The following is a 470,929-nucleotide window of genomic DNA, read 5'->3' as shown; positions in this document are numbered from 1 at the left end:
TTGGTCGTTTGCAGGAAAACGAGAAAGTTGACAGGTTTTGCTGGGTACCAAGTTTGCTCAACTGATACTGGAGCACAGAGCGAAAAGGGATGGGACTTAGGAATATCATACTGCTGTTTTCATTGGTGTATAATCACCTGAAAACAAGAATTGTTGTGTTTTCATTACCTTAGAATGAATTGTTTATAGCTACAGAGGGCACAGGTCCTCTTCCACGGAGTCCACCATGTTGCACCATCATGTTTTGACAGGAGCCTAGAAAGGACAAACCAAACACTGTCTCTAAAAAGGGCCTTTCACCTTTTTTTGAGGATTCTGCAGCCACCATAGGTTCTCCTACACACTTGGCAGGCAGTGGGTTTTCAAATGGTTGCAATCTACAGCCTTGCAGCTGTATGGCACTAAATCCCGCACGCTGTTCCCGTAAAACTACATTTTCAGTTACTCCTCTTTTTGCTTCTGCTGTTTCCATTTCTTCTAATAATTACTTAACAGCGTTCACTAACAGGTCCTGTAAGTTCTTCCAGGCACTATTTTTACAGCACCTTCCAGTTAGGGTGACAGTAAAACAATGAGATGGGGGTAGAAGGGTTGTTAACCTTATGTAGTCTGCTGACATGCTGCAGGTGGTGGCCTGTTGAATGTCCAGCTGAGACAGGAATGTGGAGGCCCTTTGGGTGCAAAGCAGACAGGATCAGTGGTGCAGACAGGAGAGGGTTCTTCTAAAGTACTTGTACTGCTGAGTTGCACCAACAATGAATCATTTCTAAACTGGATTAAATCATGGTTTAAAACATGACATTGCTCTAAACTCTGGATTAAATTTAATTCAGGTGCACTAAAACTCTCATTAGAACTAGTGTATATTAAACTGATCCTTGTCGGTCCAACCCTGTTTTAGTACATTAAATATATGACACATCTTCAGATCATTCAACTGCAAAGCAAAGATAGTACACATCCAGGTCTCGAGGTCGCCGTACACATCATGACAGGGATTTAGTTCAGTGACAGGCTGAAGACCCTTTCTTGTCAGGCCCTGGGGGTCCTCCTGCTGAGTTATTGCTGTCCCTCTGACCGCCTGTGTCTATCTTTAGCTGCTCAGAGTTTTATGAGCCTGTTGAAGTGAAGGCGTGCTGTGGTGCTGTTGTCAGAGCTCGATCCAGACGCTTGGACCAGCGATGACTCGTCCCTCCATAGGCTGTGCAAAGCTTGCTTAGTTTGGTGGGAACCCTGCAGAGATAGGCATGTGCCAAAGGAATTCAGGGGTCCAGTAGCTGTGTTTTTACACCTCTATAGCTCACAACTGCTACTGTCTTAGAGCTGGAGGAATTTCACTCAGTACATTTACTCAAGTGCTGCACAGATTTTAGGCTCTTGTTCACTGTAAATAAAACAAAACAAAACAGGAATTTAGTGGAATCAACTAATCTTTTCTCACTGACTTAATGTAAATATAAAAGTTTTATGTATTCAAGTTAATTAAACTTAAAATTTCAATTTGTTTTCAGAACACATCAGACCTTACAAGCATGTTTTTCTAACTTGAAATCTTTTGACTTGAAATGATGAGTTGAATGAAGTTCAGTCAGCTCATGAAATTAAGTTTCTAAAGAAGCACAACTAGCGTATTAGCAGCATGCACTGTTTAAGAGTTAAAATTCTCCTTTTTATAGTTTGTGCACACAGTTAAGATCAGTCATGTTTTTGCTTTTTAAAAAAAAACAAAAAAAAACATGGTTTATTTTTGCAGTGTCCTTTACACTTTATACTTTTGCTCCAAATGAGGCTAATGTTGCACTTTTTACTTTCAACATTTATTTGACAGCTTTAGTTAATGCAACTTTACAGATTAAGATTTAACACGCAAAATGTGTGATGATCTTTAATAATGTGACTCATTATTATACATTAAACGACCTGACAGTACATAAAATCAGAGCTGGAATGATTCGTTGATCAACATGAAATGAATCAGAAACTAATTTGATGACTGATTCATCTTTTAATTAATTTTTCATGCAAATAACCACAGTTGTCTAATAGAGGATTTATGCACTAAATTACAGTAATTTAAGTTAATAACTTTGTGGGAATGGTTAATGTTAAATGGTACATTTTGTTTTGTTGGGCAAACGTTTTGAGAAATGAATTAGTTAACATGTTAAACTGTGCTCTTAAAATCTTAGAAGACACACATTGAATGTACACAAAGATTCAAGCTGAGTCAAATATTTGAGGCGTGCCGACTTGCCTATAGGCCCAATAAAAAAAAAGCACACATATAATTTGCCTTAAGGCACTGGGGAAATGTGATGGTAAGTTCTTAATATTTGCTCTAAAGACCAAACAATTCACTGAGAAAAAAGAGTAGATTACTAATCATCAGTGTAGTTATAACCTTTAACCATCTACAACAATAAATGCTACTTTAAGTACTAAACTGCATCAGTGACAATGATTTTAAAGATATATAATCTTTCTTTTTAATTCACAATTGACATTTTCAATGCAGGACTTTTACTTTCAATGGAGTATTTTTACAGTGTAAGCAAATAATATGTATACTTCCCTCCACTGTGGCCACCTTTACCTTTACCCTCTTTACATGCTGATCAAAAGGGAGCTATTATCAACTAATGACGTGGTTCTCCTCTAACAGAGAACGTGCCTGCTGTTAAACTCAGGTCGGGGGTTGGATTAATAAATATTCTGAGAATACACTCCACAGAGCTTTGAAGTGATTCAGCAGAGCAACATGGAGCTATAGGAGCAGACAAAACCTTTTATCTCACTGAAGAGGTATGATGCTCTGTTTCAGACGCTGTCATTGGCCAGAATCTCAGCACGCCTCCCCTTCTCTCATTCATAGTGCACACAGCGTGACTGAGGACACTTTAACCTATGTGTGCTCATGTGTGGTGTACATACAGTATCGAAATATGAAAGTGTCTTTAATAACCTCACTTTTAATGTGTCTACATGGATGGCACTGTTTGGACCATTTAGTCTCACTGTTGACCCATTTTGGCAAACCTTTATGAACAGAGCTGTTGAATGCATTGTGACGAAGCTCTCTTGAGGTATTTAATCTACAGAACTGCAAACTCTTCCAGAAGAAAATCAACTAACTAAGTCAAAGACTTATTAAAATTTATTTATTAATAAAGCCTGCATTTCCTCAGTTGTCACTTGTTGTTTTAAAGTCTGTTCTTATTTTTAATGTTGTATAATTTATGTTATCTGTGCTCAATCTTATTCCATATTCCTGTCTGTTTTAATTCTAGTTTTATAGATTGTGCATTTTTTTTATTTTAAAGTTAGTATTTCAGTAAATGAGATCAACCGTGAACCTCCTGACATCCATGTTTTAGAAAACATTTGTTTCACCTCAGCTGCTTTTATTTTCTCAGTTTTTTTCTCTCTCTTTTTTATTGCTTAAGAAAGCACCGAAATCGTAACAAACTTCAAGACATCTCTACCATCTCATAACAGCTGAATAAATTAACCATGGTGCCTTGTAAAAGCTTTATACGGATCTCTTTTTTAAGAGGAACTTCTAGCCCCTTTCTCAGTTCCTCCAAGTACCAACAACAAAAGTGACCACACAGCTTTTTAATGAGACTCTGACAAATGGTAGAGATGTCCAATTAGGATAAAAGTAGACGGTGAAGCTGAGTATTTCCTGTACACTTCAAATCTAGATGCACCATTTGGTCAGGAGTGATTAGTGATCCCTGTAATTAGAGGGAAGTTTGTCCCCGAGGAGGAGGAGAAGGAGGAGATCATGTGATCAGAACTGGAGCTTGTCCACAGGTAATCTGGCAGCCATCAGCCTGTTTGTTTCTTTGTGCTCATCCCAGACTGGATGCTGAGGGACCTCTGTGATTCACTATTTTGGCATTATGTTTTTAGGTGGTCCCGTTCTTGTGAAGAGAATATCTGAAGAATGCCTTGAAGGAATTTCCTCAAACTTGGCACAAATGGCTGCTTAGACTTGAGGATGAACTGATTAAATTTTGGTGGCCAAAGGTCACTGTGACCTCATATCCATCCCACTCTTGTAAACATGATATGTCAGTAATCCTTTGAAGGGTAGTACAAAGGTTCATATGTTAATTATGACACAATTTCACACAAATGGTTAGTAGTTACATGTAATCAAATTCCAAATTAAATGTAATTGTAGTCTGTTACTGTTACTGAGAAAAAAAAAATTAATTAAATTACAGTGGTGATAATTATAAAGCTGAATATTCTTTTCAGGCTGCCTGACAGAGATCTGTCTTCTACTAAGTGATCTCTTCTAGTTGGTGTAGTTGTATCACTAATACCAATGTTGTCAGTATCAAACTGTATTTATCTGATTAGTTATTGTATTTTCATTGAAATCACACTAAAAAAAACCATAATATTATAACTTGAAATAACAATGAAACAACATTAGAATTATCACGCTGAAGATAGTTTGTAATGAGTACACCTTGTGCCATGGCAATATTCAGATTTTGTAAAAAGGAATTTCAACCGATCTTTTATTATTAAGTCATTAGACTTTTTGGGCTTTCAAAAGAACTGCACTTATTATCATTCATGAACAGCCGTCCTCAGGTCCTGCTAATGGAGCTCTCAACACACTAGATTTCATGGATAAGAACTGAAGCCTGCATACTAGGACATCCACAAATTTAATTTCTTTCTATTACTAAGAATGTATTATATTTGTGCGTTGATGTTACTATTCAATTTGGTATTATAATCCGCTGTGTAGCTATTTTCTTATATATTATTTTATATATGCAATATGGGGAGGTGGGTTAGAAAAGGAAAATGTATGCTCAAATAAAAATATGCATAAAAACAGGCCATATTAGAGTGATTTTTCTGTAACAAAGCAGCCTGAAAAGAAGCTGCAGTGCTTTTTTTGGCTTAACATACTTCAACTGAGTGCTGGAGATAATCACTCAGTTAACTAATTTTTCAACAAGATATCACAGCTCCAAATGCGCTCTACCAAACGGCTGAGAAGACCATTAAATAACTCAGAAAAGTAGAGTTAACTCATTGTATGTAAAGGCTCTGTGCACAGTATGTAGTCCCCCGACCTTCGCTGCAGAGAGCCTGGCACACGGCCTCCATATGGTGTGGTTTACACCGGGGGAGGAACGTGCTCTCTCAAACTAGCTTCCATTAAATGCATTCTTTGTTAACAGCTCGATAACGGCACGTTAGTAGGTCCCGGCTGTCCGGTGATGTGACTCATCACTCAGGTGTGTTTACAGCTTATTACGCAAGAAAAAAAAGGCTCCTCCAGAGACATACCGCCACGCTTTGTAACACATGTTCTGAGCTCCAAGAAAAAGTCAAGGCAACTCATCCTCTAAAGCAGTTATTCAGCGCAAATGTGTCGCAGGTGACGACCTTTTCAAACATGTGCTTTCGCTAACACAAACATGCGGGAAAGGGAGGCAGCAGAGACGGAGAGAGTGAATGCTCACGTATGTGTGAGCCTGAGAGGCTCGAGGTGAGCGAGAGACATCAACAGGGTCATTTCATTTCACACAGAGCCATCAATTACATCCCACCTCCACCATTACACGAGTTTGTTGCTTTAGTGCAGGGGCTGCACGGCCAGCTGGGGAGGAAAGGCGGCTATTTGTTGTCTCACAGCCACAGAGATGAGAGCGATTCTCCACAGCTTACGTAACATGTCTCTTTGTCGTCCATTACTCTTGATGAGTATCAATAATGTGATGAGTGCAGCGATTTCAATACTTTTTTTTTCTTCTTTTACAGATATGGCACCAGGTTTGGTGCAAAATGATAACCCGACTAAAAATGAATTAGATACATATAGAAATAATATGTTCTTTATTAGACAGCATTATACCTTATTAGACTTTATTAGAGGCCAACTAGAAACATATTACAACAGAACTGTACTGTTTTATTTCCCACTTATAGACCCTTAATCCCCGCTTACTCAAAGTTCTTGCAGGAACATAGCTGAACTGTAACTTTTGCGACACTTGACTCTGTGGTAAACCCACGAATGAAATTCTAGAGTGTCATTGCCAGCATGTCATTTTAAACATCACTGGTATCAGTGGTATAGATTTCGGAGGGAATATACTGTAAAGTATACAAAGAAGTTTTCAGCATTAAACACTTAATTTCCCACATTCTGGTGTTTTTTATGTATTAGGATGTACTTTTATGTGTCAATGTACAAAAGAAATCTTATTTATGTAAAGGAAAACACAAAATTCAGGTGTCAGAGACTGAATTAATGCAACTTCATAAAAGTAACGTTAACTTCATAACTTATCACACACTTATCAAAACTGTTTCTAAGAAACTTTAAGAAAATAAGATGATTGGATCTGAGATGTTTTAAGACTTTGAGGACCTAATCTCAATAATCCATCAAGGCTCTCAGACAAGTGATTTATCAAAATAAAAGTCCTCCGCTGCTTTCATTTCATTCCTTTTTATTGGGCAGGACAGCCCTCATGTCCTAAATTTTGAGTGGGACCCGTCCCTTCCATCACCCCAGAATCTATACTGTCCCAGCGTTTAAAAACACTTTGATGATTATGTGATGTTTTAGCAATGTTGCACCAACGTCATTACATAAAGCACAGGAAAGGTCATGCAGAGGACACTGAACAGACGTTGCAAATATAACATAGATTACCTGAAATATTCTAACATTTAAATAATGTAGCAGCACCAAAACTAATGGATAAATTGTATTTGTAATGTTGCAGTAATACTACAAGGTCACAATCACAATGTTTCAGGAACATACTGTGTTTGCAGGGTTAGATTATATTAGAGTTAGATTATATTAATTATGGACACATTACAACAGAACTGTACAGTAGACTAAAGTGATAAAGAACAAATTATTTGCAGCTTTGTCTAATATGATACAAAGCATGAATTGGCTTATTAGTATACTATAAAATGAACTATGACCAAAATAAGGCACAATTTTAAGTTACTTAGAACTTTGGTTAACTCCTCACATAGACATAAACGTCACATGCCTAAGTGTGGTACGAATAAACACATGCAGGAAACACAAAAGTAAACAGTTTTTCTGCACTGACAACATCACAGCCACTCCTCGCTGCTCCTTGATGGTAGAGTGTCAGACAGCTCAGGACAGGCGTGAAAAGAAACACCTCTATTACACCTGAGAATCATCGGAGGAGCAGAAAATAATCCTGTTTCGATGGAATGAGCGCAGAGCAGCACAGCCTCCATTTTCTCCAGAAAAATGAGGTGACACAGGAGCAGTCTGGAGTGGATTTTGGAGGAATGACAGGCAGAGGAATAAGAGCTCATGACGATGTCTGTTTGTATGTCTCCAGTTACCATGTGTGCCATGTGTTTATCTAAGAAGCAAACACTTGCAGAAGCATTTACTTCTTGACAAGAAAACATCAGCAGACGAAGACCATGACAACCAGGCCATACAAAAAATGTCTTTTTTTCTGCTTAACATTTGTTAATGCCAACAAAAGTCAAATGAAAAAAGTAATTCATGAGTCATTTGATTGCTGACATGAAAATGAAGTACTGACTGTACTGTGTGGAAGAAATCAAGTAAAGTCAGTGTAGAGCAATAACACAAGGGGCTTTATGACACCCTCTATCCCTTGACCGCATTTCCCAATTAAATTGTTATTTTCAGTTGACATTTTGTTCACAAAAGATGCGATTCTCCTCTGCCCACAGTGTACAACAACCTTCATTAGTTTATCTGAATCTTTATTTTTTACAGAAATACAATAATAACCTGATGAACACTGTTGTATCAAAACACTGTTATTAAATCTTTGATTGCACATGCAGAAGACTGTGCAGGATTCTTTTTGTAGTTGCATTTTGTATTTGTTTTCCACTACAATGGACAATCTTGTAAATTAACTTTCTGCTCATAGTACCAAGAGCATTACTTTAAATCAGCAGTGATTTGAGAAATAAGTTGTTTTTATTAATATTTAATGAAAATGACCATCTTTTCCTAACCTTAACCAATGTGCTTGCAGGAACCTGGACGCAAATGCTGAATTGCTAAAGTTGTATTTTGTACGCCCTCCATCCACACCAACCACATCCAGGCAGAAATTAAATTTCCCTCACAAAGTAATACGAAAAAAATTCAGCTATATACAAATGTAATGGAGACAGGGTCGACCCAACACACATTATTAAAAAAAACTCATACAAAACACATCAAAATAAAGAACAGATCTTCCCAAATTTGACAATATAAATGCAGCATAATACAATGTGCTGCAAAAACAGAAAACACATACAAAGTGTATTTTGTCAGTTTATTTGAACTTGGGAACAAGTTCAGCTAATGGTAACAAGTAAACTAAGTTTTTTTTTTTTTTCAATAAACTTCAGTAACTCTGCTTTCTCTAACTATACACTGTTTGTGTTTTCTCAATTTACCTGTGTTTTCTGTGTTTTGAGCTTCTGGGCCACCGTACACATGACTATGAGGTCATTAACAATGTTAGTCACCCAGCACACCTGGAAGATGACGGGAATGCAGCATTCCAGCCGCTGACCCCTGACCTTCTGTTCACCTCACAGACACATTTCTTCTCTCTGTTACACCAGACCCAGAGTCTATTCTCAGACTTACTGTCGTGTCATGTTTGGATCACAGTTCAGATATTTTCATTAGAATTTCCTCTTCCAGAAGCATCTAATGCTGAATCAGTTAATCGATTAACTGATTGATAGACTGACTGGAAATTAATCAACATTTTTTATTATTTGTTTAGTCTTTTATCAAGCTAAAAACACCAAACAATCACTGGTTCAAGCCTCTCAAATGTGGCTTTAAGGTTGTTATTCTACTTTATATAACTTTAAAATGGAATATCTTTGGGGTTTGGACAAAACAAGCAAATCAAAGATGTCAACTCTACTACTATGGAAAATTGCAATGGCTATATATCATTATTTATTTTTTTATGAACCATATCAGTCAGCGATTCATTGATAGCTGGAAGCACTGATCCAGTGGCGCTTGTTTGGAGCTCAGAATGTCGGTGACAGTGGGTTTATCAGAGCTTTTCACCCTGAAAAAGCATCCAGCTGCGCCTGGAAATAACGCTGATGAGAGCAGAGATAGCGAACCAAAACGGACGTTACAGGCTATAAAATATTTGCTAAATACATACAGATATGAATATATATAAAATATATGCTAAAGGATGCTAAATCACATCTTAGAGCTGAGGGGTAGTAAGGAGAATCCACTGTTAATATAGAAATATTGATTGAAGCCACTTTTACGATCAGTGGTCTCTTCTTGTAGACCGTAGTGACTAATCTGGAGAAGATTCCTGGTGGGCCGGGCTGGTTGTTTGGCCACAAAGGCCAGGGATAGCGAGGATAAACACAATCATGCAGGATCCACTCACAGAAGCCCAAGAGGGTTGGTCACCTGATTGATGATGTAATTGCGTTTGAACTTTGACTCCAACCACACTGAACACCGCCCTGAAATGCACACTGCAGTGAGGGGTCCTAAAAGATGTGAGTAAGATATTAAAAAAGACAAGATGGAGAATAGGAAGAGAAGAGAGGCTCCAACTGATACTGCATTTTTGAGGCTGAAGCAATACTGATATTAAGTAAGAGTAAAATTGAGTAAAAAAAATATAGAATATATACATGAACACACATACAGTATTTTTATTGCAAGTTTGTCCACAGTGATATCAGGGCACTGAAGCAGTAAATCTTCACTGCTATTTTTAATAAGTAATACTAATTAAAAATAAAAAAAAATACACAAATTGAGCAAAATATATGTATACCATAAACCTGAATTAAGAAAAACAATCAAATATACATAAAATGTTCCCTATGAAGATAAATAAGACAAATAAGAACAATCTGCACTATGTTCTGTTAAAGGAAAAAGTTTTCATATCAGTATATATTGAACAACATATACGCAGATACTGATATAGACACATATAGCTGTGATTGTATCAGTCAACTAATAAACTAGTCGAGCTCTAGATAAGCTCACAGCTTGAGAGTGAAGGTTCAGAATGATCGGCACAAGTTGATGGTGACGATGAGACGGGATGAGACTACACTGCCAAGATGTCTAGTGTGCAAAAAAAAGCAACATACATATAACTTTCAATTATGTTGTGAGCTGGTCTAGAGAAAGAAATTCCCGGGCTCAAAGTAAGTAAGTCTCCGGCCTTGGTCCAGTCTGTAAGATTTATGGGGATTTATTGGCAGAAATGGAACGTAATATTCATAAGTATGTTTTCATTAGTATATAATCACCTGAAAATAAGAATAGCACAGTGCAAAGATCCTCTTCCATGGACAAACCAAACACTGACTGTAGATGTGTAATTTCGCATTTTGTGTGAGTTTCACAGCCACTGACTGTACGTTCTCCTTCATGTTTGGAAGGGGAGGGGGCGCGACAGGGTTGCAATCTGCAAGCTCACCACTAGAGGCCACTAAATCCTACACACTGGTCTTTTAAATAATCTACCACAAGTCCATCTGACCAAGAATCTTCACAGACAGATGAATTCATTGGTCAGTGAATAATGGAAATAATCATTAGCTACAGCTCTAGCATTGTTAAAGAAAAGTTTTTAATTCACCCTATCCTCGTCATCTGATTTTGACGGTCCTAATGTAGGATGGCAGGAAGGAAGTATCATTACTGCGTTTGCTAAGTCAATTTCCTGAGCTCTGCTTCTATCCATCTCCAGCGTGAGCTGAGTGATCAATCTGCAGCTCTGGATATGATATCATGTTACGATGTGAGACTACATTGATGTGATGTGAAGTCGGCGTATTGATATTGCTGCTAAAGTGCAGGATTTGCTGCTTTTTTTTCTTCTTCTTTTTTTTTTTTTACGGGACCAGAGAGGCTCAGAAATAGATTGCCCCGGGTTGTAGCCTCTCTCCCGTCCTCGTCCCGGTGATGTCTCTCCACAGTCTTTCACCCCTTCCTCCTCCCAGCGCTCATCTCACCTCTCCTGGGATGGCAGGCCCAGGCAGGCGGCCAGCTGGTGGAGTCTCACTGGGACGGCAACAGAGACACGGAGAGCACAGTCAGATGTGGTATCAAAGACATCAGCGGCTCAAGGGGGAAGATTCTCCAGAGACGTGGCAACATACCTCTCCTACCAGTGCACTTACAGTAATCCCCTCTAAGGTTTCCATACGGGATGCTGGCATGATTGTATTTGTGTGTCTGCTGGGGTTTTAGCTTTGTGAATGGTTACATAAATCTTTATATGCAAGCGTGTGCGTGGGTGATAATGATGTGCAAGCATATGTCTGGGTATACCCAAGATACCTCTCTCTGTTTCTTCTGTGTGTGTGTGTGTATATGTGAGTGTATTACAGGAAAACAGTGACTAATGTCTGCCCTCTTCTCTTCCGTAAGCTGATCTGTCCCAGAGGCGAATAAAAGGGCACCAGCTTTTCTCTGCCTGGAGACGCTTTAGAAACACTGCAAAGACAGCACATGAACCCTTTATTACAGCGCGGCCGGACTCAGCGATCATGAACTCAATATGGCAATAATGGTGCCCATGATCGGACGCTCTCAGAGCATATATCTCTGGGTGCAGTAAGGTTAACATGGCGTCCATTACCTAACCCACAACTTCCAAGGGAGATGACCCATGTAGTGCTCAGACAACACGAGCTGAAACTGGTAGTACAGCATTACTCACGCTGTGTAAACATGGGAATAGTCGAGTGTGGGGGCAACACGGATAAACCTTTCAAGTCAGTGTTGCTGATGTAGTCATGTCGACTTAAGGCTACGTCCACACTATGCATACGTCTTGCTATGTTTACACCTAGTGTCCACACTACCCTGGCATTTTACAACACATCTGGCGCCATTTCAGTTTTAAAACTGTGGGGCTGAGCCTGGACAGGTAAACCACCTCGGTACTGCATTGCCGATCGCCAAACCGTCGTCCATCAGTCTCAAAGGCTGTGACTCAGTTAAATAGGGCTCCTAACTGATCTAATGAGTTAGTGGCAGAGCACTGGTGAATACAGAGTTACAAGAGAAAAGAGAAAAGGTCCATATTGCAACAATTCCGAGGGCCTAATGATGAGGAGAGTTTTTTTTCTGTGACTAACGAATAAATGCAAACTTGGACGACTAAGGCTCTTCTCACCAATGGTTAAGTCAACTGTTAGGGGGCAGCCCTACCTTATTATATTTTTGTATGTAGCTCTAGAAAAAAATAGCTATATGTATGGTTTTACACGCAGCCAATCACTTAAAACAAGTCTTTTTTTGATGCAACGTGTGATTGGCCCACTACCACTGAAGCGACAGCCCACACAGTCTGTGGTGTGGTGAAGTCGAGTACAGTGTATCTGATGGAGTTGGCAGTTCAGCGTGCCAAAACTTAAAATTATTATTATTTCATTTTTATCAGACATTTACAGTAAAATAATAGCCACATTAGTACAGTCACATGAATGGTATGTCTTCTCTCAGAGTTTACTAAATCTTGTTATTTTTCTTCACTTTTTTTTAACTAAAAAAAAAACCGACTCCATACTTTTTCATCAAATAGCTTTTCCCTCACAGCCCCTTTTTAAGTAACTTGCTCATAACTTGCCATTTTACTTAATACTGCTATCCATTCTTTAAAAGTGGATAGGGTGGAAGATTTCCAGTAGCGCAGAGTTATCCTACACCGTGTTATCACAGCTAAACTGCAACATGATTCCTGGCATTTTGACATTTTCACATTGTCTGGTAGTTTTCCAAAGAGCCATAAAAGGGGGTTTCTGATCAACTGTATTCCACACATCTTATTCAAGGAGGAAAAAGTATCAAATGAAGTACTCTACTGGTATTAATATGATTTTACTGGAGCTGGTATTGGTAGTGGCACTGTAATTTTTAAACAATACTCAGCCCCAGCAATGACGTAATGAGTGTGTACCTACAGGAACTGATTGCATCATGATTGCAGTAATGATATAAGATCAAACACATCTTAATGCAAAGCTGATTAATGATATTCTGCATCTTTTTGTCCCAACGTATGAATGGCCTTTTCTTGAACAGGATGTCAGTGAAGCTTTTTCAGTGCAAACATATCCTCCTTGGTTATGGATAGGGTCACAGAAGGTGACACTTAATTTACCACTGTCATAATGGGCACAGTGTCTGCTGCATACATAATTAATCGATCACTGTTTTTCCACATTGATAACAGCACGACCCTGGTCCTCACCTTGTCTTTGAATACTGATTACATTCACTTTGCTGCTCACATATTACCGTGAAACACACTCACAGGGAGACACTCAGAAACAGCAGTTAGGAAGTGGATCATACGTGTTTCATGATGAGAACTACTACAATCTACACCCGATAACCGAAGCCAGACAAGAGTTAAGCAGGTAATCACAAGTCCTACAGCCGGTTATCATGGCAGTGTTCTCCTCTGAGATGGATTTGGAGAGCTGCAGGTTTAAGAGGGGAGAAAACGTCAAATAACACATGAAAGTGTACCTATAACAAGCATTTATCTCTAACTTGATATGAGGTGGTTGGAAAAATAAGAATGCAAGAAGTAGACAAGGGTGAGATATGTTGAACTACACCAGCAAAGGGAAGATCTGTTCACTCTATTTTTAACTCAGAATCTTAATGAAACATCCCCCTAGCGCCCATGAGCTCCTTTTTTTTCCCCTCAATGAATTCATTGAGTTGAAACAGATTTAGGCAGCAGAATGAAAAATGGTGCATAGAAATGACTGGCTGGGTTTGGAGATTAATATTACAGAGAGAAGAGATGATCTATTACTGAAGTCTCTTCAGTCCTCACTGCATGCTGAAGATGAAAGTGATGAGCGCTGTTGTTGCCAAAGTAAATAATTAGTGATTAGTCTGATCGGTAAGATAACACGCTCTGAATCTGTTGTGTAATTAACTTTACTTTATGTTGTTGCATGCACAAGACAGCAGCTACTTTTTCATCCTCTGCAACTGTGAATCATCTTAAGTCCAGACTTATTATTTTTATTTTCATTTTATGCGCTTTGCTTATGAATGTTATGTTTCACATCCTTACAATATGTTATTTTGGTTACACTTTACAATACAGTACACAAAAAGTGAGCAGTTACTAAGGAACAAGAGAGGAATGATCTCATAATTCATGAATCATTTATCAGCAGTTCCTGAATAACTCTAATTTGAGGATGAGTAGATAATAGAACTATATAAAATAACAGACATCTTCTCCATGATTATTGAAAAGATAAGTAATGGTAAGTTAATCATGAAGTCATGTGGGATTGTTTAGCAGAGGTGGGACCAAGTCATTCTTTTGTCCGTCACAAGTAAGTCCTAAGTCTGTGCATTCAAGTCAATAAGTAACTCCTGAGTAACTCTAATTTGAGGACTAGCAGATAATGATGAGTTCCTAGACAACAGACTTCCCTTTCATGATAACTAAAACGGGCAAGTAATAGTAAGGTAATGAAGCCGAGGCTGGAGCAAATCATTGTTTTCCAATTCCAAGTCTCAAATCTTTACACTCAAGTCCCAAGTCAAGACTGACAAGTCCCAAGTCCTAAACTCTGAGTTTTGAAGCATTACCTCACTAACCTCGACTTACACTTTGTGTAACTTCAAATGTCAAATGAAGTTGGAAGTTGTTGCGTCCCCATCTGCAATTTCTGATCCAGATGTCTTGCATACTGCAATTCATTTTTTGTTTCTTTTGTTTTTGTGTGTGAACAAAATTGTCTTTGATATTATTTTTCCCAAATGTAGCCCCCGTTACTTCTTCATAGTTCTGTCTTGCAGGTTGACTGGATGTTGTCAGATTGGTTCCTTGAATAAAATAAAAGTCTTATTTTTGGGCGAGTGTGGAGGATGAATAAAAGAGTTTCAAAGTCTCAGGGAAGAAGCTGTTCTGTTGTCTGGTGGTACAACAGTGGATAATTCTGTATGTCCCTAAGTGTCGCTTTATTTCAGGGTGCACAAAAAGAGAAACTAATTATCTAAGGAGAAATATGTAATATATTTTCTGATCTGAAATGACTGGCTTCTTCAACAACAACAACAACAACAGCAACAGCAACAACAACACTACAGCCAGCATGTTCTCCTATTAAATGTCTGGCCTGTGTGATTCTGCACTGTCAGTTTCATGTTTATTCACTTAACATGGAGCTAAAATTGATATGGAATTATGTTAAATGTTCGCTGAAACGGTTAGTGTCAGTTTATTAGTCATAAGAAATCATTAATAATCTTTTAGAAGGAATAGATGTTTATAACATAAACACACAAATTAAACAATATGTTTATGAAGTCTGGAAAGTAGTAAAACTCAAACTCCAGTGTGAGTGTGTACTCTCAGAGCAGTGGGCTTTTATATTAGGGATAACAGGTGTAGCTTTACACTGACAAACGACTGACAGAGTAATAAAAAGCTGATTAACTTTCAGTGTAAGACTTGTCACTTGTCATTGTGAAAATATAATGTTGTGCTCATCCTGTACTTGTGTAAGTTGAGGGACTGAACAGGGATCTTGCCTTTTAATGCTAATTTCTGGAGTCTGCTTTGATGTCAGTGTTCCTGCAGCCGACAGGTAGCCCACCTGTAATGTGTTGTAATGTGTTGTCCTTTTATGTCCTTTTGATGTTTTTAAATGCAATGCATTGTATTCTATGCAGTGCACCAGTGAAACACAAATTCCTATAATTGCAGCATTAATGAACCATAAAGTTTTGAATCTTGAATATTTCACACCCCTTTTTGAACACCAGGATGCTACATATTTCACCTTTAAGCTAATGTTAACAAATCACTATATTGTACGTTTATGCATCTCTGTTTGTAATTTTTGACCCTGACATTTTTCATGCTGCAATTTGGTTTTTGTTGAACACCTTGTATTTTTTGTAGTGTTCAAAATTATATTTCGTATCATTTTTTCTGACTGGAGCTCAGTAACGTAACGTTAGTTCTACATGGTTCTTTCCTGCAACTTGATTGGATGCTGTCGAACAAAGTCAATCTGGGGAATTAAGCGTCTAGTTGCTGAGAATAGTGTTAAAGGTAGAATAAGCGGCATTTGTCAATGGCTGTTCATAAATTCACCAGAAAGATAGTGTCCCTCCTAGGACATCAAATACAGATGTTTTGGGGTGGTAAAGCTTAGTTGCACAAAATAAAGAAAAAATAAGAAGGAATGGACAGAGGGCAGATGCAGACACTGGCACACTTCTGTTGGGTTGTGGGTGATGATTGACAGGGATTTTTTGTGTGAGTTTATCCTTTGTTTTTGGGAATCTCCAGCATAGTTTTTCTTTAATGTTAGTTGATTCAGGAAATGGAGAAAAATTAATTAACTGTTTGCGCCCTTTTTATATAAGATACTATAAGATACTTTTAAGTCTTTGGGCTTGGAGGAAGGTATCAAACATTTTCAAGTCAAACGGCTCAAGTCTCAATGACGTCACAAGTTATCGGTGTTAATATTGAGTTGCAAGTCTTATTTTTTGGTCAAAAGTATCAAATGTATGACTTGAATCTGATTCAAGTCCAAGTCATATGACTGGAGTCCACCCTCCTGCAACTGAGTAACTACTCAGTTGGCTATGATGTGTCACTTCATGTGAATGGGTACAAAAGAGTAACTAAAGATTAAATAATGAATGAGTCATTACTAGCTTATGCTGCTCAGTAACTCATCATTATCTACTACTTCATAAGCGTCAATGATGTAACTACATCAGTATTGTGATTGTTTTTTCTCTATAGACTTTTTATTTTTATATCCAGAGTTCAAATAAGACTGGATGCTTACTATAATCATCACCTTGAGCGAAAAACAAATAATCATCCTAAAAAAAAGGCATACAAATAAATCTGCACAATGACACTGAAGTGTAACTGAGGCAGCAAATCACCAGAACACAAAAAGGTCATGAGCCTTATGGGGAGATTACTTTCACTTCACTGATGTGAACTCCACATATACAATATGAACACTGCAAACAAGCTATAGCTCGGTCCTCTCTCCAATGAGACGGCTGCGGGACAATTGATTTTTTTTGCAATAGGTTAGGGTCGGGGAGGTGATGTGGGTGTTTAACACTGCGCTCAGAGGGGATTGTGCACATAGATGGTAAACAAATATTTGACAGCAGCAGTAGCAGCAGCAGCAGCAGCAGCAGCTCTGGGCTCCTTCTTCCTCTGTGGTGGTGGTGGTGTGTTTGCAGTGTGAGAGGCGGTGAACTACAGGAGTTGTCTCGGCTCTCTAGTGCCCAGTTTGACGGCCTGCCTGCGTCCTCGGAGAGGAAGAGCTGCTGTAATTGGTTTCTCAATGAAGGATCATCAGCGGCTCCCCGGAGGCTCGCTGGACTGTAGCGTAGCGCTGCTCTATCCACCGTCCGCGGCTTTAAACACCAGCTTTGCTCGCTTCTTTTGAAATAAACAAGTGGCCAGTGAATTGGATTCACGGAGCATCATCATCCTGCGCGTATTTAGAGGGGGGAGTTTGCCGTTTTATCAACCTGCTGCCCGGGAGTTGATCGTGTTTTTGTCCACATCGCGGCAAAGTTTAACGCAGATTTCAGCATGAGTGAGCTGGAGGACGACTTTGCCAAGATCCTGCTGCTAAAGGAGGAGAGGATACGGGACTTGGAGAGGCGTCTGGCGGACAGGGAGGACGAGATTCAAGAACTGAAGAGAAAATTACACAAATGTCAGTCTGTTCTGCCCAGCGCTCAACTTATTGGACCGAGGACCCGCAGGGCGCAGGGCATCTCCGCGGAGCCGCAGACGCACCAGGACCTGTCAAGGCAGACGTTTCGGAAATATGCGAAGTCCGACTGGTAAGACTTGTGTGTCCCATCTTAAAAGATCTTTCTGAGTGTTTTTTTTTATTCTTGAATCAAACGGTTTGCCACGTAAGGCGTGAATCGATACTCTTGTTACTGGGAAGCACAACTCTTTGAGCCTAAATGTGACTAAAAATGTGTTGATAGTAACTCCACACACTCAAACACACACAGTTCCTGTGTCCCATCCCCACAAACCCCTGTCCTCTCTCTGTTTTCTACCTTTTCTCTTTTTTTTTTCTTCCTCTAAATATGAGCTGGAGTCGTTTGCCATGAATGGACGAGCACTTTCATTCTTGGGGCCGATGACGCAGCTCCAAGACGGGCTTCAGAAAGAGCTCCTAATTGATCAGATCCATCATGGCAGTCCCACAGGACACAGACAGGAGGAAGTGCGATGCATTATTGGCTTTTAGTAGCTGGACGCTGAGGACCCCGAAGTGCATGTCTGAGGATATTTAATACTCCATTAGAAAACGCTTTGTTTGACCATATGCTTCCTTCATCACCTTCAGGTGCTCGTTTTAGCTGCACAGTATCATGATTATCTTTGATTTTGAGGATTTCACAGAGGCATTGACCTGAGTAGTGGTCAATTAGTATCTCATTCTTTCACTTTGTTTCAGTATAGCCAACTTAGGGCTGCAACGATTAATCGATTAATCAGTTTAAGTGACCTTTTAAAGAAAAAAAGTCACAATTCTCTGATTCTAGCTTCTCAAATGTGAATATTTTCTGGTTTCTTTACTCCTTTATGTCAGTAAACTATTTGAGGACATCATTGTGGGTGTTGGGAAACACTGATTAACATTTTAATTATTTTACAAACAACTAATTGAAAATCATGATGCTAATTCATCTTCAGTACATTGTGATTACGTCCAGGAAAAAATGACTCTAACTTTAATTTGTATTAGGGCTAAAAAGAAACAAAACATATTTTGACTGTTTGCGACATTGCGATGGCAATATCATTCATGATTAGTAGAAATGATCATTTTTGCATCACCATTTTTATTTTCACTGGAAAAAAATTATGAAAATCATGATGATGTGACATTTGTTGGTGTCTGTACCAAGACCATAGTATTTTGATAAATTGTGCAGCCCTACTCCCAGCAAAAAGTTTGACTTCATCTTTTAATTTCTTCACCTCACCTCATATTGTAACCCCATCAGGATAAATTACCTGTTATATTGATATCACAGCCACACACAAAGGGCCAAAATCACTCTGTTGACTCAATTAATGCGATAGAGACAATGGAGTTAATTTTATTAAGATGGCTAGACAATTTCCAGACTTCATTTGCATTAATAAACTGTAGACAGAGAAGGTCCTCATTTGCACTCATTACCTGATGCTCAGTGTGTCTTCAAACAAACACAAAAGTGCACACAGAGTGAAAGGAAAAAGACAAAAAATACTTGGGAATGAGGTACGGAGGTCATGAATGACTTACGGTCATTGAGAAATCATGATGAACAAGAAGGGCTGGATGATACAGCATTTAGATAATATCTTGAAACTTTAGGCTGTTGTGTGACATACAGTATACACATTAATGTGCAGTAAGTTCTCAGATAGGGTTGACTACTGGTGCTTTCACACAATATTGACACAATGAGATTTTTAAGAAATAATCATCAGTGATGTAGGTATAATCAATGTCTAAGTGAGTAAAGGAACAGACAGAACAGTCGGAGAAGTTCGGAAAAATACATCACTTTACTGTAATGCAGTCTTTAAAACCAGGAAAAGACAACACTTATGCAATATCATGAGACAGCGATATCTAGTTTCATATCACAATATTGATACAGTATCAATATGTCGCCCAGCATCAATAAAACTAGTTGAGAATGGAGTATAAGGGTCATGAATGATTCAAGTTCATTGACAAAAAGGACTAGCAAGCTTATTTAAGATAAAAATAATTAGTCTACTTGTTGTCAACCTTGCTTTTGGACCAGGGTTCATTCTGAAAATGCTCAAATTATCCATCAGCTGATGAGGCACAATAAGTGCTTGAATGGGCCTTCAGTGGAGAAGTAATGGCCGTGTGGCTGTATATACTTTGCAGTGAGAGGGAAGTGAACCTGTTTGCATTTGTTAAAAGCACTGGTGAGGTGACGTGATTGCTCTCACCGTTGTCTGGAGGAGGGCCTCCACCTGGGCCGCCGCTGCGGGGTCGGAGACGGTGTGACCCCCATTAGAGTCAGGACGTGGCACCAGCCGGCGGCCTGCCCCGCTCATCGGATTACCGCAGCATGGAGCAACGGATCCTGTTTCTATTGATCTGCATAGGAAAAGGGCTGAGCTGGATGGTTAGAGAGGTGAAATTTAAAGCGCAGAGGTGCTTTGAAGGACAGTGGGAGGGCCTTTTGATGATGGGAGGATGTGAGGATGCAACACTGGACTGGGGAGAGCCTGAAATATCCTGCAGTTTCCTGATATGAACGGAGGAAACTTTGCTGCTGTTTAAGCTTTGTGCCCTGCGCCCTTCCCTTGACAGAGATAGAAGAAAAAAATTGTGTTTTTTAATTAGCTCAGTGGAGAAAAGGCTGCTTCCTGGGCTTCGTTAGAAGTTTGTTTGTCTGCATTTAGAAAAACAAATCTTTTGGAGAATATTTTAATGTCTTAATCAGTTAACTGCATTGTTTTTATTGAACAGGTGTTCCCACATTTGCTTTATCTCTCTCAAAGAGAGAAATTCAGCTATATTTAGAATATTCTCACAACTTTATCCTGTCGTCAGACAGCCTTTTCCAATAGGAAACCACTGTTACATTTGCCAAATATCACTCTCTCCAAACCAAGCAAAGTCATAGGTGAAATCTGTAATTTTACCTTGCAGACCACGGGAGTTGCTGGTCTGCTGCTGCTTACTTTGTGGCATAGTGCAACTTCCATGTTTTAAAGGGTCAGTTTGGATTCACTGGAGTTGCACAATAACATAAACTAACTGAGAGATCAAGGCTGTAAAACCGAAAAACTCTGGTGTTCTGCAAGGTAAACGACTGATTACACCTATAAAATTGTGGTTGATTTGGAGACAGTGATATTTGGCTTATACAATGGTGGTCTCCTGTCATAAAAGGCTTCTCTGCCAGCAAAGTAAAGAGTTGAAAATATTCTAAATATGGGGGTACATTTAAAATGATACTGCTTTTTCATTTTCATTAAAAAAAAAACTTTGTGGACCATTTTTAGGTGTCTAAAATATGTTTTGTTGTGGACCCTGTCCACAGCAGTTCATTTCATAGCTTCCTGCACCGGTTCTCCTGCTGCTTCTCCAAACTGGAGCGTGCTGAGTGCTATGATTATGGATAACTACCTCATATAACCCCACTTCAAAAAACTATCACTTTAAAGCTTCACTTAAAGCTGAAATTCATACTTTTATTTCTGGCTGAAAACAGGTTGAGCAATGTTTGCTAAGCTGATGCTGTGCATTTGTTTTTACTTATTGCAAATGCCAGTATTTGCAATGATAGAACTAACTGCTTGTCAGTCATTCAGTAATGCAATGACACATTCAACCTGCATAATGTAGGAACTGTAAGTGTTTTGCTGCCAGCAGAGCAGAGGCATGTCACCTTGTTGTTGTTTGCTTGAGATGATGCTCTAATCCACCACAAGAGGGCAGCTGTGATCTTCTATTAGACCAGCTGTCTCTGTTCAGGGTTGTTTACAGGCTTTCTGTCAGGAAAAAGATGCTTTTTACCACCCACCAAACACACCTATTCTTACAGCCAGAGTACCTCTGTTCGACCCGTCTTTTGTCCTCGCTGTCAGCCTCTGACTCCCCATCTTCTCAGCACAGTAATTGTCACTGCAGCCTCATCCTATCAGATTGTCCTTGGCAGTTTATCCTCCTCTGAATTTGTCCAGAGCGCGTGAGGCCAAATGCTGTTCGCTGAGCTTCAGATGACTCATTGGGATAATGTGGACAGACACCAGCAGAGTCCACACACACAGCACAAGATTAGATGAGGAATGTGGAGCTGCTGTGGAGTCGTGAGCCTCAGTAGCTTTGCTATTGTTATTATCTGCTGGTGTTTGACAATCTGGAAGATTATCAGTTTTTTTTTTGGCTTGAACACCTGTACTTACCTCACTTTGGAATCTGTCACAAAATGAAAAGTTGTTGGACAGAGATATGGGAAAAGTGGAATTTATCTTTTTAACTTTAACTTACACTCTTAGAAATAAAGGTGCCAACTAGAACTGTAAAGGGTTCTTGGGCTTGTTACTATAGGAGAACCCATTTTGGCTCCTGGTTAAACCTTTTGTAAAGGTTCCACTTGTTATCCTTTAAGAGAGTTCTACCTAGAATCCAACATCAAGGGTTCTAAAGGAGAGCCATTATGGTGCAATGGTACTACTACTACTATTACCTAGAATGCTCTCAAGGGTTTTTTTGTACCTTAGCGTTCTATGCAGGTTTCTAAGGTATACCTTAGCAAAGGAACTTCTTTTACTATGCGTGTTTCTTTGACTATCCCTCAGCTGGTGCTGAGGTACATCATAAGCTGTAAGCTGTCTTTCACCGCAGTGCACACATTGATTGATCACTTGTAAAGGCTCATTAATGATGTTTTAACGTAACAAGTGTTGCCATAATCATTTTACCTCAATCTAATATTACAACAAAGGAAGCTATGCCTACTAAAGATCATCTGCTCATCTATTTAAGAGTCCAGACGAGACTGTAAAATGTAAAACAAGAGTATGAATCAGAGCATCCAGTTTAAGCCACAGTCTGAGACCTGTTGAAAGGTAAATGATATAAATAAATGATATAGCTAAATGGGTGAATGGTTTTGTTCTCATACAAAGAAGATCTAATACAAATTTGTTGTCATCACACAATAAGGCACCTGTAGCAGCATATCAGTTTAATTGCAGTGTGTGTGTGTGTGTGTGTGTGTGTGTGTGTGTGTGTGTGTGTGTGTGTGTGTGTAGTATATGTCAGTACTGTGCTCCTCTGCTGGCAGTGTTCAGCACTCAGGGTCAGTTTAGGGCACAGACCGTCAGAAAAGCTATATCCTCAGTTAGCTCCATTACATACAAACAAAGCAAAACAAAAAACCCCACAAATTTTCACAAATTGGATTAGTATTATGGAGAGGTCTATATTTTATTAGGCTACCATCATGATAAGAAAAGACTGATTAAATGATAAAATTCTCATGATGTGTTATGCACACAAATGTTTTCATAATTAATTTTCATGAAGTAAATTTTAAACTAAGGATGCAGTTTGCACAAGTAACCTAGATGTGAACTATACTGCAAAAGTACATTTGAAAATCATATTGTTGGCTAAGGCTAAAACTCTGACAAGATGAACAGAGTGCATCACTAAGGGACAGCTTGCGAGTGGTTCAGGCCACCCTTCTAAAGGTATACCTTTCAGAAGGTACACCATAGCTAAGGGGACTTTGGGAAGCAGCCTGTAAGCTTAAGAGAGACCTTAACTTACAGCTTATGATGCACTATAGTGCTAAGGAGGCTCTGGGAAACAAAGCCCAGAACCCTTCCACCTTCTAAGGGTGTGAACAAAAACCCTCCCAGGGGGTTCTACTGTGAGTCTTTTTATATTCCAGAGGATTTATCGAGAGCTCATCCACAGGATTCTGCTAAGAATACTTTTATATTCCAGAGGATTTATCTAGAACCCACCCAGGGGGTTCCGCCATGAATCCTTTTATATTCTAAGGGTTTTATCTAGAACCCATCCAGGGGTTTCTACCACAAAGTCTTTTATATTCCAAGGTTTTTATCAAGAACTCACCCAGGGAGTTTGTGAGAACCATTTTATATTATGGTACAAAGCCTCTTTGAAACTTTCAACAAGGATTTCCTGAAGAACTGTTCTTCCAAAGGGGGTTCTTAATGGAACACGTAGTCTAACAAAGAACCCCTGACAAACCTTTTCTTCAAAAAAGTGGCTCTTCAAAAGCAAATCCCTCTCTCAGGAAGAACCCTTTTGGAACCCTTGTTTCTGAGAGTGTACATATGCCAACCAAGGCATCATTTGGATTTAGATGGGTTCCACACCAATAGTTCTGTTGTGTTATTTTAATGTTTGTCCATATAGACAACAATACACTAGCAGAGCCTCCTTGTCCAACACATGATGTTTATTTTTACATTGAGGTTCATTAAGTTTCCATCACCTTCCAGTTCTATTAAGGCTCCTGCTTGTGCTCATCTATTTGTAACTCAGCAGCAGCCTCAGGGCGACTTGCTGAGGTATGATGACACGGTTCTCCGAGCAGTGGCTCTCTCACTGAGTCCATTATTCATGTGAGACGAGCGCAGTTCTCTGTGGAGTGAGTGGCAGGCTGCACTGTGCCACAGATTCCTGTAGGCGCCCTTCTCGCCATGCGCTCTGTTCGGGTCGCAGCCTGACGCACTCGGGGAGGGAGGACGGTCCTCCGCTGTCACAGCGCCGAGGGAGGAGGGAGGAGGGAGAGAAAGAGAAAGAACTTTACGTGACTGTGGTTGAGACGCTCTCACCTTCGCAGCAACAGCCGAACATACCTTCGCTTGAATTCCCAACATCCTCTGGTGACGGAGAGCGGCGAGGATTCCCCCTCAAAGAGAGACAGCGGCTGCATCCTCTGGAGCCGTTCATGCCGGATAAAGTTTACGAGCAGCGTGGCAGAGGAGAGAGGATAAAGACTCGACTGCGCGCCTTTCCGTAAACTTATTGGGAAGTAGTCAACTGAAATGGGCACCTTGCGCGACCTCCAGTACGCGCTCCAGGAGAAGATCGAGGAGCTGCGCCAAAGGGACGCGCTCATCGACGAGCTGGAGCTAGAGCTCGACCAGAAGGACGAGCTCATACAGAGGCTCCAGAACGAGCTGGACAAATACCGCTCCGTGATCAAACCGGCGACCCAGCAGGTCCACAAGCAGAGCGAGCTGCATGAGCAGCAGCGGACGAAGAGGCAGGCGATTTCAGCTGAACCCACCGCCTTCGACATCCAGGATCTGAGCCATGTCACCCTACCTTTCTACCCCAAAAGCCCACAGTAGGTGTCCACATTATGAACGCCTAATATTCACTTTTTTTCTTGCCTTGTTACGCACTGCCTGCTGCGCTCCACCATGAGTTCATTCACCCGTTGTCACCTTTCTGATTCCTGTGCGTAATTTTACGTGTGGCGCAGCAGGTACAGCACCTGTAGCACAAACAGTATAGATGAGGTGGTACTCTCTATCATGCACACACACACACACACACACACACACACACACACACACACACACACACTGGACATAAGGAAAATGTGAGATGGTAATGAGAGAAAGGAAATATCAGTAAACTGTCATCAGTGACAGTTATCAATAAGATAAGCAGATCAGTGATAAAAGGCTGAATATCAATAAGCCTGATTGTAGTCTAACATTAGAGAGAAATGAAATGTCATCCAATGACAGGGAATTACAGGTTTAGAGTCGGTGATGGCAGCAGCAGCTCTGTGTAATGTACCAGTGCCTATTTTATACAAGCTGTGATTCAGTGACAGGCAGTCTTAACAGGCTCTCTCTGCATGTTTACCTTATGATTTGTCTTGAGCCAGTCTCTCTCCCTCTCTCTTCTTCCCAAACTCAAGCAAACACACTTCTTTCCTGGTCTGCAACATGAGGTCTGCTTCTCAAACTGGCACTAAAATAGCTCTGTGTTGTGAAGTAATCCAGCTGTCTGTTGGGTTTGACCTTAAGGGCTGTGCTATTATGAATCGATTAGGGCTGCAACGATTATTTCTATTGTCAATTAATGTGGCGATTATATTTTTTCTTTTTGATGAATCAATTAGTTGTTTGGTCTATAAAAAAGGTGAAAAAGCCCAAGATGATGTCCTCAAACGTTTTGTTTGTCCAAAAATCCAAAGAAATTAAGTTTACTGATACAGAAGACTGAAGAAACAAAACATATTCACATTCGAAATAAGAAAATTTTGACTTTTAATATTGAAAAATTACTCAAACTGATTAATTGGTTATCACAAGGTTATCTATGGTAACACTTTATTTGAAGGGGTGTGCACAAGACTGTTGTGCATGTCATGATACATGTTATGAATATGCAGTTTATTGTATTACAATAATAATTGATTATAATTGCTATTAATTATAAAAGGAGTTTGAATATTTATGACTGTTGCCATTAAGTGTCATTCAGTCAAATTATGTCATTTCTAGATATTTTTTTTAAAATGACAAGTTGACACTAGTCAGCACAAGTCACAAGACACAAGTCAGTAATATCAACTTGAAATGATCAGTTAAAAGAAACTGTTCTATGTTTTAACATGACATTAAACTGTCATATGTGGTTGACTTTGGCACTGGCCGCCATGAGACCATTAATGTTAAGTTGTCATAACAAAGACATCTCAAACAATGTTGTCATTAAAATGATATAATTGATGCAACAACACTTAATAACAACAGTCATTAACATTCATAAAGATTCCTTCAAGTTCAGGACAAGTGTTATGACAGTGTAATGACAGTCTCATGCAAACCCCTTCAAATAAAGTCTTTCTGAATCGATTCGCTTGCCTCCCTGGTGAACAATAAGAACACCTGCGCTCTCCAGGACATTGAAAAATGAAAATACTGAATATATTCAAGATATTTTCAAAACAAAATCCAACTTTAAAATGCAAAGCAGGACCATCAGTTCACTTCATACAAGGAGAATATAGTGTTTAGATTAAATTTTAGTTACTGGTGTATTATCTAATTTTAAATCCATTGCAGCATCATATGAAATGTTTTTATTCTCAGATTTTGTGGTGAGATCTGACGCGTCAGATATGAATTTCATTATTCTGTCGATTCACAGACAAACAAAGCTCCAAGGATTTCATCAAAGTAGATTCAAAAATGAGAGGGATTATTTATCTGAGCAGAAAAGGCCATTAGTCTTTGTTATACCTGTCAGCTCTGTGTGTTGGTGAACACTGAAAGCTTTTCTTTTGTTTCCCCATCGTAAATAAACGCGAGCGCCTAGACACTGGCGTGGAATGGCAGATGAGGAAAACACAATAGAGTGACCATTTTATTATAATAATTGTCATTATCCTGAAGCCTTTACTTTATATGCCAGATCCCATCCAGAGATTTCCCAAAGAGGCTTTTATCAAGACCAAAAACAAGAACTCCAAAATATTAGTTTGTCCTGCCTTTTGACATTTTTCAAAAGCTCCACAGAGAGTTTGATGCCTCGGCCGCTGAAGAGTTTCAGTGCAATCAATGGAGAAAAGGTGGTTTGAGGTTTGACATTGACAGTGTGAGTGACAGCGGTTTTGAATGATTACCTGCTTTCTGATGGTAATCCTCACAGGGAAACTGAAAGAAAATTACATAAGGGAGCTGAAAACTAACTTCTTTTTTCTTATCAAGAGCTTGCTTGAACTTCAACAACAGCCTCAATTTTCAGCTGAGCGTCTGCCACACCTTTTCACACTCTCCATCTTGCAGAAAATTAGAATTTTGTTCAAAATGTCTTAAAAGTGATGATTGAAAACCAGACAGGCCACTGAATGCAAATGACATGAACGTGTTTGGGCACTGCTTTCTTTATTATGATTATTCGGTTTGCATGGACATCTGCGCTCGAGCAACTTGCAAAGGTTTGTGTTTTTCTCTTGATGTAGAACAATTAATTTGAACCCAAGTTGTTTTTGTTTTTGTGTGACTTTCCTATTGTTATTGCTCAATTTAGAATCAAGAGGTTTTCTTTTTTCTCTAAAACATGCAAGGGCTCTCATGGGATGAAAACAACTCCATTACATTTTCATTTAGTTTTGCTTATTGAAGTGTAGCGGCGCTGCCTGTTAGATTTGGCCAAATGTTTATATTTTTCTTTCATTCCCACCCACTTTATCTTCTTTACAAGGCCCATAGAGCGTTCCTTACACATACGCTCTCCATCTCTCTCCCTCAGTCTGCATCTTATTTCCGTTAGCCTCTCCCACTTTTCTGCCACCCCTCTTCTTTTTTCCCCCTAAAAGAGCATATTTTCTCCTTTTAAGGAAGGCTGAACTTGCTTAGGCCCAAACTTCACTAGTGGATGAAAGCAAATATATCATCCTCACAAAGGAGAGGCAGGCAGATGTTTTCGTAAGGGTCTGGTTGGAGGACGTTGCCTCCAGAGGCTCGAGTCGGGGGGTCCCGATCAGAGGATGAAAGGGCCAGAAATCTCTTGGGTGTAAATATAACAGAAACAGGGTCAAGGAGCTAGACTCTGGAAAATAATGAATTTCCAATTTGTTCTTGTAAGTTTAGTTAAATTGATAGTTCAGCTTTTAAAGGGATAGTTCATAGTTCAGTTGATGAGGTACTGAAGCAGAGAGGGGCACCAGCACAGAAGCTTAAGAATGAACTGCTGTGGACAGGGTCCGCAACAAAAGGTATTTTAGCTATGTAAAAATTAAATTTTAAATAAAAAAGTTGTATAGTGTGTGCTATATGCAGCTTTATTTTGCAAGTGGACAGCCTTTTCTGACAGGAAACCACCACCATATGACTCTCTCCAAACCAACCAAACTCCATTGGTGAAATCAGTCATACAATAAAATAAACAAACAGGCAGAAGACCAGTGTTCTGCAAGGTAAAATGACTGATTTCACCTGTGGAGTGGAGTTGAGTTTCCGGTCATAAAGGGCTGTCTGATGGCAAAGTAAAGCAGAAAAGATGTTCTAAATATAGCGCACACTTCAAATGTTACTGATTTTTTTTTTAGGTGGACCCTTTTCTTAAGTGGTTAAAATACATTTTGCTGCCGATCCTGTCCACAGCAGTTCATTGATTAACTCCTGTGCTGGTACTCCTCTTTGCATCTCCAAACTGGATGTGTGCCAACCGTCATCTACTCTGGGTAATACAACGGCTATCAATAAGTACCTCATGTGACTGCACATCAAGTGATCTGAACGATCCCTGTGATTAAACACTGACTTCCCCTATGTCTTCATACCTTTAAGCCTATTTTAACATCACCAACCCAGTAAGGATCATCAAACCTCATCACTTCACACCTTTATTAAGGTTTACTCCCTGAAACTCAATGAGATATATCACCTTAAAATCATCCTCCCCTCCCTGTGCAGTCTCTGCTGAAAAAAAAGAAAAGGAGGGAGGTTTGAGAAGCACAGTGTACGTTTCTGAACATAGATTTAAAAATAGGAGCAGCACCTCCGTCTTCTCTTTTATTCCCAGGAGTAACTTGTACTTGCTCTCAAGGGCAGAATAAAAACTGCCTAATGAGGAACCTTTGGATCATCCTGGTTGTTCTGTTGGAATAGTAAATGCACTATCTGTGCAATCGATTCAAATCAATTAAAATCCTGAGAAATTGGTCTCTTGTAACCACACTGTCTGTCATCTTTCTCATATCTGTAAATTATCTAACAAGGGAAGACTTCCCTAAAATGGATTTCTAAAAGGCATGTCCACAAATGAGTGTGGGGCAATAACAAAGTCATTTGTATGGTGGTATATACATTAAAGGGCCTTTTAAGGCTTTTAAGGGAAAAAGGTAATCATACTTTATTTTACAGTACAGCAATAAGAAGTAAGCAAAGCAGAACTTTGTATTAAATTAGACAAAAACTAGAAATATTATGTTATTTATAAGACTTTATTTAATCCTTTATTAAACCCTTATTAGACTTCATTAGAGGGTAATTGGGGACACATCACAACAGAACAGAAGTGTAAACTAAAGTCAAATCACTTGTCTGCTCCTGAGACACACCTTCTTTGGCTGAGTGGCCAAACCTTCTTTGATCAAATATCATTATCTGCCCACAATATTAAAACAAGTCTGTGCAGTCACACGCAGATAAAATATTCTTCTACCTCTATTATTTTGGCTTTTACTTGGTAAATCTGGTTCACATATTGTTTTTAAAAGGCAAAATAGCAGATGTGTAATTTCACAGTAGTTTACAGTGCAGTTATGTTGTAACAAGCCCCTAATTACCCTCTAATGAAGTCTAATTAAGGGTCTTACACTGGGATAGTGGGACTATTTCCCAAAGGCTGAGATGATGCCCTAAAATGTCTTGTTTTATCCACAACTGAAAAATACTCAGTTTCCTGTCAAAGAGGATTAGAGAAACCAGAAAATATTGACATTTAAGAAGCTGAAATCAGAATGCTTTTCTTAAAAAAAATGCTCAAACCAATTAATGGATTATCAAAATACCTGGTGATTAATTTAATAGTTAATCAATTAATCATCGCAGCTCCAGAATCCATGGTAACACATCATTGCATAAGACCATCACTACAGGAGTTTTTAGGAATGTTTATGACCATTGTCATTAAGTGTCAATTGTCATTTTTTATTACAAAATGTGAAATAATACACTTTAGTTTACAGTATATTTCTTTTGTAATGTGTCCCAAATTATTTTCTAATAAAGTCCAATAATGTTCTAACTGGGGAATAATAATTAACTTTAGTTTACAGAATAGTTCTGTCATATCTCTAATTATCCTCTAATGAAGTCTAAGAAGCATCCAATAAAGGGTCTAACACTGTCTAATAAAGATCATATTTCTAGTTTTTGTCTAATTTGATACAAACTACAGGTGGTTATGTCTTACTAATGTACAGTAAAGTGACTGAAAATGCACTATACAATGATTTCTGACCTGTTACTGAGATTATTACATCAATCCAGAAATTTAACTTAAGAAACATCTTTGACAAATCAAACAGGACGATACTTTGTTCTGTTTGTTCATACTTGAGTGAGTAATCCATGTTTTCCAATAGACTGTGACAGCGAGCTAATGCGGCTAGATTTTTATTTACAAATATCACTGCTGTCGGTGAGTTAAAGCAGAGTTGTCTGGGGATCCGCGGTCCTTGAGACCTTAATCGAAAATTCATCAGACCGTTAAATGCAGAACACACATTACGAGAACCACGTTAGTGATATTTCAGCATGTTTATTTGAGACTCAAACTAAAACTCATTCAGCTGATGGTGCAGAAAGGATGCGCTTGAGTGAGATGCCGGCCAAGGTTGAAGTTTGTGTTTACATGCCAGCTGTGGGAGCCACTTTTAAATGGCAACGCTCTCACAGTTTTGGCAGTTTTCCATCTGAGGGTGCACCACTGGTTTCTTCAAAGATTTGATAATGTGCCTCAAGATGTAATGGAGAAGAATTCAAGTGACCTTAAAAGTTTCAAAACACAAACATGCACATAGAGCTCAGTACATAAATAAAAAAAAAAACCCAAGGCACTGCTGATATTGTATTAGGGCTGACATTGAAGGTTCAGTGCTTGAAGTTGGGTTTGTGTAGTCTTGTTTGTGTAGTTGTGTGGTTTGTGTAGGACGCTGCGGCAGGCTGACAGCAGGGCGGAGAAGACTGTGTGTGGTGGGAGCACTGTTTCTTAAATGCCTTCCAGGTTATTGCTCTTTTAGCTATAAGCTCCTCAGGTGATCAGTTTGTGAAAAGGGCACAGAGCACAAAAAAGCCAAGAGGCAGTTCACCAGTGCCTTCCATCAGGGGATAGAGAGCGCTCTCTGCTCTCTGTCTTTTTTATGAATTAGGGTATAAAAGCTTCACTTCTCAGGAGGGGATCCCTTGTTTGATTAACCTTGATACATATTATTAACCTCATTGGTAACATTTCACAGTGAGGATACATGAATTATCAGAGTTAATGCATGAAAGAGCATGAATTCATTCATAACTCATACATGAATTAATTCAAGAACAATACATGAATTAATGCAGCAACTTAAGTATTTCAATCATCATGATTTCTGAGTTATTAATGATGTCTCATCCAAGTGTTGTAATCATGATAAAAGCGGTAGTGCACACTATGAGCTGTAAACCAAATTATTTTACTGTACTATGATGAATGTGCTGAATGCTTAATATTGGCATTTAATAAATATATAAAATTGGTAAAATGGCTCAAAATGCGAAGTACTGTTGTAGATCATCCTGAACCTTCCAAGACCAATAATGAGAATAAGTCAAGCGTTTGGAGGGACTCAGGTGTTTTTTTTTTCCTCAGGCTAGTTTTTGCTAACCCTCTACTTAGTATTTTCACATCTTGGTGCTTTTGAAGGCTGTAGAAGCACCACTGGAATACATTTGTTCCCTTGATTATGGCTTTTTCCATGACTATTTACTGACCCCCTTGCAGACAGACACACAGCAGCGTTAGCTCCGCTATGTATAACGCAGGTAAACTGCGACTCCCAGAAACTCTTTGTAATGACTATCAAAGCTCAAGCGGACTCTGTCTCCAGTGCTTCTCTGTGTTTCCATTGTTTCTGTACAAGCAGAGTCTGACAGCAGCAGCCCATGGTTGGGTAGCTCTGACTGCTAGCTGTTTAGTGCTATGCATTAACACTGACCTCCTATGTCACGCACTATGTAGCACAAGGTCACGTCGACTACAGTGGCTGCCTTGCTCACCCCCCCTGTGCCCCCCCTCTCAGCACCACTGCCCACTTTTTAAAGTTTTTTTTTCAAAATGATGCAGTGGGTAGAGTCAGGCTCACACCTGGGCTGCAGTTACACTTTAAAAAAACATTACTACTTCATAACTTCATCATGTTTGTGGCCCTTCAAAAAAGTCAACTTTCTGTATATTTAGGCATCATGTCCTTGGAAAAAATACAATGCAAATTACATCATAATCATAATTTTGGACTCAATTATCTCGTATTTACTTTGGAAAAGAAAATTTGTATGTATCATGTATGCATGAGCAAAAAATGGTTAATACATGTGATTTTACAATTATGCCCCATGTGTTAGTCATCGATGTTATAGAAGGACAGATCAGCACTTTATTTACATGATAAAGAAATGATGAAGTAGTGTTAGATAATCATGATTACACAACAGCAACACAAATTCAATAGAAAACATGAGCACTGGTATAACTGGTCCAGTTTTTACCTTGTCCCTGTACCTGCACACTTTCCTGTGAAGAAAACATGAATATCATTAATTCATATAATTAATATCATTATCTCCAAAATCATGAGAATAGTTGTTGCATTAATCAACATATTGCTCTTTCATTAAGTCATCCTGTTAATCCTTGTACTTTCCTGGTAGTTCATGAATGAATTCATGCTTTTTCATGCATGAAGTTATTCATTAATTCATGATAATTCATGGTAATTCATGTACCATTACTTTAAAGTGTTACCACCTCGTCCATCCAGCTGACAGTCTGTCAAAACCAGCCACGCGGCGCTCAGCTGAGCAGCTCAAACTCTGGTGATGACACCCTTCAATGAACAGGTGATCTTGACTCACTGTCGAGAGTCCGGTCAGATTTCTCTCTTGACACCTCTCTGTGTCCGAGATTGGGCTGACGCTCGTTTTGACAGTTTCAGCCCTCAGTGGTCGTCAACACATGGTCTCTTTTTAGGAACAAATATATTTATACATCAATAGCATGTCATGTGTACCCTTTTATCTAAATGATAATTTCACATAATGCCTCCTTTCATAGCATTGTCTAATTTTATTTACCTTTGCTTTTTCTTTGAGTCTGCCTGATGCTCTCTCACCTGCACACTGAGCTATAGCTCGACAATGTCACTTTAACTATGTAGTTAATTACATTTTCTTCCCTCCTTGCATAGTCACTGCAAAAAAATACTTACCTGTGGAATGCCCTAATGACTTTGCAGTCTGAAGGCTATTTGGCTTTCAGAAACACACCCCTGAGAGGAACCAATCTGCTCCCATTAGGCACGGATTTTGCAATTTATTGACTTCTTCCATCATTTGAAGGGAATAAAAAGCCTTCACCTTGACATCTTTGAAATTAGGATATGTTTTTTTTTTAAGTTTGCAGTGTGAGTGAGGTTTTAATTGTGGTAGAAATAAGCAACATGACTGTTGAACTGGACATACTTTTTAGATTTTAGACAATATCTCCACCAAGGTTTTTGTTTGAGGCGTGTGTGTGATACCAGTTTCTCTTTTAATTCATCCCATCACATCTGTTATTAAGAGCTCATTTTATTTCAGGTCCAAGGATCTGATCAAGGAGGCCATCTTGGACAACGACTTCATGAAGAACCTGGAGCTGTCGCAGATCCAAGAGATTGTGGACTGCATGTACCCTGTGGAGTATGGAAAGGACAGCTGCATCATTAAGGAAGGCGATGTGGGCTCGTTGGTGTACGTCATGGAAGGTAAAAACACACATGCAGAAGTAGAACGAGTAGAATAACCCTAAAAAATATATGTAATGACAAAGGTTTAAGTGGATCTGCAGGGTTTTGTCTAGACAGCTTTAACCGCACTGTCATGACAATGAAGGAAAAGAAATAAAAGAGTATTATTGATGAGTTATTGAGGGGCGATGAACTAAAACTAAAACTACAACACTTTGCGGTGCCAAATGATTCACTCATGTCCCACTGATTTTATTTTGTGTGATGCTGTGTGCCTGCTGAGTCCTTTATGTTTCATTCTCTTTTAGCAGCATTGTTTCAGAATGTGGATTGTATTTTCTTATTTATTTTTTTTGTTTCTCTTTTAAAAGAGCGTTGATGATACTGAGTGTGGGAGCTCTGATGACAGGAACAACAGCACAACATCTGTGCTGGCGCTGATGGGATTTGTGAAAAGGACATTTTGGTACATGATTTGTGACAAGCGATACTGCAATAAAATGCTTAGAGAGCCCATTGTCCCTGACAATAGATTTGACCTCAGGGGAAATGGCCTCGGTCAATGCCTCAACAATATAATTGATCATTACACAGTGGTGAACTTTGACATTCAGAGACATAACACAAATTAAACTATAGGAATACTGAACATATAAATGACTGATATTACTCCCTTACTTTTTAAAAAAAATTATAGCCTGCACTTGACTCTGACACACAAGTGCATGGGCTAATAAGGTTTAAAGATGTTTCAAGGTGAAAACACTTTTCTCAAACCAAAGCCACATGACAGAACATTGACAGAGAGAAAGAGAACAAAGAAACTGATGCAATAAGCTTGAATCTTGTTGTTTGCTATATAGACAGTGACATTTAAAGGTTAATATTTTACTAGGAAGACTGCTGGTATTGATTGTTGCTCCTATTGTTTCACCTACTTTGATTATGGGGCGGCGAGACATTTCCTGGATGCCCCATTCGGTCAAACATTAAGTTAAGAACAGATATGTGGGACTGAAATAACAAGACAATATTTTTAATAAAGTTGCAAAGACTTTTTGTAGTGTAATTCTATAAAAATATACTCTGCACTTACCTCTCTTCAGACAGAAGCAGGTAGGATTCGTCACATCTGAAAGGACTCTGTAGACAGGCAGCGTCTCTGTTTGGACGCCAGGAGAAATGTTATGGCTGCTCTCTGTCTTCATCTGGTCTGTAGTGAGTCACGGGGTCTGAATTCAAAAATCTCCTGTGGCGCATCAAAGAAACGTGACTTTAAAGGTTATCGTATTAGAGATGACTCAGTCATATTGACCAGTGCACCAGCAAGGGTCTTTCACTGTGTTTTGTCCGCTATAATTGAAATGAATAGTGCTGTCTTAGAGAAATGGAAAAGAGTAATTATACTGAGTATCAACAAAAGTACAGATGTCTAGATTAATACAAGTGCTAGAGTGACTCAACATTTTGTACGGGTTACCAGAAAATTCTGTACTCCCGTACTACAAATACTTAACAAACTAATAACATTCTCATCAGCCTCAGCTGGACAACTTTTTCGTACACATGTTCTGGCTTATCTTGACTCTGTTTGACTCAGGACATCAGCCCAGCATGGCAAGGATTTGAATCTCCAGTTCAACAGGGCTGTACACACACGAATGTGTGTGTTTTTAACTGAAGATGAGCAGCTTAAATGCTTTTATTATGAAGCAGCAAAATCAGGAAATGTAGAGTTTTCATCAGTAGTTACTTCACCTGACTCCTATAAGCTGAAACCAAACATGAAACAGTAAAATAAAACAGATACCTGAAAGTACAAACAGCGACACAGAAGACAAACAAAAATATAAACCACATAGATTCAGTTAGAAGCTACAAAAGAACTAAGAGCTGAACACACACACCATCTCTGGTGTGACTTGGCACAGCTTGACGTGTTAAAAATGGTGATAGAAATGCAAATCAGTGTGACACAGTTTGACTCGGCATGGCCAAAAGTGCCAATGTGAAAAGCCTCATTTGTGTTTCGTGCTGATAAGATAAGGTTGGCATACTAACACACCTAACGAAGTTGGCGAACATGCATCAGAAACATCAATTCATCCACGATGCAAAGTTTTAGTGGTGAGTCCACACAAGTGTTCAGAACTGTCAAAATGACAAGATAACTTCGTGTTCACTTAACATAAACACTAATTCTTTGTGAGACTGAATGTTGCAGTGTTATGCTGAGCACCAAAATAATTTGTTTTCTTAGTATCAAACTGCAAGATCCTTTTTTTTACCAGCTTATTCTTTTCTTGTACACACAATTTAGTAAAATTAGTCAAAGCAATGTTTACTTTTAGAGTGCAGGCACAGTTTTTTAGCAGACTTCCCAGCATGTGGGAGTTGTGTGAGAGCTAAAACTCTCCTGACACCATTCTTTTTTATGGCTTCAAGAAAACATATATGGAAACTTTGTGTGTGTCTCTAAAACAGTTTAAGATAAATCATGATTGCGGTCATAGTCATGGTTGTTTTCACAATAATGAAAATGGCAATGATGATGAGGGTTAGTATTGAATTCAGTCCCCATCCAATTGTACTTAAAATTTAATAAATTCACAGGGAACATTTTTTGCATATTGTCTTTGTACCAATGTTGGAACAAAAAAGCTCTTTTTTGTGTGAAAGAGAGGTAGGTAAAAGAAAATCACAGTTGTTGTTGGTTCAAATTAAAATCTTATGATTAGTGCACATGTTTTCTCAAATTCAATTAACTCCAGCAGCTTCACAAATCTCAAATAAGACTTGTGCAATTATTGTTTTTGGTTGAACCAGACCAAAATTATTTACAATGCATATTAAAAGTGTTGTGTGCAAACCGTTTCCAGTTAACTTTTCAGGTCCAGAAATTCGTGCCTGAACCCAAAAAGACCTGAAAATGTACTACCCTGAACCATCTGTTTTTTGAAAGCTGGGACCTGGACCCATGCAGAACCAACAAATGTTAAATCCAACACACCCGGAGGAGACAAGTTGTTATTTAAAAGTTGTCAAACAAACTGTATCTTACTTAATGTGGCGTTAGCAGCCTTCTCCCCTGTGCCTGGTCATGGTCATATAATCCATCCTCCTTGGGAAGAAAGCTGATAAAATACATCCAGGTTTTCACTGTCTTGCTGATTGAAACAACGAGACTAATTAGCTTCTTTTTTCACCTTTTAAGTCACAGTGACAGATGACAAACACATTTAGAATCAACTATGAGGTTTTGTTGCATCAAGCATAAAACTTTGACTGTTTGACCTTTTGAACTATGATAACATTCATTCATCGTTGGCTGCTGATGTTAACATTACTCATTATTTATCATCTGTCCTTGGGTTTCGGTGGACCCAAGCAGTTCTGTACATGTAAGTACTCAGACACACAGTCACACAACAAAAAAACAAGAAAAACAAGCAAAAACAAGTACATTGGTACTATATATAGTAACTTAGTCACAGGGACATTCTACTGCAAATGTAAGTACATTTTGCTGATAATGCCCACATACTTTTACTCTAAATACATTTTTACATTGTGGTATTGGTACTTTTACTTTAGCAAAGGATCTGTGTGCTTCTTCCATCACTGTTCACGCCCCTGTTGGACTTGTTTCCCTTATCTGTTGACTGCAGAGTTAAATCAGACATGCAAAGAGTCTAACATGTAACTGTCATCATGCAAATGAAATGCAAAACACAACTGTGGCCTGTACAACACTGACTTTGAATTTGGGGAAGTATCGGATGGTGTAACAAAGTCAGGTATTGTATCTTAAATTCACTGTCAACCAAGAAAAGAAACTAGAAACCACATCATCAATTGCCACACCTCCATGTTCTGTTGGAGAGTTAAGGAGGAACACAGGTGCAGTTTTCACAGAAAGTGCGAACCTCCAGATGCTGAGCTGATGGTCTAAAAATCTGTCATCTTTTACTGAACAATGGTCACCCATTCTGTAGAGGAAAAGTAGATCTGAATCTCTCCTGGTGATGGAGGCGGCGAAACGTCGATTGTGCCAGAGGTGACTCGTCATGCTAGGTCACAAATGAGCGAGTGTCACACTGACATGATGAATAGGTTCCTCTTGAGCTCCACAGAAAAGAGAGGAACAAATGATACCAATCTGTAAGAGAAATAATTGTTGAGGGGCTTTGTGATTTCCTTTCTGACAGTGATAGAGGAAAGAGCTGGTGCGTAATTGGAAATAGGGCTTCAATTCAACGGTGGTCATATGCCACTAATAACAAATGTGTGTTAATTATTTCACATTTTCAAATCCTTAGGGTAGGCTTAACATATTTATCTTCACTGAACATCACCAGCTCTTCGCAACTCCACTTGGTCTCCCTTTTTCTTTTTCTTTTTTTCTCTCTCACGTCCCTGTGTGTCCCCTGCCTGCAGTTTTCACCCTCACCGTGCCTGGCCTTCACTCGCTTTGCATAAAAAAAAAAATGTTAAAAGCATTAGCCAAAGGGGTGACGACTTTGTGGCAAGGTCTGTGAAAACCCATCGCAGTCTCTGACTTTTTAATCTATGCTGACAGGACGTCTGACTGTGCCGCGCCATGTCAAACACACACTGTACATCATTTTCCTAGCAAATGAAGTGTTCGCTGTTCAGGCAGTGGAGTAATTTCTTATTGAGACTTGGCAGGCTAATCATTAACGTTTCGCCATGGGGCTGACACTGTTTATCAAGCGTCATGTAACCATATGAGACACAATTAAACTACACCAATGCAAAAAATATGATAATGTATTACATCACTGCTCTCACTTCAAATATAACGTTTTTATCATAATATATTTGCTGTTAGTAGCAGACCAGACTGATCAGAGAATACCGCAGCCTCCCTGTTTAAACAACCTCAGAGTAGTTGGCTTTTGTTGCACCTGATGGTTAAAGATCAGACAAAACAGAAGGCATCCTGGCACTGGCTCGCTGCGATGATTAGGCTGCCTGCTTGGCCGAAGCTGCCGTAATGAATGTTTGTTGTATTTTGCTCGCATCCGCTGGGCTGTAACTCACACTGGCCCTCTTTAAAACACTGATTGCAAATGAGACAAAGCCCTCACGTTTCCATGGAGATGAGAGAGGATTTCTGATTGGCCGTGTCATCCGCGAAGACCTGTACAGGTGGCTAATGATGATAATAACTAGTATAATCACATCCAATTACTATCAAGTACTTCCTCGACAGTAAAACCCTCATGATTTCCTTCGTAGTCATCATTCAAGTTAATCTAATGAAACCGCGTATGCTAATACAAACAGTTTCGGTGCTGCCTGTCCTCTAGAAACATGTAGTAGGAGTGTTGACAATGTTACTTAAAGCATAATGTGATTCAAGCAGTCTGAGAGAAAACTAGACTTCGGCTCCTCCTCTGTTTTCAGACTTTAGAAAATCTAGCCTGGAGACACAGGTTGGCAAGACAGTTTATTATTGTCTCATTCCCAAAACGTCAACAGTCAACCATCTTTCTCCAGAAACACTTAGTGCTCCTTTAAAGATGTGGTAGAGCTGGATCCTTTGAGAACAGAGACTTGATGATTTGTTTGGATAGCAGAAACACTTAATATTAAAGTGCAAACCTATGAAGATCACATACTTTCATTACCTCAAATGTTTCCAACAACGTTCAAACCAAGGGAAATCTGTAATTTATTCCAACTAACGGCTTGTGTCCTGTTTGCCATCACTAGCTAGTTGCTAGTTGCTGTAACTTATTGTAAAACACTATGTTGAATATGTCAGAGAACGAGGAAGGAAGTCAGCGAACATGAGTAAACATAACTTAAATAAAACTTAAACATTATCTCATCCATGAGCATGATTTCTGCCTGAGTCACGACAGATAGATTTTCATCAGCTATGGCAGTGAAGGTAACATCTCCCATGATCCCATTCTACTTCACGACATCATTAAACTTTTGTTACTGTTTTAATGTGAGATGAACCACACAGCAGCAGAATTTTTGTGCGTTAAGGATTGCACATGACTTATAGGAAGTGATTGACCCACAAAATCAGCTTTAGGTGTCAGATTTAAAAATTGTTTAATTATGTTTAAAGGACCAGTGTGTAAGGTTTATAGAACACTGCAAATCTCAAATGCAAAATCTCACCAAGTACATTTTGTAAGTAATTTTTAAGTTAATTCTTTTTAGACACTGCATCTTGAATGTCTTTATTTATTAACTTTGGCAGCGTTAACATATTTCACATATTCACAGGTCATGTTTTGTCCCACCAAGAGGAAACTAACAAATATCCCCATTTCAAACTAAAGACTTTGGGGCATTTTGATTATCATAATCGTTGCAGATAACTTTTCTGTTGATCGGCAAATTCATTGTTTGACTTTTTGTTTCAGCTCTAGTTGTTTATATATAATACTTGACATGGTTTTGTTTAATGGTTTGTTGGTGTTAAGGATAAAAATCTTCTGCGTCTGCACACGGTTTTGATAAGAAAGCTGAAGCTGAGCAGGTGTGTTCTGTTTGACAGCTTCATCATGATAACAGGATGTTTTAGGGATCTCTCCTGACTATTTCCTGTTGCTAACTTTGGATTTACATCCACTTAAGATTCCTCCTTTGCATCCTGGCATCCTCCATCCTGTATGAGAGACAAGTCCTCTCGAAGAAAAAAAAAATGAGCCAGGAGGATGGATGCATACGTGATATTGATTCTGAATTATGTATTTCTTCTCAATTTGCTATCTTTTAGGGAGTCTGTCCTCACTCTGCTGTATATTTTATCAGTTTTACTAAGCGTACAGACAGGGCAGACAGAAGAGTGAGGAGAAAGAGTGGGTGATGTTACAGTGTGAGTCAGCTCCGAACCCCAAGCGCTCACAGTGCATTGACAGTTTCTTTGACAGGCAACCCTCTCAATGCAGCCATTGATGCACTGTAGAGCGTTTTATCCAGGTGGAGATATTCAGGGGATTTGAGAATACACCCAGGATTTGACGTTTTCTCAACACAAATTGGATAGAGTTCCAATTATTTTATTTGACCTGCCGTTATAGGAAAGCAAATATAATATTCTGACAGATTTCATCTCCAAGAAGACTTGAAGCTTGGAGTGAGGCTTAAATGGCATCTTTTAATGTCTGAATGACAGAAAGCAACAATGTGCTGTTTTGAGGCTCGTGCTGAACTGCTCCTCCGGTTCTTTTCCTTTTCCTGCTGCGTTTTCTGAGACAAACCTTTGAATAACAATGAATAGTTTGAAATGTTTGCCCACTCTGGCTCGATACTTCTCTGTATAAGGGGGGTATCTGAGGGTTTTTGTGACTCCTTATGATATGACACTCAAGATGTTTGGTAAACATGATTGTGTCTGAGAACATCAAACACTGTTTGCATGTATCTCTAATCAAATATAAACAACACGGGGAAATGAGAGGTACAGGTGTCTGTTTACATATAATTTCATGGCATATTTTAGCCTGTGATAATCCCCTTTAGCATCTCCCAGCACCTTATCACCCTGCTGTCACCTTGTACTCTACCTCACTTATTAAATCCTGACAGGAAAACTGATCTCCAGAGCTCAACATTTTCATACTTACCAGTATAAATTATACTACTAGTATAAATCATTTCCTAAATAATCTGTAAAAGACAAAACAAAACTACATGTATGAGCAAGTTAAATGTAAGGTTTATTGCCACTGTTATGAAATACCATTGTTTACTTCAATTTAAGGCCATTTTGTCAGTAAAACTAAACATCCAAAGTGAAAATATTGGTGCACTCTTCTACATGAAAACGTATATTGTCAGTTCTAAATGATAAATAACGATGATAACTGGTTGACTTACCCTGTAAAAAAAAGTCGAGAAAACTGGCAATAGTTTCAGAAAACTGTTGAGAAAGTTGAGAAAACTCAGAATACTTTAAAGGCAACTGGCTTCACTAAAAGTTTAAGTTTTAAATCAGAATGAAGACAAGTATAAACTTAAATTTTTATGTTTAGAAATAAACTAAAGCAACTTTTGCCAACCTATATTTGTTTGTTGAAATGATTTACTTTTCTACTTTATGTCAACTTGAAAAAAACCCCAAAAGTCTTGAAAATTGTTCACAGTGAGCTGTGAACCTGATTCATCTTTATTTGGGTGCTTGAAAATATTAAATTGTTAACCATTATTCACTTTCACTTTAATGAGTTTACTCGTCAATTTTTTAAAGATTCTACTTTTCTTAACAGAAGAAAAGTAAATTATCTCAACAAAAGTTTACTGTTTGCAAAACTGTTTTAAAAGGGTTTATTTCAAGACTTAAAAGTTTGAGTTTGATTCAAACTCAAAATTTTTGTGAAGACAGTTGCTTTGAAAAGTATGAAGGACACTGGTCAATATATGTTTATTAGTGAAAAAAGTCGTCTTTAATGATATTAATCACTGCAATTGTCCTGCAGCTGATTCTGACAAAAGGCTATTTCCAGGTAGAATTCCCAATTTCTATGCTAAGAGTTATTTAGACCCCTGTAGTGTTATTATTGTGGCCTGTTTTATAGTGCATGCCTATGTCTTTTTAATGAATAGATAACTGCTGTCCTGTCTCACTCATCTTACACTCTGTTGTCACAATGAATCTAGGCAACTTCAGGTAAACTGGACTGATGATTGTTGACGTTTCACAGGTCGTCTTTTGTCCAAATATTGGTGGAGTGGGAAAATTATTTATTGACAATGTTTCCTATACATTATTCAGCCAATATATTTATTTTTCAAGGCCTCTTGTCAGTAAATATGAATTTAAGACCTTTGAAGTCTTTATAAGTACGTGTAGCCACCCTACAAGGTGAATAAATGTCTTTGTCTGGGATTCTGACAGCAGTTACGGTTTAAAGGACTCATCCTCTCGCTGTGCTATAGGCTGGAGTCCCACTGTGCTCACTGGCCAATGAGGCAGTGCACAGGGAGACGGGCTCCTCTCTCATCTTGAGCAAAGCGCTGAGATGTAATCAAGAAGGGCACCTGAGTGTGACTCTGTGTCAGAGGTTTAAAAGGTACACGATACATAAAGCAAATTAGAAGCACAGTCTAGTCTTACTGCTGCGTCTGTTACTGCTACACCTATACAGCCACTGCAGCCACCGCTGCTAATAAATTATCAGCTGATCTTTGTTATTATCATGATATATTTGCATATTAATAAGCCGATATGAGAATAGAGAATGCATTGGGCTACAGAAGCGTGAGTGCACAAACCCACTGCACTGCATTGTTGCCTGGCAACTTAACTAATGCAGCTCAGCAAAGTAAAATGTTGAGCCTCACAGATTTTGGCTTGATTGGCCCCAGAGAATACAGCATGTAGCCAACATTCGATACAACAACTGCAGCATGTTGTGTCTTGACAGCACAGTACAGATTTTAAGTTAATAACAAACCTTAACCCACTGCTGAGACTCAGACCTGCCTGCTGCTAAAAATGCATCTCAGGGAACTCAATTTCAGCTCCTCGGGACTCAAATCGAATGCAGGATCGACTGTCTCTGTGTGTATGTGTACTCACTTATGTAACATGGCATGCAATACCACTATTACCACGGGATTGAGTGCTGGCCGTCTTCAAGGCCACCAGCTCTCATGATGACTAATGAGGCTCCTGGTGGATGTTTATTAACGTGTCATCTGTGGGAAGAGGTGAGGGGTCTGTAATTGGAATGACATTTAAACACTCTCCCTAGTTATCTCTCTCTCTCTCTCACACACACACACACTTGTCAATAGTAACTGTCAGGATCAGGTGTTAGTCCTGTATGTGTCTACTTAAATGTGGTCACAGTGAAGTCCCCAAAATCTCTGCTTGCACAATGTGGTGTGATGTCTATACATTTAACAAGCTGGAAGTCTGTTTACTTATTGTCAGTGTAATAGTAACGTTATCTTTCCAGAGAGACTCAGTGATTCTAGCTACTTAACTTTTCACAGCTTAGTTTGTTAATAATATTTACCATTTGTTCTGTATATAGTGTCGTTGAGCATTTTGAAATCACATCTGTGTCTTAGATAACTGTTAGTGACGTTTGTTAGCTAGCTAGCAGTGTCAAATTTGTTCAGATTCAACAGAAACAACATAAAACTCACCAAAAATGTTTTTGTTTGTCTTTTCACTGCTCCAGCAATCACCAACTCTAGTTTAGGTGAAATAAACCCTTATGTAAACCCTCTAACACAGTGAATTAAAGGTTTATTTCGGACAACTCTGAGTCTGTGATTGTTGGAGCTGTGAAAAGTCAAGACATTTTTGACCTACAGCTGGTAAAATGGGCTGCAATATAACGTTAATCATTATGGGCACTCTCAAAGTACGCCCACTGAAAGTGCTTGTTTTACCACCGACAGGCTCAGATTGTTGTAAGTGTCTCAAAGCATTATGGGGAGGGTCACCTTGAAAAAGTGAAATATGTGTTGTCTAGCTAGAAACAGTAACTTAACATTGTAAAACACACATACAAGCTTGACAGAAACAAAATAACACACTGAAAACAATTTGGCTCATCTTTCCACTGCTTCAACAGTCTGCTAACTCTTGTTTGTTTTGAATAAACCCTTAATTCACTGTGTTAGATGTGAAAATATTCTGGCTCTATGCACCATTTCTCCCCACTGCTTCTCTGAAGTCTGACCTCCCCTTCGCCCAATGAAGGTGACATTAGCCTTGACAGGTGGTAAACAGATGTTCAGCTTCTAAGACGGATATACAGCAGACTAGAGCTGCAGTGATTCATGGTTTCAGCGATTAGTTTGGTTGTTTGGTCCTCCGTGACAGTAAACCAAATATCTTTGGGTCGTGGACAAAACAAGACATTTTAGGGTGCCATATTGGGCTTTTGGGAAACAGTGATCAACATTTTTGGACTCTTTATGGACCAAACAAGTAATTGATCAATCAAGGAAACGATTGAAAAATTAATGGATAAAGAAAGTAATTGTTAGTTGCAGCATTGTGCAACTACAGAACAGAAGGAAGAGCAGAAAAACTACACTGACAGAGTTTAATGTTATGAAATAAAATGTTGTGTAATGACATTTTTCAATGCTGCTGCTGCTTCAAATGTCACAGATATATATATATATGTGTCAATGTACTTACCCTTTAGAAAGTATACACACCTACATTCTGTGTGTGTGTGAAATTGTTTCGATTCACTTGACTTGAAGCACCCGGCATGAAAAATCGATTATTGCAAAAGAGCCAGCAGAAAATATTTTTTGCTTTCTGGCATCTTGTGATTTGATTTTTAATTCAAAACTGAGATCGTAACAGATGCAGAGCATCTATACATCAGCACCACACCAGAAATGGATTTTTTATTCATGAACATCAGTAAAGAGAGAGGAAAATGTAGGAAGAGGCAAGAAAAAACCCAGAGTTTTCTATACACTACAAGAAATTCAGGTGCTGTATTGATTTTTAAGTAGACGGGTAAATGTACACATACACATATAATGGCTTAATGATCTGAAATACTTCTATCAAGGAGAATATAACTTCAGCTAATGTGTCATTTATGTGCAAATAGCATGTATGCGTGTGCTGCAGACTAATAATCTCAGTTACGTTGAGGCGTACACCATCTGCCCCGAACACCAAGTGAAAATCCTCTCACTCGGGCAAGTGTCTTTTCTCATTTGCCCTCTCTGCCTCTAAGTTGTTCCCTTTGTCACTTTCTCTCTCTTTCAGACACACACACACACACACAGACACACACACACACACGCACACACGCACACACACAGCTACAAGTTATCAATTCAGAATATGAGACCAGAGGCATGCACGTTTTCCTCTATCACTCCTCCTCACATTTTACCGACTTTGACCCCAATCTGTCCTCTTGTCACCATCCTTTCTCCACTTTTCCTCTACTCACTTATTCTTCTTTGTTGCTCTTCACCCGTCTGTCCACTTGACTCTGCTTTTTTTTTTTAAATTCTGCCTTTCTTTCCTGTTCACCCCCTTTTCTCTGTCTGTTCCTCTCCTCTGATTAGGGAGAGATGGCCTTTGTTTTCTTTCCTCTGAACTCCAGAATAAGAATTGATCCCCATTTTCAGTCCACAGAGGCCGATGAATACACCTCAGAGCAAGAATTAATGAGTAATTTGTGAATGATCCCTGAGCCTTTATCCCCTTTGTGGCTAACCCCCGCTTCAGAGAGTTCCTCATCTGGAAAGACGATGAAAGCGATGTGTGTCGGTGTGTGTGTGTGTGTCGGTGTGTGTGTGACATAAGAGCAGCGAAGGAGGAGGAAGGAAAGGCAGACACTGACAAAAGGGGCTCACGAGCATCATATGAGCCGAATATTATGCAAATGTGTGAGACTCCTGTCTTTGCTTTGACTTAGGTAGGTATATACTGTGTGTTGTATGCTTGCTGCTGTGAGTTTGTGTTTGTGTGTGAGGGAAGATGGTGGCCCATGACTTGGAGTAATCCTGAGAGTCTGCTGTGACTGGATAAGCTCTGTGTTTGCTGAGGTTCAGACTTGACTATACAAGATAGGGCGCCAGTAATCTTCTGTGCTACAGTGATGGACAAATCCCTCCCTTCACCCTGAGACTAGCGCGAGCACAGCACACACACACCGTATATATACTGTACATGAAATAGCTGCAGTTATAAAGAAATGTTGTAGACACTAGCTCTAAATAACACTGTTACCCGCGGACAGTGTGGCGATATATTCAGCCTTCAAGGTTGATCAGTATTCTCCACTTTTATTGCTAACTTGCATACATGGAGAAGCCTGAATACATTGAGTTCGCAAAGGCCAGTATCATCAATCAGTGTCACTGTAGTCAAGGTTTTAGGTAAGGCTTTCTTTTACATTTTTCTTCTCTCAACACAGACTTTCTGTTGAGTTTAAATTCATCTCTTTGATCTCTTTTTGAGCTTTGATTGCCTCCACCAAATACTTTCAACCCCAGCAGGGGAATTCTCACATTTTTTTGTTGGGGCAAAGTACAAATCACTGTTATAAGCAGACTTTTTTTTATGTATGTGTGTGTTCAGTGTTGGAGTACACATACACAGAGAGATAAACAAGATACAGGTTCCAATATTAACTTTTTAGTCTTTCTGCCTTATCTGGGAAGCTCTGCTTCTCAATAAATGTACCTTTAACTGTACTTCCATGTGCTATTCATTTTTCATTGTAGGTTGATCTACTCAGGCAATATGGCACCACAAACTAACAGACTCTTTGCAGTTAGTGCAAAATCCTGCTCTGAAATTCTCCTCTGGCCTGATAAGCGTAAGGCCGCATTCAGGCAGAGTAGGGCAGTATCAGGGATGTAGGGGTGCGACCACAGCTGTGTGGTCTTTCTCACACACACAAACAAATGAACACAAATCAAAGGAAGCTTCTCAGTGTTCTTATTTTGCAGCCAGCCAGACCCAGACATCGAAGCTGGGTACACAAGTTATTTCAGGCTGCCTGTGGAGTGGTCTGATGGCCAACTTGTGATTGGCCACAGCAGTATGGACTGTGATTCTCCAAAAATTGACGAAAACTTCAACTTCAACTCTTCTGCTGCATGCTGCTGCATTTTTTTTGTCATCCCCTGCGGCCCACCCCCTGACACAGCCTAAATGGACTACCTCTAATCAAAATGAGTGAGATGACTGGTGTTTTTGCCACAAGGCTTGATTCTGTCTGAATGTGGCCTAACCGTAGCGATGCTGGACAGAGAGAATCGATAGCATTACACAATGTTGCATGCTGTGTTGATGCAAAACAAAATGTAGTCTATCAACTTGTGTGTAGTGATGAGAGTTTATGGTGAGGGAGGTGTATTTCAGCAAGCTGCCAATGGTGGCGCTTCTTCTTTTTTTTTTTTTTTTTTTGAAGCAAGGTAGATTTTTACTCGAATTTGGCAAGTGCTCATTTTGTACCCGTCATATACAGTTGCAGCTTATTGCTGTTGTACCTCAATCACTCAACTTTTCCTAAATGAAGAAAAATGTCCTTGTTTAAAGCAGAATAACACAAAGCATTAATTGACATCTAAAAGATTTTGAAATAAGTACACAAGCCAAGGGGGCAAACAAGTCTTAGCTGTTAAACAAGCGGAAAAACAACGTAAAGCCGGAAATACAGGATTTTCAGTCCACAATTATAGAACATTGTGGATTGTAATGTGAGTCAGTCAGTCAGTGCACCACTTTGGTTCAATGCTTTTTCCAACACTTTGGTTAATGCCCAAATATTAAAATACAGACATTACTGACAGCCTCAGCTTTACTTTGTGTGTAGTGCTATTTAGAAAATGGTAGTGGTGGTGGTGGTTTAGCTCAAAGGGATGCCTGTGTACAGGCTCATTGAGAAGCTGTGGTCTTGTTGTTTATATGTATATGTATATGCATATGTAAATACTGTATGTTTGTGTTTGTATAAGCATTTTAGTATTACCATTTAAAGCTCCCCGTAAAGGTCTTCTCATGCCAGTGGTGATCCAGCGGGCTGCTGGAATGGGAGTTGGCTGTTGAAATGAGAGAAGGCCCATTACTGTAGTACTTGAGATGCCATGTTAATCTGTATTCTGATTTTGAGGCTGTCTAATTAAGTCTGGTCTGCATAAAAGAAAAGCTACAGTATGTGCACATGGCATGGACGCTAACTGCTAATTACAAGGCAGTGATTCGGTCTGTGAATACAAAATGTTCATTTTCACTGCCCCCTGCTCAGGCTATCAATCACCTGTCAACACGGGAGCCATAATCTGAGTTTGATGACTAGGAGAGTAGCAGGGATGAAACCAGGCCTATTAAAATGTTATAATGAAAACACTGATAGGAGACGAGGTTGTAGACAAGAGGATTTAACAGTCGTGTCTCACCTCACATGTCCTATTACTGCCACTGAATGAAAATAACCTTCAGTGTGCGGCTGAAAGGCTCTAAAAGTAGACATATGGCACTACAGTATGTTCTCACCGAATTCCTGTCTCCAAGGCAAAATGATGTAAAAAGGATGAAACCAGCTGTCCCCCGTATCCTGTCGACAAGACACTGTTTAGTATCCTTACGTCTCACAAAGCACTTGTAGAAAACTGCGGTGTAATTTTCCAGCGTGCTGATAGCAGGGCACCCTGTGTGAGGGTGCCTCAGTCGAACTGAAAAAGATTTGAAGTGCTCTCATCTCAAACAGTGTGATGTGCAGCTGTGCTCACCTATAGCATCGGGTGTCCTTCCTCATCTTTATCCCCTGCTGTCCCTCTGTTTCTCTTATCCTCTCCCCATTGATGCCTTTTTACTTTACTTACCCCACTTATCATGCCTTTGCTCTGCTTTTTTCTTCGCCTTCCTATAATAAAAATGGCATACATTTAAAAAGGCTGCTTGACGTCAGCTAGTTTGCACTCAGATCCAACCTGCAGAGCGCCTCCTTTCAGTTTAAAAGGCACGGTGGCAGCGGTGTTCCTTGAAAAGACACACACGCAAAAAGAAAAGTGAACACTCCCTCCTTCACCTTCAATTGGTGAGATTCCCGAAGCTGCAGAAGGCTACACAGACTGCACAAGTTTATTGACAGCAAGCTGATAACAGTCAACAAGCATATTTCGTGGAGATGATGCAGATGTGCCGCTCTGTGGAACAAGGAAGGGGGACTCAGGGCAAACATCAAACAGCATTTATGTTCACAAGCTGCAGCTATCCACCTTCTGTAATCACAACATCTCCTATCTAAATGGGTCTGGTTGTAGCTTAAAGTATAGAGAAAGAATACTTAAAGTATAGAGAACACAATCAGTACAGCAACTTTAGCTAACAAATATAGTTTATTTGCCCTGAGTGGATAATTGTAATTGAAAATGTTTTAGTTAACTGATATACATTCAGTTGCCTGATATACACTCAGTTTGTAGTTGCACCTGGTTAAAACTTATTTATTCTAATTCAGAGATTTTTCCCAAAGTGGGAGATGAGCCTCAAAAAATGTTACACAAAGGAGATCACATAGATTTATGCTATAATCTCGATTCAAGGATTATTTTGTCACTGATGTTAAGACGAGAACATTAGTATGCAAGGTCTGCAGCCCAAAAATGAGGTACGCCACCACCACAACATCCAGTTTCTTCTGTTAATCTACTACAAAAATCACAACGTGAATATGACTTTTTGGCTGGTTAGCTAGAAAGCTAACGTTAAGTTTAAACTATATGAGACTTGGCTTTGTTTGTTTGTTTATAGGTGAAGTAGCAGTATGATGAATCTTGCTCCTGTATGCAGCTCGCACAATCCCACTCTCTATTGTTTATTTTTGGAGACTTGTTATTGATCAGTGACATCTAAGCTTGTAAGGTGTAAGACAGCAGTTTTTGTTCATTTTGAAAATAAAACTTGACTTTTCATGACCACTTTCTTTTGCGGGTTTAAACGCGGAAACAGGGGTAGATCATCAGAATCAGAATCATTTGCCCTTCTTGAGTGATCAACAACTATAAAGACAAAGAATAATGAAAATCTGGAGGGACATCTGGACATTTTTCAAGCAGAAACAACATATTTAATAACCCATTTGCTAACTTGAGACAACAGCTAACGTTAGCATTAACCACCTCCTAGCTAACGTTTACACGGTACAATAGGATAGGCATAAATTAATACTGAAATATCAACGCACATCTTGGACCCATTTATTTAACGCTTAGCCTGGATTTGAAACACACTGGTTGCAATCAATCTTGCAATGTAGGCTAAGCATGGTGGCACTTGACTTGGTTTGCTTGATTCTTGCCGCAGTAACTTGAGACTTGAGGGTTAAGACTCGGATATGTGTGATTTACTGGGTGCTGGTTAAACTTAATGATCATTTCAGAGCTTCCAGTTTGTTTTGTTCACCCTTTTTACATGAATGAGGGTCGGCTAAATGATAGAACCTCCTCTTAAAGTTTGATTGTCCAGTCAGCGCCAATAAACTGTGCAATTAGTCAGCTAAAATGCTGTATTATTATGCTACATCTTTCTCTATACTTCTCTATGATGTGATTAAAGTAGGTGGTGAGCAGCCGCCTGTAGCTCATGGTACGGGAGGTTGCTAGCAGGACTGGATGTAGCTGTGAGGCGTGACGGCGGAGCGGCACCCTGCTGCTGCCCGCTCAAAACACAGATAACCATCATCGCTGGGTGGCAGGTGCAGAAAATAACCACTCACTGTCTGAAAATGTCTTTATTTACATTCCACAAGGCAAAGACAACACATTTTTCAATCAAACTCCATTGTGACACTCTCTGTCCCCGCTCAGCATCCTGCTGCTTGTGTTCTTTCAGCCTGCAGTGACACAAACAGAGATTCCCTGAAACAACAACGCTCAGTGTTTGTCATTTCCAGTGCCGGGGAACTCTGAACTTAACACAAGTCTCATTCTGAGCCTCCCTCCCTGATTAATGACACAACAGTGCTATTACTCTTTCTCTCTGCCTTTTTCCTTGTGTTTGTTCTTGCTGTTGGCTTCAGCCCACATCTGTATTTTCTTAAACTCTGGGGTTTATTTTGTTCTTAACTGGAGAGAAAAATTATGCATGACTTGTTTTTGAATGCTGCTCAAGTAGCGGTTGTTATTGAACACGGACACTGATCAGGAGGAATTACCAAAATTTAACATTTTTGATTAATTTAATGAGGCCCGTCATTATTTGATTAGCCTCAAACCCAAACATCTGCCCCTTTGGACATCTTTTCCTCTGAATGTGAAGTAGAGCACCGCATTCATCTGGAGATCTAGTTGTGTTATTTTTCATTTTCCGATGTCTGCTCCCTCCGTTGATTCATGTGTCTCATTTTTCAGAACAGGTCAGCGATAAATATTTGTTCTGCTGAAAGTGTTTGGGTTTTTCTCAGAGGTCACATTGTGCTTTTTGAAAAACAAGGTGAAAACAGAAATTGCTGCTTGCAGCTATCAAAGGCCCGTCTGAGTCAAACTTTTGAATGAACTGCAATTTATTAGATCTTTCAAACCACGTCATTTTTTAAAGAAATAAAGAGCAGATGGTGATTTGTAAACCCTGGAATTTTCTGAAACCGTTTCAGTCCCTGTTGAACAGATTCCAGGCTCAGTCTTATTCTCACGTGGCTTTTTTCCTCTACAAAATTGTCTCAACTGTCAGACAGAATTTGACTTTTTTTTTCCTCACAGGCTGATCTGAAGTTAGAGTGTTATACCACGTAAAACTTTTACTGGTAATGACCCTATCTTCTGGCACGTGGCAGGAAGATGAAACGATGTTCTTCTTGAGTATCATTGTTCCTCCAGTGCTCTAATGGACGGGGAGGATTGGGTAATTTGACCCCTGCGCACTGGCAGAAGAACAAGGCCTATCAGGATGGGATGGTGGTTGTACATTATCCTCCAGGGGGTTTGAACTCCCCCACATCCTGTTTCTTGATGTCCCTTTTGTGCTGCTTGAAAAACATAAAAAATATCAATGGAAGACGAGGAGGAAGAATTAAACCCTATCCCGCATGTGACCCCTGAAACTCAACTTTATTTATAGGCACAGTCTAATGGCCTCAGTGTAAAAGACTCCATGTGGACATTAACAGATGCCCTTGTCTCCAAGTTTATTTTATGGGAGAACTTTGTGTCACATGCTGCTTGTGGAGTCACAACTGAGTACCTTCATTACAAAAAAGCTTTTATCTTTAATCTAATCCTGCTAATCGTAGCCATTCAGCACATTCACATGGCTGCCATTCAGTATCATTTCACTGCTTCACAATTGATCAGCAGCTAAAAAGACAATGTGAAAATCAAATCAAAATCTGGGAGAACACTGAACCATATTTTAAGCTAAAACAAGCATGCTGACTGTAATGTAATGTAATGTAAGTTAACATTAAGTCAGTTACATTATGTGACATTATACTCACAGGAAATTTGTGTGTATTATTCATGCATTAAACACAAAGATGTTAAAGTTTAATAAAAGTGTCAAAGATGTGCACTGATATATCAGAGTTAAACATTTCAGAATTCATTTAAGCTTTTTGTATTGTATTGTGCCACACTAGCAAATGGTACTGTTAGCTAGGAAGTGGTTGAATGCTAATGTTAGCTTGTATCTAACAGTGGCCAATGGATTATTGAATATATAGTTTTATTTTGATATATAGCCCAGTATCCATTCAGGTTTTCACTACACATTGTCTTTTCAGTTGCTGATCAAGTGACGAGTGGTAAAATGACAATGATCCAATGATAACGGTAAATTCCTTCTGTCTATATGACTTGCAACGTGGAACACAGCAATACAACATGCAAGCTTTCCACCTATATTCACACAGTGGCCCCTTTTCCTCTGACATCATATGTCATAAGAAAAGGGGCCACAGTGAATCAGGTTTCGTATAAATCAGTGGTTCTCACCCTGGGTGTTGGGACGCCCAAGGGGATCGTGAGATTATTTCTAATGTGACTGCGTTTGGGATCTTTCTAGTCTTGGGCAGGCAGGGGGGTTGCAAACACCAACCTAATTTTTCTGGAGTTCACGTCTCGAAAAGGTTGAGAATTGCTGGTCTAAAGGACAGACCTTGATAGAAAAAAAATGTATAATTTGTTCAGATTTGTCTCCTGTTAGGGGGTTAGTAGGAGAAAATTCATGTCAGGTTTTTATCTGTGAAGTCTTCAGCGCCAGTGTGAAATAAAGTCAACTCAAAAGACAGCAGCTTTTTGATTTGGAATGCAGCCAGAATCACATCTGATCTTGAGCCGGGGGGAAGTCTGCTCCGAGGTCTGTCCTGAGGCCCTGCTGCTATGTGGAGCGCACTACAGTGTGCATTTAAATGATCAGCTATTACAATGTCTGCACCACCTCAGGTTAAGACGACACGCTGTGATACATCAATAGTGAAAAGAAAGTTAATATTATTCATGTTTTACACATTGTGAATTTGTTATTCTTCCTCATCACATTTTTAATTTGTCTTAGATAAGACAGTGAACAGCTGTTGTTAAAAAGCTCGGGGAGATTTAAATGTGCTTTACTTGTACTGTGCTTTACATATATTTGCCTGTTGTGTTGTAATTTGAGTATGATTTGAATAGTACTTCCATATGAAAGGTGAATTTCAAGTGAAGCTGAAGCCAAGAGCCAAAGACAGGAAATGAACTGGACCGTGTGTTGGTGTGTGGATGGATTTATCTGACGTACTTAATAACAAGTTTCTTAAAAATAGACCATTTGCGGAATTCCAATAATTGAATAAATGGATTACTATAATTTCCTACTAATTCCCACACAGCCTGCAGGCAGTGAGATGTCCAAAACAAGCGTTGTGTTTAGACTTCTCACTTTTGTCAAGAATTAATTACTTGGCTATCCATGGGAAATTGTTAGCTTTGTCCACAGTGAAGTATAAAGGTTTTTCTGCCTGATTTGTGGCTGTCTTTGTCCCAACGTGAACCTGTCCCTGAGGCACTGCAGTTATTAAACCACAGACACAGCACTGCACTTAATGAAGTTCTGTGTCGTGTGTCCTTTTGAAGAGGGTAGCAGTTATCTGTAGTAATGCAAACACACATTGCATCTATCTTTTAGCTTCTATGTATACATCCGAGGGCTGAGTAGGGAGCAAACCCCAAGTAAACACAATTTATCCCCCTCTTTGAAATGAGGCCGAGAGTTTTCAGATCAACTGATCAAGTGGGGTAACCGGGAGAATGCAAAATGCAGACTGAAGGCAGAGCTGGAGCAGTTCAAATGTTTCACTGAGCAGAATCAAAACTCAAAAATAGTTATGAAGGCCAGAGAATCAGTCCAACAAAGCAACCAAATCCAAAGCAACAGGCAAAATCCCAAACAGGCACAAAGTCCAAGAAAACAAAGTAGCAGTCCAACACCGGGAAATTGCTAGAACACCTGACAAAACAGACAAAGACACACCGGCAAGAGAAAGGAAGAACCATAGATTTAGGCATTGCTCCTCAGCCGTACTCATAGTTTTTCCCACTTGTGGCCAACTTGTGGTATTGCATCAGAAAATTCCCCTGCAGCCCAAAAAAAACTTTTCCCCATGAGCCACCATTACAAAAGAGACATCCATAAAACTGTTGACAGGACATCAGTCATTTATGACTCTTTCTATCATGAGTTTTCGATCCATGGAGGTTTTATATTTGTAAAATTTTCTTAGAGCTGAGAAAATCAATTAAAAAAATCTCTCATCTTGATGGTAGAAAACCTTTTTTGGCACATGTGCCAGGTAAGCAGTTCTTCTAGGACTAAATGGGTGCTATCTTTGCATCCGGTGTGAAAGAATGAGCCAGACCCTTTGCTTGTATGACTACGAAAACACAAAGGCATTAGCTGACATTAGCTTTCAAGGAGAAGGAAAGTTTAAGCAACTCTTGTGTGTAGTCTTTCACACTACAACAAACAGTGTCTTTCTTGACTTGTTAAATTATCTTTTAAACTGACAAACGTGTAATTCGTGGCACAATTCAAAGGATCAAAAATGATTTATCTCTTGCCATTGATTGCTGTTCATATTGTTTCTGAAGTTCGGTTTCACAGCGGTCTCTCAGAGAGGGACTTCAGCTCTCTGTTGGGTAACTGCAGTTTCCCCTCATCTGTATTTACCACTACACCTCTGTATACATCAACATAGACACTTTGTTTGCACTGCAGCACACCTTGTTCCTTCTCAAACTAAAAGTCCATATTGCTTCTCTTTTGATGATGGATCAAAGGCTCCCAACAACAATAATGTGATATGGCAAGGCTCAACAGGCACTTCAAATAGGGTGCACAATTGATGATAGACAGGTACCCCCATTACTCAAAGATCAAGACGAACCCTTTCTGCCCCTGATTAGATGGAGGCAACAAACACGCAGGGTTGTCTTTGGTTTTCGCTTACAGTTTTTGACCTGGAAAAACATGGCAGGTGTCGTGAAATCATTGGCAATTTTCACCCAAACTATTCATCATCCATTCTCTATCTATGACACCCACATTTAATCGTTCATAATAAAAGCTCTGGAGTTTTGAGCGATCATCTCAACACCCATCACAGTTCACTGATTAGTCTGGCACATACTTGTTGGGATCAATCGATTCTCAATGGCTGTTTTCCAGACTTAAATCTCGCAGCAAATTGAGCTCACTAATTATAGTCTTTATAGACTTTCCAAGGCCAGACTGACACCACGAATATTATTTCTGCTCAGTTTACTCAGTTTAAGAAACATTTTGCAGTTCATCTTGTAAACAGTCAATGGTTTTATTTTTATGAAAGCAAGAAAGATCAGCTTGTTTGGAAGGAGTAGAAAATAGAAGGATTGTTTTCATGTTTTTTTCTATATACTTTGAGAACCATACTTCAAAAACATAGTCATTATCTTCACCAGGTGCAGACATAACAAGTGTTTGAAAGTGAGCTGTCCAGTCATTATGAACCATTATTACTAAACTGAAAGAAACATATGAGTGAGAGATCTGAAATTAATATTTAGTGTTTGTCTGTTATCCAGTCAATCTAAAATGAAAGACGCGCCAGCACAGCATTGTTAAAAATCTGAAGGCAGCTTTTTGATGGCGAGGCATCTCAGTTAATTTTTCTATCTGCAGCAGTTTCTTCATTTGAGTGGAACAAGAGGAGAGGAAGCTCTGACGCAAAAAAAAAAAAAAAAAAAGGCTGTTAAACAGGGGCAGTGGAAACAGCAGGAGAGTCGACACTAAGATGGTGACACACTTTGAGAGCTGGAGATTGTCTCTGCGTGTAGAAGTTTCATGCTGGGTGTTAATGGATGATGTATTGTTCACCATGGCAAACAAAAAGGCGCACTACAGTTCCACTAAGGTGGAAAGAACTACAAAGCGGAGAAAAAGAATTAGTCCTGAAACATGGCGGGTTCCTTGGTCGCGTTTTTGTTAAAGGGGTTCACAGCCCTCTCGAACAAGATAACGTGTCAAACCGTTTCCTCTGTGGATCACTCGCCTGCTCTTATCATCTTTCCATATTTCATCAGTAGCCTTAACTGTTTTCTTTCGTTTTTTTTTGCTCTCTGTAAGTCAGAGTTGTGGTCCCGCTGGAGTCCCGCTGGAGTTTCCAGGAAAACATACATGCTTGATGAGATTTGTCTAAACACAGTTGTAGCAGCCATCCCTCCAGACACAGGAGCAAAGAGCCTGTTACAGTGTTAAAGAAGAAAAATATATATTTACTTGATTTAAGATTGAATTCTGCTTCTCCGGGCTACGTAAACGCACACGTGTTGTTCAGACATGTTATTTGTATGTTTCTTTTATGCTTGGAGATTTGGCGGCATAACACAAAGCTGGCCTATTCAATTACTTTTTTAAAGGACCTGATTTGAAAAAAGGTAACGTGCCAAAGGGCCAGACCTTTACATTTCCTATATCTGACATGTTAGGAATTTAAATGTATAAAACACTACATCTTTTTATTTTTGTTTCTGCTTTATTAATTTTCACAACTGGAAAAGAAACATTATACAGGAAAAAACAATGAATCTTTGTAATCCTCGATTAGACTCTCAGTTTGACTCCTCTAAATTCCCTCAGCCCGAGTTAAAACTTGCTAATAAACTAAGTGTCTGTGTGCTTAACAACAGACAGAACCAATGAATGGACTCATTAGCCTCTCTTTCATTTGAAGATTTTTTTTTTTCATTACGAATGAGTCCCGGGGTTGGATTGAAGTTGTAATTTAATTGTATGTGGTAATTGCATGTTGTAAATATAATTTCCCCAAGAGGGATTAATGAAGTAGGCTTTCTTCTTCCTCTTCTTCCTTCGTCTTCCTCACCAAAAACAAGTTAACTCTACCAAGTGACATTGGTATATATTAGATTTATTAGGACACAGTCACTTAGTTATTCCTAAATTGTTCCTGTACGTATGCCAGAAGCGATTTTTCAATGCAGAAATATGTTTACTTTGAAAACGGATCTGCATGATGACTATGTGAATCCATACATGCTGCAATAATAACACGTTAGAGCATTCTCTGTGAATGCCTGGGCCCTGATAACACTTATTTTCTCAAATAGTATATTAAATTAACAGAACAGTTCCCCCTTTAAGGCATACCATACTGTGTCTGTGAGTTATGGAGTGTTTTGAGTAGATTTTTCTCACGTTGCCACTGCTGCATTTTACAGGCCTTGGTAGAAGGCCAGTAGCCCTCGGAAACTCCACATTGCAAAATAATCTTATTTTTTTCCAGTTCAGTGAGTCAAGAGTACTCTGCCTGGGCGCCTCTAAAAATGAAGCAAAAGCCCTCAGACACCTATCATCCACTCCATTTCATCACTGAAACTTTGTTTGCTGTACACATTGAAAGCAGCAGAGGAATCACACACCTGGGTAATGAGGCAGGAGAATAAATGTGCAATTTGAATATGCCTAATGATGTACCCGTATTTCTGTGCATGTTTCAGACGGGAAGGTGGAGGTGACGAAGGAGAGCCTGAAGCTCTGCACCATGGGGCCGGGAAAGGTGTTTGGAGAGCTGGCTATTCTCTACAACTGCACCAGGACCGCCACTGTCAAGAGTGAGTCTCCGCAGACACCTGGAAAACATCCACAGTCCACGTGTTCACACACACACAAACACACACACAAATACACTGAAATCTGTTCCCTTGGTGTGGAGGATTAAGGGTCTTTCGGTCTGTAAGATATCAGACCTACATCGCCACAGAGCGTGGGATCACACCGCCGCCGTATGAACAGGGGAACACAGCGGTCATGATGAAACACTTCCCATCTCCGCTCCATGTTTTCACAACACTCCAGTTAAGTGTCTTGCGAGACCCCCGGTGAGCTGAAAGTCAAGGTTTACTGCCTCTGCTCCTTCATGTGTCAAAGCTCCGGCTATGAAGGATGCGCAGTGGGTGTGTAGGTGGTCTATCAGACTGGAGATTTGAATAGGCAGCTTAATAGAGTAAGGAGAGGAAACTGAGAAAGGACAGGACAGATGGCGTACTGCGCACATTCGAGACCTAGTGTGTTGTACGAGAGCGTGTCAGGATGAAAAATGTGTGTTTATGTGAGGAAGGAAATGGGAAATGGCTGGAAATGTGTTTTTGGATGGAATAATAAATAGACAAAAGGTGAGATGAGATAAGGTCTGCTGGATGAAAGTGTTTTTGTGCACATAAATGCAGTCCAAATTAAAATAAATGGATGTAGGTCAGTGTCTAAGTGAGTGCTCCAGTTGAGAACATACTCAATCATAATGCAGTATAATCACCATTGAACTGGTAAATAATTCCACACACTGTGAGTGGGCTGCGATGAAGAAGCAGATCTATAGTGATCCAGATATGAACGAACGCATGAAGGGCAGGGGGTCCCTCGGGCCCGCAGAGGCCTGGGTTGAAGTGTGGAGGAAACGGGGTTGATAGTGGTGGCAGCGAGGTTGCACGCCCCTTGCTGGCCCCTTTCATGTCCCATGATCCCCCTACCACCGGCCAGCCAACCTGACGGAACTCCCAGCTCCCGTCGCTATGGCAACAGGTGCCCACAGGGAGATGAGCCAACTTGTATGGGATAAAATATTCCCCTTCCCACAGGCGACAGAGTGTCTGTCTTTTTCTTTTGTGTATGTTCTTTTGCCTGCCACCAGCCCGGCGGCCTGCGCTTCCTGTCACGATCTTTTGAAGTGTACGTCAGGGCCTCGCCGCTTAATAAAAACTCCGCATGGAACAAGTGATGTAATTGTCTACATGGGCAGGAGTGTGTTTACAGCCTAACCGGGTCACTGGCACTGTCTCTAAGGGCTGGATTAATTTATGTCTCTGCACAAGAATGTACAGAGGAATCGAGCTGCCATGAACTCGAATAAGGTAGCAGTACTCAGTTGTCACGTTATTTTTGAGTTTATCAGAGCGGAGTTTATCGGAGTTTGTGTTACATGCACTCTTTTATAACAGTTAAATCAGAATTATTGAATAAGCCATTTCAAATATTTTCAGTACGTGCAACTCAGAATTTCCTTCACCCCTCTCATTGCAATAAGTGAACAGAACTGAATAATTTTAAGTATAAAAACCCATTAGTTTATGTTTAGTGAAGTTCATATTCACCAAAAAATATGAGTTTAATAAACACAAAAGACAGCAAATTCTACTGGCCCTTTTAAGTCAGTGGGACAAATTTTAAGTTCTCTCTGCTTATTATTATTAATTAATTTAAGCACTTGGTTTTATAATGTCAGAATGAAGTGATGGCCTTCAATAGAAATCATAGAACTACCTGATGAGGGTCCTTGGAGGTTCAGCTTCCAGTGAACCAATTATTTGAACTGTGTGGTGAGCCCTGTTGCAGGATATATCCTCAGTGTAATTTGAATTTGCATTGCATTGTCCCCTAAGCAGAATGAAAGTTGGCTTGTACATTCTGGTACTTCATACCACTGGAAGATTCAGTGCCAGTACTCGGTGCCACGAAGAGGGGGGTAGCAGCTGCCTGCCAAAAAGCACGTACAACAACCCGTAATGATTGTTATTTCCAACAAGAAAGCACATCTGATCATGTTAAGTCAACATTAACCAAAGGTAGTTCTTATAAATTGCTTATAAATCGCTCTAGTGTGTTTGTACCCGGCACAGTCCTGGTGGCAGGAGGGAACCCTGCTGCCTTTCCAAAACTGTTTAACTTTAGTTACTGCTGGCTAACATCAACCTCAGCTGCAGCTGACTGTCTGATATGGAGGTTTTGGCAGGCAGTGGTTTCTTTCAAGAATCTCCCACGTAAAATGACAAATGAAAGACACTGCAATGTTTCATGATGTTCGGTTTTATTCCAACAGCAGGGACAGCAGGTCAAACAAGCAATGTGACCTCCATACTGTAACTCTCTATGGAGGTGGCTGTAATGCATTTTTATCTCCTAAACATACACAGTGCCTGAAAGGGTACATTTGATATATTGTCCTTGTACAATTTTTTTCACAACCAAACCATCACCAAAGTGTTTTGCTTTGGTGGAAAAATATATTTATACTTTTATTTTCCATTTTAATGTGCCCATAAGACATGTTGAGCCTTTTTACTCATCATTATCTCTTCTTTCATTTATGTGCCCAATATTCTGAAAGTTCAAAGTCAGAGACTTGTAAACTGTTCAACTAATGCTGATTCATTTACTTACAATTTTCATCTAATTTGAAGCAAAACAAATTGTTATGATTTTGGAAGTTTTGTCAATATTCACAAATTATTCTGTGGCAGCATTTAAAGGCAGATTAAGTACGATTAGCCAGTTTTTGTTTCTAAATATGCCAGAAAGATTGCTGAATGTTGATTCTCATTCCCAGCATTACAATTGCAGATGTTTTGGGACGGTGTCCCACGCACAGCAAAATAATGAGAAAGTTAGAAGTTAGTCCTGGTAGGTTGTGGGTGATGATTGAGAGGGATTTTGTATGAGTCTGTGCATTGTTTTTTGAAATATCCTGTATCCTGTTGGAGGAAATATCCTGTAATATCCTGTAATACCCTCCTACCACCCCCAACTGTGATGAAGCCGGGGTGGTGGGGGTGGGGGGTGTTGGTAAGAGAACAATATGAAGTGATGAAAGTTGGCAACAACTAGAATCTCAGTGTGGACTCAGAGAAGCTCTTCCATAAAAACTGTGCACATCCTCACAAGATAATGACATTTTTGCTAATGGTGATAATGAAGAGATTATTAGTTTTTCGCACCAAGGTATCTCACAGAAATGATGTGCCATTATGTGCAAGGATTTCAAAACTGTGCTTTGAATAGTCAGTCAAGAACTCAAGGCCAACACAGAGTTGTTAGGTAGTCAACATAATGAGGACACTTCCAGTGTTTCTTTGTGGTGCAGTGTGCAACAGTTTGTGTGACTGTGCAATTAAAAAGGCACTAATGTTTAAAATTTGACTTGAATTTTGAGAAACATCATTCACAATTTGTTCCACTGAGAGTAAAATGAGCTTGAAATGTTGTAGTCCAGCTATCTTTGGTCTTAAAGCACTGTGACAGTGATGTAGCATCATCTATCACACACTTTAAACTTGTGACAACCTTTTCCAAAGCGCACTGCAGAGTTTTAGATTTTTCATTGTGTCTTTGCTATCTTCCAGGCATCATTTGGTTTCTATTCATTTCAGAAGATTATGAAAATCACAGACTTGAAACTGGCTTGATTTCGCAGTGAGCATTGTGTGTGCTTGCTTTCTGAATCAATCTGCACTTAAAAACTATCTCGCAACAAAGGGATAACATGACTCTGACAACAATGAAAGCAGGCATAATATTCCCTAAGATAGATTTTTCTATCACATACTTAATCTTCAATTCTCTGCAAGTTGTTTGTCAAACCACACTGGCATGAATAGGAAACGGCCTGGAACGAGGGGAGAACACATTTTGGAAAATGGCTGGCAGTAATGAGCAGTATCTGTGATTTAAAGTAAAATGTCTGCTAAAATATGCAAAATAGCTGCTGTAGTCTGTTAAATTGCAATATCAGTGTACAACCACAATCCCAAGAAATTTGTCATGTTAAAACCGATGAGCTTAACTGTTTCTCTACATATACGCTCATTCTCAATATGATGCCTGCAAGACATTTCAAAAAAAAAGTTGGGACAGGGGCTACAGAAGACTGAGAAAGTTGTAGAACATTCAAAAGGGAAACAAGATATTTTGGTAAAAGGTGACAGAATCATGATTGGCTATTATCTGTGAAAAGGCTCAGTCATTCACAAGCAAGGACGGGGCGAGGGTCACCACTTTGTGAAGAACTGCATGAGCAACAACAGTTTAAGAACGAGGAATTTAAGGATTTCACCATCCAATCTATAAAATCATTAAAAGATTCATAGAAATTCCTGCACGGAAGAGGCAAGGCCGAAAACCAACATTGAATGCCTTTAATGCGCACTGCATTTAAAAACCTACATAATTGTATAAAGGATACTAGATGAGTTCAAGAACACGTTGGAAAACAGTTATCAGTTAACACAGTTCGTAGCTGCATCTACAAATGCAAGTTAAGACTCTGCCAAGCAAAAGAGGTAAAGAACCATCCAGACTGTTCAAAAGCATTATGAAATTCAAAATACAGCAACAGGGACTCTGGACTGGCGAGTACATGAAATTCTATATCAAGTAAGAGTGGGGAAGAATTTCACTTTCAGAACTTCAGCAATTAGTGTCCACAGATCCCAAATGCTTGCTGAGTGTTGATAAAAGACAAGGTGATGTAACACAGTAGTAAGCACACCCATGTCCCAAGTTTTTGGAACATGTTGCAGGCATCAAATTAAAAAAAGGAATGAAGTTTGAACATTACATATCTTGTCTTTGTACCAGATTTAAATGACAATAGGTAAAAAAGTTTTTATTTACATTTTACACAGTGTCCCAACTTTTTTTTTTTATGGCTTTATTATGGACAGAGACACCTGAAGTGAAGACAGTAGAGGGGGTAAAGAGAGGGCATGCAGCAAAATGTCAGGCAGGACTGCAGAGGACCAGTAGCCTCAGTACATGGGGTGTGTGCTCTACCACCTGAGCTACAAAAGCACCTGTGTCCCAAGTGTTTTGGAACTGGAGTTGTATAAAAAGAAGACTCTGTAAAAGTTATTAATAATACACCACACTACATAAACTTAACAAGCTGTTACAAAAAATGTTTTGGTTTTGGCAAAATGTGCAAGCATTCACCCAGTTGCACAGTTTTATTTGCATGTGTTGCAGACATGAGACAAAATTGTCAGTTCTCCCAAGTAATATGAGGACTGGTTGAATTTGTATTTATGCTTGCATTCTCATGATTGCAAATTCCTGGAGGGGCTGACAAGGATATTCATTTCCCATCAATTCCACTCCTTTTCGGCCTTCAAGTTATTTTATGTGTGAGCACTTGCCCTCCCAAGAGAAGTGAATCCTGTGCAGTGAGTGTGAGCTGACTTGAATCTAACACACACTCCCAGGCTGTGTAGCTCCCCCAACAAGCTCCGCCAATCAATATGTTATGTTTAGTGACGGGATACCGAAACTTAAGCGTAGAGTTATGGCTACATTGGGGGTTTGGCTCTGCCTGCTCTGTAAATGAGGTGGGATTTTACATGCAGCCTGGGAGAAAAAGGCTGCCTGAGACGCAGTTTACAAAAGCCATCAAATCCATATCACATCATTTTCACATGACAACAATCGGGAAGATACTGGCCGAAGAGAAGAAGAAGGAACGGGTGGGAGTGAGAGACAAAAGAGAGAGGTGATAAATACAGGACAGCAGTGACAGCAAAATGAGGGAGCCACCTCAAGGGAAGCAAGACAAAATTGGTATTTTTTTTTTGTCTGCAGATGGATGAGAGAGAGAGAAAGTGGCCCTCTGCTAAAAATATTATTTCATAGCATCAAAATGTCACTGTTACATGGAGAGTTCGACTTGACAGCATAACAGGATGCAATTCAGCATGGTGCGACATAAAGCTGTGCAGCAGTCGACTGTAGTAAGCATCACTGCACCACATGACAGTGGGAAAGAAACCGTTAAAAACAATACTACAGACTTCTGGTTCAGTCTGTTCCTTGAAAAAGCCCACAAAAACTTTGGAATTCAAGCATGCGGTTGCAAACTTCAAAATCCTGGTGACAGGGTTACTTGATTGTGGAGTGGCAAAAAACAAATTAATTATTTTCATTATCCATTAATCTGTCAATTATTTTTTCAATTAAATGTGTGGTGTAAAATGTCAGAAAATAGTGAAAATTTGCTGTGACAATTTTCTACCCAAAGATATTCAGTTTATAATTATATAAAACACAGAAAAGCAGCAAATCCTAACATTGGAGAAGTTGTACTTTTGTTTGTTTAAACCTGCGGTGTGGGACTTTTACATATAAATGAATTTCTGTTATATCCAAGTCCTTGGCAAACAAGTTCACACAATCCTGATTGAAGCCTATCACAGTCCATAAATCTCTCTGTATTTTGGAGTATAGCTGAGATTTTAAGTCTGATGCTGAAGGGTTGAGCAACTGTAGTGATATAGTCGGCCACAGTATGGCGGAGACTATGGCAAAAAACTGTAGGCATATGTCATAAATACATTTTTACAATTACGCTATTTAGGCTACCTTTTATTTTTGTTGCTTATTTACTCTTATTTTTGTAATAGAGCATCTCAGCCAAAGTTTTTTCACATGATTGTACTTGTATAACCGATGCAACAATAAACATCTTGAATCTTGAATCACTGTTTTGCAGGGGCGTCTTTGCCACAGACAATTGTGATTTGTTTGAAGAAATACAAACCAGGCTGAAGGTTTTTTTTTCCCATAGCAGAATGATCATTTGTAGAGCCAGACCTTTCTCCAGCAAAGAGCGCTGTGGAGAGAGATCTGGCAATGCAAGACTACGTTTAGGTGATTAATAGATATCACATAGTTGTTGATTGATTTGCTGTTGATTGATTCAATTATTTAATTGATTATTTCAGCATTAAATGATAAACTTGGTCAAAAACAAGTGTAGTTCCCTCTGTAGAACCATAGTTTCAAGTCATTTGTTCTGAACTTAATTGCCCACAGTAAATATTCTACAATGGAAAGAGAAGCCTTTCTTAGTTTTTGACCACATATCATGATCTTTCTGGATAAAAGAAAATGTCAGACTACACTTTCCAAGGTAAAGAATGAACTTTCAAGTTAAATATGTGTAATTAGCAAAAGAAATAAATAATGAAACAAAATTAAGCCTCTAAATATGTGATACTAGAACATGGCACATACATAAAAAAGCGTATTGTTTGGCCATAGTGGCTGTAAACAAGTGTTGGGAATCCTGACTTTGTTTTGGAACAGCCTTCTCTGAGGTCACTGCCAGTCACTACTAACATAATCAGTGAGACTGATTATCTGCGTGCTCCATCTTAATGATAGTGGAGGAAAAAGCAGTCTCAGACGTCACTGCAGAAACCCAGCTGCGCTCTCAGTTGGGATCATATCTAATGCACATGAATGCTGACTACATTATAATACTTTTCAAATGATAACAATGTCATAAATTATTTTGGGAAGCACGCCTCATTAGAACATCTACAGGGAGAACCAGACGAGGCGGGGGGGCAGCATGTGTTTGAAAGGAAATCCTATCTTTTTCTCGCCATCAAGCATACTGTTGGGTATTTGCCAGCAGCAGGCACACAAGCATGCACACTCACAAACACTCGTTCACACATGTATCTCTCTCTTTCTGTCAGTCTCTCTAACACTCACTCTCTCTCACACTCACACACATCGAGAGAGTTTTGTTTAGTGCATTCAGGTTTGACAGGCATTTATTTTCATGATGATCAATGTCCAGTATGGGTTGGCCACTTTTTACACCGGCGCATCTTCTTTTTCACGCTGCCCTGCACATCGGAGAATTAGGCTTCGGCTGTTTAAAGGAGCGTGGGTCTGCAGGTACAGGGAAAAACAAGCACGGCGAAGAAAATTGTGGTAGAATTAAATTGACTGGAAACTAAATGACTGGGGATTAAAGCTGTTGCATAGCAAACGTGGTTTGCTCACCAAACAAGTCAAAGAGGAGATGATCAGAATGACTAGTGTTGGTCGGAGTTGAAAGCTTAATTTGTGGGTTGTAGTGTTATCATTGTCATTCTATATGTCACTTCATAGACTGAGTGAAGGTGATAGCTATCATTTGTTTTACTTGTTTTGTTGAGCATGAGTATCACTAGAAATACTGCAGACAACACAAGAATGTTCACATCACTGTATCGTGACTTAGTTTTGTCCTCGCCCACTTTTTTCACCTATGTGTTAAAATCCATGTTAGTGAGCGCTTCTCCTTTGTCGAGATAAACCATCCACCTGACAGGTGTTTACATAGAGATATTGATTAAACAGCAGGATCATTGTACTGATGTGCCTTAGAGCGTTCACAGTAAAAGTCTGCTCTTATATGGAAAAAGTATTGTGAAAAAAAATAGATTTCCAAAGAAGCAGCTTGGTGACTGGTGGTGTCGATGAACATCTAATGCATAAATGTATGAGATGCATATTGATGCCGACCGGTCTATACATACACATTACATACTGTGCATCAGATATTCACCTGGAATTGGCATTTCCTCTCTCCTAGCGATTCCCATTACTTGACATTTATACTCTCTCAGATAATGTGGACTTGAAATAAAAATGAAAGCGCAAGTCTTAATTAATAGGGCTGAAGATTTTCATTTCCTACAGATAGACGCCATCCACGCCAAGATGACTGAATCTGTCCTTTAAGATTAAGGCCTCTATATTCATGAAGCTGCATGTTGAGTAGTTGCGTAATGGCAGCACGCGCCATTGACTCATGAATATAGAACTCTTAAGGACTTCCTGCCAGGAGTTTAAGGCCTGTTTACTTGTACTTGTGACTATTGTGTTTCATCAGTAATTTCACCCTCAAACCCCTATAGACAGCATGGACATGCATACCCACATACTTTATGATGAATGCACACCTGCTTGCATTTGACAGGTGTAGTTTCATCTTCATAGATGAAACATGGCAGGGAGCAGGGGGCCAGTGCTCGGTATTCATACACACACACACTTTAATGACTGAAAACAGCACTTCATATCATAGCATCGCACAGAGAAAATTAAGCCACAGCAGCGACATTGTTCTGGAGGCTTCTGAGAATGTAACAGAGTGATAGCTCCGCTGTATGAAAGCGCCTTCCTTCCGCTGGGAGTGAGCAAACGCTTGTCTCTCTAATCAGTCTGAGAGAAGAAAATGTGCATGTGAGCGTGTGTAAATGTGCGAGTGTGTGTGTAGTAGACTATGTCTGCTCAGTCTCAGGAATCACCCTGTCCACAGTGAGTGAATCTTGTTTTGGCAGATAGAGATAAGTTACAGGATCGACTCCCTGTAGAACCAGACGCCAAGTTAAACATTATGACCGGTGCGGAAGGCAGAGGATGGTGGCTTTTGCTGTGTTAAGTTAGGATATAATAGATAATAAAACATTTTGCTGGTAAGACTGTCAGTGTGTCATCTATATCTCTTACTCTTTAACTCTTAGGTCGACTTTGTGTGTGTGTGTAAACCTCTTTAGTCTTATCTTTAATTATTTCACTAATTGCAGAGGTGGAAGGAACAAAGTCCAAATATTTTTCTGACAACTTTTTACATTTACTCCCCACAGTTTAACACGAATATTTGTACTGTCTACTCCTTACAAAACAAGCTCATTACTTCAGTTTTAATGCATGTGAGAAGACTTACTGATTATTTTTATTTTTGTGCATCATTGCGCACCGCTTCTCAAACATCAAAACTGATTTCAACCTATGTTTCAACCCTTCTATGTGACAATAACACATAGAAAAGATGATTCCTTGGTGTTTCTATCAGTCCATATCTCACACACCAGATGTAACAAGACAGAAACAACATAAGAGATATAACAAGATGGAAACAACATAAAAAAAACCCAGACGTAACAAGATTGGCAAGATGGAAATGACAAAACAAGACACAAGGCAAAAACAACATGAAAGACATAACAAGATGAAAATGACGTGTAAAGACAGAAAAGATGAAAAACAGGTAAAAAAAAATGAAAAATTATTTAAAAGATGTGACAAGAAAACAGGACAGCATAAAAGACATAACAGGAAAACAACGTAAAAGATGTAGCAAGACATAAACAACTTAAAAGAACAACAAAATGTAACAACGCAGAAATGACATAAAAAACTAAGAGCATACAAAGATAGGCAAGAAGGAAACAACATAAAACACAAGGCGAAAACAATTTGAAAGACGTGACAAGATGAAAATGACATAACAAGACGAAAACTACATAAAAGACTTGAGACAAAATAATGTAACAAAATAATGTAACAAGTCATAAAAAGTGGAAAATAATGTAACAAGACAGAAACAACCTAAAACACAAAATTTGAATTGCGAGCTGTACTGTTGCACTGTCCCCACGACTACAGGTGGTACTGCTCTGTTTGCATAAAACAGATACTTACTTGAGTGCAGTGGTGGACAGTAATGAAGTACATTTACTTGAGTACTGTACTTAAGTATATTTTTTGAGTATCTGTACTTTACTTCAGTGTTTGTTTTTTTTTGGAAACTTATGACTTTCACTCCACTACATTTCAAAGACAAATATTGTACTTTTGTCTCCACTACATTTCTAGGAAGGTTGTTGTTACTTTTCGACTGAGAACATCATTGAAGTCAGCTGTTGCTGTTTTTTGTTTTCTAAAATGCAGTTGGTCACATGCTGTGTTCCTCACAGAGGGAAACCAATCACAGTAGCTTCTCTCAAATGGGACTGATGTAAAAGTGGAAATGCGTCATCTCAAGATGTAATTATAATTATTAATTATTCCAGGTAGGCTTTTAAAGTTGGATTGTTTTTTATCAAGGTGAAAAATACCACATAATTCATGTACATACTGCCTCTGAAGCCATAAAGAAATCTCAGTTATTGAACAGACTTGGAGAACTCCTTACAGTTGGCTTCAATCTAATTTTATGCAGTGATTTTAATAGTTACATCAGAAAATGACAATAGCTGTCCTTTTTGTTTTGATTGTATTTCTATGCTGAAGTTTTTATAGGTGTTTCTATAGACTTTGTGTAGCAGAGTGGTTCTACAAGCATCAGTGCATCATCAGGTGGTTTCAGAGAGTTACAAGCTTCTGTAAATGCATCATGAAAACAATACAGCATGTACTGATATTAGAAAATGTACTTTGTACTTTTGAATACTAACTCAAGTAAAATTTTGAGTGAGCAACTTTCACTTGTAGTTGAGTAATATTTGACCAGGAGTATCTATACTTTGACTCAAGTACTGGGGTTGAGTACTTTGTCCACCTCTGCTTGAGTGTAGAATGAGTTACTTTTGCTGCCTTGGCCTCTGATTGTTATTCTTGTGTCACAAAGAAATGCAGACTACCTACAAAAAGATTCTTGTTGTATTTAAACATTTTCTACCTGTGACTTGATAATGAACTGTGAGATCACACTCAGCCTCTCTTTGACCCAGCAGCAGTGATTCCACAACATCCGCGCCTTGTCTTGGCCTCCTTTTACTCTTGGGCTCTGCTCTCACGTTGGATCTGCTTCAGAATACCAAGCACCAGCTATTTGCCCTGCGAGCAGAGAAAAACAACAGCATGTTTAATACAGTATGTTTTCAGTGTGATTAAAATCGAGTGAGTGTGGGATTTAAAAGCGCCCTTGTAACAAAAGCCATTACTTCTGTGCTTTTTGAAAATCAGAGTGAGTACTTTCAATTTGCACATCAAATAAGGCAATTTCCTATAAATCCAGTTGAATGTAATGTGGGAAATATGCTGGAGTGATGTCTTACATCAATCCTAATAATTAGCAACTGTTAGTAGCTACATTAGTCATATTTTAGCAGTAAAGCAAACAGCATTATCTTGCTGATGACATAATTCAGGCATTAGTTTACAGACACACTCAGAAGCAGTTAATCCATCCTTTGTTCCTGTTCCTGTAGAACATTTATAAACTAGGTATACTGGACAGGTTGTCTAGTAAACTTAGCAATAAATACAGCCATCTGTGGTGGTGTTTTGGTACATCAGGCCACCTGGTCTCTGCTGCCTGGGGGACAACCTCAATCTATTTACCTGTATCTACGATTAGCCAGCTAGTTATTCAGTGGTGCCACCTCACAGATAAAGTTAAAATAAAGATAAAAGAAATCAGTGAGAGTACAGACACAGAACAGTATATTTTTCTGCAACCTAACACATTAGTGCTATGTTGTGCCAGACTGTATACTTCCTATCAGTCTAATTTTTGTGCACGTCCATAACTGTATGGTGAAAGGCATTATGTTTCTGAGTCATCCCAGTCTTGTGAACGTGATATCTCAAGAACGACTTGAGGGAATTTCTTGAAACTTGGCACAAATGACCAGTTGGACTCAAGGATGAATTGATTTGATTTAAGTTTTAAATGAAGAATGAAGATTTAAAGGTCAAAGGTCACTCTGATCTTATGTCCGTCCTATTCCTGTGAATGTGATATCTCAAGAATACCTGGAGGGAATTCAAATTTGGCACAAAAATCCACTTGGACTAAAGGATAAACTGCTTAGATTTTGGTGGTCAGATGTCAAGATCATTCTTGATACGTGCCAGTCACAGATACAAGCCTGCCTCTACTGCTTACAGCCTTTTATCATGGTAATGTATTCAGGAGTGTAGTGATAAGAGTTTGGTCACAGAGGTGTGTAAACTACCCATTTTTTTCCCCTCATTGATTGATGGAGTTGCTCTGAAAATATTCTGCATATACATTTTAAAAGATGCATAAACTGAGTTTACGTGGGTTTACCCCCACTTTGCCCCTGAATTTATCTATATTGGTTTTAATCCATCTCATTTTATATTTTTGTATATAATATTTGTATTTTGCTCATTGCTTTCAATTACTTATTTCCATTACATCACAGAGATAAGGACGAAATTTAGCAGCTGTTAGACTGATACTACAACAAAAGGTACACATTGCACTGTTGACATCTGACCTCAGGAAGCAGATGTAAGTGTTTTTAGAGTATTAGGAGTATATAATATATACCGTGCAGATTAAAACCACTGCGGCTCTTAAGAGAAACAACAAATTGTATTCCTTGTTGTGAACCAAGGGTGTGGACTTGAGCACCATCATTAAGCAGGGCCGGGCTGTGAAGAGCTGCAGATAAGGGCTCTTAGAATCAGAAGGCTAGCGAGTGCACTCTTAAGAACACAGAGGCACCATGTAATGTGTCTTCTCCAATCTTCGGCCACTCACAGTAATTAGATGCGCAACCAAGAGCAGGGAAATGACAGACTCATGAGGTGGTCACACGTGCATCAAAATATAAACATGCAAATGCAAAAATAAGAGAAATTGTAAATGGACTGCACAGTTTATGTAGGCATGCCACATCTGTATTCATACAGCCAATAAGACAAGCAGAAAAAAGAGATAACTCAAATATCTGAAATTGCAGCAACAGGAGTTAGTAACGATTGAATTCATTACTAATGAAAAATAACAAAGCTTAGAAATTGGCGTCTCATTTTCCGTGACGGAAAACAGTGATGTCTAGATATTCCATCATAAAAGTTAAGGCACCACAATTCTCTTTTCATCACCTCGTGCTGCAGTGGTTCAGGAGGACGACATTGCCGTGGGATAAAGGATTTCACTGGATAACCGAAGAAAATGCAGAGAGAAGAGAGAAGAAGACAGAAAGAATGGCTTTGGTAGATAGAATTCCAGTGGGACAGAGTGGGGAAAAAAAATCTTCTCTGTTTCCATGGCTGCCATGGTAACACCGTTGCCAGAGTGCAGCAAGAAATGTGGTGGTGAAATAGTGATGGCGGCAGGGTAGCTCCCACCCAGCCATGGAAGTCAGTGTTCTGTGCTGGTCGCTGCGTACATTTTTGTCTGATTTCTGTGTCTATAACTTGACAGCGTAGCTTATTTTAGTTGGATGAAAGCATCTGAATTTTTGTGTGTGTTAAAGGTTGCTCCAGTGTGTGTGTGCGTGTGTGTGTTTGTGTGTGTTTGGACTGAGGGCCCCTGCTGCTGTTGTTGTCCTGATTCTCAGTTGGAGCGCAGGTGTGAGCCCAGAGCTAGAGGCTCTTCTGGGGCTCTAGACGGCTTGAAAGGTTAAAGCACCCAGAGAGAAGCAACCTCAGACAGCAGCAATATACAGCCAGTCAGTAGGAGAACAGCCCTGCAGGTGCAGCTTTAAACAACTGTTTCTCTTTGACGGGATGATTTATGCTCACAGTCTCATGTGACAATACGGACAGGCTAATAACTTGAACATGGATTTTGCTCAGGGGGAATGTCGGGTAACTTGAGGATAGATCCAAGGAAGATTTCTATTTCATGCCTTTTTTATACAACTCTGACACATTTGCTTTACAAAAAAAAGTTATTTGCTGGTGAAGCTGCTCCTCAGTGTCAGTGGGGGAAACTGTGGAGCTCTTTCTCACAGCTGTACTTTCAGTCAGGTGTTACTTGTCATACTCATTGCTCAGGGTTGGGACAATACACTTATCTCCCAATTTGATACTGTCACAATACTTGATATGTATTTGACATGTATTTTGATTCTGCAAGTATTGTAATTCAATATTACAATTTCTCGCAATTTTTGTTTGCTTTTTTAACTTAAGACCACAGGGAGAAGTTGAATAACACACTTGTAGAAACTTTATATCATATGTCATGTCACTGTATATATATATGTAATATTTATGAAAACAATGCACATCACATGTCAGTCAGTCTGAGTTTTATTTCAGCAGCATCATTTCTGCAAAAAACCCTAACAAAATGTGTTTTTGAAGACAACTTTCCGGCCCATCAAGCCAGTGCCAAAGGAAATAATAAATAAAATAAGATGTTATTTCAAAATGAATAGAGCTCCTAAAAACTACACACAGCACAAGTGTTTAAATGAACATCCTTCAGGTATGAAATTGAACTTTGAAACTAAATTTTGAGTTTGAGTTTTACCCTTTGAGGTTGCTGTAGCTGGTCAGTGTGGAGTGTGAAGTGAAATGGATCCGTTTGTTAAGATAATATTACTAAGATCGAGATACTAATTTCTGCCAACCTGTCAATGGGAATTCCCATTATGTGTTAGCATCGGGCTAACGGAAGTGCTATTAATTTATTTATACTCGACTGAGAAAAACAAAAAGAAAAAAAACTCACTCATCCTCCAGCTCAGTAGGTGTGTACTGTACTGCTGTGTGCCTTGTGGAGCAGAGGCTTTTACTCATGCAGACAATTAAATTAACAAAAAAATGACAAAAGTTGCTAAAAAAACCCCCACCAAGATATGTGTGTAGAAAGGTCGTCCATCCCAGTCTGGTTGCATTGATTCATGTCAACTTTTTCAAGTAACACTGCGGTCCCGAAGAGTGAGTGATATTCAAAAGACATGGGACACTGGGAACAACAACTGATCACTTTATCCCACCTTACGTCGTCCCAACAGAAAGATTAGCGTGTCAGAGTTTGTTTGCCTTCAGTGATGTGTTCTCAGATGTTGACCAATAGGAGCACAGTAAACTGTAAACACGGTGAAGTAAAAGAGTAATGAACTTTTTTAGGCTTTTCCAAACACAGACAACCAGTGTCATACGCACTTCAGATGCCATTGTTTGTTTACATTCTTGTTCCTAGAAGTCAGTCCCCAGCACGTCATTTCTGATGATATCATGCAGGTTATTAAAGATGCCAAGCTTGATCCAACCTGTTGTCTGTCACGTCTCTTGGCCAATTCACAGCAAGACTTTATGATTCTGTTATTGCCTAATCTGACACAGTGACACAGACAAAAATATTATGTCATCTGAACCCGACATTAGTCACTTCATGCATCTGTAGTAATTTGAAGAGTGGTCTTATCTTAAAAAAAAATTAAATTCACCCAAGAAGAATTTGTGATAAATGAAATCACTCAAACAACCTCCTGTGACACATTCCAGATGTTTAGAAGGTGTAAGTGTACCTGGATACAAGACACTTGAAATAACAAGTGTAAACAGGGTCTCAGATACTGATCACTGGGAAATGTTGTTTGAGAGGAACATGAAAGCTAATCTTGAACAGAACGAAGTGGAGCCTGTATGACTCATGCCCTTAGCTATTTTATGGACTTATTGATTCTATGAACTTGGCGATCTATCTATAGAAAAGAAAGCAACCGGTCTCTCACACAGTGTAGAAAACAAGGCTTTGAGAATCAAATTCGGTGAGTGTGGAGCAAAACGCATGTTACAGATAAATGTGGGGTTTAGTTTGATTTTCCCAGTGCAAGAATCAGATAGCAAAGCATGCAGCTATTTGTAGCCAAATTAATGGATTCTCTAATGCTGAGGAAATCTGAGACAGAAGGTGGAACTGACAGTTCATCCAAGGAGGACTGATTGTTGTTTCTTCACTGTATGGGGAGAAAATACAAATAGCAGAGCTATGCTTCAGGGCTGGCAGTGAGTGCAAGGACAGGATTAGAAGAAGACAGTGTTTTACATACATATGGCTAATTTTTAATTTGTGGAACAATAATATTAGCTAACTGTTTATACTTACCCTAGCATCTTATACTTAATCTTGCCCACAGTATTTCCTGTCTGACCTGCTTTTTTGTCTTGCCAGTTCCACTGAGGCAGTGAAGGGACCCTGATGTTTGAACCATAGAAATACAATTAAAGTAACTGAGTGATAAGCAATGAAATTTCTATTTTCTGGCCTTCACACTCCCAAAACCAGGCTTAATTTCATGCCCCATGAGAAGTGGAAGATAGTGCATAAACTGTGATATCTCCTATCATTTATACATTTATATATTTATACATATAAACTGCCCTCATTATACGTTTAGGTGCCAAGCTTTGCAGCGAACCAAACACTCCTCTGGTAAAAGTTGAAAACAGGATGACCTCTGAAGTTTCTACTGGAAGTAACTATTAAAACAGTATTTGAAACATAATGACAGTGATAAGAAAACCAGAAAACGATGAGATGTCATAAACAATAGTTGCGCTAAACGCAATTTAAATCTAGAGTAACAAGAAAACTGTAAAATTAGTAACAAATCGAGGTCAATCGGGTCGAGGTGGCTGGTATAGGTTTTCTGTAACAATGACTCTTATAGATGTCACTCTTATTTATTTTTATAATGTTATTAATGTTTTTTTATTTATGTTAATTATGTTATTTTATTATTATCAGTATTGTTTTGTTTTTATTCCTTTTTTTGGCTTTATTTGTTTTTATTTTTTGTTTTATCTTATTTACTCAGTTAAATCTAGTTCTCAGTCCAGGTTTTATTTAACTCTATGTTATTAATATTGCATTTAAATCTATTTTATTGTACGCCATTGTCAGCTGTTTTTTTTCTGATTTTTTATGTGAAATAGGGTATATGATTGTTATTTCACTTTATTACAATCTTTCATGTGTTCAGTGTTTGACTGATTGATTGACTGTAGACAAAGGTTTACATTGGGGGTTCATTTATAAAAATGTTCTTTAAAAAATAATGTTTAAGATTTCCTTTCATTCATTCCTTTGATTTGCATCAGTGTACTTACATTCAGTTAATAAAAGATACTCTGCATAAAAATCCTAGCTTGGGCAGGCTCCAACACACTTTCATTCATTTCATTCATTCGGAGTGTGTCACAGTTAATTCTGCACAACTTTAATTGATCATTTTAATTACACTGCTCATAAAGTTAATGTAAAGTTCATCACAGGCTTGCATACCAAACTGCAATATCCCCACGTAACCGGCAGGAAAATCAGCTGTGTCAAGTCTAGACTTTGTCAATTATCTCGAGTTGCAGTTTTTCTAGTCTAGAGTTTTTCTAATGTCTAATGCACCACAAGCATAGTGCTTTCTAGTTTCATTATATTCGAGAGAAGGCAAACATTTATTTATTTATTTATTTATTTATTTATTTATTTTAATTTTGGAGTGCAGTGTCCATTTAATATGTCAAATCAGAAACAGGAAATGAAGTGACTACAAATAACGGTCCAACAAGGGTGTTTAGTGGGTGGATAAAAGATACCTGTTAATATTTGCTTGGTCACAGATCTGACAAAACGGTGGATCTATCAATGTCAGTCAAACTGTTATCGAACTGTGCTAGTGTCGGTTGCTACTAGCAACAAAATGTTAAACCGAGACTGACTGCTGGTGGCAGAATAATAACACTGTACATGTGTTGATCAGAAGGTTGAAGGAAGCACAGAGGAGCGAGTTAAGACAAAGATTAAGGAGTATAATGTGCTCTTGAAGTTGTAATTTATAGGTTAGGTTGGTTATAATTGTTTTTTTTTCCACTGAACTACTGAACACAGAAAGACATTTATCATCTCTGGGCCATTCATTGATTTGATTAATGTGAGTATGGTTATACGGTGCATCTTTTCCTCATATATAATGAAGAGATTCTCTGTGGATTTCATAGAAACAGGGCTGACTATGGGATCCCTGCAGAGTAAAGAGGCCTCTTGTCAGAATAATTGCTGTTTCTGGAAAAAAAAAAAAAGGATCATGCATGGCATGCACACATATGCAGTGATGAAAATGTGCACACATGCTGGCATGCAGTCACTCACAGACACAGAAACATATTCATCACATTCTGGCAGAGCAGAATCTGAGCTATCACTCTGATGTTTCTGTCTCAGCGGGAGGCAAAACATCAGCCTTGACTGACAGAAATTCAACAATGACACATCAAAGTTATTTTTTCGTGTTGTCAGAACTTAAAAAAGAAAATACTCATATCTTTCTAGTAATTTTAGCGCCGGCACTATGGTTAACTTGTCCAGGAGGATATTATCTTGAGATACCACATGACTAAATCTGGCTGACAATGTGCGACACATGGTTTTACATTGTTCTCTGGATATTCGCCTGCCTGACGAATCAATAATTTGACAGCATCCAGCGTGGAGTTGGAGTAGTCCACTGAAGCAGCTATATAGAGAAATGTGTCACCAGATAAAACCTGGACCAGCGCCTAAAAATAACCTTCTTGCTGATGAATAGCAAACACACTTCATTTCCTCCATTTGCTTTTCTACAGCCGGGCACACTGAAATTTATCAGGTTATTCAAACTGATTTCCTCTGTGGCAAATAGTTTCTGGTTCATTGTCTATAATGATGAGGACAACAAACAATTAAAATTTATCTTGCAAACCGACGAGAAAGCAATTTATGCTGAACAGGTAATTTTTTATGCTGCAGGGAGTGGATAGCTTAGATGTTTCCATTATTACCCCTACGTAGAGGCAGTTGACGTCACCAGCTCAGGTAGCAGTGCTTAACATCATGACACCATGAAATTAAATCTGGTAGAAAAGAGGAGATGAATTCTTTTTAATGAGAAATGTTTTGAACAAAAGACAGGAACCCGCTGTTAAAAATGATTGGGATGATTGAAGGCCTTTAAAAAGAACAGTGTGTTATCAGGGTTTGCTCTATTATTCTTTGATACAACACACTGCTCTTTCGTTCTTATTCATTTCTGTCTTTTATCATCTACCATTTATTACCTTCTCCTCAAAGAGAAATGTCACTTTTCTTCTTGTCCTAACACCCTCCATCACTGATATATGTCAGCACTACTCGTGTCCATTAACTCATAATAAAATTGGACTGCTCTTATTCCATTGTACTTTAAAATATATTACCACTGCTGTACAGTACTGTCCAGGGGTTCGTTTTCCTTTTTTTATTTGTCTGCAAACATGGAATTAAGACTAAAAATAAATGTTGTTTTTGCGGAGTAAAGTAAAGGCTTCACATCGCCGTATTGCGATAGGGTGATATAAATGTTGTCATGTTTCGTCTTGTTGTTGTTTTAAAGGCTGCATTACAGTAAATAGATGTAATTTTCTGAACTCACCAGACCGTTCTAGCTGTTCTGTTATTTGCCTTTGCCCACTTTCATTATGTCCATGTGCATTGGCAAGAATATCAGAATATTGGCAAGATTGTCAAAAATCTTGAGTTAATATTTTGTGAAAGCACTAATAGTTGTTCCTACAGTATAGCAAATATTGTATAGTATAGCAAAATTTTCAGTTGTCCTTGTGGAGTAAAATGGTCCCTGTTAATGTTTTATATTACATATTATGTTTTTGGATTGATATTACAGCTCCCTTAATGTGTGTTTTAACTACTTTATATACTGTTAGATAGTTTAATCTAGACTACAACAATGCATTATATGTCATAATGAGGCTTTTCCCTCTGCACTTTTGGCTGCACAAAGTCAAACCATGCCATGCTGATTTATATTTCAATTACCAGTTATAACATGCCAAGCCGTGCCAAGTGTGCCCGAGATGGACCTTCTTTGAAGTGGAGCCAAAGCCCACCAGACCCACCCCCAAGCAGGGGGTGACATCATGCCGACCACAGCCAACCCACAACGACCCCCCTTCTCCCCCTCAAACAAGTGTGTGTTGCAAGACTCTGGAGAGCAGACAGAAAGATGTTTTCAAAAGCTGTCAGTACTTTTGTAGTTTCTAACTGAATCTCTGTGGTTTGAAGTTTAGTTTTGCTTTCAGCTGTACAGGAGTCATGTTAAATTACCCCTGATGAAAACCTGACTTTTATTGTGAAGAATTCAGAAGAACTGAAGTTTCTACAGCTACATGGCTTTAGCTAAACAGTTAAACGACACACCTTCAAGCAGCTGGGCTGACGTGCAAACTCAAACCAAGTCAAGCCAAGCATATAAGATCATAATATATTGGCACTGTTTCACTATTATTTTAGAGAAAATGTGCATATCAAAATATATATCATATATTGCAGAATAGCCTGAAACTATCAAGATCTTATTTATAAGCCACATTGCCCAGCACTATATTTAGGTAATGGAATGTTTTGTGACACTGTCACCCATCATGAGTGATTGTCCATGAAGACGGCACATCCTATCTCGAGAAACTATTCCTTGAATGACTTCAGTAGATGCTATCAGTGAGTGTGATGAGGTCCAGTGTTTACTGCTCTGCTCCAGGTTTGAATAACATTTGCATCCTGCATTCACAGAGCTGAACTTTAGATGGACCGCTCTCCTTCCAGGATAATGGAATACTTTATTCAAACCGAGCAAACTCCAGTCTTCTAAATGTGCATGAGTTTATAATAAACTTCCAAACAAGATCAGTTGGAAATGATGAATAAAGGTTGGGAGTGAAGTTTGTTTATATTACAGAGATGAGTGGTGGATGGTGTTTTTATCTTGGGTCTCTCTAAGACAGAGAAAGCTAAAAGCGGCACACTTTTAGGTATACTCCTAATCAATCAGCCTCTGACAGGAAGTTTCCACCTCAAATGTACAGAGAGTATCCTGCCTTTGCTCAGTGTTAGATTTATGCATTTAAATATTATGGCTCCCACACGTCTAGTTGTCTTTTTCATTTTTAATGGTGGACATTATTGGACAAAGATTGTTTTGAAACTTTTTTTTTATTATCACCACTGCCAAAATAGAAATATCTAATATAACAGCAGTAAAATCTTTTATTCTCTAAGACAAAAGATGGGTTATTTCTGTGCTCTATACAACTTAGCGTGGGTGAGCATGGCGGGTAGGTGGCTGGTGGTTCAGCTCAATATTTTTCAAGCAGCTGCTGCTCAGAGTCTATGGACTCCTGTCTCCCACATGGGGCGAACGCTGGCAGCTGCAGACCGCATCTGATGAAGCCGACTAGTTTTCTCTGCTGGGATTCACTGAGATGTGAAAGCTGTCATAAGAGCACACACTACCACCTAAGTACTGACATGCATGGTCCAATTCACAACAAATCATGTAAATCAACACTTGTTGTGCTTTGGGATATGAATTTTAGAAATTTATTCTACATTTTAATGATTTCCAAACATGTGCTAAGTGTGTCTGTTCCTCCTACATGGCTTGATGTTCCTCCAAAGTGGGGGTGGACAATTATTTTTCATGGGGGGCCACAAGAGAAATTGATCAGGCTGCTGTGGGCCAGACATAAATGATATAAGGTCATAATAATGGCCAAATCTCTAATAATAGTCAAGAGTAGAAGAAAAGAATAGAATAGTCAAAAGAGTCTTCTGTCTCTACTCTGCATTCAGTTTGTCCATATTTGTGCATGTTTTCAAAGAGCTTATGGATACTGACAAAACAGAGCAGTACCACTGGTAGTCATAGGGGGCAGTGCAGTGATGTAGTCAATAGTTAAAGTGAGACATGATCGCCGGACATGACGAAGGAATTCACGTTGCGATGTAATTAACTTCCGCACAGACCACTGCCATCTACAACGCTGCCTCTGCTTTTTCCTCTTCCTCAAGAGGTACATTAATACAACCTCCCCCAGCATTGCTGCTGTTGTCAGAAACTTTTGACTCCTCTTCCTCTTTGGGAAAATGTTTGACTCTGAGTGGCATCCTCTGGTGGCTATATTGCATAAAATCCAAGCCAACATCAAGTATTGCTTAGCTTCTGTGTCAGCAGCCCAGAGGGAGATGGTCTAAACTGCAGCGTGAACTGTTTTTTGAACTAAGTTTTTGAATAGTTGTGAATGTTTAATTTCACTCAGATTTTTGTGGATGCTTGATGAGACTCAACTTTGATATCATACATGCATTTGTACTATTTCAAGCAAAAGTCCCAGAGGTTTTAATCCTCAGTAATAACAATTAGATCCATGATTACGAAGAGAATTCCTCTAATGTTTTCCTTTTTCTTGAGGCTCTGTGACACTGTCTGGTGTGAATGACCTGTCCTGCTTTCTCACGCTCTAAAGAGCTCATCCAGATGTAATCAGACTTGGCTGATGTTATTAATGACTTAGGGGGAAAGGAGATTACACTCTTCCACCTCGCAGCCCTGACAGCATCGCTCTCTTAATGCTTTCCAAAACAAGACGTGTAGGAAGCCTCAAAGGAGTCGGGTTCACGTGACTGTGTGATTTTTAAGTGTGTGTACATGTGAGGGACTGTGTCTGTTTGTGATGTGTCTCAGAGTCAGTGAGACGGGAATGGTTGATTTTCTCATTTTCTTACACATTACAGGGAAAGAAAGGAAGGGGTGAGTTTTGGAAAAAATGTTAATGATAGAAATTCAGTTGCAGGAGCAGGCAAGTCAAAGATTTGTCAGTGAGAAACATTTTGGGGTAACAATGAAGCCAATTCAAATGCCCTTAAACCTAAACGATATTCCAGGGTGAAAATTCTTATGGTGGCTGCTCTCACTAATTAGTTTGGAGACAGCACTCCTTCTCTCAGAGCAGTATAACCCCAGGCTAATCATCCACAAGTGCTAAAATGATAACTCACATTTGTGCACATCCTAATAACCAACCACCGAAGACACATGTTGACTGATATATCTGAGGCTTCCTAACACGTTTTCTTTGCCTTGTGACAATGATTTGATTACTGGTGTGCTAACGCTGTAAAAGCGTGGGAGGAAGATGAACAGAAATCACAACTGAAGCCTTTGCTGTGAATAATGTATAGTACTGTGTCAAAACACATATCATCATCTGTCATGATCTTATTATAGCAGCGTTTTTGGGTTTTTTTTCACAGTAGACAGATAATAAACGCAGATTTGCCTGCATCTACTAGACGGACGAAACACATTGGTGCCTAGTTATAGTTAAAAGTAGGGTTGCAAGATTAGCATGGCAGGACAAATTTCATGAACATCTCATATTTTCTCATACATAGCTTTAAATGATGAGCGATGGAGCTGCTGTTTGACTATAAAGTTCAGTTTATATTGTAACCTACTATTATATATAAAAGTTTTTCAGTTTTTCATTGTGTTCTGTGCTTTTAGTAGCAAGTGGCAAATAAATGCACTCAAAGGGCAACCATTTACTGTGTACTGTTGTTAGAAATGGAATACAATTAGCCTGATCAGCCGCCTTCAGTAATCAGCCCACATATTATTATACCATTAATCAAACCAGGTTGTATGATCAAAAAGTGGAGATGCGAAAGCATATTTTTTCTCTCCCAAATCTAATAGTGTAGCTGTTCCATTGAGTCCAATGCTCAGGCACCTAAGGATGGACAGAAAGAGAGAGCTTATTTTCTGTCTGTGTACTCAGTCAGTGACATGTATTGAGCTGTGCATTATGCTGTGTTAATGCTATGTTACTAACAAAGATATTTCTTGTCATTAGAGTGTACAAATTTCCTCGTACACTTCACTGCCTAAGACTCTAGCCTAATCTTTATTTAAGTACCACTTTCATGTGGCCCCGCGGTGCCTTTGGAAAGGAATGTGGCTTTTCGGCAGTGCAAATGGCAGACTTGGCTGAATCATCACAGGCCAGACGCAGACATTTAAAAACCCCATTAAAAAGTATGGCACATTAAAAACAGAAATCAAGATTAAAGTCACAGTAAGGCACAAAGTTTTGATGTTTCCAAACCCTTCGCTCTCTGGATATCACGACCATGGTGCAGAGGAGAAATCTTGTCCTATATTTATAAAATTTAATGAGCAAAAATTAGATTAGACGCACAAACACACATGGAACATTTGCATAATGCCCCCGAGCTGAAATCCAGTTACAATGAATTATGACTGACTCAAATGAATGAGTTGACTCCCTCTAATGCATACATACCCTGTTGTGCATTCTACACCCATATGTATATTATGTCTCACTGTCGTCCTCAGGCTTGAAAACAGACACTCTCTTTGGGGGACAAGGGAGCTATTTGTCCAGTTTTTGCAGTTTTCACAATCAACACTATTGATCTATTGTTGCAAACAATTGGGAGAAATTGAAGGGAAGGGTGAGGGATTAAACCCACTGCATCAAGGAGGAGGAAGGAAAGGAGGAGCCCCAGCAAATGATAATGATAACGTGCTCCGCTGTGGGCAGCATGGCTATAAAGGCCATCCTTCAGTCTGAGGTGGGATTACTTTCAATTTAGAGGAGCTTTCAGGGGCAAAGAGAAAATAGGTGTTAAACAGCAGTCAGCAGGGGGTATATTGAGGTCAGTTTGATTTCAATTGAGGGAGTAACAATTATACTACAAATTTATGTTGATTAACGGTCCAGTGTGTAAGATGTTCAGGGATTTATCGGCAGAATGTGGCAGAAATGGAATATGGAAGTATGCTTTCCACCATGTTTCTGCAGTAGCCCAGAATGGACAAACCAAACACTGGTTCTAGAGATTTTTCACATTTTGCAGGGCTTCACCTTGACTTTGCAGGTCTTGCTTGGAAGGGGAGGGTGAGACAAGGTGTTTGCAGTTTGCAAGCTCACCACTAGATGCCACTGAATCCTACACACTGGCACTTAAAGTAAAAGTAGTAACACTACAATGTGAAAATACTCCATTACAAGTAAACACATTCAAAAGTATAGCTATGGAAGTACTGGCAGTGAAGCATTGAAAGTAAAAGTACCCATCAAGCAGGCTGTTGTTAGTGTTATATTAATGTGTTGTGCATTAACATATAAGCAGTACTTCAATGTTAAAACTGGTCATTATGGTGCTGATTTTAAATACTTAATACACTGTCAGGTAGTCTGACTGATAACAAAGTATGACAATGCATAAGTGACATAAGTGCGCAGTGAGATACCACTAAATCCTACACACTGGTCATTTAACACACTCTATATGCACACACAAAAAGCAACATGGTGATGTTTGAAGGAACGATCATAATGTGATATCTGAGATGTCATGAACAATAAAGTGCAACACACATCAGCTGCATATTAAATGCATCAAAACACCTGCACCTAGGATATTTCTGTGGGCGCCCACACAAGGATGGATTGCGGGTTGGTGCACATCAAGAGGCCATTTTCGCAGCGTTGATGAGAGCCAATTTTTCAGAAAAGCAGTAATTTTACCACATCAGCACATATCTCAAATACTGTATCGTAAGTAAGTATCCCCTCTGTCTGCGTAACAGCATCTGTGCAACAAGTATCAACTGACGCACATCAAATAATCAACACTCCATTTGTGTTGCACAGAAGCCATTTTTTTCAACATTAAAAAAAAATATTTTTGAAAAAAAATTAATGTATACATTTTAAACTTTTCACCACGGAATCTACTCCAAAATGACAACATATACAACTGATATTTGACTAATGGTAACAATATAGCAAAAATATAATATCATATCTTATTTTGACAGATATTGTGGTTGCAATCTAATCTTCTTGGGAATAGTGATTTTTGCATTGCAATTTTCATTTTCACTGGAAAAAAAACAATTAAAAACATGATGATGTGATGTCTTCTTACATCTGCAGAAGGTTTGTTGGCCAGGGTGTCTCTGCAGCACTGCAGTGCTTCATTAGAATGCTGTTTGTCACACATTTTACCTTTATCAAAAAACTGCAGCTACTGCTGTTTGGATATTTTACTTGGCCATAATTTAGTAATGCCTTGATTAATTGAGCAGTCCTAGGCTTTATCTTGATGTTTCAATTACAGCTAAATTCAAGACCATATGAGATCTTATGGCACAATACATTAATTTACTATTCATTGAAAGCTTCTCAGATCAATGTGCACAAATGATACCATATTGTATAAATAATGAAGACTGTAACATGTCTTGAAGTTGTTGTCATTAATGATAATGCTGCTAAAAGAAGCACTGACCTAATCCAGTGCACCTGTCATGTACTGCATGATTTATTATAAAGTGGACCAGATAACAGTTGTTACAATATGATGCAACAGCAATACAATGCAGTCTGGAGCAACTGGCCTTCACTATGCTCAGTACCAATTTTCCCCAAGGTAATGTGTCTTGCTAGACCTTTACTGAATTGCACTGAATTGCACAGGTCTACCTGTTCTATCCCCTTTATGTATATGCATGTATAGAATACACATCTCCCCTACTGCGTGACTGTTAAAGCCACAATGATTATGCGACTGCAGCAATGCACTGACCAATTTCTCAAAACATGTCACAGACAACAACCTTGCATCTCTCCAGCACTGCCTTGGGTCTTTTCTCTGTATCCGGAAAGCTGTGAAGCTAATGGTCGGCAACCCATGAGCATTAAGACATTCATCTGTGCTCTCACTACAGGATAACTAGCTCCCTGAGTCTCATCGCAATTTAGTCAAGCCTCCGAATAATACGCTTACCTACTGTGGTGTGCTGCAGGCTCCCTACATATCTTATTTCCCAGTGCCCCATACTCCCACTTTCTGGCAAAACACTCCATTGCACGCTGCACAGAGGGCAATGACGTCTAACCTCCCACTCATGTTGCTTCAGGGTCAATTGGAAGGCTACTCTAATAATTTTTCTCCACACTTATCTTCATATAGCAGGTTGGAGTTATTTGTCCACATCACCTGTAAAGAAATGACCTCTTTGATTAGATAAGACATAACTAGACCCAAACTTGCAAGGAGGAGGAAAAGTAAAATATTGTGGAACATATGTTTGGACTTGCATCAGTTTTCCAATCCACTGTTCCAGCAGTGTTTCACAGTGTACAGCTTAACATTTTTACTCAGTGTGTCATATGATTGCTTCATTATTTATTTGTTTGTATGTATGTGTATGTGTAAGTGCGCACAGCATCATGTGTGTGGTCATATATAGGACACACTTGTGTGTATTTGTACGTACACTCTTAGAAATGAGGGTTCCAAAAGGTCTCTTCCTGAATGGCTGTTGTTCTGGCCAGAGCCGTTTGCTTCTGAAGAACATTTTTTGATGAAGGTGTTTGTCAAGGGTTCTTAGTAGTTGTAGTTTGATCCAAAGAACTGTTTTGTGGAAGAAAGAATTCTTCAAGGATTGTTGAAATGAAGGATTGTTGAAATCTTTCAGTACAAGGATACTGTATAATAAAAAGTTGAACCCCCTGGATGGGTTCTAGATAAAAGCCTTGGACTAGAAAAAGGTTTTCAGAGGTCCTGGGTTGAACAATTGTACCATAGAAGGGTTCTTTTGTGGAACCTCCCATGGGTGGGTTTCGGCAAAACCATTCACAAATGGTTCTTAAAACAGCCCTCTATGGTGGGTTCTAGGTAGAACTCTCTGAAAAGGTTTCAAGTAAAACCTTTTGTAAAAGGTTCCCCTATGGGGAGAAGTTGAAGAACCCTTTATGGTTCTAGTTATCACCTACATTTCAAAGCGTGCGTGTGCATCCTGTGTGTACCGGATGTCTGCACATCTGTGTATCCATACATCTGCATCTGTATAAATTTGCATGTCATGTTGTGTGTTTTGGGGTTCCTGCTCCAAGAAAGTGTCTCTAACTAAAAACAGTGTCAGGCTGTGTAATGAGGGCATTTCTCCTGTGGTTCAGCCCTATTTTAAACTGCTGCCAAACACTCAGTCTGCAGAGAAAGATTTGTAGTGTGGGAGTGTGTTCACTCACTCGTGTGTACATGTGCGTTAACATGAGTGTGTATTTTTCTGTGTTCAAACGATATTTAAATGACCAGGTTTTCACAGACAGTTTTTCAAGTCTAACCTTAGTTTACTACATTAGCCCTTGTCTTTACCTAAACATCATTCAAAAAAAACTGTAAAACATATCATTAAATTGTGACAACTGGCCAGAATCACCTCTCTGTGCAAAAATATCCACACTCTTTATAAGGTAAACCTCTGTACTTACAAGGATAAAAACAAAAACTAAGCCAGCACTATGACTTCACTGTAGAGAACAGTAAGCAAAAAATACATTTTCCAACAAAAACACATTTGTATTAACAAATTGGTCACACTTTATATTACAGTACACTAATAAGATGTAACAAGCCACGCTTTGTGTCAAATTAGGCAAAAAGTAGAAATAATGTTTTTTGTTAAACATAAAACATACCCAACCCTAATTAGACACCATTCACCCAACAGTACACTAATAAGATGTAACAAATGTATTGTATTTTACAAAGAGTATTATTTCCCACTGTTAGAGCCTTATTAGACTTTATTAGAGGGTAAATTGGGACACAGTACAACACAACTGTGCTGTAAACTAAATCACATATCTGCTGTTTCCCCATTTACAAGCAATACGTGAACCAGATCTACCAAGTTACGGCCAAAATTAGAGACTAAGAGGAATATTTTGTTTATGGTGACTACACACACTCCTGATTTGACCAAAGAAGCAGGTGTCGGTCTTTGGTGCACTGCCAGTTGTAGTTTGCAGTACAGTTCTGTTGTAATTGTCCCTAATTATCCTCTAATAAAATTTAATAATGGTCTAATGAAGCATTTAATACTGTTTAAAGGAGAACATATTATTCCTAGTTTTTGTTTAATTTAATACAATGTACTGTTTGTTACGTCTTACTAGTGTACTGTAAAATAAAGTGCGACTAACAAATCCTAAAAACTCTGTTGTGTCACACTGGGAAGATGAGACAGTGAAAAGCCCTCACAACAGAAATACAAACTCAGACAAAATATTAAGTATTCTGACTGCGTATATGGTATTTTTTTCCCCCCGATATTACTACTTGTCCCCGTGGCCACAGGCTCTCTGGGGATCTCCAGATTTGTTTTGGGATCAGACTGTGGATTCTCTCCATTATCTTTTATCACTCCTCACAGTCTGTGGTACAACTACACAAATGAAACGCTGAAGTCAAAATAACAGCCTTTCTTTCATGCAGAAGATAATAACAGTGGCAATTGTGAAATGTCATTTTGACATAATTACCATGAGCTGTTATCAAAGTGAAATACTGAATTCTGGAAGTCACTATAGAATGTGCCTCATCCAGATGTAACATCAGGTATTTTTTATAGAACATTTCTGCCCCAACAACCCAATTTCTTGTATGAAATGGGGCTGAGTGGGGAAATATAATGACGTTCAGGTGTGGGTTAGAGGTCCATTGCTCTGATGAAAACCCACATGGCCTGATTCCAACAGATTCAGCGCTTCGCAGCAGAGATCTGTCGAGGTGAAACACGTTCTGATCAAAAGTGACTGCAGAGGACCCCAGAGAAAAAGCTGCTGAGGCTCAAACGCTGAAAATGACGAGAAAGGGAATTTCAAAAGACCCAAACCTCCATCAATCAACAGCTGCGCATAAAAATGAAAAAAATATTTAGCATGAGTTTCGGATTTTTTTAGGATCGATGATTGACAAAGACGACACCCATGTCTATAATACCTTATAATGCTCTATGAACATACTTTTAAAGCATTATACCCAGCTTACAGCCATGTATAATTATAGTTATAAGTACTCATAAAGATTCATAATGTTTTATAACTCTAATCATAATCAATTATAAAGCATTTTAAATGACATAAGGTATCATAGTATTTCAGTTGCTGGTCACTCACTGACTTCCTTTTGGCAAGCATCATAATGTATTATAATAGAGTGTAGAGAGTGTTTTATGGTTTGGAGTTTGTGCCTTGGGGCCAAAGCAAATTGCAATCATTGAGGGAACAGTTAATTCCAAATTGTTCCTGGAAGTTGTACAGAATAATATCAGGGCAGCTGTTTGTTTGATTTGAAACTTAACATAACTTAGGTCACACGGTTTGATAATTGTCCTTAACACAGAGAGCAATCAGTGACTCAGGGGCTTTAACTGCTAAAAAAAACAACAAAAAACACTGGCATAGTCAAGTCAGATTCCTGACCTTAAACCAATTAAAATGCTGTAGCATGACTTGAAGCAAGCCATCCATGCAGGGCATTCAAAAATACCAATTAACTCCAGCTGCTGAGTAAAGAGTAATTGGCCAGAATACCAGCAGCTAGAGAAAACATTTCGATGACAGTTATTACCACTAAAAGGTTCAGATATCTCCACACCACTCTTTGAAAAGTGATAGTTTTTTTCTGTAATTTCACTCACAAACGCCACATGCCAGGACACCGCAATGATTGACGTCTAGTTCAATATTAAGACTTTAAAGTGCATAAGATATAACTATATTCATAATGTGCATGCATAAAGCATTAAGCTGTTGCAGGGCATATATTATGCACAAATGTGCTTTTTTATTATTCTTATTGCCTGAGGGTGAATACTGTTTTTCATGGAATTCCTTATGTGTGTTTTTCTTTACAGCTCTAACAAATGTGAAGCTGTGGGCCATCGACCGGCAATGTTTCCAGACGATCATGATGCGGACGGGTCTCATCAAGCACACAGAATACATGGAGTTTCTGAAAAGGTGAGGATCCGGGGTAAAATTGCCCCACAATGACAGACAAATGGCCTCAATAGGGCTTTGATCTGAAATGCAATGAATGAATTAACAAAATGAATCCAGGAGAATATGTGTGAGCTGGTTCTCAGAATATTCTTTACTTCTCATTTTTGCCAATAAATTATATATCTAAGCATTAATTTCCGGTGCGTCACTGCAGGTGTCAGTCATCCTACTGGAAAAAATAGCTTCTACCTGTATCATATTTCTTTAATGTCCCTGTCTGTATCAGAGAGCCCCATGCCCTAATCACTTCTCCATAGAGATGCCTATTATCACTTAAAAGGCCTGCTGACTCCTTTCTCTGGCCTGCATGGAGTATAGGATAAAAGAAAAGACTCTTCAAAAGACGGAGGGAGAGCAGTGTGCAGTGATCAGGATGCATGAGATGCAATTACAGTATAAATCTCTGTATTTGTCTTTCTTGCTTTTCAGTCATCCACTTTGGTCATCATCAAGCCAATTATGAAAATTATATCACATCTTCCCTATATTACATGTGCCTTATCCATTTTCACATGACGTTATTTCAGGACCAATACCAGAAGTCTCTCCAATGTCTTCTGCGCTCTACTGTATTTATGTTTTTGAAGTTCACAAATCATAAAAGCACATGTTCTGCCCAGGTTCATTCCTACTGAACAAAACCTCATGAGTCACTGTGATCAAGATCAGACACTATTTGATAGAGCTGTTTCAGTGCTGCCAGCTGGATATAGCACATAGGAAAACAACTTTTCACTAGAAATTTCTAACAAATTCTCATACCTAGACTACAAAATACATCGTATGTCAATACCTTCCCACAACAACCCATTTCACTGCTCCACTGCTTTTTATTTCACATTTTGGTCAACAAAAACAGCTTGGTCAGTGTAAACTGAATCAGTAACAATAACATACAATTATGATAGTCCAGAAATTGCCTTGGTGAAAGTCAATTAAGAAGACAAATTATTAGCAAGTGATCACTGGCTCATAACTTGAAACATACAAGTGATTATTATCACAGCAGGTTGTTTTGGTAAAAAAAAAAAAAATACATAGAAATATCTTAATTTCCACTCTAATTTTTTTCCTCAAATGATACTTTGACCGTAATTAGTTTGTTTTAGAGTGTATTTGTGTTTGTGGTAGGAATAATGGAGGTTTTTACTATGAAATGTGAAATATTGTCATTGCAATACAGTATACAGCAAAGATTTCTCTGCCAAAAAACCTGTAACTCTCTACATGAAGACTGTTGGATTTTGCACTCAGAGGCTGGCTGCTGCCTGCAGTGCACCGATAATCCATCAGAGGGCAGAGGACCTGTCTCAGATTGCATATAACAGGTTTTTCAGGAACGTAACGATCACACTGACGTTGTAGAGGTCTCAGAACCTCGTATGTCAAATATGATACAAATGTCAAACTTTTTGTTTGCTGTAGAGTTTATTTTCTTCACTAATCCAAAGGAAAAATAAAGATATCTTTTTGTGGAGATGCTAACTTCCATGTTGGCCTAAAAACTGCAGCACTCAATTCACCCATCCAACAAGCACTTCACTATACTGGCTCCTTGAGATATTTGCGACAGAGTGGATGATAGCGCAAGATATGGCAGTTTAAGAAAACATAAACACAGGGTGTTTTTTTTTTTTTTTACCATACTAACAAATGCTTTCCTTTGTCTTGTCCTGGATAGTACAGACTGATATTTGCAGGTCAGTCAGGACAATTCATCCTTTCTTTATCTACACTACACTTTCATTATGAAGAAAGACTTAAAGACATACTGTACAATTCTAAAAATATATTTTCGACCAGATAAAAAAATATTAATCTTAGTTTCCTGTCTGAGACTGAAGTTATTTTAGTGAAGGTTATGACTAAAAAAAGACACAAACACTTTCTTCAGCATGTACTGTATGGCAGCTCTTGCCTCTCAGTGGCTCTTGCATAACAGTCCAGCAGATAAGTAAATATTTAATAGATGTACGTATTGCTTGGTTTGGGCTTACTCTGTGTGTTTGCTTTATAGAGGAGTATCCAGGGGGGGATCAGAGATTTATAGCAACATTTGTTAATTTGAAATATGTAGACAATGATATGGTTGTTTTGTTTCCTGGAAGCAGAGCTAATAAAAGAGCTGCAGTTTAAGTGTAAGAACAAACACGGTGCTTGTGAGTCTTCTTCCCACTCTTTAATGACTGTGAAATAATATATTTGGTCTCACAAGTTGTGGAGGAGGAGCACAGATGAAAAACTGACTGAGAAATCCCACATTGTAATGCATACATGAAGTGAGTGTGCTCTAGCATTTTTTTCTAAACCAATCAAACAAATTGTTCCACAAAGAGTAACAGCACGGTATGTGCTAACAAACTGGGAAACATCACCTAGGATTGATATTGTTAAGCTGTTACCTCCTTCCATCTTAAATAAAAGTCTCACTATAAGCTATCGAATACACCCCTTATTTAAAAAGTGTATGCAAGATCATTACAGAAGTTCTCAATCACACAAAGTAACAATATCAGAAACTTAAGTGCATGTTGAAAAGTCCATGATTCAGTGTTTATTGTGATATTTAAAAAAAAAAAAAAAGAAAAATTATGACTTGAAAAAGAAAAGAAGTATTATCTCAGATATAAGCCTGGAGGGGATCATGTGATCACTTGCGTGTATGCGTGATCAACAGACCTGGAGCTTGTCTGCAGCTAATCTCACATACTACTGGACAATATTTGGGAGACACAGTCATGAAAGTCTACTGAAGGACCTGCATTCTTGTGAACTAGAGTTTTCAAGAACACGTTGTTCAAGTCACCGTGACTTAAAAAACAACAACACATTTTCGGCCATATCTCACAAATTCATACGCTGTAATGACAAAATTTCACACAAATGTCCAAATGGATACTAGCAGTGCTAGAGAGTAACTATTTACATGTAACTAGTGGCATGTAATTAGATAACAAAATAAATGTGCAGTTATAATTACAGTTACTGACAAAAAATATTAAATCAGATTACAGTTACTAATCACAATGTTCATGATTGTAAAAGGGTTGAATCGAAATATTCTTTTTGGATGGCCTTGCATTGATGTGCACTCTACTGAGTTCACTCTTAGTTAAATAATAAATCTGATGTGTACACCATTTTTTGTTTGTATAAAATTCGTTTTTCCCTTGAACTTGTATTCCTCTGGTAGAGTAAGATAAAAAATTAGCCAACCTACCCTAAGCATGTGCAAACAGTTGGCTTTATTGGCATGAACTGTCTTGCGACATAGAAACAATGCAACCATCAGTAGCAGTCCTTTTATAAAATAAAATAAAATAAAAATAATCAAACCATGTAATATAACGGTAGATAATGTGATATTCTGGTGCAGTATTGAGACAATTTCTTAATTGCATTATTGTGGTATATTGTTTCATCCCCAGTAATGATGTTAAGAATGTTCAGAATGATCAAAAATACAACATTAATGAAGCTACACTTCCCCATTGGCCTTGTATAATTAATTAATTTGCTGTAACACAATGAAGCTGTTGGATCGGAAATTCACTACAACAGAGGCTGTGTCAACAGTTTCACAGCTCGAGGGACAGAAACTCCATATGTTTCACGTAGAGCAGGGTCATCCGTTCACTGCCTGCCTGATTAGCTAGTAGCTCTGTCGAGGAAACAACAACACAGGGTTCGGCACTCTGGCTGGGGCCTGGGTTGGGGGCCGAGACAAGATGGTTCAGATTACTGTAATAAAGCATGGAAAATGAGGGGGGAGAGAGAGATGGAGAAACAGAACAAGAGATGATATGAGGAGATAAGTCCTTTGTTCACCAACACGGGTTATTTTCTCTCCTCCTTGATAAACATTGGGCCAGTTTTATTTAGTAGGCTTGATAACAGGCAGATAGCGTTCATTGAGGCTGCCAGGAAGCAAACAGAACAAACATTAAAGCCTCATGCTGGTGTATTCAGCCGTAGGATCTGACGCCCTGCTGTGTAACTACACACGTTGCCTCGCTTATACTGAAATATTTATATACATATTTGAATACAATGCACAGGCCATAGGATGATATTGATTTTTATGTGTTCTTGTTGCCCGCTTTGATTCTGGTCAACCGTGTCAAGACCAATACGTATACCGAGCTGCCAGCAGCACCAATTCCTACATCCTTTTTATCTGACAACCACAAAAGACTTCATCAGTATTATATTTATTTATTATACAAATCTATTTCCATCTAAAAGATGTTTCTTTTCTCTCTCCTGCAGCGTCCCCACATTCCACGGCCTACAGGAAGATATTCTGAGCAAGCTTGCGGATGTCCTTGAGGAGGTAAATGCCTTTTTCCAAAGCCTGTGACATCTGCAGCACAATGCCCACTTCACACATCTTAATAGATTTCTATACATTCACTCTCCTTTATTGCAGTGAGAAGAGGGGAGGTGCCAGAATGTTAGAATATTCCAGATAATGAAGAGATTTGGTTTGGTGATCACAGTTGGGATTTTAGGGCAATTGTTGCTCTTTAATATGTGCTGGAACACATTGCTTGGGCACATTGTAATCCATTTTATATAATGTTGCAGGGCAGGCTTTCATGTGTGTGGTATGATTAATAAATCTAAGGATCACATCTTTGAGCCACTTTGAGACATCTGAACCATAGACTGCGTGATCTGAAAGAATGCAGCATTGTTTACGTCTTTATAAAGAATCTATGTGCTGTGATTGGCTGCAACAGGATTACTGGTGTGTTTATTGTGCAATGAAAGCATCGCTGTGATGAAATAATACAACATGAGGAAGCACCAGAAGTCAAATCAAGGGGAGTTTACTGCCAGTTTTACTGAGTACTCTGACAAATGTATATATCGTAAGAGCTACAGTAGCTGCAGCATCAATTGACAAAGTATTCTGTGTGGCCCACATATCCCCTGTGATTTTCCTGTTTGGCCCACTTACTATTGAAGCTGAATAGCCTTGTTGTAGGGTGACATACATTTTGACTTAATATCAGCATAGTAACCTACTTAAAGCGGTTTCCCTTTTTTAGAAAATGAGATTTTTATTTTTTAAGGGTTTTTCCTACCATTGTCTTTGTGGAATTCATAGTTTTTCATTCAATTCTGCAGATATGGAAATCATCTTACTCTAAATGGAAAAAAAAACAGCACTCTTCATGCAGCTGTCGAATCAGTGTTGCTGGTAAATGTGGTCAATTGAAGCAATAAATTCCTCAGTGTGTGCTATATTGACTAAGAAAACTGAGTTCTCCTGCTTGTGAATCCTTGCACCAGTGCCTGTTTTGACCAGGATAAAATTGCGTCTGATGCCCATGCTTATGTTGATGTGTTATCACCTCCCCAGTCTATAGCTGTTAGTTTGTTGGCCAGAACATAGCCCAAGATGACAAAAATACTAATCTAACACAGCCCCTGGCTACTTAGATATGAAGGCTAGAAATGCAAGATGAAATACCCTGTAGTTCCTCCTAAGAACAATGGATTTTCCAGCATAACAACTCAGATTTTAATATTATTAATATTGCACACACTGTGGAATTTATTGCTTCAGTTGACTACATTTACCATCAACATTGACTGGACATTCACATGAAGAGTGCCAAAGTTTTCCTTTAATATTTGCTTGAATTGTGTAATCCGTCAAAGCAAACAAAACATCACGATGTGGTCATGCAGATTAATTTGAAAACTCTGTACTGCATTAGCTCTTAGCAATAATGTAACAAAAGTGAATTCACACTCAATGTTTAATGTGATTAATTAAAAGACTCTGAAGTTTCTAAGGTCTGCATATGTAAACAAATGGAAACCAAAGGCTGCCTGCAAGGCAGACAAATACATTTTAAAAAATGAAACACTAAAGCATGTTTTGCAAAGTGAACAGCAGTTGCAATATGCTATTTGTTATAAATGAGCTGTAACATGGAGCATCATTGGTATGTTCCTTTTTCTGCAGTTTTGCAGAAAGTACGCTTCATGCTGGTGACTGTGTGTTTTCAGATGTATCTCAATATCATTTTTCTACCCATCTGCACACCACTTCGTTTGATGTTTTCTCCAGCATAATTGAGTTATGCAAACACATTCTCATTTACACTTTTGATGTGTGCTGTGAATGTTGAGGCTTTCAATACATTGAACTGCATTCAGATGTGGCCTTATAGATTATTCAATGTGTATTATGTGTGTAATCGTTTATGGAACCAAGATAAATTAGTTCCAGATCCTTTTGCTTTAAAGAAAAGGTAATGAAGTCCATTAATTATGCCAACTTGTTGTAGATTTGTTGTGAATCTTAATACGTACCCTGAGGAGTGGATTGACCATCTAATGTTTAATCTGGTTTTGATTAGGTGTTTCTAGGTGTGTAGCCTGCAAAAACAGCAAATTAGGGATTTGTTTTAATTAGCTATATACATGAGTTCTTCAATAATAAAATGAATGAATTGTCAAACAAGCACCACTGCAATATAATTACATTGTTACCTCTGGAACACGGACAAAATTTTCAACTTACAATTAGTTATTTTCCTAACAAGCCAACAGCAGAGCACATTTACTGAGCCATTTGTTACATCGTTTCACCTCATGCAGTGAAAATGTCACTGACTAATCAGGGAACATGAACATGAATGTAAGGTAAAAGGGCTCAAATACTACCTCAAAGTTAAATTACCACCTTTCTTACACAGTCTCACATGTCTAAAATCAGACTTTATGGACTGGAGTGGGTTGCATTACATTGTGTAAGGGTTTCTATTTTTCTGGTGTAAAATGTTTGGTTCTTGTTTGGCCAACATGTTATCATACCATATTTTTATCTTATCATTATAGTTGAACTTTAGGTAGTAGCACCGGATTCATTATTATTACATGGTAAAACTGTCATAACCTCTCTTTGGTCCCTTTCTGTTCTGTAATGACAAGTAAAAACACATCTTTTAATTAGGTTATGTTACATTCCAGTAAATCTTAACTGGCCAGGTCCCTCACCAGCATATGCAAATTTGGGTGGAATTGCAGCCACAGGAGGAGTCATTTTTTTACAGTAGGCTACTAATTACTGCTGTGGGGAAGAGTAGAAGTCAAATGCATCACTTTAAAACTCTTGAGATTCACGACATTCAACTTAGCCTTAAAGTTGCATTGCTTGAGACACTTTTGTAAACTTAAGAATGTCTCTATGCAACCTAGCTTAATCTTTTCAGAATTACAATCATTTGTTTGACTTACAATGCACTTTCTAAACAGATTAACAGTTAAAATTTCTTTAAACTGTGTTAACTGGTGTCTTTGCTATCATTGGCAAACAATACTCAATATAGCTTAAAACTGTTCATGCTATCAATGTAATGTTCTTTATAGCTGTCAAACTAACGCAAACTCACCTGCTTACAATAACATTTTACATCCAAAATCTAAATACGACAGGACCATTCATAAGTACTAGCAAGTACTAGTAATAGCATTAGCTAACTTGTCATTTTCTTACAACAGTCATAGCACTAGTTATGTTAGTGTGCATGTGATGTTGATTGTGTGATGTTCTAGTTGTGGTTTAAATGGATTTGTTAGCAGACTAATTTGTTTTTGTTCACTCAGATGACTTTTGTCCTTAACAATTATCTGCAACAAACTCAATACTCAATGTTGTGGGCCTTTACAAGACATTTTAATTGTGGTGAAAATAATTCATTCGGTGTATCTGTATTACACTAGATGATATCATGATTAGAAAAATCGATACTGGTGATAACCAAGACAAATGTAACCTGAGGGTTATGGGTGTCGCAGTATATAGAAATTATCATTACTATTATTATTACCTGATATAGCAACTTGATAAAATTATGCACACTTGTCATGTAACAAGTCTTTATCATGTTTTACGAGAAGCTGAGAACAACTGTGCATCATTTATACGCTGGTCAATATTGTAGCACTGCAGAAGCTCTTGCATGGTGCTATCGTTTGACTGTGACCATGACAGTATGCAATTATCAGTCCTGCAGCACTGTGTTTGTGTCTTGGATACAATGGCCAGGACCATAATGTATTATTCATACATAGTCAATAAGAAGTATAATATCTGAAGCTGACTGCACCACAGTATGACTAAAAACACCCTCACAGTATGGAGCCGCTCTGTAAGGGGTTAAGGTAAAACTGAGGATAATGCAAACAGCTAAAAGGTTCAGCAGTGTAACAGTGTACCTCGAGAGGCTCTTCATTTCAACAAGCGTAGTGAGCTGATATACTGAGCGGAAGGAGAACCAAGAAAAGGAAATCTCAATGCTTATATGTCATCACCCTAATGGTGAAGGACAGCTCCATCAAGGACAAGAACAAGGTCTCTTATGCTCAGGTATGACTAACCATGAATATTTTGTTATCTCGTGATTATAACCATTATTACCATGGGGACTTTTTTTCTTTCAGTGGCAGAAATGGGCTCTCATACCTGTGTGATACTGTACATGTATAGTGACCTTATCAGGCTTCCTTTCCCTGTGATCCTCTTTAATCAGGGCTATTTGAAAGGCACAAACTATCTTGCCAGCAATTCAGTTAATGAGATAATCATTAGTCTTGGTGTGGGAACAATAATTGTTAGTGAGCTAAAAGAACACACACAATAGTAAAGTTAACCCTGTGAAAATTAGATGTTTTGCTTGACATTGTAGACATAAAGACACTCTGATTAATGTGTTTGCTCTGCTGACTGAGGGAGATATTAGTGTTTTTTATGTGAAGCTGATTGAATTTGTGTGTATCGGCTTCATAGACAAAGGAAGTGGAAAACTTGAAAGCAGCGCAAAGATGATTAGAGTCTCTGAACAATTGCTTTAATTTATTTCTTTGCTCTTACTCCCTCAAACAATCGATGGCGTGTGGTATTTGACTTGGTCGGTGCAGTGTTTTTCCCCTGTATGTGCAGAGGATCTATAGGTTAGTGGTTCTGAGTTAAATAATGGTTAAATCCATCAGTCTGTCCTATGCCTTGCCCTCCAGTATAATGGATCATTTAGGTCTGTGATTGATTTTTTGGTTAGATAAATCAAACTATTTTTTTTTCTGTTTTCCTCTCCTTGAAGACATGCTTGAGAAGAAGGGACAAAATCACATGAATAAATAAACTTTAACTAAGCATCAAAACTGCAACTTGCTATTGACAAGAAGATCTGCTTTTAAGTGACACACAACAGACATTAATCACACACACACACAAACACACACAGGTCTGTGTGAAGTCAAATGTAACTTTCCTGAGTGAAATGGTGCGAGAATAAAAGCCTGGCAAATGCGGTGTGGAATCTGCTAATGATCTAACAGGAAATATTGAGCCCTGACTTCTCTCTAGAATTGTGCTTTGAGATGCAGCATAATGTGTGTTTTGTTGTCAAAGTGAAAATCCCACCAGAATGTGTTATCTTGAAAAACAAAAACTTGAGCTTTGGTTGTCTGGTTTCCTTCATCTTTTCCAAAGTCAAATTTAAGCACCTTTCAAGCATTTTCAAGCTTTTCCAGCACTTTTCAGCTGTGGAAAATGACATATTTATATACATATATATGGTCAAACTTATTAAGTGTTTCTCAAATTTCTTTTTTTCTGGGGACCCACTTTTTAAAAGTAAAAAACCATTGCAACCTAAATTACAGTATAGGCCTTTTGCATCCATTGCAACCATTAATGCACGTGTTAAATACTTTGGAAATAAATGCATTTAGGCTGAGTTAACAGGCTATCTCTATGTTTTTATTTCCTCTCATCAGGAAAACAATATAGGACACTTTAGCTTACTTCATAGATGAGACAAAGTAAGGCCATTTAGCCAGCATTAGCAGGCTCTCATTTTTTTTCTTCCCATTAGTAACAATATACAAATGTAAATCCTTTATAAAAGGTGCACTGCAGGTATAAATCTTAAATTTGCTGATTTTTTTCCCTGTTGCCTTTTATTTATTTTGTGACCCAGATAAGATCTCCTGTCACCCTGTAACCCAGCTTTGGTTCATGACCCAGCCTCTGGGAATGACTGCTATAAACAACTAAAATTAGGCGTTTCATAATAGAAGGGTGACTAATTAAAGGAAAACACAACAAAGTTTCATGTTTCAAAATTTATTATGAAAGTAACTCAATTAGAGTTGCAAGCAGTGTCAAGCGCTTAATCCAAGAACTTCTCAAATCTTGAGAACATTTTAAAATGCTAGTGTTGAAGGATTTCAAGCACTCATAAGAACTCTGGGTTCACGGTGTGTCAAGCAGGGTAGCAGAGACAAGAGGATGGACCTAAATGCAGACTCAGGCAGAGCTGGTGCAGCTCAGAGGATTTAATGAACTCAAAGTCAAAATACAAAGTAAAGATACAAAAGACATACAGAGGAAAGGTAGGCACAGTCCTAAATGGTCTAAAGGCAAAAAAATCAGATTAGGCAAGCAATAAATCCTAAGTCCAATAAACCAGGCAGAATCCAAAACCAAGGCAAAGATCCAAAAGTACAGAGAGAAACGCTGGGGAAAAGGCTGGGCTGCTTGACACTAAGGACAAAGATTAAGGATGAAGATGAACTGGCAAAAGGAGACACACAGACTAAATACACGGGGAGCAGGGAGACCATTCAGGGACAGGTGAAACTAATCAGTAATAGAAAAAGGTAAAGACAAGAAGTAAAACAAAGAAAGACACATGAAGGGAGAAAACTAAATAGGAAATAACTCGAAACCATGACATTCTGGCCTGGGCGCAAGAAGTTTTCACATCATATTTAGTTGTGTCACTTCCCCTGCTAGAAAGTATACTCTAAAAATAACATCCTTGGAGCGGCTGCATTCTTTATCAAGAGGTGTAAATGTGTGTGTGAAAGTGTTTTTCTATCTATCTGTGTTAGCCTTGTGTTATACTGACAGTCAGTCCGGAGCACAGTCTGTTCAGTGTATGCTGGGATGGACTCCAGCACCTCCAACCCCGAGCAGGATTGCGAGGTATAGAAAATGAATTGATGGATGGATATCCTGTTTTAATTCCACACTTGGGAAGGAGCTGTGATTTGCCTTCAGATTTGTTGCACTAGTATTCATTTATTCACTCATTTTCTGTACCTTCTTATTCATATTCAAGGTCGCAGGGCATATCCAAGCAAGTAGTGGGTGGAAGGCAGAGCGACACCCTGGGCAGCTTGCCAGTCTGTGGTATTATTAACAAGAAAAAAAAACAGCTAATTGGGATTTATCACACTGCACCCAGCTTTACTTCCTCTGAAGAGAACATTTTTGTCTCTGGTGAGAGTGTCTCAATCCCACTGTGAGAAAAGAGAACAAAAGAGCCATAATGTTCCCGAATAACACTTCTCTGGTTTTCTCTTGTCTTCTCTTGTCTTCTGACAGACACATTATGAAGATGGAGAGTACATCATACGGCAGGGGGCCAGAGGAGACACCTTCTTCATCATCAGTAAAGGAAAGGTGAGAACAGTGCCTCCAGCCTACCACCAAAATAAGCATCATGACGTCACAACGCAGAGCATCATGGCACACATGGAAAAAGACACCTGTCTCTGAAGCAAAGTGGTAGTATTTTTGGGCTGAAGTTGGCTGTCATCAATCATCTTGAGATAGGGGAGAGGAGCGACAGAGGCACCGCTTCTTTCATCACCTCTTGCAGCAGCGTTGGGAGCATCTCGAAAGGAGAACGGAGGCACTTTCATCTCACCGTTCTGTGATCAACACCGGCTCTAACACTGAGCACAGATGACACACGTTGAGGGCTTTCGTGTGCTTGTATTGTTTACATGTTTTGCTGCATATATGCCCGCTATTCTTGTCTCCTCGTCTTCTTTATCCTTTTCCTGTTCCTCCTTCCACACTACTTCTTGTCCATTTCCACACCAAGAAAGATAAGTATAACAACAACGACAGTGGAGAAGGATATCGTTGGTATCAGTGATTTGATGATTGATAGAAACACTGATAGCCAAAGTCAAAGTCAAAGTGCACCTAACTTATTGAATGCATATATAATCAGTATTGTGCATGAATGTGTTTAAAGAGCACCCTGACAACTCTCAGACAGTCTTGTCTGAATTTCATGAACCTGCATTCTTCTGGTTTTCTCTGGGCAACACACAGCAGTAACAGGTCTTCAATATCCATTTTCTTAAGCTGCCAGCACAGCTGGACTGTGTAGCACATGCTTGACGCCACCGTTTACAGAACATTATCGTTCATCACTGCTCACATTGTTATCATTACAGTTATTGTTATAGTTATTGTTCTCGGTACAGATGGCCCTTTACACTTGTCCCTTCACTTTTGTCTTTCACCTTCCCGTGTTCATGTTCCTCCTCCATACTCCACTGCCCCTTTTTGTCATTAATCATTATGAATATTTCCTAACAACATAATTCTCAGTTATATGAGTCTCCTTAATCCACAAAAGTCAAGATTTAAACATAACTATGTCTTAAAATGGAATGATAAGAGTGTTTGTAACCAAAAATTCCAGACAGATTCACTGCATTTTTATAGATCACATCTAGGATGTAGGTGTCATTGCAAGAGATGAAGACACATTATGTTCCCTGTCCTTTTTTACTCTCCTTTGACCTCAAACTGATACAAGCCACTGCACAAGGTTGACACAACCACATCACAAAGAAATGCACACACACACACACACACACACACACACACACACACACACACACACACACACACACACACACACACACACAATTCCTGACCTTATCAATGTTCTCTGCTTCACTGTTTCCACATCACTCACTTTGTCCCTATCTGGACCACAGACGGTGCACTTTATCTAGAGGACATACCACCAAATTTGGGTGTCTGACAGAACACACACAGTCTGCCCCTTGGCCTACACTTTTTACCTTCTATAAGCCCTTTACCTCCTCTCTTTGATTTTGTTCTGCTCCCACATGATTGTACTAGATCACGAATAATTACGCTGTCACTCAGGTGTAGACAGCGTTACAGCGTGCTGGTGCTGGACACCTGTGCAGAGCTGACTGACTAATGGATGGAGACAAGATCCTTCATTAGGCGGAACAACCGTCTCCATTCACTTCCTCTAAAATCTACTCAGGTTCCATCACTTTCATTTGCCAAGTCTACCTGCACAGCACAGTGCCATCACTCACATGTCATCTGGCTAATGAAGTGGTCAGCGGCGCCTCCCACATCATGCACAGAGATGGCTGTCACCTGTTTGTAACACACTACCCACGATGCACAGGGATATCTGTCACGTTGGCGGTTCTCTCTTGTTTGTAATAGTGTGATTAACCTGTCATTTTGAGAGATCATCAGTTTCTTCTGGAATGATGTGGAAATTAAATGCTATCAAGTGAAATTCCTTTCTCACCACACATCTTCATAGACTCTTAGAAATAAAGGTGCCAACTAGAATCTAAAGGGTTCTTTGACTCATCCCCATAGGAGAACCCTGTTTAGTCCCTGGTAGAACCTTTTATAAAGGTTCTCATTGGAACCCTTTTAAACATTTCTACCAAGGACCCAACATAAAGGGTTATAACTAGAACCATCTGTGAAAGATTTCAATCAGAACTGAGAGGTTCTATCCTTCTATAGTGTATGGTTCCATCCAGAATCCTCTGTGAGGAACCTTTCCACCGTTTATATTATTACATAATATTTTTACCCAGAACCCACCTGGGGGGTTCTAACAACAACCCTTGTATTTTATGGTACAAAGAATCCTTGGCAAACTCTTGATGGAAGATTTCAACAATCCTCGGAGAGCTCTACAGAGAACCCGTCTATGGTGTAATGGTTCCACCCAGAACCATTTCACTCTCTTAGAGTGCTAACAGGAACCCACTGAGGGGGTTCTACTGAGAACCCCTTTATATTCCAAGAGCTTTATCTAGAACCTGATCACAGGGTTCTACCAAGAACCTTTTTATATCATGGTACTTGAAAAGCTCTTTCTTCCAAAAAGGGTCCTTTGGATGAAAAGGTTCTTAATGGAACCCGTAGTCTTACAAAGAACCCTACTTTTAAAAATGGTCAAATGCTTCTAGGTAGAACTCTTCAGGAAGAACCATGTTGAAACCCTTATTTGAGAGTGTACAGTTACACATTTTGTTCTGTCTCCCTCCCTGTCACACTTCTCTTTAACGTTCCTCCTCCATTTCCGTTCTTTCGCCAGGTTAATGTGACCAGGGAAGACTTGCCCAACGGAGAGCCTGTCTACCTGCGCAGCCTCGGAAAAGGAGACTGGTTTGGAGAGAAAGCACTGCAAGGGTAAGATTGTTCCTAATAACACTGCCTCTTCCAATTTACATCTTCTGTTCTTCCGCTGTTTCTGTCTGCCTCTCTGTCACCCACTTCCCTTCTAATTTCCACCTGCAACCTGTCTTTAATATTCTTGCTCTTAAACTTAACATGCATCTATCTTGTCTAATTTGCTATCAATCAGCCTCCAGCTCTTATCTGTCCCTAGTTTTTCTCACCACTCGCTCTTCTTGAGAGGCATGATAACTTGCTAAATGTTTGGAAATGCTGAAAGCCCGGCGCACATTACACAACTTCAGGCCCAATTTACTGTAGCTGTTACAGCCACTTTTTTTGATATGTGACACAGAAATTCTCTCTGAACCGGAGAAGATTTCAGTTTTTTCTGCAACCGAAAAGATGTAGCAGCAAACATTTTTAAACGATTGGTTATGGAATCGTATTCCTAGCTGATACTTTATAAACAGCATGGATATCTAAAGATGCAGCTTTTTTGCATCCGGCCTCCCTTTTCAGAAAGCACAAATGAAAGCACATGCAATTACTGTGGCATGCTCTTCCTTCACAAGCTATTTCTGCCCAAATGGAAAGAAAAAAAGTGTTTATGTTCAAGTGACAATAGAGAGCCCTCACAAACACAGCAAGTGACAACCTGTCTGCAGTATTTTGCACGCAGCTATGCAACAAAGACAGGAAAGTATGGGGGAAAATGTCATTCATTGTGAGTGGAGTTTGTTGTTGGATTATTATTGATGTGCCTCTTAGATTCTTTGGTCGTCTCATTTTTTGTCTTGGTTGCCAGTGCATTATGATGTCAAGGACATCTTCATGCTGTCTTACTGTAATAATGAATTTTCACTCACTTTATATGTCTTTTATGAACATTTGTGTTGAATATGTGAGAATAATTGCTGTTACTGTCACAGGAGCTCATGCTGATAGTAGGGCTGAGCAATATGGACAAAATTAACCAATTTTTATATTGATATTTTATGGATGACTTTTGGTGCTTTCACAAAATGGTTTTAATAATTATCATCACTAATGTGGATTTAATGACTAAGTGGGTAAAGGCAAGTAATAGAACGGGTAGTAAGGAGCAGCAGTGCTCAGAATTAACTTTGAATTAACTTCAGCTGTCCTGAATTCTACTTTCACTCTACAAGATTAAAAAAACATTGTCTCAAATTGAAGTTGTTGTTTTCATATAGGTAATAAATACAGTTTAAGGGGACTGTTTACCCCAAAATCAAAAAATACAGATTCTTCCTCTAACATTTATTGCTAGTTATCCATTTAGACTGTTTTGGTGTGAGTTGCTGAATTTTGGAGCCCAGTGTCCAAACATTTTTTATAATTCAACATCTGTGTCTCTGTTACTCAAGATAATTCGCAGACCTTGTTGTCGGCAGTTTCACGTAGGAACTACTTTCTTTCTGCACTAGAATCTACCAAGACTACTTTCTTTCTACTAGAAACAAAGGACCTAGAAAGAAAGTAGGTCCATCAATAAATTACTAACAACAAGGTCTGTGGACTATCTTGAGTAACTGGGCCATGATTCCCGGACACATTACTGTTGAATTTTTCAAATGGATTTTTTGGCACCTGAGCACCAAGGTGCCATTTAGTTCCATTACACTGGAGAGAAGGAAGACGTCTCTATGGCCAATAACTCCAAAACTCGACAGCTCACACTTAAATAGTTTAAATGGATAAATAGCACTACAGGAGAAAGGAAAGATATGTCTCTTTAATAATTTCATTCCAGTAACTCACATCACTTCATTAACTTCCTCTGGTCCACCATGGAAGCTTTGCTAGTTGTTCCTCACAAAATTTGCACAAAATTTGCATCACTAATCACAGTATTAATATAATGTCAATATATTGCCCAGCCCTAGTCAACAGAGGGAAACATGCAATAAACAGATACAAGCATGGACACAGACTTGGGTTAAACCTTTAGAGGGGGCAAACATGTCAGCCTGTAATGCTAGATGATGTAATGTGATGTGGTGAGGAAAAGGGATTAATATTTTTCATGAAAATGAGACATTTTCTATCCTGGGAACAGACGATCACTATTCCAGGAAATGCACTTGTTAGGAAGGTATAATTTTGGTTATACCATCAAAACATACTGGTCATAGCAAATATTTAACAAGGACAACTGTGGTTTCAAAGCCTGACCACTTTGGTGTATTATCTGGTGGTATTAATAATTAATGAGGAAGAAGAATGCCATTTCAACATTAATCAACATTATAATGAACATGATATAAACTGCGCATGCAGCTTGAACTTTGTCACAGCTGCGAGGATGAAATGCCAGGTTTATTGTCTGTGATCTATCAGTATCTGACCGAATAGCTTCATGGCAGTGATATTTTACAGTTCTTCATATTATAACCAAACAAAATTCATTAAAACAAGTTATTTGGTGTTTTCAAAGTCATTCTGTTGACCAGAGACAGACCTCATATTATGTTAGCATTCAGAGGCTGCTGCTGTGACTCCATCAGGAGGCTGGCACTGTGCACACGGATAAATTTAATGATCACTCAAAATTAAAAGGCAAAACTCTAAAAAAAGCTCTCACTCACTTGGTGTGAGATTTTGGGTGGATTCTTCAGGATCTTTTGGCCATCTTTCTGCAGTAAGAGGTGTGTTTAGCTTTAGCAAAGTGTTGGAGGTAAATCTGACATATGCTGCGATCTTTGCCAATAGTTCACCCACAAGTGTTTTGGATAAAGTATAAATCCAGTGTTCTTGAAGCTTTTGGCTTTCACTTGGAATTTTGTCTGATATTCCAAATGTCCCAGCAAACCTCAGTCCAGTGCATTTTATCCCTCATACTCATTGTTCAGTCTTTTGAAGTATTTCCACACAGAGCTGATGGCCAACAGCGTATTGTATTAGTCTGATTTAGTTAGTTAAGTCACAAGTTCCCGTACTAACTGCATCAATAGTCAGAAGTGTTTGACTTCATAGGGTTTTGTGCTTGTTAACAAATTAATTAAAGCGTTAGGTGTGCTGTGACTTTATTAGTGGTCCTTTCAAAAGCCAGTTACTTTTTTAAGCCTATGTAAATTTTACAACTGCTTTTTCCTGCTTTGCCTCAGGACTGGGAGGGTCACTGCACCCCCATCTTTTACTTTGGGTGAGCAGTCTCCAGCATTGCAAACATCTATACCCTACTATGTATGCATTCTGTGTGCATTCTAGCTGTGAAGATGTACTGATGCAAGTTTGAAATAACCAGGCTGTATATACTGCAGGGATCAGATGAGCACTGCAAACGTTCGGTACCATCCAAGCACTCAAATACTTTCACTGAAAGAACACTTGGGTGTAATAAAAATATTTTATTTGGCTTCTGGCATCAACCGGTGTCCTGAAGTCATGTTTTTACCCTGCTGTTTGTTCTGTGCTGTCATGACTGTGCACCTTCATGGACAATGTATTATTAAAACAGAGGGAGGGTGGAGACAGAAAATAGTCTGAAGTGTGTTACGGCTGTAAGGGGTCAGGTAGAAACAGAGAGCATATTCACTCATGCGCGTGCATTTGAGTGCGTGCATGCACATAGCCGACACTGTCAACATGAAAAAAGTGGAGATGTCGCCATCTTGTGGCGGCTGAATGTGTAATCCTCCTCAAATTATCTCACAAGCCTGTAACAATCACACCTCAAGAGCATTTAAAAACTGTAAAATGCCAAGAGACTTAAGTTGAATCAAAGCAGTAGCCAGTTAGAAATAAATGCCAGCTTATGTGTTGTCAAAACATTGTAAATAATTGTTTTTATCTTCAAAAGAATCACTGTAGGTGATAGATGTGCTGTTCAGGCAACAGCTGGAAGTGCACAGATGGCTGGGCTTCCCCCATATGCTAAAGCTAATCACTATAGAATGTAAAATATGACAGAGCATTAAAATGCATGTGGGACATGTAAGGCACGGGAAGCTTGATCTCCTGGCAGTGGGAGGAGTAGGTCGTTCCAAATAGAAATCTGATCCTTTTACACTAATGAGACGTAAAAGCACGCTGTTTGATGAATGAGAGCATGACACAAAGTACTAATTTATAATAGATTGAGCAGCTGTGCTACTTTTGTGCTCAAGTATTTGAATTTTCAAGGAATTCATTAATTTCACATGCTGTATGAGCCTTTATATAAGTACATGATACATCACACATAGCCTTAATATATGCATATAATTACATCAATACATTCGTAGTGTTTCCCAGAATAAGAATTCAAGGGGTGTGCTCTTTTAAGAAGCGCTTCAGAGGACCTTCAAGAGCATCTCATGCTTTGTTTAATCAATTTAAACCATATCTTTTCTGCATCGCACTAAAACAAAGTGTTCCCTGCTTGGTATTGTTATCTTATGCCGTCATAAACTCCTTTTGTCTCAGAGTGTCTTAGCCCATTCAACCACACCTTTGATGGTCAAGTATGTCTCACCAATTTAAATGATTGAGAAGCTGGCTGTCTTCGGAGCGGGCTTTTGATCAGAGGGCTCTTCTGCAGGGCCATCTTTCTAATTAGAAGTTAACTGTGTGTGTCCTTGCTCATGAAACTCAATAGCCCCTACTCAAAGGCTACTCTGTCCATCTGAAGATGCTGCCTTTGATCTGTGAGAACAACATATTTACAAATCAAAGTCTGTTCTCCTGCCAGCCTGTAATGGTCTGCTAGAGCTTTATGTGAGTGCTGTTGTGTGATGTGTGTGCATTAAAGCAGAAGAAATATCGGATTACATGCCCTTAATGAATGCTCCAGTATAAATCTGTAATGATTAGTCGGTTAGTCAATTTGATCAGTCATTTTTCAAGCAAGACTGTCAAAAATTTGTTGATTCCAGCTTCTTAAATGTCAGGATTTGCTGCTTTGCTTAGTCAATTATGAGAGTAAATGTGAAGGGTTTTAGACTGTTGGTTGGCCAAACTAGCTATTTGAAGATGATCATTTGTGCTGATGAGCATTTTCCACAGTTTTTATGGAGTGAACAATTACCCGATTAATTGTGAAAGTCACTGACAAATTAATTGATCAAGAAAATAATTGTTAGTTGCAGCTTTACTCCAGTGTATAATTTATCCCAATTGGTGTTTGTTCCACAAAAAGATAGACTTCCTGTTTTAAACTGTCATGTCACATTCTTCCTGTCATGGTGAAGTTCGAACTTTCATTTGAGGTGTAGAGCCATGAGATTGGTGTCAGTGTCAGTCCTCTTTCAGACCAACAATGGATCTCTGGTGAATCACTGTTGCTGTATTAGTGTGGGCATGTTAGAACAGGTACAGGTGAGAAGATGAAAGAAACTAGGAAGTACACTCAGTTTTGACTCGTTTGTGGTAGAGTTTTACTAAACAGTAAGCTTAAAACCAAAATAAAAACCTAAAATATTGTATGGACATTGGTGGTCCTATGACAAATATTTTCCCATCAGCCTCAGCTGTACGTCTACTGTTTTGTGCTAATCAGCAAGTGTTATCTTGCGAACACAACATGCTTAAGTAAGATGGTGAACATTATACATGCTAAACACAGAGCCGATGTGGAGTCATGTTAACTGGTCTGTGTGCTTGTACTGTTTTTTTGCCAGCACATTTGCACTGCCGGATGTTGCTGAACTGTACTGCTGCTTAAGTTTGAGATTCAATCTTTTTTTCCCCCATGCAACTGTGTTATTCCCCCCGAGTTTGCTACAGCAGTATCCATACTGAACCAACACAGTGGTCTCATTGAAATGAATGTTGCTTTTTTGATGAAGCACTCGTTGGTCTGAATGCAGCTTCTCTCCAGGCCATACACTCAGGCATTTAATAGTGCATGCCACACAAGTACAAACATTTACTTCTGCATTTGCTATTTTAAATTGCTGCTGTACATTCCCTCTGTATATTTGACATTGCTCCGAAACATACCACAGGTTAAGACATTTCTGGTTTTATTCAAATACTCCTCTCACTTTATACCATCACAGTATGAAAATCAACTCCCAAAGATTTGAAGCTTTTTTGAGACTGCCTGAGAAGTACTTCTTCAAAGTGAGTCCCATGTTGGCCTTTTTATTTTGGAAATATGCACTATTGTCGTGCTGTAATGCAGCTATGAACAGGGACCGTGTTCCTTCAGAGTTTCCCACAGGCCAAACATTTATTTTAGGTGTTGGAACCCAGGGGGTGGGGGCTGGGGAGCTGGAAACAGCATTAAGAGTGAGCTGCAGCTAGAGCCCAGTATGTACAGTTCTGGCAGACTGATATGTCAACTGCATATCCAAAATTTGACGTGAGAAATAATAAATATAAACTGCCACAACAGGTTTATTTTGGGCAGGCCACCAAGATAAATTCTATATATGAGAAACACTGGTCCCCAGTCAGTGAGTTCCTGTGTTGAGGCCAGCTCAGACATCTGAGATTTGAGAGTAACCTTTCCATGTTATCTTGTTCACACTGTCCATGTTTGGTTATTCTTACAACATGTTGTGACTGAAGTAATGTTCAGCATCTGCTCTATATCATAAAATAACCATGACATGTCATCAGAGATTAAGGAAACATGCTAAATTAAAAAGCTAGCTTCTCTGTCAACAGACTAACATCTGTCTGTCTTCTAAACACGTGCTCCTCACAAAACTCAGATCAAACTGTCAAATTAGAAAGTACTGATCAAATGTGTATCAATACATTGCCTATTTCTTGCTTAAAATGTTTTCAGAAACAGATTTTAGTGATTTTAGTGTCATTGTAAACCAAGAACTACTGCAGAAGGGAACCCCAAACCTGCAAAAGAGCTTGTTGGAGTGCTGATTTTAACCCAAACTATGATCTTTTCCTGATCTTGACCATGTGTTTTCTGTCCCTAAACCTACTGTACACAATAAACAAGCAATGCATACAAATTTCACAGGTTTAACAAATCTAGGTTTCCCTTGTAGACATGACTGTTTCCAACGGACTAAAATATTTCTCTATTACTATTTCTCACCTAAAACATTTTCAGAAGCATATTTTAGTGCACTGTTATATGATAAAGTTACTTGCCAGGCCACCATGTTGAAAACCAATGCAGGGGAGATGGACTTGTATTCATAAACGTGTACACACACACATTAACATGCACATGCAGCTGTCTTGGGTCTTACATGTTGCTCCTCTAAACATTGGATGTTGGAACTTGAAAACAAAAGAACATATAAGGAAGTGTTTTTTAAACAGTCTTAGCTTTCAGAAACATGAGCCAGTGGCTCCCTGGAATAGTGGAGAGAGATATATTCATAAATGTAAAAATGTGTGGTATGCCTTGGAAAGTGGTCATACTCTGCTGTTACACTTAAAATAAATACACAAAAAATACACAATTTGTAGTTAATGGGAAAAGGCTGCACAAACACAGCTGCAATCATTTACTTATAAGTGCTTCGATACCAACCTGTGAAGTTCCATACAGCCGCCCAAGCCCACCTGAAAACTTCTCATCCACAGAATTAAAGCACAAATGATTAGCTGTGTATCCCACGGCCACCTCTTGTTCTTGCCCCTGTCCTGACCCCGGCTTTACTTCTCTCGCTGCAGCTCGTAGCTACTGCCTCGCTCTCAGCCCTCCAAGCCTGCACGTTATTTTCTTAACCCCCTTCCCAGGACACCAGATCACTGTCCAATTACCAGGTTCATTTCAACTATCAGCTGGAAATCAACACCACAGGCTCTCTCCTGTGTACGTCCAAAGGACATTCCAGACACAGCGTGCAGCTGCTTTTAGTGCGTCTGTGTTTGAACGTGTGTGTGTGTGCGCGTCTGTTTTCCAATGCATTTTTTGTTGCGCCGCAATTAACAAGTGCAGAGCCATCTTTGGCTTAATGGATGACTTGGGCTCAGCAGTGCGCAAATGAATCATTCTGACAGATATTGTTTAGCGATTGTGTTTCACTTAAAACATGGCTAGTATCAACGCAATGTCACACTAAGTTGTTTTCCTCAGCTACAGTCAAGCAGCAGGGGACAGGTGTAACAAGCTGCTCTCTAATATGAGACCCTTTTAGTCTCTTAAGGATGATTCACACTTATGTAACCACTATTTCAGTATGGCCCAAAGTGTTATGGTGTTTTGTCGTATCACCATGGTTAGTAAATGACACAAACACTGTATACTTGTTTTTATGAGACACATTAAGTCATGTAACAGATTGTGGGTGTCGCTCTAGTTGTAGCTCATTATCACTGATTACAGAACTGATGGTGTGTGTCTGCCTCATGCTATCATTTAGAAAATGTGATGCTAAAATGTATTAGCGTTAGAATAAAAGTTGATTGAGCATGTTTAAATCCTTGGCATTCTTGAATGGTAGACTTCAGCAACATTTTGAATGAATATCTGCCACTTCAGAAGCATTTTTGTCGTATCCTTACAGACATACAGAATATGATATGAATTTAAAATCTTTTTCAAGGCAGGTATATTTGTAGAAGTAGGAACAATAGCTTTTGAAAAGTGACTCCACAGCTGACGGATTGGTACTGGCACATTGGCAGCTGGCACATTACGAGCATTTGTGCCTCAAAAATCCCTTGACAGTGCATGTTGTCTCCAAATCAGCTTCTGATTATATTTAAATCACATTAAACCCATCTTATGTGGGTCTCTTATGGTTTCCTTTATCAGCTACACTAATTCAGAACTTTTCCTCTTAAAATTTGGAGGATTTATTGGCAGAATATGATACTAAGTATGTTTTCATTAGGGCTGCAAATTATGGTAAAAATCATACTGAACAAACTTGTTTTCTTACATCAGAACAGGATTTATACGCCAGAGCATCTCAGCAGCACTAGAGTACTTCATTATAATGTTGTTTTGTCAAGTGACATTCTTCCTTTATCTAACAATTGCAGCTTCTGCAATTTTGCACCGCCATGTTGCTATAGTAGCCCAGAACGGACAAACCAAACACTGGCTCTATTGGGCCTTTAGTGTTTTTCAAACCACCACAGGTTCTCCTACACACTCGGAAGGGGAGGGTGAGGCAAGCTGATTGCTCCTGGATCCCACTAAATCCTACAGACCAGCCCCATCCACACCCGAAAAATGCGTGTGTTGGTTTTATGTAGAAGCAGCTTATTCCGACTGATGTTTGTTTTTTGTTAGGCAGTGACCTCATATGGAAATATAAACACACAGGAGACATAACAGGAGAAGTTTAAGGAGCGAGAAAGTCCACATATGGAGGAGGTGGGGTGTACTTTCACCCAGGGGACCAGGGTTTGAGTCCTAAAGCTTTGAGCAAGTTAAGTTTCGTCATTGTGTGAGTGATATTACATCTGTCATGTGACATATATAACATACTATAACACCAACCACAAACCAACCCAAGTAGTTTTTATGCCTAAACTTTAGCAAACTGTGACCATTTTACAATGTAAACCACATGTGAAATGTCACTTGACTTACATAACAAAGTTAAGGTCCGGTAAGTCTGCCTCTGCTGGTTCTCTCCGCTTGTAATAAATGTTGTATTGGGAGTAATTAGCAATCAGTTCTGTTGTGTATGTATGAGGATGTGTTGTGATTTTTCCCTGTGTGTGGTGGTATCAAGACTCTTTCCCCAAATGAATTATCCCAATATCAGTAATAACAACCATGGCGTAACAATGTGTCTTCAATCAAACTGTAACATTTGCTGTTCTTTCACCCATTAACCTGGTTATTAATACTGTAACTGTGCTTGTGTAAATGGTATTGAATTCTGTTGTTGCCCAACAGACGAACAGGTGGAGCAGTGTTAGCCAGAGTATTGTGTTAAGAGCGTGGATGCGGGTCACAGGAGCTTATTGGAGGTGAATGAAATAGTGTATGTGCTATGCTAGCTGGAGGGCCCCAATGGCCATCTGTGAATATATCCCATGCTCGTGATGAACACTGCCTTCCTCTCCTTTGCTCGCTTCTCCTCTGTAGTCCTCACCTTTCAAAATGTGTTGTTCCCCCACCAGCTGTGACCTTTATTCAGTGGGGTCAGTAGAAGGAGTGAGGAAGAGTGTGTGTGTGTGAGAGAGTTTGTGCATGAGGAGGGAGGGTTGTGCGTGTGTGTTTGGAAGAGGGGAGGCAGAGGGAGTTGACATAGCATGAGGGGGAATTATCACCTCAGCTCATTGAAATAGGTTGCTGTATGCCTGAGTTCAGATCAGACATAGAGAATGATTGTCAGTTACTGTTCGCACTTCAGTTAAATTGAATTATCTCTTGAGAACGGAGTTTTAGCTTTTTACCCATCTGGATATGAAATTCATACAGATCTTTTTTTCTTTTTATTTGAAAAGATGGGGCATGAAATAATCTGCCTATGGGACAACTGCAGAAGAGTTTCCTCTCTTTTTGTAATATTTTAGTCCGCGTTAAACTGGATAACACTGCACTTGGTTTGGAGATTTCTACACAAGTACTACAGACTTGTCTTTTGTCGGAGGGCTGCCCTGGGCAGTGCGCTGGTTCAGAGTTAGAGCTTATCGCTGTGGGACTCTGTGTGCAGAATATTCTTCACAGTGAAGGATGGATTCCTGGGATACAGACTCGGAGGATTCGTGCGATTGGGGCGACTCCTCTGAAGAAGCGTCCTTATCAGAGGGGGATGAACCTGATGTCAAATATAATAAAGAGTAATGCCAATCACGCAGTGATGTGTGTTGCCTGTTGAGAGTGATGCTTTCATTGTGTGCCAGTGCCATTTATGGAATGAATGGAGTTGAAGAAGACATAACTGATGCGCAGGTGTTTAGTTTTTTGTTGCTTCCATCACCACAGCTCTGATAAAGCATTTAAATTGAGTAATAATGTGATTTAAGAATGGCCTCACAGTTTGAGATTATTGGATAACATGTGTCTGATTGTGTTTTATGATCTTTTTTTTATCCAGGGAGGACATCAGGACGGCCAATGTCATTGCGGCAGAGGCGGTCACCTGTCTAGTCATCGATAGAGAGTGAGTATCCATAAACGTAATCTCCACAGAATACAATGGTCCTTTTGTTTCCTCAGCATTGAAAAGAAATGCATTTGTCTGGTGAATAAATGTCTTTCATAAGCAGCCATGCAAAACTAACCCATAAGTTCTGCACTGCACATTATGGTCAGGCAAGGACAGGCTATAAAATTGCTACCTTCACTGAAACATCAACATGAAGCCACTACTACACCTTAGTGCATGAACATGGCACACATTTAGATGTCATTGCTAAAAAATACATCAAGGCTCTCATGGATTTGTCAGATTTATCCAAAATTATCCAATAAATTCAATTTAGAAAAATTCAGTAAATGTGAGGTGAGAAATAGATTTTGCATCTGCAGGCGGGATCATGCTTCACTTCACTGCATTCATTGAAATGAAATAATGTACCTATTATGTCATTGTCAAACCTTGTTATTCCTTTTTTTTAAAGATTTCTATTTAGTTTAATATGCATCTATTAACTGTTAGTTATGTGTTTTGAAGTTACCAGATCTAAAGCATGAACAATGCTTCCTGAGGTTAATACATCCTTTATTATACATGTATTAACATTTTGCCATGTTTTTGACCATATTATTATCATTATCATTATTATTATTATTATTATTATTATTATTATTATCATCATTATAATCATTACAAACAATTAGAGGAAACTCTTAAAGCTTCCATTAACAGAAACAGATCTATTAACTAGTTTCTTACAAGTGCTTATAATGGTCTTATAATTAAACAACAGCATGTATTAATGTTAATAAGACTCTTATAAGGGCCTGGTTACCTGTTAATAAATGCTTACAGAGACCTAATGTGTGTTACAGCTTAGTAATATGATGTCAAGAAGGCAGGTGAAAAAATTTGTCGAGTTCCGCAAAGAATTTATATTTATGCAAGATTTGTGTTGGAATGACTAAGAGAAGGCATTTTTCCACTGATTTTTGCCAGGAGATTATAAAAGAGCATATTTTCCATCTTCACATTGCTCATGAAACTAATCTCAGCTCAAATATTTGCCACGTTCCTTTTATTACAGTAACATGGTTTGACATTTTATTACAGTGTTTATCATGTTTTACGGTAACATCGTACTTTATAGAAAAAATAAAGTGGATCCATCTCCGTCTCAAGCATTAAGTCATGTGGTGAGAATAGAGAGACAGATGGATATGGGGTGTGGGATGGATGGTAGACGGCAGTATCAGCTTACCCAGGGCCTCCCTCCTGGCCTCAGGGAGCGCGGCAGGCACAAATGGGCCATCCTCAAAGCAGCAGAGGGGATAGTGAGTGAGTCATCCAGCACAGGTGATTACCACTGCCTGTCACACAAGTAGCTAATGCTGTCACAGCCCACAAAGCTCGCTCATTGTGTGTGTCTATGTCACCTGGCCAGGCCAATTTTAGTGCAGATGCCAGGTTGTTAGTATTTCAACTTTGGTTATTCTGTGTGCATTTACTCGTTTACTGCATGTCCATACGTGTGTGATGCATTCAAACAAAAGGAGGTGAAAAGGAACAGATAGAGACAGTTGGAAAGAGACAGGGCATAAAAACAAGCAGCGGGGTGTCAATAGACGCTGCGAGCAGCCAAACATTTAAAGAAAAGCTGAGCTCGGAAACAGTCCCAGCGCACAGGCATTATGTTCTCAACGGGAGAAAACACCAGATGTATTGCCTCTTCTGGCTGACAGCTTGATGAGCCTTGCATGAAAACTGTCTCGGTTAGTTGTTCTTCCAGGATGCTTGGAGTCTTTTGCATACGTGGGCATACTTTAGAGAGAAATGAGCTCAAGCATAGTTATTATTTTTCATGTACCAGACGTCCCCACAAGTGCAGCATTGGAGGATTTTATTTCAGTGAGTTAATGTATTATGCATCTTATTATTCTCCAGTTAACATTGTAATCTTTCTTTAATTTTCATATCCTCTGCACTCATACTACTTCTTGTATATCCAGTGAGAAAAGTAACTGTTATTGTAATTTTATCATTAAGACCTGAAAAGAACGTGGTTGCACAACTTTGAGTTGAGTTGAGTAACTTTAAATATTATCATGAGGATTTTATGTTTTTAATGATAACTTTTCTATTCTATAATTCATTCATTAAAAGATTTATGCACAGTCTCTACATTTATCTCTAAAGTTCACTCAGCCTCCATCTGCTATCAAACTGTTTTACACCTCTTCAGGGGTAGATCTGCCTTCTCGTCTGTTCTCAGAGATTTTTTTTTGTCTCTAAAAGCAGACTGATGAATATTTAATAGTAACTGGCAATGTTTTTTCTCAGCAGTCTGGCCATATATTGTACCAGCTTCTTATACGGATTGCCTGCAGTGCACAAACTGCTTTATTTCCTCTAACCATAAGCTATTCATTCATGTGCTATTACTTTAGGCTGGACAGATTATTTAATACATATCAGAAAAGTTTGCTCATGTGCTCTTTCAACATTTCCTGTCTGTGTTGCAGTTCTTTCAAGCACCTGATTGGAGGTTTGGAGGACGTGTCCAGTAAAGGCCATGAGGATGCTGATGCCAAAGCCAAGTAAGATATTATAATTTATTGATATGCACGAGTTTAATTAAATTGAAATACAACCAATTTAAATATATTTGGGCTTTGGGCTTTTTTTGTGTTTTGTTTGTCAATTATTTTTTTCTAAATTAATTTTCTTTCCTTTAAAACATTGCACCATATCATTACGGCTCACCAGCTGTAACATTTTATGAAGAAGCGTCCTCCCGGCTGCCCGTTAATGCATTTCGCCTTTAGGTCTGTTATATAACAAGACAATACCCATGTGGCCGGCCAGAAAGCAGAGGCTATGACCTCCGCCTCTATTTCTGGAGGAATTAATATGTACTCTATTTGTCATCACTATGGAAACAAGAGAATGGCACCATCGAAGGCACAGGGCACCTTGGCAATGAGGTGGGCATCTTAGGGTTCAGACAGTTACGTACTGGCATAATCTGATATCTGGCTCAGTTGGTGCGATGTTGTGAGGCAAGGTGAGGAGAAACAAGAGCCCAGTAATGACAGATTACACAGAGCCAGAAAGCTGAAGGATGTATATAGATGGACGGAGTGAGGAGAGATGGAGAGAACAAGACGGGTTACACGGCCAGCTACACTTCTGTCCGATGCTTCGCATTTCTTGCCGACTGTTGAGAGCGTCAGTCATCTTTGGCAAGTCAGTGGAATCGAGTCAGCAAAGCGCAGAACATAACACCAGTTACTGTGTTGGACAGAGACACTGAGAGAGGAGATGGTTATAATGGTGGGGCGCAGTGGCTCGCCTCTGGCGTTCAGCCTTGGCCAGGTGCCCCTCATGGCTCGCTACCACTGATGCAGATTGCTCTGCCGGAAGATGTGTGTGATAGAAAGAGACCTGCAGTGTTCATCCTCTACCCCATCCTTCCCATCCTAGCTCTTTAGGGAAGCCAGTTAAAGATTGATTTCATGCAAATGAGCAAGAAATTGCCATAATTTGTAAACTTATTATGGATGCACCTGAATCTGAAAGCATTACTCAGGATAGCACAGATAATTAGGATGGAAACAGATATTTCTTCTACCTGAAGTTGCTTATTATTATTCTGGAAAAAATGATTAGCAAAATGAACTTTAACAGCGCTACTTTTCACTTTTATCTAAGTGCATTTTTACACAAGTACTTAATTATAAAGGGAAGGTTAACGCCCAAAACCAGAATTAAATATCTTTCTTTGGTGTGAGTTTTGGAGATATCAGCAGTAGAGATGCCTGCCTTCTATTACAAATATATATATATAATGGGACTAAATGGCACACAGCTTGTGGTGCTCAAAGCTAAAAAATCTCAACAGCAATGTATCTTTCCAGAAATCATGACCTGGTTACTTGAGATAATCCTATCGAGTTCCAGTAGATTCTACCACAGAAAGAAAGTAGACCCTACATGAAACTGCTCACAACATGGTCTGTGGATTATCTTTGCAACTGGGTCATGCTTTTTAGAAAGAGGCACTCGTGATGAAATTGATTATACACATGTTTTGGCATTTCGAGCACTATGAGTACCATTTAGTCTCACCACATTCAAGACAAAGCAGACATCTCTACAGCCAAAACTTGGCAACTTACACCAGAACTATCTAGGTGGATAAATAGTGCTACAGATAACAGGAAAGACGTTTGCACCTCTAAATCTTATTATCAACCCTATTCTCTACAGAATTTAACCTTAAAGTGAAGCCGCTCTCTCCCTCTGCTCCCTGAAATCTGTCACATCAACAGCGCTTTCACTCTGATTAAGGTAGCTTTCCCTGCTGTGTGTGTCGTCTGTTGCCGGCACTCCCCGCCCAGCAGAGCACATTTGTTTCTTGGTGAGGAAAGCCTGAGTCAGGATCCCACGGTGATGGAAACTATCTCTAATTGGTCACAGCGGATAAGCACTGTGCAGCAGTACTGTAACTGTACGGCAAACTACAGCTGCTCTCTGTGAGGTTGACAGGTCTTTTCTTCAAAGACCAACTCCCTGCTATGTGCTATATGGGCACACAGTTTTTGATCAAGCTGCTGATTCCCTATGCAAGAGGAGCTTTGAGCGACACAATATAGAGTGAATACTTCTGTCTCCACTGTAATGTTTCACTTATATTTCTACATGCATAACAAGTGAACTAAAGTATTTTCTTTACCAGACGTTACCATAAGCTAAATAAGCTTATTGGCAAATATTGACAAGAAATGTCAGTAAATTTGCCAAAGCATACTTAAATATCTTATAAACATTTGCAGAAGTCTCTAAAAACTGGGTTTTGGTTTGTCTTGGTGGCCTATGAGTTATAACACCAACCCTGAGCAGTAACATCCGTGGTTTGGGACCTACCTGCTGCATCCCATTCCTGAACTCTCTCCCATTACGCCCCTCATCTACGCTGTTGACTGTATTATAAAGGCATAAAAGGGACAAACATTTTTAATTCAAATTGTTTTTAAAATGTTCAGAATAGGAAAAATCCTTTATTCCTATTTCAGAAGCAATTCCTAAGCTCATGGCCATGTGCTATCATATTTAAGATCTCATATCTCAAATGAACAATTTTGTTGTGCAATAAGGTCCAGGAAATTTAAAATGTTATCATAAGAATAGTAATAAGCATAATATTATGGTGTCTATCTTCAATTTCATTGTCATACAGACCTAACAACTGTGATTCTTCCATTTTTTGGCTGTTACTTTAAATACAGGATGGGATCTGTGGCATCCTAACTTTGGAAATTTTTCAGTTCTGTAGTTAAATAACTACTTTAAATGCAGTCAGGAAATGTGTTTCTGTCCTACCAAAAGTACTAAATGTCATCCTAAACTGAGTTAAGATGTCAGACTTTTTTCTGTAATGAGGCCCCATGTCATCATATCACCCGCGCACAGGATTGGTGGCTTGAAGAAAGTTGATTTTTGAGTCTCATTCACAGGTCATCAAACACTCAGGTTTTGGGAATAAGACTCAAAAACCAACTACTTTACAGACATGTGAGTGGCCAAAGTCTCCCATCACTGGTTAGATTTTCTAAGGTGTGAAAACAGAGCCAAGACGAGAAGCATATGTCCAATTTTCTCTCAGAACACTTGAATCACTTTCTGCTTAGAGGTTATTTTGGAACTTCTGCCCATGCTGCCTACTCCGGCTTCAGCTTTGCATTCCACTTACTGCTAATCATTGCCCTGCATCATCCTGCGAAAAACTCTTTATGATTTAAGATTGATGAGTAAATATGACCCATAATGACTCAGCATGTCCCGCGTCTGTCGAGCAGGTGTATGAGTTCATTAAGTAGGCATTAGTGGTAAATAAAAGTGCCATTTAACGAGAGTCAGCCTTAAGGTCATGATGCTGTCCTCTCCCCTGAGTCAGGCTAGACCAAGAAGAACTGTAGCAAAGGAAATGAGGATAAAAGCACACACACTGCAACACTTACACACACAAATACACACACTTAGACACATGGGGATTGCATCATTGTCTATGATCTCATCCGTTCACTGATATAGATTATCACCCACTGGGGAGCTACTTGACCCGCGCAGGAACACTTTGTATCGCAGTTCTAGCAATGGATTGGACAGTAATAAGTAACCTGTCATTTCAACCTCTTAGATCGGGCCCCAAAATACATGTACTGTGTAACTAACCAGGGTTACATTACAGTGTGACCCAGTGCTCTGGGTTAGTTTTCATTCAAGGTCATGGTTTAGATGTCTATTTTAGGGTAGATGTATGGTTTGAGTCCCACTGGTTCTGTTTACTAGTATCATATAACATCTAGTGCTGCAGCCATGGACATAGACAAGTGTTGTTCTCTGTCTATGTGCGGTAGAAAAAAATATCAGTACGAATATTTGGATTGCTGCTTTAGTAAATATCCCCACTATTCATTGACTGCCAATGTCCTTGATTGAGACACAGAGGGACAGAAGTGTTTTCCTGAAACAGGACTATTGATTGCAATTCCACTTGTACAACTCAACTCCACCAGCTGCTTTTGTGGTTTTGTTTTGTTCATCTTTTGCACAGAATAAGATATAAGAGTTGATTCTTCCATTGCCTGCAGTACTATATACAATAGCTTCATTGGGTAGTTCAGCCATGCAAGGATTTTTTTTGTTCATCAGCAGGTATTCTCGTCTCACCTTTAGACATCTAATGGAGCAATGCTGCCATCTGCTGGCAAATCACACTATTACTTTTAACCCTCTTAAAGACTGAATTATGTAAATTGATCCGCTCATTCTTTTGAAGAATTTGCAAGACCTCTGACTTCATTAACAGGACCTGAACAGCTCATGTCCACATCCCAAAGATTTTGTGTGCAGTTTTCTGTATGTGCTCTGAGGTTTGCAAAAATATATTCGATATGTATTCAGTACTGAAAGCAATGAATCTATTTTTTTTTAAAAAAAGAAAAGATCTAAGCACTCATTCAAGGCAGCCTTTATTTTCTTGGCTGAAATTTGACCTTCATCACAGCAAAATCAGACAGTGTTAAATTACTTTTTCTGTACCAGTGCTGTATAAAAGTTATTTATTAAAAAAAAAAATCCTATTTTGTGTCCCAAGGACTTAGGCTGCTTATTGTTAAACGAATTTCAGCACCAATAGTGACAGCGTGACTTCAGTACCAGTTCCTGAACAATACTTTTAAATAAATAAAAACCAATAAATACCAATTTCATAAAATTTTTAATTTTAACAAAATATAAATTACATTACACACTACTTTAAAAATCATGAAATCTTACTCACCACAATATGATTAAACTTAAGTTGTCTTTTTCAAATGTTTTTTCTGTTTCAGCAACTTGACAATTTTCTACTTAAAGTAGTTTTACAGCCTAAAAATTAAACTGCAACTGGGAGATTTACTCCTAAGGTTTTGAACTTTGGTATTGAATTATAAGGCATTTTTCAGCACTCGATAGTATTGAAGCAATTCAGTCAGTGCCAAAGTTTGGTACCCAGCCCTACCTAGAACATTTTTTTTGTTTCCCCATGGTACTGAAAAAAGTTATCAAGTGCCATTTTTTATACTAGCATTGTATCAATGTTTAAAATTCTGGTATCCTGACAACTCTATTGCACTTATAAGTTTAGGTATGCACACGTGTCACCCTGACATTATTAATAATCCTGTCCTGTACACTGTAATACATGTGCTGTCAGTTACTAGTCTCCGTCTCTTTGGTAAGCAGAGAGCATTTTGGGATTTGGCTTGCAGATGATAGGAGGAGAGAATTAGATGAAAGGATCACCTGTGTGTGCCTGTATACACAAATAAATATAAACATAGACTCTCCTGGTAACCTGATGTGTTTCTGAGAAACAGCATGCCTGGTAACCTGCCAACACGTGCCAACACTGTAACCACTGATATGCAGCTTAGGGGAAAGGTTTTATTGTTCCAGCTTGCAGTATATCTGGTGGATCTGATGAAGCAAAATAAGTTTCTCTTTCCACATCTCTAGGGCTGTCACAATTGTCCAAATCCACTGGTCAAAACTCATGGTTACACACACAAAGTTTCTTACAGGACAATAACCAAGTATACAAATAAAACACAAAACATAAAATAATAAATACAGACGTGCCAGATGATCAGAGTTTAATACTATAAAAGACTGACAAATATTTGGTTTTATTCCTTGACAACTGTCATTTACATTTTCTAATTCCTCTTTAAAAAGATTTAAACGTTTAGCTGCAGGCCACTGGTAAGCTATGCTGTGTCATCTTTGACGTGTTGTTTTGGTTTTATTCTTTGGACACGAGCCAGACACGCACGAGTGGGCGAGGGTGGAGAAGAAAAAAAAAAGTACTGGGAGACTCACCAAATCCTCCGTTTGATTTATATTATTTATTGATTTTGCTCATTTTGATCAATTTTCAATTTAGAATGGAAATTGTGACTCGCCTGCATATTTCAAATGGCCACATAAGCTTAGAATGAAGAAAGGCAAAAGTAAGACTCTCATTTATCATTTTATTTATCAAATTCAAAGCCAGAACAGTATGAAATGAGTCATTGTTTAACCTTTAGCTAAACAAACTTAATCCTTGCTAATCCATGAAGGAAGACTGCTGACTTATCTAAACAAGTCTTCTTTCCAAGGGGTATTTTTGGATAAATGTCTGCCATTGGCATACAGCTGTACTGTTTTTGTGCGGGAAACGGCCTGACGTTGAGGCGATCGTCTGTTCTGAGTGACCCAGATAGGGTTGGCCAGACTCAGATCTGTCCTAAGCCCACTGATCCAGAGACTGAGCTGATGAAACTCTGTCTGGATCAAACAATAACCAGAGAAGACACGGGGCAACTGGGGATAAGGGCCGGACACGTGGAAACAGTCTCCATTGCCAGTGTGTGCAGGTCTGCGATGGCATGTTGGGGTGTTCGGTGGCAGAGCCAAAGCATGTCTTCAGAGCCAGCTGAGCAGTGAACAGCTCGAGTGACGGACATCCCGTGTTTGTTCTTTGCTATCGAGAATGGGGCCGGGCACAGTTAGTCTGCTTTCAAAGGCAGGTCAAAGTGATTTACCAGAGGACTAAAATGAAACACATCCTGTTCACGTGTTCATATTTATACACTCCACATCCTCAATAACATCCTTGATAGATTACTATGAATTAAATCCTCTAAGATTTGCAAACAAATGAGCTGAAGGAAAGACGGATATTTTGTCCCAGGTTGTTGAAAGTGGATAATCTCTTCTTTCATCCTTCATCTCATCTCTAATCCTGTTCCCATTCTGTCTTTTTCCCCCCTTTTTCCTGGCACCACAGGTATGAAGCAGAGAACGCGTTTTTCTTCAACCTCAACCTCGCTGACTTCAACATCATCGACACTCTCGGGGTCGGTGGCTTCGGTCGTGTTGAGCTGGTAGGGGCACTACACTGTGACAGTAGCATGAATGATTTTTTCTTTACATCTCCACAGTCTCCACAGGTTAATATGCCAACTGAACTTATGTATTTCATTTTCTTTATTACCTTTATGCTGCAGGTTCAGCTCAAGAGTGATGAGAACAAAACCTTCGCCATGAAGATCCTGAAGAAGCGGCACATTGTCGACACAAGACAGCAGGAGCACATTCGTTCAGAGAAACTCATCATGCAGGAGGCTCATTCTGACTTCATTGTTAGGTACTCTCCCTGAATAGCTTCATTGAAACACAATATCAGTAATGTTACTGTATATGCCTTACATGTCACAAGGATCAATACCTCAGAGCCAAAAGGTCATGATCATCTGTGGAGTTTGCAGGTTCTTTGTTTTTCTAACAAAAGTTTCACATACGTACAAGTCAAGTATGTTGGAAACAACTTGAATTGTGTCTAAAGTGCATCTTTGACGTTCCATCCTGAGATACTCTGCTGACCTATAAGGTCTTATTTTCTTCTGTCTTCTCTGTATATACAAGAAAGTACTCCAACTTCTCTCTCTGAGTTACTCCACACTATATAAAGGGCTACAGGCCCTCCAGTTTTTTTTGCCTTAAGCTACAAATAAACTTGCCTCTCACTCATTTGGAAGTAGTATCAACAAAAATCTAAACAAAATAATCCCTTTATTTCTGACCACATAAAATATATAAATGAGGCGTTTTCATATTTACACCTGGTATCATAATGGATTCTGTATCCAGATACGTTATCCAGATAATAATTGATGCGATCTTGCCTTGGCATTTATGTCTGGTATTTTTAATGCATTCTCGTTTATCCTCACTGAGGTTGGATTTCTGTCCTCCAGAGCAAAACCTGTGCATGAGTAATTTGAGTTGCTGCCAAATGAGCCCCAGACTGAATTTAAAAATCAGAGTTTGTGAGTTGTTGAGTTAGGGGAACTTTAATGAACTTTGTGAAATGCCGTCTATGACAAACTCTTAATCATTTGTTCCCTCTTGTAATTTCGGCAAATGTAATACATTAAGTCAGCCATTCCCAAACTTAAGAACGTCGCGGCCCAATTTGAAATCTGAAAATCCCCTGGTGCCCACCCAAACCTTTAATCACAACTCTGATCAACACGTGAGAATGATTCGTATCAGTGATGAGATATAAGTTACAGTCTGGTGTTAATGCGACAGATCACAAAACGTGTTGTTAAATACACCTGTTCAAATATATCAGATAACTGAAGAATAACACATAATTTAAATCCCATGGCTTTATTTTATTAGTTCTGATTATTTAAAAAAAATCATGGTAAATTCAAACTTAGAAAATTTAAACTAAATTTTCATGACCTCTTAAGGCCCACCTGTAGTTATTCCTTTCTTTGTGTAGAAAAATACTGTGTCAGTTTGTTCCAGTGTGTTGCAGTTCCAGCATGTAGGCTACTCTATAACTAAATAGATTATAACCCTTTATAACAGCAGATCAGTTGCGCAGATGAGTGCAGCGCACACTGTTGCACACTTTCTTACTGTAAGCCATAAATTTTGCCACCCATATTGCTTTCATTTTTCACATAGTTTTGCTAAGAAACATCTTTTGGTGCTTTCATGACAGAAAAGATGTTGATGTATGAGTAATTAGAGGCGTGTCTCTTTCAGCCTTCTCGCTTGCTTGCTCTCTAAAGATAAACAGCAACCTATCTTACCTCATGTTACATTTGAGATATTTTTATTTTATGAAAACAAATACCTGTATCAGTGTTATGTTGTACACAGATGCCAGCACGTTGCACCGATTGCATTTACACCTACCTAAGTTCAACAGTTCAACATGCATTTTTCCATTTCTGGATAACGTGTCCAGATACACATCACATTTTAATATCATATGCAAACGGTGTCTTTAATCTAAAACTGCTTCCTACACAACCGGGGGCTGTATTTGTGATAATTAAATCATTACAACCCGAAACAGGCGTAACTTAAGGATGTGAAATGTAGATGTGCTGTGGGTGTGTAGGTGTCAATACTCATTTCATTAGAGTATATTTCAACACTTCTTTTAATTTTAGAATATTACATTTGGATTTTCTACATTAGTTAATCGCACCTCTCCAACCAGATGTTCATCAGATATTTTCGCATTTTTCCAACATCCATTTTTGTGTTTTCAGACTCTACAGAACATTCAAGGACAGCAAGTACCTCTACATGTTGATGGAAGCGTGTTTAGGAGGAGAACTGTGGACCATTCTTCGAGACCGGTAAGCTCTATTTCACCAGCTCAGATATAAATGAATTGTATTAGCTTGTCGTATTTCAAAGATAAAGTACAACATGTAGATTAGCATTTGAAGATTTACCTTTCTTTTCATTTCAGGAGTTCCAATTTATCACAAGAGTAATGTCTGTGGTTCACATGAGCCTCACACATTATGCTCTTTGACATCAATTACAGCTTTATATCTCAACAATGAATTTTAGAGCAGTACAATGTTAGCTTTATAGTTCTATTTATATCTGCTGTGCTTCAGACATGGTGATTTGCAGAGATAATTCTCTGAAAAGAGCTTACTTAATATGTTCCACACTTCTGTTTTTCATGGGAATCCTGTTTTGTTTAAGAAAAGACATTTTTGCTGCAGTTAGATACCACACAGTTCACAATTCAGCTCTGCTGTCCTGCTGTGTTTTGTTTCCAGGGGTTCATTTGAGGATTCGACCACCAGGTTTTACACAGCGTGTGTTGTAGAGGCCTTCGCCTACCTGCATTCCAAAGGAATCATCTACAGAGACCTCAAACCAGAGAACCTTATATTGGACCACAGGGGATATGCCAAACTGGTAAGACATCATTAAGGAATTACCACCCAAACAACTTCTGAATCACATTTTCTGTGTCTTTTGTGAAAGTCTGACATGCTTCAAACAAGTCTCATTTCTGGGGGATACTATAATGAAGAATAAAATGAAATTTAAACACTTGCATCATGTTAGTTGTGAATAAAAGAATAATTATTGTATAATTACTGAATAAAGAAGTATCGCCAAAGTTAGTCAGATTCTTTGTTTTTTGGGTTGCTGCCATTCCCTTCTCTCCTCCTGGAGGAACCAGTTTGCAGATTTTGGCAGAGCAGCAACCAGCTGCTCGACTCTTTCTATCCATCATGCCAAAGCATCAAGTGAAAAACTGCAGAAATCATTAGCAATTTCCAGCTTCCTTATTATGATTCATTATAATGAATATTATCAAATATAAATAACCAAATAAATATGAAATAAATTCAAATTCTTTTTCAGCTTTGTCTGACTGATGGAAAAATCTTGTTTGTTCCACAGGTTGACTTCGGCTTTGCCAAGAAGATCGGGTTTGGAAAGAAGACGTGGACCTTCTGTGGGACACCGGAGTATGTAGCACCAGAGATCATTCTGAACAAGGGCCACGACATCTCAGCTGACTACTGGTCTCTAGGAATCCTCATGTTTGAGCTCTTAACTGGCAGGTACACACAAGCCTGGGCATGTCTGAAAAACTAAATAAAACTAATATCTTAACTATTCCCTGTCATGGCATATATGGCACCATACACATCAACTCCTTACACCAGTATACAAATTTAAATGTGACGACTCAGTGCACTACCACACACTTGCACATGGAGCTGCTAAAATGTGGTATCAGTGATTCAATCAGAAATGGAGAATGTTACCTGCTCCACACAGCAACACAATGTTTTATGCAAGGAAAGAAAGAACTTAATGTGTTTTATTTGATGCCAAATTTACAAGAAGACACAAATGATTAAGGATTTGCTGTAGCCGTTTCACCTCCGCTCTCTATATACAAAGACACGTTTGAAAAATGCATTGTTGTGGTGGTGGCTTCCCAGTAGTAGCCTTTACAAATTGTGACAAATGGACACAATCTTTTTTCTACAAAGAAAGAAATAACATCCGCTGAATTTACAAGGAGGGCTAAGTGATTAAGAATTTGTAGCTGAGGGTAAAAAAGCCCAAACACATAATTAGCAATACAGTGAACCAAATGACGAACTTTAAGGACGTCAGCTGAGTAGGCCGTCCCTCAATGTGGTCAACGACACATTATGTACACACAAAGAAATATGGAATGTGACAATCAGATCTCAAATGCATCTCGGGTGTGTTCACACCTGTATCTAGAGCTGTACCCCTGTGATTGGCTCATTCAGGCTGCATATTAATACCTGGTCTGAATAGTGCCACAGTCACTTTAAATTCTTGCATGCTAATGCATTTGTCACTTAAGACTAATATCTTTGCCTGTTGTTACATAGCCCTCCATTCTCTGGCCCTGATCCTATGAAAACCTACAACATCATCCTGAGAGGCATCGACATGATCGAATTTCCAAAGAAAATTACCAAAAATGCTGCCAACCTAATCAAAAAGCTATGCAGGTGAGTGTCGGTGCTTCCAGCTGTGTAAACTCATTGAAATGGTCTATATGCTGATGCAACTCATCACGCGTTGTTTCCTGTGCACTGCAGGGATAATCCTTCTGAACGACTGGGAAACTTGAAAAATGGTGTCAAAGACATCCAAAAGCACAAGTAAGCTTGTCTATAAATGAATAAATGTACCTCTATTTATTAATTGGAATTGTACAGTGAGGCATAATTATGGAATAAAATGATGCTGTTTTTCCTTTAGATGGTTTGAGGGCTTTAACTGGGAGGGTTTGAAGAAGGGAACATTGACACCTCCTATTATCCCTAACGTAAGTACACACTGCTGACAGCTCCACTCCATAAATTTGATTTTCTTTTGTAGTAAATCTCGAACCAGTTCTCATCCGAGGTCGTCAAATACCAGCACTGCTTTGTCACACCACTTGGCATCTCATTCTGATACACAAGGTACCCTTTTGCATCTGTGAGATGCTGCCAAAAAGCCTTTTTACCATGTGGTTAAATGTGAGACCGTCCCAGTGTGGTTGATTTGCACACACTGTAGAAGAGTGTCGTGCCCAAAATGTCCATGTAGAGATATTTGAACAGTCAAATTGGCATCAAAAAAAGGAAAAAAACATGGTTTGGATTAAAGTAAGTAAAATAAATTACGTTACATTACATGACATTTGTGAAATGAAGTAAGTCGTGTCATTATGTAACTTAAAACTTTGCAGCTACTCCAAGGAACTTTCAAATTTTGTTGATTTTGGAGGCTTATGTGGACAAAAGTGGTAGTGTGTAACCAACCGTCTTGCAGATGATCTTGTTTGTTTATGTTGGTCATACAGATCAGTGTTCCCCAACACTGGTCCTCAGGGCCCACTGTCCTGCATGTTTTAGATGTTTCCTTGCTCCAACACACCTGATTCAAATGATCAGGTTGTTGTCAGACGTCTGCAGAGGCTTGATGACGAGCTGATCATTTGAATCAGGTGTGTTGGAGCAGGGAAACATCTAAAACATGCAGGACAGTGGGCCCTGAGGACCAGGGTTGGGGAACATTGATATAGATGCATCAGTAAAAAACTGAGACTGTTTCATAACCAGTAAAAAAACTCTTAGTGGTAATTCACAGAGGATACATACCCCACCCTCCTGGGTAAAAGTCTTGTGTTTATTTAATCCATTCATCCACCCCACCTGCTCCATATGTGGACTTCTTCACTCTTTACAAAAATAAATTTTATTTATATAGTACTTTTCAAAACAGCAAAATGCTTCACAAGACAATAAAAGCAAGATAAATGAAGTAATAAAAACAGTAAAAAAGCTATTTTACACAAACATCTCTATACTGTGTCACCTACATCACCATTATACTACATTACCTGATGCGGTGGGTTTACATTAAAGTTTCTGTACTTAAAAGCGCAGTGCCTCTCATACGGAGACTAAAGGGTACCTTGTGCATCGCTATGAGACATTGAGAGGCATGACAAAACATTGGCATTTGACAATCTGCGAGTGAGAACAGGAGGGACTCTCATACTCAAACTTAATTTGTTATCTGCTTGTTTAGTCTTGTTTTGAATGTTTTTTTTTCTGTCTTTGTACCAGGTCACATCAGCAGTTGACACAAGTAATTTCGACAGCTTCCCAGAGGACAATGAGGACCCGCCTCCTGATGACAACTCCGGCTGGGATGTCGATTTTTAGTCCTCGTCTCCCCTTAAAACCAAAAGAAACTCTTCTTTTGTTGGCTTGGAGGCCATCAATGAGGACATGGCTGTGTTGTAAAAACTGCTTTAAAAAAGGAACAAGAGCATCATTTGGGAAAGAAGATAAACGGATGGATGGCAAACCCTCTGGGTCACCGATATGCCTTTATTTCACTGTGGCTCTGGATCAAGCATTTATAACGGGACTGCTGTAGCACTTCTTCGGTGTTGTCTTACACTCGGCTCTAAAGGCAAAGGCAAAGAATGCGCAGGGATACACACATATACACACACACACACACATACACACACACAATACAACTGAGGCTGATAATGGAGCCAGGTTTTTCCTTGTTTAGTGGATGAATGTTCAATAGGATAAATAAGAAAAATGTGATGATGGACCGCTCAAAAGGGGAGGAGGCTGATGATTCAATTTCTGTTTGTTGCTCCGCAATATTTGGTGAAAAATTTGGTGGACTTTAGGAGGGTATAAGATGTTACTGCAGTTGCTCCCTGGTTTTTGACATGCAGCTGCTTGCTGCAATCTCTTACATTTTCCAGAGATCTACACACTACAGTTTGCAAGTAAAACTGGTATCAAGTGCTCAAGACTAACCTGAATGTCACTGATTCGTCTTCTTATTTAACATCCATATGGCATACAGCATGTACGGTACATAGTATTTGGATTTACAAGTTCTTACACATGAACACAACTGGGCTAAAGTCAAATACTTAGTACACTTTATATAAGATTACCTAGAAAAGCACAAACACTGTGCATTCAGTGGAAAGAGACATAACTCTTAAAGTGCCCTGCTTAAAATTTAATGAATCACACACCGACACACATGAAATGTCAGCTAGTATTTCCATGAAGCAATGTGTCATTATGCACTTAAGACCATTAACTGAGAAAATCAGCAGTTATAGCTCATTTTAAGCTTCAGTAGCTGAAGTCACACTAGTTTTTGTTGTTCTTTAAAATGCTTTCAATCACGAATGCTTCTCTACCTACATACTTCTTGATTTTGTTTTCGAATCACCCTAATGCCTCGTCCTCGGTTCGCTTCTGTAAAGTTCTGACATAACTGTGAACATGGTTTCAATGTCTTTGGTGCTGTTATTGATAAATTATAATAAGCGGTGGTGAGATGACAGTACTGGTTATTGTTTTTGTATAGTGATTTTTTTGTGCTTGATTTCTTCGTAATGTACTTGACTTCCTTCTTTGGAAAATTGGAAATTTGTGTCAATTTGTAAACTTGAGTGAAAATTTGTTTGATATCACTTGACACCATGTTGCGTTGTGCTCAGTGGTATTCTCAAGGTTTTTAAACAGATTTTAACCATGTTAAGTAAGTAAGTTCATCCACATGAATTATCCATCCTCTTCTTTGTAGGCAAAATTCACCACATTCACATTATCTAAGACTATTAAAGGTACAGTTCACCCCAAAATCCAAAATATATATTCATTATAGTTTTGGTGGGGCTTGCTGAGTTTAGGAGATATCAGCCGTAGCGGTGTCTGCCTTCTCTCAAATATAACTAACTAACTAGCATTTGGCTCATGGTGCTCAAAATTTGAATACCAGTGTCACTTTCCAATAAACATGACTTTGTTACTCATGATAATCCACAGATCGTTATGAGCAGTTTCATGTATAAACTATGTTCTTTCTATGGTAGAATCTACTGAAACTACTTTCTTTCTACTAGAAAGTAGCTGCTTAGATGAAACTGCTCACAAGGTTTGTGGATTATCCACTCACCAGGTTATGATTTTGGGAAGAGGCACTGGTGTTGAATTTTTCAAATGTGCTTTTTAGGCATTTTGAACACCACAGTGCCATTTAGCCACATTATATCCGAGAGAAGGCAAACATCTCTATGGCTGATATCGCAGAAACTCAGCAACTCCCAACAAAACTATCTAGATGGATAAATAGCACTATAGGCAAGACAGAAAATATGTATTTTTGATTATGGGGAGAAGTGTCCCTATAATGTAACATCATCTTAAAATGTGAGATGGAAAAAGAAAATAAAGGCGATTACATTGTGTGAAACTCACAGCTTAGGGCCATGACCACCATGATCTCTCATCCAGCTCATCACCTCTCATGTCCAAAAGTCAGATCATTAAATCAGAAGAAATGTAAGTGCCTTAAATCAATGGCATACAAAATTAACATCACAAGTCCTTTTCGATGCTGCATGAACACATATACACCTCAAAAACTTATGTGTCCTCTTAGATGGCTGCTTCACATCCTTTGTTATACCTAATAAATACATTAATCACCACAGAAAGAGAATTTCTAGTCATTTGATGGCTGACAAAACTGTATATGACCTAAATTTCCTGCTTACCCCTTTGATTTATCTCGCAGAAACATTTACTGAGTAAAACATTACAAAAGAATCTATCATACCTGACATGGCTGCAATGACATGCTTTCCTCTATGTGTCTAATATGGTCTCAAGTCCACCACAACTGGCCGGATATAAAGTGAACAATAAATCACATCTGTCACCAGAAATCTGAGCATTTAGAGATGGCAAGAATGATTTGCAGTTTCACAAATACGAAAATAATATTCTTGTTTACGACTGTTGACAATCTGTGACGGTACGGTATGATAGCATTAATCATCATGCATTATCATCCAAATTCACATTTTATTGCTTGGTTTGAATAAAGTTGAACCGCTCAAGTCATATTTCATCCCATGAAGCCAAACAGACTCACATTTATATTTCATAAATCATTGAATAATGTTGATAGAGAGCAAAAATGAGAAGAAATCTTACTTCTGTACCGTAAGTATTTCACTGTATTAACGGCAGGTTATGTTACTCACAAAGCCTTATGTATGCCATCACCTTACAAACCACTGGTTTTCAGTCTTATATTGACGCCTTCTGCAATGTTACCTGATATTTGCCTTGTGTTCTGTTGTTTATTCTGCTGTAAATTGATTTTGCAGAGTGCCACGTGTAAGATTTTTAAAATTATAGAGTAAAAACAATACTTTTGAGTAGTGTTTGTCTCTTAGTTCTTTGAAACAGCTGACTGGAAGTGTGTGCTGTGCAGATTTTACAGTTTGCTGCCACAAGAGGGAGCTGCAGGTAAGACAGTCTGTCTCTGGAGCCAACAGCCTCAGTCTAATGTGAACTGGTTAAGGTTGCCTGAGAGCTAATAATCAGCCCTCAAGTTAATGTCATCCACTTAGTGGTAAGTGCAGATGATTCAGCTTCTCTGGTCTCAGTGTTATTCACACAACAAATCTGTTTGGGGGACAGGGGAATGGCTTCAGCCATAACAACAGGGTGACACTTCTGCGAGATCAAAGGGGATCAAAGTGCATCAAAGGAGCTCACCTTGCCAGCACTGACATTTAGTAAAGTGGAGATAAAAGCTCTACTTCAAAAGATATACAGCAATTCAAACGCACAAAGTGCTACAGTGTGTTTGTCAGGTGTCTCTCTCTCTCTCTCTCTCTCTCTCTCTCTCTCTCTCTCTCTCTCTCTCACACACACACACACACACACACATATGCATGCTCACACACACATCCTTAGACGCAAACATAGGCTGTGTGACCAGCAGATGACGTCCAAGCGCCAAGATATGTTCACAGAGAAACTTAAAGGGACAGTTCACCCCAAAATCAAGAATACATGTTTTCCCTCTTACCTGTAGTGCTATTTATTCATCGAGATAATTTTGGTGTGAGCTGCCGAGTTTCAGAGATATCAGCCATAGAGATGGGGCTAAATGGCACCCAGCATGTGGTGCACAAAGTGCAAAAAGAGTACCGTTTGTTTAGCTAGTTTATTTTTATTTCCAGACCATATTACAAAACATACATGTTTCAGTGATACTTACAGGAGCAAAAAAGTAAATAAAACAAATTCTTTACTAAGTCTCAATGTATTTTCTCAGGAAAAAAGAAGGAAAAAGTTTAAAATAGATTTCAAATAAAACTGTACACTGAAAAGAACTGTTACAGACCTACATCATCATGAAGAGGTTTTTTCTCATCTCCCAGGCTTTCTCCAGTAACTACTCATTTTTTTGTAAACAACCACCTCAATCTTTGTGCATCATCCATATTCACAAAATCAATACGTGATGTTTTATTACTGAACAGTGGTGCACAGCTCTCAGTAAATGAAAAATTCATTTGAAAAACTCACCAGCAACTTCTCTTTCTAGAAATCATAACCCAGTTACTCAAGCTAAACCACAGACCTTGCTGTGAGCAGTTTTACGCAGGAACTACTTTCTTTCGAGTTGAATGAAAGTAGTTTCAGCAGATTCTGCTGTCAAAAGAGAGTAGTCCCTACATGAAACTGCTCACAACAAGGAGTGGAACCGAGTGCCCTGTAGTTCCATTAGATTTGAGAGAACAGACATCTCTATGGCTGATATCACCAAAACTTGGCAGCTCATACCAAAGCAATCTACAGCAGTGGTTCTTAACTATTTCAAGCCGCAACCCCATCAGAAAAATCAGGTTGGGGTTCGTAACACCTCCATCCCTCCATCCAAACACGCTCAACAAAATTGAGTCTAGGCAAATGATTTCACTTTTACAGACAATGTAATTTAAAAACCATTCCCCAGCCTAAAATATGGTCATAATTTCCCATCATGCCTTGTACCAGACTGAGTAGTTTGCTAAGTTTGCTATTTTCTAAGTAACAAAATGCAAAATGTTAGTATTTGCATTTGTTCAGAACATAGTGGTATATAAAGGTAATTGTCATTTTTGTGCTGGTTTATAGTTTTAACCAGAAATGATCTTGCAAACCCCTTGGGGATCCTGACATTCAGGCTGAGCCTCACTGATTTAGACAGATAAGAGGAATATTATGTATTTTTGATTTAGGGGTGAACTGTCCCTTTAAACCCTCATTTCCATCAGCACCTGTTAACTTTTCTGGGCATACTGGCAGTGTCCAGGAGCAAACTAAGACAGGAACAGATCATTGCTTAATTAAATACACACAAACACACATATTTTGTAACTTTTAAAAAACGTGAAATGATCTGGCTTCTTTGGGAGACTGAAGTCAAATTCACTCTTTGAAGCCTTTATTTGATTAATTCAGTGTATTTTCTGACTTTACGACGGACATTTCTTGCAGTGGAGGAGCCCAAAGGGTCAGGGATCAGCAGAGACAGATCAGGGTTGCCTTTAATCTCGAAGTGCCAGTCAACCCTGAAAGGCCTCGCCACGGAAGTCCATTAATTCGGTAAACTTTTCACACCCCTTAATGGTCCGCATATCCTACACATTGATGTCCGCCACTGGTGTAATCAAGCACACTTTGGAGGATAATTGCCCCCTTTGCAATCAGAAGGATCAAATGAAGTAGTTAATCGACGCAAGTAACTTCAATCACCATCTTCACACACAGCCAAAGGGCAGTTAGGCTACTTGAATGTCAAAGAAATTGGAATAACCAAACTGTCTTTTTTATTTTTATTTTTTTAAATGAAGGAGGTTAGCGGAGTTTATGAAGAAAGAAACAGAATCCTACACTGAGAGGAATACTGGTGAGGTTTTCTTACAGTTAGAAAGATAAATCATGTAATAAATACAATGTGCTGTAGTATTTGGAAGCATAGACGTTTGCATTAATTTAGACTGATTACACTAGAATAGTCTGAACGTCATTAAAATATAAATAAATGGTGAACTTGGCATCAATCTTTTGGGGGAAACGAAGGAATTCTGATTATTTGAGTAAGTGAATATAACAAGTATAACAAGAAGACTTGTTAACAAGTTAATTAAAGTCACACCGTAACATATCTTTATTTAATCTCTATTAATGCGGTGTTACTGGTTTTCACAAATATTCTTAAATTAGTGTTAAAACAAAGCAGAAGGCACACAACTGGTGGGTTTGTCAAAAAAGACACTGTTTTAAAGAAAAAAATAATGTATTTGCTTTTTTTTAATGCGATTTCGTACTAACTTGATTCACTAAATCTTGACTGTGGGTATAATTTATTTCCAGTGTGCGTCACTGAGTGATGCGCATTCAGACAGACTTTGCAGGTCATTATCATTACACAAACATTGTGAAACGCAGTCCTGTGCACGGAGAATAGATGGCCATTTCCGTACAGTGGGGCTCTCTTTGAAATTCCACCCCTCCGCCTTTGTTGTGCACAGCGAGGGGCGGGAAGACAAACAGGTCCACATGTATAAAGAGATCATCCCAGGACTGGGAGTCAGGACGCTTCGAAAGCATCGTGCCGAAACTCTCTGGAAACTTTTGGGATTCAGGATTCAAGGCCGCTTTGGACTTTGTCACTCAGTAATTTTTGCAGACAAACCGAAAGGATTTTTTTGTCCGTGTGTTTGCAGCGCAGCAGAGTTTAATTAACGGGAGAATCATGCAGATTCCGTCAGCGCATCGCTTCTTGGCTGTGTATCTTACGCTGTTTGGATACCTTGGGGACGTTTACGCGGGGACAGTCCTGATGAACTCCAACGCCATCAAAAACTTGCCCGGTGCTTCGGGCAGCAAAGGCTCCGACACTGTCAGTCCGAGTCCGCGCACCTCTCCCTCTGGCATGGGACACAAATCACCCGTGGACACCTTGCAGGTAAATTCCGTGCGTAAAAGTCAAATCTGTGCGTAATGACCGAAGTTGCGCGTATGTGAGTTTCTTTATATAAGTAACATTACTTGAACGATACGCTGATTATGTCTTTTTCATCAAACCATAGCAGTCAGGTGTCTGCACGGATGATGAAGATTGCGGAGGTGATGAATTCTGCAACGACGCCAGAGGCGCCTGCCTGCCCTGCCGTAAGAGCCGGAAGCGCTGCGCACGAGACTCCATGTGTTGTGCAGGAAACCGCTGCAGCAATGGTGAGCAGAGGCATCCCATCTGAAACTTATAATGACAGTTATGATGTACGAAGCTGTTGATGATATTCTGACTGCTGGGAATATTGTCTCATAGTCAAACTGTCGTGTGCATCTGCATGTTTACACATTAATCCCGATTTGGCAAAAAGTAGATGACTTAATATCTATTGTGGTGAATATAGACATTAAATGCATACCTTTCTTTTGACCTTTCTAGGTGTTTGTCAGGCAAATGACATTGATGGTACAGTTGCATCTATCATTGCTGGCTCACACAAACACAACAGCACCCTTGAGCATCACGCCAAGAAGCCTCCTACTGCCCACAGCCATCTGCCTCAAGCTGTGAAAGGTGAGTGTTCTGTTAAGAACCATACATTTTTATGAAGTTCAAGTAACAACAGAAGAAGTTTTCAGTGAGGACATATTCTCATCTTCTCTCTCTTCCTTCCATCTCCAGGCCAGGAAGGAGACACCTGCCTGAGATCTGCAGACTGCTCTGAGGGTCTGTGCTGTGCCAGACACTTCTGGTCTCGCATTTGTAAGCCTGTGCTGACGGAGGGCCAGGTGTGCACACGCCACCGCAGGAAAGGCAACCACGGCTTGGAGCTGTTTCAGCGCTGTGACTGTGGCGACGGCTTGGCCTGCCGACCAGAGAAAGGAGAGCGAGACCACAGTGTCAGCAGGACTGCAGCCCGGAACCTACACACCTGTCAGAGACGCTGACAAAAACGCGTGGACACACACAAAGACAGAGACAGAAATGCACACACTCACACACAAGACACACACGCAGCAAACCAACAAATCAGTCACAGACACTGACAAACACTTTTCTGCCTTGCATACACCTGAGATGCTGACACACACATACACACAGACACCCAACACCTAAGACATTCTTTCCTGCCAGAGTTGCTGACACAAACAGCACCCGGAAGGATAGACATGATTCCTGGAAAAGTGATACACCCAGAGGGATGCAACAGTGCAAGACGGACTGATCCAATTCCCCATCAACAAATGAGGAGTCGGAAGTTAGGAAGTGACATTTCAGAAGTCTTGGGAAGATCGATTCATGTCGTTGGTAATGGCAGAGCTGTTTTGTTTCTCTTTTTATGGAACTTCAAGCCTCAGTTATTGCAGTAAATTACTGTATTGTAAATATTAATCATGGAGGTGGCACTTAAATGAGCTATTGAATTCTGTCAACACCAGTATTATAAAGACATGGTGCTGCATGCATTGTAAATGTGTTATATATATTGTTTTATAAGAAAATGTTATATATAGAAAATCTGAATATATTTGTTTTATTAAAGGTCATGTGATAACCTCACTCCTTCTTTTCTGTCCTTCATTTTTGGCAATGGTTCTTCTGATCTACACATTGTTTCAGTGCGGTTTCACTCAAGATGTAATTTTAAACTGGTTCAATATTAGACGCCCTGCTGCCATAAACGTGATTTAACTGGACATGGGTTGAATAATTAGTTAAGAGGATTCTTGTGAGTTTTCAAAATGTAAAACCAATAAGCTCAACATATTAGGTTGAATCAACTAAGTGTACAGGAGGATACCAGCCCCAATCATGGGTAACATCATTTTCTTTATTATGAAAAAACAAAACAAAAAAAAGACTATTATTTATCTCAACATGTATTAAAGACAAACAGCTTCCACCATGAAAGTTTTCTATAAACTACAAAACAGAGGGCTCTGAGGAGAGTTTTTAACTCTTAAACAACTGCATGCTGAAAAGTATGCTAATATACTGATGAAGTTTCTTTCAAAACTTATTTTGATGAGTTGAATAAACTCACAACTGTATATAAACTGGATAAGTCAGAAAAACCTGTGTTTTTAAGTTCTGAAGTTGTCCCCAAATAAAATCTAGAAACTTTCAACAGATTTTCATTTAGTTAACATGAAATAATATTTGATTCTACTAATGTCTGTATGATGTTTTACAGTGTAAAATATGAACTCTCCGGCTTTAGTTAGGGTCTAAATGCTTTAGTCTAAATATTCACTTAGAGGTTGGTACGGGTGGGAAACATTTCTGGCTCAATAACAACTATCTCCTTCTGGAAAGCAAGAGTTATTTGAACAATCACTCAGTGGTGTTTAACTCGTGGCCCAGTCCTCACAAATCAGTGGTTGAGGCTTGAGTGGATGGTTTAAATGTTTGGCCCAGATATGCTTCTCAAACTCATTACACACAATTGCTGAAAAATGTGCAGCCACACACTCACCGTGAGCATACTTACAACAAACATACAACTTTAATGAGTCATTACTGGAGCCTCAACAGGCCACATCCTGCCAGAGGATGGTCCATCAGGGCTATGTCATCAGATGAACGTGAAAAACAGGACAGGATGCTGCCATATCAAATGATAACTGCACAGAGGTAATAACAAAGTATGTGTGTCCTGGTGAGGGTTTGCCACCTAACCCTTTGGTGTTGCTGGCTAGTTTCTAATTATAACTTCCCTGCCTTCATGTGCAGCAGAGCAGATAGCTAGCTATCCAAACTAAAGCCTCTAATTACTTCATCTTACTCAATCTACACAAGGATTCATGAAATGAGGTGCACCGCAGCAGTACTTTGAGTTTTTGTGATGCAACTCCCAAAAAAAAAAAAAGCATCTTGGTTCTGTCCAATTGCACAGCACACCCCATTTCCTGGCTGTTGTGCAATGGATGTGCTCTAATGTGTAGGCTATGAATCCACCCAAATACACCTTGGTGCCTGTAATTAGACCTGTTTAGATTAGAAGATGGCGAGAAAATTACTGTACTTTCTGCTTGATTCTCGTGTCAGATCAAAAGGAGCACAAGGTACTCTTGATATCTGACCAAGCCAGATAACCTCTTCATCTGTTTACATCCATAGATATTAATTTGCAGTTTGTCTACGGAGGACAAGGTGAGGTTTACTCCGACTGTCACAGAAGATCAGTGGTGAAAAGTGTCTACGGTCATTTACTCAAGTACTTTGCTTGAGTATATACATTTTATGCTACATTATACTTTTGCTTCAGTGCATTTTGGAGGGAAATATTGTACTTTTTACTCTGTTTATTTGACAGCTGCTGTTATCAGTTACTTTGTAGATAAAGATTGTTAAAAAGCTGTAAGTTGATTGTTGGGGGTCCCCAGCAAAAGGAGGAATAAAATATTTTAACTTTAATCACATTTTATGAAAGTTGGAATAACAAAGGAAGAAACAGGGTTGGCTGCTTTGATTGATTATAATTTATAGTAATTTGAGTTTGGTCACAAATTGACTGTGAATTCTCAATGATATTAATATCTAAAATTTAAAAAATGATTCCTTAAGACTAAATTATCTCAAACTGGGGCCTGTGGTGTAATGAGCATCTAGTTGTGGGGTATTAGAGTTAAAATTAGCCCTTTACATGTTAAGGCATCAGTAATAATAACACAATCATACAATATATGAAAATATAATGTCAGATGCCATTCTGCCTGGATATTGAGTATGATTCTTATAATAGCAATAGAATAGTTTTTCATTTTGCTGATTATACAGTCCGTCCAGGATTTCACAGGCTGTTTTTTGAGAACTGTTGAGGCCTAAAATGAATGGTTTTACAGCAGTTTTTCCAACAAAGATTGTGATGCATGTTGCAATGGTTTTAGGGGCTTTGTACAATGAAATTTTAGGAGCAAGTGAAAATTTAAAAAAAAAGTAGGTTTTCCTGTATAATTCATTAAAAATCAAAGGCAACTTGTTCCAGGGAAAATAAAAACACTCAACAATTCAACAAGTCTAACAAAATATGCTTTATCTGTGCACCTGGGGGGTATTCCACAAAGAAGCAAAATCTTTTTGGAGCTCAGTCAAAACAGCAAACACAAAATTATAAAACAGTTCACAGAGCATTGGTAAATGTCAGTAATAGTGACAAACCCTGTGACAAAATGAACAAAGTCTGAAAAAAGTTCATAATAAAACACTGAGTCAGTTCACTGGAACGTCCATTTATGATGTTTGTACAGGGGCCTGCTATGATTGGTGGAACTCACAGGAAGATGCGATGATTAAACAAATGGTAAGGTTGTGCCAATTTCATGGGGATTGGTTGAATATGTGTTGTGATCGCAACCTTGCAACTTACTGGTGGCACTGATTAAAACTCGTTGAAGTTACTAATGCAGGACTTTTACATCTAATAGAGTATTTTTACATTGTGGTTTTGCCATTTAACTAAATGATCTAAATACTTGCTCCACCACTGTTGAGGATAGATGCATGGACAAGGAGGCAGGCAGACTCACAGAGAGACACACTCCATTTAAACAATTTAGTGTCCATTCTTCACAGTAATTAAGAGTAATGGCAGCATTGTCAGCAGTACAATATAGCATGCAGCCTTAGCCAAGTCATGTTTGTGGGGGTCCTGGAATATGTGTGTGTGTGTGTGTGTGTGAGCTTGTCATCATTACTCCAACCACAGACTTACACAGGCCACAGGCATGTGCCCTAACTCCAGGAAGGCCAGGGTGTGTGTGTGTGTTTGTGTGTGTCACACATACAGCTACGGTACATTTAGTGGACTCCGGAGAAAGCAGCAGCAGCATCCACAACAACAGACACACACAGTCATGTCCCCACATGCCACCTCGCAGCTCTTACATATATACAAACACATGTACACATGTCCACACACGTACACACACATTCACACACCCTTATATGGGCGAATCGTGGGGTGTGAGAGGTTTGGAGTAACAGTGCGTACTCGCCCACGCAAAGGCATCCAAACCAACAACATTTGGTGTTGTCATACCACAAGAATGAATCAGCATTTACACTGACATGCGTTTTCATGCTACTGTTCGCTTCCAAAAACTGGAAACCAGTAGCTACAGCAAATCTTTATCTTAGACAACAAACATGCATGCTGCTATTCATCAAAATACTCATTAACACATATAAAGTCTGTCGGTTTTCATTCAGCTTTTACATGCATAACCCACATTTAAAGGCACAATATGCAACATTTTCCTAAAAAGTGTATAGACTCACATAAACATAATCCCTGTCAGTCATCATCTTTGACCCACTAGTGTGGTGGTGTCTGTATGGGCAGAGACCCTGCCCTCTGCCTGGAATTTCTTATTTTCTCATTATTTTTGCTGTGTCAGGATGTGTTACCAACCCAAAACATCAGCATTTGTGTCTTGGGAATGAGACTCAACACTCAGCTATCTTTCTGGTGAATCCTACTGATTCTGCCTTTAAAGGTTGGTGTTATTCATCTGGACTCTGTTTTCCCATGTGTTTGTGTCTAAAGCTCCTTTTAAACTACCCACCCACTAACATCTGGCTTTTGTCTTCAATCTGAAAGGGTACAATCTGCATTACTGTTATGGTTTGGCAGTTCTTTCTATGTTACTTTATGCTGTTTGCAAGGTTCATTGCTAAAAGGAAGGTCAGCTCAATTTATTATTTATTAATTAACACTAAAATACCCTCTGCTCCTGGCGCAAAACCTTTCCTTACACCATCACTAAAACTTATTTCTGATTCACTTAGATCTACACACATAATTGGCACACATGGCATTTACTGAGTTACATCATGAACTAACCTGTGATCAAGTGTTTGCCACAAACACATACTGGCCCAGCACTAGAATGTTTGTTTTCACCCCACGACAGGAAAATGACATGCATTTCATACCACTGAGCAGGATGGCAGGGGGGTGAAAATAAACAAAACCTTAAAAAAGTGCTCTGGATTGAGTTTGAATGAAGAGGCCAATGACGATTTAAAAAAAATAAATAAATAAATGCAGTTCCGTACAGCTTTCAAGAGCAATGAAACAGCAGTTTCTGGTTAAACAAAACGTATCTATCGCTTTAGTGATCCTTTCCACAATGATGACAGTCTGAGCCTGGCAAAAACAAGCACTTTCAGTGGATGTACTTTGATGGTGTACAGTTGCCAGGAGAGATAACGCTATAGCTCACTTCTGCTTCTGGCAGCTGCAGCACTTTTCCTCAGTACTGGATTGGTTTCAAAAAATGTTGACCCCATTTGTCAATCAGACACAAAAACATGGGAAAATAGGGCCCATATTTAAAAATAAAAATTACCACAAGTGTGTTGTTTTAACGCCTAATGGGCAATAAAACTCAGAGGTGTGTATATCTGTATATCTGCTATAATCTGCTATCTCACCTCACAATCAGAGAGTTACAATAAAGCTTTTCTCTGCTTGAGTACCTGGCATATATGCCGTTGTTATTCTAACATCGCTGCCAAACACCCTTGACAGACATCCCTGAGTTAACAAACTCTTGAGTGAACCATCAGAGATGAAAGGGTAAAGAAACCAGGCAGTGTACACAGAGGCAATGCATGTTATTTTGTCAGATGAAAGAGATGGCATACTTCTGGAATGAGCGTTCGGATCAAAACCAAACTCTTATGTAAACAAAATTTCACAGGGAGGTGTCAAACTTCTCGGTGCTGGCACTGATCATTTCATAGAAGAGAAGCACAATGCTCACTATTCATCTTTGTGGGATGACAATCTGCCTGATTGAGCAATAAGGGGAAATCTCCCTGTCCTTGGGAAATAATAATTAAACAAAGGACAACTCATTCAGCACAATGCATTGAGTGTGTGAATGCAGGTGGAGAACAGGTTTGCTCCACTGATTTAACTTCTGGATGATGTCAGCACAACAGGGGAAACAAGGGTTTTTACAGAGCGTGGCGATGACGTATTGTACTTTGATTGGGTCTCATGTTACATTCCAGGTAATTAACCACTGACAATTGTTCTCACTCACCTCGAAACTATTTGTTTATTGTATTTCATCTCTCTTTGCCTCTCTCTCTCTCTCTCTGTCTGTGTCTGTATTTGCATGGATTTGAGCCCAGTTTAAAGGCATTATCTTTCTTTGACAGATCACTCATGTCTGTGTCGTATGAAGCTGAGTCGGATGTATTTAGCTTAGCTTAGCTTAGTTTAGCTTAGTCTACCTTAGCATAAAAGTTGGACACAACTAGCCTGGCTCTGCTACACAGCACCAGTCAAAAAATGACAACTTGCAGTTTTAGAGTTCCATGCTTGAATTTATGTCCTGTCAAATAATAAATCTATGTGCCCAGCATTTCTGGCTACAGCATAGTTTGTCACCAGATAGAACTGGTGAGGACAGGTTTTGTTTTGAACTTTGTACAAGCATGATGGGACCAAATCTGATGACAATACTCGAGTCACGTACCGTCTCTGTGTTTGACTGTTGTTAGCCAAGAAACATAAACAAGTAACTCCCTGTGAAAACACAAACGGTCATCTTTAGTCATCTTCATCTGTACAAGTTGAAGAAATAAAATAACATGTGTTAAGTAGTCAGCTTTGCAGGTGTTGGAATACTTTCTAGCCAGTTTAACTTTTCACCCTGACTTCAGTTTTTATGCTAAGCTAGGCTAAACATGTCCTGGCTCCAGTTCTGTACTTAAAGCAATAGTTTGATTTGATTTGGGGAAATAAGCTCATTTGCTTTCTTGTGGTGAATTAGCTCAGAAGACGAATTCCAATTACATGTCTGTCCAGTTTATATAAGGTTACACACAGCCAGAAGCATATTAGCACAGCTTTGCATAAAAATATTTTCAGAAATCCTCTGACCAGTACCTCCATAGCTCACTAATTAAAACTTTACATCTTGCTTGATAATAAACAAACAAGCAAACGAAAGAACATGAAAAAACAACAGGTTCAATTGTTTTATTGGGGCTATGTGTTGGATAAACCTATTTCTTAGCCAGGGAACCTCATATGACACACTTGATGTTTTTTCAAGAGTCTAATTTGTGCTTAAAAAAACATATTTATAATTATCAAAACTATGCTGTTTCCAGTCTTTATGCTAAGCTAGGCTAACTGTCATCTGTCTGTAGCCTCTTCAAACTCACAACGAAGTGTAGTTTGGGAAAGACGCTTCTTTCAGAGAGTGAGAGAAATGTTTTTCCAAGAATGTGAACTATTCATTAAAAAATCAGCATGCTCGTGAAACATTTCCACTTAATCACAGAACTGTGGGTGGGGCTTTTCATGTGGCGACCATGAGGCCCAGCCCGTCTCTCGCTGCTATCCCAGGGACAGAGCTGTGACACTGGGTTCGCTCACCAGGGGAGGCTCACGAATGACTGGTTTGATCCATGCTGGTGTTCCTTCCATCTGCAGCTGACACCTCCTCTGTGGTCTCAGGTCCCTCTCTGATGATGTCATACTATGTTTGAGTCCCTGTTAACCACATGAAGGAAGCTTGGCTTCTCTGATTCAGATGTAAGGGCCCATGTTTGGTAAGTGTGTTGGGCTAAAACAGAAACAAAGTGGTCGTGTTATGTTGCGTAAGCTGCCTGTTACACTAACACTGCATGAAAGCCCAAGTAAAGAGATACCTGACCACAATACCCTGTGTTTTGTTATGCTCTGTTGCCCTCTGGACTCATGTTTATTTTCCCTCGGCTACTGGCTTTCTCAGCAAAGCCAGGGCTGGAGGGCCGTGTAGGCACTTGAGTTTATCCACCACCACCTGTGTCCTTCAGGTGGATTCCCTCATTCTCTCCAGTCCCTCCATGTGCAACATGTCCCAGTGCTTATACAGCTGTGACCAATTCAATGCAAACAAACAATCTGCCCATTGTTTATACAAATAATATCCCAATATGCGACGTCTGCCCGCTCTGCCAGATGAGCAGAGAGTGAACAGATGCTCCAGGAGGGAGGTGGGGGCAGAGTTACAGCTGGGTATAAAAATGCCTACTCTTCATTATGGTTGGTCCAGAAGCTTGCTGCTGGCGGCGTGGGGCTGGGGCTAGGACAAGGGCCAGGGCTAGAGCTGGCTCAGCTCCTGGCTGCTATGTTAAGTCTGCCTCAGCCACAACCACATTGCGCAAAGCTGCTTCACACATATAATTTACTCATTATTCACGAAGTTTTAGAAGAAGTCAAAAAAATATATTGCAGAGTGAGAGAGTTGGTGGAAAACTAACACGGACTGAGTCGCTATTCAGTACAAAATAAAGTTATATCCAGTTATATAACATTGAAAGACGGCAGGCTTATGGAGTCACAGTCAATTAGCACAGCTGATTGAATAGAGGTGACCGCAGAAACCTTATACTTTGAAAAATACCTTATAGTACTGAGGAGAGGCAGTTTACCCGATGATTTGCAATCCCCAGTGTGAGTGTATGCCATTAGTAGGCATTGCTGGTTACCATTCCTAATCCTGAATGCTCACGTACAGCAGACAGACTACTTTTTATGAAGGGCAGGAAATAGGTGTCTCTGAGCTCTCGGTTCATTTCATAAAACATCCTCAACAGGAGATGAGTGTCTGTCTGAGACATGGACAAATATCCCTGTGCTTAAGTGGGGGCATCAAAGCTCTCAGTATTGTGTAATGGCATACCTTTACTCAACAGGGAAGCATCCCATCAGACAATGACACAATAATGGCCCCAGTGATTCAACCATTGTCCCATTAACAGTCATCAGGCCTTAATCAGAGCTATTTTGCCACTTGCCACCTCCTTTCATGCCACCCTACCCACCCCCCCCCAGTCCATCACCCAAACTCTTTAATGTCCCTGCTTGTTTTCCATCCTTTCAAAAACACTGCCTTTAACCCCACCAAAGAAAATTGCTGATGAACAATCTCATTTGTGTAGGGACTTTGCAAAGGTGGAGTCTTTGGTAATAGAATGAAAAAGGAGGAGGCCAGAGCTTTGATCTCTCTGGGGGGCAAATGGATTGGATTGTCTTGCCCCTGCTGGTGGGGCTAAGCTGGGGACAGTGTGAGTCGCAGGGGGTCATATCAAAGGTAGTTATCTTCAGAGGGTCTTCTCAGCGGCACATTAGTACGCTATCTAAATGTTGATTTGTTCACACCAACATCTGAGGAGCCCTAAATGAGCTGACAAAAGGAAACACCCAGTGAATGTAAATGTGTGAAACGGTCAAGTTCACTTCTTTCTACAGCTGTGTGTAGCTCCTCTCCTCCTCACTGCCAACGCGAGTTGAAATCAGATTTTTAAAAAGTCTTTTTAACCTTTTTAGATCACACCCCAAGTCATATTGTGCGCATATTTGCTACATGTCATAAAAAATAGTTATATATTTGTATTTCTATTTCAAAATCATGGAAAATCTGTCTTTTCTTCCTGTAAAAGAAAATTTGGTGGGTGCTTACATGAGTTAGAACCCACCAATTTCAACCAATACTATCATGACATACACCTGTCAATCAACCTTCAACTATTAGTGAGCAAAGGTAAGGCTATAAGATTCACTATTAAGCTTGTTAGTAACAGTTTGGTACATCAGTGTGTCTTCCAAGGTGTTCGCCATCTCAAACTTTGTTATTAATTTTGGGAAAAGTGGTACGTTTGACAGCAAATTATGCATGAGGCATTTTACAGTGGACTGCATCAGCAGCTAGTGACATGGAGCATATGATGGGATGGGAACTAGGCCTCAGCTTCAACTCAGAAACTTCTCTTAGCTGCTGTTAGCGGGCAACAGAACTGGGCTCAGCAGCCTCCCAGTGAATGCAGGGTATACAGACCCAAGGTCACTTATGGAGTTTCCTGGTGGTAGGATTGTTTTACTTGTTGCTAAAGTAGCTAACCACTAACTGCTGCTAGCTTGGTTAGCAGCCCTGGGGTGCCAATACAGCACAGCATTCCCTGTTGTCAAACCTCTGTCGGTCTCGGAGGCTGTGTTTGGTCCCGGTCCGGGTGTGTTTAGTGGGAGCTCCCAGCACCCCGAGCTGGGGGGTAAAGCATTAACACTCATTCATGGTATTGGCTACTGCAACAAGCCACTCTCTTGCTGCCTGTTTTTACAGGAAACGCATGAATATGCAGAGGCAAATAACACTCCGATTCCTGTTTCATGTGGACTTTAAACCTGTCCCAAGTGTACAAGTTAAAAAGTCTTGATGTCAATTCCAAACAGCAAGATTTCCACAAATTACAGCCTGACTCAAATCTGCTTTATTTCCTTACGTAGTGCCTGGTTCTTTCACTCACAGGACCAAACCTTAATAGCGCAGCATACTCATTGTCTATGTTGTGGGTAAGGAAATGATTGGGAACACCCTATAGCCTCAGCAAACAGCCATGTTGAGGTCGCTGACTGTGTGTGTGTTCCTCCATTGTGGGTGGGAAACATCATATTACTGTCACTCTCACAGCTGACATTTAGAGAAAGGTATAAATCACACACACACACTCCAGCACCCACTGTTAGCCACAGCCAGAGACAAAGAATTAAGTTTATTGTGCATGACATCTTTTTCCCTAATTTGATAAACTGTGGACATTGAAAGGATCCGTTCACAGATACCCCTGCTGGTACAAACCACAAACTACACATGCATCTGTTGGAAAGAACCACCGTTTCATTTAACATCACCCTGAAGCCGCAGGTCTCACATTAGAGAAACGAATAGGTGGGTATTTTTTTAGATTGAAGGGAAGAGAAAAGGAAGAATTCAAAAGTTTCTTTACGGTTGAGTGACTCAAGATTTAATCATAATGTGAGTGCCAGGAGCTTTCAACCTGCTGTGTCGCTGCTGTTCTTCACCAGTAATACCAAAGTCAAAGAATACATTTCCATATTTATTATTTCAAAGGCTGCCAGGCTTGTTAGAGCGGCTTCTCAGCAATAACCATAAAAGAGGGAAAATTAGACTCCTTGCCTGGTGTCACAGTTTGCCATTCTCTGTGTGCATGGCCCAAATGTGGGATTGCAAATAAGCATCACTATTTTTAGGGAATTTAGGACCAGTACCAGCACCGTCTGGGTCACTCCATATCATTAGAAACAGCTCCAGAGATGAACAAATTCTCATGGTACTCAAATATAATTCTGGTCTTTAAACCTATAGTACCATGAAATCAAAGCCAAGCCTAAAACCTCCCTCCATCCTTGGTGTTATTTTTGAATCTCTGCTGAAAATTGGGGATGACATGTTGATTGAAAATGCCCACTACTTTGGTTATCTTGCGCATCAAATGTTCAACTCAGCACATTCCCGAGGGGCTTGAATCGCGCTCAGAAGCCTCAGCCTAACCCCCTGTTTCTGAAATGTACATTTCAGCCCTTCTATACTCAGTCATTAACCATGCTAGCTGTCTCCTAGGTTCTTTTCCCCATCTTTGGCTGTTGGTAAATATTTGCTAGACAGGGATTGCATTCCGACTTGGTACTCCAATGTCTCCTTTGCATAATAGTTGTTGTGAAGGCATCCATTGTCTCATTTAAACTGGCCACATAGTGTATTTTGGTGATGTCGGCAAGGGTTGGCTTCTCTACAACTCTAATTAGCATTCCTTCCAGATAAAACAATGATCACTTGAATACGACTGAGCTAAGTTTGCAGGAAGCGATCTAAAGAGCTGATAGGAACCCATGATTACCAAGCAACTAACTCCAGTCCTCCATGCATAATGTTTTAATTCAGCATCACCCACCACCCCATGTTGTCCCATCACTAATCTTGTCTTAAGTTATCTTCAAACTACCGCTTTGCCCTGCGGCAACAGGCCTTATCATTTATTGATTATGTCTCTTAGATTAAAGGACCTGCTTTCATTTCCACAAGAATGTGCCCCACTCCTTTGTGTCCATATGGAAGCATTTGCCAGACAGATGGGTTATTTTCCCCTCTAGTAAAGGTCCCACTGGTCAGAGAAGGGATTCACAGGGACTTGGTAAGTAATGACGCTGTTGATATCCAATTGTAGCTGGCTTTGAAGTACAAACACCAGGTGATCTGTACTTGACCGAGATATGCAAGGAAAACTTAACATATAAAATAAGTCATGACAACAATATAGTGAAGCTGAAAATCTCAGCATTAATCACATGAGCCAGTTTTACAGCAAGTCATCTTAATTCCTCCAGACAATTCAGGGCTGTCAAATGGCTGCATAATACTACCCCAAACCCCCTGAAGCCTCCCAGACTTAATTCCATGTGCTGAGAAGCCGAATTGCCTGAATGTGGGTTACACACAAATGACGGACATTTTGTCTTGGGGTAAGTACTAATATGCCACTGTTGTTGCCCAGGCTGCCTGTATCTGGGTTTTGGTTTAAATGTTGGGTTTACTCTCCCTGGGCTGTGTGGTTTGCAGCAGCTTAATCACAAAGCCACAAGCATCTCAGCCATTTTGATAGGAGCCAAACTGGGAAGGCTTCATATGTAACACTGTTTTCGCTGGTGCTTCATATAGCAGACATTTCTGCAGAGTCAGCAGGGCAACCAAATTGAAATAGTTCATGTTGACAAATTGAAAATGAGCAAATAAAATGAAAATAAACTTGAGGCAGTTATGGACTGTAAAATGTTACGGATTGTAAATCTAATGAGCAAGAGCTGAGGTTTACTTGTATGGAGGAATGGAAATAAATTTTAAAATAAAGAGCTCAGTGATTTTTAATCCACTTGGAGTGAAAATCTTAAATACTAAAAACATAATATTTTCAGCATCTCAAGAATGGCGAGGTTAAAACTGTACTTCAAAATAATGGTGCCATTTGATATGGTTATTGGTTATTATTCCTCTTGTTTTCTTGCTTAGACAGATGGAGTCAGTGGCATTAAGTGGAGCATCTGGAGACAGTTTCTCACATGAGTTTCGGGTTTGGATAGAAGATGAGTAAGAAACCAAAGCATGGCTTTAAGATCAAAGAGAATAAAGTGATAAAAGATCTTCGAATGGACAACATGAACCACAAGCTTCTGTGAGATAACGCAGATCACCGGCCTATGAACCAACACACCGGCAAAATTACACTTATCAGGCTGAGACAGACTCTGCAGCATCCCTGATCACAAGTTATATTTCCCAGCACACAGGTGTTTACAATCCCTTCCAAATAATCTTGTTTACAAAAACAACAGCGTTAAAAAAGGATTCCAAAAACGTTACAGGCAACAAGGCAATTAACGCCTGTGTACCACGTCGAGTGCCTCGGCTCACTACTAATGGTTCGGGGCTGAGTACCAAGCCTGCTTTTTATTGAGCGTTCTACTTACGAGACGTCCAAATGCTGCCACAAGGGAGGTTTTGAAACATTGGCTCACTGGAGACATAGAGCCTTTTTTGTTGTGCTGTGCATGTAATTTACCATCAAACTGATGGGCTTAGTAAAGTTGCTACTGTTGACTCCCGCGGTGCAATCACATAAACTCACATTTTTTAACTTTGTGCACTTTGGATGTTGTGCAGGAGCTGTGAGACATTACAGTTTGGCCCTCAGAGCTGCAGTTTTTCCACAGAGGAGAATAGCTGATTCATTTGAAAAAGACTAATTAGTGGCTTATTTATGATAGAGCTAAAGGTAAAGTTGTTTCTTTTTATACTAGTACCTTTGAGCTGCTTTGATCCTATATGACAGGTGCTGTAAAGTTTAGAATTATTATTATCATTATTGCTCAGAGGAGATCATGCTATTGCTTTCATGTGTGCATGCGTCTGGGTTTTTTTTTGGTGCACATTCATGACTGTATGCTGAAGAACCTCTTATATTCACAAGTTTTGGAAAACCTTGAAAAACCTTGTTTTATGCCTTCACGCTGCTGACAGCCGTGGCCACAGGCATTGTGTTTTTGGGTCATCACACGCTCACGCTCAGAAGGAATTCCTTAAAATTTGGTACAAACATTCACTTGGGCTTAAGGATAAACTGATCAGATTTTGGTGGTCAAAGGTCACTGTGACCTCAAATTCATCCCACTCATGTGAATGTGGTATCTTAGGAATTCTTGGAGGCAAATCCTTAAAATTTGGTGCAAACGTCCACTTGGGCAAAAGACGAACTGCTTTGATTTTTAAGCAGTAGCAGTGCTGGATAAAAATATGTAATTAAATTAATTACTAATCAAAATGTTAGTGATTACAAAGGGGCTTTAACTGATTATTCTTTTTAGGTTGCCTGATGGAGACCTGCACTCTGAGTGCTACTGAGAGCACTCTTCTGGTTATTATTGTATTATATTTGTCACATTTTTCTTGTGTTTCAAATTTCTCTCTCTATTTTTTTGCAATTCAGTCCCCCCTTTCCCCTAAAATGTTGTGTATCACTGCTCCTCTAATCTCTGCCACTCTTTTTCTTCCCTCCTTCTTCCTTCTGATCTGTCAAACACATTGCGAGGAAGCTAGCTAACCCCTGCTCCTCAGAGATCTGTGAGTACATTGTGAGGAATGTGTGTCCTTCCTGACATTACAACGCTCTTTATCAACTAACAAGAGGAGTAGGAGGGGAGCGGGGAGGAAGAGAGGAGGATGTTAAGATGTTAAGGAACGGTTTGGGAGCCGGGAAGAGGAAAAAAAAGAAAAAAGAGAGCTCTTTGTGGCCGCTTATCTGACAGGATATGAAGCAACTCAATGGCTTTGGCATTTGGCAAAATAGCTTCCTTCAATGGGCATTCACTACAAGAGGCATCCCCTGACATGAGGCCACATATGTCTGAGCAGCTGAGAGAGAGAGGGGAAGAATTTCAGGAAGAGAAAAGACAGCCGGAGGGTGTTTTAGAAGTTCCGTATTTTGTTAATTGCCCACGATAAGATGCAGCAATTTGCCGGTAGTTGTGATGATTATCAATGGCAGCAATTTAACAGATGTTGGTGCACTGTTCAAGCTCTTAAACACATCAGTCTTTCCAGCGCTGACTAAAGGACAATTCTGACAGATTTCTCAGTTCTGGAGCAGTTCTATGAGAAGAGGAGCCAAATTTTAGAGTTGAGGAGCCAAATTTAACTCACCAAAGGACACTTTTAAAGTTCTTCCTCCACACACACACACACACACACCACAGTTTCTGAGTATTATTTTTGTTAATGGGATCTAAGGGGACATCGTTTTCCTGATGTGGTGTAATTGAAGCTGCTGTATTAAAGGGTTGTGTTCCTCTCCTGCTGCTGAGACACAAAGTAATGCAAACCCCATCCCAGTTATTAACCCAGGAAGTCCCCACGGTGCACTGCACTCTAATGAGAGAGGCCGATACATATATTTTTTTTCAGTTTAGATGTTGCCCTTCTGACCCTGTGTATCCGGTGTTCAGTGGCCCACCTTGGTCCAAATGCCGTCAAATTGGCCAACCCCCCCTTTTTTTAAAAAAACATTTGTGTCTCTTATCAAATTAATAAAATTAAACTTCATTGAAAGGTTGCCTTTCTGATTTATCTGTGATTTCCACATTTCAGATGGTAAATATTTGACAGTGAAAGGAAATAAAAGAGACTTTAATGTATACAGTGCATACAAATGTTCCCCTTTTCATGCTTTGTAACATTTTTGCCTCTGATTTAATTAATAAAAATAGGGAAATTAAACGTAACTGCAAGTTTCTTCTGCATTATTGCCAAACATTTCTCCTTTTCTGGTTGATCTTCTATTATTTCCACCTTTGGGACAGTAAATATTTGAAAGTGAAAGGAAATAAGAGAGACTTTAATGCAGGTTTCAACCCCTTGAGCTACCCGTCACCCAATCAGCCTCTTTACCTTTTGAACTCCATGAGAAAGATACACAACAGATTTGCTGTCTTCAGGATTAGCCGTGTCATCTCAGAGAAACAGGCTTAAACCATCTCATTATGTGGTTAGAAGATGATTTGTATTTGTATCCCCATTCTGTCATTTAGTTACACTTCAATATCAAAATGTTTACACCTCTCTTTGCCTTTCTTCTCTTTAGCCACAAAACACACAACATTTTTAATTAATTGTTTCTGTGGGTTTAGTCGTGGTTTGCTTTTTTTTAATCAAGCGCACATAAATATTTTCCGTTCATTAGGAATTGACGTTTTCATTTGCCAACATTTGCAGATAAATCTAATTGGCTGTCCACACCCCATTCTCAACACAATGGGCCTTCTTCTCACAACACAACAGCTCCTTGTCTTTAAACAAATTAACACTAATGCATCTTAATGGGGTTGAAATTACAACCCCATGCTGCCCGAGGGCACTTTCTGACAGGGATTCTTCTTGTTTTTCTCGATCTTGCGGAACATCTGGAGTTTCCCATAATGCACTTTTTATTGGTCCTTTGGCTCGATCTCCATTTTTCACCTGATTGGCTGTGTTTCGTAGTGTACCTCAAGAGGAATGCCATCACTGTTGTGTATCCAAAGAGGAGATTAGCTCTACAGCACTCAAAACACTCCTGATTTTCTCACACAGGGCAAAAAGCAGTCACAGTTGTATTGTCTCCTTTGCTTTGATGTAGCACTCTGAGCCCTGACGGACGTATAATATCATTTACAGTCAAAATCAGGGGTGGTCTCTCCCGGTGTTAACAGCTCACCCTGCTTTGTGTCCCACTGATTCCAAAAGACCGGATTTTTCTCAGGCTGTTGAACATTCACTGAATGGTTTAATTGCAAGCAGACTCAAAGAGATGGATATTTGAATCATGCTGAGTAAAATATGCCTCCATCTGGATCCGATAATCTCATAAATGAATGCCATCTGATGCTGATTTTACACTTTACACTTCAAACAATTACACTGATTCCACTGCACCTACTATACTATGACTGTGAAGTGATAAGGCACTAATCAAAAAGTAGACACATTTTTGGAAAATATGCTGCTTCATATTTTGAGAACACTTCATAGCTCTTGTATCAATCTGGAAAGAACATGACATGTTGGCTAAGAATATTCTTGATTAGGAATGGTTTACAGATAATAACTTTATTTATTGTCTCTGTGAGGCATAAGGTTGGAGGGGATAATGTGTGTGTATGTGTGATCAATAGACCTGGAGCTTGTCCACAGCTAATCTCGCACTACTATGAGATGAATCAGCCTATTTTTTTTGTGCACATCCATGACTGAAGGACCTCTGTGATTCACACTTTCTGAAAACCTTGTAAAATCATTTTTAATCCCAGCAGGAGTCGTGGCCAGAGGCATTGTGCTTTGGGGTCATCCCATTCTTGTTCTTGTTCTCAAGAACACTTTAATGGAATTTCTTCAAATTTTGTACAAATGACCACTTGGACTTGAACTGATTAGATTTTGGCGGTCAAGGGTCAAGATCATAATAATGTCTCACCCATTCCACTGTCATGAACATGATATCTCAACAACACTCTCAGTGGGTGTTTCTTCAAATTTGGTACAAGCATTTACTTGGACTCAAAGATGAACTGTCTGGTAACTGATCAGGATTTGGTGGTCAAAGGTCACTGTGGCTTTAAGTTTTCGGCCATCACTAATTATGACAAAATTTCACACAAATGCATAGTAGAACATTAGCTGGGCTGGAGAATAACTACTTACATGTAATTAAATTACAAAATAAATATACTTTTTTAAAAAATTTGGTTTTACTCTATTTATTCTATCCAACATCACCTGTTACTGCATTGTTATCATTATTGTTTTGTTTTTACCCCTTTTTTTTTTTTTTATAATTTACTTTGTTTTTATTTTGCTTTGTCTTTCCTAATGTCTTTAATGTAGTTCTTAGTCTAGGTTTTATTTAACTCTATTTAATTAATATTGCATTTACATCCATTTTTTATATGTCATTTTCAACAGTTTTGTCATTCTTTGTTTTCACTCTATTTCATCTATAGTTTTTATTTTATTCTATCATGGTCTTCACTTGTTCTGTCTTACTGTCATTTTGTCAGTCATATGTTAAGCACTTTGAATTGCACCGACCTTTATGAAAGGTGCATTACAAATAAAAAAGTTACAGAATAAATACAAAAAAACTGGCCTCTTCTTTATTAGTGAGAACCATTCAGCTTCATCACAGGGATGGATAGTCTCGTCCTGAGAGCAAAGGGATTGAACCGTTTCCACTTTTTACTACCAAAACAGTTCTTAGCCAGTGTTTGGAAGCAACAAAAACATTTGCCAAAAGATCTACTGCAATCCCTGACTCAATAACATTTACACACCGATAGCTTTGATCACGAGAGTTCATGAAATATGTGTCAAAACAGGTTGCAGAGGAAGCATGAATCTATAATTATATAGATGGTATAATTATGAATCAAGCACGTATACAATTCATGGTATAATTATGAACCTCTGCAGTTATAAGCCACTAATGGGAACTGGGAGTGAGGAGTTATTCAACACGCAGACAGCGAATTACTGTGTAGGCCACGTTAATTGGTTATGCCCCCAGTTTAGGACGGGAGCGTGATAAGGTTGGCAGATTTATGGAGCTGCAGCACACATACACAACACTGATATTTTGAAGAGGAACATTTTTTTGGTATCGTTTAACTGTGTTTACCAGAAAAGGTATGAGAATGTGTGAGAATTTGACACTGATGGTTGTGAGGTTTTGCAACAAATGAGAATGATCCGGTCTGCAACCGTATGTGATACTGAGACTTTCACACATGATAAGATGAAAAAGGCAGAGTGCAAAAACAGCCAAACGATTAGCTTTGTGGTAGTAAAATTAGAAAAAGAAAGAGAAAAAGAAGCATTCTGATCACCAAAGCAGCTTGGTTTTGTATGGAAACAACTGTGGCTGGATGTTTGGTTCTCATGGAAGCCACATGACAGGGAGGTCATGAGAGAGACAGCAGGCCCGGCACTGTGTGCGATCTCACCACACTCGTTCCCCACCGCACTTTTTGATGTTTCCCTCCTTGACTTTTATCATTTCTCCTCGAGAGACCCCTACTCTCACTGTCAGGAAAGTAGACACACACAGATGCGCGCACACCCCCGGCCCCTGCTCCATCTGAGCTGAAGCTTGGCTACTGCCACCCCATTTCCAGCTTCACAAAACTATTTTAACAAGCAGAGAAATCATTTAGCGGACACTTTCCTGGATCATAAAACACCAAATGATGGCTTTGGGATCTTGTGCTTTTATTGATCTGTCCGATCAAATGTATACTTCCTGGGCCAGGCCTGGTCAGCTCGGACGGGAGGAAATGGGGGGTAGAAGTGAGATGAAGTGGGGGGGGGGGGGGGGTGTTCATGTGAGGCTGAAATGTGATCCGGAGCCTGTGTCGCATTAGCCTTAACGGCCGTGTGGCAGACGCACTGGCACCACAGGGCGGAGAAGACGGGTGGCGGTGGAGGAGGAGGCGGACTAGGAGGAAGACGACGGAGGCAAATCGCCGGACACCCTGACGCAGGAGAAATATGTGGAGCTAAGGCAGAGGGGAGGAATGTCATCATCCCTGCTGGATGGTTTTCTGGCACCTCCTCCACAAAAAGAGACAACAGAGAGGGAGAATAATGCTTATCCCTCGATCTCAGTCACCTTTGTACCCACAGCACACACATCATCACACATCCCCTGTCAGCCTGTCATCCCACAGGGTCACGGTCAAGCTGGCGCTCCCTCTCTGTGTGTGTCATGTTGTCTCCCTCCTGCTCTGTAATTTCCTTTTTTTTCCTCTCCTCTTTCCCGGAAAGAATGCGTCTCCTGTCGCTCCACCAGTCAGTGTCAAGGGGGCTAAACAGCCCATTTCGGTGTCTGACTCAGTTACCGAGTCCCAGAGGTGCCTGAAGGATTCCAAGAATTCCAGCTTTTGCACCCACAACTGTGACGCCACCTGAGGTAATGCCATCGAGATCATACCAAAACACTTCCTGTGCACGCTCAGGATTCATCTTTCATCCTACAGCAACATCAATCTCTGATTCATGTCTGGATAAGAACATCTAAGATCAGGGTGGAAAACAAATAAAGTGCATGACTGGAATATTGTACAAAACACTCATGCTGTGCACATGCATGGAAGCCAGAGTGATGATGACAGAGAGGATGAAGGAGCAACAGAGGAAAGCAGAGACAGAGCCAGAGTGAGAAGAGTGGAGGGGGTAATGACTAGGTCTGCTCAGGACAGAGGAGGCGACAGAGGGGGAAGCGTCTCCGATCGTCTCCTCGTGGCTCCTCTTTGGCGTCTGTGATCCTCGGACCCTTCACGCAATCTCCCTTATTACAAGGCTTCCCCTCTCCACACGGGCACCACTACAAAATGGAGCAATTACATTTAATTAGGCTGCAGAGGGTAGCTCGCCTGCCCCATCCCAAAACCTCAGAGAAGCGCAGACTTCAGGTAACACAACGGTCGGGGAGAACTTCAAAGAGATGCAAAATTACAGCGCCATTAGTGGAGCCACCACAGAACTGCTGTGAAGCCAGGGAATCATTTGACCCAGAGAGGTAGATTCAAAGGAGTTAAAACTGAAAAAGCAGAGCAGAGGAGACAAAAACATCTCAACAGCCAAAGATTAAGGGGCAGACTGAGCGCTTCTCTAAACATTGTTTGTGTTGTATGGAAGACTTGAAAAATTAAGGAGTCTTTACAATGCCTATTAGTTATCCCATACCCCTTTAGCCTCTCTGGAGGGATGCCCTTTTGGGTCATGTCAAACATTTTGTGGTTTTACAGTAAAAAAAAGACATATTTTCTGTTCCAAAACAAACAGACCAGGATTAAGTGTCCTAATAAGCCACTCAAGCTGTACTAGAAAGATGATATGCGAGACAATCCCACTTTATCTGCCTGCTGTTTGTAGCGCAGGATCTTGGCTCACAGAGGGCATGATAGCCCTAAAAATTTTATTGATGCTGACTCACTAGGCCTCCAACCAGAGTGGAAAATTCTGAGTTAAATGCTGTTAGATCTGCTTCTCAGACAGAAGGGCTCTTGTTTAAATGAGCAGCATCCACACAGGTGAGCTAACAAACAAATATGACTCATTGTGCATTTTTCCAATTTTTTCCTGTTGGTTGTAATGCGATTAAGGAGATTGAGTCAAGTGGTGAGTCAGGACTTTTTTTGCAATGAGATGCACACACGGGCACACAGACACACACACACACAAATGAAAGGAAAAGCCTGTCTAAGGGAGTGGAGAAACATAACAAATGCAGATGCTTGTAACATGGGTTTTTGTTGTGTGTAATACTGGTTTAACACTTAGTGTGTGCCAACAGACAATTTTGGCCTTCTCAGATTCAACTCATTAGTGCCAGAGACCAGAGAGAAAGGTGTTTTTAAAGCCTCTGTGTGTTCAGATCTCTGTGTTTTTGTAGCTTCAAACTGAATCTCTGTGCTTTCAAGTTAAGTTTGTATGTTGCTGTTTCAGATATTAGCGGGGTTTTTGTCCAGCATAAAAAGGTTTGTTTCATTTTTTCTGGTACCTCTTTTGTGATTTTGTGGCCTTTTGTCTTCCAGGTCTCCTTGTTCTGGTTCTACGGGCAACACCTGAAGTCTCCATGGTGGAGAGGAGGTCATATAGCTCGGGTCCAATAGGCGACACTGTATGTTGTCTGACATCCTCTTGGATGGATGGACAATGTTAATGTTATTGTATTGCGTTACATTTATGTTCTCATATTCACACTTAATCTATCAACTATTGTAAATATTTACAAGCAAACATTACTTTATCTGGGCACTTACATATAAAATAAATCTTTTTGAAGTTATCACTTTTCTTGCGGTCCATGTGTGTTATCTTGGCAGTCGCCACAGTCCCAGCATGTCATTTTATTTTTAAGGTGCTCCTTAACGCACAACTACATCCAGCACTCTCCACCACCATCATCAAAACATCAAATGAGAGATTAACTTTTGAAGGAGCAGCGCTCAGCCCATAAAGCTCAGAGACCATGCCAAGGAGCACTGAAGCTGTTCTTGCAGCACATGGTGGCCTTACTAAGGCACATAATGTTTTTGTTCCCCTTAATTTGTCACTAATTTGTACATTATTCCACGAACACTAAACAATGGTAGACTTCTCTTTGCATTTGCGTGGCTGCTCCTCTTCTCTGATTTTCTGCCATCAAGACCTTCTTTTGCGCGTGTCTTTTGTAGTTAAACTGCGACTCCATAAAGAAAGGGCCGGGTCTTTTTTTTCCCACCACAAATTAGTCTCATGCTGCGTCATGATTTACTGTCTCCGTTATAGTAATCACAACCAGATCTGCGCTCACCGTAGAGACTACAACCGACTGCTGGAAACTTTGACAGACAGCCAGTCGCACTGTTGTCGCCTGTGTCACCACCAGTACTCTGGCTATGAAAGAAAGGCTAGCCATGTTTCACTGACTGGGCTGATGGTTACCACAATGTACTGTACCACTGCATTTAATATGTTGTTTTCTTCATGTGGTCAGTTAGAATTAGTGATTATAGTAACATTACTTGTAAAATAGGCCTACAGCACAGAAATAATCATTAAATAAGTAAATGAATACTTCAACTTCAACTGAATAACTTATGGAAAACATTGAGGTATTTAACAAGCATACTGGAACATTCAAATTAATGGGGTGGGGGACACTGAAGAACATTCTGTACAGCAAACTGGTTTCTAAGCGCCACCCGGTCCTCTCGGCCCTTGGCAAAAGCCCCGTGATAGACATGTATGAACGCAACTGAAGGTAAAGTCAAAAGTAACCAGGTGAGCCAACAAAGTCCTGGCCTGAGCATGTTGCTCATACTCTTTTTAAGATTCTCTTTTTGATAATTCTGTTTTATTGCAACTTTCCATCATTGATTCAGGGTCTCACCGAAGGAATGCGCACACGCAGCTGCACAAGTAAAACAGCCAATATTAACGCCCGGTCTGAGATGATATCTGATTGGTTTGAGTCTACTGTCACAGGCCAGATTACTCAAAGGCTGGAAACAGAGCCAAGAGGAGGTGCAGAAGTCTAGTTCTGTCTCAGACCACTTGATTTACAATATGCTGAAAGGTTATTATGAAATTATTTCTTAATGACACCAAAACAATGTTGCCCACCCTAGCTTTAAATGTAGCACATTTTCAGCCCTTTAATGACAGATATATTGGATGGGGAATCATAACAGCGACACAATGCAAGATAAAACTCATAAATTAAATTTAATATGAAAGTTGCATCCATTGCTCTCACAGAAGTTGCTTGTGTGCGACTTTAAGCTGTAAAAGCAGCAGGAGGAAATGTTGATTTAAAGCGCGACTCACGACGCAGTGCAAACCTTTGATGACATTGTGTCTCTCGTGCGTCCCAGAGCTTGTGCCTGCTGTGGCTGCATCGTGACGACAACATGATAAAGACCAAAAGCATTCCAGCGTTCATCAGCTGCTATCTGAGCGAGGCCTGCCTCCACTTTAGACAGCATGGATCTCTTTAAAGAGAACTTGAACTTAAATGCGGTGTCTGATGATGGGTGCAGCCTGTAGATACAGTGAGTGATATAAATCTGTGGATAAGAGACAGAGACACAAATAGACGAGAAGCCAGTGAAGTGAGACAAAGACGGGAGCAGTGTCTTGTCTCTGAACGGTTCATGGAACGCACCAAGGATAGGAGGCATGTGGTGCCCAGCTGCGTTTAGCCTGGAGCCAGTCAAGTTTTTCCTGGTAAAATATATTGCTGCAATAAAGGTGTTCCTAGAGTGTTTCTATGAGGGTAAACTCATATATTGTGCTGTATGAAACAAGCAGGCAAATTCTATATAATAGATCATCAAGATCCATGCAGTGAGCCAAAATGAAAAAAGAAATAAAACGGGCAACGTCAGGCGATCAAAGGTTTGTTGAAGTTAAAATTTAATAATTTGATATAATAATATTCACTCCTCCAGGGGCTTCAGCTTGAAGATGTCAAGTACAGCTTTATGCCAAAGCCCAAACATCCAAACAACGTCTGGCATGCTCCCCCTGCAATACATTCCTGAATGTAAGCAGACATCTAACCACCTCTACAGCTGAGAGAGTGCACTGTGGCGCTCACTCATCTATGCAAGCATGTCATTGGTCACATGTGCATGGCATTAACAAAGACACAAACAAGGCAGGGGTGTACCACAACCCTATGATTAGGCTGATTTATGAAGATGTCAGAATGCACTCCACAAAAATATGATCCGCTTTCCCTAAAAAGCTAAATGGATGAGCATTTAATCTAGCAGCCTTTCTTGGTGACATCAAATTGCAAATTGCTCTGAATTATGGAGGCCACGGTGAGCTTTAACGTTGATGGCACAGTTTGAAAGAAAACTTAAATTTAAAGGAAACTCACATTTAAAAATACATTTTACAAACAACAAATCACTAAAGCCACAGAGGTCATAAAACTAAAGCAATCCTCATCACTGCTGAAGGGCCCTAACAATGACATCCCGGCTTGACAAAGAGGCCTGACTGCAGCTCTCCATCACATCACCGATCAATGAAATCTAGACAGACACAAAATACACTGCAGGCAGCACTGCCATAAGGCCCTACTGTATCATAAATCACCATTGAGACCACCATGCTAACCAACCGCACCAGGCTTAGATTTAGGCCACTCCTAATGGGACTCACTTACACTCAAACCCCTGTAAATGATTAAGAGCTGAGGTCATGAGTGACATTTTACACACTGACATTCTCTTTTAGCCTTAAACACTCTTCTGGATTTTCAGACGCAGTTTTTTGGCCTCAGTCCTTGATATCATGTGAAATTGCTTTCTCTCAGACATCCAGAGTGTCTTACAGCTGTCCAGCACACTGATGCCCCACTTTCATTCCCGGAGAGCAGTTATTTTGTAGCCACATTCAGAGATGTGCAATTTGGTTGTGTGTCAATATACATCATTGCAGGATCATATCCAATCCTACCTCTCAACATCTCTGCTGGTCCTGCCCGCAGACTTTGAGAGGTACCAACTCTACACTTTTGGAAATAAGGGTTCCAAAAAGGTTCTTCGAAGGGCTAAGGTATTACCAAGACCTATTTGCTTCAAAGGAACCGTTGTTTGAGGTAAAGGTTCATCAGGGATTTATTATTAGACTAACGGTTCCATTAAGAACCCTTTTCATGAAAGACAGAGTTCATCAAGGATTATTAAAAATCCTCAGTCCTCAGTAGAACCCCATGAGTGCGTTCTAGATAAACCCCTTGGAATAAAAAAGGTTTTCGGTAGAACTCCTTTGGTGGGTTCTATAAAAAAAACCCTTGGGATCTTTAAAGGTTGTCAGTAGAATCCCTTGGGTAGGTTCTCGTTAGCACACTGAGAAGGTGGTAGGGTTCTGTACAGAACCCCCAGAGAGGGTTCTGGGTGGAACCATTACATCATAGAAGAGCTCTCTGTAGAACATCTCCTAGGGGGTTCTGTATGAAACCTTTCACAGATAACCCTTTATATCATGTTCTAGGGAGAACTCTCTGAAAGGATTCCAAGTGGAACCTTTATGAAAGGTTCTACCAGGAACGAATGGTTCTAGTTAAGGCCTTTATTTCTAAGAGTGTAGGTCTAATTAGCCAAATTTAGTGGCCCGGCTCCATGGGAACCCTGGACCATACAGGTTGCATAACTCTCCCTCTCAAGAGGTCTCTCTTTATTTCTTCTTCTCCCTTGTCCTCCTTTCAGTAAACACCTCTACTTTGACAGGAGTGGCAATTTTCATCTCACTGATTGAAGAGTAAAGCTGCTGCTGGTCCGCCACACAGACTCCTGCCCTGCCCTGCCTCGCTCCCTCTCTCACTTTGTGCTATCAGTCATTTAAAAGAACCACCCCCATAATCTTAATCCTTCATGTCTCAAGGCCCCTTAAGAACTGAGTCTGAGCCCTTGGTGTCTCCTCTGGCCTGTTTTCATTTGCTCTTCAGATACAAAACAGCAAGAGCAACACAATTTCAACTTAAAAAACTTCTTCAGTCACCATGCTGTTTTTCCAGGAGCATGACTTTGTGCACAATTCCCCACATGCATGCTAATAAGTATATTTAAACTCATGAGCAACAAACAAAACTTCACTAACTCGAGCTTTAATGAGATGACTGCTTGCAATAACACAAAGAACCACTTCATTTCTCCTCTCTTAATCTGCCAGTAGCCTGTCCCTTTAATAGCACTGCTTAATTGTAATGACTGTGTCTGTTTGTCTTGGGATGAATGAGGCTCTTGGGTAGAAGGGAGGCGGCAGGCCCTAGACCACAGCAGCAAGACTGGGCAGTGGTGACGACTAACAGCTCATCAGTATTGGAGACGGAGGGCACCTCATCAAAGACTAAATCGACTAAACTGTCCCCCCGCAGATTAGAGCCACGAGTGTCCGAAGCCTCGAAGCAAAAGACTTGGGATAATCTTAACCTCACCAAAGCCTTAACTAATATAAAGAGAAAACACAAAACTAACCACAGATTGTGTCTAGACGGAGCCTTAATCTACTCTGATGACTTATTCTAAGAACTTGCAGATGAGGTTATTGACATCACTGGTGTAGTTAAGAGAAAGGTTACACACAGAGGCACACAAGTATGCTCATATAAAGAACTTGTATGCATACTGCACAAAGTAACAAATACTGAATTAAACAGACAGCTGGCAGTAAAACAAATGTACGCCATAAAATTAAGGTTTATAGGTTTTTGCACAAAAGCATGTCAATATAATCTACTTTCAACAAGTCATGAGTTTAACATGAAACCTTTGGGCTTCTCAAGCATTTCATTCCAAAGATGTGTAGCTCTGGTAGCAAAAAGAGATTGTGTCTTGTTTTTAATCCCAACTTTGGAGCAGCTATTAAAAGATTTGCTTCAGGACACAAGAGTTCTGCAATGGAGTTTAATTTCAGAACAATTCAAGCCTCAAAGGTGATCAGTAATTTCTTGAAATCAATTCTAAACTTGGCTGACCGTGAGGCGACTTGCTATAAAAGTTGACTGGTTTCAAATTGGAACAATTATCTAATTCAGGTAGGATCATTAATTTAATAGAACTGGTTGACTTAATTTTCTTTTTCTTTTGTTACATTCCTGTAACATTCAGTGCTATAAGGAGATAGACAGGGTGTGAAATATACTGTATTTTCACTGCATGGTCAAATAAATTTTTCTCTAACATGCTGCCTGACATTTTAGGTAGTTCTTATCAAGTTGATATATGTTCAAGTTATAAAAAGTGGGATTTATGTCATGATTGACAGATGAGCTCTGCTCATGACTGAGTCGGCTAGGTGTTTGGGTCATAACTTGAATGCGTGGCTCCAACTCTGATCACTATTGCGCAGACTCTGTCTCCAAATGACGTGAAAAGCACTCGTATCCGAGATATTTTGGCTTCATTTTTGTCCAGTGGGAGGAAGTGGAGATGTGTCGTCCATCTGTATTTATGTCAGTGGTTCAGACTCACAGGTTACGATTAAATCTGTGTACAGACTTTTCATGAATAATTCACAATATGTTTGAGTGAATACATCTTCAAAAACATGTACTTGTAAATAATATAATATCAAACTTTGCCTGATGAGAATGATAATATTACCACAGCATCACTCACTCATCTATTGGTTTTAAGGATGCATGTTGTCCTAAGAGTGTAGAGGAAGAGGTGGAATGAATATGCATTTGCTTTAAATACCATATTTGTTTGGATGGACAGGAGAGCAGCTACAAAATAATAATTAGCTCTAAGGGTAACTGCAGACTGCAGCATTCATTATGGCATGTGATGATAACACTATGTGTGATGAGAGGAGCAAAACAACATGCCTCCTTTGCATTTCCCCCACTGCCTCAGTTGATGTTCCTGCATGATGAAAGCATCCCATAATCCCGCTGGAATGACAGTGGACAAAACATGGATAAGAGCGGGGAGGAAATTGCAGTACAAACAGCCTGATGAGTGCCAGAGACACGGCCCAATGAGTATGGTCTGATCTGTGTTTGCACAGGACCGAAGCATGCAGATTGAAGCTCAAAGCCTTTGTGGTAGTGTGTGTGTGAGTGTGTGTGTGTATTGAGCAACAAGTTGAGGTTGGGGTAACAACAGCGAGTGAGGCCAACAGGTGATTCAGGAGAAGACTCCTCTACAGAGATGGATTCCCATGGGATTTGTGGCCGACTCTTTTCCCTTTGCCTGTTTCCTCTCATAGATCCCAGAGGTGCGATCTGAATGACTTTAACTAAGATTTGTTGTGGATTATTGACAGGCAGAATCTGACTCACAATAAACATCTCTTTTTTCACACGAATTGAGCAAGGCACAAGGTTTTGGATGATAATCTTTTCTTCCTCTCAGAAAAGCGTCTAATTGCATTGGCTGGCAAGCCCACACAGAATGGTATGCAGTTATGAATGGTGTGTTTACGCAGGTCGTTTTTATGTGAAGTGTATGTTTGCTCTCATATTGCATATAATTTGCCCAATAACACTCACATCTGCTATTAACTTACCGCAGAGTTACTTCAGGCGAAAACACAAGGGATTAACTCTTTGTGTTCTAGTCTGGACAGCAATGAAATATTAAAAACAGCAACAAAAGAAAAATGAAATTGTCGGTTTAGAATTAAAAGTAGAATCAGTAGGATTTGTTTAAGCTGTTTGAAAATGCACCAGAATAATAAGTTATTGTTGATTTTCATCCCTAGAACATCAAAAACTGGTCAAGTTGGTAAATTGTCCTGAGCACCACAAAATAATAAGAAAATAAGGAATTACAGCAGAGGGCAGAGTCTCTGCAGATACAGCCACCACCACACATTTGTAGTGGCTCAAAAATGACTGAAAGGGATTATGTTTTTGTTTATGTTTACGTGTCGACATTTTTTTTGAAAATGTTGCATATTATTCCTTTAAAGGAGCAAAATGTAATATAGTTACTATACTAAACACTATGCCATGATATGTCATCAGAGATAAAGGAAACATGAGTTGAGAAAAAATGTCAATGATCTTTTAGAAGTAGATGTTTATAACGATAAACTGAGCAATGCAATAATCTATTGTGTATCAAGTCTAACAGGCTCACTGACCTCCCACTCTAGAGTGTGTATTTTTGGAGCAGTGGGCTTCTATATTGGAGCAAAATTTTGCATTGACAGACAGTTGTTGGAGTTATAAACAGCTAGTCAACTTACAGTGCAGGACTCGTTGTCGTAAAGTATAATGTCACTTCAGTGTCCCTGCAGCCTGCAGGTAACCTGCCTGAGCTTTAAGTTAGAGGAGGAGGGGGTGGGGGAGACACACTGCTTTAATCGTAGATCATATAGGCTATCAAATAGGGATTCAACATAATTAGTACACCATCTATGGCTCAAACTTGCTGCAGTACTCATTTTTGAACGCAAGGGTCTTACATAATGCTCCTTTAAGAATTCAGCTCTTGTGGAGAGCAGACATTCCAAACATCATGTTAAATTGCTGTTTTTTGAACTCTACATATAACCAGCCCTCCAGTGGCTATTCAAACTATCCCAGACGCCACAGACACAGATATTAAAAAGACATTCACATCCAAAATCATTGTTAGAGCGGCTGTAATAGGTGGATAGTGTCTATTCCCATGCTCGTATTGTCCCTCCACACACAGCCATGGCTAAATCAGTGGCGCCACAGCCGCAGAAGCAGGTAGTAATAAGGCTCTGGATGGTGGCCCATAGATGTGTTAGTTGATGTGTTACTCAGAGGGCCCCTATGAAAAGACCCCAGGCGCCTATCCCAGTGCCTGTCTCCACAGCACTAAGCGACCATTAGGCTGGATTTAAAGGGCAAGACATTTAGGCTGCTGTCATCTTGTGTCAGTCCACCACAGGGACCGCGCCGTGGTTAAACAGGCTCGTAAATAAACACCACACGCATACAGGCAGGGAGCTGGGCTGTGGTGCTGCTGCTGCTGGTGGTGGGGGAGCCGACCGCAGGTTTGGACCAGGGCTCCTCTCAACGCCCCTCTCCCCGCCCCCACCAGCAGCTCCATGAATTGCCAGACCTAACCTTCAACTTCATCAGTCATCAACCAGACTGACGGCTCCCCACACAGTCGCTTTGTCCCTCGACTTGCTTTCTCTCCTCCGTCTTTCTTTCTCCTCCTCTCCCACACACACTTTGCATCTGCCTCACGCTGTCCCTCTGGCTCTGCTTGGAGGCAACACCACCACCGTGGTGGTGGTGGCGACAGCAGTGATGGAAAAACTGAGGGATTCTTTCTGAGCAGCCCTGGGGTCCCACTACCCCTCCCCTCTGTCTCTCCCCTGTCTGTCTTCTTCTGGAGTGGGGACCACACAGATGTTCCAAACCACATCCAAGCCGTCTGGCTGTGATGAGCACATTTGCACACAGAGTGTAAGCTAACAATCTGCCAACAGCTAAAATGTGTCTGACTCTGGCCTAGCACTAATCTTTGTCTAAGACAACGGCCACTGGAACTAAAATTGAAGCTGCTTACGTAACCCTGTAGACTTACTGGGAGACGCACACATAATGGCAAATTATCACATGGAATATGGGATGAGCTGTTGCTCTGGAAACAGGGCGAACAACTTAATAGCTCTGGGTTGCCTGTTGAGGACTGTCAGCAATAGTGTTTTGATTGTCAAAAATAAGACCAAGTATAACAGTGTTTGCAGAAAGGCTTGTGCCTGAAATCACTCAAGAAATGGAGATACTGAGCACGAAAGCCTCGGATTAAGAATGTATTACAGTCAGGAACAGCTTAAATGGTGTGATTGAGTCAAACTCCAGCAAATGAAGAAGAATATAATAAGAGTTACTGAATGCCACGTCCTCTTTGAGTAATCAGCCATCTTTACCAGCCTCACAGACATCAATGCAAGTATGTCTCAGCCCCTGTCATTTAAAACAGCTACTGTTTTAATGCACCAAAAACTAGTCAAACCCCTCAATTACTCTTCATGTGAATACTCGGTGTGTGTCTGTGTGTGTCTCTGTGTGTGTGTGTGTGTGTGTGTGTGGTGCGCATACTCATCTGTAGTCTGTGGTTTGGTATGGTTTGGCGGGTGTGGGAAAGTGTGGTTAGAGCTACACTCACACAAATAGCGGTTTTCAGTGTGAGCAGACAGTGAAATTCTCATTTTAAGACAACAACACAGTGTGTACCTCGAGGCTCGCCAATGGCCAAACCGCACAATGTTTAAATCATTTTGGCTTAATTGCTTTTTAACAAGGCTCCCTACTGCGTTGACATTATACATTAACACTGTGGGTGCTGAAAGCTTGCAGTCTGACAAGTCTGGCCACGTACAGCTGCGTCTGACTCAGAATAACACAAGAGAGGCTTTTCGTGAAAAACTCCATTATGTGCTGTTTATGAAATCGAGAACAATGAGAGCAGAAAAAGTCTCTAAAAAGCATTAAATTCTATTTTTATGAGCTATCAAAATCTTTTTTTTTTTTCAATTAGTGGCTTCATGTCCTGGAATAATGTCTCCACTGTGTCTAATAGAGTGCAGACTTGCACTGCTGGCAGATATAGGATGAGATATGATCTGACCTTGTATCCAGTGATAGACGGCGCATGATACATGGTACAAACACAGGACTACCAGTCATAAACCCCTTCATTAGGAGAGCCAGACAGTGTGGAGCATGTATTTTACTACACACCCAACATTTCGGATAGAATATAACCTTTGGGCGGGATGTTGTAGGCCTGGTGTGTGTGTGTGTGTGTGTGTGTGTGTCTGTGTGTGCGACCTGTCTGTCAGTTAAACCTTACTTTGGGTTTTGAGTACATTTCCAAAATAACAATGTGCAGCATAGAAATTATAAAGCACTCAAGATGTACAATATATAGTTATGGGAACCCAAAAACATCTGAGATGACTTCTAAAATGGCATTAAGTCAGATGGCACACGCTCTGTGCACACGACGGTCAAGGAAGGTATAGAAATGTCAAAACAAAACATTCAGAGACATCCTAATATCCTCGAATTAGTTTGAAAGCAGGTCCCCAGATAGCTCTGGCTGCGGTCATCGGGCGCCTATTTTGGAAAGGCACAGTCTTAAATAGCTGCAGGAAATGAGGAGATGATGATGGACTTGAATCTACCCTCTGCCTAAGCACTGCTCTCTGAAAATAGGAGTGATCTGTTGTCCTCTACATGCCAGAAAGAAAGAAGAAAATAATCAGATTGAAAGAAATGTGAACTAATTAGGCAGGCAGGAGCAGCGGCAAGTCATGGATGTAAACTGTGTCATGGCCAAGCTTATATTGAGCTAAATCATAAAAAATTTGAGCAATATTTAATGGGCTGCCACAAAAATTATGAAATATAAAAGCAGATCAACATCAGCAACAATAAAAGGAGAATATTGTTGAAAAAACACTGCTAAAATTTGAATTATTTCAAACAAACAACTATTTGGTTATTAGTTTTTTAGTTCCATTTTAGTTAAAGTACACTAAAAAGACATAACAACTATGTTTTGTATCAAATTAGACAAAACTAGAAATAATATGTACTTTATTGACAGTATTAAACGGTTCATTAGACCCGTATTAGCCTTTATTTGCAGGTAATTGGGGATACATTTAATCTGACACACCAGATGGTTTGTTACACTGAACCATCTGGGAAGTAATCCTTAGAAAATGTTTGGAAAAGGGCAGACACTTGGCAGGTGATTGGATGAACCATCTGTCTATCAACTATCAAGCTGGTTGTGAGAAGAGCAAAAACATATTTTCCATCAAGTAGAGCCTTTAGTGCCTTTCTTTGCTCTCTTTCAATAAGGAAATACTCTCCTCTTGGCGTGAAGCTATCACAGCATTTGTTTGACTTTTGTTTGTTTGAGACAAGTTGCTTCCATGGACGCTTCTCACTGTTGTCACAACCAGAACCACACCTGTAGCTACCAGTAGTCATTCCTAGGATGCTGATTGGCTGCACCACTTTTGGTGCAGATACAACTGGATAACTTGAAGCCTGACAAGCTGGATTTTCGAGTGATCTTATGATCTTGTGAATCCAGGTGCCTCGCAAGGTAAGGACACATTATAACAGAACTGCATTGTAAAATAAAGAGTATTGAGTTCACTTTAGTTTACAGTACAGTTCTGTTATAATGTGTCCCTAATTAGCCTATACAGAAGTCTAATGACGAATATATTATTTCTAGTTTCTAGACCGATTAGACAGTATGATATGTTCATCAGACTTTAATTAGGCACACATTATAACACATCTGTGATTTAAACTAAAATGTGTTGATTTCACTTTAGTTTACAGTGCAGTTATGTTATAATGTGACCCTCTAATAAAGTTTAATAAGAGTCTAACAGTGGAAAATAACATAGTGTAATTTAGTGCACTTCCATTGTACTGTGTCTGTGTACCTTCTAATAAAGTCTAATAAGAGTCAAATGTACAGAAAATAATTATTTATTTCTAGGTTTTGTCTAATTTGATACAAAGTACAGCTTGTTACGTCTTAGTGTGCTGTCGGGTGTATTGTGCTTAGTTAGGCTATAGTTGTGTTTATTTAATGTCTAATAAAGAACATTTTATTTTTAGTTTTCGTCTACTTTGATACAATGTATGGTTTGTTACATTGTTATATTTGTTTAATGTCTCATAAAGAACCTATTATTTCTAGTTTTTTGTCTGATTTGATACAAAGTACAGCTTGTTACATCTTATTAGTGTACTATAAAATAATGTGTGACTAGTTGTTTTCATGTTCTTGTTTTGATCAAAGAGAATTACAAGCATCATCATTTACAGCATGCCTTCACTCAGTGAAGTAATAAACCCACACAAGGTAAATAAGCAGCCCTGCTGCAGGGCCTCTTATGTCCAAAGAGAGTAAAAGTTAAATATATTTTCTTTAGTTTCCACTCCGTCAGTACCACCTCTTCATTAGCAATTTGCATCACTTCATTTGCTTTCTCATCCCACAGGCAGAGCCACAGCTGTGAGTTTCAGGCGCCATCTTGTGGCCGTTTGTGTGCAGCCTCTGTGTTCACAAGAGGCTATAAATGCATAATGAATTAGTTAAATGGCAAAGCAATCAGGGAATGTTCAAGAAAAACATCTGATGACACTTTCTTTACTTTTCTGTTTCTATATTTCTTCTAGTTTCACTGATGCAAAGTATGAAAATGAATGGAAAATATATTTATATGTAAATCTCTGCATTAGTTAATTTTCCACTCTCAGATGCATCACAGAGTAAAAGGCTGCTAAAATGACAGCTAGGCCCTGGTTTATGTAACAATGACTAATGTGTCTGGAAGCAAATGGCACCCCATTTCTAAGTCATGACAATATTCATTATCACCTCTCTGCTGCCGCTCTTTTTTCATTTTTTATGATGTAAAAATCAAATATTGTGCAAATATATTCTGAATGACTGACAACAGGAGTACCTGCTGAGTGAGAAATAACTTACATTTCATAACTTTAAATTTTTAAAATATAACTTCACTGTCTAACAGGAGCAAAAGTGGAAAAATACAACTGAAAAAAAAGTAAATAATATGATGCAAAGCCTGCATGAGAATAACATGAATAAAATGCATTTTTGCTCCATATGTTTGCTTGAAAAATAACCCATCACACTTTATTTTACAGTACAGTAATAAGATATATCATTACCACAAAACTATACTGTAATCACGTGTATTATTTTCCACTGTTTAGATTCTTAGATTTTATTAGAGGCTAATTAGGGACACATTGCCGCAGACAAAGACATACATAAATAAACTTCAAAAAACACACAAATAAAGAAAATAGCAGATATGTAATTTCACTTTAGTTTGCAGTACAGTTTTGTTGTAATGTGTCCCTACTTACCTCTACTCGAAGAAAGTATAAGGGTCTAATACTGTCTAATAAAGAAAATATTTGTAGTTTTGTCTAATTCGATACAAATTGTGGCTTGTTGTGTCTTTTTAGTGTACTGTAAAATGATGCGCCACCAAATTCAATCTAGCTCATGATGTTCTTACCGGCCATTTGTCATTCCTCAGGGTGTCTCTCTTTCAGATGCTTCCACTGGGTCATGCAGGGATTCCCAAACTTATTCTCAGTTGGCTTCTCCTGCTATCTCTCCGATCAGGGTTTCGACTCCACCGCACTCCAGAGGAAATCTAATTAGCAAGCAGTGATGTGCTGAAATGTGAAGAAGTTGGGTTAAGTGTAATCTTAACAGGTGGCTGAGCTGCAGGGCAAACTGAAAAAGCCAAATGAGAGCCAAATTGATCACCAGTGAAATTAGTGGATTCTTGGTGCCCCGAAGAGAATTTGCAGAATGTTTATGAATTGGACTTAAGTGTGGTTAATCAAGTTATGGCCGATGGGGCAGCTTTGATGAATTTAGCATCGATCAGGAAAGGCCAAAGCTCCAACAATACCATCACTTGTCAGCAGGATTAATGAACTATCGGGAGCTGCAACAACATCAGAGCTCGATAAGCATCTCAGCTGTGTAAGCAATACAGAAAAGGGCACAAAAACAATACAGCTTTAGCTGGTACTAATATAATAAGAAGGAAAACACATAGCTATGCTCTTCCTCTTAAAATAACTGGTCAGTTGTAATGATGTGTGCAGGTTGTTTAAGGCTATCGTTTTAGATTGGATGACAGACCAGCGTTCATTTTGCCACTGGTGTTCAGCTCAGGTCAGGTGGCATTCTCAGAGCCTCTGTGTATCAAAAAATACATTCAAAGATTAAAGAAAGCTTTTGACCTCAGCAGATATCTCTGATTTACCTGACAGACAAACATGTATTCTTTACCAAAGATACTGACATGGTGGTATAGAGGAGGCTGTGGGCACAACAAGCCAATCCAAACACCCTCCCCTATCATGACAGCCTTGTCCCTGGAAACTTTAACCACTGCAAACTATAATCCATGACCGCTACACCTGTGCATCACCTGCACCCCAAATAAACAAGGAAAGAAAATAGATCTCTAATATCATTCTGTTATAGGTGCACATAAATCTGTGGCTCTGCTCCAGAAAGGTAATGGTCCAATTAGCACCAATGTTTTTGGCTTGTGACCTCCTAAAATGAAGCAATGCCTACATGCAACACTCATCATCTGTTGCATATGTCTACTGATCGCTGCCAGTTTAACCAAAGAATGGTGGAGTGGAGTTTTTAAAGGATCAGTGTTTAGAATTCAGTGGCATCTAATGGGGAGTCTGTAGATCCTTCTACCTCCAAGTATGTGGGAGAACCTGCTGTGGTCACAAAATACGTGAAAGGCTCAGTGTTTGGTTTGTCCATTCTGAGCTACTGTAGAAACACGGTGATGCAACACGACACCCTTCATAGAGGACGACATGCACCCTCTGTAGATAAAAAAAACATCCCATTCTAAGGTCACTAAAACAAAACGCTTTATACTTTCAGGTGACCTTACACCAGCGAAAACAAACTTATGATTATTATATTCCACTTTTGCCATGTTCTGCCAATAAATCCCTGTTACTCTTACAAACTGGTCCTTTAAAAACTGGCTTAGTTTTTAGAGGCCTGTGGAGTTAAAATGATCTGGTAATTCACTTGAAAAAAAGGCTAGGATTAGACAAAAGTCTGAAAAAAACATACTGGTGGGTTTTGACCACTAGCTAGGAAACCCTTGAGCTGATATTTATTAGACCGAGAGTGTTATTTCTCTATATTTTTAATTGAATAAACACAGACTGTAAATAATTCGTCAAAGACGTAGTATTTCTAAACACTGTACAGATAAACACTTTGTTCTAACCTGTTGGTTTCTGGGCTGCCTTAAAATTTTTAAGTTGGATGAAATTGAAAATAAAAGTTCAAATGTTTGCAGTGTTTTCATTATTGTGAAAACAAGCAGCCATGACTTGCCTTTAGGTGCACTGGAGACACAGCAAGTCTTCATGTCTTCTTTAAACTAGAAAGATGGCTCTCAGGAGAATTTTAACTCAACTGCATGCTGGGTAGTCTGCTAACAAACTCAGTGTAATGAGTTGATTAACTGCAGTACGTTCATTCAACTCATCATCCAAAGTCAGAAGACCTGGTGTTTGTAGGTTCTGAAAATGTGCTAGAAATGATAAATTCCTGTATGATTTTCACAGTATGACTGTTCTGTAACATAATATACAGATTTTATACTGATTTCAGCTCATTACTATACACCAATAAATGAATTTACCTCTCAACATTCTTGCATTTACATGTTAAACAGTAATCACAGAATCATGTTGTGTACCTGTATGCAACCAAACCCCAAAATCAGGAAAACTACCAGCATTCCCCTTGTTTATCTTCAAAGAAAATCATCAAAGCCTGAGTGTCTTAATAATAAAAAAGACCTTCACCTCTCTGTTTTGCTGTTTATCAAAGAAACGACCCAAAGACCAGATGGTATGTTTGGCGTAAACAGTATTGCACAGCACCCTCTAATGTGGCTCCACTGTAATAACCAACCTGCGAGCAGCCTGAGCCTCCCCTGCAGCATTGAACTATTCCCATCTGTCCGTATGCTGGCTGCAGGGCAGACCTGATCTCATTTAATGAGTAAAAAGCCAGAGTTCACGGAATAACAAAAATAATGACACAGTGGATGCATGGCATGAGCTGTAATTTCAGCTGTGCTGTCTCCATGCCTCTGTGTTTGAGCTCAGGATTATAAAATGTGAGGGTTTTTCTTGCCTCCTTGTCTTTATAATATCCATTGCATTCATATTATCATCTGATTCAGTCAATAAATATGTGACCTCTAATTTTAAGACTGAAGAAGTGATATGGATTATTTTATTTTGGAGCGAGGTTTAGGAGGAAACGAAGAGTCCTGCCCTCCAGGTCTGAGCATGCAATAAGCAATGGTGACGGATAGGTATTATGAGGAGTTTCTCCTGCCTCCGTTGGGGATTTGTGATAATCTCCTTTAGAATGAGTCATGGGCAGATTACCATATTGCCTGCTGTAGGCCAGGATATCCTATATAGGCTATGCTAATAGGTGAAACTCAGGAGGCTCGCCGGTGGACTTGGAATGAGAACAGTGCTTACCTGTACGTGGGAAACACATTCCTGAGCGAGTGGAAAAGGTATTAATGTATTAGCCACTCCTCCTGCACACACAGAAAATCAAATCAGCATGCTCATGTTGTGGCTTCAGCTATCAAACAGCTATCTTTACACATTTAGGACATTAAGTATTTGCATGTGATAAAAGTGTGGCTGCCGTATCCGTATTTGCTTTTTCACACACTCAGGAGTGAGTATCAACAAACATAGCCATGCAAATCCAATAGTAATGTTAATGCTGTGTCTAGTCTGCTGCTTCTGTTTCCATGGCATTTGAAACACCAGTGTTTCACAATTATGACCTCAAAATAACTGATGTGCTAATTTTGTTTTGCTTGCCAGTACAGCACTGAAAATGATGATGAAAATGATGATGATAACCCTGAGAGCAACATATTTCTCACATGTGGATATGTTTTTTAACATTAGTGATAATAATATGTAGTTATACTCTTTGCAGGACCATTCTAAGTGCGTAACAGTGCTCTCCTGAACGTAATTATTCTAACAACAAATGCAACAACATGGCATGAGAAATATGTGACAAACAATGGAAACAGGAAATCATGAGTCCACAGAGTTTAGACTACCAGGGGTGGAAGTAACACATTACAACTACTTAAATTACTATAATTACAAAGAAACTTTGATATTTTGTAACCTGTGTGACAACATTATGGAAAGATCCCTACAAAGGTAGGTCTTCTGTTAAATAGTAAGATTCTTTATGTTTAACCAGAAACAGAGGATTTGTCATTCTCACCAAACCAACCGTGCTCCATTTACAAAAACAGTAATTTTATCATTGTAAAACAGACTTTGTTCAAACTCAATAGAAACAAAACAAAACTCATCAAAAATGCCTTGGTCCACCTTTCCACTGCTCCAGCAATCACCATCTTAATGTGAATTAAGGGCTGACTGTTAGAATGGTAAAAAAAGATGAGCCAAGAGTTTTTTTTTTTTTGTTTGTTTCTGTCCAGAATAGAATGACAATGAAAAAATAATTGTCTCTGTAAATGGAGTCTGGTGGGTTTGGTGGGAGCGATAAAACAATGATGAACAACATGATCCAGATTGAAAAATAATAAAGTTACCCTTTCAGTCATTTTTTCGTCTGTAATTTTACTGAGGTGTGGGTTATACTGTGAAATCGACTTAGGTACTTTTAAAATCATAATTTACTATTAAGTGGGACACATTAATTTCCACACCTTCCATCCACATTTTCAGCCAGAAATAGGGCAGTGAAATCCATGACATACGGATGGGAAAAACATGCTACAGCAGGCACAAATTTTGAGAGGAGACTGTGACCACTGACCAGAACAGAGCTGGAGTTGCGAGTAATTAGACTCCAGATTTGGAGAAAAAGAAACCCCTATCAATTGAAAGCCTGTTATTGATATGAAATATCAATGGTTAAAAAGTAGCTAATATTATGAGTAGCTTACAAGGATAATGCTTTTTACTTACTTAACTATTTTTTAACACATGTAGTTTTACTTGTAGTTGAGTAATATTTCAGTAATATGACATTACTTCTACTTGAGTACAGATTTTTAATATCTTTCCAACACTGCGGACTACTGACACTTGTGTATTTGAAAAAAGAAAAATCTGGATCCAATTCTTATTGAGCTTATGTTTCTATTTTACATTCACTATGAATATTTGATTACAAGGTGCTTTAATATTGATGCATTTCTGTGAAGTTGCTCCCACTTCTTCTTCCTGTCAAATTGAATGTTAACATATCAGAAGCTATGTGGCTCTATCTGCTGCAGCGATACTACATCCTCAGCAAGTCAATGAATTTGTTCACTTGTTAGAGAGGCATTGAGCAGATCTGAATGCATGCATGAGCTTGTTGCACTGATTAAACTAAGGGCCAGGAACAAGGCCTCAACAGGCCAATTAGAATAAGCAAACCGTCACAAGCCAGTATAGAGACAGAGCATGACCCTGGACCTTTGTTTGGTGCATAACATTACACTGCTAACTCTGCAGCCTCTCAGGTGTATGATCACTCTCTATAAAACCTGTAGTGATTTATGAACCTCTGTGAAGTATAGCAGTATTTCTGGGTCATGATTTACATCCACAGGTCTATTACAGAGTGACTGCTGCGGAAAATGACTTCACATAAACACAAACTGCAGCAGAACCTGTTTTGGAGGATGTATAAATATATTTAAATGAACCCTGAGGTGAAGATTACATGATACGGGGGAACAGAAGTACGACTTGCCACTTCTGTGATCAGTTCGTAAACCAGAATCTGATCTGGTTTATTATGAGGCCCAGATCGCTGTGACCATTTTACAGACGCAAAAACTGAAGGCATGTTGTACATTTTTAAATGTGTGCATTACAACTATTGCAGATGTCACCCATTTGTACAAACTGTCATGACCTTGACTACTCATGTTTGGAATAAGCAGAAACTGCACCTGGATATCTGCATTTATGCATCTTTACTCAGTGAAACAGTTTTTGAGGAAGGTCACAAAATCTCAAACAAGATGCTTTCACACCTGAGTGTGAACCAAGGCTTTTTGTTGCATTAGATACATTTAATATATTTAGGTTTTGGTTTTCTGTTGTCATCACCTACGTGAGCTGCATATCCCTACATTTGTAATTGATTTGTTTTTAGATGAATGTATGTCTGACATCAGTGTGTTGTCACTTCAAATCAATTCCTCTCTTTTAAAAGTGTGAGAATCTTTGAGTTTGATGCAACTTGAAACATTTGGTCTCCTCCTCTCTCCACGTGCTCCTGCAGCTCATTTTGTTTTGTTGCGTTGTGTTTCTTTTTTTCAGTTCTGACTACAGCCTGCCACATTTCCCAGTGATTGACCCGAAAGTGTGAACCAACAAAAAAATGTTTTCACACTAGAACTGAACCAAACCATGGTTGATCTGAACCAAGACCATGTCTTTCAATCGGACCAAGGTTTGGTTATTTGATCTGGACTGTGGTCCAGAATGGATTAGACACCCGTAATTTTGATTCAGATTCAGAAACTGGAAATTCTACCTAGTTTCAGTAGTTGTGAAAGTTACAGTAGTTCTGAAACTAGGTAAGTGTGAGAGCACCCTGACTCCACAGCCATGCTAGCCTCTGTGAAGCTTGTGCTGAGGCATAGTGGTGCTTTGAGCCAAATGCTAACATCAGCATACTAACTGTCTCTAGCAAGCAGGCCTAGTATGTTTACCTTGTTGATCATCTTCGTTTAGCATTTTAGAACGTCAACGTTTGCTAATTAGCACAACATACAATTGAGGCCAATGAGAATGTCATTAGTTTTGCTGGTATTTGGTCTAAAACTTAAAGTACTTGACAAATAAAAAATTTAACCCTGTGATGTGATGAAAAACCACCACAGTTGTTACAATTCAACATGAGGAGGGAATAAATGTGTCTCTCAAATGAATAATTTTCTAGACGTGTTACCCAGATGGTGCTAGAGGTAAAGTCAAGGGATCATCAATCATTTGTCATCCTGGAACAATTGATGTGCTACATATTGTGCCAACTCATTGGGTCATGTAGGGATAACCTGCTAGTGGCATTAGAGGAGAAGTCAGAGGATTACCAACAACGTTAGAGACTGTGCTCTGGTGACCATGAATAGATGTCGAGATACTCACCAAAGTGGTAGACCAACTGACTAGCTTGAGGAAACAAGTATTTTTAGAAGCGTGTATTGCAACTTGCTGATGTCGGTCATTTGTATAAACTACTAATGACTAATGTTACCAATGAGTCAATTCTTCAGTCATTCAACTTGCCACTATTCATACTGAAATGAACTGCAACTCGAATGAGGTAAATTATGCCTATGGCTGTTCTGTAAACAATAAAATAATCTAAATCAGAATCTGACTGAAGATGCAATGGCAGGCGATAGATCATAGAGATAGTGAAGATCTGGCATATCTCAAAACATATTATTACATCCCACTATGATAAAGATGGCCTGAGAGATTGGAATTAAATTTGTGCAGCCTTATATCTCTACCAATTGTTTTCGAGGAAGTCTTTACTGAAGCAATCAGCTTCAGTGGCCTAAATGCCCTAAAATATATTTTTTCTTCCACTTTTCTTCTAAGACAGGAACTCTTGGCATCATGAAAATGTATTTAACATCAGGTGTTAGTGGAACAGATTTTGAAATCTCGTCTTGCTCAGTGGCTTGTGTAGATTTGAGCCTTTTATAAAGTGTATTATTTCATTTTATCTCAGTATAATGTAGCCGTTCATGAGTCTGTGATGACTGTTTTCTATAGATCACAACAAATTAGATATTTGCATTGTTGTAAGTTATCACTGTTTTTTTCTGACTTGTCTCTTACCTGTACAAACCTCTGGTATGACAGATTACCTAACTAGAGTGCCCATGAACATAAATGAAACTTTACATCTACTCAGACATTTTCTGAACGTGTGCCACATTTCATATCATGTATTAAATGCAAATGACAAGTAAATCCCATTTGAGGACCACCGGATTGTGGGTTTTCTGAAGCAACAAAATCATCATCACAGGGATATGTCCATTCTTATTGCTGTAATTTAATCTGGTAAGTGGAATGATAAGGATGAAGAGTAAAAAAAAAGGCTTTGGATGTAATCCTGTGACAGACCCATACGCTCAGTAGAAACGCTTCCATCATTCGTCGGGTGAGCTTTAATCCAATTCATCAGGAGAGTACTCCAAAAACAGATTGGTGAAGTATGTCCTTGTGTTTGAGAAGATGAGGGCACAGATGCATTTCATATCTACTGCTAATTAGAGGTCTAAGCAGCGTCGCTTGCTGCAGACCCCTATTGTTTTTGCTCTGATTATTCTTCCTTCTGTCTCACTTCTCTCCGTGTTTGAGAGGCAAAAACTGTAAGATGAGAATACACTCACATCAGCATCATCAAAGAAATTTCAATATGTCAGTCTATTTCGTTTGTACAATCCATTGTTTTTACAATCAAGATAGCTAATTTTCAAAACCTTGCAACAACTCATGAACACATTGAGAGCACTTCATTGACCTGAAAATCGAGACTTATTCAGGACTGTTCACAAAGCTGCATTGCGTTTACTCGTACTCAGAGAACTACTCCGATACCCAACACCTGATATCACGTCACGAAAAGAGCCGCCATGATGCAGAGTTCAAAATGTTTGCTGATTATTACCTTCTTTTTTTGGACACGCCATCATCATCAACGAGGGACTCCCTGTCCTCAACATCATCCATTAATGACCGCAGAGACTTTGGAAACTGTCCGTAAAAGTCCATGTAAGTCCATGTAAAACTGAAATAAACACACAGAGTCCACCTGTAGGCCGCAGACAGCCGCTGTCCAATAAATCCTGGCGGGTGTAAACTAGTTGATTCTTCCGCAAATTAATCCGAAGACGAAGAAAAAACACCGCCTCATCAGTCTGTAACCCTCTTTTCTTCATAATAAGCTGTTACAACTTCTCTTTGTGAACTTATTCTCCATCAAAACGGCCTGACAGCAACTTCACTTTGAGTTCACAGCAGGGTCAATAAAACTGATGCACACATGGCACCACACTCATACCTGTCCCCCCCTAAACAATGACAGGTAGGAACTAATTATCTCTCAGACAAGAGGGACATGAAGAAGAAACGTAAATACTACACATGTAAATGTGAAATTAAAATACTAGTTAAAAGGCTGTAAATGATAATGAAATAATTATCATATATAACACCATTTATAATAGTAAACTTAATTCTGCAAGTCCATAATAATGTTGTGAAATTATTATACTGAAATATGTCACATACACAGTAAACTAATTACTAATGTGTATAGTAACTATGGTTACACTTGTAGCACAAAACAGCAACAATGATGTGTTACATTTAGAAAGTGACCATCTAATGAAAATAAAACATGTTTTAAAAGTTATTTAAGAACTTTAATGGTATTATTAAGTAGTACTTGTACTTGTACTCTGTCTGAAAAAAAAGTGGTACCGGTGCATCGCTAGTCTATACATTAAGTTTGGCAATGACTGATTACAGTGGACAAAACTGACAGACATTGTGCAGATGGAAGATATTAAGTGTTTTGAATGGTGTTCAGATTGGTCCAACGGTGAGACCACAGTGATATTTAATATCTCGCTGTAATTTGCACTGAATTCATATTTTCAATTTAAACTAATTTTCAATCAAATTTCACCAAAATATTTGACAACAAACTCGCAATAAACTGATTAATGTGTAATCTTGACAAGTTAATCAAAAACAGTCAATTGTTGTGCAGTTTTGTGCTCTTTAAGAAAATTGCATGTAATATCGAGCCCCATCTGCACTCAGCAGGGTTGGTACATTGCTGTTTTCCTGTCAGCAGTGGTACTGACGCAGGTGGCTCATGATAGACAGTGAACACCAGAGAGAACCCTTGTCTTGTCTCTCCAGATCCCAAAAAGTAATCCGCACACAAAGGCTTTGCACATTTAACAGTTGAAAAAACACAACTGACAATTAAAACAGTCTGATCTTTATGCTTTTTGCAGGTCTTGCTTCCATTTTTTTCATTTTCCATCAGCACAGAGCAGAGGTTTGTTTTAGGACACCGGGCTTGTTGTGGTGGGAACAAGGTTCCCTCCTGACCTATTTTCTGAGCAGCTTTTCAAGCTACTTCAGTCTGGCATTCAGCTCCTGCTCCTTTCTGAACTCCTGCCTCCAAAGAACTCTGTGAACTTGATTGGCATTCTCACGGTTTGATTGACTGCAGGACACTTTTTGTAAATGTCATTCTGGATGTGTTGGATGTGTCAATCTCTGATAAAACCCAGAAACAAATGAAGAGAGTGTTCTCAGGATTTCTGTTGCCTTTTTGGTTACAATCACTGCCATCGTTAAAAAAAACATTTTTTTTTCTTTCTTGCAGTTTGTGTTGACAGGTGAGAAAGTGGGCTCAAGGAGACTGTCAGTTTCTCTGACTTCGCAGCATACTTCCCACTGCTTTTCAGAAATACAGTAGCTATCCATATCCCCATGTTTGGTGACCTGTCATTGCTCTTCTTTCCAGTGAAAGCCCAGTGCACAGAGAAGGCCTCAATCTGACAGACCTCTCTCTCTGCAGACATTGCATTTTTATGAGCTTACTGCTGAGTTTTACTGCTGTGTGCTACCTTATATTCAACTTTCATTTCCATTATGCAATTCAAGGACTGTATAGTCATAACCCCTAACATCCTTCGCAATCTTAAAGGCACACAATAGCTACTGGTTGCAGTAACAATGCTGCTTAAAAACCTTGTTTTTGAGGATAGGGTGAGGTTGAAATAGTCCAGGCCTGCAATTATGCTTCAAAATACACATTAAAATAGGTTAGAACTTTATTGTTGAATCTGGTACATTATTTGGTAGTCCTTTTGCCCCGCATGGGCTCCTGATGTGTCAGTTAATAAATTATCATGAACAGAGTGAATCTGCATGATGTAAAGGGGCTGAAAATACCACATTCTCTAGTTACAAATGTCCATATAAAAACACTATGATCATACTGTCATATCTCACTGTTGAAATACAGCGATGATGACAGTCGTGTGGGTATTATGTCTTTAATGTCATATGTTAGATTCTCCATCTCTGTTAGATACAAAATAGACAAAAATAATTTCATATATTTTTCAGAAATTTTCAAAAACATTGTCAAGTGATCACAACATAAAATAATCAATGACAATCTTAATTATTTGCAATAAAATGCTATTAGCAAAATAACTTTCTTTTACTTTATCATAGACTATATAATCACAATTTCTTCATATGCTCACCATGATTTCTCTGTAAATATCTTTAACATCATAGTGACATGAATGACAATCTCTTTGTGATCTGTTTTAGGATAAAAAAAACAAAAAAACAAAACTGAGGCTGAGAAAAAGAAAAACATGGAATCACTCAACAAAAGAGGCCCATCTTCTGTGTTGAATAAAGACAAAATTACAGTCAAGCACGGATCACATAAAATTTCACATTTCCAGTGAGGCACTCATTGCCTTGCAGCTCTATGTTCCCATCTGTAATAGCCCTGTCGGTGATAAACGCTTGGTACAAGTAAGCTTTAACAAATCATGGTTAATAAAATTTGAGTGTAAGTGCAATCACCTGTCGAGGACGGTGATCGGAGCTTATCCAGTTGAGGCACACAATCATTTTTTTTATGATCATTTTCTAAACAAAAGCAACATGATAAAGAAAGGAATGTAACAAAAAGGAAATTAACTTTCTGCATGGCCAGTCAGAGTTTTGTCATTGGTATGTGCAGGCTGTTCCACGGTCCCATCCATAACTCCTCCTCGTCTGATAATGTGTGGTCACTGTGGGACTCCAGTGTCTCCCTACTGTCCTTGTGGTTGTCAACAGAAGTCTCTTGCTCCTCGTTGACACACGGGACACTGCTGTTTCTGTCAATCAAGGCCTTGGCAATGTTGGTTTTGGACCCAAAACTTCTGAGATCTGTGATGGTGGATCCCAAGGAGCCACAGGAGGAGCGAGTGTTGAGGTTGACGTCCACGTTGGGAGGAACACACGTACCTGTTCCATTTTCTGTGTTGTTTCCCGTGCCCTCGATGCTAATAATGGGAGGGGGTTCTTCATGGGTCACGCCCAACTTGTCTAGTTTCTTAAAATGCTTAGCGAGCCGGCATGGAGAGCCCACCTTCAGGTTGTTTGGGTGGGGGGGCCGCCGAGTTCGGACGATAGTACCATTTTGTGCGAGGTAGATGTTCCCATTGATGTTACTGTGGCTGTTGGGTAGTCTGTTCCGTTGGGTCTCTGTGGTGCTCTCCTCTCCCGTGGAGGTGGTCTCATTCTCCCGGTCTACCACCAGCTTAATCCTCTTCTTTTTCCCAATCTGAGGAGGAGAGAAAGGGTCAAGGTCAGTATATATTTCTTTTTCAGAAGATACACTATACAACAGTTTCTCTGAAAACAAAAATGCAAACACAGCAATGTAGATAGTTTGGTTGCACACCAGGTATCAAGATCATGGTATACACAAGGACATCTCACCATAATTTACTTTCTTGTCCCAGGAAAAACACTCAACACACAGGAAAAAGTCTGATTTTTAACTGAATTTATGCTTGTGTGTATTTGAGGACTGAGGACTATCATGTAGCCAATGGAAACAAGGACATCTTCATCAAACTCTGTTAACACTACCGCACAAATAATGACATAAAATGTTATTACAACAATATAACTGCACTTCTAAATGGAAAGGTCTATGGAAGCCAGTTTCCACCAGTAACACATAAATATCCCCATGGTAAGTCATAAGAAGATAAAAAGTTGTTATTTTGAGATGAAAGTCATAATCATTAAATAAAAAGCCATTGTTTGTTTGATGTTTTCTCTTGTAGTGCTACTTATCCATTCAGATTGTTGCTGTACAAGTTGAAAAGTTTTGGGGATACTGGCCATAGAGATGTCTGCTCTGTCTCTGGTTGCCACTCTGCTTTTGAGTTTTTCCCTTTTTTAAATTTTCGGTGCTTTTAGCACCACAAGCTCTCTTTTGATGAGGTTACAGCTCAGCGATGATTGTTATTTACACCCTGCACTGTCACTAGCACAAACCTCTCATCTAGTGAATAGTAGGTGCATGGTTTGTTCTGCACTGTGATACAGTTGGCAGGTGTAGTTCGGTAGAAAGAAAATAGTTCTTACACTACTGCTCGCAACAAGGTCTGTGGATTATCTTGAGTAAATGGCTTGTGATTTCTAGAAAGAGACTTTGCTTTTGAGTTCTTCAGGTGTTTTTTTGGTGCTTTGAGGCCCACGAGCTGAATGCCATTTAGTTCTATTATATACTTAAGAGGAGGACATCTCTATGAGTGATATCTGCAAAACTTAGCACCAAAACTATCAATCCAGAACAAACCCCATTTTATGACCAAGCATCACTTTTGTGTTAGATCTGAATTTATGGTGAGACATCTTGATTTTCTATAGAAGCATAACAGAAAAACAGTCAAAGTAGATAGCACCGCAACATGCAAAATCTCACAGCAGAAACGAGCACAGCGTTATACTAAAAGAAAAGGCATAAAAACACCCAGAAAACATCAAAGAGAAGAAGTCAAAGATGTGAGAGAGAGCAAAACTCTGATATTTTGCAGCAGGAAAACAAAGTTTTTCCTTGCTGAGGGTAAATGAGGAAAAAGTGGACGTCTGAAACACTCTGTAGAGGAAAGCAATATTTCTTCACTCCCATGCAAGGGTAATTGATTTTGTTCACTCTTACTTCACCGTGGATAATATTTCTCTCTAGAAGGCAGTTGAGTTTCCTTCCGAATCAACATCTGACGTCTCTTCTGTTTCTCCGGATTTCTTTGACGCACTCTCTGATCCAGAGCCGCTGGCTGAAGACTTGTCAGAGGAGATGGCGTCCTCGTCCACCTCAGTGATGGGGGACAGTCCTCCATATGTCTCTACAGAGGTGTCACTTCTGATCTCTGAGCTGTACTTGGGACCAGTGTAAGGGGCAGAGGGCCCTGGGTCTCTAGATGCTACAGTGGACTTCTTAGGCGGTGCTTCATCACTGAGTTCACTAGATGATTCTTTGCTCTCGTCAGCAGTCTCAGATTCCTCCTCATCCTCTTCTTCGCTCTCCTCTGTAATTGTATCCTCAGATGCACGGCTCTGGCTGGACTTCTGGGAACGCCGACTGCCACTGGTGGACTTGGAACCTGCTGAACTCTCCTCGCTGCCCAGGGAACTCTGGTCTGTCATCTGGCTGGCTGATGAAGACCCTTCACCGGATTCTGAGCTTTTCCTCAGGCTGGACCCACGAGACGAAGGGGCTTCACTTCCTGAATCTGGCTCGCTGGCTGTCCCTGTCCCTGACTCGGCCTCACTGAGTTCTTCACTGGACTTCTCTGAGGTTACTGCACTTCCTGATGATCTGGTTCTTTGTGACGACCTTAGACTTGAGCCAGATAAAGATCCAGCACTGCTAGCGCTACCACTACCGCTGCCACTCTCACTTGCACTTTCACCACTTCTGGTACCACTCCCACTGCCACTACCACTCACATCTGAAGCACTGCTCCCCTTGCTGGCCTCAGTAGCTGATGATCTCATGGAAGAGCGGGCAGAAGACCCGCTTTCTCTGGTGCTCCCTGAAGCCTCTTCCTCCTCAGACTCCTCATCAGAGTCTCCCTCTGTTCCTGAACCCTTTTCTGTGCTTGTTTCCTTCTCTGTTCCTGTGGCTGTGCCTGATTCTGTTTCTTTCTCGGACTCTGACTCTTTCTCAGACTCTGACTCTTTCTCTGTGGCTGATGACTTCTCTGACTCTGACTCTTTCTCTGTAGCCGATGACTTCTCTGACTCTGACTCTTTCTCTGACTCTGATTCTTTTTCAGTGCCAGATTCTTTCTCGCTTGCAGATTCCTTCTCAGTTTCGTCTTCGGCTTCAGATTTGGACTCCTCCTCAGAATCCCCTGGCTCTTCATCGGGCTCTTCCTCTGAGTCCACAGTGCTTTCGTTGGCATCGTCCCGGTCTAAATCTACTTTCAGATAATCTTTGTCAACACTGCTTTTCTCAGAGGATTCCTCATCAGAGCCTTTCTCCTTACTGCTTCCACTCACACCTGCCTCTGGCTCACTTTCTGTCACACTAATGGACACTTTAGACCTCTTTTCATCCTCACTGGGTGCTTGTGAGGCCTCCTCATCTCTCTCGCTGCCTGTGGCTGAGCCACGACTCACACTACTCTGTGACTTTCTCCGGAGCTGTAACTTGTTGCCCAAGTTGATTTTCTTCAAAGCTTTGCCAAGCCGGCTGCGGGCATCAGACTTGCTGTCGATGGGTCCCGTAAGTGCTGGTCCGTCAGTCAGACTCTCCTGGCTGTCGATACGGCGGGCTGACATCAGTTTTGCGTAATCATCGTCCTTCTTCCCGGCACCAAACATCTTGAACATTTTGGCTTTCTTCCATGGAGATGGGCCAGAAGGACCAGCATCAGATGGCTGTTCTCCCTTGCTAGCCGCCAGGAGTTTGCTGAGTTTCATGACAGACTTCAGTTTCTTGGCAGCCTTAGAAGGTTCGCCCGCGTCTGCTGGCTCAGCTTGTTCGATTTCATCCTCTGGTGGCACATCCCTAAATGCAACCCTCTTGGGTGGACCTCTACCCCGCATGCCACCACGGCCTCTGCCTCTGCCTCGGCCCTAAGACAGTCATATTTAATTTAGCAACCTTTAAAGCCACAATTTTGGAGGTCAAATGTGGTTGCTACTGCTGTTTCAATAATGCATTGGACACAACCTAGTAAGGCAATAATTGAAAATCTTGGTATTATCACTGAGAGTATGAAATTCACATAAGGAAAGGTAATACCTCAGGGCCATGAGGACTGTAGTAATACCCATCATCCTCCATTATCACCTCTCCGTATTCATCATACATGGGAGTTATCAGCCTCCTCCGACTGCCGTACTGAGGAAGGTCATACCTGAGAAACAGATTCACAAAAAATACAATAAATAATACAATACAATACAATAAATAATAAGGTGTTTAGGCTATCTTGACTGTTTGATTATAGTTTTAATACCAATGAGTAAACTAGGCTAATGGGCAAACAAATTTATGTATTCATCTACACACTGTATGATAAAAAGCCACTAATGAATGGATCACTTCAAACATCACAAAATCAAACATCACACCTTCTGTGTCATTTTAGGCACCTGCTTTTATGTAGTGAGTACAAGGTAACTTGTCAATATATGTGGGCACTAATGTCATTGTCAGAAACATAAAAGGCCTCACTATTTTCTGTTTTCTATTTTTCACTGCTTCTCCTAAAGCTTCCTCTATGATATCTGCCTCCATTCATTATGGCTTTTGATCTTTTTTTGTACATTTGGCAATATCTTTGATCAGATAGACGGTAATTGCTGTGGTGATTTGCAGCTCTTCCTAGAAATCTCTTGGCAAGTTTAGAGGGATATAATGGAGAGAAAAAACATGCAGAGTGCTTGTCCAAAAATAAATAGAGCAGTGTACATATTTGCCCATCTTTGTCAAAGGGGTCTAATAAATTAGAAGAATGCAAAAACATGCTGAGAATGGGAACCTGTGGAGTAACAAATAAGAGCTAAAAGCCCATTAAAACACTTTCAAACTGATAAAATCAGGTTGCATAACTCTTCTCCAATGTGCTGTTTTGTTTTGTTTTTAATTCCACAGCATGTTTGGCCACATGGCTTTTTCGGCAGAGTGCTAAATGAGACTAACTATCCAACCACACACTCTACTAAAGAGAGCAGCGTGCACTTGGTTCCTTCCAATTTGTCATTAAAATAAAAGACAAAGTAGAAGAGAAAATTTAGTACTTTTTGTATGGTTTTGGTGTTTCAGTGTTGATGGCTAAATGCACAGAATATTTGTTCGTTCCTTAATTCATTCATTCATTCATTCATTCATTCATTCATTCATTCATTCATTCATGCAACAGTGTATTTTACACTTCAACACAAAGGGACTGGAGTTAGTTAGGAAGCTAATATTCATCTGTAGTCCCTGGACAGCCTGTAACAGATCAATGCCTCATGTCTTCTGTACATTTGCCCCAACAAGCACTACAAAACAACACGATACAGTCAGGCCAGGAATTTCATGGCATCCACAACGGCCGTGGCTGGCATGCCCCTTCAGTTTGGCCTTACGCCCGTCAAATAATTATATGCCCTGTGGCCACAGCAGCCTTGATGCCCCACCAGCATTGCCCCAGCTGATTTTGCTGACTCGCAGCAGAGACAAAGTGCCCAGGAGCATGAGAAAGAGGGCCGTCCAATCGTCTAACTCAAAGGACAAAGTCAGGACAATTTTTTCTTTTTTTTCAATTGCAATAGCCAGGTTTCAGGTAGTAGAGGGGCAGTTGCTATTCGTATTTTTAACACAATATGTAGAATTCAAATACTTTGGACTAAAACATCAAGATCTGAACCATTCAACAACACTACTAAATATGCATATACATTGATTTTCAGCTAAAAACACTGGTTAGGGGGTTTAGTCAGTCTTTAAGTTAATTAATTATTTAATTGGACTTAAAATCATTGTTTTATTTGCTACGCTGGCATTTGGCCTTTGTGCCATACATAAATAAATGATCTGAAGGCAGTGCAAATTAAATATTTTTAATTTTTAAATCATATTCTTCATATATTTAGTTTGTCTGCTTTAGTGTGGCGGGTAGCCTTAAATGACTTTGATAATTCATATTGAACATGTGAATTATTCTTGATCTCTGCAATACTGAATTAGAGAGGAGCCTGAAGTAAAGAGCCTGATAGAAATTTGTGTCACCGCCACTTTCTGAACATGCAAGGGCAGCGGACCACACGATGATTCAGGTGATTGCTGGATTAAAAGCCTGACCGCTGTTTAAATGTGCCCCTCAATGCAAATAAAAACAGATCAAAGGCATCTGGTCATAGTGATGATACACTCATTTGCAATAGCCGCTTTCACAATGAACTTTGTGACACGCCATTAAAATATAATTACAGCTTGTTGCAAATCAAGGCCAGTGTGATTCAGACACTGCGAGCAACAGCTGAGGTAATTAGAGTTAGTAAAGATGACAGGTAGGTCAGTGAGTAACCACAGAGGCAATTACAGCACTTCACTTCAGTATGGACAGTTTTAAACATTTGTCAGATTTCTTTTTAGCGATTTAAGTCCGTAAGGTGCAAAAGCTTCTCCCTGTTTTGATCAACTTGTATCGTAACTCCCCAGAGCAGTGCAAGTCACCTGCCATAGAGCGGGAGCGTTTAATGAATAACGATTTCTCAGCAGCTGTTACAGCTTTGAGTTTCATGTTTTTCCTCTTTAGACCATATGGGCAATGTAACAGGCAAGCCAAAACACCCCTTATCCAATAAACCATGGGAGAACACTTTCACAGTCTCAGGTGCCTGACTCAAGGCAGCATAATTGATCTCATTTGAAGGGAGCAAAGAGGGTAAACGCTCGGATGGTATGCGCTGCTGAAGGGGCAGCATAAGTTATGCTCATCATTTTATTCTGAACTTCTTTAAAATGCTCTCCTCCCTCCAAGGACCTAAGCACTGGGAGCTGAAAGGCAAGGTTGCGATAAATAAACCCTAATGATGTAATTTTTTAACTTTAAATGAACCAATGGAGATCAGTTCAATGGATTAAAGTAAGACTGATGAAAGATGAGACAGTTAGCGGGCTGTGTGCTCACCCTTGGTCATAATTATAGTAGTCTTGTGTGTAGTAGTCCTGCCCTGGGTCGATACCTGACTCCATGGAGAGTTCCTGCATTTCAGAGAGGCAGAGAGAGAAATTACTCAGCAATCTTTGGAGAAAGACAGGAGAAGAAGAGCAGCAGTAGCACCATGCAGGGTGAGTATACAGCAGTAAGACTACAATCCCTGTGAATTAAGAAAACGGGAGTGTTTCTACCTCAGGTCTCAGAAGAGATGGCCTCAGCAGTTGCTGTTGCTGCCAAAGATTAGTACAGAAGAAGGATAAGGCAATGACAGGAAGGGACGGTCAGGAGAGACACAAACATAAGGAAGTGTTCACTCTACACATTTCAGATTTAAAGCCAGAAAATGCAGGCCTCTCTTTTGTTTATTGCCAAGTCTATGGAGGAGGATGGAGAAAATATTGATCGAAACAAAGCAAAGAAAAAAGATGGAAGACATTGCCCAAACAATAAGGAAATATGAAATATGAAAAAAAAAATAAATCAAACATCCTGCATATATCAGTTGTAGGGTTGGGTACCACTCACATTTGAACCAGCATGCTATAGACACAGGCATCTGGAATTCAGTACCAGTACTCACATACCTTTTTTCAGTACTTTACTCTCTTTGTACTAACACAAATGTGATTCTAGTAGTAAAATATAAACATTAACATCTCCATTTCAATGTTGTTATTCATTTAGAATATTTTAATATTTAGAGCATTTAACACCTGCAGATTGTCTTGGAGGAAGCACATGTGAAATCCTTCCTGTTATTTTTGTCATTACAACTGTAGTTTTTGCTTATTGTAATATTTTCCCATTGATAGTTCGCACTTAAGGAATACTGGTTTCACACTCATAAATGCCACACATTTTCATAGAATACTAGACAGCATGTTGGTAAGGAATTTTACTTGCAGTCAGTGGCTGAGTATTGATTAACCCTCGTAAAAATGCTAAGTTAATGTCAGCCAAGAGAATGGGAAAAGCCCATTTATCTCCAGCAACAACTTATCCAGTGAGCAATGATGAATTAATCAAAATGTCAATGAAGTTGACAATACCTCATTTATAGCTTTGTTGTCCACAGGGGGTGAAGCTACGCTGTAGACACTGGCTGCTGGCATGCTAATGCTAGCTGCAACTGCTGCAGGGGCTTTCAGGCTATGAAAATCACTGCACTCTTTAGCTTTTAGATACACTGTATTTTGTGTTTGGTTAGATTTGTTGCCCTCATGGGCTTTGCATTTCACATTACAAATACTGCAGTGAGGTGTGAAAGTTAAACCACATTTGTGATCTTAAGCAAGCTGCAGGTGTAACGTGCACCTCTCTCTTTGTCTCTATTACTTTCTCATCCAGATGCCCTTCAAGGTTCCAAACTTTGGCACAGATACTCTGTATTACCAACGTAATTCAGTCGGTAACCCTAAAAGTACAGAGCTTGGTACCCAACCCTAGTTGGATGCTGAGAGTTCACAGATTATTTGAAGGCGACAAAATCAGACTTTAATGTCAAACATTGTCAAACAGACTCACTTTATTTGCTCCCTGATTGTTTTTTTTTCTACTAGTGGGAAAAAAATGCTTATCTGGTATTTGACAGGAACATTGGAGCCTACGACAGACTATCAAATCAAACCTAAAATATAATGTCAGTGTCAGAAGTCCTATCAGCAGGATCTCATCTTAATCTCATTCAGTGTTTTCCATCAAGTGAGTTGTAGATAAGAATAATAGGATATAAGCTGCCTCAAGCTGCCTTGAGAGTGACAAAATGTCTTGGCACGACAATAAGATAAAAACACATCACAGCAGGAATGCTTACCTGTCTGCCGTAGCCTCGCCTGCTGTGTGCCGCAGAAAAGGAGAAAATGAGACAAATGATGAATATGGATTGACAGCAAACATTTCAAGTACTTTCAGATAAATGAAATGTTAAGTCTACAGGACTACTGTGTCTACATTCTGCTGACCAGTGAGAAAATTGCAGCTTTACTTACTGTGCATTTTCATGTGTTAAATTACAGAGTTGCACATCTTGGTTCAGTTTTAAAAAGGGTGCCTAAGGCCATAATGTTATCATGCTGGTGTGGGCTGTTTTTTTTTTCTCCCATTATCTCATCCAAACAGGAAGAACAAAAAAAATACAATAAATGCAAATATCAAAGAGGCTGGGAAGATTGCAATTTGAAAAAACCCGGTGTTTATACAGACATATCTGGAGCATCTCCTTGCAGATATGAAAAGGACATTGTGATTCAGGGAGGAATTAGTGACTCAAAGAAAGTTAATAAAATTGTCTTTGGTTATCACATCATATTGTGTCATTTTCTTTCAGTAAACCACAATGTCTTTAAGATGCATTGAAGTAAGTAAATCCTAGGAATTTCACTTTCTCAGATGCATAATAAACATCTCAGAGCTGCTCCTGAGGACAACAGTGCAGTGCATTCAGTACGAGTCAATGAGAAACGGCGAGTAATGGAGCAGCCCGGCTGAAACCTTCAGGTTCACAAGCGTACAACTGTAACCTGTCTGGGCCCATAAATAATGACAACTTTCACACTCAGATATATGGCCAAGCAATGATGTGAGCTTCCTCTGGAGAACTGTAATCTGTTATTATGGGCAGGGACCCGGGGACAGGGCAGAGCCATATGGTCACACCTCCCAGGCAGAGTGGATGATGGGAGTGGGATCTGATGAATGATCTGTTGGCTTGGCTGCTGGCTACTGCTGCTTCATACAACATCAAGAAAAATGGCCCAGTGGACGGCAGCCGTAGGAAGTTTGCACAAGAGGGGACTTGGGGAAAGATGGGTGATAAGGTAATGTTGTAGAAGAAGAGGTGAGAGAGGTGAGCGCAGAATTACAGCAAGACTTGAATACTGAAGAACCCAGTGCATTTTAACTATATAACAGTAAGGTGATCTTAATTTTGCAAACAGCTTTTATTACATTATATTTTATTCTGCAGGCACAAATTCCTTAAAGTTTCCATGACATGGCTAGTGGAGTGCTTATTGCTTTTGTGTTTCCTGTTACCCAACCCCCCTGCCCACCATTTACCTAAGACTATCTATAGATGTAATGCTAGTAAGGAGAGTGATCCTATTAGCTGAATCATGGTTAACTGAGCCTACAGCAGGTAGCAGTCAGCTAGGTTATTTTAGCAACAAGTAAATAACAGCGAGTTGACGCTGAGCAGCTGGAAGACATCAGGCTAGAAAATATTTTCTCCATAAAATATGAGCCAGTTTCTTTTATTAAGTTGTGCTTTTGCACAGTCAGGCCCATTCCCCAGTCATACTCCATTCCACTCCAGTGAACAAAAAAAAAACCATTCCCCCTCTTTGCTCCACTGCATCACAACCAAGAAAATGTTTCATTGGATGCAAAATTAACGGTTAATCTTTTTGCAGGAAAAGAAATGCCATTAAAACAGTAACATAACTACGTGACAATATCTACAAAACGTCTTCTTTGACATTGTTGGGTGGCAAATATGGTAAAAAACACTAATTTTGACTTCATGAGAACTATAATTTACAAAACAAATCTACCCAACCCATTCTCAGTTAAAGGAATAGTTCATCGGCTCACCTGATTGGCTTACTATGGCATAGCATAAAGACTGAAAACGGGGAAACAGCTAGTCTGTGTTTGTCAGAAGGAAATAAAATCTACCTACCTCACTAATTCACACATTACATCTCGCTTGTTGATCCATACAAAACCAAAGCGTTTAAACAATAAGCTGTGGTTTTATGTGCTTGACAGTTTCTTGGCCGGGCATAACCTCCCATGAAAGAAGACCTTGTAATTTATACACTTCTTCTTGCAAGGAGTTTTAGAAAAAAAAACTGGTCTCCTTTTATGAAATATATAGATATTGTGTCTTTGATTAATTAAGTCTCCTCTCTGAAGAGTAGACTAATGTGGTACACTGTTTCCACAGAGCCAGGCTAGCTGTTTACTCTTTTCTTTATGCTAAGCTACGCTAACTGCCAGCAGTCTATGGCTTCATATTTACCATACAGATGTTAGAGTGGTATTTATCTTCTCATCAAACTCTCTGCATAAAAGAGAATAAGCATATTTCCCAAAATGTTGAACTATTCCTGTAACAAAAATACATTGTTGTATGTGGTGTAAGAGCAGATGGATGTTTACATGCAACAAAGGATCTCTCTGATCAGCATTTTGTGTGTACATGGATATTAACTTTAGCTATTTTTTTGTATGCCATATGGTGTTTGGTTTGTATTTTCTTTAGCATGCTATGCTGAGATGTAGTTTTGAAACTTACATACTTTTATTGTTAAGTTTACACAGATTTTGGTTAAAATATCCTCAGAAAAAAGTGCTAAAATTAAGTTAAGAACTATTTTTATTCTATCAAAAGTTGTATTTTGTTTTCTTGGTGCTTGTTTTTTTTTCCCGTCACTGCACTCAATCATCAGTAAGGACACAAAACAGTATGATAAAACCAGTTGTAAAAATGGAATATAAAGAAAAGCATCCATTAAAGCTTTCTGTTCTTTGGGTTGGAAAAAAAAACAGCATGTGAGCTGCTAGCCTTTTTTACAAAAGAGATTACCCCATGTAGTGAACATGGAATACTGAATTAGTGGGCCTTCGATCTGCCCATCAGGGGAACGTGTGATGAATCAAACATTACATTGCTCTGGAAGGAAGGTATGCTAAGACCACTTGCCTTAGGGCGCGCTGGGTGAAACAAACACATGAAGGGTATGTGGGAGAAAGGCAGAGAGGAGTGGAAGTGAAAAACCTGAGCACAGAAAGAAAGAGAGAGGGGACAGAGGGTGCATTGCAATGAGTGTAAAGAAGGTAATAGAATCTCCCGAGAACCACGAGGAAAGATTAACAAGAGGAGGCCAAGGATTGGAAAGTATTAGAGCTAACTACAGACGGAGAGGAAGTGGGAGAGAGGGGCACAGACAAATGGGACAGGCAGAAGGTCAGAAGGATGGAAAAGGAAAGGAGAGGCTAACAGTAGTTGACAGTCCCACAGGCAGCGGCCCTGGTTAACGATTGATTGGTTCTCTAATTAGCCTTTTCCAGTGTGCAGCCGAACATCACAGTGACTACTTTATCATGCTGGGAGGATCTCTGCAGACATGTGAATAGACAGGTCCCTCAGAGGCTGGCTCTCTTCATTCAACATGAGCCTGCCGGGGCCAACAGCCGGTGTTACAGCCGATGCCTCAAACAACATAAGACGTTTTCACTTAAAAGTGCCAAGCGCTGTCGAGTCTGCATTCAACTGAATTTCATTTAAATGAAAGGATTTCCTGTAGCCTGCCTCAGCATAACATCCCATGAGTTTAATTTAATGTAAAGTTGGTTTCATTATATACAAATCCCAATTCCAAAAAACTTGTGACTCTGTGTGAAATGTAAATAAAAATGCAGTGATTTGAAAATCATTATGAAGTCATTGTTCACAAGCAAGGATGGGGCAAAGTTTTACCTTGTGTAAAAAACTGTGTGGGCAAACAGTCCAACTATTTAAGGAATCAAATTCAGAATTAGTGTATATTTATTTGTGTATTTCTAGATTTGATTTTGTTTTGTTTATGGTGTTTCAGTAAGTTCAGGGTCTTGGTACGATAATTAGTTATTTTACTTTTCACTGCATCACACATCTGTAAAGTTTATAGCTCACATTCATTCCTCACTGTATGTATTCCCCCGATAAATACACCTAAAAAAAAGTAATATTTTATGTGAGCTTAAATCACTGCAACAACTTTCTGAATATGTTTCATCAACAAATATGTGATCATCCCTCCTGAATACTCTGAAGCTTATTTCACAGAATTTGCATACCTTTGGGAAATTCTTAACAGTTATGGTAATTTTCCCACATTTGAAAAAACATCTAACATTATATATTTTTTCCTTTGCTTAATTTGGATTCTCCATGAAGCAACAGCATCCTAAATGTTCACGCTCTTATCTTTGTGACGAAGCAAAAGAGCAAATTTAAAATCAGCAATATATAGCCAGTAAATGCTGGGAAAATGACCCCAGGGTTATGGAATAAATATATATTTTGGTGTGTAGTATAATTTAATTAAAGCTTGAAGTGGCTTTGGTTGTGAAATGTTAATGTTAAGATTCTGAACTTAAGTAACATACTTATAACGTGATGAACGGATTAATCTGCTAACTCTGGGGTATACTTAACACTATCATGGATCTAATAAGAGTTCAGATAATTAAAACAAGGAAATGAACTGAGCCAAGCTGATACTGTATATGCAAGCCTTTTTATATTCTAATTCATGCCTGTGAGCATATTTTACAGTCAACGTGGCAGAGCTGAGTACATTTCTTGGCAGGTGACACTAAAATTTGATTTTCTCACAAAGTATCAAGTAAAAAAAGCATTTTCTCTCTGAAAACCCACACAGTCAAAATTCTTTGACTTGGCTAAAGCTTATATAAAATACTAACAACTGTGCAAAAAAAATACAAAGTATTTAGAAACAGCAGAAAAACAGGCATGGAAATGTATAAATAGAAATAATGAGAATATGGAGACAAGGAGAAAAAAAGTCAGAAAACTGTGGACTGAGAGGAAGACTGTTCACTGAGCTCAGCAGTGTTTGAGCTGTTTGAGTTCAATTGGCTTGTCTGCTGAACCTCTTCTGCCATGTTCAGTTGACTCATTTCATTTTCAGTGTAGTTCATACTTGTTGTTGAGTTGATTTGGACTGCAGAGCTGGAGTTGGTTGTGTTTGGCGTGCTCTGCTCATCCCAGGGATCAGAGCTTTGCAGTTTGTTAGCACCCTCTGATTCTTCAGTCACTTGCGGTTTCTTGTTAAACTTGGGCACCTTGCAGTTTTTGTCTACTTGGCTGTACAGGTTGGCAACAGACCTCTCTATTTCGGCAAGATTCTGGATGTTTTTCAGGATCCCTTTAAGCTCCTTCTTCTTCCCCACGTCACTTTGTGATGGGTCAGGGGGAGGGGGGTGTTTACGCTCTGAAACGGGGCGAAGCGAGGACACGGAGGGCAAAGAGGCTGGAACAAACTGGACAACTGGGCGCGAATGATCACTCGCAGGTGAGGGAGGGGGAGGTAGAGGAGGTGGAGGTGGGGGAGCAAGCTGTTTACTGACAGGAGGAGGAGGAGGAGGAGGAGGGGGCTGAGGGGTACACCGAGGTTCAGGAAGGTAGGACGGTGAAGGTGGGGAAGAAGGTGGACTCGGGGGAGGAGATGTGGGTGGGGAAGGTGGATGTGGGCGCTGTGGCGGAGGAGGCGGCGGATCTTCTGGTGGATCTGGTATGATCTCCACAGTGATCTGACAAGGCTGGACCGTCATGTAGTTGGAGATGCTGGAGCTGAACTTTCTGAGGATGGGTGGAGTTGGTTTTTGGCTAGCCAGGGGCCACGACTCTTCTCCCTGAGTAATGATTACACTGGGGGGCAGATCCCTGCCCACAGTGGTGGGGCTGTAGGAGTAATCCATGATAGAGAAGAGGGCTTCTGAGGTCAGCTCAAGCATGTCATCGCTCTCTCTATCCCTTTCCAGGATGGAACAGAGGGAGCCCAGGGACCCTTGGGAGCCTCTGTTTTGCTTGAGGGTTTGTTCCTGGAGGGCCTGTTGCTCAAACTGCCTGGCCTGTTCACGGACCGACAACTTGGTCTCTGTGCTTTCACTCAGGCGAAGCGTGCCCGAACTCTCCGGCATTTGCCTGCCTCTCATGGCTGCTTGGAGTATCTGCAGTTCCCAATCGTCTGGGTCCATGAGAGGTTGTCTCCTTGGCACCTCGTAACTGTGCATCCCACTGTGAATGCGAGCAGGCATCGTCCAGACGCACCCTGATCCTGCTGAGTGGGAAAAGGAGAATCGCTTTTCCGATGGGCTCTCGCCCCGTGTGAAGGCATCGGGGCTGATGAGGGGGCTGTTGTCGTTGTAGACAGGGTTGTGAGTGGTGAGCGGGTTGCGGTCAGAGAGAAAGGTCACGTTGCTCTCTGACTTGGGCAGGTTGACATGCAATGTTCCGTTCCCGCGGGCTGCAATGGCGCGACAGGCAAAGGTGCTAAGAATCCTCTGGTGGTCAGCTTCCTCAATGACAGACTTTTTAGCCCTGCCCCAGTAAAAGGTGGAAGTGAAGAAGAAAAAAGACTTGAAACAAATAAAGATTGATAATGTAAGTGCAAGCGAAGCAACAAGAAGGAGGCGAAAGCATGAGCACTATCATTTATTACGTCCTGCAACTCTAAGTATTGTGACTGTTGCTGAGATTAATGATTTAAATGGCTTAATATGTTCAGAACTGTTTTTAAGGTCTGCACCTCATGCACCAACAGATACATGTCTGTATTTTGAGGCAAATAAAATGAAATGGCATTTGTTGTGCAACAACTTTGTGTAGAGAATCTGTGCAGCATGTTGGTTTACTGCATCATGCAACATTTTTGGTGTGTATGGACCTAGTGTCTGTTAACTGAAGTTTGACTGTACGTGTAAGTACATGTAATATTGGCATTAAAAACTAATCTATTCTAAAACTATTTAAAAACTTTCTAATCTTATGCTAAAGTCTTACAATGTGATATGAATAAATATTTAAATACACTATAATACAGATTGGGCCAAAGACTGGATGGATTAAAGTAATTAGTCACAACACTAAGAGATATGAACATAAGGACCACGGACAACAAAAGGAGACGACTGTCCAATGGCAATGGAAAGAACAGGCAGCTATAGTGATATCTACTGAAGTGCAGTTTGTCTAAACACAGGGAGCTTTGCTTTGCCTGACTACATGGAAGTAAAAAGGTTTCATCTAGCCTAAAAAAATACAGCTGCTACTACTTCACAAGTCAGTAAATAAAAACAGGATTTGCCAACTAATGCACACACGCACAAGGTAATTATTGATTAAAAAAATCTCAACCATTGTGTTAGAGGTTAAGCAAATATGAAAGTAATGTATATATATATGAATACGCACAAAAGTTACAAGCAAGAGGGAAACAAATGTGCTGCTCCTGTGTTATATTTACAAATAATGATGATCATATTCATAGAAATCCTACATCATATGTTTTGACATTACTTACTGCAGTCTGAATCCAGAGAGACAGGAGAATAGAAATGATGGAGGAGACAGAAACAGACAGATGGTAAAATGACTAAAACAGCAATGTCAGGGGTGTAGATGAAGTGTAAGCTCAAGGATGTGTCATGTTTTTGCTTTTTGAGGGTAAACATTGTACTGATTTATTTGTTGTACGCATCTGTGAGTATACAGGACTGCTGGCATAAACATAAAGCACACACACTGACACACACCATACCTTTCTGTGTCAGAAAAACTTTGCATTTTACACGTGGAATTTCAAAGTGTTTTAATGGGGTTGTTTATAAGACCAACTCCTCTTGTTCTGAGCGCAGGCTGGAAAATAACCCCCAAATAAACTCCCATGAGAGCTTTTCTCTCCTGCTACAGAACCAAAAGCTTCTGCTTGTTGTTGTTGGTCAACATCTGTTGTAAACATTACAAAAAGCTCTTTACAGCTTGCCATTAAATTTCCATTTTCTTTTTTTAACAGCGATTGTGATGGTAGTAGCAGTATTGCTTTAACATGCTGTAAATCAAAATTATTAAACCCAGCGGGGCAGCGGTTTCAATTCAACCACATTTAATCCTCGAGCATTAACGTTTCATTACACGTTCGAGGTAGTATTTAACATGAAAGGTGAAATCCGATTTTGCTGATGGCAAAACACTCTGGACATAAAGGCAAGCTCAGGAAGCATTCAATAGAGCCATTAATCAAAGGCAGGTTTAATGTAATTAATGACTAAATCAATTATTAAGCACAGGCCAGACTTTGTATTTGTTTCTATTTCCAGTAAAAGATGTGATCTTTTATGAACTTAAACACTCTTACCTTGGGAGAGGGTCTTGCAAAAATGCATACAAAGTCAAATTAGAAACAGATACATAAGCTAAAGTCTACTTAATCTTCTGTACTGTGGCACACGCCGTATGGTTTGCAGACATCTAAAGTGGATCGAAGCCAAAGAGCAGAGATCCCTGGACGCAGCGACTAATATGTCTAAAGCAGCAGGTGGAGGTCTGAGTTCAACTGTCATGCAGAGCTGCCAGTGGTCATTTTAGAAGAGAGTGATTTGATTTAGATTCTAGATGGTTGGTGTAAAAAGCAGGGAAATACCAGCTAGTGTTCGACCTGAAAGCATTTCTCCTGAGTTTGGAAGATGGGAACTCGAAGAGCGAGATACAAGACCTGCTTGTCATGGGAGCAGGTGTGAGGGGAAACAGATAATAAAGGGTCAGTGTTGACTCACATGCTGCTGTCGCCCAGCTCTTCATAGAGGTTAGCAGTGGGAGCACCTGCCGGAGGTGCTTTCCCTCCTGGTGGTAAAGCCATCTGAATCCTGGCAGTTTTGGCACACTCCGCCTGTCGCCTGAGAAAAGTGTTAACATTTACAGTCACCACAAAATATGTGCTTTTAGACCACATGCAAAAAACAAAAACAAAGAAAAAGCGCAAACAAAGAGAAAAGAAAAATCAACCCAAAATAAAGGCTTTGTCTCTTTGACATTTAAAGTAGTTAAGAATTAACTGTGTGGTTAAAAAATGAGTAGAAAGCGCATGCATCACTTATGCATGAAGTCTGAAATGAATTAACCATGTGTTTTCACAAAAGAGAGGCACACGCAGTACTGATGGTAAAACTAAATATACTGTTATGCTCAGTCATGTTTTAAGAGACGTTGGGATAGGAAAAGAATAACTTGGTATGATGGAATAAGGTAGCATCTATTTTTATCTTATGTCAATGCAAAGCTGCATTAAGCTTTTTTTGAGTGTCAGGACAGCAATTTCAAAACACTTACAGCAATGAGTGTTAATATATAATTTCATCTTTAATCACTATTTCAATATTCACTGCTATTTTAGTTCTGGTTATGTTCCACTAAAACCTGAGAAAATGATCTGGCTCTTGTTAGTTACTCTCTTCATGAGGTAAATCTCTGAAAGCTACATAGAGTAGCAAGTATTGATTATCAGTGAGATTGGTAGTACTAGCAAAACCCTTAAAAGAGGCATTTGTTTCAATATTAATGCCAAAAATGTTGCTTAATGGTGCTTTAAATATGAGAACTACACAACACAATAATGTTTTAGAACAGTAAAGTCATGATAATGTCACCCTGTAACTCTGACTTTAAAGGTTTCTTTTGAAGTTGTTAAAGATAACCGCAGTTCTCATAGAAGATGACATTGACTAGCACGATACCTAACAAGTTAAGTTACTGCAGAGAGTTTTATCTGTTTGTCTTGTGTTCAACACATAATATTTAAGTTCTGCTGCTGGAGATCTCACTCTCACATTAAGACAATAACAAAACATGTAGTTGTAGTTGTAGATGATTATGTGAAGTAGCATGGAATCATGGGAGTTTTCTTTACTTTCAAACAACTTCTCTGGGTTTGACCCTTGTCGGATACATTTGGGATAACTCAGATAATTTTAAATGGAAATGTGACATATTATAGCTTTAACTAGCAGGTCTGACATTAATGTGCATGCAGTTTGTATACAGGACAGCTGAGAACTGATCGAGAACAGATCAGATCAACAGAGTGACGTTAACAGTTGCGTGAGAAGATGCTGGCACAGAAAATGAGTTTTGTCGACTTTGGTTTGATTTTCCTTTGAAACTGCTTCAGATTTTCCACATGAAGAGAAACTCTTCTGCCAAATTAAACATTCATTCTGTAACCTACAAGATGAATCGGCGTTGCTTTTTTGTCATTATGCTGAAGACATATTAAAGGGTGGCATTAGCTGGAATGTATTTTGTTAATCATCTTCATATATTCAACTCATCTTTAAATAACTAATGAATAATGAAGATCAGAGAAACTGTACTTCTAACACACACTTCAAGCAACTGAAAGAGCAATCACTTAGAAAACATGAATAAGAAAAATTACTTACTCTTTGAACCTGGTGAGGTTTTGATTCAGAGGAAAGCAGAGGAAACAGGAAGAGAGACAAAAAATTGTGAGTGATTAGATAAATTGGCAAGACTGTAACTCTAATGTATTTAATGTCAGGAGGTCTTTTAAAAGCACAGACATACATCAGATTAAATAATGAGCACCATTCATGTAATCCTTACTCATACAACAGAAGATCTTTGTGTAAGATACTATGTTTATCCATTTAACCACAAAACAGGAGAAAACTTTGGGTATGTTCTTTCCAATTTCTATGCAAAGTAGGAAGCACTCAAGCCTCCAGCAGTGACTGCAGGGCTACAGGCAACAGTCGCCACTGCTTTTTTCTTAAGTGAATCTTCCATGCTTCATGTCACCATTACTTATTCACAACAAAATTCAGTCATTCCACATGAATAAACAGATTCATGTTTTAAATATTATATTCATCCCAAATTTAGGTAACGGTGAATAATGTTGACACACACAGAAAACGAGAAAGTGATTTCCTAAATCATTTCACTTTACCAAAGTAACATCGCCACCAACAAAGCGCCATCTGCTATGACAGTTTGTGTGTTAGGTCTAATGTCACCATCAACAGATTTCTGCTGGGTGTTTGGTCTGTGCATTTGAGTAAGAACAACCACTCCACCCATCTGCCGTGAATAAACATTTCCGAAACATCACCGTTTATGGATCACTTGCAGCATACCAACGATTAGAGGTTATAAGAACTGGATTCCTACCAACCAAGAGTTCAATTACCTCAACAATCTGAGCGATGCTTTAAACAAAAAAACATCATATTTTTGTAAACCGCAGAGTGTGTGTGTGTGTGTGTGTGTGTGTGTGTGTGTGTGTGTGTGTGTGTGTGTGTGTGTGTGTGTGTGTGTGTGTGTGTGTGTGTGAACAAGAGAGAAAACCATAAAGAAGAGCACTGTTTACTGCGTGTGTGTCAGGCAGAGATGATTAAGTAGCGTGAAGACGCACTGTGACGGTCACAATTGGCTGTAGATATTTGTCACAAATGAGTGTTAATTAATCTGCTTTCACAGAGCATGAGCAGGGAGATTAGCCCAGCAGAGTGCGCAGTCAGCATGTCTGATGAGAGAGGGAGAAAGAGATAGAGGGAGAGAAACACAAACACAAAAAGGCAGCAGCCATGCAAGAAGTGCTCCCACTTTATCTTAAATACTTGACAAATACACTTTTCTACAATGCTGTTTGTGCTCTTGCTGGCCCTATTTTACCAGGCCACAGGCTACAAGATGAAGACAATGGTTTACATTCACCCCATAAATATCTGATTTGTCTGCCAGGAGCTAAAACTGAGTGTAACACAATACCTCCCAAGATAATGGTCTGCTTAATTAAAATGTATTTCCTTCATAATTTCCTGACAACCAGTTAAGGATGATTAATTGATTGAAGAAGACAATGATTATCACTGAGGCGAGAGGACTCACTGTTTGTAGGTGACCATGACGATGAGGATGGCAGGGATGCAGCAGAGGATGATGATGATGGCCAGGGCCAGGAGAGCTCCCTCTGTGTAGCCCACAGCCTGGGCCGCCTTCTTCACACTGGCGACAACGTCTGGAGAGCGGATCTCGAGGATACGGCCGCCCTCACCCAGGTGCGGCTGGAACTCCTTGTTGATTTCCAGCACATTCCCATCAAGAAACCTGTTTTTTAAATCAAATAATTAGAACAGGAAAGTATTTTTTTTTCCAACAGCACAGCGGCAGAGAGAGCAAGCTATCTTAAAGCAGCAATATGTACAGTCAGACCCTGGTGTACAACAAATAGTGAGTTGGAGCCATAGACCCTGTGACTGCTTGACTTACTGTCTGCCAGACTCCATTAACATATTGCTCAATTTAGCCATTATAAACACCTACATCCTTCTAAAAGACTATTGATGATGCCTTATGACTCATAAACAGACACTAACTCATTCCCAAACATTCTGCATCAATTTTAACTCTAATAAATGTGAATTTCAGACCTGAACGCAAACTTCAATGGAGAATACAGTAAACTGGCTGACAACACAGTGATTTAGCACAGTAAATATATTAAATAAATCTCATTTAATCTTGCAAACTCTTTGACATTATATTTATATTAAAGCAGTTATAACCTATATTTTTTTTAACAACATATCAAAAGGCAATGTGAAAACAATGCGAACGATGTCACTTGTAGTGAATTATAACCTGCAGCTCCCCTCTGTGTGTTTTACAAGCTTCAGATTATTGTTTAGTGGTCTAGTTTGCAAGTTTAGTGAGTAGCTGTTGAATACAGTGGAGCATTTTGCAGCTTAAGAGCCAGATATTTTCCTCAACAGCTGGTGGAGACCAAAAACAGAGCTAAAAATTAGTGAATATTTGACTGACAAACACTCGATGATAATGCTGATCTATAATTGCTGTCACTAAGAAACTCACTGCTCACAAGGTTAACAAACTTATTTCTGCTGCCCCCAAATTGGCCAAACAAATCAGTTATTGCGGGTTTAAGTGTCTCATTTTCTGAGAAACAGTTATTTCAAGATTGCTGGTATCTGGTAATTTCTTTCATCACATCATGAATGATATGAAAGCGTAAATCATTCATAGAAATTTATCTTTTAAGTGAAAGTGATTTGTCAGTAGGAGTACTACAAAATATCCTGGATGCTTTGTGTGACCTTTCAACAAAAATGTGTTCACTTCTACAGTGTTTCCAGGACAAATATGTGAGAACAGAATCTGCATCAATATTGGCGTTAAATGAACACGCGTACAAGCAATGCATCCATTGTTGTTCCAGTCCTATTGCGTAACAATAACGAGAGTGGCTTTCAAAAATTCTGCATCACAAGAGTGAGCAGGCTGCCACATTCAATTACTATCATTTTTGTTTTTCTATAGGTGAATAAATGAGTGGAGATGAAGGTTATTAAGTGACTTCTCTGGCAATCTATCCTCCAGAGAGCTCAAATGGTGGAGAATGCTGCATTCAAGGTGGTGTAAGGACACTCGCATGCAAGAATCCTCTCACTATGTGGGCTTTCTCTTTCTCCCTCTGATCTAGCACCAGATATATTACATGCAATTACCCCACAACATTGTCAGACATGTACCGCATGCATAAAAAGCCTTTCTCCTCCAGTCTAAATTATTTTTCTGACAGTATCTCTATCCAAGGAAGCAGATTCATATTAAAGCAGGGACGTGGCAGGGCTCTTTTGAAATTAGCTTGGATCTCTCAAGAGCTGCCTCCTCAGATAACGGCAATGGTCACAAGTTTTGGTTTAAAAAGCTGTTTTTATGACATCCTTCCCATGGCTACAGCCTCAATCCTGCACCACAAACAGAGGCTCTCACCTGATGGTCAAGGACACTGAGATAATGTCTATAGATTAATTCAGTATACACAAAGCACCTCTGAATGTCATTTGAGTGGAGTGTTTCCAAATGAACTGAAACTGTCACAATCTCAATCTGAGGGGAGCCACACAGAAAACAGAATTGGCAGTAACCATGGATAAAGAGAAATAAAGACAGAAGATGGTGTCAGATAGCTCAATGTGAGATAAGCAGGAGAGCAAATTGGTAGAAAGTGAAGGGGACAACTCAGACGGGGGTGTTTCCTATTGATCGGCAACTCTCATGCTCTGATGGAGTTGCCTTTTAAAGATTGGTGTCTGATCGGTTTGACAGAAGGGCGGAGACACACGAAAAAGGTGAGGACATGATTGTCCTCAGGTTCTATCTAAGGCCAAAGACGTTTTTTTTTTATTCTGATGGGATGTAAAAGCGTCTTGTAAGCACTTTTTCTGTGTCGCTTTAAGAGCATGTGAACGTGGCCTCAGTGGTCAAACAGGGTTTTAGCACACAAGATCACTTTATCTCCTCGTCTCCAAATAAAGGGAATAACACGTATTGCTGGCATAGCTCCAGGTTCTTGAAATAGCCTTTGAGGCACTGCCATGACGTTTTGATGGACTGACAGAAATACTACCCGCTTTACTCTCACTTTGTCCCTCCCTAACCTCACCCGCTACTTTTTCTCTCTTTTATCTGGCCCTTTTCTGCGACACATGACAGATTTGATGCACCTGCAGGATAATCAAAGTTTCATAAAGAAACTGACGGCAGTGAAAAGATGGAGACACTGTAGAGGAGGAAGCCAAGGGGGGCCTGAGAAAGAGGCATTTGCTGACTCACTGTATGGACAGAGGGTAAAGAGAGACTGCGGGGACAACATGCAGCACAGCAGGGACATTAGGACATCAATTTAAACCAAATGGTCGACTGTACTTTTTGTAATAAAATTCACCCACTCACTTGAAGAGCTCCTTGGGCGAAATGGCCCTGTTCGTCAGCGGGTCAATGGCGTACACCATCAGGTCCGACTTACTGTAGTCCTCTAGTTCATAGCCATCACCATGACGACGGGGCCCGATGGATTCTACAATCACCTTGGCACCTGGAATCTGATCCTGGACGTGGCGCTCCAGAATACTGAAACAAACACAAAACCACAAGTCAAACATAGAGCGTAAGGAAAACGATACAGGCATAAATACTAGAGGTAGAAGACTCATATGACTTGACTTGAGTCACAAATTTTAGGATTTGAGACTCACATTGACATAAGACTAAACTTGATTTTGACTTGTTATTCATGACTTGAGACTTAGACTTGAGCCAGCTGTTTTGAAGGACATCAATCAAGGAGTTTAAAAACAATAAAAGTTGGACTGAAGAATTATGTCATGTTTAAACGATACATGTTAATCTTATATACTGTTTTAGGGTGACTTATCATCAACATCTGTCCAGGGAATACAGATGAGAAATAGCACCTTGGCTAACCTGCGTGCATTCACAGCAATGTTTATTAATCTGCATTGTTCCTGTTACAAAAACCAGTATTAAAATAAAATAAATGCTATTGATGATGGTTGTAAGAAGAGAACAGCAGTATGCAGAGTCATATGAGAAGCACCTTTGAAAGTAGGGCATAGACTGATACTGTTTGTTTGGGCCAATACTGATACAAGGGAGTAAAAAAAATCTGATACTGATATATTGGCTGATATTCTCTATATAGAATATAGAATATACATAAACACATTTTTTGCAATGATCCATCAAAAGCGGGTGACACTTCTGAGGCAGGAGATTTGAGGTTTTCACAATAAACTTTATTGTCCAAAATGATATCAGGTCACTGAAACACTAATCTTTCAGCAGCATTTTTAATAATTCTGAATAACTGTAGATGAAAAAACACAAACAGAGAAAAATACAGGTATATATTAAACTTGACTGAAGAAAAAAGATCAAATATACGCAGAATGCTCCCCATAAACCTGACAAATCTGCATTATGCTCTGTAACAAAAAAAAAACAGAAGAAAAACAAATACATATATAATAAAAATTGGACAACATATACACAGATACCAAAACAGACTGATATAGACGTGATGGGCCAATATCGGTCAGCTGGTATATCGGTCAGGCTCTCTTACACAGATGTGTTAACAGGTCAAGGTGAAAGGGCAGGATCTTCCTGAGGGGTAGCCAGAGCAGGAGGAACTGTGCACTGTGATGCAATTTTTTTGTGTCACGCTTCAGTTTTCACGTTAGAGCCCTTTAGAGCTGTATTATAATTAAAGAACCCCAAAAGTTTTCGTTTAAAGTTGAAAATAAACTGAACTTTTCAGAACCAGTCAGAATTTCATATGCTTGACTTTAAGCAGGGACTTGACTTGATTTTCACCACAGTAACTGAAAACTTGCTTTTGACTTGCACGCGTGTAACTTACTGTCTCTGGTAAATACTAAAAAGCAGTTAACATTTAGACTTATATAAGCCAAAATCCAGGTTCATATAAGTTCAAACCATTGCTGGCACCTCTTTGCCCAAAGCAATATGAGAGCCACCAATCTTAAGTACTCCACTCTGGCAATGATTGCCCCATTGGGCAGCGGTTTTCTTCTCCACACTGGGCTCTTGGCAAAGTCAGGCTCTGATAATCCTTCTCAGGCAGAGAGAAATCCACACCTCAAATTACAGCCAATAAAGGAAAGCCTTGCCGTCTGCCTTTGCCAAACAGGATAAACAGTTTGAGCACTCAGGTAAAATGCCCCTGGATCATCAGCAGCACTGTGCAAAATCGCAGACCTCTCAAATGACATTACTGCAAAGAGCTTAACATGACTAATCTGTGTGTTTTTCGGCCTAAAGAGCAGCGTCACTTGTGTGGGAGAGAGACACAGCGAGCTCTTGAAAAACAACTATTAACGCCCATTTGCCTTTCAGATTGACTAATTATACTAAACTGTGCTCCAAGAGCTGCAAAGAGATGTTCCATGCATCTCTATTATTAATTAATTTGCACTAGGAAAACAGACTTGAGAAGATGTCTCATTGGCTAATCCGTGATTTTAAGTGGCTGGCCGGTAAACAAATTGAACAAAAGTTATGTGTAACATTTCATTTTTATTAGTCCATGTTTATTATTAACAGTTGTTTGGTAGTGCTGAATCATACAAGTCACTGCAGTCCTTCCAAAAATAATTTTCTATGCAAATTAAGGTGCCACCTTGAACCAAGTTCACTTCATATCACAGTGGGCAAAACACTGCACAAAAATATGCTATTAATTTGGCTGTGTCAATTTTATCTGCAATCAATCAACGAAAGGAATACTAGAGGGTGAGAAAATGTTCTGGAAAATAATATGTTGCATAGACGAGAATGGTAGAAGAGATGTGGTGACGGATTAATATTTCATGTCTATTTCTCCCTCTTATTACAGTTACTTGCTTTATAAAATATTAAAACAAATATTTACTCTGGCATTATGCAAGTACACATATTGGCTTCTTATCATTTAACAGGGTAATTTTCGTTTACTTTTATATTTCATGTTAAACACTGTCTTACTTAATGAGCTCCTCCTTTTTCTCCTCCACTAAGGTGGGTGGGACAGTGGACACGACAACCTGCATGTCCAGCGCGTTGACCACGGACACCTGAAAGAGACAAGGACGAAGGGAGAGAAAAATAAAAGAGCAAGAGGTAAAACAGACAGCAGGAAAAAAGTTATTCACGTGTCCCACTGCGAGTTTTCTCGACTCATTCAAATGCTTCTTTCCGTGGACAAAATGAGACCCTCTAATTGCCTGCTTGTATTGGTGCCATGCGGCAAACTTAACAGGACCTAATTCTGATGCCGCAGTTAAGTGCACAGGCAACAGCCTCTGTGCTCTGAAGCCAAATCTCCCATGCGGCTCCTGTGAAATTAGGTTTCCCCTTGAAAATTAACGAGCACCATGGTTAAGCACTCGCTGCTCTCTCATATCCAGGCAATGTCCCAGACCCTCCTTCTGTCTCGTTAGAGGCTTGTTAGCCAGACATATTTCACTGAAACGAAAAATAAGCCTGCCCACAGTCAGGAAAGATAAGCATTGAATTGGGGGCAAAGCTGAGCCCGATCACAGCGGGTGTGTGGGGAAATTATTAGGAAAAAGAAATGCACACAGAGATGAGAGGCATACAGACACATTTAGACAAACATACAGACATACACACATTCATACAGATGTGCATAATGTGTACAGAGTTTATACACGTCTGAAAGAAAGCGTTTACTTGGATCATCAGCCAATGGCAGACGCCACATGTTGAATGTCCTGTACCTACTGAGTAATTCAATAGACTGGAACCAAAACATTTAGAACTGGGTATACAAAAATAAAACATCATCATAATGAACAAATTGTACAAAGAAACAAAGAGAGCAGAGGGTTTTACTAGAATGAGTGAAACTAATTTACTCATATATACAATTTGTGGCTGTTCTTTGGCAGGCATCTTTTGATACATCAACACAATTATTGTTAAAACAGCCATTTATGCCCACAATTATACAAAGGTTGAACAATTGATCTAGATTTTTTAAAATCACAGCATGGCCTACTGCAATTTTTAACAGTAAAATGTGTGTCACCATTTTAAATTAAATGTTGTCACGCTGTAGACATATCCAAGCCTGAACATCATGTTCTACAGACTAAAGAAAACATCGTGTTACAAATGCCCACAAAAAAAAAGATTCACACCATAAACATTTTAATATTTTCAACAAAAATGAGAATAATGAGGTCTATATATTATCTCAAACCATATCGCAATTATCAGTCAAAATAAATAATTAGGTATTTTTTCAAATGACAAATTCAAAATATTACTCAGAACAAATAACATATTACAGGGCTTCTCCTAGAATTCAATATTGCAGTAGGAGTTGAGGGAGAAAACATAAAATCTGTGCAGCAGAGGCCAAGATATTGTGACCTTTACTCACTCCCTTGTATAGGTCAAGCTCCAAAACACTGGAGCCTACATTTCACACAATACAAAATATTTCAGACCTTTTTAGGTCTTTTTAGGACCTTTTTTTTTAACTCCTATATATCTATAAAATAATAATTCCACATCTCGGGAGAGCTTCTTTCTTTCTGGTGCACAGTCAGATGAGAAGATCAATGCCACTTTTCATACCTGTCTATTGGATATAAGGCTACTTTGGTTACTTGACACAAACAGTAAACAGAGGTAAACAACTAGCCTGGCAACCCACTGTAAAGCAAGGTTTTAATACTCAGCTTTAGAGGTGCTGGTAGGTTGGTTTTACCTTCAGACAGAGCCAGGCTAGCTGTTTCCCACTGTCTCCAGTCTCTGTGCTAAGCTAAGCTAACATACAGACATGAAAGTGGCATCTTCTCATCTAACTGCACCAGAAAGTAAAGAATATTTCCCATTATGTCAAACTTTTGTTCTAAAAATCCAAAAAAGCCCAATCTGAGACAACTACAATTTAAGTAATCTTCTCAGACTTGTGAAGCTCCTCCAGAACCACAGAAGACTTTGCTTTCACAGGCTGTGCTGCACCTAACTACTACTGACTACTAAATTGACTTTGCCTTAAAAAACTGGTGGACTGCCCCTTTAATGAGGCTCTCCTGCGTCAGTGAATTGAAGACAGGTGACATTGCAAGCCAATTCCACACTTCGAAGCACCGTTCTCTGCAGTGATACCATGAAGATGCACACAATGCGCAAACAAATCAATAAGCCACTCGTGTGCAGGTGACTTGTAAGTCAAGGACTAACAGAGCGTGTTCACTAGTGCGCACACAGACTAGTACATGTGCAGTATATATATTGATCACATTAAAAACACCATACTGGATACTCACCACCACTTCAGCGCTGCTGCTGAGACCTTTTCCATAGTCGTCTGTGGCAATAACTTCAAACTTGAAGTAGGACCTGCGCATGTTTCGAAACATGATGGCCGATTTGAGGACGCCTGTGTACGTCTCAATGACAAAGCTGTCCTGGCCCTCTGCTGTGGGTGGGATAATCAGGCGGTATGCCATCTCGCTGTAGTTCCCAGTGTCCTTGTCAGTGGCCTACAACACACAAGAAGCACACACATACAAAGTCAGGCAGAAAAACATCAATGTGTTTCACTAAACAACAAGGAAAAAAGACAAAACTCAGGCTGGCTTGCACCAACAGGTCATCTCTTTATACTTGCTAGGTCCCAAAAGCATTCAAATTTCTTATTTATTTTAATCTGGGTAAGCAGACATCTCCATATTGATTAAACTCTGATTTTGGTTTATATCACTAAACTTGAATTTAATAAACTGAGATTACTTTTTAATTGTGCAACAAATATCTGCTTAATTTAAAGTCTTGATTTACTCACTCTGATTAGAACTGATCTTAGATTAAATTAATCTTTGGTGGTGCTCTTCAGTCTTAGAAAACAATGTCTTAAGCAAGAAAAAAAAAACAGACTTTGTGTTTAGAGATTTCAATACAGCCTGAATCAACGTCCACCAACCACTGCTTGGGCTCTTAACCATGATGGTGGCTGTTTGGTTCCAAGCATACTGCACTTGTGGCCACTTCCCAATCAGCAATATCAAAGGAGATATTTTATCTTCAACAGCCAATGGGAAACACCTGCTGTGACATCAGTGAATTGTGCCAGAAGAACAATATGCTTCTAAGTCCAAAGAGAAAACACTGCAGACAGGATTTTCCTCCTTGTGTGATTCAGTGTCAGTTTACCCCCAAACCTGCCTCATGGTGCATCTATCATACTGTTATTTATCACACAATTATTCCGCAGCCATGTGACACATCAAAACGATTCAATTTTCTCATGACAAAAGGCCATCAGAGCTGTCTGGCTGCAGAGCCGGAGGTTGGCGCTGTGTTTTTTTTTCTTGGAGGTCTTTAATGCATCCATAATTTGTTGGCATGGTGTCAAGTTATGCTGTCTAATGATGTAAAAACCTCTGATGGACAACCATTATAACCTTATGTTAAACTACAGCTGGAGTGTGAACCACGGGCTGTTTGACACATTTTTATTAAGAGTTCATTGATCACAACAAACCGAAGCGAGCTGAATGAGTGGAGCTTTTAAGTGATGTCTTCCTACTGGCGGAGATATTTGCTCATAATTCTTTTCCATGCAGGTGTTCTGTAAAAGTAGCTGACAAAAGGGAAAAGAGCTGCAGCTGGAGGCTCATAAGTCATCTCTACCTCAAGTGGGTTGTCTCACACTGCTGCAGCATTAACCATTGTTACCCATTGTAAAAGGCAAAAGAGGAGGCAAGCTTTATATACTTTTTTTTCTATCACTGAATTGATTACTTAAACCTGCACTTAAAAATAAAGATAGATTTCTATGAACAGCACACAGATTGCCAGTTACTTTTATATCGTTCAATAACGTAATAATCTAAATTACCAGATGCCACTGATCTTAAAATAACTGTCTCTCAGCAAATCAAACACAACTTATTTTTTGGCCACTTGGGGGAGGTGGAGTCGTGTCAAGTCATGTACATAGCATTCACACCTTTGAAGCTGATATGGCAAACTAGTTAGTAAACAGATGTTTAAGTACACCATACAGCAGTTATGGAAGAGCATTATCTTTCATTTGAAGTCGTGCTTCTGGCCACCGGATGAATCTAAGTCCAGTATTCACTCTCTTTTATCTCTGTTTTTGGTCTCCACCAACCACTGAAGGAAATATGTGGCTCTTTAGCTGCTAAATGCTCCACTATGTTCACCATCTAGACACTAACTGTGTCCGTCTGTCTGCTGTTTGGTGTTGAGCTGGTAATGTACAGTTGGCTTTGAGTGCTGCCAGCTGTGGCTGAACATGGTGCATTGACAGTGAACCAAAACAGCAAATCTGTGGGCCAGACAGCAAAACAATGAGCTGAAACTCACTATAAAGTTCTATAAAGCTGAGGAGAACTGCAGATACAGGTGGTAATTCTCTAAAGCTTCATCACTACGAACCACACCTCTCAAATTACACTGTCATTTGACACATTGTTCATATAAAAATATATATTTTAGCTGCTTTAAATTTGGAAATCTATTTAATTTTAATAATGACTTTCATTTTGGGGTGATTTTAGGCCAGTGTGGAAACCATCTCTGATATCAATTGAAAAAAAGAAAATGACAGGGGTAAAATTCATTTAATCCACCAAAACAACATATAATTCATGACGATCATAATCAGCATGAAACCACTTTCACTTTCTTATTTGGCACCGAATTGTCGACCTCCGAGGCACAATTTCTGACTGGCCACTGAGCTCACACACACATCAATTTTCAGAGTGCTTGTCTGTAGCGAGTGACACTGATAAATAGGAGCAATCTCTTTTTTTCTCTAGCTATTGGCAGAGCTGAGGGGAGGGCGAGCAAGGTCCCAATGAAAGGGCTGCATAAATCAACAGCGCGAGATATCCTCATCGGGTAAAGACAGATTTACCAAACACGTGCACCAGCATTATATATGTAGGGCAAACCTGTCAGAGGTTGTTATGGACACTGAAGGAAAAATGTCATTGAAGCCGTTTTCACATATGAACTCTGAGACTCAGGTCAGGACATGTAACGCACCACAGGAGACGTGTTCTCGCATATTAGACATCTGTATGGTTAAGGTGAGGGATGTACCTGCAAAAAGTCTCAACATTAACCAACTGTAATGGAAATACAGAGAGGGTGACCGACACAGAGGGCAACTCCAGTCTGCCTGCCTGACAGGAGAGATGCTTTGTGGTGTGCTGGGATTTTATACCTTGATGCACTTTTACTTTCTATTTTGCCCAACTGATGTTTTTTTTTTTTCTTAAGATTATTTTTGAGGCTTTTCAGCCTTTATTTGATAGGACAGCTTTAGCCAGACAGGAAATGGAGGAGAGAGAGGGGCGAAGACACGCAAAGTGGAATCGAACCCATGGCTGCTGTTGCAGACTCTGAGTCTCTTTATATGGTGGTGCGCTCTACGCCCTGCTGATGTTGCTATTTTGCTCAGATTTTCAAATTGTTGTGCAATGGTTTCTATTTGTTTTTGTGATTGGGAGTCTGCACAAGGTGTTTTATTTTGAAAACCGATTGGATTCTCTATGCTGTTCCTGTGTCTGACTACCTACCTGGCTTGATCTGCTCTGTGCAGCTTGTTGCGGCTTCTGTCAAAAATACAGACAGCATATAACCTCCACTGAGCAGAGTGGAGCGCCACTTCTCTGAAGTGTTGCAGCGCTCTGGTGGAATCGCATGTACTGTCTAGAAGGGCCGTGATCAGCTCCAGCGGCCACAGTACAGCAGGCAAGCAGCTAAATGAGGTTTTTTTGCAAGGTGCCGCAAGTCAGCAAGGGAAAAATGCATGGATCAATGGATCCTAATGGTTGACATTAAAAGTACTTCAGAGCACCAAAGAGTAAATGCAAGGCTTCTCTTTGTTTTCCAAAAAGATTTTCATTGTACTTAAAACAAGAGGCCAAGAAGTCAAGGAGGGAACTGAGAGAAAGTCTACCCATGAATCCAATTACTTACTGATTAAAAAACAGGGTCAAATAAGTGTCATGAGGATCAGGGTGTAATCATGTAATCAGACGTTTTCTATAAACAGCACACCTCTACCTTGTTAATGAAACATTTTTCACTTAACTTTTCTGCTCCACTGACATTAGACTTAGCAGCAAATAATGCAAACCTGTCCGCTACTGCAAAGTTAATTTGCTTACGTAAAAATGTCTTCCAGTGTTCAGTGCTTGTACGCCTATATTATGTGACTCTGTTAAATAACAGAAGGTCAGAAGCATCAGAATATGCCAAATGTTGACGATATTTCTAATGATTATCTCCAGAAAAAGGGGGGCTGAGCTACATTACTAATTAAGTGCAAATGCTTCACACGAGCTATACTCCAAAGAAGCCTTGACTCCAGGGAAATTATAGATAGCACTTGACCCATAATTCAACACTTTGGTATCTATTCCAAATTAAAGGAAAAGCAGAGAAGGGAATCTGAATTGGTCGCCCGGTTGAAGCCACTGCACTGCACTGTGTTCAATCAATGATTTATTATTCAGCGCCACATCCGAGCCTGCACAAGATGGTTTTTTACATATTTAGAGGACTTGGGCAATAAGCATGGTTAAACAGCCATTGTTTAAAAACCATCTCCATCGTTCATGATGCCAGGAAAGGTGATTCGGCTCAGCATTCCTTATCTGAGAGCAGGTTTCACAGGTTTTAGTTTGTACATAATTGCTTTATGCATACTTTCTCTCTCTCTCTTCTGCTCTCTCTTACACAGACACTCCTCAAATCTGATTTTAAATTGCTACCGGAAAAACAACTAGCATATATTTACACTTCAGACATTACAGGAAAGACATTTAATGGCGTCTATGCCAGGTGTTTATGTTACAATTTGCAAGTAAAAAGACTTGTAGGCATTTTGTGGTAAAACACAGATGCAACTAGAGGAGTGCACTCAGTAGAGTGTAGAGCTGAAAAGAATATTCAGATGCAACTCTTTTGTAATCATCAACATGTTGATTAGTAACTGTAGAGTAATAACATATTTCTTGTCAGTAACTGTAATAGCATGTAACTAGCATTTTGTTAGACATTTATGAATAACTGAGCTATGGCTAAAAACATGTTTTGTGAGGTTACAGTGACCTTTGACCACCAAAATCTTATCAGTTCATCCTTGACCCCAAGTAATCATTTGTGCCAAGTCTGAGGAAATTCACTCAAGATGTTGGTGTGAGATATTGTGTTCACAAGAATGGGATGACCCTGTGGCCTTGGCTGTTGTCACCAGTAAGGCATAAAAAAGCAGCCTAGCTCCAGGTCAGTGGATCATGCACACGCATGCACACATGCACACAATCGCATTATCTCCTCCAAAGAGATAATAACATAAATAATGTCTGCATCCCATTTACTTTTTCCAGTTCCATGGCCCTGGTACTCATGATGATTCACTGCTCCCTGATCCATTGTAATGTCATTAATTACACCTGTGCCATTCCTGCTATGAGAAGTCAAAATGTCTGCTGTGAATAAGGTCTATTAGAGTCACTTCCCTCAGTATCCGTTTTGAAAAATGTTTTACAGAACAGCTAATGGCAAATCGAGTTACACTAATCTCTCATCTATCTCTAAGGAACAAATCTGAAAATCAATTTTGAGATTGTTAGCCGGTTGTTTGTGACAATGTGGGATCAACAATGAGATGGTATAAAAACTTGAGCTGACATCGTGTCACCCACTCTGTATTCAGGATGCTTGGATTTTCACATTTTTTGTGAAATATATTTTAATTTGTTTACTTGTTGCCCCTCGAATTCCAATATTATCTTGCTATGCTAAGGTGAGTTTTGGTATGCCTCAAGCATAAAAATTAGGCTCAGAACTGTTTAATTAATTGTGAATGGTTAATTTCCAGCCTGTAATTTCCATTGTTATCACAAGACCCTCTAACACAACAGCTTTAAACAGTAAACTCTGGCTCTCTCACACATCAAAACAGTAACAAAAGGCATAGTTTGATGACATTGTGAAGTAGCATGGGATCATGGGAGTTATACAGTATCTGATGAAAAACACTGACCACATATAATTAAAAATACGTATTTTTCCTCTGGTCTGTAGAGCTATTTATCCATCTAGATTTTTTGGTGTGACTTTTGGCATTATCTGTCACAGAGACAGAGATGTCTTCTCTCCAATATAATAGTAATAAATGGCACTCAAAGCACAAAATAATAAATACATTTGAATAATTCAAAACCAGTGTCTTTCCAGAAACTATGACTCAATTGCTCCAGATAACCTACAGATCTTGTTGTAAGTAGTTTCATGTAGGAACTACTTTTTTTCTAGTAGAAAGAAAGGTGGACTCTAAAGTAGTTCCTGTAGATTCCAGTGCAACTAAAAAAAAACCATCTAGATGGATAAATAGGATGACAGGCCAGGGAAAAAAATATGTATTTTTGTTTTGGGGATGAACTGTCCTTTTTTGTAATCTTGCAGACACAAATACTCATCCACCCACACATGTGATCTAGTAGGCTGACAGTGTTCTACAATGTCTGATCAAACTTTTTAACTTAACTCTTAAGTAAGAATTAATATAAACACCACACTACCATTGACCATGTAAATTGCATTTGTCACAAGGGTTAAACGTCTTATATTAATGTTGTCAAATGCAGAAAGAATGATTCTTATAGCTTTACCAAGTCCTTGAGAAATGTTTCTGTGTCCTACAGAAGTTTTTCTTTAAGTAATAAAATAAAGATTAAGGATAAACTCATTTCCTGCAGTAAAAGCAACCCCAGAGTTTTATTTGAGACTACCAATAAAATGAATGTAATCCCAGACTGCCCCTAGTATTCCTGTCTTTTTAGTTAAGACAGCAATAAATTTCTTGCCTATTTTATTAACAAGGACGAAGATATAAGATGAATGACAGCTCCCTTCCCCATTTGATGATTCTGGCCAATTTTCACATCTGCCGGAAGAAATATTGCCGGAATATTAATTAATTTATCTCTCTTCATGACCTTTGTACTCCTCAATGTGCCTGCTAGATATTACACCTACCTTCTCTAGGCACCGTTGGACTGTGTCCAATGTCCATTATACTGTAAATATCTCCCATGTTTCTGGCCAGCTCCCAATAAAATGTAAAATGGCTGCAGTTCTTCCCAATGTGGTTTCCTTTCACCTCCAAAATAACTGAAAAGTTTGTTTGAAAAACCCATGATGCACTGTAATGTTATTGGTCTAGATGGCAGCATTCGTACCCAACATAAAGGTCTCGAACAAGCAGTGAACCAGAGTTTGCTTAAACACAGCCTTGTTTTCATTTTTATGTTAACTCGTGGATATATTTCTCCTTTTTAGTGTTATGATACTCATCTGACAACCACGTTCAAGGTTCAGGTTAGCTCCCCTACATGACTGATTATTTTATTAAGAAACAGATGGCCATCCATTCAACTTCATCAACAACACATACATCCAGATCATTGCCAATGATTGTATCACGTCAAGTAAACTGTATTCTGGGGAATAAAAAAGTGAAAAACACCTATACACATCCAGCTGTATGGCTCCTCTGCATTGCCTTCACACAGATCTTGGCAAAGCAGTGAACGACTATAATTCTTTACATACATTACAGTGTTTTGCACAGGTTTATGGGAGAATTTTGTATTACTCCACTTGCCGCTAAATGGTGCAGCCATAATGGCGGCTCGTTAATTTCAGTTGATATATCGCCATTAAGGTCATTCGTTTGGTCTTACCTGACTACTGCCTTAGCAAACTGTCATGCGAGAAACTGCTTTTTTTCCCCCAGAATACTGCAACAAAGCTCATGTGTACAGCCTGCTCTGTTCTTCCATGTGTACAAATACAGAAAACAGAACTCAAGATTCTGTTGATCACAAACTCTCTATAGTCAAGCTCCTGCTTACATTTGTAAACACTTAACACAAGGCCCACTGCAGAGTCAGAGGGATCTGAAGGTCGTCTGACCAGGACTAAATGGATGTCCCTCTGTCAAATCTTAAGGACAAAGGGTAACTGAATTGCCGCTGGGACCACAGGCCCTGAAACAACCTTCCTATTGACATTACAGGTCTGGAAGCAACGTGGACTGTTTTAAACACGTCTGACAACTCATTTGTACAGTCAGGCTTTTATTGATATTTCAGGGTCCTTTCCTGTCTTTATTGACATCTAAAAGCGCCATTACAGTGGGAACTGTAATAAATTAAATTGACTTAATTAAGAGTTTAAAATTCATTATCATTTACACATACATCAGTAGATTGGACTGTGGAGAGACTATATCAGGGATCATCAACATTTGTACAAAGGCGAGAACTTTCTAAGCTGACACTGTGAAAGCCAGATTTCTAAATGATGATTAAAAAAATATTTAGGCCTAATTAGCCTATTATATAATGTAGAATATTTTCACTTCCTTGCAAAATTAATGCTATTTTTATTGGCCTATATCAGTGTGAACAGACAGAAAGAAATCAGTAAAAAACATTAGAAATCCATAATGATAACTAGATACTGAATTCAAAAGGCTCCCAAATCTGAAGGAGGCAACTGAGGAGTGATGGTTAACATCTGTAACTCTGGAAACTTAAACTTGCAGAGTGCAGCCCTGATTGGCAAAAAATATCAACCAACTTTATCCGGTTTTGATGTGATTATGCAATTGCACTGTTTCTGTGTACGTGGCACCCGCAGTTACTGATGGTGACAGCAAATGTGGTTCAGTACTACTGGTCACAGATGTCTGGGGGCAGCAAAACAAAATACTGTCATTTTAATAAAGAAGTCAGGCAATAATTGTCCCTGTTCCATCATTCTGTGAGCAAGCTGACTTTATGCCGCACACAGCTTGAGTATGCAATCAGCAGGCCACAGTGAAAGGAGTTGGTTAACTTGCAGAGAAGTTGGTGTGCAGCCTGTCTCCTGCAGCTCTTCACCTAAAAGCTCACTGTGGCTGCTCCTTTTTTGTTCCATTGCTCCCTGCAACATTTCAAACTGATCCACAGTCAAAAATGTTTTGTAGATGCATTATTGATGAACGATAACAGTAAAGCTAAGCTTACTTAGATTGCATTTCATTTCATCATTGCATTTCCTGTAACTACTTGATAATAAAAGTCAACTTCATTGCAGACATTCAGGTCATAATACTTCAAACATATAAATATTCCAATACTTCAGTGGCCATTCTTCTGGTTGGACAAGAAGCTCTGACAGGCTGGATGTGGCCCATGGGCTGCTGGTTGATTATTATTGGACTATATGAAAAGTAATTTTTGGCTGAAGTGGACATATATACACTGTTCACTGTTTATATGTAAACAGCAAAACCTTCATATTGTTGAACATGTTGATGCCACAATCCTTAAAATCATTTTTGTTTTTGATAGATAAATTATATGCATTTGCATCTTTATTACAAAGACCTCTGTCCTTCTACCTTCAAGTTTAAATGTAGTATTACAGAGATTATTAATTGCAAATAAAATGTACCTAGAAAACAACTTTTGTCAATGCTGAATAATGTCTAGGTAGCCCTTTTCTCTTCCCTGTACATATACCGCCTAAAAGGCAACACCTGGGTCAAACACAGTCTTGAGTGTTCACTGCACCACTTGCTGCTGCTCACTTAGCTCACTGCTTTATGTATCAACATTTCTATCAGCTCAGATCTGCTCTCATCTGGACTCTGGTGGCAGGAGAGGAGCAGAGAGACTTCAGTAATAATAATCAAGGGACATGGGAAGGTGACAGGGACATGGTGAGGAGGACATATACCTCCTCCATGTCCAGAGGAAATTGCGGCCTTGAATGGCTGTATACTGTTCAGATGAGACATCCTTTGAATAAAAACTAGGAACATAAACCCAACACAACAAAACCTTGACAAATAAACATACCATGCCGTACATTCACACATGCATGTCTGTCTGTCACCTGAAAGGCTGATACTCAAGGTAAGCAAGGCAGGTTCTGGAGGGTTTTGAACACAAATACAAGCTTAAGAATAAAATAACACCCGCCCACGAATAAAGAACAGGCATACAGTACTGTGTGGTACACAGGATGACAAAGTGAAAACTTGGCAGAGCAGGCTGATAATCAGACAAGATGTCCAGCCATGCTTCTGTGAACATGGTAGGATTACACCACTCAGCTCACTCTCATCCCACCTGCTAGTGGACGAGGCCGACAGAGGGGAGAGCGAAATCGAGGACGAGATGTAGCGAGCGATAGCGGAGGATGAAACTGTGCCGCGGAGAGCAGATCGGATGAATTCTCCGACCATGGCTTCAGGGTAAGTGTTGAAGGAGTGGGTGCAGAATCAGGCACTTTAGCTTCAGCCTGTTTGTATGTTAATGTAAAAACCAACAAAAACGAAGAGCGGAGCTGATGATTTCTTACCACTATCTTGAGCACAGAGCTGAAGATCTTCGTGTCCTCAGTTACGCCACCGATGTAGAGCATCCTGGAGAAGACGGGAGGGTGGTCATTCTCATCCTGCACCTCAATGTAGACCTTGGCTGTGTTAGCTGCAAAAAGCAAATGGTACAACACAGATCTAGTATTTATTTAGCATAGTATAAGACCTACTAGCACTTCTACCAATTCACATGAAATGAAAAACAACTGAGAAACACCAAACATTTAAAGGAGCAATATGTAAGATTGTCATGTTCAAAAATGAGAGCCTATTTAATACACAATCTATGGTTGAAGTGACAAGCAACTATGATTTGTACACTGCAGGTTGACCATCTTTTTAACTGTCAAGTGTCTGTTGATGTAAAGCTAAGCCTCTTATCCTGAAAATAAAAGCCCACTGCTCTGAAAATACACACTCTAGGTGAAGTTCAGTAGCTGCCTGCCAAACACCATTAACATACTGCTCAATTTAACAATTATAAACATCAAAAAGATTCATAATTATTTCTTATGAGTCATAAACAGACACTTACTCATTCAGCAAACATTCTGCATTCATTTTTAACATTGATAATATTGAAATGGACAAATAAAAACAGTTGGTCCGGCCTTAAATAGAGATTTCAAAGGAGTACATGCTGCCTTTTGCATTGCCCGTATTCCAACTCAGCATGTTTCCTTAAACTCTGATGACATTTTATAGTTCTTTTATGATTTAGTACAGTAAATATATTACACATTTCTCCTTTAACTATAGTCTGTGTACTGTACTATGAACCTATTTCAGCATCTGATAACCCAGGTTTTCTGCATCATCACTAAATAATAACTGGGACACACAAGCCCAAAAAGTTTTTATCATCGCAGCCACTTGATGTCGAATGAAGACATCTCTGAAATCCAAACTGGTGTTGCGCAGCTTAGCTTCAAAATTGAGACGTCAATATAATTTTTTCATGGCCATCATCTGGTCCACAACTTCAAAAAGAAAGCTTGGAATCATTTCCCAGAATATTTTGCAAGTTAGTCATCAGTGAAAACATCACAGTATGTTTTCAAATAAGATCCCTTTGGATAGTCATCACCAATTTTAAATAAAGTAGTTCTTGTGCATTTTTTCCCCCTTTAAATCATCTGAGGATGGGCAGTTTTACAAACTTTGAAATCAATTTTGTTTATTTTGAAATTGAGGAATCAGATTCACCTCGCTTTTGAAATCTGACTGTGAATATTTTATGCGAAAATATTCACTGCAAGCTGAAATGTCATTTACTTGGTTTCATTTTGACCAAAACTGGACTGAGTGAGTTTAACAAAACCACTCTTCATTTAGAAGTAATTTTCAGCGGCACTGCAATAACTATTTCAAGTGGATTTGTAATTGCACGCTGCTGGAGAGAGAAAAGTGTTCCCTTGGTCATAACTAAACCCTCTGTGAGGAAACATTGTGAGGAGCTATTTTGTGGAAGCTGACAACTTTGAGTCAATAATGAAGAGGTTCATTTTGTTTTGAATACAGCAAATATTTTGAATTGAGAAAAATGCAGTCTGAAGTATGTAGATGGCTCCTCTCTCACTGGCCCCGATAAGTAGATCAGAAGAACAACTGAGCCAGTTTGCATTCTGTTTACCAACCAATTAGTTATAACACTCACACTCTGAATGAAATATGGCTCTGTGAAATAATAAAAACGATGATGAAATCTTGCCTTCTAAGCCATTATTTTTAAGTGAAGCCTACCTCACACCTTTTATTGTTGAGAAGTTTGTTTTCCCCACAACTTGGTGCACAACAATGCCATCAATAAAAGGCACTGAGAGTTTAATGGGCGAGCAATTTGCACATTATTGGGAATAATAATTTGAGGTGAATCCAATAATCAAGCAGTAAGAATTTCCCTGGAGTGAGAAGAAACACTGCGAGAAAGAAATGTTTAAAGAGGCAGAAAATCCGGTATTTTAATACAAACTCCAAAAAAGTTGAAACAGTGTAAAATATAAATAAAACCAAAATGCAATGACCTGAAAATCCTTTTCAACTTGTATTCAATTGAATACAGTGTTAAAGACAAGATATTTAAAGTTCCAACTTTATTGTTTTTTTGTCAGTATTAATTCTGAATATGATGGCTGCAACACATTTCAAAAAAAGTTGGGACTCGGGTACCAAAAGACGGTGGAAGCTGTGGAAAGCTCAAAAAACACCCGTTTAATCAATTAGAGTTAGTTAGAACATTAAATGTCCTGTCTTTGTTCTTTACTCCATTGAACATAGGTCTAAAGTAGTTTGGAAATCATTGCATTCTGTTTTTATTTACAATTGGGGTTCATATTAAATTTGTTGGTCAGCTGCACATTTTGTGAGCCATTTGATATATTCACTCTGTCCCTTTAAAAGAAAAGCATAGACACATTGACTATAAACATTTGTCCCACTAATTTGTCACAGTTACACCTACAATGTGCAATGTACAGCATAAATATGTACAGCGCAAAAACCTTCCAACACTGCAGTTTAGGTAAAAAAATATGCAGTGTCAAGGACCATTTTTCTTCTGGCGGCATACAAAAATGTAAAGTCATGTGGCATCGGAGCTAAGGATGCGCCAGGGGAATTGGGCAAACAAAAACACAGCACATCAAATTACAGGCACAAAAGCTGTAGTGTGACACAGAGGGAGGACTCCGGGGGGACAGGGAAGAGGTCTGCAGAGTTTCTCTCTCTTCCCTGTCTTTGTAGAAAGTGGCTATATTCCACCCTCAGAGTACCAGGACATAAAAAACATAAATACAGCCCCCCCCCCCCCCCCCCGGCTCTCACACACACTCATAAAGATGCATGAAAGATGCAGGTCCATTAACAGGAGGGATTGCTGCTGAGGCAGAGTAAGCTCGAGTGTGCCGAAGGGTGTATTATCATTTAGAAAATATGCTTAATTAAATTTCACTCTGGATTACTATGTGTGCGCCTGTGCACATGAATGTTAGAGTATGTATGCATGTTGTGCACACATGCACAGCAGTGCTCTCCAGTAAACCTCTGATAATTTAAACTCATTAATGATAAGAAAGCTATTCCCTGTCATGTGGCCCTGACCTGCATTTCTATAATACAAGTGAGAAAAGAAAGGGTTTCTCTACACACTGCCAACAGAGGATGTCAGCCTGTAGATGCCAGGGAAGCTCTCTCCCTAGTGTGAGAGTGAGTCCTCTACTTTACATCCATCAGATAAGTGATGTGTGTGTTTGTGTGTGCCTGAGTATTGTGTACTTGTAATTGCTGTCATTAGTATGTGGGAGACAGACGGTGCGAGAAGGGGAGAGGCAGGTAGAGTAGGTCATTGATTATTCATCTGTAGCTCAAAACGGATCCAGGCTGAAGTATGAACCCAACTTGTTGTTAGCACTTCATCCATCATTTTACAAACCCTCTGTCAGTAAACTGTTCATAACCAAGCCTAATGATATTCCAGCTGAAGCATGGCCATCAAAGGGCAAAGTCTGAAGGTCTCTTCAGGTATGCTTCAAACAAACAGCTTCTCAGATGGTCAAACAGCATCTCAAATCTGCTTTCTGCCTGAAAAAGGCGATCTGACAATTATGCCTGCTTTGGCATGCAGCAATTGGTCAGGTATGAAGAGAGGAAGTCTGAACTTCTCTATAAAGCTCTCTTCCTGAACTTCCACTGTGTGTACAAATGCGTGCAACATGATGAATGCTTTTGAGATGAGAAAAAAATGTGCCATTTCCCCCACACCTTTGTATAAATGAATTCTTGGACAGAGATCTGTATGATTTAGTTTGTCTCAAGCACACTGAGGCCTTAAGACCGGGAACACACAAGGGGTTGCACTGAGAGAATTTGCTGTGATTAATATTTTGTCACCCACCCTGGTTTTGGGAGTGGTCTGTCTAAATTAAAACAAATGGGCTGTTTCTGATTGTTAGGACCTTGTGACTAATCTGGACATTACGTTTTTAAGGGATAGTTCAGATTATTTGATGTAAGGCTGTATGAGACACTTATCAATAGTCAGTGTATCATCTATAGTAGATGGTTGTTGACACACCCCAAGTTAGGAGAAGCAGAGACGAGCACCAGCACAGAGGCCAGGCAATAAATTGCTGTGGACAGGGTCAGCAACAAAAGGTATTTTAGCTGCTTAGGCCAACCTAAACAAACAAAATAAAATAAAATAAAAGTGTATGCTATATTTAGAAAATTTCCACAGCTTTACGTTGCTATTAGACAACAATTTCCTGAAGGAAAGCACCATTAAAAAAGCCAAATATCTCTCCAAACTCTCCAAACCAATCAAACTCCACCGGTGAAATCACTTCTGCGTGACTGTGTGTGACTTAAGGTTGTGGTAATCTAAAGGGTTAGTTTAGATTAACCAGATTCACAAGTCAGACGGTAACAGACCAAGGCACGTCTTGACCAGTAATCTCTGCTTCTCTAAACTGGGGCCATGCTGACCAACATCTAGTGCAGGTAATAGAGTGACTAAGGATAAGCATCTCATACAACCACACATTAAATTATCTGAACTATCATCCCTTTAAAGATTTATGATATTGTTAGACTGACATGCTGCTTTGAAGGCAGATAGATCATATTTTTAAGATTATCTTTAATAATCACCATTACAGAGCTTATGCCTGCAGGTAAAAGGGAGGGTGGTGAAGCCACGTTTTGAAAGCACTGAGTAATTTCATAAATGAAAAAAGAAATTGCTGGTACTGAAACATAGTTATTCAGATAATCTCATTTTAGCCTCAGACAACTCACCTTAGCCTTAATTTATGAAATTGCCATAGTGGTCAGACAAACAATCAAACAATCAAAAAGGCAGATTTTGGAAAAGTTGCTGAAGTGGACAAGAAAAACCAAATACAGTATATCCTCAGTCAATTCAAATTTTGCTTGATGCTGAACGGACCGTGAAAGTCAACAGCCAAGCAGTTTGAGGCAAACCTGCCATCAATTATACAAATGGATCAGAGCACTGAAGAAAGGCACCAGTGCATAAAGCAGAAAAATACATGTGTACTTTGTTTTGAACTCTGCAGTCTAACAGTGTCAGTGGCACAAATAGATTTCATATATATATATGACAGGTGTATAATAATACTGTAATAAAGCAGGATCATTGCTCTACTGTGATAAACTGCACTTTTGCTGTCATTTCAATAACACTTCTGATTTTTCTTCAGCATCTCTTGTGAGGCAGAATAAACATATAATGCAAAATATCTCCACAGAGCTGCAGCAAACATTAAAATAAACATGAACAATAAAAATAGGCTGCGATAGGATTTCTACACCTGTATTTAATCATAATCTGTCACAGTGAGGGATTATGATTAAATATAAATGCAACACCTGGAATCACATGAAACATAATTTAGTCCCCGATTTGCTACAACAAAATTCAACCTCCACATTCACCCATTTATTTGGCAGCTGGTTCTTACTTTTAGAAGGCACACGCAGGTTGGACATGACAATCACCATGGAGTCTGCCTGCACCCGCAGGACGTAGCTGGTCACATTTTCATAATCCAGAGGCTTGGCTGTAGAAATGACACCCGTCCTGTTGTTCACCTGAAAATGACCTGGAACCAAACAAAACCAGAGCACATGATCAAGTTATCAGGTTTTCTTTTTTCTCTCTCATTCTCCACCTTTTCCTTTTCCCAACCTTTCTCTTCTCTCACATGTTCTTGTCCTCTCTACTCATCTTCTCCTCTATTTCTCCCTTCCTTCTTTCCCTAACTCTTCTCTGTATCCTGTTCTATGAGTCTCGCTCTTCTTAACAGTGATGACGCGCGAGCATACTGTATGTGTGTGTGGTTCTGACCACTGCAGCTGAATATGGCTATGACATTACTATTTGTGTGGCTGCGTACATGACTTGAACCACCCTGCGGTGCACGGTGTAAATCTGACTGGCATAGAATCTGACTTATCTGACACTGACCGGCCAGTCACTGGTCATGGCGATGAAGCTGAAAACTGACTGATTCCAGTCACTGGCTGATCGCTCTGTGAATCTTTAAAGGAGACCCATTTGCAGAAAGAGCCAGCTCAAATCCTTCAGAAGAGCAATTTATTTATTTTTTCATTTAACCCTTACTTAACCAGGAAGTCCCTTGAGATTAAAATCTCTTTTTTCGAGGGACAGAAAATTCATCAAACACACAAGGAAGAGAGTAAATCCGAATCTACTGGCTTTTTACACTTGTAATTGAATGGATGAGAGCGCTGGTCAGTTGCACAGTTAAAGTCTCTTTTTTAACTTAACATAGTGCTCTGATCAGAGATACATGGCTTGGCTTTGTTTGCACTCTTGGTACTACACATCTCTATTGTCAATATTTAAATACCATTCTGCCAGTATAACAATTGAATTCATTTATACTCCTTGACGAGATCTTTTATCGTCATGGCCAAGTGGTCCTTAAATGCAGAGCTCAATAGAACCTTTTTAGCACCTTTCTCAGATAAAACCTGCGACAATGAGTTCAACTATCCAGAGGATGAAACAGTTATTCATCTTCACACGTGCTATAGAAAAGTCTTAAAAACTGCATGTATTCCAGTGTAGTTAGCTGACTGACAGTTTAGCTTGAGCACTGACAAAGGAAATCTCACAAGAAATACATCTGCCTTTGATGGCATGGAAAAACCCTAACTCCTCCGTGGTTATATAAAAAGGTCATGCTTCAGAATGCTTTTTGCTTTCCCTGAGTATATTACAGCTCAGAGCCTGGAGGTAGATTTATAGAGCTCTTATTAGGACTTGAGCCTTCAATTTCCAGGAGCATCTAAGGAAAAGTGAATCTAGCTCCTGTTTCCATATGACATAGACGACTGCAGGAGCACTGGGGGTTCATGGTGAGAAGGGTGTTACTGACTGACTGCCTCCCTCTACACTCTGCTCTCTCCAACTCACAGTTATGTCTCCTACTTTTGGCTGAAACACCTGAGCAATCCTCAGACCTGTCTGGCGTTCCCGCTCTCCCACGGTGTAATTATGCTCTTCAGACTTTGCCAACAAGTATGAAAAGCTCTCAAGAGCTGCAAGTATGTCAAAATTGTCTTCTCTATTTTGAGACAAAGATGGGACAAACAGTGCCTATGGCTGTGACGTGCATCCCACAATTTTTTTTTAAATAATGTGGGAGTGTTTTCAGGAGTATTTTAATATCTGATTGTGCACAATTTGATGTTAGCGAAAAACACTTTTTTCTTTTACTGTGATGGAAATCTGATTTGTGGACTGCTGCTGTCAGAGTAAAGGCACTGGCACAAAAGTATCTTTGTTTTATGTAGGAAAACAAATAAAAAACCAAGGACAAAAGGGTTTTGTACTTCAAATACAGAGCCTGCATCAAAATTTGAGCATGTGTATTTGACAGTAGTGTCAGAAGACATTATATCTACTGTATTGTAACATAAAAACGTGCAGATGTGGATTGTAGACTTAATTGACTGTATGGTATATGATCTATAGCACATACCTAGTTCATTTCCTGCAACAATGGAGTAGAAGATGGTTTGATTGATAGCAGCAGCGAGAATAGTCCCCACTGGGGTACCAAACGGAGCCAGCTCACTAACTGGAGGAAACCTGCAAAGACACAGAACACAAATCATGAGACAAACGGTATTAGGACTCACTGAATCTGCCTGACACACAGGCAGATATTCCAGTATCACAGAAGCAGTATAGTTTTGATTAACTTAAGTGGGGTTGCATGAGGAACTTATTGATAGTCAGTGTATTCCCTACAGTAGAAGGCAGTTGACATGTCCTCAGTTCAGAGAAGAGGAGTACTGTGGCAGGAAATCAAGCAATGTGCTGCTGTGGACAGGGTCAGCAACAAAAGTTATTTTTTCGCCACTTAAAATTAACCTTAAAACACAAATATAGTTTAAGGTGTACATTATATTTAGACTATTATTACTGCCTTACTTTGACATCATACAGCCTTTTTTGACAGGAAAACACCACTATACAGTATAAGCCCTCCAAACCAACCAAAGTCTACTGGAAAAATTACTAATATTTGTCCTGTGTAACAGTGGTTTCCTGTCAGAAAAGGCTGTCTGATGCCAGGTAAAGAGATGAAAATATTCTAAATACAGTGTACACTTAAACTGATGTTGATTTTTTTTTCAGTTGGACCTTTTTTAAGTGGCTAAAATACCTTTTGTTGCTGTTCCTGTCCACAGCAGTATATTGCTTACCTTCCATGCTGGTGCTCCTCTCTGCTTCTCCAAACTAGGGGTATGCCGACCGCCATGTATTGTAACTAATACACTGACTATCGTTAGATATCTCATACAACTCCTACTTCAGTTTTTTTATTATTATTTATTTACCTTTATTTAATGAGGCAACTCATTAAGAACAAATTCCAATCATTATCCTAACCCTTTAAGATGAAGACAAAAGTTGTCATAAAAGCTGCAGTAAATCTACATGTATTCTAAGAAAAAATAAGAAAATGTTCAGAATAAATTGAAACTAATTAATTGATTTTAATCACTGAATATTCACTTGTTTAAAGAATTGCCACAGTATAGAGTAGGTATTAATAAATCCAACTGCATCAATGTTTGGTAAGTATCTCAACTATTTTTATGGTAATATATGATATCTTGGAGGGAACTATGTGCCAAAAGCAAAGTTTTTACCCAGAGGTAAGGTTAAGTGGAGATGTATGAACTGATTTCTTTTACCTTAATATTTATTTTTCCCATTTTTGACGAATTCACTGTTTGTGTGAGAGTCTTGCTCTCAAGGATTATTACTGAGTGGGTATTCTTCAAATCTGAATAAGATATAAGTTTACAAAAGTAGTAATTTATAAAATCTCAACAGAAGTATTAAACAAGAGCCACCTCTTAGTCCAATTATTCTGTTTTGCCTCAATTTCTTTTGTTGTTTCTTTCAGTGGTTTTACTGTTCACTTTAACTTCACTTGAGTCTCCAGATAACAATACAGCACATTATTATTTTCCTCCCTGGTAAATGAATAAGTAAACGATTTCCCTCTGAGGGAGCACAATGTAGTTGGGAAAAAAATATGACTTATAAATAAATAATCCACAACTGCTTGGACCGATGCTAAATCTCCCCACATATCCAATAATAACTTAGCGGTGAGGATGAGAACACAGTGAATACGGGTTAGGTGCATCAACAGCAGTACTGCTGGCTTTGTATTTGAGCGTGGCGGCAAGGATGGAGCTGAGCTATAAAGCAAAGCTCTCATTTTTCTGCTCAGCCTTTGCTTCGACTCTCCACCCTGGCCACAAGCTTTGGTTAGTGACTGCAAGAATGAGACTGAAGATTCAAGGATCTGAGATGAGGTTTCTCTGCAGGGTGGCTGGTCTCTCTCTACGTGTTAAAGGAAGGAGCTCAGCAATTCTAGAAAACCTCTGTATTGAGCTGCTACTCCTTTGTATTGTCTGGGCTCAAAGGGAGAAGACCTCCTGACTGCTTCCTTCTCGAGGAGGTGTTCGGAAATGGCCGACTGAGAGGTGATACCAGGGCAGACCCTGGATATTATGGAAGAATTAGCTCTTTCAGCCTCCTTGGAGTGCTGGGGTTTTCAGCAAGAGGAGCTGGCGAAAGTTGCTCATCAAACCCTGACCAGGAGAGCAGAGTAGAAAAGAGAACTGATAAAATCTCTATCAACTGTCTCTCTAGCTAACTAGCCAACTAATCTACATCAATTGTCAGCTACAGTAGTTAGTTACAATGGATAGCTATTTTTTAGCAATACACTAGCTAACTGGCTAGCTAAGCTATATCAATCATTAGCTAGCTCATGTTAGCTTAGGATGTGACTATATAGGTCTTTTCAATATAGATGCGTCTATAGCATATATAAGTACAGGAAACAGAAAAGAAGAAATCTGACTGAGGTTCTGCTGGGGATCTAGCTTGACCAACTGTTACTGGACCACAGAGCAAAAAGAGCATGGGGGATTAAAAGTGGGTTTAAAGGATAATACAAATAATATGCAGTAAAAAGAAACAACCTTCAGTTATTCTAGACACCTGAGTGTGAATGCATAAGTAGTGATTTAAACATTTTTTAAAAGGGATTTAAAACATGATTTTGCCATATTTGCAATATTATTTCCTTTGGCAGGCAGTTTCAAAAACGCAGTCACCTTTGGATTTTGCCTTTGGATCTGAAGTTGTGTCCTGGTTCATAAAGGGTTAAAAGATCAGCAATGTAGCTGGAGACTAGGACATTTAGTGCTCTAAAAATATTCAATAAAATCTTAAAATCAATTCTAAACTTTACTGGTAGCCAGTACAGATGTGCTAATACAGTTAAAACTCTAGTTTCAGCATTTTGAACAGGCTGGTGACACGAGACAGACTTTTGACTGATGCAGCTATAGAGTCGCAATAATCTAAACAAAATGAAGTAATATCATGAATTATCTTTTCTAAATCAGCACAAGATATAAATTACACATTTCTTTTGTTTGACCCACCACTTAAAGGTGCACTGTTGACAATGTACAAGAAAATGTCCATGTTGGCATGTCCACCTCTAAACAGGATTAAAATGTCTTGGGAATGGGATTTGGGCCACTATCTGCTGACCAATGGCAGCCCGTCCTCACATCAATACACAAATCCTCAATCTGTGCAAGACACTGTCTGGTGCAATATTAGGGACTTATAAGTCCAAGGATAAATTACATCTACCCTGATAACACCCCCACTTGCGGAAAAAGCAAAAATACTGGTACTACCATTATCCATGTGTACTTGTTGTGCCCTCACTTACAAAAATACTGGAGAGATGTCTTTTATACCCTATCCAGCATCTTAAAATGGAACCAGACCTGGACCATCTGACAGCTCTGTCTGGCATTAGTGATGGAGAGGATCCCTATTTGACACCTGCCGAGCACTGCGCGGCTGTATTTGCCTCACTCTTGGCCAGACACACAGTCTTGCTGAAATGGAAGGATGCTGCCCCGCCCACACGCAGTCAGTGGCTCCGAGACACAATGTCCTGCCTTAAATTGGAGATGATTCGCTTCTCAGTCATTGGCTCTGGGAGAAAATTCTAAAAGACCTGGGGACCCTTTTTGATATACATTCATAAGACCCAAACAACATAGATCTGACATGCATTCTAACTCTTGAGCTTAACATGGAAAATAACACCTGACTACATGGAAATAGCTACATCTTTAACTTCTATAGACATTGAATCTTATGCCAATCCCTATTGTAGATAGTCAAGGAGGTTGTGTGGGAGGGGAGTGTCGTGGTTTGGGGTTTTTGTTGGTTATTTCCTTTTTTTTTGTAGTCCTGGTCCTCCCTCATGTGTCTTGTCTTTACTTCCTGTCTTTGTCATTTTCCCGCTCTTTTTGATTTCCATTTGCCCACCTGCGTCTGACCAGTTCTTTGTCTATTTAGTCCCTGTGTTTCTCTGTTTCTGTGTCAGTTTGTTGTTGTCCATTGTGTGTCATCCTGCATACTCCTGGTACTCGTTTTCTTGGACTGTTTTTTGCATTTTTCCCTTTTTGTTTTTCTGTACTCTGGTTGTGACCTGACTGCATTTTCACAAGCTTTTGTTCATTTTCTTTCTTTATTAAATCCATTTGAACTGTTTTCTGTTTCGCTGTCTGCTTTTTGGGTCCACCATCTTGTTATATTTTGACACACATAACAGGGAGTAGGGATGTCTCATATTACTATTGTCACTGTTTTTATTTTTATACACAGCTATATCGTTGTATTTTTTATAATAATGTGGCAATTGTGACATCGACAGTGGCCAGTTTAACGACAGAGAATACAGTACAGAGGTGGTTTTCCTGCTGGGTTTGGTTCCTGGCACCTCAGGCTGAGTCAGATAATTAGGCAGCTAGCTCCACCGCTAACCAAGCTAACTGAATAACACCAGCTACAGAAAACTATCTAACTGTCCATCAGGCAACTCTGTAAATCATCTTAGTGTTGTACTCTGTCATCAAACTGGCCTTATAACATTTTATGGCATCTTAATGACCACTCGTCAAATTGTGCCACTTCAGTTGAAGTCCAGGAAATTATTCGTGACAGTGTTAGAAAAGCGTTTGACAGTGTAAGAAGACTTAAAGACATCTTTAAGTTGAAAATGAACCACTTTACTCAAGATCAAGGAAAATATTCATGACACAAGTATAATTAGTCTCATGACAGCCAAAGTCAAAACCAACCACATATGACAGTTTAATGTAATGTTGAAACATAAAGCTAAACAGCTTCTTTAAGTTGTAAGACATTACAAGTTCAGCCATGAAAAGACCGGCCACTTCTATATATTTATTCTTAATGCCTAACACCGGGTCAGATGATCCTTGAAATCAGATGAAACGAGCCTGTGTTTAAAAAATATAAATAAAATATGAAAGCTCCCAGTGGAGGCTTTAATATCAAGTTTGCATAAGACAGACATCTCGAAGAGTGTGAACTTTCCATAAAAAATGATATAATTGACTGAATAACACTCATAAAGATGCCTTCATGTTCATGAGAAACATCGTGACATGCTTATAACAGTGTCATCAAAGTCTTATGCACACCCCTTCAAATACCCAATGGGGACTTTGCCTGGAAACTTTTGTTGAAAACTTCAATAAGTAGCTTTTGAAAAGAATTTTTTGGTGGTAGGAGTGTAAATCCACAACTGTTTTTTTTTTTTACTTGCTCACTGATTAATTCAGCAAATTCTATGATTAAGATGTTCTCCGAGCAAGTCTGCGCACAGACCTTTTCACCCAAAGTCTAACTGGCAGACAGACTGCTTTATTATCAGATGAAAAAAATCCAAACAAAAGATTTGATAGTAAATGAGGCACGAATTGTTCTGTGAGCAGATTTGAGTGTTTTTCCCCCGATAAGTGAGACTTTGCAACAGCTAATGACTATGCTTGACTATCAGGCGTACAAGAGGGTAATCATATCCAGCAGATATGATTGTCACCATTCTCCACAGAAATTACAGCTGCCATAAATAGCAGGGAACCCTGTCTTGGTGGTGTGTCGGTGAGGGCTGATTTAAGCTGATAATGTCATCTCACTGTGACATCCTCTTGTGATACTGTGACTGCTTTCTCATCTCTGCACACGAGGTATGTGTATGTGTGTGTGTGTGTGTGTGTGTGCATTTGGGCACGCATGGCAGATATATCTTCTTTTGCACTTTTCATTCAAAATCTGACTATTATTCACAGCAGCAGGAAGAAATCTGTGACAACGTCGTGGGAGTAAAACTCTTGCCATAATCAGTCAGATTCTATTATACAGTCAATGTTGGAGTTAAAGGGTATTTTTGGGAGCAGACATTATCTTGGCAGTCAGAGTTATAAACATGGGCTGGAGGCGATTAGACACCTCCAGTCCAAGTTTATAACATGTTATTCAATGCTTTCATCACTCTAGTCTTTGCTGACCCCTCAGTTCCAACACATTTTACTACATAAATAATATAATTATCCAAAAAACAAAAAACGCCGCCAGCCTACGTTTCGCTTCTGGGCTGATGGTTATTTTATGGAGCAACTCCTTCTGAAAGGACTGCAGTTGTTGCAGAGGTTACAAAAGGAAGATTGAACCAATTTAATTCACACAGAAACGGTGTATTTGCTGAAAGGATGCACAGGTGCTGAGACAATAAATGGCACTTTCTTCGCTGCTCACTGGAGTAAAACGACACACTCGGTAACTTTTTAGACAGTTGGCAGGTATAACAGTCACTACAGAGTATGTGTTCACCTCTCTCCAAAGTTTCACAGGCAAACAAAGGTTCAAACGGTACATTCTTGAAGGACATCAAATAAAAAAAGACCCGTCTATCCATCCTGGAGGCAATGGTTACCATCTCTGGAGAAAAAACAATCCCCAAGGACATATGAGGCTGAGAATAATTCTGGAAAATATGAGCCATTCTCCTGGGCAGAGGATGATATAGCATGCCATCCCGGGAGATAATATTGTTGAGTGTGTGCTACGATGAAATGACTGAACTGCATGTGCTCACAAAGCTTTTTCATGAAAAATACAGAGCTGTTATTGATAATACTAAATGACTTCTGCTCAATTTCCCTCTAGGTGCACTGTTGGGCTGTCACTGAATAATTGCTGCCGCTGTGGCATCCAGGACCACGGAGCCACACCATGCTCCACGGCGATGGGAACCAATTCATTAATGTGGCCGTCACATAAGTAGATTACCTGTTTGGCTCAGGAACAGGCTGACAAAAACACAGAGGCGAGCCCTTGAACAATGTGAGCACAGTGAGGTGCAGCACAGCCGAACGTGTGATCACTCACATAAACGTGCAATTCATTGGAACCAAGGGTGACACAACGGTTGTCAGTAAATGTATGGGCCTTCACTTTTAATACACTTTTCAGCAATCGAATGTCTGTTCTGGAGATTAACAGCCCAGCAGCAGGGATGTTATTGGCCAGACGAGGCTGCTTTCAACACACACTAACAACTCTATTGTGGCTGAGACTAATACATGTTTCACACACAAACCCTGTTTATGATACGTCATTGAGCACAGTTCCAACTGGTTTATGACTATTCAAACCAGAGTGACGGTCAAACAATATGGGTTTTTCAGTGGTCGATGCTGATATTTTGGAGAACAGAGTGCAGCATAATAATTTCCTCCACACTGGTATAAAAGATGACTTGATTTAAAATTTAATTCACAAAAATGTACCCAGGATTAAAAAGAATTTCACACCATGGAGCTTCAAGTCCACTAGCAGATGTAACATAACACATATAGTGAATAGATTGACATGAAGGACTAAAAATGGCTTTCCTTATCAAAGAGAGGCTCATGATGGGAGGTAGTCAGTTAACATACGATTGGAAGCTGAAATACCTGTGGGATTGAGATCATTTTTCTAACAGCTACTGAACTGTACTTGCCATGCCAAAATAAATTTTGTGGTAAATGGGCAAGCCATGACCACACTGATTCATTTAACATATTTAAACTATAAATTCAGTCAGATTTGGGTGATACAATTCTTAGGTCAAACAAGTGTTTTTGCCCTTATGGAGAAAGGGAGACTGTGTGTGACTAATACAACAGGTCTGCACCACTCTCGTTCATACCAATGAGAAAATTCTGAACATGAGAAAATTGGTCAATGTGACAAATTATCTTAAATCACACATGCCCCTTAAGAACAAACCTGTTTATACAAATGGTTCTTGCATGAGACCCGCTGACTTTCTGCAGAGGTTCTGGGCAATTCCCCAAATATCTCAAAACACGACATTTTCTTGGAGCGATCAGCTCGGGTGGCTGCAGCTCTGGTAAGAGTCTGGTCTGGAGCAGGGTTGGATAACCTGTGCTGACCCATTCATGTGTTTTCCTCGGGTTGTTCTGTGAGTGTGACTTGGGTGTAAATGTATGTGAGCAGCTTGCACGGGGCTGCATGGTGTGATTGCCAGGAAGAGGCAGCGCTGACATGTTATCACTTCCCTACAAAGTGGCTTTGCCTGAGGGTTGTAAGCTGCTGAAAAATGCCAAGGGGGGTGTGAAGGTGTATGAAGTGTGCAGATTAGTATAAAGGTGTATCCACATGTAGACAGACAGGATGACAGAAAGGTTAGATACAGCAGATACTGATAGGTAGACGTAGGGCTGGGTGATACAGCAATAATTTTTGGTTATCCCGCGATACACAATATACTGTATATCACGATATACACATTTTCTTAAAAATAATATACTGTAAATTCTCTAATAGCACAAACATGATGAGTTTATAAAATATTATGCATTGCTGTTGATTAAACATTACAACAGTACATAAAGTACTTAACATGTTCCTCAAACTTAAACATCTACAGCAGTAAAATGCAACACACACATTAATGTAGCAGTAATATTAATCCAAAAACATCAGATATGATAGTGAAATATTGACAGGGAATGTTTTACTGCACTTAAGGTAAATTTTCCTCCAATCCTCTTTAATACTTTTATATGAAACATTAATTGGGTTGGGTTCCCACTGAAATATGACTTTGAAAAAATGCCTTCTAACTAATCAACAGTGTCTCTCTTTCAACCAGTAACTGAAACAAATTATCAAAATAATTAAACAATTTTGTGTTTTGTGACACAATGTTGTAATTGCATTTTAACTGGTTGAAAAGGGAGCAATATTACATCGTTCAGACTGAATACCAACCAGTTTTAAACTAGAAATCACCACTGAAATGCTGGTTGGTGCTGAGAAGATTTAGAAAGCAGAACGATCGACAAAATAAAAAATCTCCATTGTTTACCTCATTACCTCATTTTATACTTCAGAAACAATGTTGCATCAGTATTAATACAATGAGACTGATAAATAATCATCTGTAATGATGATGTACTGATTAAGTGGGGAAAACACAAAATAAGGAACTAGCTAGAATAGTCTGGTAAGTTCAGAAAATGACATCACGATACTGTAATGCTGCCTTTAAAACCAGGAAAAGACAGTCAGTGTTGTATCATGAAACAACAATATCCAAGATGTATGGCAACATCATACATCAATATAATATACATCTATTGTCCAGCCATTGGTAGATGTGTAAAATCAAGATCATGGCATGGCGATCTAAACAGCTACTTGAGCACAAACACTCTGATAACATCCGATAATTAAGTGGGGGGAGTCATAAACTGGCTGATATACTGAGACTTGAAGATACTAGAGAATGTAAATAAGCTGTGTATTCAGCAGTGAAGTAGTACGCAAATTCAAAGAGTCAATTATGCATAATGCAATAGTATGTACTACTGAAGAGGGCCAAAGACACGTTTCATTCCTTTCATATTCAGATGAGGAAAAATCCCATCCAGAGAGGGAGAGACGGAGAGATAAAGAGAAGGGGAAGATGCTGACATATCTACAGGCAGCAGCAGAGAGTCCCGATGTCAACATGAGAGAGGGTGAATGGAACGCCACTGAGAGGCGCGGGCGGCACACAGGTGTCAGCGAGCACACTGCCCCAGGGCCAATGGCGGAGTGATGCTTACGAGACAAGGCAGAGGCGTATACACCTCGTCATGTGCCACAGGGGCCGCTGTTACCATGTCGACTCTCTTTCTACCTCGGATTGCCTCTCTATTCCTGCATTGCATCACTGACTGAACAAGCAGCGGTGGACACGCCGGGAGACACAAGGAGTGACCTCGCTGGGTACAAGTCTGTGTTCTTCTGGTAGATGTGTAGACACGGCGCTGCAAAAAAAGGTCTTGAACCACAACAAAGACAGACATGAGTCATTTAACTGTAATGCACTCGAATGCCCATAAATATGCACTTGCAAGTGTGTGTTACAGCCCATTTCTGCCCGACTTGCTGGTATTACTCTGCACATTTTGTTCAGCAATTATGAATCAGCCTAATCCGATGACTGTTGAGGTGGATATGTGCTCGGGAGTTTGTTAGTTAGCTGTTATGTCACCCTGGTGTTAACTTGTTTGTTCCTGCCTGGAAGCAAATTCCGGGAGTGACAAACGGAGAGTCTGGCTCCGACTTGAACTTAATTACACATAGGGAATGCATTTCAGCTCCTCGCAGAACACGAGCAGACAAATATGAAAAATACTGCGGTGAATCCGGAGCTCATGTTCTCCATTAAAACTGCAGCTCTAAGTGATTTTGACAAGCCGAGGCAAAGTCAGCTCAGTCACACAGCATGATTTACACAGGAAATAGCCTTTTAACCTGAATCTTATTATAGGTTTTCAAAGTTCATTAGCACATTCAAAACGAATATGAAAATAAGTGTTTGAATAATTAAGTACTACATTTAATCATGAAATCACAGTTCCAGATGTTGGAATCTGTATTTTGTGATAATCTAAGCCACTAACATCTGTAAATACAGTAGGGGTGGGAGAAAAACGTGTTCTCTTATGTATCGTGATTCTTTTTTTTTTTTGTACAAGTCCTGAATCATCTTTTTAAATTGCTCAATCATTTTTAATAATGAGAACAAATGGCGTTCGGCTTGTGCTGCTCAAAGCACCAAAGAAATACATTTGAAAGAGTCAGCAGCAATGTCTCATACAGGAACTGTTTTCTTTCTAAATGTAGTTCCAGTAGTTTCTATTGCAGAAAGAAAACAGTTCCTATATGAAACTGTTCACAACAAGGTTTGTGGATTATCTTAAGAAACCTGGAAAGAGACACTGGTGTTTAGTTTTACAGATGTGTTTTTTGGTGCTTTGAGCACCAGAAGCAAGATGCCATCTAGTTCCGTTATATTTGAGTAAAGGCTCAATCTCCCTGACTGATATCTCCAAAACTTGGCAACTGTCTGCAAACAAATCTAAATGAATAAATAGCACTACAGGTAAGAAAAAGCCAATGTATTTTTGATTTTAAGATGAATGCAATACTTAGGAATCACAGTACATGACAAATCAGCACCCAAGTGTTGTGATAGTATCAAATCAAGAGATAAGCGTACCATCCAAGCCCAAAAGTACAGTATTATGTCTGAAATAGTTTCAAAAATGCAGATCTGCTCTGATAGAATTGCTTTTCCTACTATAAAATTGGGCCCTTGTAAATATTTATAATATATTTTCATTTTTCAAACACTGAGGTCTATTGAAATCAAAGTTCACTGTCAGATGAAGAGTGCACCATCCCTCATTTATTGTAATATTATTTGAGCTGTGTTATTGACTTAAGGGTGAACTTTATAGGTTCGAGGTTATGTTTAGCAAGTCTACAGAGAGATGGAGAACTGAAGGGGAGAGAGGCCGATGGGAGACAGAGATAAAAAAAAAAAAAAAGTGATTACGAGATCCTATAACCGGTCAAGATATTCAAAAGGGTTTGGAAAATAGTGCAGGGCCTGACAACCGGGTTATTACAAAGCTAATTCATTTGGCAACAGTCAGTTCTCTGCCTTGAATATACAATGTACGACTGCCATCGTGGATAAAACACCCAACACCTGTGGACACAACTAGCCCACACTGACACAGCAGCATAAAGGTTACTGCATTAATGTAGCCTGTCAGAAAGTACAGATTAAATTGGATTAACATATCATAAAGCATGCAGGAGCACACATCCTCCACAAGAGCTCCGTGCTGCCCACTAAAATACAAAAATTATATTGAAATTCAAATAATCATATAATCTACATAATACAGTATAAATTGTGACGGTAGATGAAATATAAAAATCTGTCTGTAAAACTCCTTCTCCGATGCATATGTTCTTGTCTGGAGCGTGTACACTGTCAGAGTGCAGGTCAGGTCTTGTATGTGCATGGGTGAGACTATTTTAAACCACAGAAAGATAGTTCTAGTAAAATCTCTCCACAGAAACCATGAGAAACAGGGACACTGTTTCTGTGATGTATTGTGGTGGTGGCAGGAGTGTAAAGTCAGATATCTCAACTCAGAACATCAGCATACAAAACCAAAACTACCTCTGTACAGCCAGATACCACTAGAGATAAGTGAAAATATGTGTTTTGTGCTTCAGATGAACTCATCATTTAATATAAACATTTCAGGAGGTGGTGGCTGGCAGTGAAGACTGCACTATATATACATTTATAGATATGTATATATGCTTTCGACAACAATGAAGAATACTGTATTTTATTACTTTTCATCTTGCTTACTCTAACATTTTGCATAAACCATTTTAAGTAACCCATATTACTGCTGAGCCTTTTCTTCCCTGGAATTATTTGAGGTCTTCTTGCACCTTAGCACTTATTGTGGTTATCTTTCTCTCTCTTCATTCTGCTGGAGACGACTGCTGCAGGCTATGTTGATTCTCAGTGTGATCAGCACTACCACCAACTTTTTCACAGTACGGGATTTATCTCATTCACTCTTAATGTTAAAAAAATGGCTTTCACTATCCTGTGAAATCTATTCTAACCTCTCCAGTGACATCAATATAGGTGTACTGTAAGGATGCATCATACTGGATTTTTCCAAATATCCACTATATTGATATTTTCCAACTCAGGTTGGCTGATTGCAGATGCAGATACACGAAAATATGCTCGTTAACACGGAATCACACAGACCATCAAATCTGTCTTTTAGTGGAGTTAACACATTACGCCTCTTATCATGATGTACCACTGGCAGATGAGGACATAAAATACAATGCTTTTCAAAATGAACACATTTACTGGGCAAAATAAGAAGACAACTGCTGACAGGTTTTTTCACTGGTGCCTGTTTCTCTTTGTTCTTCACAAATTCATTGTAACTATTAGGATGACGGCACTTAAGATGGACAATTAAATTTGTAGGGTTGAAGAAACACTATTTGGCTTCTCTTCACATTACCAATGCTGAGCAGTAATTGGAAATAGCGACTTTAGTATCTGTTTAGGACACCTCATACAACCTCCACACCACAGACATATTCTGGCTGCGTGCACATGATGAAGCGCCATCGCTATGTCGTAATGTTCGCTTCAGGCAGATGCAGATAATTCATTTTAAAGCAGCCCATAATTATGATGTGCCAATGTTATCATGCATCCCTAGTTTATGTTTTGATATTTTATGTCTGAGAACAAGGTGAAGGTCTTTACCAGTGCTTCTCAAACTGTGGTGGGCCCTACTGGTGAGGCATAGAGCTACTGCAGATGGCGTATGGATGACGGGGGAAAAATATGGAGTGAAACTTAACCGAATGAATATGATTTATGCAGGGAAAATAAGCAAACAAGAGTTTGCTCATGCTATTGTGCTGACCTTTACTTCACTAAATATGCTTTTTTATTAGATGCTTTCTCTATCCTTGTAAATGTAAGAATTGTGAAAATGGGAGGCATGAGCTTCTTTTCAGCCTCTGAAGTTGGGCATAACAGAAAAAGTTTGAGAACCACTGCTCATATAAACCTACAATTCTTCGTCATCTATTGAGAATTAACAGTATGACAGTAATAATCACCCTGCCATCTACCTTATTAATCTGTTTCACGAGTCAACTTTGACAGGAAAGCTATATCTGCATAACTTAAACCAGTGGTTACCTAACTTTTTCTGGCATGCCCCCCATCTGAAACAGAAAAAAGTTCACGTCAGTTTGAGAACCACTGACTTAAGCAAGTCTGTGTTAAAAAAAAAAAGAGACGACCATCCTTCTCTTTTCAGAGAGAATGTAAATGTATACTTTTCATAAGTGACTAATGTCAAACTAAACTGTGGTATATGAGAAAGGGTTTAATTAAGATGTATAACTCATTTCAGTAACTACTGCAGCAATTTCAAATGGCAATGTATTTCGAGATATTTTATCATTGTGGAGACACTAATGTAAAGCAATGGCCCTGTTAATAATTTTAACATCATTCTGCCTTAAACGCTCATCTGAAAGTGGATTTTTCTGCATTAACGTCTAAATTTGTCACTCCAACTTCCCAGCATTACACAGCTTATGCTAAATATGAAATCCCTACATCTTCAAGACTCAACATTATCCCGAGCTACTTTAATTTAAAACTATTATTACATGTTTTATCTATACTGATGGAGGCTTCCTCAAATTCCTAAAATCTGAACAATTCATAACCTCCTCCAGCAAATGCTCTCTCTGTTGTAAACCAAATTCAACACTGGCAGATATTAGCACAGACTGTTTATGAGCTGCTGACTCACACTTGCTAAGAGGATTTAGTAAAAAAAAAAAAATTCTCTGGTCCTAACAAACATCACAGAAATCCCACACCTCTGACACGACGTAATGCTTAAGCAAGTATTCACATTAAACTATCATGTTCAATGAAACAAGAAAAAAAAAATGTTTACAACCACTCGTCTGATCATGTTCCTCCCTGAGCTATTCCTCTGATCACTTATCTTGCCACAGCAGACCCAGAATTTCTTTTGTATTCACTGTGAGACATTTTTCTGAGTTCCACAAGAAAAAGAAAGAGACTTCAATCAAAAATCTTCTGGAGGGCAAGATGCAAAACATAAGTAAAGCTGGAGAAACAACATTTACTGTGCTGCCAGAGAGTGGTAGCACTTTGTGCCAGCTTAGCCATGTCGGCCCACAGGACATCACTTCACATATCATCCACTGGGTCATTTAGTACACAAGAGGAGACTTGGCCAGAGAATGTTTGGACGCTGGTGGATGAGTGTGTTGTCCAATCTGGGCCAGCTATTTAGGCTTGCAATATGATATCACATGGTGCCATGTAGGTACTGATGCCATTCTGCATGTTTTACTGTCAAATTACTGCTTGTGTCCAAATGATCTATTCTAGCACACCAAGACCTGGAGGCCTCGTCCACAGAAAGATGTTAGCATCTCACTGCTAGCAGAAAGCTGCAGGAAACATCAGTAACAGAAACTGTGTGTTGGACAGGGATCCAGGAATTACCGAAACCCTTTTTGAATGTTTCCTGTGAGGGCCCAGTCACGTTTCATCTTTAAGTCTAATGGAGTTGATGGTGGAGATTCTAATTTTAACAGCTTGCAAGTATTCATCAAGATGGTTGTATGATTGCAGAGAAGGCAGCGTGATTATTAAATGTTGTACACTAACAATATAACACCATTAACAATTTCAGCTTAATTACACTGAACTGCAGACTTTGGTTGATGTGAGGCATGCATATTAACTTTGTTTTTAGACAAATCAATATTATTAAAGGGCAGATACTATTAGCACCCAGGTGTCAGTAGGTATACAGCTTTGCATGGCAGAGACAAGCAACCAGGTTTCCGTAGCCATAAATTTCTATGGCTATTTACACCTGGGTGTTTATAGCCTAGCATGGCAGAGACAAGCACACGGGTGCCACAGCCAACAATAAAATTTGCACCCCAAGTGTAAATAGCCAATCCAACTATTTACAGTTGCATGGCAGAGAAAAACCAAGTAATTTTGCTGTCTAAACCTAACCAAACCTAACCACAATCACACCGTGACTGACCTTTGTATTGCTGCTTTGTTTTATGTTTGTACACATGTGTGGTCTAGACCAGTGTTCCCCAACCCTGGTCCTCAGGGACGCCCGCCGTTTTAGATGTTTCCCTGCTCCAACACACCTGATTCAAATAATCAGGTTGTTGTCAGGCATCTGCAGAGGCTTAATGACGAGCTGATCATTTGAATCAGGTGTGTTGGAGAAGGGAAACATCTAAAACATGCAGGGCAGTGGGCCCTGAGGACCAGGGTTGGGGAACACTGGTCCAGACTACAAAACCTGAAAATAATAAGACAAATGAGTCTAAAACTTGAAAGAAAGGCTGACTCCTAGATTCCTGGGTGAAGAGTCATATATTTAACCCTTTCATCCGCCACAACCTTCACCTACCGGAGAATCTGTCTGTCTTACTCAATAAACGAGGTGGCTGGGTGTTAGGAGCCAAATAGCTGACGTGTGGCTACTCTCACCCAGGTACAAAGAGCTACTCTGTTACTAAAGTTGGATATATCAAAGCTTTTTTTCTCCAGTGTCTTCTGGCTGCAATTATGACCTGGATGTGGACAAGAATGCTTTTAAAAAGTTGGAAACTTGTAATTATGATTATGCTGGTATACACTGAACATGGCATTAGGTGTACAGGTTGAGCTGAGCTTCTCCAAACCATTTCATTTGACCTTTATTTGGTCATTAAGTGGTTTTCATCATTGTCATAACAAGTACAGACAGTACATATATTAAAGCTTCAGTCAGTTATGTTCAGTCACATGCTGACTTCCTTCCTCAGCCTCTGATGTATCTGGCACATCCTGTGTTTCCCTGCAGTTTAGCAAAAGGAGCCAAAATTAAACACACCGTTACTTTGAATGCAATTAAATATCCCTCTGGGTTTGAACATGGTTGAAAACGTTTGAAATAATGGAAGCACACAATTCAACAAAATATATAACAGAGGTCTACTTGTTGTTAGACGTTTTAATGTGGAAATGTTACATATACATTTGAGTTATAACTTCATATATTTCATAAAATGTGAATTATATTCTTAAACCATACAGAGCAAAGTAATACCGTGGGTTGAACTTAAACTATATGTTAATCTTCTCCCTGTTCCCTTCACTCCCCTTTTGTGTCTGGCATTTATACCTGTCTGCCATTGTCTGGCCAGACAGGTATAAATGTTCCCCTCTTTGTTTCTTTGTCAGTCAACCATCTCAGTGTTCATTACTCATGCCTGTGGCTCATTTTCTGATGTGGACCTCAGTTCATAAGAAGCTAGAAAGAACTGCACTTTTCTTTGCCCTGTTAACTGCCCTTTAAGGTAAGTTTTGCTTATCATTCCATGTTCTGTTAAAAATTAGGGAAATTAATGAGTAAAAATAACTTGCATGTCACAAAAATTAAGCATCGGTGAGAACAGGCATGTCAAGATGCAAGAGGAGCCCTTTCATTTGTAAAGATTACACATCTCATGCAATAATGTCCTGCTTCACCATCACTCTCAGTGATAGAGGATAATGTGGCAGCTGTTCATTCCAGCTGTAAATAGCAGACCAAACACTCCAGAAATCCAGATACAGACAACATTCAGCACCACGCACTGGTTTAGATATATCCACACAATTGGTTTGGTATAGTTACCGATAATTATCTGGAAAGTTGGTTTAATGATCGGTCATACTGCGTTTCTTCCCTGGCTTTCAGCACTGACCTTTAGCTGATATTTGGGATGTGTGCAATGAGTGTGACTTGGCGTCTGTTAGACAGCCAAGTGATGCCTGCCTACTTAGCAGAGACAAGTGAAAGGTCAGTGAGCTCCTGGCGCTTAGAGGTTCAAGGCTCAGGGCAGCAGATTCAAACCTGCGGCTGAAAATCAATCATGCCCTTCAGAAGTATGAAAGCACTCCACACCTTCTGGCTGTGAATCACAGGCGGCAGGATGGCGGGATAGAGTGATAGATAGACGGACAGACAGAAATAGAGAAGGTTGAGGTTGCTTTTTTAAATGTAGGTTTGCAGTGAGGGATAATGACGGTGTGTGGGTGAACACACCGTAGGGTTTACAGCTAACCCTTTAAATACCTGGCAGTGAGCAGAGATGAGTAGGCTGCGAGCATCTCCAGCACTTGTATAAACGTCTGGCAGAACAACAGTTGCAAGAGAGCTGCCAATAAAAGATCTGTATGCTCTGAAAGCATGTCATCTGCCTAATTATGTAAGAATTACAGCCTTGTCTGAATTGGAAATGTGACATGGATGGATTTGTTTTCTCTAAAAATGATAAATGCTATTTTCCTCCAGATGTCAGGAGCAGTTGATGGGGGGCACAGGGTTGAGATGTCGTCCCTTTAATTCCTCTAAAATGAGCAGCAATGATTTTCTGGAATATTTTTTTAAAACTTTAATTTGATGAGTAATTTATTGCTTCTTGATTAGCGGCTAATGGCTGCGGTGTCCAGTGTGGCTGGCTACAGGACATCTAGCTACTTCAGGTACTGTGCAGCCATTTGTACGTCTCACTGCTGAGAGCATTAAATCAATGGTAACACGGTGGTCAGACATCCACGGGAAATTTACACGGGCAGTCTCAACGGTCTGTAAACGTCAAGAAACTGCACAAAAGAGACCTGCTGTTCCACAGTTTGAGCTATTACCACTGACATTCACATTAATGGCCAGAGTAGCAATGTCTAATGGAGAAATGTCTCAAGGCTGAGAAAAGTTGTGTCTTTATTCCACACTAAAGGCACTTTAAGACTGTATGCTGGAACCAAGAAATGCGTTTTTTTAAAAAAAAATCTGCATGTATGCAGGGAGCAGCAAACAAAATGCAAACAATAATTTTAGCATACTGTCACTAATTGTGTAATTAGTGAGGCGGCAAGCATAAGTAGTAACAGCATGTTGTTGATTGTAGTAATTCTCAATGTTGACACTGTTTACTATGCCAACAGTATAACTAAGAGCATCACTCAATAATGGGCTGTAGTGCTCTTCTCGGGATTGCCAGACTGCATATTAATGCGACAGGTATGGCACAACATCTGCTGTCTGCAACATCACTGCCACACTCAACTGCTGTAAAGAGAATAAATAATGGCGTGACATTTCACTCCCAAATGAAAAAGACCAACTTTGAAATATGCTGCAGAGATAACTGGTATTGATGAAGTGTATCAAGTTGGATAAACAAACATACAAATACTTACCTCTTATGATATACTGTATCAGAGCTATTAAAATTCAATAGTAAGTGACCCAAATTGGAAAATCTGTGGGGTTTTGTGGGCCACACAGGTTGCTTTAGCCATTAATAGCTCATAACTCTTTACAGTATAATGTTAATAAATATATTCCTCTGAGCTCTTAGGAAAACTGTCAGAAAACTAACCATGATTTGACTTGTAGTGTCTCTTTGAGTTGTATTCTTTCATCACAGCAAAGCATCTGTTTCACAATAAACACATCAGTTTATTACTTGTTGTGGCTGACAAAATAAATAAACACTCATCAGGCCATTCGCTCTGAAACTGGCGATGTTGACAGTCAACTTTACGCATCTTTAGTTCTGAGATAGATATTTTTTTTTCAATCCTTTTTCAATACTTTTGCACCTTACAACAATCTAGAGTTACTGGAAATGTCTGGATCTCATGGAAACTTTATTCAGCATTCAGCCAGCTGTGCTGCAGAGCCGGTGATGCAGCACAACTAGCTTAAAAATACATGTGAAGTTTGCAAAGGTAGCATCTAACTCTGTCCACGCAAAATTAATTTTTCTCATCATATATCTTCATTACACCAAGATTGAGCCAGCAAAGCACTTTTGTGTTTATATGTATTTTATTCATTCAGCTGGAGAAATCCCATGAGCTCTGGAAACCATTAACGAACCATTAATTAATTAAATGGGTGTTTGCTAGGAGCTGTTGTAGAAAACTGGAGCTGTTTGAGTTTCTTGAAGAAGTTTCATCACCTAGGACAGCGATGTCTGCATTTTGTCAATCTGGAATGACCATCACTCAAAAGAGGAGGGGGGCTACAGTCTCAACTATAATGCAGTCTTAAGATCACTGCCCAGGCTGATTAACACCCACCTATACGTGGACCCTAACATGTATATGAGAGGTGAAACATCTTCAAGTCCAGCTGCCTACAACGACTCCAAGCGAATAACTAAGAATGACTAAGAATCTTCACAGGTACATGAACAGTCTACTGACATGATTTCCAGCCTTTGGTCAGACCCCATGTGTTTCCAGGGAAAGATAACACCAGCAAAATGTTTGTTGTTTTGAGGGTGAATTGCCCCACAATATGAATGTATTTTGATTATAGCTTTTTATTTTGTTGGTTTGATGGCACTTCAATGAGGCTAACATGCCAAGGCACTTGCCAATAATGATGGTAAAGCTCATCCTCTTAGTGTTATATTGCTTAAATAATGTATACCTAATGATTAGGGGTGTAACGATTCACTCATGCATATGATGCATCAGAAAAAAAGCTGAACATGAATCAGAAACAAATCAATGCAACACTTGCGCATCGATACATTTCATTAGGACGCGCATATGTTTCATTTTTGGCATCAAGGAGCTCTCTCCTCCTGCCTCTGCCTGCACGCTGAAAACAGCGACAGAAGTAACATGGTGCCACGTCACACCACCAAACTTTCATAACGCTCAAGTGTGGAATAAGTTTGGGTTTCATAAGGAAGATGAGAAACACTGCTGCACATCATTTATGCAAAACATGGTCTGACCATGGTCTGACCCACAGAGACGTCATGTCACTGTGAGAGCAGGTAACACGGAGCATCACTGTTCCTCCACACTAATCAAAACCACAGCACTCTTCATATGAAACAGAGCAGCATGTCCTCTTACTGCAAAAATGATAATATTTTAAACAATTTTAAAGTTTGTTCACAGATTCTCATTTAGGCTACAGGATCTCATTTACGCATGAGACTCATAATAAGATGTTAACACCACTGTAATGTCTCCTTCTCTCTGTCTCTACTGTTACTATATTTACTAAAACTATCAGGATTTCTTTTTGCAGCTAATAGCACTCTACAAATGTACCATTAATAGAATCAAAATGTAAAGATTCACAAATTGCATTATCTTCTATTGCATCATATTATATTGTATTGTGACAGAGCTGAATTGAATCAAACCGAATTGTTGGCTATTTAAAAATTTCGATGATATATTGTATCGCTGAACATGTATCGAGATACAAATCAAATCGGTCTCAGTCAGTGAGATACATGCCCCTACTAGCACAAAACTTACTCCAATCAAGTGAGGACTATGCAGAGAAATACAAAGGTGTGAGCACATGTACACAGGAGATCCACATAGAGAGAAATTCATCCCCTCCCTGAGGAGAAAATGACAGGCTACTGACTGTACAGTGAGGAGAGAAGTGTGTGATGTTGGGGCATGGGGGGGGGGCAAAATGACATACTCAGACAGGGTAAGGCAAAAGTCTCATGTGATTTAGAGTAGATTTAGGAGTGGAAGTGCTGTGAGGGAGATAAGCAGCATGGAAAACTGCTCAGACCGCAGGTTTGCAACATCAGGCCAGAGAAGTAGCCTCCGTACAAGAGGGGGGGGGGGGGGGCCATGATAGATAGCGGCTTACCCCTCCTCGTCTCCAGTCAAACACACAGGGGGAAAATAAATATTCATTCCCTTCCCATGTGCTCAGTGCTAAAGACTTCCCCAAAGGGTTGTGTCCGTGAGCTCCATGTAAAAGAGCCAATTCACAGTGGTTTAATGAAAGGCCTCCAAGAAATGTTTTTTTTTCTCATCAAAATCTGTCCAAAATGTAATATCTTTATTCATGCACATAAGCCATAATTAATTCACATATTTAATATGAAATAAAAAAATCTGTTATAAAAGCCATCGAACTGCAAAAGTAGTTTGAGCTTCATTAAGTGATTTTTGACTATCAGTTGGTGAGGCTGCACGATTAATCATGATTTCTATGCAACTGCATTCAGATATGAACACATGTAGATCTGTTCTTTGACTCAGGCCCCCCTAATGGTAACTGACAAGACTTGATGAACTCAGGAAAGTTTAATGTTGGACATTAGGATTTAGGCCTGAGTCCATTACTATAACTAGATTTCTGGCCTGGTTTAAAGTCTGTAGCATCAGTGACTGGATGTGAGCTCTGACTTTTAATTGTTCCTCTTTGGGTCCAATTAACTCACATGAAATCCTGACTGGAAAACATTAAACCAAGAGGGTGTTAAGTTGTTGAAAGACGGCCTTTTCCATGATTTTACTTAAAAACTGGCTATTTGATACTTGTGTGGGCCTGTAATTCTTCATAAGTGAGTTCTCTAGATTATTATTTTTTAAGAGTGGCTTAATAACTGCAGCTTTCAATGGCTGTGCTCATACCCTGAGTGTTGACTATCTGCAGAAGATCTGATGCCATGCAGTTAGTAACATTTATAAAAAAGCCTATCAGCAGATTGTCAAGGCACCAGGAGGAGGATTTCTGATGTTGCACAATTTCCTCCAAGGTTTTATAGCTGATGGGATCAAATTGTGACTTGTTAACTGAATCCGTTTTGAAAGGAGAATACAGAACTTACAGAACCTGATACAGAGGAACTGACAGCTTGTGCAATTTTCTGAATATTGTTGATAAAGAATAAGACTAATTTATTGCAAGACTTAATGGATAAAAGTTAAGGGGCTCCTCACACAGGAGGCTTTGTCAGCCTGCTCATAGTAGCATATAAGGCAAATACATTACTATTGTTTTTGGCAATGATGTCAGTGAAAGACTGTCTTGAATTTCTCTTTATATCAAACAGCAACTCACTAGCGTTGCATTTCTCCACAGCGTTTTCATGGACTCATTTTACACCAAATACAAAAGAGTAATGGGTACATTAAGTTAGAAGAAAAGCCTGCTTCTGGGTGATGGTGAGAGGAACACAGGAACAAGAGGGCAGAAAAAAGCATTGGTGGAAAATAATCCATCAAAATATAGAAATATGATGATGACTAATACTTTGCAAAAGTTTTGCCACAGTTGCAGCAGATGATGAAGCCATCAAGGCCTTGGAAACTACTAGATAATCCCTGCCAATAAACTATAGGCACAAGGGGATTACAGAGTCAATCACTTATCAGCTGGCCGTAGATAAAGCTTCGATCGGCAGAGTCGATTGGAACAGATCGCAGCTGAGTTGTTAATACAACTCTGTGGTTATTTCGGAGGTTGCAGTTTGAGCAGGTGATGGTACTAGATTGCTGTAAAAATGGTGTTAGAAAATTATTAGATATACTTTTAAAAAGTCACAGTCAGAGAGTTTGTTGTGTTTCTGTTTAGATATAGAGAAAAAACAGAATGGCTTTAGTATTTCTGTTTATATTTTTATGAACTGAGTGAAAAGTGTATATTATCATTAAGTCTGGACTTTTTTTGCAGAATCATGCACCCCTAGCAGGGACAGAAAAACTTTCAAACAAACTCAAAGAAACCCCGATGGTAGCCATAATATACCATTGGCTTATCAAGCTGTTATTGCTAATATGTTTTCACATATCCAGCAGATATGGAGCAACATGACCTTTCCACTGGGCTCATTTCTGGCCACTTGACAAATGTAACTTCAATATTCACTCTCCATGCTGGCCCACAAACTATTTTTTTCTTGGTTTTGTTTTTACTTTTATTCACCACGCAGCATTCACTTCATGCTGGGCAGGTACTGTAGCGTACACTCAGCTCGGCCGCCTGCAGTATTATACGGGGGGTTGATGAGGGCAGTTAGACCCATGTAGTCCACTTGTGGTCCAGAGAACTAAAACAGCGAGCTAAGAGGCTTAAAGCTGCTGCGTAAAGCTGCAGAGTTGAAAATTCTCTGTAGGTGCAGCACTACAAGCATGCTTATCACCTCGCACTGAGTCATTGGCTTTGGTATTAATACCAGCAATACTACTTAATGCAGGAGGAGTTAATCCAAACAATTGTGAAATTCTATACATGACATTTGTTTTCCTACAGAAGAAACACAAGGTGTTTTGCTCAAACCCTCTGAGAAGAAAGTGGCAACATGCTGCTACAGTAGCAGCTACGTTATGAGCCATTTATTTTAGCCAACAATGACTGGGAGCCCCTCATTTCCCTCTGACAGATGGAGGGGACCAACCATAAAGCAGGAGCAGAAATCATTAAGTCAGCCAAAGCCCTGCAGAGTTGTTTTAATTGTGTGCTCTGGAGCTGCAGGCATAGCTTACCTGATTGCTGCTATAACTAACTGCCTTCACAGAGACAGACGAGATCTTCTGTGGACATTTAGAGAGTGATTTGTGCTCAGAAGGTTCCTCGGGGAGAGATAGAGAGACGAGGAATGAGGAGACAGTTCATCGCAGAGTGAGCAGATTGGACGCTCTCCGCTGGAGAGCGCCTCGTCCAGCAGGAGAAGCTCGAGCACCTGGCTAATGCTTTCATGGCTCACAATTTACAGCAGGCCTGCCACTGTGTATGGTTAGCATTGTCGATATGATGCCCTACAGAGGTCTGCGCCTATGGTCCCGACCTGCCGTGTGTGTGTGTGTCAGACGGAGCACTCACTCAAAGCATTAATCAATGGCCTTTCAACGGCTCTGCCACCGCGCTGTGTATCAATCACTGAATAAAGCTGAGCAACAGGAGAACGTGAGCACACACAGAAAGTGCTGCATTATAAAGGATGTGCTCAATCCACACACACTCATCTGTATGAAGAAACAGACAAATACAACACATTCACAAAAGATGAGCAAAAAGAGAACAAACAAGTTGACAAGTTGGGCAGGACTTACCCTCCCTGTCTGATGCATAAAGGTATATCAAATTCTCTTACAGAAGATAGTCTGCCAAGACTCCCTGCTCTGACTGACACACAAGCTAGTAAATCAATCCACTTAAAACAAGCTTTAGTTTAAGCTCCAAGAGACTGCATTGTGCCAGGCAACTTTGCCTTCAGACCTTAAAGTTTTAGAGTCTGGCGAGGATCTCCTCAACATTGCAGACAGGTACCCACTGCAGCACAACATAATAGGAGAAGTAGTCAGATCTTTTGTCAAAGCAGTGATCCCAGAGGTGGAAAGTCGCGTAGTACAAACACTTTGTTACTGTACTTAAGGTATCTGTACTTTGCTTGAGTATTTATTTTTCTGACAACTTTTTACTTCTACTCCCTGTTTTGACACAAATATCTACGTTCTAGTTCCTTATATTTCCAAAACAGGCTTGTTACTTGAGTTTGATGCACCTGAGGGGAATTATTGATTATTTTTATTTTGCATCGTTGCATGTCACTTTCATATCATCAAAAACTGATTTCAACATAAACGAATGGTAAAATAACAAACAGAAAAGACGATCCCTTGGTGTATCCATCAGTGCATATCACACACGACAGATGCAACAAGACAAAAACAACAAGAGGAGGAGACTCAGCCGCACAGAAAAGGAGAGGTTCAGTGAGCTTTGCACAGACACAGGGATACTTCTTATTTTTATACTTTTGAGTACATTTGGGAGCCTGTACCTTTTTAGCTTTACTTGATTAAAAAAGTTGAATGACTTCTACTTTCACCAAAAATATGTACTTGGCTAAATCTGACACACTAACATGATTGGACTTAAATGATGTGCCTTGTCCCATCTTAAATAAAATTGTGGCTACTTTATACACTGCTGGGAAGAGTAATCTATATTAAAGTATCAGCTTTTAATGGTGGATTATATTTTGTATTAATAATCCAACTCTGTAAAGTAACTGAAGTTACAGTAGTACACCCTTTATTAGACCTTTATTAAACTGTCTTAGAGGTAATTATGGATATATTGCAACAGAACTGTACTGTAAACTAAAGTGAAATCATATTTTCTACTTCCTCATTTAAAAACATTATGTAAATTAAAGAGGTAGAGGAATCTTTTCTCTGCACAGACTTATTGTAAAACTGTGGGCAGATTTGCAATTTGTGTCTCTACTTACCCTCTTACCCTCTAATAAGAATCTAACAGTGTGAAATAATATACTTTAGTTAAAAGTACAATTCTGTTTTAATGTGTCTCTAATTACCATCTACTAAAGATTCATAATGATCTAATAAGCAGCAGTTATTCTGTAAAATGCTGTTTAATAAAGAACATAATATTATTATGTCTAGTTTTTATCTAATTTGATACAGATTACTGCCTATTAGTATGTTAAGTGTATAGTCTCTAACTAGGGTGTAGCAGTCTTTGTTTACTGTCTAATAAAATAACAGATTTAATACAAAGTTCAGCTTGTTGCGTCTCATTGGTTACTTTCTACCACTAATAGAAAGTTTAATGGTGTTACAACACTGATCATGGAAGATTTTTGAAAGCTGCCTCAGCTAGAGTGTTAATAATCCATGTTTATTTTTAATTATAAATGACTTCTTGGCCTCCTCCTGAGTCACATCAGTAACATCAGCACAGTCAAACTCCACCCAGCATTCAGCCCCGGCCCAGTGGAGCCGTATATCGTGTGTGTAGCAGACAGTCATCTCAGAGCACTATAGATTATGTTCCCTCACCCTGCATCTCTCTCTGCCAGTTTAACAGTCTAAACACTTAATCTTGTCAAAAGGGACTCTTAATAAACTCAGAGGGAAGCCCTGCTTTGCCCTCGGAGAGAAACAAATGTGGTTTACAGCGGCGATGATCTGCGGCATCTACCCCCAAGCTCTAATGCATATTTGCACTCCAAGCTCATTAATCAGTCATGCACAGAAAAGAGAGCATGACAAAGATGGAGTCGCAGAATCAAAACCGGGGCCACTTCACCGAGCGGTGGCAACAAGAACACAATAATGCGCAGATCACCATCGTTAATACAAGGTAATAAATGCATGAGGAGTAGTGGCTTCACGGATATTTGCGGCAGTTCAAGGTAGAATGTATAATTCACCAAGTGATAAAATATTAATCAAAGTATTAGAGAAGCTGAATAGAAGATGTGACCACAGATGTGAGTGTGTGTCAATGTGTTCTTAAGATACCTCGTCCACTTTCTGCAGCCTTTTTCGCCATCTCACCCTGCCCGGCGCCGCAGACCTGAGCTGCTGTTTGATGTGTGAATTTACAGGCAGAGGCAGCTGCATCAACAGTTGTGTCAAGGAGACATACCTGTACTCCTCCTGGGTGAAGATTGGGATGCGTGAAGGCTGAAGGACAGTGATCTCCACTAAAGTGCTGTTAGACTTCACCGGCTCCCCGTCATCGTAGGCTATCACGAACAACTGCAGCGGGCAAGAGAGCGCAAACACGTAAGCAACACACAGGCAAGCACAAAAGCATTACATTTTGTTTTTTTTTTACCATACAACTACTCACTACACAAATAATTCCCTTTCTGAGGTTGCCAGGCATTTTTTTTTTTTTTGCAGACATGTTCGGCATCCTAATAAAGACAGACTGGCAAAATAGGATCTGGCGAGCAGCCTGCAAAGCTCCCAGAGAGTGAGTATGAATGTATTGATCTACATTCATAGACTGTGGAGAATGGGGCCTGGGGGAAGCAGAGGGGGAGTGGGGCAGAGACAGACAGAAAGAGAAGAAACACAGACAAATGTTTAAAGAAACACAGAAAGGAAAACAGGAGAGAAAACAGGAGACAGATAGAGGTACATGCACACAACATGGGAATGTAAGTGACGAATCCCCATTAGGATTTAATATCCTGAAGCACCTGGTCCACCATTCACGGCTACAAATGTTTCTATGTAAGGTCACCTTAGGAGGGGGAAGAAAAAAATGTGAGCACCTGGGAGGGAATTTTTTTGATCAATAAGAAAACTCAATATCACTGGTCGCAGACACGAGAGAGGCAATGGCATGATCACTGAGACCATTCAGGAGACAAAGTCATAATGCCCTAAAAAATGTTATTCAATTATTATAAAAGTCAGTATAAACAAACAAGACCTGGTGATCTTCACTGCAGCTGATATCACACAGACACGTGATGCAGAGCAGTAAACATTAAGGATGTAATTATATACTGAATAATGTAATATGGCAGTAATATGAGTATTTTATTTAATTATTGTTATTTTGTTTTCTAAAAGGGTTGCTAATGCCTACTGCATTGTTTTAGTTTTGCATTTGTACATATATAATTCAAACATTCATTGCCAAAGACAATTCAATTCAATTTTTTGCACATGCTTAGGTCATAGCTGGCTACTTTTTATTCTATTTAAGAAGATAAGCAAAAACACTTTAAGTTCAAAGAAAAATTAAAGTTTATTATTATTTAATAAAAGACAATTTGGGGACGTTTTTAATATCATGATAACATGTCAAATGTTGAAAGCTAATGTAAGTATTTTGTGCATACTTTGACTTGACAATTTTGTTAAATAAGTTTAACATTTGCCTTTTTATTAAAATCATTTTTTAAATTCTAGCAAAATTTAGACTTTAATAGTAGAGCAGAGCACTGAAGTCATGCTTTCAATAGTTCAACTCTGTGGTCAGCTGAGTATGTCAAATAATAATCATGCAAGTGTAGAGCAAACCATAAGCTGACATTTTAAATTGATGCCTCACCGTCACTCTGCTAATACTCTAAAACTAATACTGACTGCTGCCACAAAGCCGCAGCCTCCAGGGTGAAAAATGAATCCAACTTGTAAGTACCAAAAACTGGTACTTGGTACTGGTGCTCTGAGGCTGCTTCCAAAACTGAGTCAAGACCCCATAGTCTCCCACATTAAAACCTACACTGTACAGCAGAAATAACCATGTTTACAGCCTGGTACAACATACAGTTGTTGTAAATTTCCCAACAAGAACATCCTTAGATTTCTCTACAGATGTTACAAACACCTCATCAACTCATCTGTCTTGAAGTTGAGCATCTGTCATCGTATCGGATCCATTTTTTTTCTGCTTGAATGTATGTTTCAGTACGTTTCAAAGACAAAAACCAACAGTAACACTGAGCTCTTTAACTTGGCAAGATCAGAAGAGTAGTGTCAGTTGCTCAAGTGATGTTAAATTGAGTATTTGAGATTTTCAAACCTGAGATAAAAGAAAAATCATTCAGTTAGTTTGCTTCTGTAATACCAAATTGGGAAAATCCTGTATTAGTCCCTTTCCACCTCAACTCAAGACCAAATACGCGAAATTTCTGTAATACCACCCCAGATTCCTTTCTGGCAAATATAACAATACATCCATTCACTATGAATGTACAATTCCTGGTTCCACTCTAAATGTCCCTGACTGAATGACAAAATAATGAAAATAATACCTTATCTTCATGCTCATGATAATATCTTAGAGGTGATGCATTGACGTGACAGACAGCAGCAGCTTATCACTGCCATTGTCACCGTAATCACAGCCACTCACCTTAAAAGTGACGCTGGGCTCTTCATTGAGGTTGACCTTCGTGATGACTCTTCCGGTTACCTCCTCCACATCAAAGATGCTCCCACTGTACGGTGACCTGTCCAGGTCCACTCTGTAGCGGACAAAACTGGCCGGAGTGCCCTGGAGGAAGGAGAAAGGAGGACACGAGCTAAATCAGTCCAACAACAGTCCAATTATCTGGACATCACCTTTCACATTTCCACATGACGACATGAAGATGGAATGAGAGCATGTCAAAATAATTAGGTAATGTGTTGAAGCCATAAGGGTATAATAACAATGCTGTTTTCTTCAGGAGACAACTTTTTTTGTTTTTTTCATCATGTTGAAGTGGTTAAAATAAGAAATGGCTGCTCTTCTCTCTCTGTAGTCTAAAAAAATCCAAATGTCTCACTCTCCTCATCAGGCAGCCTAATATAAACTCACTGTTATTCATTGATTCAAGCCTCTTCCCTTTCATTTAGAATAAAAAACTTCTCCATTAAACTCGCCCCTCTAGTCTCCAGAGAAACACACTTACATTCATTAGCGAGAGCCTAGACTTTAATATGACCCTTTGATTAAGATTAATCATGGTTCCTGATTACTAATCACCTCTATAGCTTATCTTATTTCGGTTTCATCCCTTTGGACTTCAAATTCAGTCTGATTTTTAATAAGCTTTTTGAAGCTGTGCTCCCTCGCCTGAACTGATTCTGCTCCCCGGGGACTGGGTAAAACCTGGGGCTAGAGAGAGGTAAATCCTGTAGTAGCAGTGGATCCCTCGGGAGGCTTACTCACACAAATGTGTCTCTAAGAGGTTACAAAACTATCTGAGTGAATTCGCTAAGGGGATTCTCAGAAAAAGGGCCTCATCTCTAAAAGCTCTTCAACTTGTTTTCTAACATGTAATGGAAAAGATGTCAGGACAGGAGCATTAATAAAAAAACACCTCCCAGAGAAGAATCTAATACAGTGGCTTTGGTAGCAACCCCTCCATAGTGCAGGGATGGTAAAAAGTGCTTTGATCAAGGCTGAGCATACAGTGCAGTCAACTTAGTAACAGCAGCCAGCCTCTACTTGTTCTTCCCACTTGTATCATTAGTTTGCTCTTTGAAAGCCATACAGTGTCTAATTTTGCGGCAGAATATCAGGGCCATACAGAAGCAAACAAATAAAAACATGATATCATAAGCCAACTTTCCTCACTTGAAACACAATATTCTTTAAAACTGTCTTAAGTGCTAATGTCACGTTAGCAGACTTTATCATTTATGTTAGTCACTTAACATTATACTAACTATACTAACCACTAACATTAGCTAGCTTAAGTCCAGGGTGAAACAAAAGTGAATAGGTCAGCTATGTCTTCCTTATGAAAGAACCTTGTAACTTTTAGATGTTAGGGTAACCCTGGACAGCCCTTAAACAAAGTTTGTTGTTAAAAAAAATAGTTTAACTGATTGTATTGCAGGGAAGTTGTTATCTTCACTTTTAAATGACCACCATAATTGATGAAAATGTATCTGACATGACTCAGGTAGAAATCATGTTCACAGACAATTTAATATTAAAGTGTAATTCACGTTCTGTTTAGTCATATGCACTGGCTTCCTTCCTCAATCTCTAACAGTTACAGCAACTAGCTAGCAAGAAACATGCCCTTACCTAGAATAAATTATGGATTTTTCAGCCTTTGAACATTGTTTGAAACATCTGAAATAATATACATACACAGCTTAACAAAACATATAACATATGTCTTGTGTCTTTAGACATTTTCATGCAGAAATGTTGCACAGAAAAGCCCTAAGTGTGGACTTGAATAGCAACAAAGGGAAATGAACTGATTCATGGCACACTTTTTAAGCTTTGGACTTGCAGGAAGGTATCAAGTATTTTAAATTCAAAAGACAAGTCATTGGTGTTCAAGTCCAAGTCAAGTTGTAAATGTATTTTGATTTTGCCAAGTTAAGTCATACAATTTGTGACTCGAGTCCACATCTCTGCCCTTTCTTATCTGGCAAAGACAAAGTACTTAGTACTTTACAAGCACTAGTACTATATAAAAATAATTCTTCCTTATTGCAAACTACAGCAAAATTTTAAAGAGAGATGACTTTCAAATGTACTTTTTGTTTTGCTTGTATTTCTTTTATAAGAATCCAATTCTCTTTAGTGTGAAATAGCCAGTTCATGAATTAAAGAATAAGCTCAGAAGCACTGAATGATGCTCCAGAGACGCACAACCCAACAGCAAGGCTTAAGCTGAGAGTGTGAAACAGCACTGTCAACACAGTAACACAATGTCATCAGTAAGGTTGTGAAATGATTAATGCCTGATAAGAAGAGTAAACTTCCTCTGCAGTGATGAACAACGCCACAGAAGAAAAGAAATTTTGGTTTTCAGTCACAAATAAAAGACTCTTTAACATTGTGCTGAGGAAAACACAGCATTTGTCTCCATGGTGATCTCCTCTCTCATTCAGGGGGATATTAACACTGACATTATGGGGTTGAGTGGCACCGCCAAAAATACTGTCACTTTATAAAAACCATTAGTATCACTTCTCCCAAGGTAAAGGTGGAAAGATAGTCTGCTTTCTTTCCAAAATGTGCACACAAAAATAAGAACAGGAGCAGGAATGATCTGCACCATTAAAACCTTCAGACAAAATATGCATGTCTCATGTTTGTCGCATCAAGACTGTGAGTCGGAGAGTCTCTTCGTCTCTGTCTTTCTTTGTGTGTGCAGGTTTTTATGAGCCTGTGTAATAGAGAGAGAGTGTGTGTGTGTGTGTGCACACGTTTGTGTGTGTTTTTAGCAAGCACTAGACTAAGCTCTGTTCCATCAGAGGTGTCTATGACAGGCATCCTGTCAATAAAATGCTTTGAGCTCCCAAATCCAGGTCAATAAGAGACTGGGTTAGTCGGCTCCTGTTAGGAAATCTAATCCCTTCTGTCTGTCAAACCACTTTGCAGAGTCACTCCCATGTCTCACTCGCTGCCTTTGTGCTCATGGTAACATAATGATGATTTCCCTCTTATTTCAGCACTGCCGGATTTTTTCTACTGTATAATAGTGGTTCAGGGTGAAATCTGTACGAGGGGGAAAGACATACGCTCACATTAAAGTAGCAGTATGTAATAATTGCACGTCCAAAAATAAGCACTGCAGTACAAACACTGAGTTGGAGCCACGGACTGCAGGAGCACAAGACAAGTGCCACACTGTAATTGACCATAACAAGCTATGAAGGATCGTACACTGTGAGCTAATCAGCTGTTTATAACTATCAATTGTCTGTCAACATAAAGCATAACTCTATTATCCTGAAAACAAAAGCCCACTGCTGTGAAAACACACACTGTGGAGTTGGAGATCAATTTCTTATGACTCATAACGAGACACTATCTCACTCAGAAAATACTCAGCATTAGTTTTATCTCTAATTAACATGAAAAGGGCAACCAGTAACACAAGTTAGGGACTGGAGAAGAAATTTCAAAAGAGGACATCACAGCCGCAGCGTTGTTATTAGAGAAGCGTCAATTTAGCATGTTTTCTTAATCTCAGTCATTTTATGATTTATTACACCGAAGATATTACGGATTTCTCCTTTAGAAATGAGGTGTTGGACGTGTGTAGACAGCAAGCTGGAAAAGCAGGAGGAGTTAGAGTTTCCCTCTGAGAGGGAGGAAGTGAGATGGACAGCAGTCATTGTGGCGCTCTTGAGATGTTTTACCACCCACAGCTGGGACTGACAGGCATCCATATCCCTCAGCATTTATGTGCTGCAGACAGAATACAGGCTCACTCAGCCCCGGCGAGATCCCACCGGCAGGAGGGACACTGATAACAAGCATCGAGTCCAGTCGTACAGGACTTTTCTGAAAAAACACATTCGGAGCTGCGAGCTGCTTTGGAAAGGCGGGGAAGTCATTGGGGGATTCCTATTCCTTTTTTTTTTTCAAAGTGAAAATATGAAAATAAACTAAAAAAGACTGTTATAAGAGAAAAGGCTGGTTTGGTGGAGTGTCCATGAAAAAAAAAAAACATCTGTACCAAAAAGAAAGAGAGGACATGAGCAAGAAGACTGCTGACTCACCAAGTGCAATAAAATATTAAGGTGGGTGGTACTGCCAATAAAAGCAGTTCAGCTGAGGTGAATGAGGTGGAACAAAACAGTCTCAGGACTTTCCTTAATATAAGTGTTGTGCTACTGACAGACTCAATGGCAGGGTTGCACCAACAAGGATTCATTTTTTAACCTGAGTAAATCATGGTTTAACATAATTTAAATTATGTTTTAGTTAATTAGCAAACAATGTAATATGTTGTTAACTTTTTAGCTAGCTGGCAAATAATATATTTTGGTAAGAAATTCAGAGCATCCAAAAGTTAACAGTTTTGCCCCGCTTTTTCTAACAGCACACAAACTTTTATGCATTTATTCATTTTAATTTGGGTGAGCAAACATCTACATATTACACCTGAGATTTGTGCTTTTTTTGTTCCTACCACATTGGTGCCAATGTGTAAGGAGTAAAAGGGTTTAAACTCTAAGTTTGTTTGTGTAAATTGAAATGAAATAGATTTACTAAACAGAGATTCATTTTTAATTGTGCAACCAAGCTCTGCTTAATTTTAATCTGGATTTACTCATTTTAAACCTAGATTTGATCAACTCTGATTATAACTAATCTTAGATTAAATTAATCTTTGTTGGTGCAACCCAGTCAGTGACAACTAAAAAAGGTCATGTGATGCATCCACACCCCACAAAAATGAATGTTTTCCATTGCTCCTGTGTTGCCTCCTGTTAGTCATACAATTTCTTTTCTCAACAGGATGTCACAATTTCTCTTCTGCATTGTGTAATTTTGTTCCATGGTTTGCAGATTCCAAAAAAAAAAAAAGAAAAAAAAAGGAAAAACTCTTCATAGCTCCAGTCCCAAGAGAACCTGCTCAGATATAGAGAGGTAAAGCAGTCTGAGGAAACATATCTCTGTCTGAGGCAACTGGTAGATGACTCATACAAGTGAGGATGCTACACAAGAGCCGCCTCACAATAAATACATACAGTACTGTAGCTCTAATGAGAGCATCTGAGTCTGGAAAACATCTTTAAAATGCATCGTGTCAAATGCTACACCTGTAATTGGATGATGCTCTAAGAGCAACATGTAGTGAGGAGGTAGAAATCCCCGAACAAGGCTTTTATCTCTGCTACCTTTAATAAAGACACATATAAAGGCTTCATGTGCTTTGAAATTTAACACCTAATGATGTAATGTTGCGTGTTGTGCTTTAATACTCACTGGAGGGTCTTGGTCTTCAGCAAAAACAGTTGTAATGACTGTTCCTTTCTCTGCATTGGGTGCCACCATGCCCTTGTACAGGTCTTGGCTAAACACGGGTGAGAAGTCATTCATGTCCTGGAAACAAACAGAGATGCCATAAATGTAGGTGTATCAGTTATGGATTGGTGATATTTGTAGCCGTGGATGGCTTCAGTGTAGTCCACTGCTACTTTGGCTGATGCCGTCTGCATGCTGAACGACCAATATTGTAGCAGTGCAGAATCTGCAGCTGCTGCTTTGTTTAATTTCAGCTAACACTTCCAGCAAGTTATTGTGGATTCAGGCAAATTGTCCCACTGCAGTAATTCACCATGCCCCCAGGCTTTGTCCAAACACTTTAAAAACTGTGCGTTTGAGCTGAATGTAAATATGAACATGTTCTTTAATCACAACATTACAAATAAGAATAATCCATATTCTTAAACTACAGTGCTTTGAAATATACAATTACCCACTGAAAATGTGTACATACAGTGCAAATGAATAACATTTTCCTTTTTTTCCTAAGCCTTGTGTTAATGTATCAGTAATTAATCACAGCATTTAATTAAATTGTGACAGAATTAGAATGCTGCTGCTGCTGTGAAATTACACATCTTATAATTAAAGCATTTTTCTTTGTGTTTAGATTATCTTCACTGATAAACATAAACATTCAGATCTACAGTACTTGATGATGGGAGGTCAGCAGATGAGCTTTTTTGACGCTGCTAAATAAGATGATAGAAATAAAAGCTAATTGCTTATCATGTTTACAAGCAACAAAAATTTAGTAATATTTTATGCTCTGAAGATTAATGATGGGCATTGTTAGGTTTCAATCTAACTGCTTATCAGTGCTGATACTTATGATACTATCTCCCATAATCTGATGCAAAAAATAATGACATGGTGTGTAAAGATGTGAAAAGATTTTAACTGAGGGTAACTGATTATTGGGGTTAAGGGCTGTGGCCATCTCCTGAGCAAAGGAGGAGCAGCTTGTCATTAAATGATGGCTGGTAGCTTCGCCTGGTCCACCTTAAAGGTCAGCTTAAGCAAGCATGTGTCAAAGCTGTCACTAATTTGGAGCTAAGCCCCCTCAGCAGCATTCAAGACACGGGAAACTGGCTTGGATCTTGAAGAGTTGCAGCATTTATGCATTTATACTGCTACGTTCACTCCCTCGCTCAGACTCTGAAGCGCACACTGGCACGGACACGTTAGCAGGAGCGTAAGCCGGAATAAAAAAGCAATGTTCATTTCGTGTACCCAGCTTTGATGTCTGCATCTGGCTGCACTTTATGCTGCAAAATAGCGACATCAAGAAGCTTGCATTGTGTTTCTGTCCATTTGTTTGAGAGAAAGAGTAGCTGTGATTGTTTCGCAGCGGTTATGTTCTAGTCACAAAATAACACCTCCTCACACCAATACACAAGCCTGTGGCTAATCACCGTACCACCTGACTCTGTCTGATTGTGGCCTTTAGTGCACAATCAGCGTTACATAAAAATGCTACATAAAACATTACATAAAAATGTTACAACATTTTGGTACTGGCCAATCAGGAAGCAGGACAATTTAATACCCGTTCTTGATACCGAACAATCCGGAAAATCTAGCTTGACTCATAAGAACTGCTATGGCACATATACGTCAGGTTAAAATGAGAACTATGAAGTGTTTACAGTGTAATTTTGCTGGACGGACCTTTGGAAAACTGGTGGCTAACTATCAGCATTATTCTTGTTTTGTTAAAATGTGCAGAAAATGTTCAAAAAGTATTGTTAAACACAATGAAATCATTTTACCAAGTTTTATTTTGAAAACTCCTGAATGATTTGAAATGACATTGTGAACTTTGTGATGTCAGTGTTTTCACTGACGCTAAACACACCCATGTTGTTGAATGACTGTTGCTAACTTTGGTTAACGTTGGCCAGTATTTACTATAAGTTTTTCCAGTTTAATGATAAATTGAAGTGGTCAAACTAATTATTGGGAATTGTATCGTAGTTTCTCTTGACTTCAGTAATCGTTTCATACATAGCCACACACAACAAGACCGCTTCGACCTCTGCCCTATTATCCCATCTTTTCTCTTCGCGAATCCCCTAAAGCCAATAAAACCATTTTGTTTGGATTCAGCGATATCATTCTCCTGATGCTTCTCACATGTGGGAACTTAACATCACCACTGCTTATAATCACCTCCTCCCTCTAAATAATGCACAGCAGAGCTCTGCGAAGAAATGAAATCTTGTTAACTGTAGAACCCTTGCTTTGCTTTGTGAGAATGCAAACTCAGTAAGCCATTCACATATCTCTCAGGAATAGCTTAACTCCAGTCTGTAGCATAACTGTTGGAGCCTGATCTTCCTTTCTCTTGACTTCTCTCTTTACTTTCCACTGTTTTGACTGAGCCATGGGCAACAGTATGTGTTCTATCAACTCAGTGGTGGAGGGCAGCCTCACTTTGATCTATACACAGGGTTAGTGTTTCCGAGCAGAAAATCTATGATCCAGTCTTACTTTGAACAACAAAGCCTGATCCTTGTGCTGCAAGTGTTGCACAAACACACTTGTGTTTGCGTGAAACACGCATGTGCGATGTGTGCACACATACAGTGCTCTTTCTCCATACCTACTAACACACACAGTGTGTCTGTCTTAGATTTCTGAAGCACAAGAATAGAAGAAAAAGTTTGGGAGATTCATTCGGAACAAGACACACAGGACACGCAATCCATCACTGCAAGGCATCCGACGAAAGAGACAACAACAAAACAATACAAGGGGAAATCAAACACCAGCAACTTCAAATAGCCCTCTGGAGGTGTTATATGAAGAAGGAAGTGGAATCAGCTCCATCTCAAGTCCCTGAGAAGCCTGTGTGAATCCATTAGGCTCATTCTAATTCATGTCTGCCATTTCAAATAACACACATTGGTTTGATATCAGTGGCTGTGCGATGCCTTATCCTATCAAACGCAGTTCCTGGGTGACAGCACGAACACTGCAACAAAGCGTGTCCTTATCGGAGGACAAACTCACTCTACAGGTTGGCGGAGCATGCAGTGAGCCTGCTTGAATAAGCTTAAGCACTTCCTCCCATTCAATGTAATATAGACAGCTTAATTCTGCAGACTTTGAGACAGTCACTAGGGGTGGACTGAATTCATACAGAGCGATAAATGTGAATGCACAGATTTTGAGGCACAGAATTACTGAGACAGCAAAAACACGCACAACCATTAACACGCACAAACACACATCACACACACGAACAGAATCACAACGCAAGGCGTCTAATCCTTTCGTTGGGATTCAGCTGTTAATCTCTTGAAAGGTTGTAAAGGGAATACAAGCTCCTGGAAAACCTGACATAATTGCTGTCACAAAGCTAATGAGTCATTCAGATCTGGAACAGCACAGTGGGCAAGGCAAAAACACCTATCCATCAAACTGTCTTTGTCCCGATGATGCGACAAGGACAAGCAGGTCGGGAGGCCAAAACGTGTTTTACAGAGGCAATGCACTCAGCTTTCGTGCTGCAACACTGAATTTCACATCATAGAAGCAGCGCAGGTGCAGTACTGTACAATAAGCCCCCAATCCCCTTTTGGCCCGTGGTGAGCTGCTACTACTGTAAAACTGTGCTAATGACTCACCACATATTCACTGCCAGTGCTGCAGCTCCTGAGGGACAATGAGGATAGATGGAAAGAGAAGAGACCACTGAGAGGCTGTGGGGGACTGTCTGTCCAGGGGCTCTTACCGTGATGCGGACCGTGACGGTAGCTTGCCCTGGGGGCATGACCCCTCCTTGGTCGACAGCTTCCACCTGGAAGGTGTAAGAGGCCCCCATGCCCATAGCTGCCAGGTTCTCAAAGTCCAGGGTCTGCAGCACAGCTAACTCCCCCGTGACAGGGTTCAGAGAGAACAGCTGTCTGGCCGATTCAGTCTTGATCCGATATGTGACATTGGAGAAGAGATCTGAGTCCACCGCCTATGAGAAGGACGAGGAGAAGGTTGAGTTCGAAAAACAACTACAGGACATTAAACACAACAGAGGACGTGTGGAGAAAAAGTGGGGTGATAGAAGGAGAAAGAGATTGAGCCACACATATTTTCAAAATTATACATATACAGAGATATAAGCACTGTGGCTGTGGACATGAAATATTAATGTTTCTATTTCGATTCAGCATTTTATGCTGTAGGGGTTACTTACATCAATCATTAATAGGTTCTGATTAAATTAAACCACTAAGGAAAGCTTAAGTTCGTTCTTATTGCATAAAATCACAACTCTACTAGAGCTGCACCCAACAATTATTTTTAAATGATTGATCTAAAGATTGTTTTGGGAATTAGTCAACTAATCTAATGACTAATTTATCAGATATTCTAAAGATTTTATTTATTTTATTATTCAATTAATATAACAATTAATCTACCCAAAATAAATATCAAAAACTTGTCTCATTAATATTATAATATTCAATATTCAACCATAATCATGAAAAAAAGATATAGCAGATTAGAGTAATGATAAAGTTGGCATATGTTAAAATTAGTCTAATCCAGACCATATTTAAGTCTTTTTAATTGACCCTATTTGTCAGAATCCTGATCAGAAAAATACTGGGGCTCAAATTCGAAAGGATTGCTGTGACACATATTAATTTAATCACTATGTCAAACCTTTCCCTGTACTGGTACTTGGCTTAAAACTTAAATCACTGGAGTACTGTGTAGCTAAGATAATCACTGCCCAGTGTATTTCTGCATCACTATGGGTCAATAAAAATAAGTGAAATGATTTACAGACTGTATCAACAGTCAGGAATTACTTTTAACATTGCGGAGATGAAAATCAATTGTATAGGGCTACTGCTAACAGAAACACATTGGCGTGTTGATAATCCTAATCTTGTGCAGAGAAAAAGTTAGTAGGACAGTACAGTTTCACTGCTGTCTTGCTGTTGCTCCTGCTTGACAGAGCACTTTAGCTTCAAGTGCTCGTACAGAGCAGTTGCAATGTTGTGATAAGCCATTTCCAGTTTGTGCAGCTTATAGAGAGGTATACTGTTGCATCTCTATCTAATATACTCCCGCAATTTAGACGATCACAGGCGATCGCAGGCTATTGGCTGCAGCCATTTCTCTGGGTAAATCCATGCTTTGACCAGGCACAGCAGTTCATGAGACGCATCGATGCACGCTATGCAAATCAACGTAATTGATGATGTTGACAAATCGCCCCAGCCCGACTCTAGATATAGTTTGCAAAGGCTCCTGCAACAGGAAATGAAGATGACGAGGATGGGGATGAGGAGGTTTAAGCAGGAGGTTTCAAGTCACCCAACTCAGCCACTTCTTTGAGTCTACTTCTCTCTTCAGGTGTCTTGCCAGCTACCCCCCGTCCGTTTAGACTTGAGGTGACGTTGTCTCTGAGATTAATGGTGTCACAGTGCCACTGCCACTCACACCCCTCACCCTCAACCCTCACCCCTCCTGCTTCTCACCCTCTCCTCTTGCTTTATCCCTCTCTGGGAAGTGTCACTCGCAATCTGCCAGCAATTACTCGCCCCTCCGGTCTGTGTTTGCCCTGCACACACGTGGTCTCCTTGTACCTCACTTGAGTGCAAACATATGCACTGACTTTTGAGGCACTGAATTTATCCACCAAGTTGAAAAGCTGAATTTGAAAAGCATTACATTAATGTTTGTCAGGATTAATGATCATATTATCCCCTACTAATGTCTGGTTATGACTTGAAAAATGTAGCTTTTTCTATATAGTCTGAAAATGCCCACAGAGCTGTCATGACAGGAGAAAAAAAAATGTTTCTTTTTCCTGTGCACATAAGTCTGTGTACATTTCTGGCTGTGTAAATGTTTCCGTCTGGAAGCATTTGACATTTTAAACACTAAATTGCTTGCACTTGAAGTTAAAAGACGCTAAAAGCCTGTTACTACAACTCTTGTTTCAAGCACCCATGCTGAATTATATAAAGGGTGACAGGAGAAGTACAGGGATGGAAAGGGAGAGAGAAAACGACCAATAAACACATGCAGATAAGTACTTACGCTTAGCTTCAGGACCACAGTTCCCACGGGGCTGTTCTCAGGTACGTTCACCACATACGTCTGCTGGGAGAAGACTGGACTGTTGTCATCGATGTCTGTAACCCAGACTGAGAGGGTGTAGGTGGTCCGCCGTGGATCCACTGCCCCATCGGAGGCCTCTACCACCAGGTCATATTGGCTCCTGAGCTCCCGGTCAAGAGGCACTCTTGTGTAGATGCTGCCGTTAGCACTGATTATAAACAAGTCAGGATGATTCACAATCCGGTAGCGCACTTCGCCATTAGCCCCTGCATCTGGATCCGTGGCCTGAGGAGATAGAAAATGATCAGAGGGCTTCATTAGGGGTATTTCAATAAAATCTTTGTTTCAATGCATTATTAATATCTGGGCAGTTTGCCCACATTAATTAACTGTCCCCTAAAGTTTTTTGTTTGACCTCGGTTTGGGTGATCTGATTACTGAGGCCCTGTTGAGACCAAGTAACAACATGCATCCTGGAGGATCCGACTACAAGTGGACAGCTCTTAGTACAGGTGTGAACGCACACAAGATGCATTTGAAATTGATCATAGAAAATTACTGTAATGCAAATGTGTATCTGTTTTGACTCTCTTACCTTTAGCGGATGTTTGTCAATACACAGCTAATTGCAATATCCCCAAACTCCCTTAAGAAATCATGCTGTTTTCCAGAGTTGTTGTGTGAGGAACATTAGAAACTTTCTTGATTATTTGGGCCTTCTTGTGTATTTGGCAAATGTTATACATTAAGCTATTTATTCCTTTGTGGACAAAACATTGTGTCTGTTTGTCCCAGACCCAGTTACTACTGTTGAGCTGCTGCTTAAAAACAACGCATTTTACAAATATGTTTATTTCAATAAAGAGCAAGGAAGTGAAACTGCTACAGCAAATTCTTCATTTGTGCCTTCTTGTAAATTCGGCATTAAATGTACTACATGAAGTTGTATTTTACTCATAAAAAAACATTGTGAGAAGCTTTGAAGAGCAGACAGAAAAGCAGCTCTGTGGTGCACTAGGACCTACACTTTTACTTTCTCTGGCCGTTAATGTTTTTGTTTGTCAACTGTGATGTGACAGCGTCAGATTTACACACAGTCAGAAAAATTGTGCATTGTGCTCATAGTTCAGTCATAAAATCCCAGCACACCACAGAACTCTGCTGCCCGGCTGCTGACAGTGCAGGTAAAATATGAGGATCATTGTGGGTTATGAGAGCAGTTTAGTCTGGCATTGAACTAAAAAAAAAAAAAAAAAAAAGAATCGTCAAATCTTCATATTAAAAAGGCCAAATGGACACTCATGGACACTCAACTCACAAAATAACCCTAATGTTTATTTGCATATAAAGCGGGGAAGTGAGATCAAATCACAAATGGTCACTCAAGATGCATCTGGAGATGCATTGTAATGCCTGGTATGAACTCGCCTACATAGAGCTGTCCGCTAAGCCGTCACCAAGGACTCATGGCAACACCAGGTCTAAACAGGCTCTGACATTTGTGGTTTTATCTGATGCAGTTTTCAAGCAATCGTGAAGCACAATGGCCATAACTCACTGCACCAGCACATCTGCACTTGTTCGAGTAGTGGTCCATGCCCACGCAAACTGAACAAAGAGACAACTTGAAATATAGCCTGGAAGCATAATAGTCGACTAATGTTGCAACGGCCATTATCTTACAGCAGACTGAGAGAGTTTCTATGCTGCAAAATATATGAGTGAGTGATCCTGCTAAATAAAACGTCAATAAAAAGTCACCAATAAAACCCCTTTCTCTTCTGATGCTCCTGATGCTGAGATGCCATTTACATATATCAATAAAAGCAGGAGCAGAGAGAGATAATTATTCACCAATACACAGCACATGAATAACAGAATTTAAAACTGAAATGCAGAGATATTGCCCTTTAGGCAAATAGCAGCCGTCATGAGTTTGATGTGATACATTACATGATCCATTAGAGCTGTGAGACCTGTTCTTCATGTTGAGATCAAAGTCTCGGTCTCATTTATGAGCTGAAAACTCTGCATTGCATCAAAAGTAAATCCAAAAGTAAATTTGTTTAATAGCCCACATGTGACTCTTTAAATAAAATTAAATAAAAACTGGATAAAAAAGAAGGGAGGCACATGGTGCTACTCTGGGATGCTGTGATGATCCTGCCGCGCTAAAATAAGTTAGCAGCTTTACACAATTTAATTCCCGGGTGGATATGACAGGTCATTATTATGCCTGTATACGTGTGTGTGTGTTCGTAGTCCAACAGTTTCCCGCGTTGTGGCAATTTTTTGTTGTAATTGAGAGAGAGGCAGAGAGAGGAAGGGGAAGAGAGGAAATAGAGACAGGGGGAGATCAAGCCACATTTCATCTGTCTGTTTGGCAAAAACTTCTCAACCTCAGTGCAAGTAAGGACAAGGCAGTACAAAGAGGGAGAAAAAAGAGCCCGATGAGGAACAGTGGAAGAGGAGGGAGGATGCACACATGGTTGCTAAAAGCTGCCTCCAATTTGTTTTACATGGAGTGCCTGACAAATATTCAAAGCCAAGGCTAAAAATTAGACCTCAGCATTAAGCCTTTGCAAAACAGATGAAAGCACATCATGTCAATATGTGCATACGGATCACTACTTCTCTGCAGTGATTGCATAACAAACATTCTCACTGCTCCTGGCATTGTAAGAGGTGAAATCCAATTAATTCACAGCCAATAATATCAAATAACTTTTTTTTTTTTTGCATAATTCTGTAGCCTCCACATAATGTGTGTATTATAGAGGTCAGCGTAGGGCAGGAAGGCCGGTCAACAGGTCCCACATCACCTGTAGCAGATGTTGGCAGACATGACAACAGAGCTGGTCACCGGCAAAAACTCTCTATGCAATTGTTTAGGGCCAGATCTATTATGGGGGGGCCACATGATCAGTGTGCCTCTCTGTGTTGCTCGCTCCTCACCTCTGGAAAAACCTGCTATTTAAGTGTGTTGCAGACTTGCAGCAGAGAATGAGAGAGAGAGAGAGAGAGAGAGAGAGAGAGAGAAAGTACTCATCTAGATGAATATGAGATATGGAGAATGCAAATATGGACAGAAATGTTCATGTGATATGAACCTGTTTTTGTTATTCTACAGATTTGTGGGTTACACTGCAGACTGGAGTTTCTATTAACAGTGATAAACAGCTTGATCTGTTATATACGCTCATCTCCTCTATAAAATATTTGCATTTTCATTTCACTGCTAACCAGCTGATGTCTCTCTCTATGGAAACAATGATACACTTCTCCTCAATGCTTAAGTGAAATTTATTATTTCAGTGGACTTAAATTGTTAAACTGTAAAATAATTGTTTGATGTGATGGCCTTGCTGCCCTGGCATTTGGCCACTGCACCCCTATGTGCCCCTGCTTGTTGAGTTGCTGCAATTTCTGAGTGTGTAGCCATGGAAAGGCAGGTTAACTATCAAAGAAACAGCAAGAAATCAAGCTTGTTCTAATGAAAAATTAATTAAATTAATTCAAAATAAAAAAATAAACACTTTAATGGCAAGAAATGATGGTTGATGGTTGTGCTGGGACTGTTTTGGGGCCACAAACAACCTCTTGTTTAAAGCCACCAAAATCCGAGGGCCGACCCTGCATGACAAAGCTGAGAGGTAAGGTTGCAATGACTGGCTCTGGTGGTGCCTATTGCCTTTGGTGCGTGTTCCAAAACTCACCCAGATTATTAGCACTAAATCACTAGTGTCTACATCATAGCTCATGTCTTCTTCAGACTGTAACACCATGTCTCAGAGATTCGATCGAGTTTTTCAATCAGGACTTAGTGATATTCCAGGTGCAGACTGTGGGTTGTGAGTTGGTGGGCAGGCTCGGTACACTGATTGCAGGTGCGGGTGGTCGCAACACAAAAAGCATCTTGAGCAGGTGCCTGCAGTCTTTAAAAAAAACATACCCATGTAGACCTCTAATATATAATACCTGAAAAATGTGTCTCCTTTTTGCGCTGGGTGCTGTGCTTTTCATGTACAAAAATAACATCTACATCTACATTATTGCTGAAATCTAAAACTGAATTGCTCACTTATACTAGAGGCAGAATGATGTCTTGCTACACCTCCTGGGTATAGTATTTTCAAAAATAAAACTAAGCGCTGATGTCACCCTCTCAAAACCAAACAAAAAGCTGTGACAACTACATGTGTGAAACGCAGCGCAGTGTTGCTTCAGTTAGGAGCAGAATTAAACTCTACTTTATCAAGGAATCTGCTCTGCAAAGACATACATGGCATTCTGTTCAACAGCCTCTCCAATTAGCAACATTTCCACATGATGCTTACATGATGCGTCTGACACAAATGCTAATCGATTTGTCCTCCGGTCATCTGCGCGCTCAGATTATGGCTTCCTGCTGTGAGCAAACAGAATAGGCTTGTATGGTGTCAGATTTCCAAGTCATAGAATAAATGACTCTATTAGCACAACCAGCAATGCTGTCAATTGTGATAACCTGGTAAGTCGTCTGCAGTCTGTGTGAGCGTGTGTTTAAAATAAGAACAGGTGAACCGGTTCCAATTACTGTAACGATAATCCAGAATGCTTTAGGGTCAGCATTAAGCTTCTTAATAGCATTATGCATTTGCACTGCAGTCATCTTCACCGTTGGCAAATGCCTGAAGCCTCGTGGTTTCCTGCATTATTACTCCCTCTCTGCAGGTAAATTCAAGGTGCTAAAGGGAGAGATTAACTGATTTTACGGTAAAACGTAACATTAAATGTGAAATAATTTAGCAAACACAAACAGTAGCTTAATTCAAGCAGTTTTCTGTCGCTTGACTTTTATTCGGCCCCTTCGTGTAATAGTGAGCTGCAGGGTACTGTTTTGACATTTGCTCAATAAGACCAACTCTTAATGCACTTGCACACAAAGCTCCTGAAAAAATATAAAAAATATCCACATCCGCAGATGTTATCCAGACTTGAGAGCAAGCAGTTACAGAAAATTTATCAGCCTATCAGGATGGCTGATGAAACATGGAGAAATACTTAAGTTGTGTACGTTAAGTGACGGTGCTCTGGCTCCACTATTTCTCGCTTTTCCCATTTTTCTCTTTCACCATCAGCATGTGGGCTTTAGAGAGTTGTCAGTGTCAGGTGTGCTACACCCCAACCAGTCTACAAACTCAACCGATTTAAGCAGCTCTTTCCCTGTGCACACTCCCTCTGTTTTCACCTTGGATGAACTCGATTAATGGTTAATGAAGCATTCAACATTTGGTTGTCCTACTTTGTTGCAACCTCAGATTGTAGAGTCTGTTAAATAAATAAAAAGACCTAAAGCTTCTCCCTCTGCATTCCTACATTTTATCCCTCTTGACTGCCTGTTCACCTTGTGGATAAAAGTGTAAAAATATACAATTATTGGCACTTAAAATCTAAATGCCACGTCTTTTTTTTATTCAAATGGAGGAATCTATTAAGCTAAGAGGCCATAGAGCAGAGTGCAGATAGTTTATCTCCCTGCCTGCAACTACAAACAAAATCTTGATTAAAAAACAGAAATTATAGAATTACAAAATCATTACAAAAACACTTAACAATTGTGATATTTGTGTTACGTTCCCAGTGTCATCTTACTTTGAAGCCTCACCCTAAAGGGCATGGTCTCCTCAAATGCTGTGAAATGAGCACGATCTCTTAAAATGCAAGTATGAGCTCCTCGCATGAAAGATGAGGAAAATGTCTCTGTAAGGATGAAAGGATTACGCAAAGAAGACAATCCAGAAAAAGCTGTAAATGGCACAGAAATAATAGGTTGTAATTTAATAGCACTGGGGGGTCTTTAGGTCTGTGTGTCTACAGTATACACACTTGCCTCTAAAAACTATGATCAGCCTCCAAAGTGTGATGAAATTTAAAGGTTTTATGTCCTAGCAAAAGTATTTCTGGTTTAATTAACTGAGACATATCCTTTTCTATAACCAAGGCAACTCAAAGTGCTTTACAAAAGGCATAAAGATCAAACAAGACTTACAATGACAATGAAAATAAATTTAAACACAATACACGAAAGAAAAACATATGAAATTCTAGATAAAAGGTTGACAGTTACAGAAAAAAAAGCTTCAATCTAGTAATAAATTAATCTTATAAAGGCAGATGAAAATGCAGTTTTTAATTTAGATTTGAAAGATAAAATTAGAGAGAATTTAAGAATATCACAAAGTTTTCATCTGGGTGTAGTATATAGGCAAAATACACCTTAACCATCTGTTTATGTCTTGAGCTACTACTAGATCAGGGGTTCCCAAACTTTTTCGTGTCAGAGATGAGCACAGCAGATGCACATTAGACCACGCTGACTGAATGATAGGGAAATGATACAAGTAAACAGAAAAAGAAAAGATACTGTACAGTATATTTGTACCAGTCAGCGCTGCCTCTTCGGGGCCTTGATCATCCTGTCAGAATTTATTTTGCCAGTACCAGCTGGTCGTTGCTTCGTAACCTTATCCTCTACATAGCTTATAACTACAGCTTATAGCTTCATACAGTATGACCAGTGCCATAAAGAATGTTGTACCATCAGACCGGAGGCAGACAATATGTGAGTTACTGTGGAGTGAACAAGGTCGACATCTTATTGTCATGTCCAGACACCCAGGAGCCTCTCAACATAAAACACGCCATGAGTGAAGGGCTCTGAGACCTCACAGGTCAACAATCATGTTGACGCATAAATCAGACATTCCTTCACATCCATCATTTTGCAACACACTACTGTAGACGTTAACTTGCCCATATTACATAAACCTATGGCACTGGACACTGTCCCACACAGTCTCATAATGAAAAGTCACTGCCCTGTTCTGCCTGCGACTCAACCGTACACTGTGCATGAACTGCAGGTGAAGTCAAAAAGACACAAAGACAAATGCACATCCACATTATTTGCTCACTGTAGCCAGAGACTACCTGGAAGAAGATGCGTGCAGTTCTCCTTGTTTTTATTAAGAGGCAGGCAGCAGCATTCTGAATTGGCTGTAGTTTAATAGTTTGGGGTTTTTTTTTTGGAAAGACCAGATGACAGATGACAGCAACAGTCCGTCCAGCTTGAGATGAAGGTATAAATGAGGATGTGGAAGCTATAATTCTTTCTCCTTGTTTTACAAGATTAAAGTGCTTTGAGGTTATAGTGTTTATGTGCTGCTGAAAGATTTCTGACTTGGTGTCCTCCTTACATCAAGAATTAAAGTGAGCAATACTTGTTTATTCTCTTTGTTGATATATAGCATTATATAAATTTCTTATATTGAAATGATATGTTTGTATGTCTGTAACTTAAATCACGTCCACTTGTTTACTTGCTCAAAGCAGTGGCACAGTTTATTTTAGTCTATTAGGGGTTTTAGGAGTCAAACCGGGCTCGCTTAATTTGTATTTTCATTACAAGTTATAATGAGTTACAGCTGAGCCTGGACCATCTTCAGAGCCTCAACCCGCCTCCATGTGGGGTTATGATGACATTTCACAGATCGTGGCCAACCTTTGACAACCCCCTTCTCCCTCTAAAGCAAGCGCATGGTCCAAGATTAAACTCAAGTCTGCTCAGGAGACCAGAGAGAGAAAGGCATTTTTAAAAGCTCTTTGTACTTTTGTAGCTTCTGACTAAATCTCTGCGGTTTGGAGTTTAGTTCCTGCTTATTTTATCGTTTCATGTTCGCTTTCAGCTGTAAAGGAGGTGTGTTAAGTTACTGCTGATGAAAACCCAACACTTCTTGGTTTTGCTGCTTCATAAAAAAATCTTTTAAACAAAAGGGGAAGAATTGATAGGAAATTAAGTGTTTAATCACCAGTTTATAGCCACTCGACTCAAGACAAGTGCATTAACAGTTAAAAGGCACAACTTCATGCGGGTAACCCTGTTGTAATGGAGATGCAAATCCTTGCCATGCTGGGCTGATGGGCTGAGTCAAAACGAGTAAAGCTAAACCAGCACATATGTATGGAAAAGAAGCTTTTAAGAGCATAGTCTTTTGGTGAAAGAACAAAGTAAATCTGGGTGTCCTCTGTGTAGCTGTGGTGACGAATATTACTGTCTGGCAGGATTTTGCCTAAGTGGAGCATAACAAGTCTGACAAAAGAAAGGTGTTAACGATCAGTGAAATTTCTGATGTCTAATGTGTGTTATTGTTACATAATCTAATCTACTGCTGGATCATTATATTCACCAATTAGTGTCTACAGCATGTAACCTGTGTTTTTTGAAACAGATTTTATGAAACAGTGCTGCATCGGGGAAAAAAAAAGCCTCCATCCCTACTTGATCAGCTACAACAGGCTAAGCTGTAGCCTCTCTATGTGCATGTGCATGGAGAGCAGGATTGTGTTGAGCTAAGTACTTTAATGTATTTTTCTTTCAGTCAGAGAGGCAAGCCTCAGCTCAAGTGGGCAAGGTGCCAGCCGAGAAAACCTCCTGAGGCAGGACAGCAGGAGAGAGACGGTGGGGTTGGGCTAAGCCCCAATCTAGCTGCTGGCTGCATTCGTGAGGAAACACTCAGGAGTGAGACTGAAGGTAGCTTTACCTCATGCAAACACCAAGCTTCCTTCATGTGTCCTTTTGTCTTATTTCACAGTTCATAAACTCGCAACATTTCCTGGTAGTCCTTTTTATTACCCCCTGAAAAATGTAATGGGATCCCTAATGGTAAAACTATATATCTTGAAAGGTGACTGATATGAGCTCCTGTTTACCCTTGGTAATGTTTTTCTTTGCATATCTAATTATACAACCAGACAAAGAAATTAAATGGCACAGAAATAACTACTCTAATCAAAATGTGCCCGATAATCTTTTGAAGTGATCACCCAAGTTTTTTTTTTTTATAGCTAAAAGTTTAAAGCACTTTTGTATCCACCTAAAATACAAAGCAACATCTTGTCCTGTCATATTGGTATGTGAAACAGCACAACAGTGCAACTCACTAACTGAAGAATTACTGAATCTACTGCACGTCTTCATTAGATTGGATAACTCATTATCAAACTAATTACATTCTTTTATTATCAAACTTAGTTCTTAATTATCTTTTTGCGGACCATAATTATTCCATTTTACTTCTGATAATGTGAACCTGCATCAAAGAGCAGTGTCTTAGACAACTTCTTAACTCTCTTTATGACACAAAGAGACATTACATTAGTAATATTGACCACCCATCCCTGCAAACCCCCCAGATTCCTCCTGGTTCACTGTTTTGAAACTTCACTGAATTATACTGAGCTTCAAAACAGTGAGCTGAGAGGAAATGTGAGGATTTAGGTGCACTGTTACATATAAAATCAGGGTATGGATCTGTAGAAGAAATAAAGGCAATAAAAAAACAAAGCCCCTAAGTTTTATTGCCCCATCTGCCATATTGTAAGCATGTACTGTATGTGCATACCCACAGAGGATGCCGGCTGTCATTATTCCATGATTAATCCACTGACAAACATCAGTCCAATTAATCTACAGTAATTAGAAACGTCTGGCTGCTCACTGGTGCTGAACCAAGCCAGTCAATGGGGATGCAGCTCTGATGGACAAATCAGTCCAACAACATCGACCATACTGGAAAATGCAAGGTAATTTTTCTAACGGACAACAATGAGAAACGAGGAACATGTGTGACTCAGTGGTCAGCAGAAGGAACATGTGGATATACAACAGTGGAAAAAACAAAGTGATCTACTGTGGATGGCTAAAAGAGAGAGATATGTGGATGTGGAAAGCATCACACTTACCCTGACTTGTCCTACAAACAGATTGGCCTCTTCTTCTTGGACAGTAAAATTCGTGGGCATGGTGACGTTAAACTCAGGGTCGTTGTCATTGACATCAGTGACGACTATGTTCACAGTGGTGGTGGATGTCTAAAGAAATAAAAAATAACAAAGAGCACATAAAAGACCAATATTACTCAGTGTTCCTTTATATTGAGAATTAATGTTTCAGACACAAAGACCATAAACACACCATAAACTGCTGAAACATAATAATAATTCTGAATATTTTTTATGATTACGACGTGGAGACAACTTTTAAATCAGGCTGACTGCTAAAAACCTACAGATAACTGTAGAGAAACAGCCCAGATTAGCAGCTATTTTTTAATGAGAGGCAAAATGAACTTTCATTGTGCATAACAAAATGTTCCCAGCTTTATTTTTATTTCTGGTTAACAAAAGATAAAAGTACAACAGTCGTCTTGCGTGAAAAGCAGGCCTGGAATTGGCAGTGTCAACTTTTTTAGGCCTCTCAAATTAGTCACTGAAAGTATTTTGGGATGAAGTCATTATTTTCAAGAGGTTTACAATGACTTACAGGATCTTCTTTTTTGCCATCACATTGGCAGTAACAGGATTCCATAGAGAGAGACAGCACATGGACAGCAGCGTAATAAAAATACAGATGTTTCATTCAGGAGACAAGTGCATGTAACACATCTCTAGCTGTCACTGTTGAGACTCCAGTCTGCAGTGTAGACCTCAAAATTGTCGAGTAACATTATGCTTCATGGTTAAAGAAAGTTTATAACATCACTTTATGTCATCACTTCTGTCCATATTCACACGACATCTTTCTCGCAGTCATCCTAAGCACTTTTTCTCTGCTGCATCACACTTCAATAGTCCAGTTGTCCAGCGGTTCATATCAGGGTCAAAATCTAACCCACCACTGTGCACAGATTTTCACGTGATGTTAGTCTCAACAAAAGACACTGGTGTCTGAAAAACTGTAATGACAGGAACGAGGCAGAGGTAAAATTGGCAAAATCAGCCAGGGCAGTGCAGGCTGGGGCATCAAGGTCACTGTGGCCGCAGGGCATATCATTTTTTTATGGGTATAAGGTCAAATTGAGGCGGCATAGCGCCCGCCGGGAAATTCCTGTTATTGCTGTCAGACTTTTCCTGATCAGAAAAGAACAGCCATTTAAAGACAAAATCTGAAATTTTGAGAAACGATGACACAGATTCTAGTGTTGGTAAGCAGTGAAAATGTCAACCATCTGAGTAAACTGAACACAACTTTATTATCATTTAAGTGAGGAATAGTTGGGTGGTATTGCCAGCTGAACAAAGTAAGGCTCTCCCCACGACCCTGGTTGGCAGAGATGATAAGCTATAGTTCATTTCACATAAGGCAGCCAAATTCTGCCATGATATGCTGCAGCAAACCCTGCAAAGTGCACTATTAGAATACATAATTCCTAGTTCAAGGAAATGTCAAAAATCATCCCATCACAAAAAAAACTCAGAATCATTTAGAACAATAGCGATGCTCTCAATGTTAGAAAAAAAGTGTTGAAATGTCAAATCGTTGGTCAAACTATTTTAAAGCTTCTCAGCTGTCACAAAGAGAAAAAAAAGGAGCTGGCAGATCTGCTGGAACTTTCAAATCACATTTATAAAGATCTGAAAACTGTTGACTTCTCATCAACATTTAATACTGTCGGGAGATTTAGAGTCAGTTATGCTTGCTGGCAGTGGTTTATGCATATTATACTCCCATCAGCTTTTCTTTATTAATCCACAGGCAAAAACTATAACTACATTAAGGGCATAGTGTTGTAAAAGTGTATACTATAACACTGCAAACACTGGGTAAATGGTCTGCAGAGGATAAAGCATTCACCTCATGGGATTGAGATCAAACAGACTAGAAAAAGAAGACTTATGTAACTAGTGTTCTAATAAGGTGTTGATTTTGAGCCACAGTAGCAGCACGGCTCGAGGGGTTGCATATTGGTCAGGCTGACACTTTGGTCGAGACTGAAGTATTTTGACAACTGTAAGGTGAGTTTCCTTGAAATTCTGCTCAGGTGTTAATAGTTCCAAGAGGATTCATTATAACAACTTTGATGATCCACTGACTTTTAATTTTGCACCATCATCAGGTCAAAATTGTTTATTTTGTCCAACACTTTTCATTCTCATAACCATGGTTATAGACTTGATGATGATTACTGACAACAGAAAAGGGCACTATGAAATGAATGATGAAATTAATTACTAGACAGAAAGATGCCTACAAACACTTACATATTATCAGTGATATTAAGTGTAATTGTAATGGCAACACGAATACTTTGTTTGCACAAGTACACAGTGAACTCTGCCATTCAGAATTCAAGGTGTACTGACTTTCGGGAAGGATGCATTCACATTCAGAATTCAAGGATTTATTTATGAACAGAAATTCAGAATGGAAGAGGGGGAAATACAAAACAAAATTAATAAATAATTCTGTAGTGCATTTTTGACCTTACGTCAGGTTGAACAGCAGGTAAATAGCGGCAACAAAAACACATAACACAAAAAAAAGTTCAACATCTGGGAAAGTGTCCATCAACTGTGGCTATGTTTGAGCGCCAAGCATCACTGATGTAAAAACGCAGAGCCCTCCTCCCTCATTCTACCTGTGTGTGGCTTCCTGTCAGCTCAGAGTGCGATCTGCTCTACAGGTGCAACAGCCTGATCCAGGATGCTGTGGAGCAGGTCCCTCTGTGTGGGCACAACAGTCTCTGATGTCCCATTGTTTGGCTAGCTTAAGTCCCATTTTGTCATTTTCATTATCCAGGAGCTGTAGCATGGCACCGGTACTCTCTCTAGAGAATACCCTAGTTTTCCTTACATTCAGAGTTAAATTATATTTGTGTGTGTTTTTGCTTGATCACAAAGCTCATTGGGCAAAGTAAATCCCCTCCCCCCCAGCATCATCTGAAATGTTCACTCAGTTGTGGGGTCAGTGTGTACCACCATTAACCTTCAAACAATGACACAGTCTACACACTTAGAGCACTCCTATAAATCAACATAGAAAAATGGCTGAATGTGTGCATTATCTCCAATCTCTCAGTAAAATGGGATGAAGCATATGCAAATAATGGTGTAAATGGTGTCCGTTGGGGGAGGAAGGATGGGTGGGTTGTGGGAGGAGTTGGCCATTGCAAGAAAAAAATACTTCCCAGAAGACATCTGTTTGAAGTCGTCCTGGCAGATGAGACATTGAGCAGCGTGTCACGAAGGAAATGGCCTAGTTAGTGTCACCTTCATCTCGCTGTCTGTTGGGAATTCCGTCACCATTGTTGTGTTCTTTGTTCGAGCTTCTGAGACATACATAATCAGTCTTTCATGTACGAATTGACATGGCAACCCATGGTGAAAACTGTCACACTCCATGCCTCTTTTGCTCTTTTCGCTACTAAAGCTAAGAGGGCGTAGCTCAACCATCAAGTGTGGTGATGGGATCTACTTATATTTCATTTCACAGAAAACCTGAAGCCAATTAACGTCTCCATCCTGGCGTGGGAGTTCTTATCAAAGCCAAAAAAATCCTACAGCACCTCTACGGCCACAAGTGTGATTAATGAGGTGCTATTATTTATTTAACATAAAATAGACGGAGACGTGTGATGTCTCGCCTTCTGTCCTCACTGTCTGGAAGATCCAGAGGTGGCTGATGGTGCTTTGCCTTTCAAGTGACAGCCATGTCCAGAGGCCGTGTTGCAGGGACTGATGTGATTAGACTGTTAGGAGTCATGTACTCTCAGACGGCAAGAAGAACAGCATTACCCAGCATCCCCGGGTGAGTTTTTGCGATATGCGTCTGCTTGGTGCTTTCACACTTGTGAATGCAAATCTTGAATGGGTCACACAGATTACGATTTGTTTCATACACTAGTAAATATAAGAGTCCAAATTCAACAAGTATTATGAAAAAAGTTTCATGTACAGATTTATCTATACTCAAAAGGAGAAGCTCCGGGGGGGAAAATGGCGTGCTTCACTCCTTGTGTCACGTTCCCATGGTTACCAAAGTTCTGTACTAATTACACACCAGAATCCCTTGTCTCCTTGTCGTCGTCTCCTCTGTTCCCTCCTCCTGTGCTCATTTTAATCCACACCCCTCCAGCCTTCCTCGCGGCACTTGGTCTCACTGAACGAGTTCCCTCCACCCTCCCGCAGCCCCTTACCCTCCTCCCTCCTTCGACTTCCTTCGTTTTGTGACAGCATTTCTCCCGACCTGTGACATTTAGCACACACGAGTCAGCCGGTAATTCAGTCTGCGGGACAAGACGTTTTCGCACACACAGACACACACTCGCTGCACAGATAAAGGGCGTCGGTTTGAGCAATCTGTCCATCAATGTTAGGACAAAGAGCACCAGCTTGTGGTTACCTCATTCTGTGAGGTGAAGCCCCGTCTTACGCTCTCTTTATTTATTTGCTCTTTTCTCTCTGACCCTGTCGGTGTCAATCTTGCCTGCCCCTCCCACTCTAACTGTTACACTCTGTTCCCCATTTGTGCGCCTATAGCTCTGGCTCACTCACAAATACGTGGACACACCAGCAACAGCATATGCCTCTTATATAGCTCCATTTGACCAACACCCGTCTTCTGCCAGCAGATGAAAAGGAGCTGTAGATCTGAGTGTTTATGCGCGTGCAGGTGAGAGGGGGGCAATCAACATCACTCCCGTGACAGCTCATCAGCTAATGTTCATTACCTATCACACACGGCATCTTAAAAGGGAAACCACATTTCACCTCTGTCTGGAACAGAGACAGCTGCAAAAACTGAGCCAACTGAGGTGAAGTCTAATTAAATTAAGACGGTTTATATGATTATCAGTTCTCCGTGGGAGACCGAGCAGCCAGCATTCACTTTCAGTTATAGTATCTGCTGGTTCTCTTGGCTAAGTTAAAGAGACGGCTCTGTGAATGTAAACACTCAACACACACAATGTCTCGTGATGACATCGGATGGACAGTTTTCTTAAGGGACGCTCTGCACAATTAAACATCAGTTTATGATTCAGTACCACCCAGCTGATAAGAGTTGTATAAACTCTGTTGTAGCTCTGACGGAGGTTTGTCAAGTCTTAGACAATAACTCAGTGATTTCACAGCTTGGACACTAAACATTTACAGAGAGACACGGCATTACAAACCAGAAATGTGGGTGGGTGTTTACCAGACAGGGATGATCTAATTCAGCGGTGACCCCACTTTTTTGATTGTGGCTTTTATACAGAAATATTAGGTGTCAGGACTGTAGTGAAGGGAAAATGTACGGAAATGCTATTTATATATCTTTTAAAATATAAAATTGCATCCCGAAAAGTCTCACTACTGCACAGGCTCCATATGACGTCACCAATGCAAGATGCCAGTGCTCATCCGGGATATTTAGGTTGCTTTTTTTTCTACTGGGAGGAGGTGGAGACATACTGTCCATCTTTATTTATGTCAGTGGTTCAGAGCACAACCTCACCTTGCCCCCTCCTCTAAAGTGTTGCCTGGCACACATCCCTCTCTCCCTGCTCTCCCACCCCGTTCTCTCCTTGCATGCTAATGCAATGTTTATCAGTTAGTAAGAGTAACACATAGATATGGCCAGCGCCGGTATTATTATCTATATGATGCTTGACGAGCTCAGTCAGGCTACTCATTTGCAGGATACTTTCAGCAGACTGAATTTATTAGGCATTGGTTTAGGCTACCTATACCAGTGCAGTTAATTAGAAATATGACCAGGCTATATTCTGGTTTATTTTTAAAAATTCATCACAGACAAACTAAAAATGGCCACAGTTCATCCGCAGGCCATAGCTTAACCCTCCAGGTCTAATTAAAATATTCTATGCATGGGATGCTGGGAAATGTAGGATCCAGAGTTTTTGGAACTTGACCCACATTAGGTATTGGAAGCCAGGATGTCTTGGCCTCTCTCCTCCATTATCACCAAATTACTAGAGTACTTCTTTGAGAAAACTCAATAGCAAGGTACAACACAAGTGTTTATTCTACTAGTCTGCAGCTATATCCATGCACTAAATTTAGTTTTGCTCTTATTCTTGATCCATTTCAGTGAATTCTGCCCATCCAATTTGCCTATAGAATTGTGACCTAATCATAAAACAAAATCAGCATTTTATTTAAATTATGTTGCATACAATGCTACATTTCTTTGGCCATTTGAAACAACACACTGTTCAATATCTGTAGAGCAAAACAACTTTGATAGCTCAAACTAGCTGTAGGTAAAACACACAACAACAAAACACACTCTTGTCAGATGTCAAATTTTAACAGCAGGTGTAAAGATCCATTTGCACTACAAACAGTGACGCTGGAAGCAGCACTGAGCAAGCAACCTGCTGTATTAGCAAACGAGACTGAACGGACTGAAAGACCTGAGTTTCAGTCCTGATGAAAATCCGTCTGTGAGGTGGTACAAAAAATACTTCTAGCCCAGCACAACTGTATTCTCAGAAGTCCTGTTTTCAATGGCTTTTATCAGTCAGTGAATAACTCCCATTAAGGAACTTTCCACAAACAGTATATGGACTTATATGAGCAAGAAGCCCTCATTATTCTGGAGTTGCATTGATTTGGCAGAAAGAAGGGGTGCTACTGACTCCTAGTGCTACCACAGACTTTATGAATGTGTGACAAAACCACAGGGTATTCTGAGTTCAAATGCGCTATTAGATTTTCCAGGCTAATGAAGCACTTGGGTTCAGTGAGCCAAATCTCTGAGCTAATAAGCTTGTATTAGAAGACCTTATTTGAGCTTAATGTTTTCAAAATGTTTGAGGTTTGTCAACCCTGAGGAGTCAGGCCAATAGTTTAATAAAGAGGGTTGTTGCTCACCCCTCCAGGGTTGCCGTCGGAGGCCGTGACAATCAGGCGGTACTGGTCTGTGGTCTCTCTGTCCAGAGGCTTTCCCAGCAGTAGAAGGCCAATCCTGCAGAGAGGGGTCAGAGAGGACATTTGTATTACTGTTACACACAAACAACTGCACCCCCTTTACACCTTACATTAAAATGACAAGGGAGAGATTATCAGCTATATAGAGAAAGATAACTCACTAAAGGGATATTATATTTTAAGTTTAAGAAAATCTAAAAAGGGAGGCAGAAGATTAATATTTCAGGATGAAACTAACTATTTAACATGATATTTCCATGCCTATTTTCTTACTCTTCTACATATTTATTCTATTTTATGTTACACCTCTGACTCCATCTAGAAACCCCCGAGATACATGGAGAAAGAACGAAGAGAGAAGCTCAAACTAACTGTTTCGAACAACAAATAATTTGCATTTTTACAACCTACAGAAACATCCTAATCCAGAGAGAAAGAGCGAGAGAAGGTCATTTGCACTTGAAGAAGTTCTAATCCAGAGAAACTTTCAGAGCGAGAGCGTCAACACAACCGTAGAAACTCACTACACTAAACTCCCCCTCCTGCAGCCAGCGGCGTCCTCCTGCCACACTGACAGCATACGCATGGCACAAGAGGAGAGAACAAGTCGCTAAATTCGTTGCTAGTTGCTTTATAAAAATAAGGTCACTAAAAGGGTCCAAAAAAAGTTTCTAAGTGCAGCCATTAAGTCACTGCCCACATAGTCGTTGTATGTGGATTAAAAATTCAAGTACATTTACTCACGAGGGTTCATACACCTTTTCAAAACTCAAATTCAAGCACTTTTCAAGCATTTTCAAGGGACATTTTCACACTTTTCCAGCACCTTATGGCTGTGGTAAAGTATATATTTCTGTACATATATCTATTCAATGTGATTTCACTAATATCACATTACAGAAAAGGTTATTATGCTATAAACAACCAAAATTATATTCTGTGACGGCACTCAACAGAAGGATGATAAATTAAAGGAAAGTCAGTGTACTAACTGTAATGTCATTTTTACATACTCATATCAGTACACTGTATCGGCAAGTACGTGTACGTCAGTACTTGTACTAGTAGCTCTGAAAAAAAAAACGGTATTGGGTGCTGTCCGATTGCAATCCCATCATTTTAAATGCATTTTAAGCCTCACACATATAGAGTTTTGTGTGGACATGTTCCTGCATTGCTTCTTTGTGTCACATCAGCAACAACAGTTTTCAATTCCGTGTCACTGATGCAATAGAGGGTGATGGAGAAGGCTGCATTTCAGAGTTTATTTACCTCCAGATTAGACAGATTTATAAAACATGGCTGATGATAGAGGAGGATGAGTTTAGGGAGAAGAGCAGGTGGGTTTTTAAATGCTCCCACTCTGTCTTCCTCTCTCCATAGCCCGCCTCTTGCTCCCAAAGCACATGGACCACAGACAGAAAGATTCATGTTTTCTTTCCAATGACTGCAGCAGACACAGCGGCCCTCCTGCTCGTTCACAAGGTATAATTTGGCACTCTGGCATTCTAAACACAAAGTGTGGATGCATTCCCAAGCAGAACACTGAATTATCTTTGTTTGCACACACAGGCTCACAAGACACGTGAGTGCAAATGCAGACACACAAACAAACACACACACACAGCATGCACAAAACAATTTCAGTGCCACACTCAGGAGAGACTCTGCCAGAACGGCAAATGGAAGGAAAGATGAATGCATCTGAACGCACTGCTAGATTAATGCCTGTCGCAATTCCCCTGCTGTCCCCTTGCTCCTTCACATTTCTAATTTAAAGCTCCTTTGGCCAAACAGTCCAAGCAGAACCCTCTTCTTTCCCTGCCTCTCTGGCCCACAACTGTCAAACTACAGGGCCTCATCTTAAAATCTGACAAGCAAATTACCAAAACCTCGATTAACGTTGTTTATTGTTCTAATCACTCACAGCCAAGTTACGGCGAACGCATTGCTTTGAATCCAATACACATGATGATCGGTGGTTCAAGAGTTCAAACACGGCTTTCTAAAAACACCATAGAGATGCAGCACCATCCTTCACTGGCTGCTGTGCTTCATGTTTATTTATACATCCGCACATGAGTAGAAAATAGCCTTCTATGCGCTCAATGAAGCCAAAGGTATGGGGAGCCTTGATGGGAAAGTGATAATGAAGATATACAGTGATAATTGTCATAATTGCAGTGTTAATGATGATGATCTTGATGGCGATGATGACAAAGATTAAAGTGATTAAAGACACTTAGCATGCCTGGGGAGTTTATTCCTTACTACAGCGGGAGTGCTGAACTACACTTGAGCGGCTGGGTCTGAGAGGTTCACTGATGATGTGTGATAGCGTCCTGCCTCCTCTTCCCAGCCGCCGCAAATGAAAAGATGTTGTCATACACACAGGATGCTGTTAACAGTATATTATACAGCGACAGTGTTGCAGGTTAGAGGCTATCCGCCCCAGTCACAGTCTGTTGAGCCGCTCAGATCGTGTCTCTTATGGTAAATTGGACTTGATACACAAGATGTTGGTTCGAGGTGGCATGAATGTCATGAATACTTGTGGTGAGTCTATTCATTTTGAACTTACTCTGCAGTGTTTGGTTTCACAGGGCAATAAAAAGAGTCCCTTCTCGTCAAATCTTTTTCAATTTCAGTTTCGGTTTCACTTGGAAGCGGGACAATCAGCCGCCAACAGGAGCATGGTGCCACAAGGAGGCACTGAAAAAGGCTCAAGTATCACAGCTGACATCAGCGCCACTGTTATGCACATGTGCATCATGTGCTGTGCAACAAAAACAGACTCTTACAGCTCCACCTACAGCATTCATCAATTCACTCAGAGATATAGGCCATTCAGAGGGTGCATGGCATAGTTTTTCTTGGTAGACTATACTGACAATAAGAAGGTTTCTGAGCAATTTCTACAGCAGTATTTGCCATCCAACTGCCAAAATTGATTAATTTTTCTGTGTTGTTCTTCAAAGACTTGGTGTATTGATGTGGTATTTTGATTGGCTTATATTAAACATTTCTTTCAATTCAAATGGTCAAAAATGGCTACATTTTGCATCAAGTCTGTGTAATAAGTGGTAATCACCTAAATTGTGAACAAATTGCACATGAAACCTAACTGCTATAGGAATAGACGTGGCCTATAGGTTTAAGGTCAAGGTTAAGTTTTTTAGACATTGAGATGATACAAAAAGGTTTAGCCTCAAAGGGGATGCTGTCAACAACAACAAAGAATTGCAGCACGATCTGTTGATTACACCCTGACAGATACTGGATTTTTGAGGACAATAATGAGATGTATATTATGAGGGTAAAAAAATCTGATAATGATATATCAGTAGAAAGTAATTTAATTCATTATTTCATTACTGAATCTTTTTAACTGAAAAATCCATCATAAATTAACCATCCTGATGCAGAGTTCCTTAGATTTAGTAAGAATTGTGACCATAATCAGTGTAAAAATAAACTTGTCAGTGCTCTTGGGTAAAACTGAGTTTGGTATATCTGTGCTGCACTTTCTTGTTATTTTCTGGGCAATACATACACGCATACCTGCCTTTATACAACCCCAAATCCAAACTATACATAACTAACTATATACATATATAAACTATAAAATTACTTTATAAACACACTGGTTCATTACTTGTAGCTGAAACAGTGAATGAATACTTGTAAGTACATTTGCTCTGGAACTGAAGATCTTTTGCAATCATTTCACACATGCCAGCCTGATTTGCAGGCTGCCCCTTGGGGGCCTTATCTGGCCTGCAGGCTGCTAGTTAGATAAACCTGCATTAAATAGATAGCCTTTGTACTGTTTTCAATTGAGTATATGTTTTATTAATGTTTTACATAGCCTCGCAGGTTATTTTTAATCAGGTTTATATCTGCAATCAGCTAATGCTGGCTGATTTATTAGTTCTGCTTTATTTACAACTGGCAGACTGCAATGTCAAACTTAATAAAGGATTAAAAATTGTATAAATTTAGTTTAAATCATATGCCATCTGAGTTGAGGCTGATCCAATATTGAGAGTTCATATATCTGTATTCGAGAGTGATATATAAGTTAATTTTATACGGCATTGGTACGACTGGGAATTTTGACGAATACAGCACGTACTGATAAAGTTAAAATTAACTTGGCAGGTCTCTCTGGTGGACACCATTAAATGGACACCATGTTTCTAAATTACTTCAAACACATACGCCAATACCACTACATCTGCAATGAGCTACTACCGGCTGATACATTGGTCTAGCCCACATATATTTAGTGGCTCATCAGGAGGTGCGTGCAGTACACTATCAGCACTTGATTATATCTTGAGATCTACTTTATTTGACCAGGCGTAATTTTGCTCCAAATCAACACTGACCATCACTGCAGGAATATGTGACACGTCTTCATTAGTCCCACTAGAGACTCGTTTCAGTCAGTCAGTCATTCTCATTATGCCAGCTGGCACATGGGGCAGCGACTTGTTTATGATGTGTTAACTGTGATCTTGCCTTTGCCTTTTACGTCATTACTGAATGCTCACTGTGCAGCGCCTGGTGCCTGACAGACTCTGAGCCACTGATTCGAGGCTGCGTCCTGCTCACTACCATAATGGTGAGTGAATCTGAAGCATTCCCACGTCCCTCAGGGGAACCTGCCCCATTTATAGGGAGTTATAGACTGGAGTGCTCATTATTCATAATAGCTGGACTGAACCAGCCCCATATGTAGCCTGAATGTGAACATGCAGCAATGCAAAAAAATGTCTCCACTGAATCATATTGGAGTTCTGAAGGGTTGAAAAATGAGAGCGTGAAGCAGGGCTCTGTATATTGCACACTCATCAAGTGTACCAGCTAATCACTCTTTGATTCATCATGTGCTACATCAGCGCCTGCTCCAAGTTATTATATTGCTAGGTTGCTGAGAGCTTGGATTGTAGTATTTCTGCCACACAGACAATGTACTAAAGGAAAATGCATGTTTCTTTGAATTCCTGTCACATCTGGTTTAAGAGATTACAGTGAATTGGGCAACAACAGCAGTCTCTCGTTATTTTGATCACGTTACCGTATTTTTTTTTGCTTTCTGTTACCACTATGGCACTGTAAAGTAAACATCTCCCCATTAAACAGATCATTTTAACAATACAGAGCAGATTAAGAGTAAACAAATGGCAGCGATACAGTGCTGCAACACAGCATGCCCTTGCATAGCTGGGAGACTGAGGATGCAGACAAAAGAGGCTTTAATCAATTAGTGAGAAACGTGTCTGGCAGGGTCCTGCATTTTCAGTCTCCCCACGTCTCCTCTCTCCATATTTGCTTGCTTATTTAAGGGATGGTAAAAAGCACTGACCACTTCAATATTTTATGCCTTTGCCTTGCTCCGTGGGTTTTTTCTAACGCTGATGTTGATTATGGGAAGTAAGGTAACATATTTGGGTTCCTTTTCATCTCAATAAATATTGTCTTATCTTAGACAGCTGAAAGGCTGAGAAGAGGACAGAGTCAGAGAGAACGAGGAGAGGAAACGTGAGTAGAACCAAACTCTGACTGAACTCTGAGTTCCTCTGACTTAGAAGTTAAGCTTGGTTAAAAAATCATGTCTGTCATTGTCTCAACTAGGTGATAATATACGGAAAGAACTTGTCTTTTTTTATTAATTATTTTTTGATTCGGTTTAAACTGTGCCACAAATTACACATATGTTGTTTGTCAATTCAAAACCTAATTTTTGCAGTTTGTGAGAAGACTGTGAAGAAACATAATTAGAAAGACTTACATGCCAAGAAGTCACAGTTCAAATGGAATAAAAAAATAATTTGTCTCTCTCCATAGATTACCGTTTTTATTATTTCCAAATAGAGGTCCCGTGAGGCACGCCAGAAGAGATAAATTGCAAAATTAATGTAATTGTAATCCATTACAGTAACTGAGAATATGTAACAATATCACAACTGCTAATCAAAAAGGTTGGTGACTACAAATGGGTTTCATTCCAATTTTCTTTTCAGGCTGCCTGGCAGAGATCACTACTCAGTAGTACTTGTAGTTTTACTATTGTTGTTTCTGTCTATCCTATATGACATCTACTGTATGTCTGTCTGTCCTGGGATTCCTTTTCCTTTTCCTTTTCTTCCCTACCATTAAACGGTTTGTCTGAGATGTTTTCTTGCTCCACATCGAGGGTCTAATGGCATACAGATTGTAAAACCCTTTGAGGCAAATTTGTGATTTCGGGCTATACAAATAACACTGACTCACTAGATCATGTGCATCATAGGCACGAATAAATGCCAGAGGCAGCCAGTGAGTGTAAATAGGTGTGCTTTTCAACTCGGTTCATTGGGATTCTTGATGGTGCCAACAGCCAGCGCCAGTGTTCATAAAACAAAGTCATACACTGGCTAAAATAAAATCAGCCAAAATCAATAATTGGCAAGCCACTATCTACTCTGTATGATCAGAATAGCACATCTCTTGTCCTCTCATTTCCTCTTACCTACCACCCGGCTACCTGATTTGTTTGAAGGGCCTCTTCCATGGTCATCACATCGAAGGAAAGAACACTGTGTTTTAATATATTATTCCACTTTGTCCATGTACAGTTTTTGCAAGTTCAAAACACGCTTTTAAACCAGCTAATTTTGTCCTGTTACTCAAAAACCTGAAGACGCTGTCAAACTGAGATCAGCGTGTAAAAGGTGTCCTTGCAGATCTATAATAGTTTGGCAGGGATTTGTTATGGTGGGTGGATGGCAGCCTAGCCAAGCATCCATCCGTTACCATATCTGCATGCTGTTCAACATGCACTGGCGGAAATGTTTGGCACGCTATAGATATACACACGCACATTCACACCAATAAACTATTTACAGTCTCCAGTGACCTGCATGCTGCTGAACTTTGACAGGACCTGGAGCAAATCCACCCATACACAAGACAAACTCCACACAATTTCCCGCTCCTGTTTTCATTTTAAGATCATTTTGTCAAAGGAGCTTAAGAACAAAGTGCTGTCTATCAATAATTTTCAAGCCTTTCCATCCATCCATGTATCCATATTTCATCTCAGGTAGGCCTCGGGGGGGAATACCGTATTGGACACGTGTGCTTGAAAAACGGAAAAAAAAAAATCTGGACGTACGTTTCAGTGAGGTTGAAGACCTTCTGGGAATCGCCACTCACAATGCGGTACGTGATCGGGTCATTTTCTCTGTCCGTGGCCTGGGGGAAGGAAGAGAAAGGCAGCTTCTTGAAGATCATAGAGCACTATTAAAGTTGAAGGTTATGAGATATGGCAGTTGAGCAACAAGGATGCCAGACTGGAGTGAAAGTGAGCACACTGTACGCTGGAGCGTCAAATGTAAAACAGAAGGGAAAAAAATGGTCATTTTGTTGACTAAAACTACATATATTTTAATAATGTACTACAAATGCTTCAGGGTCTGTGTCTGTATAGCGTTTTCAATTGTTACCAATGAGGAGAGAGCGTATACTGCAGCAAAAATGCGCTGCACCCAGTTCAGAGCAATCTGACTCTTCGGTGCGGCCGCTGCAAGTGCTTCTAGTCGAAAATCCCCAAACTTTTCAGAGAGGCGCTGGTTTCATCGCTGTTGCCTATTTTCAAGCAACCAATCACATATTAGTGTGTGTGTGTGTGAGTGTGGGGGTGGGAGGAGACTCGTCACCTTAGCAACTACAAAAATGGAGGAGAAGCTTGTTCTGGCCGTGTCCCTCTGTCCTGAGATTTATGTCAGACAGAAACTAATGGAAACTGAGAGATCATAACAGAGACAGAAACTGATCCACTCCCATTTGTGGGAGACACTGAATGTTGCTGATAAGTAAGGATGGGTATCATTAGGATTTTATCATTACCAATATCGATAATGATACTGCTCAACGATGCCCTGATTGATTCTAGACACCATAATTTGATGAAAAAAATGAGGCCCAACTGAAGCTGGATTTTTGAGGCTGACACCAATATTAGGGAGTAAAAACACCTGATACCTACTGATATCCTTATATGGCATATAACATAAAGAATATAGAATATATACATAATAACACAGTTTTTGCAACGATCCCTCAAAAGTGATTAAACATTTGTACATTTTACAGTTGAGCAAAAAAAAAAAAAAAAAACGATTGTCCAGAATTATGTCAGTGTACTGAACTTTCACTGGTTTATACATAACTCTAAATAAAATATGCACAAATAAAGCTATATATGTGAGTATATACACTGAATGTTAACTATAAAGCTAACAAATTTAAAGAATCTGCATCTCTCTCTGTAAAAACAAACAAACAAACAAACAAACAAACAAAAAGTAGTGATAGGCCGATATTGGGCTAATATTGGTCAGACCCTAGCAAAGAATAAAGACATGATGTGAAAAGATTCAGTTGTTCATTTTTAAAACATTTTTTTTGCATAAGGAACAACTTAAATAATTTTCCAAATTCACGCACTGAGCTGTATTTTCATTAAATTCAGTAAAGTGAACCTGCACTTTGGACATTTTGGCCTGTCTGCTGTTTGTAACATTATATAAGTACTGATAACAGTATTGTTTGTCCAGGAGCTCAGTGATACTCGGTACTGAACGGTTTAGTACTTGATACTGATCCCTGCTGGTGAGTGTTGAGCTGTTATTACGCTACATGTTGTAAGCTTGTTGTGAGCTGTGCTGTCAACCCTCTGTCAATGTAGCACCTCATTGGTTAATGTCAATTCGCTTTCTTTTCACTATATTGTCCCTTGTCATCTTATTAGAGGTAATTCTCAGTAGCGTTACCAGTCAAAGAGGAACTTGAGGGGCAACTATAGGAAAAGAGAGGCTGAGGAAGAGACAAGTGCCACAGAAGTTGTCAAGATATTGTCGTCATAGAAACAATCCCCAGCCGCAGAGTTTTCTTTCACCACGCCAGCGCTTCATTCCAGCTCACTGCCAGTGCTTTTCCGCCAGAAAAAAACGCTATACAGACAAATGCCCTTACAATTCCTCATTAAATCCCACATATCATTTACATATGCTTTCTGTGTGTGTGTGTGAGTGTGTGTTTGTGAGTCAGTGACTCGCCTGCAGATTGAGCAGTATAGCTCCAATCCTCATGGCCTCGCTGACTTCCAAGCTGTAGGTGAAGAGAGGGAAGCGTGGGGGGCTCTGGTTGTTGGGCGGCAAAACCTCAATGTACACTGTAGTGATGGAGCTCCTGGCAGAACGAGAAGCACAAATCAGCGCATTGACAGAATTGGTTTCTTCTTGACAACCTGTTGAGCTGTACTGAAGTACCCAGCCACCAGCATAGTAAAAAATCTTCATAATGTACACTATAATCTAACACCAAGGCTCTCCTGCATGGAGGTTTGATTGCAGAGAAGAGAAAAAGTCAACAGGTTTCGGTCACATTTTTTTTAAATGGGATCTTTGTCTGATTCAGAACGGTGTCATGAATGTTTATTAATACATTCCTGAGTGACACACACAGTGCAAGCTTTTTATTCATGATTTGGTCATGAGTGAGACATCAGCTTGCTTAAAATCAGCCTGCTTGTTCTCAACAGCACACGACAAAATGGAACTGACTGTGTAGACTATTTTTTCATTCACTGTGTGAGAAATCCTTTGTTGAACTGCTATAAATGCACATGTACAAATGTACTTGTAGTGCACTGTGTAGCCTGCTGAAGCTTCTTTTAATCCCAGGCCATTGAAATGTGTCCTTGCCAGTTTTTGTTTCACTCGGTGAAATCAAAGATGACACCTATTCCACACACAACTACAGTACAGCCTTTTATACTTTGAGTTGAGACACTTTTCTTTTGCACAGCATGAATTTATTGCTTTTTAATCACAAGATAAAGAGGAGAAAATGTATGTAACATCTCATAGTGGAATTTCTACAGTGTTAGATGGAATGAGACCATCTGTTTTTTGACTCACAACAGCTCAGAAATGTTATGTCTCCATAATTTTCTTCATAATTCATAATCCAGTGGAGACTTTCTTTTCATTCAGAAGCTCACTTGTGAATCACTTTTGAGCACACATTGAATTAAATAGGACTTGTAAAACATGTTGGCAGCTCCCCTGAAACCCAGAGGAGACATAAAAATGAAACTGACTGTGTCCTGAAACAACTTAAAAACAAATCTGCTCTTTATAAAACAGTTAGGAAACGTACATCACATTAATCACATTAAAATAATAAACCCCTTAATTTACAGATGCTGAAATCACACATAAGAGCAGAGCTATCATGCAAGGCTACTGTGCAGTACCTTCTCTGGTTCTCCGGTGCATTGTCAGAGGCTTTGACAGTCAGTGCGTAAGATCGCCCCACAGTTAAAGTGACACCAGGCGCCACAGTGATGCGTCCAGTGCGATTACTAATGACGAAGTCTCCCTGGGCACCAGCCAGTATCTCATAGGTCACCAGACCATTCAGTCCCTCATCAGCATCTGCTGCTGTTAACTGGGAAAATACGGAGAAAGACAGAAACAGATACACAAAAAAATAGTTTACAAAACTTGATTCAAAAAACTTTGGACGCTGTTTTAAACGTAAATAAAAAACAAAATGCAATGATTTGTACAACATTTTCAACCTATATTCAAATGAATCCAGGACAAAGACAGGACATTTAATGTTCAAACTGATAAACTTTATTATCTTTTGTATATATGCATTTGCCTGCAACACACACCTGTTTAGATGCTTCACATAAACAAGTGAATTGCAACTTTTTGAAAAACTGCATGGGCAAATAGTCCAACAGTTTAAGAACATTTTTCCACACAAATTTCAAGGACTTAATGGATTTCAACATCTAAGGAAAGGCCAAAAGCCAACACTGAATGCCTGTGACCTTTCACTCCTCAGGCAGCACTGCATGAAAAAACAACATGTTTATACAAAGGATACTACATGAGCTTGGGAACACCTCAGAAAACCATTGTTAGTGAACATAGTTCTTCGCTGCAGCTACAAATGCAAGTTGAAACTCTAGCTTGCAAACTGAAAGTCATATATCAACAACATCCAGAGAAGCTGCAGACTTCTCTGGGCTCGAGCTCATCTGAGATGGATGATAGAAAGTGGAAAAGTGGTCTGTGGTCTGAGGAAATCATGGACCATCCAGATTGTTATCAGTGCTAACTTCAAAAGCCAACATCAGTGATAAAACGGGGGCATGTTAGTGCCCACTGCATCACAACTATCACTTCTCTGAAGGCCTATTGTTGCTGAAAGATATATACGGACTTTGGGTACTGGACTGGCCTGTCTGCAGTCCACAATGGAAAAGACTTTCGTTTTTGTCGGGTCAATTTGTGTCTTCGGTTCCCAAATGCTTACTGAGTGATGTTAAAAGAAAAGGTGATATAACCCAGTGGTCAACATGCCTGAACTTTTTTGGAACATGTAGCACGTATCAAATTTGGATTACACATTAAAGTCTTATACATCCAGTCTTTGTACTGCATTCAACTGAGTATATGTGGAAAATGTTTGCAAATCGTTGCATTCTGTTGTTATTTACATTTTGATTTTGTATACTCTTATCTTTACTTTGTAGTTTTACAGGTGGAGTTCTGCACAGCTGCCAGCATCAAGCTTACTGAACCAGTCAAGCAGTAAATATCTCTCAGTAGGTGGTTGACTGATTTCAGTCAAGCTGTCATCCTACAGTAAAAATCATTTCGGTGGTATTATCATCTAGCAGACCTTTGTTTTGTGTATAGATCAGAACAAATGGATTTAGCTGAAAGTATACATGCTTCTGACATTGCAAGCTGTTCAGTTTTTTCCTGCTAGCTGTGGTCTCTGCACACCTACTGTAGTGACTGCAGTTTGGTGACCTTAATGATCAAAAAAGTTGGCACAGATGGATTTCACACTTAAGAAAAGACAGCTGCTGGACCTTTTTGGGAAGTAAGATGATAAAACACATAAATAGATCATTTCTTGCATACTCTTTCATGAAATGAATTAGGCAGTCACCATTTCCTCCAAGCCAATTATTTAGGGCATCCCGCTGCTTGTAATTATGAGCCCTTGTGGTGCAGTTGGCCTCCTATCTTTAAGGCCTTGAAACTTTAATCCAGGCTGCCCAGACCTCCTTTTTCATGCTCCTAACGTTGGGAGTAAAAAGCTGTAGCATCAAATAAGCAGCAGTATCCTCAGGGGGCCTGCGGCTCTCATAAACGGCTTATAAAAATCGGTTAAGCGGTCATACCAGACACTCTGTGACCCCTGGCCTCATTTCAGGGAGGGCGAAACGGCTGGTTTTTAAGACAGATTAAACTTGACCTTTTCAGCGTCTGACATTTTTTTTGGAGTGGCTGTGCTGAGAGGACAGATCAACGGAAAGATGAAAAGATCATGCTCTGACTACCAAATAAGAGACAATGAAATGATGGAACTCCCATATTAGTAGATAGCAAAATGGGGTTATGGATTTGCATTTTGAAGACTGTGTGTGCACATTTATGTGCCTATGCATGCTTGCAGTAGTAGGTATTAGCATGCCTGAAAAGAAAAGAAAATCTTGACCTTTAAAGCTGCTGCACTAATGAATTCAAGTAAACAATGTTTCAAATCCAGAAAATTAATCAAAACATACAAAATCCTGTTCTTAAATCCTTGTTACGCAAGGGGGAAGATTAATAAATGGTCATCGCTGCTGTCTACCATCATGAAATAACTTTAGCTATGATAGCAGCTCATCAACCGAGTAAAAGGTTTCCCCAGCCTGTGCACCGAGGACGGAGAGACACATTCTCTCCGACTTGTCTGTCACGACTGCAGATGAGACGGCGGGAACTGTTCCAGGGGTTCGCCTGTCAACACAATGCGCTGGATTGTTGTGGTTATTTGCTTTAAGCATGAAAGGAACGTGTGTGAGAGAGATTCTGTGTGATGGGGACAAAGACGGAGGCGTGAAGCAAGAGTGCCAGAGCAAGAGAGCAAAAAAAAAAAAGAGAGAGAAGAGGGAGGAAAGGCGAGAGGACGTTTGTTGGATTGATTACCTGTAGTACCGTCTCCCCCGGCTGCATGTCTGTGAACACTTCGACGCTGTAGGAGACCTCGCTGAACGTGGGTGTATTGTCATTGGCATCAATGACCAGGATGTTGACAGTTACTGGGCTGCTCTGCTGGACGCCATCTGATGCCACCATCTGTAAGCACAAGAAAGAGAAACACTTTAGAAACTGAAGACAAATACACAATGTTGAAATAAGAAAATTTAGCAAAATTCATTTTTTTTATCCAAGCTTATGCTTTCAGGATTGTTTTGCCTTGATAAGACAAGATGTCAAACCTCAAGATGTTTCTACCACTACAATGAAGTCACTTACACTTTTCCTTTGTATATGTTCATTTTTTATTCCTTTAACGTTAGAAAAGCCTGTACAGAGATGAGGGGAGAGAGCTTGTATAAAAGCTTGCCTAAAGGACAGTTTTCAAACTGAGCAAACAGCATGTTTATTTGTCCCTGGCAGCTCTGATCTCCAGCACTTGGCAAGGCAGAAAGAAAATGGACTGAGAAGAACAACAAATGAAGTGTAAGGAAAGAGGAGATCTGAACAGCAACTGTGGCAGCAGCAAGAAATACATGTTTCTGTGGGGGGAAATTGCTTTTCACCAAAAATTTGCACTCTGCGCTGAAATATAAATGACAACTCTTGCTGGTTATACTGTACGCTATACATCAGGAGGGCGCCTTTAGTAGCTGCTAAACAGTCACCGTGAAGGTGTTGTACAGAAACACATGATAACATACACGACAGCAGCTATTTTCTCTGCTATCAAACAGCATTTTTGTTCTCCAGCCAGCCCAAGGAGAGAGACGCCAGACGTTTTTTGGGAGCCGGGGGGGGAAATCAGATTTAGATTTACTGAGTCATCACAACTGTATGTATAGACACTGCATACTGATGCGCATGTGCAACCACTGACACACGTCTCTGCGAAAACACACACCTACACAAAGCGGATGTAAACTATGCCATGCCCATGGGCACCAACTTGAGTTGTACATTGTGCAGACAAAAAAGATGTCAACCTATGTAATGTTAGATGGTGTGATGTGGTGAGTAGGATTTTATATTATATATCATATTATGATATATAAAGCATTTTCTATCCCAAGAACAGAAGCATATTATCCTGGGAATCCCTGGAAATGTATTTGCTTTTATGGTCATATTTCAAGCAACACTATGTGGAACAAGAAGAAATGTGGGATGAGGCAGGACAATGGCATTTTAACATTAAAAATCAACATTTTAATGATGAAATAATGATAAAAAAAAAAACTGTGCATGCCACACGCAGCTTGAATTTCACCACAGCTGCGAGGATGAAATGCCACGTTCATCACCTCCGATCTGTCGCTGTCTGCCTGAACAGCCTCATGGAAGTGGTATTTTACACTTCTTCATATTATAAACAAACAGAATTTGTTAAATCAAGTCATTTGGTGTTTTTAAAGCTGAGACAGATTCTATATTCTGTCTGCGTTCATAAGAAACCTGCTGTGAAGGCTGATACCCTGCGTGCTGCAATGTTAGATATATTTGGCCTAATAAAGTCAATGATCACTCAAAGTTAAAAAGCTTTCACTCATTGTGTGAGATTACAGATGGATTCTTCAAGAGATTTTGGCTGTCTTTATTCAGTGAGAGGCTTTTTGCCACAGCCAACTGTTTAAGGTAAATCCATCTTGTGCTGCCATCTCTGCCAGTATTTCACTTAGAAGTGTTTGGATAAAGTATGAATCCAGCGCTCTTGCACACTTCAAGCGTTCACTCGGAGCTTTATCAGATATTCCAAATGTGGCATCAGACCATTTATTCAACCTCAGTCCAGCGCATATTATCCCTCATTTACAGAGTACAAGTATTTCTGTACAAAGGTGGTGGCAGAAAGTGTTAGTTGGTCTAATTCAGATTCAGAAGTTACTGTACTAACTGCATTAACAGTCAGAGGTTTTTGCTTGTTAATCAGTTAATTAAAGCACTTTGGGTGCTTGGCCAGTAACACATAAGGGCAACAAAGCACACGTTGTGCTTCATCATATAAATTAAATATTAAAGACAGTATAATATGTAATGACTATTTGTGGTTCTTTCAAATACCAATGTAATTTATCAGTCTACAGCAATTTTCAAACTGTGTTTTTTGCTGCTTCGTCTCAGAATTTGAGGGACAAAAAAATCCAAGCCCCCCTCCATAGATGGTGCCTATGGTCATGCTCGCCTCTTCATCCCTCTCTTCTTCTCTCAAACACAGTAAGACCAAGAACTGAAACAAAACATACACATAATAATCTTTGAAGGCTGATATTTATCTAAATTGGATCTGTTTTGCCTCTCTCCTCCCAGTCCAGGGACACAGAGTAATTATAAAAATTGATTTAATGCTAGCATTTTCAGAAAGAAAAGATTTCTCTCAATAACAATCTCTGAAATAACATTTTCAGGGAAGCGAAAAGCACGACCTTCAAAACCTCTATGGTGTTATCTAGTAAACATTATGTTAACAAGCTTTCAGCAAAGATTCAGACAGGAATGCATCCACTTGTAATGTCTGATAATATAGCCAATTAAGATCATGCCTCCAAGATGCCATTTCATGTCTTGTAGATCAGTTCGACCCATTTTAACTTTAGAACTGAAGAAAACATTTGGTTCATGAGTTGCATCAGCTCATGAACTCATGTATTGAACTACTTGTTTGTTACTTGTAAGATTTGGACACAATGACAGGTCGTGAAATGTCTTTTGACATTTTGTACACAAAAATTATGTCATAGGTCACTTTTATTTGTATTATAAACTGTTTACTCTGCGTCTACACAGGCTGCATAGTCAAAGCGGGATATCAGCAGCAGGTTTCTACACAGGATGCGTTCAGGCACAATACCGCTTTGTAGATCACCAGCATTTTGACAGCACTCTGAGCAAAACACGCAGTCACAGACGTCATATGCATAAAATGAAATTCACTTAAAGCCCAAAAAGATGGCTTAGGTCACAGTTACAAAGTAAAGTGAGAATGAAAAACATGCCATGACTAAAATAGAAGCATACTGGTTTGACCAGATGTACTACATGAGATGGACGACTGAAAAAATCAGCTAAAACACATCCTGTGTAGACAGCCTGTTAGTTCATGTTAACAGCTTGTGTAGCATGTGTTTAATTACTACTTTGCTTTATAAAAACATGATTGCTGAGTCTAGTGTGAGAGGTGGAGGAAACTCTGATCCAAGCAGACTAGGTATGTAAAAAATTTTCATGCAACAATTATTGTGGCTAAAAATATCACCGTAACAATTCAACTTGTGCTAAAATATAAAAACATCACTTCACACCATGACTGTCTTGGATGTTTTTCACTGAACAGTAAACTGTATACGGCAGCTGAAGAACTAACATTAAACCACTTAAAACACAATAATATAAACCTGGTTGGTTGTTAAAAGTTAAAGACAGTTTATACTTTAAATCAACATGACATCTGTGTCTTTTGGATTCTATGCAGACATTCCTGTTTTCAATATTTTCATGAATTTTTGAGTGCAAGGACTTTGTAGAGTCAATGACTAGATTCTTACCAGTGCAAACGCCAGCATATGATGGTATGGGAGTGTGTTAGTGCCCATGACATGGGTAACTTGCACATCTATAAAGTCAGCATTAATTCTGAAAGGTGGATACAGGTTTTGGAGCAACTTATGCTGCCATTTAGACAATGTCTTTTTCAGAGACCCCCCTGCTAATTTTGGCAAAACAATGACAAGACACGTTCTGCATGTGTTACAACAGCGCAGCTTCATAGTAAAAGAATGCAAATAGGCTAGCCTGCCTGCAGTTCAGACCCACGTTGATTAGAATGTGTTATGTTTTTGGAATTGAATTGTACTACTAACATATAACAAGCTTTGTTAGCATTGCAAGTCAAGGCTGCAAATGTGAAAATAGGAAAAGGGCTGCACCGAATACTTTATCAATCAATTGCTACAAATAACTTTTATGATATAATGTTAAAAGATAAATTCCTATAAGCCCTCATGAAAACTACCAGGAATCTAACCACGATTTGACTTGTAGTACCTCTTCATGTTGTGTTCTTTCATCACAGAAATATAGTAGTTGCACAATAAAAACACTAGTTTATTGGAAAAGTGAATAAATACTTGTCAGTCCATTCACTCTGGAACTGGCAATTTTCATAATCAATTTTATGTGTCTTTAGCTTTTGAGAGAAACATTTTGAAGCTCAATGAGCTCATTATCAGCTTAGCTAATGTGAGTTTCTTTTGTGGCCCACCAGCCCAGAGTGCAACGTGAGATTCAACTGAATGAATGACAGGTGCAGTTTGGATGTAATCCTTTTTCACCCAATCCCAGCACATAGCTGCTTCACAAAAGACATAACCAATACCATATTGACCAATATCATACAGTCTATAGTTCAGATGTCTCACAGTAACGTAGAGATATGTACCTTTTGATTTATTATCACACACACCAGGTCTAGGCTGTTACAAATACATCTACCTCTGAAGCTATCTAGCATTTCATGTACTGCAGGTCTCTGGGAAACATTAACAGCAATCACTAAAATATTCAGCAGGCAATAAGCATCATCTTTTCTTCTGGCTGGAAACTGATATTGGATGTGGAGGATGTTTCAGAGCGATAGGGAGGACAATGCTGCTGATGATCCTGGAAGTGAATTTCTCCTTTGCATCTGTTACTGAATGCAGAAACCATTCTAAAGAGCTGAGGGGGCCACAGGCATCTAAAAATGCTCTGTACTGAAGAGTCACAACTGCAAAGCGGAGGAACACTGTCAGCTTTTACTGTAAAGTGTGGTCAGAATGGATCCAGAGCTGAAAAGGGTTTTTTTTTTTTAGCACTTATCCGAGATATGAAACCAGCATTTGAAAGCTTCAATCCCCAAACCAAAGACAAAACTATACTGGACATTTAAGCAGACCTGTACAAGCACAGCAACTGATGTCCAAATCAACCAAACCAAACCTGGCATTACACCTCAGAATCTACAGTGAACTGCATCATCCCTGTTCAGAGACTCCTACACTCTCGAGGGAACCATTCCCACAGAGTTTACTGTTGGTTTGCTGATGCCCTCTAATCCAAAAGAATCCCCCTGGATGGAAGGAGCTACTGTATTTCCCAACTGCTGACATCTCTCTGAGCAGCGCAGAGACAAGTTACAACTATACTTTGACAAACCAGGTTGTTGACGCCAATCTTACAGCAGTGAAACAGACACTTAAATGAACCCGCTAAAAAAAAAAAAACAGTACAGTAAGAAGATTAATAAAACATCATAAAGATTATGAGTAACCCACTTCAGAATCCTAATGGAACATGAAGGTAGCTGTGGAGTTCAGTGAGACTGAACACGTTATGAGATTAGAGAGTTCCCACAGAATAAACTCTGGGAATAGTTTCACATTTGGGGAAAACTTTTATTCACTTTCTTGTGGAGAGTTAGATGAAATGATCAACGACCATCATGTCTGTTTTTGTATGGATTAAACAAATGAGATAGAACATATTTATCTGTTAGCTTTAGAGCTACTAGTTGGCAGATTTTATTGCCCATGTACACTGTAGGTGTAGTGCTGAGCAACCGGAGCAACGCCACTTTATTTTTCTCCAAGCGAAGAGGGAAAATATTCACAGTTTGCATAATCTATTTTTTTAAGTACTTCAAGACTGAATCATCAGTAAAGCGAAGGACCTCAATCAGACAGAATTTAATGTTTCCAGTGAAAGGCGTCTTTTTTCAGCCATTTTCTATGTCAATGAGAAATGTTTGATCCAGACTCACAGTTTCCCAGAGAGAGAGAGAGATAAAGAAAGAGAGAGAGAGAGAGAGAGAGAGAGAGAGAGAGAGAGAGAGAGAGAGAGATGCAGCCTGACTGGTGTGATAGTCACAACATGATCAAACTTTGGATGTCTGTAACAAGGATGGATATGATTTCTATTCTATTCCAACATATTAGAAACATATTGGTGTACATGCAGATTCACTGAATCTGCATGTACACATAAATGATCCACCTTCCACCCAAAATTTTTTATTATTTTCTCTGATTTAGAGACCTGCAGCCACATCTCTAACCCATCCCTGTAGGCTATATATCACCTTATAAATTACAGTATGATGTATGGGTGTTTTCTTTAAATTACAAATGATTAGAGAGGCTGCTTTCAGTTTTGATTCCACATGCGCGGTAATGTCTCTGGCTATGGCTTCATTTTCACTGACTCTCAGCAAGGAGGCAAATAGACATTTTTCCTAAATGTCAAACTATTCCTTGTTGGTAAAACTGGTAAAATATGGAGTAAGTTGTCATTTCGTAATATCAAATTCTAAGGCAGAACAATTAATTATAATATCACAACCACTATTTTGGGGTGAACATGGGTGAACTAGTGAACATGCTAGACATTAGACACTATATAGCTAATACTCCTAGTAATATCCGAGTCCTACAATCTAAATGTTAAGAAAAATAATGCCTCCAGTGCAGAGACATGTTAATCCATCTATTCATAATCCAATCGATTTTGAAGACCTGTCAAAACATTTAAGGCCTAAAATGCAAATGATTGGATTTTAGACTTTTTAAAGCCTTGTGGAAACCGTGAGTTAGCTCATTTTCAAAATCATTGACAGCTTGTTAAGTATTCATCAGTTTTTAATGTCAGCCAGAAATTGATTGTTTTCTGTATTTGTTAGCTGTATTTGCAGAATGTTCATTTACGGTCTACTGTACATCTGCTGTCAAATAAAAGTGTTTCTTAATGAGTTTGATGATCTTTTTACAGTCAAACTGAACATGTGTTTTTAATTTGCTTTGTGCTTTTTTGAGTTTTCCTACAGTACAGTACTGTTTGTACCTCTGTATGGCATAAAGTAAGTCTTATATTTTAAACTATAGACATCTGATGTGCCTTTTGGGTCTAAACTTGTAAATTCAAGTGAACAGAAAGTTTTATTCACTGCTATTTGACCACTGATAAAGGTCACATTGCTCTAAAAGTGTCAGGTCAGCTTTATATCTGCAAGTGCCTCTTGGTATAGAGCTAACCTGTGACTTCTATTAATATACACAGAATAGGAGATGTAGGTCACAGGGCTTCGGTGCTGTCTTGCAGATAACTACACCGTGTCCGAGGCCTACCGTGAAAGTATAGGCCATCTGCGTCTCCCGATCCACAGGTTTGAGGAGCCTCAGGTAGCGGATTATCCCAGTCGGGGTCAGGCCGAAGATCGTGGTGTAGTCATCCAGGGTAATCTTCACCATGGGGTCTTTCGTCTTCCAACAGAAAGATATACAAAAAGAAACATGTTACCATGGCGACGTGAGTGTTTCATCTGTTCTTCCAAGGCCGCAGCTGTGGGGCTGAGAAAACCTATCAAACGGTACATTTTGATCTGCCAAAGAGTTGAAAAAGTAATCGGCTGGCAGGTCCCTCATCTGTCTTCAGAAAACAGTGGAGAAGGAACTGTGGATGGGACTGGAAACCAATGTCTTTGACGTCTTTGATTGTATCAATAAAGAAAGAAAGAGAGGAAATGGCTTCTGCTAAAACAGCCTAAACCCATTATTCCCCCTGTTCCTTTTTATTAAGCAGTTGTTAAAAAAAATGTAGGGTTTACAACTTTTGTTTAGGGTGTCCAGATGCTAAACAACCTTGAAAACATTTTTTTGAAAGAGCCATTTACTAAAGATGTGTCATCACTGCTGTGGTTAGACTGTGTCAACAAATAAACCTGGACTCCACTGTGGTCAATTGCTGTGAGTCGGCTTCGATTCACGTCCATCAATGAGTCCTCTTAAGAGAGTTTGGTAAACATTAGGACTGGGTGGCTTATTGATTTTGTTATCTCTGTTTCCACTTTGCTTTGATTTGTTAATCTTCTCCCAAGACTGAGTAAAGGGGTATTTTGAAAGATGAACTAAAGGTAGCAGTCATTTGTTTTGGCTGTGTGTGTGAGGTTTTTCGCCCGCTTATGTCTAAAACTCTCTGTGCAGTCAGGGCATGAAAAGCGTTTTCCACTGTGGTGGGCAAACACACGCAAGCATGCACCCACACAATCACACATTCTGTTTGTTAATTAATCAAACAAATATGTCAAAACACCCCCTTTATCCAACTACACACACAAGAATCAAGTCAAATTCTTTTGAAAAAGTAAAGCTGGTATTCAAAGAGAATAATTGCACAAGTTTTGACGTAAGCAACTGAACTGCAGAAAACACAGCAAAACACATCCATCTGCATTTAAAAAAAAAAGAGAACACAGCACAGCAAAACACTCCAAACACACACACTCCCAATAGGATACAGAAGTCAGCGCTCACCCGTCATTACCGGAGACCTGCTTAGTATTTAATTTGCCATTTATGAAATTTTGAGACAACAGAAAACATATAATTTCTGCTGCTGTGAGCACACTGGAACACTCATAATTTTATTTTTTTTCTCTACAAAAGTAGAGTAAAAAAATCATAATTGTATGTTGAGGATGTCTCCAGCAGTGATGAGTGCTCTCACTTTGTTTTTACTTTTCGCAAAGTGATGCATGTACTAACAGTAGGGATGTCCTGAATCAATTTTCAGAGCAGGAATCGAACCGATCAAAGCTTTTTTTAATGTATCAGTAGTGGCTGCATGAGGCTTATCCAATTCTGACTCTTTGTTTATTGCAACTTTTTATGCTTCAGGTACGGCAAGTGTCAAAACCAAATTTCAACCATTTTCTAATGTGTAGCAGAGTGGGTAAATAAACAGCACTTTAGACAGTGAGCACTTTTCACATAGACCAAAACAAAACAAACAAGTTTAACTTTTAGAATTTTGGGGTGTCAGGAGATAAAGAGAAGTTGTCTACATCATATCCAAACTTTCCTGCCTCAAGAGCTCCACACTGACTCTCCTCTTCCCAATAGTGGTGCACCGGAATATAGTTGGTATGCACTCTGCAGGGATCACCCCCCACGGTTCGGCACGCCCGTGAACTGCGGGCTAAATCTCACCATCATAGCGTGAAATACAGTTTTACTAATATTAATTCCTAAAATCTCAACACAGTGTTGCAGTGAAAAGACCAGACAGATGTGTGCTGTGTTTTACTATGAAGCTGGGGGTTTATGGGGTATGGAGTCTTTAAAAACTTTCACCTCCATTGACTGAAATCCTGCAGGCTGTGACTTTGCGCATTTCCAGTGCTTTAAAATGAACATGCTTATGATCATCGGAATAGATCACGGGATTGTGATGTTTAATCCAACTTCACACAGCTCCTCTCACTGGTGCAGCTCTGTCTCTTTGTTTGTCTGTGACGCAGCCTTTGGTGTTGATAGGTTATTAATTGTCACATCTAACCAATCAAATAGAGCTGTGGGCGGGACATTGAGATCATTGAGACACTGAGACTACAGAGTGTAGTATTAATACACTTTACAGTGTATAATTATCTATTTTGTTTTACAGTATACTTACAGTTGAGTATAGTTTTAGTCCAATACTGATATTATTAGTAATATTATTACTGTCACTGTTGGGCAAAACCCTTGTATACCCTTGTCAATATTGTTTTTTTTCAGGTAATGAGAAAACCCTGTGTTTTCAGTCTAAATGGATGCTGCTTAGTCCAAAATTGTAGCTCTTTTTAACACTTTTCAACAATATTTTTAAAACTCACAGACAGACATAAAGGGTGACCAATAGCACTGATTTCTGAAAAAAAAGTCAAAATACAGAGATATGAGGTTTGCATCAAACAGCGATGTTATAGTGTGTTGCTGCTGTTCATTTTTCTATTCATTTCATTTATTTTTATCTCAAAAATGATCTGATCTGTGACTCAAAACTGTAATACAATCTAATCCATGAATTCTGTGATCTGTTGCAGCCCTATTTTCTAAAGATTTTAAACAAGACACTATGATATTATACAAAATATAGTAAGAAACCGATTAAAGCTGTGATGCAGGTTTAATGCAGAGCTGTTAAGCAGTAAAATCGCTTAACTGCATTGGCTTTACTGAAATAAACGTAGGCCTCCTTTAAGCTATTAAATATGCTCAGTGCAGCTGTATTATGCAGGAAAACATAAATATTGGATTAACCTTGGTATCAAAAGCTACTCGATGTTAAAAGGACTCACATGGGCAATTAGGAGCAAACACTTCATCAGGACATCCCTATATTACACTCTGTGTGTGTGTGTGTGTGTGTGTGTGTGTGTGTGTGTGTGTGTGCCATTGCATCTAAAAGCAACCCCTTTACCTACAGGTGTATCACCAGGAGCCAGCTACAACAAGGAAACGACACATGAGCGTGTTACTTTCTGTGAGTACACAATGCAAACACATGAATAAATGTGGACCTTTAATCAATATTTACTCAATGCACTACAAGCGCTTTGTGTTTGTATGCACACATGCATGGGTGGACATGTGGAAAGTGTAGGCAACAGTGAGCCTAGGCTGATACCTCCTCAATGTCATTATCCAGCGCGATGATTCCCAGGGGGGCAGTGAGGTTGGAGCTGACGGAGATAGTCGTACCCACTGGGGCGGACTCGCTCACGTAGCCCTGATAGGTGGCAAACTGGAAATACGGTGCATTGTTATTCTCATCCAGGATCTCGATAATGAGGTCAGCATAGGCTGGGAGGGGGTGACCGTTGTCCTGTTCAGCCTGGAAAGAAAAGAAAAAATGGAGACACGGGGAGAGAAAGTCACAGTCAGTGTGTCAAATATCAACAAGCCTCAAAAGAAGCCTGAAAAGCAGTCTGCTGGAAATGTATTAAAAAGCATTAATAATGATTTGGACGATGAGCGTAAAAGACTCAAGAGTTATGCGGTCCCAAATCTTATGCAGGCACAGGGACAGAAAGGAGTAATTTCTCTGAGTGTCATTTCAATTACAAAAAGCTACATTGACTAAATTTAATCAGGGGTCCACTTAGGATTAGGCCTTAGTAATTACCAGGGCACTTAACGCAAATACCATCATTTGTAGGGGAGAGACAGTAATTAGTGGCTCTTGCTACTCCGTCAAATGAGTGACCCAACGACAGAAGGAGGCTCAACGGAAATATTGCTGGCTAAGTCTGTGCCAAAATTAACCATTTAAACTACTAAATGAGCGTACCAGCACTTGTTTCCAGTTCCACTGCTGATCGTGTAAACTCAACCAAACTCATTTTTTTACCGTCATTGTCTGTTTCTGGTTTGAATGAACCATGGAACAGCTCAATACAGAGTGTTAGCACTGGTGTCACGGTTTAGTCAGGAACCTGGATTTGCAGACATTTTGAAGGTACTCAGATCTAAACAACAGAATGGATCACACACTGAACATTCAATTTAAGCTGGCTTGAGGATGTCTAAACCATAAAACATGTGGAAGCTTATAAAATTTAAAGGACTTGGTTGGCAGGAAATGGGCACGATATTCTGAGAAGCTAAGGTTAAAGACTCAAACAAGCTGGTTCCTTCACTGTAGAATAACAAACCAACATTTTTGCCATCTATTTCCTACCCCGACATAGTGCACTACTTTATGTTTTCACCAAGGACACACATAGCTGAAGCTGGTGTGTGGATGGGAAGCACAATATACAGTGTATTGTGAAAGCAAAGGTAGGTGATCGAGTGATCTGTACATTTTAGAAATTTTACTTAATATCCAAGACTGTAGGATGACAGTTGACTGGTCAAACTTTTGGATCAAAATGCTTACTGAGCCTGCAGATGGCAAACACTCACCCTCCCTTTCCAAATGTGTAAGAGAAACTATGGTGGGCACTAAACTCGCCACAAATTCAAAAGGAGATAGTGTTTTGTCCGTTCTAAGCTGTTGAAGAAACATGGCAGTGCAACATGATGGCCTCTGTGGACGAGGCCCTGTGCCTTCTGTAGATTATTCTAAAATAACAAAAACACAATAACTTTTATTTTCAGGTCATTATACACTAATGAAAACACAATAAAGTATATTATATTCCATTTCTGCTATATTCTGCCAATAGATCACTGTAAATCTTACACACTGGGCTAGGGATGTTAATCATTAATCATTAATCACTGTTAATAATTCAACTGATTAAAATTTTATTGACCAATAATATAAGCTTTGTGTACCATTTCTCTGGGGCTCACTAGTTTCACCACGGTTTTGTTTGGTCTGCCTTGTTGGTCTAGAATTAAACCCAATTTGCTGAATATGGAGAGCTGGACAAGAGCAGCTGTTTCAAGCAAGAGCCTCATTGTTTTATTATTCTGTTCCTCTAAATCATCTGTGCTTCATGAATTAATGTTCAACATAATTAATGTGCTGCTAGAATTGTTTAACTTAAACTTGAACTGAGAAAAAGATGTCTTTGATCTTATTAAATATTAATTGGTTATTGATTGTTAAAATATTAAACTATCAGTCGAGGAAAATGTCCAAAATTTACAACCAGACAGAGGATCTTTAAATGTCACATTGCATGTCAGCTAAAGACAACAACAGTAAAGTTAAAAAATGCTGAATCAGGAAATAGTCAGCTCTTGAGAAAACCAGCAATATTCTCCAAAAATCCCATTCCTGCTACATGAAATCAATAGATTTTCTTCACCTATAAAATATTTAAAAAAACTAGAACATGCAGTGTAACTGGATGTAATAAATGTTACAATACAGCTTACACATAAAGCCCTGGAGCTGTACACTCTCCTGAAAATATGTGAGTAAAAATATTGACTCAAAATTCATATTTGTGTCACATACAGTGCACTCACCAAACATTTTCCAGCACAGTTGGTGGGTGACATGACTGCCTGGGTAGCATAGTACATTACCACAAATCAAAACGCGTGTTCTTCAAACTGTACAACAACCTAAAAGAAGCTGTACTTTCACCCGAGCTGCGCCCGACACCAGCCCAGTGTGACCAAACTGGATGAATGTGGTCTGGTCAGGCTGTCACTGCAATCTTTCCCCTCCTAAACACATATGTCACTATTGGCTCCCACACTGGGATGCTTCAGAAACATTAAAGCTTTGAAAATACAGATGGAGAGGAGGAGTGAGACGACGTCGGTTTAAGCCATGACCTGGAACTAATTCTGCACATTAGCTTGATTTCACTGGGCTTGTGGTGCAGAGTGCTGATTGTAACAGGAGAATAAAGCTCTGCTGCTAAATGTAGAATACAGGAGCCACAGAACTCTTTATTTTTATTTGTGCATTGTCTTGTGTGTAACCTACAATCACTCGTGGACTCTCAGTTCTCAAATTGATTGTCTCTACTCTCTAAAACATTGCAAATCTGTGTCTTGGATGCCTCTATGGTGGATAAACATGATAAAGTGCCCCCTTGAGTGGCCCAATGACCAAGACAATGTCACAAAGAACCCTCTAAGGTGCCCTTCCAATGGACAAAACATGATAAAGTGCCCCCCAGGATGCCCCTCTAGTGGACAAAACGTGATAAAGTGCTCTCCAGGAGGCACTTCTAGTGTGCAAAATGTAATACAGAGAACACAATGCAGTGTAGGTGCTACTATAAACTGGCTCAACCTAGCAAGATGGCGGCGCACACAGTTGCAGCAGCTCAGTGCTTTCCCTGTAGGTGCTTTGTTTGGCTTTTTGTGTATGTGTTATTTTAATTTCGTTGTTCACATTACAATGACAATAAAGATATTCTATTCTATTCTACATACAGTATCTCTAAATGGTTCAATAGATAATAGCTCCCTGGGTGTTTTCATTACAGAGGTTTAGTAATTGTACTTCAAGTAACATAATAATAAAATGTCAAAATCTAAAAATGTTCATCTAAACCAGGGACTGGAACTGTTTCACAATAAATGCATCACAATTTTGGTGTTCAGGTGTTCAACTGCAAACAGTCGGTGCCCTTTTTTTCACCCCTGCCCCTCAGATAACCTGGTTGCACCACCGCCTACGGTTGCAAACTACACACTTTTGCGGTTTTAGCTCATCCAGTTGAGTTTCACACTTGTTTTTTATTGCCACCGCAATGTTATGCCAGATTATCTTTCCTGAAAATCGTCTACCTTTTTCCCTTATCGGAGTGATGATAAAGAACACCCACACTGCGCTGACCCAAAGATCCAATCTGCTCGCACAAACACCTGAGGGAAAGTGCTGTCATTGACAGACAACGCATGTGTGCCTGTATCTCTTTTTCCTCAACATTTCACACACACATTTTTGTCAAAGAAGGAGAGAAAAGGCGGGGTGTAAGATTACAGTGTTCCCTTGCGATTTAGCTCTTTAGCGGTGTCCCTATTTCTGGGAGGTAGTGCTAAATGACCTGCGCTCCGCTGCTACAGCACACGGGCCTGCAGGAGATTCGCTGCTACCAAAAGTCAGTTTGTCACTCAGTCTTGATTCTCCCATCCTGACTCCATCATCCTTAAAGTGTCATACTGCATCTCTTTGCTTTATGTTTTTCCATTTAACCAGACATTTTCTCTCATTTTCTCTCCGTCTCCATCTGCCTTCGTCACTTGTCTTCATTTTATCCTCGTCATCTTGGTAGATACAGCTCCATCAGGACCAATCATGACTTTTGAATAACAACAGATGTGTTTTTCCAAAAATCTGCTTGAGATGCAGCCCATTCCAGCATAGGCTTTTTATCTGCTAAAGCATTAGCTATGTACACCACATACTGTGCTGCATCAGAGCACTCTCAAGATACCAAAGTCTAATTCTCACTTTCCTGCCCCTCTGAGTCCTTGAGCAATGATTCCTCCCCCCTCTCTATGACTGAGGTAGATAAGGCTCCTACCATCCTCCACACACATCTCTCTATCTATGTTGGTCTTTTCCTGCTTCCCCTTTGAACTGTCTCCCGTCCTCTAGCAGTGCACAATCCTCCCGAAGACATGCAAAACACCAAAAATGATCAATCTCCCTCTCGCCTCCTTCCTGTTGTGGAAAGCAACTCTTCCTCTCATCTCTTTGCTCCCCAGCTATCCAGGTAAACAGCGGGTCACGCGGCGCTCAGAGGTGTCTGGAGGTTAGTGATGGGTGGATGGAAAGTTCATCCGCACTGCTGCTCTGCACCAGAAGAACCGAGGCAATCCCTGACTCGGCTCTAAATTAGGATTCATGGGAGCGCAGCAGCCTATCCTCCTGCGAAGTCCATAAATCATAACATCTTTTTCACACACATCTCCAAAGCAGCTAAAGATAAGGTTAATGGCCTCCAGGACTGAGGTTATCTAGGTGGAGTGGCTAAGGGTGCATGCTTAAATTATAGAGATAGGAGTTAAATTTGATGTGGCGCAAGCACATAAAAAAATATGAGCACAGAAGTGAGATCTTTAACTAAAATAATAAAATGCAGCGGCAGGAGGAGAATCACTGTTTTACCTTGATGAAGATGATATTAATAGACTAACATGTATATATTTGTATACAATGGCAATTAATTATAAATCAGCATCTTATCAACTGTCAGTGGAGGTGTATTGTGATATGATCATATCATATAAAACAGGTTGCAACCTTGCACAGTATCATCTGCTGTCAGTGCTTAGTTTTGGGATACAGCAGCATCTGAAATTGAAATCTGTTTGGTGACAGACTGTAGTGGGTCTCCTCACTGAGAGGAGTGGTAGTGGTTTTGCAGGGGTCAGCTATTATGTCAAAATCCTCTGGACACGTGAGCAGAGCGGGTGTGGTGTGTCTCCGTTACACTGGCTGAATTAATCCAGCTCACACTAAGTGGAATCCACTTGAAAATGGATATAAATGTCTTAATCTGTTCACATTTTTACATAATATTAATGGAATTTTATGTGATAATTATCTAGTACTTAGTTCTTATTCAAGGCTTTTCATAAGACTGTACAGATAACAGAAATAGCTTCATATGAATGGAACCACGACATGTTTTCGCAGGGCTGCTGATTAGTTACTGTACAGGGATCTCTTTCAATAATGTAAAATGTCAAGGTGAAGGAAGAGGAAAAAGTAGTCAGCATGCACAGTTGAGATGCGTTTCATTACGCATCACTGAAGAGCAAGAAATAATGACTAAAATATCCCAATGTCTGTCTGCTGAAGCACAGGTTAGTTGAAGACTCACTGCCTCTCAAACTCCTTCAGTTCACGTTGGACACATGATAAATCCAGTCAATTGCTTGTACCAAGGAAAGTCATACATCCTCTGAATGTCTCAGGTCCTTGGTTTGTGGTTGTGAAGTTTCATGAGGCCGGGATTATTCTCATTTTAAATAGTGAGGTCAAGTTTCGAAAAACGGTCCCACTACAATGAAATGGCTACTATGGGCAGAAACAGCATCACACATGAGAACACTTGAGCTCATTAAAGCCACAAAAGTCTCAGCTTTCTAGTCATACCCATATTCTAATACTGTTTAGGGACGCCGGTACACAGAAATATTCAAATACCATTTTTAGAATAGGCGAAATGAATACATTAATGCTGCATTTTGTCTGTTTTTATTCCAAACTGCATGGGATTAGCATAAAGATGACATTTCTGTACACGGGACACTCCTGGGTACCCACAGAACCAATTTTCATTTAGATACCTTCAGATGAGAAGTTGATTGACCCCTTTGAAAATGGCCATGCCAGTCTTTACCTCGCCAAAATTTAGCCCAACTTTGCAGCATTATTTAGCCCTCTTCCCGACAAGCTAGCACGACATGATTGGTATAAATAGATGCATTAGGTCATCTAGTCTGTGATACCACTATCTACATTAAAACTGGCTTTCTTGCATCCTCTGGTACTCAGTGCCCTACACATAACATGATGCACGCATGTAGTGGCAGTGCTGAGGCCAGAAAAAGCAACCAACTGTGAGTGTGGGCTGAAAGTGGAGTGATTTCCAAAGTACAGAGGTGATGTTTAATCGAACTTTATCAATATAAGTTTGAAACTTTTCAGTGACTTTTTCAAAACCTTTTGGGACTTTAGGATTTTACCAAAATGTTTCCAGGCCTCGAAAAAATCAATTTTCCAGGTTTTCATGACAGCACATACCCTGTAATACCCTTTAAAGGACTTTGGATATTTGTAATTCATGCATGTTTTGTTGTTTACCAGCCTTACGGGACTCTGCACATCTGTGAGTTAACAGCACCACCAGATTGGCATTTCAGTTTTGTGTAATTCTTCACAGCAGTCTCAAGCTGGTCTTTTTTTGTTCAGCCTCCTCATGGTGTGACCTTACAGTACACGGAGCAGTTTTTTTGTGGCAGGGTTAGTTTCTTTGCAACAATTAAGGAATGAATAAGTCAAACTGAAGGTTAGTATTTACCTTGATGATGAGTGTGAACCTCTGATACAAGTCCCTGCTGATTGGCTGCAGAACACGCAGCTCTGCAGTTGTTCTGTTCAGGGAAAAATACTCTGTATATGTGGCTGGATGACCTAAAACAAAGAATAAGAACATTTATGGACGTGGATTCAGTGGCCTTTATGATACCAACACCAGGACATTCAGAAGACAAGTCATACTGATCAAGCCAAAGAATGTAAAATGGAAATTAAGATACGTGATGAACCTACCAACCAGGATGTAGTAAAGAATGCCAGGTCTGTCTGACGGGGGCTGTATGTTTCTGTCCATGTCCACAGCTCGGATTGGAGGGGTCACATTCAGTGGGTTCAGTTTGTTCTGCAACAAGGGGTGGGGGGAGTCAGTCAACACAACAAGACAATCAGATGCAAATCCATTTATTTTCTGTTGACTGTATAGTTGTAGCCTACAGTTGCACTGATAATGTCTCCTGAAATAACAATGAGTGCATCATTATACAGAGACAGAATTTCCAGTGTCTTATGAATCAGAAAATTCTGCTTTAAAGGGATATTGTCTGCTCTGGAACACATATTTTGTCTATATTTTGTGTGCTATATATTAATATACTGTCTGGTGTATAATCTTGTGTCACGTGTGGTATATCACATGCAATTCATCCAGATAAAAACAGAATTCTCTATAGAGAAGCTGCTCTAGACTCATGTCCTGGCCCATTAAACTGTTGTGAGGAGGAGCTGCTGTGATGGGCCATTTGTGAAGCTCGCCCCAGCTCCACCTGCTGATACTGTTTTCCTCTAAATAATGTTTGTGCCTCAGTCCTTTCTCCACATTGTGCTGTGCTAAGATTGCACTTACACCTCTGGTGGCTGCAACCACGTGTGCTCGCCCCACGTTTCTAACACCCATCATGAACATGAAGGATTCTCTATGAACTTTTATGACTGTTGCCATTAAGTTTAATTCGGTCAGTTATGCCAGATTTAATGCAAAGCTGACATTGTTTCAGAGGTCTTTGTTATGACAACTTGACATCAATCAAGACAATATAACATGACAATGTCTTTCTCATGACAACTTCACATTATTAAACTTTCAGTTTCATCTTTTATCATTACACCATCATAAGTGGCTGGTTTTGACATTAGCCAGAGTCATGCATAATTTCCTGGACTTCATTTAAAGTGGTACCATTTGGACTTGCATAAAGATGTCATCAAATGTCATAAGGCCAGTTTGACAGCAGAGATCAGTACCAAGGTGGTAAAGCTTACAGTGTTACCTGATAGACAGATAACTGCTGGCTAGTTTACTTGTTTCTGAAGTAGACTAACCTCTGTCTGCTGCTACCTGTAGCTGGCTTTAGCTAGTTAGCTCAGTTAGCCATAGAGCTAGGTGCGTAATTAGCTGAGGACACCCAGGATGAAATTCCTGATGCAGGCCAGTAACTTAGCAGTCATAATCCATAGGACACTGGACAGTTATTAAGGTATCTAGTTAATTAGCCAGTGCTATTAAATCTGTCTCATGAGCATGACTGTAAATATGCCTGATAAGAATTTCACATCAAGGATAATCTGTTTGTGATGCTGTAGGCTACTTTTCCTGCCCATACATATTCAGACACCATCAGCACTAATTACCCAGCTCTATCTCCACTTTTGCACCAACATATGGCTAAGTGGGAATATGTTGAGCACATCACAAATGAATACCTCTCCTTGTGCAAAATGCCTCCATATGGCTGATACAGTATGTGCAAGTATGCTAAGAGCCCTGTGCTAAACTTCCCTAGTGTAGACAGGCACATGGCTAACAGCTCTTTGGCAGGAAGAATCCCTCCCCGAGGGGGTATATTTATATCCCTCAGCTCTGGAGTAATCCTTACACCCCTCCCTAACCAGCCCTCTCGCTTTTACAATGTCTGGAGGTGCGCTAAATCAAATCCCCCTAGCTCTGCACAATGATGATTAGCTATAATACCCTCCTCCAGCAGTCATTATCCAGGGGACTCCAGAGCCCACATTATATCCCCCCAGGGCAAAAAATAAATACAGATCAACTTAATAATGCCTGTCTAGCCATTGTGATTAATTACAATACACTCATCAATTACGAGAAGACAAATCTCCCTGTGGACAGATATGTTAGCATAATGGTTACACTGCAGAATGGAGAAAAATCAGACACCAGCAAAAAAACTGACTGAAAATGACAAAGCTAATGTAGGCCATTCCTAAAAATGCTGTTAAGAAATTAAGTTGTACACTGTTTAAGGAAAGTTAATACTGGAGAACAGGAGGTAAATGTCATGAAGCCAGCTTAGTACGCAAGAAATTAATACAGTAAATGTATACAGTAAATGTAAACATAACAACCTTGAAGCTTTGGGAGAATGGAACCATGCAGTGTTTAGAGAGCAGGAAAACGAGACGAAAGGCCAACTTTTTCTCACACTAATGAAAAAGCTTTGGTTTGTGTAGCCGGTGCTCCCAGGTCCTGCATACTTAGCAGTCTGCAAACCTTTTATCATAAATTATATACCACATGGGCAAACTCTAAATGGAAAGTCTGGACAAACAACTGTGACTCACAATGGTCGCTCTCCCTCGACCACAGCTACAGACAGACCCATACGCACACAGTACAGACACATGTATAAACTGTATAAGGCTTAATCTATAACTTTTGATTTTCTCGAACGAACTGTACAGCTCCCACTGTGTCTTTATTGCAGGATTCTCTGTTATCTAATATCTCTCTCTGTCTCGGTTCAATTTAATTCAATTCAGTTCGACTCCCATGTTCGAAACACGTGAACCCAGTACACTTAACCAACACTAAATCCAGTCTTCTCCCAATAAAGCCTCAGATCAGTATTCCCAGTGTATTCTATAATTTCATCACACTCGAGTTGGTGGCACTTATCAAACTATTTGGTTTGCTGACCAACAATTAACAACAAAAGGTGGTATTTATTTGTTAAGACATTCTTCTTCACATTAGCCACACATAACTCATAAAAGTGAGCATTAAGTATGAATGAGTCCTGGAACACATACAATTTTTCGTCCATCAAGAGCTAAAACACAGACACGGATTTACACCTTTGGGCAAGTTTCTAATTCACACCTCCTGCACTGTGATTTTGGACTGTGGGAGGGAACCTGAGCTCCCGTGTGATGACAGAGAACATACAAACCCTCCTGCTATGAGGACACAAGAATGCCAACCTCAATCCAGTCCAGTCCAGTAAATCCAATCAAATCCAATCCAGACTGCTCCAATCCAATTCTATTCAATTCAATACAGTCCAATCTAGTCTAGACTGCTGATGAGGGCTGCGTTTTACGGATGAGACCTCCAGAACAAGCGGGTCATTTTTGCAATTTTTGGGGCTGATACTGATAGTAATACTGGGAAGTAAAAATATTCCAATATCAATATATTGGCCAATATTCTATAAAAAAGTATAGCCTACATGAAATGTTGCCTATAAAAATAAAACAAACAAGCAAGCTAAAAAAAACTTGCATTATAGGTGTATAGCCAATCAGGCCAATAATATCATCTGACTGATGTATCTGTCTAGCTCTAGTGGTAAAATATCAGTACTAAATGCAGAGACATATATACAAAGATACTGCATTGGCCTTTGGATCATACATCAATGTTGCCACCATATTGTACAAGGCAATTTTCACCTCTACACAAATACCAGTAAACAAATAAATGATTTACAAGGAGTAGAGAAAAAACTTTTTAGAGAGACTTTAAAAACCTTAATGCACAACTCATTGAAATCAGTTGAGAAATAAAAGTTATAGTGTTTTTTATCCAGAAAAGCCGTGTGTATTTGTTCACTGGCCAGTCTTGCCAGGTGTAATGTGGTGGTGACAATGACTTACAACTGACAGCAATAGAGGGGCAAAGCCCCCCCCCCATTCTGGTGTGTCCCATGGGACCTAACTTTGGAAAAAATATGAATGGCTTTTAATGGCGAGAGACAAGTATTTTTTTTCTGCCTGTTTGAATTGTGCAATGAATTATACATATTTTTGTGAATTTAAAACAGCAATTTTACAGTCAAGAAAGTCAGTGCTGAATGAACTACATCTCTTGACTCAAACAACATAGGTCACCGACGGCAACATCGCCGTCCCTTGCAATTTCCTGAAGGATTTCATCCAGCGACTCCTGGCTTTTATCAGCAAAGAACAAGTAAGATCTGTTGCTTGTCTGGCTACATCCCAGAACAAAAACACAGAGACATCGTAGCTTCAGATGCTGCTGTTAGTGTGTGGAGAGAGACAACCATGACGTCACTTCTGTGCACGTGGTCTCTCTGATAATGTGTCCTCAGGGTCTTACACTTCAAAATTTTTTTAATAAACAGTGACTTTCTTGACTTGTAAAATCATATGTGTAATTTGTGGCACAATCCAAATAGAATTAAAAAATTATTTGTCTTTTTTCCCCAAAATAAGGTCACATGGTGGTCCACCAGAAAGAGGGGGACTCTCTATGGGCCAAAGCGGTCAATGTAGTGTCTACAGAAATATACTGTATATATCTTTGGCTAAATGGACCTTGATGTGAGAATGTTGTCTTAACTAGTTTGGTCTAGTCTAGTCCAATTCAATAATTCAGCACAGTTCACTTTAGTTCAGTTCATTCTAATAAACTTTTCATGCATATAAATACACAGGGGGATAGATTTTTTAAGACAGAAACTGTTCATAGATAAAACTATATTTTCTATTGGTGCACCACTTGTTCTCTCCACCTCAGACTCTTTATCTTCGCTGCCACACCATCTCCCTTGGTATTTTTCTTACTTTCATGAACTCCAGCGGTGTTTAGCTGTCATCCCAGGTCAACTCAGCCTTCAACTCTAATTGCTGGTCCAACAGACCAGAAAATGCCTCCAGAATTACCATGCTGAGACAAAACAGCAAAGCCCAGTCTGCCTCCAGGTGTGGAGTGCAAGCGGACAATTAGGCTATTTAACAGGTGTGGCACAGTCTAACATGTTCAGCAGGACTGTACACATGCAGCACAGATGTATCACAAATCGAAATTCAGTGTCACAATGCACAAGCACACCCAGGAGGACAGATAGAAACACAACCTGCGAGCATGAATAATACAAATATGCACATACTATTAACAGGAGGAAAGCTGTTAAAATGACCTTGTGGAACAGCAGAGTGTTCACGCTCGCCTGTCCGCCTGGTTCTTACCGGTTCAGTGAATTCAGGGATGGCAACGCGGTAGGTGAGGGGGTTGCAGTCGCGGGTGTTGTTCACCAGAACACAAGGCAGGAACATGGGGCCCAGGTCGTCTCCGTCCAGAACGTCCACAGTCAGGGTCGTAGTAGCCGTTCGTCTGTTGGGGGGGTAGGGAGCGCGGTCCTGGAGGATGAACAAACGCTTTCAATTTCAGCCTTCAAACTCCCAGACGATTTGCTGCTTTGTGCGCTGGGGCTCAAGATAAAATCAATATAACATGTTAAAACCATGACAGATCTCTGCTGGTGTTCTTCGGCATATGTTACAGCGGTTGTGGAAGCTCACAGTCATGCATCAATTCTGTTTTTATTAATTTGTTTGGCTGTAAATAATCATGCAGAAACACATTTTCTCACACTAACTATAACATTGAAACATTTTTCCAGCAAATAAAGCGATCTAATTACATTGCACTCTTCTATTTGATGAATAGGTTGTATAAGAGGACATAAAACGTTTATAATATAAATGATAATTTTCAAAAACATCTAGACATCTATGCTAGATTCAGTTTTCTAAAGAATTTTCTCTATGCCTTGCTACATAATAAAACCATGGTCTTGGCAGAGAGTTTGTCAACTAGCACTCAGGTAAAAAGCCTCCCACTTGTCGATGTATTTGAATGTAGGAGATTTTATGATGTAAACTATGTATCCAACATCAAACCACTTCAAACAGATGAAACTGCACCACTCATCTACATTCTACTGAACCCTTTCTTCTTATGAAAATTATTCTTGGCAATAATACATATCTTTACAACAGTTATCCTTTAAGATTGCCCCTTGTGGTACTGTTGCTTCCCAGAGTGTTACCCTGAGAAGAGAGCAGCACAGCACTTCAAAGATTCCCGTTGTCAGTGTAATTGAACTCTTGACACAAGCGGCGCAGAGTTCTAGTAAATACCATGTCTTCTTTCTTTCTATACTCTGACGTCCTCTTGCAAGAGAAAATGAAATCTCCCTGGAGGAGCTCTTGCCAGGCTAAAGGGTTGAGTCCTTTGCTCCCTCATGCAGGAAATGGAGAGAATAGGAGATGGGTTGACTGCTAAATGATTATCTGTCTGGCAGTGCTTCATTTCTTCCAGATTAGAGTATAGAGTTTAATATCTGACCGCCGCTTGTTGGGATGAGTTATTATGTAAGCAGTGATCCCGAAGCAATTATAACGATATAAATCATGATAACTGTTGCTTGTTTTTGGATGTTCTATATATTCAGTCGCTCTCAGCATTTAAACAATAAAGCTTTGAAACATCCCACACTGTCCATATAGGAATGTGGGGTAACACTTAGTAATAACCAGCATTAATAAAAGGTAAATTGATGGTTAATTAAACTTTAGTTAGTTAGATTAATGGGGTTTGATTTCAGCATGCGGCCCCTTTGCTGTGATTTCTTAAAGGTTTAAAAGTAATTTAGTAATCATTGACAAATGTTTCATATAGTATATAAGACGTTAAATGTTATAATGTGTGCAACAATAAACTGTTAGTTTACTAATTTAATCAGAAGGTAATTGTGAGCGTTACTTTTCAACTACTTTTCAAGTTTTAATTGTGGTTTTAACAAAGTGTTACCAAACAGGGAACTCTTACGTCCCAGTCTGGGTGTTTCTCTAACTAAAATCAAATTCTTGGCCAGTGGTTTTGCAGTGGCCTGCTGATCATTTGCAGCCATTATAATTCATACTGGCATCATTAGGATTACTTGTTTTACACTATTTTCTCAGCCATGTTGCCCCGTTGAGAGTGTGAAGGAAAATTCCCTCCCTCAAGTAAAATCCATAATTAAAACAGCTCTGATATGCGAAGCTGCTCTGGAACATACAGACTACAAACAGTTATCTCAGAATGTCTCAAAGACAGCTTCAATCACTTTGAATGAAAGAAAAGTAGTAATGAAATACTAGAAGTTTCAATCCACTTTTCCTAATATTGCTGGTAGTGAGCAATCTCTGAATGAGTATTGGTTAAATGTGAGTTAAACAACCTGTTTATGCGATGTCCTTACACTGACTGCCACTGAGAAATCTCTAATTCCTTATCAAGTGTCCCTCTTATGATTGGTAAGACTGAGAGTTAAAAAGATGGTTTGCTAAATGATGATGACATTTTTGAAAGAGAAAAGAAAACAACCCAGATCCTGCCTTAAAATGGCATTCACAAACAGAAAGGATGCCAGGTGGACTTGAACAGCAAACTACTGACTACATGTTCAAAATATCTTCCGTCTAAAATAAATAAAAGGTCTAAAATATGGTGGAAACTCTCTAGGGTAAGGTTAAAAAAAAATAAAAATTGTCCTTGAGTGTCCGAATTCCATGCTCCAAAAGAAAATTTATGAATACAACTCTGAATATAAAACATCTTTAGAGACTGGTTAAGTGGAATTAAGAGTCCTTTACCCTCAAGGTCGCTGGTGAGCTAAACAAACTGAAACAAAATGTACAAATCTGTCCCACTTAAAATCTGTTGATACTGAGTACTTACTGACCTTAAAGGAGCAATTTGTAACACCCTAGTGTTCAAAAATAAGTACAGCAGTCCAAATTGTGAATCGGAGCCATAGATGGTATATTAAGTAGGTTAAATCCCTATTTACTACACGATCTATGGTCGACAGGGATGCACCGATCGACCGTTCAGAGACCAGTTTTCAGCATGACCACCCCTGATTGGTGACCAGCCGGTCAGAGTCAGTGCTGATCACAGCAGCACACACTCAGACACATGCTTGCATGAAGCTGGTATGAGAAACAGACTCCAAGAACAGGATAAAGAGAAGACAGACAGTCTACTACGAGACAGAGCAGCTGACGGTGTCACCAAACAGCGGTAAACTTTCTTGCTCTTCATGCTAATATTAGCCAGCAGCAGACTGCTGTTCACAGACTGACAGTTAAAATCTCACCTCCTGTTCTGGATGGAGAATAAACAACCTGTGTTGATGCGTCTCCTCAGACATTTTCTCATCCAGACTTGTTTAACTTCTGCTTCTGTTTTTCTCACTGCAAAGTTTTACTACAGCAAACTGTTGCACCGCGTCTGTCTCCGGTTTGTTTACATCTGCTTCCACACGAGATCACCTGAAATCGCGTCCCACAAAATCTCACAAGATCATGTTCTCTCTACATACATAATATTACAATAATAATCTGCAGTACTTTTGGAGAAAAAGTCAAAGTTATTTTATAGTTAGTGTTTTGTTATGAACATTCAATTTAGTTTTACAAGAAAAGTTGCAAAAATGTTGGTGAATGCTGTCAATTATAGTTCTAAACGGCCAAAATCATCGGCAGGTCAGACCCTTAAAAAAAAATTGGAAATCAGAATCAACTAAGAAAATTGGAATCGGTGCATTTCTAATGAAGCAAGTAGGTTCACCCTGCCTCCCTGCAGGGACACTAAACAGGAATACAACAACAAGAGGAGCATGACACTATGACTTTGTATACTTTGACAAATACAAGCAAAGATGAAGCCCACACTGTGAGTTGATGAGCTGTTTATAAATCTTTTGTCTGTTGATGTAAAGCTAAGCTTGTTATCCCAAAAACAAAAGCTTACTGCTCTGAAAAGACACAATTTGGAGTCAGAATTTAGTGACTACCAGTCTCACTACCTGCCTTCTCCATTAAAATATTGCTCAATTCAACCATTATGAGCACCTTCTCCTTCTAAAACTTCATTAATGATTGAATGAACTCATAAATAGACATTTCTGAAAAAGATAATGTTGACAAAAGATGGAGATACAAGGTTTCTGCAAGGTTTATTATATAATTCTGCTTTAATATTTGCACTAAAAGGTAATTGTGCAGATTTGTTCACTTACATTGGCTTGGACCAAAACCAGGTAGCGGGTTCTCTCCTCATAGTTTAGCCTCTCTGCCAGAATAATGTGTCCTGACAGGGTGTTTGCGACACTCACTGTTCCATTAGAAGCCTGAAAGAGAGAGAAAGTCGATATCATAAGACAGAAAGAAAGGTGGAAGTGAACAATAAGTCATGACTGTTGAAGAAATTTACAATGGTGTAGAGGGTGTTTATCATGGCGTGACTTGTCCATATACCGGGTCATTGGGGTTGTAAAGGATGCTGTACTCTATATGTCCATTGGGCCCGTCGTCAATGTCCGTAGCGCCGTTATTTCCTGAGAAGCCAGTGAAAATGGTCGTTCCGACTGGTGTGAGCTAGAGAAAAATATGAGAGCAGGGGAAAAGAAAAGTCAACAGCTCAAGGAGCCCCCTGCAAGTACAACATCTACTTACAGCAGAGAGCTCATGCATACAGCTATTACTGTTGCCACTCCAACCCATTAGTATACGAAAAGAAGAAAAAAAAAAATCAAAAAGGGGGAAATGTTGCAGTCAGCAGTAGTCTGACGGCTTACGCACACTGCTGACAGAATAACAAAAAGTAAGTATGAGAACCACCGCTGTTCCCCAGAGCCCTCAGCAAAGTCCACAGGACCAGGCAGCGGGCAGGAGAGCTTGTGCAGGGGAGACGTTGACAGCAATGTAGAATGACTCACTATAGTGTTGGGGCAGCTGCATTATGGCTATGATAACACACTGTGACAGGAACTCTGAACACGCAATGTACACAAGGTGTGAACAACAGAGACTAGTTGTGGTTGTCTAGAACTCAGCAGGGAATTAGCGCCTGATCTCTAAACACTTGACTGTAACATCCTGATGAATTTTCTTTCTTCAGTCATTGCAGGTGATGCAGGTTTGCATGAATACACACAGTGTGGGTCAAGTGCGCAAACTTGAGGACAAAGAACAAACTCTTTGACGATCATAGCTTGCAGGGAGGTAGAACACGGTGCAGCAAAAATGCAGCTTTTGTCAGCCTCACTGTGAGGAAAAAAGATTTTACAGCCACATTGTACAGAACTGATGTATGACCTACATAAGCAAAAGAGACCATCTGCCGGAAAACCAGCTATTTCTTTACAGTTCTTTTTATGCCCGTCACTGGGTCGGATTCTCCTTGAAATCAGATGAAATGAGCCTGTGTTTACATTTTCCCAGGCAAAGTGCATTAGCCAGTTAAAAAGAAGCAAGAGGAGATTTTCATTAAGCTTATTTATACTTTGTGGTTATTACAGTGGAAGCGCTACTGCTTTTGTCCACAGGGGCCTCCAAAATCAACAAAACATTCCAGTTCGCTGTAGCAGCTTTAACTCGACACAAATTAATGACGAGTAGCTGTAGTCAAATTCATCAGTAACAGAGTCTTCAGTGTGTGGAATTCAATCAAGGCAGAAACCAACAGCGGAAGTCGCTCTCTTACCTCGTTCACTGCAACATAGTAGCGTGGCTGTTGAAAGCGAGGGGTGTTGTCATTCCTGTCCCTCACAACAATCCGTACCTCGTGCAAAATAACAGTACCGACCAGCTCATTGGTGCACTGGACCTGCACAACAATGGTGGTGATGTAGTTGGGAGGCTGAGAGAGAGAACAGAAAGAAATGCTATGTAAGTATTACAATGTACATTGTTACATATCACAGTTTACAAACATACGTTCCTCCAGTCGACTGAGGTCATAATAAGCTATTGTACATTTTTTCTGTTCCCCGCAACGTCTTGCATTATATAGAGAATAAAACTATATGTGTTCTTTGTTAGAGATGAAAAATAAGCTACACCGACCTTCACTGGTTTCAAATACTTCTAGTAAACAGGCTACTTAACCAGCACTGCAAACAAACAATACACAATAATGATGTTCACAGAAAAAAAAAATAAGGAGAAGAGAGAGACTTTGGTAAAAACTTCTGTTTCAAAGCATCCACCGGGATTGTCATCAGAACCAATTTACTTTGTTTTTCTACTATGTTTCTTGGTGGACAGCGTCCTCACATTCAATTTTGAATTTATTTCAGTCTGGATGAAAAAAAGCAACACTCAACCTAAATTGCTACTCAATCGTCTTGTTACCTTCGCCAAACACCCTATATTTTTTGGTTCAGTTTGTTTGGTTGTCAGGAAAAACTACAAGCCCGATTTTCATGGAACTTGGTAGAAGACTGTAGCAGTGGCAAAGGACGAAGTGCATCTGAATAACAGGACAGATAAACAAAGTATTTATAACTTTCGTTGATAGTGCAAGAGGTGAATGGTGTGCCGATCCCTTGGATGAAGATCCGTGGATTAATTAAGTTAATGATAAATTAACTGCGTGAATTAAATGTATGCCGATTGTGTCTGTAGATGGAAGCAAATCAGAGAGGTCTTGCTGATAGTGTAACTCGAGTTTTTATTGTGACAAATATGATCCTACCCTAAGTAGTAAAGAGTTTGGTCCACTTGAAAGACAGCTATAACTTTATTAAAAAGATGCATAATGAGCACAAACGGCTATTTAAATAGAGACAGCAATTTTGCTACACCACTGCCCACCACTCCATCCCTACCCCTGACCCCAAGTCCAACTACAACTAAACATAGAATAAACATAAGAGCCACCTCAAACATCACGAAAGCAGCAGGTATTTAAAATATCCTTCATGTTTTTTCCATGTTAAGGTAATTAAAAGAAGCCCATTAAAAGGTTATTGTGGGATCAGATAATTTGCACATAAAATACTGGACTATTGGCCTTGGCTGATGTCTGTGCTGTTCAAGCGCCCTTCTAGTTAATTATGTCACCGGCATAGTTTTGGAGTAAACAAATCATGGCTATTGTTATTTTATTTTTAAGATGGACTGTGCCACCTGATTTTGCTTTTTGAATATCACATGTACTGAATTATTATACAGCAGCAGCTTGTATCACCGCCACCGATACTTCTCAGACATCATCTGAATTCAGTAACAGGGATGATGGTGCCCTATAACGTAATGCGAGTAGGCCAGCTTCTCCCTCCTTCTCATTTGCAGACATTTGACACCCATGTGCTCCTCGGCTGTTGTCATCTCTCCTGTTAATTGGCCGTATCTCGGGCGATATTCCTATTAGCCTCACGTCCAGCTCCCGCCCCTTAAATCCATATACTCTAACCACACACTTCAAAAGCAGTTTCTTTCCCACAGCAGTCACAACACTTAACACGCAGCGCTAACCCCCCTGCACCTCACACCTCACATCTCACATCCTATACTGTACCATTTAGACTGATCGGTATTCACTGCAGGTTTACTGGAGACCCTGGAGAACTGAAATGAACATATTACATACAGAGTGTCTGCATTGATTAATTCACTTACTATATTTAACACTAAGGGATGAATTATCATGCTACGCTGAAACAAATGCAACTCTGTTGCTACATTACATTCAGTATCTTTGCTGTTTGTAGCTAAACAACAGTGGAAAACCTCATGAATTCAAATTTGTTATTAAAATGAAAGAGCAGTGGGGTTATGGTGAAGATTAAACTGTTACTGTAAGATTAAACTCCAGTAAGAATCAAGGTTAATTGCTTTATTGTAATGATAATTTTCTCACGATTGCTATTATCAGTCAAATTTGCAAAACGCTAATTTAGTCTATCACACATGACAAGGTTGATGTATCACCTTTCTTATCTGTTCGCTGTTGGTAAGTAAGAAAGATGACAAAGAACTGCCATAAAGGGAGCAAAGTGCAAAACAAAATAACACAGACAGAAGGAACAGTGAGCGCATTTACATGCACATGTGCATCCTGGTATTGATCAGGCTTTTAGGGTATCCGGTTAATGTGCTGTGCATGTTAACACCATATCTTAGAAACCTGCCTAAGTTTTATCCCTGTTTCGAGAAACCTGAATTGCTGGAGCATTCTGATAGAAACCAGGATTCTGTGGCATGTAAACACCTTATCCAGGTTTTTGATCTTGTCTCTGCCTTGTTCCCGTAACATCTGAGCAAATTTGGAACCTCATCAACTGTCTCCTTGTCTTGTGAAAGCACCATATGTAACGTTAGCAAAACACTGGCTAACTAGATAGCTAAAGGTAGTAAAATGCTAGCTAACTTATTAGCAAGTGATTGATATAGATTAGCGAGCTAGTTAGCAAGTGTTTTGCTAACAGTGTCTAAAGGGACTGTAAAGCAATAATCAATGTGCGTTCTGACTTTTTCTTATAGTGTTAGAGGGACCATGGCTCAGGCACATCACCGAGCCATGTTTCAGCCCAAAAAATCCTCAACATAGAAATTGTAAAAAAACAGTCGACCAGTCTAACTCCAGAATTCAGTACAGCATAGTCCTATGACGTGTTAAACAAAAACAAAAAACTTCCTTTTCAAGATGTTAATATATGTCACTTGTATAGGTCCCCATCACCATGTTTCAAGCATCTTCAAAATGAGGTTTTCATGTCAACATAGACAAGTCCAGCACACACCATGCTTGAGCACAAGAAACGGGAAAGGAGAAAGTTGACTGAGGTATCCGGTTTGTTGAACTACTTACTGGAGCGCTGAGCAAAAAGGGTCAGTTCAGATCATAAACTGCAATGTCGCTCCTGCTAAATCCAGCTCAGATGGTTACAGCAGCAAGAAATGAAAATGTGTTCATTCTGAGCTGTTGTGGTAAGAGCATGGGACAGAGATGAGTGGCTAAGACGTTTAATAATCGAGAAACACGATCATGAACAGGGATATGAATACTCAGGTTGCTCACATTTCATGTAAATGTCATATTCCACATATAACCCAAACCAGGATCCTGATCCACCTGTAAAAACCATGACTGAAATGAGCTTCTCACATTGCAATAACTGTAGTTTACTTACATGATTTAGGTTTTGCAGTATAGCACAATAATTTTCTGACATGGCTTTTGCTGTTGAGTTTGATCAATTTTCAAAATATTCAATGACAGGAACCAAAATGACTTCACCACAATTACAAACATTATTTCATACTGATATTATCTTAAAAGTGCATTCATGTTTTTACTCATTGTCTATGTTGTACTCCTTAGTTTTTCTTCAGCCAGTATGTTGCCCTCATGTCTCACTGTGAGATCTGTTAGTTGAGTTAACGTCTAGTTTTGTTTGCCTTACTTTTTTTTAGCAGAGTTATGTTTTGTTGACCTCTTTTAAGAATCCTCAGTTTAGTTGCCCTCAGTTTCTTGCTTTCTATTTTTTTTTCTATGAAAACAAGCCCAGCTTTTACAACTTTAAACCTAAGGGTCTTGTGCCTTTACTGTTTGTTCCACATTCACAACAAACAAGTCAAATGTTTTCAGCTGAAAGAAAACTCCGTGTGTAAGTATGAGCACGTGGGCAGCACAGTGGTGCAGTGGTTAGCACTGCCGCCTCACAGCAACAAGTTCCTGAGTTCGAATCCCCCAGGGGCAGGGGGCCTTTCTGTGCAGAATTTGCATGTTCTCTCCGGGTTCTCTCCGGGTTCTCCGGCTTCCTCCCACAGTCCAAAGACATGCACGCTAGGTTAATTGGTGACGCTAAATCGCCCGTAGGTGTGAATGTGAGTGTGAGTGGTTGTCTGTCTCTATGTGATTAATGCATATGTCGACAACGCTTGTAGACAAAACACTACAACACGTTTGAATGAAATCTGTACGTGTACTGTATTACTTAAGTACTGTTCTCTCATCTGCACATGAGCTCAGAAAAGAGAGCTAATCATTCATACATGATGGAAAACATATTTACTTAAAAAAAAAAAAAAAAAACGTATTCCCAGATTTCTCACAGTACATTTCTCCTTAGTCCTGTACTCACGTCTCTGTCCAGAACGCGTCCGGTGCTGTTGAGGTAGAGCCTCTGTCGTGCTGGTTCCAGTATCACCCAGTAGTCGTAGTTGTCCAGCAACGTCAGCGAGATGGTTCTGCCTGGGTCTTGGGCTCGGCCATTTATCTGCATGTTTTCCACCAAAACCGTACCTGTGAAGGCAGAGACCTCTCCGTTTAATTAATAAATCCCACTTGTAGAAGGACATTCACCAACAATGTTTTATGCTTACAGTGTGTTAATAAATCAGGTTGGCGGCGGAAAAGAAACAACACATTAAAGGTAACCTGTGTTACCATTGATAAAATGTTTTGTTTTTGAAAAAGATTACCAAAAAGCAAAGGTCTGATGAATGATGAAGACCATATTACAAGGAATTACAGAAATGAAAATTTAAAATAAAAAACACAGGAGCACAGGTCTATTGATTAATGTCCAGATCAAGCATAATACTTATTTAAAAGTTTTTTTTTCTGTGTAACATGTTTTTTTTTTAAATCTTGTATACCCTTTCAGTAAGACTTTCAGAGGAAAACACATTTTTTACTCTTACACTGGCCTCTTAACAACAGCCTTAGAGGAGACTGACTACCTCAGATCTCTGTAGACTATTCCACATCTTATGTGGGAAAATCTATAACATTGATAATTGTCATCCTTGATAATTATCATCCACCAAAACTTTCTGGTTCATATTCCACAGCTTTTAATCAGGGACTGATTAAACTTTGCCACAGCAGCCCTCTGGGGTAAAAGCTTGTTAAATCTGAGGATTGTTTGACTCCTAAGTGGCCAAATTAGTGGATTTATGAAATAACTGGTGGTTCACTGAAAAAAAGAAAAAAAAAATCCATCAGGAGCAGGGGTGATGTAATTTAACTGAGATCAGTGATGCAAAAAGGAATTAAAAAAGTCATACTTGTGTAAAAGTACACCTTGCTGAAGAAGTCCCCCCCACAACAAAACTAACATAATTAGAAAGTTGCATGCATGCTACAATTATGTAAAACACATAAGTAAAGTGACAAAATATTGCAGTCAATCTAATGAGTCACAATAGCAGATGCAGGTAGGCTTCAGATTTATGAGGTTTCTTATTCTGTCTTTCTGAAACATTCTTCACCTGCAGCAAAGAAATCTTATTTAAAAAAAAAAGTCAAAACAAGTTTAGTGCCATTACCTCCTACATACATCTTGGCTTGTAGGGCATACAGATTAACTGATGTGTATCGAAAATCTGTTACAAGAGCCAGAGATTCGATGACAGCAAACCACAAATCCAGTTCAAATTCTGCCAATCACTGGGAAATGTCAAAAGGGCAGTCTGGTTGTGTAACCGCCTCCCACCAGCCAGCTTGCTATTCTCTAATCACATACCTGCTCAACCCATGCACACCATTCACACAGTAAAGGTTATGTCGGGACCGATGAACGCTGCATGAAACTTTTACAATTGCAAACTCACTACACAATAAAGAAGATGACGTGTTCACAGCTAATGCTACATCTAATTCTGCCAGGTTACTGAACAACATGTGCCCATACAGCATTGCTGAGAATATAGAGGAATAACACCGAATGACCCACAAACTTAAGTTGTTATCATATGTGCACTCCCATCTCCTGAGAATCAGCTCCCGACCTCCTCCTGAACGTGCCCACAGAGCTACAAAGAGGAGGACTCCTCTGTAATGATGACTGTTTTCGCTCTGATATCAATGCAGAGTCTGGAAACAGTGATGGAAGTGGAGAAGGTTGATAGATGCAGAGATTAGCTGACTCCAGTGTGCCGACTCCACAGCAATTATCATTATGATTGAAATGATAGCATTTGTGTTCACACATACAGCTCCTCCAGGTAGTTTGTAGTTAATTGCAGAGTTGCGGTTCATGTGTGAAGAGGGGGTTGAGGTAAACAGGCTACTCAGCCAGCATCATTTCTGTGAGAAAAAAAAAAAAAAGACTAACTGACATTGTTCAGTGCATCAGCGTCTATGTTTTAATTGTTTATTTATCAGAAGACATAATTTTCTGGGCTACTTTTGTTTAAGTATTTGAAATAAAACTTGAGGGAATAACTGATTCACTTCAGTCACATTTTTATTATTAAAAAAGCAAAAATATCAAATCTCTATCAAAGGTGGATCGAATCAAACCAGCATTTTTGTATCAAATGGTGGGCTGTGTAGCTAGAAACACGAATCTTCTGAGAGGTGGTCTTGTGACCATTATACATACAAACATGTTGTAGAAATACAGTATGTAGGTGTTCACAGAAGAATTGCCATGAAATCAGGGAAAAAAATGATAGTAATATCTCAATATGTAGTGATCATCATGAACTATGTGTGTACTATGTGTGTAGGGCTAATATTTTCCATCTGATATAAATAAATACAGTAAACATAACACAGATGTAGCATGCATTATATCTAGTTGAATATTTTGCACAAACCTTGGCGCAAATGTTTCAATTACCATCTATGGCAAGAAGAGAATACACTATTTACCACGGCCATTTTTTTTATCCACACATAGATATACTTGGATAAAACATACGACTTCTGGATACATGCTGTAGAAAGGTTATTCATGTCATGCATTTATATTGTCAGTCTTCATTTAAATTTTACTGTTTATGCTGGTTTGTACATTTACATGGATGGCCTCAGTTAAACGTATGTGTGGGAAAAATCACAGATGTTGGTCAATGCAACGCTTTTTCAGTGTTTAGACAGAAAAACCAAACCAACACAGGAAGTCAGCGCATTTATGAAAAGAAGACAAGGAGAAAAGCTTACAGCCATCAGGAGTTACAGCACCACTACCACAGGCTGAACAATGTGAGACTTACTGCTCAACCACATGAGCCAAATCCCAGCCGCCATGCAGAGTAAGTATTCAGTGTTTTTTTGTTTTTCTGTATCATCTTAATTCATCCCTTTGCATTCAACACATTTTGCGTGTAATTAACATTATGCCTAAAACTAGCCGAGGATTCTTCAAAGTATGCTTAAACAACAGAGGGAAATTGAATTTCCCCAAGGGGGATTTAATAAAGAAGTTCTTTTTCTTCTTGTTCAAAAAGTGGGTTTAGTTTAAACACAGCAAACTTAAACATACATAGATGTTGAAATACTGTAGACGCTAAAAGCACTCGGCAATCCTCGGCAATCTAGCAGCTGTAAAACCTGAGAGTGTAGTGGTATTTTAATGGGCTTTTTAATTACTGCCCCCAACATCTTGTATTTTATCCTTTCATAAAGTGGCTTCATACATTTTGCAGAGTCACTCAGACTCTCAGATACCAAGAAGGAGCACAGATGGAGGTGTGATGGAGGCTTTTGCCTTATAATTATAATTCCCACCGCTGCATTTTTATGCCACTATTAATGACTGTGCTCCCTGTTTGCAGCAGTCAGGGTTTGATGCATTTGTGTGTTGTAATCACAAGGACCCATAATTATCTGTCTCACTTGGGCTCAGCTCTATCTGAAAAATGGATCTACTAAGAATTTAATTTAAAAGTCAAAAGACCCCCCTGTTGCTGCTTCATTAATCTAAAACACAGCTTTTCATAAATATATCTGCCTCAGTAACTTGAGTGGTGAGCTACATCTTTTTGAAACTCTTGGCTCGTAAATTAAACCGCTGATAATATTACAAGGGAGGGCACGGGGAGCCTCCTTCCTTTCCCAAGTTAATTGAACTCCAGCTTTTCTGCTGTGACAGCCAATACTCCCACTGTTCTGGGCACCTCCTCTCTCAATCTTCGTCATGCGGCAGAGTCGGTGCCCTCATCAGTCACGAGGATGCCAGAGTCTGTCCGACCTGTACAAACCAGACTACCCAGAGTTCCACCATGCTTTATACGGCATGTACTTCATTTATAAATAAATAAAATCACTCTCTCTTTAGGAGCCTGTGACTCAGTCAGGGTCAGCTCTGGTCAGAGATGCCTCTGATCTGGGCTTCACAGTGGACTAACCCCACAGAGACAACACAGAGGGCGTACTTTTATCCCAAATATCAATAATGTTGGCATCTGCAGATGATGGCATCAGATTAGTGAGGAAGGCTGTTTCTGATAAGACTCCAAGTTTACTATGAAGAAAAGTTACTTGCATTTAAGTTATTGGTTTAACACCACAAAAAATGCAAAAAGAGAAAAACATCTCAATTCAAGGCAACTGTCTTCACTAAATATTTGATTTTTGAATTAAACTGAAACTCAAAAATCTGTCATTTCTTTACTGTCACATATCATAAAAATTACCATGAGACATATAATAAAATGGATAGTTCACCCACGAGGGAAAATTCAATCATTCCTTACTCACCTTCATGCCACTTGAAACTAAAATAAATGCAGCATGAAATCATTAATAATCTTTTGGAAGGAGCAGATGTTTATAACACTAAAATGAGTAATATATTAATAGAGTCTGGCAGGAAGTCAGGAGTTTTCTCAACTTTTTTTTCCAGTGTAGCATGGAGGCCTGTTTACAATATGGTTTGAGATTAATCCATGATCTTAGTTCATGATAGGATCTTGGTGCCACAGGGAAGCAAACGAAAAGAAATAATTGGGTTTGGGAGAATAAAAACAGCCACAACTAAAAATTTAAACAACCCGACAGTTCAGTCGCCGAAGGCTAGAATCAGTCAATGAAACAACATTTAAAAATAATGTTCAACATTTGACAAACAACAATAAGAATGTAATATTTTCTTTTCCTTCGAAAGCGAGTAGATAATAAGATCACAAGTAGAAATGGATGGAGGATGGCAGCTATTTTGTGAGAAAACTGCTGCAATTATATGCAATCATCATGTATAGATACACCTGTTCTGAAAGCTGAAGGATAGAGGTTAACAACAATTTCAGCTACAGTTCATTAAGTACAAAAGCTCTCAGCTGATTAATGGGTCTTCACTTACAGTTGACCTTTTTTCATTCTTTTTTCTTTTTAAGCACAACCTGAACCAGTGTCGAAAAAGTTTGCATTTGTTGCATTTTCTGTGGGTATCAGCTCTCAGCAGTTCAACATACCAACTGTCTGCTTTTATGAACGAGAAACCCGTATCTCTGAAAAAGTTTCAGTCTGGTTTATAAAACTTAGAGCAGTGCTGAAACCGCTGGACCAAAAACAATAAATGATCGACCTTCCTTTATCAGCCAATGAGAGAAATCCTTTTCCAGTTTCCAGTTTTCGTGCAGCGATCGATACAGTTGCAATATTGCTTAGCAGACTTAGCAAGCACCGAGTGGCTGTTACCGACACAGCGCTTTACTGTTTAAGCCTTAACTCTCTGGGAGAAAAACTTAAGCCTGTGTGACTGTAAAGGTCATTTCAGAACATCTCTGCAGGGACTCCCCTTTTCTTTATTGCTGGTTTTCACGTTGTCTCTTTCACGTCTAATTCACACTCACAATGTCTATTTCCACTTTTATGTGGATGACACATATTTACTTGGGCAGTGACCAGGCACAAATGTGCTGTGGCCTCAGCTGTCTCTAGGACTTCCATTACTGCTGCTGTTCAATCCAAAAAGTATCAGAGATCTGTAAGTGGCTGCTAACATAACCAAACCCTACAGCCCTCTATATCTGTATGCTACTCAGCACAATCCTGTTTAACAAACTGGCAACCAGTTGTGTGATCGCACTCCCTTCACTCAGAAAAAAATGAAATGAAAACATTAAGCATGCCTCCCCAGAATAAACTCTTTGTTCATGTGTAGTGTCCCTCCAGGATTACTGTAATTCCCCTTTCTTTGCAAATGTTAAAATACATCTTTCTCCCACTAAGCCTATTACCCATACCCTGGCATCACTTCATTGGTTACATCCTAATTTTAGAAGTGATTTTAAGATGTTTCTGATTACTTTTAAAGCAGCAGGAGACCACCATATGTGCCAGCTTGCTGGCTGTGATCTTGTGAAGTGCCTGTTTTGGATGTTCAAAAGTATAAAGACCAAACAAGATCAGCCTTTGTGATTCAGATACCCAGGAATGTACTCATGGCCCAGTTCCTTAATTATCAACACTCTTGGAGTGCAAGACCATTTCTACTAACAATCTTAGATTTATACAGGCTTTGTTCAAACAACACTTACATATACAGGACGGTTAAGAGCCTCGTAATGTTAATGTTCACATGCTAGAATAAAAAATTTGAAGATATAAAGACAGAAAATAAATGCAGCAATTAAGATCATCAAAGGAGCAGAAAACAGTATGTGGATTCTACTTTGCCCTTAAATATCACCTGCTTCGCCCATCACACGTTAAAGGAACAGTGTGGCATCCAGTGAGGTTGCAGATCAAAAGCAACTGAATACCCTTTGGCTCACTCTCCCCTTCCAAGCATGTAGGAAAATCTCTGGTTTGTTTTAACAATTAATCAGAATTTTATCAAAATCACAATATGGCCTATAGCAATTTCCAAATAGCAGGCACAATGCTGCAAATATATCATGGCCTACACATCGAACACTACAGACTCAGGAAAGAATGCTTTTTTTTTAGCACAGATCTCACAGAAATCACACCATAATCATGATTTTCCATGAAATGAGAATAATGATGTAAAAATTATGATTCTCTTTTAGTTTCACAAATCATATCACTATTGCAGCATCAGTCCAAAATGATTACAATTAGATTTTTTTTTTCAAAATCATTCAGCCCTAATCTATGGTGGCTGCAAAACTGGCTCTCCTCTGGGCAACCCTGCAGAGCCACATGGCACCTTTTGTTTTCAGGTAATTATACACCAATGAAAACATACATTATGATGAATGTTATATTGCATTTCTGCCATATTCTGCCAACAGATCCCCACATATCGTACACATAAGACCTTAATGTCTGAAGTTTTCTGGATGTGTGTATCCTTCCCCTCTAAAGACAAGAAATTAATCATTTTTTGGGCAATCACCAATCAAAATAAAGTTACACCTTTTGCCATCAAAGTCCTGTGCAGTAATGACTGTGGGACCTGAGAAATGATGTCTATCATCACTAAGAGGAAGAAGAGGAGGATCTACACCTGAGATATTTGAAAACTGAACATGTCTGTGTGCTCACAGTGACTGTTGGTCCAGTAGCAATTATGGAAAGTGCAACTGTGGGAGTAAACTTTACTTACTTTACTTTTCTCTAAAAGTTCATGTCATGCTAAAACACAACATATGGTTTGTACATACTGTACATACAGTATGAACATACACTCCAGCTGTCTAGCGACCGACTGTGCAGCGTACATCACCAAGAGTAAAATATGTTTACTACAGCCACAACCAAAGGAGGAAGCATGTAATATCACTGCCATCTTGGCACTCTGAAGGCATCACAACCTCTAATTACTTTTGATATAATTTGACATGAAAAACACTGCCTGTAGAGTCAAAGAATCAAAGGAAAAAACTGCCACGAACTAGCGTTCAGACAAACAGCATTGCAAAAAACCTCTTCCTCTGGAGAAAAATTGTGTTTTTTACTTCCTTTTCACACTGGCTGAGGTGTGAGTACATGCTGAGCTTATCTGGTGCCCTGAGCATAATTTTGTCAATGCAGGGCATAAAATGAACGCTCTAAAAATTGGGTTAATTTCAGAAACTATTAACTTTTTCCTGTCACTTTGGCAGGCAGGTAATTTGCCTCTGAGGAGTGCCCCAGAATAGCCCCAACACAAACATTATTCCTTGACTGAAATTGATTGAACATCACTATGGTACAATTGCCACAACACACTGCAGCCTCACCAGCCAAAAGTAGTGACATGTGAAACACACCTAGCACTTTCTAAAGTGAACAGTGTAATTTTATGCTTTACCTAAATTGTTGTACAGAGTTGTAAAATCCTGCGTCAGTGACATATTGTCCATCTGGGCAAATGCTGCTCGGGCCCATCAGAATGGATCATCATTGTACTGATAATAATAATAAAATATAATAACCTATTTGTCTTTGATAATTTGGATTAAAAACTACTTTATGCATGCAGTGCAAATCATTTGAGACTGGCCTAATTGTACCTTTTAAACACAATCTCATGTTCCCTTCAATATAGAGAGTGGAAAAGTCAAGTGAGGACGGGAACTCAAGGTTAAGTGGGTATAAAATGTTAGGCCAGGCTTGAAGAGAATGAATCAGGGTCTGTCACTGTCCTGCGTCAAAAAAAACCTCTGCAGTGTTTGGGCATTTAATAAGCCTTTATACTCACTGATCTGTTACTCTGACCATCCTTCCTCATTTTACTGCTGCTGTTTCAACAGCCTGTGTGAGGCTGTGCACCACTGAGGCAAGCAGAGGAGCTTTGAGCCAGCATGCTCACAGTGCCAAAGCAAACATGCCAATTATGTTTATATGTTCAACATCTTAGTGTAGTCTGTTAGTATGTGAACAGTAGCTAATTGTCACTGAACACAAAAGGGCAGCTGAAGCTGGGTATGTCCATGTGCATGTCCATAGTTTTGCATATACTTAGTCATAAACCACCATATGTTGCAAATTGAAATTTTGACCTGATGATAGCGTGATGAATCGAAAAGGTGATTACAATTAATTCTGAGAGGGGCATGACGAGCATATCAGATTTCACAGAAATCCATCCAACACTCAAAACCACAAATGTCAACTTCATGGCGGTGATGGAGGAAAAGTCATGGGGTCACAAAAGTCATTCGGATCACCATGAATGACCTGTATAATTTTCATGACAATCAATCCAATAGTTATTAAGATACTTCAGTCTGTACCAAAGTAGTAAACAAATGGATAAACAGTCACATCATTAGTATGACTATAAATGGCTATTCAGAAATGATGTGTAGTATAGAAGTAAAAATCTAAATACTTTTGGCTTTCTGTGTGCAAATATGTAAGCATGCATACGCAAAAGAAACGCTGCAGTATATCAAGTAAAGAAGTTTGTTATACTCCACTACATATATTGAGTTTTTAACATATTGATAAAATCAGGTTCGCTCCATGTTCCAATGATAGGAAGCAGTGTTGCAACAAGGCTTCAATTTATTTTGAGGATAACCAGGTGACCCGAGAGAAGAGCAGAGCTTGGTGGACTCACCTGATTGATATGACATTGATATGATGCAGCCACGCCATTCAAGGAACTGCAATATCTGGGAGAACCTGACAATCAGCACCGACTTGTATCACACACACCCAAAGACAAACACTAACTAATTTATTTGACTACAGGGAGCACCAGGAACTTTATTGTCCGCCTACATTCTCTCATATGTTGCACAATCTTAAGCATGATTTGTGTGTGTGTGTGGGTTTCAAAAGCAGCACCTGGTGCCACTGCGGGATCCACACTGCGTTTCAAATCATGAACATGTTCCAAAGATTAGAAAAAGGAATCTCTTGGGCCGGTTGCCAGTTGTGGCTACCGCGACCTGTTCCCACATAGATTTGTGTCTCCAGTTCTCTGTGGCGATAAATTGTACTTGCTTGGTCTCCAAAAGTTTGTTGGCACCACCTGCTATAAATGAAAGTGACAGAATACTGATAAATAAGCCTGTAAGACCAATTTTATATGTTCTACTATATGAACACACTGTAAGTTTTTTATAATCCATCTGTTTGTTTTAATAATAACTGCCTACATCAGCTGCTCGAATTGAAGACACAAAAATTATTAAAACATCTGAAACATTTGCAAATAAATTAAAAACTAGTTTCAATTTCAAAATCAAATTTGAATCTCATGCCAGACATAAAGATGTCGTTAGCAGAAAAGAAATAGAACGTTCACTGTAGTAACAGATGTTATGCTGTAATCAAATCAAACTAATGCGCTAACCAACATGTTTGTTTAATTTGGAGTCCCTTCCACATGTGCCACATAATCATTTTTCTTTCTGTAATAATACTATTCCTTTTAAGAAGCAAATTAGTCCAGCAAAACAGCATTGACGGTGCAGCTTGTATCAAATGCAATGTTTTGTAGGCAAGACTATGGTCAGTATGGTGTAGGAAACCCATATAAGTGAAGTCTTTCCATGGGAGAAGTATGGGTACTTTGTGCAGGAGATTTGTGGAGAAAAAAAACACACACGCCACAGACTTAATGGATGATGCTGAAAACTACATTTAACCATTAGCAATGTCTCTAAAAATACACCCTCATCCGCCGAAGAGCAACAAAAAGTACAACCTGAGTCATCTTACAATGGACTGACGGTAGCTACATGGAGCATATGACGGGCTTACTATACAAAAGCTCAATCTTATAACATGTACAAAAACACAACTTCATAACTTTATTCACTGATTTAGGTGAAACTGGTTCATGTTTGTGGAGAGAATACTTTCTGCTTTTCCTCCTGATGTCCTCTGGCTGCTCAGCTTCAACTCTGAGTTTCCTGATGTTTTCATGAGAATCCTGATTGCTTTACTTGTTGCTTAAGCAGCTAACCACTAACTGCTGTTAGCTCGGTTAGCCATGCAGCCAACAAACAAACCAGCTTGGTACTGTACTCCTTGTCACCAAACACCCATTTGGTCTCGGAAGCGGTGTTCAGTTCCAGTCTGGGCGCGTTCTGCTCTCAGTCCTGATAGAGTCAGTGGGGTTAATGGACTGCTGCACTGTAGCTGAATGGCTGAGGGGGCGTTACATTAGCACTCATTCAGCGCTATTGGGTACTACGTTCCTTCCTATAAATATGTGGAAGCAAATAGCACACTGATTTCCATTACATGTGGACTTACCCTTTCACCACTAGAAGAACCAACACAGCTTTGAGCTGGTACTTCATGTTGGGAGTTCTGCTGGTGGAGCGAAGTGGAACAATCCAGGCAAACTAAAACTATATGTGAAAAACTCTCTGGAAGCCTTTACTTTACTTGTGTGTTATCTTGTAGCGTTCCTAAAAACTCTGTCCTTGCACTCTTGGCACATGACAGTCACATTTTATGACTTTTGGAAAGGATGCAATGCATTAGTGTATGTCCTTGATCAGACCACTGACATCCAGTACAGTACAGTATAGATGTCAGTGGACTGTGCATCATAGATTTAACACATACTTATTATAAGTAACCCTGCCTAATACCATGTCAAGCAGTCCAAGACCTTCATCTACTCCCTTTAAATAGGTCCAAACCTTTAAACAAGAAAGCTACTGCCAGGATATAGAGAGCATTAATTACCTTGAGTAACATGAAGTGGTATGTTTGACCTAGCTGCAGTGAAAAGAGAAGAGAAAGCTTGGATCTCTGACTTCAGTCTCATCAATATCAGATAGCTGTGTGTCTTTCTACAAAGCTACAGTGATAGATTTTCGATATCATGAACACATTTTAAGCACATAAATAGCAGGGTTGTTTTTAATATCTCAGTTAAAGAGAGTACTCAAAAGATTTGAATAACATTCAGATTTTTCAGAATTAGCAGCTTCACATGGCAGATATAACCATTTAGATGTACAATGTGTTTTACATCAATGGTAAAGGCGAGCAGGAGAAATAATTTTGTTAAAATTTGGATTTTGATTTGATTTGAAGTTTACTATGTGCATCACAGTAATCTAATGTGAAACTGAACACGCCTTAAGTCCTATATTCTCCATCAGTATGCTTCTCGCAGGAGGCCGTGTAGCCATGTGTGAAAATCAGAAAATTGGGGCATCAGTGTAAAAACTGAACACCGCCGCTGTATGACGCTGAAGTGTCTGTAACATTCCCACACAAAAATGCCTTCTGTCTGAAGCTCAAATTTCAAGAACCAAGCTTTTCATCTGTGATGTCGTTCTGATTCACAGTCTGGAGCTGCTCCACTGATAATGAATAGGAGGCTGACTTTGTGCATTCCTAGAACATTAGCTTGAGAGATGTCTTGTGTATTGGAACTGACTCCTTTGCTATCATTTTTAAGCAATCGCTCATGCAACTGTACACTGAAATGACATCAAAGATGGGGCAAACTCATCTCTCTTGTTTCTAGCTTTGTAAGCAAGTGATGAAGATTCACCACCACAGCCCAAAGGGTAAAGGTATGACTTTTATTTTTCTAAATTCTGACAGCTAGATTTAACCCAGACAGTGTTTCCTGGTCACATTAAATGATATATATACAAAGTTTTGGAAAAAAAACTATGCCACCTAAAATTCAAACATTTATAAATCAAAAATGTACACATTCTTTCTGAAGAATACATCATTCTCTAAGAACTTAAACAATTCAGTGGGGATCATACTGAGTTGTCCCATGTGGACAAAAATAGCTGTGTGACACATTTTGCAAGAGTTCCAGTGTACTATGCAATAACCACATTCAAAACTAAGAACAGGGTTTGCTTCAAAACATGACTCAGTACTTTGGAGTCACTTTATGCTTTTTCACTGCCTCCATTTGGTGCAAAACCTTAAGCGAGTAGAAACTTTCTGATAAGCTTTAAGCCCCATAACAGCCTCTGTTATACAGGCAGACTCAAGGCAATTAACAATGCAAGTTTATTAAAAAATAAAATTGCACTCATCAACAAGTAATACGTCTATTGTCGGTTTTCTGCATTAAAGTAAGTTCATAAATTTATGTGACTGAGAAACAATGATTCCTTAATTGGCTAAAGGCATTATGAGTTGGTACACACAGCTAAATCTCTTGGCCATTTTCCAAAAACTGCTCTCCCACTAAAGAGGCTGTCTGCCTACTGCCCAAATAATAAAATAAACACAATAAAAAAGTAAAATAATTAAATAAACAAATCTTGTCGACATCACGTATCACATTAAATATCACTAATACACCCCAGGTGTTCCAGCCAGTGTTCAAAAATATAGAAAAGACATGGGAGGAACTGACCAAACACAGGCTACATATGAAATCTGTTCAAACTGATTTCTTCCGTGCATGATGGGATGTCATGCCCACCTAAAAACAGAAGGCTGAGAACACCAGCCTACCTCTCAATCTCACTGTTGTTACTGACAGGTGTTTCCTCCCATCCTGCCCCTCTGTATCGACAAGAAACCAGGGGGACTGTGTGATTACTGTCTGTGCCTAACAAACAGCTGAGAGACAAAAAAAAAAAAAAAAGCTGATTCAAGAGTCGCTCAGGCTTGGCATATAATCGTGTCGCAGATAGTAATAAGCACATTCATGATGGCCCAGCAGCAACTGTCATTTCTTATCTTTGTAACATTTTCTCAAGGAATTGATTTCTAATTATGGAGCCGTTAAACAACTAGACAAAGGCTGGGCTCATACTACAGGAGTTTTAAAATCCTAACTGATTTTGAAATCAGGTTGCATCACGGTCACAAGGAGGAACTTAACAGCTTTCCGTCTCTCTGATCTCAAGCGAGCTTTGAAAACAATGGCGCATCACACAGTGCAGGATATTATTAAGATTACAGTGGCAGAGGGTGCACGATCCCATGTGATCTCATTGGGAGGCAGATGTAAACAAAACAGAGACTGGCATAGTGCAACAACTTGCTGGAGTAAAGCTTTCGGTGAATAAAAAACAAGAGCAGAGGGCTAAAGGAGTCTTAATGAGAAACTGGTTGGGGAGACGTGGTCAGCACAGGTTTTCTATTCTTCAACAAGAACTATGGGTGAGATTCTGAATGTCAGATTTAATATCTGTCAACTGTAGTATGCTAGTTAATGTTAGCCTCAAGGGTTAATACTGTCAGCTGCTCAGACGCTAACTCTCTTTCATTGGCTATTGTGATTCCGCCCAGAAAGATCCAAGAGTACTCTACATCCAGATTTTAAATATCAAACATGTTTGAAAAATAACAGGGTGGCCCTGATGAGTGTGCGAGCAGGCTGGTATTTTTTAGACTGGATTTGTAAAGCCCTTACATTACCAGATACTCTGCGCCAAACATCAGCACTGACCAAGGTCTCTCATTGTCAGGAGGGGTGAAACTGAGGTAAATCAGCCCAGAATTCCTGTAGTCTGAGCCTGGCTGAAGAGTCTATGGCCAATTTAGCAGCTATGCAAGGCTGTACTTTGGCACAGCACTGCTTTGAACTAAATTCTAACATTGGTATAACATTTTTACAATGACAATACCCACATCCTGATGTCTAGCAGGTATAATGTGCTCCATCTAACATTTGCTAATTAATCAAAACACAAAGTACAGCAAAAAAGAGTGATGATGAATAAACTTTGCAGCAATTCATCCAATGGCTGTTGACATTTTTTCTTAAAACCACAAATGTCAACCTCATAGTGGCACTAGAGCAAAAGACAAGGGATCACCAAAGCCATTTGTATTCAGCATCTGTGAACCATGAACGTCTATACAAGATTTTATTTGCAGATCTATTGTGTAGATGATAATATAGATATTTCACTGTATAAATGAAACCTGTTGGCATAGACAGTAGAATAAATGGATGGAGCTTCCAGGTCTGAAAAATTAAGCCAATACAGACGTGCCTTAAACCTGCATTCTTTTTAATACCCAGCAGTGGGCAATTTCATTGGCTGCAAAAAGAAGTCAGATTGTGTGAAGATTGTGTTTTAGTGCGAGACTATTTTTGTGCCATTCTCAGTGGCATACGGGGGCTACAAAACTTAGATAAAACTGTTGAACACTGGTGAAATTTCAAGATTCTGTTATTACATTGCCTATTTCTGACATAAAATGTTTTCAGAAACATATTTTAGTTTACTGTTTAGTGCTGCCATTATTTCCTGCTGAAGAGACAAGCCAAAACCAAAGGAGGGAGAGAGAGAGTAAGAAGGAGCCTGTGAATATGGACAGATGTGCTGAAGTGATTTACAAACTTTTTGATCACGAATCGCAATTTGTGTCCCCTATTTGTGTACTTGTAAATGTACTTAATTACTCCATGTTAATTTATCATAAATAGTTGCAAGGGAGGGAGAGAGAGGCTGTAGAGAAGAGAGGGAGGGAGCATGTGGATATGGACAGGGGTATCAATGTGATATAAACTATTTTGATATGAATATGATGTTACTGTACAGTTGTGTGGTTTATCAGTGAAGTATGATTTACACTGCAGACTGAAGTCTCAGTGACAGACAGATCCGTGCCTCCTCTATGAAACGTCTGACAATACATTTGATTATTATAAACTATAATGAACTGTCCAGGCACTGTCGCTTCCTCCACATCTCCTGAATATATGTTGACATTCCAGTTTGTTTTCTGCTTTAGAGTAAAATGTTCTCAGACTGTAGTAAGTTGTTGTTTCTGACAGTCATATCTTGGCTGCCTGAAACAAAAAACATGAATATTGTGCACCATTAGTCATTATATAGACCGACCTGAAACAGTCAGGATGTTTTTCCCCTCAGAGGACAATATTTTATGAAAGATTACTCTTAGTGTGTTTGGTCAGGCCAGCTGATCAACATTGTCATCCGTAGAGCAGCTCTCAGCAAACTCCTACGGCTATTCATCATCAACTTTCCAGGTCAAGTGGACTGCACAGATTTCAATGTTACCTTGTTGTCGCAGAGGAACAACTGACAAACAGAGGCAGCTGTGGATCAGGGGATAGAGCAGTTTGTTGGGTAAATGCAGGGGCAGCAGGTTAAACCTCGAGCTATTCCAAGAACCTTGAATTGCTCACAGTGTGTGAATGTGTGTGAACAGGTGAATCAGAGGCACTTTGTAAAGCACTTTGTGCTAGAAAGTCTGAAAAGCGCAATACAGGGGCAGCCCCTCTTATGGTCACCATTTTTCAACCGTGACAGTCAGTCATAGGTAGGTTAGTGGTCATTATAGTCATTAAATGTTTCTAAATCTCTACAGCAACCTTTCTGCTTGCTCGTATTGCTTGAAAATAAGATCCAAACATTAAATATGAATGACCAATCATTTTAATGTCTGTTCAGCCTAATGTGAGGATTAAGCTAATCCACAGACTCATTACAATATGCTGGAAATTAATTGGCGAATGCTCTGTATCTTATTAACAGAGGAATGCAAATTACAAGCTGACACAAACAAATAAATCCAACAGTTCAGACAACCTCTAGGCTAAATAAGCCATGAGAACAGGTTTCACTAAAGTTATATACAGCATATATGCCTCCCTACAATGAAAAATTCTATTATTATCTTCCTCCAATATCCTGGAGAAACATAAATTCACAAACAGGTGCTACAAATTGTGGTATAATGTAGAATATACAATCAATATTTCATAATGAACGGCCATCACAGAGCAAGAACCTTGGTACTTTCGCTTGACAATGAGTATGTATGACTTCAAGGACTCACAACATTTGGATTAACCTCAGTTTCATTGCAGTGTTAACATTTATGATAAAATGCAAGCATCATTAAAATCGGCCCGAGTATTATTATGGTGTCCACAAACTTGGCATCATTGTTTCACTGGAACACCTCCAGGATCTCTCTACCTATGGTGTGATCAATAAAGCGTTGTCTCTGTGGCTTTGAGAGAGGAAAAACTCTTTGAATGTCAAGTGCGGGGGAGGAGAGGTAGAGAAAGGGGAAGGCATTCATGTCACTGTGTCGTTTTGTGATGATTCCAATAAAATATGTTTGTAAAAAATCTCATTTATTACATAATCTGTACAAAAAAAAAATCACTGTTTTGTGTATTTCTGGAACAGATGTTATTGTGGTGCTGCTCATGCAGAAGCCAACAAGTTACTTTTTACATATTGCAGTGATCTTCGCCTGCTCGTCTGTGCCACAGTACAGTGTGGAGAACTAGCAACTATCATTCTGCTCTATAGTCTCTTCACGTACATGTGGGGAGATGCTGCAGTGGAAGAACACTGGGATTCCCTTGGAGAGATGTGAATATAAAAAACACATATTCTATGATGACACTATTAATCTATGTTGACAATCTCACCATATTCTGGGGAAAACCATCTGAATAATGCAGTGAGGGTTGTGAGCTCACACCAGGACTAACACTCATAAAAAAGACATTTCTTTCGATCACCTTTATTAAAGAAATCTGATGAGGGAAAACAGAATTGTTTGACCGAATTTAGGCCTTTTCCTTATTTTCTCTGATCATGCATGAAGACATTAAGTTAGATTAAGCAATTTGACTCAGAGATTAGCATTTGCATCTCAGAGACTGTGCGTTTTACATCGATATTTAAAACCAAATAATGGCACAGTGCAGCGGAACACATGAAAGACCTGTTTATAGCATAATGACGATAAGCATGAAGTGATTTACAACGAGAACAGAAGTAATTATGCTGACCATTTATCTCCACAATATTCTGTAATTGCTGTTTTTATTTGCACATCAAACAGTAAAATGTGTTCTTCACTGCGAAATAAAAACAATAGCGTTAACAAGCCTGGTAGTCTAATTAGGGGCAAGTGAACAAGGAGGTATATACTGTTAAATCTGATAAACAAAGACCTTCAGAAGGGGTTCAATGTAAATTATGTTATGTAAATACAGAAAAATATAGATGTTGTTCTGAGGTAGTCGCAGTGTCACTCACTGCATGCCCCGCCCTCCTGTTTTGCTCTCTAATCCAGGAGGAGCAGGTGTTGTGCACTAATCCCCGCCTTTCAGCTGTGCTCTAATTATATATTGATGACCTAGCAATCATCAGAACTGGATGTGTTCACAGAATTGAACAGAGACCACAGTGTGTGTGTGTGTGTGTGTGTGTGTGTGTGTGAAACTAAGAATAGGGAACGGATAAAACGTGCTCAAACCCTGAACACAGACAGCATAGTAAAATAATTTTTAAAAAAGCGGATTTCACAAAAAGTGCAACACGTCCCCACTTAACATATCACTCAGTCGATCTCACACTGTAACGGCTCACAAACAGAGACAAGCGCATACATACACACATTTTTAAAATGCTCACATGCACGTGCACACAGAACAGCAGAACTCGTTTTGTTTGAGTAACAGATTCACAGCTCCACAAAATCAAATTGGCCACTTGGGTAGCTACAGCCCGACTCGCCCAGATGTTTTCTCTCCTGTTGAGCTGCGATTATTAGGCAGAACAGCAACGTCCAAAGTCCTGATCAGCAAATTTAAAGCAAACCTTGCAAGGATATTGATATGATTTTTAAAATTTTAGCCGACTTTAGGGAGTACAGGGTAAAGGTAACTGGTGTAAGGTCTAGGGTTGTACTATATGGCAAAAAAGTCAAATACAGATACTGTGATTGTGATATGATTCCTAATGAGTAAGAATTATCATTTAGCATGACAATTTTAATTTTCACTGTAAAAAAAAAATAAAATGATGATGTGACATTTTTTGGGGTCATTTGTTGGGATGAGATGTTGGTTGCAAAAGATGATGCCACTGGAGCAGCATGGCTCATGGTAGCTAATTTGTCGGTAGTCATCAGGCTAATGTCAACAAACAAACAGCAGGGGCAGATTAAATTTATGTTTAAACTGGATGTTCTGATTGAGGCATGGTGTAATGACAGTCTTTATAGTTTTATGTGGTTAGGTCATATCATTCTGACCTGCATTGCACATCATTTACTGCAGAATGGGAACAGAATTTCTCATTACTTTGTACACGTTTCTGTAGTACAGTAAAATGCATCCTTTTGTAATGAGCAGGCAAGAGTAATGAGTCTTCCTTGTGCTTTGGGTTCAATTAGATGTGTAAATAACAGTAAAGAGAAGTAGAAGTGTGTAGAAAATTGACTCAACAAGAAGCAATGCACGACAGCTGCAATCATCTCATTGTTATAAAAACAACCTCAGAGTGAACATCCCTGGGCTGTTGTAAGTCTCTAGCAATATTTGTTTGGTTTTTCTTTGAGTTTTTGAATGATTTTATAGTGAGATTATGAATGACCGCATCCTAAATGTAGCATTTGTTGTGACTGTCAGACTGTTTTTAGTGGCAGTGGTTTGCTTTGTCATTTTCCTATTTATGTGATGAAATTGGATGTAAGTGAATTTTCATAATTCGGATTCTTTCCCGAGATGCATCTTCCCACCTAGCAAATATAGTATATTACCCGGGTATCAACTAGGATGCAACTAATGGGCCTTTTCCATTGGCACTTATGGCTGAGCCAAGTCAAACTCTGCCCCCCTGATTTCTACTTCCACTACCTGTTATAAAGCCACTGTCTCCACCTTCAGGCAGGTAGCACTATTATAATGGAGATGCAAATCTCTGCTGCTTTGGGCTGACAGGCCGAGTCAAACTGAGTCAAACCAACGACGTGTATGGAAAGAGGGTGCGTGTGGCCAACAGTTAACTCTTTTCAGTTGTGGCAAACAATGGTGCAGTAACAGCCAGGAATCAAGACTTTTTCACCCCACCTAGCAAAAAAGTGACAAATTATCCCCTTGCTATTTGTACAGGGCTACACTGAAAGCCCTATACATCAATTTGCTCACCTGCTGACAACTTCTATTGTTTGAAACCAGTGGTATTCAGGGTTATAGGTGTTTGAGGATCATAGTAAGGCACAGTGCTGCATGCATCAGGGTGTTTGACTGGATTGTTAGTCAACTGATGGGCTAACCTTGGAGGAAATGTTACTGCCTTTCATATACAACTAATGGAAAATGACAGACTTCCCAGGTCGGTCTGAGGAAGTTCAGTTTTAATTATAAAAAAACAATTTTAACTACATATGCACAGCCTGTGCATTTATTCCTATTCACTGTCCAAAAGAGGCATTGCAAATTCAAAGATGATTTCTTACAGTATTAATCACTTTCCATATTTTAAAAGTTAGGGGTCTCTAGAGGTGCATAATAATGAATTGTGTATAATATAGCTTGCATTAACAGACAACATCAAGCTCCTACATTTGGTTAGATGTTGTGTCTGGAAACAAAGCAGAAAGAAAGAAAGGAAATAGACATAAAGAAGGAAAGACACTTTCATGTTTATGTAAAGGATGAGTATGATCGAACTAATGACAAGCTCTGTGGAGAGAAACAGTGCGAAGAATTGAATTAACTTTAAGGAGAGGAGCTAATGAGTCCACGGTGGCTGGGAAAAACACGTAGGCAGGCTCATCTCATTAATTGTTTAAACCTGCTAACACATTTAACACTTTCTCGAGCTGCCTCGGAGCCCTTCGAGTCCTGCAGGCAAACCAGTAGACACAGGACCTGGTACTTGTCTCAGAGGGAAAGCATGCGCCGCTCTTTGAGTGCTAGCCATCCTGGATGAGATGAGAGACCTTTAAAACAGACCTCATGGTATTTAGCATCTGAACTTTATATTTTCTCTGTTTGCCATTATTTCAGCTATGTCAAATCTTTTAGTGCTATGACGAGAAGAAAATGAAAGCAAGAAAATCAAAAGATTTTGGGGTTGGAGCACTTCCTGGACTGAAGGTGCTCTTTGGATAGGGACACGTACAAAAAAAGAGAAAATCAAAAAATACTCCAAGGTGCTCTTTCTTACAATTTTAAAACTAACAATTAAAATGCCTTTATTGTCATACCATTACATGATCACACTGTAAAAAGAATATTTCATTAATAGTTGGTGTAGTTAATGTAATGGTTCAAATGTCTCATTCAGCTTTCTGCTTTCATGATGGCAGCCTACTTTTGTGGATTATAACAACATGAAATTATATTTAATTCCCAAAGTGCATCAGTTAGGCTTCTACTGTTATTGTGGTTCTGATGCCATGATGTCCACATCTCTTGCTCTAATGCAAGACAGCACTGTATTTTGTTTTCGAATTATGTTTAATGTTAGATATATGCTCTGCCTGAATTGGTTAAATTGTGTTGTTTATGTTTTCAACCTACTGAACCAACCAACCAGCTAAAATTAGGTAGATAAATAGGTAGATTATTTTATTCAGCCCCAGAGGGAAACTAAATTGCCACCGCAGCCAAAGTACATGCAATAAATACAAAGACAAAATACACAAAGCACACATGAAAAATACACAGGATACACAAGGTACACCCAGTGGCAATGTAAATAAATAAAGTGCAGGCACTTAAGATCAATGGACCTTGAACACAGTACATAGAATATATATTATACATATATACATATACCACAATGAACTTGAATATATATTCTGATAATATAATATAATACACACAGAGAGAATAATAACCTATTTTTCCTGAAACCATATTATTAGGTTGTTAAGGAGCTGCATGTACATTTGGACAATGACAATAGTTGAGCTGAAACGGAAACTTGAGTTGGCTCACCTTAAAAAAATTAAGTTGCATTAATGCAAACTGTTGAGTTGCAAGAAATCACACTGTTAAGAACGTCAGACTTAAATCAACTGTTTTCGTCCAACTTGTTAACAGTATTTGAAAAAAAGAAATGTGTTACCAATTGAAGTGTTTTTTAAGTTGGTCCAATACTTCTCTTTTTCAGACTCTCAAAAGTCATACTTTTGACTCCATGAGCAGGGCTTGATGCCAAAACAAGTCACAGTTTGTTTGTTTTAAGGTCTATCATGACCAGGCTATGACAGCAAATGCATTTTAATTTTTTTAAAAGAGAGTGCCTTGGAGTTTTTTAGGGGGGGGGGGGGTTGTGATGAAAGAAAGGAGTTGACAATGGATCAAAGAAAGCAGCTGAAACACTGCAGAAGTTTTAAGTGACTCACTTTGTTCGTTTTCAGTCAGACTCTGCTGCAGTTGTCACTTCATTTTCTAGCAGACAGAGCTTTGTGGGGTTGACTTTGGTGCAAGTTCAGAAACGAGCGTGAAGAGGCGCAAGCAAGACAAGGGTGTTGTTTCCTCCAAAAAGAGAACTTTTTATCACATGAATGATGGGTCTTTGTGTTGGAGTATCACTCTCAGGTAACATTTACAGCACTATCTTATTCAAATTAAGAGTTATAAAACAATGCAAAGAGGAAATATATGCAAATTCAAATGAAATTGGGCTTAAATTCCCATCAAATAATCTCCATAACTTTAATGTGGAGAGAGGCATGCAAGCTGGTACTGTGCCTCACTCTGTGCCGTGCTTTTCAGTGGATCATAATAATAACAGCTTGCGGTGCTAACATTAAGTTTTTATCATCTTTCACAGTTTCAAGAGTGGTGATGACTGCCTTAATGGCAAGCCTAAAATGAATTAATCAAAGAGTTTGTCACAACAGTTACTGCAAGTCTGAGTATATCGCAGAGGCTTTAAGCTGAAGCTGGACCCGCGCCCAGGACAGCACTTAGAATGGACTCATGGAAACATTAAACAGATTTATAAATCAATTTAATTCTCAAATGGATGAAATAGTTTATTTGAAGGGATGTGCATAAGACTGTCATTACACTGTCCAAACAATGACATCTGAACATGAAGGAGTCTTTATGACTGTTTCTGACTGAGTGTCATTCAGTCAGTAATGTAATTTTTAATGCAACGTTGACATTGTTTGAAATGTTTTTGTTGTGACACCTTGACATTAACTAAGACAAACATGTTTTGCTAGGACATCTTAACATTATAAAACTTAAAGAAACTGTTTAGCTTTATGTTTTAACATTACATTATACTATAATATGTGGTCGGTTCTAACGTTGGCTGTCATGAAAACATTATAAAGGTATCATAAATATTTTCTTGATCTCAATTAAAGAGGTACATTTTGGACTGAACATGCCATTACGTTTTCTTACAGTGTCAAATGCTTTTGTAATGTAATTCTTTTGCTTTTGTCATGAATAATTTCCTGGACTTCAACCAAAGTGGTACAATTTTGACTTGTCACAACAATGTTATAATTAAATGTTATAAGGCCAGAGTACAGTACCAGGGTGATACCCGATGGACAGATATCCTGTCATCAAACTGGCAGGTGTCATGACATGGTTATGACAGTGCAATGACAGTCTTAAGCACACCCCTTCAAATAAAGTGTTGCCTACATATTAGGGCTGGGATGATGCATTTATCCCATGCTTTGATATTATCATGATACTTATGTGCTGATTCATGGGAAAATGAAAATCCTGCACTTCACACAGCACACATGTGAGCCTTTAAATTAACATCCCTCACATACGAAACTGAACTTTGAAACTGTGAATTTTAGAGTTTGAGTTATGACTTTCCAAGGTTGGTGTAACTGGTCAGCGTGGAGTGTTGAAGCCAGCATGAAATTAGAAGCTATGTGTTTTCATTTTCACAGAACAGAGGAAATACATGCCTGAAAATCTGACCCCAAATGTCAATTTATGTTAAGCATGTGAGGTAAAATAAATCGGTTTGTTTAGATAATATTACCACTATTGCAAAGCTATCATCATGCATTAGCGCTGAGCTAACAGACTAAGGCTAGTTATGTAAAAAAAAAATAAAAAAAGAAAAGAAAGAAGAAACAGATTTAATCAAAAAATTAATTCAATCACGAAAAAAATAATCACGGTACTCAAGAGAATTGAGTTTTTTTCTCCCACCCCTACAGAACATATATATTCAGGCTGATCTGTGGAGAACAAATCAGCCCATGGCTACACCAAACTCCTGCTCTAAGATGCTCTGTGCTGAAGAGAAGTTGCAATAACCAGAGAAACCCCTCCAGCATTTGCAGCCTTGCATTCCTCTCCCACTGGTGAATATGTTCAATTACCCATCAGACCACTTGTTTTAACATCCAGTGTATCCAGGGGGTAATGTCTGAGGTCAAGCATGCATTTTAGAGACTGATACGATTACTTGCATCATGAGCCTATGGAGGATTTTTTACTCTGATTGCCTCATCCAAGTGGACGCAACAATTTATGAGCACTGACAGTGAATCTACCTTGGCAGATACACCACATAAAGGAATGCTACATCAACTTGGTTTTAATAAAGCCCTTCAGCAACACTTGTTTCTGATTTCCTATAAGCTGTTGCTCAATATGCAGAGGGTTGAGAGGATCCTCACACGCTTCAGGCAACAGTTGATACAAATCACGAATTTGCAGAGACAAGATAAAAGCTAGGAGACGGCATCCTCATTTATGGACACACTGATTTCCCACCGCCGTTGTAGGAAGCTTGCCGTCAATGAGAAAATACGCCCTCTCTCTCTCCATTTCCTCTCTCTTCATATCCAGCTCCCCCTATCCCTATGAGATAGAAATCTCTTCAATCTGATTAACTGCTTTTGGATTTAGATCACAGGCTGAATAGGCAAAGGAGCCTATAGAAAATAAGCTTTGTCTTCCCATTAGAGATATCCTCTGCAAGTGAGTGAGACTTTATATGTTGTGTCTGGCACCTGTCAGTGGGTCTGCAGAAGCAGCAGCTTGGATAAATTAAACATGTTACGCTTCATTTGAGCAACTGGGTTGCTATCCCCTCGTGACGTTCTGTTTCTCCAAAGTGAAAACCTCCAAGAATAAAACACAGCAAGCTTAAAATGAAAAAAAAAAAAAACAAGTGCCAGAACCAAGATTTCACGATGTCTGTGCCAAGGTCTGTTCTCTTAACTGAGTCAATATGATCCCACCCTAAACAATCAGTGAATGAACTGCTGTTCGTGAAATATAGTGCCTTGACAAATGCAAATGCTATCATGTTTCTAAGCAACATCACCTCTCGCACAGGGAACCCTACACTTTCCTGGCATTTCTGAATGGTGTCAAATTTGTTCTTCGGAGGAGCCAGTGGAAACAGGATTATACATTTATTTGTCTATCTTTTCTGACCTCAACCAAACAAAGCCAAACAAACGGGTGATTATGTTGTTTGCTTTCCCATTCACTGACAAGAACGAATATAAAGGCAAACGCTCAAAAAAGATGGAATCTTATTATGTGCCATTTGTATGGTTTCTGTGTGACAGAAAAGAAGCGATGGAACACATTTAGAAGGATAATTGCTTTGGTCAATAACGGCGGGTTGCCTGTTTTACATTCCATTATGGGGACGACGGGCCCTGGGCCGTTTCATCAAGGAGAGATAAATAAAAGGACGGTGGAGCCAGAAGAGACCTATATCCCAGGTAAATGAGTGCTTTATGAGGAAGATTAGCGCAAATCCCCCCACACACAGAGCACCGGCACGTGGGGCGAGGGAGGCTTTCGGATGCAGGCTTGGCTACCTCCATCGCACACATTCCCCCGGCAATCGATCAAACCCCCAAATCACAGCTGCACGCACACAGAGGAAGGAGTAGGTGAGACAGTATGACAGCCTGGATTGGAGGCTATTGCATTGATGAATGGTGGCCTCATCTGACACGGAGCCACCCAAATACTCTTGGGATACAAATATGCACATAAGGTGCATGCATATGTGCACACAGGCACATACAATTTCCCTCTCCAAGACAAACCATTAGGGCTGGGTACTGTTCAAAAATATTTGATACCAGTACTGATGCCGATACCTTGACTTCAATACTGGAAACAATACTTTTTTCTAATCCAATCCAATCCAACTTTATTTGTAAAGCACTTTATAAGCAACCACAGTGGACCAAAGTGCTGTACAGAAATAAAATACAAGAACAGATTAAAAGACATAAAACAACTATACAATTTAAAGCAATAGAAAAATAAAATTAAACAAATATAAATATATATATATATACATATACATACACACATACATATGCACATACATACAATACATTCAACATCTCACATGATGTTAAAAGCCAGGGAGAAAAGATGGGTTTTAAGATGTGATTTAAAAACAGACAGCGAGGAGGCCTGTCTGATGTGGAGAGGCAGATCATTCCACAGTTTAGGAGCTGCTACAGCAAACCGGCGGTTTCTATACCAATTTTATAAAATTAATTTAAACTAAAAGAAAATTATAGAACATCTCATGGTACAATTCACTCACTGCAAAGGAGGAAACTGTTTTAACTTTGCACCCTTTACTCAACCGAGATACCTAGACTAAATGAATAAACCGATGGAATATACTGTTTTGGTCTATATAAAAATAGAAATAACTGTCAAAAGGAAGAAGAAGAGGAAGAGGAAGAAGTAGAGTAGAGGGAGCAGAGTGAGACCTCTTACTTTCTCTGTGCTTAAGAGCAGCTAGCGCAGCTCTGATGTCAACTTCTCTCCTTTTACCTGTCAGACTGTAAGCTCACCATGCTAGCCTTCAGAAATGCTCTCTGTTATTTATCCGTTGTCACGATGGCGAGGAGAGGATGTGCAGTGGCTCCCATCTGAGGGGATGATGTGGTGAGCGGACTCACTGACAAGCTAACAAGTTAGCTGCACTCACTAGCAAACATGCAGCACAAAGTTCATTTAGTTATCAGTACAAAGAAGTAGCTGGCAGACAAAGAAATAAATAAACTATGATCCCTGTCTCTCTAAAATGTGTAACATTAGACTCCTTTTGCAGTAAGTCTTCAGTCTGGCAGTAAATGTACAGTACAGATTACAGTGCGTCAGTTATTAAATGCTGCAGTTTCTCAAGACCAAGACAAGTCTCAGTGGTTGTTTCCCACTGAAAAAGTGACAGGGTTACCCCAGAAGTAAGCTGAGTTGAACAGGCTAACGTAAAGCTATTGCTTATGCTTGTGTTTTACCTTTACAACATTGGCTCCTGTGCGACCAGAATGTGTTGATCTCGATGTAAGAGTTATCTTTCAAAATAAAATCTGTGGTGATTATGGTACTGAACTCGACCCTGCAGTTGGCACCACATGACCATGGTAATGCGGTTAATGTCACAGCCCTACATTAGACAGCAGCTCACAAGCCTAATTAGATCTTGATACAAGCATACTCCTCTGTGCAGTCTTAACAGTCTGTATACTCCCTTTCTCCTCCGAGTCAAAAATGACCTGCCTTCACTAAACCCCTAAAATAAAGCAGATTAATTGAATCTTAAACCCAAAGTCTATTTTGTATGAAGAAAAAACTTGTCATTCATCAGAAACTTTGCGGCTATCTGGATTTTCCCTCTTAACAGTGCCGAAACACTGCACTTTATAAGTCGACAGCACTTGTTTTTATCACAACAAACCTGTCACAATTCTTTTTAACTAAAGTAGAGGTTTATTATAATTATTGTTACTATAATAGTTGTTGTTGTTGTTATTGCTTAAGGTACTGTATAGGTGTAAACATTATTGTTTTTTGCAAGCGATAGTAATTGTATAGTCCAGGGAATTAGCAGAAATGTGCAGGAAGTTGTTTTGAATGCATTTTAAAGCACCCCCAACAACAATCTTGAACTTTTCTGGCAACAGTAAATATATCAAACTACTGAAAAATGAGAGATTCAACTACAAAATACTAGTCTTCTCCCTTTTTTGAAGCATTCATCCCACCCACAAAGTGTATAAACAATAACTATAGATACAAAAAAAAATATACAATATGTCTTAAGCACAGAGAGAACTGGGAGTCCTGTCATCTGCAGCACCTTTATGGCCTCTGACTGCAGAGGCATTAATCTCTGCAGTCAGAGTCATTAGTAAACAATGCTTTCAAGAAAGTGTGTGTGTGTGTGTGTATGTGTGTGTGTCTTTGTAGTTTTGTGGCCAATTGACCCTTCACTAAGCACCGCCCTCCTTAGTTACTGCTGCCTGCCAAATTTTGTCAGCTAAAATAATGACTCACAAGCAGATTTCAAGTATGCTGACTGATGTGAGCCAATGCTAACTTCCATCTGACATTTTTTTAAACAAGAACCTTGTGAAAGTGTTTATGCAAAGTTACCTAACAGTTGTGTGCATGATATAAAGTTAATGCTAAACAAGGCTAAAGCTAGCTTACATCTCAGCAAGCATTTGTCAGATGGTGAAATACAACAAATATATCTACATGATGGATGACAGGAATACACTTATTAACATGGGAAAAGCAACTGCAGGGACTCGATTAGTGCAGTGGACCTTGAGACAGTCAGCCAGACCAGCTGGACCTCACTCATGGAAGACAGCAGTGATAAGAGCTAAGATAACTCGACTTAGACCTGAGACATCAAGCCAGATTGAGATCTATCGTCTTTCACCTACTCTGATTCTGCACCAGCCCACATCCTCTTCCTCAAACCCCCACATAACAAATGCAGATGCAGTGGTACAGTATCAACAAGTTTGGCTGGAGTTAAAGTTACTGCAACTAGTAAGCAAGTGGTAGTTAGTTAGTTTGCAGTTTATGTTAAAGCAGTTAAAGACAGAATTTAACCCATTCCCCACATGTATGCTCTTGTGTTTCATGTCTTTGAGAGTTGACAAAAAACACACCATCATCCAGACTCATGAAACTCAGAGTATCGCTCTTCTCAGAGCCTCCTGCACACTTTCAACATGTAGAGAAATGGGAGGCTTGACAGCTCTAATTACAGTTGCTAACCTATGATTGGACAGTTGCTGTTTGGAGGTGGGGCATAGCGAGGGGTGAACTGGATTGAAGCAATGGGGTCGATTTGGTTGGTGGAAGTCAACCAAAATGGTTATATGACAATGTCAACAGTGAAACATCGTGATGAAAGATGACATCATTGTTGGCCCACAGAAAAGACACACTGCTGCAAACAAGGTAACTGAACATCTTGGGTTCAACTTACTGGGCGGGTTTAAAAATTTATCTTTAAAATATTAAATGAGGCATAGAGATGGTGCAGTGACCAGCAGCAACAGCTTCACCAACAACTGCTGCCTCACAGGAACTCTGAGGGGACAAACAACCTCAAATACACACGATGTCACAATGTTAGAGGGCTCAGTGGTCGATGACTGTCAGCATCGTCCATTGACCCAACCCTATTCGGTACGCACCCCTACACACAATTACTTACAAAGCAGTGCCCAGAGCAGATATATCAGGGAAGCGGAGCATCTGTGAAATAGTATTCTGGTTGTATAAACAAGCTCTGGATTCTATCTTCAGTGAGAGCTGCTCATTAAACTCTATTAACCTGCAGTACTAATATCTGCAGGGAGAACCGAGAGAGACAAACACACACCTGCTCCATTTAGAGAAACGCATTCCTCATTCCCTCAATGAACATATAGCTCCTCCCCGAGCAGCAGTCACCACTCCTGATCACATGCGCACACATATTCGCACGCAGTCATCAACAAAACGCAGATGGCAAAGGCTCAAAACTCACAGCAAAGAGCCACAAGAAGAAAAGAGAGGGAGGAACTTAAGAGAGCAGAGAAGTGGGTGCAGGTGATGGAGAGGCCAGAGGAAGATGAGGAAGGAGGAGAAAAGGAAGAATTTCACCTGACCTTTTTGAGGGCCGCCTGTCTGCTGTTGCAAAGGTATACCACAGTAAAGACAACCCGTGTGGGGAGCTGACTCATTAATGGAGCCCCATGTCACGTCTGTATGCCAAACACCATCTGTATTCACTCACTCCAGCACACACACATATAAACACACCTTCAAGTTACCCTGGGAGATGCAGAACAAATACACAACTAGAATTTATTTATCTTTAATTTAAAAAACAATCAAAATGACAATCCAATATGTCTGACAAAACATCTTCTATAACCAACCTGCCCCAAGAGCCATGAGCAGAGCGACTGTACTCTATTACACCACAACACTGAGCAATCCCAACAGGGGAAGTATTAATATGTATTGCATTACCAAAGCAACATTCACTGTAGTACAGAAAACAATCCCAACAGTGTAATCCACGCCACTTGAGTGCAGAGGCATTTACCGTAGTGGAATACAGAATGAAGTGGAGAAAAAATAAGTGCGGAGCGCAGGTGGGCAGCTGTTAAGTACATACCGTTGGGGCTCTCCTCATCAATGGTCACTATGGTTGCAGGGGGGCCTGGCCGGGACAGCTTACACTCTGTATACGCAAAAAGAAAAAGCAAATTAACATAAAAGAAATTCAATTCCTGTTTGTTATATTTAAATGAATTACTTTGCAATCACATTAGTATATTGTGCTTCATGGCAGCTTATGGAAATGACTGAATATTGTGTAGAATGCAATACAAGAACTGCAAATAGATTTACTATTGAAGCTTTTTTTTGTCAAGTACTGTACTGAAAGGGATTATTTTAAGTGGGATTGTATATGGTAAAAATGTATTTTAGCCATCTAAGAGAAAATCAGTATAAAGAGTAAGCTGTATTTAGAATACTTTCACTGCCTTATATTGCCTTCAGACAGCCTTTTTTGGCAGGAAATTCCCATTGCATTGGCAAAATATTGCTCTCTCTCATTCAATCAGACTCCCTTGGCAAAAACAGTAACTGTACATTGCATAACACAGGAGTTGCTGGTCTACCAGTGCCTCGATCTGTTAGTTTTTATGTGTTAATGTGTAAGTTTAGTTAAACAGAACTAGCCTTTAAAACACAGAGGCACCAAAACACCAAAGGCTGGTGGTGAAAATATTCTAAATATAGCATAAAGACTGAAATCAATTTAGGTTGGCCAGAAGCTAAAAAGACCTTTTGTTGCCGATCCTGTCGCTGAGCTTCCTACACAAAGACTTTCGCTTTTTCTCCAAACTTTGTGTTGAATACCATCCACTGTAGGTAACACACTGACTATGCATAAGTACCTTATACAACCCCATTTAAAATAATCTATCTCTCTATCTCTGTAATTGATCTCTTTAAGTACAGTACTTGAGTAAATGTACTTCATTACTTTTCCACCACTGCTGTACATCGGCAGAGTTGAGCCCCATTCCTTTCAGTAAAATCCTGAGATTTTTTGACTTGACTTTGATTGGACTTGACTTGAATAATTCCATTTTATGCTACTTCAGATAACTGTTTTTACATTTTAAACAAATCATCTCACACTGTAAGCATATACAGTGCATTGTTGTGAATTTAACCAGTGTTTCCCAAACCTTTTGGCTCGTGTGACTACAAAAACAAATAATCTCTAATTGAAGCTTTTTGTCACATCTCAGACGTTTCTGAGGTTTTAGCAGTTCCTAAGAGATACCTACCAATAGTTTAATGAAATGACTATTTGAGGCCCAAAGAGGTAAAACTCTCCAGTATTTCACCAAAAAGCCACATTAAAGTTCTGAAAAGGTGAATTTGTGTAGGCCAACTTTGCTCTTTGTTTTTCCTGCCCCATTAATCCTCTCTGGACCACAGATTTATCTTTTCATAAACCTCTAGGTTGGGAGCCACTGGTCCAAAGCACCTAACTTTATTTATGAAATAGGCAAAAGTATCTCCATCTCAACCAGCCCCAGAGTAAAATGCTACTTAAAGTACATAGTGATGCATAATGTAGATAATAATGCATTAGTCAAAGGGCTATTTTTCAGCAGAATGAGTATTTTTATGTGTACTTTTACCAAGATAGAATTTTGAATGAAGGACAAATGTACAGTATTGTCTGAATATAGCTGACAGCAATACTGGAGCAACGTTGCAAAAAAAGCTTGACACTGTAAATATTTTATTGGTCTCAGGATATAAACCTCAAGATGTTGTTTCTTGTGTCTTTCTGTCATGCCATAAGCTGTCACATTGACACATCTTTTTATAGCAGGTGGCATCAGCGGCTGCTGCCGCACAAACATCAACAGGGATGGACTATACGATACTGACACCAGACAAACAGGGTGGTCAAAGCATGTGGCAACATCATAAGCAGAGCACTGACGAGAGCAACTTCACAGATGGAGGTCACAGCAGCTAGATGGTACGAGCACATGGGACACAGGTAATGGCAGCTTGACAGACAGCACCAGATGGGGCAGCAGGAGAGGTGGAGAGGAGGAGACAGGAGGGAAGGAGGGAGGTGTCTGGTGTAGAGGAGTCGGCGCTGCAAGGCAACGCGCTCTGCCGCTGATGTGAGGAAAGTTCAAGATTAAATGTCTTTCAACAGGGAAGAGGGAAAAGGAGACAGAGCGGGATTAGAGATGGGACTAATCCGATCCAATATCAGTACTGGGGCCTGATATTGACGCAAGACTTTCATCGGATATCGGACTCCAAAAATGCGATCCGCAAACTGATAGCTGAAAAGCACTCTTCACTTCTACTCTGCATTTTGCATGTAATGTAAGAGAAAAGTGTTCCTAATTACTGTGAAATGATACAACTGGAGTGAAGCTTGATCTATTAATACAGCTAAGGATCAGCGCTGTCACACACAAGTCAGGAACACAACCTCTGATTGACAGACTCAACCCAAGGCATCTTGGGATTGTGAACAAGCGGCTGACAACATGCTAACAAAAACTGTTCAAGACACAAAAATTGATAAATAACAGAAAACAGTCAGTGTTGGATTTGTCATTATGGATTTATTTTACCATGATACTGCAGTTTAAGGCTGGGTTACAAAGTTTCTAGAAAGGATACTGTACATTTACTGCTAAAATTGACAACTTTACTGCTAAGTTTAAGTTTCTGCTCCATTATGTGCAGCACCAGCAGTGTGCCGCTTACTCACCTTGCCTCACTTTCACGCCGCACACACTTATACAGTGCCCTATTCCTTAATGGCGGTAGGCTACTCTTATGACAGTATCCATCAATAATGTCTAATGAAACGCAATTATTCAGGCAGTCGCCGTAAATTGCCATCCTGCCAAACTGTTGCTTGGTCACCCTGCTAAGAAAAAATCCATACCGTCATGGCCCTAGGTAACAATAAACCCGCACAAGCCACCACGAACCATCACGTTTTGAACAAACACGTTACAAACACACAACAAAACCATTACAAACTCTAACAAATATAACATTCCCATTTTGGAACATAAATGTTAGCAATGCATCAAAATATGCAAATGAGGGGCCGTAATTCATATCCAAATTCAGATATCTGAGTCCAATTGAATCTGAAAAAAAAAGTGGACTGTCACATCTCTAACGGGAATAGAGGTAGAGGGAAACAGTGAAAGAGATAGGAGAGTAGGAATATAATAAAAAAATAGGAAAACAGACACATGATGTTTGCCCTCTTACCCTCATACTGCCAGTCTGAAGGGGTCAAGGGTTAGTGGAGCCAGAGGGAAGCAGAGCAGAAGCATGGAAGAAAAGAAAAGCATGAAACAGTTGGAGGAACAGCGCTGATGTTAGGAAAGGAGAAAAAAGATCATTATAAGAAAGAACAGATATTAGAAAATAGGCGAAAAGAGAGGCACTTTCAGGGAGGATATACCGTAGAATCTTCCAGTAGAAAAATGGTGTATGTTAGTGGACCACACATAGTTTTTACAAATATGGCCAGCGGGCCTCTTCATGCTGCCAGCAGCTGCTGGCTGACATTATTTCACAAGAGAGGTAGCAGGGTGCATTACAAATACGAATCAATTCAAAAAGTAAAACACTTTCTCCCGCTAAATTAAGTGATACCATGTGTTCTGAAAAAGGAAAAACAGCATGAAAGAGAACTGGAACCCGAGTTACTCAGCATTTCCTCCCGTCTCTTTCTTAAATTGCCTCTATCTCGAAAGATATTGAATCTCGAGCAGCTTGCCGTCAGGTGGTGTCCACTTACATTACATGTAATCAGAGATAGGATAGAAAAAAAGACACATGGTCAGTCACACCACATCAATAGTCAGGGCTATAGGGTTTCACACCCGCCTTCTGTTGCCTGACTTCAGTTGTACACCTGTTGCCAGGTGCAAAACAGCAGATAGTTTTTCTCATTAAATATGCATGCCCCTGAGCCTTCACTAATGTGGTGGTTTAAAAGTGCATATTAATTAGAGATAAAAACCTTAGGAAGTGATGTCGCTGCATTTTTAATCATGGCTGTTTCCAAAGTGCAGATACACACAATAATTAGCAATTAAATGGCAATGAAAACCTGAGGGTACCATACAGAATATTTCATGCAAATCACTGGTTTTTGAATCATTTTCATCTCCTTCTTTTTAAGTTGTCATTTATAAAATGTTTACGTAGTAGATAGGGCTGCAACTAGTGTTTATTTTTGGCATTGATCAGTCTGTCTTTCTGTATTTCGTCGCTTAATTGATTAGTTATTTGGTCCATAAAATGTCAGAAAATGGTGAAAGATATCGATCAGTTTTTCCCAAAGCCCCAGATGATGTCCTCAAATATCCACAACCCCAAAGATATTCAGATTACAGTCATAGAAGAGTACAAAAAACAGAAAATGTTCACTTTTAAGCAGCTACAATCAGAGAATTTTGACTCAAATATGATTCAAACCCATATTGTCCTATCACAGCTGCACCGATATAGATCGGTATAGTTACGTTATCTGAGGTGTTTTTTTTTTTAATAAAACATGATGTAGATTGTCTTTATTTGTTAACTTTATCAGCAGCATTTCATATATATTTGATCTTTTCTATTAATTCAGGTTTAAAGTATACATATATGTTGTTCTATTTATGTTTTTTTAATTTATAGTTATTTACAATTGTTAAAAATCCAGTGTACTATTTCAGTGCCCCAATATATATGATGAACAGTAAAGTTCATTGTTAAACTATAAAATATCCTACATCCTGCCTGTTGAAGGATCATTGAAAATTTGTTTTTATGTATGCATGCATGTATATATTCTATGTATTATATTCTGTACAACAGAATATTTTACTCCCTAATATTGGCATCAGCCCCAAAAATCCAGTATCAGTTATGCTCTATTCATGCAGAGCTGATATTTACATCCATGCAAGGTATCTCATCTTGCTCCATATGGGGAAATCCTTTCTCTGCACAAGACAAAAATAAGTTAGGAAGCGTGCACAACCTTTTCTAATCTAAAATCCTTGAGGAATAATTATCAGCACATAGTTGCTTGTACTGCTAATTCCTCAGGTGTACTTGTTGTTCGTTTTTGGAGTTCAATGATTTTAGCGCAATTAAATAACCTGTACCCATCCGCTGAAGAAATAGCAGGATGAGGGTTTCCTTTAATAGCGACAAAATGAACAGAGCAAGTGGGTCACACCTCGCAATCGGAGACATAAACAACAAGCAACATCAAAATAAGTATGCAAATCGGCTCTGAGAGAATATACTCTGTGAAGCAGGAAGAGTGTGCACATGTGTGCGTGTGTGGGGGAATAAAAGTTACTTGCGCTCATTTTGCGAAGCTTTTAAAGGGATCACAGACCATCTGACTTGTTAGTTTTGCATATGTGTGTTCAGGCACAAATGTGTGCATGTACGGGTGTACATGTGCATGTCTGTGTGTGTGTAGCTTTAAGTGGTAGCTGTGGAAGTAGGAGAGAAAGATGTGAAGAGTCGGCTTTGAAGACAAAAGGCAGAACCAAGCCGAAATAAGAGTGCCTCCATTTTGCAGCGCTAATGGTTCTATACTTCCATGAGAGTGCAATCATATGTTGCACTGTTTAAGTAATGCACACACATACAGACACATGAATACAAACATACACACAAACTCAATGTCTCTTCAAAATGGTCACTGCAAAATTTAAATTATACCAACCTTTTGCTAAATTTGCACCTTTGAGCAGCGGGTGATTTTTTCTAATGACATTCTACATCAAGCTTTCCTCCCATTAAAACGCCTTCTAGGACAATAATCCCCCTCCTGCAGCACTCGAGATAACAATGCTGGATGAAACCTGCAGATCCTTACACATACATATACACAGTAAACATACATGATTGGAAAACTACTTATAGATTAATCCACTTATCTGGAAGACCATGACCACTCTGAAATAGCTCCATCCTTGATTCAAAAAGAAAAACAGGAAACCCAGGAATAATTTGCTGCAGCAGAGGAGTGGTGTTTGAAATTGCAGAGTATTTCATATAATACTTGAAATATGCGCACTGTAGCTGTATGGGTTGAGTATACATCTCTGAAATGAAAAGTAAAATGGAAAAATGGATAGAGAGCAAAGAGATGTGCCCTTGTCAATCTGCACGAGTGAACACTGTGTCTATGACATGAAGAAGTGTGACGCAGTTGTTTAAAATTGTATCCAGTCAAAAACTATACAGAACAGAGGAGTGGGGGCAGGAAGAAAGACACAGTTGATCACTCAGCTCAGGAAGAAGGGTATGCAGCAAAATGGGGAGCTCAGTTACTGAGTCCTGTGGATTTTCAACAAGTCTGTTCAACAGAGTTGTGTTTAACAGTCACCACATTTAAGAATAGGAACTACTGTATGTACATTATATCAACTTTACTTCTTAGGTAAAATGCTACGGTTGCATTGTAAAAGAGCTGGTGAATGCTTGCAGTAAAGGATCATTTATTAGAAAGAGCCGTAGGTTCTGTTCTTGATACAAATCGATACCATTATAAAAGAAGAAGGTAGTGCTGGAACAGCATGTGCCAATGAATGAAAGAAAGATTTCACAGCTTTTAGTTTGAGTTTGAGGTCACTGCATTAGTCACAGTATTGTAGTATCATGGTCATAAAAAATTAAAAATGGGTACTATTTAACCCAATCGAGGACAAAAAAGTAGTTTGAGATGATGGTGGCTGTAAGGCAATGTGAGAACAAACCAAAAGATGATGAATTCTAGCTGCCAAATTTTCAATCCCATTTCATTCTGTCATGGGGTTGAGTGCTGCTATGTCTGAGGACACTTGGGAGATTCACTATTATAGGTTTCCAAAACCTACACCGATCAACAGTAAAACCACCTGCCACTAAAACAGTTCTGACCTGTCGTGGCATGAACTCCACATGACCTCTGAATGTGTCCTGCAAGATAAGCAGATGTTAGCAGCAGCATAAGCTGTTAGCAGCAAATCCTTTATGTTCTGTAAGATGTGAGGTGGGACCTTCATGGATTAGACATGTTGTTCCAGCACATCCCAGAAATGTTTGGTTGAATTGAGATCTGAGACACTGGGGGGCCAACTGAACTCTGTGTCAACATCAAGCCACCTTCTTCCATTGCTCCATGGTCCAGTTCTGATGTTCAAGTGCCCACTTTCAGATGCTTTTAGCAGCGGTCAGGGATCAGTATGGGCACGCTGACCGGTCTGCAGCTACTAGGGTTGGATAATGGAATGCAGTGCAAGGATGGTACCCGAATTGTGGCTGTAGTTCACCCAAAGGGCTTAAACACTAGTTGGGACGTGCAAAATAGTTTAAGAACAGCTGTGTGTAAAGGAGGCAACCATCTGGCACTGCACAGGATACACTTGAAAGTAGAGGGATGCACCATGCTTGACTGCTTGTGTGACCCCATGCCAAGCTCATTAGTCAGCAGTGTGGGCGTCCCTGGCCCCCGGAGAAGAGGAGCATAGTTATAAAACACTAGATGCAATGTGTCATAATGACTTGCCATTTATATGATGGGGACAACACTGATGATGATGACAGCAGTCTTTCCTCAGGATAGCAAATATGGTAATATTTCTACAAAAGAATTGCTGAAGTTTGAAGCTCTTGTTCTTATCCATCACTGTGTATATCTCTGTGATATTTGCATTTATAATATATAAGCATCTGTAAGATTGCCCAAGACATTCAGCACACTCAAAAGCCAAATAGATCAGGAGACAAAAGTGAAATCCAAATAACTGATAGCTAAGTAGATCACACATTGTTTGATGTTCATACTGTATATTTTGTGTCACCATGGGACCATGATTTCAAAGCCTCTCATTTGATTAAACTTATTTTCTCGCACTGCAGGAGCGTTTCAGACTAACTTTGGTTTGTTGGCATGTTGCACTAAATTGGCTTGACGTGGGAGAGGGATTTAAAAAAGAAGGGGATCACGACAAATGCAACAAGCAGTATTCAATTACCAATAGGTAATCAGGGCACTGTGCACTTGAGAGACCAAATCCGAAGACCATCAAAATCTTCTAACTTTAATATTGGGGTCATTTTCTCTCACCTAATTTGTTTCACTAATCAACCTAACAATGTTGTATTGAAGCTGTAAAGCTTCAATTATAAAATGATTACTGCTTGTCTCACAGAGGAATCCGGTGGAAAAAATGGATGCAAGCAAGCTTCAATCAATTTGCAGAGACAACATTTTTCCCGGCAAAAGCGTGACATTTTACAAAATGATAAAGAGCTGAGCAGAATTTATCACACGACGCAAATAAAACAATGAAATGCTTGTTTTTTCCCTGTTTAAGAGCAACTGTTTAACCATTTATGACATACTCTGCCTCACACGAACTTCTAATATTCAATTCTTCAGTTAAATAGTGATTATGTTTAATTGTGTCATTTTAGCAGATGTACTGGTAGGAATAACTTAATAGGAAATTATAAGGTGTTTCCAGAAATGCAGATGGTGTCTATATACCCCTGTATTAGAGATGATGAAGGCTTTCATATGCATCGCCATTACATTCCTTTGTGCTTCTTTTCTATGCATAGTTTTTCATCATACTTTTCAAATAAGACAGTGATAAGCAGAAAAGCTCCTACGCCATTCAGGTCTTTACAAGCCAGCTCATCGACCGCTATATTACTGGAGCAACAAGGCAGTGGCAAGATGAATTCTGCTCACTGACATTTAGTTTCAAAAGGCATCTTTACCTGCCACTTGATTCAATAGCCTGCTTTCCTGTGACTTCATCTGCAAAAGCACCTTTTTAGCAACCAATAAATCAAACTGCTGCTCCTCGAGAGTAGGAATCTAACAGGAACAAAAGACTTTAAGGACAACTAACCTAACAAGCAGTATGGTCCAGGAGGCTGCACTGTCTCAATCAATCTGGGACACCTTTACAACAAACCTACAAAAGGACCAGAGGCATCTTATTTAGATAACTAAGAAATGCAAATGATTTCACAAAGTGCAGCAAAACACGCTCACCCTCACTAGATGTGGGCAGCCACTCATTAAAAACTGTCAAAGGAGAGCATGCAATAAAAGAGAGAGGCAGAAAGTCGAAGATTTTTGAGAAAGGGCAGAAGCAACCAAGTAGGAACTAATTTCTCATCCTTTAGATGGATGGCAAACTGCCAACTCAAGGTTCCTCTTATCATAAAACGCCTCACACTGTATGTCCATATGCAATCATAAATGCTTTCCCTTTAATATAAATATCAGTCTGTCTGCGATGATAAGGAAATGTCTAACAGAGCCTATGGAGATCTCCTACAGCAAAGCCAGGACATCATTTCTCTTATTTTAGCCACAACACCAGCAGTCCACCTGAGGGAGTGATATCTTCTGACCTCCGCTTTGGCCAGCGTCCACTTAAAAACTTCAAGGTTTGAGGTTAAAGTTCTGACTAATCCACAAGGCAGACAGGCAGCCCAGGACAGGGGTGAGTGGAGACAGAGCAAACAGGGACACTGTTTTAATTTCCCAGTCAGATTGATAGTTTATTTTTGCATGGATCCATGTCCAGCGGGGCAGAGGGGCATTCTGGGACAGGTCCAGTCAGGCCTGGCAAAAGACAACGAGACAGACAAAGGGCAGCTGTCCAGTGTCACACATTGCCAGGTAATGGCTGCTCATGAGGAGACAGCAGGTCAAACCAGATGAGCAGGCTGTGTTGTAGTAAAGGGTCTGCGGCCAGTTGTCCACAGGGGCCGGCTGTCAAAGCTGCACATTACAGTTCACATCATACAGTGAAGGTCCTGTCTTGTTCTGAGTATACGCCACTCCATTTCGTTGTCATGTCTTGAGGACTTTAACTGTTTATATGAATGATTTTTGTATAGGTCATATTTCCTTGCTAATTGTATATTAGAAATGTTTATTAACACGGAGTATAAAATACAACCCCAATTCCAAAAAGTTGTGACGTTGTGTAAAATATAAATAAAGACAGAATGCAGTGATTTACAAATTGTCCTTAGTTTTGCAAATTTACCAAACTGAGAACACTAATTTTTGAAATTTTAAAAGCAAAATTCTTTCCCATTCTAACCTGATATACAACTTCTCTTACTCAACTGTCCGAGGCCCCTGTAGGATCGCATCAGAATGGGCCACTCATTTTTGATGAGAGAGAGGTTTGGATTGCAGGCAGGCCAGTCTGGTACCCACACTCTTTTTACTATGAAGCCCATTCTTGTAACACATGCAGAATGTGTCTTGGCACAGTCTTGCAGAAATAAGCAGGGATGTCCCCGAAAGAAAGAGTTGTCTGGAAGGCAGTGCATGTTGCTCCAAAATCAGCATTAATGGGGCCTTCACAAATGTACAAGTTATCTATTTACCCATGCCATGGGCACTAACACACCCCTGTACTATCATCCTATTCCTCTTTAGCCCAGAGGACTCGATGTCCATGATTTCCAAAAACAGTTTGACATAAAGACTCATCAGACCACAGCACAATTTTCCACTTTGCATCAGTCCATCTCACATAAGCTCAAGCCCCAGAGAATTTTGGGGAGGGGATGTTGATTTATGTCTTTCTCTTTGCATTGTAGAGTCTTAACTTGCATTTGTAGCTGCAGGGATGAACTGTGTTGATGGCCAAAAGGTTTTCTAAAGTGTTCCCGAATCAGTCTTTGCAGCCTGCAGATATGGAAAGCAGTTGCCATATAACATAAACACCTTTCTTCCAGTACCCATAAGGCCATAGCTATCACAGCCTGGAAAGAGTAGCTGAAAAAGCTGAAATGAGCAGATTCAAATTACAACAATTTATCAGCAATCAAAGGCGAATCTGTTTTGAATAGACTTTTTTATCACTTTCAGATATTCACTAAAGTAGATCTTAACAGCTCATTAGCCAGCATCTTCAACCACAATATTTAAGTGACTTATTAATGTAAATTATGAAATGAAACCTAAAGCTCAATCCTGAGGTTTAGCCACTTGAAAACTATACTGAAAACAATGTTAGGTCAATGGGCCAGGTGAAGTTGACTGTTGCTGTGGCAACCAACCTTTTAACAGGAGAAATAACTTGGCTCCAGTTCAGCAGCAATTAATTTCCATCTTTCATATAGAGAGAACTTCCAAAACACAAACCTGACTGGGGTTGTGAGGTGAGTGAGAGAACACGCATGTTCAACATTTTGTAATTGTTGTCTTTCTCTGCAAAGAGCACTGAGTGGTTAAAAATTGCAGTCGTTTTTCCTGCTAGATGTGCAAAATTTTGTTCTAATGCTCTTAGCATTGATCTGCTGCAGTTCCTGACAGTATATTTCAGTTATTCAAGTCATCATAGGCAGACTGACCATAATTTCTTTATGTCCTTTCATCACTTTAGTTGCATCTTTAGTACGTCCCTACAGCTTAAGTATTCAGTGAGTTCTGTAACAGCTCAAACATGACATTAAAAAATGTACTATTGATTATCTAATTGCTAAATGTTTTCAAAGATGTTATAAAAGTGATCTATCAGCCTAAATTAGGCATAGGCATCATTCATATTCCTCTGTCAGATGGAAGAGATAAGTGTTAAAGTTGGGGCAGGCAGTTTATTTTTGGTATCACTGGCCTATTCCTACAAAATATCTAAGGACAGACACTTTTTGAAGTCAGTCTGCTACCTCAGTAACAGCACTTTACATCTATTTACTCTTTCTCCTAACCCTGACTAAGTCCTCACCATCCAGAGCCTGGTGTTGTCTTTAATGTGGCTTCTATTGTGTCTCTGTGTAGATGTATTTTAATGTGTTTTGTTGGGATGTGATATGATGTGTTTTTAATGCACCTGCTTTTCTGCACATGTAAGCAAAGACAATTTTTTGCCATTTGCATGCAAAGAGGAGACGATTAAGTATTTTCTGCTCTATTCAAAAGTTCCATAATAACCTTTAAGTGTAATAAATAAAAGAGAGAAAACTAGACTTGTGCTCCTCCTCCTAGCTCTGTTCTAGCCTTTGACGGGACACTTTGGCCAATCACAGGTCAGTAAGATAGCTGATCATTGAGTGTCATTCCCAAAACATCATCATTTGCCAGAGTCACTTACTGTATCTCTGAGAAAAAATAAATACATACACAACACACTAGAATGTGTATTTTCTGAAGACACTGCTCCTGCAGATACAGATGCCTCAGCTTCAAGACTTAAAAGTAATAGATTTATTGAGGTTTATGTGTGATTAAACCCATTCTTGCCAAGGACTTTACTCCTTACACACAGAAATATGGATTTCCAAATGTGCAAAATGACAAAAACCAAGTGTCAGAATCCAAGTTGTTTTCTTTATGGTGCAGGGATTGTTGCATCTTTGATCTCATGCCACTGCACTTCGCCAAGACAACAGATCTGGTGCAATTACAAATCAATCCTAGCAACTAGCAATCCAAGAACTCAAACACAACTCTGCATAAAATAACACTTAGGAATCTGTAAGTTCTGTTTTGTGAACAACCAAAAGTCTTGCAGCACACCCTCCTTCCATGTAGACATTTAGTCATTCACCATTCCCTTACTTAAAAAAACAGTTAAATCGATGTGAAGACAGACAGTGCTGACTGCTCCCTCTTCTTGAAGCACGTCTATGTTTGGCACGAGGAATGCAATCATCTCTCCATCTCTTTCTCTTCAAATCTCTCATCATTAGAAGTGTGGGTCTCTCTGTGGGGCTCCTCGCTGTAATTGGATGTATGTACTTATTTTTAAGGGTCGCAAGAAGGGTGTGTATGTCGGTGTGTAAATGGGAGACACGCAGTTAAGAGAGAAAGCGAGTGTGAGGGGGTAGGCGGGTGGAAAAGCAGTAGAGACTGTAACAGTGGTGAAGAATGTCAAAGAGGTGGACGTGGAAATGAATTCCTCCAGCATCATGTAAATCATTAGTGGCTGATAATGGAAGAGAGGAGGGGATTACTTTACTGATGTGTAATCCCTCGCAGAATCTCCCCCTCCTACTCTTCTTCAGACTTTCCCGTCATCGCTGCCTGTCTATGTCTCTCCGTGAGGTTAACCACACAGGCAGGAGGGCAAAGGTTGCAATCACACCCCCAGTGAACAGTTCAGAACGCACACGCTCACATAAGGAGCTCCAGTATGGGCCTATTGTTGCAGACCCCAGGAAGCACAGGGGCCCAGTCTCACAAGAGTGCCCCCCCTCCCTTCTTGTGCTGCCCAGAGGCTGATTACAGCCTACTGGCGGGCAGATTAAAACCCCTTCCCTCCCGTCACTCTGCTGCTCCCCGACTCCACAGGCTTCTGCTGCAGCCAGACACAGTCTGCACATCTGGCCCCTAATCAGACAATCCCAAAAATAGACAAACAATTGTGGGTCAGAATGGATGTGCAGATGGGAGGAGAGGGAGACAGCCGAGGGAGAGAAATAGTGCGAGAGAGGTAGGCTGATGTCACATGGCAGAAGTGTCCACAGGCATATCAACTAATCCTCACCTCACCACGCACTCACAAACACAACTGAGCGTGTTTGCATGTGTGTGTGTGTGTGTGTGTGTGGGGGGGGGGGGGGGTACATGCATTTGTTTGACATCTGGACTTAGCTGTGGAGGGATTTAGTGGTATGGCCAGTGTGCATCTGTCCACTCTGCTGTGGATTGAAGTTTGTCCTTGCATTACCATTTGTTAAACCACAAGGTGTACCAGTTCCCACTCATGCAAGGATCGATGGTCGAACACGAGGTACAGCTGCAGGGTTTAGCTGCACACGTGCAGTCAAAAACTACAGTACAGTACAGTCATGGTCAGAGGATGCGAGTTAAGGAAGAGACTATGAAGTGGCAGATGGAAGGCAGGATTATTAAAGGGATAGTTCAGATTACTTAATGTGGGGTTGTATGAGGTTCTTATTGATAGTCAGTGTATTGCCCATGGATGGATGGCTGGAGTCAGTGTATTAGCAACAGGATTGGGCACAGAACTCAGTACTTTTAAGGGTGCCGACCAAATTTCTTCTGTACTACCAAGCACCAGTTCACGGTAAATCAATCTGTGCTAAATTTCAATACCTGGGAGTGCATCTGGGTGACAGAGTATCTCAGAGTATGGAGTAAAAGACAGAGGGAGGGGTGCAGCAGCAACTTGAGAGAGTGAATTAAAGCGTCAGCGAACTGAAAGCTGTTGCAAGCGTGGTTATCTTTCCAAAACTCAACACTTGCTGACGTATATGTAATGTGAAATGCAAAGCTGGTGAGGGAAACATGTCTAACAAACACAAATGACAGTATAACTAAAGGCTAAAGAGCGCATTGTTGTCATAGCCTGAAAGTCCCCCACAGCAGCCATGAACACCTGCAGTGTCTAAACAATGATCTGCTATCTGCTTCTCCTAACTGGGGTCATGCTGACGGACATCCACTGTGGATAACACACCGACTATTGATGAGCACCTCAAACATCCCCACATCAAATAAACCGAACTATCCCTTTAATTAAAAATGAAAGCAGCAAAGGTGTGGGAGGAGGGTTGTCAGAAACAAAACAGTCCTTGAATTTCCTTAATGGCTGCTCCATATTAAGTTCAGACAAACTGGTGATTTAGATTCTCATCTTACTATTATGTTCTTTTTGACAGTGAATGAGCTATTAGTCATTTCTGTAAACAGACACGTAGTGTTCATCAGTGTGCTTTATCTGAATAATTTATCACTTTTTTTTCTGCTAAACAGCAGAAATTCTTACATTCATCACTGTCAGCTCTATCTTCTCACACTGTGTCCGCATTCACATTAATCAGATGTCTGAGATTCATTCTGTCTCCCTGCTAATTCAGTAAAGACCTGAGAGACGCTGTGGCACAGACTGGAAATTACTGTCCACATCGCTCCACAGCTCAAAGCCATCTAAACATTTCCGGTCTCTATTTTCATTTTATAGACAACAAACAAGTTGACAGAGCCAAAAGCCAAGGGCGCCTCGAGGTGGGCCGAGCAGGGAGATTTATGAGTGAGAAGATGAGGGATGTGGTGTTGAGGGAGGCGAAAATCCCTCCTCACACCAAATTCATCCCTGGGTGACACTGAACAGCAAAGGGAGGCAACGACAGCATCCACATCTGCACTCACCGTTCAAAGCACAACAGCTCTTATACGCTCACTCTCACCCTCTGCTCCTTCATTACAACCGTGACACTGTGGGTCATTCGATGACAGACTCTGATCCAATCAGAGCTCATTTGTATGTAGGGTAACTATCTCTAATTCCTTTAAAAGCCTTATCCCTCCAGCATGTGCATCATCTAGGCAGACATATTCAGCTAAAATGAAACAACAAAGCTGTTGTTGTGGTATGACTGAGCAAAAAATATGAAAGAGAAAAACAGATTCAGTTATGAATCCTGATGTTGTAGTTTGTTTCTGATTTGTGATGACATTAAGAGGGATGACACGCACAAACATACAATACCGATTGCACTAAAGGATGATTTTATTTATTTATTTTATTTTTTTCAGTTTTAGAAGACAGCCTAAACTTAAAATGGCAAATAATACTACAAATAAATGCATTTTGTAAGAAAAGTAATAATGTAATAAACAGAATGAGTAAATGTTAATTGGTGTTTACCCAGTGGCACGACAGCAAAACTTTCACTGCATGACAAAGTAGTTAATTTGTTCTTCCTGCAATATTTTCTCATTATAACTAAAGCATGGTTAAGATTTGTTATGGTCTTACACTCTTTCTCCTCTTAAACTCTTTAAGGCAACTGCCTTGATTAGATTTTGAGTTTTGAACCAAACCCTTTTCTCTTTTTGAAATATAATTGGTTAGGAGATTCTAAAATTATCAAAAGAAGGTAATTATTTTTACTTTTAATTATTTTTATTATCGCCACAAAACATTATTGATTGGTATAACTTTTTCAAACCTTAAAAGTTTGACTTGGGCTTAAAACTCAAAATGTATTGAAGTAAGTTGAAAGTTTTAGTTTTCTTAACTTTTTTTTTTTTAAGCATACTTAGGCACCCTTTAAGGTTAAGGTTAAGGGAAGATCTTGGTGTTGGATTAATACTGACAAAGGTCAACACTGACATGGAACATGAGACACAACATGTTTATTCTTGTGTATTTGTTGTCTAAACCGAACCACACACAGGGCTCAGGATGGGAATCCCCCGCCCGCTCTGTCTCTGGTGTCACAGTCCTGCGCTCTGTACCACACTGACCTCATCCCTATGACTCATCTGTGGTCCATTAATGTAGTCGTTTCTGTACAAGAAACAGTGTTGTAAGAGAACATAAGCCAGAGAGCAATTACATTTCCCCTTAAAACATAACTGGAAAAGCAAATTATGAGTATATAAATGTAATTTCCAGGAGACAGGGTCGGATTTAAACACTGGGGAAGAAGAAATGAGCCAATTTGTTCCTTTACCTGCATAACAGACTCTGGAAATGTATTTACAGTCTGCTATGTTCAGTCAAATACGGTGTTCAAAAAAGAAGCAATGTGTCTTCATTGGATGGACTTTGGATGCTGTAATAAAGGACAACTTCACAACAGAACAGTCAGTTAACTCGTGTAAGATGAAGAAAAGAAAGATCAATATTTTTATTTAAGTTATATCTCAGCAAGACGCTGAAAATTATATTGTTCAATCATCATCATCGATCTTTCATTCATTTATGTGAGACTAGAGCTTATTTTGTATTATTCAACTCTTTTGTATAAACATTATTTTTTTAGTTAATTAAAATGTAAATTAACAAAATGTAAATATTTCATTAAAAATTTAATTAGAACAGAATTGTGAAGCCTGTTAGAAATGTTCTTAATTATGTAACTTAAGTGTTTTGTTGTGTTTTCTTTATTAATCGAGTCTTCATTTATTTCCAAACTTATGAACAAAATAATATCATGACAGCCATTTTACAATGTAGTAAGAAAAACAAATGTACTTAGAATTTAATTACATAGGGTACACTCATTTTAAATATTACATCATATCACATTTAAAGTTACTGTCTACTATATTTTATTTTAATCAAGTATCCTGCATCATAAATACATGTCTGGCATTTCCGCTTGAAAATTGGTTGAAAATCCAGTGATGATGTTGACATAAACTTCCTGCCTTAACAGACATACATGTATTAAGATAGACCATTATGGCGCCGCGCTGCTCCAATGAACAGCAGCGGTATCTATGTGTGCATATCTATGTCATGCTCTACTCGATTTTTCCTTAGCAACAACTACACTTCCTCTTCTACACTGTGATGTCTGCAGCTTTGGAGAAGAGAGCAAGCAAACACTGACATGTCAGAAACATCAGCACACATCTGCTCAAGCGAACTCAAGATTCTTCAAGCCAAGATTAATTTTACATCAAGCTCAGTTAACCGAATTAATAAATTTATTGTCCTGCATGTCGAACAGCACAAAAGGAAGCTTTGAAAAAATAGAACAATAATGAAATAATAATGTCTTTATGTCAAAAAAAAAAAGAAATTACCCACAAACCCATATTCCATAGGGCTGTGCTTCAGTTCAACAGCTGTTATGTTTTGGGTCAACGGTTTCCTCACTCCTCACAATAACACTTGTTATTGCAGTCAGGAGCCTTTTTCATCTACAAGGCACTGGTTCACCTTCAAAGGCTCCGTCAGTCATAAAGCAGGTCATTTCTACACTAAAACCATATCATACCATCCCATGAAGCAAACCTCACAAAATAAGATCTTAATTCAAATGACAGTAAGCAGACATTATACTCTTATCTAAAATGCTTTCACGTTAGTGAGCTCGTCGACGAAGGATGGGAAGCAGGAAAGGGATGAAAAGAAAGAGGGAGATGGCGTTGGGATCTTAAAATTGACCTGAATTATGTGCAATATTGCCACAGTGGGGGGAATTGAGGCATGTCTCTGTGCATGTGCAGCCTCCCCTCAGTACCATCTTTAAAGAGCTGCCAATCTCATACAGCTGAAATTCACTTTTAACTGGCATCTGCTACAAAGTCAGCGAGTTGAGACTATAAATGCTAAGATTCCCTCTGTAATGTGGGAACTTAAACATGAAACTACAAGGAGAATCCTCTTAGCACGATCAGTGGCCTGTGTAGGAAGAAAGCTGGATTTATGCCTTCTCTTTAAATAATGTCTTTTGAAAAACACGTAAATTTGAAAGGGGGGATAGTAAAAAATACTGTGGAAAGCAAAGTTAGTTGCACTGAAGCATTATGCACAGTGTTAAGAGATCACTTGAGAGCAACATGTGGGCAGAAATATCTGTCACTAGAGACTGAATTTTTTTTAAATATTAAGGTTCTTTGTTGTAGCTATAAATTAATTTGTTCTGAAACTATATTTGATCCTTATTGAAAATCAAACTCCATACATATTTGCATGTTCAGTTCTTTAAATTCAATTTCAGTTCCCTGAGGCACATCCAGTTGCTGAAGAAGAGCAACGGAGTGAAGATTCACAGGATTTTCTTTTCTTTTTTTTTTTTTTTTGACCTGTAATGACTATTTCCTCTCAGTAATATCAATCAATGGGACCTGTTCTATACAAAAAACGGTAGCAATTTCACATAAGGATAGAGATACCAATTTTTTGTCCCAGGAGGGTGAAGTCATGACCTGCCCCACTCTGCCTTTGATTGGCTTACCCTGGTATTCTTATTCTAACCTTGACCAATCACTCCTCGTGTCTAAGTACTCATACGAGCCACCTAAAAAGAAGAAAGAACTGGTGTGCTCAGTGTGCATCATTTGAACTTCTGGTAGGTCAAGGTGCTCTTTGGTGAGAACAAAAATAAAAACAGTGAGCTAGCTTCCCCAGCGAGTGGTGAAGTGGTTTCCTGGCTTGTCCACGGCAAAGGATAGACTATCCTTTACTGAATGTGAAATTATAGCAGAGCTAAATTTTCAGTGAGGAAAAAAATTTATTCACTTTAATAATATTACATTCAAATGTTCCAAACTAATAAATTCAGTTCTGAATTTTGCTGTTGAGATTCTGTTTTTTAAGTGCAATTATTCAAGTTGATCAATTCAAATTCAAATGTAAATTATTCAAATTCAGTTTCTAGTGACATATTTCTGCCGACAGCAACGACTCCAGGGTCCTCCACTTCACTGAAAGAAAACTTTCTTAAACTCTCATGAAAGTTCTATAACTATGAACTCACTTAAACTAAATGTATGATTTCTATTACTGAAGGCACTGAGATGGAAAACAGCCATCCGTACTTTGTATGGATCCAATCAATCCATCCATTGACACAACATTACATTGACACATTGATACAGCCAAGTAAGTAGTTGGGCACATAAACAGTAAACACAGTTCATATCTCAGACAGCATTCAGAGCAAACCAGAAAAGCATGTGAGAGATGGAAACTCTCTACAGACCTACAATATAAAATATAGTTATGTAATATAGTATAGTCCCAAAATAGCTGTAGGAATAAATACAAAATGTATAGCTATATTTTTCAAGTAAAGATCTTCGAGCTAGAAAATCATGTTCAAATATTTCAAAATGAGTTTTAACTTCCAGTCCATTTAGCAGGAGTTTGTAAAACTGTTGAAACGGTCCACACCTCAGTTTGGCACTTCATTTATCAGCAACAAAATTGTTATGCTGTTGTACAAAGGCTTTACCACCATGCTGGTCCTCTGACAGTGAAAAGAAACATTGCCTTTTCCACATTACAAGCTTCCTCTTGGCAGTGCAGCTACAGTTAACTGAAGAAGGGGAGGCCTGAGGGTGTTCGCCTCAGCGCTGGCTGCTCATACCTTCTGTGTCCTGGCCCCAGCTGTGGGTTAGCAAAGAGAGGATTGCCATGCCTGTCCCCAGCCATCTGACGAGCCACCACCCCCGTCGCATCTTCTGTCAAGCCTTATTGCCTGCCCACCTGGACAAAAAAAAAAAAAAAAAGAAAAAAAAATCAAGACAGAGGATTTTTCATTCGAGTCTCAGCAAGCTTTCAGCGCACACGCCTGCACAGCTGTGACCAACACACACACACACACACACACACACACACACACACACACACACACACACACACACACACACACACACACACACACACACACACACACACACACACACACACATCTACCTATAGCATTATCATCTGGTCAAAATTTTTGAGGAACACATTAATCTCCCAACTGAACTTTGCTTACAGTAAATAACAAAATCCACTGCATTATCTGAATCAATCTGAATGCATGCAATTACTTGTGTATTACTTCAAAATCAACTTTACTCTCTACTGCATGAAGCCATACTGAAAGTGGAATTTAATTAAAACTGCCTCATGGGATGGACATTAGCAATTCTATAAAAAGAGACAAACTCTGAAATAAACTCCATACGTTTTAAATGGCCATATAAGATGTATTTAGGTATATATATGAGAATATTCATATTTTTATTTTAGATATTTTATATGATCTATTTGGCATATTCCCCACTAGATGCTTTGGCCACTGATATGTTCATCTGTCAGACAACCACACAGGACACCAGCAAAAAACTGGCGTATACCATCTAAACCCTGATAGATTGTATATCAAAAAACATGGTTATGTAATGTGTAAGACTGATGTTGTTTTGGGTGAACCCTTTCCTGACTTATCTTTGGAGGATTCAGAGCAAGCAACAGACAATGCATGAACGATTGGTGTGCCGGCAATGAGAGCGTGACCGGCCTTAAGTGATGAACTCAGGTGAGCACAGAGCAGCCCTTTTCCAATCAGTACATCTTACTACCCACTACAGATCCACAGGACAGGTTAGTGTAGAGACTTCAGCTATCTCGCTAACTAATAAATCAGCTAATGTGCAGCTCCTGGTGAGCTTGACTGGGTCATGAATAAGGACTGAAACAAGAGCAGCGTACTTAATTTAACTGGACAATGACTAAAGACAAACATACTTTGATATACTCAGAATAATGGATTATGTTTCAAGTGATGTTTAAGAAGCCTCTCTGAAAGCTTGGACACTTTTTTTTTTCTCAGCCTTAGCTACTTATGATTAATGAAATCCATTTCAACCACAAACAATTTAGGCTCACCCCAGCCTCCACTCTTGTTGAAAGCCCAAAGTAAAAAACTTTTTAAAGCACATATCTAAGTTTAAGCCCCAGCAGAAATTGATTCCAGATGGAATTTAACGCCATAAATAGAGTGCACAAATAGAAAAAAAACATCATTATCAGATGTTCAGACGTGTGTTACCAAACCACGAGCCGCCAGCAACAAAGAACAGACATTGTATAAGTTCCATACATTATGGTGACGCCTGAACCCAAATGACAGTCAGGATTTACAGTAAATACACCTATTCAGGGTCAAGTGGAAATCACAAGCAAAGCAGCGCATACAGATTGTATGTTGAGTCTTGTCGTGCATTGCACACACAAATCCACAGCACCACTCTGAGCTGGAGGAAGGCAAGGTGTTAGGAGGAGTAGAAAGGTTTTTCTGGCTTCTATCTGTCTGAGCTATTTGAAGTCACACCTTCCTCACAAGGCTTATTCTCAGAGCAGGCGATAAGCTGTGAAATCAGCTCTCATTGCATATGCTAAAGTGACAGGAAGGGACTCGCAAGCATCAACACTATCATATCAAAGCATGTTTGACAAAATCTCTAACTCATACTATCAGCATTTCCTTATTTGTGAGCGGGATTTCCCTCTCTTTTCCGCTCAGTATCTCCATCACACACATTGTACAGTACGTATTTACTTCTGACGAATCTGTGCAGACACACGCACAAACAGATTTTACACGACTGAACCCAAACAACAGACATCTTGCATGAAGACTCTGTGGACAGCAGGAGACAGCTGTGTTCTCCTCTCTTACAGTGCAACACAACAAGAGCGATTTCACACTGGTTTCCTATTCTCTCACTGCCATCTCATCTCTCTGGCTCCCAGTGGTGTTCCCTTTTGAAGCAGATTTGATTTCCCACATTCGTACATCTATCTTTCTTAAGAGGGCTGAGTAAGATTGCTTTGATCCCTTTCACATGAGAAAACCCAGACCTGCACAAGCAGCCACCCTGAAGAGGGAAGTTATTTCTTTCTATAGCTTCTTCCAAATCTCCTCTTGGTTGACATGGGAACGGCGCATCTCATTTACATAGGCTAACAACAATGTGCCTTCAAACTTAATGAAAACGGAAAGTGAAGAGATTGCTGACCGAGAGACTGAGCGCTGAGAGTCTCTAATACTCTCATGGAGCTCTCATAGTGGTCCATGAGTCACAACATGAACAGATATCTGTATTTACAGCAAGAACTGGTGAAAATATAAGAATGGGGAGTGCCTGCAAAGCTTAATTCAATCTAACACGAATGTGTGTTTAGCAAACCTAACTTTAAAACAAGTAAATCCAGATATAAGACTGAGCGGAGCTCTGTCCACATTTAGTTCCACATTTAGTTATGTAAACCTAAAGATGCTACCATAAATAAATTTGAGTGCTGATGGGACCTACAAAGTATAAAAGAGAGGTCCTCTGTATTCCTTGACAAAGCTGGCTAGCTAAAAAGTGGTGGTTGGTTAAAAAGTGAACAAAACATTACATTTTTTGCTAGCTAGCTAAAAAGTAAAAAAAAAAAAAGTAAAATTTTTTGCAAGCTAGCTTAAAAGTTATTTAGCCTAGTTAACCTACTCATGATGGAGAATTAGAGAAACTCGACGTTCTCCTCCTTTGAGAAAAACTTGCATCATAAAACTCATTCAGATTGAGTCTGTGCCTTCATTTTCTTTAAGGAACTTAATTATTTTTCTCAATCTTCCCAAAAAGGAGACTATTTAAGAAGTTAAACCACCTCAAGTGTAAGTTTAAAATTAACACTGAGTCACATTTTAAATTGGGGTTCAAAGATTTGGTACAAGAGAATTAGATTCAATCTAGGTTTAAAGAGAGGTTTAAATTAATTTTAAGGTTTAAAAGTGTGGTGCAACATAATTTAAAGTTAAACCACGATTTAATCAGAAAATTAATGCTTGTTGGTGCAACCCAGCCAAAGGGCAACAGTTCAATTACACTCTGCTCCACCTCAATGCATAACCACAATCCAACCACATCTCCCTCTAAATTAAGTGGTCTGCCACATAAAAATGATTGTCTTTCTGTTTTTTTTATAGTAACTCAACCATCATACCTATTTGGTAAAGCAGAAAAATGATTATACTAATGATGCATGAGGTGGTCGAGACACAGCAGACAGTGTTAAAGATAGGCTGGGGAGAGGTGAATGAAGCAATCACAGTTATGGATTACACAGAGAGTGAAGATGCAGTTCTTTATCCCCTAAGTGCAGGGGCTTTGCGCTCCCTGAAAGAGGAGAGAGAGAAAAAAACAGCTCGTCTTTCTCTTTCTTCCTCTGTGTTCCTTCGATCGCCTCTCATCCGGCATTGAATTCTTTCTCCACCTCTTCCTGTCCGTGTGCTCTGGTGTTGACAGACTGTCAGATGTCTCAGTAACAGAAATCACAACTTTTTTTTTTTATTAACTCTTCAAGGCAAAACATGTCAACAAGAGCAGGAGCCATTATATTATTGATAATTCACTGCTCCTTGTATGTAGAAATGAATAGAAATGAAGGCTAGGACGATGCACTTATCTCTCAATGTAACACTTGAGTGCCAGTTCAATATGTATTGTGATTCTTAAGTATTCAATATTACAATTTAATGCCTGTACATCCTGAATCATATTCCCAAAAACAATGCATATCACATTCACGGTCAGTCTTTGAGTTTTATTTCAACAGCATCATTGCGACCCTGCAGGTAGAAGAAGTAAACAAAATACTTTTTAAAAATAGCTAAACTGCTCATCAAGCTTGTGCTATAAGGAGTTAATAAATAAAATAAGATGTTAGACCAAACCGAAAAGAGCCCTTGAAAACAGCACAAATGTTAGCCTTTATATTACAACATGAATTGTTTCACCTGTTTTATGTCAAAATCCATCTATTGAGTGCTACAAAACAGCTGAAATTGCCAGACAGAGTGTGGATCCGAGATGGTGACCGCTGAAGCAGCAAGTAATGACACCTTACTGTTGTTTTCCAGCTGTTAAGTGTGGGTGTGGATGCTGCTTCTCTTTGATAGCCGACAGTGGAGGATTTTCGAGTGGGTCAGCGTACAACTAGTGTCTCTTAAATATGTAACAGCACAGTCAGTCAACCACTGTAGCAGAACAAAATGGACTGGGAGCAGAAGAGTCAAGATTCACTGACATAACCTGACCGATGTGCCACTCCAATAATCTCTTACTGTTGACTGACTGCTACATATTTCACTACAGTCTAAACGCCAGTGCCAGGCTACATGGCTGAAATAACTGCCACTGTATTTACACGGATATTTACTGAAAGATATATATAATGATATAGTAAATGTTTGAAGAATCACATAAAATAATCAAACTGGTGGTCAAAGCAGAGGAATGTGTTCCATTGTTACAGTGTACATTACATGAGACCAAATTTTCATAAGTGTAAAATAAAATCTTTGATTGAAAGTTTTGTGGTTCTAAACTTACAGGCCTGGTCTGGTTGTAGCTCATGGCAGCATGGCACTCTTGGGGCCACTCTCCTTAAATTGGCAATTTTGTGTTGCAAATTATGAATGATGAATCTAAGACGGAGAAAATGATGAAACCTGGCTATTTTGATCAAATCACGTTTAAATTAATCAAATGACTTGAAAATGTTTCACTCCATTTTTCATTTCACATTCATTTTTACTCATGCATCTTTAATGTCATATGAATTTTCATCTATTTCAATTTCTTGCATTTTTATCCATTTATTTGTGTTACTTCCACCCCTCATAATAACATCATGATAAGATCATAAGTCTGCTAAAAGTTGACAAATGATAAATTACTGTCAAATCTTACAAGATAGTAAAAATGAAACAAGAATAATTCTACAAAATTTGAGACATGAAATTAAATTTGCTCAAATGAGCAAATACCAGAGGGAAAGGAACTGAGGATCCTGTGTCATCAGTGTCACGTCAGCGTGTTGCCTCTGCTTTGAATTCTAACGTATGGCAGTCTCTGTCCAGCAGGACACATGCAACCCAACAAGCTAACAACAGCACAGTAAGAAAAGTGTCTTAAACCACTGTAACTGCTGGCTATACACTCAGTTGCCAGTTTATTAGGTACATCTAGCTTTGTTATCCACATTAATAAGTTTATACTTTGAAACAGTCTCGGTGTTCTTCCAAAAGTTATATTAAACAAAGACTCAAAGTTCTGGTATAAACTTATCCAGGTTGTGGAACGTGGTTGGTGACACTGCATCCCTTGGAACCTCCAACCGAGTTGAACATTAATCAACAAAGTGCCTAATGCTAACAAGAGAAAAACAGCAATTTCTCAAGAGATTTGACGTCCTCATCAATCTCATATCAGCCTCCTCCCCTTAGTGGAGCTAATGGAAATTGCAGACTCATCAGTGTAACAAAAGCGGTGGATTACATCTCAAGTTGCTCCTCCCCATCCTCATTTACAGTACGGAGCCATGTCATCTGATTGATCAAGCAACCAGATGAAAAATAATGCACTATAAATTATGTGAAGATCTAAGTCATAAAACCTGGGAGATGCCAGCAGCACACAGGTTCATAAATTAACCATCAGCGGACACCGTTTTACCCATAATGCTAGAGTGCTCACACAAACTGCAACACAAGGAGTATTTGTTTAATCAGCTTGTTTACAACCTTATTACATCCCAATTAGAATGATAATAGCGGCAGACCGTCCTGTCATATTCATATTTAAAACACCCGCAGGCCACACTCATTGCCCTTTTACAGGAACAGTTAGAGTTGCAATAAACAATGGATTGGAATATGCCTAATAAAGCCATCACCGATCAATTAAAACATGCTTTGATAGACCCTGTTGCCAAACAAGCAAATACAAGAATGGATAATGAACAAGAAACTGGCGCTTTGTGAATTATTTCATGGGATTAAAAGCATATGATTGGCAGTGGCTCGGCATTCTTTTCTCACAGCTAAAATACTGATCCTTTCTGTGTGTGGTTTGCATGTTTCACTGTTTGATTCCCTTGGGCGCCTTATTCACACAGTCAAATACCTGTAGCTTAGGTGAAGTGGGAACTACACTTCCCTTTGTATGTGTAAATGTGACTGCTGGCTCCAGCTAGGCAAAGCTAACATGGCTAATTAACAATTAATGTCGGCTTTCTAGGTAAAATTTTCTGAAAAACATGTCTCAACACGCTTGTCAACACCCTGGTGTTCCCAGGAGGGTTCGTGTCACCTGGTGTCCACCAATATCACACTTTCACATATTTCTCCCATTACCGAGTGCATTCATTAAGGAAATACAGACAGCACACGACAAATAAAAAAAAGCCACTTTTCATATTTCCGCAGCCACACAGCTGCACAACATGTTCAGGCTCTCAGCTGTCCAGACTGAGTAAGTTGGCAGAGCACCAGAGAAGAGATGACATGCATAATTCCAGACATTTTCTTTCTACAACAGACGGTGTCTTATTTTATTTAACATATGACTTTTCTGATCAACATGTGACACACAAAATATCAGTTATGACACCTCTGACAAGCTCTGAGCTTAGCGAAGGCAGCTGGCACACGGCTTACTGTACAGCAACCTTTTCACAGTCCAGCTTCTGTATGATCAGGGCTTCACTTCAGATAGAAGGTAAACACCCTCATTTATTGTGCTTTATAGATGTGTCCCATTCACACAGACTCACACACATCGATGGCAGTGAGGTATGATGCTGGCCTGACCACTGTGAGCAATTTGGGCTTCAATGTCCTGCACAAAGACATTTTATGGGCAGGAGGAACTGGGGATCAAACCGCCAACCAAGTGATTTAGGGTTGGGTGATATGACAGTATAGAACTTGCAACAGCAGAAATGTGTCCACTGGTAGAGATTAACCTTGGTTGGTACAAAGGTATTTCAGTTTACCAGGGTATTAAGAAGTGCTAAATGTATGATTTTCAATGCTGCCTCTTTCTAATAAACTGATGCAGAGAGAGTTACAGGACTAACTAGTAGAAAGAAAGAAGAAAAAAGTCTCTGTCCATGTTTGGGAGTTTTTAGTCCCAGTGATAAAAGTAAACCAACAAACATGTCAGACTACTGATTGGTCAGAGTACCATGTAATTCTAGTTGAGTGAGTGTGAGAGAGGAAGTAGCATCACTGCAGTGAAGTTGTCCGCCTGGCAGTAAATGTACAGTTTAGGTTTGAATTTGTCAGTTAATGAAGGCTGCAGCTTCTCAAGAAAAGCAAAGCTCTCGAGTGTGTGCTGTTTCCCAACTGCGGGAATGACATGGTTATGACAACCAGCTATGCCTACGTTGAGACAGCACTATCTCTATGGAGTATATTTGAGTTGGGGCGGTTTTACACTAGTTTTACACAAATACTACCAATATAGGCCTAACCTGGTAAAATTTCAGGTAGGTATGAGAGTTATGAAGATATAGATGCTGCTCAAGCCTCGCACGATTATAATGTGATGTCATGCAATTAGCATCTAAACACAAAGTTGTGCACTTGTGAATCTGGAATGCGGAGTTGTGGTCTTAGAATACAGTCAGACAGTGCATCAGTCATTACAGCAAATGACCAAAATGTGACGTCAGGTTAGGTAACGTGTGTGATGTCTCACCTGTGACTGTAAATTGATCTTAACTTGGAAATTACGTAACATACCTGTCACAGCAACATAACACCGACTGCCAAACACTAGTGTGTAACTCAAAACTAGGGAATGTCAACGAACCTGACACCAAGCACGGTGACACACGGCCACACGTGCGTGCATGTGCACAACCCGCAAAAAGCAAACCGAACGATGAATAAATAAAGCAAATGTTGAGTCAGTGGCTAGGTGTGCTAGAACAGTGCAGAGTTATTCATTACCTACTGCGAGATGTAATCAGTGGTAGCGAGAGGCTCTAATGACGAGAGTGATTAGCCCCGGCTAACAGGCCGGCCTGCACATGGCTCGCACCCAGCCTGAGATAGCATTCAAAACACAAACAGAATGAGATCAGGCTAAACATGCAGGCAGGCAGCTGGTGCTAAAGCCTTATCTCTCTCCTCCTGTGTGTTTATCTATACAAGCCACCTACACCGGCTCATAGATACCAAGACAATTCATTAACTGATTACTGTAAGGTATTTGATCACAGAGACAGGGCAACTTTTGAGAGGACACTGTAGCTCACGCTCTGCACTGCTGAGCCAGACACTCCCCCTCACACTCCCCCACAATTTCAGCTGCACCAGGCAACCTTAGTTTACTGTGAGAAGTGATTGTTTAAACTGGACCTGATATCAGTAAACTGCACACATCATGCTTATGTTTACCAATCCAGCTGGTCAGTGATGTTTGAACCAAGGGAACCAGTTTCATTTGAATGGAGCTCTCATTTAGGAAACAGCTTTTTAATTTGCTCTAAAAGTCACAGTGAAATGAAAAATGGCTTTTACACCTCATTAGACTTTCCATTTTCCATGCCATGATACACACCTATTTAACAGCAAATGCCAAAAATCAGTTTTGCTTCCCACGAAAGAGTGCATCTTTAATGGTTCATCTTAAGGAACAAAAGTAGATCCAACTTCAATCAATAACGTCTTTTGGCAAAAATTTACTTTGGCTTCCCCATTCAGTTCTCTTCCTAACAGATATCAGATTTGCTTTTGAGCGATCACTCCCTGCATTACAGCCGGCTCTGATCATTCATTACAGTATAACAAATTAGGGAAGCAAAATCTTCTCAAAATGCTGTTTAGTGACAATTTCAGTTTTAACTTATTGCTTCATCAGGGCAGAGAGGAAAACAGCATGAAACTGAAGCAGAGCCAGGAGATTTATCAACATAATAGCTTATCATATAAGGCTCCACCATTATTGCTGTCATTACCATAATTATTCATCCATCTTCGAGGAGAAAACAGTGTTTAATTTACTATTCATAATGTAAAAATACAAACTCCAATTCCAAAAAGTTTGGGAGACTGTGTCAAACATATTCATGTGAAGACATTACCTAGACATTTAATGTTCAAACTGATAAACCTTATTGTTTTTTTTGCCAAATATATAATCATTGTGAATTTGATACCTGCAACATGTTCAAAAAAAAAGTTGCAACGGGGGCATGTTTACCGCCGTGTTACATCACTTTATCTTTTAACAACACTCAGTAAGTGTTTGGGAGGTATTACATTTTGTTTTTCTGTCCCAGCTCTTTTGGAATAGGGGTTTATACATTTTCTTTACATGGAATCAGAAAAATAAAGCCACAGCAGCATGCAGCCGGATCAAAGGGGTGGTAATATACATTTTAGTGATGGAATGACACTCGCTTGCAGCATCAGCATGTTTAGAAAGCCAAGACTAGAAAATGACTGTGATCAAAACAAACACTAGAAATAGGTTTAACAGTTGACCTATGAATGCAGAGCACTCGATTTGATACATCGAAGCAATCTATAAATGTAAAGTGTAACTATCACAACCGATCAAGCTTGATTGGTTGTTTATATAACCTCTGCTGCCCACATCATATCCTGACACAGTTGTACAAATGTTATTTTATCATGCAGGTCTCAAAGGCAACATGACACTTTATGAGACTGTTCTAGCTGAGTGAATGTATTATATCACGTCATTGTTTGGGCATAGATATTTTCTTAAAGCGCCAAATGTATTCACATTTTGGACATCATTTGGGGGGGGGGGGGGGGGGGGGGATTATGGGCTGTGATGAACCCCCATTGGATTGCTCTAAAATTGAATTTACTTGTTTGCCTTTAATCACAAACACTGCAGGTGCTTCCCTCTGTGGGATGATGTAACTGTTATTATGACATGAGTGATTCCTAACTGCGTCCTCATTGTGTGCGAGGGGGTGGCAGTGGGAGCAGTGATCTCAATGTGCACTTGACACAGAAATGAAAAGCTATTATGCAGTTAGTGTTCATTCGGTTTCCCTAATTATGTAACTTTTTTTTTTTTTTCATCCCACCTCTGTTACAAGGTGTGTTTTATTATATTCGCTATGGGGGGGAGGGTGCTGAGCTGACTGGTGCTGATGCTAAACACAGACATAAAGGTTGGGATGTTTAGCCTGGGTATTAAGGCTGGGAAGACTGACCCTGATGGGAAAATGTATAAACACCATTATGTGCTTTTGCAGTGCTGCTAGCAGCAATGAAAGATTTAATGTAGGCCTCAAGTGCTCTCATGATTATTGTGATGGGCTAGGATGGTTTGAACATGATAAACCCTGTGCACCTGTTTATGCAATGCATTTTCCCCAACAAAAATGTACTTGTAAGTAAAAGAGGAAAGGACAGCTCCAGTGTTCGCTGTGACTCTTGTATAAGGAGGTATCCTAAATTACTGGCATTGACGACAAACGTAATAAATAAGATGTGATGATGATGAACAGTATTCAACAATATATTACAAAGTTATGTATAATCATTAGCCTCACAGATGAATCATCTAACTATCACACTCTGCCTGTTTTGTCTTCTACTATTCCTCCCTGCAATATTTAAATCCATTGATTAAATTACTTTCCCACCGCCCCCACCATCTAAGTGTGTTATCAATGCTTTGTTGGACTAAAGATGCTATAGTTAGGCTATAAACTCAAAGTGCCTGCTCCATACAGCAGCAGAATAAAGGGAGTCAGACTTTAAATGTAACATTGTTGGCTAACATGCAACTCATCTGTGGACATCAGATAGAGGGATGCATGACAGACCTGGCAACTTGAAACAAGTACAAGCACAAGTACTTTCATTTTGATACGTGCCAATACTGAGTACCTAAATCAGTGCTTAATAATGCCATTACAGTTCTTACGATTACTTTGAAAAACATTTCATTTTCATTTACAATTTCTAAATGTAACAATTGTTGTTGCGGTTTCCTGCTGCTAACATTGGCAAATTCATTGAACTTTGTGTTGTGCTTGTTATTCAGATTGCTTGCGTTGAAGGAGCTACTTTTCATAGAGTGGTATTGAGTGTGGTGGTATCGGAGTATGTTTATGAGTAGGAGTACATGTGCACAGTTTTGGACTGATACCAATACTGGCATCGGTATAGGTGCATCCCTAAACCAGTAAGAAAATTTCCTCACCAGCAGTAAATGCACAAATACACTGCACTCTCTATAGATGCTTCATAATGGAGGCCTCATACTGGTTTGCCACTGAAAAGCTTTTACTGCATGTAAGACACACACAGAAATGTAGGAGTAAAAACCACAGAGATTCAGTTAAAGGCTACAAAAGTACTCAGAACCCACCACAGAGAGACTTTAAACCATCTTCTCTGTGGTCATTGGCACAGACACAAATGTACTGATCCAGACAAAGATATGAAGGAGGAAACGGTGCTGACTGGCCCTGCTGCCAAACAGGACCACAACAGCGTGGGCTGGTTATCCACTGTTGTGTGGCCGCAGTGAGAACGAATGAATTTACTGCTTGGCACATCACAGCACGACTACAGCAGACTTTACCTGGGCCTGTGAAAATAAAGCCAAGTAACAAGCAGGTATCACCTGGTAGGGATCAGGCCCGTTTGGGAAATGTACACTGTCATTGTCAAATAAAGAGCAACCTGATTCTGCACCACTTTGATTTAATCATGTGAAATACAGCCAAAAGATTAAATTAAAGCTACAATCAGACAGAGGCAGCCAGCATTCATTATTGCACATTTTGATACAGACTATTAGATGTAATAAAGTAAAGCAGGATAACATATGGTAAGCAGTAACGGGCTGTTAGCCTTTATGCCACTGTTTTATCTAGTGTTAGGAGACAGTGATGGCTGCGTATGTGAAGCAGAAGCTCAGGAGAAAGTCGAGACAATACAGATGAAAAACAGTAGGGTGCACCACCAACTTCTCTTTAAGTCAAGAAACTTTTTACATTTTTGTTTTATTTAATAAATTATATGACGCAAAAACAAATAAAAAATGTATTCAAAATTGGATCGAACACAAAAAGCAGAAATCACTCAGCACGAGTTCATCATTACAATGTTTTTTAAAAAAGGCTTATAATTGCACACTATAGTATCTGTGATTTTTATTCATTCCTTTTTTTTTATTCTGTTGAATAAACCATAATAGGAAGCTGAAAAGTAAACCTACATGCAGTGCAGTAAAGTAGATAATGTATTCAGCTGCATCTAATGTCAACAGAGCCCGGTGGTCCACTAAACCTCTCATTTTCTCTAATTCAGAGCGAGTGGGGCACAGATCTCGGAGGTTCTAATCCCTCTGCCTTAGTCATCTCATGACCACATTCTAAATCTCTAAACCCTCGCTGAGCTCAGTCCATGTGGGTGCCACGAGCACTCTGCGCTGTCTGCTTAGCATCAACAATGCCCTATCCATGTCACAAGGTGCACTGCTCCGCACAATAGGAACCACTTAGCCACATGGTCTTAAACTCATGTAGCTGATGCCAGACGAAACAACGTGTTTGACTTTTTGTAAATCTTTAACCTCAGTGGGTGACTCTTACCCCTGCTAATCGCAGCACGGCTGTGATTGTCACAGGGTTCGTCTCCAAGCCTTATAACACAATGGATTGACTAATCCTTCCACAGAAAACTAAAATCCAAAAGGGTATGTTTAGTCTTATGAAGCATGTGGTCATTTTTGGCATATTGGTCTAGATGAGCAATATCGTTGAAAAAAGACAAGGAAATACTCCAAGTCATATTATTCCCTCTAGAGACAGACCAATAAATTGGCCAGGCTGATGTATTGGCCGGACTATAATTCCCTGCGAGGGAATGTTTCAGTAAATTAACTGGGTGCGGTTTGTGTTGCAAAAACCTTGCAAATGAATGATACAGTGTGCCAAGAGAAGAGTTCAGAAGACTTGTAACAAAACAATAACTAGTGAGTGAACCAATATACTATGCAGTGCCATCTGCCACTGCAATGTAGACCTCAGTAAAACTGATGAAAAATATCTTATCTCTATCTGGTCTTCCAAGGTCAGGACAGTCACTCAATCCATTTCAAAAATCTATATCCGACAGCTGCATTATACCATATGGATTTGTAAGGCAGCCTCAGGGATAAGACATCTCAATTATTCTTATTATTGCTCACATTTGTAAGGGAGTTTCATATACCTTATGGGCTCAACCAAGACATGTAATTTAAGACGTACATTTCCCCTTTTAAAAGCCTGTTTAAATGGCATGACGGCCACCACACAATGCTATCCACTCACCTCTGCAACTTCCACTGATGGCTTCAAATGCTTCAAAGGATTCTGCAATGACTGGTATAAAAGACAGAGTGCACTCATTTGGAATCGAGATGAATCTTTTATTGTCCAACACGGGCCTGAGAGTAACATCCGGGTGAATATGTGTCACAGTGATTCTTCAAAAATCAAACCAAAGAGCATCTCTGACCTCAGTCCCATAACTTTCAGATACACCGAAGCACATCCTGATAGAAACAACTGCATGAGAAACCAGGCAATTAGAAGAACACAGGAAAACTACTATATACACTGTAAACTATACCAGTCAAGGGTTATGATTCTCACTTGAGAGCAAGAGGTCCCGCATTCAGGTCCTGGACAAGCCCTCAATTGTTGTTGTCTCAAGGCCAGCAACAAAAAGGAATGCCACACACATATCTAGAGCTGCAATGATTATTGACTATTATTGATTTTGAGTCATTTTTAATAAAAAATGTCTAAATTCTCTGATTTCAGCTTCGCAAATGTGAATATTTCTTTAGTCTCTTTAGTCCTGATATGACAGTTAATGGAATATCTTTGTGTTTTGGACATAACAAGACATTTGAGGATGTCAACTTCAGAATTTTCCATCATTTTCTGACATTTTGCAGAACAAAACCCATTAGTTGCAGCCCTAGATATATCAGTCAAAAGTGATTGATTTAACTCTAACAAATTAACTAACTGGTGTGGTGTGTAAGTAGGGGAGTCAGTCATGTTAGAGATGTATGGATGAGTGAAAATATAGTGTAATATGTGTTGTTTTGGTGCAAACAAACTTTGCCACACATCCCGATTCCTTTGTGCCTCTTAGTTAAACGCTCTAAAAAAAACAGGAAACAGCACTGATCGTTGGGTAGCTCCCAATGAAGCTGAAGCTGCTGAATTATAGGTTTACTAAGCCTACTCAAACATGATCTTTACAGAAGAACCAGAACGAGAAAAGCCCAACTATGAAAAGCATCAAGAAAAATTTGGGAGTGAATAGAAACAGGAGTTTAAGCGACATCCAAGAACATAATGTACTGCAGTGTGAGCAGCCAATTTCCTCAACTATCCAAGAAGTCTGTGTAAGAAGCTGTGTTAAGTTGCGTTAAATTGCCTTTTCATAATTTTAAAATAAATGTCTATCCACAAAATGGTTAGAAAGACTGTTGTTGTTAAAGTGTGCAGAGGGTTACATGGTGTCATGTATTAGGTAAGGGATGGATACGTTTGGCTACAATGAATGTGACGGTGTTTCTGGTGTTTAGCAGCGGTTTAGTTTGTAAAGTCAGAGTAAGAATCTGTGAGGGCAGTTGGTATCTTATATCAACACTTGGACGAGACAGTGTGGTTTTGCTGCCTTAAGTCAAGTAGGAAATTCAACAACGCCTTGACTCGGTTGCTTTTTCTCTCATGAACAGGAAGACCTTGGCCTCCACAAGACACATTCAAATGCAACGCTATGACTTCAAATGACACGGTTTCAAAGATCCTGTGTAGACACACCACAATCTCTGTCAACCCACTAACTGTTATACAATAAATGAAAAGGTTGACATATGTACTCTGTATTTGTGTAAGCGTTGTATACATGTTTTGTATATATATCATGCCTTTTTCTCATGCATAACAACCTAATTAAAATAACTGTGCAGTGAAACTGAAAAGTAAACATTTAGTAAACAATTATGGTGTTAATTATGTATGTGGTGTACAGGCTGTAATGGTGAGAAACATGAGGAAAACTTTCAGAGAAGTTCAGCACACAGTGTTGTCTCCGCTGCAGAGCACCACAGGGTTTAAAGCATGGCTCAAGGGAATTTCTGCCACTGTGACAGGCGCCACAGATGTAATGCCAGCGACCCTCTAGTCAACAGCTCACAGCTGGAACACAACCAGTCTGACTAAAGCCACAATCAACAAATAAATAATGCAAATGCCCTAATTTCAAATTTCAAATAGGGTTTTTATTGCCTCAGCTCGGTGCAGAGTGAAACACAAATCAAACTTTCTTTTTCTCTTTTTCAATAAACTTCTCATTACGGAGTAAACTGATTGGTCAAAGGCCAAGATACTTTCATTTCTTCTTCTTCAGCAAAAAGCCTATAGCATCTCATTGGCATTTCAACTAAATTCCTTTTAAGGGAGGAGAAAGCACTAAACAGATGCTGTTGACTAGCTAGTTACAATGTGTGATATGTGATCTACAGTTAATTAAGAAAGCATATGAAATCCCACGTTTCATTGACTTTACTGCTTGGTTTCTGTACAATACTTATATCTGCTCTAAGCTTATTAACAGTGACTTATTTACCCAACACACCTTGTGCTGATTTCTTTTCTTTTCCTTTGTTTTTCCTTTTTTTTTAAAATAGAATTCATACTTATGTGCAGCTGCATTGTAGCCTTGAGCTGTTTCCTTTGTTCAGGCTTTCACACTCTGGAATTGCAAAGGTGAGAATAGGGCTTAAATAAGAAACTGACAGCACAATGACACTTGTGCCGGTGGACTGAATGTAGATTATATTGCAAGATATATTTCAATATTATAATAGTTTTCTCACATCTAAGTAGACTGGCATGCAGAACTTGTGACAAATCCATAATTGACAGTAATACGGACAACTGTAGAAGGGTTGAGAGAGTGAAAGAGTGATAAAGAGGGCAGACAATGATCGGGGAGAATGAACACATCCAACACTCAAGAAATGTGTTATTATATTAAAATAGATGTCCTCAAACTACATAGGCATCATTCCCCTGGTGCAGAGATAAGATCATCTGTCAGTCTCCTCAAACACACCTGTGTCTTTGACTCATCTCCATGCTCATTGCAGTCTGTTACACTGGTTTGGTACTAATGGTTCCCATTCGCACATTTCATACCGCTACAGGTAGCCGAGATGAAATAGAGTTTACTACCTCTGATATCTGACACTGAGCTGCTGATCTGATAATGGTGTTCTTGCTGTGCAGTACCTGCCCTTCCCCACATGGAAACAGGGAGGGAGAAGGTGGTAAATCATAGCACAGACTTGCAACCCACAGCCTCAGCTCCTCTGAATCTGTGAAAGAACATCATTGGAAATTGAAACACCGGGAGGAAGGTGAGATGGAAAGAAAGAGCATTTCACAATTGCGCCTGTTTCCTCTTCCTCTCACTATGCACTTGGGCCCAAATCATTTCAGGCATCACTACCCACGAGTCTCTTATCAAATAATATTGAAATGGTTACCCTGAGGTGTCCATTGTGCATATGAATAAAGTGATATTTGCTGAATGATAAGTAAGTTATGATAGTAATGTACTGTGGGGAAAATATTCTTTAAACTCTGATGAAATCCCAGTTTTATAACCCATCCTGTTTCTTCAATCTGTGAAACCTGACAGCAAAAATTTGAAATTGAGAGGCAAATAGTGTATTTTGAAATACCACATCCAAGTCTTCTCCTTGGTGCTAACTTATAACTATTCATCTGAAACTCTGGCATTTTACAGTTTTTAACAGGTCTACACAATATCTAGTCAAACTCAAGGCTGCTTTTAGAAATATCTTTATATGAACAATGGATCAAAGTGTAGTGTCATTTACATAACAAATTGAAAAGGAAGTCCTAAGACTGACGGAGCCACGGGTAATTATCACCTAACTTTTCAGTTCCTTTCAGCTCTACAGAGTTTTATAGCATCTTTCAGCTTACTATCTTGGTTTTCTGATGTGCAACTTCACTTTTGGTTCACTCTCAGTGCTCCCATCAGTGTTGCTTCTAGATATATGTCAGCTGAAATGTAAAAGAAAACCCATCCACCTTTAAAAAGTTAAAATAGGGTCAATGCGGCGATGACAACTTGTTACACTGCCCCCAAGTGCCAAAAAGATCATTAATGCAGGTTTAAACAAACCCCTGAGGTGAACTTCTCTCTCAAAACATACAACAAGCCAACAGTTAAACGATAAAGCAGGCATTCTGTACCTTTCTTACTGCCAACAAATCCCTGAAAATACCAAAATAAAAAATAAATTGATTCTAATAACAAATATTGCTTGTGTAGTATATGGTGCCTTATTCCTTGATTCCAGAAACCTCCATTGATGTCTAAAAAGACTTATCAATGTGGTACACCATTGCACTGCTTATTCTGAGTCAATCCCACGTACATTATGCGGCTCTGCTGCTGTAAATAACCACCTGGTCAACAAATCTGTGCCTGGATACAGTCCCCAACAAATATACCATTTACTCCTGTTTGAGTGATGTTTGACCAAAAATGTCTTACATGGCCCTTTTTAAAAAAACGATAACACATAAATAAGTGTGACCTGTTTTTAAAGATTTACATTTTCAGGTTGGGTGATGTCTATCACACTGACATATGATGATGTCACAGCGAGACATCATAATGAACATTGAGGCACTTGTTTTGGGAGGCAAATAAACTGTCACATCCCTGCCGGGTGAACATCCGACACACCTCCCCATGCCAGGTTTTCAGCGAGGTCTTTTTCTCCGCACCACATGTCCGTGACTTGTTGTGTTCAGCCTCTGAGGCTTTAAAGTTAGCTGCCTAACTATGCTGAGGAAGCTAAGCTAAGCTCCTTGGGTTCACCTGTACCAAAATACCAAAATATAGAATATTGTCAGCCTCAAACTTTAACTAGCAGTGGCTTATATTACATGTTTTAGCATAACACAATACTTAAAATCTAAAATTAGACAGTTTTTTAAACTTCCAATATTACTTTCTGCCTTCATTGCTCAAGGGCTGCAAAATTAATGCAGTCTTATTTGTTTCAGCACCAGAATGCATTTTGTGTGAAGCGCTGATGCAACAGACAAGATTAGATCATTAGTCAGTCATGGGAATGTTGCAGCCCTTGTTAATTACAGTTATAACACACATGCACACAAACACACACACCTGCCTAGTGTGAGCGCATGTAAAAAAGAAAAGGGAAGAGGAAATTAATGCAAACTGCTCACCTAAAGTGATCTGAGCATCAGGTGCCTTCAGCTGCGTGACTGTGGACTGCTGAGCATCGTATTTCAGTATTGAAAGATAATGCTGAGGTGGAATAACATGGAAAGTCACTCAGTTCTCTAACAAGCTGCTCCATCTGAAATAACCTGCTATATCCAATGGAGGCTGACCGCCCGGTGGAATGATATGTCTCATTTTGACTTCCTTCCACCTGTACGAGCCACACCCTGAAGGCTTTCCTCGCCATCCTTTGGTATGAACAAGACACTGCATTACTTCTAAGGATAATTCACCACTCCTAATATATCCCCTCTGGTTCACTTCAGTTACCAGAGTATTTTATAACGTCTTTAGTTCACCCCATTAATACTTAAAGAGAAGACCGCCTTGAGCTTCCTGTCTTCCATCATGACAATAAAAATGGTATATATGTCTTTTACCAGTCCTGAAGCTCATAACAGCAGTAAAGACCTTGTATCAATCAAGGAGCAACCACCAAAGCTGAAGTGCAGAAGTACCTTATTATGCTATTCCCTAATGGCCACTAAGCACTGGCCCCAAGAAAAAACCCTGAAGAAAGTTCAGAGTCTTAAAGCTGATATCATGCTGTCTTATTCATGTCTTGGTAGGCAATTTTAACAAGACTATAAACCCTCTTTCAAGTTCCACCTCCAGTCACTAGCCTAACAGATGTTAGAGACACTCCATCTGTAGTCCACAGTCTTCAATTTCTGCTACTACTGGTCTGATCTGGAGTACAACTCAGTGAAATGGTATTTGTTAAAGCTACTACCAATGCCTCTGCATGATCTACGTAAGGAAACAAGACCATCTGCGAGAAGATCGGCTATTTCTATACTGTCAAAAATGGCAATTGCCAACAATAACACAACTTTCTGCATGGGCACATCACAAACACTAACAAAAAGTAACATTTGCATTTTGAAACACAAAACAGCAAAAAACTACTGTATGGCGTTTATGTGTTCCAGCATTAGAATGCATTATGGGAAATGTGGCCAGTCTTTGTGAGCAGCAGAGTCATATGCAACACCTGGTTGTAAAATTCAGTATTACCCATCTGGTCTTTGGTTTAATATCAAACTGGTTTGAAAATTTTACATCAGCCCAACCCTATTCAGTAGGGTAAATAAATTAGCAACTATTTTGATAATTGATTAATCACTGCAAGTCACTGAGAAGTGAAAAATGCCAGACATCTTTTGGTTCCAGCTTAAATTGTGCTGTTTTTTCTTTCCCCTTTGCAATTACAAGTTGAATATCTATGAGTTTTGTACTGCTAGTCATAAACACTTAGCTATTTCAAGACATCATCTTGGGCTGAAGGCCATCGTGATTGTGCGTTTTTCACTAGAAACAGTAATCGGCATATTCATTGACAATGAAAAGTATGAGTTGCAGTCTTACATGTTATGCTGCGCATCCTTTTTAACACCATGATGATGACATATTTCATGAAATTTATTTTCTACAAATTCAATTTAACTATTTATATGTAAACTATAAGACGTGAATGTCTTCTTTTGTACAACTCAGTGAACTAAAGACCTTACAAATCAGGTGACATCACACTGACGCAAAGTCCTGTGAAATCCATTCCCACAACATACAAGTGCACATCATTCTTCCTCTCAGGCGGGGCTCTTAGATACCTAAAGTGATAATGTGATTCTCTATTGGCTCTGCCTGCAGAAAATAACAGTACATACATACTGCTATAGAACAAGATGCAGTCTCCCCTTCTTCCATCTTTACACAGATACGTAAATGCCAAGATGTTCAGGAAAAAAAACTGACATGCACACACGCACACACACAAACTACTGTAGGTGAACATATGGTACAGAGGCCATTTGAAGTTGATTGTCGAACATGCGGGGGCAGATGTGTAATTAGGCGCTATCTGGGTAGCACTGTCTGTTAATTAAGAAGCCTGTGAAGCATCTAAACTACCTCATCTAAACTACCAGTGGATTATACTCTACATGTTAAGGCATCAGCTCATCTGAGGTTACAGGAAACTCCTCACTTTTTTCTACAATGGTATTTATAGTTAAAACTTCCATGTAAAGAGCACCGTCAAGAGTAATATCAAAGCAGCCTGACAGAAAAAGCTTTTAAAGCCAAGTATTTTTTTATTAAAGGAGCAACAAGCACTAGATACAGTGGCACTGCCTCCTCACAGCAAATATTTCGACTTGTCATAGCAACAAGAGCACAGGTGTAACTAATAACATTAACGAAATCCATTCATTGAGTTCAGGTGTCAGTAGGAGAAGCTACTAGCGCGTGGAGGCAGGAGTTCAGTCTGAAGAGACTCTGCTTCAGAACCAGAGGGTTCAAGTCTGGCATGGATCATGTGACAATACACCTTATGGGAACTGCTGAGGCACTGTTGAGTGAGGCACAAAACCACTAACTGCTTGGGCCGCTGACGTCAAACTGGCGGTTCTCCATGTGACTGCGTGTACTTTGGTCCTACATGTGTGTAATTAAAAAAAAATAAAAAATTAACAACAGAGTGTAAAAAAAAGTTCATAAGCAGCATTAATACAGAGGCAAATTTAATTAAATTTTAATTTAAAACATGGCACACCTAAATGGAGTGCAGCCGTCATGAGTGTTATTAATTACACCTGTGCTTTTGCAGCTGTTACATAGCATGTCTGCATGTCTTTAGCTTTAGTACCCAATGTTCTTTAAAAAAATGAAAGCTCTGACAAACAATGGGCCATTATTGATCATTAATAGCCCCTTCAGATGTCCTGTGTAACCTTTGGGCTGATTTTTCTGTTAGCATAGCGTTAATTATGTGACTTATCAGTAAGCAGACTGATAATGGAGACTGGCGAAGGGTTTACATGTAAGCTATGATTAACAAAATCAAGAAACACTGAACGAGCAACATATAAACCCTGCTGCTGGTCTCTCACATTAAAACAACAACAACAGACATAGTCCATGGTGTTGTTAAGGAGCATGTTATCTTCACTTTTAAACAACCACCATAGTTGATGGAAATCTATCTGACATGAAACAGGCAGAAATCATGTTCATGGACAAAATAGGCTAAATATTAAAGTTTTATTCACATTACCTTTAATCACATGCACTGATGTATGTTTTCCCAGACATTCTAGCAACTAGCTCGCAACGGCCAAAGCGGAAACGCACTGTTACCTTGAATAAATGATGGATTCCTCTGTGTTTGAATATTGTTAAAAATATTTGGGATAATGTAAGTACACAACTAAACAAAATATACATCATAGGTCACAATGCAGAAATGTTACATATTATAGCTTTAATGTTGCGTGTAGTAAGGCTCATAATTAACCACACAAAAAGAAACAAAGTTGCAGGTATTATTATACTGTATAATTATTTCTAGCATGTTATTGCACTCCTCAAGTGTATCTGTGTGGTTCCAAACACCCCCAAAGCACTTGCAGGACTCTATAATGCTGCTCAGGTTAGCTGGTGGTGAAATCTAACCACCACATGGACCACTGCAGTTAACTGGTCTTTTAAAATGCCTTCTAAAATCCAAAAAGCAGCAGACTTCAAGACCAAAATTCACCCTCAGTACATTACATTTAATGTGCTCTTGCGAGCTTGGCTGTGAATTGGCAGGCAGTGAGTGAATGAAGTTTTGCAGGGGGATGCATTACCTCCTGCAGCTTGATACTGCTCACACTCAGGGGGTGGAAGTTATTGCATGCCAATCGTGTTCTCCATTAAAAAAATGCTCTTATTGATATGCATATTAGATGAGATACAAAAGTCAACTAATAAGGAACGCAGCTGTCGATGCTCAGTAGAGTACCAATTGTTTCTGTAATAACTCCAGCAGCTCATTGAAATATTAAAACAACAGCCGCAGTCAGCCTCTGCATGGTCTGTCAACCCGATAACTACATTTTACAGTCGAGCACAAGCATTAATGGGATATCACCCCTAGATAATCCAAAGTGGACGCTGATGCGCTCAGTCACTGTTTGAAAACTTCACCCTCCGGAGATTAGCGGCACAGATCAGGGCAGAGTTGAGGTGAACGCCAATGGATTACTCATTTCACGGCGGGGAATCGACATGATACGCTGGAAATATTGGCAATGGACGCAGGCTTCCTAAAGAAGCTCCCACTCCGAGGTCAAAAAGACAAATTACGCAGTAAGAACGCTGATTGGGCTTCGGTGTGTGCGCCTATCGTGACGCCCATGTGGCGGTTCATAATGACAGTCGTCCAGAAAACCGGAGAAATCGTCTTACCATGTTTTGGCTCCAGAAGTACTTCACGAAAATCCCTTTCGGACGGGAAGAGAGCCACAAATGCCGGCTGACAGGGCAGCTACAGCCTCCTCACACGGGCACATGAGCACTCTGCTGCCCCAGCGTCTTTAGCCCGACACAGCAACACTTCACCGGAGGGGCTGGATCCTGGGTCTAATGCGAGCCAACTGCACGGAGCAGCCCCGTTCGTCTCTCTCCCTCTCTGTCCCTCCCTCCCTCTGTCTCTGTGTGGACATGACGTGAGAAGCAGGTAATCTTATTACACCGGTCAGTAAAGGTGAGCCCGGCTAAAGCGCCACTGCTCCTCCTCCCCCCACCTCATATTTGCTCGATATGCACCTGACCGACTCAGGTGTAGGGGAGAGCTGGGTCCGTTTGTACACAGAGATGTGTTTATTTAGACTAGAGCATGGGTCTTCAACAGGGGGTCTGGAAACCCTAGGTTGTCCTAAGGATTACTCCAAATTAATGTTTGAATCAAACATATTACTGGCCGATAAATCAGCCTAACATGGACAAAAGGCGACCCATGAATAATTGTGCAATCATGTGAGCTTGCTGGTGCAAAGAAACTTGTGTGAGCCACAGTGGATCATTTTACGAGCATTAGACACTGACATACCCTCCATGTGAAACACCACCACAGGTGAAAATGCAGAGGGTGACCTCGGTGCTAATCATGATACAAGCTCTGCTGACTTGCAGCTACAGGTAAGTACAAATAAGAGAAAACCCCAAAATATTCAATGCAAAATAGTATATGTTGTAGGGAGTCCCTGCTTCCCTTATTCTGAGTTACCATATTGTGAACAGCATGTCCTACCAATATCAATTAATCATTTGTTTTGCTTGTTTATTTGTTTTTTGGTCTGTTTTTCTGTTTTCTGCCTTTGTTCTAGTTGTTCTTAGAATGATTAAAATGTAAAAACAACATTTTATCTGGATTCTGGGTAGAATTGGATTATTAAATCCATATACCACTTTTGTAGGATCAGGATCCTGATTTTGAAATACCCAATTTTAGGCTTTAATCCTATCAGGATCACTTTTAATCAAGATTAAAAGTTTTGAAATGCTGGACCCAGGTTTATGACCTTGGTACTGTAGTCCTCGTCTCTGAGGTTACTCTGGTCCCAGTCCAGCTGTGTTCACTGGGAGACAGCTGAGCCCAGTTCTGTTGCTCAGTAACGGCAGCTAAGTTAGCAGAATCTCCAGAGTTGAAGCTGAGTAGCCAGAGGACATCAGAGGGAAGACCAGAAGGATTTTCTCTAAAACAAATTATGACCCTGTTTCACCCAAATCAGTGAATAAAGAATAAACTCATCAAGTTGTGTTTTAGTACAAGTTATAAAGTTGTGTTTTTATACAGCACTATTAATTAGTGAGACCCAGCCCCCAGCCCATATGCTCCATATACCTAAAATTAGATAGCTGAAGCAGTCCATTGTAACGGATACATTCTTGCCAGACAGCCAAAGTATTTTGTTGAGGCAGAACAAGGTTTGAGGTGGGGGACATCTGAAGACACGCCAATGTATCATACTGATGCTTATAAGCTAACTAATGAATCTGCCTTAGCTCTGCACTGCTAAAAGTTTCTATCAGTCGAAATTAGTTGGTTCTAGCTCATGTAAACACCAGTCATATTTTGTTTTACACTGAGAAAATTCATTATTTTGATATAAAAAATTGAAAAAAAAAAATCAAAAAAGATTTTTTAAATATTTTTTGGTACATATTGTTAAATAGATGCATACTATGACTGGGGATGGAATCTAAAAGGGTTTAAAAGGCATCTTTCATTTCATCTCAACTGTAATGTTTCAGTTTGCCCTTCAAACAAATGACTATGTTACTCTGACGTCAGTGTATCGCGTTAAATGTCACAATTGTACGAAATTACTCCAATGCGTCAAGCGCACTTTAGTGCATAATCATCTCTTTGGGACTGTCCGTAAAAATGAAACAGCTTGACACATTCAAATGGTGCCATACACATCCGGAACGGTGAGACTTGTTAGTTTTTTTTCCCACTATAAGCCTGGGCATTTCTTGAAAATATAAAGAGTAAAGAAATTCTACAAGAGTCTAACAGATGATATATATTTACAACAAATAAACATTACCTTAAAAACAGAAAAGACATCTGTTTATTTTTGTGTGCTGGAGTGAACGACTTCCATGTTTCAAGAGAAATGGTCCGTGTTGCAACAGTCCCTGCTATATTTTTGTCATGGCTCTCCCCTACTGTATCCTCCTGGGGTATATACTATCTTTAACAGAATGTCTACCCTATATGAAAATAAAAGTCAGCAAACTCATTCACGAAGGTCAAACTAATCCATAACTTATTACACTGTGTGGACTCCACCGCCACTGTCACCGCAGTGGACCTATAGTTTCTGACTGGAGGTCAACAAAAGCTATATACTGTCAGCTGTCAGTTATTTCAGAGTTAAATCCATTAGTATTCTCTGTCTGCACCGATTGGAGCGGAGTTGAGAAATAATACCACTGGAGGCATTTCGCTATGATTCACCTGTCACTTTGCAACAATCACTGGCCTTTTTCTTCCCTTCAGCTCAACCAACAACAAAAAGCCTCCCATCAATATACTCTAATTAGATGGCATGCTGAATAAGTCCCAACTAAAGGTTGCAGGGAATATTCAATAAAACAGCTTTGACACAAGAGACACAGCTGGGGGTCCTGTTCACAAAAGACACGTCAACAGTAGTAAAATTTGAATATTCTGACAATATAAACTTACCTTTCTCGAACGGCTGATGTAATTTGGTGAGATAAAACAACTTGGCAGTATCTATTAAGACTTTTAACAAAAGCAGAAACCCACTGAGGGACTTCATAATAAATTCGAAATGGGAATATCACAATTAAACTGTTAAACAATTACGTCAAACTGACTCCTGAATCCATCATCAAAATCAACTTAGAGGCTAATGGTTTAAATGTAAATGTCCATAAATGTGGCCCTGCAAATCAGTGATTCCCTTCTTCTCTGTCACTGTCATGCTAGTGGGTCTGTGAGGCAAAACTGTAATGTCATATATGCTGATGTTTAGCAGATAGCCAGAGTCAGTAGGATTCATCCTCCGGGAACCATGAATAATTGTCATGAAGAAAAAATCCAAACCATGAAATTCCATTTCCATCACATTTTGTTGTAAGAGAAAAAATACTGTAACAGTATCTGCTTTTAAAACGTGGTAAGTAGTGCTGATCCAAGGGCATCTTAGGGCTATATACCTCAGACCAGAGAGGTTCAAAACCACAGCTCACACTCAATCAGTGGTTCTTAACCTGAGGAAGCCTTTGTCCCTGACGTGAAAGCCCCCACTGTGTACCATATCCAGGGTTACTGATTCATGCCTGGGTCCACTTGAAAAGGTGGTCACGAGAATGATTCATGTGTACTTGAGTACAGTTGGCATCAGGTATGAAAACTAACCGCAACAAAAACAAGCGCACTGCTCTTGGGATGTTGACACTGGCAGGCTTTTCTACACTATAGCAGCAACACAGACAAATGTGTAGACGGTGATGCAAGTGTACTCGGGTACAGAACAACATGACTAATGTGAAAGCTGACTGGCCGGGGAATGGAGAGGAGGGGCAATCGAACTCATGCACAGTATGAAGCAATTGTACCTAATGTAAAAACACCCCGAGTCTCGAGGTGGGTCAGTTGAAAGTCTGACAGTGAGACCATCAACTGAGAAATGCAAGGCACCAGCGTTTCAAACAGAGCCCCGGACTCCCAAGAAGCTTTGGAAATAACATCCTTCCACGCACCTTGCAATATGGATTTTTCTGTGGGGGTCACGGACACCAGCCTGATTATTCTTGGGGGTCGCGACTCGAAAAGGTTGAGGACCACTCCTTTAAATAATACTACTGGCATGTATAATTCAGCGTGGAATAGATGTTCATTCTTGACCTTTGGAAACAGTAGGAATCTAAACACAAAATGTGCACTTACTAGCATTTGGAGATTTAAACCGTCTCACCATTTTCATTCAATGAGTGCTCAGATTCTCTTTACCATGTTTAATTCAGGACCACAGGCTCATTAGAGAGCACATCATGTCAGTTTGTGTTTCAGACTGGCAGAGGTAGCAACTACCTTTTCAAAAGAATGTAGCTAGATGGGGTTTTTTTTCATTTCACTGGGTGATTTGTAATTTCAAAAGACATGAAACACATTTTTAAATGATACATCAGACCTATTATTAGGATGCAACACAAGACAAGATAATTGCATATTTAGTCTATCAATCATTCAAGGTAACTAAAAATGGTATAAAAATAGCTCTTTAACTGGCATGCAAAGGCACTGGATGAGCATGAAGAGCTAATCCGGGTTAAGTCATCACTACCTCCACTTGGCCTAGCTTGTTTTTGGTATGAGAAAGGCTTTGAGCAGAAGCTCTCTAATAATCAGCCGCTGCCACAGTGCTAATTCTCCCTCTCATCTCGTCTCTGTTGCTGCACAGAAAACGAGGGGCCAGGGTTCAGGCAGGAGTGAAGACACTCCACAGAGGAGGGTGATTAAGGGATATGCCACTCTTGGGAAAAAGTCTCATCTCAGTGACCCAATGAAGTGAGAAATCACCAAACAGACATCATACATGCAGGTGTGTGTGTGTGTGTGTGTGTGTGTGTGTGTGTGTGTGTGCTAGTATGTCATTTAATTGGTAAAAATGAGAAAAGAAGAAGGGAAAGGAGAAAAAGTGTAATAATAGCTGCAGGCACTAATAAACTTTCATAACTAGAAATTAATAAGCCTTTTCCTCTTCATTATTCTATAATTCATAACATCATTCTTCAAATATCTGCACTGTGTGTGCCCATCCTACTGTAATAATGTTTATATAAGAAAAAACTTATGGAAACAATCTTTTTTTATTAGAAAGGATCCGGTTCAGTGGCTTGAATTGGATGAGTGATACATAATTCAACTAAAAACTTTCTTTAAAGGACCAATATGTAGCAGTTGCACATCCAAAAATGAGTACTGCAGTCCAAATTGGAGCAATACACTGTATATATATTAGGTTGAATCCCTATTTAATATACAATCTGTGGTCGAAGCAAGTTGTTTCACCCTGCCCCAGAGTGACAACCAGCCCTACACAGTAAGTTGATCAGCTGTTTGAAACTGTCAGCTGTAAGCTAAGTTCAGTCATATTCCTCAATTTAAACATTATAAACATCTACTCCCTCTAAAAGATTATGAATGATTTCTACGGACTCATACACAGACGCTTACTCATTCTGAAAACATTCTGCATTAACTTGAACTCCAATTAATGTGAAACAGTCAAATTAAAACAGTTGTTCCTGCCTGGAATACAAGGTTAAAAGGGCGCCACAGCTGTGGTGGTACATGGTGTGATCATGGTAATTTTATGATAAATTGCAGTAAATATATTATAGATTTCTCCTTTAAAACTAATTATGCATGCACAAAAAACCTGAAACCAGGAGCAGTTAAGTTGACTTTGAGGTACCGTGTATTCTTCTGAGAATGCTCAAAGTTGTATCAATGTTTGCGCCTTTTTCTTGTACAACCAGGGAACCCTGAGGGCCCCGCTTTATGAACGATGCATGCAGCTTATTTGTATTCAGCCGAGGGTTCTGTCACTACGCAGGCACGTCTTCTTCAGGGAAAATAATTCCTATTAGTGATGTTGAATTAATACGGCACCTTCAGTCATTTCTTTAAAGCTCAGGAAAACTGATTTCGCCAAGCAGATGCAAACTCCCTGCAGTGACAGACAGAAATGGTTTAATTATTCTCAATGAATGCCTTCTTGTCTCACATTTAGGGGCTGTAGAAGTCTTCATTCATTCTTATTTTGGGTGGAAGGTGCATTGTTTACGTATTGAATTTTAGCCGACCCATTAAATTGGTTCTGGGATCATTAGAATGTGTGAATATGACTTGTTTTTAAAGAGCGGCTGGATGTTTTCAGACTTGGATAGACACTGTTTGGGTAATTGGTTGCACACCATCTGCAGCATTATTTAGTGCTATCAATTTACTCCACTAATGTGAGATTCAAGCAACCATCCAGCCAACATGGATCTGGAGAGGAAGTGCAAGTGAACCGCTGCTTCCCCTCTTATTTTAGAGTGAGTCAACTAGTGGTGTGTGCCTCTTTTTGAGCTCTCTGAATCAATGGCACAATAAATCATTCAGAGGCTTGTTTCTTGGAAAGCGTGGTCATACTCGGATGAACAGAAAATCAACAGAATTCCTTAGATGCCATCTTTATAAAATCCTTTTGCTTTTGCCTCTATAAGGTCAACAAACTCATCACGGCAGCACCAGTGATTCTACAAACCTTGTGCGAAAGAAAAATCACGAGCAAGAAGACACTGGCGCTATAAAAACGCATGCTTCATCTTGAATATTGTTTTTCACTTGGGACAAATTGAACGATTCTTCTCGTTGAAGCGTCATTTCCCTGGACTGTGTGCATGCACTGTTCAGTTCCGAAATCCTCTGCCTGCGAGCTCCCTGTAGGCAATCCCGAGGGAGTGTGTGCCCATGCATAGAAGTGTGTGCATGAGCAATTACGTACACAAACACACACAGATCTAAAGCTGTGAGATGCTTAAATCTTGGCCTTGTAATTGAACAGCAATTTGAAACAACGGTGTGTGACAGTCATCCTGTGATTTTTAGGTAGGCTAGGTTGATGTTGGCAATATAATAAGAAAAAAATAACAAGAAAATGCCAAAATCTTCCTCTGTCTTCCCTGTCTTTGTACCATCTGGACTGTGCCAAGTACCACAGGTTGAGAGATGAGAGGACAGCTTCCACATGTGCTGATGTGTGACACCATGTGTGAAGAAAATCTAGGGTATGATAAGGATGCCTTGCTTTTTGAGCGCAGCACGGTGCAATGACACATTCTTTCTCTTCCTCTTCTCTTCTGGAGGCATGTGAACTGGACTTCTAATGAAAAGAGCACCACCCCTGCATTCCCAAAAACATAGACAGAAAATATGGCCATATTTCTCTACAGTTTTAGAGTTATTTCTATTTAGTTTTTGGACTTTTTACTTTTATGTCCTACATTTTAATGTAAATATCTGTGCTTTCTACTCCTTACATTTTCAAAACAGGCTCTATTTTCACCTGCGTGAGAATAGGCGCATGGTAGCCGTTCAGCTATTCAGTCATCCTGGGTAACTAGAATTTGAATCCAGGGTGCAAACAGTTCCGCCTTTTTTTTAATTTTGCATCATTGTGCACTGCTTTGCCAACCTTGAGACCAATTTCAGCCTAAATGAATTGGACGGAAATACATAGAACAGATGATCCCTTTGTGTATCCATCGTTGCATATCACGCACAACAAGATGAAAACATAAAAGATGTAACAAAATAAAACAGACAAGAGAAGGAGACTGGAGCACAGAGAAAAGGTGAGCTTCAGTTAGCTTTGCACACAACCAGCCTGTAGAAATGTCCTTCAGCTACACCCTGAGCACATTTCAGAGCCTGTACAATTTCACTTTTACTTGAGTAAAGAAGTTGAATCAGTACTTCTGCTCTTTTTTTTACATAAGTATCTGTACTGTTTGCCACCTCTGCCTAAGACCAAAGAAATATCAGAGCCTGAACCAACATTTCCATAAAAATTAAATATTCCTGCACACTTGAATGGTGAGTTTGTGCATATGGTGTCATTAGCTATCCATGGTTACACTGATGTGGGCAGCAGGCAGCCTCCCACACAGAGTTAAGTATTTGGTGCTGTCCATGGTGCTGAAAGGGAGCCGGCTCTGTAGCAAAGAAAAGCACCATGCACTCCTACTGGTGCGCGCTCTGCAATGAGTCCTTATTAGCATGCTAATTATCTCTCGAACAGTTTATTGTCATGCATTAGGCTGATTTATCAGAGAAGTAAGATAAAGTTATCCCTGGAATGCACTTGAAAAGCTATTTTAACAGGATGGTGGGTAGTTATTTCAGATGGTCGAATTGCCAAAAGGTAGGTTCAGATAGCCTCCATGGTTGAGTGAGCCACCTTTTCAAAGAAACAAACACACACACATAGGCACACATACAAGAACACATAGTTCTGCTTAGGGCACTTGTTTCTGTGTCTCCAACTTTGGCTTATTCTGACTGCAGGCTTTAGCCTATCCCCCACACGACCAGCTATAAAAATTGAAATTGGCTCTGTGCAAATGGAAATGCCGAAGGGAGTCTGAGTCGAATAAGTGTCAAGGGACATTCATAGTTTGGCACTGACAGCTTGTGTGATATTGAGAGGTCAGAGCAACTGAGACAGCGGGCAAGCTAGAGGGGGGGGGGGGGGGGCAAGAGGGAGGGAGGGTGGAGAAAACCAACAAGACGGAGTGTGTGAGAGAAAGAGAGAGAGGGGAAGAGAGGTCAAAGAAAACAAATGAACAAGAGTAAGAAATAAAGACGTGGTGGACAGGTGAGCCTTGCCATTAGACTCATCATTCCCAGAGATAATAGATAACATCAATGCAGACTATTCTTTCCTATTGTAAGCTGAGTCGAAGGGGAAGCTGATACTACTGTAATAAAAAACAAGGGCCTATAATCTGAACATTTTAAATAGTTAAGAGGTTGCAAAAGACATGACCTTAGAATTTGGTTATTGGACTGTCATTTTAACTAAAATAAAAACGGGGGTTGAGGCCAGAGCAAGGCAGCTGACTCACCAGTTTATCATAGAATATCCATGGGCTTAAGTCTGCACAGGGGGTGGATTTAAAAATAACTGTGACTAGTTTGTTCACAACACCACGTTGTGGTGGTTTCCTGTTCTTCATTGAGGCAGGAAATATGCTAAGCAAAATGTGGATTTAAATCCACAAGCTAATCTGACAATGTCCTATTCAATTGAGTTGAAAGTGCGTGATTATGCAAAATATCTCACTGCTCACAGATTTGAGCCACTGTGCAAGTCTTTGTAGGACAGACCTGCAGTCGATTTATATTTTATTGCTGTCTGAGTTTTCTGCATGAGAAATCATTCTTGGTGTGAAAAGGCTTTTAGTGTGGCAAATCCATGAGCGGTGCAATTGTGCAGGTACATCAGGTCAATCATCACAATTCAACAAAAACAACATGAGCAAAAGGGCTCGTCGCATGCAGCAGGTTGCATAGCCTTGCATACCAGCTGTAATATATAACATATTAATAGCACCCTTTAAGTTAACATGCTCTCAGCAAATATTTACACATCCAGCACTTACGGAGAAGCATAAAATTCATCTGGAGCTGTGTTTCTGGCCACCTGGTGAACATAAGTCGAATTTTCACTCTCTTTTAGTTCTGTTTTGGTCTCCACCAAGCCCTGAGGGAAAAATCTGGTTCTTCAGCTGCTAAATGCTCCACTATCTACTATCCATTACTATCTATCTACTATCCACTGAGATTCAAATCTGCCCATTCTGATTCTCTGGTCTGACATTTAGACATGTAACAGCACTTCCTCAACTGAAAAATGACCAAAGAGTGTCACAGTGGGCCTGCTGAAAGGCTATGTGTTGTGTTTGTTGTCACAGAGAAGATATAAAAATACAAGAAAAAAACATGGTGGCCTGCGAACAAAAGATGACTGATCGTGCCTGTTACTCTACATGTGGCCAGGTCCACACTTCCGAGACGTAGTTGGGAGACCTCCGGTTGTAGGCTATTTTAATTTCCCCCTCCTAAGTCCCACCCCTTTTCACTCCATGCTCCAATGACAGTTTATCACGTTTGATACCTTGGTCATTTTTTCCCTTTCCTGTTTCTTGTACTTAGATATACTATGTGCCAGGTCTGTCTATGTTGAAAAGAAACCCACATTTTGAAGATGGTTAGGGGACGTGTAAGAGAAACATATATTCACAGCTTAAGTTATCTAATATTAGCAAGATGCTCACGAGATAGGTAACTAATCTAATCAATAATTAGCTACTTAGCTAGTGTTTTGCTACCATTAGCTAGCTTAAGGTATGGCCCTTTGTGTTGCTTTTACATGAAAGGAGAAAGTTGACCAAATAACTAAGTTTGCAGTTATTGGTCTTATGAAAGGTCTATTGTCTTGACCTCAGCCGGATACGTAGCTGCTAAGTGGCTTTTTACAGTCTGGACAAACTCTGCTGAAAAGAATACATGGAGACGTCATAGTCTTATTTCTTTCCTGTGATGAAAACACAATACCTCTGGTCTACACACTTTACAGCTGACTAAAGTAATGTCACCACCGCCTGTGGTGGCAAAAAACAAGTATGCTGGCATGGAAATGCACCAAAGTTGACTTAAAATAACGTTATTCAGGTGTATATGTTCGTCTGTAGTGAAATCTTGTAACCCCCAGGGAAATTGGTTATAGTGGAGGAAATGTCAAAAACCAAATACGGTTAATTAAAATGATCCAAAGAACATGCTGAAATGAGTTTGTCACACCTCATGCACACAAATTACCTAATCATGTGATCCATCGTTAATCTAAAAATACTGACTGACAGCAACTTTGAGGAACAATGTCTGCTCATAAAAAAGTAAACTGGTTGCAACTGCAATAAGCATAATTGCATAGTTATTTCAGTAATACATTTTGTAATGTAATTCTTTCAGTTACCCTTCAGCTGTGTGACAGAAAATACTCATGAGACAGGATTTCTCTGGGCTGCTCACATGGGCATAGAAGCTAAAGGAGTTTGATAATTGGAACACATGGGGACCAGAGCACTAGCACCAGATCTGTTGCAAAGAATCCCAGAGGCTATAGAAACCAACACTGAGGGCTGTAATGAAAATGTTCCCTCTTACTGTTTTTTTTTTTTTTTTTTTTACCCCTTCTTGCCTTTTCTTCTCCTCTTCAGAGTACACCTTGGCAACCAAGGGGAGAGAGCTCTTTTGACAGCTACCACAGGTTATTACTTTTATAACCAGGGGCAACCTCTAGAGAGTCCATTAGCACCTAGAAGAGCAGTTGACTTCTTCAACTGGCTAGCAGTGACTTTTAACTTTAAAAGTGGATGGAGTCGAATCAAGTGCTTATTATCCATCAAAGCCTGACAGTTTGTGCAAACAAGGATCAATTAGGTGCCAAAGTGAGGGCTTTGAGAGGACAGTGATTGGAGTCAGAGTTTGTGCGCAGAGCCATGATTGAATCTTTTATCACCCAGTAAAAAAAATCAATACATACCCAAAACAGGACAGTTAAGATGCATTGTGTTTTGTCTGCAGGAATATGGGCGATGATGGCTTTTTTTTTCTACAACCCCAACTACAAAAAAGTTGGGACACTGAGTAAAACATTAATAAAAACAGAATGCAATGATTTCCAAATCACTTGTATTCAATTCAGTGCAGCCAGTGTCTGTGATGTGATCATGTGTACGATCTGTGACATGGCTAACAGTCACACACAGGTTTTGGATTAATATATGCTGCCATTAAGATGTCTTTTTCAGAAATGCTCCTGCTTGTTTCAGAAAGACAAAGCCACTACACATTCTGCATGTGTTACAACACAGAAAAAGTTTGTGTACTAGACTGGTCTGCCTGTGGTCCTGACCTGTCTCCTATTGAAAATGGGTGGTGCATTATTAAGTGCAAAATAAACAAGGGGATCCCAGAATGTTGAGCGCTTGAAATCAAACAAGACTGAGAAAAATCAGCATCCTCACTTCCCAAACTCTTGCTGATAAAAGAAAATGTATCAGTGTTAAACAGGCCCTTGTCCCAACTTTTCTGGAACCTGTTGTAGGCATCAAAGTCAGACTGAGTGTATATTTCCAAAAACAGTTAATCAGTTTGGACATTATATATCTTGTCTTTTCACTGTATTCAATTGAAAACAGGTCAAAACATTTTTTGTAAATCATTGCATTCTGTTTTCATTTACATTTTACACAATGCCCCAAATCTGGGGTGGGGGTGGTGCATGAAAAATGACATTAAATTATTGCCTAAATTCATGATTGTAAAATGACTTTGTCATTGTGAAATATTTGAATTATTAAAATTACAATTTTCCAAGACAGTTTCATGCTGTTCTTTGGTGAAAAGGATGACTGACCCACAAACAAGTCTTCTTTTTAAATGGCTAAATCTACAGAAAACCTTTGAATCTGCCTTTTTCTCACTCTGTCACACCATTTATTCTCCATCTCTTCCCCCTTCTCCCTAATTCTGTGAGCCCTTTATCTCTCTCTTTCCCTCTCCTTTGGATTGCATTTTCTTGTGTCTGGCGCTACAGATAAGATGCAGGAGATAAAGGACGTAGATGCTATCAGAAGATAAGACTGAGATGAGGGCAAAGATAAAGAGGTAACCACGGATACAGAAAGGAGAGGAAGAGAACAAAAGCTATACAACTTGCATTCACTGAAAAAAAATGCCCTTGACCTGTGAGCCCCATATGCAGACAACTAAATCTGCCTCACTAGTGTCCAAAAGAGACGAAAAGATGAATAACGAGAAAACTCCAGATTAACTGAATTCAGTCAAATGTGCTCAGCTCGCATTGTTCTCTGTCTAGACACCACCACCTTTTTATTTCCACACGCAAAATAGCTGTGCCTCTTAGGAGCACACACCTCATCTACAAAATCTTTCTGTCATTTCCACCTGCAAAGACTGGCCACTGCAAGTTTATTTCCATGCTCACGTCTCTCCTGTTTCCTGAGCGTAAGCGAGTGTGTATGCATGTGTGTGATGAATAATATGTCATTTCAGACATTTATAAAACGCCTTTCACACAGGCGATCACACAGAGGTGACATGACAAAGATTGGATTTGAAAGTGGTGGAGGAGTGGGTTGATTTTCAAGAACTCCATCACCACATTGACTAGAATACACTAGAGGCCAAACAGGACAGGAAACAGACAGCTGTCAGACGAACAGCAAATGAAGTGCATTAGAATCTGGCCCTAATCATAGCTTTGGGCTTCACAGAAAGGGCTCCGTTTTATTACTTGTCAGATACTGTGTCTCCTTAATATGCCCTTTCGCCAGAGACGCACCAGCTTATTGAAGAGTAGACATGCAAAAGCAGACACCGTTCTTTTCTGCATGACTTGAAGCTATATTTTCCTTTAATTAAAAACACCTATAAATGCAACTAGTTTTTTTTTTCTTGCTTTATGTGTGGGTGTGGCTGTCTTTGCCTGGTTAACTTATAACAAACTGAAAACCACAAGTACTTGACTGCACATTTAAACTGCAAAAAATAAAACAAAACATCCAGTATCCTTTTTGTGAGGTTGTTTCACCTCCTTTTTTTGTCGACATGCAGTAAAAACGCCACTGACCCCTGACATATAGAAACATGGACAACATGACAGTCCAAAAGTGAAGCCAAAACATCTCGGTTGTCAACAGCTGGCTGCAATATAGGTCATAAATCCTGCCCCTTCCATGTTAGAAGATGGGACTTGGGCCAAACTAAAAAAGTACACGTCAACTAAATTTTTCCCAGAGGTGGTTTCTGTCATTTTAGGTAGTTCTTATCACACTCATGTTAATTTTTTCTGATAAGTTGGGTCTTAATTAGTTATTCGATGCTATAAAAAGGAGGATTCACATCTTGATTGACAGCAAAGCTCTGCTTGAATGGCATCAACAGCACAAGATGGCAGCACCCATATCTGGGATATTTTGGCATCATTTATGTTCAGTGGGAGGAAGTGGAGATGTGTCATCTATCTTTTTTTACAGTCACTGTTACTGACTAACCAGGTGACATCAGTGTGAATATGTTATTTTAGAATAGAACTGATAATAGATTCTCTGGGCTTATCATGATACTGATGCTCAAGAATAATAAAACCTATAATAAACCAATATAACAGCTGATTCTTTTTTTTTAAACAAATTCACAAGTTTACTGTTTTGTTATTTCCTTCTGGTTACCTGCAAACATACATGCCTTTACTGATATATCTGTCCCTATAAGATACAACAACAACCTCCAAGCTAGCAGTCGACATGCTAAAAATGGCAAATTTGCACCTGGCTCACTAACAGTACAAACATAAACCAGATAGCAGCTGTAAGCTTTTCTTTTGTGGACATTTTGCCTTTTTAATGCCTGTTCTTGCCTCCATACGTGCAAGTATTTCAACGAAACAAGTTAATGGCCAACACTATTTTACAGGGACACCCTACTCTACTCTAGCTTCACCCACGATGATTACAATTGGTTTAAAGAAACACACACAAACCGGTGTTTTCCCTGAGAGCAGAATAATAATGCGTGGAGCCAGACCAACCAACAGCACTGATGCAGCATTGTAGAGAGAGGTCTGGCTAAGACTAATATATCTGTGATAACAGTCAATAAAATCAACCTGCAAAGATAATCTATATTCCAATGCAAAAGATTTGTGTACATACAATTGCACATCAACAATGGACACCAAAGCCAAATGAGAATGTACACCTTTGTTTCATTTTGTTTTTGTGCATCTGTTCAGTAATGATCCAAGCTTTAGCAGCAATGACAATGTGCTTTTAATGCTTCTTGCCAAAAGATAAGTAAAGTATTGAGTTCTCCTACATTGGCAAGGCCACAATATGAATTTTACCAAATGGCAGTGTGTTTAAGGTTACGATCATAATGGTTTTTATTTGTTTACAAGGACACTAAATCCCTTTCCCTTTTACATTTGTTGTTATGGGTCCCCTCAGTCTGTCATGATGACTCAGATAATTCACAAAATATGATGCGGACTTGGTAGCTTGACAAAAGATGACTAACTGTTGCCTTTTCTTTGCCATCAGTTTTGTATGATCTGACAAGCCAGATCGACTTATCTTAACAGCAGAGCACAGAGATGACCACAGTAAATACATCTGCTTTCCCATGCACCGCCACACAGACAGATACAATTTAAAAGAAAAATCAAATTAAAGACAAACACATCGATTCTCACCTACCTTGCATGTGCCAACACAATGTCAGAACAATTTAAATCTAACACACAGCACCGTTTTCCTGTGACATGCACAAGAAATACAGAATAAAACAGAACTGAAATACTCTAGGGACGAACATTTTCTGAATACACAGAGATGACTGGTTGACCTTCACTGCAAAATGGCAAACACAAAGGCATTATTCCGGATAATTTCATCCTGCTGTGTGCTCTGCACCCACACACCGCTTGTGTTGTATGTTTCCTAAACCTGGTAAAACTGACAGTTTAAGGTGAACTGCAGTTCAGAATAGCTCGGGTACCAGGGTGTCAACACAAAGTAAGAAAAAAGGCTAAGTTGCCAGACAGCACAGCCTCCCTGAATTGCTGTTTGTGTTCTGCCTACTGGAAACAACCAAATGAAATTGGAGATGAATGAAACAACAGTCATAAACATGCCGCAGTTTTTAACATCCCATTAAGGGACGGGAGGCAGAGGAGACTGTGCACTGATTACTGTTTTGTCAAAGAGATGCATTCAGGGCTTGAGTGAGAAGGGAGATTATATCAGTGTTACAGTAAAGCAGCAGAATAGCGCTGAATTGGATTGTCTCGAAGGCACGCCTTTCTCTCTCTCCTTTATTCTGTTAGAAATCCCCACGTAGAGGCAGGGACAGTTTGGAAAGACAACAATGGCAAATTTGATTAACCATGGGACGATGAAGCCAGTGTCTCTTGTTCGGCTTTGGCCCTGGATCCCATATAATGTAGTGCAGGAATTGGAGATGCACCAATCCATTTTTGTTAGTTCTGATTCGATTACAATGTCTGAATTGGATATCTGCCGATACTGATACTATACCAATCTGTCACATGTGCAGCAGATGAGGTGCTCTTCATTCAGCTAACATGTCTCCTTGTTTGCCTCACTCGCTTCATTTCCTCACCTTGTAACTCCTCTGTGAGAATGTGGGAGAGATATGCGAGAAAGAGAGGTGAGTTCAGAGGAGCCATGACTGACAAATGAGAAATCCTTGTTTCTACAGCAAACGTCTTAAGTGATGTCAGTTACTTATGAGGTGCTGCAGCTATATCAGCTGTCAAACTGACTGGTGCAAAAGTCAACCTTACAGTATTCATTATATAAGAAAACTGTTTAACATAAACCATTATTAGTAGTATCCCTACTGCTGATTATTTTAATCATCATTGAATCCTCATTTATGTACCGATCAGATTTATTTATAATGATTAGTTAAGTTTTTGTATTTACTTGGATTAGTGTCATCTGTCCAATAATAGACCACGCAGCTGTGTACGAACAAAATGAAAAACATCACAGCCCTTATATGCATCACTTCCCATGATGCATGAGAGTTTAAGTTTGCTATTTTATGTTACAAAATGCAAATGTTACTTTATCTTTCTGTCTGGAGTGTATTTTTCATGTTTGTGTGCTGTGTTTGTTCAGAACATGGTGGTTTATGTTGGTAACTCTCAGTTTTGTGCTGGTTTATTGTTACATCATGAGTAAGATGGCTAGTACATTTCTTCACTCCAGCTGTATACAACAGTTTTATGTTGGAATACTTTTTCCTTGCATTACACTGACATGCTAATGAAAAGTAAACATGGAAAGTGCTATTCAACTGCCAAAGCTGTCAATTTGCACTGTTTAATTGAGTAATTACACATAGAAATCACACTGCATTGTGGAATTCAGACTGAAAGACAGATCGGTGATGCAAGGCTGATATCCACTGAATGTCTTACGTAAAATATCAGGCCCCAGTATTGATATTTGATCGGATCAGTTCCATCTACAGCAGGCATGTGATAATCCTTCAATTCAAAAACCACTGAGTTGAAGCCTCAACTGTGATTTCACTGACTTATACATATAAGGTTGACTTGTATGTCTAATCTCTGATCCTAATCCCCCACCACAGCAACATGTGACACTGATGTCTGTGCCCGTACTTGACCGAACACACTATCTGAACCCCATCAGCTCCATCTCCACTCCCCTTTACGCTCCAACCACTCAGTGTATATCCCCTATGCTGTGGTACATGCCTCTCTTCCTGCACCACTACCTCTTTATTTGTCCTGCCGCTCCTCTCCTTGTTCCTCAGTTCAAACTCTGAAGCTGTCACTCAGTATGTGGATTGCAAATCTGTGTGCACAGTCATCTTCTCTCTGTGTGTGTGTGTGTGTGTGTGTGTGTGTATGCAAGTTAGCGGGCCTGTTACCTTCAGAAGTGGTGGACCAAAAGCTAAAGTCAACACCAGACTTTTTCCTATTTACACAACAAAGAAATGGCAGAAACTGAGGGAGAGCGAATGAGACAGTTTAAACAGAAAGTGAGACACACGTAGACATTCAAATGATCAACATATGAGTCCTAATTTGCATTTGCAAAAAATGTGAGTACTTGCATCTGGCATCAAGATTTTTTTTTTTCCAGAAGAAAATTAGAAAACCTGCCTTAATTACAGCAGTACAGGGATTTAACATGACACGAATATCAGCTAAAAAATCTTCGCAACCTGGTGTGAAAAGCCTTTTTGACAATAATTCTGCCAATAATTACAGAAATCTCAGTTTGAGTGTGGCACCCTCAAGAACAGACGTAGATTTGTGCTTTACTGATCTGCTGTTACGGAGCACATACTCCCAAATGAATTGATTTCCAGGGTGTTGCCTCTCTTTCTGTCTAGTATGGGTAACATTAAGCTGTCAGTCAATTTCATCATTTTGCTTAACAAGTAAATATTTAAAACAATCTGACATTTCTGTGTAATTAATTTCTATACAAAACACAATGTTTCCTCATGAGTTCTGCACAGGCAGCAGCAGATCCAGCTGAATTAACTGCTTTGTTTTCTAAATGCTTCCATCGCCCCATCAGGATACAGATATTGACTATCAAGATGTGCTGCTGGTTTTGCCCTTTGAGCAATGAAAAAAAAAGCAAACGGCAAAGACAGAATCATCACGCTGAACAGAGATTCTGTTGAGACAATAATGAACATGGGGGAATCAATCATAGGTTTTGCCAATTAGTCTTAGCAACCCATAAACAGAAAAATGTGATGAGTCCTTATTGTCAGGACCAAACACACAGACGCAGCTCCATTTACCAATATTTTTGACATTGAATAAAATAACTCACTGACATGTAATGGTTGCTCGTACTGTAAATCCTCTTTTGGTTGTTCTTCAGTTAGGGGTTGCCACAGCGATCCTCTGTCTCACTGGTAAACTGGGAACTGCCCAACATTCATTTTATGAACCGTATATTTGCTTTGGCATGGGCTTTTTATGCCGTATGCCCTTTCTGAAGCAACCCTCATTTATCTGGGTTTGGGCAATTAGGAATGCACTGGCTTGTGCATCTCCAGAGGCTCTGGGAGCAATCTGGGTGTCAGTGTCTTGCCCAAGGACACTTTGACATGTGGACGGGAGGAGGTGGGGATTGAACCTCCAACTAGGCTGGGCAATCTGTTATAATTTTCCAACTGGTCACCATCAGCCCATTAACCAATGACTGTCAATATATTCGTCCCGTGAGGTGAAAGCTTCCCTCTTTTACAGAACTAAGATGCCTTGTTAACTTATTGTAAAACACAGTTCATTCAATGTCAACAGAAAAACTAAATAAAACACATCCAAACTGTCTTGGTTCATTTTTCCATTATTCAAGCACTCATCAGCTCCGCTTTGGTCAAAATAAATCTCGGCAGATGTGAGAATAGTCTGACTATTCTGACAGGCTGTTTACCTCTCAGGAGTCCTGTAGCTCAGTGGGTGTGGACTGTACCGCTGAATGAGAGTGCATCAGAGGCTGTTCTCAATCTTTAGAACATTAAATTAGCAAAATAAAATGATAAAAATCACCAATCGGTGATGGAGGCAATCACTGATAGCGAATCACCCAACCCTTCCGCCAACCCCGTAATCAGTAGATGAGCTGCTCTACCCCATGGGCCACGCTGCCTCTCAAAAAGGAAACCCCACAGGAAATTAACTATGCACGTTTGCCACCTTCAAATAATTTTTTGGTGCCAGGTTTGATTGTTTGTTGCTCTGTGTTTTGGAGTCTACTTTCTATCATAGCTCTAAAGGTAAGGTTAGAACTTGGTCAGTCTTACTCTTAAGACAACACAACTGACACACATCACAACAATGCTGAGCATCTAGGGAATGGTCAACACCGATGTGGGGACCCCTTAAATATTTACTAAGCGGACCCTCGACAAGCAGTTTTATGATGGCAAGAGGTTTGCTTGAGACCGAGAGCATCAGCAAGTGTCAGGGCGAATCATCTTAGGGACATCAATAAAACATAGCAAAGCAATGCTTTAAAAACCTCAACGGTCCATCCTGTCTGATTCGGTATGTCTCAGGGAAGTCCTGCTCGAGTCCACCAGAGCAAAATCACAGTGTAACTGACTGACTGAGTAGAACATAGAGGGGACACTAATGCATACATGCATGGACACAACAGAACCACAAAGATTGAATCTTTTATAGGTTTCAAAAACTACCAGACAGATTAAAATCTGAGAAATACCTGATTTGAGTTCCTGTGATCATACCACATCTCGCCCTTCAGTCAAAGTCACACACACCTATGAAGCAAAAAGAGGGAAAGTATTAGATTGGCAATACGCATTATGTAAGACAATTCACAACTTCTGTAGACGTTATGAATTATTTCTATGACACAGAAAGAAATGTAGAGGAATACAGTGTCTCAGTCAAAAAAGCACAATCATCAACTCACTTATGTGAACACGAGTCTAATTCATAATCTCTTTCCTAGATTATGTCCCTTCATTCTCTCAGGTTTCCTGTCAGTCTCCATTATACTGTTCAGTCATGCATACAGTACCTGGCCTACAAGCACCTGAGTTTTGTCTTGTGCAAAGATGGAAAGGAGTCTTTTCCTGTTTAAGTTTATGTATCAGGTGGATCCTGGGTGTGTATTTCTGGCATCATGATTTAAATTATGAACTTGGCTGAAAATAGGCACCATCAGTCTGGTTGATTTGTCTTTAACCTGATTCAAATCTTATTTTCTGGACAAAAGCTGAACCCCTACAGACACTGTTAGACTGCCACTCGATCAGATTACGTTTGCAGCTTTATGCCTCAAAAGATTTGAATACCAGCTTTAAAAGACTGAGCCATGTACCTGGCGGCACACAGCCTTTATAGTGCATAAAGGTCTGACACACACGTCACCTTTTCTAAATAGACACAAATAGTGTCTTTGTGTTTTCCCTGATGTTTATGCTGACTGGTTTGGAGGATTAATTAATTGTCTGTTTTTTGAGATTGTTTTGTCTTGGGTACAATAAACTAGACCTTGATGTTGGCATTGATCTGTGAGTAACAGCATAAAATTGTTTTTTTTCTCTGCCAGTTGTCAACATACTGCTGCTTAGCACATAAACTGGAGACAAGAAGAGCCAGTTACCTTGGCTCTATAAACAGTGAAACAACACACCTTTAAACAAGTCTATTATGTCCTTATTGACACATAGTTAAGCATGTTAGAAGTCCTCTTGAGGTTGCCAGCTCCAGTCACAGTAAAACAGTCGGAAGTAGTTTTGGAGATGCTGGACGTCCACTTTCATTTTAATTAAATTTAAAGGCTAACTGCTTCACCTAGTATACAATCTTTACGACAAGCTAGGCTAAACATTGCCCTGGTTCAAGCAAACACCGGTTTTATTTACACTACTACTCAACAAAATGCACCGTGTTTAGCCTTGAACCCTAACATATGTGATGAATGCTTTTCTTTCCTCCTGAAACACTTACAAAGCTATCTATTTTTTGTATTTAATTTGCACTGTCTACATATTCCCTGTCTTTGTTGGTGCATTGCAGCATATTTTTGCATGTCACCACCACTTGTAGATCAGTAGAACACTGGAAATCCATTGGCAGGACTGTATCATATCAGTGTGTCCAGTACAATTTGTCCAAGACTGTACTTTGGTGTATGACCAAATAGGCATCTTGGAAAACAAGTGACATCAGCTTCACTTGGTGTTTAGTGCTAATTAGCAAATTGGAATGTTACCATGCTAAGCTAAAATGTTTAACATGGTAAACACATTAGTATTAGGTCAAAACAGCATGACCACCACTCATGTTCGTTGATTCCTACCTACAATAAGTCATTATAAACTCAAAAGAGTTTGTATTTTCACCATTTCCCCCATAATAAATTTAATGACTGTTCATTTGCCTGAGTATGAAGTGTCATACAGGAATATCAGCTATATCCCAGAACCTACCCGGTAAAGGGTCTAGTCTGGCCAACTGGAGGCCTCTGCATAGTATGAAAATTGCAGGGCCATCAATTCCATTTTTTTAAATAAAATGCACTGCTATTCTTGATTTGTCCGCTGGGGCTTGTGCTGTTCTATATCAAGAGTAGCAAGCTCTGCTGGATATGCTATTATAGATCCCACATGCTTATATACAGGCTACATGACACAACACTGTTCACAAGCGTAGGCTCCGGTTCATGCAGGAGCCACTAGTGGAAAATGTCTTGGTCAGAAAGAAGACAAGTGAGCACAGAGTGTAACAACTCCAAATGTACCAATTTCTTCACAGAAGTAAATAGAAAGCCGGGGCACTTGATGGGTTCAAAGCACCTTTCAGTGCTGAAGGAATATTCAGTGCCGCTATCAGACTCATATGAGGAAAATACAAGAACGTGCAAGGACAACTGAGAACAAAGAAGATAAATGAAACATGAGCATTTTCAGGATGTACTTGTACTTCTTTATACTAAAAGAAGATTTGTTATGTAATGGTTTTACTGATCTGACCCATTTGAGATCGAACTGGGCCGTACGTGGCCCATGAAGTAGTCCTGAGCTATATGATCCTGGACCAGTTCTAGGCAAATCATTTTCAGGACAATATCTATGCTGAACAGAGAAGAAACTGGTATCAGCTTCTCATCTCACTGACAGTAAACTTTCCAAATATTAGGCCTATATGTTCTATTATTGGCAGGATAAACTTAATTCTTCGAAATTAAATATCCCTCATACTTTACAAGATTCACATTAACATTACTCGTGTGATTTAAGACAAGTACGCTGACATAAAAATAATTATCTAATTAATTTCTCAAATTAATGCTTTTCTGCAGTTATTACTAACCTGCACTTTGACACCAGTCTCTCAAACCCTCTGAACATAATTTCCAGTATGGGCTCAGCAATTATCAAATTGTGTTTCTAATGGAGTGAAATGACCTGCAGAGAGCTTAAGAATTCAGCGAATTCTAGCAGCATGGAGAGACCTTAAGACTTGTTCACCTCATCAGAGTAATCAAACAAATTAAAGAGCCATTAGATGAAACTGCAGAGCACGACTGAGAATGAAGCAATCTTCTCCCACAAGCTCTGCAAAGTGCTGAAAAACCCCCCACCACTGCAGGTATTTAGGAAAAAGCAAATGTGATACATATGCTATTCCACAGATACGAACTCAATAAAATTCTCAATTTATGAAAATAAATATGAAATGTCAAGTTGTCATCGTGAATCCCTATGAGGAATCAGTCGTGCCACTATGAAGAGGAGAAAGGCATTTGCTTGCATTAAAGGTGGTTGATGGGAGGTTGAATTATACATGTAGAGCTTGCTCTATGAGACAGATTGACTCAAGAAATGCATCAAGGGCCACATGAAAGAACATCATGCGGCGTTGGCATTAGTGTGCATGAATATGAAAGAAAAAAAGCCAGACAGAGACAGAAAAGAGGAAATTGGAGAGCGGAGAGGCCGTATCAGATTTCAAACGGAGGTGTACGCAGCATAATGTGAGTAAGTGTGAGATATGGCTCTAAGGAAACATGTGGGAGTGGATAAACACATGTCTCAGATGCTTCAGCAGACGATAGTATATGCTCCAGTCACAGATTGCTTCCCAAAGCACTCATTTTGCTTCATTTCCCGTTCCATCCTTTGGTAATGAATAGCATTCATCATTGCATGGATGTGTCTATGGCTGCATGCTAGGGGAAAGAGGGAAGACAATAGAAGAACAAGTGATTGTCTTTCTCTTCTACTCTGACATGTTGGACTAATGAGATGCTTTAACTCAATCATTACAGTCAATGGGATCTTGACATGCAGATCTTCTGGTCTCCATAATTGCACCCTAATCGTCTCTTACACATCTGTCAAGAAATGGACAGTTGTCAAGGTGCGTCAGACTCTGATAGGCACGGTCTAGAAATGAGTCACAGCATTCATCCGTTGTGCTGTGCTGATATAGTCTTCGAGGATCAAGGCTCTGTGCTGCCATTGTTGCTGCCACCGCATGCTGACCATACTTCTGATGCTCCCTTTTCCTCCCCTCCCACCGCTCCTTTGGTCCCGGGGACAAGATTCTGCTGTGCTGCACTGTGCCATGCAGTTTCAGCCTGGATTTCCCTACGAGCTTAACGGGGAGTGTAGCCCTCTCATTGTTTAGCACTTCAAAGGAAACAAGAGAAAGGAGAGAGGAGCAAGAGCGAGAGGGAGAGGGAGAGAAAAGGACATGATAGACGCCGGGTAAGAAAGGGAACATGAAAAAGGAAGAAGCAGAGGGGAAGCAGCAAAGGAACAGAGTATAGGGGAGTTGGAGGGAAAGTATATGAAGTGAAGATATGGACAAAGTTTGAATGCAAGTGTTTACTTTCACAGCGGCTAAACTGCCAAGTCCTACATCCAGTATGTCCGTCCAAAAAGAAAGCAGGAGCTTTTGAGGTTACACTGCAGCTTACTGCTCAGGTAACATGGTTTATTTAGAAAGGACAAGCCAAGTCTCAAATTAAAACAACTGCTCTTAGGTCTAATAACATCTTTATAACATTATGCTAAATAAAAGGGGCACAGAAATCCCATTTGGTGTTTTGTTTCTGGCAATCTTGTACATAAACTGGCAATATCTAAAGAGCACAGCATTTCTGTTGAGGCCATATGGTGCTTTTCTCTGCCTTCAAAATGGCTTCTCCCTGTGGTAGTGATATATCCACCACCGCAACCGCCTTTGACATTTAGCAATCTTGTCCAAGGGCCAATGAGTCCTCATACCTAAATAACAAAATTGGGGGTTTCTCAGCGCATTTTAAAAAACAACACATATGAGGGTTTTGACAAAACTCAGGCCGATGAATTGCTGGTAAAGAAATAGTTTGATTTTTTTCATATAACTTTTGGCAAAAGGTTGAATAAACTTATTTTCCAAAATGTCAATGTCCAGTCGGCACTTTGAGGGAGGATATCATCCCTCTCCTTCGCAAAATAACCACAATACATTCCCGTTGTTAACCTGCTATTACCCTCTTTATTCCCAAGTAGCAGAGAGAGTGCAGGGGCAGAGTTGTTGTTTAGTGGAATATCACTTAAGCCAGAGGTCAGCTACCTTTAGTGTTAAAAGAGGAATTTTTGGACAAAAAAAGAAAAAAAAATTGATCTGGAGCCACACTAGGCAAAATAAACTAAATTTAGGGGAAAAGGTTTTGAGCCATAGGTCAAGGAGCCACAGGAGTAAAAGAGCCACATGTGGCTCACTAGTGGTGAGCCAATGAAAACAAATCAGGTTACTTAAAAGAACCTGGCTTATCTGAGCCATTGCCCCTGTTAAAAATTAACAAATTGCCTACTGTAGATACTGTTCTCATATCTGTCCTTTCTATATGAATCTGTAGCCTGGAAACAGCTAACTTAGTTTAGCATAAATACTGGAAGCAGGAGACATTCTTACAGCAACTGCTTCTTCCCGTCTTCCTGCATGTAATTCCATAACTTGTCATTTTTTACAGTTCAGTTTTTCTCTGGGTAAAACAAACAGTATATTTTAATTAAACTTGGAGGTGTTGTCATAACACCACACTTGTCTCTTTGTGTGAAAGTTGAATATGAGTTTTGAGGTTAATCAAAGAGCAAGCATTTTCACGTCTGTAGATTGACAGGTGCACAAAAGGAGAACAATACAAAACAATACACTGTCTTCTGCGCTTGCATTCAAAGATTTAATAACATTTCAGTAAGAACAACCGTTCTCAAATTAACCTAACCTATCAACTTTAATTGCAAGTGCAGAAAACACTGTAAGGGTTGTTTTGTTTTGAGTATGAGGGATAAAAACAGAAACATCCTCAAGTTAAGGAAGGACATTACTGTAAAAAATACCTGCTTCAAGGAGATAATGAAGAATTATGAGGTGCATGAACTTCACCCCCCACTGCTCCACCGCTTTCTTAATTACCTGTCTCAGAGTCTCGCTGTTATGACAATGAGGTGGGACCAGTTAATCCACGTGGTATAAAGAAAGAACACCACATCTGCATTTTGTCACAATTCAATAAGGACTTTCACGTTCAAAACCCAAACTGTAGTTTTCAGTTTTCTAGCAAATGTTCTACAATTTCAATGATAAATTTCATAGTCAATGAAAATGCATTGCTTACTGATGAATCACTACCATTACTTTAATGTCAGCAGCATGCTCATGTTGAATTTTCTGCGAGCTGATGAATGATTTGTTGAATTATTTTAAAAGACTAAGATTAAAGGACGCGATCTTGTAAAAGCACATAGACACTTGGAACCTTGAGATTCTCTGCCACACAGAGAGAGCTATTGACTTAATATTTATTTAAAAAAGCACATATGAGTAATGATTATGTGACTCATCTTTGCCAACTCTCCTTGTGTGTGTCTTGGCCATGTTTACACAGAGGCTCCACCTCAAACAGCTTTATGATAGATCTGTATATAACACCAGAATCCTTATTAGGTGGGCTAAAGATAGAGCCAAAAGCAGCCCATGACAATAAAAGACTCGATGTCTATAGATGGAGGAACTGCAGCTGAACAAAGACTCTTCTGTACAAGCAAGATGCGTTTGTGTGTCACATTCTGGTGAGCAGGGAGAGTATCTCTACAGGTCAGGGTGGCAATTTTTGTGTACGTCTTCAGGGACACCCTATTTATACTGCATATTGTAATTACAGTACTAACTGTGCTGCTCTTGTTCTTAGATCCCTACATGAGGAAAGCACTGTACATTTAAAGTCATAAGCATTAATCATAACCAACAGGCTGGAAGCTGCTGTGCTGCATTTCCACGTACCAAGTAATGGGTTAGTGATTTTTTTTTAATGTAGCGGCTAAGTAAATGCATGAATTAAATATTTTGTTCAGTCACTTTTCACAAAACATCGTACTACCAGCAGTCCGTTGTTAGACTGAGGTTTTTCATGTCAACAGTTCAATCCAATCCACTCAATCCAACCTTGCATATCCTCCGCCTCAGCATTTATAATCCTGTCAAACCAACACAAACAGACAAAGAAGTAATTTTTTGCAGTCCAGGGCAAGTCTGAAGTCTGAGTCAAGCCTCAACTCTCTTCTATCATCTGCTGCATGCCATCCAGTATGCTTAGAAACATGCACAGCTATGTCTAAGGAATTTATGGCATGTACTGTCATTATTCTTTGATCTACTGGCAAACAGTATCAGTATCTCTGCATCTACGCAAGAGTGGCTAAAAGACATGTATGCATTCACGATTCTTGCCAGGAAAAATATTACTAAAATTATCATATGCCACCCATCACCCAGTTTTTCATGTTGTCATGTAATAGTCTACAGATTTAGACACTGAAACTGTTGTGAGATGTGTCATGTTGCTAATATAATGTTGATAATACTATCAATAGGTCATTTTCACTGTGTATTTTTGCAGAGAACTGCATGCATCACACGGTAAAAAATAGGCAAGACTCTCTAGATAGAACCCACAGCCATCAGGCTGTTCAAACAAACAAAGTCTCCCAGCTGTTAGTTACAAAGCCTGTAGCAAGCTAATATTAAATAACTGATGCTAAGCTAACCATGTTTGCTAACTGTCCATAGGCGCTAACATTAACTTTCACATTACAAAGTGACTACCTATCTGGATCTAGGTGTGTTTTCAGGTGGCTAGTTTGATGTAGCCAACCCAGCATTGCTTATTTTGATACATGTTTTTGTTTGGGCCATGTGTGGAGTTATTATAGCTCTTATTCTTCTTCTCATGAGATGAAACTCTCAAGCGTTGATCTAAAGACCACAAAACTCCAGCTGTAGCCGAAACACAAGCGCCTACAACTCAAACCTCACCAATATTTGCTTGCAGAATGACAAGCTGGTGTGCTTGTTAAGTATTGTGAAAGAGGACTTGTTACCTTAGCAGGACCTTTCTTAGCTTTAAAAACAGTTGTTTTGTGCTAACAAAATACTTCAGACAGCTGAGCTGTGAATAGCAATTCGGTAGTGTGCATCTGTTCGTCTTGACTTTACACCGAGTGAACCTTTCAAGGACTATAATTACAAAACCAGCTGATGCTGCACACCTAGTTATGTACAGGGACTGAACAACATCTGGACTGCATGCACTTGTTCATCTATAATAAATAGTGAACAGAAAATGAGATTCAGTGCAATCATTGATGGCAGTGACCCTGGCTTGGTTCTCTGTTACAAGACACATTATTGTCACGTTGTTATATCTTTGACAGTGCATAACATTGGTCAAAGGACGTTTGTAGCAGAGAGTGGGGATCTGGTGGGTACTGTGAGAAAAAAAAAATTGCATTGATAGCACAGACAAAGGAAAACCTTTTTAGATGCACCACTTTGGAAAACACGCATGGCAGCAACTTGATGATGCAGCAATTATTAAAAAGTCCACTGTAAGGGGGCGCCCCTATAGCTCAGCTGGTAGCGTGTAGCGTGATTTCCCACATCATACATAATTTTTTCCATGGTTTACCTTTTTGGTTATGCTGTCATTACTAATTTTGTCCTGTTTCTGCTAAGCATATTTCTCCTTTGGAATAATTCACTACATGTTTACAATCAATGAGGGAAACTCATTAAATATGCAACAACTAAGAACAGTGTATATGATGGAATAGTGACATTGTGCCAGAAGCCATAAAATTTGGGCTTTTACGGCCAAAATCTTTGTAGTTGGCTGCTTTCCCCCACTGGCTGGCTACTCCATATACTTGTGGAAAGCCCTGGAAATAACTGCATAACTCTGCATGTGAAGTTAGCAATGAAAAAGACATTACAAAGAAGTATAATGTCTAATGGTCTTGTGTCTTCTACATGCTATGACAGCAATAGCTAAAGGGTGGAAAAGTGAACAAACCAGGTTTCAATTAAGATATTAAGGACAGCCAAAGAATAATAAAGCCAAAGACTGTAGTGGGGGCCGGGCAACTGGAATAAGATTAGAAATAGTATCCCATGTAATCTTAGAGAATTTCTGTACATTGTAATTACTGTAACATAGTTATATTCACCTTATTTCCCTATGAATTTGATGGTGTATCGTATTTGCTCTGACCATTTCATTAATATGTAATGGTTGTTGTAACTAGAAAACCCCAATAAAAATATTATTAGAAAGCAATGAAAAGGCCTGCAGAGCAGGGGATTAACTGTACCAAATTAGGGAGGAGAAGCTCCCTTGCTGGTTTCTGAAAAGGGTTTTCTTTTACTTATCATGCATACTGAAATTGGTACAGCTTGTTCTTATGGATTTGTGTTATAAAACATTATAAAACAGTGTAACTAATGGTGGTGTGAATTCAATAAACAGTTATGTGTCAGGTGTAGTCATAAGGTCTTCTGTTTCCCGTCCCCTTTCATTAACACAATATTTCAAATGTGACTGTTTTTCTGTGCAACTGTTAACTAATGAGTTAGTTCACACACTTAATGACTGGTTGCTTACTGTATGACAGCGGTAAAATATTCTTATAATGCGCTCACACCTACACAAATGCAGTCACCCTGCATGTAGTGACACCTGACTTCATGGGATCATTCATCAGCACAGTCAGCACTGGGTGCTAAAAGCAGCTCCGCTTTATGAATTCATTCACCATGTGACACTCACAGTCTGACAGCCCTGGACCTGTGGTGGTAGCCATTAAGCTGAGATATTCCTTATTATTAACACGTGTCATGGCTGATGTGCTTTAATGGAAAGTAAAAGCCGTTGAGACACTCTCTAGTGAGAAAACAGCCACACTCAAACTGCCACTTTGGAAAAAGATGTGTGGACAGACTCAGTAAATGAGAGACAGCAAGACAGGGATAGAAAGAGACAGAGAGATCTCTCCATTAGTCCAGGAAATTACAGCAGAGGCCATTAAAATCCACAATCAAAGAAAAAGATGGATGCAATTTATTGACTTTTGGTTTATCTTTCTTAGCTCTGCGATGATTAACGGTGACTGTTGTCCAGAGTGCAGAGAATACATTTTGATGGCTCTAGTTTGAGCTGAGGGTCTACGTTCAAGATTACATCAAGCCATTCAAACAGTAAAGAAAGCAACAGTGAGCTTTCTGCATGTGTGTGTGCATGATGGAACTACAGTTTGTACGCAGCTAATTTTATTACTGGACTGATCGGCCTAATTATTTTTGTGCACCTTTATGACTGTAGGCTGAAGGACCTATTAGATGCAGATTGTTTTTGATAAATGGTTTTTCTGATTATTTTTTTTCCTTTATGTTTTTATGTCCACAGGCATTATGTTTTCTTGTCATCACATTCTTGTGAACACAATATGTCAAGAGTGCCTTGAGAGAATTTCTTCAAACATGGCACAAATGTTCACTTGGATTCAAAGATGAACTGATTAATCGCCAAGGATTACAGATTAATGGCCGAGGTAATGGTGACCTCACTAATTTTTGGATAATTCAACATTTCATATGCTAACTATGACAAAATCACAGACAAATATATAACAGGATAAAATGATGACATTTTAGATCCAAAAGGTCAAAGTTCAGCTTCACTGTGATGTCAAAGTGTCCAGCTCTCTATCAGTCCTCTGTAATCATCTCATCTTTAAGTGAAGACATCATGTTTCTCACTGGAAGTTATTCACGTACAGTGAGAACTTTCATTTTGCAAAATTTTTAATATATAATACATAAATATAATAATATTGTTTTTATGTGAGGGTCATGTTTATGTTGGCTGGCCTTTGCAAATCTCTGCTTGGTACATCTGGCAGTTGTGGTGCCATTGCATTAGGTGCTTCACCATCTGTTGCCTCGCCTTTACTGAGTGCACCAATAAGTGTTCAGTTTAAGATGTTATATGGTTCACCACTGACAAAGGTTTACACGTATTGCTTGATAATTCACATACTGTAAATCCAGAGGGATGTGAGGTAGCCTACAGGCTACAGAGAAACTAGAGGGACTTCATTGGTATTCATTACTTTTCATGAGGAAGCTTAGCTCTTTAGTTGAACTCTTGCTCTGTTGCTTTCCTGCATCCAGTACACGGATGACCTTTGTGGCACGTGCACAGAAACAAAACACCGAGAGGAACCGGGCAAAGTTGCAAACCAAGAGTGATTTGAAAGATTAATCAGTGTTATGTGGCCCCTCCGTCTGTAACTTTTATGTCCTTTCCTCTCAGGTATACCTGCTCTCTGCTGTCTTGCTCCCTGCCCTAGAAAACCTTTTGTATACTCTGATACTTGTCTTGTGAAGACGGTAGTCTTATTTTTGTGGCTTTGTTTCTGTTTTGTATAATTGTCCCTTATCTTTTAGTTCTCCAAAGCCCAGTGAAGGACTGGCCTGGTGCCTCTTCTTCTTTTTAGCCACACGATTATTTCTCTGGGTTTCGAAAACTTGGTCAGTGCAAAGCTTTGCCATGACCTATTAAAGCTGTAACATGTAACATCACCAAATCAAACTGTCAGGCTGCAACTAGTTGCTGTAACTTCGGAAAATACGGGATACGTCAGAGTAGACTGATTATTTTTGTACATAACCGTGTTGGTGCATTTGGTTTACTCTCAACTCAAACAAGAGACTACACGTTACCCTTTACGCAGGCTACCGAATCATCCCGTGCTCACTGGCTCACTCTGTGCCCCTCTCTGTCTTCATCACTCCTCCACTCTAATGGGATTCTCTGACAGTAAGTTTCTCATCAAAAGAGCGAGGTGTCTTTGTGCTATCTGTGGTACAAATACACACACTCACACGGCCTCTGGCTCTGTGCTCTCTGGTTTATACTTTTCTGTCGGACTACTTATTTTTTAATTAGTCTCAGCGAGTGGTGTATTTGTGAGGCAGCAGTATTCTCAGCGTCCGCCACCCGCTGCCACTCTGACACCTTTTTGGCGTCTGTAATATCCACAGTGTGTCCACCAAATAACAGATTTTCGTTGTCCCAATCTCCACAACAAAAATGTTGTTTTCATTCTGTGTGACAGCCCTTTTTTAGCTTTTCCTGCAGCATTCGCCATGATCGTCCTCCTGCAGTCAGTATGAATGAATATTAATTTGGGACGTTTCATTGACCATTTATAGGCAAATATGGGTGTTACATGATGTCTGCAAAAGGTGTGCCACATTTCAAGTGATTTATAAAGGAAAAGCGGCGTAGGACGTACCTACGCCTTGTTTTATAAATCTGAATATTTTTGTGTGTAAGCACCTTCTTTGTTTCATCCATACGCCATCTTTTAAGGTGAACCCTACATACAGTTTTATAAATGAGACCCCTGGTCTTTATCACCTTAAAGCAATATTATGTAACAATCCCATATTAAAATGCCTAAAAATGCTTGACATATGTTATGTATTTTGTTGAGTTGTGTGCTCACATTATCCCAACTGTTTCCAACAATGTTCAAACCCAGAGAATTCTGTAATTAACTCAAGGTAAAGGTAGGTATCCAACTAGCCACTAGTTGCTATAACTTCCAGGAAAACAGGATACATCGGATATGTCAGTGGGTTACAAAGGAAGTCGTCAAACATGACAAAATATAACATGAATAAGGCTTCAACTTTACATTGTCCATGAACCTCATTTCTGCTTCAGTGTTTCGAACATGGCTGTTCTCATGGACTTGCGACCAAAGATTGCCTGGACTAAAATTCTGACATTGTCAGAAATGTAGGTGCATAACAGACATTCAAGGTCCCCAGAGGACGAAGTCTAGTGAGGGTAGACACTACAGTGCACAAACCTATGATTATGTATGCTATTTTAGCATATTTACTTACTTTACTTAACATTGCCTCAAGTGCACTTTGCAATATCGGCGTATCAAGTTGGCCTCTTGTCCCGTGCCACGGCCGGGTCCACATTCTCCTCTTCCTCCTTTGGATTTTTTTCCCCATCCACATAAATACCACTATTGCACAGGCTCAATTCTTCCTTAGCTTCATTATTTACCACTATAGTTACACAGATGAATGATGCACCATTAGTTTTCATCAACTTAAATACCACATACATGAAGAATAAATTTAAATATTTACCTACTTTCCAACAATATCTTAATTTAAATAAGCCCTTTTTGAGGTTATGAAGAAAATTGTTTTTAGTTCAAATAAGATCACCTGGTGAATATATAATGAAAGCTGTAATAATCACTATAAGCATTTCCTTACATTTTGTATAATTTAATTATTAGGGTGTATTGAATGTCCCTTTCATTAACAGATGAATGGCCATTTGAATTGCATGCGAGCCCATTTGAAATGCATAATAAGGAGATTTCAATAACTACAGGACCAAGATTATCACTTACTCGATGATGGCTATGTTAGTAACAATTATCGTTGACCTTACTTTGCAAATGAATGACCACGACTGTGCTGAAACAGCCTAACACACCATTACAAAGCCAAAGGCACTGAGAGGAGTCCGTATGCTGTTGTCCCCGTTTTCTGTCTACGCCCTGTAGGTCCATGCCAAAACAAGACCTCGGCCTGACCTGCTACTAAATAAAACAGACACAGCCGTTAGGTGTTCATATGGTGCTATGCCCCGTTCTGGTAAACTCCAAAATAAAACCTGGGCTTGGTGAGTTTGAGCTCTGCCTTGTGCAGCATTTAACATACAAGATATTCATGTAAAAATGTCTGGTGTAGAGCTTTTTCCACTAAAACACTTTCAGTGAAAAAGAATGCTGGCCATTGATTGCCTGTTGAGGCACTGGTGGCCTTTCCAAAGGTGGCCCAGATTTTTCTCAGCGCTCTGCAAATGAAAATCGATTACAGGAAAACTATAAACATAAATAGACCATGGCGATTTCTCTTGCACTGGACTGGAGTTCTACTGTATGAACTTAAGGTCGCAAAGGAAAACATCTATAATCTAGGGTGACGTGTCCAATTTTCCTGGATAACCTATCATACCGAACAATAAGGTAAGAAACAAATGCTCCTAAATGGGAACACATTTAGGGGCACAGGAGCACCAAAAATGGGCTGTGTGTCGGATACAAATAATTTATATTGGATGCTTGTAATGGGGTGGATGGGCAATAAATTCACAGAAGGACTCCAGCCTACAGCAACCCTGGAAAAGGCTGACATGAGCAGACAAAGTGAATGAATGCGTTGTCATTTTCACTGAAAAAATGACTAGGCTGATCTATGATTTGCCTTTTAATTTAAAGGGTTTGTCATGCTCTATTTGGTTGTGTAAAACAATGAGGTCTGTACCTTTACGAAGCCCACCTTGAAAGTGAGAAAGAGAAGGCTTCAATTAAAACCTGACATCAGCACAACTCCACATTTCACAGCTAATTTACTTGGATCACAAGGTGCGTATGGCTACTGCATAATCCTGCTGAGTGCCAATAAAATCTCTGGCCCTTTTTTCACATTCAGAAACCATTAATGAAGCCTCTAGCAGAGAGGAAGCCTCTTTATCATCGGCCTTACAAGTGCAAACAAGTGCAACGTGGCACTTTCTTAAATGTCAGTGTCATATGTTGCTTTGATAAAGGCTACACTTGTATATTTTTTGGGGGGGTAAATGTCACCCCTCAGAGGAGGGGAAACATAACCTGCTTCGTCTCCTCTGGGACCCCTTGATCTAGTAAAGCAGCCTGAAGACAAAGGAATTGATTGCTCTGGTAGTCAAAGAACTAGAGTTACAGCCTCGTGGTTGTATGCCTCTGCCAACAAGACAAGTTCCACTTTACATCCAAGTCGGTATAATATAGGTACTGAAAACTTTGAAGGAATTATATTAGAGGTATGTGTATTTTTATCACTATATTGACAGGTATGAATCCAGTGAATAATTTCCAGTGAAAAACATGCTGTTCTCACTTAGGAACTATTTTTACAGAGGAGCACAGACAACTGATAGAGATCTGAACATTACAATGCCACCGTGAAGCTGACCGCTTACCTTTTGGACATAAAATGTCAATTGTCAATGTCAAAAACATTCTTGAGATATTGCCCTCATGAGCATGGGCTGGATAAAGTCTAGGTCACAGTGACCTTGACCTTTAACACCCAAAATCTAATCAGTCCAGCCTTGAGTCCAAGTGGACATGTGTACCAAGTTGGAAGAAATTCCGTCATGAGAAGGAAACGGACAGACAGACAACTTAAAAATATAATGTCTCCAGAGACAGCTGTTGTAGAGGCATAAAAATCTTTTTTATGAAGCTCGCTGGAATAAATGTTAGTTTTCCTGCTTAACTAAATAATAAAGACTAACACATTCATAAGGCATCAGCTTCAAATTGCACATTGCCTTCTGCAGTCTATGCAGCATTCGGTTATTAATGATTCCATCTGCAGTATGCTGTATGTACACTATCGTGAGGCCTGTGCGGTCCTTGTGTGACTGCGTTACACTCTGTATGCAATCACTTGAGGTTTCGGCTGAGTGCTGGCAGGTTGACAGCCTGTGAGCACAAGGACTGCACTGTCTCCAGATTCCCTTTTTTCACCTCGAGTTGCTCATCCATCAGCATGAGTCCAGCAGTTTCATTCTGAGTGTATAGACACATATATTCAGAAAAAAATCAGTGATAAAATTGTTAAAAGACAGATTATTAAATGGGATGCACAGCTGTATTTAGTAAGAAGGATGAGGTCACTAAAGTTCAACTCTAACAACAGTAAAATTCTCAACTTCATCTGTGGCGACATTGTCAACCGGTGATGAGTGAGAGGAAGCGTAATTGGTCGTGAAATTGTCATCGCACCTGCAAGACATTCCAACGCAGCTCGGAAAGTGATAACCTTCACGATGGGATGCAAGGTTACTCAGCCATTTGCTCCCCCAGCCTGCCCCACTGAATAAATGCACTGTCAAACTTGAGGAAATATTTGTAAGAGGTCCCTGTTGTGGGTGTTATGAGAATGGCGATTGTGCTCGCCAACTGGCTTTCAGATGCAAATGCAGTTTTGGTGTATAAATAGCCCTCCAGCGTCTGGTGTTATCGGAGTTGTCAGGAGAATTCATAAGGGAGGTACATGGGGGGAAGGATTAGACAAGAGGAAAGCACGTACTGGCAAATGGTTTGATTTGGTGTCCTCTCTACTTTCTCCTTTCTCAGAGCAGAAAGGAGGGAAAGACTGGAACGAGATGGAAAAGAAGTACATACAAAATGCACAGAGCAATACACCAACCAACCAAAATAATATCAGAAGATGTACCTGCTAATGTAGTTATGTATTTTTTATGGCTAATTAATAGTAATAGAGCAAGGAATTTCTTAACAGCAGTTTTCTTTAGAAAGCATCAATTATTTTTTGCACACAATAACAGAATTATTTCAGAAAAAAAAAAGACCAGGGTCAATATTATTAGTCCCCTCAAGAACTGAACTTTCTATTGAGCCATTGCACAAACCACTGTTGTGCAATGATGTGCTTTAACTTTGTTATGCTTAAAGCTTGTAAAATCAAGTTAAAACTGAAGGTTATCTTCCAATTTACACACAGTATAAAAACTTCGCTAAGGGTTTGAGCTGTCACTTGAGAAAGCATCATGCCAAAAACAAAAGAAATCAGTTCAGACTTGAGAAAAAGAATAGTTGATGCTCACAAAGCAGGAGGAGGCTATACAAAGTTATCACAGTGTTTCCAAGTGTCAAGAACTGGAGTGAGAAGTATCATCAAGAAATTCAAAGAGAGCCACACAGCACAGAACAAGCCTGGCAGACGTAGGAAGTGAAAGATTTCAAAGGCTCTGGAAAGAGAACTAGTGAGAGACGTGTCTAAAGACCCCAGAACAACTGCCAAGACACTAGTGAATGACTGAGCCAAGTTGGGAACTGTAGTCTCAAAGAAGACAATCACTAGAGCCCTGTACAGGAATGGACTGCGAGGTTGCAGACCAAGAAAAAAACCCACTTTTGCAGACTGAAGTATGCTAAGGACAACCTGAAGAAAGATTATCCATACTGGAAGCATGTCCTTTGGTCAGATGAGACGAAACTAGAGCTCCTTGGCCACAGAGATGGTGCTTATGTTTGAAGAAAGAAGGGTGGGGCGTATAACCCAAAGAACACCGTCCCCATAGTGAAACACGGTGGTGGGAGTATTATGCTGTGAGGATGCTTCAGTGCATCTGGAACTGGGAATCTCGTCATGGTGGAAGGAATCATGAAGAAAGAAGGATATGTGAAGATTTTGAAAGAAAACCTTAAGCAGTCAGCAGCAAAACTGGGTCTACGTTACTCCTGGTGAAGAACTACCTCCAGAAGACCAAAGTCAACATTACTGACTGGCCTGCACAAAGCCCTCACTTGAATCCCATTGAAAATGTGCGGGTTGGATAATAATTTCATCCTCATCTGTAAATGACGACAGTAATATGTCAGATGCTGCTAACTTTTTTTGTGTTGCTTTACATGGAAGATTATAACGTTACTGCAGTGCGAGCTGCATTAGCATTATCTTTGTTTGTATATGGAGGCTGATGCTGCTGCTGTATGTGACGCTAAATTTACTTGATAGACATTCCCTGAAGGTAATGATCCAGCATTACCTTCGCATTACTCCAACACTGCAGTCACGCGATTCCTCATTAATTTTCTTTACAATCTCATGTTGAGATCAGCGCATCTATCACTCTATTAATACATCTATGGATCAGCACTGTCACACACTAGTCAGGAACACAGCCTCTGATTGGTTGACAGACTCAACACAGGGCATCTTGGGATTGCCCGCGGGTGGCTAATAACATGCTGTTAAAAATAATAACTGTTTTTAACATGGGAAAAATGGATAAATAACTACAGCAGACATTTGATGTTGGATTTATCATGGATTTATTTTCTCTCACAGCACTTCGAGGCTGGATCCCAAAGCTTCTGAAAAGGATACAATTGCACTTTTTGTTTTTTTTTAATTTTTTTTGTTTTTGAATAATGAAGTCACAATAGAGTAACATATACAGTATATACCAACTCAGTTAGAAACAACATTAGCTAAAGCAGTTCGACATTTTCCTCTGTGATGTTACACATTGCCTTTTTCATAAAAGTCATTAATGCACATTGGAAAGTTGAAATGTGACTTTTAGTTTTCACATGAATTGATACAGCTTCAATTGACAAGTTTAATCAAAAAGATATACAGTGCATTTTCACAGTCATTGTAGTCCACTGCCAGGAGGTTATTAATGTTCAAAATGACTCATTCACTGATGCATAACTGCAAGTATTAAAACAATTTGAAGCTGTGGCAACACGTGACAAACGTCTTACTGCCCTGCATTATAATAAACACTTTGTTTTTTGTGCTGCTGCTGGTGATATAAATGAAAGACACTGAACAAAGAACTGTGCATTTTACAAAGTGGAACACTGTGACCCAAATATGTACTGAAATTTTAGCAAAACAAGTCTCTCTGAAGATAATTGTTCATCAGCTGTGAGTTCTTGTAGATATGCATTTATTAATTCTATTCTGACAGAATGCAGGCCTTTAGTCTGTGAAACCATCTCAGTGTATAGTTTATTTTACAGCTCAGTTTGACTCTAACTCTGTTTAATTCCATTTTAGAAAGCGAATCTGAAATATCTGACCCTGCCTTGTTTTGCGCCGTTTTGTTTTTACAGTCATCCCAAACATTTTCCAGAATCTTGTGTGGCCTTGAGTCTATCCAGACTTACAAAATGTAACAGTAGTAATTCATAGTGAGAGTGCTTCATACTCAGCATGAGCTCCAAGTCCACTGCCTGAGGTGGGATGACTTCAGAAATACACAAGATGCAGTTTGAGGATAATTCTAATGGAGAGAGAGCTGATGTTTAACTAAATCCATTTTTATTGTAATGTGCACTTTATTCAGTACTAAGGCTTGAGAGATATCTGCAAATCTGTCCAGTTATTCTGTGGAATCGGCTAAATCGCTGAGTGGGAGTACATACTGTTACTTTAAACGCATATATTGTTCCTGATTTAAATCTACAATCTGAGAGCTCAGCATATATTGTGTTGACTGAAAAAACGTGCATATCATGTGCTGTGAACTTACATCAAAGCAACAGTGCAAATTTGATTACTGTGAAGCCTCATGCAAATAAGATCCTGTTTTTTAAATCATGTTTTTGCCTTTTGTGAAATGAGTGAAACATACTGCTCTGGTAAGCTGCATTTCCAATCCCTGTAGCAAGAAAAGTGTTTATCCTCACATATGGAGAAGAAAATTCACTTATTTCACTGAACCAAAAAGTCATTTTCTCTATTGAATGTACTACCACTCACTGGTGAGGTAATGGGCCTTGACCATGTGCATTTACACGCTGCTGTCAGCTGAGAGTGTCATAGCCCACACACAGCAAAAACACCAAATTTCTCATCTTGCAGAGTGTGAAACAAGATGCAGAAGCATTGACGTTCAGGACATGTGGAATGGCTCTTTAACGCAAAAGGTTAAGGATTTCTGCTAAGCAGAGCAAAGTGCAGGAAAAAATAGAACTTTTTTTTCTATTTAATTGAGCCTCTCACATTAACTTCAAAGCGACAGAGAAGTAATTCCCACTCTTTGCTGGTGTTCATTTTCCCAAGCTAAAACCTTGTCCTCTTCATTAAAAGCCCATTCCTTCTCATCCCCTTGAGCTTGTCATGTTCAAACAGTGTTCTCAGCTCCTTGTGAGGCCGGATTAATGAAATATTTGATATAAAATGTCAAAATAAGGGAAAAGAAGTGTGGACTAGGGACCACTGTGATTATCACTAGGAGAGAGAAAAATATAATGAGGTACAGTACACTTTTTTTTAAATCCTTTTCCTTTAACTATAGTCTGTACTGTTTTGTTTAAAAGTTGAAACATTTCTTTTCGCCCTGAGAAATCCCTAAAAGATTTCTTTCTTCATGCTTTTCATTGTGTTTTTTAAAGTCATCAAATGGATACCAAGGAGTGTCTCAGTGGTCACTGGTGTTTTTCTCAAATGTTACCTTTAACAGTAAATTGTTGTCTTGTTCCTGTAGTTCCTTTATTTGCTGTGGTTATGGAAACTAATAGTGGCTAGGATAGTTGGTAACACACCCATTTAATAAGTTAAAATATTGTATTCTGTTTGTAAGTCTGTAATTGTGTCTCTTGTTATCTGGGCAAAATACTAGCTTATTTTGTTTTTAATCACAAAACAATTACGTTAACTAGGATTGAGATACCTCTCACATCCAGGAATCAAGGTGACAGTAATGGAACACTAGTTGCTGGAAAACTACAAAGAAAAATAAGATTAAGATGCTTCAGACATCACATGAGCTGCGTCTAGGTTACCCCTTAATGTTGGCAGCTAAGTCTCTGTTGGAAGAGACAGAAGGACATTTCTTTTGTTGTGTTTGCATATTGAGCATGATTGTATTTTTGTTTTTGTGATACAAGACATGTTAATTTTTGGCATGCTTGTGTAACTTAGTTTCAGAGAACAGGTGGGTCTTCGCCAAACGTTAGCTAAATTAACACTGGGTGCATGACCCAGCTCAATCTACTTTTAAAGAAATCCTATATTAATACATGACTTTATGTTCAGTTTGTGGATGTTACTTCCTGCAAGCAATAGCAAAGCTGTCGACGGGTAGTTCAGTTAGACAGGCTGATTTTGACAGTAACTGCCACCCCCCCCCCTCACACCTTTCCAATGTCAGAATTGAGAGGCTAACAATTTCTGTAACTTTCTGAAACCAACAACCCAACAACATTAACATTAGCAATATTAGATGCAACAACTTTCCATGTGTACAAATGAGGGCAACACTAAGCCTTCCAGGAGAGAAGTCACTTAAAGAGTTTGCCATTAACTTATTATAATGTGATATTGCATCTCACCTTTTCTTTGAAAGGTGGCTTTTCTCACCACCTGAAAGTGTGGGCGTTCTGCACAGCTATTAACACCTTAGCCTACGGACTTAAGTCAGATCACCCATCATGTAAACTATTTCTTTGCAAGCAAAACACAACCTTAATGTTCAATGTTTCAGCAGCTAATTGCAAAAACACAGTCTTCTAATTTTGACGAGCAGACATGGGTGTGAGCACATCTGCTGCATTCAGAATATGTGCTGGATGAGGAATTATTTGAAAGAGCAAATGCCCAAAACTTGTTTGGCCACTGCTCAAAATGGTAATTCTGAAATGGTCTGAACAGGTGCACCACCAACGGGGGGCCTGGCCCAGAGAAACAATCGCTGTGCTCCCCTCTGACACATCATTGACATGAAAAGGACCTGATGTAAAAGATCAGATATGAGTACATTTACTGACTCATTAGGTCAGAAATGTGTGTCTGCCTCTGAATTGTCTGGAGGGCTGCTAGAGATAATGTACTTTGCTGCTACTATGAAAGATGCAAATAAAAAAAACAACTGCAGAAAAATCCTTTAATTCAAAATATTACATTCATATCCAGCACGTTTTTGCTGTAACTCAATGTATATTATTTTAGGAACAAAATGTATATTGAGATATATACTGTATAATCGCAGATTGGCCTAAAAATATTGAGATATTATTTTTTGGCCATCACGCCCAACCTTAAACCAGATGAAGCAGAGCTGTTAAATACAGGAGATGGCCAATCAGACTACAGTGGACACTACATTATGGACAGACTGGGATTTCTAGAAAAATTAACAGAATAATTGTTTGTTTTGTCCTGTGTTGATTTATTTGTAGTTAGTTGGTAGTGCGTGTCTGCGTTTGCCTCAGAAATGATCTGATCAGCCATTACAGATGTTCCAGTTTGTTGGGTCAGGTTCATCTTAGATGGTTCATGTATTCATTAAGTTACTCAGGTCTGTTCAGTTGTATTCAGTTTATGTTATGTTCGTCCAGCCTCAGTTCTGTTTAGTAGACCTCTTTTATGGGCCCAGAACTTTATTGTAAATTTTGTAAATAGTTTTTTGGCTAAATAAAATCTGCTTTTTTAAAATCCACCTGTTGCTCCTCATGCCTGCCAGCTCAGACCTTCACAGAGGTCTGTGTTATTCCTACAGATTAGAGCTGAGCCAGCTCAGACGCTTTGTGGCAACACAAACCACAACAGCTGACCACCGCCTGTCAGAAAAATGCTACTCACTGACAAAGTTTCTCGTATCAATGCAGAGTAAGAGTCAGACACAACAGGAATTTTTTTCACAGCATTCCTGCAGTATTCCTCTTTTTGGAGTAAGTATCTAATTATATGTTCCCCTTTCAGGCAGCTGCCCGTATGTACGATAGCCTTTTCAAGCTCAAAGGCCTGCAGTGGACTCTCATTATTCAGTGCCATGACATGTAATATGGTATTTTAGTCAAGTTCTTCAGCGTCCACCATTATATAGCGAGATTAATTAGGTGAAGGTGCCCCTAATTGACTGGCTGGACCACTCATGACTCTCTCACTTCCCAATCAACACTCCCACAAGCGGGTCCACAGACACTGACAGAGTTCAAGAATCTGTGTGAGGTAATAAAACATCTGGGCGTAATTCCCTCACTTTAGGCGTTTTCAGTTTAGGAACAATCTACAGTCTTGGCTCCAGTACTTCTAATACTATTTTCAATTTTAAAAATGCTATTTAATCAGAATAGACACATCAAGCAGATTGGAAACCTGAAACAAGATAGGAGAGGTGTACAGTTGAAGTGGATGAATGGCACTGACTTGCAAGCGGTGTGAAAAAGGTAAAACATAAAATGAAGAAAGTGCCATTTTCCTTCAAACGTTCTGGCCTTGGTTGACATTTAAAAGGCCACAATATAATTTGTTCCACTACTTCTATTTCCTTCTTTACAGCCATCACTGACGTCAGAATGTCAAGCAACCTGACACAACACAAATGCAGGAGTGTAATATAGACAGTGCAGGCAGTGCAAAAAAGACACTAAGTGTCTTTGGCTGTGTCCTATAGGGGACTTTTACACGTCTGTGCCCTTTCATGTGACAGATCTATTCATTGTGTATAGCAGCAAATCCCAAACTTCAGAATGCTACGGCCCAGATTGAAATCTGAAAATCCTCCAAGATCCCAAAACTTTACTCACAACTCTGATCATCACACAAGATTAATCATGAAAATGACTAACTAGGTCAGATAAATGAAGGATGATCAGTTTTTTTGAGGTAACTTATAAAACTGAAATTTAAAAATGTTTTATTTATTTTTCATGACCTCTCAAGGCCCACCTGCAATGCCTTCACAGCCCATATCTTAGGAATCACTGGTGTATAGTATTCCTATGTCATTTTATCATATTTATTTTTATTTTTATTTTCGCATTTTTCCTCTGTGCTGGTATTTTTCCCTCGGGCTGCTCTGTCAAATTGAATTTCCCCTACAAGGGATCAATAAAGGTACATCTTATCTTTTATTCAGACTGCCACCTTGGAAACACATACACCAGTGCTCAAACAAGAACTTACATTAAATTTAAATTGGTTCTATTTGCTTTATAGGCCCTTAGAAAAGGCATACCCATCTCCATCGTGGTTTTCAGTTTTTTAGGGGTAAAATAGTCAGTAGCAATCTATGACAAAAAATTATTCTTAAACAGAATGACCACTGCACAGCCAGTATAAGGGATCAGGTGATCTTATTCTTATTCTATATAAACTGTAAACGCTGTAATGTAACTATAAAAACTATTCAATTCAATGATTCATACATTTTTTTGGTAGTTGTGTCTGAATAGATAGATGCAGTAGTGCAGCAGTGATGATTGCTGGGTAGTATGTATGCTGATGTTGTCCAGTGTCAAATCACTAGCATGCACTGTGGCCCATCATAACTAACTTATACCACTGCTTGGTTGTCAGAATAAATGAAGTAGATGAAAGTCACAGCAATTTGCTTGAAACCTGGCCTTAAATTGCCTGCGCCCAAACAAAAACTCCAGCCCCAAAGGATTATGGGGGCACTGTTTTCCCTCAAATAGAGCTGTACAGTATCAAACATGCATTTACACGACTGAACTGTTACTCAGAATGACAGCAGTAAGCCCTGTGCTGTAGGGTCTGCTCAGTGTGGGGCGACTAATGGCGTACGCGTGTTACAAATGAGGCTCTGCATTGGTTTTGATCAAGTCAGGCTCTACTTCATCTGACCTGATTATCAGCAGACGTCAAAACAATGATGTCCCCTTCTCATGATGAATGAGTTTATTTTTTTAGGCCACATCAGTCACAAGTATGCTTTGATTAATATTGAATACAAGACTTTGCTACAGAAGGCCTTGTTGATGGAACAAAAGTTCTGGAAAAGCATTCCCATGGAGCAACATGCCAGAAAAATCACACCGCAGCCAAAATAAACCTCACAAAGCAAAAATTGCTCCTGAATCAATAGTCTATCCCAAGGACCCTACGGGGTGACAGTGAATGGGCCTCCAAATAGACTCTGTCACCTGGAATGAGGAGATTTTATTTATTCTCACCTGAAAGTAAAATTGAGTCACTTGCAAAGCAGCAACAGACTTCAGGCTCATGCCGAATCCATTTCATGCATAAACAGCAGACCAGCCAAGACAGTCATTTTGAAACTCTTCAAATTTATGTGCAATAACTTTAATTAAAAAAAACAATATTGTTGGTGCCTGAGTTTTCAAAAAAATGTCTGCATTTTGATTTACAAGCGTTTTTTTTTCTTTTTCTATAAATCACACAAAAGGCTGCAATCATTTGACCTATTTTATTGTTATATTTCTGAACATCTTGGTTGCTTAGCGACTGTCATTGTCTATTATATTATTACATTAAAATACAAATAATTAGACTAAATTCTGCTATTCAGTAGTATTCAAGAATTTGAGCAAAATACAGTAGGGGGACAGTTATAAACACTTTTCGTGCCAGCAATCATAAATGGCAGCACAGGCAACTGCTACAGCTACATACACCAAACAGAGGCAGTGCCAGGTTCAGAGATATAAGCAGAGCAAAACCCAGTGACACCTGATGGAAATATTATGTTATATGACATTATATTATTATCCATATTAGATTATGTTCTATGCTTCTTTATGCTTCAATTCATTACAGCCTTTTTCCCTTTTCCGATATGTAAGATTATTTTCTGTGATGGCTCTAGGAGGAAATATCAGGTGATCAACAGTCCAGAATTTCTGTTGTTGTATTTTGTGTTTGTTAATGCACCACACATTTTCAATGGGAGACACGTCTGGACTGCAGGAAGGCCAGTCTGGCACCCAAAGCCTTTTACTAAGTAGCCACAGTGTTGTAACACATGCAGAATGAGTCTTTGTGGCATTGTCTTGCTGAAACAAGCAGGGACATCTCTGAAAAAGAGGTTGTCTGGATGGCAGCATATGTTGGTCCAAAACTTTGCCTTCAGTGTTAATGGTACCTTCACACGTGTGACAATTAGCCATGTTATGGGCACCATAACACCCCCATACCATCACAGATGCTGACTTTTTAATGCCTGGGGCTGAGAGCAAATCAATTTAATGCTTTTTCATTCTGAGTAACTCGCAATTAATCTCAAATTTCAATGGGATCACCAATGGTTATATAACCCTACAGAAGAACATTGCAGAATCATATCTTTAGTGTTATTTTTAAAGGTATCCTAACAGAATAAATGCATGAATTGGGTATTTATCCTGAGAGATTATAAAGATTGGAATTCAAACGGTCAAAATGACACCTTATGGCAGTTCTTGTAGTTATGGAATTCTTACACGTATAATGTTAAGACTCCATCTTGCACATTTAAATCTTTTTGCTCTTGTTAGAGGACAGAACACAACAGAAACTGGATACTGTGATGCTTCTACGCCTGCAGCTTAACCAATACTCATGTGGACGAAGCTGTTACGATCAGAGTCTTGGAAGTTAAGGTGTGACTCAAGGCTGAAATGACGACACGCAAGTTTCACAGTATGAACTACTACTACTGGGATTGAGTTTGAGTTTTATTTTTGAGTACCTAAAGTATGATCAAAGTGATAAAAATTTTATGATGTTTCACTCCAAATTCTTAATGAAGATAAAACCTAAAAAAACATGTGGCAAGAAGTCGTTCTCTGCATGCGGCTAACAGTTGGATATTGTTTTCATGCAGAGAAATAGACCAATCCCCTCCAGCTATATGATCTTTTGAGACCATCTCCTTCTATAACAAAGAAAAAAAAAAAAAAACGACAGCGCTGGTCGTTTGTTCAAACAGCTTAAAACAATATTTATACCCAGTGCCAAAGCAGTGAAGATTTCTTTTGCCAAGAAAGGTCTGACAGCCAGTACTCACATCTAATAGGTTTTGGCCAAGTACATGTACTACAACTACTGCATGAATATTCACTCTGTTCTTCAGTCGGGAGCCATTAAACCACTACAGAAGAAGAGCGTGCAGTGAAATGACATAATTAGAAGAATGCCAGACAAGTCTCAATGGTGGAAAACACTGTAAGGCTGGCTTTATACAATGAAACTTTCAAACAACTGTAGTTGGTTGAAACTTGGTGGTTGGTTGGTGGAACTAAGCAGCAATTGAGACAACAAATCCAAATTCATATTAACCAGTCAGAAGATGACAGGAAATAAGATACAATTTCCCACTTGATATAATCTAGTGAGAAAACAATAAGACAGATGACAAATTACCAATCTAGACAGCTAATTTTAGTGAAATAAATTATTAATTCATGTTGCATTAAGATTATCTTTGAATTGCTTTGTGCTGTCAAATTGCATGGAAATCATTCTATAATTTGCATCAAGCAACTAGTTGCACAAAATTCTCAGCCTAAAAAACATGATGGAATTAAGGCGTTTGACACATGTATTAATTTGATGAACACAGATTTTATGTTTTTGCATGGAAAACACGCCACAGATTTTTATGTGTTTAATTTGGTATAGTCTGAACAAAATCCAGCACATAAGTAATGTATTTAGATCCATTACAGCATGCAGCACATTTTCAATGCAGGATTCACCCAATATGGGATCTTGATAGCCTGGAAAGCAGACAAATCAGCAGGGCCCATGTTTTTATTTGCTCTGGCAGATGCGTCTGGCCACCCTCCATTCAGATCACAACAATTTATTTAATATGAGATGGGGTCTTTATGATGACTGACAGAGGAGAGTCACTGGTCCAGATTTGAAGATTTAGCTATTATACAAGAAAGATTGCGACCCGGCATCTGCCAGTTTGTGCCCTGCTTGAAGCACCGATTCGTTACACGTGTCATTGCTCTGATTGGTCGTAGGTCTGTTAAGTTGCATCCAGAGGGATATCTGCATCGGTGGACCCCTCCTTTCCAAACGTCACATGCTTAACCTTTGGCAACAACATTGGACTTTAGTTATCATAGCAATGCTGACGATACTCAACTTCTTATAGCTTCTAATAGCTTACTAATAACTTGATTTTGGCACATTAATAGATCTAACTGGCCGTCAGTTAACCGGACACAGTTTGTATACATATAAGCTCCTGTTTATTTAAATTAGGCAGCAGCATGTGGAGCGGCCAAAAATTAATCTACAGCTACTTTTGACATTACATGGAGCTTAAAGGCTACACATGTGTGATTATTTTCAGTAGACTGTACAGGGTCGTGTGGTGAGAAAAATATCCCACAGCTTTAGGTTATATGTGACTTCAAGCATAATTAGTGTAATTTCACCCTGGAATCACACATCGTGCTCCCACAACCTGTGATTGCCTCTGAGCTCCATGGCATTGTGTGCATCTCACTATTTTTAGGCTTGAAATAGATATTCAAAGGGAGCTCTGTGTGTGTATGTGTGTGTGTGTGTGTGTGTGTGTGTGTGTGTGTGTGTGTGTGTGTGTGTGTGTGTGTGTGTGTGTACATCTGTGTGTTTGAGTGTTCAAGAGCGAGAGCAAGAGAGCATGAGAATTTGGAGATGTTTTATTGGTGAGGTGTGGGTGGGGTGGATCTTAAATGCTTCAGGATTCATCCCTCTGAAACTGAAATCCTTCAGTCTCAGAGGGCGTGCTGCCTTGGGTCTTGGTATTTTATTGTTTTTTTTCCCCCATGCATCTAATATTGCAGACAGTGGAACCTATATGTTTGGCATCGCTGAAAACTCTGAATGTAAAAACTGATTTCAGTTCGAGCATCATTATACTGATGGTGCTTCTCCTGGTGAGGCTGTTGAGTGCACAGCTCGACATCAGTGCTGGGCTTGTCAGCTTGTGCATTTATTGAGTGCATCCTTGAGTTTTTAAGAATCCAAACTGAATGACTATGACCACAGTTTGCCATAGCCTAGCCTGTCAGCCTAGTAGATGACAGTGCAATATGTTAATTTTGTATTTACAGCTTGCTGCACTTCCCCTGGAAAATCAATCACTGCAGGTAATAATACTGTAGGCCTAAAAGAATATTCTTAAAATGTCAATTAAAATTATGATTGTCACTGTGACATTTACAACATGACAACATGTGTTCTCCTGTAACTTTTGAACCACCTGATAAAATTCTGAGTCATATGAGTACAGTGATAACTTATATGGCAATATATTAAGATTTATTACTTTTTCAACAGCCTATTATGTCCCCAAAAGAAAACTTTGTCAGCATTTGTTTTATCTAATGAAGTTCTCAGTCTGTTCTTCTCACTTCAATCAATTTATATTTCGGCAAAATAGGAAACAGAACATGTTCCTATAATAATAATTCCTATATAAAATATAATAATTCCTATAATAAAAGAACAATTTAACAAGCATACACTTGTTAAATTGTTCTTTTATTATAGGAATAACACTTGTTATGTGCTTTTGCGTACAGCTTTGTATTCTATTGTGTGCCTTGTGTGTTCTTTGCACAACTTTATATTGTGTTATTGTGCTGTGTTGTTGTTCTGACCTGTCCAGGGACTCCGGATACAAATGAGCTTTCAACCAATATAATGAAATAAATAAGTAAATAAAGCTCTTGGCATCTATATGCAATATTTCCATGTAAAATATTGTGATACTAGGCTGCATGCCCCCCCAGCTAAAATCAAGAGGTAATAAAGCTTTAATATGTAACATTTCTACATTAAAATGTCTAAAAATACTAAACATGTTTTGTTACATTGTTTCCTTACATTATGCCAAATGTTTCCAACTATGGTCAAAAGCAGAAAACTCCATAATTTACTCAAGAAGGGCACAGTGCGTTTCCTGCCAGCCATTACTAGCTAGCTGCTGGCTGTATTAACATCCAGGAAAACATAGACTACATCAGAGATATATCACAGAGTGAAGAGGGAAGTTATGTCACGAGTCATGTCAGATTGATTTTCTTCACTGATGGTGGTTGTGGCTGACAGAGAGGAAAACACCTCTTATGATCCCGCACACTTCACGATGTCATCAAACTACATCTTTTATTATTGATTTAATGTGAGAGAAACCCCTACTGGTAGAATTTACATATTGTATCTTTAAAGACAGATTGTCTGATTTTGTTATGAAGAACACATCCAAAACTTTTACAAGGCTCACTATCTTGGTTTTAAAACTAGTTCAATAGTTTATGTGATATATCATAATTCACACTATTCTGACAATTCAATAATAATAAAGCACATATAGAAGCAAGGTCACAGGATCCCTGCATGGTAAAGTTACAGAACATATACCGTAACTTGCCACAGCAGCCACAGATAAATACTCTTGCTGAAGTGTGAAATTAAAACATGGTCACAATGTTATCTGTCCACACTTACAAATGGTGCAGCCAATGTTTAGTCTAGCTATTATCACGGTATGGTAATTCACCTCCTTCCTCTCTATTTGCTTTTTGTACAGCAGTATTTGTTTGGAGCTGGAGCAAATATTAATTTATGCTAATAGAGTTTCAATCAGCAAACATATGGACACTTGCAATACTTCCTCACAAATTACAGATGAAAATAATCTACATAGCCGCTTCTCTCAAACAGTCTCCCCAAGAAAGTCAGCTGTCAGTGGATCCTTGAGCAAGAATTTAAAAATGATAAAATCCTACCAAGGGCTGCTGCTAAAGGGAGATGACGCTTGGTGTTAAATTACTGCTGCACCAGTTGGAGCCTGCTCATTAGATGGACTTTAACTGAGGGGCAAGTAAGCAACAAACAGATTTCAGCCTCTATCTAATTATTGATTCACAGGGCAAAGGCGCAAAGATCAACAGCATGATAACTGCCCGATTTTAGCTTTTACAGCTTGTGTAATCACAAGCTGGCTTTGTAGTTTGACACGGTTATTAAAATGAGCAATTCAATACAGTGGAAACATCACGCAGCCTCTTTGTTAGCCACAGACACATGTGATGACAGTTTTATATGGAGGAAAGGTTACACCCGGTTTACACATATGGCTTATAGTAGTGCACATCTGGGAGCTAATCAGCACAAACCTTATTCCACTGTTGACCGCTGCCCTTCTCAAAGACACAGGTAATTAATCTTAAAGGAGGGAACTTGTTGTTTGAACTTATAAAAGTTAGTGTCAGGGCTGTGTTATATTCTTAAGTTGATTGGATAGAAATTTTGTAATGATTTAAAACTTCTCAAGTCACACAAACTTGATATTAATTCAGCTGTACTCGAGAAAATATGTTCAATAAGCTTAAGATATCAAGTTGAACTAACAATCCATCACAATTTCCCAGAGCCCAAACAAAAAAATTAGCAAATCCTCGCATTCAAGAAGCTGGAACGAGCAAATGTTTGACATTTTTACTTGAAAAATGGCTGATATGATTAATCAGTTATCAAAATACTTAGCAACTAATTTTGTTTCAATCAGCTAATCGGACAATGAGACAAGCTGCCATCACATATGTTTTCTTCAAACGATAAAAAAGTGCTTATGTGCTGGTCATGTTTCTTTAGAAACTTAATTTAATGAGTCGATTGAACCCTGCACAGTATTCATTCAACTCATCATTTGAAATCAAAAGACTTCAAGTTAGAAGAACTTAGAAGTATTCTGAAAAAAGTATTACAAAGTTTAAGTTTATTTAACCTGAATAAATAAAACTTAAGAAGATTTAAAAGATTAGTTGATTTCACTAAATTCCTGTGTGATTTTTTCAGTGTACAATAAAGAAAATCTAAAAAAGAGATGTTGCATTTACAAACAAATTATTTCAGAAACCTGCTACTAATTACAAACAGTCCTTATCTGAGATGAAGGGAGCAGCATTGTGTTTGAGAGTGACAAGACAGAGATAAAGCAGAGAGAGAGCACAGAATAGACCCACAGTGTGTCCGTACAGTATGCATGGTTTTTCATATTCATATCAAGTTCCCTTTCCATTAATTTTGAGACTATTGGTGTTGCCACGCCGAGATAACTTATATGAAATCATCTTCTCCCTTCATGCTTCAGTGGGGGCCTGGACACAGATTTCTGCTACAGCTGCTGGCCATGACGGTTAGTCGAGCTCTGCTGAGACCTAATGCGGCTACAAGCCTATGGCTGTAAATTTACAACACCTCAAGACTGAGCTGACGAAATGTTGGTTTCTCGATCTGCAGGTCACAGCAGCACGTGAAAAAATGCCCTCTAAATCTGAATATTACATACATTTTTGTTGTCATTTTAATATTATTTTAATTTTCTATGTGATGAATCAATCAAAACATGAGCCAAACATGTCAATCTATCACAATGAGAGCTACACTACTGTTCAAAAGTTTGGACTGCTACAAAAGCTTGATTCAGTACAGTCAGATGGCAGAGAGAACTACTCTATATTTTTGAATGGTCTTTCATGCTTTTAGGTTGTACAAAGTCCTCTTTATAAATACATGTTATTTTGTATAAAGGGTTTGTAAAAAAAAAAACGGGGGGGTTGTGCATGAAGAAAAAATTGTATGCTGTACAATGGTTCAAGCAGACTGCCAACTGAAAGGGATGAAAGAGAAAAAGATCCCTCTGAGCAACAGTTGAATAAAAAATCAGCAGTATAACTGGTTAAAGAAATTGGAAGCTTAGCATCAAAACCTGTGCGGATTCAAATTAGCGCAGGTTCCTGTTGGAATTAACAGCCGTGTCACTTTAGCAAAGCTATTCAAAATGCAAACAGAATGCTAGTCTAAGGGTTCTCAGAGTCCAGATGTGGACCCAAAGGCACTGATCCTGCCCCCAGATAAATCTAGTTGTGGTTCAGTTCCCCATCATTGACATTACTGGTGATGCTGGATAGTGTTGTGGAGTGGACAGAGCTATTAAGAACAACTATACAGAAATCTTCTTGCAGATGGCCTTGTTTGCCATTAAAAACTCCTCATCGTAGCTTAAAAAGTTATATGGAAGTTGATTACATGTTATCTTGTTGTCACCATGTCATTCCAGACATTTTGATTAAAAATCAGACAGACATTTGAGTAATCACTTTGAGAACACCTTGTCTAGGGTTAGCACTCCTGGAACTGGATCATATCAGCTGAACATATTATGGACTGACAAATCACAATTTAACTTCTGAGTAGACTGCAGACGGCCCAAAGAAAGCCAAGATCCCAAAAAACGTAACGCCAAAATGCACTGTTGCGGTTCAGTAATGACATTCACTTTTCAAAATCAATGTATATTTTGGGGGAAAAATGGTTACAACGATATTCTCTCCTGTCACATTGACTAAATGTAGTTTAAATTGGTCTTCTTTTGGGACCAAAACTATTTTAGATGCAAATAATGCATTTGGTGTCTGAATCAAACTGTTTTTGTCTAGAAGAAAGAAGAAAAGCACCATGAAAAAAGGTGATTCCAAACTTTTTAACAGTAGTGTATACCTCAGAACCTCTTGATTGGGGCTGCACAAAAACACACAGTGGTCCTAACTGCTCTAAATGACTGTAGTGCAGTAATTTCTAAGGTAAATCAATTCATACATCTAAGCATGAACTGATTTATTTTAAATAAGCGCTTTACACTGTAAATTAACTAAAGAAAGGACCAATCCAAACCAACACTGGTATTGGGGCATGATATTAACATAAGTATTCATCTGGTTTCGGACTCGCATCTCTGACCTGCCTTCCGATACAGACACCGTGTATTTTCTGTCTGTAAATACTATAGCAAGTATAGAGTGGATAGCACTTTTCACTCTTACTCTGCATTTAGGATGTAATACTAGAGAAACATCCTGAGTTGTGCTGCGGATATAGAACTGGACTGGAGAAACATACCAGACTCCTCACTCACGGTCTAACAATAAAATAGCAATGCATCAGGGGAAATTATGCAAATGAGCGCTGTCTGAGGGTTACCTGTGAATGTCACAAGCCACAATACTATAGCGCTCCATAAAGGTTGAAGGATGCAATTACACAAGTTACATTACACAAACTAAACCAGCTTTCCAGAAACATCAGTAGTTTTCTATTAATGTGAAGTCCAGTTTCAGCATCATGTAACCTTACTAATAATAATACTTATCATCATAAGCGTTGGTAACGGTATAGTAATGGTATCAGCAGATATCCAAATTCACACACTGGAAACAGAACAAGCTGGAAAAAAGTGGATTGGTGCATCTCTAATATTGTCTGACTTTCACAGCATGTGGCAGCATATTTCGAGAGTTCAATACCTAAAAAGTGCAAAAAACTACCAGTGCTGAGCAAAAAATGCAATCCTACTACTGCAGCCACTTTTAAACTTTTGCACTTAAGCGTCAACTTCTCGCTCTTCAAAAGTTACCCTTATTTGTTTGACGCCTCAGATGAATTTCTTTGTTACTCCCTCTGTGTTTCTGCTCTTTTCTGCTCATCTCCTTTCTCGCTTTCCCAAAAAAAAAAAAAAAAAAAAAAAAAACAACAAAAAGGACTACAGCCTTGATCACTTCTACCTGACACAGAGCACAGGCAGCCATTAGTACTTTCTACTTTTTTTGTGCGTGACTCCTCTCTGTTACTTCTTTATTTCCCAAAGCAATGGAGGATCTGTCTCTCTCACCGGCCCTGGACAGAATACTGCAGAGCATTGCAATTTCACGCCCTCGCGACAGATAAATCTTTCTGCTTGGCTGGCCATGAATCTTCCAGGGCTGAGTGGCCACACAGTGTGGCACTGTTGCACCTGACGTTAAGAGAGGCTGCACCCTTTGAAAGTTGGGGTGCACCTGCGATGCTTAGAAATCCCTTATTTTCATTCCATCTAGGGTACAATTAGAGAAGATGAAAGGGCCATGGAGGAACAAGTCAGGTGTTAAATATGCATCTAATTACTATTCTACTACGAGAAAGTAAAACAGGGTAAATTCAATTACCAAGCAAAGATAAACTGACCATATTAGTATGGGCTTGTAAGGTGCATGTCATGGAATGCAAACTAAACTATCATTATACTAGATGTTATGCTTTTGTATCTTTCAGATTAATCTCTATGCAACTCTGACACACACATACTGCGAGGACATATCTATAACCTTCAATAAATGAACCTTTAGTTTCTTTCCAAGCTGGCTTTCAACCCTCTTCCATACCCCTCAATCATCAGATGCTATCCCACTGAGCAGGCCATGACAATGGGCTGCCTATGGAGCAGGACACAGGCAGAATATCAATGGAGTCTGGCTGGCCTGAGCCACGCTACTCTTCATCTCTCATTTCCCAAATGTGAGCCTCTGGAAAGAGCTGGCCCAACCCTGGCCTGATGAAGACATGCTGTAGCAATGCTTTTTAAGTATTCCCTGCACACTTCTAGGGCATTACCCAGATCTGTGGCTGTTGGGAACTGTAGTACATGTAAAATAAAATAACATCATACAACATCCATCAAGAACAGGATAACAGGATTATGTGGTTTTTGCTGATGCTCACATCACTTTTGTTGATGCTCACTAAGCTGGACTACGCATTTATCATAACAATGTTTCCCAAACTTAGGGTCGAGACCCAAAATGGGTTGTGGAACCATTTTTATTGGGTTGCCAGTGACATACATATGACATTTCATATTGAAATGCAGTGCAGAAGATCAGACAGAAAGCGACCTTAAGCGACGCCAATCTTTTAATAACATTCAATGCAGGGAACAACAACTTAACAATACAGTGACAAAACACAGGTCTCAAGAAGTGTAACAGCCACCTTACCAATGGTTAAACCTAACTAAACTAAAACAATAAACCAGTAAAAACAATTAGGCTACAAACTTCAACCAAAGAACATGGTGCAAGCACACACACATACAACATACATTATAAAACAGCATGCTGGGAAACATGCAGTATGCGAGTACAAAATTGTAGTTTGAAGACTCGTTTTGATTTGCTGCCGTTTACCCTGTTAAAGTTATTGCATTATGCTGTTAATGTAAACTCAACACTTCTTATCTTTTTCCAATTAAAAGCCCTGTACTGATTAACTGTGCATGTTGAATATGAGCTGGTGAGAAACTTAACATTTTGATACGATAAGAGATACTTTATTAATCCCCGGGAAGGGTATCACCAATACAGGACAGACAAAAATGCACATATCTCAAGGCAGCACAACACAAGTGGAGAGCACAGCAGGAACACAAAGTAACCTTCAACGAAACTATACCAGTACATACAATATATAATAATATTCCACTAATAATCATAATAATAGCTTCATCAGAATAATAATAATAAAAAAATGCCTCATGTCATCTAACCCATTCAAACAGAAGAAACTGTTCCAATCCAACTCAATTGGAAGGAATTTTCCTTCGAGTCAAGAAGGGTGGTTTGAGAATCTGATCAATAGGCAAATCTAAGCTTCTAATAGCCATGTAAATGCTTAATCCTACCATTTCTCGCTGGTTGGAATAAATACTGTATGTTCTTTCTGTGCATGTTTACCCCACATGCAAGTAACCTTAAGTGAAGTTTCTGGGAGGGACATATAGTCTATAGGCTGAATAATTAATCAGAATTTTATCAAAATTGCAATGTGGATTGGTACAATATCCAAAATCAGGTGCAATATCTGTTAAATGCAAAAATACCATTCTGAATGAAGTATTCTGGTGCTGAAAAGATGTCCCATCCTACAAATTGTACTCTAAAAAATTAAGAAAAAATTGCTTGACACATATCCTTCAAAAAAAAATTAATTATTATCATTATTATTATTATTATTATCAAATTTAATGTTTTTCAGTGAAAATTAAAATAATTATTAGTCAAAATAAACACAATTAGATATTTTTTCCAAATCGTTCAGCCCTGGTCTGAAAAAACTGTGGCCTGTGGCTCATAAAACCTTTTTGTTGGAGACCTTCAGCAGTTTTATGGATTGTTGAAAGCCTCAATGGTTGAAAATATGACTGGAGCATCGACCGAATCAAAAAATGCTGGAAAAGTTTAATGGCCTATTGCAATACTAAAAGTCAAAACAGCAATAGTGGTTCTGACCCAGCCAGTTTTTAATTTTCCGGTCTTATGGATAACCTAATGAGAGGGCGAGCGTTGGTGAATATGAACTGCTACTGCGTGGATGTTGGGTTCAGGGATACCTCGCCTGAGGCGCCTGTTCCTACTCAAGATGATAGCAGCGTTATGGACGAGTTCAATCGCATTAGCTAGGTGGGAACAACAGTATCATAAAAGTTATTTGCTGCTTAAATGCTTAAGGGCATGTAAACGCATATGTTATCAGATGACTTTATTTAGCATCCACGGCGAAGGTGGAATCTCTGATCAGAATGATTTCAGTCAGTGTGACGAAATATTGTCCGTGTTGCCACAGCTACTGACTGCATTTACTGGATGAATATCAGCCTGAAGCGACCTGCAACCACACTAATGCAGCCAAATTCAGACAGATAAGTGTGTTCTATAGTCCCCAGAGAGACGTAAAAACATGAGCTTAAGAAAATATGGTAGTAGTCTTAGTCAAACTTCACCGAACAGAGCAGTGTTCCTCAGACTAAAGAGGCAGATTGTTGCAGAGAAGGATTATTAAATGATGCCATGCAATACTAAACAAATGACACTGGCTTTTGTGGTCATGTATTTGGCATTCAGTTGCTTGCTTGGTCTTGTATAGATGGATAAACTGCAGTCAAAGCATTGAGACAGTGCATTACTGTACCATAAAGTGAGCTTTCTGTGCCCCCAGTTGTTAAGCCAGGATCATGCGTAGGGCTGCAACCAACGATTTTATTCACTGTGGGTTATTTTCTTGAATAACTGACGATTTGTTTGGTCTATAAAGTCTCAGAAAACAGTGAAAAATGTCAGCAAGTGTTTATAAAAGCCCACAGTGACGCCCCCAGATGTCTTGTTTTGTCCACAACACAAAACATTCAGTTTACAATTAGAGAAACCAGAAAATATTCACATTCAAGAAGCTGGAATCAGAGAAGAACATACACAAAGCAATTAACTGATTATTAAAACTAACTGACTGATTATTGGCAACTAATCGATTCATTGTTGCAGCTCAAGAATGCAGAGGCAGATTGTTGTAGATAGAGATTATTTAATAATGCCACACAATACTTGATGAAACACTTTACAGTGGCTTTTGTGCTCATATATTTGGCCAGAGGTTGCTTGCTTGGTCTTGTATAGATGGATAGACTGCAGTCAAAGCTGAGCCAGTGCACTACTGTGCAATAAAGTGAGCTTTCTGTGCCTCAGTTATTTGGTCAGGATCACATTCTGCTCAAGGCTTTATTTTTAGTTAACCACAAACCGTATATTTTTATTAAAAAACTCATGACATGACATTTGTTCTTTACAGCACGAATGTCTCATTCCTCAATGTCTCATTAATTCTGTTGACTCCCAAAATAAGAGCCTGTCTTATCTGATGATAACTCCATGTTTTATCTCTTCTGACAAGAAATATGTCTCCTTTGGCTTCTGGCGTGGGGAGAGCTAAAAATGATGGCACTGTCCTAGACTATCCAAATCACATGCGTTCCTTAAATAGTGGCACTCAGAGGGAGGGAAAAATCATCCTCGATGCCCTGATGATCAGAGTGGGTCAAGGCTGTCACCAAACACGCAGCAACGCAGATTAAAACACGAATCCCTGAACTATTGATCGTCTGTGAATAAATTAAGCCTTCATGCGTATGGAGCGTTGTTTCCTCAGAGCGCTTGAGTAGGCTGACGTGTTAACCGTGTGAAATACTGTGCGTGGACGTGCAACATGAAGAATAACCATTCACCGACACTGTGCCTTTTCAAATATACTGGATGTAGTCCCAGTTTTCGATGATATTGCGATGGCACTTGCGCGTAACAGGCTCCAGTGATGAATTTAATTGAGCTGTTATGCGTCCAGAGTGGATTTTTCTGTCTGACACAACTTCACCTCATGTAATTAATCCCAACAGCCCCCCAAAAAAAACACTCTGAAAAAGAATTAATTCCTTACCTCACGGGCGCACCCGCTGTATTCCAAGTGCACCAAAGGTCATTGCGCAAATATTCAGAGGACAAGATGTAGGAGTGATGAGAAGTAGGTTAGACTGCACAATACCTAATCCTGTTCTTAGTGTCCTTCAGACGTCGTCAACCCTCTAATCTTCAAAGCGAGAGGGGTTGGAGCCTCCTGGGCGCTCACACACTCCCTTTATAATCTCACTGCCAGTTTCTCTGTGTGGCTCACTTTCTCCTGCGCAGCCGGTCAAAGTTGTCCGTGTTTATTTCACTATTGCGGGCGACCCCGCGCAGAAATGTGAGCGTCTTCCAACGGAGCGGTGGGAGAGGTCCGCTCTGTCCTCAGCGGTGAAGCCTGTTTACCATTCCCGACAGGTGGCAAGTCCAACCACCCGCTGAAAAGATTCACACATCATCTAGCGGGGATGTGGAGACGGCCGAAGCCATAAAGCGATCCTCCGGGCAGATTAACCCATTAGTTGTGTTGATTCCCCCCTCCAACCCCAGGTTTTCTTGCGCTCTGGCGCCACCCAAAGTTGGTGCTGGAGAGTTTGATCCACACGCAGGGATTCCCAGATGTCTTCATGTCCAGCCCCCGTGTAACCAGATTTAGGCCGACTGATAAGATTTGGATCTCGGGACACACTTTGAGAGATTATTTTTGTTGAGTGATATCATTTGGTGCAGGATTTGGCATCTGATTTCATTCTCATATTGTTATTCTGTTTGGAGCATCAAATGAATTAAATATCACTCAAATGGAACTAATCCAAATCCCTTTGGAGCCCAACTGAACGCCCTCAATATACAGCTGGATAATGCTGGAAACTTATGGGCCAAATGAAAAAAAACACACATTAGAATTTGCGTTACAGCTACAACTATTTCCTGCCACTAATTACTCAGTACTTCCCGCCATTAGTCATCACCTGACTGTCACACCTACCTGCACACCTGCTCCCAATTCCCTAATCAGCTCCGCTGCAGCTAGGCTGCTTACTTTGACTCATTCAAAGTCCTCTATTGTGGATTATGTCTCTGCCTGTTATGACCATTTGCCTGCCTTTTTTTTTCATTAAACCTGTTGATGAACCCTGTTTTAAATTCTGTTTGAGGCCTCAGAGATCCCAGTTGTAAAGCATTGTTAAATGCAATGGATTTTCATTATTCTCTTCATCTGTATTTGGGGTTGACAGTATTTTTCACACAGCTCTAATCCCAAATAAATCTATTTGGCTTTACGTTATTTGCTTCCTTAAATTTTTTTGTGTATAACAGTTTGTTCATTAAAGGTCTAATAGAGAGTTAGACTTCTCTAGGGCTTATGGACCATAAACATGCAGTAAGTCCAGATTTTTCTTTGTCCAGGGTGGACCAAGTGAAGCACTGATTTATGTATGCTGCGTTCAAGACAATATCTGAGGTCGGAATTTCCCATTTAACATTTTCAACTTCCAACCTCAAAGCAACTTTTTTGTGAAATTTGAGCTGGTGGTTTGCCCCGAGTTCATGAGTGGAGTAGGAATGTTCCATTGGCTGCAGAGAAGTCTGGAACACAACATTAGCACCAAGTCACACATATATGAATGTGGGGAAGTGGCTATTGCCTGCAAAGGTGAACATGTTTACTATCGGTTGTGACTCCACCCCCTCAGTGTTTACCAAAGTTGAACTAGATGCGAAGACAGGACATGAATCTGCAGCCACTCCCCTTAATTTGCACGTTTGACTGGGCTTTTATGCAGGAAGTACATGGGTACTAACGCCATCTCAATCTCTTTAATTTACCTTTTTTTAATGAGATAATTTTATAATGAGAAAAAAATGACAAAAAACAGAAACAAACAAAAATGAGAAAATAAACATTTTTTTACTCTTAGAAATAATTAATGATCAATCAGTTGTTCGCATTTTCAACTATTGGTTAACAAAATGCACAAAATTTGCAACCATAATTTGGAGAGGTGAGTGTGACATTAGTGGTTAAAAGTAAGTAGTTTGTGAGACAAATGTTTACCAAATATTAGTATTAGAAGTAAGTATTTTTCTAACACCAGTACTTTTATTGTAATAGAGTAATATTGCAGTGCAAACAGTGCTCATTTTGGAGTACAGACTTCCAGTACTCTTTCCACCACTGCATATATAGAACATGGAATATTTCTTCTATTTTTGGTACAATAATGATTTTCATTCCGAATTGAACAACATGTTTCCTCAGCACAGTGTGCACCAGACTTTCGGGTACGTTTTCTCTCATGTTACCCAATTATATATTGCACAGAAGCACAGCTGTATCCAACACACCAATGTTACTGTTTAAATAAATGTTTAGCCATGTTTTGTCTCTCCTGAACATGGCCATGGTCTTGTCTTGTGTTTTGTCACTTTCAGAACATGCGCAGTTTGTGCAGTGCTGGGTTTTAATATGGTCAGAAGAAAATGACAAAAAGAAGAAAAGAAGGTTGACTTTGCAATTATCATTTTTAGTCATACAGTAATGTGGTATGTAGAGCTCCAAACAATGAGGAAGTAAAGCCGGCGTCAACAAAACATAAGGATTAAATACAATACCTGCGTCACTGAGCCGATAATATGCGGTTGTCAATTTGATAAGCCAAATTAGACATTTCCAGTTTGGTTTCTTGCATACAAATCAGCATGTCTGTCTGCCTGCTGTTGCTTCTTAATGACGTGTTGTAGAGAGAGAATGAGGCAGACACTGGTTGAATCAGACTATGTTAACACTCCTGTACAGCACAGAACAATTTATTAAACCACTAAATCTGAGTTCATGTTTGAGTAGGAAGGAGCTGTGTTTTAGTGTGCTTTGTTTGCAAGTGTTGGCACTCTGCATAATATCTATCCATCAGGCAGGCATGGAAAGATCACTTGTGATGTGTCTATTTGTTTCTGTCATTACTGTAAATCTCGCTAAGCAGAGTGAAAGCACCCTCAGTGTCAAGCGCATTAGATGTAAGTGCTGAATCTGCACATGAGATTGCATGGTATACTGTGCCTGCATGTCTCAATCTCATCCCCTTCTGATCCCATGTAAGCTCTGATCTGCAAATTCCAAACTTCCAACCTGGCATATGCAAATACATCAGCATTTCTGACAGTTTCTTTTCTCATCTTTTCTTTTTTCGCGAAAGACAGGATTAGACGTAAACCGGAATCTAAATCCGGTCTGAAATAAGACTGAGGGGTCAGAACTCACTGGTAAAGAGAAAAAGGCTCAAGTATCGGAGGAAGGAAAAACAAAAAGCAAATAATTTATGTTTAACACAATATTAAAGGAGAAATATGTAACCGCCTAGTGTTAAAAATGAGTACTGCAGTCCAAATAGGCAGACCAGCTATAATACACCTATTTAATCAATCGTCTACGGTTGATCGAATCCCTATTAATTGCTTTTTATTGTCAGTCACTGTGCAGGTACCCTTAGTTTGTCTACATCAGTGGAGCTGAGGTGGAGCAAGTGAACAGTTTTAAGTTCCTGAGAATCAAAATCACAAATCACAGAATCTGTCACACATCTCCACCCTGATCAAGAAGATTCAGAAACAGCTGTTTTTCTTAAGGAAACTCAAGAAGGCACATTTCCTGTGCCTTTTTCTTATTAACCTCCTCAGAGGAGCAATTGAAAGAATTTGGCAAGAAACATCACAAAGTGGCATGAGATGTGCACAGCCCGGGACAGGAGAACTCAGCAGGTGATTAAAACAACCCAGAACATCATTTGTACCCATTACTGAGCATCAGTGCTATTGGGGAAAGAAGAGCCCAGAGGATACTAAAAGACAATACCCATCCCAGCCACAGTGTGTTCACCCTGCTGTCATCAGGCAGGAGATACAGAGGAGTCTGCTGCTCTAAGAGTAGCTTCTTCCCTCAGGCGGTGAGACTGCTTAATTCATCCTCAGCGCTCCACCTTATTAATTTGTCTGCTCCATATTTTTATTTATTTTTATTTACCTTTACAATCAATTCAAATCAGTCAAAGAAGGTATTGAAACTAAATCTCATTTTACAGCCTTGTTGTAAATGATAAAAAGCATCGACTTGTTTCCTTATATCTTCAGACTCCATTTGCTCAATTTAATAATATATATCTACTCCTTCTGAAAGATTATAAATGACTTCTTACAACTCATGAACAAACACTTACTCATTCAGCGAACATTCAGCATTATTTTTAACTTTAATAAACGTGAACAAACAAAAACAAACGAGTAGCCAGTAGAAGCCAGTATTTCAATTTAGCTTGTTTCCTTAATGTCTGATGACATGTCATGGTCATTTTATGATTTATTAGAGTAAATATATTACATATTTCTCCCTCTGTGTTATGTTCTTCCCATTAAAAAAAAATCATTAATGCTACTCTGATTTTTAATTTTTTTTTGCAGCACTTGTTATGTTATGAAAGACCAATCTAATTATTCTCCGTCCATAAGCACTGACCCTGTTGATAATTGTGTCATCTACACCAGAAACATCACAAGTGTTGAGAGGGCAGTGGTCAAATAGCCTCTCCACATTCAGTCAGAGCTATCTTTTTATGAATATGTATGTAATGAATAGTGTTAAGAAGCCTGACGTTACACTGTACAAGGAAGCATAAATCTATTTGTAATGTCAGTTTGTTAGTGTGACCAGCCTGTAGCTACAAACTTAATTTTTAATTCCTGTTTAAAAAAAACTGATGTAAACTTTTATTAATAACCTGGTGTAAAAATACCCATTTCAAAAATTCAGAATGGTGTTTCCTGGGCAAATGCTGCTGTGTTCTTCCAGCTTGTTCTGTGGTGCAATTAGCAGCCTTTTAGTCTATTTGCACCGTTGAATGAAAAATGACAGGCTCCTATTTTACCTGGTTGGTTTCCATGGTTGCTGTGCACATATAAACTACCTCTTTATCCCTAAGTATCATCTTACTGTGGATATCAGGGACATTTATGAACGTTGTTGTCGTGAGGATGAATTCACACAAGACTTGAGTAGCTAACTTCCATTTGTTCCTTATCACAGGGCTCTGAATATGATCTTCTATTCCCCTCATGTAATGTGGGCCATGTCACAGGCCAGGGCTTTACTTAATTTGTTATTACTTATTATCAGAAAAACAATAGTAAATGAAAAACAATTTCACTTGTTCAATGAGTAAATGAACTGTTATATTAGCTGAAAAACATCTTTTAATTTGAAAATGCTTTAATATGAATCCTAATTCATAATAAAACAAAGCACAAAATACAAATAAACCAATCATTTCCCAGCAAGGTACACTGCAAACCAAATCTGAATAATGTAAAACGTCAATTAATAACTCTGATAAAATATAGTTATCAGTTAAAAGTGCAATGCCTTATTTTTTTTCAAATGCACACCTCAAAAGCAGGCAGTCAAAGAATACATTTGAAAGGTACAGAAGGTATAAAATGAACATCCAAGAAAGTAATTTAAAAAGATGAAGCAACTGATAAAAGTGCATAAGGACATGACTGAAAGGAAGTGTGGGGGATTGAAGTGTCTGTGTGATAGAATGGCAGCATGCCAAAACGTTCACACTAGCCTATATTATCAGTATTATGGGACCAATATATGAAACACGTGTCATTTTGTAACTGCAGCATCCACAGGAAAGCTACTGCTTTTCATGGTCACACAAACTTAAACAGGGTACAAGAGGGTCAACCACGGTATGATTATTTCTTTTCTATTTCTACAAATAACTGTGTCAAATGTGTCAAATCACTCTGCTTTCCCATAAGTACATTTCAGAAAAGATGAATCATGAGGTCAAAAGCAAATACGGGAAAACAAAACTACACTGCCTCGTGGCCTTGAGTAACTTTTACTTACAAATATTTCACATTTCATAACAAAACACCTGCAATAAACATGAATTCTGATTGCCATAAACCAAAACCTTGTGGGATTACTGTTCTTTGCTTATGTTAACAATTTGAGGAATCCAGACAGGCAGCTAAATTAAGTGAATCACAGTATTATTTATCTTACAAGTGGGCTGTTTGTAGTTCAACAGTGTGGGAACAAAAGTTAGTGATTGTTTTGTTGGCGGTTGGAAAGGCACCTTCTTGCTTTGTCTATATAAATTTTGTCCCTTCTTAGCCATTTTCAAATATCCACGACAGCCTTTGCTTGAATTAGACGCTGCTCCTGTCCTCACTTTAACACAGTTATGTACGGGTGGAAGGTCTCTCTTTTGGCTGGTTCTGACCAGTAATATTGTGCCAAGTTCTAAAGTTTTAAAATTTTTTATAACTAACTTCTTGAATTAAAAAAATATTGGGTTACTATGCAGTTGGATACTAACAACCGGATCATCCAGGGAAAGCCTGGCCCTATAATGCCTGCCCATAGCACCAGGCCTGACATCCCCAGACATCTTCTGAAGAACAGCTCATCCATCATGATGCTGGCTAGTTAGTTTCACTTGAGTGAATTAACCGGCTTGCTGGCCAGCCAGCTAATGTCAGTTCCATCTATCCGATGGTAGACTGACTTTTAAATGAAAGTCGAAAAATAAAATTAGATACACTTACAGGTTTTATTTTCACTGCAAGATTATCCTAGTGAAGGCTCATAACTATCAACTGACCATGAGTTTACTTTCTTTACTGAGACAAACAAATACATAAAGACAATGTCAAAGACAGTAGAATGAATGGAGAAGATATACAGGACAAGATGAGGACACTGAGACAAAAACAGAGAGCAGGTGAGGGAAATGAGAGAGGAAGAGCAGGTACTGCCCACCGTGCCCAGGATGGGATTAGCATGTCTCTGTGCTGTTCAGCACAAACATAAACTGACCTCGTCACATTCAAACAGTGTAATTACCACAGAGATACATTATGTTCGTTGGTAATTGTAGTGGAACTTATAGGCCCAATTTAATGCCACAACACAAACACACAGTATAATTATAGTGTAATAATGTAGCCTATAAATACATGATTGCACAACACACATTTTGCTTACATTTATATACTGGTAAAGACATAATTCCATGACTCAACTTCAAAATGATGCAAACTTAAATACAAAAATGAAATAAAGAAGGTGCATATAATTTTACTACACTTTGGCAGAAGAGACAAGGGATAGGCAGTGAATACAGAGGATGAGAACGTAAAAGGATGGAGGGAGAACTGAAAGAATGTAATATTTAAGGCAGAAGGGAAAGAGGATATGGGAGAGAAGGAGCAGGTGATGGAAAGCAGAGAGGGAGATGTGCCCCCGAATCCTCCTTGTAAGCTCAATTTTTGGACCTCGGTGTTTCTAAAACCCCGTGTATGGCCCCGTCTGTGAACCCTTGGGTGCTAAGAGATTCTCACTCAATTTAATGTGAGAAGAACACTGAGGCGCAGTTCGGCAATGGACACTATATGACAGTAAATATCCACAAAAAGATGTGCTTGACGTTTTACTATATCCAAAAGGTTTGTGAATTTCAGGTGGGCATATTATTAGGGATTAAAAGCTGTATTTGAATCTGAGACAGGCATTAAAACAGCTTATGCTTCTCTACACAAACTAAATGACTGAGCTCAACATCAGTATTGAATGTAATTAATCACCGGTTAGAAGCTGGAGAAACCTTATTATGCAACACAGGCTATTCCTCATGAAAATGGTCCTT

General features: G+C 39.5%; 3 protein-coding genes across 5 annotated transcripts; 2 read left to right on the top strand and 1 right to left on the bottom strand.

Annotated features, from left to right (window-relative positions):
• The first annotated feature begins 17,260 nt into the window (after positions 1 to 17,260).
• Positions 17,261 to 131,184, top strand: LOC146315485 (cGMP-dependent protein kinase 1). Of its 2 annotated transcripts, none has more exons than XM_084735559.1 (18): positions 17,261 to 17,920; positions 33,990 to 34,156; positions 58,607 to 58,720; positions 89,819 to 89,924; positions 94,236 to 94,299; positions 101,380 to 101,457; positions 104,186 to 104,280; positions 115,197 to 115,262; positions 117,761 to 117,835; positions 124,618 to 124,714; positions 124,838 to 124,977; positions 126,908 to 126,997; positions 127,436 to 127,577; positions 128,073 to 128,236; positions 129,050 to 129,172; positions 129,263 to 129,325; positions 129,426 to 129,492; positions 130,784 to 131,184. In XM_084735559.1, the coding sequence occupies exons 1-18, from the start codon at positions 17,664 to 17,666 to the stop codon at positions 130,880 to 130,882; spliced, it is 2,007 nt and encodes a 668-aa protein (XP_084591685.1). In that variant the 5' UTR covers positions 17,261 to 17,663; the 3' UTR covers positions 130,883 to 131,184. The 2 variants fall into 2 exon arrangements, with proteins under 2 accessions (XP_084591685.1, XP_084591684.1); XM_084735558.1 differs by lacking the exon at positions 17,261 to 17,920 and adding an exon at positions 24,196 to 24,973.
• Positions 131,185 to 137,117: 5,933 nt separating this feature from the next.
• Positions 137,118 to 139,130, top strand: LOC146315484 (dickkopf-related protein 1-like). Its single transcript, XM_084735812.1, has 4 exons — positions 137,118 to 137,522; positions 137,647 to 137,791; positions 138,009 to 138,143; positions 138,252 to 139,130. The coding sequence occupies exons 1-4, from the start codon at positions 137,310 to 137,312 to the stop codon at positions 138,515 to 138,517; spliced, it is 759 nt and encodes a 252-aa protein (XP_084591938.1). The 5' UTR covers positions 137,118 to 137,309; the 3' UTR covers positions 138,518 to 139,130.
• Positions 139,131 to 185,404: 46,274 nt separating this feature from the next.
• Positions 185,405 to 464,141, bottom strand: LOC146315483 (protocadherin-15-like). 2 transcript variants are annotated; one of them, XM_084735432.1, is made up of 40 exons: positions 463,252 to 464,141; positions 425,153 to 425,210; positions 382,790 to 382,908; positions 366,218 to 366,232; positions 363,045 to 363,110; positions 333,401 to 333,561; positions 329,014 to 329,169; positions 327,786 to 327,905; positions 327,548 to 327,658; positions 323,664 to 323,834; positions 318,669 to 318,777; positions 318,418 to 318,530; positions 311,592 to 311,798; positions 308,270 to 308,404; positions 301,065 to 301,214; positions 298,316 to 298,509; positions 297,114 to 297,246; positions 295,169 to 295,248; positions 287,950 to 288,043; positions 281,035 to 281,163; positions 271,231 to 271,536; positions 268,913 to 269,143; positions 265,114 to 265,230; positions 259,792 to 259,932; positions 257,560 to 257,672; positions 230,886 to 230,995; positions 228,837 to 228,977; positions 223,338 to 223,465; positions 213,200 to 213,415; positions 210,882 to 210,970; positions 208,269 to 208,445; positions 205,401 to 205,619; positions 203,930 to 203,938; positions 202,268 to 202,387; positions 193,737 to 193,758; positions 192,115 to 192,153; positions 191,894 to 191,967; positions 189,013 to 189,127; positions 186,919 to 188,843; positions 185,405 to 185,526 (listed from the first exon to the last, which is right to left on the bottom strand). In XM_084735432.1, the coding sequence occupies exons 3-39, from the start codon at positions 382,878 to 382,880 to the stop codon at positions 186,942 to 186,944; spliced, it is 6,504 nt and encodes a 2,167-aa protein (XP_084591558.1). In that variant the 5' UTR covers positions 382,881 to 382,908; positions 425,153 to 425,210; positions 463,252 to 464,141; the 3' UTR covers positions 185,405 to 185,526; positions 186,919 to 186,941. The 2 variants fall into 2 exon arrangements, with proteins under 2 accessions (XP_084591558.1, XP_084591557.1); XM_084735431.1 differs by lacking the exons at positions 185,405 to 185,526; positions 186,919 to 188,843; positions 189,013 to 189,127; ... (5 more) ...; positions 425,153 to 425,210; positions 463,252 to 464,141 and adding an exon at positions 405,626 to 405,813 and having other exon boundaries at positions 205,380 to 205,619.
• Positions 464,142 to 470,929: the final 6,788 nt, after the last annotated feature.

This window comes from Lutjanus erythropterus, chromosome 14 (genome assembly GCF_056507025.1).
Source record: "Lutjanus erythropterus isolate fLutEry1 chromosome 14, fLutEry1.hap2, whole genome shotgun sequence".
Lineage (NCBI taxonomy): Eukaryota > Metazoa > Chordata > Actinopteri > Lutjaniformes > Lutjanidae > Lutjanus > Lutjanus erythropterus.
This window is presented reverse-complemented; position numbering and strand designations above follow the sequence as displayed.

Bases quoted from the DNA above. Each gene is read 5' to 3' on its own strand.
- LOC146315483 (XM_084735432.1), bottom strand. From the start codon at position 382,880: ATGCGACGGGGGTGGTGGCTCGTCAGATGGCTGGGGACAGGCATGGCA. The intron at 301,215-308,269 runs GTAGGCCTCGGA...TTGTGCTTACAG, and splicing joins AGATGGCCTATACTTTCACG to ATGGTGGCATCAGATGGCGT. The intron at 271,537-281,034 runs GTAAGTGTGATG...CTATCTCCTCAG, and splicing joins TGTTTGTAGGACAAGTCAGG to GCCACGGATCCAGATGCAGG.
- LOC146315485 (XM_084735558.1), top strand. From the start codon at position 24,669: ATGGGCACCTTGCGCGACCTCCAGTACGCGCTCCAGGAGAAGATCGAG. The intron at 101,458-104,185 runs GTGAGAACAGTG...TTCTTTCGCCAG, and splicing joins TCATCATCAGTAAAGGAAAG to GTTAATGTGACCAGGGAAGA. The intron at 104,281-115,196 runs GTAAGATTGTTC...TTTTTTATCCAG, and splicing joins GGAGAGAAAGCACTGCAAGG to GGAGGACATCAGGACGGCCA.
- LOC146315484 (XM_084735812.1), top strand. From the start codon at position 137,310: ATGCAGATTCCGTCAGCGCATCGCTTCTTGGCTGTGTATCTTACGCTG. The intron at 137,523-137,646 runs GTAAATTCCGTG...ATCAAACCATAG, and splicing joins CACCCGTGGACACCTTGCAG to CAGTCAGGTGTCTGCACGGA. The intron at 138,144-138,251 runs GTGAGTGTTCTG...TTCCATCTCCAG, and splicing joins TCTGCCTCAAGCTGTGAAAG to GCCAGGAAGGAGACACCTGC.